This window comes from Chroicocephalus ridibundus, chromosome 1, assembly GCF_963924245.1.
Source record: "Chroicocephalus ridibundus chromosome 1, bChrRid1.1, whole genome shotgun sequence".
Lineage (NCBI taxonomy): Eukaryota > Metazoa > Chordata > Aves > Charadriiformes > Laridae > Chroicocephalus > Chroicocephalus ridibundus.
In genome coordinates, this window is record NC_086284.1 from 108,316,996 (window position 1) to 108,893,711 (window position 576,716).

The 576,716-nt window shown below is 36.9% G+C and overlaps 1 protein-coding gene across 2 annotated transcripts; it reads right to left on the bottom strand.

Moving 5' to 3' along the window:
* Positions 1-176,561: 176,561 nt before the first annotated feature.
* On the bottom strand, positions 176,562-479,570 carry NCAM2 (neural cell adhesion molecule 2). Of its 2 annotated transcripts, XM_063347313.1 has the most exons (18): positions 479,272-479,561; positions 319,128-319,202; positions 318,123-318,329; positions 315,653-315,796; positions 309,921-310,058; positions 303,554-303,671; positions 298,121-298,281; positions 287,585-287,730; positions 268,426-268,576; positions 258,405-258,592; positions 256,681-256,777; positions 246,973-247,146; positions 225,788-225,907; positions 223,770-223,891; positions 213,235-213,415; positions 189,129-189,333; positions 185,116-185,235; positions 176,562-178,707 (listed from the first exon to the last, which is right to left on the bottom strand). In XM_063347313.1, the coding sequence occupies exons 1-18, from the start codon at positions 479,321-479,323 to the stop codon at positions 178,596-178,598; spliced, it is 2,511 nt and encodes an 836-aa protein (XP_063203383.1). In that variant the 5' UTR covers positions 479,324-479,561; the 3' UTR covers positions 176,562-178,595. The 2 variants fall into 2 exon arrangements, with proteins under 2 accessions (XP_063203383.1, XP_063203392.1); XM_063347322.1 differs by lacking the exons at positions 176,562-178,707; positions 185,116-185,235; positions 189,129-189,333 and adding an exon at positions 204,148-204,272 and having other exon boundaries at positions 479,272-479,570.
* Between the last annotated feature and the right edge of the window lie 97,146 nt (positions 479,571-576,716).

Here is a 576,716-nt window from a genome sequence, read left to right on the forward strand (position 1 = left end):
ATGTGTAGGATGTGCCGTGCTGGGTAGTTATTGACAGCAGTGGAGGTGGGTGCTGGTCTCTGCTGCTGCACTCTCCAGATCTCCAACACATCAGTCACGCATCTTAGCCCACCCAGGTCTCTCCTTCATGTTTAGAAGGAAGAGGTACTCCACGTTAATTTCGGTATCACTGAGGTAAAAAAAAATAAATAAGTTTTGTCACTGCACTGCTAAGATTTCAGGCAGTTCTTGAGATATTTAAATTCTGCCTGTCATCATATCTCTGCAAGTAAAAGAACTAAAGATCTTCCACTAAAACATACTCTGCTTTTTCACAAAAGGAAAATGCACAGTGTTTGGAAGTAAACTGACAGAAGTGGCATCCCCTTTTATTCTTTTGCTTTTGTATAAGAAGAAATAATTAGTCTAATTCAATAGGATTAGTTTAACATTATCAGTCAGATCACCTCAATGTTTTGAAGTCCATTTTCTGCAGTATCACCAAAAGAGTAGAAAATAGTTTTCCTTTTCACATGCTGCAAATATCAACAAAATTCAATTCTGATACTTTAGCCAGAAGTCCTACTTATTTTTTCATCCTGAAATGAAACTACAGCAAGGGACCTCACCTTTTTAGGATGGCTAAGAATAGAGTATGATTTGAAAGTAACAATTCCATGCTTGTGTCTTCAGAGGCATAATTGATAAGGGAAATAAATTTAGATAGTGCTCAGTAACCATGTCATGCAGTTACTGTCTTTTACATATGTTTTCTTATAAAATGAGGTTTCTTAAATGGTGACTAGGAAAAGAATCAGACAAAGTTCTCAAGTCTTTATTCGAAAATGATTACTTTGTGCTATGTGGGGACAAGATATTTATAAACAAAACATTCGATCTCGCTGTGGTTTAGGCTGGGCTGGCCACTAAAATGAATGACTGATGCTCTCTCTATCTGCTCTCCCAAGGGAGGGAAGAATGAGAGAGAGGGAAACTTATGGATCGAAAAAGAAACCTAAACTACATTAATGAAATATTAATAATAAAACAAAAATAAAAGATAATAATATTAATAAGAAAATAATGATATATATACACAATATATACAAAACCAGTATTGAGATCCCAGGACGATGATCACGTCACTGGCAGGCACTGGAAAAGTCCCAGACTGGACTCAGCAATGGACGGGAACTGGATTCTGGATCTGGATTTAGGAATCATGGATCATGATCAAAGGCAGATGAACAGATAGAGCCCTCCTTGGATGTTGGTCATTGAAGAAAGAGATTGACCCCTTTGATCCCTCAGCTTTTATACTGAGCATGATGCCGGTGGGATGGAATAACCTGTTGGTCAGTTCTGGTCAGTTCAACTATGCTGTTCCACTTCTGACCTTCCAATAGGGCACACAACAAAGTTAGCTGACCTTAGTTGTTATGGGAATAAGTATAAGCAAGAGCCTCTCTGCATACCACAGCTGCTAGAAGCAGACACTGTCTGAAGAATACGCCGTTAATTTCAGAGGCTCAGAAGAGGCTTAAATGAAAAGTAAAATTACTGAAAAGAAAATTGGTTCCGTTCTACCTCAAACTAGGACAAACCCAAATAAGTAAACCTCCATTTCATTTTTCACAAGAGAAATAAAAATTGATCTCTGAAGACATCACTCCTCCCCCTTTGTTTGTCTGCATGTGAAATCTATTTTGTACAGATAAGATACTCACTGCACATTCCTTTTCTTTTTCCTCCAAGTGGAGAAATTGGAATTGCTATCAAATTGAAGAAGCAAAACCCCACTTTTGCTGTCACCATGCTTCAAATTATTTTAATTGCTTTTGCTATTTTTTAGTCGTATTGATGAAAACATTCAGACCTCAGTTCTGTAAACTGTTAAGGAAGTTTGATGTCCATATAACTTGAGTTATTAACCTGAGTATAAATAAATATATTCATCCATATCTGCATAAAATAGGTTTACAGGCCCTATTTCTTTTCAGTATAAGTAATTATTAGTTTAAACAGAATTCAAGATGTCCTGATTTCTTATATCCATTTTTATGGTTATAACTACTTTGATAATTCCAAACACATTATTTATAAGTCTAGTGAACCTGAATGTGAAAGCATTCAGTTCTTCCCAAGACACAATCATTATAGCTAATCAACATTGGTACTGGAAAAATTTCAAAATGCAGAAAAATACTTCTCTGACATTTAAAGCCTATCAAAGGAACAGCATAATGCTGTACTTTTTTTTTTAGGTAAAACTTCCTTCCTGTGATTTTTGTTTAGGAAATTTCTATAGAAGCATCGTATCGAATTACTTGGGAAAAAAAATAATTAACAGAGTATCAACTCTTTCTCTCCATTGTTAATTAAAACATGCAACTTCAGAGTACAAAGAATAATGAATAATGCTGGCATTAATATTTCACTCACTCTTGAAGATTTCTCATTAGTTCCTTTGTGCTCAACTTTATATGACAACACTTATGAGGTGATGAAAGGAGTAGGAAGCATTTAAGAGACAGCTACTATTACCTCTTATTTCAAATTATTGTATTTTGATTCTGAAGGCAAAATTAGGATGTGTTATATTAAAACCATGGATTTGATTTACCTGTTACTGTCTGTCTTCTAGTATACTTCCTGGGTTAGGTAAAGCGTTACTAGTCAAATATTAAATGACTAAATGTTGCACTTGAAGTTCATACATCTCAGTTATTAAACGAGAAGGAAATAAAAGCAGTTAACAAAAACAACAATTGAAATAATAGGTTGTTTCACAATTCCTGCCTCCATTTGTGAAGCGGGTAAATTGGTACTATTTTCACTTGTCATGTTCTGTATCCACAGAATCATTGAATTGTACTGGGTTGGAAGGGACCTTTCAGATCATTTAGTCCAACCATCAACCTAACTCTCACAAAAACCGTCATTAAACCATATTGCTAAGCATTACGTCTACTTGTCTTTTAAATACCTCCAGGGATGGTGACTAACCACTTTGCAGGGCAGCCTGTTCCAATGCTTGATGACCCTTTCAGTGAAGAAATTTTTCCTAATATCCAGTCTAAACCTCCCCTGGCGCAACGTGAGGCCATTTCCTCATGTCCTATCGCTTCCTACTTGGGAGAAGAGACCAACCCCCACCTCTCTACAATCTCCTTTCAGGTAGTTGTAGAGAGCGATAAGGTCTCCCCTCAGCCTCCTTTTCTGCAGACTAAACAACCCCAGTTCCTTCAGCCACTCCTCATAAGACTTGTTCTCCAGACCCCTCACCAGCTTCATTGCCCTTCTCTGGACACGCTCCAACACCTCAATGTCTTTTTCTGGAGCAGGGCCCAAAACTGAACGCAGTACTCGAGCTGGGGCCTCACCAGTGCCAAATACAGGGGGACGATCACTTCCCTAGTCCTACTCACCACACTGTTCCTGATACAGGCCAGGATGATGTTAGCCTTCTTGGCCACCTGGGCACACTGCTGGCTCATATTCAGCCGGCTGTCAACCAACACCCCCAGGTCCTTTTCTGCCAGGCAGCTCTCCAGCCTCTCTTCCCCAAGCTTGTAGCACTGTATGGGGTTGTTGTGACCCGAGTGCAGGACCTGACACTTGGTCTTGCTGAACCTCATACCACTGGCCTCAGCCCATCGATCCAGCCTGTCCACATCCCTCTGCAAAGCCATCCTACCCTCAAGCAGGTCGACAGTCCCACCTAACTTGGTGTCATCTGCAAACTTACTCAGGATGCACTCAATCCCCTCATCCAGATCATTGATAACGATATTAAAGAGCACTGGCCCCAATACCGAGCCCTGGGGAACACCACTCATGACCAGCTGCCAACCGGATTTATCTCCATTCACCACCACTTTCTGGGCCCGGCCCTCCAGCCAGTTTTCAACCCAGCGAATAGTACTCCCATCCAAGCCATGGGCAGCCAGTTTCTCCAGGAGAATGCTGTGGGTAACCATAAAAAAGGCATTACTAAAGTCCAGGTAAACAACACCCACAGCCTTTCCCTCATCCACCAAGTGGGTCACTTTGTCATAGAAGGAGAACAGGTTTGTCAAGCAGGATCTGCCTCTCACAAACCCATGCTGACTGGGCCTTATCACCTAGTGGTCCTGCATGTGCAGCATAATGGCACTTAGGATGATCTGTTCCATAACCTTCTCAGGCACTGAGGTCAGACTGACAGGCCTGTAGTGCCCTGGATCCTCCTTCTGGCCCTTCTTGTAGATGGGTATCACATTTGCTAGACGCCAGTCAACTGGTTAGCCAGGACTGCTGCTAAATGATGGAAAGTGTCTCAGTGAGCACTTCTGCCAGCTCCCTCAGTACCTTTGGGTGGATCCCATCCAGCCTTATAGACTTGTGTATATCTAGGTGCTGGACATGGACCCTCACCATCTCCCTTTGGATTACGGGTGCTTCATTCTGCTCCCTGCCCCTGTCTACTAGTGCAGGGGTCTGGATACTCAGGGAACAACCGATTCCACTGCTGAAGACTGAGGCAAAGACAACATTAAATAGCTCAGCCTTCTGCTCATCCTTTGTCACCATGTTCCCACTCTGACCTAATTAAGGATGGAGATTCTCCTTAATCCCCCTTTTATTACTAATATATTTATAGAAACTTTTTTTATTGTTCTTAACATCCAAAGCAAGGTCAAGTTCTAGTTGGGCTACGATCCTTCTGATTTTCTCCCTACATAGCCTTACAACATCTTTGTAGCCTTCCTGAGTGGCCTGCCCCTTCTTCCAAAGGCCATAAACTCTCCCTTTTCCCCTGAGTTGTATCCATATCTCTCTGTTCAGCCAGGCTGGTCTTTTTCTTTGACGGCTTGTTTTTTGGCACATGGGGACAGCCTACTCCTGTGCCTTTCAGACTTCCTTCTTGAAAAATCTCCGGCCTTCCTGGACACTATTGCCTTTCAGGACTGCCTCCCAAGGGACTCTGTCAAGCAAGCTCTTGAAAAGACCAAAGCCCACCCTCCAAAAGTCCATGCTGGCAGTTCTGCTGACCCTCTTCCTTGATTCTCTAAGAATCGAAAACCCTATCATTTCATGATCACTCTGCCCAAGGCAGCCTCCAACCATCACATCCCCCACAGGTTCTTCTCTATTTACAAACAACAGATCCAGCAGGGCTCCTTCCCTAGTCATCTCCCTCACCAGCTATGTTAGGAAGTTATCCTCAACACACTCCAGGAATCTCCTAGACTGTTTCCTCTCTGCTGTATTGTATTTCCAGGTGATATCTGGTAGGTTGAAGTCTCCCACAAGGACAAGGGATCTTGAGACTTCTCCCAGCTTCTTGGAGAATATTTCAGCTACCTCTACATCCTGGCTGGGCAGTCTATAACAGATTCCCACCATGACATCTCCCTTGTTGGCCCTCCCCCTGATTCTTACTCATAAACATTCAACCCCATTGTCACCACCATTAGGCTCTTGACATTCATGACGCTCCCTAACACACAGAGACACCCCACCTCCTTCTCCTTCCTTGCGTGTCCCTTCTGAAGTGTTTGTAGCCATCTAATGCAGCACTCCAGTCATGCAAGTCATCCCACCCCCCTTCCGTGATGGTGACTACATCATAGTTTTCCTGCTGCACAATGGCTTTCAGCTCCTCCTGTTTGTTGCCTATGCTGCGTGCATTAGTGTGGAAGCACTTCAGTTGGGCTACTGGTCCTGCCACCTTATTGCTGGGAGAAGCCTTAACTCCTACCTGTCCATACGTAGGCACAGCCATAGTGTCTAACCATCAATGACCCTCCCGTCAAATCCAGGTCTGTGAAGTAATTTTTACCTAAGCGAGTCATGCTATCACAGTAATCAATACTGCTCAATCACCAGTACTGCAAATGAAATTGCAGTGTAAGCACCAGTATACAGGAACATCCACCGACATCAGTCTATGTGCATAGAGGAGATACACAGATGTTCATATAGCAGTAACAAAAGCCTTCTAACATTTCATAAGCACAGAACTCTAGAGATTGACTCAGTCTTTTCTTGGGTTTCAGATACATCTACATTACTGTGCTTCTTCATGCCAGGAGCTGATTAAAGGGGTTTTTTTCCTGATAATTTTTGTTTGCACTTCTGAAATAGGCTTTCAAGAGATGCATCTTTTTGGCCACTAAAGACCACATACAGAAGACTTGCAAATAACACCAGTTTGAAAACTCAGAACTGAAATACATATGCTGTAAATTCATTTTGTATAAGTAAGTTTAACACATGGTTATTTCCATACAAGATGAAAGGCAATTGCATTGTGATGGCAATTGCATGATTACATTAAGTCACCAAACCTCCAGTCATCTTCAAAGGGACTCCAAACTCATCGTATATCCTCAGTAGATTCTTTCAAAGAATAAAGTTCTTGGAATTTGCTGAACAAGATGACAGAATCTTACGATGTAAATGTATTCACCAAAAAAAATTAAATTATATTTCTTTATCAGGCATAATGTGGCATTTTTAAGTACTTGCTTGCACAATACTTAAAAGGGCGATTTTCAGCTGCTATCTTGTGTTACAAGTGTATAGAGGAAAAGAACTTCTGCCTCTCAATTTGTAAAGTCTATTGTGCTGTCTCGGAGATTAGAAAGAGCTGAGATAAGAGAATTTCTACCTGGTTTATATAGGAAACCAAACAAATGAGGAGTCTTCTGTAGCTGAATAGAAAGAAAATCAGGAAACTTTCAAAAAGTAAAAAAGTCCTTTTTATTTAGCATTATATTTTTCAAAGGAAGTTAGACAAAAATAACAATATTGCAATGGTTGCATTGTTCCAAGAGGGGAAAAAAACACGAACACTTGTATCAAGGTGGTGGTTCTAAATTTGCTCATTCAAACAAATAAAACAAAAATGCATGTTCCTCTGTAACTAGAAAAATTATACAAGTGTAAAAATATTTTTTATCTAACCTTATCTATTTGCTAGTGGTGTGCAGATGTTTATTTTGTGGTTTGCTTTTCTTTTTTTAATAAATGTTTGTTTTCTTCAAGATTAAGGACTTCAGTGTTTTAGAATTCCATACATGTTACTATCACTTGTATCTACTCAGGTTATATAGAATAAGCAATGCATCATTATAACTCCATTGCTGGATGATGTATTAATGGCTGCCATAACTGTGACAGAAATACATTAAGAATATTTCTACTTAAATTTAAGAGGAGGAAATCTGAGACACACTTTAGGAACTGCTCATACTTTACAAATCAAAAGTATTTGTCTGAAGTCTGATCAGTGTATGCCTAAAGCACCGGTTTCAAGAAAAGCTAAAACACTTTTTCCATTAGGAATTGGTTTTAGAAACTTTAGGAAATCTCCTGAGACTTAAATTTGAAAATTAAATTCCAATTTTGTGGGGATAGATTTCATACTATTTCTGCATGCAACGATAAGCCTAGGCACATTTCTAGAGCTTTTAATTGATTCATGTACTTAACCTTAAGAACTTTAGCCAAATTTGAATATAAAAGATTTGTCAATGATACGTACAAGACTAAAGTTACAACTTCATTATCTTATGCATGATATTATTTTACTGTATCATATGGAATTTTCCATACTGAAATTAAAATATCTACATTAAATTTGCTGAATATAATATTAAGCAGGCACTTTGTATTGGCCATTATTACATTATTACGTAAAAAAAAAAAATCAAGATTCTGACATGGTAATGTGTTAAAAGCCAAACATCTCTCTTCATACTTTTAGTTTTAACCTTCTTGGACCTCTCGTCCTGTTGTCTGCCTCCCCCATTACCTATAGGTGCTTAGCCTCTCCAGTTGTAAAGATTTGCTATCAGAATCCTCACTTGATTTTCTTTCTCATTCAGACCATCTAACAAGCAATGAATCACCATTTTATTGCTGGTCAAAACAACACAACACTAGGAAAGAGCCATGCAGCAGCTGCAAGCCTAAAGATTGGCTCCCGCCATATACACTGCCTATACTTTTAACTACACAGTCTCTCCTAGACTGTCATTAGCACACATTCATGTTAGCATATGGAGCACGAGCAACACGCTAAGCATTTTCATCAAATTCAAAGTCTGTTACATACATTAAGTCACAAGTCACAGTTTTGCTAGGGGTTAAACCCTGCCATTCCTACCTACCAAATATCAGCATCTCCAAATTAAGCATTTAAGAATAATCACTCCCTGTCACATAAACCAGTTTAACTAGACTTCATAAAGCAACTACTAACTAAATTCAAAAGCAAAGACAGACAAGGATGGGGAGTAACAACACGTTCAACCTATTCCTGCAAGTATTAGAATGTACAAACAATTTAAAGAAAAAAAAATGCTCATGCATATATGACAAAGACAGTACTTTCACAATATTTAGGAGGAGTTCTCAAGTCCATAAACAGAAACAGGTATCCCCTCTTTAAAGGTAAACCATGTTGAAGTATCTAAACAACATACACAATGCATAAGAAAATTCAGGTACCTAAAATATGATTATTTGCCAGATTCTTGAGAACATATATTTCTTACCTTCAGTGTTTACTTTTGCTTCCTTGGTTATCTAAAATACAACTTCCATCCTGATGATGTGATTTGACAGTACTTCTAATCTACTGTATATGTGAAACTGGAAACAGTAGTCTAAGTCTCCGTCCGAGATTCAGATGCATAAATAGACCTTTTGAGAATGGAGGACAGGTCAGTTTATTTTAGAAGGCAGCCAAATAACACAGTATTGTCACCTCTCACTATGAAGTAGTCTGAAGAAGGGGAAAGCTGGTTCATAGGCTTTACTTTCATAGCAATCTCTCATTTTGACCTTTCAGCAGATCTGTCACAGTAGTAAGATACAGGGAAGGCTAAACTAAGGACATAATCCATATAATTTCTTTCCATATGCAGCAAGAATAATCTATTAACAAAATCAGACAGCCAACACAATAAAGGAGAGCATAGCATCACAGACTAGAAATGCGTTTTGTTTCCTGTTTGGCAGGATTATGTTCTATCTTTGGCCAAAAGCTACTGAGGCAGGTGGAATTATGGAGGCAGGAACCAGAGGCCCGGTAATCATGGGGCTTCTTTCTTGATTTTGCAAACCACTTATCTGTTCTACAGCACCTCAGCTTCAATGGGAGAAGTTAAATTATCTTTTTCTCAATTTCAATCAAGACTGTAATTTAGGGCCTAGATTTAGGAGACACGAATACAAGTTCTAACTTCTAAGCTCTTATTACAATGCATCTGCTATAAATTAAACAGACATAAGTCCTAAGCTTTAACACAATTACTTATCCTTGGAGATATTCAAAACCCAGCTCCACAAAGTCCTCAGCAACTTGCTCTAGCTGACACTGCTTGGAAGAGGAGAGTTGACAATCTCCAGACACCTCTTCCAACATTCAGCCACTCTGTGAATTTACTTACCCACTTCTTATTCAGAGCAAGCAAAGAGTTTTGGCAACCCAAATAAAACCAGTGTGCAATGACCCAGCCCTGTCCTCCCCACTTGCAACACAAACTCCAACATGAGCTGAACAAGTGACCATTGCCTTACCTTGCTGACTCCAAACCTCTCTCTTGGATAATGTTGCTTCCGAGCTTATTTCGCAGTGATAAGGCATCGCTTTGTGTAAAGGTCAGAACACAGAACGCACGTGTAGTATTAATTTCTAATTTACTTAAACAAATTTATAAAGATAAACTTCTACATATGATTGCTGAGCCTGCAGTAGGGACACAGGGTGAACAGCAAATCAGAAAGCAATGCTCTTTTTCCTGCAAAGGGGAGGAAAGGCCTGATACTGCCGAGCTGAATCCTTAATTAAGTGGCAATGCAGGAACAATTCACCCTTCTCGCTTTCTTCCCGTGCTTGAAAAGGATGTAACTGCTTTTTATATCTTATCACTTTCTCTGTATTTCCACTACAAAATACAGTAATTTTACATATTTCTTGTTTTCTTTGTTGCTCTCTACAAACAATTCTGCAAAGTGCGAGCTTGCAATCTGTAAATGACCTGTAATTTGTCATTTGTGGTTTGCATTTGTACTCTTGTTGCCTCTGATACGATCATGCATTTGTACTCTCAAGGCTTTTGTATCATCCTGTGACTGTGCTCACAGCAGCCCTTGAACTCAGGTGAATTCCTGAAATTTGGCAATTTCTCCTTGTTGTGGTTTAACCCCAGCCAGCAGTAAGTGCCACACAGCCACTTGCTCACTCCCCCTTGGTGGGATGGGGGAGAACATCAGAAGAGTACAAGTGAGAAAACTTGTGGTTTGAGATGAAAACAGTTTCATAGGCAAATCAAAAGCCGTGCACACAAGTAAAGCAAAACAAGGAATTCATTCACTCCTTCCCATGGGCAGGCGGGTGTTCAACCATCTCCAGGAAAGCAGGGCTCTGTCACACATAATGGTTACTTGTGAAAGCGAAATCTCCCCCCCTTTCCTTCTTCTCCCTCAAGCTTTATATGCTGAGCATGAGGTCATATGGTATGGAATATCCCTTTGGTCAGTCAGGGTCAGCTGTCCTGGCTGTGTCTCCTCCCAGCTTTTCGTGCACCCCCAGCCTACTCGCTGGTAGATTGGTGTGAGAAGCAGAAAAGGCCTTGACTCCACGTAAACACTGCTCAGCAATAACTAAACCATCCCTGTGTTATCAACACTGTTTCCAGCAGAAATCCAAAACATAGCCCCATACTAGCTACTGTGAAGAAAATTAGCTCTACGCCAGCCAAATTGAGCACGCTCCTCCTTCTCTTTATGACTGTGAGGCACATTTCTCAAAGTGTCTGAACAATGGCAGCTCATAGCTTCTTCGAGTAAGCACACAGAGAAGTGGGAGAACTTCACTTTGCTACAAAATCTATCCATCTTATTTATGTTGTTGCTCTTTAACTCAAAATAGCAGTGGCAAGTACTAACTCATCCATTACCAGGAATCTGCCTACTGCTTATCTAGTATCTGCATTAAATACGTCCTCAATTCACCGGACAGACCAGAGTGATTCTGTCAGATTCAAGGGGCAAGTTAATGGGAACCATAGTCCGGTTTTAGAATATAAAAACTCTGAGTGCTTCATAGGCCAGATGTGACTCCTAATCCGGACTTCAAATGCGACATAGATGGGCAATGAACCTTCATCTCTGACCCATGTTTACTAGAATTATGTAAATCATATACCAGTCACATGCGCTTTTATCACATTTGAGAGATCTTCTCACAAGATCAAGCCCCACACCACTAGCCTGCCTAGTTTGTAAATCCTAGTAGCACAGGAGCATAAGAGTAATCACTGATACTCAGCTCTGCTGGTAGTGAGTATTTGTAAACACACCAAACCGGGTGCGTGCACCTTGTAGAGACTCCTGGACCAGAAACTGCCTCAAGATCAGAAATGGGCTGTGCTAATTACCTAGTGTGACCTTTGCACATTTTAGTTCTGAACAAGCCCCAGTTTAAGCATGTCACTGTGGAAAGAAAAGCTTGAAATATATCTTTAAGAATTAAGCAGATATTGTCCTTCTGCTTACAATCTTCTTTGGAGCAACATGCAGTAATGAGATTCAGATGAAAATATTGGCAGCACATCATTGAAAAAGAACTATCTAGCAATTCTCTTTGTTTTTATAGCAACTACAACATAACATATAGTAATCTAGTTTCCCAATATGATTTATTATCTTATATTCTTTGCCTGTATGGCTTTATGTAAAAAAACACCCCTTATGGTTTTTTTTTTTGACTGCTCTCTCAGTAAATTATGATGTTTTGCAGAGAGTCTCAGGAAAAATAATGTTCCTTGCTTAAATAATTTTAAGATGCATGTGAAAGATGCATAAATAATTATTGTAAAAGGAATCTTGTCACAATGAACACATTGTAGAGCAAAAACCACCATCATGTAATATTTCATCCTATGCAACTAGGAAGTTAGCAGTGTACTTCATACAGTATAGAACAGATCATGCCCTAGAACTGAAATTGCACTATTAACGGGAGAAGTCTACAGACACTGGAAGGACTGGGACTTCACCCTGAAAATAATTTTCTGATCATTTCTCAGGAAGGAGATCCTACTCACTCTGAAATTAAAAACGCATTCTGGTTGACTGCAGTGTTAAGAGGATCAAGCACTAATAAACAAATAAATATATCATGTAGCTCTGTAGCTGCAGAAATTTTAGCTCTTCCTTTTTCTTAGCTTTAGAAAAAAACTGATCTAATTTGAACACAGAAGCACAAATAACTGCAATGTATCATGTACTTTTTTCTGCTCAGAAAGAGCACCGCATACTCCATTTCCCATTTTTATAAGTTACAAGAACACACAAATACCAATGTGCCAGATACTGTTTATCAGTATGAAACAAACCTGAATTAAGCTCCCCAAATAGGTTTTCAAGTGAGACAGTTTGGATAGAGTTGGGCATCAAAAGCAGTTGAGCAACAACTGAATATAGGTTAAAGTAGCAGAATAAATTAGTCACCAGTGTAAAAATACTGATAGAAAAAAGAATATGAGCATCAAAGTGTCAAGGCTGAATTCTCATGTGACTTTAACAGGCTTATGCTTAGTCATAAATACTGAATATTTTCCTTGGACTATTTATCACTAAACTAAACAAATTCAGATTGCATTACCAATCTTTAATATAGATATGGTAAATCCTTGTGATATCTACTTTAAGAATTATTTAATCCATTAAATAAACCACAAAAAATAGTTAAGTCTACTAAACTTTCTACAGAGTAGGTAAGCCTTTGGCTGTCTCTCCAAACACAACTGTGACAGGATATATTACAATTGATATATCCTCCTGTTAGCACGTAGCATTGATATCTACTACAATATGACACACAAAAATACTTAAATGTTTGCAAACAAAAATACTTAAGTGTGTTAAAAATAGAAATATGTTGCTATGCTGAGTTGAAAAACCACCTGTTTCAGCTCTTCTTCTTGACACACTTATTTTATAAAGTTGTTACCAAATAATCTGATTTTCTACTAAGATTGCGGATGCTTTTAACTCACTGTATTGTTGAACAGATCTTGCATATTGCTAATACACTTTTATAATAACATGCTATATTATAAACTTACAATCTAAACATTTTATGTGCTCATACATTAGTGTAATCATCATATAATAGTGCTTTAGCAATGTACTATTGATTGACAGGAAGCAATATAAGAAATTTGATAATGATAAAGCAGAAACTTGCTTTGATTATCATAAGAATAGCTTGCCTCTACCTAGCAAGACACGATCCAGTGATATCAATTCCACAAAGAACAAAAAAGAAACTCCTTTCCTTCTTAGTCTCCTGGTTGATACGTGAACAAATCTCCAGAATCTCAGCTTCGTTTATAATATCATGCACAGAAAAGAGAAACAAGATGTGTATGATATGTTAAGAGCCACACACAGAAGCAACATAGTGAGTTGAGATACTCCCTGCATTAGGAAAAAGCCAAGCAGAATTACTGCATTTACATACAAACATACACAAGTATGTATGTATGTATAGGCCCACTTTGGGCAGAGACCATTCTGATCATCAAATCTGATCTTTCATCATCACAGACAATCATGTAATATGATTAATCCAGAGTCTGAGGCATCTGTGCAATCTGTATTTTTTGTCTTTCCTAATGTCTATTTTTTAGGATTACCTAATATTTTTACTTAAGAAGTGATGGCAATAAGCTTTAAGTCAGTTCTTAAAGCTTGCTGATTCATTACCCTTTTAACTGTGAAGGGGGTGGGGTTAGTACAGAAGGTCTGACAGTTGTTAGCGGGTAGAGGGATTTAGGACTTGTAATACAGATCGATCAGGTACTCCATATTACCTGTAAGTGAGAACGTATTCTGAAGGGAAAAAACATTTACACCTTTCTCGTAATATCTGTCAACTCTGAACATCTGGAAATTCCACCCTGTAAGGACTTCAGGTCAGAGTAGTTAAAGGTTTTCTTTGAGCCCCTGTGTTCATCACAAGTTCACACGACAACTAATGAAGATGGAAGTACTGGAGACAAAAAGAATTACTGGCTTATTACCAATACTTCATCATCTCCAGTACTCTCTATAATACACCAGTAACTCAACAGACAAAAGAAAGTTTCACCCTAGTTGAAAGTGTTAACACCTGTACCAAAGACACGTGTGGTGGAAGAGGCATTATGACTATTTATGATAACATTCTTTAATCCCTTATTTTAAGGTGGTTTTGGACAAAAACAACTGGCTACCAATTTTCCTCCCAACAGCTTTCAAAACAAATATTTATATTCAACAGAAGGGAAGCCATATCCAATATCCAAACCCACACATTTCCTGTTCAGTGAACAAATTGGGATGATATAATTAGTAGATGAACAGCAATGTTTCCTAATTTGTTCACACTTTCTAGCTAAGATGTGGTATTGCCCTCACCCCACAATATGTATAAATCAACTGCTCCCCTGTTCAACAGAATATCCTCATGTGGGGGATGCTGGAAACAATTTAAGCTACAACAGAATAGGGAAAATCAAGAGGGAACAGTTTTCAGATTGTTGAAAATGCCGTGGTTCAACTCTGCATACAAATTAAAGAAAACTTAATTCATTTCTAAATCTCCCTTTTATGGAATACAATGACCGTCCTATCATGCCTCTTTAACCTACCATTGTTAACAATTTCTTTGAGGGTGTCTTGATATAAGGGGGGGGGGTAAGTTTGGTGTGATTGCAAACATACTGAATTGAGTTTCTGTCAAGAGACAGAATGGAAGACTGGACTTTAGTCTTGAACTACATAGGCATCAGTTTCAGAAGAAAAACCAAAATGGAGGGAGTGGGGAAAGGATAATTTAGTAGAGAATCAGAGAAACTAGCTTAGAAAAGAATAACCTAGTTACCCCTTGGTATTTGGAAAAGCCTGCATTGAATTTCTTGCTGTCTTCCAAAGCATGTAGTTAGAAGTCTTAATGAAATTAGTAGGGCTACTTTTCTATTTCATAAAGAACATAGCACATTTCTCTTTTTTTTTTCCCCCTGTCCCCATGTAACACTATAAATCGTTTCCTGACAACAAAATACATTAAATGTATTTTTTTCCTAACCAATGAATGCATATAACATGAAATTCAAAAAACATCTAGGCTGGTATATACACTTGTTTGTTAAAAGCAGTATTTCTTACATATTCCAAATGCCTTGTCTTCTCTATTGTAGCCTTTATTCTATCCATTACCTACACTGATTTTCCCTGTGGTTTAAACTTTTTAAAATTGATTTATACAGCACACAGCTTACCAGTTTCAAATTTACAAGAAATATATTTAAATAGATATAAACAATGCCCAAATAAGTTTAACTTTTTATAACTTTACCATTCCCAGATCTCTGTTTCTATTTGTCTATAAGGTGTTTGCAAAAAATTAGAACGAAAGGTTTCTAAAATGTTAAGTTTTCCACGGAAGTAGACAATACCTCTGATTTTATTTTCATTTAGGCATACACTTTAAAACAAATGGAACACGTACATGAGGTAAAGACTATCAAGTTTTACTCAGTATTCACCATTCAGACTTCAGATTTACACTTGGAATAAGCCACAATATAGTATGATTCTGTTGAATTTAACTTCATGGACAAGAAAGTAAAATTGTATTTATACCATAACTTGAAAGTCAGCATGGTACAACAGCAATGTGATTCTGTAGGGAAAAGGGCATGAGCATATTTGCCAAATTTGTTCATCTTAAAATACTGCCTGAATTTTACACAAGTTTACTTTTGTACACATTTTATATAAAAATGGTTAAAAATTTACGCTCTTTGAAAAAAATTTTATCTTATTTTGGCAAAGACCCCAAGTCTAATGACAATGGGGTTTTTTTATAGAAACGTTGCTGTTACTGTAGAGAGGGGAAAGCATCATGAACTTTCTGTAGTGGTGCAGGACACTGAAGTATTCCATTACCCTCCTACAAGTTAGAGTACTCCATGATCAGCACTGGTCAGTGAGAGGCATTTTCACTACTCCTGGCTTCTGGAGTACCAACTTACAAATTGGCTCATAAATCATCTCCCAGGGACGCTCTTAGGATAGCCCAGACAAGGTGCTGAGGAGTAAGGCAGTTATTAAAATGAATCAGTTTCCCTGAGAACTGGTATACAGAGAACCGGATGCTGTTCAGCGTTTTCTGTTACTGTGAAATCAACTCAATCTTGATTAAAGTAAAAGCTCAAGGTTTTGTTTACAGTATCCAAAAGAGAAAACTGACATGTTTATCTAAGCTGTAGCTGAAAAAACAAACAGCCAAAGCATAACAGATTTACTCTACATTCAACATGAAGTTCCTAAGCCTGCGCTTACTTGGTTTGCTGTAGAAGGCTTCCCTGACACCCTGTTTGTTATAAATCGTTCTGCCAGAATACCCTATATCTCAAGTCTCATTCATCATCAATAGTATTTACTTTGGGGATACACCAGCTTCTACAGTTAACTTCCTTTTAGTATTCTGTATAGTGTTTGGAGTGATTTAATCTTTCCCTCGCTGAAAATCAAAAGAAAAAAAATAATCAAAAAACCCAAACTCTTTGAGGCAATAGTGTCATCTTTCTCTAACATACACATATACAATTTCCTTTGTGATGCAAATGTTTATCAGATCAAGTGTCATCTTCTGTACCCAACTATACTCAGTCAACAGCTGCCTACAACAGTCACGAGTCTCTCAATGTTCACTATACAGCATGAAGGAAATCTCCAGTGGGCTTTGTATTTCATATTAGTCTATATATGAACAAATATACTTGGTAAAAAAGGTATCTAGTTCAGGTTCCTGAGATGATATATTAATATTAACCACTTCAAAGTGATGGTGGTTTGGGGATAATTATGCACATCCAGTATGGAGGGATACTCCAATCAGTTAAAAATACTGAAGTTTTCAAAAGGAAAGTCATTCAAGTAACTAGGATGGGAATATTTCTTCTAACAAGGTCAATAATGTTCAGGTTTTGCCCTCCACAACTCCAGAAATTCCATAAAAAAAAAACATTTTTCCATTTTGCCTGGTTTATCATTGACAGCAGAGATTCTGGCAGAAAATTGCAGTCTATTCTGCAGTCTATTCTGACTTGCGCTGATGTCCACATTCCTCTTGGAAATGTGAAAATTCTTTTTCATTTCAGATATGAGATATATAAACAAATATCATCTATAGTCATTCAAAAGTAGTTACCTTCACATACATACAAATTCATACACATTCTTATGTAGTAGGGGAAAACATAGTTACAAAGTGGAGAAAATTCTGCGTTGGTCTGGTTATATTTAGCTCCTGTTCATCTCTGCTGAACAGATTTCATTACATATAGGATGCTAGATGGGAGAAAAGACACTACTAGGTGAGCGGCCATGTATATCTTAACCACCATCAAGATCACTGAAGATAGAGAGCAGAAACTAGACATAAACGCCACTACTAATTTATTACAAGCCATTCAAATGGAGAGAGAAAAAAATACCACCACCTTCTGGAATTTATCTACTCATACTACACCTCTTAAATATGACTGCCCACTATGACATTTCAGTGTTTATCAGCAACAACATGAAAGTGCATCTAAATCCTCCACACATCTCAAAATGTAACAAATATGCCCTGAAAACATCCAAATCAACAGTATTTGATAACAGGTATTGATACTCCTATGAATGCATGAGAGGATGATATAGGATAAGGTGTATTGTAGCAGGAATCACGAAAATATCACATCATTGGAAAAGGAAGTAGAGACACTGCTAATTGGAAGAACCAAAGAAGCAGAAGTCAGGATGAACAGACAATACTATGTATTCTCTGTGAACAAGACATTAATCTTTCTAAAGATACTATGTCTTACAGATGATGGTACATTTTCCAAAGCAAACTTTACATTGCTTTGTGTTATACCAATGCCTTATGTACAACAAATTTGGGGGGTTATTTCTGCTCACTGAAAAATGCTAAATTACTGTTACTGCAGATCTTCAGTGCTGATGTACTCTTGCATTACAATGACAATATGTTACCTCAAGGAAAAAAGTATAGGTACGAGAAACACCTTCAAGTCAACTAAGTAAAGTACTATACACGACTTGTTCTTTTCTGCTAAAATGAAGTATTCCTTCACCTTTATCAACGTAACACTAAAATAGTGTCCAAAAAGCAACAAATAACCCATATTTTCTGCCAAGCATAAAACTTTTTCCATTTAGCAAATCTGGCAGGATCATTTGTGGGCTACTTAGTGGCTTTTGATATCTAGTGACTACCATTGCTAATAAGGTTGGACTTTTATAACTTTCAGCATGATTCGGGTCCTTTGGGGATATATTTACTACATTTTAAAACACTATGTGAATTATTTCAGTTCACATGTATGTACTTATTGACTGACATGGAAATTACATTGATATAAAAGAAATGTATCCTAAATCCATAGGAAAAAAAAAGCAAAACTTTTCAAGTAAGCTAGGTATATGTGGATTCACTGAGAGAACAGATTGTGTTCATTACACATATACACCAAAAATTGGGAATGTTATTAAATATTTTTTCACAGAACAGTATCAATATTCCACATGAATATAATTCTGATTTTTTTATACTAGAGCTCACAATTAAAAGTTAACAGATGAGTTTTAGTCAACTATTGTGAAAATGTGTATGAATTACATCCAACTGTAAGACTTTTAGAAAGTTTTATTATAGAAAATAGTATTTAATAGTGAATTTTAATACATTTATGAGGGCTTTACTGATGTTATTGATATACTAGGTAGAAAGAAAATATCAGACAAAAGCCATCCTTTTTTAAGTAGTTATGGTAGTACATGACATCATGTACTTGCAGGAACCAGAGCAGACTGTGCCTGGGATACCTACCTGACATTCTGCCTGCAAAAGACCCATGCTGCATAGGACATAAAATGAAGTCAGAACTTAAATTAAAAGGCCTTCTTCAGGAAAACTGTCCCATTCTCAACCTGTGACATTTATGTGCTTAAAGTCTATAGCACTCTCAGTGAATGAAGCTACCTAAAGAAGAAAAGAACAGCATTATCATCAAAACTTATGATACTCATTAAGTCTTCTGATGAGCATAGGTGAATTTAATTGCTCTTCAGAGCCTGGAAGATAAATCGTAAAACTTGCATACAAAATTAACAAGATCACCTCAAGACGCGGGTGACTCCTTATTGACAACCCTGAAAATAAAATGGTCTTTATATATCACCTGGGGATTCATCACTCTTGAGTAATGCATTTACCATCTGTGCTCATCCCAAGCTACTTCTTATAGAGTGTCTGAACTTCATAAATATTCTTGGGTAAACAACTCTCATGCTTCCCCAGATAAGTGAACAGATAATTATTCATAGCCCCATTTTTCGAGTATAGAAGTAGTAAAACTAGTCAGCTAGACTAAAAGCATATTTCAAATCAGGAAACATTGCTTGCGTTCGTATAAAAGGTCTCCAGTTTGCTGTATGAAACCAACATGGACACCGCATGCTTCAAAATCTACTAGGATGGAGTAATAATCAGACCCTGTCTCCAGTTTTCATCCATTTCTGAGGTGAATGCTCCTTGTCTGGCATTCTCTCCTTGTCATCTCCAATTATCTGAATAGCTGAACACTTAAACATTTCTAGGGAGAAAGCAATAGTCAGTACAAAGAATGCAAGAGTTCAACAACTTCTTAAAAACTTTTTTTGGCATAAAACCACATGGATGCTAGAGAAAAAACAAATGTTATCATGATTCTCATGGTTTCCTTAACCTTCCACAAAGCCTTCTGGAGCTTTCATAGCATCTGTCAGAAGGTCAGAGCCCCTCCTTATTGTTCTCCAATTCAAATAATGGCACCTCACCTGAGAAACTTCATCTCTCAAATCTGTTGGTGGCCATTTATGTCTTGCTCGCCATACAATGAATTTCCATCATAAGAACCTCTAAGGAAATTGCTGGCAAATAATAACACTATCCCACTGGTAGCCCTTACTGCCTCCCAAGGTGAGGTTACTTAACTGTGATAAATTTTTACAGCCTTCTCAAGGATTCATCCACAAACCTCAAGTTTGTCACTACATGTCAAACCAGAAGAGCAAAGCACATGCCCTGGACTGCAATTTAGACCAAAACGTTGCTAAAAAAATTGATTCTGTTTTTCAGTATCTCTGAAAAGGAAATATTAAGTGGAAGTTTTAATAATATATAAAAAAAATACTGCAAGTTCCTTCAGTTACAAACAACATGGCTTGGAAGGCAATGCACTGTTCTCTGCCAAGTGCAAGGCCCACAGACAAAAAAACACTACACAGGGGTGCCATATCGCAAAAAAAGATGGCCTTGGATCTATTCAGATAATAAAGGGAGTTGGCCAAGCATTTACACATCACAACAGAGTACCTTGGAGGAAGAAAATACATAATTACTAAATAAAGTTTAAAACAGCAAAGGATTGCATTATCACTGTTGAATTCCGCTCAGAGAGTACAACCACTATTCATGGCTCCATTCAGATGGAAGGAATTATATCCATTTGGAATAAAAGGAAGTTATTTTGTACAAATAAGCCTGTAGAAAAATAACTGGCATTATGTTGCATTGTCAATACATAATGGCATCGTCATATTAACTGTCAACATATCTATTTTAGAACCAATATTCAATCAAAGCACAATATAAAGAGTAAATGCATCCAAGCAAGACCCTAATGCTTTTAGATTTTGAAGAGAGAAATGCTCTTACTCTAAGCTAGTTAGAACTGTAAACTGAGCACAGAATTAATTTTACAGCAAGTTACTGTTTTTAACAGGTTATACAAGGCACAGAACCATATAATTGCCCTACACTTGAAATATGCTCTCATTCAAATAAAGGGAATGAAGTTAGCTGAAAGTGCAGTACATGGGGAGGGAAATCACATCTTATCTGTGTAATGACTTGTTCTTTACAGGTGGTTGCCTGGAAAATTAGCAGCTATTATTTTCTGCAGTAATAAATTCTAATATTTGAAGAAAGCAAGAACAGATGGATTGCCAGTTCATTGATACTTGCCACAGCACAATGAAGATTTAATCTTTATGATGAGCAGTTCACTCTTTACATAACCACTACACTAACATTCTAGTATTAAGTCTCATCATCCCATTTTAAAACAGACTAGTTTCTTACACTTCTTCAATATATAGTTTGGTTTATTTTTGTTGATAATATAATACAAGTTGCTCTAAGAGATTTTAGCCTTCCTTAAAATATGTGTTACCCGTCAAATAAGTACTGAAATCACAGAACAGTAATACTGTTCCAGTGATTTGAAATGCATGCTTAGGTGCAAACATTTTAACCAAAGAAAGTAACAAGCTCTCTGTCTTTTAGGCAAATGCACTCATTTTGATTTTGCAGAAATAAAAAGTATAATTATCTATATTTACAACCATAATTTCTGTTGGTTTAATGAGAAAGGCTTCACATTCTGACTCAAGGAGCTTCTCCCACTAAAATGTACTGGTAGATAGGTGAACACGTCTGTATGTGACTACAGTAAAGTAATATTTTATCACTCTCTATAATACCTTCCATTATATGGCCCCTTGCTGTAAAAAGGGCCAGCAACGTGCAAAGCCTGGAGAAGAGAAGTCTCCAAGGAGACCTTATAGCGCCCTTCCAGTACCTAAAGGGGGCCAACAGGAAGGATGGGGAGGGACTCTTTATTAGGGAGTGTTATGATAGGACACGGGGTAACAGCCTCCAATTGAAGGAGGGTAGATTTAGGTTGGATATCAGGAAGAAATTCTTTCCTGTGGGGGTGGTGAGGCAGTGGAACAGGTTGCCCAGGGAAGTTGTCAATGCCCCATCCCTGGAAATGTTCAAGGCCAGGCTGGATGGGGCTTTGAGCAGCCTGGTCTAGTGGGAGGTGTCCCTGCCCATGGCAGGGGGGTTGGAACTAGATGATCTTTGAAGTCCCTTCCAACCCGAATCACTCTGTGATTCTGTGAAAGGGGAAACTGCCATGTCTCAGTGGCACCCCAAACTCTGAATCTCAGCCAGCCACCTTCTGACTTTTTAAAATCTTTGCAGTCTGACTTCCTAAAAATCTTCACAGCAGGACAAAAAAACCTAGGCAAACATTTTCCACTGTAGTTGCAGCTTCTTTTGGAGTATTGATATTCTATTATCAGCCTTTTCATACAGAGCATGACACAGACTACAGGGATGTATTGTTTAGCAATTTCTCAGGTAACAACACAGGAAAAATTAATAGATAGATTCTTCAAAATTGAGCAAGTACAGCATAAAAACCTTCATAATGGAAAATGTGAGATGGAACAGTTTTCACTTTGACACTTGGCATATCTAGAGCTTCCCTCAACTCCCCTGGGCTTGATTTCCTAGGAATAGTCTTACCAAAAGCAGCAGGATCGCTTTAGCCATTGCCTTAGTCCCAATACCCTTTGTTTTGACGTGGAGCTCAGCCTGCTTGCATTTGCAGCATAACTCCTCTGATTTCTAACCTTATCCAGCAGAATTACTGATCCAGAGAGAACTCTGGTGTTTGCCTAAACAGATCCTATCTTAACATTCTGGAGCAAGTGCTTGGTATAACTACAAACACAGAGAGAAACAGGGTCCTCAGGGAGGTGGCTTAAGTCACCTGCATAGAACCACACTTTAAAGGCACTGAAAAGACACAGGTACAGAACTCTATGGCGGTAAAAGCAGAAACGTGAATGAATTCGTAACTGAAATCTGTGTAGAAAAAAAAAACAACAAACAACAACAATATTTTTTGTTCCTTTGCTTCTTACCCGCGTGCTGAACTTTTGCTTTGCTTAATTTGTATAAATAATTACAAAACCAGTAGAGGGTGTTGATGAATATACAGCATAATTTTAGGCTTTGTAAGAGCAATAAAATGTAACCCCATTCTTACATTGCAAAGAGCAGATTCTCTTTAGCCTGTATATCAATTCTTAGAAATTCAACTAATTGTAAAAAACGTTATCAACTCATTACCCAGCCTATTTACATGTCGGTCTTTTTGCTCAACCCTCAGTTTTTACCTACTCTTCTTAAAAAGACTTTCAAATATTAACACTAGTCCACGACTGCATAGACCACCTCCTGGAGCACCATAAGCATGTGAAACAAGCTGGAAAGAAGTACAAAGTGAAAGCTTTTTACATTTCTGCAAGGTCAGACTTCATGATGAGTCATCCTCTGTACACTATTCTCAACCGAGGCACTGTTCAGTCATCCTCTGGGGTATTTAGAAGGGAGAAAGTAGTACAGATTTGTGTACTTTTTCAAATGTGCTTTTGGTTCTTTTACACCCATATCAATCCATATAGATTAGAAGAATATGAGAACATGAAATAGTTTCTTGCTTAAACAAGTTCAAAGAAAACTAAAGGAATACATCACATTTTGACACCACTAAAATAAGCTATTTCTCAGTACCGTAAAATCTTAAATATTTGGTGTTTTGTCTGAAATAATAATTATTTTTAATGGAAAAAATAAGTAATAGAAAGAGTTATCATAATCTCATTAGCTAGAACCACCAAAAATGGCGTAATATGATGACTGTGCATAAAAAAGTGTTGTTCATTTTAAGTAATAAATTTAGTCTCTTTAGATCACATAAAAACTTTATTCTCTGTGATTACTTCTGGTGTAGTGGTATAAATTAATAGAGTAATATGATGCTTCTTGAATTCTCCTCAGCCTGCAAAAACACAGGAAAAATTTTGAAGCAAATCTGCTCTTACATGCGCAACAGGAATAGACTTACCAGGAAGACCTTGCATTTTAAGGTATGCGATGTGTATTTTGCATGCAAATTTAAAGGTTTCTTTCTGATTGAGTATCTTGGTATAGAGGCTTGGCTCAAAACCGTATTTTTCAACTGATCAGATATTTGATGCAAGTCTTTGAAAAATAAGAACTTGTTTGATTCCTTATTGAAACGGTCTTTGGCCTGGCTTAGAAATACAAGCAACTAATGATGTCTAGGGAAAACACGTGCCTGTATCTCTAAAAAAACATCAGGTTTTGCTGCTCAGTGAAGTTTTCAACTATGAACTTTTGTTATTACTGAGTGGCGTGCAATATTCAGAAGTTCATTTTATTCCCATTTCAAAGGGCTCTTTTTCAGACCCAATTATGGAATTCTCTTTGATTTAGCAGCTCTGTAACTGCTGAACTTTGACATTTGTACAGGCAGCATTTGTATGGAGGTAAAAATACCTTTTTCTCCCTTGAAGAAAAGCAGGAAAAAACCTAAACATTTCTTGCATAACAAGATCAACTATGGAAAACATTAAACAAGAAAATTATTGAAAAAACTGTGGAAATTGAAACAGAAAAGGCACGTTGCTACAGTAGAACTGATCTCTTTCTCAAGTATCTAAAAGAGGACCTTCCAAACCAAATATGGTCAATGACATTAATTAACTCTGGTACTATAATACTGAAAAAATCATCAGATCATCCAGATGGTCAAGTCTAGGTGTATTAAAAATATATATATATATGTATCAAAAAAATAACAATACTCTTTGCTTTTATAGGGGTATTGTGTCAGGTGGAAGACAACTGATACAGGAGTCAGAATTTGACCTTTTAGATTTTACTTCTCTTAAGTCATTTCCTCTTGTAATCAACATATACAAGATTACGGCACAAGACCACATCTACTATTAAGCCTATGGACTATCAACAGTACAACGGGCAAAGAAGATAAAAATTGCAGATTACAAATATCCAGCTGTAGGGGAACTCAAAAGAGGAAAGAAGGTGAGAAAATGGTATCTGAAGAAGATGAAGGTATATAACAAACTCATTTTCTTATTCAAACGAATAATTATGCTCAGTAAGGTAGGTATAAGTATTGGCACTATGGCTCAATATCCTTGTTTATCCTAATGACTGGAATTAAATCTATCAGTTTGTTAAAGTGCATTTAGCATGTACCAAGACCAACTCATTTTATAGTTAATTTTTAAATGAAATCCTAAGAGCTGGTGTGTTTGATAGTCGACAACATCATCTACTACTGATCTTCTAATATCAGTACCATCCCATTCTTGGATTCAACTTCATGAAAACATTGTGACTGCTCCAATGCATTGTTTTTCTATGAAATTCCTATGTTGAGGGATATCAATTGTTTAGCATAAATAAGTAAGTCTGAAGTAGAATAAACTTTTTAGGATTATAATTTGGTGTGATTTGTTTGCTTAGCTCTACTTAGCATGAGTAGCTAGATTTGCTGAAACCTTTAGGCCACGAGAAATCTATTCTTCTCAGCACTTTTCCTAACAGAAGGTACATTGTTGTTTAATCTTTTAACATGGGAAAACACTGGATATCATACTGATGTTTTGGTAGTGTTTCTCTCAAGTCCAAGACTTTTCGGTTCCCTGTTCTGCCAACAAGGACAGGTGCAGAAGGAACATAAACCAGAAGATGCAGAGGCTTCAACCCTTGATGTAAACTGCAAATCAACAAGAGCGTGCCTGGATGGACACTGAAAAATAATCTAATTAGATGTTAGAAGATGCCAGACCAAAAATCACATTGGACTAAAAGACTCGTGGACAGCACGTGAAGGGTGCATCAGGGGCAGGTGTATGGATTACAAGGGTATAATTGCCCAGGGATTTCTTTGTTCAGTGTCCCTCTCTTTGGGGACACCCAGCCCAGGTTGTTCTTGCTGCTGACCTTCCAATTAAATTTATTGTTTTATGAAATCTGACTCCTGAGACTCTGCTGCCAGAAACCTAGGGTCCAGTCTGAAGGAGGAAGAAGCACACCCGAGAGTAAGTGTGTGCGTGCATGTGTGCATGACACCACGAATGGAATGTGAATGCTTGGGCAGCAGCTTCTCCTTTAACACTTAGATGTTGGTTGTGTTTGTTTGTTTTGGTTTGTTTTTTTAAAATTGTGACATTTTTGTCAGTCATGTGCCATGTGGACAAATCAGCGTACTATCTACTGTTCCATGCCGTAGCTAGTGGCAGTACCAGTAAATCAGTAGCCTTACTTTTTTCTTTTCTTTATATCCTCTCTCTTTGTACATAGCACTGTTCTCAATTTCTTTACCTGTTGAAGCAGAAGTTGTGAATAAGTGACAAAAAGCAGCAGGTGTGTAGTACTGGTCAGGCTTATGAGTTTTCATCAACATACTGCCTTTCGTATTTGAAACTCATTTCATATTTTGGAATCTAGATATGAAATCTCAATACTTCTTAATAGAAAAAGAAATTTGTGTAGATACTTATTAGCTATTATATATCTTGCACGAAGTAGAAATACATTCAGCAAACAGTTGTACAGGTAGAACTTACAAATTTTTCAGTTCTGATCTTAACAAGAAAAATAGAGGACATATATAAAACAATTTTGCTTTGAAAAGCAAAGGAGAATAAATGGTTGTGTGGGGGGACACTATTTCCTAATCTTTCACGTTCTTTTTTCACTAACTGCTAACTGGTATAATCTATTTTGCCATCAAACAGAGACTTCACAATTTTTTCCTGGAAGATATCACGGTTAGAAGGAAAAGTGAATGAGGACAGTAAACTTATTGGTGGTCAGACAGGACACTCACAATAGACTTTTGCTGCTTTAAAACTAATGGCACCTGATTTAATTGATGCTTTCAATTAAGATATTACCATTTGATTCAGGATTCACCCTTTTACCTTCATCTTTTGAACAGCTAAATTCAAAGGACTTCAACTCAAGTATCCTGCGTGCTCTATATTGTGGGTTGGTTTATTTGTTTTGGTTTCGGTTTGGTTTTTTTTTAAGAAATAAAACAACCAAAAAACCACCCAAAACTTGCTTACCAAGAATTTTCTAAATATGTGCAACAACTCAATAGAAAGCTTTATTCTCTAGCAGATACAAGGTATAATCTAAGGTATCTGAGATATGATAAATTATGCAAAGTAAGAAGCAGCAATTATGGATCCCAATTTGCTAATCAAAAGTAAATGTTTAGAGTGCATATATTTAATCATGCAGCTGTCCGTAAAGCATCTACCTTAGGTACAGCAATCCCACCAGCTTTGAATTGTCAAAATCCAGAAAAAGGAACCTTAAAAATAAATCATTAAATCATTCTGAAAATACTAAGGTTTTAAAATGTAGTTTGGGGACAATCTTCTTGCCCTGTTTTTTTGGAATATTTATTTACAGCAGGGTAAGATCCCCACAGAGCCATAGTGGCAGAAGTTTGAATTTACCACTCAATGCAAAAAACACCTGAAAAATCAAGACTTTCATGTTACCTTTTTATGAGAAGCTTGGTATTTATGAAAAGCACAAGGAGGATGCACGTGTCTAAACTCTGGATACTGACGTGTAAAGCTCCAAGTCTAAGTTAGCTACTCTGCATGTTGCTAGAGGCTCTACATGCAATCAACAGTAAGAAATGGGCATTCTGAGAGTGCAAGATACTCAACCTGCCCTCAAAGTGAACATTTTCTGCTCATTAATATAAAGGGAAAATAACTGCAGCTCAGATGTAAATGTTGTAAGATGAATTAGATGAATCATGTGTGCACAATTGTGTTATCACCAATCTTTCAGTACTCTAAGGACTGAAAACCCTAGAGGAGGAGTCTAAGCTTCTCACTTTTTAGGATGCGCATGGCCTTATTCTGCTCAGTTTTGTAGCGTTCCTACTGCAATTTTTTACAGTAAGTAGGAATATTTTTTCCCTCATCATCTTTCTTCCCATCAGTCCACTGCATTCTTTTCAGGTCAGTTAAAAACAGGTATTTGAGATGGTGATCTAGAGTCACTGTGACTCAAGGTAACAGAGAGATATAAATCTATAGGAACATCTGGGGTGTGTATGTGTATCAGATATACAAAAAGATACACACAATGTGGCAGACAGGAGGAGTCAGAAGTACATGCATTGTTGCAGAGTTGTAATGTCACTGGGATTATTATAGAGCCGTAGCAGAATTGCTGATGTGAATGGAGTGCTGCAATAGATAGGCACAGACTCCAGGAGACTCAGTAAGAGAGGGAAATTGTGTTCTACACAGATGACTGTCCACCACAGTCATACCTAGTCAACAGAGAAAACAACAGCCAAAAGCATAGGCTGAGGTTGGATGGAAGGCCAAAAAGAACGGATGTGCTAGTGGATGTCTGTTACAGACAATTCAGTCAGGAAGAGAAGTTGAAAAAACAAACTTTTTAAAAATATTGGAAAACTCAGTTGCAGGCTTTGGTTCTCGTGGGGGAATTTAACATCCCAACACCTTCTGGAAAGGCAACATAGCATGTAATCAGTAATCTGGATTTCTAGAGTGTGTTGGGGAAAAATTTTTTGATGCAGCTACTAGAGGAGAAGCTCTGCTGGATCTGGTACTCATAAATAAGCAAGCAGTCGCTAGTGATGTGGTAGTCAATGGCAGGCTTGCTCGTAAGGACGACAAGATGGTAGAGTTTAGATATAAAAGGAAGACAAGTGGCAAAATAAAGACCCTTGTCTTGAAGACAGCAGACTTTGGCTTGTTGAGTGAACTGATTTAGAGGGACACCATGGTAGGTTGTCTTGAAAGGCAAATGGGCCAGGAACAGCTGCTTGACCGCTAACAGCAGCCTTTTCAAGTACAAGAATAGTCCCTTCTGATGTGCAAGAAAACAAGCAGATATGGCTTGGCTAAAATAGTGAAGCTCTAACTAAGCTCAAGTCCAACAACAACAACAACAACAAGAAGTCTCCAGGTAGTGGAAACGGGAACAGGCTGCTTGGGAAGAACACAAAAGCATCACCTATGCATGCCACAATAGAATCAAGAAAGTCAAACTGAAGCTCGAGTTAAAACTAGTGAGGGACATAAAGAATAAGAGCTTCTGTAAACAAATCAGCACAAAAATTAAGACCACATTGGTCTGCTGCTGAATGAAGCAGGTAACCTACCTGACAGAGAACATGGAAAAGGCTGAGATACTCAATGCCTCATTCATTCCTATAAGGGTCCGTTCTCAGGTGATGGCAAAACTTAGGGAGGAGCAGTATTACCCATTGTAGAAAAGAATCAAATTAAGGACTACTTAAATAAACTGGTCATACACAAGTCCCAAGATCCAGAGAGAATGTGTCTGAAGGTGGTGAGGTGTCACTGACTTTGAGGCCATTCTTCCATCTCTGAGAGACTGTGGTGACTGTGGGAGGTTCCTGATGACTAGAAATAAGCAAACATTAAGGTAAGAAGGAGGGTCAAGAAAGCTACAGGCCAGTTCAGTTCACCTCAGTCCTGGGAAGACTATGGAGCAGATCATCATGGAAGCCATCGCCATATATAGGAGCAAAGAGAGAATGACTGAACAAAACCACCACTTCTAAGGGCAAGTAGAATTTTGAGCTTCATTCTCAACACAACCCTAGACTTGTCATGCAAGTCAGCTAAGCCACTTTTCAGTTGCTCGATTTCTTTTTCTGTGTAATGAGTATCACATTACCCAGCACCCACTGGTGTTTTGAACTAATCTGATTAGCACTGATAATATGACCCAGCTCTTCAAGAAAGGATCTCAAAACTCTCTCCAGTGTCGTTATCTGAAGATATATGTCCTTCAGACACCTTTTATCTATCACATTAAATAACGACCTTTCCAGAGAAAAGTGTTCTGTAATTCGTGAACTTCAGTTTGTTTAGCACATCTCTTGCCAAAATGTCATAATTAAATTAGTATGCACACCATAAGAGCAGCTTCAAATCATTAAAAAATTCAAATTCAAAATAATTTCAAAGTTAATAGGAGCTGAAACACTTGGCTCATTATTCTCTACTCCAGCAGACTATACATTGGCATTATAAAAACAGACCATTTCAAATTCGTATTCATCATTTCAGAAGCAAGAGCTTTCCGAAGCACCTAATATTTTTACTCTGGGTAGTCATTCAAGGTCTATCACTTGACTTTGAAGCACTACAGTCATCCAGAAGCTTTTCACTTAGGCACTTGAGAAGAGTCATGCTCTGGGTAGTCCTTGGAAAGATTTGGTTCATGTCTACTTTCACCATGAGTAGTTTTAACGTGTTTTGACTCTTCTGACAAGTCTTATACTCCTTCCTGTGAGATGCAGTTCTACAACAGCTCCTCCCCTCAGAAAGGACTGATTTTTTTCAAAACCAGCTGATTATAATCAGGTGGTTTGAACCTTGACTGGTCCTGCCTAGAAAGAAACAGTACTGTAATCTCAACTAAACATTGATTTCTCCCTTCCCAGGAGCACTGTACTCTCCAAGACCCACTATTGCTTTTTCCTTCATGGCAAAAAAAATTGTTAATGACACCAATTAAGTGACACAAATGTCATTCCTACATTTTTGTTCTGTTCCAGGTCAGCAACGTTGCAACTGGAAAACAAAGACATAGCAAATTTAAAAGGGAAACAGTTCTTTGGAAAATGGAAATACTGTATACAGTTTAAGTGCAGTGAATCAGAAGGTGCTCTGATGAATGAGTTGACACAGGGCATTCATTACTACTGTGCTATATTTTTCTGGTGGGAGTCTGCCCAGGCAGAATGGTGAAATGGACATGCTATTTTACCTATCACCTTCAGTCCTTGCAATTGCTAGACAAAAAGTAAATTAGGAAGAGTGGCAGCTGTCAATTAATTTTGATTTATTTTCAATTATTTTAATTTTCATACATAATTAGTTTTATAATTCCCTTAATATCCTTGAAAATTACATTTCTCTTTTCAAACTTGCTTAAAATAAAAGTTGATTTTTTTTTCCTATTGAAAGCTACACTCCATTATTTCTAGTGGAAGAGAAGCAAATTTGGGTTTTATGGCATACTCCTCCACTTTCCTTAGCAGCAAATGTGCTTGTTTCATCACACAACTGAGAACTTGCACTTCATTTTTGTAGTATAGGTAGAAAACTGTGCCAGATTCCTTACTTTCATAGTATGCCCTTACCTTGTGTGTATGAAATACTGGTGTTTGCAAACATATTGCATATCCTAGCACTCTCCTCCCAAGTTCAAATACTACTAGACCATTCTCTTTAGTCTAGCATCAACTGTGTCATGGTTTAGTCCTAGCCAGCACCTAAGCACCACACAGCTGCTCACTCACTCCCCCCCACCCCCAGCAGGATGGGGGAAAGAAAATTGTAAGGATAAAAGTGAGAAAACTTGTGGATTAAGATAAGAACACTTCAATAATTGAAATGAAATAACAGTATTGTGGTTTGGGACGGATCGGCCTATGACAAGATGGCAGATGCTCTCCCCCACCTCTCGCACTAAGGAGAGGAAGAAGAGAGATAAAGAGATTTATGAGTTTAGAACAAACTAAACTACTTTAATGAAATATTAATAATAAAATAATTTAAAAAATAATAATGAAATAGATACAATATATACAAATATACACAAACATGGACCAAGTTCCTAGGAAGATGTCACTGGCAGGTACTGGGAAAGTTCCAGACTGGACTCAGTGACAAACGGGAACTGGAACACACTGACCAGGATCAAAAGGCAGATGAGCTGACAGGGTCCACCTCAGACATCAGTTATTGAAGAAAAGCTCACTGGAGAAGAGCTGACAACAACAAACCCATCTTGCCCTTTTGATCCCTCAGCTTTATATATGGAGCATGGCAGATGGGATGGAATACCCTATTGGTCAGTTTGGGTCACCTGACCTGTCCACAGGTGTAACCCTTCCCCAGGGTAAACACTCGAGTCAGCTGACCCTGGTTGCCATAGCAACAAGTGTAAGCAAGAGCCTCTCTCACTGAACAGAAAGTTGGCCCGGCTCCACCCCAAACCGGGACAAACAGTAACAATAATAATAGTAATAGTAATGAAAAGGAAAATAACAAAGAGAGAGAAATAAAACCCAAGAAAGACAAGCGATGCAAATGAAAACAATTGCTCACCACCAAGCAAACAATGCCCAGCCAGCCCCCGAACAGCAGCCCACCAGCCAACCTTCCTCCTGCTTTTATTGCTGAGTATGACTTCATATGGTATAGAATACTCCTTTGGTCATCTGGGGTCAGTTGTCCCAGCTCCATCTCCTCCCAACCTACTCGCTTGTGGGGTGGTATGAGGAGCAGAAAAGGCCTTGACTCTGTGTAAGCACTGCTAGCAATACCTAAGCCATCCCTGTATTATCAACACTATTTTAAGCACAAATCCCAAACATAACCCCATACTAGCTACTACGAAGTAAATTAACTCTATCGCAGCCAAAATCAGTGCAAACTAAAACTGGTTTGAGGAAAGATTAGTCAATCATTAAGAGCCAACGGCAAACTAAGCTTGGAGTTATTTTTTACTGGGGCTTACATACGTATCGATTACAGGGTGAAAAACTACTGACAGGAAAACACATAATAATTAAATACATATAAACATATAGTTAAATGTCAATGTGAGTTTTAAATTTGATTTTAGGTAATGTTCTGTATTCTTAATACTGTAATCATACAATTACGATGATCAGAGAGCTGGAGCACCTATGCTATGAGGACAACATGGAGAAGAGAAGGCTCTGAGGAGACCTTATAGCAGCCTTCCAGTACATAAAGGGGGCCAACAGGAAGGATGATGAGGGACTCTTTATCAGGGAGTGTAATGATAGGACAAGGGGTAATGGTTTCAAACTGAAAGAAGGTAGATTTAGATTGGATATCAGGAAGAAATTCTTTACTGTGAGGGTGGGTGAGGCACTGGAACAGGTTGCCCAGGGAAGTTGTCAATGCCCCATCCCTGGAAGTGTTCAAGGCCAGGCTGGATGAGGCTTTGAGCTCATCCAGCTCAAAGCAGGTGTCCCTGCCCGTGGCAGGGGGGTTGGAACTAGATGATCTTTAAGGTCCCTTCCAACCCAAACCACTCTGTGATTCTGTGAATCAGGTCAGGGGTTCTCCCATGACTTCTCACTGCAGATTTACCTACAGCACTGCCTTCTGAGGCATACGGAAGTGAAACATTAAAGATAGTCTCCAGGAATAATCATATGTATAGCTTGTTAGCAGTGCGTGCTGGAGTTACAGACACATTCTACCCGTTCTATCTTGGGACAGACTGAAAGGAAAAACAACAAATCAACCTTGCTTAGTAGGTACAAACACACATGGACAACAGATGTTTCCTTTGTTTTCCCTGTACTAGTTTATCTAGGAGTTCAACAATCCAAGGGCATTAATAACAGAGGAACCAGAGAACCCCATGAAGTTTTACCAGGTTATAAAATACAGAAAAATATACTGAAAATCATGGGGAATATAGATGACAACAACAAATATTAGTAAGTGTAATGCTCTCGTAACACGAGTGAAACCTAAGGTACTAAGAAAGTGAATATTTTATAGCAACTACAATTGGAGCACAAAGGATTAGTAGGCTAGCATGAAAATTTCTCCACCTAACCAGGGAAAGTTTCTCTACAAAAAGAATTAGAGATTTCTTAAGCCAAAGGGATTATTTAGATTTAAAATTACTTCACAATTTTTACTCAGCATGCTGAATTGTTAGATCTCATTTAATTTCAAGCAAGTGTCACTAACCTTCTGACAACTCATGAGAAAACATATCCGCTTTGGCCATGCCCTGGACAGCGGGAACACACTTTTGCTGTATGTAAAGCAAAGTGGAAACCACATTTACTACTAGTTCACAGCTGGCATAAACACCTATCATGCTTTGTTCTTTCTGCTACATGATCATCAGACAACCACATTCACTTCGGTTTTGACATAAACCAGACAGTAGAGTTATTTGATTTTTGTAAGGTACACATCCCCCTCTACTGCCCCATACCTCCCTGAAAGAAGAGGGAGATGAGGACTAGAGTTAGGTGTGTGAATGGGTATGCTTTCTGATACAGTGACAGGAAATCACAAGTAGTGGTAGGACTCATTCAGATACACTCAGCAGCTATATGCACAAACATATATAATCATCACATTATTTATCTATTGCCAGAAAGGGGTTTTCTGCTTTTCATTCATCCCAGCTGTTCAGTGCTGAATAAAAACCTGTCCATTTATGCCCTGTAGTTAGACTTCAGTTGATGATTTAGTTCACTGTTTATCAAAGGAGAGTCCACCTCCTGCCAAGAAAACAGGCAGACTAAACACATACATCACCATTAGTTCTGAGTACACGATTGCTACTTGTTAGACATATGCTACATTTCCTGGTTGGTGGTACTAGGGCCAGTTCCTTCCTGCTACTGACAGAAAGGGATAATCAGGTAACTACTTTACAGAGCAACCACAGAACATCACCTTCCACAGGTTGAAAGCAGAATCAAGAGGGGCAAGAATTTAGGAAATTCATGTTATTCAAAGTAAAAATTTTAATTTTTTTTGCAGATATAGTCATACTACAGAACTTTGCCATATGACATTGTACACCGAAATACTAACTTACAACTTTTTTCTTCAGATGAAGACCAAAACACAGAAGGACAGAATGGTTGAGGTTGGAAAGGACCTCTGGAGGTCTTCTGGTTCAACCTCCCTGCTCAAGTAGGGCCACCTAGAACGAGGTGCCCAGGACCACGTCCAGATGGCTTTTGAATATCTTCAAGGATGGAGACTCCACAGCTTCCCTGGGCAACATGTGCCAGCGCTCAGTCACCCTCACAGTAAAAAAGTTTCTCCTTGTGCTCAGACAGAGCCTCCTTTGGTTTAGTTTGTGCCCGTTGCCTTCTGTCCTGTCACTGGGCCACACTAAAAAGAGCCTGGCTCCATCCTGTTTGTATCCTCCATTCAGGTATATATATACATGAATAGGATCCCCCTGAGCCTCATCTAGGCTTAGCAGCCCCTGCTGTCTCAGTCTTTACCCATATGAGAGATGCTCCAGTCCCTTCATCTTCTTAATGGCCCTTTTTCCGGACTCTTTCCAGTACACCCGTCTCTCCCTTATAATGAGGAGCCCAGAACTGAACACAGTACTTCAGGTGGGATCTACTGTAAGTTAAAAAAAAAAAAAAAAAAATCTTAATCTTCTTTAATGTTTTACAGTTGGATGTTTCCACCCTGTGGGGCATATCCTGCACCTTATATTGCAATACTGTCTTCCAAGCTCACTGCAAAACCAGAGCTTTGAGACTTAAAGATCTTACACAAACATTAGTTTCACCATAACATACTGATCAAGACTTAAAGCTGTAAAAGGAAACACTGCCACTGACTTAGTTGTGAATGGGATTCTACTAACTTGGCAAATAAAAACTGTAGAAAGAAAATAGGAAAAGCAATCTGATCTATCACAACTCTACCATCAGCAGGTAGTTACAAGAAACCTCACAGGTAAAACTCAGAAGGCACATACAGATCTTTCCTAGTTCAGAGCTAACCAGCAGGCACTTCCCAACTACACTGTCACCTACCAGCACTCCTCCCCACTGCCATCAGCCAGCTAGGAGCGTTCTATTTTAGTGCACATGGGCCACAATCCCCATCCTGTGCCTATATATTGAATCAAACGTACTCAACTGATTCAAGTATTGCCACATAGCAGTAGTTTTGGTAGCCATAACGTTTACGTAGATAATCACATTGAATCAGGATGAGTTTTAACTAATTTTACCTCTGAGGTTGGAATGGAGAAGCACCAGAGCATATCTGATTACCTGAAGTCAAACAACGAGGCTAGACAAGCAAACCACAGCAGGACTAAAACTGCTACTGTCAGAATTTGTTTAGACCGTCTGATCATAGAGTCAATGTATCACTCACGGAGTTCAGTTCACAATATAAATACATATGAGACTACCAGTAATAACTATAGGTTTAATGCGTTCAAGCATGTCTGTCATACCATTGCATTTATGCTACTCTTATTGTCTCTTTAGGCAAGTGTGAATTTTTTGGATGATTCTATAAATAATTCTTTAAAACATGAGATAGCCAATTTATTTGTTGTGTAGTTTCAATGGCAATTAGGGATTACAAATGGCTAGAGCTAGCCAAAAGCTCAACCACATCCACAGAGGAAAAAGAGGATATGGTGACCCCTTACTACCTTCCTCCATTACCTGTCTACATCAGTATATCAAATTATGGCAACACAAAGAATTAAGATAAATGAAGTACAGCCCCCATCGCTGTTTACTCCACAGAAGTGTAAGCAATCCTTATCTTCGGAAGGGATTTTTCTGCTTGTGTAACTTGATGCACAGAAGAGGATGGTATTGAAAACTTCACTTTCTTTGTCGTTTACTCCCATCACAGGCATAATGGTGATGGAAACTTTAAATTCACTTCAACATTGTGTGCTTGAATATTTCCAGAAGAGATGATGATTGAGCAAGCTTAAATGTTATTTTTTACAGCTATTTTGCGGGGGAAAGAGTGCAGTGAATTTGAAGAAACTGTGTCCCCCCTCCCAACCACAGATGATTCAGCTACTTTAGCAGGACTGGCCACAATATAGGTGCTACATTCTTCTTTTTGAGCCCCAAAAGTAAGTACATAGCTTCTTGTGATGCTATGAACGCATACCTGAATTCCTGGGTTTGGACCTCTGTCATGGTGCAAAAAAAAAAAAAAAAAAAAAAAAAAAGAGGACTAAATCAAACGTGTCATGCTCTAAACTCAGTGACAACTCCGTTTCATCAAAACTCAGCAAGAAAATTAAAGAACAAAACACTTCTGATAAGATTTATAAGGAACAGAAAATGGCTTGTTTGTTGGTGACGGTTAGAAGAATTTTATTTCTTTTCATAGTGAAGCTATTTGAAACAAAATCTGACTAAACGCAGCCAAATTACACTATCCTACAAAGAGCACATGAATGGAAATATTAAAGAATGGGGAACATCTTCCAGAAAATCCTCTCTCTGGAGGTCCAAATAAACATGTAATTCAATGAGTTCTTAGTGAGATGCCGTAGGTTCAAAAAAAAACAACGATGGGAGTACTTAGATGTATGTGTAAGAATAGTAAGAAAAAAAAGTTGATTTAATCTCACAGGCAGGACATAATGAAGTATCATGCTCTTAAGAATCAAAACAGACACAACAACATGGAAGCACCTCTGTAGGGAGAAAATGGACTTCACACAATGGACTCCAGTTTAACAGATAACAAGTCTAACAAGAACAGATGTCCGGAAGTGATAGGCAATTTAAAATTATGAATTAATAAAACTTTCAGGTTTTTATAGGGCAAGTCATCAAGAAGTTGTTAAGTCTGATACACCTTTATAAGATGCTTACAACACATTCCTCAGAAGTCTCACAAGCAAAACATAATTGTTTCATGTCCATATCCCAGTATTCCTTTACAGCTTATATATGAAAAACCATACAATTACCTTTATCCACATTGAAGAACAAATAGGTGGTCTTAGGCTGTTTGATTAAATCTTGATCTATTAAGCAGACATAGCATTTGGTATTCATGAAACACTTTGCACCTGGGCTATTTTAAACCTAGGAAAATATTCTACAACACTGTGTTAGGCATTAATGGTACATTGTATTGATTATACAGATGAAAATATTAAACCAATATATTGTGTTTCTTCACCTAGAAGAATTATACGTGACAGGAAATCCCTACGCTATATATACACCTCCCCTGTTAAAATGGATTTTAGACTTCATTCTACTTGCTTATTCCAAAGACTCAGTAATCATACATTTTGATTGCTACAATTTACATATACTTAAGCACTAGCTAACTCTCCAGGAGCAAAATTACTCCAACTCATCTTGAAGAAACTTTTCTTCTAAATTATAAATGTACTGGCATACAGAGTTACACTACAAACATAACACAGAAAAGTATTCACTCCTCATCCACATTATAATGCACAACATGAAATGTAATCTTTTTTTCTCCACAAATAAAATATAAAAACACCATAAAAACAAATCAGAAGTTACCATGTTTATCCTGTATTCTCTTCCACTCCTTAAAGCCATCTTTCTTTTACTTATTCTACTATTTTTGGATGCTTTTAGTTTTGCTATATAGCAAACCAGTCTAATGCCACCAAATCTCTAGCTGCTCCATCAGCATCATCTTATGGATAGGACAACTGGTGAAGCACCTTCCTAAAAAGCAGCACTAAGTTACCTGGCAGCTGCGTTTTGCCAATTTGATATTTCAAGAAGGGGAAAAACTGAATGAGAATGAAATGTAATTCTGTTGTACGCTGCAGGAAATCAGGGACCTGAGAGGACACAGAATGAAGGAGGATTCTAGGACAACTCCTGCCTTTGCCTTTTTTACAGGGTTAGATAGACGAGAACACATTCTGAATACATGAAAAGACCAGCAAAGAAAACTAGAACTAAAATTAGGTGCTGAAAGGCACTTAGTTGTACGCTAGATAGGACAAGAGGAAACAGCCTCAAGTTTCACCAGGGGAGGTTTAGATTAGATATTAGGAAAAATTTCTTCACTAAAAGGGTTATCAAGCATTGGAACAGGATGCCCAGGAAAGTGGCTGAGTCATCATATCTGGAGGTATTTAAAAGACCGGTAGATGCGACACTTAGGAACATGGTTTAGTGGTGGACCTGGCAGTGTTTGGGTAATGGTTGGACTTGATGATCTTAAAGATCTTTTTCAACCCAAATGATTCTATGATACTATGATTATTCTAAATAAGAAAAACAATGGCCATAACAGAAGAAACAGCTGTAGGATCACAGTGAGAGAAAATGAGCTTGAACAGACAGAAGTATTTTTAAAGCTAGGGTGTGATATTAATTACAATCCATGTAAAGGGGTTGTCTGAAGGAGGTTAGGCACTGCAATTTGAGAAAATTCCAACAAATCTGGAAGGAAGTCGGCCTGGAAAACAGAATAGGCATCTTAAGGCAAGGATCATTTATATCATTTATGACCGCAAGATCTAGACGTTCCTTCAAAGACAGCATTTTAAGGGAGACCTTTTAAGGGAAGACAAATAATTCCATGGAGAGTAAAAAAAATTAAAATAATCTATTAACAGGACCTTGATTCTAGCAAACCGATGCTGGCTTATTATAGGCAGTCACCGCAGTTTCTCCTGGTGACCATTTACCTGCCTTTAAGGAAACATTCCAGTCAAAAAATTGGAGAGACCTAGAAGAAAAAGGAGGATGTTGATGAGAACCGTGGGCTCTGATTGAAAGTGAGTATTAGGTGGGGTTTTTTCTTTATTTTCTAGAAGGGAGAATTTAAAAATTTAGTCATTGATAAGATTTGGCTCACAAATGCTAGAAAATCAGATGAATGCAGAACTAAGACAGTTTGTAGCAGTTGAGTTACTTTACTGATGTAACTACCCCGTTATTCTTATTGTTAGATGTCCCTTCAGATCATCAGCAGTAGTTAAGTCCCTAATGTTGGATCAACACTAGAAAAGTTTCCAATGGGGACTAAGCTCTTGCATAGACAATGAAGCACAGATCTATTGCATTATATCATAAAGAGGGCAGTAGAAAATAGATTCTGTTTTAAGCTGACTTGCTGTTTTATTGTTCTTCCTGCTTTTAGTTTATGATCACTGATTGGAGACAAAAAAAAAAAAACACACAAAAAAAACCCAAAACATACAAAAAACACCCTCTGTCCCTGAATCTGGAATTCCAACACAGACTAACCAAGGAGGAAGCAAATGCCTTTTTACAGGAAGCCTGAGAAAACAAATCACAGAAGACAGTAGGATGATGTGAGAAACAAGACATCTGTCTAAAATTACCTCAGTCACTTAAGTCCTGCAGCTCCTCATCCAACAAGGACCTGTGACCAGAACCCTTAAAAGCAGAAGCCAGTCAATAGGGGATTATGGCTACAGTGTGAATTGTCTAATCATACATAACTTTTTTTACTTCACAGGAATCAGTCTTTACCTTTGCAATAGCACCTTGGTGAACTAGTCTTGTTTTAAAGCAATTATCAAAAAGCACTATTTCTAGGTTTCTGATTACCCCTGAAAATCGTGTAGGATTTCTTTGGAAAGGATTTTTACCTTATCCTTTGGAAAGGATCTGAAAGATGGACTAAGAAATGGGATTCATTTTTGTCTGTTTGGGCCTTCTTGCACCTGAAGGCTGAATATGAGTAGGTGCTCAATACTTTAATTCTTGTTTAGTCTCTTCACTATACTGATCATACATATTTCTCAACTGCAGTTGGTTTCGTTTGAATTTTAGTGAAGCTTGTGGTAAATCATTCTGTCAGCTTCTCAGCATAAACAGCACAAAAAAACCCCCAACCATATAAACTGATTTATGAGTTCCTTATAAAAAACATACCGTTGACACTATTTTTTATTTTATGCTCTAATTTGAGGCAATTGACACTGTCAGAAAGCTGAAATAGAGTAAAATAGAGAGACTGCTGTGACAATTTTTAAGTAATTTACTATCTAGATCTTAGGAGAACAGTCTTCATTGTATTAACAAAGAGAATTTGTTACCCAAAGACTGTAAGTGAAGTGAGAAACTATGGAGAGAAGAAAGATTTAATGCACAAGTGCTTTAAATTTCACAGGGAAACAGAACAACTTTCCTGGTTTATTTACTTTGCTTTTTGCTGAAAGTAGGGAGAATTCTTTAGAGTAAATAAACTAGGTTACCACATCTTCACTAGTCTACTAAAAAAATCTGTGTTAAACTAGCACAAAAAATGTTTGCAACTCATGCATTTGTGGAAGCATTAATTACTGTATTTAAATACTTTATTGAGCATAAATATATTTAAACTGGTCTAGTTCCTAAAATAAGACACACATCTAGGCCAATATTTGCACGAACAACACTATCTAAGCAACCAGACATTTCCTAATTTTAGCCCTGTTTTTTCATTTTTATCCACACTTACAAAATTTAACACTCAAAATGCTACTAAGCAAAGAAGAAAAGTGACAGAGCTGAAAATATATTCTGAAAGATATAATACAAACCTTAAATATTTGCATAAAGGAATTATGTATACAAGCAGCATTAAACATCTATACCTGGAGGGTATAGACTGTGAATTTATAAATTACTTTCAACATTTTCCACATTCTAGAGGCTATTAGAATTCATATAAAAGCAGTTTTGCTAGGTTTGAAAACTTCACATTAATGTTCTTTCAGTTTTTATGTATTGTGTGAACGGCAGCAGAGAAAACAATACAATAGGGAATAATCATTAAACAACTGGGGAAGATTATGTATATACTGTGTCACCTGTCGTGATTTGGGCCAGGTTGGCCAATGACAAGACGACAGATGCTCTCTCCCCCACCTCTCGCTCTAAGGAGAGGAAGAGAGATAAAAAGATTTGTGAGTTTCGATAAAACTGAACTACTTTAATGAAAAATTAATAATAAAATAAAAAAGGATATAATGAAATAGATACAATATATATAAATATATACAAAACCATATCAAGCTCCCAGGGAGATGTCACTGGCAGGCACTGGGAGAGTTCCAGACTAGACTCAGTAACAAATGGGAACTGGAACACACTGACCAGGATCAAAAGGCAGATGAGCTGACAGGGCCTCCTCAGACAACAGTCATTGAAGAAAGAGAGTCATTGAAGAAGCAGTCCATTGAAGAAGAGCCCACTGGAGACCATCCAAAGACAAAGAGCCCTTGGAGAGAAGCCAACATGATTTCTTTGATCCCTCAGTTTTTATACTAAGCATGGCAGATGGGATGGAATACCCTATTGGTCAGTTTGGGTCACCTGACCTGTCCACAGGTGTAACCCTTCCCCAGGGTAAACACCCCTGTCAGCTGACCCTGGTTGCCACAGCAACAAGTATAAGCAAGAGCCTCTCTCACTGAACAGAAAGTTGGCTCTGCTCCACCCCAAACCAGGACAGTTTCCAAACAACATTTTACTGTTCCTCTTTCTAATATGTCTTGTTCTTACTTCATGGTTAAGAATTAATAATGAGCTCAATCAAAATCTTCAACAATTCAACGCTATTTGTGAGGATAAACTATGAGAAAAATTAATTAGTTATAAAATTATCTTATGCAAAGAATAAAGTAAACAAAAATTTTAATTAATTTCTCTTTTTGGATGTTCTTCTTACAACAGTGAAAAATGTTCCACCATCACCACTCAACATTTATGGGTTTTGTATGTTTAAATCAATTAAGAAAAATTTTCAACTCCTTAGCAACCTAGTTTCCTAGACATGAAAACCACTTATTTTTACCTTTTACCATGGACAGTAATATTCATTAGGAGAAAAAAAAAAATTAAAAAATTAATTAAACTTCACAAAGAATCTGTAAGATCTAGAGTCAATCGTGGCAAGAGTTTATCTGAATACACACTGATCAGACTGTCACTTTCCACAAGCATTAACTGTAAAGAAATCCAAATATATAAAATGCACACTAAAAATTTGAAAAGTCCACAATAAAATTGAAATCCATGAACTAATTTTTCATTATTTCCCTCCCCCTTGAATGTACGTAAATTTAAGACAAATTTATTTCTGATGCATGTTTTGACTTTCGCAATGATTACCAGATCGATAAACAGCCAAACCCAAACACATGCATCACATGTGCCCTTATACTTTTATGCATTAAATCAGGTTAGAAACACATGTATGAAGTTAAAAATCTGAGTATCATGTTCAGCTCCCTCTCTTCTTTTCCTTAAAGCCAAAAAAGAAAGGCTATTCAATTTGCTTGATACATTTAAATCTATGGAAGACATGTATGCACATAACAAATTACAATGTTTGGGGGATCTAGAAAGCTTAGTCTAAAATGCTCTGGGCAGCCACAGAGACAAAGGAATAATAATAATAAAAAAATGTTCAAGAAGTGTGCAAGATCCTAAGTTCAAAATGCATCTCTAAAGCTAACAAATCATTTTAGCACAAAATTTTACTTCTCAGTAAATGGCGGATACAGTGTTCCAAGTCACATTTGAACTTTTCCTTTGAAACCAATGTGAAAAAGAGCTTGACATGAAGTAAAAAAAAGAAACGCCACTTTCTCCTTCCTCCTGGAACATGCTGTTACAAATGGAAGTTGAGAAGTCTGATATTTCCCAGCCCTCCTGTATGCTATACTATAATATGCAGCCACTAATAACAGAGAGAAACTTCTCTCCAACAGAGTTCTAAAAACGTCACCCTGTGTCCAATTCTCCCTCTTTAGACTGCAGGCTTGAGAAGACCAGTTCAGAAGAGCACGATGTTCGTTACTTAAGCAACAAATTGCTACCAAACTAATAAATCAAATAACCAATAACCTGATAAACTAGTAAACACACCACTACATTTAATTTGCAATTACATCATTGTGCACATTGTCACACACAACTGCAAATCTACTAATTATCAATCTTAACACCTGTGAATCACCCACAACCACACAACCACTACTTACAAATCTCTCTCACACAAGGGTGAGGGCCTACCCCTCTTTGCTCTAGCCTTCCCCACCAAGTCTTTTGAAAGTAGATCTAATTGATAGTCCAGTAGGTTGACCAAGAGGGGGTTCCTCCAGGTGGGCTTGGATCTGTAGTTCAGCCTGTGCAAAAATCTGCACTTCTACCATCAGAAGGGCATCCTCCTCAGTTTTTCGTCAGCTTGCTTCATACTTCCTTCTCTGTTTTTTTCCCCATGTCTGGACCTTCCTTTTTGACTTCCTCGTACTACCATGTCTCCTAACAAATAAACAGCCTGCCCTAAGTAGTTTTTCCAGTGTTTCTATATCTGTACTTAAATCTGCTGTTTCTTATGTCATTACCTGGTCAATCACTGCTTTATATGATGTTAGCGATACATAGTAAATACAGCTATGATTACTTTCATCGCATAGCCAAGGGCCAGATGCTCCCTAAGCAGCAGGGAAGCTAGGAGCCAAGGGGGATCCCCGGACTGCCAGATCACAAGCCTTGCCACCTAGGGCCTATCCCGTGTGCCAGGGAAGGAGCAGGGCAGGTTGGGTGGAGAGGGCCCAGACTTGAGTTCAGATCACCTTGTGAGTCTGTGATGGGGCAGGACTGACATCAAACTGGAAAGTCAGGATCAGACCAGGGTTCAGACAGTCCCGTGACTGGCAGGCAGGTCAATAGCAACAAGGTGGGTCCAACATCAAGCCGGGAAAAGAGTCCACAGGTCAGAATCAACAAGGTCCACAGCTAGGCAACAGGCAGAGCCTGTGACAGGGCTACAGATAGATCCACCTCTGGTGTCAGTGAGCTGATGGCCCCAGGTTGAGCTGAAGTGGGGCTCCTGAGCCCATGGCAGCACTGGTGGAGGCCCCAGAGGAAAATGCTCAGGGTCAGGAACGCCCCCTAAGCACCCTCAGGGCCCTGACAGTTACCTAGGCCTTTCAAGGTCCTACTCCTCAAAAGATCCCAAAACCATCTGGGTCATAGTGGTTATGTTATTGTTCACCTCATATGCTCCCCAGACAAATCAAAATCTGAACATTTTCTTACCTTATACACAGACACTCTATATACCTGAGCAACATGTTTTTCACACAATTTTATGCTCACAGAGCATCCTGCTTTCTATGGTAGCTGCTTTATTACAGATTGTTGACCTTGCAACTCTCCTTGGGTAACATCCTGGTTCCGTTTAAGGATCTTAGCTGATGCCTGGTACTCCATAAGGGCCCTCTTGCTTACAAAGTCAAAATAGCTTTCAGGATATGGCCTGCCTGTTATCTGCAACTTAAAAGATATAACTGATTTTTTGCTTGAAGTTTTTCCTTTAATATCTGTATGACCTATGAACATCATGAAAATTATTTATGTATTTCAGAACTGAAATACAAGTACTACAAAATCTCATGTAAACTTGAATTTTACCCCTGTAAAACACATATTGCTTTAAATCAAATATAAAGCATATTTAAAGACAAAATTCAACATTTGTAACAGGTGAAAAAAAGGAAAATGCTCTTTAATATTTTCTCCAAGAAATAACAGTTCTCCTGACTTTTTTCAGCCTAAAACATACTTCAGAGCACTGCAGGGTTTTAGAAGTGATTAGATTTTCCCTTTTTTCCCCTCCAGAAAACAATCAGTCCTTCATTAACTAGAAAGCTTGTACTACGCATCAAGTCAATGATTAATTATTTGACAATGGCCAATTAATAAGGAATCAACTCAATGGCATTAATTTGCATTGGCAATTCTCTGCTTCTATAACAATGTTAAATTTAAATTTAATTAAAAAATAAAATTTGGCTATGTTTTTGAAAGAGCGATCCCTGTTCTCATTAGATACATACATCAAATCACATCATACCTTAATTATGCTGGTGAAATACTAGACCTTCAAAATAGATTAGAAGAATGTTCAAAGACACATTAGATGATGATGTTTTTATTTAACAGTGGAAGCATTAACTATTTCTTCAAGATAATGCCTCTCCATTCCAGGGAACATGCCTCTGTGTTTCACAATGGTTCATGTAACTAGATTGGAAAGCTGTGCCCTTTGCTTCCTTGTTCAAACTTCTGTTTCAACTAATACAGGGTCATGACGTCTATTACGAATATGGAAAACTCTCTCGACCATCTGAAATTATGCAGTGACCCCCATGACATTCAGCTAATCAACACTGTACTTTAATATCTGTGTAATCTTCATTAATTAAAAGAGGTCAATCTTTCCACTGAAGGACCAAGGTGCAGTATCCTCAAGAAAAGATTCAACAACAGAGAACAGTGGCAAAACAGAATTATGTATGCAAATACTACAAAATCAAAGGAAATGAAAAAATTAACAAACTTTCCTAGTTTTTAGCTAAGGGTGAAATCAAGATGCAATCTCTGTCTTCAAAAGTATACATTATTAGCATGCTATGTGGTTAGGACCAACTTCAGTTCTTTTTTTACTTTTTTACATCTGTAGTAGCTTCAGTTTGATGAAAACTATCAAAGTCAAGGCAGCATCTTCCTGCATACAAAAACATTTAATAAATGGTATGTATTTCGCAGCTATATCCAAGAGACAAGAAACTGAGAAGACATACCCAAGAAGTATAAAAAAGGGAAGACTATGATTCTGAAGAGTGATGATGGAAGTGCTTTCTGCAAAACACTGAAGGTTTAGAACTGCCATCCTACTAAAATTTTTCCAGGTGATAATCCACTTCTCTGTGTGGCCTCCAGACCACTCTCCTCTTTGACAAGTGAAAAGCTCAGAAAACTGATGAATTAGTGACTAACAGAGACCTAAGAAACAAAGGATTCTGGAGGAAGCAGCTGGAGAAAGCACAGCTTAGAAAATATTCTGCAGGCATTATTACTAAATACCACGCATGTAATTCTAATCTGTCAAAACCTAACGCATAGAATAAATTTACCAAAAACTCCAAAATAAATTACTTTTGTCCAAATGCTGCAGCCAAGAAATACCAGTCAGTTTGATCCACTATGTGCATAACATCACATACAACTCACAGCTGCCACAGTGGATATAGCTTTACAATGTTCTTGTGGGAATACTTGGGGGAGACATTTCCAAGATGCAATATGTGTTCTGCAGATACACCTATGGAAAACCACCATTTGTGTAGTTTCTACTTATTACATGAGTCTCAGAGACTACTGCTGGAATTTACACTCTATCGTGTTCTAATGTGCTGATCTTCAAAACAAGACTCTCTTTACCAAAAATGTAGAAAACGTATAGATGAGAAAGGAATGAGATAGGGAGAAGCATGTATTATCATCTGTATTTTATGAGAACCAAGGCACAAAAACTTAAAGTGATTCTTCCATTTATCTGATCACAGAAGTCAGCAAATTCCCCTGTCCTACAGCAAGAAAAGATAAGAGATGATGAAAATAAATATTAATTGTTCCACAGCATGGAATTAGAAGCCTGATCTGAAGTTCAATTTGGTGTTCTGACTAAAAAGGCCTTTAAGTCTGGCTACTACATTTTTGTGGAAATATTTGTTATCCTTCCAAATCTTCTAGTACTTAAAAAAAAAAAAATGTTATTGTTAAGAATAAAATAATATTATCAGTATCTTTGGCTTCTTTCATCCTTGTCAGTTAGAAAATGGTAATTAATACTCTTTGAGTCCAAGCTGCACTTTAATTTTGTATTGTACATCAGTATTTTCAAAAAAGATGATGCCTAATAATCAAACATTATCATGTGTTAGGTAAAACTTCATGCAATGAGTTGAACTTTGAGCAAAATTCAAAATTGAAGCTTGACATGGAAATAAAAAAAGCTCCTTGGAATTCCAAAGACCTACAATTATGTATTATGTTTATTAAAGCACTATGTTATTTTTAATGAACTGACCATATTTCAAATTTATAAAGCCAAGATGCAAGTTCCCGTCATGATGTAACACTTCATTTGCTAAATTCTAGCTATTTATATTCTGATTTTCTATTTTTATGTCTAGTTACTTCTGTTTGTTTTACATATTGAAAACTATGCCTAGTAGGTTTACTTCAGAATAGAATCTTATTTGATAGGTCAAAACGAATAGAAATAAAATACAGAAGAAGGCACCACATATCATACTTGAAATGAATAGTTCAGGCAAACTGCACCTGTAACTAAACAAGAGAAACTTCCAACAACCCAGTCATTCCATGACTCAAACTTAAGGCAGGTCCAGGCTGTAGATGATCATGCAGGAGTGTTGCTACAGCAGAGACTCTGAAACCCTGCTGGGTTTGGATCATGTCACCTCTGTAGCCATTCCTGCTAGACTAAGCTTCACAATACATTCCATGTGCATTTGACATCACAACATTTCTAATTCTTCTCCTAAGTATTTGGGCAATTTCACACAAAGTAACTTTGTGAATAATAACACATAAAAACATCTAATTAAGAAAAACACATATTCCCTGAACCTAAGTGAACTGACCCAGGAGGGCAGAAAAAATCTCCACTCCCAGTAGATTTTATTAAAATAATTTTATCCTTTTTCAGTGTTTTGATCAGTACTACGATAAAAATAGTTATTAAATTTTCATCAGTGACTGCCTATTGAGCAAAGAACAAACATTTTTCAAACAATGGTGGAGCAGAATCATACTTACAAAGGTAGCATTTCAGGCCATCTGCAAAGTTATGCAGATGGCTTCTTACACTGTTATAAAAAAAACCATTTATGCTTAGCTATTTTTAAGTACTCAAAAAGGAAGAGAGCTCCATTAGTGCTCACCAGCATGAATGCTGACCCAAAAGGATTCACAAATATTAAGCTTTGCTTCTGACAATTGAAGAACCACACTGATTCCAAGTATCATGTCCTAATCCACTAGTATCTCTGTTTCTGATCTCACAGAGTGCTCCGTAGACCTACCTACCTTTAACATTCACAGTTAACTTCTTAAAAATGAATGGGAAGAGCAGAGTAGGATGGGAGCTTAGACCAACAAAAGAATATTTAATTTGTAACTCAGAGCAAAAAGGTAATGCTCCATTTTCAAATATTTTGAAAATATTTAACTTATTACAAAAGTGATCGATCATATATTTTAACAACACACTATATTTAATAAGCTATACTTATGTAAGGCACCTTTATATAGACGTGATCACATATGCCCTTTCCCATTTCAGAATAAGAAATGAAGATTACCAGTTATACCAACTCATAAACTGTGATCGGGTCAGTTTCTCTGCTGAAATTGCTATAAATAAGACCATCAGGCCCAATATTTCTCTAGTTTCCTCTGAAAAGCAGAATGATACAGGAAAAAATATTATATTCTTAGATAGAAACATTCTTGGTAATTGTTTTTTTCTGACAGACATCAGAAACACCTCTTTGATACACTAGTAGAGACACAAAGTATAGAGACATATTGCCATTTAAAATAATTACTAACATTCTTACACCGACATGGTAACAAGGTACCTCATTATGTCAGTGCTGCCCACATTTCAAGGAAATTTGACAGGAGTGGTTACTATATCTCATCATGCTCAGCGAAAGATGCAAGATCTGTTGTGACACAGGATGTGCTCTTGTAAGCATATAGATGAAGAGAAGACATGCACTATAATGATTTAGAACAAGGCTTCCTGTTGTTTGCCACTTGGAATAACAAAAGAACAGTTTGAGAAAAGGTACAGTTCTGACATCGTTATTTATGTTAGGCACTGCCTTATGTCAGGAGCATTCAAATGAGATTCTGAGGTACTATTTGTACTTAAAGCAGTATTCAAAACACAGACTCTGTCCCACAGCACTCTGGGGTTTGACTGACAGGAAGGCTAGCTTAAACTATGCAATTATTTCCTAGTCCTGATCAGTGCAAGGATAAACAAACTTGCCGTAGCAGATATAACATTATGGCACTGGCTTGTGACAGGACCTTTCCTTCCTCAGAAGTTCCCATACAGTGCAAGACCACCGCTTTGCACTCACCCCGAATACAGGACGAAGGGGAACACACACAAGGTGGAGCTCAGCACCACAGCTGCCACTTGGTGCATTACCACAGTTCATGAAGCAGATAAAGCTTTTACTGCACATGGGCTCCAGTTACTGAACCAAGAATAGCCAAAGCCTCCTTCCATTTGTTTTACTTTCAGAGGAAAGATATTAGTAAAATAGTTTCTGTTCTTATTTCTTCATGCCAGCAGGGCATTCAGATACACTGTTTACACAGTAATTACCCTTCAATGACTAGATAGCCTTGCTCAGGTAGAAGCATGCATGATGTACTTTGAAAGATATACAGCAATCTAGTGATCGTCTCCTCTTATTTCAACGCATCTTATAGAGCTGTTTTTCAAGTAAGTTATGTCAGTTGTCTTCTCCAACAGCAATTTATTCTACCCCTTCATCCCCAGCAAGAAAAAAGTCTTGATTTGAGGTTACCGTGATTTTGTACTTTTTACTAACCGTAGATTTCTGAGGTGTAGATGTAACACCAGTGACAGCATCTCATCCTGGTGCAGCTTAAGATCAAGAGTCTTCTTGTGACAAAGAAATTGAAAATACACCATATTGCTGTTCTCCCACTCAGTATCATCTGAAACTGTAATTAGTCGCTCCACATCATCATCCATATCACTAATTAACATAACATAAAACAGAACCAAAGAAAGAACATCACAGAGCTTCACTTGATATACTCTTTCAGATAGTGAAACAATTTTTCTATGTATTCTTTTTCTCATCTTGCAGGAGTTTTAAATAGAGTATGGTCATGAAGGTCATGCTGAACTCTGCATACATAGCATATACTAGGGGTTTTTGTTTGTTTGTTTGTTTTCAAAGCTTTTGCATGGCCTGAAATACGGTCTTCAACAAATTCTGTTTTCTGATGTTATTCTTGCTACATTCTAGGACTACAGCTCAATTTTGTGATTGCTTCTTCTGGTACTTTATTGGATATTTTAGAGAAGGATTTATAACACCCTAGTTCTTCCCTTTCTCCTCTGCATAAAAAAGGGCAAAATATTTTCCCTTCTTCAATCATTTGATATTTTACTTGTCCTTTGCAAATTCTTGAAAACAACTGCTAACACCTTTGAGATTTCATTAGTTTGTTAAATGTCTGGGCACGATGTTCAACAGGCTCAGCTAACTTGAAAACCTCTAACTTGAACAAGCATTTTCTAAATCCTTTTTCCTTAGTTAAGGATGACACCAGCTTATTGCAACCATTTGTTCTTTCAGACACCAGTAGTCACCCCGTTAGTGAAGACCAGAGCACATCAGCCTTTCTCCCTCATTACCCATGAAAAGAAGTCACGTGCTGCAGTCCCACGCTGTGGCAGTACCTAATACTTGCTGGTTAGTCATCTTACTACTAATGTGCTTTTAGAGTAAATGGGTTGTTTTCTTGAGCTTGGTTCCTAATTTCATTCTGTGCTTTGATCATCTCAAGGATGACCTTGAAATTACAGAAATCAGCAAAGCAGAAGAAAGGTATGATTTACTGTCCCTCATTTACCTTTCTCTCCTGATAACTCTTTCTTTCACATGCAAATGGTGAATAAAATTTTGTTGATGAGATCCCCAGCCTTCTTGTCTTAGACAGATCCATTCTCCTGCTGACAACTGGTTTTATACTTTTGCAGTGCTGAAATATATAGACATTTGATAATCATTTATTTGTAGAGAGCAATGAAACTGCAACAGGGAAGTGCCAGATGCCTCGTGGGTTAACATACCTCATGTAATACGCACCACTGCACTTGGCCAGACTGAACATTGGTGAAGTAAATTTTTGAAGATACAAATTTAAATTCTTTTTTTTTTTTTTGTTGGAAAGAGAAGATTAGCTCTGAGTTTATATAACAGTTGTCTCCAGCATCACTTCTGAAACCCATTCTTTTATAGCATACTATTGCTTCAGGCACAACAGTTGTGTCTAACAAATTATTGTAATTCCCTGAACCCATTATTTATCACAGATTTACTCTCTCTTATCACTGAAACTTAAGCCTCTAGTGTCAAACTAGAGGTAGCCATGGTAGTCATGCCAGATAACGCTGATACCCATTTTGCACCAGCTATGACATCCCCTGTTAGCCTGTCTCAGCAGCGGAGGTACGCTCTTCATAAGATTGCAAAAAAGTTAACTTGGCAGTTTCACACGTAGCACCACAGCTGGTTATTACCATAATTATCTGAACAACCTGATGCTCACTCACACTCTGCTGTCCTCACCAGAAGCCTTTGGTCTGTCTGCAGACAATCTATAGTAAGATCTGTTCCCTCCATGACGTTATTCATCTTGAACACCAGAAGCCACTTATGCCTCCTAAGAAGCACAGATTTTTTTACTTCAGTTTTCCATACTTGACTCTGTTCAGCCTCTTTCTATACAAATCCTGGGTGGTATAAGCACAACACACAATCCATGGTACAGCGTAGATGAGACTACAGGATTGGAAATGCTCCTCTTCAGTGCAGGGTGAGACATGGAACCTTCTCACAACAGGGGCTTGAGGAGATAAACGAGCAACCTGTTATGAACTAGTTCTCATAATGGTTCAAATTAATATAGCACTAATGAGGTACCGTCCCTGTGATATATTCCCAATAATGTTCATGCCAAATATGGGTAGATTAAATGCATTCATGATACAACTATTAATTTACAGCAGTACAGTTTTGCAGACTGGACACTGACTTTTAGGCTATATTTGCCCTGAAGCATAAACAAGGATAGAATATGACCCTAGCATTTTTTCTGTCAGTAACAGTTTTAACGCACAGCTTTCCACAATTTATCTGTATCAATAGATTCCATTGTCATAGCTTTAAATTTCAGAGTAACTGGAAGAAGTTATTAAAATTATTAATATTGTGAAACAATGGGATTGTTAATTCAACTGCTCTGTTGGAGGTCACAGTTACAATTTCTCTATCTATTAATACAATCACCAACTTCAACCTTCCAGTTTCATTAACACTTAATGATTAATGACCTTTTTTACAGGAATGACCAACCATTTAAAATGTGTGTTGCTGGTATATTACTGTTTCTCGCTCACAGAACTCCAGTTTTCTGATTTAGGAACAAAACCCCATGACTAAGCATTGACAACGAAGAGTTGATCTCCAATAAATTCATATAGATAATAATAAAATTCATATAGAAATAAATATATATATGTGTTTGTGCATTGGTGTATAGGTAGATGCCACCATTTAGTTATGAAATAGGAAAGGAAAAATTACAAAAATTCTATCAGATTGTTCAAATCTTTCCCTCTACTTAGTATCTGTATAATTGATTTGGCCTAATATTAATTCCATCCTTAACTCTTCCATGTACACGGTGGTTTATTTTATTCATGTTCTGCTTGAGTCCCTGAATGATTTTTACATGTAATTGTTGAGTCATGAAATTAAGGTTTCACTTCCAACTTCACAGAATTTTTTGCAGTTCACAGAATCACAGAATCACAGAATCTTCATGGCTGGAAAGGACCCTTGAGATCATCAAGTCCAACCAAACAACCTACAATCTCTGCCACTAGAGCATGCCCTGAAGCGCCACATCTAGATGTTTCTTAAATACCTCTAGGGATGGTGACTCAACCACCTCCCCGGGCACACTGTTCCAGTGCCTGACCACTCTTTCAGTAAAGTAATTCTTCCTAATATCTAATCTAAACCTCCCCTGCCGCAGCTTCAGACCATTTCCTCTGGTCCTGTCATTATTCACCTGGGAGAAGAGGCCAACACCTCTCTGCAACCTCCTTTCAGGTAGTTGTAGAGGGCAATGAGGTCTCCCCTCAGCCTCCTCTTCTCCAAGCTGAACACGCCCCGCTCCCTCAGCCTCTCCTCATATGACCTGGTCTCCAGACCCCTCACCAGCCTGGTAGCTCTCCTCTGGACACGCTCCAGCACTTCAATGTCCCCCTTGTACAGCGGGGCCCAGAACTGAACACAGTACTCGCGGTGAGGCCTCACCAGTGCCGAGTACAGAGGCACGATCACTTCCCTGCTCCTGCTGGCCACGCTATTCCTGATACAAGCCAGAATGTTGTTGGCCTTCTTGGCCACCTGGGCACACTGCTGGCTCATGTTAAGCTGGCCATCCACCAGCACCCCCAGGTCCTTTTCTGCTGGGCACCTTTCCAGCCACTCTTCCCCAAGCCTGTAGTGTTTCTTGGGGTTGTTGTGACCGAAATGCAGGACCCGGCACGTGGCCTTATTAAACCTCATACAGTTGGCCTTGGCCCATCCATCCAGCCTGACCAGGTCCCTCTGTAGAGCCTTCCTACCCTCAAGCAGATCAACACTCCCACCTAGCTTGGTGTCATCTGCAAACTTACTCAGGGTGCACTCAATCCCCTCATCCAGATCATTGATAAAGATATTAAACAAAATTGGCCGCAAAACTGAGCCCTGAGGGACACCACTGGTGACCGACTGCCAAGAAGATTTCACCCCATTAATCACTACTCTCTGGGCACGGCCATCCAGCCAGTTTTTAACCCAGCGAAGAGTACACTTGTCTATGCCATGATTCTCCATCTTCTCCAGGAGAATGCTGTGGGGGACGGTGTCAAAGGCCTTACCAAAGTCCAGATAGACAATGTCCACAGCCTTCCCCGCATCCAGAAGGCAGGTCACATGGTCATAGAAAGAGATCAGGTTGGTTAAGCAGGACCTCCCTTTCCTAAACCCATGCTGGCTGGCCCTGATCCTTTGGCCGCCCTGCACTTGCCATGAGAGCTCACTCAAGATGATCCTCTCCATGATCTTTCCTGGTACTGAGGTCAGGCTGACAGGCCTGTAGTTCCCCGGATCCTCCTTCTGACCCTTCTTGTAGATGGGCGTCACATTAGCCACCCTCCAGTCATCTGGCACCCGCCCTGTTGACCAGTATTGTTGATAAATGATGGAGAGAGGCTTGGTGAGCTCTCCCGCCAGCTCCCTGAGTATTCTTGGGTCAATCCCATCTGGCCCCATAGACTTATGTGTGTCTAGGTGCAGAAGCAGATCACTGACTATTTCCTCCTGGATTATGGGTGGGTTGTTCTGCTCTCCATCCTTATCTTCCAGCTCAGGAGGCTGGGGGATAGCTGGTCTGACTATTGAAGACAGAGGCAAAGAAGACATTCAGTATCTCAGCCTTCTCCTTGTCCTTGGTTGCAACTTTCCCCCCAGCATCCAGTAAGGGATGGAGATTCTCCCTGGCTTTCTTTTTGTTGATGTATTTATAAAAGCTTTTTTTGTCGTCCTTAATGTTAGTGGCCAAGTTGAGCTCCAGCTGGGCTTTTGCCTTCCTAGTTTTCTCTCTGTATAACCTATAACCTCTCTGTACTCCTCCTGAGTTGCCTGTCCCTTCTTCCAAACGTGGTACACCCTCCTTTTATTCCTAAATCCCATGCGAAGTTCCTTGTTCATCCAGACTGGCCATTTTCCACGCCCTTTAGACTTGCGACACTTGGGGACAGCCTGCTCCTGGGCCTTTAAGACTTCCTTCTTGAAGAGCATCCAGCCTTCCTGGACTCCTTTGCCCTTCAGGACTGTCTCCCAAGGGACTCTCTCAACCAGTGTCCTGAACACGTCAAAGTCCACCCTCCGGAAGTCCAAGGTGGAGGTTTTGCTAACCCCCCTCCTTACATCGCTATGAATTGAAAACTTGACCATTTCATGATCACTAAACCCAAGACGACCTCTGACCACCACATCTCCCACTAGTCCTTCTCTGTTTGTGAACAGTAGGTCCAGCAAGGCACCTCCCCTGGTAGGCTCACCTATCAGTTGTGTCAGGATGTTATCTTCCATGCACTCGAGGAACCTCCTAGCCTGTCTGCTCTCTGCTGTGTTATATTTCCAGCAGATACCCTGCTGGTTGAAGTCCCCAACCAGAACAAGGGCTGGTGATTGTGAGACTTCAGCCAGACGCTTATAGAATACTTCATCTGTCTCCTCATCCTGGCCAGGTGGTCTGTAGCATACTCCCAGCACAACATCTCCCTTATTTGCCTTCCCCTTCAACCTTACCCATAAACACTCGACTTTATCATCACTGGAATCTAGCTCTATACAATCAAAACACTCGCTAATGTACAGAGCCACACCCCCACCTCTCCTCCCCTGCCTATGCCTTCTGAAGAGCTTATAGCCTTTCATCACAGCATTCCAGTCGTGACAATCATCCCACCATGTTTCCATGATGGCAACTACATCATAGCTGTCCTGCTGCACAATGGCTTCCAGCTCATCCTGTTTGTTGCCCATGCTACCTGCATTCGTGTAGACGCACTTGAGCTGGGCTACGATTTCACCCCCATCCTTGACCCTTTATCCTTAGGCTCATTACTAGTGGGCCTGGTTTTATCCCCAGTTGATCTGAAGCCCCTGTCTCCAGATTTCAAACTTCTCTTTTTAAAGAAAAATTACTTTTTTACAGAAAAATTACTGCTTTTTTAAAAGGTATGAAGTATACAGTTTTTCAGAAACAATTTCTAAAGATACAGCAGTCAAGTGCTCTGGCAAAGAGCTCCTTGACAGGGTGCTCCCTACAACAGTATTGTGTTAAACCATATTCTTCCGCCATCTTCTCATCCTCAAAAGTTTTAAAAATTTCCAGAAATTTGAAAAGTATCCACCAAAATCTACCTAAATACAATTACATCAAAAATCTTGAACTACATTAAATACCTCGTTTATTTCTTCTGCACAGTGACAACCTACTCATGGTAATGCAGTTACATTGCTACCCATCTCAGATTCAGCCACAGGAGTAACATATATTTGTACATCGAAACCACACATTTCTCTTAGTCAGCAGACAGCTGTTCTCCCAGCTAAAACTGGTACCAGCTTTCCTGAGTCATCTCAACCTATTCACTTGCCATTACCCATACCCAGAACATAGTATTAGAAAGATGCTGGCACATAACAGTACTGATATGTCCATTAAAAGGCTGAATCTCACAGAATACTGAAGTGGCAACAGTTTCCCTTTGGTCTCACTTCTGAAAAGACAAGACAATTTGGTATCAACGTCTTTGAAAAGAATGACAATGCTTTGGCTTTGTTTTCCTTATTTTCAAATTTCAGTTCAAGTTGCTAAAATAATACAGAGGAACACCTTATTATCATGACAAGGCATAACACCTCTTACAAAAATATGTTTCTCTTCACTATCATTATGTCTTCAGCTCTTTCTTGAAGTTCAGTAGACATGGTAAGAGATTTGTATTTATTATTGCTAGCTATAGTTAGAGAATACTATATTTGTGATAATACTGCCTGCAGTTTGAGCTACCGTACTAGCAAGAAAGTCTGCAGTTTTAGCCTTTAGTCTAGTTCCTGTGTATGGTACTTTACACTTATGTATTATGCAAGGAAAATATTTGCTAAGAGCCTTCTGTATACAATAATGTGCTCATGCACATTAAAAATACGGCTGTTTAAAACAGCACAACAATCCAAAATTTTACACATCTACTGCTTAATCAATGCATCAGCATCACAGAATGCTGATGCTGTAAACAAATCATTTGCAATGTTATTAAGTGACAAGTGCCTTTGATTACATGTTCTAAGATATATCTTTTTTGTCCATTTTACTTCTAAGTATTTGCTTAAATGACTTAACGGAGGACTTCTCTTCAAACATTTTTACAAGACTGAAATTACATGCCAGGTTTTTGTAGATTAATAATAGTGAAGTATAACTTCATGAAAAATAAGATTTAGTGTGCATGACAACTATCGTTAAACAACAGCTACTCTCCAAGCTTTTAGTATTCTAATAAATCACCCATAAAAATCACCTTACTGTACAAAGGAATGTACCTATTAATGTTTATAGAAATTACACAGTGCAGGTTTAATATTTTATATCTTAGGAATTTTACAATTTTATCATAAATGGAATTTGGAGTATACAGAGTTTTCTGAAATTCAAGATTGCTTTATGGTTTCTTTAAATATTTTCACCCAAGTACTCCATTTAAAATAGATTAAGCTGTAAAACTACACAGAAGAATAGTGCAGTTTTGAATATCAGCAAATAAAAGTTGACTATGTTCTATAAAACAACAATTTAATTCCTTGCTGCTGCATATCTTCTTATTCAATAACTTTATGACAAATCGTCCCCTGATACATGTACTTGGCAGAAGGCATTACTTTGCTCTAACAGCTGTCCTTTTCATCCTTTTGAGTCATAAGAACTTCTGATTGCAATTATTTCAACAACAAACTATAACAGTGCAAGGAGATTATATAGGTAAAATCTCTTCTGGAACAAACCTGTGGGAAAAGAAGATGGATTGTGGGGATGACATTTAATTAACATTCTTCTGTGGTAATAAGCCACTCTGGGAATAAGCTAGCCATCAAAAAGAAAAGTGCCCCTCAACCTTAACAGGACTTGAAGGTTTAGCTTTAAATAGAAACTTAGTACTGAAAGTTTTAGCAACTACAAATGTAGTGCTGCAAATATATCCTGAGATGTCAGTGTAATTCACAGGTTTAAATACAACTATTTATTTAATCCACTGCTGAATAATGAAGGTATAATATGATTTTTTTTAATTAGTTCTTATAGTAACAACTTATGATTAAAATCCACCTGTGCACTAGTTTATATTCACAAAATAGGGCAACTGTAATTACCTAGATTTTGGCGTACTGAAAAAGGAATGGCTGGAACTACTTTTCTGTCAAATGCATTTTTATCATCTATATATAAACTAGAGCAGTTCCCCATATTTAAAATACACTGGAATCCAAGAAGTCCACATCTGTCTCTAAGAGGAGGTGGAACAAAGCGTTCCAGCCGAGATCAGCACCAAAGTTTTACCTCACTTCAGCATTAGGTCTGTAAAAAAGACCTATAATGGGAACTAATTTCTGTTGATATCAACGGGCAATCAAAGCTGTATGCCAGGTGCATGCCACCAGTTTTTGGGGTGAAGGTAGGGGAACAGGCCTTTTACTTTCTACACTCCATATTCCCACATCCATGGAATTTCAAAATTATAACTGCACTATATGTTATTAGCCACTTCCTTCCTTTACATTACTGGGTGTAAGCCAAAAAGAGTTAGCAAAGCTTTTACAGTTAGAAAACCCAAATGTTCACTAAGTAAAAAGTTCTTATTGCTAAAGAAAACCATCACGACAGATGCACACCTTTATCAGCCTCTTTTTCACACTATGGCTGTATCCAGCCAGGCTGGTACTCCAGATTGCTTCTACAGTCAAGGAATAGACACTTCCTTTTCCAAAGGACATTTCATCAGTCCCTCCATCTTAAAAAATGAGGAATTTCACTGTGTTGTATTGACAGCCTAGATGACTCAGGATACTTAGACTAAAAGGAACATCTCCATCCATTTAATGCAACACTGCACTGAACCCATGCAAAAGCAGCATACAAAAGCCAGTCCAAATCCATTTATGAAATTAAGTTCTGCATTCCTGAGGGGTTTGACTGTAAAATATTAGAAGTAAATTGAGCTAAAGGAATTTCTAAAAAGAACCAGTCAGAAGCATATTAAAACATTGTGGAATAATTTATGGGTAGCAATTGTAATGATGTGAAATATCATTTGTGAATATAAAAATTTTTTTCATTAGCTTTTCAGAGTTAATTTCAACAAATGAATTCATGTTTAAAGCTCACTGTACTGTCCAAGATTGAGCCCTACATCTATGAAGAATATTTGACACCAGTAAGAGTTTCTGGGTTTAGTTGACATTTTATGGCTTAAGGTGAAAGAATTAAACAAATGGGACTTATACTTGTTTGACATTCTAGATACCCTTCAATTTATGTGCTAAAGCTGTCCTAATTTTTCACCAATAAAACTGTGCTGCTTTAAAGCCTGCTATCATAATTACATAGCTCTGAGTGTCTTCACAGCATACCCATAGTTTTTAGTTGTGAGTAGCCGTGTTCTTGCTTATTTTCTCCGATTTTAAATTAGAAAACATTAATGGAAATATTTTCATCAGAATACAGACTTCATTGAGTATTTTTCTGAAACTGAAGTGACTGACAGTTCCAAATGTGATACAAAAATAAGGAACCTGGAGTGTTTAACTTCTAAAGTAGCACAATCTCCCTAAGTCCATTTCTCTGAACATTTTGCCTGACAAGGCAAATACTCCCTTCGGAGTATTAGAACTCACAGGAGCTTTTAATAAATTGGAGTTCAACTCAAAAACATAAGCAGATTTTACCTTTAAGTTTCCAACAGATCTAAACTAAGACCTTACAAACTGGAAGGCTACTTGCTAGTATGATACATTAACAGAGGATAACATAGTGTCCTAGTTTGAGGTAAAACAGAACCAATTTTCTGTTCAGTAATTTTACTTTTTAGCTAAGCCTTTTCTAACTAAGGTTTATTACATTAAACAAATGCATTCAATTTGAGAATGTCTATATTGAGCCCTTGAATCTGACACATTCCACTTGTGCTCCAACAACATGTAAGCGCACATATATTAAATGGAGGTTCATTTCATTTCTCCAGGGGCTCATTTTCCAAGCATAAAAGATGAATAATAGTTCTTCCTCTATTTGCCTGTCTCATGGACTAAGATTATAAAATACTCAGAACAAAAGACATCTTTGAGAATTTTTTGTTAAAATGGATACTCCAGTCTCTAGTCTTTTAGTGTTAACTACAATTCAAATAATCTGCTGCAAAACTCCTAAGAACTACAAATCTGTAGAAAGCAAATACTAAGACATCTTCCTGATGCCTTAAGCACTTTTTCTAAGTTTTCCTGAACTTAAAGGTCTAACCATATTTGAAGAATTTTCATAGTACAGGGATTTCAAATACACACAGATGCATCTGAGCCAAATTCACCCAAATTCAAACTCATTATAGCCTTAAAGCTTAAAGGAAATGATAACTTTTCTTATTATTACTATTTATATTACAGCCAAGAAGGCTGCATGAAAATCTTGATCCTGATGACTCCAATGGGATAGCTCATGTAATCAATGGAGAATAGCTGACACATAAGGTTTTCTGCAATAAGGTTCTTTACATTCAAGACAGCACAACCGACCTGAACTACACTGAACAGCTTTTGTTCTCATTTAGACATAACGGTCCCTCAGACCTGCAGTGTTAGTCACTTGATCAAGATAATGGTTAACCTTACTTTTATCCTTTACTCTTGTCTTTCCAGGTCCTGAGAGTTTCAGTCATAACTAAACACATTTTTGAGCACATAGTTATTTTAAGAAATGAACCATAGGAACCAAAAGCAATAAATAGCTTTCAAAACAGACACAAATCTGTTTTTCATTTGTTTTGACAAATTTTAACCACCTACTCTAGTGAAAATAAGGAGCATGCTGCTAATTTAGTATGCAATGGACCCCGAGCTATACATTTAAAAATCTTGGAAAAAATAGTGTGGTAAAACAGCTTACCTAAAGTGACCGGGGGTTCTTTTGTTTGTTTTTCTGTGTGTTTTGGGGTTTTTCTAAAGGAAACATACTTTTGGTGACAAGAGACTTCTCAGTTAAACTGCAGTTGCCTACTCTAAATTTATTGGGCTTGATGAGAGCAAACACAAAGCCTATGCTACCCCTGGCACCATCAATCAAAGTGCTAGGTAGTAAAACATTACATCTTAAGCTTCTTGATTGAGAATTCCTTGCGTGCTTGCTTACTGAGATGTGCAATGCATGCTGATGAACTTGTGGATGAGGAAAAGTAGTGTGATAAGCCGATGATTTATTTCCTCTGAGATGAACAAAATATTGAAAACTGTGACAAATGAGAAATCTGGTGGGCCTAGAAACCTTTTATTAAAAAGTCAAAGGCCTGATTACCTTATCTTCTTTAATTTATCACTCATTTCTCTCAAGACTTATAATCTTTTCAAGACAATCTCAGAGGTCTAGAAAATTTCTGTAAATTGGCCCTCTAAAGCTGAAATAGTAGTTGTACCACATGTAAGGTTATTCCAGAATCACGAGAAGTGAGTGCAAATGTAAAATGCTCATGTTGAAAAGTTTCTTTCTTCTTAGAGGAAATCAACTATCATAAATAACTTTTAGTTGTATAATTTTTACGCAAAACTATGTAAAGCAACATGAATTTGGTTGGGGTTTTTTGTATATATACCATATCACGCAGTAGATATACTTACATTTATGGAAACCGTAGAAGCATCAACATGATCTGGTGGACATAAGAACAGCAGGAAAGCAAAAACTCAAGATATTCCTTGAAGAGAAAAATCTAGTGAGTATTCAATTATGATAATTAGACATAAGGACTTACTGGATGTCCTGGACAGATTATTTTTTTCTCCTCTAGTAGAAAGCCACACAGATGTAAAAAGAATAATACAAAACATACAATGCCCTGTCCCCAAAAATCTGGGTGGTTTTATTGTCTCTGCAGGAATGCTGACTGTACTACAGACTTGAAAACATGGCAGCATTACTTCCCTGCCATGCAGATGTTTGTTTTCATAAATAAAAGGCAGTTATTTGGGGGTTTTGACTGAACTTCTCTAAAACTCATGTTGCCCATGAATCTTAAAAAATATATTTCTGTAACATAAAAAAAAAAAACCAAACATAAACATTTTCCTTTTTCAAACTGCAATATGCAAAGGCATAAAAATTAGCTGTCTCTATCCTAAATTATAAAAACGTCAAGAATGCCATCTTCTATGAAAAAGCTTGAAATTACTACCGATACTACTAAAATAATTTCCTTTCATTGATGTAACAAAATGGCCAGACCCATAAAATACATTATTCTCAAAAAACAGTGCAGTATTTGAGCAAGGAGAATGATTAATATTGTATTGATGAGGGTACAGAATTATTCAAATCAAATGAACCAAACATTTTTAAGCTATTAACCTAAAAAATAAATCTAAGAAACGATCATCTGTAATTTCTCAAAAGGCAGTGCAGAATTAATTAGCAAGTAAAACTATGAGCAGGTTCTTCCCTCATTACTTTATTCAACAGATAACACTACAGAGCAACTTGTAAAGTAATACATTTTTTGGAAAAGTAACTGAACCTTCTCCTGAGAACATCATATTGCTATAAGCTAAGTTAAACATACATTATGAATTTGTAAGATATCAGAGCCTACATTCATATATTTTCAGTGATCATGCTACCAATTATTCTATTTGACTTGAACTTTTGCTTTGACCACACTGTTTTCTATACTGCTGTTATCTTACATCTTGCTATATTATCAGACTGCAAGTTTATCAACCTGTTCACATCCATCAACTGTGCACAGCTACAGAATTTTAAGTGACCAGGCTAGATTACAAGTGTGCATCAATGGCACAGGAGCTGCTCAGAAGCCCTGAAACACAACAAAACATGCCTTTACCATGGTTTGAGAACCAGATAAAAGTAAACAGTTTATAAAAGCTAGAAATGGACTCCCCCAGTGGAAATCTTAGAGACAGTTCAACGGTTGTAGCAAAAATTTACGTCTATTCTTTTCAGAAATAAACAGAACATCACAGATGAGTTCTGATTATTCATCCCTTAGGCGTTTAGAGCCACGGACTGATTTTGATTTTGATTTTTAAGTTTGTTAAAAAAGTCCTCTCCTCTTTACCAATCAACTCATATTCTTCAGTGTTAGCAACACTTAAAGCATTTCAATTTTGTTATGCTTAATTTATGTTGATATAGAAACACATATTCATACATCCTGAGTTTCTGCTCAATGTAAATACAACTATCTTGAAAACAGTTAAACAGGCACAGCTTATTAATGCAAGCAAAAAACAAGCACACTGCGCATCTACACTGCTTGCCTGTAAAGTGTGAACATGTACATGAAATATTCCTGTACTATTACACAACTACAATATTTTTAACCATATTTTTAAACTGTATTACATTCCTATTTTTCTCCAAAGTTTTCTGGGGAAAGCATTAGCTTTATTTTTCTAGCATGATCTAAAGTTTCCAGTCCAGACAGCAAGACAAAGCCAGAGATACATTTATTATTTAAAGAACATTCATCCCAGACTACAACATCAAAAGACATTAGTAACCATAATTAAATATCTGAAACCAAGCATTTAGGAGCTAGAAAGGAGTGCAAAACACAAGAAGATAAGTAGATTCTTCTCCAACTTAGAGTAGGAAAAAAAGTAAAGTTCAGAATGTAAGACTTTTTCCCAGACACTGAACAATAAAGCGGCTTGTTAAAGAAGGAAAATCTTCATTCTCTGCTCTGCTAGCTAAAAGCCTGCAATGCAAGATAATGTGATCCCAAGATTCTGCCTAACACCTATTACAATCCATGGAAATCAGACACCTACTTAGCTTTTAGTATAGCGCTTAAAGAACTGAATATATCTCGGTCCACACAACAGCTGGACAAAAAGTTCAGAAACTGCAATCGGTTTTTTGTGGGAGAGTTCTGCCTTCCTGCATTAGCATAAGAAGCAACCTATTAAAACTAATAATGAAGACTAAGGTCAATAAAATATTCATTATAGTTTAAAAATACACATTTAGTCACAGAAAATCATTATACTACAATTCACTGGTTTTCATATTTCAAAAACAGTACTTACAAGTTTTGTCATCAAAAACCCAGAAGCAACATAGCACTAATTACAGGTCTCGGTAGTGCCCGTGGGAAGTAATTTCAGATTTTGCAAAAGACAAAAGGATAAGCATATGCATCTTGGTAACACTATGCAAAATTCATGTGGAAAGATTTCTACAAATTGTCAGAAAAAACTGAAAGAGCATTTTCTGAAATTTAAATTGCAAGACTCAATTTTCAGTTATCTGTTTTGTGTCTTCCAAAGTTATGTTCTTTTAATCAACAGTAAAGTAGAACTTCATGCAAATATATTTACTTCCAGTTTTTCCATGTACAGTATACAAAATTAAAATGCAGTAAAAAGCATTTTTCTGCTGCTAAACACAGAGAAAATAAATTAAGATACCCTTTAGTTATGTGGATATCTCTTACCATGACCATTAGTGTTGGTTTCTAAAACTACCAGCATAGCTTTACCGCAGTAAGTTTTCTTTGCATTGCTATCAATAGTATACAGTACTCTAGTTTTCCCCCATGGAATATATTCACTCCCATCTTTATACTTTTATAACACTAACGAGTGAAAGATTTTTCTTGTTACAGACTTGATAAAAAAGGAAATTTAAGATTCAACACCGACTATGCTTGACGAAACGATCAGACTTCTTAATAAGCTGCTATAACAGCAGCTATATCTCATCAACTTTAACTCACAATTCCCAGTAGCTTAAGAGGAAGTCTGGCTTTCTTACACAGACTCATAAAAGTCAAAGGTCAGAAATTATTAAATGTAACCCAGGTAGTACACTAGTCTCTTACATGAAGAAAACCTACATGTGGTTCTAACATAGAAATCTTCCATGGAAGCCTTGCATTGTTTCATACATCCCCTCAATATCGCTTTCTCTCAACAGCTTTATTTTGTTGGGTTTTTTTAAAAATATAAATATACTTTGCTCACCAACAGTTTGTTTATTCTAAATCATTTTTTTGAAACCCTATTTAAGTTCCTGCATTTAAAAATGAGACACAAAAACCTCAGAAGCAACAAAAAGTTTCCCAAAACACTCTCAATTTTAAAAGGATACCAATTTCCATTCTTTTACCTCATTTTAGCTTCACGTGCATAAATGTAAACCTGTGAGTTGCTTAAAAAAGAATCTCGTAAAGATGGAGTACAGTTTGTTATACTTGCTTACATGAATTATACCAAACAGGAGCTATAGAAACACAGGCACAGTGTGCTCAGCATTAGGAGTATTTACTGCTGGAATATATGGAAAATAGTAAGTTACGCATGATGCCATTTTGTTCACCTCATTTTCAGCGGACCTCTTGCAGGTTACAGTAGAGTATGTTTGCATGCATGCTTAACTAAGTGCATTAACATTTTGGTTTAGAACAGAAATACACTTTTGAACCAAACATCTCTTATCACCTTTCACACTGCCTTGGTTTGCATTGCAGAATAGTCTCAGAGGACAAAATTGCATCCCTTTCGAATTAAGGTTGTACTGACAGTGTACTTCAGAAGCATCTAAATCTTCAACTGCTGTTGACAGGACCAGAGTAGAGCGAGTCTGAGGTAAATCCCTTGAAACATGCATGAATACATAAACATGCAGATTTCAGGTCTTTAACAACAAACTGTTTTGTTATAAGTTCAATCCTGTTGTACTAAACTACTTGCTAATGCAGACAGCCTTTACACATCACCAGCGGCCACGGTATCCTCAGTGGAGCTGCTGGCAACGCCAGCACCTTGATGCAGTCTGGGCAGACATTGAGGCAACAACTGCATATAGACTGGCCATCCCTGGTAAATTCAAGATAATCTCTCTTCCTCTCCAACCTTACAAGCTTGCATCTTGCTGTGGAGAAAGTGTCCCAACAGGTCCAGCAACTCAAAAAGAACAAGTCATCTTCTCCCCTACAGGTTGTTGTCTCAAGCTATCACAAGTGTGCTATATAGAGTCAGGGCAAGGGCAAAGGCAAAGGGAACCATGGGTGCATATCATGTGCCACCTTGTGGTTCTACCTTCATGATCACTGGGAGGGCATGAGGAAGAGCAATGATGCACCTACATGGGCTTCTAGGTTGAAGGCAAGTGAATTGTGAGGAAAATCAGTGGCCAAAAAGGATATATCCAGGAAGGTTACTCCCAAAGACACACCAGAAGGTCTGAGGATACTTTCACTTCTGTTCTGAATGAAGGGACTTTTGGTTTGCAGTTACAAGAATCAGGTAATGAATGCTCTGACCAGCAATAGAGAAGCTCTGCCTCCAGCCAAGCAGAAGAAAGGGACAACTAAGTTTACTGGACTGTATGGAACAGATTGCCTGGCACATCAGACTCAAGAGAATATAATGGTTTGGTGGACACTGGTGCACAATATAACACAATGCCATCAGGGTACATAGCCGCAGAACACATCTGGATTTATGGAGTGACTCTGTATTTATCAACACATCTGGATTTATGGATCCCAACTGATGTCTTTTTTGGAGACTGAAGTGAGCCTAACAGGGAATAAGTGGTAGAAGCACCCTATTGTGCACCAGCCCAGATGGTCTGGGCAACCTTAGCATAGCCTGCCTCAGAACAGGATACTTCGAAGACCCAAAAGTGTACCAGTGGGCCTTTGGTGTAGCCACCATGAATACAGAGAAGATTAAACAGCTTTTTACCTTGCCTGGCCTCTCAGGTGATCCTTCTGTTGTGGGGTTGCTGTGTGTCAAAGAAGACCAGGTGCTCACTGTTACCATGATGGTCCACTGTTGACAATACTGCACCATCCAAGACCCCCTAGTTCCCATCCATGAGCCGATAATGGAGAATGAAGAAGTCATCAGCAAGACTTAATCATTCTTTAATAGTCCCATACAGCCGGTGCAAAAGCCTGATGGAGGGTGGAGGCTAACAGTAGACTATCATAGCTTGAACAAAAACACTCTACCTCTGAGTGCTGCTGTACTGGACTCTCTAGAACTCCAATAGGAACTGGAGTTAAAGGCAGGCAGGTGATATGCCACAATTGATGTGGCCAACGTTTTTTGCTCTATTCCTCTGGCAGCAAACTGTAGGCCACAATTTGCTTCCACGTGGAGGGGTGTCCAATACCTGGAATTGGCTCCCCCATGGGTAGAAGCACAGCGCTACCACTTGCTATGAATTGATACAGACTGCATTGAACAGTGTGAAGCCCCTCAACACTTGCAATACATTGACGACATCACGATGTGGGACAACGCAATGAAGGAAGTGTTTGAGAAAGAATTATTTGGATTATTATTTTCCCTAAAACTGATTTTGTCCAAAATAAAACAAGGTCAAAAGACCTGCACAATAGACCTAGCTTTAGGAAATAAATACAGTAAGAGCCATGTTCCCCACCAGAAAGAAAACACAGGCATGGTGGGTTTCTGGATAACGCATATCCTTGGTTACACTCAGATTGGGAGTCCTCTCCACTGAGTGACACAAAATAAGTATTTCAACCAGGACCCTGAGAAGCAAAAAAGCTTTAAAGAGATCAAAGAGGAGATAGTCTATGCAGTAGCTCTTAGGCCAGTTGGACAGGACCAGATGTAAGAAGCATGATCTACACTGCAGCCAGGAAGCTTTGCTGCAACTAGAGGCTGTGGTAGAGAATACCTGGAGACACTCAAGGTCAGCTTCTAGGTTCTGTAGCTGGCATATAGAGGATCTGAGGCCTACTACACCCTAAACAAAAAAAGAGATACTGAGAAGACGCTTCAGAAGTTGGTACAGAAGCACAGCTCTTCTTGGCACCACAAATGTCTGCGCTATACGTGACGTTCAAATGAAGGGTCCCCTCTGCACACCATGCAACTAACACTACATGGAATAAGCAGTTAGCATTGATCATGCAGTGGGCTCCAATGGGGAACCCCAACTACCCAGGAATCCTGGCAGACATCATGAACTGTCCAGAAGGCAGAGATCTCAGATTATTGCCCGAGGAGGTGACTCACATCGAAAAGGTCACAGTGTATAATATGTTACTGGAAAGTGAGAAGCAATATGCTCTGTTTACAAAAGATTCCCACTACATTGTGGGAATACACAGAAGTGGAAAGCTGCTGTATGGAGTCCCACATGAGTAGAGAAACCAAAAAAAAAAGGCAAATCAAGTCAGTTTGCAGAGGTGAAAGCTATCCAGTTGCTTTTAAATATCACTGAATGAGAAATGTTGCCAGAGCTCTTCCTCTGCACAAACTCATGGATCCAACTGGAAGCACGGGCTAAACTTGTCTGTGCTTCTATGTTGTTGCAGGACATTGCTGCCTGAGTAGAGAACTTTGTTGTAAAGGTCTGTCACAGTGATACTCACATGCCTGAGAACTGCTCCACTGCTGAACATCAGAACAAGCAACAGGCAGACCAGGCTGCTAGAATTTAACTGGCTCATGTGGACCTGGACTGGGATTTTAAGGGTGAACTATTCATAGCTCAATGGGCTCAAAAAAACATCAGGATGTCTAGGAAAAGACATAACATACAGGTGGTCTCATGATCAAGGGATGGACTCAACTACATAGGATATCTATGAATGCAAAACATGTTGCCATAATCAAGCACGCCAAACAGGTAACACCTCTCTGACACAGAGGGCAGTGGCTGAGATACCAAAACAGGAAGGCCTGACAGATAAAGTATATCACAATACCATGAACATGCCGATGCAAATGTCACATACTTGCTGTGGTGGCAGTGACTACTGGATAGTTAAAACGTACCCTGTAAACAATACCACCACCCACACCACCCTGAGCTTTGAAAAACTAGTTTTATGATGACGTAACACTCTAGAAAGAACTGAAGCAGACAATGGGACTCATTTCTGAAACCAATTCATAGACATCCAGGCCAAGAAACACAGCATTGACTGGATATATCACGTCCCCTATCATGCACCAGCTGCCAGGAAGGCTGAACAATGCAATGAACTGTTACAAGACTGCACTGAGAGCAATGGGTACTGGGGCATTCGAGCAATGTGATGCACGTTTACTAGAAGCCACATGTCTGGTAAACACTAGAGGATCTGCTAACACACCTAATCCTGCCCAAACAAAACCCCTGTGTACCGTGGAAGGAGATACAGCTCCCATGGCACACATGGGGAACTGGCTGTCAAAGGGTGGATTACTCCTTCCTTAGGAAAAAGCAAAGACATTCATGGGATTGATTTTGCTCAAGGATGCAGGTGCATTCAGTGGTTAATGCAGAAGGACAGAGAAATCTGATGTGTACCTCCAGGAGAAATGACCTTGGAGGAAAAATAACCCACGTTTTGAGTTGTCACCATAGGTGTATTTCATTGAAAAGTACCACAGCAGGAACCATCCAAAACAGTAAAGGATGAGCCTTGTAAGGAACCTGTTAAGTGCAGTAGTGATCCAATCTGAGCACCCAACCAATTTGCACCCAACAATTCAACACAACGCATCATCTCTCCCCTCTCAAATTACCACCACAACAGACAGAGCCCAAGTCACAGACTTCTTTCTTCCCCATCCCACTGGAGTTGTGGGAGAGTGGTGGCACGAGCAAGAGACTGGTGACTACTTAGCAGCTGTCTGTGTTCAAACCACAATAGCTAATTATTTTTCCAAGAAAGAGTCAGGTTCCTGATATCTTCATTCAAAGTTTATCTGGACGGGGCATGCTGGAATAATTTTTGTTTGTTCTGAAAATCGTGATTTTGGCCAAATTGAAAGTGGCATGCCTTTAAATACCAGTTATTTTGTACATTTACTCTTTAGTGCTAACTTACTATAACGGGTCACATATATACACATGCATAATTTCTATCTAATCAAACAATTTTTGGTTCTTATAACTCACATCTCCCTGCTGAGTTTAACAAATGAGATAAAAAAAAGCAGTTGGATATAAAAATCATCATGCTACCAATACAGCTGAAACCTAACTTAATCTTAAACTCCCTTGTAAACATCTGTTCCTAAAAAATATCAAGGAGCAAATAAACATCTAAATAATCTTTATTTAATTTCACTTCCCACTGAAAGTCTCTGGGATATGTATTTCCTTCTCACTTTCTCATCTTCTTTTCTACCCCCTTCTGTCTCTTCAAAATTATTTTTATCCTGCATGTATGCCTCAAAGCATGAGCTTTTTGCCAGAAAACATGCCCTAACTTCAAAACTTGACCAAAGTTATAACAGTTATTCCTGTAACTCCCATCAACAAACCCTGTAATTAACCATCTGCTTCCTTGAGGGCTGGTGTCACTCAGCGTAAATCAGAGAATGTGTTTTCTTCTTATTAAAGTAAACGTTTCTTTTTCTCCTTATGAAAGAAAACACTTGGGATTTTTTCCATCTAAGATAATGCAGTACACAAACTAATGACACTTGAAAGTACCATAATTTCATCCTCATAGCTGAGCATCCCCTACCAATTTTTGTTTTGCTACGCTAATATTTAAAAATCTGGTTTTAGTAAGTACACATTCCTGTAGTAATATAGCTGGTTAGGAGATTGAAAGTTTCATGCCATAGGACAGGAAACATTTGGAGATTGTTCCACTTTGGCTCAGAACAAAAGACAAAACATTTTTCCCCAACAGGGAAGATTTTTTTTCTCCCCTCTCTCCAAAAAGCTTTTGCCCTGACTCCTAAAGACTGTCCCATTTTCTACAAGGATGAAAGATCTCTCAGGGTTGACAATAGTTAGCAGGGCCTCGATCACAAGCACTGAAGGGGCACTGGATTTAACAGCACCCCTCCAAGCTGGCTGGGAGAAAATTAGGTAGGTTTCCTATAAACAATTCTCTTTCTTTCAAGCACTTGGTACCTTATTCCTTCAGGAGCTCTGCTGACTTTTACTGTATATTTAATTGATTCTGACCTGAATGGAGCACATAGACATAGGACATAGACATAGCACAGGACTTTGGGTTCTTTGATTATGGGCTGCTTTTCAGGACGCCAGGCCTGCTGGCAACAGACGGCAAAAGCCTGTCTCAGAGGGGGAAAAGGGTTTTAGGGCAGGAGTTGGTGGGGCTCATTGACAGGGCTTTAAAATAGATTTGAAGGGGGATGGGGATAGATCCAAGCTTGCTAGCAAAAAGCCTGAAGGTGGCATGCTGGCACTAGACTTGGAAAAGATAGGGGGCGTAACCAGGCTCCTTAGGAATAAGTCTGGGGGTGGCAGAATTTCGGCTCCCGCCAGTAAAAAGGAGAAAGGACCTGTAGCCCAGCTGAAGTGCTTATACACTAATGCACGTAGCATGGGCAACAAACAGGAGGAGCTGGAAGCCATTGTGCAGCAGGATAATTATGATGTAGTCGCCATCACAGAAACGTGGTGGGATGACTCACATAGCTATAGTGCTGCCATGGATGCCTATAGGCTCTTCAGGAAGGATAGGCAAGCAAGGAGAGGCGGGGGTGTGGCCCTGTATGTTAAGGAGTGTTACGAATGCTTTGAACTAAATGATGGCGATAATGAGACTGAGTGTTTATGGGTAAGAATCAGGGGCAGGGCTAACAAGGCAGATATCGTAGTAGGAGTCTGTTATAGACCGCCCAATCAGGATGAGGAGGCAGATGAAATATTCTATAAACAGCTGGGAGAAGTCTCAAGATCACGAGCTCTTGTCCTCGTGGGGGACTTCAATTTGCCAGACATCTGCTGGGAATACAATACAGCAGGGAGGGAACAGTCTAGAAGGTTCCTGGAACGTACTGGGGATAACTTCCTGACACAGCTACTGAGAGAGCCAACTAGGGAAGGTGCCCTGCTGGATCTGTTGTTTGTAAACAAGGAAGGTCTTGTGGGGGATGTGAAGGTTGGAGGCTGTCTCGGGAACAGTGACCATGAAATGATAGAGTTTTCGATTCTGCGAGAAGCAAGGAGGGGGGTCAGCAGAACTGCTACTTTGGACTTCCAGAGGGCGGACTTTGGGCTTTTCAGGAGCCTGGTTGACAAAGTCCCCTGGGATGCAGTCCTCCAGCGCAAAGGAGCCCAGGAAGCCTGGATGATTTTCAAGAAGGAAGTCTTAAAGGCACAGGAGCAGGCTGTCCCCATGTGCCAGAAGACAAGCCCATCGGGGAAAAAGGCCGGCCTGGCTAAACAGGGAGCTAGTGTTGCAACTTAGGGAAAAAAAGAGGATTTATGGACTCTGGAAGGAAGGGCAGGCCACTCAAGAGGACTACAAAGAGGAAGTGAAGCTATGTAGGGAAAAAATCAGGAGGGCCAAAGCCCAGCTAGAACTAAACCTGCCTTCTGTTGTCAAGGACAACAAAAAAAGTTTCTATAAATATATTAGCAATAAGAAGAGGACTAAGGATTATCTCTGTCCTCTAGTAGATGGGGCTGGCAACATAGTGACCAAGGATGAGGAAAAGGCTGAGGTACTTAATGAAGTCTTTGCCTCAGTCTTCAGCAGTAGGACCAGTTGTTCCCTGAGTACCCAGACCCCTGAGCTAGAAGACAGGGATGGGGAGCAGAATGAAGCCCCTGTAATCCAAAGGGGAACGGTGAGGGACCTGCTTCAGCACCTGGAGGTGCACAAATCTATGGGGCCGGATGGGATCCACCCAAGGGCATTGAAAGAGCTGGCGGAGGTGCTCGCCAGGCCACTTTGCATCATTTATGAGCAGTCCTGGACAACCAGGGAGGTCCCAGCTGACTGGAGGTTAGCAAATGTGACACCCATCCACAAGAAGGGCCGGAAGGAGGATCCAGGGAACTACAGGCCAGTCAGTCTGACCTTGGTGCCTGGGAAGGTCATGGAATAGATCCTCCTCAGTGCCATTACACGGCACATGCAGGAGAACAGGGTGATCAGGCCCAGTCAGCAAGGGTTCGTGAAGGGCAGGTCATGCCTATCAAACCTAATATCCTTCTATGATAAGGTGACACACTTAGTGGATGAGGGAAAAGCTGTGGATGTTATCTACTTGGATTTTTGCAAAGCTTTTGACACTGTTTCCCACAGCATTCTCCTGGAGAAACTGGCTGCTCATGGCCTGGACAGGTGTACTCTTCACTGGGTAAAAAACTGGCTGGATGGCCGTGCCCAGAGAGTGGTGGTAAATGGAGTTAAATCCAGTTGGTGTCCAGTCACAAGTGGTGTCCCCCAGGGCTCAGTGCTGGGGCCGGTTCTCTTTAATATCTTTATCAATGATCTGGATGAAGGGATCGAATGCACCCTCAGTAAGTTCGCAGATGACACTAAACTGGGCGGGCGTGTTGATCTGCTTGAGGGTAGGTTGGCTCTGCAGAGGGATCTGGACAGGCTGGACCGATGGACCGAGACCAGTGGTATGAGGTTCAACAAGGCCAAATGCCGGGTCCTGCACTTGGGTCACAACAACCCCATGCAGCGCTACAGGACTGGGGCAGAGTGGCTCGAAAGCAGCCCGGCAGAAAAGGACCTGGGGGTGTTGGTTGACAGCCGGCTGAATATGAGCCAGCAGTGTGCCCAGGTGGCCAAGAAGGCCAACAGCATCCTAGCCTGTATCAGGAATAGTGTGGTGAGCCGGACTAGGGAAGTGATCATCCCCTTGTATTTGGCACTGGTGAGGCCCCACCTCGAGTACTGCGTTCAGTTTTGGGCCCCTCGCTACAAGAGGGACATTGAGGTGTTGGAGCGTGTCCAGAGAAGGGCTACAAAGCTGGTGAGGGGTCTGGAGGACAAACCTTATGAAGAACGACTGAGGGAGCTGAGGTTGTTTAGCCTGGAGAAGAGGAGGCTGAAGGGAGACCTTATCACCCTCTACAACTACCTGAAGGGAGGTTGTAGAGAGATGGGGGCTGACCTCTTCTCCCTGGTGACAAGTGATAGGACGAGAGGAAACGGGTTCAAGTTATGTCAGGGGAGGTTTAGATTGGATATTAGGAAACATTTTTTCACTGAAAGGGTTATTAAACATTGGAATAGGCTGCCCAGGGAGGTGGTGGATTCACCATCCCTGGAGGTGTTTAAAAAAAGGGTAGATGGGGCACTTAGGGACATGGTTTAGAAGTGGCTTTTGTCAGGGTAGGTTAAAGGTTGGACTTGATGATCTTAAAGGTCCCTTCCAACCTCAGCAATTCTATGATTCTATGATTCTATATACAGACTAAACTTAAGCCAAATTAAAGTAGACTGATCTATTATCCTGGAGATGCAGCAGTAGTAGCAGGATCATATATGGTGAGATTTTTCTGAGGAATACACAGAGTTTTAATCATTAATCAGGTCATGCAAAATGTAAAGCATAAAATCCAAAAAAATATTGTAAAACCACAACAAACTAGTTCCAAGGGAATCCTAAAAGAGCCTGGGTCAAATAAGAATGATGACCCCTTCGTATTCTCCCATAGTAACATCCTGCATGCTTAATCTGCTACTCTTTAATAGCACACCAACATCCTATTTCAATAGTAATATTGAAATAGTAAGGAGAAACGAAGTGATTCTTGGGAGTCTCACTCTAAACTTCAGTTGTCCACATGATATATCCATCTCACACGTGAGGTGATGACACATCTCAAAGCACAAGTTTGCCACAGACTGAAGTGTCACAAGTGCATTGGCAGAAATATATGAAGAAATAATTAATTCCACCCATGAAGGTTATAGGACATGACTAGAAGTACAATATAGGCCTGAGAAGCCTAACAATGCTTACTCAGCAAGACATCTTTCAGTACAGCTGGTGTTACCTATCCTTATACAATTTTGCCTCAGAGAAGAAACTTCCAGCATTTTCTGAGAATTTTCACTCATGAAAATATACCCCTCAAGAAAAGGCAAGTCAGCAGGAAGATAATGTACATAAAACTGCATATTTTCTTTTCAGTGCAGGATATGTAGCTTCTTAAGTCTATGAAAGGGATTGCGTGGCATAGTAGCTGCAACAGGAAGTAACGTCACTTGATGACCTGGAAATTTCCTTCCTACTGTGTAATCACAGCCCAATCAGACTTCAAATTAGTAGGCAGCTCTCAAAGTAGACATTGTAATACGCAAACACTAGTGTGGATACTAAATATCCAGTATTGTCCCAAAATCCAGATGTTTGGGTTTTGTCATTGAATAAACAATATAAATAAGCAAAGCCTTAAACAAATAATTATCCCCAATTTTTACATTAACCTTTAAGAACAAATTCAGTAATACATATGATTTACATTATAAAAAACTTCTTTAGTGACAGAAATGGACATACACATGGCCTACAACAGATTCACCTGACTTGCTTTCCCTGTTATACCATGGGGTTTACACCAATATTTCATACCAATGCTAATAAATCCACCTTTGAGAACTGCTTTAAATGATCAAAATTCTGTAGCTACAGAATTAAATAATTGTCACAGACTGGCTACTAAACCTGATTTACCATTTTCTGTGCAGAACCTGGAAACAGAAAGGCAGGCATGTAAAGCAGATTGCAAAGTCTCCTATAGTCCATATTCTTGTAGCAAAGGTTACTCAGCAAAGTCTGTTTACAGTAAAGTAATTCCTTATTCTCAATGTCATGTTTATTTTGCCAGATGATGAGAAAACATTAAATGCAGATAATTCAACTTTCCAGAATTTTACATTCTTACCATAGCCTTCACCAGCCCTCTTCAGTTATAAAAATCATGTCAATTTTCAACTTGTGATTTTGTACAAAATAACACAGTATAAAGCACTGAGCATTTCAGTCTAATAATTCACTCTTAAATTACCATGTTTTACTAAACAAAGATGCATTTACGGTGATATTCTATTTATTGGCTGTAACCAAGAAGGCAAAAAATAAAATAGATCATTAAAACAAACATTCCTAGGGCAAGATATTAACAAAAGATCTTGTAATTCTTTTGAAGAAATAACTCTTCTTCTACTATCAACGTATCAACTATTAACGTATGTTCAACTTTAACCCAAGTAATTACACCATAATCAACAAAACTACTTGCATACTTAAATCAGACCTGTATATGTAGTTACATATTTAGTTGTACAAATAAACCAGGATTTCATTAAAATTCAATTATCTGTTTCTGGTTTCTGGTTTTAGTTGTGTATTGTTGTTTTGGTTTTTTTTACTATGATTCATCTTTCATTTAATCACTCAAAATAAAAAAAATAGGGACTAGTTTTCCTACCCTAACATGAATCACTGAAGACCCGAGCACCTTTACATACCTCTCCACAATCCCCTCCCTCTCACCATCACAGCAAAACACAAGGCAACACAACTATTTGTGACAATGCCACATCTTTCCACCTGCTGAAAAGTTTTAGAGGAATTACCCTCCTCAGCCAGTTTAGTGGGATCTCAAAGGTTGTTGCACAACAAAAAGCCTCTGCAATTTTGCTGCCTGCTTAACAGCTGAATACATTTAACTTACTTTGGAGAAAGACCTAATAGACATTATTCTGAAAATAAAGTGCACCTGTTAAGAGTCACCCACAGAATATCTTTGCTCTTATCCACACAGGGAGTCATGGATTCCCTAACATACTGACAATTACAGTGCCTGGAGCAGCCACTAGTGGTATCTCAACAATGGTATTCCTATTGCAGCTACCACTAATCAATTGTCATGATAATAGCAACAGACAGGGCAAAGAAAAACAACAGGGGACTACTGGAGGCTGTAAGAGTTTCTTAAAAGAAGTGCAAATATTATCAGAGTCATTAAAAATACCCTCAATTAAGGAAAATATATTTTCCATATATTATGAAGGACTATTCTACTTAGGTTTTTCTCTTGATGACCCTTACAGGTCTAATTTAAAAGATGATGTTTATTTTATGGGCCTATGGTACAAATATTAATATTTATACATCACAAAAGACCACTACTAGACATATAATATAAATCTTCAGAAAATCAAAGCCACTATTGAACTATTCTGTTTTCAAATCTAATACATAATTTTATAAAGCATTAAAGTAATCATAGTTACAGCTATTCAACTACAAAAGCAATACATCATACCACTTGCATAATCCTGGATTAAGGATCAGCATCCAGAGAGTAACTACTTTATAAACTGGGGGAAATAAACATCAGCAGAGAATAATTTAACTCATGAAGAATTTTCCAAAGTACCTAGGTAATAAGCAACTCTGTTTAACAAATTTTATTTTTTACTAATTGTAAGACATATTTTGATTCTAGAAAAGACTTTCACTGCAGATAGATTTCAAAAGGAGGAATTCTCAAAAGGAAGAGGGAGACTACAACCCACAATTCGGAGAGGCAGTGGAGCTAAACAGTCAAAAGCAAATGGTGTGGGGCAACAGGTAAAAGAAAGACCTCACTAATGATAAAACAAGACAAAAGTCTGCCTTCCTCAAACTTACGTACACAAGTGCCCACAGTCTGGGAAATAAGCAGAAGGAACTACAGCTCCAACTATGGTCACAAAATTATGACTGTGGGAATAACTGAGATATGTTGGGAGAGTTTGCATGATGGTGATGGACAGACTCCATCTCTTCAGGAGAGAAAGGCCAGGAAGACCAAGAAGTCGCCCTCTGTGCAAAAAAGCACCTCAGATTCAGGGAGCTTTTCTATAGGATGCGAGACAATCTCATCGAGAGGTCATGGGTTAGAATCATAGAATTGCCTAAGTTGGAAGGGACCTTTCAGATCATCTAGTCCAGCCATCAACCTAACTCTCACAAAAACCATCATTAAACCATATTGCTAAGCACTACGTCTACTCGTCTTTTAAATACCTCCAGGGATGGTGCCTCAACCACTTCCCTGGGCAGCCTGTTCCAATGCTTAATAACCCTTTCAGTGTAAAAAATTTTTCCTAATATCCAATCTAAACCTCCCCTGGCACAACTTGAGGCCATTTCTTCTTGTCCTATTGCCTGTTACTTGGGAGAAGAGTCCAACCTCCACCTCTCTACAACCTCCTTTCAGGAGGATCAGATAAGGATGACAACCTGGTGGGATTCTGTTACAAACTACCTGATTGAGGTGACAAAGCCAATGAAATCTGTAAAGAACTTGAGGAAGTCTCAGTATCACAGACCCTCATTCACATGGGCAGCTTTGACCTCTCTGACATCTGCTGGGAATGCACCATGACAGGACACAAGGTATCAAAAAGGTTTCTGGAGGATGTCAGCGGATCATTGTCATATCCCAGGAATCTATGTACTGGATGGAACTAAATAAGAAAGAAACCAGTAGGGGATCTGGTAATCAGTGGTAATCTTGTAGTACCGTAGCAACTACCCTCACAACTGATGGCACATAGCAAAGCACAGAACTTCGACTTCAAGAGAGCAGGTATCACTCAATTCAGACAGTAAATGGGATCCCATGGTCAGCTTTGAACAGCAAAGGAGCTCAAGAAAGCTGACTGGTGTTTAAAGAACAGTACATCTCATGCTGGAGAAAACAAGCAGACATATCAGGAGACCAGTTTGGCTAAAGCAGGGAATTCATGACAGACATCCTGTGCAAAAAGACAACTACACAGAAAGAATTCAGAAATACCGCTCAGGCATTTGCTGATCCTGTTAGCAAAACTAAAGCTCTTCTCCAGCTAAGACTCACAATGGAATTAAGGGCAACAAGAAGGCCATCTACCGCTACACAAGTACTAAAAGGCTGAACAAGGAAAGTGTGGGCTCATTATGGCATGGGGCAAGGGATTTAACAGCAGGCAGATTAAGGATTAGGTACTCAATGTCTTCTTTGCCTTAGTCCTCAACAACAAGGTCTCTTAGGCCTCTGTGTTTAGTGAAAGTTCAGGGAAGGAAAGTACCAGCAGTGGATGGGGATTTAGTCAGGGATCACTTGAGAAAGCTTGACCTATACTAATCTGTGGGATCAAATGAGCCACATACAAGCATGCTAGAGAAATCACCATTGTCCTTGTAAGGTGACTCTGTCATCTTTCACAGGTTGTGGAGATCAGGGAAGATCCTGATCTTGTGATATAAAACCAAGTGAACCAGTGATACAAATAATTCAACTACAAAACTGTAGCATCTGATTCATTGAGGGCAAAGTCTAGATAACCACTTAAGGAAGACTGGCATTTTGCAGATATTGGAATACAAGACTACATAAGACTGACTAAACTAGTGAGATAACCATTACCGGTAGGAATTGGCTCTTCTGCTTACCATACTGATAACTGAGAAAAATAGGACAATAAAACTATTGTTAAGACAGCATTTTCAAATCCCTAAAGCATTTAATGATTTTTTTTACAACCCAGGCCAAAAGCTCTAATTCTTGGACCAGTCTTCCACATCTAATTCACTAGTAACTTCCAATTTCAATTTAATACAAGCAGCTTATATATCAATAATACAAAGAAAAATGGAAGTGACAAACTGCTATTAATATGATGTACAGGCCTAAAACAATAATGACAAATTAATCCAGTCTCTTCTACAGACCATACAGTACCAAATTCACAGCTGAAGAATCCCATACCATTTCCATAAACAAAATGCTAATCTTTAGAATAAGACACTAAAGTTAGATGTAAACGTGCATTTACGTTTACAGCTTTGACATTTCAGAGCATGAATTAATAAAAGTAATTTTAAAGGAAAATTATTGATAGAGATACTTTCAGTACTATCTTGCAAATGGAAGGTTTAAGATAAATTTTCTGTAACTGCAAAGAAGCAGAAGCTAACTGTAAAACATCTCACTGTAGGGTATTTAAACATTTCAAGCAAGAAAGTTTCTCTATTTCCCAGAGCTAAATGTAGAAGGCTGACTTTTAGAAAGGTTAATAACACCTAATGGCATGCCCTCACCCTTACATATAAAATATGAGGATGACCAGTTGTGACGGAAAGAACAAGCATCAGCAGCCATACTTTAAGGGCAAAGACCCTTCAGGACTCCGCTTTTCCATCACTGTGATGAAATCTGCTTTTAAATCTGTCTCAAAGGAAAGCTGACAAGATGCATATGTGGCAATGTATGCTATGAATCCTGGCAAAGGCACTGAGTGTCAAGGGATGCTACTGGTGAATTAATCTCTTTTGATAACCGTAGGTTTTTGAGATGATGGAGCTTGTACTTTCCTGCACTAATCACCTCGAGGTCTCGAGACACTTACTTACATCCTTAAGTTCATGTTCTCTCAAGAATTATTCTTCCACTAGCTTACCTTCTTCTACATCCCTCCTGAAATCATTAAGTAAATGAGTTTTTATGGATTTCAAATTAAAGCGTCATATTTTATCACAAATTACAGGCCACAGTAGTTCATTATTTAACTGTAGGAGAGGCACCAGAGATTTCACCAAGTTTTATTTACAACTTCACTATTCTCACTTAGTCTTCTATTCGGCTAAACAAGTGAGTGGAGATAAATTGAGGGAACCAAAAAATGCAGAAGCTAGCACTGCATTCATACTCCATCAGTTTTAGTCAATTTTAGAACACAAAACACAGTCCAAATGACAGCAAAAAAATCATTATCTGAATTGTTAGCCATACAGTTTCCACAAAAGAGTCTTACTTACAGTCTAGCATAGTAAATCAAACAAGCTGTAGCTTATATTTCCTATATGTAACTAGCAACTATAATACAAGTAACAATAATTACTCTCAAAATGCCAGGGCTTTTTTTTTTTCTCCTAAAAATTGCCTGAATTCCAGACTTAGTCAAAATGCTTCTTTAAAGCAAGGGTAGCCCTGACCCGACATTTGAAAATGACCGAGCATCTTCATATCACTAACAGGACATGCATTACATATTTCAGAGAACTGAGGGATGACAGCATCTTTGAACTGACTCCCAGGCAGAAGATTAGTTACCCAAGGATCCTTCCACACTATCGTAGGACATGGCTTGCACTGGTGACAAGTTGTATAAAAAAGTTTATAGCCAAGGGTGGCAATATATTCCACCCACAAGCAAAAAAGAGCAAACAAATCCTTCTTTTCTACTTCTGTATTAAATTTGGCCTTATCTTATCAAAGGAAAAGGAGAAATACTAAACAAAATGTAATGCAAACAAGTTCTGAAATTATTTGGTTTATTTTTCCTCCTCTACTGGTGTCCTGGTTTTAGGTAGAACAGAACAAACTTTCTGTTCAGTAATTTTACTTCTCAGCTAGGCCTCTTCTAACTCTCTGAAATCAGCAGCATATAGTGCAGAAAACTGTTCGTTCTCAGAACACTCGTTTATAGTTAATGCCAAAGAATGGTATGCAGAGAGGCTCTTGCTTATACTTATTGCTATAACAACCAAGGTCAGCTAAAGTCATTATTTGCCCTGTTGGAGGATCAGAAACAGAAAAGCGTAGGGGGGGTTCACACCTGCAGCATGGAGCAGACAGTACAGGTGACCCAAAATGGACAAACAGGGTATTCCATCCCATCTGCCTCAAGCTCAGTATAAAAGCTGAGGGATCAAAGGGTCATCCCTCTTTCTTCAATGGTCAGCGTCAAAGGACCCTGTCTGTTTGTCTGCCTTTGATCCCAAACCATGTGTTCCTGACTCCAGATCTGGAATCCAGTTCCCATCCATCACTGAGTCCAGTCTGGGACTGCCTCAGTGCCTGCTGGTGATGTCATCCTGGGAGCTTGATACGGTTTTGTATATATTGTATCTATTTCATTATTTTCTTTTTACTTTATTATGAATATTTCATTAAAGTAATTTAGTTCCTAAAAACTCATAAATCTCTTTATCCCTCCTCCTCCTCCTCGTCTCCTTTGAGTGAGAGGTGGGGAGAGAGAATCCATCATCTCATCATTGGCTGATTTGGCCTAAACCACAACAACTGGCTATATATGCAAGACCATAGCCTACCTCAAATTGCTTTAATTCTCATGATTTATGTCCTTCTTTAAAAGGGAGAACAGGGACCAAAGCTCAGTTACTCATTAAACAGGAGTACTTATGTACTTTGGCATTCCCCTTTGACAAGTTTCCCTTCCAAAAACCTGGAGTAGGACTACCAACTCAGAGCATCTGCCTCCCACTTCTATAAAAAGATAAGCTAAAGTAAAATGAATGCTGGAATACTCATGTCTATATCTTTCTGATTTGGTGTCATAATTCTTCCCACGTCTACCTTTCCTGCTGCCACTTTCTGATGTGCACCTTTTCCTTCCTTTTAAAAGCTGTCCCTCTACCATTATTGTCAATATTTGAGAAACCAAGAGCACTGACAAATAAATAAAACACTGAACACTGTGACTCTCATTACACTACATTTTTAGGTTTTACTATTAAGACAACTAGTCAAGTGCAGTCTGAAAAGTCTGTAGCATCTTGTTAAGTATTTTGAAAAGACAAAATGCTTTTGTAATTATAGTACACAAAACCAAATTAGAATATCTCAGTTCTTTGGGGTTCTTGGTTATTTTAATATGATGGACTTCAGGTGGTTCAATTTTCTTAGGTGGCATAGTACTTTATAATCTCCAGAAAGTGTTGAGCAAACACTTTTTAAAAAGCAGAGCCACTACAAGTTTTTAGTAAGTATCTATTTCTGAAAATGTAGACCATGGTCATTATTGCTGGAACTGCTATCAATGTGCTTTGACAGTTTCTTGTACATTTTTTAAATTCTTGTTTCCTCACATTCCTGTTTGTAAAATTAGTCTCATTGAATTTATCTTCTTCATATGGTGGTGTGAAAATTAATTAGTGTTTGACAAGAATACTTCTTTATTTTTGTTGTGCTCCCTGACAGCCTGGTGTGAAGACGAACATATCAAGAATCAGTATTTGCTGGTCATTACAAGCTACTTACCATAGAAAAACTATATAATTGGCAAGCACAGTGAGGCACAGGTATTACAAAAAATTTAGTGGCAATCATTACAGCTGTCATATGACACAAAATACCTTCCTATAAATTCATTAAATGACACAGAAATATTATGGGCTTACCAATCAAATTTGGTCAGTCAAATCTCAATTCTGCAATAAGTTTTATGCAGAGAAATCCTTGTGGTCATGTAGGATTAACTGCAGGACTGCAAAGGACTGCATCCTTAAGTACGCTTAAATTCCTCATTTCAAATTTCATGCAAGAAATTCTTATATTTCTCCAACATATCTACGTATTGTTTTGTCCAGTTAGTAATTTTACTGCAATCCATCACTGTGTCTTACCTCAATGCAGAGGCCCACCTACAGCAGTGACAGCCTTGTGTTTTGTCTCTCAGCTCAACGGATTCCCCAGTCCAGCAGCTATGCAAGTTTTGTACATAGGGTCCTCAAGAATTAATAGTTTTCAAAGTGAACATACTTGTTTTATGTATTAATACCATGTTCTATATAGTTCAAAGATGCTGCAGAGTCCGGTTTTGAGGTGTGTGATTTTCCCCCCAGTCGTGTAACTTTCATCTAGCAGGGTCAAATGCATTGCCAGTTTAAGTAAAAATTTAGCCTTAGTTGCTTAAACCTCCCAAAAGGGCAATCTCAGGCATAGCATCATATCTCTATTTTCTGTTCTATTTTGTTCAAAAAATCATCATATCACAGTATTTGAGTCAGATATCTGCATTCAAAGTATACGAATGGACAAGTACTTCTGGTTCCCACTGAAGATACAGCAAACAGCCAACTCAGGATTGGGTGCAAAACACCCCAGGCATCTCTGTAGCAGGGTCTTGCTTCTCTGGAAAACTATGGTACTTATTGCTTGGGCTGCAAGGCCATCAGATGAGGAAGACAACGTCTTACGGAAGCAAAGTTGCAGATAGGATCTTAAGGTCTGAGATACAGCCGCTCCAGCAACTCCCAAATATCAGTCTTCTTCAGTACAGAACCATAACCCCCTTTTTTTTCCTTGCAAAGGTAGAAAACTAATAATTTACAAAAGCAGACATATTGTCTGCTTCAGTAGAGGTGCACCACTACCTGTTTGTCATTCTGTTTGTTTGTTTATGTTTAAGACTAATGTTAAATCTGTTTAAACTGATGAATTTATCTTTTTTTTTTTTTTCTCCTACTTGACTGAACATAGGAACTGCATATGCACTGCAAGGGAAGATCCTTTTCCAGTCTCATTTCTAACCTATGACCTTTCCCCAATTACTGTTTCAATTAAATATGATGTACTCAAGTTGGGCATTCCAATAAACGTAAAATAATGAAATGCTGGGTTACTCATTATGTTAACCTCATTAGCATGAGATTAATGTAGTGATAAATAGATTGAACGATTGAACCGTCTTTAACTGATGACAAACTGAAAATGGAACACTAAAGAACTCCCATTACTAATTCAAATAATAAACCAATTTAAGTTTTCTAATGAATTAAATGTGATATGAAAGCTGTATCTAGCTTTCAGTTAAACCAAACTGCATTTCTCTTAGCTCATTTTAAATACAATTATACGTTTTCTTATTATCAAGTGAATGCTGTTACATTTAGCTCTTATCTACAGTCATTAATCACCTTGTTTTCTCGTATAAACTACACACAATGAATCAGTTTTCTGAAATGGTGTAGTGCATTATGAAGGAGGGTTATTATCCACAACTTCTCTTTCAGACAGAAGAGAAACCTGGAATGCTGATCAACAAGGACTAGAAAGAAGAAAAGACTCCTGCAATCAAGACAGAAGGAGAGTTCACGGTGAAATCCACATACATTCTTCTAAATCCAATGATAAATACCACGGTTAAATATTAATTTACACTAAAATACTGACTGGCAATACCAGTGAAGTGGATGAAGTTTTTCTGCTATGGAGACAGAGATGGACACTACTAGAGGCAGAGCACAACTGCAAAACCTTTTCCTTCAGGTAAATTCCCCAGGTAGGTACCTTCTCATACCAACTATATTTGACAGTCACATCTTCAAATGGTTTAGTCCCATTGCATGTTTCTTGTATATCACCACTTGTTTTGGTCTTCACTGTTTATTTCTTATTTCTTTACAAGTTTTCCTGTGTCCAGTTTAATGAATATCTGTTCCTATTTGTATTGTGGGATGGCAAAATGCTTAAAAGCAAATAGAGAAATAACATCTATTGGATGAGATTAAAAATTTTGTTTGGAAGACTTTCAGAAGATTTGTGGAAGTGGGATAATACTTAGATGTACAAATAAATGGCTGCTAATCACCAATAAAGCTGAGATGTTAAGTATATAAAGGTGTTCTCTTTTCTGCTTAAATTCATGTAGATGGGGTTTATGCTAAGACAAATCCTCTGCTTGTACAGGGCCTTTCCTAACATTTTAGCAGGCCCCAAGACGCTACTCACAGCACTCTAAGTGGCAGGGTTAGATGTCCTAATTATCAGTTCCATTAAATCCCATCAAGTTCTGCCAAGAGATCTGAATCCCTGCCAGTAATGCAATCTGCAACTTCAGTCCTACAAGTTCCCAAAGTACAAAGCAGACCTGGACTGACTTTACATCATCAATCAAGCAGCATTTTTTTTTTTTTTTTCATTTTTAAATCCTAGCAGCCTTTACATTTAAAGGCCAAATCTGAGACTATGACAGGTGATTCAGGAGTAAGCAGACTAAGAACATTACTGATTCCGCCAATACATGCATGAACCAAAAAAGCCAGACACCTTTGTAGATATAAAGACTTCTTTAAAGATTTCTGCAGTATGATCCCAGGAAAAAATAATAATAGAAAGCTACTATAATTGAATGTTTCTATTAAACACTATAAGCTGCAAATTGTGAAAAAAAACATATAGCCACAGGTGTATCTATTTAACTAAAATGATATAAATCCTCCTTTTTAGAATTTAGTCTGTTAATCCCAGAGTTGAAATGTCAAATTGTTTCATAAAAGAAGACAGTCTAAAATTCACTACAAAGAATATATCATTTCATATTAATTTGCACAGAATTGGAACATTGGAAAATAATTCAATGGCTGACAGCGTGACCCTAATTGATGTCAGCTAAATGGCTAAATGGACCCATTGCAAAGGAGTCTTTAAACTCCAGTTGCATAAAGTATCTGACCCACGAGGATTTAATTGATTAGTCATGATTAAGGCTGACTTGACAATTCTGAATTTAGCCGAAGCCCATCATGTTTTTCTGTTCAGTAAACTTCAGAAAGATGTAGGGCTTTTCTCAGGACCATAAAAAAAAAAAAAAAAAAGAAAGAAAGAAAAAAAAGACTACAATGAAAACCAATCAACAAATTATTCACCTGTGGTGTTGGTTACAGAGGAAGTTACAGTTTCAGGAAGCTGGCTAAACTAGTATGAGGTTACCCTGTCTTACCAGAGAAAACAAAGGATTCCTGCTGGAGTCAATGCTAAGAATTATACACTTGTTTTCCCCAATGATACAAAACACCAGAGACAAACTGTGCTGGCAATTGGAGCTTGGATAATAATTCTGATAGCCTTGCACTTGCTACATGTATCTCACTAATGAAAATAAAGTCTCCATGGATTCAGATGCTAGGAAAAGTAAACATTTTCATTGTTGGACACATTTCTTCCTCTAGAAGAAGAAATGTATCAAAAAGCAGCTGGTAGAGCAACATCCTATTCAATTTTATTGATGTCTGAATGTTTTGATGAAGCTTATGCACCAAATCTAAACCACTGAGTGTATGATGCACTTACTCTTTTGTGCCAGAACTGATCTTAAGCCTCCATAAAAGTGCTACTGCATACCTCATGGAACAGCAAAATACATTAATAACAGCAATTAAAAAGGCTAAATGATATCAGGCTTATGCTCCCCATCAATAAGAAAGTCACCAGAAAGCAGCAAAAGTAGTCTAAATACAAGTGTTACAATTCTATAGATGTACGACATTTGTAAAGGCTTTTACTGTTATGATATTTCTGAAATATGATAATGATAACTCGTGACTGCATAATACACTGTAAGAGATGTTTTCCTGGTCTCAGGTAGTATATTACCTGCAGGAGTTGGGGGCAGTAAAAAAGGGGGTGGAATCTAACTCAATACATCCATAAGGGAGATGTTTTTATTTTCATCCACTGATAAAGAGTGACCACAAATTAGAACACAAATTCATCATTGATATCCTAGAATTTTTTCCCCTCCTTTCTTGGGGTTCCCATGTAAAACCAAAACTGTATCGTTCTATGAATGCTTGCTTTCAATAACCAAAATTTTAATTAGCCAGGGTGAATAATTCTGATTTTGATGAATCATTGAAAACAAGTTATCAAATGTTTTTCTGCATCTGTAAGGCAAAAGAGGATGCCACATTGAATCGCCATAGCAATAAGCATCTTAGCGTTGTAGTTAGAGAAGTAAGTTTTCACTTATGGGACAATGCTTTGACTCATTTTAATTTGAGGTTTTCTTCCCCAAAAAAAACGTTATTGATCACACATACACCCCTGTGTAGCTATATTATGGTCATCTCAGCTGCAAGTGTTGGGAGAATACAGATATAAGACACATTTATATAAACACAGACGTAAGACTTAGAGAAAAACATATGGCATGAAGGCCCCTCTCCTACCAAATGCAATAGAACCCGGACTGCAACACAAGATTTTATTCATTTGTCAAATCTCCCACTAACATGGAACAGGTTTTGTGACTGGGCCTAAGGAAGCACTTACACACACAAGTAGCAGTACCATCCACCACAAAAATTCCTAATGCTTTTTGTCAATGGTAACTAAGAGAAGAAAATATTTGTCATTCCTTAAATTATTAAATACACTTTAAGTAATAGACACGCTCATTAATGTTTACCTGAATTGCTTTAAGCGATTCCACAGTTCTTATTCCAGCAGCCCTACAAGACTACTGTTCAACCCAACCGAGGAACCTCAAAGTCACACAAAAATTTCTGTAAAAATCCACACATTATTTTCTCAGAGATCACATACTCTGAGAAATAAATTAAAACTTCTCTGTAATTTATCAAATCCCATTATTAAATCACAAAAGTCAATTAAATTAGAACCAATAAGGATTTCTCATTTGGAAAATTCACCTTATTGTTGTTTGGTTTCATTTTCTCAATTTTCTCTATAAACTGACACAGTTTTTATGGGAGTCCTGCTATGCACAGAAATGTAAGTCGTTCAGATGCACAACAAAAAATAGTAGAAACTCCTACTTCAGAACTTAGCTTTACTTCTTTCTTACAGTGCTTCTGAACAATCAAAGTAGGTACATTTTGTAGTAAGAGTTCAGAATAAGAGCGGCCTTTATATTGTCCTCATTCTAGTAGAACCCGTTCTCAGAACCAGATGACTACCCTCCTGGGCACGTGAAAACTGCAAAAGACTACTACAGAAGCAGTAGAAATTTGAAAAGAGAAATAAAATAAATGCTGCTATGTTAGACTATATGGTCCTTAGTCACATAACTTCTTTCCACAAAGTGAAAATGCCACTATTTTGTGTAAGCAAGGATAAATACAGAACATTTGTATGTCGTTTTTAAGTGCTTGGTTCTATTTAGCACTGCAATAAAATCAAAATATTGAAAACAGAAGAGACAGTTGTGCTTTACTAACAAGTACATTTAAACAACACATTTCATATTCATATTTTTTTCCTGAATAGGGATAAAATAGTGCTGGCAAATAACTAAAAGAAACCTAATTTAATTACACCTGAATTACATTGAAGTAAAATCTTTAAACTTAAATGGATTCATTTAGGTTACGCATCAGGAAGTTTTTAAGTACTGTTGAACTAGTTAAAGATAGTTTGAACAAGCATGCGTAACTTCACAGACATGATAATAGTATTAACTGCGTAACTTTTTGTTAATGGGATTGTTAAAATCCAAGTAGCTGTAGACCAGTAATTTCCCCTTGGAAGATTTTAGTAAAGAACAATGCAATCATCAAAACTGCAGTACTTGAAACTATACACAGTCAGAGCTCAAAAATTCCAGGCACTGGAAGAACCCAAGGTAATAGCAGTAACTCTCCCTTTTCAAATACTGGTACTTCAAACACTGTTAAAGACTTCCCTCTTTTCAGACTGTAATGGAGTCACACCTCACTATAGTTGCGACTTAACCTTTGTGGCTGTTCCTCTCTGTTAGGAGGAAACCACCACTTCACAGACATAGCTGCCTGTAAGGCAATCGCTCATCACCATCTTCACCTTGGACAAGCCAAGTTTACACTTCTGACACCTAATCTGGGCTTCTATGGTAAATAGTTTTCCATAGTTCTGTTTTTCTAAAAATATGTATATATTTAATATTATTCCATTTGAATAGCCAAATAAATTTGTTGACTCGGGGAAATAAGCGTGCCAGTAAACCTATGTAAATTTGCCTTAGATTGAAGAGCAGAAAATCCTCCTTACAATATTCTCTGCTTATTGAAACAGATTTTGTACTCTGTACTATACTAAGACACAATGTTGTTTTTAGGGAAGAAGGGATATTTTAAATTAATCACTGATGGTGAAAGCGCATGAATTATTGTTTGTCCAGCTTGATTCCAGACCTCATTAGGGTACCACATGGAAACTGTATTATTTGTGCATAAATATTTGCATGAGTTTTGTTGCAACTCTTTCCTAATTCTGGCTGATGAGAAAGCTATGTTTATAGCCCTTCTGTTGTTTGCTTGCTTTCCAAACTGCATATTCCCTATATCATAGCTGTGGTACCCATTTAATCTTTAAATAGCATGCTTTTTCAAATGCTCACTGATGAACATTGTCACGAATCACCAGATCTTAGCTTGCTAAGAACTGCCTACTAAAATGTTTGTGTAATTAAAGTAATATTTTTTAAATCTTGCTAAGTGAAATCAACATTTAAATATTGAGCATTTTTGGGCCACTATTCCAAAAGTGTTTAGAACGCTAGTTATCACAGAAAAAAACAAACAAGTTATTAAACAAAAAGTGCCCATCACCATACCTTTCGGGATACTCAGGAAAGAACATCTGTCATCCTCTAAATACTGCTATTATTCCTAATTTGAAAGCAATTGATATTTGTAGCTTTCCTTCCTCATCCACAGAGAACAGGCTGATGACCTGAAAGCACCACGCTGGCCTTGTTTTAGAAGTACCTGCTCTATCTCCCAAACGTATCAATACATTTCCACTATTACACATTTTATAACCAAACAGTAGGTTCAGTTAAAAGCCCTCCAGGCTCTTCAATCTTGTTTCTAGGTAACTCTTCAAAAAAAAGTACTGAAGTGTGAAAGTAATGTCAGTGAAAGTAGATTAATGCAATACAACCATACAAGTCAGGAGAAAATGCATAGTTTGCAAAGGTTTGAGGGCTCTGTAGAAGTTTGCCTATCTAACACTGAATGCTAACACAGGAGTACATTGAGACATGGATTTATTCCATTTCCTCAACTTTGCAAGAATTATATGTAATTAAAGGAATTTATTCAATCATCACTGACAACCCCCAAATAAGTCTCGATCCCCAGACTTTATGCCAAATAGCTAGTTTGTACTTGGATTAGCCCAGATTAAAGCCCAGTCATTACATCCCCTTACAACACAACTACTTAATAAGAGTTAGTTCGATTTCTTTGTATGCACTCTTACATTTACCATGCCAGTTTAGCTTGCCTTATGAAACAACCATTAAAAGGAGATTAATTCTTGTACATTCTCATGAGGCCGAGAGAATTTATACAAGCACATATTAGCAATCTTGGGGGAAAAACATTTTCAGATTATTCTTAAGAAAAAGCAGTAGCAGATTTAATGATGTTCTGCCTTCCTCCATTTAACTGAAATATTATATAGGACATGATGTCACCAGGTATATTATTACTATATTATAAAAATATACCAAGTTCACTGTTGTTTTTTTTTAAAGGATTACTGAAATGGCTGACACAAAACCCATTCCCATTTAAAAAAATGTATTTAATTAATGTTTTTTTCTCCTTGTGTTTAGATAGCTTTATACTGCACTAAGTCTTGCTCATTTCAAAATGGCCACTGTAAGTGCTGTGAACAGACTGTGTACTGCAAGGGAAGGAGGCAAGAGGACAGGCAAGTTAGGAAACCCAGGGCTCAGTTAGGCATGAACACCACTGGGACATCTATAGAAGCCCAGGTATTTTGAATGATACTCTGCCCAGAAACTAATCAGGGGGCACCCCTCCAGCTGCACACCTGGCAATTAACAGTAGTTTTCCAGAAATGAGAAGAAAATAAAATAAAATAAATTAAAAAAACTCCAGTCATAGAAAAGGGATGTAAATCCAAAGGTTTTCCTTGTTTTAGGTCCAGCCTAGCCACATAGCTGTCAGAGTTGATCTTTTGGGAGACAGCTGTAAAAAACTTGATTATGCACATTTCAAATAAAGCAGTGTAATTTACCCTAACACCAGTGCTTCTGAGTACATATCAAAACGGAAATGATGATGTTGAAGAAGGACTGGTGTCTGAAAATAAGAAAGACAACATGACTTTTTTCCAGCTACTTATAGTCATATGGTTCTGCTGAAAGTGACCACAGATGCATTATTTTCTTTCCTGTATCTAGGCATAGGTAAGTAAACAGTGTAGGATACTTGGGCCTGGACACCTAATTCTTGTTGATTTCAATGAAGGACAGCAATCTAAGCCCTGAAAAGTGTATTAATTGCTTTTTGGTTTTGGGGTTATTTTCATATCTCCACATGATGTAATACTTGTAAAATCTAGCTACCTATCCTCACAAAGTTGCAGCATCAGCAATCAAATTTAACATTCCTCTTTAAGAATTCTTACTCTCACTTTTTTATGATGCAGAACATTTTAGGAGTTCAGAAAGATAAACTCATCATAGAGCCACTTGTTAAAGTGTATTTGTTTAATCATATCTAATTTCAAACACACTATGAACACAGTGAAATATGTGATACAGCATAAATGTATACCTGAACTCCCAGCAAGCCAGGTTACTCAACCTATGGCTTCAAATTTTAACTCAGCTGGGTTTGGTTTTTTTTTTTTCCTGAGGGGTTAGTTTGTTTTGGGTTCTTTTGTTGATGGATTTTTTTTGTTTGTTTGTTTGTTTTTTCTCTCAAGAGAAACTCAAAAGCAGATGAAACAGTCCTTTACTTTGTACCAGCACCTGAAGTTAATTGAGAACCTCATAACCCAACATAAATAATTTACCTGTTATTCTCTTGCATAATTTCTTTAAAAGGACTAATTTTTAATATCTAATTCACTGAGTAACATTCAAGATGTTGCATTTAATCCTTTTCATTTTTTAATGTATTCTAATATCCTTTATTCCTACCCATCAAAATTTTTTTCAGAAGATTGAAGATGGTTGTTCAGTAACTTTTTTAACATAATGAACCAGGAAGCACTTGCAATGAAAAGAACATTTAATATTAGCACTAGTTTTTAGGATATATATTCAGAACCTTCTCTTTTTTAATGTAAAGAAAAGTCCTGAAAGCTCCCTATCACAAATCAGCTGTACTCCACATGCAGCAGATTTGTCACTTTGGTTCCATGCCCAAAAGAAAATTCAAAGGCAGAGTGACAGCACAGCTTTGCTTCTGTCTCTTTTCACCATATTTATGTATTTATTTTATGACACAAAATATCACTCATTCACAACTTTTAAAAATTTGACTTAATGTACGTATAAGACTCACAAGAGTTGCAGACTGAACTCTGCTTGCTTGCACTTGATAGTAACCCTGGATTACGCAAAATTTTTTACAATTAACATAAAATGTCAAAAAAGTAAATACAGAACTGAACTGTCCTGTTTGGCTGACCAACCTAGTGATCTTCCATGATGGAGTGACTACATCAACAGACAAGGGAAGAGCTACAGATGCTATTTACCTGGACTTCTGTAAGGCCTTTGATACAGTCCCCCACAACATTCTTACCTCTAAATTGGAGAAATGTGCGTTTGACGGGTAGGCTGCTAGGCGTATAAGGAATTGACTGGATAACTGACAGCAAAGAGTTACTCTCAATGGCTCAATGTCCAAGTGGAAATCGTAATGAGTGGTGTCCCTCAAGCGTATGTAATGGGACCAATAATATTTAATATTGTCATCAACAACATAGTGGGATTGAGTGTACCCTCAGCAAGTTTACAGATTATACTGAGATGAGTGATGCAGTTGGTTCGCATGAGGGAAGGGATCCCATCCAGAGGGACCTTGAGAGACTTGAGAGTGGGCCCATATGGAACTCAGGAAGTTCAACAAGGCCAAGTGCAAGGTCCTGCACTTGGGTCAGGGCAATTCCCAATATCAGCACAGACTGGAGCACAAGAAGGACCACAAAAATGATCAACAGGATGGAACACTTCTCTATGAGCACAGGCTGAGAGAGTTGGGGTTGTTCAGCGTGAAGAAAAGAAGGCCCTGGGAGACCTTATTGCAGCCTTTCAGTACTTAAAGGGGGCTTATAAGAAACATGGGGACAAACATTTTTAGCAAGGCCTGTTGCGATAGGACAAGAGGTAATGGCTTTAAACTAAAAGAGGGTGGATTTAGACTAGATATAAGGAAGAAATTTTTTGTAATGAAGGTAGTGAAACAGTGGAACAGATTGCACAGAGAGGTGGTAGATGCCCCAAAACTGGAAACATTCAAGGTCAGGTTGGATGGGGCTCTGAGCAACCTGATCTAGTTGAAGGTGTCCCTGCTTATTGCGGGGGGGTTGGACTAGATGACCATTAAAGGTCCCATCCAACAAAAAACAGTGCTATGATTCTATAAAAGATGAAACAAAACCAAGTGTGTTTCAGATATATATATATGTAAAAAATATTATATATATAGTATTGTATATATAGTTATATATATTGTAATAGTGATACATGGTATTACGTAATATTAATTATACTAACTACACTTTTCCCTATCTTACCTATCAATAAAACCATGCTCTTGGAAACAGACAAATTAATAAAATGTGAAGATGGCGTAGCAGATTGCAATTTTGTTCTAAATGGGCAGATAAAAAATAATTCCAAAAACTAAGACCCTAATGTCCTTTTTGTTTAAAAAAAAATAAAAATCAGTCATCCAAAACTTTTTTTAAAGATTAGACTATCAGAGTATTACAAAGAATTTAAAATGTCCTATTCTGATTCCAATTCTGAGGATGAAAATCTGAAGTTAGGAAGAGAACTCTAGCTTCAAAGAGGGCATGATTTACTCCAGATACAGCAAATCTGGGAGGGTACTTCAGTGGGTTAAATTAAGCTGCAATTAAATATTTAACAAAGACAAGCAACACCATTAACATTATTGAAGAGTCTCATAATAAAGGTTTTAAAAAATTACTTCTTGCAATCCTTAGTACTATTTTGACTATGACCCTTTAAAAATATTTTGTGAAACAAACATCAATATCTTGGAAACAAATGTTTTTCCAATTTGTTACAAGTGAAAAAGCATGGCTTTGCTGAGCCCACCTACCTTAGCTCCCAGCTACAGACGAGACTTGCATCATTTTGTGATCGAAAGTGCTATGCGCGGTGCAATTCCTTCTGCACATTGACCCCAGGCATCGTGGTTTGAGAAAAGCCAAGACCTTTTTCCTTCTACTCCTACCGAGCCCTGGCATGCACAGATCATAAGATGTATGTTCTGAATGTTTTTCACCTAAGTTTTATGAAAAGCTCCGTCATGAGTCTTAGTTAACCAAACATCGATCCACGTAATTAGTTCAAAATGAAAAGAAAAGATAGATAATACAGCTTTTATTCACATAACTACAGTAAGATTTGACTTGATAGGTTAACACATCTGGGAATTAAATCCATCTTCTCACTATTCATTGTTATGCAAGCCTTTGATACTACCAAAATATGCATCTCTAGCAGTAAGTCACCATCAAGATTGCCATTATTGATCTTTAGAGTCAGTAGCTGAATCCATCTGTGGGTTTCTGTACCATCTATCTTGATTTTCCACAGCCTCATCCTCCTACCTAAACCCATTAAACTGTCATCTGTGGGTTTATATCATTTTTACTTCAGGGGCACAAAGAAACTTTGCAGTTCTTGTTTTTAAAATGCATCCAAAACTATGCTATTGCATCCTTAAAACTCCATTTCGTTTCATATTTTGTCTCCTTTTATCTTGGCCATGAAGGATAGCAGATTTAATAACTTTTAAGCAGCAGGATATCAGAAATACCAGCATTAGAAATATTTAAATTAGACATTTGATATGCAATTCTTCACTTCCCGTCAAATGTCTTCAAGCTTTTGTTGCCCACTTCAGCAAACAGGGTTATTCTAGTCACATTTTTAAGGTGTTTTCTTTGATGTGCAAATAAATGAAAAAGTTCAGATAAGAAAATTCAATATATTTTGTGTACTTCACATCAACAAATCAAATGGATGAAGTGAGGTTATTTAGTAGTGAAGGCATAAAATGTCAGAAGGCATATTAAAATTAAATGTAGTAATTGCAGGAAAATGTGTGTTAATACGCTATTATAATAACAACAGGAGTCTACAGATAAAAGGGTAGAACTAAATTTAAAATATCTCTGCTAGTTATAACCAAGCACATCACACCAAAGCAATATACTTTTTAAAGGTACAGAACCACTAGACATACTTTGAATAATGCAATCTGATGTTTTTCTTGAGTACTGTAAAAACTGAGGTAATTTTGTCTAACTTACAATGTCTATAAAGATAATTATGTCTACTTACAATGATCAATTAGTAGTAGATTTGAGCTTTGAGCAGCCTAAACTGGGCTAAAAATAAAGTTTCTGTTGACCTATAAAAGTTACTTATTTGTCTACAGTTCAGCTATTCAGTTGGGCTATATTTAAGTTACAGAAACTACTTACAGATCTTCTTGGTTCCTCACAAGGTCACAAAATTGCTGTCAAGATGGGGGAAAAGTGCCAAAAACAAGTGGGTAAACAATAACACCAGTCACAACAGAATCATGAGATTCTCTTGGACACTTTCTGGAAAGTTACCCTGCAATTAGTTTAAACAGATTTCTGAAATGAATGGTTTAAGAATAAAAGTCTCACCATCACAGCTAATGTTTTCCCTTATAACTTGTTCAGGATGCAGGATTTAGCTTAGTTTGGAGCCTTTATTGTTCTAGACAAGACTGTACAGTCTCTATAAAGCCATCTATCCAAATCCTGGGCAGAACTGGGAATCTTGTCATGGTGTTTCTCCAATCCAGCCTCTTAGTAATGTCAAAATCATGTGCCAGTTTTTTGGGGGGCGTTGTTTGTTTGGTTTGATTTTTTTTTTTTTTTTAAGCAGATGATAGGGAGCAGCACAACTTCACAGAAGGCTGGGGCACCCACATCTCCTATACCTGTCTGAGACCACAGCCCCAGAAAGGGTGTGCATACTTGTAACACACACCACCCAGGGGACAGGGGTGCCTGTAACTGCAAGGATTAGTTGCAAAAGGATGTTTTGAATGTGTCATTTATTAATGCTTTAGAAGTCTTTAGTATTCTGTTTCATCTGTTGTATTAGTCATACTGGTCCCAAATGTGTATTTCATTGATTGCTGGCTAATTATGTATCATTAATAAATCACTAAATTAATTAAACCCCTTTGATACTGATATGGTTAGCTATATTAACCAAGCACTGCTTGCCTGCAACATGTGCCAGCTCAGCAAATGCAGACGTGATTCCTAGAAATCAGATTGCATGCAGGTAAATTTTATTTTCTCCTTGTTTTCATTTGTATGCAACTCCAGCTTGAATGTGCAGCTGCCACACAAGACCTGCCACTGAAATTTTATGTTGGCTTTTCTCTAGCTGTACAGAATTTTTAAAGGGGAAAAAAACCCTTTCCTTTCTGGATTGTTAAATATGAAAAAATTGAAAGACAAAAAAAGAGTGGAGAATATTTTTAAGTAAAATAAATGCAAGAAAGGTTAAATAAACCTTTTTTGCAACTGCTCCAAGACAGTATTTATGTGAATTTCCCAACAAGGTGACACACAGGTAAGTAGGTAGATACCTAGATATATTCTGAGTATCAGGTGATAGGTATCACAGATTAGCTAGTAGAAACAGAAATCCTGAGTACACCAAAAGAAAGCAGGTAAACATATCTCCACAAGTGTCTCACACAGTACTTCTGTACAGCTACAGTGATGCACTGTACCACTACTGCATATATGTAGATGTGGCAGATGCACCTGCCCTGACAAAGCCCTGATAAAAACCCACGAGCACTTTCCACCACAGCTCGTGCCATGCCCACATGGTCAGCATGTATGCATTTCTGTTGAAAGGTGAGGAAGTTGTGGTCCTCAGCCAATGGGAGGGCTACATGACCATATCTGACCACAGATCAGATTCAAATAAGGTATAATTGGAGCCCTGCAGGAGGAAAAGTTTGAATTGTCTCCTCAGAGCAGCGAGTCTGTGGTCAGGAACTCTCCCCATGGGCTGGGATGCTACTCCATGGTTCATTTCCTGTACAGGTTGAGACCACTCGTCTTATAGTTGAGTGGTTGTTAACATTTTGACTCATCATTTCTAATGCTTAAGAATTCTTGAGTCGTGCAGTTTTAATTTCTTCATATGTTCTGAACCTGTGGTTTACTAATGTTGTCAGAGCGTTAAACAATTTTGATATATCTCATTTCCAGTTGGTTATCTGCTAAACAATTTTTGGTTAGAATAAAGTTTATTGAGTTTGTCACCTATCTAAATTTGATTTTGCGAGCCTCCATGATAAGTTTCTCAGACTCCTCTGTCTTAAGTCTTCCTGTGATTAAACAGTTGCTCTTTAGAAAACTGCTCTGGATTTTCCTCCTCACTGCCAAGATGAGGAACTGATGAAATAACTTGTATAAGATGAAATTGAGATTGATCCATTGGATTTCTATTTCTGGAAATTTTCGTATGAGCTCATAGCTTTTACTGTGATTCTGCACGGTTTCTATGTAGAATGTGCATTTGTGACATTTAGGACCAGAGCACTGAAACAGAAACATCAATTTCCCAACATAAGGTCTCTCTCTGAATTCCTTCAGGCATAGAAGCAACTTGTTAAAGGACTTAAAAATCAACATCTGTCTCACAAAGCTGTATGGAAAACACTGAAGATAAAACATGCTAAATACTGCTTGAGACAAATGTTTGTTCGTAGAATTACTGTTCTGAATTTCCTGTATTTATGCTTAAATAGCAGTTAATCAAAACTTTTATGGAAGGAAAAACGTAAACTAAGAAAAGGAAGCTAGAGTCCGTAACTGCAAAAATGTGTTTAAGGTTTTGTGAATATAAACCTCAAATTTCTTCCCAAAGTATGTTAAAAACTGTCCATGAAAATCAACAAAAATATGACAAAGATTGTATATCATCAACTGGTTTTAATGACTTGCCTTCTTTTCATCCTTTAGGCTGAAATTGCATCAGTAATACATCTTTTTCTGGTTTTCCTAGCTGTTCTGAGTGTTTGTTGTATCTAATGGTCCTTATATGGCTCATTCAGTTCTTCCAAATCTTCTACCTTAGAGAAGAAAAGCACTAATTCCAGAGGCTTACTAGTTTTTCTCTAGACCATCATCTGCAGTACTCAAAGTTCCTAGGCATATTTAAATTGTTAATGGAAACAGCAGTGATCCAGAGTGTGGTATGTTCCAGCAGCTTCTGGATGCATTGATATAGTTGTACACCTGTCTAATGCTCTTGGCCTCACTCCATTCAGTTGTATTGACATGAACATTTGCCTCAAAGATTTGGGCATGAAATATCAACTTAATCTACTGATAGATCAACTCATAAGAGCAACAGGAAAGTTGAAAAGTGACTTTAAGAGGTTTTAAATACTTCAAAAGCAGGTAGACAGGATCTCTTGGGACTACCTATGACAAAAGTATAGAAGGTGCACCCAGGAATGTTAAGGATGTAAGCAAAGAAGTTATGCATTACTCCTAACAGCTCAAGATGATGTGGAGATTCCCCACACATTCATTGAGGAAGACAGCACAGAGGAACTATATCAGTTTGTAGTTGTTCTATAAGGAAAAGAAGTTATTAAATCAGATGCATAAATTAGTCGTAGAATAGCAGCATTCACGCAAGAGCTCTGAGGGAACTCACACAGCAGTTGCAGGACTGCAGACTAAGGTGTGTAAGCTATTGACATGCCAGGGGATTACTAAGTTTGCCAGGGTAACCTTTGTCTACCAAAAGGGATTTACAGGGGATTCCAGGAATTGCCAAGTGATGAGTCTAATTTCCATCTCTGGTAACGCGGAGGGTCTACAGTAAGACATACAGTAACTGACCCTGTTTGGAAAGGGACAGTCTGGCTTTCTGAAGGGAAATCCTGTCCCAGTAGCCTGCCAGAGCTCTTGAAGGGCATCAATAACCATGCGGACATCCAGCAGATATAACATATCTGGATTTTCAAGAAGCATTTAACAAGGTTTCACAACACAAATTGGTACAGAAACTGAGCTGCCATATAATAGGGGCCCTTCCATAAACTAAAAAGCTGATGAAGAGAGAGGAAGCAAAGAAAGAGCTTAATGATCCCTTTTCAGGGCAGAGAAAACTCGGTCCTGGGGCCCTCCAGGCAGCAGCTCTGTGATTGACTCATTTATTCACCACCCATGACATAAAAGGAAGTACACTGTCAGATCTCCAAGTCTACTGACAATACCAAGATTTTCCAGGTAGACAGATGCCATAACAATGGTGAGGACCTCATTAAACTGAGTGTGTGAGCATCAGATGGCAGATGAGCTTCAGGGTAGACAGATGCAAGGTTGTAAACACAAGGAAAAAAATGATCTGAAGCATGCCTATGTGATGCTGAAGTCAGAGCCACCAGACAAGTCTGGATCCACCACCAGCAGTTCTCTGGAATCTTTCAATCAAGGTGTCATGGCAGACAAAAAAAAGCCAACAACACATTGGGCATCACTAGAAAGGATACGGGGAAAACAAAACAGAAGCCCACATTGCAGGTTGTTCTGATCGCCGTGTCAAAATGCAGCTTGAGCAGCTGCCTCGTGAGGAAGAGCTAGAAAGGCCTTGAACCTTTTATTTTGAAGACAAAAATGCTAAAGGGGAATATGGTCATGTTTCAAAACCCATGAAGATGGTATATAGTGTAAAAGCAAAACTGTTACAACCAGATCCTGAAATACTGAATTTAGGGGGCACTTAATAGCAGATTTAAGACGTATTACACAGTGGGCTGTGAAAATCTGTGACTTGCTTCTGTCAGGTTGTGAAGACAAGCTCTAATGGCAGGTTCAGAAGGTGTTTAGACAAATTTAAGGACCACGGATTCATTAATGGATATTAAATAGGACTCGGCAGGGAAGTAGCCTCTGGTGCCCGTAACATCATCCTGAATGATAAGCAAATTGAGGGAATGGAAGGCAGACAGTGGGCAGGATCTCAGCAACTTCTCCTTTTGTCACTGGGCAAGGGAAAATAGGCCAGACAGACCACAGTCTGACTAGGCCATAGCTTAGGTTCTTGTTTGTATGGAGCAGGAATCAAATCACTGCTGTAAAAAGGCCCCTCTCCCTTTTCACTTTAGTTATATACAGCTGCACCTATTTAGCTTAGACGTGAAATGGCATGCTTCAATTCCAGCCTCTGGCATGTGATCCTTACCTGATCATGCAATTAGTTTGTATGATAAGAAAGCAAAGCTCAGTTCTTAAGGCATGTTCATGTTTATGTTACTCCCAAGTTTTAGCAATAAGCTTATAGATTTTTAAATCCACTGTATTTTTACAAACCTTGCCTCTCTTGGCAATTTTTTCTAGAAATGCTGGCCCTGCTATTGTTAGATAGGGAACACTGACTTGAATAATCAAACCTGCCATCAAACATTAAGCTACTATTCAAAAACCAAAAAGAACTTAAATGATTTAAGTTCCTAGATATAAAACCGAGTAGCTTGATTTCTGAAAATGCCTAATCAGCAGTCAGTAAATTTCCAAATATTCATTTTGTATTTTAAATGACCTAAATGATCCTATCCTAAGTGATAATGACAACAGTAAATATTCCTTAGAATGACATTACTTATTTAATTTAATATTCTAAATAGCAACAACAGGATGTCAGCAAGTCAGTTCAACATCCTTAACACTACCAGTCTCATGGAGAACTGCTGCACAGTTGCAGAGAAACATCTGCCACAATAGTTTTCAGCGAATAAACCTCAGATGAACATAAGCTAGCAAAAAAGCAATAAAGCAGCCCAATACTTTTGTTAAATCTTTTCTGACTTGTTATTAGGGACAGGAAGACTGAGAATCGAGGCGAGCAACCAATCTCGTTAATGCCTATTGATATAGGATCTTGTCAGTGCAAAAGTTTGGTTCAAATAGTGTTTTGGGAATCCAGTGGCAAATTTTGGGACTACTACCACAAGGCATAAGATTTAGCCAAAATGCTGGTTAAGGCCTTTCAGAAAGCAGAATGCTGACGCACCTCTGGACACATACCTCAAGTTCATTCATTTGCAGTGCTTTTTTCTTGACTTCTGCATTTTGCATTTGAGAAGGCATGAGAAATGTTAACTAGCTGTCAGCAGTAATGCCTTGTAAACCACAACTAATAAGAAAATTTTGTTTCTAGGGATAACAGTACTATTAGCTACAAATAGTTTTTAAAACACCCCACAGTTGCAAAGAGTTTTGCTAGACATGTCACAGACCTTACAAAAGCATCTACAAACATCTTTCCATCCAAACACTCATTTTGTAGAAAAGGTTAATAGGTTTAACTAGCTGAAGGGCTATTTTATATTAAGAGCTGTTAAAAAAAAAAAAAAAAAAGGAAAGCATGCTGCTGAAATACATCCAATATTTCCTACCACAGCCTTGGACATATGATTTAGAGGTAGAGGACTACTGAGGTAAATTTAGCAACCTAGCAACACATTCACAGATGAGAGAAACTATTTTTTTTTAATTCTTTTTAAATACTAATATGAAAAGTTCATTACATTCTACAGCTAAGCTCTCTGAAAGGACTTTAGCATCCGTTAAGCCAATACATCCCAGTAAAGCATCTAAATAAATATGGTTATCATAACATTCAAACTCTAGTGTAAAAAAAACCCCAAGAGAGTGTTTGTTCTGAAGCCTGGCCAAGTACTTAGGTGCCTTAATCAGAACTGCCGACTGAAGAATCCAGGATTATGAGAAAATTAAATTTATCAATTCTTACAAAGATTTTCCATTACTTCTAGTATTTTCCATACTTTTTCCACTTCTAATTTACCTTACACTTGACATGCTTTTCTGTTAACATGATCACATACAGTATCTTTCTTTTCTGGACAGTATTCAAGTAAGTTACACTAGTTTCCAGAAATTCTCATCAATGAAATAATTACTATTTTTTTCCCTAACATTTGTGTCATTTATCAAACTCACATGCTGCAAATTTATTGAGGAAAAAATACACTTAAAAAGACATCACAAGCATCGTTAGAAAATTTCGAAAGCTCATTTGAAAGTAGATGCGATTTTCAATGACTAAAACATTTATTGTAAACAGAGTTTGTCTAAAAAAGCAATTTTCAATGGTTGAAAGACTTGATAATATTACGTTTGTATGTGAAATCTTTCTAAGGGTATTTTATTGTTATTGTTGTTGTTGTTAAAAAGGCAAACGTGCCCAATAGGTGTGGTCAAAATACAAGGAACAGGAGAACTTAGCTTTCCTTGTCTTATATGTGCTTGTCCTCATCTCCCACAATGCATCCTGACAACTCATTACTGCAAAGAAGGACATGGAGCTCATAAGGGAATCCAGCTGGTGCAGAAAACTTATCACTCTCTGAACTGTAGCTCCATATGAAAAAACTGTAAAATTTCAGGATGCAAGTTTTCTTAAACTTTCATTTCTTTATAATTTTCATCCATTATTAAAGATCATGCAAGGGAACCAAATTTCAGTACCAGAGTGAAAATTTCAACATAGAAATGACACTGATTTCTTATATGTTGGCACATATATCAGGGTCAGAATTCAGGCTCATTTCCTGCAGTCTTCTCTAAGAGTGATCTTAAAGTATAAGGATATGTTACAAGGCAGTTCTTTATATGGATGTTCTGAATGTGCAAATACTACTGCATATATAAAAGAAATGCCAGCATTAGATACTAGATGTTCGAAAGAGCTGAAATTATATATGTGTATATATATTATTTTGATGAAAACAGAAATTTTAATTGAAAATTAAATACCATATCCTGTAGCATGATACTAACTCTAACATGAAATTACTTTTTTTACTTCTTTTCCTATCAGGCTGGTTGTCTACTAATTTCTGTGTAGAAGCAGTATTAAGTGAGCTTCTGATCACTACTTTGTTCTTTCCAGAATGATGTATAATTAACTCAAACTATACAAAAGCTAAAGAGCAGTAACTAAGGAGGTACAAAGAAATCAATTTGAGAACAGCATAGATTGTTAAAAGAAAAAAACAAATGTCATTTCAAATTCTGTCTGAAAATGCACTTCATGATCAGGTCTATCATACTGCAAGTTCTGGGTTTCAGTGATTTTTTTGTTAGCACAGTAGTGCTGACACAATCTGATAAATATAGACTGTCCACTGCCAATAGGGGCAGTGATTTTTAGCGACCAGCTTTTTACATAAAAACTGTGTCAGAGGCTGACCCGTGACATTCCACTAGAGTCTTTTTGAGAACAGATGTATAACAATAGTGCAAAATTTTCCATTAACATGAATGACTACATTCCATAATCCAGTCATATCAGTTGTATGTAAGGCAACAGAACAATCTTTAATGGAAAAAGGATGGACCATATTTAAAAATACAATGAAATGAAAGAAATAAACTTTATGAAGGTTTAAGTCTGTTACCAATTTTGCTAGAAAATTTCACTGAATAAAAGACTAACCATGACTGGAAGAGAGACATATAGCCTCACACATTGCATATTGACTAATATTTCTATCAGTTACTTGGAAAGCTTAATGAACAGTTTCAAACCAGTTTAGTCAGAAAAGTCTCAGGTCAAAACAGAATATAATTCTGCTTTCAGCTTAAGAAAATTATATGCACACAACATGTCAACAATATAGGTAGTATTGGTGTTTACAATCCGATACATGTTCTTTATTGATATACTTATTTACTCATTCCTGGCGCACTGTATACTTAAAAAATGCATTACTCAAATTATTACTCAGCATTTGAGAACAAAGAACTAATCAACACTGTCATTCAGAGAAGGCTAGAGTAATGCAGGCAGTATTGTATGCACATTTAAAATTTAAAAAAAAAATCTTTCTGCTGTCTGAAGATTTCAAATATCTGTACATAAGTGAACAAAAAAATTACACAATATGTCATGCTATTCCACTTTTAATTCTTTTTACTTAGAAAACAAAAACCAGTTCCTCAACATGCAAATATTGTGTTGAGAAAGATAACAGACGTGTTCTTGGGTTCATGGAGGTTTTTTGCGCTGGCTAAACCACATGCTTAGCAGCCACCTTGCAGTTTGGGCATAGTCTGAGACTCCAGGTCATAGTCTGTGAGCGGCACTTAACAGTAGATTCACAGATCCATAGCATCACATCTAATAGACCTCACTGCTACAGGAAGTGAAAGACGTCTAAATTCTCAAAATTAAAACTTCTTATGAAGAAACTTATGTATCTTATTTTCAATGAAACTTATCCTGCACTTGTTTTCAAGGGCAAGCACTTGCATTTGCATGGTCATATTCTTTTCCTCCAAAACACAAAGCCTCATCAGAAATACAGGTTAAGTTCTTTTTAGGATTACATACCAAAGTAGTTCCTTTTGCAAACAAAAGTGAATTACCATTTTCCCAGATTTTTCTAATCTGAATAAACCCATGTAAGCAATTCCAATAAGTTTTTTAACAATTCTCTTGGCATACTTTCCCTGCTCTGAACCACAACAGTATGTTCTGCTGTTACACCGTCCATTTCCATCTATGCATTCGGCATCCACATTAGTGATTTTTTTAAGACAACAGCAGTTACATAAGACTGCTCTATTCATTAAATTAGACATGTGATACTTCTACTACCATTTTCAAGAAAGAATGTCTCAGGCTTTACCTTTTCCCAGGTATTAAATGTGCAACCCATAATTACATGGTGAAGCCTGTAGTCCCTATTTTAAGTGAAAATTACTTTAGAAACAATGGGAACAAAATAGGTGGAATCACCTTCTTCCTGGATTGATTATTTAGGGCAGAATTTATACAAAGAATAAGCTCAATGCATATTTATATAAAGCACATGACACTGCCATGACCGGCTTTTATACTGCTCAACTTTTAAGTTTTGCTGATCAACATTTTGTTTTCTGAAACAGATTTTCTAAACCTTCTAATCTTTGCCAAAACAGACTAATGACATATATTTTTTCAGGACATACACTAAGGTTCCTGTATTCGGTATTTGGGTATAGGATGGAAGTCAGAAAACAGATTTGAGAGACACATCTATCCCCGGAAATCTCTGGGAAACAATTATTGGAACTACATGAAGGTTAAGTAGTCTTCAGGGAATGATTTACACTTAAATTACATGCAACGTCAGAGCATCAGCAGCAACAGATGGATTTTCAGGAACCCTACTTTTCTCAATGTTGGTGTTCTATATATGGGGGTTTTTTTGGTTGGGTTTTTTTTGGTTGTTTTTTTTTTTCCCCCCAGCTCAATTATTTGGGCTTGTGGTTGGTTTTAAAAAGCAGAAAGCTTTCTTATTAAGTAAAGGACGACCTTATTTTCAAAATTTAGTAAAATTTACACATTTTTTAAAAAGTGAATAGTCAAATTTGTGATTTTTCTTCTTTTTCAACTAATGGAAAACCTTTCTGAAGAATACTGAAAAATAAATTTTTGAAGCTTAGAATCCAAATAAAATATACTATACTCCTACATACAGTTTTTCGTTATGGTTTAAAACTATGTTTGACTCCTTAACGGAGATTAACATATGTTGCAGGGTGTATTTTCTTTTATGTCAGCAGACTTGCACTGTTTCACAGGCATAAAACTTCCTTCTTATGCAGAATTTTAGTCATTTTTCTTCTGTCAGGTCCAAGATACAGCTTTCAGACTTATTTCTGCAATTTCAGCATTGTAATGAGAGCTGTTTCAGAAAATTTTATGTTCAAAATGTTTACTCCAAGAATATACCGTACCAGGAAGTCTCTTTAGGGAACAAAGATCACTTTGTGTTGAATTAAACTTGTTTTTATTTCACCTTAAACAAGAAATTCAGCTAGATGTGAAAGCTGATACACTAACATTACTAAAGAAATTTTAACTAAAGCATTCAGTGGGGTGCAAAGATTTCCGACACCTACTAGTCTGAAATAACAAATACATTAACTGAAGACTGCTTAGCTCTGGAGCAGCAACACTGAATGCATCTTGGTACTTCCAGACTCTAGTTGTGTTTCCTAAGGCAAGCTCACATATTTAGCTTGCAGTTAAAACACATTTCCATCATGTGTGTAATTTACCAAACACTTAAAAGATCAGTAAGAAGACCGCAAACTAAGACCCTGCACTTCGGTTCCATATCCAGAGTAAGAACTTCAATGAAGAAATCTTCATGTTTGCAAATTCTGAAAACATTGCATCATTTCTCAGTATAATGAAATTTTTTATATTGCAATATCATTTTAGATCTACAGAGTTCCATCCTTCCAAGGGAAGGATGTTACAAAGTCAAAATCACATAAGTCAGTTCTAGTTTTAGATCTACACCACAATTCTCTCAGCAAAAATAACAAGAAAAAAAAATATTTATAAATAAGCCGAGAAAGTAACAACATCAAAGAAAGGAAAAAAAGGAAAGGAAAGGGAAAAAAGGAAAGGGGAAGGGGAAGGGGAGGGGGGTGGGAAAGGGAAAGGGAAAGGGAAAGGGAAAGGGAAAGGGAAAGGGAAAGGGAAAGGGAAAGGGAAAGGGAAAGGGAAAGGGAAAGGGAAAGGGAAAGGGAAGGAAAATCAGATCCCAAAAGAAAAAAAAAAATAAAATCCTTGCTTGATGGATATCACCAGTCTCTAAATGTCTCACCAACTGAAGAGCATATGAGTTATGCTCTACTTCCCAGACTGACTTGAAAAAACATTGGTATTTCAATGATTTAAAGCCTTACTGGCAGAGCATTAAGAAATAGCTAAATTCTTTGTACTGTAAGCCCAGCACTAGTGAAATTTGTTCTGAATAATTCTTATTCCTCTATCTAAGCAGTTTCTGGAATAATACAAAGCAACAGAGAACCTACGGAAAGCAAATAAATTCAACACCCACAAAATTACAGCCACAGCAGCGTATTATGGAATCATCTTTTGGATATCAATAATAATAATAAAAAAAAAACCTGTCATAACATCTCCTGCATGTTTTATGTCTCTTCATCAGCCAGAAGTGGCCCCTGCCACTACTACAAAAAGAGAAAATTCAAGCTAAGCACGTATTTTCTGTGTATCTTATTTTCCAACTGTCACCTCCTCGCTTGTTTAAAAGGAAGCTAACAGGGTGAAACCACTTTGTATTTGTCACTTGCTTTGACTGAACATATTTATTATACCATGTTTTCATTGTACACTAATTGATCCGACAACTTCCCGGTGTCCACAGATTCAAGACCACAGAACTTTTAAAAACTGGAAGGTGTCTCTGGAGATCACATAATCCAATCTCCTGCTCAGAGAACAGGCACAAGAGGCAGAATGCCCAGGACAATTGCCAGTCAGATTGTGAGCATCTCCAAGGATGAAAATACCTCTTAGGGCAGCCTGTTCAGCTATTCCATCACCATCATAGTAAAAAAGGTGTTTCTTATTTAATTTCTTCTCTTTCTTTTCATGCCCACTGCATCTTCTTTCATGCCATGTAGAACCACTGACAAAAGTCTTTGTCATCTTACTCCTCACCTCATCAGGTGTTCACACACAAATCTTTCACATCCAGTGTCACACAGCTGCAGTATACCAGAGCTGACCTTGTGCACTAGCAGCCAAATCCTAAGGCAGGGTGAGCAGAAAAACGCTTCCAGAGCCCATTGGTGCACTTAAGGGATAAGTAGAGGGAACATGTTTTCAAAGTTTCATGCAGAGGTGTCCCTAACACATCTCTGAAGACACTAATACAAATTAGTTAAACCTGACAAGTTAGAACACTCCATGTCAGCAACAGCCATGAAGATATATGTACTGTTTGGTCAACGGAGAGCACACACAAATTTGGTGGAAAAATTGCAAAGTCATTTAGTAGTCTCTGAAATAACCGATCTTAATCATAGAATCACAGAATCATAGAATCGTAGATGAATAGAAGAAAAATCAATAGGTCTTCATATTAGTAGATTAGAACCATTCATGTAAGGTGGGCTTTACATAATGTATACGGGCAACAGAAATCCTAAGCAGAAGGACATGTCTTTATGCTGAGCACCTGTCCAAGACTGAATTTCTCAATTCTGGTAATGGCATAAACTGGGAACATCCATTCAGCAGGTGTTACCCATGCTGTACCCTGTTGGCAAAAGAAGCAAAGAACCATTCTTACTGTGTTTTTATAATGGAATGAAATTAGAATATATAGGAAGATGGTGACTAAAAGCATATAAGGACATGTAGGAACCCCAAAACTCACCAGCAGTTTTGGAGAAAATTACACATTTAGAAAATGCTTAACTTCTATTTATTATTAATAAAATAAAAATTGAACAAATCTAGACGCTAGTTTATCACCACTATATGAACAAGGTAGAGCTGGAATGCACTCGCATTACATTCTTTGCAATTTATTTCCTAGACTCCATTCCAATAGTTTCTCCATTACTCTTGAAAACTGACCTTTCATAAGCATGTTAAAGAACTAATAGTTTAAACAGTAAATATAACTTGTGTAGCAACACCATTCCTCATTCCACTGCACTTCTGCTTTACACAATATTACCTCTAGCTGTCAACATTTTTATATTATCTGCTTTCTGCAGGAAAGGTTTATAGCCACACTAACTCTTGACAAGCAGCGGTTTTTGCATTGTTTTTCATTGTTGTTCCAAATTAAGGTGATATGTGACAATTATATCCCAAAGCATAAATTGTAGCATATGATTAAAATTACAGGGGTTCTATGTTATTTTTTCTTTTCTCCCCTTTTCTTCAATTTCTTTGAAGAAGGAACTTTGTCTTTTTGTTTCTTTTGGAGGCACTTTAAGCTCCAACACAATCTAAAAGTCTCAAATGTCTTGCAGAAACAAAAAATAAAGTTAATTTAAATTCTACTACCCACATGCATCTTGTGACGTATGTCACACAAAATGTGATCTATGTTACACAAAGTACTACAATGTAATTTGATAGCATCAAATAAAAGATAAACATAAGTGATGGGTGGTAAACAATTCAGAAGACACAAATGTGTCTATGGGGAGACATTGACCAAAAACATGGGAGAGGTCCTGTACCATACTGTTCAGAGAACAGGATGCAGGATTGGTTTCCTCTCATAAAAGGAATACGGCATCATCGTTTGTTCTCAGAAAGCAGTAAGTGCAACTAACTGAGTAAAAGGAGGTAAATTAACATTTTTGAGACAGGACCACTACAGTGAAATTGCTTAAAACCATGGAGTTGTTTTTCTCTCTCCTACAGTGTTAGGAAATCTTATAAATGAAGCTAAGGCAATGTATGCAATGCAAAGTAAGACATTTAGTTGTTTGATACATTTTTCACTTTATTATGATTTTTTTTTTCAAGAAACATAAGAATTGAGCAGGGAACTTCTGAAAAAGCTCAAGTGGAAGAAGGAAGTTCACAGCATGTGGAAGAAGGGACTGACCACTTGGGAAGAATACAAGAGTGCCATCAGAGTATGCAGGGATGAAATAAGGAAAGTCAAGGCCTCCTTGGAATTAAACCTGTCAAGAGATGTCAAGGTCAACAGGAAGGATTTCTTCAAGTATATCGAAGGCAAAAGGAAAACTAGAGAAAATGTGGGCCCACTCTTGAATGAGACAGGTGCCATGGTGACAGAGGATGCAGACAAGGTGGAGTTACTGAATGCCGCCTTCGCTTCAGTCTTTATGGCTCAGGCCAGCCCTCAGGAGTCCCAGACTTTGGAGAAAGTAACAGGGAAAGCCTGGACAAAGGAAGACTTTCCATTGATTGAGGAGGATCAAGTTAGAGATCAGTTAAGTAAACTGGATGTCCACAAGTCCATGCACCCGAGAGTGCTGAGGGAGCTGGAAGAAGTCATTGTTGGGCCACTCTCCATCACATTTGAAAGGTCCTGGAGAACAGGCGAGGTGTCTGAAGACTGTAGGAAAGCCAATGCCACACCAGTTTTCAAAAAGGACCCAGGAAACTACAGGCCAGTCAGCCTCACCTCCATCCTTGGAAAGACGATGGAACAGCTCATTCTGGGCATCATCTCAAAGCATGTGGAGAAAAAGAAAGCTATCAGAAGTACTCAACATGGATTCACTGAGGGAAGATCATGTCTGGCTACTCTGATAGCCTTCTACAATGGTATGAATAGATGGATAGATGAGGGGAGGTCAGTGGATGTTGTCAACCTTGACTTCAGCAAGGCTTTTGACACCATCTCCCACAGCATCCTCCTCATAGGGAAGTTTAGGAAGTGTGAGTTAGATGAATGGACAGTGGGATGGATTGAAAACTGGTTGAAAGACAGAGCTCAGAGGGTAGTGATTAGCGGCACAGAGTCTAGTTGGAGGTACGTGACAAGTGGTATTCCCCAGGGGTCAGTACCAGGCCCAGTCCTGTTCAATATATTCATCAGTGACCTGGATAAAGGGATAGAGCGCACCCTTAACAAGTTTGCTGATGACACACCAGAAGGTGGACCTGGACAGGCTGGAGATTTGGGCAGAGAGGAGCCTTATGAAATTCAACAAGGGCAAGTGTAGGGTGCTGCACCTGGAGAGGAATAACCCCATGCACCAGTACAGGTTGGGGGCTGACCTGCTGGAGAGCAGCTCAGCTGAAAGAGACCTGGGAGTCCTGGTGGACAACAGGATGACCACGAGCCAGCAATGTGCCCTCGTGGCCAAGAAGGCCAATGGCATCCTGGGGTGCATCAAGAAGAGTGTGGCAAGCAGGTCAAGGGAGGTCATCCTCCCCCTCTATTCTGCCCTGGTGAGGCCAGTGTCGCATTAAAAGGACTGTAGTTTCGATATTTGTCTGTCAAGTGTCCCAGGACTTTCACTGATTTACTATCAGAGTTCCACCAAAGGACTTTCACTGAATCAGATTCACAAATAATCAAAATTCGTTATTTTATTGAGAGCGACAGTTGCAGATTCGAAATTGCCATTGATAAATTCACTAACTACAATAGCGCTAATTACTTAAGGTTAATATTGCTAGCAAAAATAATGATAGTACAACAACCCGGCGTAACATTCACCAGAGGGTGAAAGGCGCAGCGCTTACCCAGAAAGGCGTCCCTGTCTGGGGTGGAGGAAGAGAACACAGCCCATCGACTGGTCCGTCAGGTATCAACTTTCTTCTCTTACAATTTAACAGTCATTTTCTCAATCCTTTTATCCCCAAAATTACAAGGTTTCCCTCCCCTAGATGACATGTAGTATGATTTGGGTGGAGAGATGAGTCCTATAATCATATATGTTTAGCATGATCTCTAAAATCTTCATTAGCATATACAGGGGTGTCAACTTTAATATGCATTTCACAGGTAATGAGGCAAAGGTCAATTACCCGGCATGGGAGACTCTCAAGGAAACAAAGAGCTACACAAAGTCTCTGTTATCTTGATTTTACTGTCTCTGCTGATGAAAAGCAGGACTGTCCTGGCTCCCCAAGACTACCCTGTTATTTATGTATCCTGTGATAGCCAGACAAGCCTTCACTCCCCTGGGCTGCACAAGAGATAGCAAAGCCAGTCTTAATTGCTCTTTGAGCACAGAGACTTCACCTCATTATCCAAATTCCGAAGCCACATCTGGAGTACTGTGTCCAGTTCTGGGCTCCCCAGTTCAAGAAAGACAGGGAACTGCTGGAGAGGGTGCAGCAAAGGACTACAAAGATGATTAGGGGATTGGAACACCTCTCTTATGAAGAAAGGCTGAGGGATTTGGATCTCTTCAGTCTGTAAAAAAGAAGACTGAGGGGGGATCTTATCAACGCTTATAAATACTTAAAGGGTGGGTGTCAGGGGAATGGGGCCAGGCTCTTTTCAGTGGTGCCCAGTGACAGGACAAGAGGTAATGAGGACAAACTTGAACACAGGAAGTTCCATCGAAACATGAGGAAGAACTTCTTTACTTTGAGGGTAGCAGAGCACGGGAACAGGCTGCCCAGAGAGGTGGTGGAGTCTCCATCTCTGGAGACATTCAAAACCCTCCTGTACGTGTTCCTGTGCAACCTGCTCTAGGTGGACCTGCTCTGGCAGGGTGGTTGGACTATATGATCTCCAGAGGTCCCTTCCAACTGCTATGATTCTATGAATGCATACTAGATCATCCCTAAAAGCCCACAATAGCTTATGAAGATGGTTACTGATGACAAAAGCATCTCTGCAGCAATGCCAAAGGAATTACATGTCAGGTGGAAAAACACCTTCTGTATATTCCAAGAATCCTTTCCATAAAATGTCATTATCAGAACCACAACAACTGTCATGGGGACACTCGATGCCTGACACCTGCTTTGAAGAGTCTTAAAGCCTTTATATTCAATAACTATTCGAGGAGACTAACTGAAGCAGCAAAAATACTTATGACAGTTCCAGTTCCAGCCAGATGAGAAACTTCTTCAGGTACAAAAAAATAAACACTTTTTTGGTTTGTTTTTTTTTTTTTTTTTCACTCTTCCCTGGACTTGCTTTGTATTACAAGAACAAAGATATGATGGCCAATTTTCATAGTCACGGGATTCACTGGGATTGAGAGAAACTGTAGTGGCAAACATTTCCCCTGAACTGCCCATCTCCTTCCTGACTAGATAAAAGGACGACAGTTATCCTGAATCTGGGTGTCTTAACTTCTGACTGCTACCTCTTAACGGTTTATAACAGAAAACTTCCAATAAGTGTAATGAGGAATAATTGAAGTGAATAAAACAGATTACTAAAAACTTCTTGAATTATTTAAAGTTTTCCATTATTGGATCTGAAACGTGTCGTGCAAAATGTGCTTATAGCATCTGCATTATTGTATTTTCTTAACTCCACATGCTTACTCATTCCCTCCTGACTTTCCCACCTAAACTCCAATAGCACAGCACAGAAAAGACACTATATGAACCATTTCAGACCAAGTTGGGTAGGTAGGATGAGGGAGAGAATCTCTCTAGAGGAAGTTACTAGTTTACACATATAAACGCAACTGAAGATGTTTAATCCTTTTTTTCTGTTCAAGTATCCATTGCTATAATAAACTGATATTAACAACCCTGTACCACAACAACATTTTCTAGTATAGGCAAAGCTTCTGATAAAACATGTATATCTTAATAGAAAGATAAAGCTGTGGCTGTGATAAATTCACATCAATTTTATTATTAGCACACATATGCAGACAGACAGGCATGTTTGTGATATGCAGGATAACTAATTCTATCACAAAAAGGTAGATAAAATTCTATGCCAGATACAGTCATCCAGTATAAAATAACTGTGCTGGTAGAAATTCCTTCCTGCCCCTCAAGACAAAAAATTTATCACGTTTAAAGTAACCTTCTGGGTCACTTCTTCAAACAGTGACATCTTGTCATAAAACCAGACCACAGCCATATGAACTAAATCAAGCTTGAGAGATTAGCAGATTCCTCTGTACCTTAACGGTATGACACCATCCCATTTGTGGGAATAAAGAATGAAGCTATTGTCAAGTACTATCATTGATTTTACATGAGAGGAGTTCAAAGACTGCAAGGATGAGAAGCTGCATGTTGCTTACAAGAAAGCTAGATAAGAGGCATGAAACTCCACCACAACTCCTTTTACCACAGCAGTAGATATTAAATGCTTTCTTCCTCTACCGCACTCACCACCTTCGTGCTTCCACTGATGACAGAGGAAATCATGTGACAGTTCTCTATTCAACTTCTGATAAATACTTTGGTTTAGCTTAAATCACTGCTTTAAGCCATTTAAGCTAACCTGCCTAAAGGAAATTAAGAGCACACAGAGAAGCAGCTCTACTAGTTGAAGAGTGGGAGTGGTAACTCCGCTAACAAAAGGGCTATATTGAACTGATGAGCAAGAAAATTTTAAATAGCTGTGCCATCGCACGAGTTGACCATCCATCAGGTAACTCATCCTAATGCAAAGCTAAGTGTTCAACACCTTGGAATATATGCATGCTTAAGAGAATATTTTTGAGTTCTGCATATATTTTAAAAGAAAAATAAATCACTAGTGGTTTAGTTTAACCTTGGTAGGCAGCTGAATACCACCGAGACACTTATTCACTCTCCCCTAGCAGGAAGGGGAAGACAATCAGAAGGATAAAAGCTCAAAAACTCATAGGTTGAGATAAAGACAGTTTATTAGGTAAAGCAAATGCTGCACACGCAAGCAAAGCCAATAGAAAAAATCATTCACTACTTCCCATCGTCAGGCAGGTGTTCAGCCATCTCCAGGAAAGCGGGACTCTGTGATGCATAAAGGTTACTTGGGAAGACAGACACCACATAACTCCAAATGTCCCCCTTTCCTTGTTCTTCCCCCAGCTTTTATTGCCAAGCATGATGTCATACAGTACGGGATATCCCTTTGGTCAACTGGGGTCAGCTGTCCCAGATGCATCCCCTCTCCACTTCTTGTGCACCACCCAGCCTACTTGCTGGCGGGACAGTGTGAGAAGCAGAAAAGGCCTTAACACAGTGTAAGCACTGCTCATCAATGGCTAAAACATCCCTGTGTTATCATCACTGGTTTCACCATGTATCCAAACTATAGCTCCATACAAGGTACTATGAAGAAAATTAACTGTATCCCAGCCAAAACCAGTACAACCAATTTCATACTTCAAGAACCACTTTGATTTTGAGGATTTGACAAAGTGGCACAGTAAAGAGAAAGCAAGGCAGTTCTGAGTAAGCTACCTCAGATCCCAGGAAAAGCAACCACAGTAGTACATTATCTGTGCTAAGAACCACTTCAGAGTACAAACATTTATTTGTACTCTTTGGTCATGACTGTAGTGACTAAAATTCAACTATGAACACAGCAATGACCATAGTGAACACACACCCAAACTAAAGTGTAACTGAAGTGGTACAAACAGATATCAATTAGACCACAAAAAAGATAGTACTCAAATAGATTTGAGTAAGAAATCGCTTTATAGAAGCTATGATCTGCCACAGGATATTTCATAAAAAGAAATTAATTGTCAACTACGTTATTAGCGATTTCCTGAATTATTTTTTTTTAACCACAGTAGATCCTGAGACTATCAAATGTGAATTACAAAGTTAACTCAATTACAGGAAGTTCTTCAATAAAATAAAGATAATAGCTATCCGCCTAATGGAAAATTAGCATTATTTCCCATATACTTTTGCCAGTGATGCCTTAAGGAATGTTCATTTCTACAGATTCTTTATTCAGTCTAGCCAATGCAGACTGAATGCTAACTTTCAGAATGCTGAAATCCAGTGACCATCAGTAAACAGTGATAAATAATACTACGGAGAGCTCAGTGGGGGGATAAATATGTAAATGCTGGTTAAGGCTCATTCTGCAGTATGTGCTCCATAAGCATAGGGCCTATTAGAAGTGATCAGAACTGTTTCCCCCAGCCATGCACTTTTGCCCAAAAAAAGACAATATCACATATGTATCTCATTATGCCATGGAATTTCAAAATTCTGCCATAGGTCCTGCTGCAAGCCCAATGCCCACAGTTGTGGGATGCTTAATAGAACACAAACTATGAAAATAAACTAAGATCTTACATAAAGCAACCACATAAATGAGGATTACAGTTGTGAAGTGACAAGCTATTAGTTTCAGAGACACTTACTTTTGACTTCTGAGATGTAAGTGTTTAGATTTAGAATGCACTCAATTTGCCTTATTCACTGTTTTCACAAAGAATTACCTCAGCTCCAAGAGTAAAGATTACAGCGAAGGTCTGATAAAGGTCAATCAGCCTTTGAATGTGTAGGAAGTAACTTTCACTAGGAACCACATAGCACAGGAAAGAACATAGAATCCAAGACTCCAAATCTGGAACTGTTTTATCATAAGGTAACTCACATGCTTAAGTGTTTCCAGAATTACACCCTCTCAGGAAAAGATGTGATACTGAAACATTAGACTTCAAGTCCTTCAGTTCAATAGGTTAAATACAACTTGCTTGTAGTACTCACATTTTACTTCCAGATTTCAGAATGTTTCTTATATAGGGAACCAAAATACTTTTTGTACACTGCTACTCAAGAGATTTTACTACATATTTCATTGACAGTGTTTTAGAAGGTACATAGCTTCCTAGTAAAGCCAATTACCTCCAAGAGAAAAAATCAGGACATGAGGAGTATTTCTAGAAATTCCAACCCCCTCATTCAGCTTGCACTCTCAACAAGTCTCATCCTTTTACAGTAAATTCCTATTATTTAAGTGCTACGCTCACAAATTGAGTATTTCCTGCTTTAACAAATACCTACAGACCAGTGGTATCTTGGGGTTTGTGCTTTTCTTTTTACAAATGGCCAGCAAGCATCTTCTGCATTCCAGAAACTTTGTTTTAATAACTGTATGTCCAGGATGGAACTGATTATAAAAAACCTCACCCATCCACAGGACCTATTTTCAGTTTCATACTCAAAATGCTCAGTGGTTCTGGCAAAGTACAAACCAGAAATTAAGAAAACCTAGCCTTCTCTTTAGAGAAAAAAATTGCAAGAAATTAAGAAATGCATCCAAATACCCTAATCTTCCCAACAGTCACTTTGATTAAAGAGTTGCAGGCTACCATTACCTTCTTGTTTTGTGAAATCATGCAGAGAGCTCACTTCTGTTCTCAAGTGGAATTCAAACAGATTTGAAATCATAGAATCTTAGAATAGTTTGGGTTGGAAGTGACTTTTAAAGGTCATCTAGTCCAGCCCCCCTGCAATAAGCAGGGACACCTTCAGCTAGATCAGGTTGCTCAGAGCCCCATCCAACCTGACCTTGAATGTTTCCAGTTTTGGGGCATCTACCACCTCTCTAGGCAACCTGTTCCGGTGTTTCACCACTCTCATTACAAAAAATTCCTCCTTATATCTAGTCTAAATCCACCCTCTTTTAGTTTAAAGCCATTACCTCTTGTCCTATCGCAACAGGCCCTGCTAAAAATGTTTGTCCCCATGTTTCTTATAAGCCCCCTTTAAGTATTTAAAGGCCGCAATAAGGTCTCCCCAGAGCCTTCTTTTCTTCAGGCTGGACAACCCCAACTGTCTCAGCCTGTCCTCATCAGAGAGGTGTTCCAGAAATCTGATCATTTTTGTCGCCCTCCTCTGGACCCACTCCAGCAGTTCCATGTCTCTCCTGAACTGAGGACTCCCAAGCTGGACACAGTACTCCAGGCACAAAGCTTTAGTACTCTGACTGGGGAAGAGGGGTTGCTTATTTTTATGAAATGGAATTGTTTTCAAGGCAGCCTTCAACTTAATAAATCCTTGCCTATTGTGTATTTATTACACAATTCTGACATGATAAAAAAAAAACAACAGGGTCACACACAAATATCTAAGATAAAATAAACTACACACCTGTATTTGTTTCTAGTAGTACTGTACATTTGTATATGTACAGCATATCCCCAGGTTAGGGTTCCACATCAAATGCAAAGCCTAAAACCCTCATCTTTTTTAGAAGCTACAACAATTCCTGAGATTTCAATAACATTCGATTCCGAACATGAATTACATACTCACTTCAGTGTTGAAACTTTGCTATGTTCAAAATACATTTCAAAGTGCTTCAACAGCTTTCTGGAAGTTGGAAGGAGTATTCTAGGGAAAGTAATATTATATAGCTACTCATAAGTATTGTTCAGTTAAGTGAGAACTTGACAATACACCATCTTAACTCTATTTCAGTAGATGTTTCTGGTATGCTCTGGGAAAATACATAAAGCACAGATAACTGGTATGGGGAGGTTTCATTGATCTTTAAATTCAAGGGGTTTTCATCCTACGGTAGCTGCAGAAGTTAGAGTTGAGTATACTTAATATAGAGCTAGCAATATTATGGGTTGCTATGTGTCCTGCTTTGGGGTGGAGCAGGGCCAACTTTCTGTTCAGTGAGAGAGGCTCTTTCTTATACTTGTTGATGTGGCAACCAGGGTCAGCTGACTTGGTTGTTTACCCCATGGAGGGGTCACACCTGTGAGGAGGAACGGACAGGTCAGGTGACCCAAAACTGACCAATAGGGTATTCCATCCCATCTGCCATGCTCGGTATAAAAGCTGAGGGATTAAAGGGTCTCTTTGATGACCAGCATCTGAGGAGGATTCTGTCTGTTTTTCTGTCTTTGATCCTGATCTGTGCATTCCTGAATCTAGATCCGGTATCTAGTTCCCATCCATTGCTGAGTCCAATCTGGTACTTCCCCAGTGCCTGCTGGTGAACTTCCTGGGAACTTAATATGGTTATATACATATACAGAGAGTATCTATTTCATTATTTCCCTTTTATGTTGTTATTAATATTTCATTACAGTAGTCTAATTTTTTCAAAATTCATTAATCTCTTTAGCGCTCTCCTTTCTGTCCTTGGATTGAGAGGTGCAGGAGAGCATTTGTTATCTTGTCATTGGCCAGCCCATCCCAAACTGTGACACTATGTCAGCTAACATGACACAGTACTATAATATTTCCAGTTTGCTTATCAATGTTTTCAGGTGGTCTTATGTATACATTAAAGTAAGGAGGGAATTACAGTAGAATTGGGACGTGGATGCTCTGTTTTAGATATGCAGGGTAGACATCAAAAAAAAATAAAGCAACAAAGATGAACTCTACAACTTTACAACCTTATGACATACCTTGGGCAGAATCCTGAAGGTGATTGGTAAACCAAGTTAACAGAGTCAAGTGAGTGCAAAGTTGAAGTCAATGACAATGAGGCCATCGGCAGCTTTTGTTAACCATTTTAGACAGAAAGCCACAAAGCATGAAAACAGCTAATTTAAGTGGGGCAGGTGGAATGTCTGGGCGCAGCATCAAGTTAGGCTACTAGGCAGGATTTGGATACCTTACGGAGATCAAGTAGATGTCCTCTTCCTCTTCGTCCATGATGTTGGTTATAACTGAATCAGAAGCCTTTACTGGGGAAGAGAGAAATGTGCTACAATAAAACTTGCTATCCATCTGCTTTGCCCATCCCACTTTGTAAGAAGATCTTGGATTCTCTGTCACTAAGAAGCATGATTGTGTCCTGGTGACTCACCTCTGGATTGTCTTGTGGCAATGCTCTATCAATTCTCCTCAAGACTGCCATTTCTGATAAACTCCAAACTTTGATTGCATTCACTATAGCTGCTACATCTTAAACCTAACCTGAACACAGTACCCACAGGGAAGAGAAGTTTTACACTATCATATTGTATCATATACGATACTGCATCTACGATTCCAAAATTCTCATGTGTCCATACACAACTCAAACAATCCATCTTCTAAAAGTATGACTCAGGCAGTACTTACAAACAGGAGATTACAACATAAAATATTTCAAAAAAAGGTATTTTATAGTGCCTGTGAATTTGCATTTGGTTCAGATGCAATATTTCAAAGGAGACTAATTACTGTGGGGAATACTGACAGGCAGACAGTCGCTCATTTGTTTTTATTGGCAACTAATTAGTAAGACCATCACTCAGTTTATTTTTTAAAATTACTTTGGGAAGAACTGTGTTTTATTTCAATTTACAGTCAAAATGCTTATTACTGAACACCTACTGAAAATGTTCACTTATGCATGCAATATTTATATACATGGATAAAGACCTCCACACTTGACAAACAGAACATATCAGAGAAGATAAATATATCTATGTATTATTCTCAATTAGAAAAACAAACCCTGTCTGAAAATTTACTAGAGTTAAGTGACAACTTCTGTTGATGCTTTCTCAAATTTAGTGAAAACAAACTGAACAAAGTTGTGATGTTAGTGAAACACCTAGAAATATTTGCTATTATCCTTTTTGTCTCACTGATCTCTAAAATAAAAGTATAAATATATTCTAGGCTAGCATTACTATCATCAAACAAAGGATATTTTAGATTATGCTAGAAGCTTTTCTCACTCTAAAATATAAAAAGTATATCACATACTTTTCCTTTGTGCTTCTATACACAGTAACTAATGACTGTTCCTCAGAATGACGAGCACTAATTATATACTGTGGCTTTTTGGAGGATACAGGCCTTACAGCTGTCTGTTTTGGCTCTGAGAATCTTTCTGTTCCTCCTCCATCTAATGTCTACACATGAAAACATTAAAAATAATGTAAAACTGGAAATAACAGGTGAGAATTTCCTCTTCAAATCTCTCCTTCTTCCACAAAGCCTCAAAAACATACAGCTCTTACTACCCCTTTCAGAGACTGCCTCTGCATTTTGTGACTATTATTCCTTACTTCTTTGTGACAGACAATAGATAGAAATACAGAATGGTATCACACTACGCAAGAGCTCAGATCTTCTGTGTACAGGATGACTTATCCCTTCAAAAACATTTAGCCAATATACCAAGCAGCTTAGTAGCTGAAATGTCACTACTCTGTACTTACACAGTTGTATCAGCCATTTACTCTCTAAATTCACATTTGATACCTCATCTCCCAGTGATTTTGTACCTTGCTCCTCAATGATCCATGCATAGAGTTTTTCTATGTCACAGAGCTAAACTAACAAACACAGAATCACTAATCTCTCCCTCTGTTAAACAAAACAGAAAAGCCGTGCTCTCCCCCTCCCACTAAATGCGGCAGAGAAACTTTAACTGAGACAAAGAAGCAATATATGGTTTACCCCTGGTTACACTAAAATATTCATGGAAACAAAGTGGTGCAATGCATGATACAGATTATTAAACACACTTGCACAACAAATAACAGCAAAACCAGCTTTTATAATTCATTGCATTATTTTGAAATATTCAAAGACAAAAAGAATAATATAGTATGGCAATTATGTAATTATACTGACATATTCAAATTTTTACATATGCTAATAATTCATAACAGATTTTTCCTTCAAGTACTTGAAATCTATGTTGACACTTGATGCAGTAAAACAGAATTTGTAATCAAATAGAGCACAAAGCACCATTGTATTTAAAGTACTTCCATGGATACCATTAATACTGCATCTGAATACCCAAAGATGTGAATGTATCTGTCCTCAGAAAAAAACTTCCAAAAAAGAAAAATTATTGTTCCAATCTTTGACACAGAAAGCACAGCAACAAAGGCTGTAGTTATCAGAAATCATTTAGGAACCGGCTTATCACCAAAATAGAGCTGGTAGCCTGTAGGCTTAAGGACCTTCACAGAATGGTTGAGGTTAGGAGGCATCTCTGAAGGTTGCCTAGTCCAATCCCTGGCTCAAAGAGCTGGCACACAAGACAGGGTGCCCAGGACAACAGCCACTTGGATTGTGAGCATCTCCAAGCATGATAGTACCCCTCTCTGCCACAGGGGTGCATTGGTTGCTCATGGCAACTTGGGATCCACCAGGATATTACCACCATCACCCTGTGCCTCTCACATATCTTCTTGTCCAACCTATCCACCCACAGACCGTTCTTGGGCACTGGGTTATTCCTCCCCATGGACAGGGCTCCATGTTTCCTGTTGTTGAAACCCATAACATTTCCCTCAGCCCATTTTTCCAGCTTATCAAGGCTGCACAACCATCTGGTCGGTCTGTCATCCTCGTTTGGGGTTATCTATAAAGCTTGCTGAGGATGCACTCTCTCCCATCATCCAGCTCAGTAATGAGGATATTAAGCAATATTAGACCCATCATCAATCCCTGGACGACACTGCTAGGGACTGGATTTCCCACTGATCACAACCCTTTCAGTCCAGCAGTTTAGCTATCTTTCAGTTCCACTTCACTGCCCATTAACTTAAGTCCACACTCCATCAGTTTGTCAATTATGATGTGATGGGAGACAGTCCTGCAACCATTACTGAAAACATCAACATCCACAGCTCTCCCCTCATCCACCAAGTCAGTTACCTCATCACATAAACCTATCATCAGCTTCATCAGGCATGATTTCCCTTGCTACTGTTCTTCAAGATCCTGAACTCCACCATCCCATGGTCACTGCAGCAAGACTGCTCACAACATCCACATCCCCAATCAGTCCTTCCTTGGTTTTCAGTACCAGGTCTAGCAGTGAATCTTTCCCCATTGGCTTCTCCATCACCTGTGTCGGGAAGTTGTCATCAATGCATTCCAGAAACACCTTTCATAGCTTGTGCCACTGTGCTACCCCCTCCAACAGATACCAGGAGGGTTCAAAACATACCTTTGCCAACAGAAAACAAAACAAAGACCATCAGCCCTTTCAGAGTTACTAGTTAAGTTACTTTCAAACTCAAGTGTCTTGCCACATTGTACCCTAGTTATTACTTAGACCATTAAATATTACAAAAAAAAAATCCCACACCATAACTTTGGACATTAATTCATGTAATTAGGACAAATGTGTATGCATGGTAGAAGATTTTTGCATTCAATGTATAATGCTGTATAAAAGGATAAAGCAATAAATGATTAAAAATGCTGAAAAAAACATTTTTAATGTAGTAGCCAAAGAGAATTGATTGAGGGTTAAACAAACTATATTCAACCTACTGCCTAGCAAAAAATACAGCACACTGGATGAGTCAAGACTGTTAATATGATTTATGAATAGCAACTTAGAATACTCTTCCTATGAGAATAATAATGATATAGAAACACAAAGCTCAAGCATTTACAAAATGAATGCTTGTATATTTGTATCCTCAGATGAGCAGTGTGTGTCTGAATCTAATTTCTATGCAACTGTTTCAAGCCAATTTGTACCAAAATCCATTTAAAAAACATATATCATCTTGCTAGTAGTTTTTCCATACTTCGGCTTAAGTGTGTACATATTTATGTTACAAGTTGCATACACATACTTTTATATACACATGCAGAAATCTTTCAGTTAGTTCAGCAGTTCAACTCTATATAGTATGTATATAAACTATATACAAAGCATATATAAGATATATAAATCATACATTTGTGTGTATACATCATTAACAAGAGCTACTTGATTACCTGTTAGAATTTAATTACACACTCTATCACCAAATCTTGCATTTAGAAATTGCAGAGAAGTATCATTAAAAAAGCCATTATGCATTTCCTCAATTAACCATTATCTACTGCACCCCCTCTCCACCCTTCAAAAAAAACACCCTAATGCAACAAAACTGTCAAAAGCTATTAGACACAGCTATTTGTAAATTGATGTTGTGTGTGATTTACTTGAAGGCAAAGATTAACATAAAGTAGAAATATTCTACTTTTTCTTTTCTTTTTTTTTTTCATGGAAGCATAATTTATTACATGTGCTCCTAGGCTCATAGGTTACATATGAAGTTTCAATTAGAAATAATTTTTACAAATAAGTTGTAAGTCCCTTGTGAAGCTGAGTTTCTAACAGAAAAAATGAACACTTAATCAGAGACTCTTCTACCACCACACCCACAACTAATCCAAGTATCATGTATTTCCCTTTCAGATTACAGAAAGTTTCTCTTAATACAAAGAGTAAGGCTTATGTATAACATGGTATCAAAATTGCAAGTTTTTCTCTAGGCAGTAGATAATTTGAGCTATTACATCTGATTGTTATTATGCAATGGTTTTTAATTTGATTTCTTTAGTGAATACAATAATTTATGCTCATTTTGTAATGCTGTTACACATGTAATGTCATTTATAGGGTTTGCCCAACACCAACGCCAGATCAGCCCAGAAAATCTATTGCCATATACCATTTACATCAATATTGCAATTTAGAGTGTGTAGAATTTTAGACATCATACAGATTTGCTGGCCCTGCATTCAAGTTCCTTGATGAGAAAAATCAAGATGCAGTGTGGGTTTTTTCCAGAATATATCAATTCTGAGCTCACAAAGCACAGATAATCCAAGAAAACACCCATTCATCTGCAGGCAGCCAATGGAAAATAAAACTAGTAATGTTTTGTCTTGCCTCGGACACAATAACTGTATGCTGCCCTGGCTGGAACACCTGCAGTCTCAGGAGAGAAAGATTTCTGAGGTGTGGCAGAGTTCAACTAAGTGAAAACAGAAATCATCACTCTTTCTAGCATTCCTCACATTAGGCAGGAGAAATAAAGAAGTTGTCCAGCTGCAAGGACTCAAATTCATTACTGTCCCTCTGTGCATCAAGGAGAGTACTTAACATGGGTGTCTTGCTAGCTACAGCTCTTTTTGACAATATTCTGTAGCCACAAACAGCTAATGGAAAAGCCTGACACTAGATTCCCACATGGATTCTGGGACTGCCTAGAGCAAACAGCAGCAGCCCTAAGAGATAATGAAAAAAAAATATCCTTACAGGAAGCTGATTAGGCGCCAGTTATAAGAGCAGTGAGAAACAAGCTCTTTCTCTCCAGTCTGACCAGGCATACAGCTGGAGCAAAGCTTCACAGTGACTGACAATGCCTCCAAGAAGGGCCTGAGGAAGAAGGAACTTTTCCCTGAAAAAGATGAATTTCAAAGGGCACTATTGCCGAAGGTACCATCTTTCCCATTTCTAATTACATGTTCACTCTCTGATTAACAAAGAAAGGGGAAGAATCAGCTTGGGTCACTGCTGTGGACAAAAAGTCAATTTTTGCAAATGGCAAGAAGCAACCTTAGCGGTAGATACTTCATTAGGGTGATTAACAGAGTTAGTAGTTGTGCTAAAAAATAAAGTGCGCATGACAAGTCTCTAACAACAAAGAAAAGGTTGTCTAAAGTGAGGCGAAACTATAATAAAATATGATTCATTAAAGACTTAGTGTTTCCTGCATTTAGATCAACAAGTTCAGGAATTTCAATTTTATTTACTTCATTCTAACTCTTACATCATAGTCAATCTCTCTTTCCTTAGAGATAGCAAGCTTTAGAGTTTTATGTGTGAAAAGGTTCCTTATTTACAGGAACAAAATAGCTTCATGTTCTTTTATAACTGTTGGGTCAATGTCATTAAATTAAATATTTAAATTTGTCTCTATTAATTTTTAAAAGCTTTAGACAGGCATTAATATCTTTAATAATAGAATTAACATCTGATTTTATGAAACCTCACTGTCAACATTTTTTCCAAAGTATATCAAACCTTGCTCTCAGGAGTGTCTTGTCAATTAAAATTCCAGTGGACTAACACATCCAAGACAAAAAAATTATTTTTTTACTCTTGCATATTTGTAGATTTAAGTGAATTAAACCATTTATTGTTGCAACCAAATATGTAATCCAATTATCTTTACACGGAACTCAAAGAAATTTAGTTTTAAATTTCAGTATGCAGATGTTTCTACCAATTCTTTACACCTGAGCAGGCAAGGGCACAAATTGCTGTTGGAATATTTTACATTCAGGTATACAGTGCACTACATCAGTTACTTGATTCAATCCAGTGTTTCTTACAATCAGCAAGAGATCCCTTACTGATACAGTGATTGTGTTCTTGAAGAGTAAAAAATCATGACCAGGCTATTTTGCTTTCTTTTCGTGTCTCTTCTGTAAGTAATTTATGTTCCAACACCTCAAATCATAGGGATTATGATCATTTTTCTCCCTCGACCAACCAGGATAAACCAAAAAAGAAAACAAGGTTTTTATTCATGTGAACGTCCATGGACAATTTTGTAGTGGCTAGACATCATCTAGGCCTTAATTCCAAATTGCCTGCCAAAGAAAACGTGCCAGCAGCCCCACACTCCCTGCTCTCTTCAAAATCCATCTGTTATAACAAACAATCCACCGTTAACAGTCATTCTGCATCTGTTCCTTATTGAACTTACTCCTACTCTTTTGAGCTTTGAGCTTACCTGTAAGTTGCTTGAAGCACTTTCTGCTTTTTTCCTTCCTGTCTCCCACTCTGATTATTTTAAAGTCATACATATTACAATGCTATATAAATAATTATCAGCATAATCAAAAAAATAAACTTAGAGTGAAAACTGTGTAATCTGTAACAATTGCCTACAAACAGAATCATGACACTGAGTATGAGCAGACAGGTATTTTTTTTTACTTCCATTCTATGGATAGGACTTCACAACTTCCTAGCTTCCTGACACAACTAAAACTGCTCTCAAATACATACATCAAAGGACTTATTTTCCTGTGGTTTTAAACCAGCAAGTGTCAGAAATCATTGGGCCTGCATCCCTCAATTTTTGAAAATAAGTAATTCATTTGGTAGCCAAGAATTTGGATACCTGTACTTGAAAGACTGGACCCATTTCTTGCTGAGCCAAGTCTACTCAATACACTCTGACAAGCTGCTGTGACAGTTAACAGATTTCTGGGCAAGACATTTCATGTTTTCACTTCAGGTTCTAAAATGGTTCGAGTCTCTTCAGTTCCCACTTAGAGTGACTGATACACCTGATGGTTGTGCTGTCATCTAGAGGGACCTCAACAGGCTGGAGAAATGGGCTGGCAGGAACCTTGTGAAGTTCAACAAGGGCAAGTACAAAGTCCTGTCCCCAGAGATGAACAACCTCAGGCACCAGTATATGGCTGGGCATCACCCAGCTGGAAAGCAGCTTTGCCCTGGAGGACCTGGTGGACACCAAGTTAAACATGAGCCAGAAATGTGCCCTTGCAGCAAAGAAAGCCAAAGATAGCCTGGGCCACATCAGGAGGAGTGTTGCAAGCAGGTCAGGGTAGGTGGTCCTTCCCCTCAACTCTGCACTGGTGGAAAAGCCACTTCTGGAGTTCTGGGTCCAGTTCTGGGCTCCTCACTGCAAGAGAGACATGGACATACTGGAGAGGGTCCAGTGAAGGGCCATTAAGAAGACTAAAGGACTAGAGCATCTGTCCCATGGGGAAAGGCTGAGAGAGCTGGGACTGTTCACCCTGGAGAAGTAAATGCTTAAGGGGGATGAGATAAAAATACCTGTAGGGAGCGTAATAAAGATGAGAGAGACAGACTTTTCTCAGTTGTTCCCAGTGACAAGAAGAAATGAGCACAACCTGAAACACAGGAGGTTCCATCTAATTACCAGGAAACACTTTTTCACTGTGAGGGTGACTGAGCACTGGCACAGGTTGCCCAGAGAGGCTGACGATGCTCCCACCTTGGAGATACTCAAAACCCATTTGGACATGGTGGCTTTAGGTGGCCCTGCTTAAGCAGATCAGATGACCTGCAGAGGTCTCTTCCAACCTCAACCATTCTGTCATTCTGTGAACTCTAAATGACAGGACTCAGCTATGTTCCTGCTTTGCAGGCTGTGTCTCAATGAGTAACCAAACACATGCCTGGGGAAGCTACTTGTCACATAGGGTTTCATGCAATACATGGTGTAAGAAAGAAAGCTAGAAATAGATAAACCAACAAAAATCCTTCTTAACTACAATTTGATACCACACAGGATAGAAAGAACACGTCATGCAAAGCTTTGGGATTCAGATATGGGTACTTCTGATATTCAGGTGCAAATGTTTCCAAGTAGAAAGAAGTGAGATGTCTGAAATAACATCCAGGACACAGTAGAAACAGGTATTTTTCATAAAGACTTGAAATAGATATAAAAAAAAAGTCAGGCTTTGTTTACATTTATTAATATATTTTAACAGTTTGAAAAGATATTCCACAGTACAAGAGTGCCACAGGAATTTAATGAAAATATTCAGGAACATCAAGGCTACATATACAAATGAGAAATTATCTTCACAGGTGAAGAATTAGAAAGTACAATTCATTGCAAACAGTATGACACAGCACTGTTTTCCTATGTCTGACATTACCACACTCACAAGCAGTAGTATGTAGACACTACAAACACTGCCCTCACACAGAAAGGAGACAATTTTCTACTAGATTTCTTCCCAAAAATTTAAGAATTACCAGGAAGGCCACCTAAGAGCTGACTAAACCATTGCAAGTTGTCTTTTTTTTTTTTTTTTTTTTTTTTTTTTTTTTTTTTTTTTTTTTTTTTTTTTTTTAAGAAAAAACCCAAACTGCTCTTGAATAAATGTGAGATTGTTGGATTGTTGTCTGGGTTTCAGGTTCTATTATGCAGCTACCAACTTTCAGACTCACCCTTTATGGATTTACCTGTTAATCTGGCTGGTGAAAAATGTTTTATTGAACAAAGATAACAATCAAACGTAAGTAATAATTAAGGTGACAAGAAAGAGTCAGTAACTAGGAAAACATCAAGGCAAGAAGGAAGAGATAATCAAAGGTAAATAATAATTAAGGTAACAAGCAAAAAGTCAGTAACTGGGAAAAGAGCAAAGCAAGAAGGAAGAGCTCAGCACACATTTCTAGAACTACTACGATAGCAAAGCTAAGATACTGCAGGTAGCAGAGGAACAGTAGCGTGTGAAAAGCAAACCACATAAAACCCGATACATGGTACTGCAGCACAAAGGTACAGAACAGCTTCTGAAAAAGAGCTATCAGTGCTTACTTTATATTTATTCATATACGAGTACTTCATTACCCAGGTGAAAGAGATCCTCCTGACTTTTTGTTTTTTTGTTTAAATACAACTGATAAACAGCACAGTATGTATTATTTTTATAGCCACTTTATCTTAAGAAAGTCTCACACATGGGACATAAAATAAGTATGAGCTTACCCAGATCAGGAGTCACAAAAAAAATAATCAATGCAGGTATTACTGTAGCATTCTGCTTTCTTCATTCTGAGTCATGTAAACAATTACCCAAGTCAAATTGCACATTTTATCTGAGCAACAGGAACAACAGTTTCTGTACACGCTTGAACAGAGTTCTACCATGCCTATACCTTGCTTTAATTATTATGATAAAATCTTTACAGTTGTTACAATCCCACGCAAATGCTATCTGGGATCCCACAGTGTGTTTCACTGGGCTGCAAATCTTCATGAAAGCCTCATGCCCAATTTCACACCAGTGAATATTTTTGTTCGCGGTTACATTGATCCACCGTGATGTTAAATAGAGAACCAAAATAAGACCTCTTTCATGTAATCCTGAGTTTTCCAAGTAGTTCAAAATACGAAAATACATTTTATTTGCTAGTTAACTGTATTGCTGTATTGGGTTTGCTTGGCAAGGTTTTGGTAGCAGGGTAGGGGAGGGCTACAGGGGTGAGAAAATTCTGTGAGAAGTTGCTAGAAGCTTCCCCTATGTCCAACAGAGCCAATGCTGGTCGGCTCCAAGGTGGACCCGCTGCTGGCCAAGGCTGAGCCCATCAGTGTCAGTGGTAGCATCTCTGTGACAACGTATTTAAGAAGGAGGAAAAAAACCTGTGAAACTGCAGCCAAAGAGAAGTGTGATATGTAGTTGATATAAGATATTTGAACATATGTAGTCATATAACAGAAGATAATCAACAGTTTGTCTATCACTTGAGATGCATCTCAAATGCCAACTCTTCATACTGATGGTAATTTGTGGCTAACAGGAAAAATTTAAAGTTCTTTTTCATTAATCACAAAAGTACTAATAGGAAAACAAAGTTTGCTAAAATTCTTTCAGAATTTCTTTTGAGGACATTGAAATAATGTTTAATATCAAGTAATTGACCAAATTCATATTAGCAGCCTTTGCGCTTTTGGAACTGATCTTTCATATATTGCAGGGGTATAAGAAACTACAATCCAAGCATAATGAGCGAACAAAGGATCATTAAGTTTTACCTCAGGTTTGAGTCACTTTTTTTATGCAGTACTATTCACTGGCAGCTTCATTATTGCTTTTAATGTGTACCGTTCCAATAAATTTAACAAGAAAGAAGGTAGAAATAAATACCAACAAGCAATGTGACTGAAGAGGCTAAGCAATGTGTCAGATATGTCAGAATATGTATGCTACCCTATTAACCTGTCATGTGAACTGTATACCATGAATGCAATAGAAAAGAAGAGGGGGAGAAACATATGAAAAATGTTCCTTCCTTATGTCCTCAGAGCAGCCTTTGGAGTGGCTACAAACACGGCATGCTCCCTCATCCAACAGGTGGCACGCAAGCAATCTGCTTGGGTGCCCGCAGCAGCATGTGGCCTTTGAGGCCACACTGTGTTTCACAGGGGGGACTTCTGTGAGTGCTCAGGACCATGCTTGCTTCATTGTTCCTTCTTACTCGCAAACCAATCTTGTGTTTTAGCTGTGCTGCAGCAAGTGGAATGCAGCAGCAACACTGGCATCAACTCTTGAGGAGCTGCAGCAGGCAACTATTACAGTTAGTGATGCAAGTAAAGAGTGAAATATATGATTCTTTATTCATTTAAGCTTTTCTTTAAGGGTACATCAACACTTCAGCTGCTTTCTGAAGTACTCTGAAGTACTTCGAGAAGGCTAGCTTGTCAAACTGGTTTAAAATTTCTCCTCATTTTAAGGACATTGCAAATTTGATGTATGCAGTCTGTTTTTTTTCCCCATCATCCTTAGGACTGCCCAATTTGTTGTGGTCTCCTGCATTGGATTGCACATTATTTCATTAATTTCCCTTAAACTCTTAAAAGTATGATACAAGATTATACGTACTCCACTATTTTCCATCCTATCTTCAGTGAATTGGGATGTATTCAGGGCTTGTAAGAGGGGAGGATGCAGTGTCATTGTTTGTGCAACAATACATATGTGAAAGCACAATGCATATCTGTGCTACTTACGAAAAGGTTCAAGAAGTACTGTGTTCCAAATAGTTCATCAATTAATAGTTTAGCAATGAAATGAAGTTCACTACATCAGTAAGATGAATTTCATGGAAGAGACGTCCCTAATGTCTAGCTCTCCCAAATGGTAGTGAAGCCAGGTTATCTGAAAGAAAGAGCGCCTCTTACCTTACCAGTAGGCTACATTTCAAAATAGTATTTAAGGAAAGCTAAGCCAATGAAATTCATCTTTCCTAAGGTTATCTAGGAAATCTCCTCCTTATGAATACTACACAAAATGGTAGGTTTGTTTTTTTTTTCAAATTCCCAAACCTCAGACCTCCCTGGTTATCATAAACTAGTGTTAAAAAAACCTATTTACAATTAATCAAAAATATTATGAGCAACCACTAAAAAGTACTTTTAGTAAGTTAAAATAGCTAAAGGTGTAATGTATGCAACTTATCAAGAATTTAATCCGGAAACTACTTACCAGTAAAAAAACCCTACCAGAAAATAACATTTGAAACAGTTTAATATTTGACAATTCATTTCTAAACATGCTGCATCTGTCATAAGTCTTCCTGTCCTATATTCAATAAAAAGACCCTCACCTTTCACTATGGAGTGAGAACAAATGCCCTTTGAGAAATTAAGTCACTACTACAGCCCTCCATCACTCTTTGACAGGTCGATGATGACTATGTCAATCTTACTGGTGGCAAAATAGTTCCCTGTTTATTTCAAGTATTTAAAGATAGGACTACCTATCTCCCAGAACTCCAGCTTACCTAAACAGCGTCTATAAAGCAGGTTTGCACTGTCAGAAAAAACTGTGATACTACTGCAATTCAAGGTAGCCCTTCTTTTGCTGTGAGAAAAGGCAATTTATTTCCCCCAGAAGCCAGTGGGACAGCCTAAGAAAAATGGAGGATAGTATGCACTGGGCATGCTTCTTTCAGCCTCCAGCATCCCTCCAACATTGCAGACAAACGGAGGAAAACGGCAGGGCACAGTGCTCTTGGTATGAGCCCGCCAAAGATGGTAAGAGAATTTTCACCTGTCCTTTTCTGATAGGAAAGCCTGAATACTACCTCTACCTCAATGCAAGAGGGGCTTGAATGCAGAGTAATTGCTCCATTTTGTAGCATTACAGGCATTTGTAGACTTACAGAGGTAGTCATTTCTACTTAGAAGGGAAGTGTAAAATTTATAGCTGGTATTATCAGTGTGACATTGCATATATATATCAGACATGACAATCTCAAGTATTTTACTAAATCACATCATCAAAACATTTCCCAGATACATGCAAAAAGGCAGGTAAAGAACAAGTCTCAAAAGAAAAAGGGGTAACCATTTTGACATTTAAAAATAGGCACATGTCTACAGAAAAAGGTCTCTAATCACCTCAGTGTCTGTGCCAGTGCAATACTTAAATATTTTTACTGCTTGTCTTAAGCAGCATAACACTATAGGTCTGAAATTTACTCAGCATCCTGGTTTATTTAAAATATTAGCTCATTGCTAACTCATATCATATGATTTTATTTCAAATACAAATGCACCATTTCTGTTTTCCTGCCGGCTTCCAACTCGAGTGACGTACTACAGGTGTAAGAGTAAAAAGTAGTCTTTATAAAGAAATAAACAAATATTACCACCCATAGATCTTGTTTGATCACTTCTACTATTTGGGCAGAGTTCATCTCACCTAACTTACCTATCTTTAAATACCTATCAAAGAACAGAATGAATCACCTTCACTCAGAGATTTCTCTTACTCTCCACTGATCATTATATGATTAGTTAATCTGGAAAAAGACATTTGAAAATATGTAGGTAACTGAAATGCATCATGCTCGTTTCTCTTTCCAGGACAGCAGCTCTGAAATACATACTTCGAAGATACACACAACTTACAGAGGACAGCAACAATTTTACTGCAACATTAAAAAAACCACAGGTCTTGCTGCCTGTATTTTTCATGTGCTTATCCTTTCTAATTTTTAGTCAGTCTTTCAAAATACATGGACAAGTGCACAGGCACTTACCTACATTTTATATACATACAATATATGCTGTCATTCTTCAGCTGCTATAGCAAATACAAAGGAAGTGAAAACAGTTTACTTCAAATTAATAAAAATTCAAATTCTCCTTCTAGACAGTTCCTATCCCCACCCCTCTCAGTAAATATACTTGTGCTATTAAAAACTACTTTCTTGTCACAGAACTGATGATGCCTTTGAAAATTCTGGAACACGTAGAGCTTATTTCGCTCTGATGGATGAGATCACTTAGCTTTATGTATGTCCTCAAGACACACTGATCTTGAGCACAATGTGTGCCGATATTTGAAATGCACTGTTTTACTGAAGAATGGTTGTTGGAATTTATCCACTCAAAGTAAATGCATACTTCTTACATGACCACTGAATACCATTGTTGCTCAAAGACAAAAGATTCAGAATACATTAAAAGACAATTCCACTATGAAACTGTAGGTAGGTTGGTGTGTCTTTAAAGAATTACTCAGGAACAAGAAATAGTTAAGTAGAAGAAGAATGAGGCAATAGATCAACCTAATATGAAAAAAAAATAATAATGTAAAGTATACCAAGTGTTACCACATTATCTTAGAAAATTACTGATCAGTTGTGCTCGTGGATGTTGTCACTAATCGTAATTGCCAAGCAGAAATTCCTGCCCGTTGTACCTGACCACTTCTGCCATCTAATCAGAGCACAGAGCACTCCTATAGACTGCAAGGGAGACCACTTTCCCCAGGATGTCCCAGGCTGGAAGAACGTGGGGTACCAGAAGACTCAATAAGGTTCTGCGTACTGAAAGATGTTATTCTGGAAAACAATCCTTTTCTGTCCTTTCAAATACCAGAAATTAGCAGCATGTTTGAAACAGTCTCCTCAGCTTCCCCTCTTCCCCAGCTAATAGGAGTTACTCATATGGATAACTCACTGGACAATGTTTCTGACCAAGAGATGGTCTGTCTAATGCTTTTAGGAAGGTTGTGCACTTTGTGTTTATGCTTTCCCTAATCACTGCAGGTGTTGAGGATGGGCTCTGGAATCCCACCACATGAAAGATTACCCTCATTCCCAAGGCTCACTGGGCTTAGAAGGAACCCTGAGACACAACCCCAGCAGCATCAGCACTCAGGTCTTGGACAAATTTGGAACAGATCCTGAAGGTCCTTACACAAAGGCAGGTTTGGCATGCTGCCCTAAAAGTCCAGACACAACCTGAGATGTAAACACTATTCTGTGGGCTTTTTTCCCCATTTCAAAATTTACACCATTTGCCTATTATATTAAAACCAGTCAGCAGTACAGTTGCATATGCTCTAGTCAGATGACAGATGCATTTTTCTCCCTGCTATGCCTATCTCCTCTCTGAACGCCTTAAGATGCATTAGTTGCACAAGAAATCAGATGACTGCTTAGCTACATACACAAATAGCTTTTTCAAACAGAAAACTAAAAGGAGGAGACATCCTGCTTTGTGTGGCGGGGTGCGTCAGTATGGGACCAGGAAAAAACAAAGTCTGTCTGGATCCTTCTGAGTCTTATTAGAGATCCAGGTGATGCCAATCTGCCTGAGTTTCCTCATTAGAAGAGCCGGGAAGCTCAAACAAACGCTGCTTATGGATCAGTAGTTAGCATAAAAACTAAAGGAGATAAAACTGAAAAGGAAAACTGAGAGCCCACAGTCACATCACTATGAGCACAACTTAAAGTAAACATTGCAACAACAATCACAGGCAAGCCAGATGACATAAGAACTATATTATTTTATAAGAACATATCTAGTTTTGTCATTTAGATTTTTTTGTCAGACCCCCAATCAAAGGTCATTCTACAACAGTCAGGATTGTGCATTTAAATTATTCATTAGTCAGACCACTTCTGTTGTTTACAGCACATCCCCTGACAGGGGGGGATGTAAGAACTTCCCCAGCTCTCTTACATAACAACCACAGATGTTTTCATCTAATCAATACTTCATCTAATCCTTGAAAAGGAACAATGACAGGAATCTAAAACAACCAGAATATTTTAGCTTTATTCCATGTATACCAAAGGACTGGATAATTTAGTCCATGTGATGTTCTCTTCCCCCCCAACTCCTCCCCCCCCCCACAGCCCTCAGGAATTTCTGTAACCAGAAAACTCAGGGCATTCAGTGCTGTCTTTTTAAAATTCTTCCCTACAGTTTCACTGTAACATGCTGTTGCACTTATCTGAACGTTGAGGAAGTAAGCATTTTCAGACTGTTTGACCTTTATTTAAAAAAAGACAGGAACAAAAATCTGTCAGAGCACAATGATTTTTCTCCTCCCCAAACCATGCCAGGATGCTTGCAAATGCATTTGTGGTGAGCATTACCAGTGTTACTGCAATTGCATCGAGCCTCATGCGTGACTAGTTTCCATCAATCTCAACAGGCTGCAAGCTCATTCCTGTCTTTGATTCCCAGGTGCCTTCCTAGACATAGACTTTCCGCTAGTCAAAGATCCATGAGAACACCTAGACCCAACTGCCTCTGCTGCTCAGGCACTTGACTGTCCAAAGTTGTCACTTACAAACATTTTGGAGATATGCATCAATGAAAGCAAATAAGCACAGAAGTCTGCAACAAATCCCAAAACAACTTCAGGGCTGAAGCTTTGCAAAAATACAAATGCATTTCCATGCCTCAGTTCAGGTAGTGCTTCTGATCATCCTCCGAGTGCTAGTCCTTTAAATCAGAGCCCTTGACCCGGTGCAAAGTTCACTCTACAAAGCACTGGATCTCTCTCCTATAAAGGAATTTGGGTAGACTCTGTAGCCACAACAATGAAGAGAAGTAAAAGTGTACCCCAAGAATAGATTAGTGCACAACAGCATTGTCAATATCAAATGGGAAGTGTCACAACACGTTTTACCATTCACCGGTACACAGCAGCAGCTCTCCAGTGATTATGGAATGAATTCTGACCACTAAGCACAAACTGAAGACTGTGAGTAATGTCCAGTGTAAGTGTTACCTACACTAATCAAACTAAGCTAAAGATAGAATGCATATACATCTAACCACATCTTAATTTTCTTATTAAAACATGGCTGTGAAAACTTTCCCGTTGACCTGTCAAAGCCGATTAGAAATTCTCTAGACAAGAGAGATCACAGCTTCCTGCCAGGTGATACACTGTTTTCTTACCTTGATTTTTAAGTTCAGACCTGAAATTTTACCCTCTGCAGGAAATAGGAAGGACAATAGCCATCTTTTTCTCCAAAGCATATTTCATTTGAATAGACAGTCAAAATTAGACCATCCCCTATTGTTAGCTCCATGCCAGGTACAAGATTTTGTTCTGGCACCTCCTGTGAGTTTAGCTCAATATAAAAACAGAAGACAGACGTGGCAGAAAACAAAATGCAAACTCAGAATGGAGTTTGCAGTCTGACACCAATACACCTAACACTAAGAAAAATTCATATACTTCAAATAAATACTTCTCCCAGATTGTCACAATAACATTAAAATCCAAAAAGTATATGCAAGGCTTTCTTCAACTGAGATTTAAAGCGCCGTATCATTTAATTTTTGCTGCCCGATCTGAATTTATCCTGTTCAGAAGAACAATTTGGTGGCTCGGCTTTTAAAATCATTGCCAGGAGTCAACATCGCCAGTACAGAGGCAGTGTACTGCTGCTTCTGTTATAGCTGAACCACAGAACATTTTATTTGCTGGGTTTCTTGTATATAATCAAGGCTTTAAAATATGTGCCCAGTGCAAAAGCAATACAAGCAGCTGAATCTGGCATACAGACCAAGCGCTTAAAAATGTAAGAGCACATCGCACACATTCACACAGCACATGTCATGTTTCAGGACCTTATCCAGTGCTAACTAATCTCATCCATGTCATCTATACTGAATGTGAATCACTAAGATGGGATATGTCAAAAAGATGCCTAACTATTCTCTAAGAGAAAGGTTTAGACTTGCTTACCGCCATTTGAAACTGTTAACAGAAATAATCCCCCCTGCTCTGCACAAAATCTGAAAAACATTTAGGCTCTCCAGTGGGTAACATAGAACTACACCTTCTTGATTATAGATCTTAGCTGAAGTGTGAAATATCATCAACTTCCAGTGACTAGATTGAATTAAGGACATTGCATCTTCTTGAAGGTACAGTGAAACTTTCATGCTGACATTGATGCCAGTGGCTTAACTCCAATAGACAGGATTTAAAAATCAAGATATAGATTTCTCCTGTTCTTACACAGACAAACCTCCTGATAACTTCAGTGGTGATACTGTCTGTACAGTCTTCATTGTCAAGCTCTTCACCAGCAGCATATATAATCAGATACAAACATTTATTCCTTCATCCCACCTCATGCATGAAGTTTTCTTTAGAATCCTTTTGACAATTTCTGTGAAAATGCTATAATGCAAGAAGGTGGAGAGATGGAGTTTATGTATTTTATTTTTTTTTTTAATGGTCTTTTTCATAGTTACACATTGTTGCTCATTTTTGTCAATGGCATATGAAGTGTCTTAATTCCTCCTGAAGTATAGTAGATACTGAGAAATTCTTTTTAGTTTTACATGTTTACCTTCCCGACTGATATTTTGTTATGATGAATTATACACAACAATCATAGTGTTGTGCCTAGGTTTCCTAACTAGATACTGGGAGGTATTCAGTTTATTGACAAAATAAGCTTATTTCTCCTTTACTCAAACTGCTGGGGTGCGATAAAAATATGGAAATGTAATTTTGATTTTGTTAGGATTTATTTTTGCTGCAAGGTTGGGAGGGACGGGGACACACACGAGTTTTTCCAGAAATACCAGTATTAAATTGAAGCATTGTCACAAAAATGGCACTGTTTTTCATTCTGTGCCTCTAACCAAAGTGTTTTGACTGCATAAGTATATTCTCTGCATTACATTAGGAATTGTGGTATTAGTCTCAGGAGCCCAAAGGAAACAACACAATGTACAATATTTTTTTGTTACATAATAAAAGTCATCTTCAGCAGTACGGGTATAATCAGTAATGCCAGACAATGGTAAGCGATACATTTTGAAAATGTATTTAGGTAACATAAATAAGTTCAGCCTGAATGTCAACAACTCCAGATATATCACATTGCTTTGTTATCCCCGAAATCTGGGATTTGGGGTTTTTTTTGGTTTTCATGAAGAGCACTGATCTTGACAGCACTGCATTTTTCTCTCCTAAAACACACAAGATAAAAGTCCCAAATACATGCTTTCACTGCATAAGCTCCTAGATATTTTTTTTCTCTTCACAAGCATAATACTCATAACCATCAAATCTTCCCCCTTGATCTAGCTGAGTACTGAATTTATTCCCAGAATTTAAGAGACAGATTCACCTGGTATCAGGAAAGTCTACAAGAGCAGCTTATCCTACGTAAAGACAGGCTGCCTAGAAGCACCAACAACCCCATAAATAAAGGAATATCTGTGGGAATGGTCGAAAGCGCTTCTCCCTTCCCTATAGACAGTACAAAAAGAAGGGTCTTTGCCTAAGAGCAAGATCTACACACAATCCAATTCAACAGCACTCAAACTGACCCTTGTAATTTACACTTTCTGTCCTTCACAGGTAAAAAGCTACCAGCAGCTGCCTTTGGCTCAAGTCGTAGAGATACCACTGAAGTGCAAAGACACTCTAAGGGCTCCAATTCAGTATTTAATACAACCCTGACCTTGAAAGTAATGGTAAGAATTTCCATTAATGTCTACAGGAATTACATATGCATGCCATGGAGAGCACGAACCTCTAAATGCTTTTATTGTATGATTTAGAATACCCTTAAACTGAGTATCATGGTATTTTAGGGCCTAATTCCTCTCGCCTCACCCAGCCAAAACTCACATGAGGAGGAAAGGTTTGGAGTCATAAAGCATACTGAATTAAGGCCCATAAAAGAAACCAATTGCTTACCAGAGTGATTAAAATCAGATATGTTTCCACAGGGAAAATAAGAAGCCTCTTTACAACAATTCACTGCCAATGGGAGTTAAAATTCCCTTCAAAGATATTCACTCTTTCCTTAAAGTATTTCTAACAGATAATAAGTGAGGGAGTCATGAAACTTAATGTTTTCTTTCCTTTTCATTTGTCAACCTCTTCAGCCCTCCTCTGCTTTTCTCACTGTACCTTTATTCTTTCAGACAGAGCTGCGAATACGTACACAAACACACAATTTCCCCTCAAACTATTACAGATAGTTCTATTCTTTAATTTTCATCGCTTATATCCCTTCCTCTTCCCCACAAAGCTCCTTGTCAACAAGTATTTTTTTTCTCCATAATATAATTCTGTTTTCCAACAAAAGTTTGAGGAAACAAGAGAAGCATCACAATTGTGCTAAGTTTTCATTGTATTAATATATGGTACTCCAATATCTCATATTGCACCACACAGTTGTGAAGACATCTGCAAGAACACTATTTTTCCTCACAGGGGAAAAAAATTCTAAATGCCTCTATTTCGGCTTTGAAACTAAAAACCTCTATAATTTCTGAGCAAACATACATTTTATTACAAATGACGTTAACCTGTCATTTCAGAAGAAAAAAGTTTTACTATCGAGTGAAGTTTTAGTATCAGTCATTTTTATGTCAACCATTAGTATTTTATCTGCAGTTCCTATTTTGTCCTTTTCAAACATGCCAGTTAGAGAAAGCCTAATTCATTTTCTCTTAAAAATGGTTAAATTTTCACCATCTTTCAACATGTTTGGGGCTCTAACATTACATTTGAAAGTTGTAGAAATATCTTCATCCTTCACAACATACCCTGAATGATGCATTTCCATAGAATTATATTCCCAGCATCATATTTTTTTTTACACTTACAGAAAAAGAAGTTCCTTTCATTACATCCTATGGATTTATGAAATTGATTCATATTTCAACTTATCCATCATTGCACCCATGTCTAATGTAGGTCATGACGCTGGAAAAGCAAAATCAAGCTTTTGGTAAGAGGTCCAACAGAAGTGTTCAAGATTAAGAAAATAATATTTCTAGACCTCGTCTCATCACCTCTTGAGGCAAAATGATCACAGAAACGGTAAGAAATATTCAAGTCATTATCTACACAATAGATCCAGCTATCTCTGCACAAGCGAACACCAATACAGCAAGACAATTTCATGATGTGAAACTAATCAAGACTGTTCTTATGGATTTCATATCAATTAGTGCTTCCCTCAGTCCTTCACAGTATTGCCAACTCAGCGCTAAGTCCTTGCGTGCTGGGACAAGTTTGAACAATTGCAGGCAGGCACAACACTGAGCTCTGTGTGTGCGGACTGGCTGATCAAGGCACATGCTCTCAGAAGACACAGCCAGCTTTTACTCCTAGGTAGGACCCAACTGGTAATTGCCCTTCCACCACTTAAATCCTCAGCTTTGGCTTCCCTCCAAGAGTTTAACATTTTGCCCTCAAGCCTTCCATTAAATTGGGTTCAAACTAAACAGTGGTTTCAAGAACAGTTAACAAGCAGAACACACATTCATATGTGTGTGTGTGTCTATATATATATAAAATATAATATATATAAATATATATAATATATAATATATATTATATATAATATAATATACAAGATATTAAAATATGTAAATGTATATTATATATAATATGTGATATATATATAAAAATTATATATATTTTTTTATATATATTTTATATATATATATATGTCTCCTGTCTCAGCTTATGCAAGTAGGACAAAAAGTTGACCAAAGGGAATTCATTAAAACCAGGTTTGGACAAATGAACTCACCAATCTCTCTGGATAATATTATGCTTAACTCGCAAACTCAAAAATCATGCATCCACTCAGATGTGTCTCTATGTGTCTCCATGCAATACTTCACATCATTGACAAAATATCTGAGAACACAGTAACTATCCATTCACAAGAAAAATGGAATAAAATATTAATGGCTTTTTTTTTTTCTGAGAAATAAATTTACAAGTTGGTGATAACTACAACATACCTCAAAAACCACAGAGGAGATAGTTGAGAGAGCACTAAAGATGACAATTTTTTATTCCTGGAAACTGCATCTACAGACACAATTTTCAAACATCACCCATGTGAGACAAGATAGCATTTGCACAAGTGCATAGCTCACGAGCGTGGCAAAGAAAAGCAAACTGCAGTGTTCCTTCACCTAAACAGCCCTGTGAGCTGCTATTTATAACCTCCCCTTTTTCTCCAGATTACCATTCCAAAAAGTCACACAAACACATATTTTACTTCCCTTTTACCTTCAACATCACATAGACCAATAAGGGAAGTAATGAGAGTGCATTCTTTACTGCCAATGATATGATGCTTCCCAATCATATTCCTCATTATTTTCCAAACTGTAATAATTCCTGAATTAATTCAGTCCATGCCATCTCTGGACAGACTCAAACTGATTCAAGGGGAAAGAGGGAAGCATTCCAGACAACGTCTCACGTTCAATCCACTCAGTGCCTAACAGGTTTGCACTACCTGACCCTTTCTCTAAAGAAAGGCTTGGGAAACCTCACAGCACTAATTAGCTCAGCAATTATCCTTAACACTCCAATAATAACAGTGGGGAAAAAAAATTTCCACATCAAACCTCAGCTTGTTAGGAACACCTCCCTTTTTACCTAAAAAAACCTCTATGCAAAGTAGTTAACACATCTCCAGATTAACCTGCTGTTTGGAAGGGAAATAAGTAGCAATAGTATAGTGGCCACATGACTTAAAAGTACGCTATGGTTGCACACTAGACCAGGCAGCTATTTCATCTAATCCCTCTGACACCTTCTAGCTGTGTTCACTATGAAATCTGATGCTTCAAAAGTCTGATGATCAGAAAAAAAAAAAATTAAAAAAATTGCTCAGATCATACAGAGAAGCCATAAAATTCCAAATTGGAAGCAATCTTTAAATGAACATACATGTCTTTATATAGTACCGTAAATATAAAAGTGTGTACCACATGAGCTTTCTGTGGTACGTTTATAATTTCTCTGGAGACACACCAACTCAGGGAATGGCTGTTATACTCTTAAGAACAGTAATCCAGAACAAGATTTTTTTTTTTTTTATTTCATCTACTCAAATGTCATTAATAAACAAATGGAGACCTGCAAAAAATGTTTTCTGCAAAACAGTACTTAGCACTTTACATAGATGTGTTTCATATTCGATCTATCCCAGCTTGCCAAGCCCAGCAGAGGATGAGCAGTGAACTGCCAGCAATCAGTGAAGCTCACAACAAAGCCAAAACCCTGCAGCTGACTCTTTGTGCTACTTGACATGCAAGATTTGCCTTTCCAGAACTTAGTATGCTTACTTGGTATATTAATTTGTAAACAGTGGATACTAAGACTTAGATATTGTTGCATTTCCTGAAGGGTCTACCTTCAGGAAATGGAAGAAAAAAAGCCTTTAGTGTCTCTGCTGAAGATCACTCTGTACAATTACTCAATGGCAGCCTTAATCATTCCAGTTAATCAGTCACGTGAAACACATCCTCACGCCCGCCAGCACCACACACTTCTGGGGCTACGTTAGCCAACTGTCAGTTGCTATACCCTCTGGTATACCCCTTCAGCTTTCTTTTGCAGGGGATGCAGCGTTTCGTTTGCAAAAGCCAGCAGCCTAACGAGAAGCATGAGTCAACTTTAGGTCAACCTCAATTATCAGCCATAAAAACAGAAGTTTGTTTTTCCTCCTTTGAAAGGAAGACTAAAGTTCACCAGGTGGATGTTAACAAACCAAAAGCTGTTTTCTTTTGGCCCAATGGGCAAAATTGCTAGGAGCTTTAGGTAAGGATGATTACTTAAGTGCTCACCATTCTATGTTTGAACTGTAACAGTGGGGGGAAAATATTTTCAAAGTAGTAGCAAATTTATTAAGAGTCTATCAGCTCTGCTTTCATCCTCCTGGAACAGTTACTACTGAAACATAAATAAAAGACAGCAGATAAAGATTACAATTAGATTTCCATGGCTCAGCAAGAAAGGTTCAGAGAATGTAAACTGGTGTCTCTCTTCTGATGACTGGCTTCTTTCACCCCTAGCCACTTTATATAAATTCTGTCTTTTCACTTATGCTTTCCATCATAAATTTCATCATAAAATGCAAATTCTTTACAACCATCAAGTCTGGCCTTTCTTCTGCCTTGGCTCCCATCATGACTACTTGCTGACTTTGCATATCATGCTTTCCTTCTCTGCCTTTCATATATTCACACACACACTTGCACTTTCTTGTCATCTTCCCCACCTGCCCAGCCCCATGTTGCCTCCCCTCCACCAGTATCTTTGTCTGAAAAAAAAGTCCGTGCCTCACAAGTAAATACTGAGCAGCTACAACACATGGGGCTTCCCCATACTCACCTCATCACCCCGTCCACACAGCAATCTCACCAAAACTTAGGCGAAGTGCAACATCTACAAAAGGAAAAGCAAATAAAAAAACCCTCAAACCACACCACCCCCACATCACAAACACCACACTACTTAAGCCTTATGAGCCCTACAATCTCACAACTTTCACTCAGAACAGAGACTCCTGACTCCAGGAAAGCTGCCAAATCAGTGAATTTGGGGGCAGAGAGGGAAGGAGGGTGGGGCATAAACAAGGTTATGGCAAATCTCACTAGGAGCAAGTGTAACCTTTCACCTCCTTTTCACCCTCATAGTGAAAAATTTCTTCCTAATCTCCAATTTAAATCTCCCCTCTTTCAGTCTAAAACCATTACCCCTCATCCTATCACTACACTTCCTGATAAAGAGTCCCTCCCCATCTTTCCTGTAGGCCCCCTTTATGTATTGGAAGGCTGATATAAGGTCTCCCCAGCGCCGCGCCTTCCCTAAGCTAAACAGCCCCAACTCTCTCAGCCTGTCTTCATAGGAGAGATTCTCCATCCCTCTGATCATCTTTGTGTCCCTCCTTTGCACTCAATCCAACAGGTCCATGACCTTATGCTAGGGGCACCAGAACTGCATGCAGTACTCCAGGTGGGGTCTCACAGGAGCCAAGTAGAGGAGCAGAATCACCTCCCTTGACCTATTGGCCACACTTTTTTTTGACGCAGCCCAGGATGCATTTCGCTTTCTGGGGTACAAGCACACATTGTTGGCTCATATTCTGTTTTTCACCCACCAATACTCCTAAGTCCTTCTCTGTAGGGCTACTCTCAATCCAGTCATTATGCAGCCTGTATCCATGTTTGGGATTACCCTGACCCAGGTGCAGGACCTTGTTGAACTTCATGAGGTTTGCACAGGCCCACCTTTCTAGCCCGTCAAGATCTCTCTGGATGGCATCCCTTCCCTCTAGAGTATCAACCACACAGCCTGGTGTCATTGTCAAACTTGCTGAGGGTGCACTCAATCTCACTGTCCATGTCCCCAGCAAAGATCATGTGGATACCAGCAAGTTCCCCGGGGACTGAGGGAAAGGTGCATTCAAATACAAATAAATAAATTTCTGGAGAGGAGAGAGCAGTGGGACAAGAGGAATAATGGCAGAATACACTATTAAAAAAAAAAAAAAAAAAAACATGTGATCAGCATGGTTGATCAGAAAATTAAGCTGCTGGGAATAATGGCTGAATTCCTAGGGCTGCTGGCCATGCTAATGCATTGTTCCTGGTATCTGTGGGCTTGTCTCCAGGTTTTGATCATCCCTAGCATTTGCTCCATGCAAAGAGGTAAAAGGCTCAAATAGGAGACATCTGCTACAATCATTGAGTACCTTGTTTACTAAATTCAGCAGGAGAAATGCCTGCAGTAGCTCAGCTGTTCTCTTTCTGTCATAATTGGGAAATAGTATTTGATTTCATGGGACACAAAGAAAACAAGGGCAGTGTGAGACATCAGAATGTAAGCCTCCAACAAGAGCTGAGTTCAGGAAGTTTTGTTTTCTTTTTTCCACAGAACAGGTTACAAGGTGGGAAACAAGCATATCAACATGTCTGAATTTTGGTTTTTGAAGAAAGGCAAACCAAGAGCGAACTATTGAATTGGTGTGTTTACATCTGACCTGAGAAGTTAGTGGTATTTTTGGTCTTATTTTTTTTTAAACTTTTTCATTTCAGTTAGAAAATAAAAAAATTCTCTAATTTGGAACCAACGTTTTTACCCCACCTTCCAGCTGTACTCTGTCAAGCCAAAAATTAAACAAATACTAAACCAGCTCCGCAGTTTAGTTCAATATATAAAATGAAAAGGTAAAGTATTAGACCCTGATAAAATTCCAAAACAAGCTTATACAAGAAACTTTTGCAGGCATGAATGTTTTGAATGATATTTCCATTACTCCAACAGGCCTGTTGGGAACACACACAAATAAGCTTTTACCAGGATATTCTTCCCTCATTGTTTCTCAAAAGACATAGTGATTTTTTTCTGTGCTTTTTCTTTGTTTGTTCGCTTTTCTCCCCTATCTCTTAATACCCATACAGAACTTTAAATAGAAACAGGTCTACTCTTTTAAATTTGCCTGATGGGAAACATGGAATTAATTAAAACTAAAACACAGGAACAACTAATTGTCGGGGAAAAGGGAGAGAATTCACTCACGTACAGACACATTTGAAACACTATTTTTTTGTTGGGCCCAAGCTGAGAATTCGCAACCTGAACCTGAGAGGAAGGACATGCTGTCCCTCCAGCTGTTCAATTAAGCAACACACACTGAGGCAGCAAAACGGGATAGAGGGTGATCTCTCTCAAAGCAACTGAGTCCAGATGATGAGGGAGCTTTGCTTCTCTTGATGGAACGAAAGAAATCCTAACAGAGTTTTAAAGGTTTTTAGGAATTTCCATATACTCTAGATTACAGCAGCAAAGACAAATATGAAGTCCGAAAAAGACCACAGCTCTTTGCATTGTTATACAGAAAGCTCCTAAAACCCCAGCTCCTTCTGGGGCTGAACTGTCTAGCAGATCATTAAAAAGATCTAGGTTAAAATAATCTCCATGACAAAGAGACACTATTTCCTGTGTTGGGGGGAGGTACAAAAGTGTTGAGAACTCTCAAACCAGATCATTTAAGCGAGAGTCATCTTTGAACAGTGCCCACAGATACTTTACAAATACAAACAACACCATATCCATCCTCAAAACCAGTTATGTTTTTCTTTAATAAAAAAAAAAAAAAAATGAAACAACTACCCCAATCTCCCCTAAAAAAAAAAACAAACAAACAACAAAACGACATCGCAGCAGTCAATGTCATTCTAACAGAAGACCAAGAGCAATAGCTGCCAAATCATGTATCTTGTAATTACATCTTAAGATCCCTAGGAACACTAAATAGACAATAAAACATCTATAGAAAGTGTTATTCCAGATGGTAGTTAGACTCCTGACAGCTTTCAGCTGAAGTGTACTCCTCTTTACTAAATGAAAAAAGAAACCTAAATGCCAAAAAGATCCAAAATCAGGAAATGGGACAACCTTCTTAGTTTTAACTTCTCGAAACTGGATTTACAGGGTTTCTCACCATTTTTCCTGTGAATTGGGAATAAATTGCTTTTCATACATGACATTGAAAAATTAAATGTATATTTCTAACACTTGCTGGGAGGGAACGTTGGACTCAAGATTTCATTATAAGTAAAAGTGAGCACACCATATATATGGAGCCAGGAATTTATTATCAGTCTAGTTAATGTTTTGGCATTCTATTTGTCCAAATTATCTAATACAGAAAAGTTGCACTGAGTAAAATTGTTTTACATATATTTAGGTATGCTTATATTAAAAAAGAACTTCCTAGTCCTTCCTATGTTATGCCCGTGCTTCTGAAGACTGTCTGGGTCCAATGGTCAACAGTTTTTCAGTGTTTCCCAAGCAGATGCGTCTGACATATATCACTTACGGGCCCTTGTGGGGGCGTCACAGACGCTCATCAGTGTCCTCAGCTCTCACTGTGAGTGGCATGATGCTGGTGGTGGGGTCCCTTCCTTTTCAGTGTCAGGGTCCAGTAGTTTATTTACTTGGATTTATTTGCATACATTTGCATACTATGGCTTGCTCCGTTTCCCCTACTCACAGGGAAGGGTTGAAAACTGCCCCGTAGCCCCTCAGTATCCCAGGGGCTGTTTGTCCAGCAGGGACTGCCTGGGGCTGTCAGCCTCCTCCCCGGCAGCACTTACAGAGCTGAAGCTCAGACAAGCTGCGCAATCTCCACTTGGCCACAGGGCACCTGGTAAACACACCACTCATGGCAAGAGCAGCCCAGCAACCCCCAGGACCTGCTACAGCCTGATATTTGCCCCAAGGAGCAGCAATACCATATACACTGGATTGTAAAACATGAGCCTCCTGAAGCTCCAGGTGTGTTAGGATAGAGTCATTTTGGTCATATTGCCTTTACCTGTCTAAGGCCACTAACCTGTTCTTATTCAGTTGGAAGGGACCTGCAACGATCATCTAGTCCAGCTGCCTGACCAATTCAGAGCCAACCAAAAGGTAAAGCATATTATTAAGGGCATTGCCCAAATGCCTCTTAAACGCTGACAGGCCTGGGGCATTGACCACATCTCTAGGAAGCCTGTTCTAGGGTCTGATCACCCTCTCAGTAAAGAAATGCTTCCTATTATCAAGTCTGAACCTCCCCTGGTGCAGCTTTGAATCATTCCCAAGCGTCCTATCACTGGATATCAGGGAGAAGAGCTCAGCGCCTCCCTGTCCACTTCCCCTCCTCAGGAAGCTGCAGAGAGCAATGAGGTGACCCCTCAGCCTCCTGTTCTCCAAACTAGATAAACACAAAGTCCTTAGCCACTCCTCATAGGACATGCCTTCCAGCCCCTTCACCGCCTTTGTTGCACTGCTCTGGACACTTTCAAGTACCTTAACCTTAAGAATCCTGACAAACTCCAGAGCAGAGGAGAAGAAAGCATAGAGCAGAGGTACTGAATGAAATAAATTTAGCATGTTTTTGCTCTTTTAGATTACACGTAGCTACCTGCTTCAATAGACTTATTTTAGACCTGTTCTCCAGTCTGATTCATCTGCTAAATAAAGAGATTGGCACCATTTGAAATTTGTGCTTTTAGACATGACTAGCTGGGGAGCTGTAATCCATATTTCACTGTCTGAACTAGTTTCAGCGCCTGCTTGCCAGACTTTAATGTTGCTCAGGATTATCTCTCTCAATTTCACTTCAGTTACGAGACTTAATCAGGATAAGTCCCATTAGTTTCAATAGGATTTACTGCTTAAATTAGGCAGATGCTTAAGACACTAATTCAGCAAGGTATTTAATTATTAGTGCCCACCTGTCAAAATAGTATCCCTAATGGGAACAGTGATTAAGCACTTATTTAAACTCTTAAATATATATTTAATTTTAAATTCATTATTTTATTACTGTGCTGAATAGAAAGGAACATAAGCACATGCTTAAATTTACATGCTATGTGCTTTGCTGCATGGATTTCATATTCTTTGAAATATTAAATTAATAAGCTAGTAGAAGGATTCAGGAACTCTTTTATCCTTTTTCACTAGACTCTCATCAGAAAATGTGTTATATATACACACATATACACAGAAGCTTCAGTTAAGAAGGAAAAAAATCCTACATGTTTTATTAGAGGCATTCGATTAGCATTTTGGCATAGAAGAAGAGCCCTTTACATTGTTATGAAGGTGTTCATAAAATAGGTGAAAATGAAAACTTGGAAAAACTATAAAATGTTATTACCATGATGAACTTACTTGAACAGAAATGAAAGTCAGCTCAAAGTTATCAAAAATTTGAAGAACTACAGCACTACACAAGTATCTATTTTTAATTAAAAGTGGTGTATAGGGGGAGAAAAATGCAATTCACTCAGTATTTATCATGTCCCTGATGATCAAGTTTTTTTAAATGCTTGCTCTCTTGAAATGCCTTCATTCTAGAGTCACTATATATGGGGACAAGGACAGATCAACCGGCTTCTGGGCACCCATACATCCTCCTGCTTTATTTGCTACTATGAATGCTCAAGTCCTGCCGGACACCAGATTAACACACATCCTTCACGTCACTACACGTAAGCTTAAGTTTCCAATAGGTTTATATGTGATATTCTATTAATTGTCTGTTTATTAGGTAACATAGAAGCATTCCAACATAGGAAAGGGTACAATAGTGTTCCTAGCCCTATTTTAGTTACCTTTCTGAATAGCGGCTTGAGCAGCTTCTTAAGTGGAGACAATCTCTCAAACTGGATGGAAGGCCCAAACGACTTCCTTCAATAAATATAAGCTAACAGTCACTGGAAGTAATAATATAATCATTTGGAATCCAATAACCTGAGAGTTAGTTTACCTTTTTCAGAGATAGTGCCACATTTGAGATTAAGGAATACAAACTAGCTAGTTTCAAAATCAACAAGATACAAGGCTGGAAGGGTCTCTGGGGCACATTAGTTGGTGAATAGTTCTTTGTTCTATAAAGTCCCCTTTTATACCTTCTTTATTAAGACTACAGAGCAGCATATGATCTGCAGGAGCAAAGATTTTTTTCATTTGCATCTGTGGCGGTGTGCTCTCCCCTTCCCCCCCCCCCCCCGCCCAGCTCCTGCTCAAGCCATGGCCATCAGTGGGAGTTGTTATGAGTTGCACTTGAACTGTGGGAGATGGCTGGCAACATAACCAAAACACTGTCTGGAGTGGAACCTAGGTATCTTGTTCCCATGAGAATATGACTATAGGTCAATTATCTTACTCCATAAATAGCAGACAGCCCAAGAGCCCTTTGAGCTCTCCTGCATGGCAGTGGGCTGCACAATAGGATCTCCCCTTGAGTGGGGACGCTCGCTTAAAGCTCTTCTCCTCGAGGTTGAGAGATTCCTTGCCGCAACAGATTCTCAGCTAAGTGACTAATGGCATGCTAAACTTTGAAATCTTAGATAAGTGATATAAGGATTGATTGTGCATATATAATCCTTTAGACATAAACCGTTGACCAAGTCTGGGACTAGGATTGGATCCAGCCACACCTAGACTCCTCTCTGAGAAGGAGTTTAGAAAGCAAGGGGGTCCTTTCTGAACCTCGTGACTCAACGGGAGGGTCTCCCTGAGAGCTTGTCTGACCCTGGCCTCTATGCAGTAAATAATCAAGTGTACCCTGGCATTGAATCTCGTAAAACACTGTCACATTCACTACTAACTTTGTTAAATCACTGTTTTATGTTAATAAACATTTCACTGCTTCTCTCTTACAAGTGAAGTTATTCACTCTGCCCGTGACAGCATCTTAACAAAAAAAAAAAAAAAAAAAAAGACTGACGATGCAATTTGAAAATGAAAGCTATTTTTTAAAGTTACTTAAGCAGGAATTTACACAAATTAGATTTTTAAGATGCAAATTATCAGAAAAGCAACAACAAAAAATAGTCTCTCTCCATGCCAGGTCTGATAAAGTGTACTTACTGTAGTGACACAACTATATGTATTTATCAAGGATATAACATGACAGTGATAATACTTGTTACATTGCACCATGAAATTACCATAACTTCTAATAAAATTCCTGCTGGGATGCCATACCTCCCTAATATCAGGATTTGTATCAACAACATCCTCAGGGACAAAAAAATGGCATGAATTCCTTTTCATGTAAAGCCATGTACAATTTAAAACTTAAAAGGTAGCCAGTGCACAGATTTTTTTTAACTTGAATACCAATGTATAATAATGTTTGGATGAAGACATAGCAATAAAATGCACAATTACATCTTGTCAAAACTGGACCAAGCACTGAATAAGTGAACCTTTTTTTTTTTTTTTTGAGGCATATGTAAACAGTATCTAATACAATGAGGCCCTGTAATATAGCTTCTCTAGCCTCCAAGCACTACCAGAGCACGAACATATGACAAGAGTAAAAGTTATTCATTTTTGACTATGGCATCAAAGTCTTTCACCTTTAAAGACTTACACTCTAAATACTGAATTCAAGAAGGAACAATGAGTTTGAAACAATCACCACAAGCACAAGGAAGACAAGAACTTTTCTAAACTGATATACATCTCAGTTTTTGTTGAAAAGGAAAGCTGAATCCTACCAGAAGCCCAAATCTATTTTTGTTTATTCATATTAATGAAAACTGACACATATAATTTTTACTCCTTTTGTAATTTATTCCTCAACCTGCAGACAGTTGCCAGTTTAGAGTTCTAAATATTGTTAGCAAAGTAGGAAGTCTTCTACATATTTTCAAGTACATGCAAATGCTTTTATATTTTGACACTTAGCTAATAAATTGCTTGAGTAGCAAACACGTTTGCAAATCACCTGGACTCTCTCAAAACCAAAGTAGACAGTAGCAGGACCAAAGCCATGCTCACTGAAGTACAGTTTTCTGCAGTTGTCCATATTATCTGCAGAAGCATTGTTGAAATAAATCTTCTCATATACAACTGAGATGCTCCTGAAAAGCTGTATCTGAATCCTTCTGGGAAGTTCAGCACCGAGATGTCATCAGCACAAACTGATTCAGACAGTGACTACTGTTCACTTTGCCATTAGGTTAGTGCAATTTTCTCTTATTTTCCTGTTCCCCCATTTACTTTTCTGTCAAATGTTACAATAGCTCCATTAACATTGTTTCTGAATTTTCAAGAGCAGAACTACAAATGCTTTTCTGAACTAATTTCTCAGAACATTTTTGAGGTCTGCTAATGTCATCTCTAGTTTTGTTCTAAAACCACATAAAAATTTCTTGAAATGTGAATATTTTTCATTGTCTTCTAATAATTGTATTTTTAATATACATTCTATTCACGGAAAAGACAATGAAACAAACCTCAAAATTTTATCTTCGATTTCTGTCTTGTCTGCTTCATAATCTTTCAGATATCTTTTAATTCTTCAGAAGTAAGGAAATCAGCAGATTTTTTCCATTTGTGTAGACAGGAAAAAGAAATAGGTGGAAAATGCAGCTAGCAAGAAGGCATGGAAGGCATTTACATGAGCCAGAAACGTTCCCTTACAGCAAAGAAGGCTAATGATATCCTGGGCTGCATGAAGAGGAGTGTTGCCAGCAGGTCAAGGGAGGTGATCCTTCCCCTCTACTCAGCACTGGTGAGGCCTCGCCTGATGTATTGTGGCCACTCCCCACTGTAAGAGAGACATGGACATACTAGAAAGAGTCCAATGAAGGGCCACAAAAATAATTAAGGAACTAGAGCCATCTCTCCCAAGAAGAAAGGCTGAAAGATCTGGGACTGCTCAGCCAAGGGAGCTCACGGGGGAATCTTATCAATGTAGATAGATACCTGAAGGGAGGGTGCAAACAGGGTGGAGCCAGGCTCCTCTCAACTGTGTCCAGTGACAGGACAAGAGGCAATGGGCACAAACTTAAACACACGAGGCTCTGTCTAAACATAGGGAAACACTTTTTTCATTGTGAGGGTGACTGGGCACTGATACAGGTTGCCCAGAAAGATTGTGGAATCTCCCTCCTTGAAGATATTCAAAAGCTGTCTGGATGTGGGCCTGGGCATGGGGGTCTAGGTGGCCCTGCTTGAGAATGGGGCTTGGTCCAGATGAACTCCAGAGGTGCCTTTCAACATCAAGCATTCTGTGATTCTGTAAGTGGGCTCTTTACTATTTTATAGGTAATGCTCAATCATTTACAGCTGTACAATTTTTCAATGACATATTGTATCCTCTTAGAATACTTTTTTTAAAAAAGGTGAAAAGCTAAAATGCTACATCAATACCTGCAGATAGGTTGTTCAAGAGCATGGTTTCTTTGCAAAGGTTTTTTATACAGCAGAAAAACACAAATCTATAAACTGCTGGAAGGCCTCCAAACTTCAGAATTCCATCAACATTAGAAGAAGCTGATGATATGTAGAATGCTTAACTTATTGCTAATATCAACCAACACATGAGAAAGATCACTCCAATAGGTGTATTTATAAAAGGAAAAGGAAAATGTGATTGTGGAAGGAACAAAATGGAATCCCTTCACAAAATACCATGAACTGCAAAATCCACTTTTTGATGTTTTCAGCCCAAGAAAATTTACCATCGTAAACTTTTGCAGGACAGGAGGAGGAAGTTGCATATACTAGTATTACTTTGATGACATCCACAAATTTGAACTGCTGTTATTCTACCAAAAATTTTTAAATTTTAAAATATTTTTATTATAGAATTCTGGATCATTGCCACTGAAAGTTTTTCTTCATACTTTTTGCGTTAATACTTTTGCTCTTTTCCTGATACTCTTCTGTCAGCATCCTCTTACAACCTATCCTCAAACTAGCACTGGGTTCTGGAGAATCGCTTACTGACATTTCAACATCACTGCAATAACAAGTCCACATCTAATACTGTAATTATGTATGGTCACTTCTGCCAGCATTCATATAGCCTTCAGGTGAGGTTTAGGCTGGACTGGCCACTAAATGAAATAAAGATGTTTTCTATTAACCCTTCTCCCTTCCCAGAAGGAAAGGGAGAGAGAATAAGGAAGAGAGACTTACGCATTGGGGGAAAAAAAAAAAAAAACAAACAACAAAAACCAAAACTAAACCAGCTTTATCATAATATTAACAATAAAAAGAAAAAATTATATCATTAATAAGAAAATAATGAAAAATATACAGGTACATACAAAGCCAGTATTGAGCTCCCAGGGTGACAATCATGTCACCAGCCAGGAACTGGATTCAGGAACACACAGATCAGGATCAAAGGCAGATGAACAGACAGAGTCCTCCTCAGACACCAGCCTTTGGTCCCTCTGCTTTTATACTGAGCATGATGCAGGTGGGATGGGATACCCTGTTGGTCAGTTTTGGGTCACCTGTCCTGTCTGCTCCTCCCCACAGGTGCAACCAATCCCTTCACACTTTTCCACTTTCAGACCTCCGACTTGGTAAATAATAAACTTATAACAATAAGTATAAGCAGGAGCCTCTCTGCATACCATTCCTTGGCATTAACTATAAACACCAGACATTATCGCTGATAGAAGCAGACACTGTCTGAAAAACATGCAGTTAAATTCAGAGAGTGCAGTCTGTTGCAAGAGAGTTAACTGAAAAGTAAAACTACTGAAAAGAAAATTGGTTTTGTTCTATCTCAAACCAGGATACCCTTGATGAAGTCTCCATGGAACAAAAGGGAAGGAACCAACATTCCTACAATTCCTTCTTAGAGTCCAGATTATAATAAAATTATCATTAATGTGATGCCTCTCATCTTTTCCGTCTATTCCACCTATTTATCTGAGTATCACTAGCTTTACACCTCCTCCTTAATAAATGTAGTGGAAATTATTGTTTCAATATATTGCATGGTTTTTTGTTTCTTTCAGTTCCCCTTTCACTCAGGAAGTTGTCTTATATAGGTTTCATCTAAGACAGTTTGTATGACAAGCTATGCTTTTCTTCAACTTTCAGAGTACAACATAACCCATAAAGCAAGCTTCAGCTACACAAATTTCTAAAGGTCCTTCACCTTGAGATGTTTTGCATTATGGAAACAAGAATGTGAACACTCATCTTTAACTACAGTATAATTTGTGTTATCTAGCAGCAAAACGTAATAACGCTGTGTGACAAACAGCATAAGAATGTAATTGTTCTGTTATTCTAGGTCTTGTTTATCAACATTTTTTTTTCAGCCCTAACATATTGCTATCGTAGAATCGGGGCACTGTGCAATCAAATGTATATAAGTATGTACATATACATATATGAACACACAAACACGCTCATTCCGACAGACGTGCCTTGCGGAACAGTCTTAGTAATGTACTAACATAGAGAGTAATTACCAAGTCCTGAGAAAAATCTGAAGTCAGAAAACTAGCAGACAGTTCCATAGAGAAAGCGTTTCAGATACAACTCTCCTGACCTTCAGGCTTAGGCCTTTGCTCAGGTACAAGTTTTTAGTTCATCTCCTTTAAGACTGGTTCACAGAGGTTTGAGTCTCAGTCACTGCACATTTCCAAAAGAAGTCTGTTTGTCTCTGCTGTCCTGCTTTGAGTCCAAGCCTAGTTGTGCCAACTTACTTATTTTTAACCTTGTCAGATATTTGATTTTCACCACTACCTTTTGTTGAAGAAACTATTGCTTACCAAGAGGACAGGGGGCGAGAGAGGGAAGGAAGGGAGAAGGAGAAGGCATCTAAAATTGTATCTGCTCCACAGAGCCAAAAGACGTTTATACCCTCACTTAAATGGGACTGTGAGAGCATGCCTGTGTATAGTACGTGAGTTGTCTTCCCTAATCAGCACTCCTCAGTTTGACACTAATGTATCCTAACAAGGACAGCCAGAAATTGTGTAAAAATAAAGAGAGATTTGGCAAAGGGCTGCAGTTGTCGATAAAATCTTATAAATGACTCAAGGTTACTGTGTCAACACACTTCAGCTAGTATAGAACTGCAAATTGACATGGAGAAGACACTTTTTTAGAGCCCCTTCCTTGCCTGCTTTTAAAGACAGGTTCCAGACAGATTCCAAACTGGGTGTTTTGAAAACTAAATACCAAAGTATCACATTCCTGTCACCTGTATAATTTCTACCTGTGGACAGAGTAAATTTAAGGATTCAGAGAAATCATGCATCATTCAAAGCTAACATGATTATCTGTTGTGCCACATAGGCATGACCTCAAAATGCGTATCATCTACTCCACCACTATTAAAAATAATCAAATGAAACAGATTAAAAATATAGAAAAGGGATACTGAATGCCAGGGGAAAAATAACAATATTCCCACATTTTAGTCTAAAGACATGAGAAAGATACTAGTAAACATTAGACATTTCAGTAGTGTATTACTTTTAATTACACAATAACAACAGAGGCACCAGGTGGAATTTGGCTACAGTTGTTGACATGACAGACCTGGAATAAGTTGCCGAGGAGAGCAGCTCCCATGCCAGCAAGAACTGCAGCGGTGCACTCTGGCGTGGTGCCAGGGGGGTTTCCCAAAGTGGGCAATCTCATGGGGAGCCAGGAGAGCTGCCAGGAGCCCACAGCTCATGGGACAGTGGCTGGCGAGACCTGGTCAGGGCCAGGACCAACTTTGGCCAAGCCACCTCCATGTGTATAAAAGAAGCCCTTAGGGAGCACTAGTGACCAGGGTGTGGTGCATCTTCAAGGATGTGGCACGGCACTTTGCAACTGCCAGCAACAGGGATACTGGTTTTTCCCAGATATCAGACTAAACTGATGCCTGAGGCAGCTTCCCAGACAGAGGTCTGATGGGAACATGCTCCCACCCAGGTACCAGGTTGCAGGGTATGCCCTGCTCTTATGCCATTCCCAGACAGCAGCAGTGAGCACACCTGTGGGAGGTGTGCTCAGGTAGAGGAACTCCTCTGCCTAGTGACATAGCTTCGGGAAGGGTGAGTAGGTTGAGGAGTATAAGGGAGTCTGAGAGAGAGATAGACTACTGGAATGGCACCCTACCTTCCCTGGGACAGGTCCAACAGGATACATGAAAGGGAGGATTCCCTATCCTCTCTCCTCCTGGCTGAACACAGTGGCTTAAGGAATAGGAGGCAATGGCAAAAAGTTCCTGCCTAGCACAGCAGGTGCCTCTCCTCTGTAACTACTCCACCTTCCCAGGTGCCCTTGCATAGTAGGTATGAGGCTATTGATAAATTCTACTGCATCTACTGGCAGCTTGGAATACTGGAAAAAACCTGCAGATATCTGTGAGTAAAAGGTGAGGTTTGAATTGTACAGGTTAAATGTTTGTGAATAAACCTGGGTTATCACTATTCCATTGAAGAGCAACGTCATCCACATTTGGAGGAAAGAAGTACTGTGTCTCTGTTACGTATATGTGAAAATCTGTAACTGGATTCAGGAACTTAGGTTACAGGAGAAATGTTACATGTTAATTCCTCCTGAGATGTTTGGTATAGTTAGCAGCAGCTGTTTCATCAAAACAAGCATTTTGGAAATTAAGAAAAAAACCCCCACAACATATAACAAGTACTTGTAGATATTCAGCAACCTAATAAGAAATCCAGTAGTTACAACAAAGATCATTTTGAAATAAAAAAATCACTTGTAAAGAGATATTTAAAGTAATGTCCTGTCTTGTATTTTTCTCCCTGAAAAGCTGTTATTTCTAATTACAGAAAGAAAAAACAATAACAGCAACCTGCTCCTATTTTGAAAGGAAAAAAAAATAATTCTAATTCATTTTTCCTGCTTTTTATTTTAGATGATGTTTTGCAAAATGTTTACTGGTTTTCAAAAAATTAACATTATTTTGGTATATTATAAGCAGCTCTGAACATATGTTCTTTTTCTACTATCCAGCCCGCTAATCAAATACCTGTAAGGTGTTGGCAAACATTTCGTTCCAGAGCATGTTATATTAGCACAAACTATTAATCTGATATATTTCAATAATAAATAGATGTTCTTTTATATCGTAACCCTGATCAATTCAAAAGACAAAAGGGAAAACGTTCATCAAATAAATTATTCATTAGAAAGTAGTCACCAAGTTCTAAGAGTAGAGGGCCTATATATATATTTATGGCCAGTTTACAAGTGCATTGAAACTTTGAAACTGTCAGTGGAACCTATTTAAAATTATAAAATGAGTTTATGTATTTTACAAATTGATGGGGAACTTTAAGCCACATAGCTGGAGACACTAGTTTTAGGGTTACTTACATATGTGTATATTTCCCTTATACCATACTCTTCATTCTAGTATTTTTCTTTCTGGAAGTTACCATTGGCTAAATTATCCTGTTAAAAAAATGGAGGGCAGAGCAAAACACATAAAAGCTTCTTTCTGCATTATTTTATTTCAATGAGATTTGAATACTCTATTTGGAAAATGGGATAGAAGATCTAGACTGTGAATAGCATTTGCACTGAATTTCAGACTGTATATTAAATATTCTAGAAAGATCTTAAACCAAACCTACGTACGAAAACTTCACCATTAAACTGCCGTGCAAATACACGTTTTCATATAATCTTCTTCATACTGCAGATTATTTGTCTTCCCAAGTAATCATTACGTGTGATGGAGCCCTGCTTTCCTGCAGGTGGCCAAACACCTGCCTGCCAATGGGAAGTAGTGAATGAATTCCTTGATTTGCTTTGCTTGTGCGTGTGGCTTTTGTTTTACCTATTAAACCATCTTTACCTCAACCCATAAGTTTTCTCACTTTTACCCTTCTGATTCTCTCCCCATCCCACTGGGGGAGAGACAGTGAGCGGCTGCGTGATACTACAAACGTTGTCCCTTCCTCCCCCAGGTTTTACTGTTGAGTATGACATTATATAGTATGGAACATCCCTTTGATCAGTTGAAATCATCTGTCCCAGTTGCATCCCCTCCTAGCTTCTTATGCACCCCCCAGCCTATCTGGTGGTGGGTCAGGGTGAGAAGCAGAAAGGGCCTTGACTGTCTAAGCACTGCTCGGCAATAATGAAAACATCTCTGTGTTACCAACATTGCTTTCAGCACAAATCCGAAACATACGCCCATGCTAGCTACTATAGAGAAAATTAATTCTACCCTAGCCAAAAACAGCACAAGAGGATCCAATGCCTCCAACCCAACTAGGGTTACTATGCAAAACCTTAAAAAAAATACAGAGTTTAGGTTTTTATTTCAGATTATATTAGTAATAATATCCTGTATTTCATATGTGGGTGACAATAAAATCCTACTATCTTAGTAAGATCATTAATTATGGAACAGCACAATAATAAAGATAATTTAAAATTGGTTTCGTACATTAACAGATACCAAAAAAAGATTAGCAATATTTTCTTAAACATAAATAGAAGTACACAAGCAAAACAAAACATTGCCTGAGAAAAAACGAGGACTAATTATAACTCTTACTTTATCACTCATTATATTAGCGCTACTAGATTGGACCTGAAAAGAGCTGGTATGATTTGATGAAGTATCAGCTTCCATCTCCCTAAACTCTCAATTAAAACATCGGTAACTTTCTAACCAGCTCAGCATTTACTATCACACCATAATATGTGTGAGTTTTACAATGCTGAGATTTCGTTCAGCAGTCAATCTCATTTCAGCAAAGAATATAGATCTAAAGGTAATAAATATAGATGATTATCTTGAATTATCAAAGTTTGATTTTCGTGGAGATTCAGAGACAAGTATTAACCGCTGCACGTTAATGTATGCCTCTGAAAATCTCAGGGTCGTGCTGCTGATTCAATCATCTTTCAAAATATCTTTATATTCAGGTTCACTGCCTCATTCTGAAAGCTTCCTAAGTCAGCAGCAGTGTGTGGGTATGCCTGTTACAAAAATATTTTAGTAAGTGGGAGAGAAGGGTCAGTCAATTCAATGGAAAACCAGCAGTTATACCCTCCTCGTTAACTGAGACAGAAGCATTCTTCTTCACATCTAAGCCCAATAAATATAATTTTGTCGTTAGCTATGAAATTCCACAGGCTTTGTGTTCACTTGGTCATAGAGCAGATCCCAGGGGTGGCTGGGCTGCCCTTGGCCTGAGCAGGGCTGAGCTGGGTTTACCAGGTGCCCTGTGGCCAAGTGGCCGTTGCCCAGCCTGTCTGAGCTCCAGCTCTGTGAGCATCTCCAGGAAAGGGGCTGACAGCCCCAGGCAGTCCCTGGCAGACAAATGGCGCCCAGAGATACTGGGGGGCGGTGGGACACCTTTCACCCCTTCCCTGTGAGCAGAGGGAAGGGAGCAGGTGGGGATGTGGAAACACGTAAAAAGAAACTCAAGCGTACCCAAGCACTGAGGAGGAAGGGGCCATGAAGAACACATTCATTTGGGTGAAGACACTGAGAAGTGTCTGTGACAGCCCCCACCTCTTTGCCTGGGAAACGCTCAAATACTTGACCACCAGACCCAGCCAGTCGTTGGATGGGCAAGCATAACACCAAAAAAGTAATCTTATTTAACAATTTTAATTACATTAATATTAATGAGGCTTTTCTGTACTAATTTGGACTGTTTGTATTGCTGGACTAGTAAAAACTGTCATATTGTGATTAGGTCTAATGATTTTTTGTTAGGTTAACAAGAAATTCTTGGTTCTCCCTCTCTTGCCTAAGATGTATTCTTTCTTGTCCATAACAATAACTTGTAACTATGCACATCTTGATTTATTACATTGAACTATAGTGCCATAGCTCAAATGAACTGCATGTCCCAATGTGTTAGGTTCTGCCAATAGACATAGAAAAGCTGGAAGTATGAAGTTGCAACCTTCTTCGATACCATAGGCAAGGGACAGGATAAGACGTTAACAAAACAAACAACTGTGTTGTATTTAGAGAACTGAGAAAAAAAAAATTAAATAAACTGCCTTACAGCCATACAAAACAAAGCAGAACAAAAAAGGTATGCAATAAAATAGAACTAAAGGATCTAAGTCCTTATCCAGCGCTATGCCTGTGTTGTCACCTCCAGTCTCACAGCAGTGAGGAATTCAGAATCCTTGTGCTTTAACATGGTAGAGTCAACATATGACTTACTGAGAAACTAGTTTGACGCTTTCTCTCCTGTATCTTTCAATTCTTATTAAATATATTATTAACTGGCATTTTCAAATATAAGGCCAGTTTAAGATGTTTGTCATTCATCACCGTCATAATTTCATGCATGACAGCTTGTCAGCTTTGAAAAAAATCAAATTACATTCTCCCCAATAGGGAAAGAGAAGAGACAAAGTTAGGTATGAAATTTAATGACAGAGGAGCAGAAGGCCTCTCTTCAGACTTGCAAAGGCCTGACCCTTTTGAGGCAGTCAGCTGGATCTAGATTGACTTGGGTAGGACTGTATCAGGACACACCAACAACTTGATCATCTGATTAGGGCACAAACAAGACATCTCTGCCTTGCACATTTTGGTGCCCTTTCAAGGGTTGAAGTCACTAACAAGGATGGAGAAAAGCTTTGCCTTGAGACAGACTGAGAACAAACACCTGGGACACAGGGTTCACAGTGCTGTGCTGAAGAAATGGGTGAGGAGAGAGGGAGTTTCTGTTGATTACCTTGTAGCCAATAGGTTCAGACAGAGCTAGTTAGTTGTGTTCCCAACTAAACCCAAGGCTCTTTGAGAGTGGCTGGGGCACCTCCACTCTGTAACTAGGGTCCTCTTATCCATACAAAGAAGGGTGGAGCTAATGACTGTGGCATCTGAGCATCCTCTCTTCATATGAACATATGAAATTACAGACCAAGTGAACAGATCCTGACGTTGGCTAATTTTGGATCACAGAAGAAGAGGTTATTTTCTGACTGGAAAAAGAAAGAAAAAAAAAACAACCTAAAAATTTCTTCTTATGCAACAACTCGCTTTCCAGTAGCCCACTATCCAGCTTTTCACAGAATCACAGAATGGTAGGGGTTGGAAGGGACCTCTGGAGATCATCTAGTCCAACCCCCCTTCCAGAGCAGGGTCACCTAGAGCAGGTTGCACAGGAACATGTCCATGCGGGTTTTGAATGTCTCCAGAGACAAAGACTCCACCACCTCTCTGGGCAGCCTGTTCCAGAGCTCTGCCACCCTCAAAGTAAAGAAGTTCCTCCTCATGTTTCGATGGAACTTCCTGTGTTCAAGTTTGTGCCCGTTAAGCTCTTGTCCTGTCACTGGGCACCACTGAAAAAAGACTGGCCCCATCCTCCTGACACCCACCTTTTAAGTATTTATAAGCATTGATAGGATCCCCCCTCAGCCATCTTTTTTCCAGACTAAAAAGACCCAAGTCCCTTCATAACAGAGATGTTCCAATCCCCTAATCATCTTCATAGCCCTTTGCTGTACCGTCTTCAGCAGTTCCCTGTCCTTGAACAGGGGAGCCCAGAACTGGACACAGTACTCCAGGTGCGGCCTCACCAAGGCAGAGTAGAGGGGGAGGATGACTTCCCTTGATCTACTTGCCACGCTCTTCTTGATGCAGCCCAGGATGCCATTGACCTTCTTGGCCACAAGGGCACATTGCTGGCTCATGGTCATCCTGTTGTCCACCAGGACTCCCAGGTGGAGACTTCCTCCTGCCTTCCTGCTCCATTTTTTTCCTGCTCAATTTTTTAAATAACACAGTATGCATGTAACAGATGTTTTTTTTTATCTCTAGCTAACATTTTGTATACACTGCATTTCTATTTAAGTCATTGGTAATGTCATTAGGATGAAAACTAATTAGGCAGTGAAAACTTTTCTTCTCCCTCTATTCAGCCCCCTTTGCTGCTGCACAAGTGGAGGATGTTAATTATCTTTAACAAAGGGTAAAAAAACTTCTACTGAACATTAGAAAAAAATTAAATGGGTTTAAAATAGCCTACTTTCTATATGCTAACTCTTGCATACTAGTAAATTTATTTTAGCTTAACAAATATAGCACATAGTTCAAAATACATGTACATAAAAATCTTAGGCAAGAGCTGCACTGAGAGGTAGACCTATTTATAAGCCATCAATGAATATAAAGTACAAACTGTGGGGCATACAGTACTTCACCTTCTGCACCCAGCTTTTTTCCTATCAATGTGAGAGGAACCTCAGAGAGACTGCAGTGTAACGAAGGGGTTATATCTGTATAAAGACAGATCTACTGAGGTTAAACTCAAGAGAATAGAGAAAACATGTATGATGAATAAGTATTAATAGTGAGCAGTGTCCATTATCCCTACCATGCCTGTGGAGTAAGGCATAACAGAAGGAAAGCCTACTTCCAGACTCCTTAAATGTGGATTGAATTTGGTTCCATTAGAAAAGTGAAGCTTTGATAAAATTACTAGTAGTTGTTGAATGCACTGAAGCAATTTACTTCCCTTCTCTGTCTGTGGATTTCATAGCATATCCAACATAGTATTTCTAATTTTGGTGTTAATTGTAGGTGGTAAAATCTATGATGGCTATTTAACAATGCTAGACACTGATTTAACTCAATTAACTTATGTCATGTAGGGATTTATATCAGCCTATCTGGGATTTTGCATATTCCTATTTTTGTTCTCATGCAACACTGGAAACCTTAGCACAGATGGTTCATCCTTATAATACTGTAATTGAATGTGTATTATCTGAGATGTTTTGGCAGTTCTGGATGGTCTAAGGAGGTTGGCTGGCAAAAGGAGTCAAGCTGGTACAATATTGTGATGAAAAGGAAGCAATTATGATGTTTATTTCTGAAATATTTCGTAGCGAGTGATGAATCTATCTTAATTGATGTGCAAGGACAGATTTTTCTCACTGAAAAAATTAGACCGTTAAGGAAAAAAAACACAAACAAACAATAAATATCTATTTGTTTGCATCTAAAAAGCTAAAAACCTTTGCTTTGGGAAAATCCTGTCTCTTCATACTGTGACAGAGTAGCATGTAGTGGAACATAAAAATACAGAAGAGAAGCTGTGCCTAGAGGCTATGTGTAAGCAGTCCACATCCATCCCAACTCAGATCTAATAAAAAAAATTATAATGCTATTGTATTTTAAGCTTAACCAAAATAACTTATGAAATCCAGATATATGGTATGTCTTCATTTACAAGCTGAAATTTCTTTTAAAGCCAATTATCATTCATTGCAGTTTTAAATGCAGCATGATATGATGGCAGCTTGTGTACTAGTGCAGTGACACAAAGGTAGTAAGAAGAAGAGACTGTAACTGTCATTGCAAGTTTATGCTATGTTCTAGTATATTCCTGATTGGCACATGGCAGCACCCACCTATGAGACCGACAATCTCTCATTAACAGTGTCCTAGTAAGAGGCAAATAAACAGCGATCAATTTGTCTATAAAAGAGACACAGGACAGAAATTAATTTTAATGTGAGTTGAAACTAAGTTTTAGAGTGGTTTTTGTAATACTAAATACGCTGGATTTTTTATAAACACCCTTGGCTACAAGGAAACGGCAACTTCCATTACTATCTTAACAGTATTACCCCCTGAAATGTTGTCAGGTTATTGGAAGATATTCACAGTCCATTTTGCTTCTAGAAAATCACAGTCTGATTTGAATTCACTTGAAGTGATATGAACGAAGGTTAACAAAAAGAAATGTACGAATAGTCAAAGGCCCACACATCTGCCATTTTTTAAATAGACACCTGTTATTTTATTGTAGTAAAAAGATTTTTAAGACATATGTATTACATGGTCATTCTGTAAGCAGGTCTAGCAAGAACGAAGTAAACGGAAATCAATATAAACATAAATCAACACTAGTCAAATAGATAAGTGTGTTCCAATAGAAATGATAAGTCAAATTAAATCATTTAACCCCTTTATTATGGCTTCCTGCAATCACAGTAGTAGCCCGCTGTGTACTGGAGGTCTAATCCATATTATTAGAGAAACTCAAAATGCACTCAAATAGCTTGCTTGGTCACTGCTGACTAACTGCAATACAGCACAGTTTCGCCCAGTGAAAATTAATTGCCTATAGATGGGTGTATGAGACTCTTCACCTACCTTATCACAGTGAGGCACTGTGTCTGTACCCTTAACAACCTGTATATATACTTATTGTAGTCTTAAACTGCTTCCATGAAAATTAAAACTGAGTAAACATTTACAAAGCCTGGCAGCCTCCTCTCCCACTCTGCCGGACTAAGAGGGCACATCTGGCTGAGACAGCAATTTCTTACAAAAAAACAAGTACTATCCAAATCTTCCGACGATGCTTCTGTAATCTGCCTACTTGCTCAGCTAAATTACTGAAGTAAAATATACAAATTCAAATACAACCTGCCTGCCTGACATATTTGAAAATTGAAGCCATGGAGCTGTTAAGACCACAAATAAGGTGAGAACTGGAAGTCATGCTATAGGGTCACGAATTAATGGGTCCATGGATGGTCCAAGGCCCCAAGAAAGGGCCTGTGCACAGAAAGAGGAAGAAAGAAGCAGCATTATGTTTCTCATGTTTGCCTTTCTTACAAGTCAATTTTGACAGAGAAAAACTTACGTAGTGGTATAAATATGCAATTACAAAAATAGGTCTTAATCCAACTCTAAGGCTACTTTAAAAAATGTTCCTAAAAAGGCAAGATACAGGGAATATAATTTATCTAAACTCTGCAAAAATTCCACCTGCGGGAGGGCTTTGCAGCACACCTAGGTGCTACATGGTTGTCAGTAAAATTAGAGAAATAGAGCCTGAGAGGAAAGAAACAAATTCCTTGCAGAAAAAAGAAAGTGTTTCAGTGATAGTTCCATGTTTAGTAATATAAGAATAGGCCCACCTTGTGCAGGTCAGAATCCCAAAGGAATATTTGGAAAAAAACCAAAACAAATAAAACCTGAAACACACAAACAAAAAACCCACCGAACCCAAAGAACTTCACAAAGAACAGCTTGGTTTAGTACAAATTGTTAATTACACCTTTTAGTGGCTTCCGAGTGAATCAAGGCTGAAGAATGGAAAAGGTGAGAACACAGGGTCTACCTCCTCTGCTTCTTTTCTGAATTTTTTTTTAACAAATCACACTGGAGGCCTGTCAGTTTTCACCAGCATACCAAGGTAAGGCAGGACCAGGACTTTACTGAGAATTTGAGACAGCTACCATCACTGTGCACACTTAGGAAGATCAAAACAGCTAAGTGGGAAATATAGTGTCTGTCTGAAAGCCTCCTGTTCTCACTCAAGGTTAAGAATAGAGAGACAAGACATATTCAGAAAGTTATGAAGAATTTAGATAAACCTCCGCTAATCACAGATGACACCAAGCTGAGTGATGCGGTTGACATGCCTGAGGAACAAGATGCCATCCAGAGGGACCTGGACAAGTTCAAGAAGTGAGCCTGTGTGAACATCATCAGGTTCAACAAAGCCAAGTGCAAGGTCCTGCACCTGGGTCAGGGCAGCCTGTGGTACCAATACAGGCTGGGAGAAGAAGGGATTGAGAGCAGCCCTGCCGAGAAGGACTTGGAGGTACTGGTGGATGAAAAGCTGGACATGAGCCAACAACGTGCACTCGCGGCCCAGAAGGCCAACTATATCCTGGGCTGTATCAAAAGAAGTGTGGCCAGCAGGTCGAGGGAGGTGATTCTGTCCCTCTAGTCTGCTCTGATGAGACCCCACCTGGAGTACTGTGTCCAGCTCTAGAGCCTTCAGCACAGGAAAGACATGAACTTGTTGGAGCGGGTCCAGAGGAGGGACACAAAAATTATCAGACTGATGGAACAGTCTGAGGAAAGGCTGAGAGAATTTGGGTTATTCAGCCTGGGGAAGGGAAGGCTCCAGGGAGACCTTGTTGTGGCCTTTCCGTACTTAAAGGGGGCTTATGAGAGAGATGGGGACAAAATTTTTAGTAGGGCTTTCCAATAGGACAAGGGGTAATGGCTTTAAACTAAAAGAGGAAAGATTTAGTCTACATATAAGGAAGCAATTCTTTACTGTGAGGGTAGTGAAACACTGGAACAGATTGCCCAAAGAGGTGGTAGATGCCCCATCCCTGGAAACATTCAAGGTCAGGTTGGACAGGACTCTCAGCAACCTGACCTAGTTGAAGATGTCCCTGCTTATGCAGGGAGGTTGGACTAGATGACCTTTAAAGGTGCCTTATAACCCAAACTATTCTGTGATTCTAGTCACTAACTGTGGTTATCAGTGAAAAGTCAGATCAGGAAGTCTACACGCCCTCCAAAAATAATCACTTACAGAGATATCTCCCCACCCCCCCAACACAGTAGAACAAGTTAAGGTTTCCTATGGTGTCCATGTAACATTTTATTTTTCTCCAGGCCAGCATGATGGAACTCTCTATCACTTGTCTTTCATTGTTTAAAAAACACCTGTTTTCTGCCAGCAAATTTTTTTTTGTTTCACTTCTCCTACTCTCTATTGTTCTTACATCTCTCCTCAACCTTAATACATTTTTTGTCTAACTCTATACTATTTTACTAAAGTCTTCCTGCTAATCACCTCAGCCTTTCCACTCCTCTGCAGAATAAAATGCAATAAAAAATTATTAAACCCATATTTTTTGCCTCCGGTACAGATTTCTTATTGATTTATTCTGTAAGCTTTCCCTCCCCCCTCATCTGCTTTGCCTTTTTTGACTCTTGACTTTTTGTGGCTGTAATCCTGTTTCCACACCACCTCAGGCTGCTCCGAGCTTTTAGATACTGCAGCAATACAAGTAGCAGCATCTAAATGACAAAGCCGGTTGTTTAACAAGAAAGAAGCTTGCCTGTTATAGTCCCTTTACCAATAACTAGTTTTCTTAGAAACAAAAGAGAAAGTTATAACAATACCTAAACATACTTACCTCCAGGAAAGAGAGAAGTTGCAAGCACCAGCCATTTGCAAAATGGCCACACGTCACCTGCATTTCTTTAACCCCTTTGAAGTTATAGTGCTGCCCTCAAAAAAGGTCTGCTAAGAAAAAAAATAATCCTAGAAAAGGTTAATTCTGCAGTTGCTGATAGTTAAAGATGTTCTCAAGAACGATATTTTGTGAAATACTGCTACTGAGTTAGTGTTTCCTTTGTTGTCTGTTACTCAAGTATTTCTAGGGAAATTGGGGTGGTCTGATATAAGGAAGAAATTGCCTCTGTTTTCTGAACAATAAGCTAATTCATGCTTGCCCTTTCACATAGAAGTAAATGGCTGCATTTCAGAGCAATGTGTCTCACAGACAGTGTAATCTGTCAAGACAGCATGGGTTCTTGAAGCTAAGCATAGACATCCAGTTTTTCATAATCTGATAAAGAATTCAGAATTCTTTGGGGTAAAGTTAACAATATTACAATTATTGATAATAGGTCTGCTTTGTCTAGCTTGCCAGAAGAACGTCATACAGAGAATAAATCCTCTACTCAGGATTTGGCTATTGCCTTCATGCTCAAATAGTGGTAACTACTCAAGTAACAATAGTGGTAACAAACAGTGATCAGTAGTATTTGTAGTGCAAGAACCGAATGTTCTAATACATTAAAACAGAAGCATACTAACACTGCATGAAACAGCAGCAAAAAGACATCTCTGTCACAAAACCAAACAAAAGCCATTTTTAATCTAAAGTTTAAATCTTGCAAACAGTTTATGCTTGTTCTTATATTTATTGTGAGTGGTCTCGCTGAAATCAGTAAGATAAATGGGTCCATAAATCTTTAGCAAAAAACGGACAAAGAGAGGAAAAGAAACATTACTCTCTCCTGGCAATTGATTTGCTCAATCCAAGCAACCAGCACCCAAAACTGAAATTGGATCCTCTGATCCCTAATCCAGTACTTCAGCCTTTCTCTCTGTCAGTCTTCTGCTCTCCCACTTAAGACAAATTACAAAATACAAGGAGCTTATCTCCCAAGGATCCACTACAAAATACAACAAAATCAATCTGCAAAGAGTACGATTAGTCAACTTGTACCACTATACTTTTCTCAGCTGAGAAACATGCTTAAGCTCAATTGCCTGAGTGATCAACATCTTACTGCTTTAATATGTTGGCACTTAACGCAATTCCCATCTCCAAAACCTTTTTTTTTTTTCCTGCTAAACCTTTAACCCAAGGCTGAGAATAGATAAACTTCTTTTTTCTCTGTGAATTTTCACCCTGACTGTCTGGACCTCGGCAGCCCTGACTATCCCTGCCCACTCCCTGAAGCTCCCCACCTCTGTCCACGGCCCAGGACCCCATGTCAGCCCCTGCCCCAGCAGCACCTTATCTCAGCTGCACCCACAGACCAGGTTGATCCCGACTTCCCGGCTTGACTTTAGCCTTGCATCACCATCATGGGCTCACCAGGGCTGGGACTGCCCCAGCTGCCCCCCCGGCTTGCCCTGCTCCTGGGCTGGGGTTGGTGGGATGGACCCTGGCTGCCAAGCCCTGTCAGACCCGACATGGGTCCCTCAGCGCCCCAGCCCCAGGGAGGTGCCAGTGCTCATGGCACCTTGATACTGGCTATCTTTCAATAGCATTAGAGAAACTAAATATTAGCTTTTAGTTGCTTTGGGTTTTTTTGGTTTTTGGGTTTTCTTTTGTTTTTACTTAGTGGAGTTAGCAGCAAGTATATCAGTAATCAATAGAGTGGCTTCAATTACTTTTATGCTTCTTCATTACTGCCTGCCTCTCATGCCCTTATCCAGCAGATAGAGAGTGGTATCTTTAGGAATCCTGGACTGATGATGGAATCAAACTCAGAGAAAATAATCAAACACTTTTCTTGATCACATGTGTAGCATGTTACGGTCCCCATCCTTCAGCTTAAGAACAACACGGATCCTTCAGATGGCCATAGGATGTTTCCGCTGGAGGAGTTTGTGTTGCCTTGGTGAAGAATATAAATGACAGCATACATGGCAGTGATACCATAGCTGTCTATTATATCACCAGATTATGCAAGTGCTGCTTATTTGTTTTCCTTCACTCACAGAAGAAAAATGATATTCTACAGACTAAATGTCTTTAATTTTTCAAAAGATAGTATATTCTACTGAATATATACTTTATACATAGAAGGATAGAACAAAATGCTGCAGCCGGGCATGTCATGAATACCAAGAAGGGCAGAATCATTACTCCAGTGCAACAATTAACACTTGCATCCCATTAGGGAATGGCCTCATTACAAAACTTGTCTATAATGAAAAGCTTTGCATAGGAAACCTCTAATATACATCACCACTTTCATTCTGCCCTACTTACCACACAGTAGTTGTTTGAATTTCATTGCAAGTGCCCTTTCAATTAAACTCGCAGTACTCTATGTGCAAGGAACCATTACATCCTCCAAATTCTTTTATTTTTAAAGATATCTTTGCAAATCTATTTGAAAGTAATTCTTTAAAAAAATCATGGGGTTTTTGGGTTTTTTTTTTGCTTTGAAAAGTGTTGTAGCACTACATAGCACCTTGCTATTTTTTTGTGGTTATAGATGATTAAGTCCTTCAGATAAAAGTAAATGATTACTTTTTTCCCTGCTCTGTGATAAAAATAAGCACCAAAGTAAAATTTGTTTGTCATGTCATAGGCTAAGGCAGTAAAACTCCTTTTTTAATTTGAAAATAATAAGATATAATTTGTCCCTTACTGGTTTAGTCCTAAAACATGGCATTGACTTAGCAGAAAAAGCTTTTCTTTTTAATTCAAACCTTCTTTGTTCATCTTATCATCAGAGTACCTGAATGAATTCTAGAAATTTGTTGTCTGACCTGATCAACTTGCTGCCAGATGTGGTTCATTCTGCTTTTCCAGCAATACCACTGACAATGCTTTATATTGATACCAACTCCGGACATATTTCGTTGCTTTGTTTAATCTGACTAAAAGGTAGTTTCATCTTTTTGCTACACAAAAGATTTTTACAGAAATTTAAGTACGATACTAAGGTCAATTTGGAATAATTTTTTTTTTAGTAAATTTTTAATAAATCACCAATGAAGTTTAAACCACATCCCCACGCATAAGCGTTTTTCACATAGGTATGAGTTTAGAAATATAGTTTGTTCATCAGGATCTGTTCAGGCCAAAATGAGAAAGTTAGTTATCTTTTGCCAAGAATGCAAAGCGTAAGTAAGTGACACATTTTTTCCATTTTGTTTATTTTTTTTTTGGTGCAGTGTTATCTGTTTCTAATTTAGCAATGACACCAGTAAATAAATTGTCCCCATCAAAGTATCTGTATATACTTTTAAATAATTTCTCTTGTATTTTGAATAACATGTCTGAAACACATCAGAGCATGAAATATAGTGGCAAGACTGAATTTTAAAAAGTTCGGTCTTTTTCTAAAACTAACATTGTCTTTGCATTATCAGTAACTCACAATAGTTGTACTTACTGATCACCTGTAAATTAAGGGGGGACCTATCTTGTGGCCAGTGCACTGAACCGATTAACTCTTGAGATATCTGAACTAAATTTATTTGATGAAGTGTGCCTTTCTTCTGAGCAAGACACGTGACTATATGAAAAACTTTCAGTGGTGCACTGATATTAACAGGACACTGAACCAGTTCCCTCAAGCTCAGTTTTTCAGCACAAGGAAACCTTTTTGCTAATTGCTGATGCTGCCACTGACATTTAGGGAAGCACATGCCTAAGACATCTGCAGGGTCAGAGATTAAGGGTCTGTGAAAAGAAGACGATGACTGTTGGGTGAAACATTATTTTTTTTTATGGTGTAGGGCCCCTCCATTCTTTGGCTGGTGTGGTTTGTTAGAGCTTAGGTGGCCCCCAGAAAGCTGATGCTTTCTGAAGGCACAAATTCACAATCTATCTAGCAAGTTTCCATGGGAATTAAGCCTCTTAGGAGACTTCATTTTATTGGTGGTAAAACAGAGGTCATAGATGTTCCTCTGCTGTTTCAGGGAAGTGGCTGAGATGTGTTGTCTGGGGTGTGCTTCGCCGATCCTCCATCTTAGTGGAATACAAACCAGCAATGAAGACCATTTCATTGTAGGCTGTGCCCAACCCGTTATGATCAGTTCCTGGTGGTGCTAACACAGTTGCAAACTTTTGGAAGGCTCAAAGCTTGGCAAAACAAGCTAGCTTCTATCGATAAGATCTTTTGCTAGCATATGCTAAATACTTTTAAAACGTTGCACTCATATTCTCTGGAAAAAAAGATTATCTTTCAAAACTAACATTTAGTGGGCTGATCATGATGGGCCTCAAGCTCAGCAAGAGACTTCTGATGCTACAATAGTGGTTTTTAACAGCAGTGATGCATTTTGACAGAAAAGAGAATAATAAATTGCAAGACTGCTTGATCATCATTCAGCACTTCTATAATAGGGGGAAAATAATGCATATGTTTCTTTTTGGCAATAACACTAGTAATGAATCAGACATTCTCGACAGAAAGACACATAGCAAAAATAAATGTAACTACAACACTTCATTAAAGTAAAAGTATCTTTACTATTAATATACAAATGGTGAAGAGTGACAAATAATTGATATACTTTAAGCCATACTTTCAATGTCTTTCATAAATACAAAACCAGCATCTGCAATATTACTTCTTTTTACAGTATAGAGAGATATATATATACATAGCATTTCATAGGGACATAAGATTTTGAAACAATAAACAAACTAGCTCCAGTGGTAGCTAACTTATCAATATATAATTCAGGTGGTATATATCGCAAGTGGGCTGTTGACAAGATGTGGAATAACAAAAACAATATATGGTATGCTTTAGCTTATACTGTACACAGCATACAAATACATACCGAGTGTTCATCAGAGCAGGAAAGCTTTTTTTTTTTAAAAAAAACAAAACAACAAACAACTTTGTCTAAGTAGTTCAAAATTCTTAGTGAGAACTCTACACCATGAGCAACGAAATTATCTTTCTGCGGGGTCTGAATGCTTCATATATTTGTCACTGATCTATAGAGACACTGAGGGTTTGTTTTCCCTTCTCACAACCCTGCATTTCAGGTTTAAAAACGTAGCCTACTTACACAGCAACATTAAAGGATACAGGACGGCTAAAGTTACCCCTCCTCCACTTTTCAGAGGCAGTAGTACCCTGCCTTTTGGCAATGCCCTCCAGCAGCCTCTCTTGTTTCATTAGCTCCCTGTTTCCCTTGTTACTGCTAACGAGAGATGCTCCCACTTTCCAAGCCCTCTCTCGGCTCATTCTTTGTCACCTGTTCTCTCTGATAGTGGCTTTCCTGAATTGTGTCGGCACTGCGTCTGGTCATCTCACCCACTCCCAATCTCACCTGTGACTTAAAAGCTGCCAATACAAATTTGGCAATAAATATTTATTTCATTTCTCTGGGCTAAAAATGGCCAATATTCAAGTTTGAAAGTCAAACATCACACGGCTCACAATGCCTGTTAAGAGGAAAGAGACTGGTAAACTCAGAACCTGATCCAAAGCCAAATTTGTTATAGACAAGTTTCCTTTTGGCTCAGGTTCAAATAAAATGATATAAGAACACATTAATATGTGCAGTAGAAATATTGAAGATCACTTAAAACTTAGTGAGTGGTTTTCCCCCACCACTACAGGACTGCTGTCAAGTGGATTGGGTACTCCAGAAAATGGCATGAAATGATCTGAAAAAGGAGATTGATCCTTTTTTTTAAAAAAAGATTTATTTAACCATGGTAGCTTTCCCTCAATCAGCGTAAGTGTCTGAAGTTAAACAAAGGGATTTAAGAAGAAATGTTACTTCTTAGAATGTTTTCATCTTTGCCTAAAGAATTATTGCAATCACAATGAATTCTTTAGAGGGATGTTTTATTTCTTTAATTTCTGGGCATATAGTAATGTATGGGATAAAACAGCGATCAGATATTTTTATCAGCTTTTCCTGATCAGTACAAGCTCCTGATAGGAAAACCTCCCCTGCACAAAATGTTAGCAGGAGCCTGGCAGGACATTTAAGTTCCACTTACACCTAGAAGGCTGATTCACAAAAGTGACTCGATCAGCCAAGGACATGCAGAGCCTCCCTGAGATGGGTGGGTGAAATTCAGGCCCCACTGAAGTCAGTTTGTATCTTAAACCCCAGTAAGACCTTGATTCCACTGTGGCCCTTCTTGAAGCGCCCTCAGCACCCCTCTGTTGATCAATTCATAATAGGGGTATTGAGCTTTTTCAGTAAATGGTCTTTTTGGAGGCCTTCTAATCAGGAGTGAATGTCATCCAACAGACACAACACTTACTCTACAAAGACATGATTTCCTATGATAGCTTACACAGAGATGGGGAGGCCACAAATGACTGTTAATATTCACTGCAGTTTTACTCCAGAGGTAAAATGGTGGGAAGATGCTCCACATCATCTTTCACATTTGAGAGAAGATTTTAATGTTTTAGGCCTAAGTACCAAATTAGAACTAAGGAGACTTTTATCTGACTCTTCAACTTGACAAATTGGTCAAAACACCCCTACGCACTCACCATGTGCTCCATCTACTTGAATCTTTTCAGCAGCCATACACCCACTATTGACCCTCACTAGAATTGTGATCTCAATAGATTTTTGCAAATTTTTTGTTTAAAATGTGACTTGAGAATACTATCTCCAGCTTACTTTAGATGAGTATTTGAGCATATTTGAGCAGAAAAGTATGTCATGATAAAGCTTTCAAATATTTTAAACAGGCTTTGTAGACAAATTATTGAAGTTTTTTCTTTAATAAAGCAGAGTGGCATGCTATCAAAAGGCACAAATACATTTCCATTATCCAGTCTAGGAAACAGAAAAATGGCATGGTTATTATACTACAGTTTGATGATTGGCACTTAAATAAATAATCAAAGTAATTACCATCATAAAAAGAAAGCCACTTTTTTGGATGAACATCAATGCAGAGGCTGAAGACAGCAGATGGAATTTACTATACCATGGACTACTGTCAAACAGCCTTTATATATGACTGTCACTGTGTAACTACGTTGTATATATCTATGAAGAGACAGAAAGCAGGCCCAGTCCTGCAAGCTCTCCTATGAAAGTACATCCATCCTCCTGCTCACATCGACCCCCACTGATGTCAGTAGGGTGCCATATGAGGAGTGGGTTCAGCCACACAAAATTTCTTACAAGACCGAGGCCTAAATAAATTAATCTTTTTCACATTAGGCATTAGCATCACCAGAACAGTAAATATTTCTGCAACCACAAAAAAAACCCTCAGAAGTTGAAAAAACAAACGAGCGAACAAAACCATGAAAAACTCTCCAAAGTACATATGTATACTGAATTGTAAAACAAACATTAATTAAAACTTTTGTTATTATTGTGGTAAATCAGAATGCATGTCTACTAAAAAAAAAAGAAAAAAGAATATCAAGAAGCTCTAAGTCATTTTACTTAATTTTACTCCTTATTTTTTGTTGAAGAGAGATTGTCACTGCCACATTCCACACTGTCAATAATTTCAATGGCTCCCTCCCACCCTCGTCCCTGGAGTATGTTAGTGGAACAATTCAGATTACTTTTACAAATAGTTATATTCTGTCAACTCTTCTGACATTTCATACTAACACTTAAAATTACTTTTAGACAGTAAAAGTGACATTTATACAGATACCTGTTCTTTTCTTTTTAGTCTAGAATAGGAAAAGAAAATAAAGAAATGATGTTATCCCAGTTCTACACATATCTTACAAATTACTACGTGCTGTCCCTCATTTGTAAATATTTGGAAATATCAGTGGTTTTGATCATTCTTTCATAGTTATTGTGTGGCTTTCTCCTGCACAGCATGAGAGTCAAAGCACAAGAGATAACCTATTAATCCACAGACCAAAGAGTATGCTTGGAACAGTCCATCAGTAATTTAGAACTGTTTAATTCTCAGCTCTCACATAGCCCAACCGGCAAGAGACTTAACAGCAGGAAGAAAACAAATACTTCTGGAAACAGCTTTTGATTTGTAATCCAATATAGTGGGAAATGCTTTTTCTTCCAATACTCAAATAACTTTGCAATATATTTTACTTGTAAAGAGTATCACAAGCATCTTAATAATACACGTGCTGACAAGACCTCTTAAATCCTCTAAACCCGTCACATTGTAATTAGAGGCCATATTAGGAAAAAGAAAAAAACTAAACAGAACCAAACCCCCAATGTATAGCTGTTAGGCCATGAAGATTTTTTGTGTAAGTCTTTTCTAATTTGAAATGTATCTACAGTTAAGCCTAGACACTGTTAGCTCTGCCTACATTGTATAGGAACCATGTGCAAATGATCGTGCTGGCGTCAGAAAAAGCACCATTTGCCTAGCGAAGCTTGACTTATGCAAATATGAATGGCACCACCTAACTTTGTGATGGCAGGTAGAAGAGGAGAGGATGTTTCCTATCTTCATCCTCATCCGGGTAAAAATACTGCATGAGATGATGTGGGGTGCAGATGTTCAAGCCACACCAACTGCATTATTCTCAACTGCATTATTCTCAACTGCTTGAACTTTTCAGGTCCCTTCCTTCCATTTTGATAGAGGGAGAAAGTCCAGTTGCAACTACATACCTTATAGAAAGAATATATATTCATATTTATACAAATGAGACAGCTGGTTCTCTTAATAATAGGTTAGGGGGCAGTCCTGCTCACTGTGTACTTGCTTGGAAAGAAACAAGACAGATAGTTAACAGACAAGCAGCTATTTGGTAATACTACCTGCTCAGTACATGGGAGCAACAGTGAGAGGTCATAAAGGAATATCTTCATCTTTGCTTCACCCAGAAGTAGTGCCTTAGCATTTAAAGAGACTTCCTCAGAGCAGTTTTAAATTATTCCCTTTCATGACTTTCATTCCCCATTGCTATCTCCTCTTACCCATTCTTTTCACTTTGGTTCTTGTTTTGTGGCAATTTGGCCTCTTATGCTAGCCACACCAGCAGTATGCCTCTGTTTTAAACTACTTGGTTCATTGTAGATATTTCCAAAAGGGAGAAAAAGTTTTAAAAAAAAATAATAAAATGACTTGGTTTTGAAAAATGAAAAAAGAAAAGTGGGGAAGAGTGGCTGGAAAGCTGCCCAGCAGAAAAGGACCTAGGGGTGCTGGTGGATGGCCAGCTTAACATGAGCCAGCAGTGTGCCCAGGTGGCCAAGAAGGCCAACAGCATTCTGGCTTGTATCAGGAATAGCATGGCCAGCAGGAGCAGGGAGGTGATGGTGCCTCTGTACTCGGCACTGGTGAGGCCTCACCTCGAGTACTGTGTTCAGTTCTGGGCCCCTCTGTACAAGAGGGACATTGAAGTGCTGGAGCGTGTCCAGAGGAGAGCTACCAGGCTGACGAGGGGTCTGGAGACCAAGTCGTATGAGAGGCTGAGGGAGCTGGGCATGTTCTGCTTGGAGAAGAGGAGGCTGAGGGGAGACCTCATTGCCCTCTACAACTACCTGAAAGGAGGCTGGAGAGAGGTGGGTGTTGGCCTCTTCTCCCATGTAAATAATGACAGGACCAGAGGAAATGGTCTGAAGTTGTGGCAGGGGAGGTTTAGATTAGATTTAGGAAGAATTACTTTACTGAAAGAGTGGTCAGGCACTGGAACAGCCTGCCCGGGGAGGTGGTTGAGTCACCATCCCTAGAGGTATTTAAGAAACGTCTAGATGTGGCACTTCAGGGCATGCTCTAGTGGCAGAGACTGTAGGTTGTTTGGTTGGACTAGATGATCTTAAAGGTCCTTTCCAACCATGAAGATTCTGTGATTCTGTAATATGAAAGATCTATGAACTAAACATATCATCCTAGCTCTTTCAAATGCACTAAAGCTTGGGTCAACACGAAGGTTAACCTGCCGTTTTCCCCAAATTTAAGGACACTCTTTTATCTTTCACTTTCAGCTTTACTGCACCACTTTGCCATGACTACAAAATACCAGCTAAGGGTTGATGACATTCTGTGGGAAATCAGGAGGTGTAAGGACTTCAAATATGAGCAAAATTCAAATATAGGATGGAGAGAATGTAATTTGCAGAGTGAAGCTACACTTAAACCTCAGGTATGACTTAGGTGTAGAAAATCCACAAGGTACTCTACAATTTACTGCTGACAAGTGGATACGCTATGCTGGAATGGAAACAAAATATATTGCTCCAATTAGTGGCACCATTAAATCAATGATAATAAATAAGAATTAATTTTTTATCAAATAGATCAGTCAAATTTCAGAAAGCTGCATGTTAGCCAGAATAATAAAAAGTAAAAAGTTTTATCTTAAGGAATGGTCAACAGGAAAAATGTATTTAAGCTAATAAAAGATGCTATTAATTAATAATTTAAAACTGTTTCTAACTGTTTAGCCAAAGTCCTCCTTTCCATCTGTTCTTATGGGTTTTTTTTTGTTAAGACAAAGAGTATGAAATCATAAAGGAACAAGTGCTACTTTAATAAGGCCAACTTTTAAAATTTAATGTACTGATTTGGGGAGAAAATATATCTACTACACTAAAATGCAGTTTTATCCCTTAACTAAAAGGTTAGAACTAAAAGAAGAACAAATACTGTATATGTATATAAATGTCGGGATAAATATTTTGAGTTTGTGGTTATTGTAATTCAATTAAAGCCAAGATTATAATCAAAAAAGTTTTCTTTTCACACCTTTCTGCATTTTAGTTTACATGCAACCTCCCAAACATTAATACCGAAAACCAGAAGCACTGAAAATCCTGGGGCCTTTCAGAGTCACAGTCATGTAGTTAGGATGAGGCCAATATACTGCTATAAAATATTTAGCTAATTTTATTTCAATCTGGACGTCGTGTTTACCAACTTTTTATTATACTGAAGAACCCAGGTGGAACTGCAGGTGGAGCTGGCTCAATGCTGAAGAGTGTTTTTGTGTTTGTTTCAGGTGGTAAGCACAGCTGGAATGACTACTGAGTGTCTGCTAGTGCTAAGGTCTTCAATGTTACGCTAAGACTGGTTTCCTTTTTGTTTTAAAGGCAACCTAAACTTTTGCTTTATTATAAATGGAAACAAATACAGTAGCGTATGGCACTTCATGTATGTAGCTTGCACTGTAGGATCTGGAGAGACCTGTTGTGTTGTTTGTGGTTAGGGGTGCTTTGTAAAGTATTCTTCTAAAGAGACATACTTCGTCATATAATAAATTACAGTTCTTATTCTGCAGATTTTTCAAATTTATACCATGGGACTTGATGTCAGCAAAACTACATACTAAAACCATTAACAAAAAAATAGAAAGGAACTGTAGACATAAACTGTTTCATCATATGTACACATGTACTAACTATTCCAAGCTTAAGTTTCCCAAGAAATTAAGGTCAGCTGTAAAGTTTTGGTCACAGGGTTACTTCAATCCAAATGCATTATCCAGACAGCTGTAGTTTATCTTATTATGCTTTGCTATCATCTTCTTTTGACTGGATGATGTCATTAGCAACTTTGATTTCTATGGTTTCTGGATTTAAAGCTTCTTTCCCATTTTCCTCCTTTAGTGGCAGCTTCCTATCAGAAGAAAAGAGGAATCATGGTAGTACATAAATAACACATATTCTGTAATTTAAGTCTACAAAGTATGTATTGTTTACACAGTCCACAGTGTTTCTAGAAATGTAATTTATTGAAAATAAAGTATAATTACTGAGGTTCTTTGCTTTTAAAGAAATACTCATTAACTCTTTCCATTTTTACAAAGCCAGAAAAAGCTAAATGTCACGATAAGAACATTGCTGCTGCCCAAAATGCAGTTTCTTCAATAAGACAAAAGAAACAAGAGAATGCCAAATAACCTGACTCAAGACAGTATGGAGGTATGTGTTCCTGAGGATATTATGAAACATTACAGTCAAGCCTTTTGCTGAATCTAGATTATACTCTTTTTTTTATGTCTGTTTCTAAATATAAATTCATTTGTATACTGAAGACGACATCTATCATTGGAGGTTATGCCAAGGTAAAGGGAATAATTTCTTATAGCACAAAGAGGTAATGGAGGTTATGTTATTGTTTAGAAACTTCTACGGTTTATTTTTGCTAGAGCACACAATCTAGCTGTGTTAATAACTTATAGCTCTTTTAAGATAAGCTTAGTGAAAACTCAGAAATGGCACAATAAGAAGCTGTCTGCGTTCACCCCTGTGATAGAAGCTGTTCTTATTTGAATGCAAGAAGACCTTCAAATGGTATGTTACTTTCAGAAACAGTCTAAAGATTCTTTTGGGTTTTATAATCCTTAATTCCAATGGCAAATGAGTCCCCACCCTTGCTTTACAGGAAAGAGAAACACTGATTTCATTCAAAAAGGTCTTGAAAATCATTGATTCCCTACTGCCAGTAGTTAGCTGTCAAAAAGTATAGATGTCAAAAATATGTACGGTTTACTCAGATATTCCTGTAATAATGTCTCCTGGGCATAATAGCTGTTAATCATGATTCCAGTTCGGGTTTGCTTTCTGTTTTTTAACTAGGGAATGGTATGCATGTGGCTCTTTTATTCATAAGAACTGTTAAACGTTTCAGTAAAGTTCCACTGTGATTGCTTTGATGTCCCAAAGAACAATACAGTGTTCAAAACCTGTCTGAGGAATCCCTTAGGAATGTCTTGTAATAACAGTGTTTAATAACAACAAATAAACCAAAGCAATACCCAAATTCCCAGTCTTATGAAATTTAGACTGTCTGAAATGAACTAAGAAAGATGCGGTTTATCTAGAGGTTAAATCACCAGCACAACCTATTTCTAAGAGAAATCAAAGAGAAGACTAACTTGTTCTATTCCAGTAAAATATGTGGGATATATATCAGCTGTCTGGCTTCGAGCACAGAGGGAGCTCCCTAGTAATTGTCTGTTTCACATGGCACACCCAAAGGAAACAGATTTCAGCCCACAACACGATGCCTGAAATAATGGAAACAGCAGAATCAATGCAAATCTATTTTTAAAAGAGGATAAAGCACTGGGACAGAGGAAGAGCGGCTCATGTGAGGCATTTCAGGTAAGCAGGCACCTGTGTTAAAGGCCTGATCATGCAAAGCACTTAAACTAGTATTTCAAAAAGACCTAATTTAATCTAGTTTTATATAAAGGCAGAGTAATTCTGAAAGGGAGGAAATATTTAGTCAAAGTGATAACTGGGCAATTGACAAAATATACTGTGTGGAAATTAAAATAGACTGGTTTTGGAGAATGGATAAGAGCATGTTACAAATAATTTCTAATTATTTGAAATAGGAAGATTTGCTAGAACGCTGTTGAGGGATACTAGATATCACTGAAATCCATCTTCATGCAAACAGTGTGATAAAATTAGCCTTGCTTTCAATGCAAGCAAGGAAAAAAATTACAAACAAATAAAATGTTTTACACGTTTTGGTCATCAAAAAGTCCATCCACCATTCTTTGACCTTACTGTTTTTAAAAACTTGTGGGGTTTTTTTGGATATGATGTGAGGTTATCAGTTCAGTTATCATTAGACTTTTTCCTTTTTGACTATACCAACATTTTTGTTATTTTGGAATTTTCCTCTCCATTTGTTTCAAACATTAACTCATATTCAATCTCTATTAACATTCAATATTTTTCATGTTTTAATTAATTAAATCAAGTTGAAATGTTTTAATTACACCAATTTTTCTACACCTATTTTTTCTTTAGCTACACCTATTTGAAATAATTTAATATTTTTCAGGTGGGCAGAGGAATATTTCCAAATTCTAAAGCATTTTATAATAAAACCATTTTGGAAAAATGAAAAAAAAAAAAAAAGACTGGAGAACTTTAAAATGCTCTTTTGCTTTAATCAGATACTAGCTGTTATCAATCATTAATAATATTGACTTCCTCTAGCACTGCCTGTGGTCTAACTGCAATATTCTGCTGATATTACCCATGCAAAATTTTAACTAGAATATTTACTTTCCTATTTTATTGGAAAATGGCTCCCAGCCATTTTGATACTGGAATTCACACAGCTTCATTGATACTAAGAAAAATTCAACCAATACTGGAAACACAGAAATGTCAGATTAAGAATGTAATTATAGTACCACACTGCATGTGATATTTTAATCATATTACAGAAATATATTATGAATGCACATCTTAAATCGATTTCCTGCCAGTGTTATTAAAACTTTTTGACTTCCAGGCAAAAGTGCTTTGCATTCATCTGTCACACATGAATCCCAAACCTGGTTGTGACACGAATCATCTGAGTTAAAGTAAAATGTAGATTACTGAATAATATACTGAGCAATATAATGAAAAGACCCCATTAATGTAAGAGGAAGTCATCTCTTCACTAATTATTTTCCACAAATGCTTAAATTGTATTTAAAGTTCTGAGTATAATTTGGCAGTATTCAAAATCATTCAACTAATTATTCAAAATATTTACTATAATTTAAATTGAAGGCTTATCTTGTATACCTTTAAGTCAGCCATAATTAGCCAGAACGAATCCCACCTTGCATGAATATTGCCTGCCTGCAACGTCCTTGACATTTTTCCTTCCTGCAAGCTAAGCTCTTCCCTCCAAGATTCCCGCTGGTCATCCTTGCCCTGCCCAGCGTGTGCCTTTCTGGCTGATAGCACCTGTTGTTGACAATGTGTTTTTGTGTTATTGCTACTGAGAGACTTACTTCTACCCTGTTGCATCCTCCTTTCCTTTAGTGGCTTCTCAGCCACACTTTATATTGCTTCTCTGTTTCATCTGTTACGACTTCTGTCTGAGCAGAAGGTCTTTCCACGTTCCCCTAGCACCAGCGTCCCTTCAGATGTCCTCACTGCACGATGCTCTATTCATCTTTGGTTTCCTAAGTGACACTGTCCAGAACCTTTAGCTAACCTCCATCCAGCTCCATCCTTGGACTGCTGCCTTTTCCCATTGCTTGTGGGAGAAGAAATTACCAAGAAGGAAACTGTCATCGTTATTAATAACTCTTAGCAGTCTTATTCTCCCAAGGACATAATACCCATCAAACTCCTTATCAGTTGTTCCTATGATTTAGTTATTTTTTGTGCCACCAGTGACTGATTCTTTCCCCCTCCTTTAAGATAATAAAACATTTTTGTTCTAAACGTTCTCATATTTCACTCCTGTCAGCTGTTCTAATGACTGAGACAAGCAGGAAGAAGTGAACTTAATCTTTCCTTATATTGTGTCCCTTGCTAGATGCATCTTATTTGTATTTGCAACATCTGGGGCTATAAATGGTCATGAAGCATGAAAACATGTAGCCCTGGTGCCTTACTCACTAACATGCCCAAGGCCTGCTGGAGTGTACAATCTCTACAACTACATTCCCCTGACTCCTTAGATAACTGTGGGTTCTCTACAGTGCTCCTCAGTATAAATTCTAATATGAAGAGAAAGTATATCACTAGTCATTCAGCAAATTCCATAATTATTTAATTAACACAAGTTTGAAGTCTTCACGCACAGGTTCTTTAAAGAAGTATATAGCTTAATGTGCAGTTACTTAGCACCTTCCCACATTGACTACAAATACCAATAACAGCCAATAAGACAGGCTTTTTTCTTATTAAAGGTTCTGGCATTTGCAGTTCTAGGTAATGGCAAGGAAGGCAATTTTGTTGTATTTTCAGAAAGAGACTTTTATAAGAACATCCTCTCCTTTTAAAAAACAACTGAGATTCCATCAAATAATCAACAGGTGAGTTTGTATATTTGCTACAGAAGTGTCTTTGTAGCCCTGACAGCTTTAAGATCTCATAAGGTATGAGATTGTCACATCATGTGAAAAGCTTTGGGCTCAAACCAAAGAAACTTGGAGTTGTCTTTAATAATTTCAAATCAATCAACTTTTGAGGCTCAGAAATGAAACTCTTGAGCAATCAGTTCATGTCCTTTAACATCACTAGGTGGGCTCTCAATAGAAGGAATGGTACTGTCATCACCTTTGTTGAAATAATAGTTTTTATTCAACCTATATTTTCAGGAAAAAAAGAAAAAAAAGCACACCAGAAGCTCTCGTTGTGACAATATGGTTAGCAAAATACTGGCTTCCTTGTGCCCTATCACAAATGTTAGTTTACCCTCCACACATTTCGAAAAGCACTACTCGAGTACAACCACTGGCCACTCTACCCAGTTTAGTCTGTTCCAAGGGCTGCAGCGGCAAAATGGAGGAGAGGGCCTGACCGCCAGCACCTGGGATCCCCAAGCCCAAGGCTGGTCCCTGTGATTCAGGAGACAGCCAGAGACTGCAAGCCCAAGGGGAAAACCGCTGCAGTTTCTGTGCTGAGAACAGCTTGCCAGGATGGGAAGGGGGGATGTGAGTACTGAGCAAAATGGCTACCCTTCAGTGCTGTTGATCCAATTACCACGTAGACTTAAATACTGAGCTAAGCTCTCAGTTGTGTGAGTGAAAGCAGGAAGGGACCACGCTGCGGCAGCTGAGTGCCTGGAGCATAGGATCATTATGCGCTACATACAGGGTGGGGGGGGGGAATGCGTGTGTGACCCAATCTAAGGCCACTCCTGTGAGTCAGATTATTCATGCAGAGTGGTTAATAACTGCTGGGTAGGCCCTGGGTATGTGGTAAAAATGAGCTGCAGCTCACTAAAATTCCTTTTCCTGATCAGCTACTACTGCAGGGTCAGGAAGGCTGGAAGGGTGAGATGATTGTGGGTGCTGGGGCTGAGAGAGAAGCGGGCAGGGCTGTGACCTGCCTCTGCCGGCCGTGGTCCCCCCACAGGGTTTGGAGGTTAACTGGGAGCAGCGAGGGAGCAGCGGGGCAAGCTTCAGAGCTGCCTGAGACCTGACCTCACCTTCCAGCCCTTGAATGCAGTGGGCAGAGCTGGGGTGGCAGCAGCATGTGGGTCTGTGTCCCACCAGGGCCAGGGTTGGGCATGGGCTGCCAATGAGGCTGGAGATGATATGGGGCTCCTGGACCCTGGTCAGAGGGGACGGGTGGGCCGGGGAGTGAAGGGCAGAGCTACCTGTGCCCCTCCAGCCCTGACACGAGGTCTGTTTTCACCAAGAGCATAAGAGGAGCTCCTCAGGAGTCAGGGCATCAGGGAGGGCCAGAAAATTTCCCTGGATACTTGCTAACCTCCAAACAGGTAGTGGTATAAAGATACGTCTCATGATTGCCACTATGGTGGTGTTGCCATCCAAGGGCTGGATAACGCTCAGATGTGGTTGGGCTTTGGGTCACAGGAAGAAGAGAAAAACATCTACTGATAACCTCAGCCATTGTACATGGGTGTCCTGGTTTCAGCTGGGAAAGAGTTAATTTTCTTTCTAGTGATTGCTGTGAAAGGAATGTCAATAACGCATATTGTTTTAGTTATTGCTAACTGATGTTTATACTTTTCAAGGACTCTTTTCAGCTTCCCACAGAAGCTGAGAAGGAGCATAGACAGAGCAACGGAATGGCCAATGGAATATTCTGTACCATAGACGTCATGCTCCATATAAATGGGAGGTTGGCCAGAGCAGGGGGTACTCTGCAATCACTGCTCTGGATGGTGCCAATTCACTGGGTGGTGAGACTGACTTGTGTCATTATTATTATTGTTATTATTGTTATTTTCCTTTTCTGTTATTATTTCTATTAAACTGTCTTGATCTCTACCCACAAGTTTGTTTTTTTTTTCCTTTCCCTTTCCCCTCCTTTTCTCCCTCTTCTCCCTGCTCTTCTGGGTGAGAGGGGAGAACTGCGTGAGTGGCCGCATGGTCCTAGCTGCTGGCTGGGTTTAAACCACGATAGTGGCATACCGTGATTTAGATCGATTATTGTAAAAAATTACACTGGTAAACTGCTCTGCCGCAGCACACCATGCTGGTGATGCTGTGTATCTCCCTCCCAGAGTGTGGGAAGTCCAGTTCATCCTTGCAGCCAGAAGGAGCTTGTGAGAAAAGCTGGGGAATGTCAGGCTACTTACTCCGGTTCTGTGAGCGGAGTTGTCTCATTTGGCTCATTTACTGGGCTCCCATCTTCATGATTGGTAATTCTTTCATCCTCTGTTCGCATTTCCACTATTGGCTCTTTTGATCCATCTTTCCTAAAAATTATTAAAAGAGTCTTAGTCTCATATCATCATATTAACCACATACATTGCACATAACTAATTAACAAGATCCCTTCTCTCAAGCCAGCAAAGAAAAGGCAGAACTAATTATCAGTGACTAACACCACCAAGACGCATTTAACAGTGTGTTCCCAGTTCCTTGAAGTCTTCAAAGCATCCTGTATCCATGGTTACTTACCTAACTCTGCAAACATCACGGATTAGCATCTCAAAAGAGCATTTTGTTTATGACTAAATAATAAGACAATTGCCTCTTCATGGGAACAGATGAAAACTTTCCTAACCTAGTATAATAAATATACATCTTGATGCCTAGTTGTGCTTGAACTTTTCTGGCACTGTAAAGAGCCTTCATATTAATATACACACTGCAAAAGTGTACTTTAATCTCCTGAGACTGTGACAATCCCAGTTGCTAGAACAGGATAAAGAGCCCTTGTGTGATAAGAACCTAGCCCCTTCTGTTTGCACTGCTAGAAGAAACTCTTTTGTTTCTATGTCATATTTCCCCCATTTTAGGAACAAATGTTACTTTCTCACATGTAAGTAAATGAACAACCTTTGCGCCAGTTGGACAATGATTGTAAGGAAGATGGAGCAGCGAGTACTGTCACTACACTTTTGTCGATGATACGGCCGTGATATGGAAAGCAATGTTCGCTGCTACAGAAGTATTAACAATATTACTACTAATTAAAAACTTGCATATAATTTTACTCCTGAAAGAAAGATCAAAGGATACCCAAGATGTATCTGATATTTCAAAAATAAAACCTCTTTCCATGTAGATATTTCATCCCTATTCCTGCCATCAGATTAGGAATTGTATCCTGGAACTTTATCTGCTGCAGTCTGGAAACACAGGGTAACTGCGTTACAGATGATCACTTTTATATCTAACAGACTATTTTCTGGACCTGTGACGTTCTAGAGAGCAGTTAAGACTGCTATGCTCCATAGCAAAGATCCAGTTAAACCCTTGTCTAATTCATATCTCACACTTTTGTATTGTTCCTGAGAAGACAATAATTAAAGAGGCTGTTACAACTACAATAATCCACCTATTCAGGAAGTACCTGGAAAACTACCATTCTCTGGTAGGCATCCTCCAGGAAAATCTTTGTAGGGTAATAAGAATGTACCACAGATAAATGGGTCGCCAAGAAGTTGACTAGGGAAGGATTAATGGTTAGAAGTCTAAAGGATTCTGGTTATTTTTTTTCTTTAAATGGCATGATTTGTGCTTATTCACCTCTGCAAGTGAAATTCTACTTTAAGATACACAAATGTATACAATGCTCATTTCTGTAGATGATGCACATAACTGTCATGGCTACCTCAAATCTATGAAAAGATTATGGATCATAGTATGACTGGTGGAGGGAACGGTAAGTTCTACTTGGTTTGCCTATACATCTACAGTCTTCCTGACAAACAAACACTATTGCATAACCAAAAGCCCAAAAAAGATGTTATTAGAGAACAGCATTCACATAGGATTGAGGAACTGATCTCTACAGAAAGTATAAACTGTGTAACAATTAAAAATTCCACAGGGAGGAAACTGATTTACAGGAAACACATTATGTCATTTCTGTTCCAGGTGGTTGCTTGTATGTTACATGCATTATATCATCTACATTCCTTACATATGGAATATAACTAATGATACCTACAATCAAAATGTAAAAAAGAACCATACCATACACCCACTCAAAAATCCAGAATGTCAACTGACATATTTAAAAGAAGGAAATGTCAGGGTCTTTTAGGAAATGGCAGTTGGCATGAAATAAATTCAAATTTTGACTCTTCAAGCCTCTCTTGAAATTTCACCCTGACAGTTTATTTATGCCGAGCGCAGTCCCAAATATTTTAAGGTCTGACTGACTGAAGATCACCCCAACAATGAAAGAAATATAATTAAATAAGATAGTTGTTCTTGCAAAATAAGCGTCATTGAGGAATTAATATTAAGTGACCAGCTTTATGCTTTTCTGGGACAGCGTGGAATGGCATTTGGGTATGAGATGTTGAAGCAAGGTATAAACTGCTGTCAAGTGACATTTGCAACTTTAGCTCCCTAAGGTCTTCCCATTCAGAAAGGGTCTGTACACCAATTCATACTTGGTCACTTCTTGAATGTGAAATTAAATCATAAACTGAAGTGCTGTGCTCAATAGGAAAGGACAGCTGAGTCAGAGCCAGAAGCTTCACATCTTGATTCTATTGGTCTGGACACGCTGGCTTCACACAATAGAAAAAATGGTATTATTCTTTCTCTTACTGTCAGCCGCAGAGAATTACTTTACGGCATAATTTCTTTTCAGAATCATTATTTGATATAAATATTGTGTGCCTGCTTATGATTGGTTTTGTTCTATGGAGCTGTTTCCAAAATGGTTGAGAATCCAACCAAGAAATGTAATCAGGTTACCTAAGAAAGACACAGTCTCCGAATCCCAATAGCTATGACAAAACCCAAAAAAACCCACTTATGCTTCCACTACCAGCAACAAAGAAGCCGAATACAGCTATGAACAGTGAGACCTGTGAAATCTGATTTGCTCTACAGACATTTAGGGAAGGATGGGATATGGGAAGCTGCAGGAGAATAAACTTCAAGCCTGATGACTGGGAGACCTGCAGCACGCAGGAATTCCAACATTAAATGTTATTTAAACCACACAAAGACAGCACTCTCACAGATATTACAGTGTATGCATAAGAAGTCTATAATATGAGCATAATGAGGAAATGATGCATTTTTTAGTTAAAAAAAAGGAACTGCCTAAAATGAGGGACCATAAATAATCATCTCTCCAGCTTACCTTTTGAAAGCCCTGTAAATGTTGGGTATTTAAAGCACTATTATTTTATGCAATCAGTACTTGAACTGTTTTGCCAGAGATCTCACTATCCACTCTCTCATTTAAAGAAACATATTTGCACATAAATTATCAGTTCATTCACATTTTTCTGATGAAGTAGCCACTATACAAGGGTATTTGTGAGAATTTAGCAATCATTGACTGTTGCTACAAAGAACAATCATGCTCACCAGCATTTCACCCATATCCAACTCAGCACTCCTATTTTTAAAAAACAACAATACTTTTTATTCCTAAAGTCTATGGGCAAGAAACAAGATTTTCCATCAAGTGCTATATAGAACCATAGAATCACAGAATGGTTTGGGCTGGAAGGGACCTTAAAGATCAACTAGTTCCAAACCCCTGCCATGGGCAGGGACACCTCCCACTAGACCAGGCTGCTCAAAGCCCCATCCAGCCTGGCCTTGAACACTTCCAGGGATGGGGCATCCACAGCTTCTCTGAGCAGCCTGTTCCACTGCCTCACCACCCTCACAGGAAAGAATTTCTTCCTACTATCTAATCTAAATCTCCCCTTAAATATCTGACAAGAAAAGCTTTTTCACAGATTTTCCATAATACTACGTCCCTTACTCTCAGATTTACTGGCACTGTCACAACCATACTCTGAGGTTTTGGGTATTAGCAGCTCAAAGATGGATTGGCAGAAATGATCTGTTACCTGTTCCTCATGGACCACAGATGTGCCTATGATTATTACTGAATTATGATCAATTTCCTTTGTGTCAAGCTGCACAAAGAGGCCATCTTAAAGTGAGGTATGGTAAATGCCTTTTTTTTAATCCATTTTTCTTTTACAGCAACATTTGACCACAAACAATTCTTCAAATTTCAGTGGAACACTTTTCCAAGTACTAGAAACATTTTATGAATTCCCTTTGCCCCAGCACAAGATGGCCATAGAGTTAATGCAAGGTGGATAGCTAACTTTTTCTTTTAAAGAAGTTTCCAAAATATGGGATTAATACTCACAAGTAAGCTGCCTTTCCTTCTTCCAGTTCTTTACTTTTTCCACTTGAACCACTCTTTTTCCCGCAGATCCTCCTGGTGATGCACATTAGCAATCCACATTGTCGTACAAAGAAGCAGCTAACATCAGTCACAACCAGGATTAACAAAAGGGCTGCCACTCCCAGGCCAATGACAGCACCAAGTCCAAGACCGTTAAAAATTGTGTCTTGAAGGAAAGAAAAATAAAACTTATTAATAAAATTTATTTTATTAATGAATGAAAGAATAGCATTTTCTAAAGCTTTTAATCTGTAGGCCAGGAGGCTAAAGGATGTATAGAAATGAGCCATTCAGAAATTAAGGGAAATAATGAGTCCTGAAGATTAAGAACGTATACAACCTGATTTAAAAAATCACAAAAAAATTAATCTTTTCTAATTTTTCTTATTGCCAAAACTCCAATATGGTCACAGAGCAAAAATGACATCATTTAATAAAAGATCATCTTAACATCACATCTTAACATTCCAAGACTGAGAGTATCAGCACGCAGCCTAAGAAAAACATTTTAAATATTCAGCATAATAATAGTTGATGTAAGATTTTCCACATTTCAAATATAATTATTATAAGTGGTGCTAAGCAGAATTACGAAAGGTTTAAGAGTGTGCTGAAACAGTATTTATTATTTTAAAGGTCATTTTTTGAATTAAAGTAGAATGAAAAAGTCTCCACAGAAGTTAATTCAAGCTATTTAATCGCAAACAGTTACGTACCTTAGTCTTAAATAAAGTAGTATGAGGAAAAAATATGCAAAACATTAAATAATTACAGGGTTAGGACCTCATTGTACCTTGCAAATACATTCATACACTTCAAAATAAACATATTCCACACCTGATCTTGCTTTCTGTATTTGTATTGTGAAAGCTGATGCTTCATTACAAATTTGGAAAAAAAAAATTAATATTTCGACTCAGCTGACATTTCCATAACAGACAATAATGCCACAGATTGTTTTGAATAGTGTGATTCTCAGAACAACTACTATCGTGTTTGTGAACTCAGATGATCCTTATAAAAGAGAGGACTGTATCTGATCAATAAACCAGGGGAAAAAAAAAGCGCCACCTCAGTAATGGTTCATGCTAGTTCAGGGAAGTGTCAGTCTAGCTCAGAAATTGGCTAGTGACAATTGCCTGGTGGGACACTATGTCCTCAGCGAACTCCACAGGGGAGTGAAACTGGATTTTCTGCACCTTGGTGTGGCACCTCAGCATTGCTCGCTCAGTGTTACCGTGCCCTAGAGGGATTCATGAGTCAGCAGTGTGGCGGTACATTTCCATTTGCAGCTGCATCTATGCCTGTTGCCAAAATAAGAGCAAGATCTTTCTTACAGTAAATTACTTGAATACTGCTGTAATGGACACCAAACCATAATAGAATGTAATATAATATAAATGTTTTAATGGGGCTACAGCTATCATATTCCTCTATTTTCTCTTCCACCTCCCTGATACATTGTGGACTGTTTTCAGATTAAAAATATCATTTAAGCGTTCATATTTCTGCTTAACTAATTTTAAATAAAATAGATATTTACCCTTTCAAATATATTTTGAAAATTATTTTCTTGAGGACTTCTAAATCAATATATGTTAACAGAAAAATACGCTTTGTTAGTCGATGTGGTAGAACTCTTAAATGCAAAAGTAAAATCTTTTTTCAAAAGAAGGGGAACATTTTACTTCTTATGCAATTGATTTCATTGCCTATTGTATGGGCTGTATTAATATAGAGCTGTTCTTTAGAATGTGATTATGCAATAAGCCGTAATCCAATGTATATATTTACATGGACGGATAGGCAGATAAACAGACAGATATTATTTCAAACTTATTTTCCTTTCTTCAGAAAGACTTAAAAACCACTATATAAATAACAAAAATAATGGCACAGCAATGAAATGATGTATCATTTATGCATTGCCCCATGAGCAATGTTGGAAGTTGACATTTCACATGAATTCATTTTCTTTCTTTATTATAATTTTGATACATCTTCCAAAGCTTCCTTTATCCATACATCCACCCATCCAGCCATCTATTTGATGACTTCCTTTCTAAACTTCAGTCATTTGTGTTTGCCAATCTGAATTGTCAGGAAGATATAAATAGATTTTTAATTCCAGTTTATTGAAAAGCTCATATGTTTCAACAGATATAATATCAGTAAATTCTATGGAGTCCAGTTCTAGAGACCTTATACAGCAAAGTTTTCCCTTGTATACCTTCTCAACCACTAAATAGAACTGTGGAGGAGAATAATTAGAGTCTTTTAATTGACATTTTTAAAGGGATTTGGGGCTGTTCTGTTGCTGTGGTATTTTTAGGATTTTTTTTCTTTTTTTAACAAAGTGTTAAAAAGACTTTACCATAGGGAGATACATTTTTCACTGATGTAAACAGCATCTCCAATGTCCCTGTAACATTATGATGCAGCAAGCTTCCCACCCCAAATGATTCAGTGACAGAAAAGCCTACACAATATTTTCACTGGCAAGTGAAGGAGATGTTTATAGTAACATTATTGCCCCTTTGTACAATGTTATTCATATCCATTTGCCGTAGTTGTGGGAAAGACTGTTTTTCATTTTTAATCTTCTTGGTATTGGTGAGACGTCTGAGACCTAAGTATTTGGCTGTTACATATTTTTCTGTCTCTTTATGATTGATAATTTCCTTTTTGTTCAGCATTCCCCACCCTCACTGCTGCTTTACTACTGCCCAAGTCCTGGTTTTCCTACTTGCAACTCTACTTGCAAATTACAGGTTTCTGTTTCATAACATTTGAAAATCTGATTTCTTATGATTGCCAATATGCTTCAATTACATCTACATTTCTCTCCTTTACCTCCCACACCCCAAAAAAAGACAGGAACGCGACCACATCCTGTGGTGCCACCTGGACTGTGGCTGGTCATCAGCCTTCTTGCTCCTCTTAGGCTTTTTATGTCCTTTTTTCTTCTGAAGATAGGCAGAAATTGGACTGTTTTGTGTTTTAAAAGTGTCTGTGTTATGGTATATTGTTAATATTAATGAAAATATATAAAATTAATTTTCTAAAAGTTCATCTTTGGCTTAATTCTGTTCTTGCTTAAATTATTGTACTTTGTACTGGTCTATCTGCTGCTGCAAAAGTTGCTTGTAAAACTACTGCCAATTACCATAAAAGAAGATTTAAGCTTGTTCTCACAGCTTCCAAAAGTCATATTTTAATATATCTATGGTATCACAATAATGTGAAATTTTGTCTTAATATCTTATGACATCAACAGAAGTACTAATTCTGTGATCGTATGAAATGTTAACATCATACTACATACAGTCTTTCAAGCAACTTTGAAAAACATCTTTGCTATCAAAAAGTTTTGCCCTAAATTAAATTTGGATGAGCTTTACCGTGACAATTCTTAAACAATACCAAAAAAACCATTATAAGCAGCCATGATTTCAAATGTGTGGGTTTTTTTACGGTGTTCAGTATGTACAAAATGGACTCAAAATACTACTTCCACTCTGTGCTCTACAACAATAAAGTATATATACATTATATACCTTCTTTTTCTATCTGAAAACACACTTATTTTAAATCATAGAAGTTTAATGTTAATGTGAGAGAATCAGTTCTTAACAATTTTGAGAAAAGGTTTATTGTACGCCTGTCTTAGTAATCAAAGCGTAGTGAAGCTTTTTAAAACACCGCTTGAAAAAAATGTGCAAGTTCCATGGTTCTGAATGAGTTTTAATTATAATTTGTCAAAAAATTTCTAAATTTAAAGTAATATGCTTTTTGTTATACAGAATATGGCATAAATAACATAATACACCTTGTCATGATAATGAAGGAAACTGCCAGCTTTAAACAAAGTCACTTCATTCATCCAGTTCTTCAAATAAGTGCTTACCAATGAATACTTACAGAAATAAGATGACAAAACTTTCAGAAATGCAATAAAAAAAAACTGAAGTAAATTTCTATAAATGTCATGGAAAGTATTGACAATTTTCAAGTTCTTACTCATTCAATAGGTTGCACTTCTAACTTCTAATAATATAATTGAACATTTTTGTGCAAATCATTTTTGACTAGCGAGAAGAGCAATGAAGAACTTTGGAAAGTAGAACAGAATTTCCCACTGAAGAGAAATATTTGGAAAGATAAATTTTATGGACCCTCAAATGTAAATTCAGAGTGAATTCCTTTAAAGATTCTGTATCAGATACTCTAAAGGGAAGAAGGTCTAAAGATGGAACTTAGATGCAACATTCATGTATTCAGACTGATCTTAAATGAAGGTATGTCCTTCAATGTGACAATTTCTTTGTACACTGACAGAATCACATTGTATATATTCAGTTGCTGGAAAGACACTGAGGTGCTGGATCGTGTCCAAAGAAGGGCAACAAAGCTGGTGAAGGGTCTGGAGCATAAGTCTTATGAGAAGCAGCTGGGGGAACTGGGGTTGTTTAGGCTGGAGAAAAGGAGGCTGACGGGAGACCTTATCACTCTTTACAACTACCTGAAAGGAGATTGTAGAGAGGTGAGGGTTGGTCTCTTCTCCCAGGTAGGAAGTGATAGGACAAGAGGAAATGGCCTCAAGTTGCACCAGGGGAGGTTTAGATTAGATATTAAGAAAAATTTTTACACTGAAAGGGTTATCAAGTATTGGAACAGGCTGCCCAGGGAGGTGGCAGAATTGTCATCCCTGGAGGTTTTTAAAAGACGGATAGATGTAGTGCTTAGTAATACGGTTTAGTGATGGCTTTTGTCAGTGTTAGGTTGATGGTTGGACTAGATGATCTGAAAGGTCCCTTCCAACCTAGGCAATTCTATGATTCTATTCTATGAGTCTATGATCGTAATTGCTCATAAGTGTTACAATAAGTACTCTGCTTGAGCAGGGCAGGTTGGACAAGATGATCTCCAGAAGTCCCTTCCAACCTCAACCATTCAGTGATTCTAAGTTTTGTTGGGGGAAAAAAAAAAAAGTTAGCACCTCTTTGTACCTTTCTTCCTTTTCCCTCCTCCTTAGCAGGCATGGATTAAAGGAAAGATAGGTGATTCTACATTGCCCTCAGCCTCTTGCAGTCATTTATATTTTTAAGGAAAAAAAGCAATGACATTAAACACTTCCCTACCCACTTAGGGTAGCACCTGGCAGATGCATTTGAATGGGCATGAATGAGTGTGCAGGCATACTCTGCGTAAGATTGTCCTTTCTTTCAGGTCAGTCTGAAGCTAAAGTGGGAACTGCTCTTGAGCTCAAGTAATTGAAAATTATGAGCTAGAGGAGGAATTTGAAAATATTGCAGTGGACAGTGGCAGGCAAAAAAAGCATGTTTTTGTCTATCACCTTCTCGAACTGCCCTGTTGTATTGACTCTTACAAAGGCTGTCCAACCATGACGGTTATTTCTGCACTGCCTATGAATGTTGTCTTTGATTATATATGATCTGGAACTTAGAATCAAAGGCTCCCAAAAACCAATATCCATTGACGAGCATCCAAACAGTCACAACGTAGTACCAAAAAGATAAACAGCTTTACAAGGTTTTTATAAGGCTGGAAGGCCAAGGCCATTGCCAGAACAAGCACTGTGAAGCTAAAGATCTGGAGAGGGGAAAAAAAGAAGGATACACATCCAAACAACAAGCACTTCATGAGAAAAACAACAGCAGCAACAACAAAAGGATTTACCAGAAATGTTATAGAATTCCAGAAAGGTAACATGCATCTTTGATACAGGTCCATCCCAGATATAAAAATGTATACAAACACTACGATGTGTGCACTAGAGTCAGGGTATGGCAAATACCCAAAGGATGGTTCTTCATTTTGATCATTGCAATTACTCGTTTGTTTCCAGATGTTTTGAAATGCTAACTTGTTTTTTCTTTCTCTTTGGGGATTTAAGTACATTCAAATTTGTACATAATAAGTGGATATAACTTCTGAATTGATAGCAGCTAAAAAAGAGTCATTCCTCTTTTAAAATTAATTATGTATGATATTTATATTACACTGTCTTTTAATGCTTTGCATTTTCTTGTATTGAAAATGGGTATGTCTAAATTGTGGGACTTGCATAACTTTCCTCCCTGCCTGTCAAAACACATTCTTCCTTCCTTTTCCAACAAGAAATGTCCAAGAGGGTTTAAATGGAACATTCTTGTGCTCTAACTCTTTTGGTGTGGTTGATGAAGATGCAAGGCCTGTACGGCACCCAGCAAACCTCACAAGTTACAGGTACCTGGAATGAACTCCATCTTGGGTACCACACGAGGGTAGCACGTACCCAGCTTTTTTAGTGAGAATAGTATGATGCTGGAAGACCATATTAACTAGAAGAGAAACCATTTCTTCGCTTTGTACAAGAGCTTCCCATTACTATGCAGTCCTGTGCTTTACTGAGATAAAAATCATGGGAGGCAAAAAGGAGCAAACCACCAATGATCCCTCCCCTTTACCCAAACAAGCTCCAATAATTTTTCTGCCACAGCCAGAGCTGCATGAGCTGCTATTAGCAATTTAAAGCCATAAAACTTGGCTTTTGAGCCAGGTAAGCGCCCAGCAGCTACACGTCTACCTTCAAATGAAATAAAAAAAATCAATACAGTTGCAGGCATCAACTTTTTAAAAAATATTATGATTCTGTGCAAACATTTACTGGGGAAATGTATAATGCAAAAGAGACCGTGACAGCAGGTAATATTCTTTTCTATCCCGTTCCTTAATACAAAAGATACTACCAAGGCTATAATCTACATTAATTTAAATGTTTTTTCTTCCTCAGTGATTTTTCCTATAACTTTCTGCTAGGAAAAATGCTGCTGAAGGGCAGCGTACAAGCACACAAGGCTATGTGCTCTGTACTGCACGACTGAGAAATGTGTTCTGACAGGTATGCTTGACACGCAGCTTTGAAAAATAAGGTGACAATATTATTGATCCTGATGTAACCAACTAAAGAGAAGGTTTCCTCTAACTTTCTTCTACCCACAAATGGCATGTCTTCATTGTCTACCGTCTCTAATGAAATCGGAGCATAATGAAATCATGGTTCCACTGGCAGCAAGAAAGGCGTAAAGGGGAAGCTGTACACCATAGACAACGACGCACAGGAGGGACGGGCATTCACAGTGAGGGGACTCTGTGGTGCCACCAGGATTATCAATTATAAGAGATGTGAGCTACTGAAATGCGCATGTCTAAAATGACACTATCAGAAATTTTATGCTTTTCTGATACTTATCTCAGGGAGGGAGCTTTTCTTCATTATGGCAGACATCCTCTTGCCAACAAATCATCTGAAATTATTTGTTTCCTCTAAATTTTAGACAAAAACTTATTATGACTCTTTCTGAGTACTAAGTATGGCTTGAGTTCTCATTTACTCTAATGGCCATTTTACACCGTTTTTCACATGAAGATCTCTTAAACAAGATGTAAATAATGTAAAACAAATGTTGTAATGTAAATAGCAGGTTGAATGTCAATGATGTCTTGTCCCTGTCTGTGAAAATATACTTTGGAGTTGTGGCTTATCATTTTTTTAGGAAAGTTTTACAAATTATTCCTGGCATAATCAAACTATCTCCAAGCTGCCTCAGCAGCATATCTAATGTGCCTAAAAAGTTATCAGGTAGCTACAGCCTCTTCTTTCATGTATTTACTCAGTCACTGTAGTAAAAAGTGTTTTTTTTACCATTGCCTACTTCTGTGGGAATCCGCAGAGAAAACTGGGCAGAAGTCCTCATTCTTTCTGTGGGAGCAGCAGCCACACAAGGCCAAGAGAGGAAATACACTTTCAGTACAAGCTGCTTTGCACTTCAGGCAGCTGATCAATACATTTTTCCTGGTACTTTCAGGGCAGAAAGTGGGGGACCCCTCCCCCCACCAACACTTTCCATGTGTTGGAAAGCAATGCCTTTTGCTTTCAACAAGGAACAGCTAATGGGGAAGAGGGGAGAGAGAGCCCAGCATTGAGGGAGGACAGGCTGCACAATGACGGCAGCTTTGTGGACTTCGTGGCATCAGCTCAGCACCCAAGTTTTAGAAGGCCACAGGAAAATGAGTAAGTTTCTGCATCCCAGGATACACCATTCAAACTGACAGCAGATTTACTGAACATGTCTCTTAGAGGAATTTCTAAGAACCTGTGCAGATTAATTAAGATTGACACAGGTATTGAAAACATACACTTATGTGTAGTTTCAGTATTGCTCTTACATAAAAGATCAAATCGTTTTAACTGTATTGTTTAGGAGAATTCAAAATCACACTGTGAACGTACCACAGAGACCTGAGAGATTTTTGCATCTTTATACTGGATGACAGCTGTAACTAGAGTACTGTAGTCAGGAGACCTGAAAAAAAGTCCAACTATGTTGGGATTGTATTTGAATTGATAAAATATTTCAGTCTTGACAGCACTTTCTTTTAGCTCTTTAAGACATAGGTAAATGCAAACACAATAGTTTTGAGAAGTATTACTTGGAATGATATTTTAACTGTATAATTATTTCATAGCATTAGCTACAAGAAGAGAAGTTATGAGTGTTTCCAGTATATGGTGCATGTTTTCACTTGAAATAGTTAACACTGATACCACTGCAAGTGTCAGCAGCGTTGTACTTGGTGTAAAAGTCTCCTGTACCAATATAGTCTCTCCCGGTATAAAACATCTGCCTTTTTGGGATAGAACTGATATAAGTAGGCAGACTAAGTCAGTATGGATCAAGCACTCAGGCTGCGCATTTACAGCCGCTTCACATACTTGCTCCGTTAGTGCAGTAGCATGGCAGCCACCTAATATGAACCAAACTAAAAGCTGGGGATGATTTTTGTTTGTTTGTTTGTTTTTTTAAAATATTCACTATTGGATAAAATGCTGAGATTTACTGTTGAAACAAAAATATTCACACAACTTTAAAAGACCTTTTCAGTTACAAAATACATAATGGAGATAATACAAGAAAAACAGCATTTATCAGTAATAAAGAAAATACAGATAGAAATGCTTTAACTTGGTTTTCTTTATTACAAAAATGAAGACAGAAGTTGCAAAAAGTAAAATGAACTTTGAACAACAGATGAAAGGCACAAAGTTACATACATTTCTTGACACTGGAAAGATGCTGAGGGACGTTACATTTACACTATGCACACATTCTTCAGGGAGAAAGCAGAGAGATGAAGTATTGCATGCATGAAAGAAATCAGTGGAGCAAAATGGTAGTGAAACATGAACAAGATGAAAAAAAATGCCAGTTTTTCACAAATTAAAATAAACTACTTTAAATCCAGATTTTTTTCTTTCCTTTCATACTGTTTTTGAAAACAGAAACTTACAGAAATTGCAGTGCTTGCAGTATTTTTCATAGAAGTAGTTTGTACATTGTATATATTTTCAAATGTAATTCTGTTGGGAATACGCACTCAGTAAGGTTTACTTTGGTTGCATTACAGCTCACTTAACATGTATTATAATTAAAAAGATATGAAAATAACATATTCAATAGAAATCGCCTGTACAAAAATGTTAAACATGTAAAATAAATATTCAGAACTATTAATAAGAATATCATACAATGTAGTCATAGAATCTCAGAATCAGAGAATGGTTTGGGTTAGAAGGGATCTTAAAGATCATCTAGTTCCAACCCCCCTGCCATGGGCAGGGACACCTCCCACTAGACCAGGCTGCTCAAAGCCCCATCCAGCCTGGCCTTGAACACTTCCAGGGATGGGGCATCCACAGCTTCCCTGGGCAACCTGTTCCAGTGCCTCACCACCCTCACAGTAATGGGACTATGGTAGCAAGAATTACAACTACAATTTCTCATTACTTTAGGCCATAAAAAAATTAATAAAAATAGATATTCCCACTTTAGTTGCTTGATCTAGTTCTTTTAAAAGTTCTAAACTTAATATAGCTCTCAAGCATACAGCTTCCATACAGCTACTGTTTCTAAACAGGCAAAGTTGGTAGATTCTCTACACTTGACATTTGTCACCATTGGCTTTATTAGTATGTTGTCATTGTCATTACAAGGAATAGGATTTTCCCCTGTGAGTTTCCATCACTTGTACATTAAGCCTGATAAATGTGTACCAAAGGAAAACTGAAGATTTCTTGTATGCCTGGAGAAATGGGATGGATGAAGTACAATGTGATAAGCTCAAATGAACTCTAGGTGTAGCAAAGATGTGCTTATAGACCTCAGAAGCTACGTCTGCCTTGACATTGTTCAAACTACTTCCTTAAAGTAAAAAGTTTTCCTTTTCTCCTAAAAATCCTGAAAAAATGAGCAATTAGAAATCATCAACATACTGGACAATGGGTAGAAAATTGGAGACTAATAGCACAAACACAAATTGCATACGAGTCTCCATTACCTTTTTTTTTTAAATAAAATTGTTTTGTTTGGCTTAATTAGTTAAATCTACATTTGGTACATATGTGAGTAGAGCTATTAAATTCAGTGCATGAGGTTTGCATGCTGGAAAGATAATACATGGTAAGGGCCAGGAATCTAACTAAATATTGTTCATATGGTTACTCACTTAATTAAAACGCTACATCTGTTTATCTTTTAAATATCTATTTTTCATATGCACATTACAGTTTTTACATCAGTGCTTGGCCTTACAGTTCCATCACAAAATTAAACGGAACATTATTTTGTTGGTTGGTAATAGTATGTTTATTTCCAATGTATGCAGTATATGTGTCTTTATCTGAGCAATATTTTTCCTATTTAGCTAGACAGCAATTTATATTCTAATAACCCTACTGTAATAAATGAAGAATCACATTTGAAGTTGTATTGTGTAAATACTCTGATTCAACAATCATTTGAAAATGTTTGGAACTTGTCAAAACTCTAGAAACAAGAAAGACAACAAGTAAAATCTGATTAGGAAAGAAGCCAGCCTTACATTCAAAAGGCTGTAAATCAAAACATTTTAAATGTACTGTTCCTTAGAGATATACCGCTATATCACAGAATAATCATTTTCCTTTTTAAGTTTCTGTGGCATCAATTTGGATTTAAGGCATGAGTTCAACATAGAATATTTTAGGACTTCAGTCTTACAGGCAGTTGAATATTAGGATTTCAAAATATGTGACAATGTTGAAAAAATGGTAACATTTTCCACTGTCAATCATAAGACCTAAAATCCCTTTTACAATTACTACATTTAAAGGAACAAATTTACTTATATAACTGTGATTTAAGTACTAATGACAGCAGAATATTAAATTCAATTTGTGAAGACGTATTTATCATTTTAATACAGTTTAAACCACAATTTTAATGCTGTTCAGTCTATAGCTACCAAGTATAATTTAATTTGCAAATGTCTCTTTTCAGTTTTTCCTCATTCTCATCTGGAGGAAGACAAGATTTTAAAATCTTCTGTATCTTCCTACATATTGTACAAAATATTGTAAAATAATCTTGTTCTCATTGTTTTTAAAGATAGATTTATGAAACATTCTTAAAGAGGAAAACCAAAACTGTATTAGCTATTCATCTCAGGAGATACATAACAACCCAAGGACATTATTTTCTTCCTCTTTTTCTTTCTCATTGCAGAGGTTTTGGGACACTGTCCAGAACTGCTTGGCTCTGCTGTCACAGAACCCTATAACATTGTCTTCACTCATCCTCTTTGGACTTTGATGGGAAGGGTAGGGCCAAAAGAAAACAATCATATTCAAAGTACCTCGTAGTCAAAATGCATAATGCAAAATAATATAAATTGAAGCAGATCTAAAATTTCTCTCATTTAAACAGGGGAAACGTGTATTTTCCAGCTGAAGCTCCTATCTGTCGGAAGAAAGATAAGTGATCCAAATCTGTCTCTTTATCCCACTGGCATTGTGACGCTAAGGATAAAAGCCAACTTGTCATTTATAATGTATACTTAGCTTCTAAAATTTCTCAAGGCTTTTCATTAGTTCTTTCACAATATGTTTGGAGAGTTCACAGTCACTCTGTGCCCTAATTCCTATCTTGTCTTGTTATATACCTATCTATGATATTAGAATGATTTGCTAAGATAAGAAATTTATAACTGGTAAAGAGTACTTCAAATGTTTAACCAGAGTAGAAAAATTATTTAGAAATTTTCATTTTTCTACATTTATACACACCTGTAGTAGTCTCCTGTCTTGCTTTATTAAAAAAGGAAGAACAGAGACAAGTATATGACAGATAAAATATGCAACAAAATATTAAATAGAACAGCTTTAGTATTTCAAATTTTAGGAAAGTAGGAAAATGCTGCAAAATAAGGAAACAGGAGAATCAGACTGTGCAACCTTAATGAGACTCTATTTTATGTTTCATTCTATGAGATGATCTAATTTTTATCAAAGACCTTTTAGTCCAGCAGCAGGTGCTCACTAGTTGTGATTGTACCTGAAATCTGGTTTTCTTTATTATTCAGAACAGCACTCTATCTCCATTGTGTTCACAAGAGAAAATTTTATTTCCTTATATACATCCAGTCCCTATCTTACAATGGCATCAGAATGCAAAAGGGACTTGACCGCAGACAACACCCTCTCGAAAGAATTTGCTGCTCCCCTGGTCCAAGAAGGAGCCCCAGTGTTTGTGCACGACTGTGCTCCTGCAAACTAAGAAAGATCTCCTGGGAGCACATCGTGATGTGCTTGTGCTGAAGCACACTCTGGAGATCAAAAAATTCGCTGTTGACCAGTTGTGAACTGAGATTTTCAGAGGCTTCTAATTAGGCCAGACTTGGGCAAGTTATTTTTTTTTCCCCTTGGTCATATAACCACCATCTATTTACTACTTATTTGCCAAATGCCAGTTCTCTGATCATAAGTAGAGGTATACTTGCAGGTTTTTTGTTATGTTACTGGGAAAAAAGTGACAATAATGACAGCAAGAAACATTTTCACAATCTGAATTTTAGAAATAGTTAGAAAAAAATAAAACCTCCTGCAAAGGTTCCTGCCTGGGGTGATTCTTCCCCTAAAAAAAATTAGCATAAGCTAATAACACTTGTCAGAGTTATACTCAATTGAAAATATGTTCTCACACCTGAAAGTTTTTGATAGCTGTTTGTGTAGCTAGCTGTTCCAAACCCTCTATATCACAGTTAAAGAGGAAAGTTTCATTAAAAAAAAAAAAGAGGATAGCTTAATGTTAAAATCCCTATAATTCATTAATTATTGCCTGTAGGTTCAATAAGCACTTAGGCATTAAACAAATAAATAGGTTTTTTTTAATAAGAAAAACACTTATAAAACTAAATAACAAAGTCAATGCATATATTCACACTGCTTGTGCCTGGGAAGAACAAGCTTTCACCCAGCTGACACTGACTGAGAATCCAAAGTTTCAACTCTTAAAAAATCAGAACAGAAATTCTGTTTCTTCACCATACTATGCCAGGCACATGTCAATGTAATTCAGTTCAAAATAATGGCAATGCGTTGGGTTAAAGTGACAGAACACAGCGGCAAGGGCTATGGATGTAATAGTGGCCCTGTTTAACACAGTGTGATATTTTCTACATATCGCAATAAAGCCAACATTTTGAGAATGGCATTTGCCTGAATCCCAGATACTTCATTATACCAAATATGTAATTTAAAAAAAAAAAAAACAACAAACATTTCTATCAATAAATTAAGTCTTCAGATTTACACACATGCATTCTGAAGACAGCTTACTTCTGACATAAGCCAGTTTTCTAAAATTATTTTTATTTGTTTCAGATTAGAAGAGGTTTTATTAATGATGTTTTGAAGTAAAGACTTACAAGAATAAATTGAGACTGGCAAAACTGACTATAATCACTGTTTCTAAGAAATAATATCCTTTACACTGGTGAAGATACATAACTTAAATTTGATGAAATAATTTCAAAGTTATAAGAAAATGCTATTAAACCCCAAACGAAATGAAATATAAGGGGGGAAAAAATCAATATATACTGTTAATTTATTATCTTTGTTATGTTTAGAAGGGAAGGGAAGTATCTTAAAATAAATAAATAATTCTGCCTTAGCTCAAAAGTGCATTGCTTTCTTGGGTTATCCTGTATGCAACAGAGGAATAAACTATAAACTTAGTCAACTACATAAATTCTAAAATCAAACATATGCCGTGAAATGTCCATGTGGACTAAATGAACTTTTTTTCAGAGGTTTTGTATACACTGTTCTAGTTGCATAGTTTGTAAGCCATTCTTTTAATGTGTAAAATAGGGAAAACTACTTTTCACATTCTTTTCTAAAGAGCCCGTTAGCTCTTCAAGTCCAACAAATGCCATGAAATGGAATGTGGCACCGTTACAGTCACAAGAAGTGAGTTTGGTGGGCAGGGACTTATTTTATGTGTTGAGACATGACTGCAGAGAGGCACAAAAAAAATACATTAAATTAAATACTATGAACTAAAGCAATTCATAGACTATAAATTAGGGAAGAAATGTTTGTTAAAATCCACTAGAAAGTACAAAATGTCTATATTAAGCATGAAGTTTTAAGTACATCATGGAAGAAGCTAGTCTAAGCACAACTCTGTGGAAAGGATTAATACAGAATCAAAATGGCCTCATGAAAGACCAATTGGTGCGGCGCTTGGAAAGCCATGCGACTCTAAGTAGTAAGGTCTATGCATAGATTTCTTATAATCAAAATATAGTTGAGAAAACAGAATCAAATCACATTGATCAATTCAGTAAATTACATTCTCCAATTTCTGTCAGACAAAAGAGGCAATCATCTGTTGAATTTGCCACAGACCTTACAAGCTTTCCAAAAAGCTAGATGAAGAATTTTGCATGCACAGACTGAAGTAATTATACTATTTAGGATCTTAACTAGGAATGGAAACTTAGAAGAGCTATAGAAAAGTACAATTTTTTATACAGGTCTGTGTTTATTTTCCCGTAAATGTAAAACTAAGAGGGAAAGGAAGAAAACATATTGCTTGCCTTATCAATAGCATCAAAACATGTACCAGAAACTTATGACTACAATGAAAGAGAAACCAGCAGCATTCAGCTGCAAGGACTGGCCTCCATTTTCACGTCTAGTAGCTTCACAGCATCTGTCTGTGTGGATAAGAATCATTACAGAAAATCAAGAGTGTGAAAAAGAAGTAAATTTGAGAAAAAAAGTGAAAAAGTCGACAAAAGATGAAAAATAAAGTATCAAAAGGAAAAAAGTGACAGTGGGAAAGGAAAAAGAGAAAAAATAATTAATTTAATATTTACATTGTGCCAGAGACAATCACTTGAAAGACATTACTCTAATAGAAACACCACATTATGATTAAAGTGTAGATGAAATTGTTACCGTTGAGGTGCTCTGGACAAATCTAGATAATAAAGTACTCAAACCATAGAAAAGGTGTATAGCACCAACACGTGGTTCTCCACTGCAGCGAAAGTGGTAAACTCTTTGGTCTAACTTTGGTGGTGTTTTCAATGATACACAATTTTAAAGAAATTAGGACTGTTCGAGCTGTTCAAAATTCACAACCAGTTCTTTTTATTAAGACTTAAATAGTTTGGTCCTTATATTCAAAGCAAAAAAAATGATCTTTGACACATTAAACTTCCACAGTTATTTTAATAACACAGCTTTTAAATGTTTTTAGAGACCATATCTAACAAATTAATCTTTTAATTGGCACTTAGGGTTTTTCTAATTATAAAGCAACATAATGCTAGCAATTACTTATAATAAATATTCTAAGTGAATAAGAGTACCATACTTGCAAAGTGTGGCCTAGAAATTCAACATTCAACATCTGTAATGATTTTCTTTTTTTCTCATAGTACTCAAAAGGATAAGCAAACTTAAATTTGCAAGGTAAAAAAAAAAATCAATTCCTTTTGCAGCAGCAGATCTGTGAATACAGAGCAGTTCTTTTACTATTATTTGTTCTTTCTAGCATTCTGCTGCTTTTCTAGTATTCAGTGGTAGTTAATTTCTGTTATAGCTGTACTGTAAGTATTACATTTTATAAAAAAAAAATTTTTTTTTCCTATGAACATCTCTGATGGCACTGCTACTGTAAGATTTTTTTGTCTCTGTGATTCATATCAAATAAGTTCTCCCAATTTTAATAAGTGATTTCTATCCTTTTTCATGTAAAAACTGTTAGTGTTTGCAGGGAACGGAGCAAACCCTGCTGTCTTTAGCCTACAGTAAGAACATGCTCTGTAACTTAGAACAATGTTCATTTCCAGGATTTGATGACAAATGGCTCTAACTCTGCAAATCCCTACAATTCTCCTAGTTTAACTTTTTAATGACACAACATAACTTCTCCTAGAACTAAGAATAAGTACCAGAAGCCAACTGCTGACATCACCCCACAGCTAACCCTGCCTCAGAACATGGCCCTGTTCTGAGATAACACATTGTACTTGGAAAGGGCTTCTCTTTAACTGAGCTACATCTGATCACTTATGATTAATTTTGGTTACCAAAAAGTTCTGGAAAATGTTCAAGAGGGAATATCAATAGCCTTTTCCTTGTTCATTACCTACAGAATTGTTGACTAAAATAAAAAAAAAAAAAAAAAACAGACAGTTTATATCTGCAAAAGCACATGGATCACTGATTGTGTACTGAGCCAAAAAATACCACAAATATAACTGAAAGCCAACCTGGCTTAAAGAATGCTGTTGTTGCTACTGATGTGAAGGTACAGAAGGAAGAAATTTGTATTGGGTTTATGGGAAGAAGAGCTGTAAATAGAAATCTAGAAAATAAGCATAACAGAGATATAACTTGGAAATCTAAGGACCTGGAGATATGAGGAAATTCTGTAGCAAGGATCAAGTCAGGGAATACTTCAGAAAACTGGATATACATAATTCCATAGGCTCTGATGGGATGCATCCATGGGCGCTGAGGGAGTTCTAATTGCAAGGCCATTCTCAATAATCTTTGACTTGTTATGGAGATCGGGAGAAGTGCCTGAGGACATGGGGAAGTAAATATTACTTCTGTCTTTAGAAGGGGCAAGAAGGAGGGCTCGGGGATCTACAGGCCAGTCAGCCTCACCTCAGTCCCTGGGAACGTAATGGAGCAACTAATTCTGAAAACTGTTTCCAGGCACATGAAGAACTATTCCATCAGAGGCAGCCAGCATGGATTCACAAAGGCGAAGTAATGCCTGACGAACCTGGTGACCTTCTATGATGAAATGTCTGGCTTGGTAGATGAGGGGAGAGCTGTGGATATTGTCTATGCTGACTTTGGTAATGCTTTTGACACTGTCTCCCGTAAGATCCTCATAGAGAAGTTGCTGATATATGGGCTGGATAAACAGCAAGGTGGAATTGAAAGCTGGCTGAATGGCCAGGCTCAGAGGGTATTGAACAACGGCATGAAGTCCAGTTGGAGGTCAGTGATTAGCAGTGTACTCCAGGGGTCAATACTGGTTCCAATCCTTTTCAACATCATCAGTGATTTGGATGATGGGGCAGAGCGTAGCCATTTTGCTGATGACACAAATCTCAGAGGAGTGGCTGATACACCAGAGGGTTGTGCTGCCATCCAGAGAGACCTTGACAGGCTGGAGAAGTGGACTGACAGGAATTTCATGAAGCTCAACAAGGGGAAGTGCAAAGTCCTGCCCCTTGGGAGGAACAACACTAGTCCCCAGTATATGGCTGGGGGGTCACCCAGCTGGAAAGTGGCTTTGCAGAAAAGGCCCTGGGGATCCTGGTAGACATCAAGTTGAACATGAGCCAGCAATACGCTCCTCTGGCAAGGAAGGCTAAATGGTAATGAGAGAGGAGGCCTTGGTCATGCAAACACACTTTTGTGTGGTATCCTGATGTAAGAGACAACTCGTAAATTCCCCTAAACAAAGCAGCCTGAGGAATGTCTCAAACACTTGCAAGCACCAGTTCTTCTGCTCAAGGAACTGATAAGCCTAACACCTGCTTATCTCTTGTGTGATTCATGGAAGAGAGAAAACTGGTGCCAGGACAACAAATCTTACAGAAACAGAATAGCTAGTTTTTTTCCCGTGAAGGATTAGCTGTTTCTTTGGAAAGACGCTATGCCTGGTGGTGACCTTTGCCTCTAGCCATGAAATCCATATTAAAGTTCACACCCCTGCACATGCTAATGAATATTATCGAGTTTGTGCTAAGCATATATCACTATAGCTCTTGTCTTCCCACTAAAATCATGCTACATGTCACCTGGGCAGGGGCTGCAGGAAAACCTTAGACGAAATTGCCCCTAGGAGTGGGTGAACGTAAAAAGGGGAAGAAGAGATCCTTTCCCTGAAGAGAGGATTTTGCCTAGGGAGATTTTTCCCTGAAGAGATTTTTCCCTGGGGATACACAGAAGAGCAGTCTTATGGCAACAACCCACGTACAAGGACCGGTGATCTCTTGATCTCTCTCTCCTTCTCTATCCCTTTGTTTCCGCCTCTCCTTCTCTCTCTCTCCATTTCTTTTTCTTTTCTTTTTGCTTTTAAAGAAGTAACGCAAGGTATACTGCACCGCTTGTCATAATTCACTGTATATCTGTTATTTAGTATGGCTTGCCATAATTTGTTATATACCTAACCAATTGTTGTGGACCTAGTTAAGACCTGGTTACTAATCTAATAAATGTTTGTATATGGACCTTGAGATTTGTCTCACCTTAGTCCGCGCCGCTGGGGATTTGCAAATCTGAGTCACTTAACACCCCTCTTTTCTAAGTGGGACATGACACCTGACCTTGAGGCTTGGTTGCAATCAGGTAAAATCTAATTTCAAACAGATCTGAATTTATATGAAATCTAAGGAAAATGCTTCAAAGGACACAAGAACTATTCAGATTGGAAGTTTATTCATAGCTATGGTAGGTCAACAAATGTTATGTACTTTTGCAGTGGGGTACAGAACAAGAATGAAGGTGGCTGCTTTTTGTCTTCTCTTAGCTGATGCATGGTCAGGGTTAAGTCAATTCTTCTGGAGAAACGGGAGGTTACGCTTCCCTTCAGTGCAAGGGAGACTGTGCCCCAGGGAGTCTCTTGCAGCCCAAGGGGTCAGGGTTGATGGGATGTGAGAAACAAGGAGAGCACCCGCAGCAAGAGAGTCTGCTGTTTGTCAGCAAGATGTGACAGGAACAAAAATCTACCCCAGCTACACAGATGGGATCATATAGAATTTATTTCCACCCCCAAAAAAGTCAATGAATTGCTTGACTGAGAGAAAAGGACTTTCCCTGAGAGAAAATTGTGGGCATCAGGGAGACTTATTTCTATTTTTCTATACTTCATAATTTTCAGTCTCTGGATTAAGAAGTTTATTATTCTATCTTCTATTCTAATATAACACTGTCTGTATAGTTCAAAACCCTTATTCTGTCTATGTAATACATCATAAAATGTACATACACAAATTCAAATACATATATATATACACATACATATCTTTATCATTGATGAGACCTATTTTTATTTTTCATTCACTTTGACCAGGGATCCTGCATTTTTGTAGAAACCTACTGATAAAAATCATGTTTGGCGTGAAGAGTATCATCTTTGCTACTAGTGTTGATGACAGAAAATACCACATATTAGATTGTCCCTCTTTGCCTGTCACTAGTTGATTTTAAGCATTGGTGACAGACAATACATTGAAAAAAAAAAAAGTAATTGAGATGCAAAAGGAATTAAAATGTATCCATGAATGTTAATAAAAAATATTCTGACAGGTCATTCAGTATTGGAAGTTAAAAAACCCCAAAACAACCAATAGCATAAAGTGAGAAAAATAGGTCTAAGGGCTTCTTATTATCCCCAAATGCTTTTCTCATTTTCCCACTATTGTGCCAAGTTATTAATTTTTAACAAACAAGAAAAAACTTACGATAAAGCACAACTTGCAGCCATTTTTAATTTACCTACTGGCCTTCCAGAGAAACAGCACTGACTGGATAAAAGATTTTGGAAGACGGCACCTGCATAAATCTTCCACCACTAATATCTGAAAATATATCTAACACTTGCAGAAAGTATCCTCTTTTAACACCTTCTATTTCATTTTCTTTTAAGATTCATTTAATATAGAATTGTAGGCATGTTTTTAGGTTGCAATAGTAATGGTTCAGGATGACAGCTGATTCGGACACTTTTGTACCAGTTGCGTGGTACAAAGACAGGATCTCTCTCTCTGCTCTACTGAGAAAGAGTAAATGGACCCATACAAATGCCTCCGGCAGCTGATGGAGTTCAGCTGTTCCCAGTGACACATAGTCAGAGGGTTTGTTATAGCTGCAGAGGTTAGTCTATGCTGTCCTAACACTGATAAAGAGCTAAGGCACACAGCTCCTTTGAGAATCTCCTTTTTTCTCTCAGGACGAGAAGCAGCTTAACACCATAGAGAAGCCAGAACATAATTTTCTAAAATATTGCAAATCAGCACTTAGAGGCAAGCACACTGATGTTAAGAGTTGCACCTACCTGCAAGTACTGCCAACTAACAACCCTAATAAGATATTGAAATACATAAAATACTACATGTAAGACTACGCCGCTCTTTCTTCAAAGCATGATTCTTAAATACATGCTCATAGATCTAAGTAAAAAGTGAAATACAAATATGCAATTGCTTACTGAAAAAAAAACCTCAAAAAAGTAGGGAGCAAAATAATGTATACATAGATATAATATACAGTAATGTATGAATAAACATATACACATACATGAATATATTTGTACATTCATTTATTTAAGGGAAAGTGTTTTAAGAAGTTGGTTTGCTGAGTATTTCTCAAAGTCAGTGCAAGGTTCCATTGGTAAACCCTTCAGAAAACTAGGAAACTTCTATTAAAAGGATTACAAATTCTGAGGAACTAATCACAAATTTGAGTGATTCAGTGAATGGAGATTGTGTTATAGGCCCAGGAACACAAATTAGAAAATCAAGTAGATCTATAGTTGGAGGCTGCTGAGGCCAACCATGTGAAAATTTAAAGCAATGTCTGTCACATTTATACACCTCACTGATGCCAGACGGCAATTTGCAGTCTCGGGCTCCTTCCTAGACCTACGACTGGTAATGGAAGATCATCATTATTATAGAATCTGACTGCCGGCCAGGAGCTCGTACTTGCTCACACTTATATAGCAGGCAGAAGCCGTGGACTCAGTGCCCACAGGAGTTGTGTATTCACGTAAGTAGAGTTTTGGCTTCCAGTCCCTGCCCTCAGGGATTACTACTTCTGCCTTATATCCAATTGCTCTTGAAAGCATAAGCAAGCTCCTTCTGCAGGAATCAGAACCAAAGTTTTATTTCTTGTGACAGCTCCTATTTCCCTGGTAAGCACCCATCGAAGGACAACAAATGTATCCTTGCCTCCACCTCTCTCCAGTTCTCTGATTAATTGCATTAGCTTGCACACATTTTCACCATAATACTATGTTAAGTACAGTTAACTATCATAATATTTATGGAATCCCAAAATTCTCTTGGAATAAGTTATATCTATGAGATTGCATACACAGGATCTATAGATATCTTGTTTTTTAATTTAATTTAGAGCAAGACAGAAACCCTCAGTTCAGCTGAAGTGCCATAGATCTGGGCACATACAGATGAAAACCTTCTTAGCAACTTTTCTAATAATTACATGAATAGTCAGGAAGGGAATCTCGGTCATCAGAAGCAGCTAAATGAGCACAGGATAGGTGATGCAGATTTCATTCAGAAGTCTGCCTAATTTCATTCTTGTTGCCTACATCCCTCTTTGGACCTAGCCGTAGATGCCTAGCTGCGAATACCTAAGCCTCACAGCAGACAAACAGTGCATCATCCGAGTTGACTAACTGATATCAGAAAGAATTATTCTGCTCACAGTTAGGCATTGTATATACATTATCTATCAAGTTTTAAAAGAGTAGGTTCATACTTTTGCAACGTTTTATACATATATATATTATATTGCAATAACAATATTACGCCATTTCAAAACAAGATACCCATACTGACTCATGAATATGAACATTAATGTTCCATTGATTCTAAGTGTCTTTTGACATACTTTTAAAAATCACCTACAGAATATCTTTATGATGGGAATTTCACACTCTTTTCAGGCTTGCAAAAACAGTTGTCAAGGAAACTAATTAGTTCCACAATCATAATTGCAATAATGATTCATATAAAGAAGACCTAATGTTAAATAGTGTAACAGACTTCTTACAACTACTTCGAGGTTATGGGAGAGCACTGAAAGGGAAAAGCCCCTAAATACCTATAAAACTGTGTTCAGAGAAAAATATTCTACCTATCTTCTGAAACTAAATTAACGAAGCTGCTTTTTACTTGAATGTCTAGAGACTATCTACATTATCGTTTACACTGTCATGTCATTTTTCTGTCAGTTCCAACAGCTGTGGCAATAATATGTAATACTTTAAATAATTATAACAGGTTAAAGTTAGATTGCATTGGAAAACAAGTAACATTTGCAAAACCAGGACATTTGTGTTTCAAGTATACAAAAGTGCAGAATGGCTTATCCCTTCCATTTACCTAAATAAGGTTTTATTTATTTTTCTACTTGATATATATTTTTATTTCCTTAGGACAATAAGCTTTCCTACATTTTTTCCCTTTTATTTTTCAATCACGTAGTGAAATTTTATTTCGGAATGATGGCAATCACAAGGCACTATCTGTTTAAAAACATAGGGCCTATTTAGGCCCTGAATTTCATCAAGATGCAAATCAACTCTCACTACTGCAATCCAAGTTCATAAACCAAATATTTGTACTAGAACTGATCTGAACCTACTAATGAATTACAAATGCCTACTCCTTTCTATAAATGCAAGTAACAATGCTTCCAATACGAACAAATTGCTATGGAATATTAAAAAAAATTGCAGAGATCTTGAGATAACTTCCCTGAAAATATATTTGAAGAACACTTGCAATAGACAGAAAAAAAAATTTGTTAGTTATTTCAAACTTTTCCATTGACACTGACTTTTCCATTTCCATGACTCATTCAAACTCATTGCCACTTTACTAAGATCAATGCTAGTCACATGCTCAGACTGAAACATAGATATTGATATATGGTTTACATTTTAATATATTGTCCATTATATTTATTTGGTAAGATTTTAATTTGATTCTAATACTTTAATAGTTTAATATATGGCATACAGAAAGTACTCTTTTAGAGAATTTAACATCTGATTTTAAAATGGGAATGACGACACTGATCTAACTTGTAATTTATTATTAAAGATACCAGCTCATAATTTAGATAAAAAGTTTGAAGTCTCTTCCTCATAACATTGGCTTTATAAAAAATAAAAATTACATGTAATAGATCAGAAATTACCATCATATTTTTGGTTTATTCTGAATGAAATAATTTTGCATTGGTGCATACACGTTTTGCACTGCTGAAACACACTCACTCTTAAATACTGTGCAGTTTTCCTTAAAAAAAATCCAAACTTTCCTATTTACACAGTTAAAAATATGAACATTTCTATAGATTTTAAAGCTTGTAAATAGGACTGATAGAAGGCTGTATGTTTACCATGTTAGGGTGAATCACTAAGGTGGTATTTAAACAAGATTATTTGAAGATTTAACCTCATCAGATGTTAAAATAAATACCTTTATTACATGTGTATCTTGAAGCACATGTAGAGATATTTTTCAGTGGGACTGAAATCAAGAATTCTAACAATTAAGTTGCTTACAACAGATAAATGGGCAGTACAAGGAAACTTAAAAATGTATAGCAGGTGTATCTTAAATACTATGTTTATTGTTAATTGTCATTATATGGGTTGAAGGTTCAATGTTTATTCTGTACTTACAAATTGCTTTATTACTAAGAGAAAAGTAGGAAATGGGGCTCCATTTATGGATTTTGAATGGAGTCTTTGCTGATAATAAAGTATCAGGTCTTGGGCTTTGTCAGTTAAAGAAGTCTTCAGTTACCTTATGTTCCACTACACACATTAGTGTGCTTTGCATAGCAAATAATTCATAGTGAGAAAACACTCTAAAATTAACTTACCTGTAATAATGTTGGGCTTTGGTGGCATGCTGAATTCATACAATGTTGGTTCAGAGTAACCCAGTCTGTTGGCAGCTGTGATTTGTACTTCGTAACCCATGGTCCACTGAAGATGCTCTAAGATGATGTGGTCTCTACTACCTTGCACTTTTTTCTCTAGCCACTGGTCTTCCTTATCTTTCTGTAAAGATGCAAATATTAGTTTAAATTCTCAAAACCTCTTGTATTATTTGTCTAAACTACGTGTCTACACGATGCACAAAAAATACGGAGTTTCATTTACAGAGGTTATGAATATTCAAATGATCTAATTTTGGAGTTCTGAATACTCAGGCTTTTTGTAATTTTGACCACTCCTAATCATGTTTCCACAATGTGGCTTCAGAGATTTTGTAGGCAATCACTTTTAACCTCTTGATTTCAATTTATACTTTGCTCAAATACTGAAGTTTATCTGAGGGAACAGCATGATAATTATTTACAAATGTTGCTAAGAATAAATTCTTTAAAAAGCTTATTTTACGTAGATGATTGAAGTACATTTTGATCAATGTTCTTTAAAAGAAACTTGCCATTAAACCCAAACTTGAGTTGTTCGTGAATGCAGGTTGTTCTTATATCATACACTAGTTATAAATTGAAAGCATACACTGACATTTTGCAAACCAGGTTGTATGCAGCAATATAAACACCATTGAGAAAATATGCAATCTATGTCTACACTGGTGAGAGGACACATGTAAACCATTAAGATGGTGTCCCGGAGAAAAAAAGGGTTCTCATAATTCAGATAATTATCTAAGACGCCTATACAAAGGGAGCAAATGAGAACTTCAGTTGCAATCTTGATTCTGGCATTTCATAAATTTGGAGTGCTTACGTTTGCAATCACTCCTTTTAGTGCACAATATATTTAATTATTACAAAATAACTAATAGGTAAAAGGATGAAACAATATACAATGTCAAAAACAAAAGCCATCTTGTTCAAAGGAGTATTAACAACAGTCAGTAAGAATCCATGCTGTCCTATTCTTGCTAAACACTGAGGTACAATACAGTGGCAAAAACTATGGCTGAGAGCCAAATCCTGTCCATCCAACCCATACAGCAACACAGACCCAGTCAGTGGATATAAACTCTCTGGGAAAAAAAAAATAAATACTGGGAAGTATAACTTTTTGCTGCAGACTACTATGCTTCTCAGTAGCTTATATTTACACTCTTCGCTGAAGCATCCTGCTCTTGACTGATGCAAGTGTCAAAGAAAATAGCATCTAAATTAGACAGTTCAGGGCCCAGTCATGCTCCTTATGCCTGTGGGGTTTTTTGTCCCCAGTCTTCAGAAAACAGAGTGACACACTAAACTCCCTTATGTGCACTGCTGCAATAACTTATTTGCTATCAGCGCTGAGTGTGATGATTTTTCCGTCCTGACTTCACCTTTTCTTAAACTCTTTCTTCCTTTTTCTGCACTGGCATTGGTACTGACACATGATAGTCCTGGGAATGATTAAAATACAGTGAAACATCTTTTCAGGAACATTTGCAGCAAGGTGAAAATGCCCACTTCGTGCAGCAGTAGACCAACGAAATATGTCAGAATGGTAGTCACATTACAAATCATGAAAAAAAAGTAAATACACTGGAGTAACAATAGTTTAGTCATCACAGAGTGAAACTGGTATCTTCTGCCAAGGATATTTTCCCGTATCCTTGTGGATAATTTCTCTTGCAATCATCTAGCATGCCACTGAGTGAATACACCTATATGTACATTCCACTGTGTGAATCCACTTATATTATCACTATATCAACCTACTCTTAAAAAATATTTTTTTATATATCACTGCTAAAATAAAAGGCATTAATACCGATCGCAATATGCATATGCAAATACTTCTTAGTAATATTAGGAATAGCAAAGTTACATAGCAGCATATTTGAATGGCTGTTTAAATTGGCGAACTTTGGGAGGAGTTAGGGGAGAAAAATGCAACCAGATTCCAAAGAATAATAACATGAGAGAAATCAGAAGATCCACGCATGATCTTGTTGTGTGAACATACAACTGGGGAATACCAAAGAGGTTCAGAATCACAGAAGGAGAAGAAATATTTGAAAATAAAGATTCAGGCTAATATGGTTCCTGCGGGTGGACAAGACAGCATTGCAAACAGATATATGACCAAATTTTGAAACCAAACTGTAGAATTATATGTGATGAATAGAATAAGCTTAAGATTTGGAATGAAAACCATACAGATTTCTGTATGAGGCTGCTCTTCTGCAGACATAAGATTAAGTGAAAAGGGAGTTGTTCCACCATTTGATCAGGTGAAGAATAATGAAAGAGCTGAAATGTAACAGGATACTTGCATGCTATACCAGAGAAGTGACACCCTAAATTTAGTTGAAAGTGAAGCCAGCCAGGTGGATTGAGACAAATGAAACAAAGTTCAAGCCCTGAGCTCAAAGACAGCAAAATATTTTAGGAAGAGTGACAAACACAAGTTAGGAGGAAGAAGAATAAAGAAAGTATCTGGAAAACAAGTTGTCATCTTCTAAAGATAAACAGATGAAGTCTTCCAGAAAACAATGTGCTTTTGGCATTTTAAAGAAAAAACAGAACTGCAATGTTCTGCATTATAGCTGTTATTTCACATGTATTTTCAAGTACTTTTTACTAAGTAGACCTCAGTAATGTGTCCAGATTTATTTTACTATTAGTGTAGAAATGGAAAGAGAGGGATAAGAACACAAGAGTCTGTCAGTTAAATCTTCCTACAAATCTCATTGTTTATGCTAACATCCTTTAACCGGTAGCTTAAGGAGCAGAAAACAGAACTATAAAAGAATAGTTCGTACCTTATTAGGCTGTTCTATTATTAATATTGCTTAAAATTTATAGAAAGTCCTTAGCAAGCAGTGTTTTACAACAAATGAAAGAAACATCTAAATCACAAACTACAGTCTAATTTGAGAGGTGAGCTAATATAAATGTCTTCAATAATCATTACCAGCAGTTGTATCATTAATATCCAGCAACAAATGCACATTTTCAGGAACTGCAATCAGATCTGCAGCCTCAGAGATTAAACTGTTCCTTTATTTGCAGTTCATTTTGTTTCATATAATGTGGAAATACTCCATTACGGAAGGTCACTGATGCTGTGAGACTAACCAACTGGCAATTTCTGGGGATCTTACGGCCCACTTCCATTACTTTTAAGCCTTAGATTCACACTGTCCTCTTCCCAGTATAAGTCTTTGGGTGAAACAAACCTACCACAATGCCACAGACTAATGATACTAAAAAAAAATAATAAGGAAAAATGTTATTTCTTAATTGGATGTATATGGGATTTAAATATAAGCATCAGACAAATTTACCTCAAAAGTGTCTGAGAGCTAGATTTGTAAGAGAGCTGTCAGTAAACTAAGCACCTAAATACCCTGACAAAAAAAGAGTAAACAAAGCAGTGTGAAACTCCAATCTACCATGACTTGGCCACTTCTCAAAAAACTGAGGGCACATCTGAAAACAGTGGAAGTAAAGCCAATCCACTGTTCAGGCACCTAGCTGTTTATTAGTCTAGAAAATAACACCTCTATAATGGTCATTTTACATTGTACTCAAGATCACATTCTCTGGGAACTCATAAAAAGTGAGGAAAAGTGATTAACCCACTTCAACCCTTTCCCTTATTCTCCATCCTCCTTGAATTGTTTCAGTGAAAAGTTCAGCTCAGCCTTCTTATTATGGTGGTCCCTGTGATAAAAAAAGAGTAGGAGATGCCACACTATCTTGAAAGCTGCCAGGAAAAAATATCAAGAAATCCTCACAGAAAACAATCTGATAGTTTAAAGCAGTGACTTCCCAAGAATTCATTACATTAGGTGATGCTTTGCAGGTCTGGATAGTACAGGACAACTAGTGCACGAGGCGCAAAACATGGTTGATACATAGTGTTAAAACGCACAGGAAGTCCAAGAATCTGGCCTGGTAAAGTGGAACTTAGAGATGCCAACGAGGAGAGGTGCTATGCTGGACCTTGTTCTCACCAACAAGGAGGGGCTGGTGGGGAATGTGAAGCTCAAGGGCAGCCTTGGCTGCAGTGACCATGAATTGGTGGAGTTCAAGGTCCTTAGGGCAGAGAGGAGGATGCACAGCAAGCTCACTACCCTGGACTTCAGGAGAGCAGACTTTGTCCTCTCCGGGCAAAATAACACGGGATAAAGTCCTGGAGGGAAGAGGGGCCCAGGAAAGCTGGCTAAAATTCAAAGATCACCTTCTCCAAGCTCAGGAGCAATGCATCCCAACAAAGAGGAAGTCAGGCTAAAATGGCAGGAGGCCTGCGTCGATGAACAAGGAGCTAATGGACAAACTCAGACACAAAAAGGAAGCCTACAGAGGGTGGAAGCAAGGACAGGTAGCCTGGGAGGAATACAGAAATTGTCTGAGCAGCCAGGGATCTGATTAGGAAAGCTAAAGCCCAGATGGAGTTAAATCTGGACAGGGCCTTAAAGGGCAACAAGAAAAGCTTCTACAAAAAAAGCTTCTACAGTCAGTGATAAAAGGAAGACTAGGGAAAATGTGTTCCCTCTCTTGAAGGAAATGGGAGACCTAGTTACCTGGGATATGGAGAAGGCTGAGGTACTCAACAACTTCTCAGGGATGTGATGACATGGATGAAATTGCTAAGCTACTACGCATCATATCTGAGAAGTTGTGGCAGTCCGGTGAAGTTCCCACTGACTGGAAAAAGGGAATCATAACCCCCATTTTAAAAAGGGAAAAAAGGAAGACCTGGGGAACTACAGGCAGGTCAGTCTCACCTCTGTGTCCTCAGCAAGGTCATGGACCAGATACTCCTGGAAACTATGCTAAGGAACATGGAAAGTAAGGAGGTGATTGGTGACATGAAGCCAACATGGCTTCATTAAGGACAAATTGTGCCTGACAAATTTGGTGGCCTTCTACAATGCGGTTACAGCGTTGATCAATAAGGAAAGAGCAACTGATATAATCTACCTGGACTTCTGCAAGGCCTTTGACACCGTCCCGCACAACATCCTTGTCTCTAAATCGGAGAGACATGGCTTTGACGGATGGACTGCTCAGTGGATAAGGAATTGGCTGGATGGTCGCACTCAAAGAGTTGCAGTCAACAGCTTGATGTCCAAGTGGAGACCAGTGATGAGTGGTGTTCCTCGGGTGTCCGTATTGGGACTGGCGCTGTTTAACATCTTTGTCAGTGACATGGAAAGTGGGATTGAGTGCACCCTCAGCAAATTTGCCGATGACACCAAGCTGTGTGGTGCAGTTGACACGCTGGAGGGAAGGGATGCCATCCAGAGGGACCTGGACAGGCTTGAGAGGTGGGCCTGTGCAAACCTCATGAAGTTCAACGAGGCCAAGTGCAAGGTCCTGCACCTGGGTGAGGGCAATTCCAAGCACAAATACAGGCTTGGTGGAAAATGATTGAGAGCAGCCCTGAGGAGAAGGACTTGGGGATGTTGATGGACAAGAAGCTCAACATGAGCCAGCAATGTGCACTTGCAGACCAGAAAGCCAACTGTATCCTGGGCTGCATCAAAAGAAAGGTGGCCAGCAGGTCTATGGAGGTGATTCTACCCTTCTACTCTGCTCTGGTGAGACCCCACCTGGAGTACTGCATCCAGCTTTGGAGCCCCTAACATAAGAAGCACATGGACCTGTTGGAACAGGTCCAGTGGAGGGCCACGAAGACGATCAGAGGGCTGGAGCACGTCTGCTATGAGGACAGACTGAGAGAGTTGGGGTTGTTCAGCCTGGAGAAGAGAAGGCTCCGGGGAGGCCTTATAGCGGCCTTCCAGTACCTAAAGGGGGCCTACAGAAAAGAATGGGAGGGACTCTTTATCAGGGAGTGTAGTGATAGGATAAGGGGTAATGGTTTTAAACTGAAAGAGGGGAGATTGAATTAGATATTAGGAAGCAATTCTTTCCCGTGAGGGTGGTGAGGCACTGGAACAGGTTGCCCAGAGAAGCTGTGGATGCTCCACCCCTGGAGATATTCAAGAACAGGTTGGATAGGGCTTTGAGTAACCTGGTCTTAGTGGGAGGTGTCCCTGCCCATGGCAGAGGTGCTGGAATTAGATGATCTTTAAGGTTCCTTCCAACCCAAACCATTCGATGATTCTATGCAAAAACATTTAACTGTTTTATGGTAGGTATCTCAGAGTGGGAGTAACTGAGAAATTATCTCTTTTTAAATGCTTTGTATTTACAGAACTTTGTTCTAGAACCTATCATAAAGCAACAAAATGAACACAGTCCTCCATCAACATAGTCAAAAGTGAAGAACATAATCTACCAATCGAACACTTGTCACTACCAAAATTCAGAGCATTATTAGTAACACCGTCACAGGTCAACATAGTGAACAACTTTTAGGCCTGCAAAAACTAGTCGCTTCTCTAATGTTTCCTCCAAACATCATTATGGACATAAAAGCAAAAAATAAATTAAATGCTGTTATTGTTTTTCCAAATAGAATTTAAATCAATTTTTCTTGCTTTTTCCTATAAGTTTAAAAAAGATGAATATTCTTATTATTTCATTCTAATTCCAAATTTTTACTCAAACTTAACATGCCAGGGAAAACCAAAGACAAGGCCCTACCCTCTTTTTTTCTAGCTTACTGTTCCATTCTGCCACCTCTAAGTATAGAAACAGAATTCCCTTTTCTAATTACCAAGAAGCCTATTTTAATACTTGCTTCTTAAGCATTATGAAGTAATTCAGGATACAGTACTGTCCTGGTTTCAGCTGGGAAAGAGTTAATTTTATTTCTAGTGATTGCTGTGAAAGGAATGTCAACAATGAATATTTAGTTGTTGCTACGCAATGTTTATACTTTTCAAAGACTCTTTTCAACCTCCCATAAAAGCTGAGAAGGAGCCTAGACAGAACAATGGAATGGCCAATGGAATATTCCATACCACAGACATCATGCTCAGTATATAAATGGGGGTTTGGTGGGGTGTGGGAATCTGCAATCAACTCCTCAGGAAGGCACCAATTCACCAGGTGGTGAGAGTGACTTGTGTCATCATTATTTTTATATTATTATGATTATTATTTCTGTTATTGTTCTATTAGACTTTTTTTCTGCCTTTCCCTCTCCTTTTCTCCCTGTTCTCTCTGCCCTTTTGAGGGGAGAGAGAAGAACTACACGAGCATCTGTGTGGTCCTAGCTGCCAGCTGGGGTTAAACCACAACAGGTACAAAAATCATAACCGAAGGCGGGGAAGAAATCTCTTCAAGATAATAGACTGATACATATTTTCGGGGAACAGTGGGCAACATTGTGCACCAAGCACAAATTCACAATTACAAGGTGCAGCTACAGAATATCCACCATGGTCAAAATGCACTTGAGCAGCAAGCACAAACTTTTGCTTGTGACTATGTGGGTCATGTGTAAGTGATTATACCTGCATGGTGATCCCACTTTGTTTGCATGCTCTTTCTGGTGCTAAGCTTAACCTATGTAATACCTTCCAAAGGCTGCTTTGTAGCCTGCCTTTCTCTTGCAGGTCTGTGCCTGGTCACCCACCTGGCCTGAACTGCTGTTGCAGTCTCCCCTCTGTATCAAGTGCCCCTTCCTCATCTCCTCACCTTCCCCTTAGTTTGCACAAGCTCTTCAGCCCTCCCCTCTACCTTTTAGTTTATTACTATAGTACTTGGTAAATAACACAACAGATAATAGCTATTCAAAAATTCAGTACATATTTCCCCAGTACTTTGTATGCATGAAGCTTAACATCCATTGTGCAACACCAGCAACCGATCATGTTAACCTTTTAACTATTAACCAACGTTAATAGTACCATAAGCACGAACAACCAGAGGAGAGCTTGAGTTGGTCCCCATTAAAATTACACAGTTACTATGAGAAATGTTGTTAGAGGGTCATCTCCTGCATTGGACAGGATGCTTGTCTAAGAATGCCCATCACTGCTCTTCCTGGCTGGCTACTAGGGAGCAGTTTTCCCTTCTCTTTCTCTCTCTCCCCCTGTTCTTTCCTAAGGTAACTTTGAAGTCAATGTACAACATCAGCTCCAGGCTCCATCAGTGAAGCTTTGTAAGATTGTCTTGACTTTCTTTGTGCAACAGCATGAATCAATTTGAGGCTGCTACTCATAAAAATTGCACCGTACCAATTTTTCTGGAAGACATAACAAAACATGAAGGTTCTTATTATCTGATTATAGTTAGTAAGTTCTACCCATAATATGAATAAACTGATGTTCGGAAAGCTACATTTGACAGAATGAAACACATGATTTCCAGAAAAAGAAAATTTACAATTGCCTATTGCTATAATATCTTAAAGGCTGTCCTTCTCCCATTTAAAAAATAAAAATAATAAAAAAAAAAATCTGTAGACAACTTAAATATGAGGGAACTGACTCTTAATAAGACATAAGCTGTTATGAAACAGAAGGAAGAAAAAGCCACTGATGTCTAGCTTGTTATCCTATACGGTCTTTGAAGATGCAAGCAAATACATTGGTCCAGGTGCTAATAATGAGGCTGGCAAGAGTTATAGGAAAGCTAATTAAACACGACCAATGGCAAAGATAGAGGAGGAGCAGTCAACAGATAATTAAGAACTTTAAATAGCATCCATTCATTCTGATTAAAACACCAAAAAAATTATTGTGCTTTTTGTTGCAAGAAGGCCTTTAATTTAGTCAAATTGCTTTTTCAATCGGAAGCTTAAGGAGATATGGATTTGAGGTCCAAGTAAAAGCTATCTTCTTCAGTAACCTGTTAAGTTTCCAGCTACTGCTTAAACTGTACATTTATCTTTCAAGAACACAAATTAAAAGTGATCTTTTATACTATAATATTGTACCTTATTCAAAACACTAGATCAAAATCAGGTTTCCAAAAATATACAGGATAGATCCAAAATAAGTTAGCTTGCCTAAATCACAGAAACAGATTAAATTCCATATATTGCATGCATATATGAAATCCAAATGGTTTATTTTCTTATCCTCTTAGTTATAAATACTTAGAGGCATTGCAATCTAACTAGGAAGCTCAATCCCACAAAATGGCTTTGTATCTTGTATTCCATATTTTACTACCTTCTCTCTTCTTTGCAATTACTTTTATGACAACTGTACTCACTGGACTGAAAGTCATTTAAGAAGGTCAATCAAGATTTAGGGATCAGTGATATCAGAATAACTGCTGGTTATTCCCTCAGGCTACTCTTAAAAGCTCTACAAAATTTTTCTCTATTGGTTTGGAGCTACCAATCTTCTTTGGTTATACTTAGCTTCGGAAAATCATTTTACGTGCCAGGTTTAGCATTTGGATAATCCCAGAAAAATCACCAAAAAGTGACGTTCTAGGAAGCGCCAGGAAATGTGACAAAAACTATTACAAAATAAGGATTTGGGTTTTGGGAACACTAAAACAGGTTCTGCATTTAATTTCTCAAAGATTTCTTGTTTCTGTTAAATACATTTCTCACTATCTTCTGTTAAATGTCATTTAACATTCCCAATCTCTTTTAGACTCTTAAAACTGCCATGTAAATACGCTATTGAACTCTGTTAAATGTCTTTTTACTGGGTCTAGTCAGAGTCAGATAAAAGTACTATAATCTTCCTAATGGAACACAAAATTATTAGAAAACGCACACTTTTTAATTAAATTCATTGTTTTTGCTAGCTGTATAGTTACTTCTTCAACCCAATCATTTCTAAGCAGTATATCAGGAAATGAATGATATTTTAGCTACTTTAATAATTAAAAAAATAACACTTTTTTTTTTAATAGAAAAAGAAATAACACATTGCAGAAAAGACTGTTTTTCTAAACTTGCTACATTTGGTAAGAACATCAAATCAGATTCTAGGTGACAGAAGACAAGTAAACTCTGCATGATGGCTGTTAAATAACTGATATGTACACTGAAACTCATCAAAGTCTGAACAATTTGCCAGTTATTTGGCTTTTTTAAGCTGACCTGTGGAATCTAGAAAGATAGAAAATATGAAACATGATCAGATAATTAATCTCATTTAAAATTAATAAGGAGCACTGGAATATAGCTTTCTATCTCTAGAAAGCTATATATCAATACAGTCATATTTGTAACAGGTTAATAATTTGCTGTTCAAACAACCCTTAATTATGTAACTTTAATGTCTGCTAATGTACCGCACTTTTGAGAGCTGAACATGAATGTTCTTCATTTACCACGTAACAAACCAGCGAATATAGTTTTCTTGTTAGAATGAACTTTCAATGATACATTTAGGAAGAGCCAGGTGCTTTTCTTTCCTTTTTTTTTATATAATGTGGCATTAGCAACGTAGTCACAAGAGAAAACATACTATACTATATCTTCTTTGTTTGCAAAAAATCCCAATCATTTTGTTACATTTCAAATCATATTAACATTCTATCTCTTAAAAGCAGATATTACTAAGCAAAACCCACCTATTTTGATTGACTGAAATACTTACACTTCTGTATTTGACAATATATTCCAAAATGGGCGCACCCCCATCATCTTGTTTAGTTATGCTAAGTTTAAAACTCTTGCCACTTCCTGGTTGCCCATGAATTGAAGGGGGGCTTGGCTCCCCTAAACAAGGGAAAAAAATAGTAGTTAATAATAATTCAGCAATAAGATAAGTCTTAAATTACAGATTGGAGCTTGTCCACAAGATTATTAATCAAAATCTTTAAAAGGAATACGATCCTTCCAAGCACTGCAGAACATCCATAATAAGTGTGTTAAATGTTTTGCTTAAAGTATGTTCTAATGTAGATTAATTATCTCACATGAGGAAACAAAATTATGTCAAGCATGAAAGAAGCATTAGTTTCTTTGAGACTTTCTGACTTTTGATGCTTTGAAATGTAATTTACTTCAGAAATGATTTAGGCATCAGTTCAGCAAGGCTGGTGAGCTGCTCGTCACACTGAATTTTAAGACTAACCTTAAGCACGAGCTTTAGTCCTATGTGCAAGAATTAATTGTAATACAGATATCAGGTAAATTAACTGTTCAATAAATGTGCCAAGGCAAAATTACATACTTTTAGAGTAGACTATATTAAGAATAAATATGAAGAATAAGATTTCCAAAAGCAAAACCAATTTTCTCTGTAATGAAAGGATAAAAATATTCCTACATGTACAATTGAAGGGTTAATAACCAGCTTAAGCCACTTTGCTAATGGAAATTCACAGAATATTTATCATTTCTATAAATTTTAAGTCAGATCCTAAGTGAACACGTGTTGTAATACTGAAGTGTTATCTTCAAAATATCTGTAAATTTGCATTTACCCAGAGAGATTCAGTTCCTTTAGAAATATTTTTAATATTTGTGTTGTGTTTATCCCTTATCATGGTAAAGATAAATTGACTTGCACCTCAACATAACATAGCTTTCTATCAGATAACATATATATAATTTCTATCAGTTTCTATCACTTTTTATTAGGTATGATGTTCCATATGAATAACAGCAAATTATTTTATCTGTCGTTCAATATATTTAGAATATGCATATACTTTAAAAAAAAGGAATTTGAAAGCTGACAAGTTACTGGTCTTGGACAGAAGAAACGTATCAATAAGAACATTTTGTAATAACATGGAAATATTTTATGTTCTTTGTAGTCTTTTGCCAGTCTTTTGCGCAACTTGTATTATTCATTCCATTAGGGACAGTATTCCTAACTATACTGACTAACACGCTACTCAGAAAACAGTTCAGCTGCAACAGATTTATGAGACACTAGTCTAGTAATACTTGCTAATACATTTTGCAATATATATTTGAGTACTATACAGTGCCATCTGATAATTCCTTTATTTTTCTTCTCTGTGTTTAATTTATTGTTTCTATTTAAAAGTAATTTGAGAAAAATATTTTTCATTAGCCCTTAATATTTAAATCTGAATTTCTTGTCTATAAAAGATATTACAAATATAGAATACCTTCATAGCATTTATCATTTGCATGTAATCATAGTTAAAACAATTTATTCTCATAATTTTTCCATAGTTTAAGATTTCTGTTTGAGGCTTCATAACTGCAAAACTTGTGGCAGCATAGTTTGCTGAAGAAATGTCTCCCAAAAGGGCCAATTCATTTCTCATAGATATCTATAATGCCCTGAGTGTGAATGACAAAAAGTCCTTAATCTAGTATCTTTCATGGTTTGTGCTCTTCAATGCAAAAGAAAGGTTTGCCTAAGTCTCAAAAATATGGGTAACGGGATAAATTCTCCAGTTTAAGTTCATTCATGCTATTTGGTTGGGGGGGGAGGGGACGAGGAACAAAACATGATTTATGAGAAACAATGTAAAGACTGACGTTATACACTGAGAGGTAACGTATAAATATAAAACATATTATCCACAGTGAAGCATACCTGAAATTATTAGCTGATCTGCAGATAAAATATTCTAATAAGAATATTTATATTCATTTATATTTTCATTTAATAGCACAAGTATTACTTACGGACAGGTAAAGTCTGAAAGATCTCAATTTTGCTATACTCTCCTTGCCCTTTTCCATTTACGGCAGCTACTTTGATTTCATAGGTCGTATTTGGTTCCAAATTGCTGAGAACAACCATTGCTAAAGGAAAGGAAAGAAAAAATATGGGAAAAAGATTTGATGACACAATAAATCTAAAAAAAAGTCAGGCACTTTCATAATTTGTTTGTTTCATTTGCAACTTAGAGTTCCATTTTCTAATGGTCCAATGGTTCCAAACTCAGCTTTCTTGCTAAGTGTTAATAGTCCCCTTTTTTTCATCTGCCTAAAATCATTGCTGTGACTGAGCAAGTTATGCTTCTGAAGGAATTTAATGTCAGTGTAACAGAAACCATAGGCAACAATTACGGACTTTGATGGCAATTGATATTTTATGTTCAGGACGTGAGCACAGGAAATACAAATCTGGCAAAAAACTATGGAAGTTTCCTTTCTCCTAGCTAGCAATGGGCACCTGATGCATGTTGAACCAACCTTCATACAGTTCATAACTTGCCATTTTTCTCTCATGGAAAGTAGTATCAATTATCCTCGTTCTACACTTCTGGATGCAGCTACATGCACATTAGTGGTGAATTACTGGTGCTATGGTCTGCCAGTTCAACATTATGTTCAAGACCTAAACGATGGGTAGTTACGACGATCAAGGGAAGAGTCCTACTAAGGACCTGAGAGTGAATTAGGCATGTTTGTACATATTTAAGAGGAGGTGTATGGAAATGCATATTAAGCTATAACCCAAAAAAGTGATTTGGGAAGCAAACAGGTGTGAACTTAGGACATGCTTTCAGAAATCAAGACTGAATCCCTGGCAACAATATTTCACACAGCCTGAACCTATCTCTATGATTCTATCAGAAATAGAAAACACGGGAAATCTTGCCAAAAAGAATATTGCACAGCACTAAGAATATTGTTGCTGTTATGTACAGCAACAAGTCTAGAAACAAACTCTAGGAGAAGGATGTTGGATTCCAGGATCCTTTATGGGAATGCAGTATTATATTTTACCATCGTACTGTACATTACTATTATCAATGTTGAATATGCACTTGGAAACTTCAATCCACATGGAGTTCTTGGATCATTACCCCACCTTTACAAGAAACCTTCCTTTTATTGCCGCTACCGCAATTGCATGCTTGCTGTTTGCCAGCTTTGTGATGAGCTCTCCAGATGTCAGATTCATACTGGGAAATGGACATAAATTGGATGGACTTTACTCGAAGCACATCAATATTTGTCTTGCACAGAAAAGCAGGGGCTGTATTATCTTATGAAAGGATACCGCATTGTAGTGTCTTGAGAAAGAACCAGTAGTCTCTTTTTCAGTCTCCAGGGACCCTAGGTTTTTTCATTATAGAAGAGTGTTTTAATAGTTGCTTTAGGCTTGCTTTTCAAGTTATATATTTAATGAAAGTATAATTACTTCTATCAGTACTCTTTGTTATTCTTTTGAGTCCAAATTTATTAGATTTTCTTTCTTTAGTTTCTGCAGCAGAAAGACAGAGGTCCCATTACATGTGGAGCTAAAGGGATTTAACGAATTTTGAAAAAATAGTAACTTTTACATTTCACACTCTATTATAAGCACTTTGCATGAATTTGCCATTGAAACATGATAAGTGCTTTCTTGTAAACAAAACAGTAGAATTGTGTGTCTTCCGGCATATTTTAGCATTATCATCTTCATGAGATTTAAAAATATCAAAATTTAAAGTATAACCATGTCATGAAAAAATAAAGTACCATCATGAGAATAAGAATTCAATTTGGAGAAGGGAAGGATTTTGATATATAACATTCAGTTATGGTAAGACAAAACTTAAAGCCTATATCAAGCTGTAGCAATATTTGAGTTGCCTTTCAGCCACGATTACTTTCCAAGGCTGAATAATTTCAGTAAAAATAAACCTTAGGGCATACTAAAAATTAGTGTTACTGTAAATGTTTTTAAAATTTAAACAACATAAAAGCATGACTATGAGCCTACACTTAATAAAATGCAAATGTGTTAACTATATAAAACCTAAGGATCTGATTCTATAAACACTTGAGTGACTCCTGGGGCCTATCTCAATGAATAAAATTACTTATACATGTATTTAAAGAATCAGTGTCTACTTTAGAATCCCCTGCACAGCACTATGCATCTAGATACAGTGACTCTTACAAATGCATTTATGGAATTAACCCAACTAAATCTGGTAGCATAAAAAGTCCTCAAAAACTGAAACCACCTGGTATTAGTGATGCTATAATGTGGATACATTTTATACACAGGAAAAATATGTATAACTGTGTCCTCTTGGAAAATGAAGAAAATAACCATTCTTGATCAGAATACTTTAAATACTCCAGTTGTAAAAGAATATTTAGAATAATTAAGTAAGATTAAGGAACTGTTCCACAGTATGTGAGAAAAATGCAAGGCTTAAAAGCAATCTAAGAGTAGTGAAAACTCCCTGCTTGATAAATGTTGTACATTTTTGAAGTTAAGAATGGAAGAAAATACTTAGTAAACTTGTGGGGTGGTTATTTTTTGTTGTTGTTGTTCTTTTTTTAAGATACATATCTGTCATTTAAGTATAAAATCAGCTTATTCATCTTTCCATATACAAATGCAACTTCATACAAATCCCTGGCCACAATGGATATTTTGAATACGATTTTCAATGATCACTAAAGTAATTAGCTGTAAAATTTTAAATAATATTCTGCAAGGAAATACAGGACTTTCACTTTTTGTATATGAATATGAAAAAATCAGTTCACTGCATAGTGTATGTATGAATTATGTCCTTGCCATATTCAAGGGCATATATCAAGTCCCAAATATAACGACAGTGAAATTCCTTTATATCTTTCAGAATGTAATTTGAAAATTTTCAGTCTTTTTCTGCCTGTCCTATCTATCTGCTTCTGTTTTCATATTTTCTTCTAATCACAATATCTGCATGCTTTATCTGAAGAACTCAATTTTGTAGACTAACAGGTTTTTCTGGGATTATTCACATAGTGATTGGTTACATTGAGGAGCAGACTTTGAAAAAATACTCCAAAGAGGAAGAAACAGAAGATTCTCCTGTGAACTCTGCAGGTAATGCTGGGCTCAATTAACATGGTGCACAACAGCTCGGAGCTTAGCGGTTTCCACTTGTAAGAACACAGACAGGGAGGCTGCAAATCACACGGTACCCTTGGAGGAGATCACGACACAAGAAGCTACCAGCTATTTTGGTTTTGGTTTCATATACCGTATAGAGAGTTTAAAACAAAATTATAAATGCTTTTTTGACAGGGTTTGCAAGGAACATAGTTTTTTTAATTTTCTAGAATGGAACTTTAAAGCAAACGTAACAACCAAAAAGAATTAAGCTTTACCAAATAACAAAATTCAGTTTAACCTATTCTGTGGCAAGAATCCTAAAGTTTAAGCAACATTAAAAATAAAGTCCTTATTTTTTATTATACAGATTCTTCTAATTTGCAAGTAAATCTAAAACATTAAAGGACAAACACAGTACAGAGAAAAAGCCATAAAAAATATACATTACATAGACAACACTGCAGAACACCATGCTATTTAAAATACAGCGTATAAGCATTTCAGCTAGAAAAGTTCAATTTATTATTGCAGAATTTTAACTACTATCAAGATGAACAATAGGGAAACAACATCTTACAGAAGATTTGCTGTGAAATAAATTATACCATAAATCTGAGTCAGTAAAAACAAAACAAAAATCCCCTGCTGCTTTTCTGGTCCAGGAATAGGTTGTTTATATTACCTTATTACAGTAGAATGAGAGGGGAAATGTCTGACTTATTAAATTGTCTTTTCACCAAAGGAAATCTACCTCAGAAATTTCTAAGGACTGTGATATATTACATAAGCCATCACCAAAGCAAGGAAGGTTAGGGGAATTAATAGTACAGTTACAGCACATTAGTCCCAAAGTAAATCTTATAGGAGGTTAATTAAGAGAAATATCATATCAATACATTGTTCTTATCAGAGAGCTACCTGTTGCATAAAACAATATTCTTACAGTTCCAAATTCAATCCCTTGAGGATGTCCGATATAACTAAAGTAAGATATAAATTTATTTTGAAACAAAGTACCTGAGATATATCATTGCTGAAATACCATAGTCACTCATATATATTTCAGATAGTGGCAGCAGTTTGAAATTTCTGTCAGAGGAGTATTACAAATTTTAGGATTTTTTTTTCCTGTTTCTTTCCCTCTAGTCTGAATCTGTTATTATGCAGACCGAATGCAGAATGAATACTGTGCAGGTTAACAAGTGGAGTGTTTTGATTTAGCAGAATTTTCTGCACCTTAAACTCATTTTTTTACTACTCTCAAAGAAAAACTGAGTCCCCTGGAAATACTTGAATCTCAGAGGAAAAACTGAACAGTATTTTTATGAAGCTTAAACAGGTTTCTTTTTGTGATGTTGACTCATGTTCTTTTAAGTACAGAAGAGTAAGACACACGAAGAGAGCAATGAGGAATCTATGGTAGTAGGACATGTGAGGAGAAAGGTGAGGAACCTATGGTAGCATAGCTTTAAGGTTCTGTATGAATATCTCAGACTTTTGTAGATGCCGCACAATCTGAGGAACTTCTCCCAAAACCTCTGTCTGCCTGGCATGAGCAACACAGTTTTGTCCACAATAGGAGGAAGACTATGAAACTCTTTTTCTAGCTGAGCCTCACAGAATTAGCTCACAGAAGTGTTGAAAAAATGAAGTTAGAAATTGCCACAGGGGAGAAAGGGGAGAAATACATGAAAAAAATGAAAAAGAGTTTTGCTACACCATAGGCAAAATGTTTATTCATATGCAAAACCAGTTGCACTGTCTCAGTTCCATCTGTCTGCCTTGCCCAAATAACAATTAATTTCATAAATACTCATTCCAGCATCTGGCTATAATGTCAGGATTCAACTAACATAAATAAATGAACTTAATAATGAAAATATTTCAAGTTGCACATTATCTGAAAAAGCATAATGGTATCAAATCCTACTGCCAGTGATATCATGGGCATAACTTCCATTAATACATATAGAGACAGGATCAAGCCTTAAGTCATTCCCTAAAATGTATACTTAGAAACAAATGCAACCATTTTAAAAATCAGAGAGAATGGCTCTGTCAGGAATTTCCATCATTCTTTGCATTATAATTGTATAATTATTGCATGTGGTAGATCAGGTATAATTAAGATAATATAATGTTCACTAACATTAATAATTTCCTTAAAAAATACTTTTCAGTAGTTGATATAAAAAATGCACTTGACAAAAATTGATTTAATATTTTGTGTACAGCCCCTAAAACACAATTGTCCTGTTAAGCTCATTTTCTCCAAATATTTAATTTTTATTTATATTGGGTAGGATTCTGATATATCAGATATACGAATTGAATCAGAAGTAGCATCAGCACCCGACAGTCATACAGAGGATTACCTTTGGTACCTATTTTTGTTGAAATAAAACTAAAAAGAAAAGATTAAGTAATCTATGGGACAATTATAAAATGTACAGTGATATAAATTAATGAAAATAAAGCAAGCAAGAATGTAATCCAAAGCCCCTAGAAAAGAGCAAATTTGTGGACTGGCAACATGGTTTACAATATATTGAATCAGCATTAATCCAGAAGATGGGTTTTGTCATTTAACATACTTAGGAGGTAAGAATGAATAGGTTTTCTTTAGAAGTTCATTTTCTAGTTTATTTATTTAAAAATCAATGTTCATTCAACCTGTATTTAATCTAAATCACAGCATAGCACACCATTTAGAAAAAGAAAAAAATCCTAGGTGAAACATTCCTGGAACAAAAGCAGTTTACTGAGGTAGATCATTGTATCAGTAAACTGCTCCCACAACCTTATTGAGAACTGAAGCATACTTGCATGAATTGCACATGAAGTAGTCATTTACACAAACTAGTGTTAAGAAAAATTAAAAATTATTAATTTCATGTAATATTTTTAGGCTATAGGCTTAGAAAAGTTATTTATACCCCCATTGATAAAAAACCCGTATTATCATGATATGTTCTTTAAATTTTTGTACTATACCTAATTGGCAATGATATAGAATATTTTATGAACAAATTCTGCCACTTGTGCTGATTAGTCTCTTACCCTATCAACAATCCTGTGCAACTAGGATCTGGCTTCAGTAGATTTTGGTTCTTATCATCGATAAAATTGAATTTATTTTTCAAACACACAGTCTCACTTAAAATGAAACAAAACCATAATAATTTTACTGTTATGCTATAGCTGTGTAAAACATTTTGTAGTTCTCCATTGATTTCATTGTATGCCAAAATCTTTTTTGATTACTATCAAAATATTTTTGCAAATTTGAAGTAGTTCCTTCAAGTATCTGTAGTTAAGTTGCTTGTTCACTCAATTTTTCTTAGCTGCTGTTTTGTCTAGTTCACTGAAGCTGCAGATGACTTGGACAATAGTATGTCATATACTAACCCAAAGGATAGGAATGTATACAGCCAATTTTCCTGGCCTTCAGTACTCCAGTACAGTGTAAATCTTAGGAATTTTCCTCTTGCTATCTATCCCTTGCAATTTCAGCTTCCTGTATAATAAATCTGCTTCTGTTCTTTAGTTATTTGGTTAAATCTGACTACCATAATCAAGCTCTATTCTTCTTGTTCTTATCTCTGGCCTTTCTTTTCTTGGAAAAGGTTTGAAGATATTTCCACACGCTTAGCCTGATGTGTGTGCAAGGTGGGGTAGGTCAGGAGAAGAGATTCTTATTAAAAATTGTATTATTTTTAATGTTATTGCTTTTAGTGCACTTTTGGCAAAAGCAAAATTTCCACAATTATAAACTGCCAAAATTTCTAGGAGAACACAAGCTATCACTATTAATTCCAACTTGCTATTCTTGTTCTCTATACAGAAACCTTCTAAAAATATGAAATGACAATATATAAAAACGTAATAAGAATATATAAGAGTATGTAATGGATATACTAACTATTCATAAAATAATGAATTTTTTGTCCTAATTCTCCTGATTTTTCATATCACCAGCATTAAAACTCATGTAGGTGAATTTTCCTTTCTCTTTAATTCCTTTAATTTCATCTTACTCATACATATAACCCAACACTTTGGACCACAAGTCATCTTCCCTTTCTTAATGTTTGACACAGCACTGCTTCTATTCAATTGTTTCTGTATTGTCCTTTTATACAGAAATAGGTAATAACCTATTTTGCTATTTTGATTACATTCTATTTCTGTAAACAAATACATTTGATTTTGGTTTAGTTTTCAGTAAGAAGTATGTTACTTCCAGAATTATATTTTCTGCAGCAGAGAACAAAGCCAACATACGTCTTTTATCATGCTAACAGTATTTGCTTCTTTTCCTCGACTATAATAACAAATTCACAGATATTCAAAGCTTTACTGAGAATGGGGTTGATATCTCTTTTAAAAAACAGTCCTCCCTTTCTAATCTCTTTATCCAAGTTTTCAGTTTAAAATTGCCTATACAAGCTTTATGATGACCAAAGCCAACTGCTTAATACCACATCTTTAAAAATGGAGTTAACTAACTTCCATAAATGGTACTTGTATCTCTTAAAGGGATGGGAAATGGAGGGGAAGCAATATGAAAGGGTGGAGAGAGAAGGGGATAGAAGGGGAAAAGAAGAGGATAAAGAAAGAATGGACAATTAAAAACTTACTAGGTTTCCACACATTTAAATTTTGGGAGAGTGCTTGAAACAGTTGCTACTCCCCATAAGATCTTAAGCAAATCAAATGCATACTTAATAAACCATTTCTTTACACAATTCAATAGGTTAAAATGGAAATATGTATTGAGTTTTAAAAACACACAACTTAAATGCATTTCAAAAACAAATGCTCTTTCAATAACATAACCTTTAAAATGTCAGGTCTTCAAGTACTCATTAGCCCTTCATTTTATCATTAAATGAATAATTCTTTTTGAACCAGCTTTTAAGAAATACCTATTCCATTTTTTTGTGTGTGTATAGTATTGTGGGTGTTCTGAAGCGGTGAAATTTATTTGGTGATAAATCAAACAACTTTCATTGATGGCTAACCTTTTGCTATCCTAAAATTTAGAAGCATTAACTCAAGTCGATCAAAATTATGGAAATGAGTCTCCTGGAGACTGGTGAAATTTAGCTCAGTCCTTAGAAGAACCGATCGCACTCTTGTAATTCAAAACACACAAGCCCGAATCCCAGTTCTCTAACTCAACTAAAGGAGAAATAGTTGCAGAAGCAGAGACAGCAGAGTTCCATCTGGCTAACCCTACTCATGTATGTTCACCCATGCAGGCTGCAAGAAGATGCAAAATAGAAACCTTGACTAGTTCAAAGATAACTGTAGGTCTTTGGGGCAAGGGTGAAAGGGTCCTTCATGTCAGGCTGAAAGGCTCAGGAATGAGCAGATACATGCAGCAGGCAAATACATCCAAACAAGGCTGCATAGCTCATTGTCACCAGCATGGCAGACTGCCTACTTGAGCTACGTTTGGAGCTGGCAGATTGATAGAAGTTTATTGACCCCCTCTAGTTAGTGCTGGTAGGGCCAAACCTGCGACTGTGCATCCAGGAACACAAAACAGACCAAATAGGGTCCAGCAGTGAGCTACCAAGAGGAGCCCAGGGCACACGAACAATAAGTAGATGCTGAGGCTTAGTCTGATGAAGAGGATGCCAAGGAGCGATTGAATACTCACCTACCATCCCTTCCTAGTGGAAACAAAATCAATGGTGTGAGACTCTTCTCAACAGTGACAAACAGCATAACAAGGACAACAGTCATAAACTGCAACTAGGCATGTTCAGACCAGCTATTAGAAAAACTTATTCACTGGGAGATAAATGAAGCACTGAAACAGATTACAGCAAGATAAGAGGGTGAGGAATCTCCATCCTTGGGTGTTGAGACTGAGTTAGACAAAGCCACGCCTGACCTGATCTAGGATTGGCACCAGTCCTGCTTCAAGTAGGAGATTAGACCAGGTAAACTCCAGATGTTTCTTCCAACCAATCTTTCAATGATTCTATAAATTGGTTCTTGGTTCCTGGACCCCCATTTTCTCCCCTGCTGTAAAACTATTGTGCGCTTCTTAATACAAGGATTTTAAAGTCTATTGCTTGAAGAAACAGCCAGCCATTTGAAAAGGACTACACTTAAAACTTTTTATGAAACAATAAACCAATACATTAAAATCAATGGAGATTTGGACTGCTGCCAGATGTTCCCCTAATCATGCAAAAAAAAAGGCATTGTTCAACATGCTTTCTAACATATGACTAATGTTCTAAGTGTAGCAGCATGAGGGTTCATTGTTAAATATTTATGTGACTATAATTGCTGCAATTTTATTAGTACAAATTACACTGCTAAATATAAAATCTGATGAAGTTAAACCTTTCCTAAATCAAATTTATTTTCTGTAGACATTGACTTTAAAATTCTCCTATAACAAGAATTTCTAAGCCACTGAATACACCCGAAATTCCATTGGCAATATGAACACATAAAGACAATAGAATTAAGTCTTCTAAGTATGTAATACTTTATTGAATGAATATACAATACTACAATATGTAGTAAAGGAATAACTGCGCTAATCTCATTGCAGAAAGGCGATTAAGGCCCTTATTAAGATCATTTATGCTGTTTCATTTATCCCTTTTTTTTTTGTTTGTTTTTGAACACCCATCAAGGCTAAAGACAATGCTTACTGGGAGATGACCTAAAAACTAAAACAGGATCTTCTAAGAGCAACAGGGATTCCATTTATTTGTAGACCACAAAGAACATGCTGGTTGTTACATTTCAGCTAATGCCACTATGTATTCCCTGTCTTATATCAAGGTCTGGAATCCACCCTGGAATACTGAAGGAGGGAGTGTATTTTGAGGGGGGAGCTGGAGGTTAGCTATGAGTGCATACCTTCCTTTCCTCTATGCCTGCTACAGTTACACCACTTTATCTCATTCTTCAATTGTATAAATCAAAGTGTATCCTATCCCAGTCTCTCTCATATATGCCAGAATCTAGAATCTCTTACATTCCTTTGTAGGGCAGAAAGTATGACATTTGTTTCATTTTTTCCTGCCCATTTTTCTGCTGTTCCTATAATGGAGATCCTGATGTGAGCCAATATCCCATTTGAAACTTGCAACACAAAGCTGGAGTTGAAAAGGGTCTCCTACATTGAAAACTCCATTTGGGAGTTCTTTATTACTGAGAAATCTTGAGAAAAAATGTGAGCTAATCCTCACTTGAGTTCATAGCAGACAAACCTTGTATCTTCCAAGCACGAAGTCCACAGTAGTTTCCATGGTGCACCTGGAAAGCGTTAGGTCGAATGTGCACATGCTAACTTATCCTAAACTAATAACTGATTACTGGTCCAAATATCTTCCCTTTTTATCACCAAAAGAAAAAAAAAAGAAAAGAAAAAAAACTCACAGAAAATGTCTTCAAGGTGTAAGAAAATAATGGCAGCAGTTTACTTTTCACACCTGCACCTTCTTCCTATTGTCAGCCAAGTTCTGCAGAGCTAGAGTGATCTTTTTGTTCCTTTGAGACTTTGCAGCAGATTTAAGGTGATTCATGCAATTCTCTAGTTTTGTTATGTTGCTACAAAACGGCACAGTGTTAAAGACACAGATAAGAGACGACCTTCTTAACCAGATGAACCCAAAATACCTAAGAAAATTACTCTTTACTCATTACTACAAATATATCAGTACTCTTACAAAGCTCCAAAAGAGATATTAAGAATTCAGGAATTCTTAACGCTAAACCAAAGGAATATCTGTGGAACACAAAGGAATGAAAATTTCTAATACTGGCCTCAGAGAAATAGAGATTTTCTTTTTATAGGGAAACTAATATATGTTAGCAAGACTCTCATCTCAGTTGAGACTGCTATTTAAAATTCCACCACTTTTCAACTTTATTGTAATTCCGCATACTAATAGCAATAAGCAGAACAACATATATAAAATCTACATGTCTTTGCTCAGTTTTACCTATGTACAGAGAATTATTATACTCTAACATACCACTGAATTCTTTATTAGAAATTGAATTATTTTCTCTTCTCTAAACTACTTATTTTACTTGCTTAATTTCATATTCTGAGCAAGCCGCTAAGTCTGAATGCCAACAAAAGTAGTCTCCTATGCACTTCTCTCGAATGGTATATTAATTATGACTGACCAGATTTTTTAAACTGGAAGCTCTCATTAATACTAATTGTGCCATGACCAAAGTATGCTGCTGCAGTCTTAGGAGCTACCTAGGAAGCAGGTGATGACAAAGGAGTTCTGCCTTTCATTCCTCTAACCTATGCAATTTTCCACTCCGGAGCATGCAAAGTGTGAGAAAAATAGACTCTACTTACTCTGTTACCAAATGCAGCAGCTGGCAAAAACCTAACCACCACCATTTGAGGTAAGAATAAATCAGCTCCTGGTGACTGCTATCATCAGAAGCCATTCTCACGGTGACAAGCAAAGGGACTAAAATGTGATCTCAGATGTGTGTTTGATGACGTTCACTACCGTGAAAAAGTGAAGACCTCAGGGCTGACATGAATGATGATTTCAACAACAGTTCTTTTGTTTCTTACATGCAAAGATAATTTTCATTCATAACTTTTTCTTCCTCACGCCCATCTTACTCCTGCATACTATACTTTATTTCTTGCCAATGGAGAAAGGAGAGACTTGATAGAAAAAAAGTGATAAAAAGAAGATTCATTTAATGATACCATGAAATGTAATACAGATAGGGCTATGCTATCTCTCTGTTGTTTATTGTTCTACGTGGCAGAAGGAAAACTCCATTCGTAACTACTCTGTCATTCAATGGCCTTGAAAATACTTAAACAATATTCTATCCTTCAGGAACACTTTTCAATTTTGTATTAGGAAATGCAGCAGAAGTTTATATACGCATAAATATTCCATAAGTGTACTTTACATTTTTGTAAGCAGATTGACAATGTAAAATAAATGTAGACGAATACAATACAGATTTGAAAGGCGAAATTTGCAGCTGCACCATGTATCTCATTTATCAGTTATTCATATCCAATATTGCATTGCATCACTCTCTACTTAAGAAGATTTACACTTAAGAGCCAGATCAGCAAGACCTTTACATCAGATCAGCATGTCTGCTGCAAATTTACTTGACAGTGTGCCATCATAAAAAGCCTGAAAAGGTCTAAATAGGGAGTAGCAAAGAGTTATCACAACAGAGGAACACCATGTGAAATATATTTGGAATAACTGATTCTCGATTTAATTGCTTATTAAAATATTTGCCACCTATTTCTTGCAATCAAAGTGTCTTGCATTTGTTCTTACAGATTTTCTAGTCTGTGTCTTTAAAAAGAAAACAACGACACATGAACATAAATCACATTTTGCAATGAGCTTTGCCTGTTTGACTAAATGCAATTGCAAGCAGAATTACAAGCTACTGAAGAGAGGAGTAACCTCGGATATTGGCAGTGGTTGTATCCGCATTACACTCAGTTGCTTTTAGTTATGAACTCATGCTGTGAAGTAAATTGTCTGGGTTTTCTTCACTTCTCATGACATTTTATTCACCTTTGAATGTGAAAAGTTCATTTCATTCTCCTGATGATTCTGGTCTGTATAAAAACCTGAAATATTTAAACCTAGCTTTCCCTTTACACGTCTCCTCACTTTCCAGTCTCTCTAATCCATCCATGTAATTTAGTTTAAGACATTTATTTACAACCCAACCTTTCCATCCACATGAGGATTTTACAGCAAAGATTAAGCTGGATGGAGGCCAAGAATAGTACAGACAGAATTAGAGGGCTGAATAACTTTCTTACATGCAGGTACACACACAAATTAATTTGGATAAAAAGTGGTCTTTTTCCTACCATGTAACAGGGGTCTATATTGGTTGCAAATTGCGTCCATTCTTTCACTTTTTTTTTTTTTTATTAGTTGTATGACATCTTGCAAATTGTGTCATGCCATTTTATCCCAAGAATTTAGGTTTACTAAAATTAAGGACTTTTTCTTCATGTTATTTGTACTTTTACATCTAACATCATCACAGCTTAATAACATATATATTTGCAACTCCCACATTCTTACGATTTCAAAGCTGGTTTCAGTTGAGAAAAATATTTTTGAATCAAGCTAAATATCCAGTTTCTTTTGAAAGACAAATCCCATGAGTTTAGGCTTAGCAATAGTATCATACGTATATTAACTGATATCAGGAATGATCTATGCAGATTTATTTACAATATTATCAATTATTGCCTACAGACAACAGACAATTTCTTAAATTAAATCATTAATTTAAGTCAATTTGACAATGTGACAATCAATGTGACATTTTAAGATTCTTCATATTGTGCGTCATCTACCACAAGTTCGGTATAAAGTGACAACAATTTTATTTTTTTCATCTGTGTTTTCGCTGGTCTTAAACTGTCTCCCTAACAGTCTGCTAAATGGAGAACCAGATTCTAAAGCTGAATTCACAACCCAGAAATGTTTTATGAATGACTTCTGGCATCATTTAACATATATGAAAAGATCTCTATTTAGATCTCTTCTAAATTCCTGAGTACATACATGATATTCCAGAGATGCAGAAACACTCCTCAGGAATAGCAAGTGTCATTTTAGAACTGAATGTGATCACAATTCATGTCACAGGGAGCCATATCCGACAGATATGCCAAGGAATTCAATGTCTCAAATACTTACTAAAAATGTATTTTCCCACTGGAACAGGCTAATGAGAGCATTTTTCCTTCTGCTTTAGCAGCTTGCACCAGACATTAATTAACTCTGCCTTGAAGATTTTCAACTATCAAAATAAATTTGAATGCTGACTTAGCCTACCAAAATATTTGCCATTTATTTCTGTTTGATCTACAAATTATACAGATATACTTTACTTAATCATTAAACTCATTAAGAAAATTACGGAATTTTATGGGGTTCATATCTCTCAGGAATTCATTTGAAAGTCTTCCCAGTTCAATGGTGAAGTATTGTTACACTGGGAAAGCGTTTGAGTAATCAATGGGGTGCATACTTTCATGCTTCAGTACAAAAGAAGCAGGAAGTACAAAACTGACAACCTAAGATGTAGCACATGAGAATTCTAATTTATCTATTCGATTTCTTCCCCATGCCAATAAAAAGATACAGTAATCGCTATATTTTAGCATAAGAAAGGATATCTTTTTGCATAATGATGTTTCTGAAATCTCCATGGAAATACATGCACTATAAACTTCTAAAGTCTTCTGAAAGAACGTCTTTCCATGTGATGTCTATCAAAAAGTCTTGCTTAAAGACCGAAAATGGAGTTCAGTAGTTTTACCCAAAAACCTGAACTGCACAGACAGGAAAAATCATCATTCCATTGCTTGGAACGTCATATATATTACAAAAAGTAAAAGAGAAAATGGAGTGACCTTATTTCAAAGACCAAAATATTTCTGACTATAAGGATTATAATAAGATTTGCCTACACACATATATGCTTTCTCACTGGTATAGACAATTCAAAAGTAAAAAGCGTAACACAGAGGTATAACACTTCAAGTTTTAATTACATCATCAACACTGGCATGTACATAACCTCCTCTAACTTTAAGGACACATAGTAAAAAGGCCTTAAGTGCCAGGCATGCCACACAGCACAGCAGGGTAAAAACGTATCTTGGGTAACAGAAAATCCGTTCCCTACTATAGTGTGCCTAAAAAAAAAAAAGAGTTACTTGCATGTCTAAAAATAGTACAGACAGGACCTTGTTTAAATCCCCTCCCCCACTAATTTCACAAACAAAACGCCAAATAAGGAATTCCCATTCACAGAGAGATTCAAAACTCAGGACAAAGCCCTGGGCACCCTAACAAAACTTTGAAACTGGCCCTGCTGCAGCCTGGGGAATTTGGAGCCAATGATCACAAGGTCTCTTTCTTTCTATGATTTCATGAAGTACATGAAATTTATTGAACTTAGGTGAAAAAAAAATTAACTGAACCTGCTGAGATTTGAATGTGAAATTACAAAGAATTACTTATTTCAGATTTGATCTCCAATTTGTCAAGAACCAGACAGAAAAGAAAAAAAATTGCTGAAAGCAAATACTAGCATGAGCGTTCGAAGTTTGAGAACTCCTTAACAGCTAAAACCAAAATATTAAATTCATTGAAATCTTTGATTTATTGCATAAGATTAAGATGCTGTACACATTTTCTTAGTATTTTTTTTCTTCAAAATAATGCCTTTGATTCTCTCTATATGTTATGCTTATTTTGCGGATACATAACATAATAGCACTTGTAGTCTACCTGTCAACAGATTTCCTTCTCTTGTACAAAGAATGAAGATTTCAGCATTTCTTAGGTTGTAATATTTTTCATCCTTTCATTTTGCATTATAATGTAAAGTTGTAAAACCATGTACATTCAATATTTAACTGCTTTTTGTATGTAGCCTGATTGTGCTACTGCAAGATTTTGAAAATTATTGTCTCCTTCGATAAAATATTCAATAAAAAAGTATAAGCATATGTTGGTAAAACATCTCTGGTGTGTTTTGACATTACTGCATGAAACAGAGTTATGAGTAATCCATTCATTATTGAATCATATTATATTTGGTGAATTATTTCATAAAGCTTCTGCTTTCTGTCATCTAAAGAATCTCAAATGTCAAAAGACAAAACATCCTTTATCATTAAAACTCAAAACACATAAATAGATTCAAAAAAGCAGCTTTTACAACATGTTCGTTTCCTATATTTTTTCTTCTACCCCACATTTTTGGAAACTTATATATAACTTTAGCTTAAATAACTTGTCCATTGTAGAAAATACTTTATGTTAGTATCCTACAAAAGCTGAATTATAAGTCCCGGTATAATTTGGTTAAAAGACTTGAAACTCAATAGAATATCTCCTGAAAAAGAACATGACCTGGAGACACTAGCAAAGCCCAGACGTTTTGCTTTCTTGTTTTCTTTTTTTGGAAAAAATATACAACATGAGACATTGTTTTTTAAGAACCAAAGTTAAGAAGAATGCAGGGTTATTATGTTGAGTAGCTACCTGAACTTATTGCTTTAAAAATGATGTCAGAATAGGCATTCTTTGAGTATGTTATTTTTAGGGCATTGCTACAGATTAACATTGAAAGAAAATGTGGTGTTTTTTTTTTAAATTGAATTTTTTAAAATGTAAAAAATACAAGAATTTAAAATTCTACCAAACCTTTCCTAAAAAAAATCAGAAAAAGCAGTACCCAAAAACAGATTTAAAAAAAAAAATCCAATCTTAAATCTGAGAATTTCCAAACACAAGAACAATCACAAATATCAAATACACTACATGTATGAGCTGAATATTATATCACTAAGGTCTTGATCTAATGAAAAGATAGAAAGAGAACATTATGAATACCTCTTAATAAAAGAGCGCATTTTTTCACTTTCATGATAGAAACAGATACGGGAGTAATAATACTGCAGTTCAGAAGAAGCAAGAGAGAGAACAGGAAGACAAAGGAAGGCTATTAGCTACATAAATCCAAAAATGTATATATCTCATCTCTAAAATGACAGTGACAACTATCCACATATCCCATAGGTGAATTTCCATAGTAATGTTAATTTGAGACTGGGTTTTTCTGCATTCTTCATGTTGCTCTACCTCCAGCAAATGGAGTGGCACTAGAAATGCAGAGACTGGTTTTATGTGGTATTGTATGCTTATATAAATATTATATGCTTTGAAAAGAAAGATCCATTGACATGTTTCTCTATTTATCTATCTATCTGTAAATTGGAAGTAGGAAGGAAAAAATACTAAAGTTTTAGTGGCCATACCCATCTTATGCTGAATTATAATGTGGAATAAAGTTTCTTGTATTCCTGTTGAAGAAATCCAAAACTTTTCAAAAAGAATTTTTTTTTGGGGGGTTTCAAATGTATCTCCACAGTGGCTTAGGTCTGTGTATAAGCTAAGTCTCTTTCATTAGAATACATCATTTGCTGCCTGTGAACCAGAATGATTAGTGTTTATAATGCTATTAAGGCAAAACAAGACCTTCATGCCTTCTCTATTAGAGTTATACCAGTGGTGCTTCCTGAAGGACTGAAGGGATCTGAAGAACTGAATCTCACAGCCTCCAAGTCCATCCTATTTTTTCCTTGGAAAATTCAATACTGCTTGAAAGGGAAAAAATAATACAGGCTTTTTCCCCATGAAGTCTCTGCTGATTACTCAGAAACTGATCAGTGAATGTCTTTTTTTAAAATAAAATTGCACGGAAGATTGTGGTAAGAAACTTTTTTTCCCAGCACAAGTATCTTTGTATCTACAAAGGAAAGCATGGCACATGCCCTTCACCAGTTGTTATCGATGGATGGGCAATACCCCACACTCAGGGATTTGGCAGCTGCCTGGCTGAAAGGATGCAAAGACTCCTTGGAGAATGAACCTTGCCAATATTATCCCCGCTTCTGTTACTTCAAGATTAGTAGGCTTCTCTGCACTACTGACAGGGTTATAAATGTCTGGGCCCTGAGGACATTCTTAGCCCTGACTGTCCCTGACCACCCACCTGCCCCAGGCTTCCAGCCCGCAGAGAGCCCCCTCATCCCATGACTGTAAAGTGAAGCTATACAGAGGTTTGCAGCTAGTTTGCAACAAAACAATTTTCATATTCAGAAGAGCATCTAACAAGTGCAGAAAAATCTGGCTTACATTTGCTCACTGATCTCTTGGTGAACTATGACAGTGTTGATTGTGACTTTTAAATCCATAAATAGCCTGAGTTGGTGTATCAGAATGATTGCTTCGTTTTCTCTGCTCTCTTTCAATAGCTGCAATCAGCACAAGCTTTCAGATGAAATCTTCTTCATTATAGAAGACAAAGGGGAGGGAACAGAGAGACAGATATTCTTGACTCCAGCTCCAAGACTCTCGAATTTTCTCCTTAATTTGATCGAAAACAGCTCAAACTAGTACACTTTGAGACAAAAGCCACCTTCTGAGGGAGTCTTTGAAGAAACCAGCAACGTTCTTCCGAGATGAAGACAATTGCAGGCTGTTTGAACAGATTTGCATAGAATCCATTCCATACGGCTTAATTTTTCTGATTAAACTTATTTGTATTTACTGGATGACTGATTACATCAGAATGCCTAACAACTTTGGTAAGCATCTATTGTATTTTTCATATAAATAGAAACAGAGAATTATCCTGCTTGTAGAAGGTTTTATACATAATGATTGGGTCATAATTATAAGAAAATTAGTTACTTGTTAGCGTTAGCAAAATTCCTTTCATCAACTTTTTGAAACATCTATTAATCATTTATTAAGACTTTAGTTATAAACTAACTTCTGTGGCACATTTCCATGATGTTTGTTTCATTTAAAGATACAGTTTTCATTCATTTTATGAGTTTATGGCTGTTCTCTGTTACGAGATGAAGACAACCACAATATTGCTTCTGGTCATAGTAAAGAGGGACCAGAAGACCCAGTTTAGCCTTGACAGTCTCTGTATTGGAAGGCCAACAGTCTCCCAGGCACAACTATCTCCTTCACGTAGGTTTTTCTGCCTCTTTTCTTTAAAAGATAGTCTTGGAATTTACACATTACCTACACTGCAGCAACAAAAGGCTGCAGTGCTGTTTTATCACTCCTGAGCTAAATCAGTCTGGTAAAAAACATCCTGTAAAATTTCAGTATAGTTTATCACTGGCTGCTGGGAAAAAATCATGACTCATGCATTATGTATGCATCATTACTTGAGATGTGCAAGCAGTTAACTGTCCCTGTGTAAAAAGCATTTATATCTGACTCTTAAGTCATAAACCTGTCTCCAAAATGGGAACAGATGAAAAAACGATTTTGTTTCCATTAAAGACTATTGACCAAGTATGGAAATTGTGATGACCTGACTACAAATCCTAACACTGAATACTGACTGTGTGTAGACTGAGGAGTCTACCTCCTCAGTCAGCTGAGAAGATGTTGAGGCATGGTAGGAAAGTGGTCCTTAATTACTTAGAGCAAAATGAGAAACTGTCTCAAAAGCATGTAATATTTTTATCATTCAAGACTTAAAAGTAAACTAAAAGTCTCAACAAGTATAAAGAAAACAAAAAAGAAGCCTTCACAGTAAGAAAAGCTTCTTTAAAAATTATTTCAGGAACTGAAAAAGGGATTTGAAAGAGGATGTCTCAATGTTATACTACCATGACACTGTAAGTAGGCCAAAACAAAAATGGAGAGAAGTTTAAAGAGATGTCTTACAGCAGTTGCTGAAACCCTTGGAATGCTCAGGAAACAAGCAAAGGCTGAATTTTTCAGAAAGACTCCAGTTACATTTAGCAATACTTTCATTAAAAAAGGACACTAATATGTTTTTTTGGTAATGTGGGAAGACTTTTTCTGCTCTGTGCTGTGCAGTCTGTGTTTTGGTAACACATCTGATTTTTCCAGTTTGGGCCTACAGTACCTCACAAACAGAACAAGTTTTTAACTCATTAAAGAATATCTGCAAGAACTTACAATAAATGCAACTAGGTCCCTTTTGATTTCCCTATCAAATTACATAGTGTAGCACCAACAAGATTTACAAAAACCAGATGCCTCCTGCTTAACGAATATTTGAAATTCTGAAATAGTTTTTGATTTCTAAAGTAGTTCAGAGATAAATTCAGAGAAATACAGGATATACAATCTCAATCTTTCCGTGCAGGGGTATACAAATAGAGATTTCAGAAAACAGCATGAATTAATTATGTGTCTAGAATTAATTTTTAATATTGTCCACCGTCCTCTCAGTAGTTTATCTTCCCAATATTTATCTACTTGTCGACCAAGATGACTCTTCAGGTTATTTTGATATTTACTAGTTTTCTGCCATCACCGGAAGTAGTCTGTGATAATACACACTATTAAGAGGTACCTTTAAGATGTCCAAAATAAGGGTGACCTATTTTATTTTTTCAACGAAATCTCTCAGTCTTGCACTTGGGGGACAAAGAAATGAAGAAGAAAATACATGCTTGAAAGAAGCTAAACCCCCTGAAAACTTCCAAGTGAGAAAGGAGAATAAACTGAAAAAAGTAAGGCAAATTACACAAAAGGAAGGTGTGGGGCAATAACAAGACAGCATGTAGGAACTAATACAGTCCTCTTCTCAAAGAAGCTGTATATTTAATTTTAGTAGGGATGGCAGCAGAGACCTTAAATACTCATGACCTACTTCACACCAGTATTGTCTTCATATGGACTGCAGGTATTTGTACCTGCCACTCTACTCTCTGTTTTTAGAATAAATTACCACACAATTCAAACAGGTATTGTACTACAATAATTCCATGAAGATCAATTCATATTATCACCAAAATGAACTATACACAACAACTTAAAAACATCTTATGCTGAAAGAAAACCAAAGTGTGAAATTTTGAGGAAGGCAGCTCCAGTCAAGTCTAATATAGTACATACATAATAGATATAATATCTAACAAATGCATTTAATGTTTGTTGAAGAATAATTACAGATACGCTTTCAAAACAGACATCGTAAACATTAACAGGATATAGAAAGGTTATTAACTAGCTCGAAATCAGTAATTAATGCCCAGGATTAAATATCACATAATAGTTTGCTTAAAATTTTTAAGTTAACTGCATATGTAATGCACATTCTCAAAGTAACCCCTCTGTGATTTCTGCTCACTTTGAAATTGATAGCTTCAAAAATATTCTTTATATTTTCTTGACTGCACAGTGAAAAATGCAAAATAACTGTAAATTTGTTTGCCAAACTTTTTTATAATAAAAAGCAACAGTTGGCTTTTACAAAATTAGAGTAAGATTTCTAATTGGTGTAAAGATGTCTGACTTCATTAATATTAACTGAAGATACAGCTACTGGACTAAGACTAATGGGCAAACAAAGAATGAGCTACATATATTGCAGTCTTTTCCCTTGACATTCTTTTCAGTTAAAATACTCCATTTATTTTTTGTATACTTACTTTGAACTCCATGGGAGCGAACTATTTTCCAGGTTTCTGAGGCTACCTCTTTTACATCCACTTGGTAATGATGAATGGGCACACCTCCATGTGAATCTGGCTTATTGAATGAAACTTTGGCAGTGGTTTGTGACAACTCTAAAACTCGTACTCCATAAGGACTTGATGGCACATCTAGAAAAGTAGAAACATCAATTAAATAATCAGCAGCAACTAGACAAACCTAAGCAGTTGATAATCCACCCCAAAAAGCCTCCTTAGTATCTTGAAGGGAGAAATAATAATTTAACGTGATGCAATAATGCTTGCATTAGATAAACAACTTAAGCTTTCTAATATAGAGCTGTAAGAAAACCATGTTTATTTTCTTGTATGCTAAAGTTATGCAAAAACATTTTCCATCTCTGCCTTTCTTTAATAATATGATCTTTTTTAATAGCTAATTTCATCACAGGCAAATGTAAGAGATTAGTTTGTTTACTACATAATTATGTAAAAGAGAATAAAAAATGTTAAATCAAATTTAACAAGAGGAACAGTTATGGCTAAATAGAACATTCAGAGTCTGAATTCTTCTAAATGTGATTATGACAAAAACTGTAGAAATAATTTGGCTGTTTTTATGAAACTGAAATACAGCTGAAAACATGAATCCATTTTTCTTTTTTTGAAAGACTGGATTCCAAGCTACTAGCAAGGAATATTAATGGAAGCTTTCTATTCTTAGTTTAAGAAACAATTTGCAAAACAGGTTGAAAGAAACATTTTCTCTGAAATCAAAAGCAAGTGCATATTTTTAAAAGTAGAAAAGAACTATGAAAATAAAGCAGGTGTCTGTAGGTGTTGAGATGCTAGATATGAAACAAAAGTGAAAAATTAACCTTGGTGTCAGTACCTTTTTTAAAAATAGAAATATTATGTTACTTTTACAATATATGACCAAAATAACACATAAAGGACTAAAAGTGTTATCATTGCAAAAAATAGTATTGAAAATACTAAGAATAATTTTAGTTCTATGGATAGAAGACCAAGGATTTGTAACACCATTAAAAATATCTCTTCTGATACATGGTACAATTATTTGCATATCTACTTACAGATTTGATATTGTGGTTTTTTTCATGCTATGGGAGATATACTTATAAGGACATGTAAGAATTGGAGCCAAAGCTTATCATTTGGTTAGTGGGTACTGAACCATTTACATAAAATGTAGTTGTTATTCAAGAGCTGTCACACAGTTGGGAATAAAAAGGGAATCAATCTGAGCTTCACCCAGTATGATACTTGAATGAAAATGAGTCAAAAAATGCTAAAAAATATTAAATAATGGGTTTAAGGACACATTCAGCCACAAATTCTCAGGAAAAGGACACCTGCCAAAGCTGCTCTAAAAGGGATGATTTGTATAATCTTCAAATAATCAGGCACCTAAATTTTTCCAGAAAAATTCTCTATCAGTTGTCACAATTGATTGTCTTAATGCTAATATCATACTTCTGTGAATTCTTACAGTTAACATTTCTGAATATAGGTCTCCTGAAACCTTCAATGTTTGGTGCTCATTGGGTTAAAAGCAGCATAGATTCATTTACATGGACAAACAATTTTCCTATCTTTTACTTGAAGAAACAACTAAATGAATCCGTGAAGTTAAAGATTTGAGTAGAATACAAATCTCAGCTTGAAGGATTCAAACCCTCAAGTCTTTTCTTATTCCAGGAAATATTCATCCATATGGGATGTTGCAGGAAGTTTTCACCCTACTTAATGAAGCTGTATTGCTCTGCAGAAAGGAATTCAAGATTCGTGGTTAGACAGAACATGACCAAATGTAATGAGTATGCTATGCATCCAGGAGAACACAGACTTGGGTTTTGAATTTTTTTCTAACTAGATCAAAAAGTTGGTTTTCTTTAGAAAAAAAGAAACTATGTTCAAAAAACCAGACAGATCTTCTTCTGTGATCACATGGAAGAAAAATTAGTTATATGACTGACTTGCTAAGTAAGCATTGATCCCCAAATCAGAGCAGGATGAGAATTAGAACAAGCTTGTGACCCCTCTCCTCCAGATTCTCATTACAACTGAGAGCAATATTTTTTTCCCTGCTAGTGACAGTACTTTAAGCACCATTCTGTGTACAAATTCTTCCTTTACCTACGTCAAATGACTGTTCTGAGAGGGGTGAGGAAAATACAACATAAGAATTCCAGCAAAGCAATCCAGGACAGCCAAAGTAAAGCAGCCTGGCACTGTATGAATGATGTGGATACCAATCACCTGGGAAGATGAATATGGTTTTGTAGTACTGAAGATGAACGATCTTTAGATTTAATTGCAAGCTAAAAGCTGCTGTGGGTACCTACAATATCACAAATAGTTCCTAAGCATTTTCATTCCTTTTCTGTAGTTAAAAGAGTTCAAAATGAAACAAAATATTTTGTTTAAGGTTGAGTGAATATCTAATTTCACTCAGACTATTTTTATGTTAGTTTTTGTATGCTCTTTTTATAAGGCTGTTATTTCAGTTTGGATCAAAACAATTATTTGGTCAATGGTATGAAACAAAAATGTGTTATTTACATATCCACTCTGTTCTTGACTTTCAAAATGGTAAGAAGATCTCTTTTTCGTGTGTGTTTATGTTTGCATGAGACTAACTACAATAACCACAGCATAGGGAAGACGACATCCTTAAGGAAGGATCTTACATTCTCTACTGCAGATTCAAGTATAATTTCTGCCAAATGAAGACATGATTATATTTGGTAATAAGTATAAAATAAAGCTCCTGTGAAAACTCAGTAAAATATTTTGCATAACTACCACTATGCAGTATGTTTAAAACTCATTAAAGTACGGAATACATCCACAAAACTATTTTAAATATGCATCCCACAATCCAAGCAACTCACACATGTAGGTAACTTTTATGCAGTTTCCAGAGTTGAACTATATCAGTTCTTAAGAAAAGAGTGAATCACCCGAGGAAAATACAACAGGAGACACATTCCTAGTCAAAATCAGAAGCAAATACTAGCAATTCCATTAAGATAGAATAAAATACCTATCATCTTTTTAAGACTAGGCAAATTATAACTTTTTCCCCAAAGAACATCATTATCAGCATAATGAACTGAATCTAATTCTGTAGTTCTCTAATGAGTGTAAATTTGGTCATGCAAGGTAAACAGACCTCTGGTCCTGATCAACTTAAATATTCCAGAATTTGAGCTGTCCCCTGCCAGCTGAAATTACTTGAACCACTATGGGTATTTTTGTGTTAGAATTGTAAGGCTTTTGGCTCAGTGTTTAGCAGGAGTGAAGGATAATTTGCAGTTGTGTACACTGAAGTTCGTATCTGAAAGGATAAAATTCTGGATGCCTCTTGATCTTTTTCCATCTGAAACCAACCAACCAACCAACCAAATGAATCTTAAGAGGAATTTAGCTATGGGCAGTGATTTCTCTTTCATATACTGTTATTGATATAAGTTGAAGGACTATATAGTGGAAAAAGTATGGGATTTCTTTTCTATGATCTAAAGATCACTTAGCGATAGCACAGATTTTGGTATGCTTTCTTAGAAGTTATCACAGAATAGTTTCAGTTGGAAGGGACCTTTAAAAGTCATCTAGTCCAGGTCCCCTGCAATAAGCAGGGACATCTTCAACTAGATCAGGTCGCTCAGAGCCCTGTCCAACGTGACCTTGAATGTTTCCAGTTTTGGGGCATCTATTAACTCTCTGGGCAACCCGTTCAGTGTTTCACCACCCTCATCGTAAAAAATTTCTTCCTTTTATCTAGACTGAATCTGCCCTCTTTTAGTTTAAAACCATTGCCCCTTGTGCTACCACTAGAGGCCCTACTAAAAGTGTGTCCCCATCTTTCCTATAAGCCCCCTTTAAGTACTGAAAAGCTGCAATAAGATCTCCCCAGAGCCTTCTCTTCTCCAGGCTGAACAACCCCAACTCTCTCAGCCTTTCTTCATAGGAAAGGTGCTCCAGCCCTCTGAGCATTTTTGTGGCTCTCCTCTGGACAGGTCCATGTCTTTGCTGGACTGAGGGCTCCAGAGGTGGATGCAGTACTCCAGGTGGGGTCTCATCAGAGCAGATTAGAGGGGCAGAATCACCTCCCTCAACCTGGCCACACTTCTTTTGTTGCAGCCCAAAGTATGGTTGGCCTGCTGGGCTGCGAGTGCATGTTGCCACCTCATGTCCAGCTTTTCATCCACTGGTACCCCCAAGTCCTTTTCAGCAGGGCTGCTCTCAATCCCTTCATCCCCCAGCCTGTATTGATACCGGGGGTTGCCCCGGCCCAGGTGCAGGACCCTGCACTTGGCCTTGTTGAACCTCATGAGGTCCAGATCCCTCATGAGGTCCAGATCCCTCTGGATGGCAGCCCATCACTCAGGCGTGTCAACCACACCACTCAATTTGGTGTCTTCTGCAAACTTGCTGAGGGTGCAATCGATCTTACTGTCTATGTCATTGATGAAGATATTGAAGATATCCCAATAGGGATCATCATCCACATAATCCGTTGACAGACCCTCCACATACAGAGCTTCGTATCTGTTGTACAGAGGCACCTGGGAAGGTGAGGTAGGCAAGGAGGGGGTTCACCTGTTGCCCCGAGTGTGGACTTGCCTCCATTCACTCCTTTCCTTTAAGCTACTGCCTTCTGCCTAGTGCAGGGAGGAAACGTTCCCCTTGAGCTTGTGTCTTTTTCTGGTGGCTGTTCCTGTTTCTGTCTCAAGGAGGACAAAGGATGGTTTCCACCACTCCATCTCTTTCTCAGACTACCACTGCTATCTTTGTTTTCACTGTACTTCAATCAAAACAAGGGATAATTTACCAAAAGTTCAGCCTTTGAATTAAAATAAGTCATTAAAAACCCCAACAAGTGTCAGACATTTAGTCAACTTCATCTTCTTTTCACAGTGTCTATTCCTCTGTTCAGTATGTGACTGTATTCACAAATGATGTTGAAGAATTTCTTAAAAATAAAAGAAAAAAAATCCCAAATATTAAGTGTAAAAATGCCTTTGATGTATTTTGTACTCAGCATATAAAGCTGGTTATCATAAATGAACTTTGCAATACATTGGTCTAAATTAAACAGAATTGGTTTAGTTCCAAAAACATTATTGCAGCTGATAGAGAAGTACACACAGAATTATGAGTACATATTTATCTTCACTGATATGTAAATACTCTTTCAAGTCTATTATGTTTTACCAACCTGTTCAATAAATGACCACCATTTGTCACTGAGGATTTTCTTTTCAAGCTATTTTTGGATAGTTTTATGGAAGGAAATTTCCTTCTGAGAGTTTAGCAGTCCCAGTGTAAATGGCAAAAACAAAGTGATGATGTTGGAGTAGGTACTGAGGTCAGAGATTTATCTTCCAGTTAACTCTTGTCTCCTATCTCTTGCCAATATGTTCCTAGTGCAGTTCTGCAGCTTTTCCTGTCTCTGCATATCTGGCATAAATATTGACTGAAACTATGTCTATGAACATAAGTACAATCAGGACCAAGGCAGGAAAAGAGGTGAGGCTGAGGAGTAGACCTTTGGAGTCACAGACCTCCATGAAATAGTTCATGCTTGTAGATCCTTAGAATGGAGAAAAATTTCAATGTTAAATCTACAGTTTAGGCTCAGTCTTGCCTTGCTGTCCTTGCTTGGGGAAAACTGCAATAGATTTCTTTTACGAAATCACTGGGAGTCCTGGAAAAATAAGGACTGAATTAGGAAACAGGACCACAGCTAGCAAATAAATACATAAATAATAAATGAAAATAATATACATGCATACAAAGCAAAACACTGTTGTGTTTCACACATGTGCTTATGGAAAATATGTTACTGTCTTGGGTTTTTTTTGGTAAAAATCCTTTAGCCGATGCTGCTAAAGATGTGAATGGCAAGTTCTAGGACAGAGATCCAGATTTTAGATCTGCCCATATTTTTGTGGAGGTAAATGGGATTTTGGCAGCAGCAAGGGAAAAGTTACACAGAGAAAGCAATACAAAAATCCTAAAAAAAATTAAATAATATTCTATAACACTGTCTTGGAACACAACATGATTATCTTCTTTATTGCATTATTCTTCAGGGAAAATTAAGTCCTACTTCTTTGATTTTGTTTGTGTGAAAACACAAATGTTTAGAGAAAAAAGGAACAATAACCCTTAACCAGCATCAAAGTGCCAGCCCCCCAAATCCAGATTAGTAAACTGTTAAATTTGATGTTGTAGTCCTTGCCAGTCAACCTTATCCTTACCGATCAACCTTATCCTATTCTCAGCATGACTGGATTCCATGAAACATGTTACAGGATGTAATTTCTGTGAAGCTCAATTATCATCTTCCACATGTCATCATTTGCTCTTGATGTCATTATTCCACACTTTCACTAACTTTCTGTCTATACAGGATGCTTAAAATACATTTAATTAAATAAAGTGGCATGAGAATTCTCAGTACCTAATGACAACATAGAATGTATTTGAATTTTGCTTTTAAATTTCCTGTAATATTACTGTCAAAAGGAAAAAAGATAGAGCATGTCTCATTTCTTTAAGTATTCTTATATGTCACCACCTCTAAATGCTGTCTTCATGTTCTACAGTATACTGTGCAAAATACATAATAGGTATGATTTGGCAAGACAAGTTTGAAATTCATCATCAGAGTGGTATGATGTAGATAATTTGTAAACTGTGTTCACTGCCAGCAGTTGACCTTGTTAACACTTCGTCTCTTTGCTGAGCTGCAGTTCCAGGCATGATGTGGTGAGATCAGAATATCAACTTTCATCAAACATGAAAGTATCCTCCTAGGTGCAAAGACTGAAAGAAAGACTAAAGCAAAAAGGTGAACCGGGCGATCTATCTGAACTTTTAACCCCTTTGCCAGCCCAGAATAGAAGAAAGGAGGGGAAAGGGAAGTGTAAGATGAATAAGACCATGAAAGTCTTAGAGGTAAATCATGGTTTACTTTTTAGGGTCTCTGAATTCAGTCAGCCGTACATTGCTATGTGCAAAATGCACATTAATATTTAAAGCAAAAAATTACTTGAAAAAAATCCAGTTTAGCTGTCTGTCACAACCTCAACATTTACCATTTTAAGATAATAAACTATCTATTCCATCCACATAGTCCTAGACTACTGATGGCCATATGATTTTCTATTTATCTATACAGAAATATTTGAAATAATGGTATTGAGATATCAACAGAAAGAAATAATGCTTTGCTAGTTAGTACCATCTCCCTGCATACTGATATTTCACATGAACCATGACTAAAATAGATCTGGGCAAACCTAGGAATATATGTGCTCACCTCAGGCTCTCAAAGCCATTGGGACAATCTGCCAAGCTCACCTGGTTTGCCAAAGCCTAAACATCTAAAATAAAAGTTGTGGTTGTGACATGAAGTAATTAACTTGCAGTGGCAAGAAACAAAAAAGGCTGCGGTTCTTTTCACATTCTACATGTTACTCACATAGCAATTTAAATGCTTAAGTAATGAAAAAGGAGAAGGTCAACCGTGTGGTATTTCTAAGAGTTGATCACCACAAGTCAGGTGGTGAGCACATCTGATTAAGCTTTCAATATTGAGGCTGATTCAGCAGCTCTGTAGTATAATTTGAGTAAACAGGTATAGTTTTCCTGTCATACAAAATGGCATGGTTGCAAATTGCATGTAAATTCTGGAAAAAATCTTTTTCTATCATCTATAAACCTAATTTCTGAAGAAAGGCAACAGAAATAAAGATAATGGCATTGTGACAGTATGATTGCTTTTTAACCAGCAGTAAATAAATTAAAAAAAGATTAGTTTGATTCTGCTGAAAACCAGCAAAGTAGAAAAATGGAACAAAACATGAAGCAACAACTCATTCCTGCAAAATTTTAAGAGAAAACTATTCAGTAAAATGGTCATTATTTGTAAAATGTAGCCTAGCAGCATACTTTTCTTAATACCATCACCCAACTAGAAACAGTATTTATTTTTCCCTGACAGAGCCATTGTGAAAGTAAGCTATGCCCCAGCATAGTAGTATTTACAATCAAAGTCAGAAGGAAATCCAGGCTCTATTGAAATACATGAAAAATTTTATAGGCTTTAATATGTAAAATATCAATCATTAAGGCTTCCTAATCTACCAATGTAAAGCAACAGAGGTAGTAAAACTAGAAAGAAAGCTGCATTTGACATTTTATAGCTGTAATTATTATGATGGTTTTATCCTCCATCTCCCTGGTTATTTTTCTTTTCCAGCTGATGCTACTTTATGTGCAAAACTTGTAACAGTGAACTACATTTCTTAATTGCTGGGGTTTTTTTCCCCCCAAAAAAAGTCTATTTAGAAGCAAATGCTAAAAATGTCAAACTTTCAGGATACTGAATATTATACATTATACCACTGTAAGACATGCCTAGCATAATGGAGCTCTGACACCCCCAAACTCAGTGTTTCCAGCACCACATAAATACTACACTACATATGGCTTATGTTAAGGATACCAGGTCATTACTATTACTAAAAAATTTGAGTTTTTTTTATTTTCTGCATTCCATATCATTATATAGAATGTCCATATATAGCTCATGCTTTACATGACAACTTCCCATAATTCTTATTCATTACATAGTCACTAAATATACCCTGATTTACCTTTTTATGTTTATAACACCAATACATTTTTTTTTAAAGTGTTCATCAAGTTTTCTGAAGGATTGACTGAAAAATATTAAGCAGAAAAACTTCCAAGGCTGTGTACAACTTCTAAGAAATTTCTTAAGGAACAAATTTTTTCATAACTCCTGATATACCAAAAAGAAAATAATTACCCTGCTGAGCAAAACTATAAAAACACCAGGACAGGTAAAAGAGTCTCCCTATGACTGGATGTGCACATTTCAGCAATGCACCTCCAGCGCTCCTCCTAGTAGGGTTCCAAAGAATTCCTTTTCTTATTTAAAAAAAAAAAAAAAAAAAGGAACCAAAAGTTACAGCTGAAACATTCAAGATCATAAAAAATATACAACTCCTACTTCAAAAAAAAATATTATACAAAGAACAAACATACAGTTGTATTTTTGTATTTGCCTAAACAACAATAGATGGACCTAAAGGTATTCAGAAATTCTGTAACAACCGGTTGTAGAACACCTCAGAGCTTAAATTAATTCAGTCTAGCACCCTGGGTCAAATTCTGCTTTTAAACAACTAAAAGCGCAAATGAAGACAGAAATTCTTTGCTGAAGTATTTCAGTCTTTCGTCATCCTTAGTTTATCAAGAAAATACCAGGGAGAAAAAGGAAAAAAAAACAACTTTCCTAATTCTTCCTTATTTTTACTGCCTGCAAACCATACGTCTCTCCACTGATGTAATGAAAATACACTGTTACAGATGTAGGATGTAATGAGGGCAAAGGAAAAAAAGTTAAACACTCAATTTTTTTCAAATTTCAGAAGGCCCCTTAAATTTAAATCCAAAGAAGATTCATATTCTAACGGAACTGTTTTATTTTACTTTATATTGCAATGTAATTTAGAGAATTAAAATTAACTGCAAACATTCCGTTGGGATAAAATAAAAAGAAAAAAAGTGTGTCGGAACTTAATTTTGATTAAAACAGAAAAAAATATTTAAAGAAAAGGAAACAACTTTTTAACTTACCAGCTTGACCAAGTGTATACTCCTGATATCTTGTTCCTATTCTGTTTGTGGCTGTGCAATTATACCTTCCAAAATCACTGTCAGATGTGGGAGCAATCTTTAAAATGAATACAGTTTGTAAATATTAATTTCTAAGGGAATATTAAAGTTCTTTAACAAAATTAAAAATGTAAATATGCTATCCTTAACCAATATGCAGATGCATTCTTACTTCAGCCTATCTAGTATATTCTCCAAATACAGATCTAAATACACTCTTTTTCATGTTAAACTCCACCTTTTCAAATTCAAATGAGGAAATCAAATAATGGAAAATGGTGACTTTGTTCGTCTTTACAATTCTACTTTTAAAAAAGAAAAAAAATCTAATAAATTTCACATTTTTTTCACAGACGCTATTTGCAGAAACTGATATTTTGACTGAAATAAGCAATCAAAGGTCAGAAAATTGCTGGTTCCTACAGTTGATACAGGAATAATATTTTACTTTCTATTGTCTGCAGGATTCACACTATGCCAGACATTCGGTGGCAGAAAGAAGATGTAAGGGATGTGGCTCAACTGTAAACTCAGTTGAACAAGGATATAAGACAAAACAAATACTAGATACTGCGGAGAGCTAATGCCTTATTGGAATCCAGCTTGCCTGACCAACTTTTCGGGTGACAGAATGGAAAAGTACTCAGACAACCACAGACTGTAATGCATATTTTGTGTTTTTAAGCTATACTTAAAATAAAAAAAACCCAAAACCCTAAAGATGACCTTCAAACAACAGTAAGACTGTGTCTCTTTTAAAGTATATCCTCTACTAGGTTACTTGAGGTTACTTGATTGGACTCTAGCAAAAAAACATATTATTTTTTCTCAGTGCACTGTACACCTCTTGCTTGGGATCTGAAGTTGGTCCCCCATTCTGATTAGAGCTTCTCAACCTTTTTTCCTATGGCAACTGAGAAGCTTATAGTCAGGCATAAGCCTGATACTAGACAGAAATGGAAAAAACTAAATTCTTCCACAGCTGTGCAAGAAGACAGTATGTCGTCTTTGCAGCAGGTGAGAGCAGAGCTGGAGACACTGGTTACACTTTTTTTCCTGAAATAATTAATTAAGGACCATGATTGCTATATGCTATTGTTGAGTAGTTAACTGTTTAGTCAAGTTAATAAAGTAAATGGATAATTAAGGTGCATTCTTTGTCTTCTGCCTTTCTCAGGTTTTGTTCTTACATGTACCTTTTAGATAACAGAAAGGAGCTTAGTTTTCCAATGCCTCCATGAGGAAACGGTTGTTATCAAAGCTAATTGCAGTTTATTATCAGTTTTCTGCCTTGTTCTTGACTGAAGCCACACAAGTCTTTTTGTATATACCAAGCACCTACCAAGTAGTCACTTTAATTTTTATTATTTACCTGATGGGTTAGTTTTGTATTTATTTATGTACTTATTTACTTGCAAGAAACGCAGGTAACATTTTTGTTCACTGCAATGTTCACAGCTTTCCACTGAGTGCAACCAATGCAAATGAGGTTTATTTTCTAACTGCTCACAAGAAATGTGGAGATAAATAAGTTCATAAATAGTTGTGGGCTTTTTTTTAGAAAGAGTTTTACTTATTAAATTGTAAGTCTTATCCTTAAATGCACTCTATAGTACTTTCAATGGAGCTATACAGAGGAAGAAATTGATTAATGTCACCATGTTGATTTCCATTTTAAGCCTTACCTCTAGAATCAGCTTTCTTCCTGTACTGTAGGTCTTCAGATGTGTTGTATTTCTTACAGGTAAAACTAATTTTCCTCTTCTCCACTGAACTGAGGCAGACGGATTTGCTAGTACTTCACAGCTTATATTGATGGGATTGCCTTCCCAAGAGTAATATATAGTCTGATTTGACACAAATGTTGGGGCATCTGGAAAAAGGAAGTAATACACAAATATATTAAGTGTTTTAGTAAAACAAACCATATACCCCTATCCAAGCATTCATGTTCACACAGAAATTTCAATTGATTGCTACATCAATTTATTATGGACCAAGAAAATATCAGTATTCAACCTTGAGTTTCTTGAGCGTTTATTTTGGTAGCTTTCTCCTCTCCTGAAACTTTCAGCCAAAATTCAGCCCTTATTTTTGTAAGAAAGCAAGTGATTTCATCAAAATAAGTAAAGTATATCTTCTTATGAATTTATTTACTGGACACAGGAGCTCATATTTTTTTTCCAAATGTTTTGGTAAGTAATTCTAGTGCCATAGACCTTTAAAAAAGAAATATTTCATCATCTAAACATAATGCAAAATAGACTATCAAAGAGTTGTCAGGATGTGACACCTCACACTAGTGGAGCTCGATGAAGGAAAAAGCAAAGTGCATACACCTGTTTTATGGTTAAGTATGATCAGGAATTTCAGAATACCAAGTCAGAGCCTTGGCTTTTCCTCTGGAAATGAAGTTAGTGGTGGGAGCCACTTGAAGGAAAACCGCATGAACTGCCTTCTGCCTGGCTGACAGTTTTTGCACCTAATGTGTTCAACATATGGATCAGAAATCTCATCAGAGTGTTCACGAGGCACAAAATGTGGTTCTTTCACAACAACTTTTAGATAGGCACTGTCTTCCAATGCACAGTTTCTCAGAATAAGTTCACTCCATTAATGAACACTGGCATGAATGTGGAAGATCGAAAGATATTCTGTCTGAACCTGACTAACTTTCATTCCCAGGTAACATCCTGTGGTTTGGTGCTCTCTGTTGATTTAAATACACATGTGACAAGCTCATATCCTATTTAAAAAGTCTAACAAGTGAAAAAGTAGCATACACTTCTACACTGCAGGTACAAGCATTTAGGAGAATAGGGACTTTCAGCTCAGACTGCTCTCTTCTATATACTATATACTCTATATACTCTTCCCTATACTATATGTTTTATTTTAAAAGAATAGTTGAGTTATGGACTGCCATCTACACATGACTACAGATACTAACAGATAGTTTTAACATCATAAAACACAAATAGGACTAAAAGTCCATCAAATAAAGATATATCCCAAAATCAACAACTCCCAAAGGTAAAAAATTCCTAAACAAAAAGAGCTTCACATTTTCCCTCTCAAAAAATGTGTCTAAAAAGGCTTTGCAGCCATTTCCCCAGCAGTCAAAAGCTCCAATATAGCAAAGAGAAGAGGATGCAGGATGACTGTGCTAATGGTTTGATTCAGACGAATTGTCTTAAGTCAGGTGATTTTTGATTTCCTCGTTAGGAACAGATTAAGATACCTGGAGTGATGTTTCAAACAAAGAAAGTAACTCTGGAAAACATTTTTTACAGTACAAATGAAAGTTATTTTACATTTCTTACAAAATTAAATGAGTTGGAAGGGAATAACTGGTTTATAAACAGATTTTGTTTAGTCATGTATGCTCTTCATCACTAACTGTAGTATATTATGCTCAAATGGTTACAGAATCAGTATTTATCAAACAGAAACACAAAAATATATGTTTAATATAAAATACAGCATGAAAAAATATCAAACCTTAAAGCCAAGGCTTTGGAAACATGAGGTTGACTATTCTATATGTCTACAAAATCTGTTTTCTAGAATAACTAAGGAGCAAATTAAGTTAATAAACAGAACATTTATCAAGAAATTCTATCAACTGAGAATGAAGTATGACCAAGTAGAACTGAGAAGGTGGACTTTCTCATATGTTAACATATGTTAAGGATACTTAAATGCAATATATGTACTGTATAACAAGAAAAAAGCTACCATGCAGTTACAAGAGAGTTAAAACCATTAAGAAATAAAAATACGCTCTGCTTAGTTCATGTGTAACTCAGCATTAAAACAATTAAAAACAATTCAAGGTGTAAATGAACTGTTCTTTTTAAGCTTTTGTACATAAAGTACTACCAGTTCAGACAATATACTGGACTTCTAAATATCTAAATACAGAACTAGGAGCCTGAATACACCCTTTTTTAAAAAAAAAAAACAAAACAGCAACCTGCAGAAAAGTACAAAAGCTATCACCACCCTCATCGCAAAAAAGTTATTCTTTATATCTAGTCTGAAACAACCCTCTTTTAGTTTAAAACCACTACCCCTACTATTGACCTATCACTATAGGCCACTGTATAAAGTCTTTCTCCATCTTTCCTATAAGCCCGTGTTAGGTATTGAAAGACTGCAATAAAGTCTCCCCAGAGTCTTCTCTTCTCCAGGCTGAACAACCCCAACCCTCTCAGCCTTTCTCCATAGCAGAGGTGTTCCATCAGTCTGATCATTTTTTGTGGCCCTCCTCTGGACCTGCTCTAACAGGTCCATGTCTTGTCTTCTGCTGGGGACGCCAGAGCTGGACACAGTACTCCAGGGGGGTCTCATCAGAGTGGACTAGAAGGGCAGAATTGCCTCCCTCAACCTGCTGGCCACACTCCTTTTGATGCAGCCTGGGATATGATAAAGTTCATAAGTACTGTTATAAGCTTGAACAGTGAAAGATGGAGTATTATTTTTGAGAGATGAGGCAATCCAAACAAAAAAAGATAACTAGAAGGAACAAAGACTATATCACAAAGGTACAAAATGAAACAAAACTATTACATGAAAGTGGGATTCTATAAGCAATTATAACTTTAAAACGGCATTTTAGAATAGTGAATATTGTGGCACCAACACCAGCTAAACTCAAGCTGTTCATTTTCCCAAACAAGAAAGAAACTGCCACGTCACCAGTCCAATTAGGAGAAGTGCTTCTGGATAACCTACATAAGAAGCCTATGTAAGAGAAACAAACTCGACCTGAAAACTGTCTCTAGCATTCAGATATCCTTATTAGGTATAATGTCCAAGAACAGTGATTCAAGACAGACTAATATATCATCTGTCTCATCCAGAAGGTAATTCAATTAACGACTTCAAAGACCCAGCTCTGGTGTATGTTCGGCATTATACACAAAATTGGATATGGCAAATTATCTGATTCAGCACATGTGTCGAGACAGCTGTAATAGCAAAATAGTGTACAGAATCAGATTTGCACTTCTTAATTTAAGAACACAGGTTTTCAAAATTTTGGCTATTTTTTTCTCAAATAATTCATTTTCCTGGATGATACAATGAAAATATGGGACAGACTGTCAGGTCTAAGATGCTGGGAGATTTTGTGTAGTATATTATTGGAAGCCTCTCTCTTAGATGGTTAACACTGGCATAAGTTTCCTATCATCAAAGACTTCAACAAACCACATTCTCTAGCAAATCTTGTACTTTCCTTCCCATCCATCCTGTATAAGTACCTTAATTTTTTTGTAACTCAGCCACAATATGGTTAGCAGCCTTCTATCTTTCTTTTGCATTTTTTCACACATACCTGTTTTGAAATATTTTATATTATTTTACATTTTATATAATATATATAATATTTTGGAGTTAATAATTTTCCTTGTAGATAAAGTAGAATAACCTCCCCAGACAGGTGCAATAACTGTCACATAGTCCTTGTAGCAAGAAATAATAATAGAGAGACTTAATAAATGAGTCCAGGTGATTAGATTTTATTGTCTAATGATCCTTAAAAGGAAGACAGGAACTACAGAGCTTCAGGTTTACTTACTTACACAGTTTTACTGCTACTATCATGACTACGTGGCTGCAAGGAAAAACGTGCAAGATCTGCATGTGAAGTTTTCAAATAGAAAAGCAAATGAAACTTATTATATACTAGGTTTTAAATTGCCATGATTATTAGCTAAAACCAGAGTTTTTTTCAGAATCCAGCTCATCTTTTCAAAAGTTTGAGATCAGCAGTTTTGTAGAGGTACATGTTTGTTTCGCAGCACGTGACAGGAAACACCATTCTCAGTAATGTTTCCTTTTCCCCCGCCCCATTCTCTTGGTTCCTTTCAAAACACACTACAATAAATCATTGATATTGAGTAGCATGACAGACTACCTATTTATTGTACAGTTTATGTAAGAGCAAGAGTCGCCTCTTACTGGCAACTAGTACTTCTCCCTGATAACCCTGGCCGTGATATTCTTTTTAATATCCAAACACCACACTAATTCTCCATTTCCATGAACTTGGAAAAAAAATAGTCATCATGAAGATAAGGTATCTTTCTGCTAGATGCAAAACATGTTGTTGATAATGGCACCTTCAACCTTAACAAACACTGGGCAACGAATGCTTGCATAATTTTGGTATTTGGTGCTGCCAGAGTCATAGAAATTCAATGTATCTATTTTTCTTTGAATTCCACTTGACATTAAGGAATTGTACTTGGTTGATCAATTTAAAAAAAACCAAAAAAACCCAACAACAATAAGCCCACCACAAAACCAACAAAATCCCCAAGAAATATTAGTTTTATAGTAATATCTATTGTGAATGGATAACCCTGTCTAAAATTATCAAAACCTGTCTAAAATAGGAGAAGAAATTATAAAAAAAAAATACAGCTAGGTATGTCAATAGTGATGTTTAAAAGAAACTGTCAGCATATATCTATCGGTCATTTTTTATGTTAGTAAATCGCTGAGAACACTGGCCATCAGAACTAGAACAGAAAGACTACCCCTATAGATCTCTCACACTGGCAGTAATTTTTATTTTAGTAATAAAATGATCATGTGTTGCCAATTACTGACACTTTGTGTTTGGATGGCACCAGTCTGTAGCAAAATTTCAATTGTTACACGTATTCCAGGACAGAATTACTGGAATAATTTAAGATGTCCAGACTTCTTACATCATATATTATAGCCAAAAGTGAAAATGTCTTTCTCAAACTAGGATGCTAAACCCCATTTCTCTTCCTACCCTACTTGTCACATTTTCAGAACAAAATCCAGCTTCATATCTTTACCTTCTATACTTTCCTACCTGTCATTCTTACCTCCACAACATGCCTCCTATTGATATCTTCCCTCCATTCCCTAATTTCTCTCTCTCTCTCTCTCTCTCTCCCTCCCTCTCTTATATTCCCAAATCATAATTGTTATTCCTCTTGGAGCAGGGACTCTCGCCCGCAATACCTCTTTACTTAATTTTTACATGCAGTGCTGTCCAGAAAACAATAAAAAAAAAAATCTCTAAGAGATTTTAAGGAACATACTAAAAATCTAAGCAGCGTCACTGAAATCACCCTGTATATCCAACTCCATTTCCAACACATAGTCCCCCTAAATCCATACCTTATATCTCTCAGACCACCAGCACACTGCGCTCAAACTCACACAGTATGTCCCTCTTTTGCTCTACGCTGCTCCCAGCGTGTATGGCATCAGCAGCTCAGAGGCAGGCTCTGAGGCGCAGAAGGACCTGGCCTCAGATGTTGCAGCCAAAGCTACGTGCCTCAGGTTTACTGTAAACAATACCGAAGGTCTCTCTTTCAAGCATGTGTTAACCTAGTGACTTCAGTACGCTCTGACATAACTGAAGATTATTTAAAGACTATTTAAATACTTCAAGTATGCCAGGCATTCTGCAGTTAAGGGAAGTTAATTGAGAAAAATTAATTGAGGTTACAAATCTCAATTTAAGATTTTTTTTTTTGTTCAAATTTCAAAGTTTTAAAGTCATACTTATCATACCACCTAATTATTTTCTTCATTATTCCCAGATAATTCTCTTCTGCTCTGCTGGACCTATCTTGGAGGTATAGAGAAGGACAACAGCCATATTTTTTAAGAAATCATATATGTCAACCACTCATGTGGATGATCTTGTACAAAGATATACCATTTTACTGAATGCAATGTGATTACAGGAGTTGATTATATCCCAAAGCACTAGTCTTTGTATACAGTGAGGAAGTAGGCATTTTTGGACCATCCAACATATCTAATAACTGCAGTATCAATATTGATACTTGGGAGTTTTAATTGAAATAGAGTGCAGTGAAAACTGTTAATTGCAGCTACAAAAGACTGTAAGTTAGGATGCTTCCTGGGCAGCATATGGAAAAACAGAGACCTTTCCAAAGAACATGGCTTAATATATTTTCTCCAGTAACAGGAGTATTCTCCAAAGGAATTCGCGCTTGGTGATACCGAGCAGAGAGACCGGCCTCTTACACAGTGTGTGCACCTAGGAGTACACAATTAAGTGCTGTGAATACTTCTGACTGTGGTAATGACAATTTGAACACAATGAAAGGAAAACTTTAAAGGCGAGCAGAGAGCCACTTTTAAGGATCATATACTGCTGATTATTACTGGCGTGTTTAAATCCTTTCCAACTTGAGTAATGCCATCAGTGCATCCTAACTAAGAACAATGCTATGAAGAAATGACGATCCAGCATATTGAACATGTCAAAATTATGATTTTTCATTCTCTAATGCTAATCATTGTAGTGAATGATTTGTGGAACCCAAGAAATAATGTGTTCTCTCATCAGAATTCTTCTTCTTTTAGTCAGGCCTGTATTGTGCTTTTTAAGATTCCTTTATGTCCTTAACATTTATCTTTCAGAAAAATTATGTCTCAGCTAAAAAGACAAAAAATACCATACAGAAGGGTAAACATCTGCATAGGAAAACTTTGAAAGGCACCTGATATGTACGAATCAAGTTGCAATTCACTGGCACTTGTACATTTAACTTCCTCAGGTGCTTCTGAAAATCTCATCTTAGAGTATCTCCTGTTTTATCTATTTTTTCATCTATTTCTATCATGGTTTTTATTAAAAAAAGAAATAACTATTTCTTTATCTATGATAAATATATAGATAATCACTATAGACCCATCTTAAAACCCCATACCTAGTATACATCATATATGCCATCACACAGGAACTTTTCGATCCATTACTTCTGTTATTATTTATTATTGTTATTATTATTATTATCCAATACACAATAGGCTTCATATGTGTAATCAGATTTTGAAAATTAATGAAACCCATTAGTAAATAATATTTATAATGGTATCTTTCTTTTCCATGTAATTTTGATTTATTTTTCATACTTAATATGAGGAAAACTAAACATAACTAAATTCAAAGATGACTTTGTAGGAAGAAATCCTTATAATTGTCTCCGGGTTCCCTACAATTCATGTCTGTCTAGCATTCACTTCAGATAAAAGGCAGGGTTAACTGTGACCAATTGGTATCAAACCTGATAATCTCTTCCTGTCCTGGAGAACTGCTCTTATCATCAAAAGCAACCCCAACAGAGAACAAGGATAAAGTACAGAAGCTCTGTGCAATCCTACTGTCAGTTTAAGTCTCTGATAGGGGTCAGTAAATAAAAGGATGAGACAGTGACACCAGGGCACTCTGTGTCTCCATCAGGGCTGTTTAACTGCACTGACATTTAAGGATGTGATGGGAGCATGCTCCTCTCCTGACTACACAAACTGTCAAACGTAGTAAAACTTACAAGGAAAACTGCTGTAGTTTTGTTATTAACTTTCAGAATGACATAGGTGCATTGATTAGTCCTAGCTAGGAACTGTGGAACAATATAAACAATTAAGTCTTGCTTATTTATTTATATTTTAATTTTAAAATAGTTATTGAGCTTTATACTACAATATTATTAAAAATAATAAATATTCTGCTAAAATGGGTCACTAGTGACTATGAAAAGAGACAGCCTAAAAAAAAATTATTCTCAAAACCAAAACAAATGAAGTGAAAGTTAAAATATTTTGAATAGTTTCATGCAATTTGGTAAATGTGTATTTGGAAAAAAAAAAAAAAGTGAAACCCCCTGATCTCAACATTTGTAATTACAATTAACATGCTGAAAAAGTATCACTTGGAAAATAATACAATAAGAGTCAAATAAATTATTCAATACTGTCTGCAGAATCTCATAACAATTCCCTCCCTTTTCCCATTTTGCTACGAGAATACAAATTAGTTGTTTAGTTTTTCAACCTGTACCTTTTGCTGAAAGTCTCTAGCCTGCAACTTACAAAGTGAAATAACTGGAATGAAGGATAACTATTACACCTGCTTTATAAAAGAACATATTTTTAGTGTTTACCGAGGCATAAATTCAGACTTAAAACAATATGCTATTCCATTTTCTCACACACTATATTTGATTGTTCCCACACATATTCCAAATTAAGTCTGCCTTGCCATAATGAGAATATGTTACTTTGAAATTCTTAGAATCTGCTCTAAAACGTTCACCCTGAAAGGTGTCTTAGACTATAATGTATTGTATCTAACCAGAAATTTTGTTATGCCCTTTAATATGAATTCTGTGCTGCTAATACATTATTAAATTTCAGTTGCCCATGTTTAATGAAGTGTGGTGCGTCCTATATCTCTCTTCTGAATACAAAAGGTATTAATATTTAATTTTAAAACATAATGGCTACATAACCTTAATCAAACAACAGATTTCATATTGCTATGTGTAGAGTAGAACAGGAATTAAACACAAATTTTACAGGAACTTCAGTGAACTTGCATTTTTATATAGTAAAATATTTTTTTCCTTTATATACATATAAAATGAATAATTATCAGTGCACCAGTGCACTCATTAAAAACCAAATACAGTAAATTAATATGTTCCCAAACAAATAATAATATTTTACAGTTTCAAATCCCTTCATATGTCTATTCATTGAAGAATAGCTATGTTAAAGCTATTAATAAATATTGTATTTATTTCTTAGGTCTTCTGGGCTGGCAAATCTCTCCATTCCTAACATCCAATTACAACTTTGACCATTTCTCATTTTCCTTTCAGATTTATTTCCTACATCATAATGCATTGCTTGCCTGCCAAAAAGATGGAACACACACCTGTATACAGAAGTCACTTTCAAAACTCCTCAGGAAAGCACTCAGCTTATAGTCTGAAGCTGTTACTTATCTTTCTGTGCCATAGAGCCCATTCTAACTTCTATCTTCTCACTGGAAAGACTTCTTCCGTTCAGAGTCTCAATCTCAAACGGCTCACTCAAGCTATATTGCAAATATATCTAGAAAATCTCTAGCAAAATAGAACACTGATGAAATGTAAAAGAAGGATTTTTGTTTGTTTGTTTGTTTGTTTTCATTTTTTGAAGATATGAATTTGAAGAAGTTTGAAAAGACAATTTTCCAATTAATTTTTGTATATTTTATATTTCAAATTTCTATCCTGTGTCTGGCTTCTATCAGAAGAGAAGAGCATCAGACTCTTCTCTAAGCAAAAATAATCTCCTTTTCTCCTGGAAAAAATTCAAGAGCTTTGAATAAGCAGCCTATCCATAAAGCAGCCTGTCTAAAAGAGACTGTCACAAACTTGTGGACTCCAGGAGGGGTTATAAAGAGGACTAGAGACTTGCTGGGAATTAGTAAAACAGACAACTAGGAAAAAAACAGAGGACTGCTGAATCTTAGAAGGTTAAGCTCAAGACTTGAGCTGTGGCTCAAATCAATCCTTACCTTATCCCACTGAGTACTTTCAATGCACAGCAGCCTCTAGTAGCCTGAAGACTTGAAGTTACTAAGCTTAGCCTTAAGTAAGTGGGTAATACCACTGGAATATGATCTCAGATGAAACCCTGTCCTGCTTAAATCACCGACAAGGGTCTTGTCAACTTTAGAAAAGACAGGATTCCTCCACAGAATTCAGTATCACTAACTACAGAAGGACATGCTTTCATAAACAAGTTTAAACATGAATTACCAGGAAAAACTGACCTTCCATTAAGAATGTACTTTTTTTTTTTCTTTTAAAACAAATTTAAAAGAGAAAACAAAATATTAGAACTTACATTCAATATCAAGGTACATGCTCTTTTGGTGCCCACCAATTCTACTTGCAGCTTCACAGTCATATCTCCCTGAATCTGACAACTTCACATCTTTAATATGCAGTGACGATTTTCCATGCTGCCCTTTGACTTCTATACGGCCATCTGGGCTCTGTTTACATTGATTCAGGAAAAAGAAAGGTTTTTTATATATATATATATGTATATATGTATATTTATCTATGTTTTATATATTAAACACCATTGATAAGTATGACTGAAAGCATCTCTTCACCTACGGTGAAGTAATTACTGACAGCTAAGCAACTTCTAAATTTGTCAAATAAATTAAAAATAATATAGAAAAAGATGGTCTCTTTCTAGGCACTACAATCAAGGGAATAAGTACATGCTTAAAGGAACATTGTCAAGGAAAAACATAAAATGTATGCACTTATGACTGGAATAGTGAACTGCATATTCAAAACCTGTTTATGATCTCACTCCTTTTGTTATGATGCTGCAGTTAATCAAAACATATACACGTTAAATCATAGTATCTTAGGTTACCATTAGCATTATCTCTCTTGTCCTTAAAAATATAACTGTGAAATTGAAGCGAAATACCCCCCAAACAAAACCAAAACACAAATCCAGTCATAGATTTATTTTCATTATTCACATTTTCTTGTCAGAAGCTCATAATTGTTAAAAAACATGATCTATAAATACAACTGGAATTTCGGGATTTCATTTCCGTATCATTGCATGGAAAAAGGCAAGGGAAAAAATGAATGCTGGCTTCTGATTTTCTAGAACATAGATTTTATATTTAGCAACTTCATAAAAATCTTTATCCATAACACCTCCCCACCCACTCCCCAAAACCTATTTGAATTTCAAGAGTATATACTATTAGGGAAAACTAAATAAAAAAATAAAAAAAATCCACTGCTTGACACTTCAGCCTTCATGGAGTAGTATACCTGAGGAAAAAGAAGTTCTTTTTAATCTGGTTCTGCTCTTGTATTGTAGCTTTGTGAAACTTGCTTTTTTCATTGTTTCACTTTTTTTCATTTGAGGACAACAAAAAGCCGATAAAAAATACCGATATTTACCTACTTTCATTATCGAGGAAGGCAGAAAAGGGAGGGAAACCCAGTAACTATTTCACTTCATCACATTTAAACTTGATATATACTTTAATGTGCTTTTTACTATAAATACTCACCACATGGTAGCTGATATTTAAGTGACTGAGCTTTTAACTCTGTACAATTGTTTCTTCACTGAATACAGGAAAAATACACACAATTTAGATCTTGAGACATTTGACAAGAATGAGCCATATAAAGCATTCTATGTATCATAATTTCTATGGAAAGAAAAGTATTCTGATCCCACATCAGAATCCAAGAACACCAAATATTTTTTCCTGTGAAAACCTCACAGCATGGATACATAAATTAAAGCTATGAAATTCTAATGCAAGATCAATGGTAAAACCTAGTAACTAAGACCACTTAGTTACCTCTTACGTCATTTCTAGTGCTGAAAATTCTATTTTCATTATACCTTTAAAAAAGGAAAGAGAAAAACTATGAAGTTACTAGTAAACATGTTATAGTACTCAAGTCATGTTTTTTGGAGGAATTTCTTGGGATAATTAAAATGCAATTTCTTTAAAACAAAACATTAAATAGTTTTTAAATTTATGATGTGTATATATATATTACAAGTACTTTGTATGGCATAGTTAATAATAGTATTATTTACATATGGATTATTTGCTTCTTTTTTAAAACGCCAAGTATGTAATACAATGGTAAATCTACGTTATTCCTACCTAAAATGGACATACACTGCAGCAATTTTATTTCTGATTTTACCTTGATTACAAATACTTAAATAAGAAGTCACATTTGAAACCTGTAACTACGAATCACAGATACAGTGTAAATACTGTATTAGTGATTCATTAACAGCTGCCCTCCTAAAGCACTATGGTACCTCTATACAGTAGAGAGTAGTAGTAGAAAACAGGTATTTTGAGAAAAATATTTTCTTTGTCCTTCCTATTGTGTATCACAAACCTACAAATTTTTTCTTGGTACTTTCTCCGTGCACAATGGAGAGTGTCTTTCTGTGAAATTATATTGACCTAGAGCTGTAATGACATGTTCACTGAAGTTCTTTCACCATGATTTTCTGAATTAGATCAGAGATTATTCAGCTAGCTCAATTTTCTGTTTCCAGAAATAGGTTATTAGGAGCATATATGAAAAAGAGAAAAAAAAAATTGAATTAAAAATATATATTCCAAACGGTAATTCTTCACTCTCTGAAAAACAAGCATGTACTAGTTGTATCTTCTGTGCAGTATGGGCAACAGGACTCCTGTAAAAAAGAGTTAAATTATTTATAATCCTCACTAAAGTCACTAACATTATTTTTACAGAAGTATAAAGTTTGCAGTGATATTTTGAATTTGATAAAAAAGTAAAATTTTATCAGTTCAATACTCATCCCAAATATTATAATTCACTATATAACTCACTATATATTTCACTATAATTAATTCCATACATTCCAGAGCATGGTGCTAACTGATGTTTAAAAAAAAATAAAAAGGTAATGAAAATAAGCACAAAGATCCCTAAAATTAAATAGCTTTTGCAGTAACATCTCAATCTTGGTTTTGGTTTATCTAATGATTTTCTAATACTGCTGGGGAAAAATTACTTTGATATGTACACATTTGGTTTGTACTCAAAATAACTTTCCAATGTTCTCATATACGAGAAAAAAATATTTTAATCAAATACGTATGATGTAATATATCTTAGGTTTATAGTTCGCGTGAAAAACAACCTAATAAATCCTCTGAATGATAGGAGATTTTTGCATGACCACATCATCTATTCTCATAATCAAATATTTAGTAAGAAAGAGAGGGATCTACTAGGTTAAGCAAAGTCCATAAAACCAAATAAAACACTAACAATTGTAGGCAAGAAAATTTGTCCCAAATGACCATAAAAATATGTATTTACTAAAGCTACTTTCTACTTTTTCAAAATTCTCTTAAAATTATTACAATAGTCTTTTTGAAATTGCTTATAATGTAAAATACATAATAAGGTCTTTTCTGCTGCGTTGCTCTGAATGGTTTTTGTCCTGTGGCTTCTTCATGAACAGTTTAAGAAGTCCTGTTCCCTGGTCCTATTCTGCAGCTGGATTCGTGTACAATTTCATTATTTTTTCTGCAAAAAATGGTGCAATAGCTGATTAAAAATGTCCTCTCTGGCTGACATTTCTGAACATAGAAACATGTGAAAGAATACAAGACTGCAAATACAGACCAAGAAAAGTCCATCAATCAATCAATCAATAAATAAATAAAAATATTTTGAAGCAGTTGCCTATGTCTAGAGAGGATTCCCAGAATATGCTGGAGAAATACACACGGAAATGAAAAGTGCTAGATAGTATAATGAATTTTCACAAGGACTTCAAAAATACTAGTGTGGCTGTATTATATTGTCCTACGGTATAAACCAGTTAATAGAGATCTGTGTAAGTCAAGAACATATTATGGCAGAAAAATTACAGTAACAGTGCAGTCATGCTGAAGCACAGCTACGCACTAACATTAGGAACCCAGCAGAGACACAGAAGTTGACTATGGCAAAGAGCAATGAAGAAGCTGGCACAAAAATCCAATATGCCGCTTTAGCCTGAAGCAAAAATTGAAACCATGCTAGTTATATTTTCCCATTCTCGTAAATTAAAATCTTATCAAAATCAGAATATACCAACAAAGCAGAAGTCTGCATTCACGCTGATCCATAAGGTCAGTCATCTTCTTTAACTTTGAACAGCAAATACACAATGTCAAAGAGGGGCAGCCCTAACCTTGGAGTCTGCAACCACCAGAACTATATAATCCTTAGTCAAATCTTTCTGAGGCTTATTTTCCTCCTGCGCTAAGTATGGAGAGAACACCTTAGTGCCATGTCTGGCACTGTAACACACCAAAACAGGAAGAGGAAGAGGCAGCACACATGGGAACATGAAGTACTCTGCACCTGCCCAGTAGTCCTCAGTAGAAATGCCCACCGGGAAAAAAGCATTAGAGCTGCTGCTGGTGACAAATCAAAATACAGATATAATCTCTATAAATTTATAATATCAGTAACTCTCAAGTCTGTCTGAAACCTACTAAATTGGAATTATCTTTTGTTTTCCTTTCAAATATATAGTGGGAGAGATGTAAAATACGTACGATGGTGTTTTTTGCTAGATTGAATAAGTGCCCACACTTTTATTTCTTAGTATTAATAAAGAGTATAAAAAGTAGACAAACAGAAACCTCAACAACCAGAAGAGTCTCTGTGGTTCAGTGTTTATGATTTCTGTTTATTCACTGAATTACTCCATATCACTGTGGAGCATGAATAATCAGTGAGGTCTGAAAACATAAGTGGTCAACACAGTTCTACACAGATATACATATTTCTTCATCAAGATCAGTGAGCAAGTATGTTAACAAGTGTTTACACTCTAAGAGATTGGAAGAATAATTTCAACAAACAAACCATTGTGTGTCCTGAAAATGATAAAGACAGAAAAGGTCTTTAGAAGTTATCTTTTTACAGCATTTTGGTAATCATAGTAAAATGTTAAGAAATCAAAATATTTTTCATCATTAATCAGAGAATTTCATAGAATTCATAAATAAAAGCAGGGTTTGGGCGGTTTTTGTGGTGGTCCCTTCCCGGCCCCCCAACCTCAACACCAGCATAAAGCTAAAACACAAGTGACAAATCTTCAGCAGAGACTTTGATAGGTACAGCTGACTTTGTGAATTTATCTACATAAAAACCGCATTCCCTAAATTAAGAATTTAACATTTCACAGGAAAACACCTTTTATTTTGAATACTGATAGCAGTTGAGTTCTCTGTCATTGTCAAAGAAAACACAACTGTTCTATATATGTCTCCAACTAAAATCAACCATAACAATAACTCTGAAGTATCAAAAAGTGCCTTCTGAAAAAAAAAAACCAACAAAAAACCAAAACCAAACAAAACACCAAAGGATGAGAACTTTCTGCAACTGCAATATTCTTATTCAGGTCTGTAGCTTAACACAAATGAATTCTACAATAATCATAAAATCTCATTGCTTGAGATTAATTCTACAGATTCTGTAAAAATGAATGTATATTTTTTTTACTTTGATAAAATTCTCATTGTACTATATATACTATTCTACTACTTGACTTTTTCTTTCATGCTTTTGTTTCCCGAACTTCTCACATGATTTGTAGTTCCACATGTGAATATTCCCAAAGTCCTGACTGGCTGATGATGACCTGAATGATCAATGCACAGCTCCAAAACCATATTCCAGAGGTCCCAAGGCAGTACCATAACGATGATAACAGTGTATTTCAAGGGTTCCACATGCAGAGGAGGTATGCAGTTTTCAGGATATGATTGCTAGGGAGAATAGGGATGTGATGAGAGTACAACATCCACAAAGAGAAAGAACAGCTTCTGGGACAGAATAACTTATTCAGGTACCATGGAGCATTCAATCCGCACAATTCCATTGCCATTGTAGTTCAAAAAGTGTAATTTTTCAGAAGGGGAGAATTAGCTGATTATGATGCTTAGAAATTGTCATCCTTTTTCAATTGCAGAAAGCTGTACTTGAGGAGAGGTGGATGGTGTGATTAGTGGTTGAGTTTGATTTATCAAGCATTTATCCAACTCCCATTGAGGAACTGTAGCACCAAATGAGATGAAGTTGTATGGCTGCCAAAATGTGCATTTTGAGTTGGCTGAAAGCAAAAGTGGAAGGTGAGAACAGATGCAGAAATTGGTAACTTGTTTGTAGCTGGATTTTGATAATTCTTGGATGGTTAGAGCAGCTGTGACTTTGTGTTGATTATCTTCCCTCCTACAGAGTTTACCATTTGGCTGACAAAGTACTCCTTCATCCCTTCAAGTCCAAGTGCAAGACTGCAAGCAAAACATCCCTACGTTTAAAATCTAGACAAGTTGAAATACCTCTATTTGTTTTTCTTCTAATGTTCAAAGCTTATTTGTGATCTAAGTGCCATTACTGTCTATGGTTACACCACTGCAGGTCAGTTTTGCCTGTCAGATATTTACCAAATAAATCTTCTGACATCTTTTGTACTTTAGTACTAATTTGGACGTGCATTACATGTGTTAACAGAAAAGATGAAGAAACAGTGGCTTAGAATCGAGACTGTTGTTTCTTTTGGAAAACACGGTGCAACATACCCAAGAACAGCAATTGTGAGAACATATAACTTGAGTAAAAACTGCAGGATGTTTTAAAGTTCCTCCAAAGGAGCTGCTGCAGATGGATAAAGTAGAAGATCCTCACATCAGGGGAAGCAGGGAGGAAGGAAGGAAAAAAAAAAAGAAAAAAGAAAAAAGAAAAAAGAAAAAAGAACCTGCTTTAAATTTTATGCCTAGCTCTTCCTTCTTCAGATCAAATTGTCAAAAATTGCCATCTCATTATGTTGTCTTGGTCATGTTGTGAGCACGCATCACTGAATTTTCAAGGAGAAAACATACCAATTAACAGAATCATCTTTGGAATTTCATGAATAACAATATTTTTAGGAAGCTTTCTGATTTTGGGTTGTGTCGATACCCGCATGAGAGGAAAATTTCAGATCACATACTTCAGGCTGGAGTTTCTTATATGTGAGATTTAAGCAGATCATAATTGCTTATAAAACTGTTCCTTGAAGCAGCATGAAAGATAAGAACTTCTGCAACCTGACATGCTGATACTAAATGATGGCAAAATTCCAGAAGTCTATTAAATGTAAGTGACCAGCAATTCCTAGTCTGAAAATCTACCTTTGGTGATGAGAAAGGGCTGTTGGTCACAACAGCCATCATCGTGTAGAAGCTGATGGAAGCTCCCTTCTGGATTATGGATGGTATATTCACAATATTTCCCATTCTCTTCAGGTAAATGTATTCTATCCATGCACCTGTTGGAGACAGCAGAAAATTCCAGAGTATTGCTACGTGCATATGCCTTAATGTCCAGTGAATCAGAATAATGCTACAGCAGTGTCTTGGACTTCAGTGATTTTTATAGCAGACTTTGCGATTCTTTTAGAACTGCAGCTCATTAAATATATATGTCAGCACACTGCAAACTCCTGAATTTGTTAGGATATTTTTTTTTTTCCACAGGGAAGAAATTATTGAAGAACCTATTGTTTGTAGATCTATAATGTAACACCAAGGAAGTCACAAAAAAACTAAATCTTGAAGAAAAAATATCGCTGTTTTGATTTTCTGTTCATCTGCAGACATGGCAGTTACTTTTAAAGAATTCAGATTGGAAATAGTAGTGGGTTCTATGCAGGTTGTAAACAGCATGTACAATCTCAGGAAAAATGTATTCTTGAAAGCTTCGTATAACTTTTAGAAATTATGAACTGATATTTGATTCATTCATGCTGGCATTTCTTTCAAACTTAAGTTGTTACATAACGAGATGATACGGGATATCCAATACACCAAAACCACTTACTAAGACATGAAACAGAAAACTGAACTTCTTTCCTTGATTGGTTTTTACTCACAAAAGAGAATGAAAGAAAAATAATAAAGAGAGAAAATATGATGATTATCCACTCAAGATTACTTCCTCTAAAGATGCAAATCACAAGAAAGAAATGGTTGATGGTTATTAACGGCAAAAATATTATCATCGTATGAAAAAAGCCTGTAAAGGAAAAGAAACATTAGTGTTGGCCATAAAACATAACAATATATAACACTCATAACCACAAATGAGTGTTTATAACATAAAAACTACACCTGTAATAATTACATATGTATTCTGCAATTAGAAATTCTGATTCACTCATAAACACTGTATTTAATGGTTTTATTCCTAAGCATTTTGCTGATCTGAATCTACTCCAACACTGTTATGATGTCATTAACACGGGTGACTCAGATGGATTCAGATCAGCAAAATTCTCAGGAATAAGACCATTAAGTACAACGTTATTATTCGGTACAGACCTCATGTAAACCAGCCACAAAAAATAATGATTTTGCTATACAATTACATCTTATTTTAGACAATCAAATCTTATTGTAACTTGATTCTTTGGATAAATGAGAATGGGATACAGGTGATTATACCTCAGCTTTGTAAATCTTTAAAATGGTTGCAAAGCATTTGTAACCAGCTCAAACTAGATTCACAAGGTCTCCCTGCAAAGGATGAGTAAGGGAAGACTAGCATAAGCATAGGGCTCCAAACACATATCATATAGGATCTAGGACTGCTCACACTAACTGTGGTTTGCCATAATTTATTCTTCAGTGATTACTCAATCTCTGAGCATATGAACAAGAATAATCACTGTTAAATATATACAGCACCAGTAGCAACAAGTATGGTTACTCTGACTAGGAACCTCAACTTGGTCCTGTTTCTGTTCAGCTCAGTTCAAATCTGAAGTAAATATTACTTCAGCTGTTGAAATAACTAGTACAGTGAAACTCTACCACTGTACTACACCAAACTGTCCATACAGAATGAGTTACAAAGCTGTGAAAGACCAAGGAAACATCAGGCACTAGGATCCCAGCTTTCCTTGAGGCAGGAATTGTAGCCCAGTAAGTATGATCCTCCTATTCCTAGTAAAGGCTCTGCACTGTTCCAGCAGTGCAGGGTCTTAGGACTTGCAAGGGGTTGCTTTGGTCTGAGGCGATTTCAGTTTGCTTTATGATTGCAAGTCCCTCGTCATCATGTAACTACCAGAATTTGTTTCTGCTTAGCTCGGTGCTAAGTACTGTGTATGGCAAAGGTCTAACTAACAAACATTATCTCTTTATCTTAATTGGGACTGGAGGTGGCAGTTCCATAACTTTAATAACTAACAAGTGAAAACACAGTAAAAAAATCCCAACAAAACAACCCATAGCTGGAAACACAAGAAGACAAAACACGTAAGCTGACTGCAGTACAAAATGGACAAAAATAACTTCAAGTTGACCCAAGGCAGGGAACAGCTAGGTTTCTTTTGAAGGGGTTGGGTGGGAGGTTGTCATTTGTATTTTTCCCTAGAGAAGAATTTAGGATGCTGACAAACTGTCAACATTCTCTCCCTTTAATTTTTTAATTTTTTTTTTTTTTTAAAGGAAAATAAGCATTGTCATCCTCAGGTCTCAGGGGAATACTGGAAGGGCGGCTATAACAACAGAAAGAAAACTAGGTAGATTTTCTATAACAACTTTAACTGTAATGTTGTTTTGGTAGTTTTTCCCCTGTATTACTTAGGTAACTTCGATTAAAGTGTTTGTATCATTGTAACTGGACTAGGAATAATTGTTTTATTTTTTTTAAACTGACAAAACACTACTTAGACCGATAACAAATTTTTGGATAAATACGGGTTATATGCCTCTCTTGCTCACAAAACTCTTCTGTTAGAATATAAAATAATCTTTAAAATGTCAACTATGCCAAGAATCTTAAACTGAACTTAATGCATTTAATATATACGTTAATTTCATTTTCATAGAATTCAAGTTCAAACCGTGACGCAGTTTAGCTTTAGTTGTGGGAAGAACTGCTGTGGTGAAGGTATGCAGTTATACATCACAGAACAACCCATACAGAGCAGCACGACATGTGCTTTCTTTGGGGAAGGAAAAAAGAAAAAAGGATCATCTAAGTTTCACCAGCAAGTTTCTCTTACTGGTTCGTTCAGTAGTTGTATGCAGCTTGAGATCCTTTCCCGTTTTCTGTAAAGGTGATGGATATTTTATTAAAATGATAACGGCTAGACAGCAGATAGGAATTCTGTCTGGAAACTGGCATGAGGTGGAGCCCTGCAGGGGGATATATAAGCAACAGGAAAGGGACAGAAAGCCTGAAATGCATAACTTGAGTCATGAGGAGCAAGGGAATTGTCTGCAGGAGGACACCGATCCAGATCTCACAGATCAAAAAGTCTTTGCTCACAAACCCAGATAATTCTGTAGAGCTTTTTGCCACTGAAGAAACAACCAGAAATTATTGCAGTAGCAAGCAAAATGGAGAAAATGTGCTAACCTGGACATATCCGCAAGGGCATATAAAGATGTGTTTTCAAGTTATTTAATTAGTATCATCCAATAGAGTTTCTCTATTTGTATTTCTGAATTTATTTACGTGTACGGATATAAATAAAAGATTATGGTGGACATATCAGTCAAATTGGATGGAAACTACTACGGAAAAATGCGCTACTACAAAAGTTTGAAACAAGTTGGAAAGCAGACAATGCAACATGGCAGGCACAGGAAAAAAAACCATATGTCACTCTGCTAGGGAAAGTATCACTGAGATACCCTAGAACCAATCTATAGCTTATTTTCAGTCAGGTTACAGCATTTCCTACTCAACTGCACAAGTTAGGAAACTCAAGGAGTGTATATATTATTAAATTAAATTATCAGAATTAGCACATTGCTGAAGAAAGAGATCTGTAACAATACGTAAAGTGAAAAGACCATGTGGATAAATTAATCACAGCTACAAAATTTGTCCCAGCTCTAGGAATCTCAGGTATGTAGGAAAATTGGGGCGGAGGAGAGTGAAGCCTGGAGGAAGGTAATCAGTTGCTAGGTGAGGAAGGAGAGAAAAAGAGGAGTGATGAAAAAAGTGTGGGAAACAGCCTTGCAGACAGCAAGGTAGGAGAAGGAGGAGGGGGAGGAGGTGCTCCAGGCACCAGAGATTCCCCTGCAGGTGGTGGAGAAGACCATGGTGAAGCAGGTTGTCCCCACTGCAGCCCACGGAGGTCCATGGCGGAGTGGATATCCACACTGTAGCCCAGGAAGACCCCACACCGCAGCAGGTGGACATGCCCTGAAGAAAACTGCAGCCTGTGGAGAGCCCAGTCTGAAGCAGTCTCCTGTCAAGACCTGTGGCCCATGAGGGACCCACGCTGGAGCAGTCTTTTCATTGCAGAAAAGATGCAGGCTGGAGCAGTTCTGGAAGAACTGCAGCCTGTGGGAAGGACCCACACTGGAGCAGAGGAGCCTGTGGGCAGCAAATGGCCTCTTGGTCGGCTGCTGGTAGGGGTAAGAGTTTTCTTCCTCTTTTGTGCAGCTACTACCTCCCAACAGCTACCTCTTATCCAACAAAGTAAGTTACCAATAAAATTGCCAAAAAAAATACATTTTGCTGAGGATATCTCATGAGGAAAAATACCCAAACATTATTTAATATTTTTGGCATTTGCTACAAGGTGAATGATGCATGTGCAATTTTTTATGACTGCAAAATTTAATTTTAACAAGTATGATGATAAAGGTAAAAAGACAAAAGGACTAATCTGTTTATATAAATCCGAACATTTTCATACAGAATTTGTAAAGATTTTTTAACATAATTAGGGCATATTTGCTAAATACAATGACCTGTGAATTCAGGAATCCTTAAAGAACATACGTGAATCCTAAAGTTCTTAGAGGTCTTAATTTGACAGGCCTATGATATTGCTTTTGGGTGAGATAGTGATATTTTATCTCAGTAGGGATTTGGTATTAATGAAATCACTTTATCACTTTGAATCTGTGATAAGGAAGCACTGATAACTGCAGTCTAAATAACTTTGCACGTTTCATACTGTAAATACTATGTTTTTCCAATCAGTAGACATGCTTATTTCCCCCCAACACACACACATTTAAAAGCTCCAAAGGAAGCCACTGTAGTTTCTGATAAGATTCTGTACTTATTTTCATGTTTTCTAAATTAAACCAGAAAATATGTATTGATCAACAGACCATAACTCGAAAGGGACTTCTGAAATGTGCTGGTAGAATGGTATTTATTCAGTTTGGAATTCTAAATAGTCACAAAACTGTATTCTTAATGGAAATTGCTAAATAAAATATCCACTTTTGTATACCTTTTTACGTAGAGGAACATTTATAGAGTGCTATCTTAATTTAATGAATTTTTACCAAGTAATATAGCCCTGAGGGCTGTAACATTACATATCAGCTACCTATAAGATACATTAAAGCATGTTAGATGATCAGCTTGCAGTAAGGTAAAGATTACCACTTGATTTCTACAAGCAGAAATTTCTAGAAAGACAAAACACATCTTATTGTTGATACCATTATTTATGCTATTGCAACATTTAGAAATTTTAGTAACACAGGTTGAGTTCATGCATGGATGGAAGTTCTTTTGACTATGAATCAGAGCTCAGACCTATGGTTCAGTTAAGCAAACCTAAGAAATATCGTTTGCTGAATTTCAGAAGCTGTCAGTAAGGGAAGGCGCAGAGAGTCTTCACTTTTCCTAATGCAAAGGAATAAGATTCTTGCATTATGCTTTCAGTTAAGTTGCACAGCCTCCTAACTGTCACACAAATGACAGACATACACTAGTACATCATCACTGTCACGTTAAACTGCATAACTTGACTGTGTTTGAAATCTGGAAACTGTTACTAATAGGAATATAGTGTATGAGTAGATGCACACAGGGAGATGGTACAGTGAAAACATGATAGGAAAATGTGGGTTTTTTAACAGCATATTAAGGACATTAACAAATTACTAAGAACAAATTACTAGACAGATTTTAGATAATTTGTTAGAAAAAAAAAAATAAAAAAAAATGAAAAAGACTTTCCAGGCCACTTGCTTTCATCCTGATTTTCCCGAAAGTCTAGACACTCATTTCTCCTAATATACAAGGGAATTAAAACTGCCTTTCAGGTAAGGAAAACTACTGACAGGTTTTAATAGCATAAATTACATTTTGCCAGCATTCCACTGCTGATTGTGCTGTTGATTGTACTCATTTCCTATGAGTTTCCACGGTATCTAGAAAATGTAACATTTCCGAAGTCTCTGGAGAATGTCCTATAGTATGTTGGTGAAAACTATCAAATGACTCCAGTCTATAAAGTGTGGCTGTATTGCTTAATGTATCATCAAATGCAGGATCTCTATTTCATCAGAGAAGTAACAGCTATTTCAAAGTTATTAAACTGTTAGCAGATAATACAACTGATACTTAGACAGAAGCTCATGAAACAATCTTTTGCGTAGTGGAAGGAATGAATGAATGAATATTCAAGTCCAAGCTGCACTGGTATGGTAGAAAATGCTGGTCCATAAAAAGTTCTCTGATAGTTTCAGTCTTCATTAGTGTAACAGATGGAATATCATCACTGATGACTACATGTAAAAAGCTAATATTGGAAGGGAAAGAAATGTCATTTCCAAGCTTGTATGGCTTTATTTCAGTAAATGCAGCACCACAAGCCATAGAAAGCACAAAAAAATATCTACTTGGTGCATAGGTAGTACACAAGCAAATGGATTAAACAGAGGGCGATATCTAAGTATGAAATATAAATTCGGTAGAAATAGGATTATCCTTTTACAGAATGGATAAAAACTTTGTACTTAATTTAAGTTTAGGTATCATGTTAAACAACTGATTAAATTAGTCATGTTCCTAAATAAACATCCTTCTTTTCCTAGGTTGTTTAAGCTTTTAATACAGAAGACGTATTAAATTTTACATTTTCTTGCCTTTTTGTCATCTTTAAAGAATGAACAACTTTGTCTCCCGTTACTTAATTCTGTCCCAGTGGAAACGGACCTTATAATTTTACTGAAAGGAAAAATTTGAAGAAATGAGAAAATTCTGAGCTAGTGTAATACCAATACAGTCAGACACACGACATGCGTACATATATGGATGTGTGTACGTAAAGCCATTTGGGTCTACTCTGGGTAACAAAGCATTAACTTCTCTCTTAAAAGAGGAACAAATCTGAAGGGCCTTCTGGCCATGTGCCTGATATTTAGTGGTCAATATAACCACCAACCAAGCCTGAACTGGGGAAGAGGCTATGGTACTTCAAAATAATTTCTGGCTACAGTTTTGGCTTCATTTACACATCACTGTAGATACTGTTACCTAAATGAGCGTATGGAACTCATCTGAGTGATTGGGCTAGTTAAGGACTTTGAAATATCCACACTGGCTTACAGCTTTCCTACTGTAATGCTTCCTCCACTCACCCAGGAAATCTGCTATTTATTTCTAACTGCATATGATCTTACCCCTCCAAAATCAATCTTCATACTAAGATATTGTCATCTTCCAAAACTGTATGCTCTACTTTTAGCTCCTTCTAATTTACTGAAGAGTTTGTCCCAAATCCATATTAGTGTAGCTGAACATGACAAAGAGAAGATGAAGGAGCCCCAAAACATAGGCAGATTTCTATGGATCAAGTAACTGGTGACAGTATAATACACTATTCAGTGCTCATATGTACTCCATGTTTTGCATATGTCACAGGGTATAAATCCGTATATTCTCAATAGTACTAATTGCCTAACATTTAAGGCCACTGTCCTGCTTTCTACTCACTCTTAAGTCAATGTATTTACCTTCTTCTTCCAGTAACAATATTTTTAGTCTTCTATTTCATAGCATTAACATGTGAAGCCCACTACGATTAATTTTAGAGTTACAAACAAAATAACAAAAACTTTGATGCCTGATCGAATTGTTTGCAGAGTGTCTCAATTGCATAATCAAGTGCAACTGCAGCTAGTCTGAAGGCCTGTGCTAATATATTACAACAGCAAAAATATTCTATGATATTGTAAGCAGAAGCTGTTCATACAATTTGTAAGTGAAACGGGTTATTACAATTTTCTTCGATAAGGCAAGGAGACTTGCCCCTTACATCTTCCCAGCTATTCAAAGGAGAAAAGTTCCTGAGATTAATTTACAAAGACTGGTATTTGTACAGCTCAGAAAAAGGAAGAAATCTCATGGAATCAATTAAAATACCTTAGATATATCTATGTTTCCTCTTTTTGGTTGATTAATCTCAAATAAAGAGCTAATCCTTGACAAGCAAGAATGTAACAAAGCTCTCATTACTATCTCAAAAGGCAACACAATTCGCTGACACTGTAACACTGCTTCTTTTTGTGCAGTGACAATACCATATACAGGGAGTCAAAATAATTTCAGATTCTTTTTATTAACATTTTTAATAGCTGAAGTGGAGTTAAGAGGCTTAGGGGAAAAGCAGAGTTGACCTTTCAAAGAAAAAGACAAAACAAACCCCAAATTCTTTACCTTTGCCTATCGTCTGGTCATGAAAACTACGAAAAACTCTATAAGCTCCAAATAGTTATGATTTGCATGGCAATATAAAGTGAATTCAAACTTGGAAAAGCATTTAATTGTTTGTCTGAGCTCTGCAATATTTAGAAACAATGTCATAGGAAATTTCATGGGAACACCAGATTATTATTGCAATGGTAGGTAGATGAAAGGAAGCAGAACTCTCTAGTCTTCATTACAAAGTTAAAAATCAGAGATTTTTTTTTACTTTACAAGGAGAATAGTGTAAGGTATTTCAAAGACATTTGGTGAATCTGTATCAAATATATTCAAAATACAGTATGATTTCAGATATCTTAAATCCAACACCCAAGTTGCAAATTCTTTCTTTTTATTAGGCTGTGAGTTGGAATGTTTTATTATTTTTTTTTTTGTTAACCAGTTACCCCACACGAGGCATTATCAAGATTGTGTATGAGATACTGGACTGTGACCTCTCTACACTGACTTCTTTCATTCATTTGAATGTTTAGATCATAAAGTCTTCAGGGTAAAGATTGTCCCTTTGGACACACGCTGCATACAGTGGAGCCACTGCCTCATATCAAGCCCCATCTGTTATTGTCATTTGTGTTCCAAAACAGGGCTTGAAATGGTAATTACAAACAACATATTTTGGTCAGCTTTCATATTTCTGCTAGAATTAGATACTAGGAAAGTAGAGCATGAAACTCTGCCCTCACACTTCTGTGGTATGCACAGGAATCTGACTTTTTTTTTTAGCAGAGAATCAGGATATGCTCTTCTTCAGGGATGTTTGTAGATATTTATGTGCATGTCCACCATCCATTTTATTAGTGATTACCACAAATCAAATCAAATCACTAGCCTTCCTTCTGTTCTACAAAAAGCAACTCTTCTCCTGCCTCCTCTTTTTACTGGGAAAAGGGCCAGGCCTGCTGGATGCAGAGAGGCCTGTAGGAATATGCCATTTAGAATCACAGTCAAAAGCAGCATGGCCAGCTTGGCATGCCAGTGAAAGGACGTGCAATGCTGGGGAGTCGGGAACTAGAAACACAGAGGCAGAGCACATGCACCAAGCAGAGAGTTTTGGCTTGACACTGCAACAGCAGATGAAGCTCTGGTCTTTGACTAAACCTCCATTTCCATTTTCAAATCTTTAAGGGTGAGACAAACACCTTCTGTCATGCATAATCATTCATTTACTCAGGCTTACCCACTCCCATTTATTTATGGGTTATAAAACCATAAAACAATTACAGGGGTCTTTTAATGTGATCTCCCAGAAAACTTTGCATTTAAACTTTCAAGAGAGGTCAGAGGAAGGGGAAAGACCCCTTTATTTCAAATTATTAAGGAAAGAGGGACCGCACTCTGTGCGGTAGGCTGTTCCAAAGGCTAACTGATAAAAGGAGAGAGGAAAAGGCTTCTTTGCTTCTGGTTTGAACTCACTTGGCTTCAACTTTCAAATACACACTTCTGATGTACTGAAAATCCTTTATCAAAGCTATATTTTCCTAAGAGATAATTATAGACCTCTTACTCATTAACATTATCCTCCTTAAGCCCAGCAGGGTTATTTCTTTGATCTATGACTTTGGTGCATATTTTCCATTCTTTTGGATATAATAATTTCAAAACTGAGAAAAGTCTTTGTCCTGATTATAAGATCTATCTATAATTTGAAAGAAAACATTCTGAATCCATGCAGCCTAAGAATGATTCCTCCTTATCCACATGAGGTAATGCTTGCATTTTAGCAAAAAAAGAATAATATGATTGAAGAGCTACATACTAAAAGTAATAAAAGTATAATTAAAAATAAGAACAACACTTTCTGTGCTTTTTAATCATCATCATGTTAATATTATAGTTAGAGCAGTTCTTCCATCTTTTACAGAAAAAATTCATCCCCTAAAGATACTCTTAATTCAACAAAAGTGTTGAATAAAGTGCAGTCTACACCAAAAAATGTTTTAAAACTGGTAAAAAAATCAAAAGATGGATGTAGATGATAATTTTTTTATTTATGCAAATATGTTTGGTGATTGAACATTATTTCAAAAGTTATCACATATATGTAATATTTTCAATTAAAGACTAGGTTCAAGCCCCCCACCTCCCCATTTTCTTCAATCACCCTTTTCTTCTCTTTCTGTGTGCAAAACATTGCTGTATTATTCAACAATTATTCAATAATTTAATCACTGCCAGTTTTGTTCCCTAGTCACCTAATTTGATAGGAAAGCACAAGCCAAGGCTTTGGCACCCAAGAGCTAGAGGACCACAGGGCAAATGCAGCAGCATATTTTATAGCTCAAGAGCATGTACAGTATTTCAGAACATTTATTCAACGTTCAGCAAAAACTCTCCCATGAACAATACATATAGAATTCTTTCATTGGCAAGAACATTCTTTTTATCTTCCACGTACAGCATGTCAGCACACTGGTAGAAAGTGAATATAGGTTTTAGTTTGGTTGCCAGTATTATTCAGTTGAATCTCAGTTCATAGAATTCTACAGTAACATGTCTAGACAGTTTAACCACCTGCAGTTTGAATTAAGAATGTAATACTGTCTTATATAAGCACCGGATAAATTTCAGGTTTCAATTGCACCAACATTTTTTTAGCTTGTTTCTGCAATTTGCTTTCATTTTCAATTTCTGATATAACAAAGTTACTTTAGGAACATTCAAAACATAAGTGAAAAGTTACATTTGTAATGTTTGAACCAAGTATAGTCTTTGTGGGTCAGAAAGATGACCTTTGAGTTGAAATATTAAAGGAGGAGAGAACTGCTTCGTTTTAATGCAAAACCATGAGAAAAAATTTTATATTAATACTGTTATGTTGCTCCCAAATGGAAATCATAGAGCAGGAAAATGGTAGACAGAGCCTCACATAAACCACCTGAATTCCAGGAAAGGTCAAGTCAGAAACTAGACCAGACTGTACTCCTTCAGAACACAAATAATGGAAGTACCTCATTCCTTAATATACAGCAATTCCCTATAAACTGAGTGACTTACTGTGTGGTTAATTCTCTCAGTGGTATGATTACTGTATAAGTTTGTCAATTCCTTTTTTAAGCAACAGCTTAATGCAAACATCTGCAAGAAGACTGTATTTTGCTATTTGATCATCTGGAGTAAAAATTCTGAATTAGCTAGCCAGAAAGATGGCATCTCAGATTTTAACGAGCACAGAGAAATTATGTAGTTTATGTAAGGAAATTAATAAGAAAACACTTATTCAAATATTTAAAGAAAATTATTTAAAAAAAAGAAAAAGAAGGAGGGGTCTTTAGAAACAGCTTGCTATCTGCATAGTTCGGAATAACATTACACCGTTCCCTTTTCCTTTCACCATTTCATCTATCTACAGCTCTTTTTCGTAAAGTGACTTTCTTCATTGTCAAACTGTAATCTCTCTCAACCTACTTTTGAAATAAAACATAAAAATGGGAAAACAAAATGGGGAAATAGGCTCAGTTTGTAGTTACTTGCTCTGTGTGAGGAAAAATATAAGAAAAGACAAAAACAGAAAAAAAATCAGAAGCGGGAAATAAAGAACTCCAATGTATTTCAAATTTTTTATTTCAGATTTCTATAAGCTCCACTGCATTTTGAGAAACACTAGACAGAGTCCAAATATAGTAAAGAAGGGCTATGGGCAGTCATTATGATGAAGACAAAATTCAAACCCATATGGATTATGTATAAACATTTAGGCCTGACGAGATGAATTACCTTTCAGCACTTTAATTGCTTTTTTATTTCTCTGTTTGTTTCAATTTAAAATTTAGAATCTCCACATCTCTCTCATTAACTTTGAAAATAGCAATTCCTTCCAATTCCAGAGGAATCTAGAATTAATCTATATCTAAATTAATTTTCTGCTTACAAAAAGATTAGCCAGACAATAAATATTTAGATAATTTAGACATTAAAGGCTGATTTACCTTGTCACCTTCAGAGAAAGTTATTCCATCAATGGCCCTTTTCCAAGTAATCTCTGGAACAGGTTCTCCTTCTGCTTCACAGATGAGGGTGGCTTTCCCATTCTCAAATGTGGTTTCATTTTTAAGTTGTATTATTTGAGGCTGTACTGTTAAAAATACAAATTACATTACTCGTTCTGCACAAATAATGTCATGTCAAAATCTATCTTTTAAACCACTATTTGTTTGTTAAAGCACATTCCTGTTTTTTTCTTTTTTTTACTTAGGATTAACTAAAGGTTTAATGTTACCATCGATAAGAGCAATTAACTTTTCTGACTTCAAGTTGCACAACAACCATTTCTGTAAGTCTGATGACCTGGACTCCTGGCTCAGCACGGCTGACATCCATGGGACTGCCTGACTGCCTGCTCCCCTCGGTGGGGTAGTGTGGGACGGGTCCTGGCTGACGAGGCCCCTACCCCGATGGCTGTGTTCGTGTGCTTTGCTCCTGGCTTGCTGTCCTTAGGGACCAGTGAGCCCTTGCTACTCTCTGGAGCTTCAGGAATGAAGTAAAGATTCAATGATTCCATGATGATCCAGCACCTGAGCAGGAATAACTCCATGGACCAGTGCAGGATGGGTGCTGACTGGCTGGAAAGTAACTCTGCAGAAAGTGCCCAGGGAGTCCTGGTGGACATGAAGTTGACAGCAAGAGAGCAATTCACCCTTGAGTAGAGAAGGCTCCAGGGATCCTAACCATGTGTACAAATACCTCATAGAGGTGAGTACGGATAGAGCCAGAATCTTCTTGGCGGTGCCCAGTGACAGGGCAAGAGGCAAATAGAAATACAGGAAGAGGAAAAACCTATTTTACTGAGAGGGAGACTAAACAGCATAAAAAGCTGCCCAGGAGACTGTGGAATCTCCATCCTTGAAGATGTTCTAACCCCAGCTAGACATGGTGCAAGACACCTGGTCTGCCTGGCCCTCCTCTGAGCAGGGGGTTGGACTAGGTGGTCTCCAGAGGTGCGCTCCTGCCTCAGGCATTTTTTGATTCTACAACAATCTGTGTTTGTCTTCAAATACAAATTATTTGGAAAAAAAATATTAATATTCTTGGTCTTTGATCTTTAGCAATATTTAACTCCCTTACACAAATAACAGAACTTAACAAAATGCCCCAATAACAAACATATTGTACTGGTATTAACACTGTTAAGTCCTCTGATACAAAGCTATTCATCCTTACTTACCGAGTAAATTGGTAGTAAGATACACCTAAAAAAAATCCAGATAGCGTTTGCATTCTTCAAATCATTCCACTTTATAGCCACAAGCATACAGCAACCGCAGCTGTCAATCTATACTGTGCCTTGCCAGGTTATTTACTTATGCAATACAATTTCTGGTTACATGTGAATACTTTTATTTAGAGCACTTATCTGTACAATATCATAGAAGAACTCTGTTGTAGAACCATGTATAGAATAGTACTCTCTTCCATTGCATTCAAGTCCTTTCATAAAAAATGGTTTGGTCTTATACGTTCACCCATATATAACCATTAATAAGTTTCTATGAAGTCTACACTTTGAATAAGACATTCATCCCACTGGAAAACCTAACATGTAATAATGTAATAAGAATATGATTCAATATGTTTACACTCAAAACCAGTGAATTAAGGTTACATGACTAAATTTAATTTTGGCAGCTCTTAGCGTTGACTTTGTAAAAATTAAGGACATTTGTTGAAAATCACGTATTTTCTATGTAGTTTTCCTGAGTTTTGCTTTTGAGGAAGCACTAGTATAGTATATTCTATGAAGCAGAAAATAAGCAGAGGGGTAACCTATTTTCTAATGAGGTTACAAAAGTATATGCTACACAGAAAAGTAATATTGGCTTATGTTAGTGGATCAAAAGTGGAAAAAGAACCATTCAGGTTGGAAAGGTCTCCAGAAGGTCACCTTGACCAACCTCCTCATCAACACGGGGTCAACAGACCCTGTTCAGACCAGATTGCTCAGGGATTTGTTAGCTCTACCTTGAAAAATGCCAAGAACAGAGACTACACGGCCTTTCTTACCAGCCTGTTGCAGTGCCTGCCTCGTGATGAAGAATGTTTTCCTTATGTCTAGTCTACTTTTTCATTTTATGGACACTATTTCATTTATGACCATTGCCTCACAGATGCTGCATTCAGCAGTACCAAGAAAAACAATACAACCAGGTTCAAACTTGCTATATCCAGACACAGTATCTACCTCTCTTTTATCCATTTTCACCACACCGTTCTTGGTGTCATTTCTCATTCCTTATCTCCATACTCCTTCTGTTGCTTGTATACTGTCTGCCCACCCTTGACTATTACAAATAATCTATTGTGTATTTACTGCATAGAGATGAAAAACAGGTAATATTTTACCTAACAAAGCACTGCACTAATACCCTGCTTCATTAAGATATAATCTACGGTGAGTGACATTGGGTGCAGAAAGAAAATACCCTGAGAGATCAGTGGTTCTTGAAATGTCAACTGGATCCAGCTTTACTGGATGCATTAGAAGGTAGTAAAACAGGAGGACATCAATTTGACTGAGAAAAGCTGAAACGTTCTTCAATAGTATAACAAGGGCTGTCATTTGAAAGTGCTACAAAAAAAGAATTTGAGATAAAAGATAACCAAGCTAAACTTCAAAATAACTTCAGTTATTACACTCACTTTCAGATTCATGCAAATGCCTGTGAAATATTCTACCTTGGGTAATTCAAATGCTCTACTTCTATAGCCATGTCTCCTGGCTACAATATAATCTGTTCTTTCTTTTCTATACTTTGATATAATATCATCCCTGGAAACAACAAAAGGGCTATGGCAGATATATCATTCATTTAAAAAAAAGCATCATACATATTATTTTATGTCAAGAAATTTGTAAAATTTGGAATTACATTATTTCCATCAGAACAAGAGGATTTTGCCATCTGGACATGACAAACAATATGATCTTCTCAAGTTGATGCATGCTCTAAATCGTATAACTAATACTCTTTAATTTTTAATCTTAGAATTATATTCTAAATTTCTTTAAGTTCTTCTTCAAATAGATCACAAGACATAAAGTTTTAGCTTGACATTTTAGACATGAACAGCTGACATTTAAAGGAATAAGCACTGATTAATCATCAAATATATCTAGCTGACAGTTATTACTAGGAAGAAGAAGAGAGCTCAAACGGTGGATATTATTTAATTGCTTCATTTTTGTAGGTCACAAGTCATAACTTGCCATCGACTGCAAGTTTTTATACTGTTTGACTACTTTTTTATGACATTTTGGACATTGTAAAGTATTAAAATAATTTTGTGTACATGTAAATGACAATATTTATTTGAAAATGCCCAGACTATTTGCATTAGGCTTGTGAGGCAAGGTTTTGGTAGCCGGAGGTGGCGGGGGGTGCTACAGGGGTGGCTTCTGTGAGAAGCTGCTAGAAACTTCCCCCATGTCCGATAGAGCCAATGCCAGTCGGCTCCAAGATGGACTCACTGTTGGCCAAGACTGAGCCCATCAGTGATGGCGGTAACACCTCTGGGATAATATATTTAAGAAGGGCAAAAAACTGCTGCACAACAGCAGCCAGAAGAGAGGAGTGAGTATATGTGAGAGCAACAACTCTGCAGACACCAAGGTCAGTGAAGAAGGAGGGGGAAGATGTGCTCCAGGAGCCTGAGAGGAGGTTTCCCTGCAGCCTGTGGTGAAGACCATGGTGAGGCGGGCTGTCCCCCTGCAGCCCATGGAGGTTAACAGTTGAGCAGATATCCACCTGCAGCCTGTGGAGGTCCCCACACTGGAGCAGGTGGATGCGCCCAAAGGAGGCTGTGACCCCATGGGAAGCCCATGCTGGAGCAGACTCCTGGAAGGACTTGTGACACCGTGGGGGACACACTCTGGAGCAGTCTGTTCCTGAAGGACTGCACCCTGTGGAAGGGACCCACGTTGGAGCAGTTCGTGGGGACTGTCTCCTGTGGGAGGTATGCCACGCTGGAGCAAGGGAAGAGTGTGAGGAGTCCTCGCCCTGAGGAGGAATGAGCAGCAGAGACAACGTGTGACGAACTGACCACAACCCCCATTTCCCATCCCCCTTCACTGCTTGGGGCAGGGAGGAAGCAAAGAAATCGGGAGTGAAGTTGAGCATGGGAAGAAGGGAGGGGTGGGGGGAAAGTGTTTTAAGATTTGATTTTATTTATCATTACCCTGTTTTGTTTCGATTGGTAATAAATTAAATTAATTTCCCCAAGTCGAGTCTGTTTTGCCTGTGATGGTAATTGCTGAGTGATCTCCCTGCCCTTATCTCAACTCACAAGCCTTTGGTTATATTTTCTCTCCCCTGTCCAGCTGAGGAGGGGGAGTAATAGAGCAGCTTTGGTGGGCACCTAGTGGCCAGCCAAGGTCAACCCACCACACTAGTATTTACAGAAATACTGAAACAGGTGGGTTTCCCCCCCGCCCTCAATTATTTAACTGCTTTTTCTAAATTGACAAGGTCATTCTCAAACTGAAATGGCATTTGCTTGCTGTATTTTAGCAATTATGAAACAAATGGAAATACAGGTCTTGGAATGTCAATCCAGGAAGCCTACAGGTCTTTGCTGGTTTCTTCAGTCAAAAATATTGAAATATTTGTATTATAATGTATTTAAAAATTATAAACTGAATGACCTGACTGAAATGAAAGAAGGTTTGAATATAGAAAGGAGTTATCCTTAAGCTTCATTAAAATTATTTTATTCGGAAGGAAAAGGAATAGCTCATTACTAGACATGCATTTTTCAAATATTAAGAGAGTGATGCTGTCAAATAAATAACATTTACTGGTTGGAAAATTTGCTCTCTGAGCAGAGAGGGTTGGTGTTAAGTTTTCTAATGTTTCCTCAGTGAACAAGTTTGGCCTCTTCTGGATTTGTCTCAGACAAGGGCAGTACCTTTTTGGACAGAAAGTTTAAGCTCATTGCCGTGTACTTTACACCCTCCCCAAAAACATTAAGAACATCGATAGCAATCTGAGGTTCCAGATTTGTTATTGGACACTTACAACTGATTTCTTGGAAAAATAACAGAATTTATTGAAGTCACAGAGATCTACCCAGATCTTTGACAAAAGATGTTCATCAGACTTGGAAAGTAGCAAACATATAAAGCTTGAGATAGTCCTGATTATATCTCATGAAAAGAACTCCTTTAAACAGCTTATTATTAATACAAACATGGGTTTACTGGCAAGAGGCTTAGTTTATGTCTGTATCGCTGCTGGATAGGATCTCTTGATTAATACGACACATGAAAAATCGTACTCTTATGCTATCTTCCTCCACAGCCACACTTGTATCAGGTAGCAAAACTGCAATCCCATTCTCCTGGAAACTGCTGGTTCAATTTGACTTCAGTAAACAAGCTAGAGTCCAACAAGGAAATATCTAAGAAACAGAATCCTGAAACTTGCTTCCTATCAAAATAAGGGTTTGCACACATACCAGTATGAAGTGTTGATTTAACGCATGATAAACCTGAGTCTTTGTATATATTAAAATGGTATCACTACTTGTCTTCTGAGAGAACCAGCATCACTACCTTTATAGATTGCACCATTTTAATTTTAAAAAGTAGAGGTGTTCCAAACAGGTAAGAAGGTAAAAGGGAGGAAGAAGGAATATAGAAAATGTATGAACTTTTGATACTACATCTTTAATTGATGAATTGTGTTTTGTGAAGCTGTAGTTCGTATACTTCATAATATCTGGGATGAGCAGGCACAGACAGTTCCATGCACAGATCCATGGGATTCCTTTTCTATGTATATTCATGAATTTAAGTGAAGAACTTCCATATATATATTGAATAGTGTCTTAGGGGAAAAAAGAAAAAACACAAACCACAAAAAAAAAAAAAAACTAACAAAAAAACCCCAAACTGAAATACATCTTAATTTACTTATTAAGCTCAAAGGAGAAGTAACTAGGTGTGCTCCAGGCACTATAAATGTAAAAGGAATGCAGTCATTAAGCCTGAAAATAATGGAAAAAATTTAGGCAACCTCTCACTCCAGTTTCATTATAGATCCACTGCAGCCTCTTTGGTTCCAAGATGTGTGACTTTTGAAGGCCTAGATTAATCTAAGTGTTTTGAATTTTAACATTTGGAACACATCAGAGAGGGATAAGACAGGAGAGGTCCATTACATTACCTCTCATCTGCCTGATGACAGATTAAAAAAGAATAATAGCATATACTTTTTTCAATAACCAATAAAAGTTAAATTGAACACAGCTGTAAAAACCTTCCTGCTATATAAGATTCAGATTATATTTTAAAAGACATCTAGAAAATAAAAATATTGTGTGCTTAAACTATACAATAATTATAAAGGGTAATGCTTCTTGAGGTATTTTTCTGTCATTTGACTTTCATGAAATCGCCACAAGCTACTGAAATGCCAATGAAATATTTTTGATAAGCTGAGACTACCCTCTCATAGATTATGTAGGTAAAAGACCTATACCTTAGGGAACTTCAAATTAACATATGCTAGAACTCCTTCCCATTTTTTACCAATTCTGATTAAAGAAAAGGTATTTTTCCCTTTCTAGAAACATACATTTCTAGACAGAAATGTCTCTTTCTATGGCATATGTACAGAAGAGAGAAAACTTGTTGAAAACCTCAATTATTTATGCATCATGGAATGGTAGAACCAAGCATTTGAGTGATTAAGGAGTGGAAATGATCAACTAAGGAACAAACAAAATGAAGACATATAAACTGTCTTCGGAATATAAGCACTGTTCTTATAAAGCATGAATATGTTTTTAATTAAAGCTAATTTTGTTTCATTTAGCATGATTAGATGTTTTATTATAAGGTAAATGAATACTACTGCCATCACTCTGGAGAAGTAACGATGCAGAAACACATATTTAGGTCTTAGAAAGTGAGACAATGTAGGAAGGTTTTAAAGGACTGAATTTTCTTGACTGCTCTTATTATTATGTTATTTTTGAAAACTTTGTTGGGATGCCCACAGCTGTAAAAATGTAGTATTTCATAATTCAAAATGCTTATTCACATGTATATAAACACACATGGCTAAACACATAATGGCTAATTACATCACAAAACAAATCAAACAATGAAAATGAATAATATGGGTAAGTGAGATACAAAGTTAGCTACCAAGCAGAGACAAATACTAAAAATATTTTTGAAAAAATTCAAGGAGGAACACCTACAGTTTCAAGCCATTCAGAAGGACTAAACATAAAAAAAATCTTAGCACAAGTCCTAAGCATTAATATGGATGAGATCTTTCAGGTAGAAATAGATAACAATGCAGAGAGAACTATAGCAGATGACAGATAGAGATTACCAAATCATGATCAGTAAGAATGCCTTTGAGGGAAACAGGGTTTTCTTTATTCTTCTAAGCCTTATTCAGTAGAACAGATAAGAAGCACTAACAAAGATAAAGAACTGGGAAGAGCAGGGTGTGTGCATATAGGTTTCTATATATGTGTTAGTGTTCCAGAAAAACTGTCAGCGTAAGAATTTGATATGAGGACAAAATAGCATTTTTAACTGACACTGGAAATAAAAAAAAAATGTTGAACGAAAAAATCTTGCATGGAAACTAAACATATGCATGTGTTAGATGGAACTAAGATGGGCATGTTCATTCAAAAGTGCAGAGTACTAGAAATTTTAAATGCTGAATGCTATAATGTTACTGTTATTCTTATTGCATTATGGTTACATTACTGTTATTACAAGTTTCAGCCCTGCCAGAGCCCTGTCGCAGTGGAGACAATAGTCATCGCCAAGGAGTTTGCACTGTAAATTAAAATTAAAGACAGCAGGAAGGTGAGACGAGCAAGCTAATGGAATGGAAAAGAAAAATGTAATTTAATAGGTCATTTTAACACAAACTCGCTGTTTGTGTACTATTTAGCTATAATAATCAGCCATCTGCCTTGCCATTTTCAAACTGCAGTTTTTTGAATACATTTAAGGGGAAGAAATGTATATTAAGATGTTGGCTATATTTATGACTGGGAGTTTAACCTGCGTGAGAGAGACAAAAGCAAAAGTAAAGCTCTTTGTAGGAGAAAATACAACTACTCTGCTACATGTTTCCAGACTGAACGTAGAGATGAATTTCGTAAAGGCAGTATTACATGAAAATCACACTAGGTTTAGAGATTACAAATAAGGTCAGAGGCTTAATTTATGGTACTATTCCCTAAGGTCAAACTAATAGGACACAGATAATTATAATCTGATTTAAATATGTCCAATAGTAAACCACAGAGGAAGAACTCTAAATATACATACTTAACATGTTCTAAATTAGCTATAACCACTCAGGAAAGGGACCTGGGAGACACTGCAGACAGTTCTGTGGAAACACGAGTTCAGTGCTTGGGGAGAGTCAGAGAGGAAACCGCATGTGGGAGAAGGCAGAGATCAAAGCAGAAGCAGCGCTGTGCTGCTGAACAGCCAGGCTCCCCCCCGGCCCAGACGTGAATCCAGCATGCAATTCTTGCCTTGCCATTTCACAAACAGGCAATTATGACCAAAAAGGTACAGGAACGCATGGTTCAGAGATGCATAATCATTTCCACAGTAGGAGAAATTAAATAGACTAGAAACTCGCACCTTAAAAAATAAATGGACTAGCAAGAGAGAAAACTACATTTTACGTAAATAACACATGGAATTATTCTTCACTTTTCATCTTAAAATGAGAATTACAAGCCAAAGGAATGAACAGCCTCCAAACTTAAACATAGGAAATAATTTTTCGTGCAAGAAAGAAATAATTCAAGGAATTTAGCACTTTAGGATGTTGTGGAAACAAAAAGGATGTGTAGGTTCAAAATGAATGAAACGAAGTCATGGTATCTATTAAATCATTTGGATTTAGCTTCCCAGGGAGTCCCCAGAATAGTGGTTGTTAAAAGATGGAAGAATGTATACAGGAAATACTCACTCTTAGTCTGGTGTCTCCCTTTCCCTATTCCTTGCATTAAAAAGTTACCTACGTAAATTTCATCCATACTTAGAAGTACTTGAATCACACAAAATTATTTCTGTCTGAAACTTAGTCTTTTCTATTCCTTCAAATTAGTTTCAGTTTTGGGTTGTTGGTTTTTTTTGTTGTTTTTGTTTTTATTTTTAATTTATTTAATTTTTATTTAATTTTATTTATTTTTAATTTTGGAAATACAATTGAATAAAATGTTTAGGTTTCTCCACAAAAATCTTCAAGATGCTCTACACCTTGAGGCTGGGATGAAATCCAAAACTGTATTTCAGCTTCTTTCCTTTGAAAAGCACTTGAGAATAACTTTCAAGCACCTCAGAAGAACAAAGTAGCCCAATGGTTAGGCAACCCATCTGGAGTATGGAGCAATGGAGAGAGCATGGCATGAAGGGCTATGAAGAGCTTCCCAAATAGGAAAGCCAGTGTAAGGCACACAGACACAGCTAACCTGTTCACCTGACACCACAGCTTCAGCCTCAGGCTCCCAAATCCCAAACGACAGGATTATCCAACCCAACTGTTTAGCTTTTTCAGAGCAAATTACCAGATTTACCTCTCCCGTTAGAACCGTTTCACTTTGTATTGTTAGTTTTAATTGGGACTTAACATTTAATTTCCCATCGTCCTAAGTATGTGCTTTAGCTGTTCAAATATAAATGGTCTTTCTCTCTACTACGAGCCAAAAAACCCCAACACATTACTTTTTTGTATGTTTTTCATAAATAAGCTACAGCCTTGATCCTGCACAATGATTCTGCCGGAAGTTTTCTACATTCTCACAGATGCCTACTCTCCCTAGGTTATAGCTACACAAAACTTCAAAGGAATTATCAGCTCTATGTAAAGCAGAGAATCACGAACACAAATTGAGCGTTAGAGCACAAAAAGAGAAATAAGTTTTCATGTTATTACTTCTATCCTTTGAAACTCAGATCAGACAATGTTTTTTTTGTGACTCCATCTGCAATCATGCACTTAAAATAAAAATCAAGAAAGAAAAATAAATAAAAAATAATCAGGAACACCTCTGCATGGTGTCTTCTTATTAAAAAAAAAAAAAGGTAAAAAAAAAAAAAAGAAAAGCACTGCTTAGAAGTACAAATAACCTGGGTTTTCCCCTTTTATAATTTTTCCCTTTCTTCTCTTGGTTTTCTTGCAATAAGCCAACTTTTAAAGGAAAACCAGAGTGAATTAACAATTTAACACTCCATTGTACTGTATCTGAATAGTAGAAAAACTAATGCCGAAGACAGCCTTTTCAAAATTAAAGTCAGGTGTAAAGGTTAAAGTAGCCAACAGGGAGGAAAAATCTGTAAAATTATTCAGAGTGGCTTGCTGCTTCAGTAGACACCTTGCAGATAAACTGTTCCACTGAAAATTGTGAATTATAACTTCAGTTCCCTACTATTTACATATAAAAAGGAAGGATGGAACATGCAATACAGTACTTACCAAAAACTTGAAGGAATGTCTGTTTTTTATCATTTCCTGCTTTGTTTTTAGCATTACAGATATAAGGACCTGCATCAATATTTTTTATATCTCTTATTGTTAGTTCTGTATTGCTTCCTCTCAGCACATATTTTTCATTTTCTTCAATAAGTTTGCCATTCCTAAAAAAATATAAATGACGTATAAATCAACAAGTAGGTTCCAAAGTCTGAAACGGTGTGCTATGGAAGCATTAATATGTTGAAAATAATCATTGAGGGAAAAAAACGTTATGCTAGCTTCGAAAATGCATTAACTCACATGGCATAAATTAGCAGTATGTATAGAAGATATTCGATTTTAGCATAACTAAAATTGTTCTGCAGGATCACAGTGGTTTTTCATAAGAATGTGCACATTCTGGACACAAGCAAAGCATACTGAACTGCATTTTGATGTTCAAGTTTGATGCCCAGCTTCAAAATTTTATTGTCAGATTCTAAAATATATATATGTATGAAAAATACTATAATATTTTTATTCTTAAATGTTCAATATTGAATTAAGGTTAGAAAAATGCTTGTGAATAGCACTCTAACATACACCTTACACTCCATGAAGTATAGAAGGAAATCGGTTCTACAAATACATACTTGTAGGTGAGAAACATTTAAAAGCCTGTTTTCAAAGCGTAACTGTTGCAGTTCACATTAGTAACAACGTACCAACTTATAAAAAAATATTTTAAATTACTTTAGAGCTTACTGGCACATAAAGAACCCTTCCAAATTATTTCCTCTCGGTTGCTGCTAGCTAGCCACAACTTAGTAAGCAGACAACTCTCCAGATGTTAGAATGAGTTCTGACCAGATGGTACAGAAATAATAAAACCTGTAAACAATCCTGAGGGCTGATTGGGGCTTGACCGGTCCATTTGAGCACCTTGGCACACACACAGTTATCAAAACAGCTTCATTGTCAAAAGTGCAATGCTAACTTTGTTTATTTCTTCTCATTCTGCCTTGTTTGCTGTAGGCTTCTTTTGATCTTGTTTCTGTTGAATCATCAACAGTCCCTTCTCATAAGCACCTACACAAAAATTGCCTGATTTTCATAAGCATTGATAATCCTGCTGACAATGCCAACTTCTTGAAAACAAACTATTTATAAAATGAAACCATTATGCATAACTGAAATATTCTATTGTATTCTGCATGCCTAGGTTTGAACATCTCGTTTTATTTCAAGATTTGAGCAATGATGTTTTTCACTTTCTTTCTGCTCACATAATGCTGATAACTACATATGTTTCATATTTTCTAAAATAATATTTTCCCTAAAAGCGAGAATACTGTTTCTTTCTTGGGAACATTAATATCTGTTAATAGGATTCCCCTAGCATCTATACAACTTGCATTTTAGTAACACTTTTGTAAATAACTCTAGTCCACTTAGCTGTCCACTTCAACACATTATTCACATTATTGTGATACTTGTTTATCAAATCATAGAAATTGTTTGGCAGAACAGAAAAGGTCCAATTTTCCACACAGGTGGTTTCACAAAAAAATCTAGTCATATCTGTTAGGAGACAAAAGTCTACATTCAAGGACAGAAGTAGTTTCCAAATGCCTGTTATCAGAAATATCACCTATATCTATGAAATTTCTAAGCAGAAATGAGATTATGAGCATTTCCCTGGACCCTTTAGTGAACAGGAGAGATTCAGATTGATGCTGATATTGCAGAACAGGAAAACATGAATAAGATATTAAACGGGGATTATTTCTTTCGTCAGATAATTCTAAATCCTGTCAGTAAAGATAAGGGGATTGATCCAGTTAAACTTTACAAGTGTAAATCATCTCCACAGATGTAAACAATCATCGTGTTTTCAGTAGGACTATTCACATGAGTAAAGATTTCCAGTTCGTGACCTGTACATTTGGATCTTTATCTTTCAGTCCTGGCTAATTTAATTCTATTACTGTATTGCTTCTCTGAAGGTTATACTTTTCACTAATGTACAATAGAGTTATTAGGTAAGTAGTGAAAAAATTAGATTCTCTCGGTCCATGAAATATCCACAAAGTACATATGCATATTAAATGGAGCAGCACTTAAGCTTGCTGACCTTTCTTCTCGACTAGGTATTTCAAACTGACAAATTTGTAGGTGAACTAAAACATGTTTTTGAGAAAGACTGACACGTTAGTTCAGAAGCCTCCTTTTTAAATTGACAATCTTAAACATTGTCAGCACCTGGAAATGAAAAGGGTCAACATAAACAGTTAAAGCTTTACCACATTAGATATTTTCTTAGAGTTTAAAGCTTGAAACTACTGTCTCATCCAGCACCTTGCTTACAGTCGACACAGAGGGATATATAAGCTACCTCAATAGTACTGTCAATTGATTTTAAAAATACAGCCATTTTTCATGCCTTAGCTGAAGTTGACCTGTTAAATCAGTTCATTGGAAACCGAAATGGAGACAGGAGAAAAGAGAATTTCTTTTTTAATTGACTAAAATACCAGTGGACTGTAAGGAAGGTAAGACTACATGACGGCAGATCCAAATTATGCAGGCCTTGGTAAAGAAACTTCAACAGAGTGAATAATGAGAGAACAACTGTTGTCAGAGCACATGTTAAAAGGCAACAAAGACACGAGAACACTGAACTGTGTATAAAACAAGTCCTTAATGTTGGTGAACCATCTCAACAGGTACAGATGTACTTTCTATACAATAGAACAAAAATCCTCAAGCAGAATGGAATAGCAATCATTCCCACCCTTTTTATCAGAGCTCTTCCTCAGCTCTCTAGAATGCTCGGTATACATTTGAATGTTTTACAAGTAAACATTATTCTCTTCTATAATAGCTTGCATCTCTCTGGACTTTTTTCCTTAGCATAGTCATGTATTCAGAAAACAGACTTCCATTAAGTCATTTTACTGCACAAACCCATTTTACAAATGGTTAACCTGAAGCAAATTAAATAAAATGACTGAACTCACATAGATAAATGGTACAGCTGGGAACAAAAGTGGACACATGATTCCCATAACTTGCTGTAACCAAAGGTTATAATCCTTCTAAATGAGCATTAACACTTAATCAAATTCAAGATGTAATTCCACTTGTTTATCAAAAAAGAAATACTTGCATAAAACTGGGTTAATATTAACTTACATTCAACACCAAAAAATACACTAAATGCGATGAAATTGGAAATATGACACCTTGGCCATTAATTCTGATAAATGGATTCAATTAGGTTCTCAATTGATGTCATGCATATTAATATTAGATAAATCAGATTTGATAGACTTTCATATCACTGACAAGTGATCAAAATCAAGAAGGATTATCTTGATCTAGTTTATGCTCAGTCTAATTTCTAAAGAAAAAGAATCTGAAATATTCTAGAAAACTAAGGTCTTTATCTTGACATACCTGCGAAGTAAGTCCAATGACAAGGAAAAGATGTCAGCAGATTCTGAATCCTTTTAACTGGCTACTAATATGTGAGTGAAAAGGGAACTGATCAGCTCAGGACAGGGATTTCAGAAATTTGATGCAGAAATTTAGTACTGGAACACAATTAAGATCAAGTTTGCTTCCTCCAGAAAAAAATAATTTAGCTCCCCCCATCTTTTTTCCTCCATTTGCATATCAATGATAATATTCCATCACAGAGGCCAGGGGCCTTTTCACCTACCACTTTGCAACCTCTCACTGTCAGCAGATAAAAAAGCAAGAATATTTTCTACTGCCAAGAACTTACATAGCCTAATAAGATAAAATAAAAAGACAATGAAAGGAAAAAAAAACCCAAACAAACAAACAGGGAAGGGAGGCACATAAGCCAATTTTCCTCACTATGAGATAGTTCCTGAAATAGGAAATAAAATCTTTTAAAAGTTATTTAATGGATGGTTTAAAAAAGTCAGTGGCTTCAGGGGCTGACAAACTGAAGGAAAATCTTTCAGTAGGCTCTGATAAGCAGAGGTGTCTCTCCAAGATGCTTAGCCTGTGTACATACTGTTATATTTATAAAATATTCTAAAAAACCACACAACTGTAAACAGAGTTATCCACAAACTGTGGAAATTTATGCATTCTTTCTTAACAATATAAAACATTCATGTTGGTTGTCTTACAACAAGGCCATTTAGGATGCCAGATTGCAGATAACTCTTAAGAATTCTGGCCAGATAAGACATACATTGTAAAAAATTACTTCAAAGACGTTAAGTAATCAGAATATTCAACCTTAATTTGAATTCAATATCAGTTCTTTAATTTGGACTCTGCATATTTTGTTTTTCTTTTTCCTCCTCTTCACTAAATTTTGAATTCTAAGCCCCATTAAGGAATTAACTTTGCATTCTGTTTATTTACATCTCCTGAGATTTAAATTGCAAAAGAGAAAAATTTAAATCCATATTTGACTTATGGCATGTTAAGATAAAGTTGTCAGTCAAATGAAGGTAACTTTTAAAATGAATCTAACATTGTTCAAAGATTCCAAAGGAAATTAAGAATTTATGGAAATTCTTTCTATGTCCATTTTGAAAATGCAGCAACCTTTTAATTCACCTGAAATAGTATATGTATTCGCAAATTATTCAGGTATAAAATAGAAATGTGCACTGGTACGATGAGTGTGAGATACTTTATATCCCAAAACTGATACACATCTTTGTTAAATTTGAAAGAATATACGATGTATGCATATCTAAATTTTTACAGATGTTATATGGTAAGTGTTCCCAAATGAAATGGTAAGTGTTCCCAATGTTCATGTCATTGATATCATCAGAAAACACACATGAACTTTAAAAGCAGTACCATTTTCAAAACATATTACATTTTTAAAATTACATAAAATGCACTTGAAACTTACTCAGTGAAACGTTCCATACCCTAAGGGTTTCTAAAGCCATACTTCCTGAATCTCATTGAAACGGAGTGTTATGGTTAAAATTTATTTCTACAGATGAGAAAAATGTTATCTTTGTTATCACTTCTGCAGATCTACATTGGATATTTATTTATTGCATAACTGCATATGATTTTACCTGATGCATTCATGTACAAAAGTTGTTGTGAGATTTTTGCTTCTATTCTTTTTGAGATATGGACTCATTGCTTCAGCTTTATGTGTTTCCCTTCAAATATGAATTTGAGGGGAATTATGCCAATATGGTATTTTAGTTACTTTTTACATATATCTCACTTGCTGGTAACTTGAGTGCAATTGAATTTGTGTGAGTTCATTCACTTATTGATGCTGAATCTAGCTTTAGTAGTTCGAACTGAAATGGACAGCAGATGCTCTTAAAATTCAGTAAAGAAATTAAGGTTGCACAGATTAATGGACTGTGATAGAAAATTGTGACACATTAAAACAATGTGCTCAGATGTGAGGACCTCAAGCGAACTTACCTATACCAACTGATTTCAGGTGGAGGTGATCCAATGGCTCTGCAGAAAAAAGTTATTGCCTCTCCTCGATCTGCAGTGGCATTAAAGGATTTCTGTAGCAGAGTAATTGCAGGGGGAACTGGAAAATAAAGCATTATGTCATGTTAATGGAAAAATAAATGACTTTATGTGTTTCCGGAGAAATTTAAAGCACAGGATAGGATCTTTTGCTAATTTTGGGATTTATGGTTACAATTAGGGATCAAGTTACAATATAAATCACTGATATTAGCATTTCTTTTCTTTTTTACACAAGAATTTTAATATTTACAGGGCATTCATAACATTTTTTTTTTGCACTAGAATAAATTTTTAAAACTCTTTTTCTGCAGTTCTTCCATTTTTTTACAGAACATTTAAAAGTAACTAGTTATACCTAGCATGTATAAGACACAACAGAGTTATGACTGGTACTAATTTAACTATCTCAAATGAAAATGTATCTCTACTTTTTTTTTTTTTATCTTTCATTCATTTATAAAGATGACATACAACCATGTACTGATGTCAGACAGTGCTTTTAAAAAAGTATGCAGTAGTATTGATTATGCATATTTAATTCTTTTTACTAAACTCCTGCATATTTCCTGGGCAGGAGTATCACCAGCTTCAAAAAGTGAAAGGTGATAAAACCCAAAGGATACAATCTATTTTTGGAGACGATATTTCCAAAAAATTTCAATGTGTTCAGAAAGCAACAGATTTTGTCTGTTCTTGATGGGATGAAGTTATGACTAAAACTGTAACAGTCCACAGAGAACCTCTACCCAACAGAAAAAATAGCAATAATTTTTAAGACAGAACAACTCACAGGCTGATATTTAATATCTGTGTTTATACGGTAATTTTAAGACAGCTGTCGTTAATCTGTTACCATTAACTGTGAAGCGAATAAACAATAAAAACAATCCCAGCAGACTGGAAAGAAGGGGATATGTGGAAAAGAAGGAATGTCAGGGAAAGCAAGAGGAACAGGAAAAGAAGATTAGAGCTTCACAAAATGTAGGTCTCTGCCAGCAAGAACATCCTATCATCAGTGACTCAGAGTCAGGCTTTTTAGCTTTAATTTTCACTAGAGAAAAGAAGGAGAAACAGGTAACCCCAATGAATTTGCTTTTAGCTTCCCATTGCACTTACACATATTTTTCTCACAAACTGTTAAGAATCAACTTTTGTTGCTTTGCACCAAATATTTTAGCTTTAGTATTCTCCTTCAGAAGCCTGTCCAGCTTCTGAACCTTAAATGTATCAAATTATTAAAAAATGATGTACCAAAATTATCAATGATCAGTAAGTAAATGTACTTTTCACACTTTTTAATGTGTGCTGAAATTTAAGTGTTTCACAGATCACTTCTTTCCTATCCAAAATTTCACGGGCCATTACTTGGCATACAAAACCCTTCTGCTGTGCAACATCTTGCATGGAAAAAATGTCACTTAGAAAATGTTGTATACATTTTAGCCATTTTGCAGTGCATTCTAATGTCTAGGCCTGAAAATACACTCATTAACATAAGGGGATGAAACAATTCTTTGCCAGCAGTATCAAGTTCTTCACTGCTCACAGCTAAGAACTACAGGACTGTGACTTGGTTCAGCACTTTACTTAAGCACTTCAATCTTCCAAGATACACTGCAGTGACACTGAAATTAAATATTATTTTTCTTTTCAAACATCAAATTTATTTTTCTCATCATTCTTTCTGGGAAGAGATTTGTTCATCTTTGGTTCTGTTCTTGTATGTATGTAGGATGGAACCAAAGTGTGAACCTATAAGAGGAAAAAGCCAAATGAAGCTATATTGGCAAGTCTATCACATTTCAAACTTAAAACAAAATGGTAAAATTCAGTCATATTTAAGTGAAAACAATTATTTTTTGTTTATATCAGGAAGGTCAGGAAGTCTGTCAAACTTATGAACTTCCCAGACAGCAAAGAAATCTGAAAGAAATAAAACTAGTAAGTCCATTTACCGAGAGAGAGAACAAAAAATAAGTTTTTGTTTTCAGGAAAACTTGAATTCTTTTGTTCTATTTTATACTAACCTTTTTTTTTTAACAAAAGAATGCCATTTAGACCTCACTGTAAATATGGATAGAGAAGAAATGCTATAAAAAGTTCAGTGTTGCAAGTAGAAAAAGATACCTAAACATTAGATTTTAAAGATATAATCTAGCTCAAATGTATTTCAATTTATTATCCATTATAACCCCCAAACATTTCCATACATTAGAAACAACATTTTATATATCAAACTTTGTTCCAAGATTTACTTTTATCTATTTAATCTATTTTTGAGTAAAGTTGCATTCTGTTTGTACGTAATCTTTAAAGCATCATACAAAAAAATTAACCAATATAATGAACAGCCTGCTAAAACTAAAAAGGTTTTTTAACATCCATTTACTTACTGTAAGTTGCTTTCACGCTTTTTTTATGGTAAGTCTGTTTCACAGATCACTTCCTTCCTATCTGAAAATGCCTGGGCTACAGATTGGATATGGAAATACCATGTCCCCGGAGCAATGAACCTCTGAATATGTGGGCCAATAATCTAGGCAAACAGATTTTAAAACTTCCTCTTCAAATTTACTCGTTTTTTTTCTTTTCCATAAGTTATTAGAGAGAGGATTTGTTTTGCATTTCACAGCCTTCACTATCAAACTGTTCATCTCGGTCTTGCAACACTAACCAGAACACTGAATATCACTTTCAAAATATCTTTTTTTTACAGCTTTTAGCTTTTAAAACTATGTGTATGTGACCTGAGTCATAACTGCTGCTATGATCAGCTAGTTTACACATTGGTATAGAAGAGAAAATACTCTACTACTGTCTGACAGAAATGCTATCCATTTCATTTCTTCTTGCTGATATTTACATCTCTCCCAGATGTGAATTAGCCAATGTTATGTCAACCAGCTTAGCATCCAGATGGAGGGGAGAATGGAAGAAATATTTTCAAGATACACCCCACTGTCTTTGTTAATTCCTTCTCTTCAAAATGACATACATCTCTACAACATTATCTTTATGTGTAGTTATAAGTGCCCACTATTTAACATGAAAACTTAGACTATTTTAAATTTAAATCACAATTACAAAACAGGAAATTTCCTATTTAATGTAAGAAATTCATAAGAAATTAGTCCTACTTACTACTCCACTAAAAATAAAAAATAATTAAAAAAAATGCAAGCCACCTAGTTTCAGTTTCTTAGGAAGTCATTGTTAATAAGGAAAATAATAATGCTTCATCTAGGTATCTAAGTTAAAAAGTTCAATTAATTTCCACTTAGTCAACATCACTTGCACGTGCTGCTTCATCAACTGTGAAAATTTCTGCTACTTAGGTACCTAAATATGGGTACAGACACCTAACTTCAGCCAAAGAAAGAATGAATCTGCAACATGTTCTAAATCATTCAGGAAGTGGCTTTTCACCATTTTATTTTGGTGGTTGCAAGGTCTAATCCTTCATTTTATAGTAATAGTTCTAGTGGCCATAAATTTTTCTTGCTTCCACATAGCACAAGAAACCATTCCATAGGCAAGTGTCATCCACAGGGCAGAGATGACTCAGTTATGACCAGAATGGCCCAAGAGGGAACTTACCTCTTGTTCTTAAATAGAAGAATCATAGGTTTTATCCTGGGTTTAATTTTCTCCTCTTCTTGAGAGGATTTGAAGAGACTGGTCTTCATCAGCATGCTTTAAGGCCCGGGTGCTTTCAGCCTCTCAATGTTTTTCCACTCTCTCTGTCCTCTCTTTTTAGTTGGACAGAGAGATAGAGAAACAGTACCAAATAAAGTACTCACTCACAGAAAAGGTGATCTTAGTTCAAATCTGTGCCCTGAATCAGAGGATGTATGGGTCACCTGCACCATGGATAATACTCTAACTATAAGACCGTGAGAAGGATAGCTAATAGGTTCTGTTTTAATTAAATCTTCGTCACTATTCTTGCAAAAGGGAATCTGACATTTCACACTATTCTACTATAGCTTACATTTTTGAGTGGTGCATGAGCATTAGAACAAATTATATTTGTAGAAACAGAAACAATATCAACCCTTGCTATATAAAAAAGAAGACATTTAGAAAGTAACATACCCACATACTGTTTGCAGTAGAGAATTCTGCTACTCTGCAAATAAATCAGCAAAGCTACATCAGCCCCTATATTCCTCCTGAAAATGTATGTCCACTTTAAACCCTAAATACATATGTGAAAGCAAGGACTAATATTATTGATTTAATTATTAATCTCATCATTCTCTACATTCACCTCTCCCTACAGACTGTCACAAAAATTTTAAATTTTTTAAATATAAATTTATGGGTTACATGGCGTGCCAGCTCTCCTTAAGCATTCCTATTTCTTTGTTTTTTAGCTGCACTTTATCCAGCTTTGGAGACCTTGTGTGGTTCTTACTATGTGTTTGTATAGATCTTAGGTCTTTCTATAGATCCTGTAGGCACTACTGCAATATAAGGAAATAAACGGTAAAGTTCTAAATTTGAATAGTTTCTACATACAAATATTGCCATGATATTATCATCCAAAGTAATCATTATTGCTTTTGCTTTTTTGACTTTTTTTTTTTAAAAAAAAAAAAAAAAGATGACATGGTGGAAATACAGCCACGTAGCTTTTACTGGCCTACAGATTGCTCCTTTTTTTTTTCCTTTTTTTTTTCCTCTTTTCTTTTCTGAATCCGATTCATTCATAGGTTTTTCTTTTCACCAAAGAGCAATACCATTTTTCTTTCTTTCTGATTTTTAATATTACCCTAAAAGTAATTTTGGGCCAAGTTTTATGTAGGAAAACCTATTTATTCCTATAAACGAAGCAGAAAATAGCTCTTAATTGATACTACTCTACGTGAGTGGCCATGGCAGAATCGCCCAATTGGCAACCCCTTCTCCTCCCAACTATGAACTGAAGTCTAGAGCTAACTGAGTATTAGCTTTCTTAGCTAGAGTCATAATAAATATATGAGGATCTACATTTGAGGATATAATCCACCAGTAAAAGATGTGAAGTCAGACCATAGTCTTCAATCTGAAGTTTTAGGTCAAATACAGGCTTGTTCTCAGCTCAACAGCATATAAATATCCAATAGAAGTGAAAGGTTTTCACAATGTAGGTTCATATTCACGTGTATATATAGCAGCAGCAGAAAATCTCATTCAATTTTAAATGCTATCAGATGCACTGTTGGAACTGTACACAACCAGGAGTCAAACTAATGCAGCAGCACAATGCACAGAGAGGAAAGCAATTTGTTGGGGGTCTTCACACTGTGTAGGGCATGTACTGTTATATTCTATCACAATACGTAGGGTAATCACCCATTTCCTGCCACTGCCTGTGTAATATCTACCACAGTCTAAGGAATTCTGCTTCAAAGATTGACTATGTGGATTAAATAATACCTGTGCCAGAAGCTGCACTTTCTCCTGAAATTAACTGAGAATTCAACTTACGTAATATCTTCCGTAAACTGGCGTTTGCCAAGAAGGACCAGTCAAGGACAAAGCATTCAAAACTCAGAATGTAATAGGCACAATGGAAGTAGTTTCATTGAAAAAATGACATTAAACAGAATGCATAGATAAAAAATGCCCTTTAGGAACTGTGTCCTTTCCGGACAATATATGAAAAGATATTTATTTTACAACAGGTCAACCCTGAATTTAAGAGACAGCTTGAGCTAAAGGCTCCATCTCATCTTAATCCATCCATATTCCTTCTTAAAGGTTTATTATAAACTGATAAAATGCATAATGCCACTTTTCAGATAACTCACTATATATTTTACTCCTCATAAAAATAAAATGTTAAAAATCTATAAGTAATGCTGTTAATCTTAATAAATTGTATCTGTGACTTTTGTAACAGTTATTAAAATACATTCAATGCAGTGAAGGTGAATAATTGAAAAAATCAAGTGTGGTATTTCAACAGTAAATATTGAAATGTTGAACTGAAAAAATAGAGGGTGAACTGAACTACTATATATTATAATCTGAAACTCAAGTCTTGCAGTGATTGTCAATGTTCCATGAATGATTAAAAGCAATAATCCAGCTTTTATGTATTTATGTAATGTGATATTATGAAATGTAATGAATTCTATTTACAAAGTATTGTAGATTTTAAAAAAATATTAAGCAATTACATTTATAGGAAAACAATACTAAAGACATGACAACTATATTAACCAGTTTAATCAGGAATTTTTACAAACTGATATAGTTTAAAATAGGCTATGAAAATCAAGTAAAGCAAGAAGTCAATTCAAAAACTTCTATTTCTTACCATTCACAATAACAATTATGTCCCGAAAGTCAATTTCTCCTCTAGCTTCCACTCTTCCTTCACATCTGTATACTCCTTCATCACTTTTATTGATATTAAGAATTTGGAGATTATTGTTTGCTAATACTGCAAATCGATCTAGAAAGGCAAGTAAGAAATTAAGTGGGGTTAGCAAATCAAGACAACACGAGGAATGCTAACTTAAATGAGTAATATTTATGTACTTTCTCTATACAATCAGAATGCTCATAGAAAAAACATTTGACAATTTAAAAGTAAAATGTCAGTCAAGAAATTTGGGGTTTTTTTCTCACTCCAAAATGCATTGCCATTTCCTAAAATTCAATCTGAATTTTCTGTCCGTAACTTCTTACTTACTCTGAGGAGTCATCAAATGTAAATTTATAAAATATTGCAAAATTAGTGGAATATTCATGAACACCTACACAGACTATCAAAAAGATTAGAGAGATGGAAAAAAGATAAATTGAGTGATATATAATAAAATAAGTTAGAAATACTTCTTCCCTCTCTATCTAGAATAACCAACTGTCTTTGTGCCCATTTTATGTCACTGTGCTAATCATTTCTCAGCTTGCTTGCTCACCTTCCCTCCTCCTGTTCCTTTGTTCATTCACTATTACTCAGTCAATGATGTATCTGACTGTAGTCTAACACTTCACAGAAATGGCTACGAAGACATAATCCAACAAACCACTCCACTTTCTGCATAGTCTAGCATATAATGATATTCAATAGGCCTTTTGAGTGTCTTGAGTTCATTGAAAAAATCAGATTCTGAACAAGTGTGCATACACTTCCCCGCACACGCAACAGCAAAATTATAATCTGCAAGAGTAAACTGAATCTGAATTTAATGTTTCTCTCCTTCCTGTCTGAGCTAGTGTATTGGGTTTACATGGCAAGATGTTGGCAGCAGGAGGGCTGCAGGGGCGGCCTCTTCAGGAGAGGCCAGGGTTGCCCTGTGCCAGACCGAGCTGGTTCCAGCGAGCTCCAGCAGACCCACCGCAGGGCACAGCTGAGCCCCACAGCCAAGGTGGCACCTCTGCAAAAGCCTGTGTAAGAAAGAGCAAAATGCTGTGCAGTAACCGTGAGAGAGAAGAACGAGAAAAATGAGACAAACAGACCTGCAAGCACCAAGATGAGAGAAGGCGGAAGGGGAGGAGATGCTCCAGGTAGGGGGGAGATGTTGCTTTAATTTTGTCTTTGTGTCTCACCATTCAACTCTATTTAACTAACAATAAATTAAATTAATTTTACCCAATTCAAATCTGTTTTGCCTGTGCTGGTAATTCGTGAGTGATCTCCCACCCTTTATCTCCACCCACGAGTTTTTTCATCTCATGTTCTCCCCCTGCCCTGTTGTGGAGGGTGAGAGAGCAGATAGGTGGGTGCCTGGAAGCTGGCCAAGGTCAACCCACCATATTAATATTCATTAAGAGTCAATATTAATGGACTCTTTTGAGGAGAATTACTTCCTGCAGTTAGCTGTATGTGGTTTTTGAAGAACCTGCATACTTGTTATTCAGCTGTCTTGTGCTATTTGAACCAGTGTCATCCTTTCAGTATTGGAGGATGAGATTCACTAGCTTTCAGTTTTAACTAGCAACCAAGTGAACCAAGTGTCATTTTTCATTTTGCTTTCTTTTTTGGTTCTGCTAGATTTTTAAAGCATGCTAGATTTCCCACAACACAACACTGATATTCAAAACCAGTGATAAACAGCATTTGGTAGAAAAGCTTTTATGTAGTTATACAGCTAAGAGTCTATTCATAGAACATATGTACATATATATTTACAAATAAAACCGCTTTTTATGCCATGTGAGTTCTGCTTCATTACCAAGAACTCTATCAGAAAAATGTAAAAAGAAAATTTAATTATGCTTCACCTGATAGAGGTTTACAGGACATCAGTGGCCTCAACGCATTTATGCTAATTACGTATGGTTTATTAAAGACATGCTTGAACATTAATGCCATTTCACACACTAACACATACAAATTATATCATCTTTTTTTTATCCTGTCCCTACACAATTCCCAGAGAGCTGTGCTTCAAAATGTTTTGAAAAGCTGAGATCTATGCCCTCTTTAAGAATCAGTAACCTCTTTTTTTTAGTTAACATAAATATTTAAAGTGTGAGGTGAATGAGAGGACTGGAGATCACCTTTATTTCTTTAAAATTATGAAAAATGAGAGTTTATTTAGTAACAGGAAAGAACACCTGTAGGTGTTCGCTGGATATCTTTTCAACTTTCATTGAAGAAGTATTTAATGGAAACAGCAGGAGACATTCCCATGAATATACTAGGTATAACAAAAGAAAAACATTTTGGACCTTTTTCAGCTACTTAGACTCCCTACATACAGACAAAATTAATACACGCCATATTATAAGGAAACTTAATAAATGGAATGTGAATTGAATGTGTGACTTTAGAAATTGTTGTTCTCCATGTTTTATCCTTTGGTAGGCTTGTGAAAGAATAGTTCATATGTAAAAATGCCATTAAGTATACAATGATACTATTGTCATTCAGCAGGAATCAATTGTGCATAGACTGGCTGGGTCAACAATGCACTGAAATCTTGACAGGCAGCGGTTAGATCTTGATGCACTCACGTGTACTAAAGAACAGGTCCAGAGCAATAGAATTAACTAGTAATACAACATGAAACATACAGATGGTGCGCACACAGATAAAGTTCACTGTCCCATGGTTATTGTAATAAAAATGGCATCCTGTACTAAATGGCTTACAGTTGGTGGATGTGGACAGTGACCAGGCACTACACTCCTCCATCTCACCACTCTATTTTCTGGACTCAACACAGTCAGCTTCAAATGCCTGATTTAGAAGAACAGTCACGCCACCTTCCCCTTCAGCCAAATCAGACGTTAAGTGGTATGGATGGCAAGAGGGATTGCCTATGCCTTTTCAGTACCTCATAAGCAGAGCCTGAGGAATTTTTGGCTTATGGTTTGCAAATTTTACTGTGTTCTAGGGTACGTACCAGGCTATGAGTCACAATGTCTAATAAAAAGGTTAGGCGCAGCTGTTCATTCTAAGACTAGGACATGACTAAAGACCTGTTGAAGAAAAATCAAAACTTTCAGCAAAACTGGAAGACCAAGACTCCTATTAAATATGCCCTATTAAATAGTACAACCAGACTATTCCATTCTCTGCAGGAGGGACTGTTTTTCAACCCAGTAATTTCTTCTTCTAGACCAAACCTAAACACAGCATGTTAACCATCTAAAGTTATCACTCACCTTTGCACATCATTTTACACAAACGTCTTTAACAGGTCTACATTGTCTCTGCAGACCAATGGCACCACTTTTTCCACTGCACAAACCACTGACTTGAAGTGGGAAACCTAGTTCTTAGACACTTCTCTGAGGAAGGAGCAGAACTGGCTTGCCACAGACTACGCAATATGATCTAGGGGGTTAGCCTGGCTCATTTGAAGTCTGTCTTATCTAGCCCTTCAGAATAAGAGAGAATGCTTTTCTATGGACCGCACCAATCCTAAGATAACATGCAGTTCCCTAGAATTGTAACTAGATGCATTTTCAAAAAGTAAATTCTAATAAGTTTTCAGAACCTTTTATCATCTATAAATTATGGTCCTGAAGAGGATCATCTTACATACTAAAATTACCTATGTGGGGAAAAAAACCCACCCACCTAATAGAATTACATAATTGAGACTGTAAAACAATAAAATATACCAAAGCATACAGGAAACATGGAAGATGCACCAGTCACTAACATTTTCTATCCAGTTGTATAAAACATACAATTTTCTACACGCGTTATAGTTACATAACATACCTATGCTATGTTTATAGAAAACTGCTCATCTGATAGCGGAATTCTGACATACCTTAATGATGTGAGCAGTGACAGAATAAAACATGTGTATTTATGCAGGTAGCGGGTAATTTATGTAGCGTATTTGTATTAACAGTGGCAGTTAATCTTCTTCTAAGGTTATCTCCAACCACAAACTACTATACAAATATCTGTATGTAAAATGTCAATATTTGCTTTAAGCACTGTAGAATGGGTAGTACTTAATGTCCTTTGAAGCCTCAGAAATGTGCAAAAACAGAGAACGTCCCTAACAACTCCAGATAAGATCTGATCAATGAAAACAGACCCATTCACTTTTATAGCTAATAAAATATCCCTGACTCCCATACAGTGGAATTATGCGTCATGACAATTCAGCTCTTGATAACAATACAGATAACAATACAGAACATCTCCAGAAAATTATGCTTTATATATTGCTCTATAAGACCTTAAACATACAATCTAAGGCCAGAAATGCTTTCGGAGGTCATTGTTTACCTAGGGTTTTTTTTTATTGTTTGTTTGGTTTGGTTTTGTAATTGAGGAATACTGGACAGCCACTCTTACAGCTTCTTACTCACATCATTGTTTGCAGAACTCAGAAGAGTCTATAAATCCAGCAATGGAGCAGATAAGGTATTGGGAATATAGAGAAACTGATTGAGAATGGTGAGAGACTATTTCACCCACAGCTATTTCAACTATACTGCACAGCAAAAATCTTTACATTTTTACTTCTCATTTTGTGCACAGGACTTCTGGGAGAAGAAGTCAGTCTTCTGTTGAAATGGAATATACAAATATAGATACTATTAAATGTGAAGAATTTGCAAAACTGAAATTGTCAAAAGTCTGTGCTGCAAAAATCCTACTAGTTGTAAATATACAAATGAAGAATGGTCAAGAATATAACATAAAAGCCATGAAATTAAAGCAATGACATTATCTCATGTCTTCCTAATATGCCAGTGCTAGAATGCTTAAAATAGAAACTGTTTTTCTCATGCCCTGCAAATAAAATGCAATAGGCAATTCAGTTTGTATATGAAATTATTCAGAATTTAACTTGCTATGAACTAAAACTCAACAAGAATAATTACTTACTTCTTTTTTAATAGACACCATTTAGGATATGACAGACAAATTTGATATTATTTAATTTAAAATTATGCTAACAAATTACAGGTACGGATCCTTCACTGAAGATTTTGAATCTGGAAATGTAATATGAAACTGAGTCTTTTTATTTCACAAGGCATGAAAAAAAGATTTCTTAACAGCAAGAAAGATTAATCTTCACCTAAATTTATCAATCTAGTTGTTAGGGAATATAGCCTAAATAGATCACTTATATCTCCAGTTGTTTGTAACCGAAAGGCTAGCTTACACTCATACGAGTAAAATCTCACAATAGTGCAAAAATCCTATCCACCTGAAAGGCTCTGAGCTAACGTACAACCACACCAGAATCAATGCAGCATTTCTTAGTGTCATCACTTTGCGTGCACAGTGAAGTTTATCTGTATGTGTTTTAAAAATGTGTTCAACCCCTACATACACGGCAGCCCAGGAAGAGCTCCTGCAAAGGAGCTCCCAGCAATCTTTTGGGCATTTGGATGCTCATGTTATATCGGAACAAAATTCCCCATTGGAAAAATGTGATACATGGAGGAAACCATTCCATACGGATTCTCTGTAGACCACAGAACCTGGTTAAATTCTACTTAAACTGATAAGCTAATCAAAATCCATCCTCCACTATAATGTGATTAGTCGTCTTCTACAATAATATTTTAATATTAATTAGAATGTATAATTTAAAGAGTTACCAAAATACTAACTGTCAGCAATAGTTGTGACTTCCTCATTCCGATACAACCAGCTGACAATGGGAGCAGGTGAACTAGTAACACGGCAAACAACCTCTGCGTCTTCTCCCTGCCTGAACTCTTGTGGAGATACTATGTCTCGGAAAGTGAGCTTTTCTGAAAAGGAAAAAAGCAGAATATAGTAAGCATTTTCCAGTTCATTTAGCATTAAAATTATCTGTTACACCAAATCAAATAATTATTAAGAGTTCTCATTGTGATAATACAGAATTATTTCCATAATTTTCCCAGACAAGACTCAAACAGTTCTGGACACATAACTTCCACTCTCTCTGTAGAAAGGATTTATGAAAATCTGTTTGATTTATATAAACTAAGCATGTTTTATAAATATATTTTTCATTGTTTTCAATGTTCCAGAGTCTAGTTTTGAAACTGTAGGTTTTTTTAGAGGTCTATAAATTCAGGTTAATAGTCTATTTATTCTCTTGTGCATTTTATTCCTCATGATCTTATTATTGAATTAAAACCTCTAGTTTTTATTCCATCAAAACTTCCAACAAAATCACCAAAATTATTAGGAAAAGTCTTATTAAAAAGGTGGAACTTTCACCTATGACTGTGAAAACCATCAGCTGAGTAAAACAAAAAGTGAAAAGCCAGTGGGAAAATATATGGAAAAACAATATAACTAAGTCATATGAATTTGTAGCATTTTTTGAGGAAATAACAAGATTTTTTTAGGCTTGATGAGGAGGCTTTTAATTATTCCAACCCAAAACAACCAAACTTGATATTTGAATTTATTAGTGGGTTGAATAAGTTCAGTATTTTTAGAATTTAGTGTTAGACCTCCAATATGGCATTAATTCATCATCTCATACAAGATCTAACGGCAAAAACCTGACAAAAACTTCTGGAAGATTTTCTTACACATAGAAGAAACAAACTGACCTATGTTCTCTAGGATCAAAGACTGTCAATTATATTCCAGAGGACACTCTGGAGAATATAAGTCAGAGATGCAATTCCACCTCCACCTTTTTGCATTGATATGCGTTCAGGCTCAAATAATCCACACAGTGCCCACAGCAGAGGGAGCATACTTTTGTTGTATCAATCTCTTGTACAATTTTACAAAGTATTTGTATGAAATGTTTGAAGTATTTGACCATATGCAAGTGAAAAGAAAAACCCTCGCAGACGTCAGTGAGTATTGAACCAGACCCTAGGAGTACAGTGTATCCTGCTTTTTCCTCACAATACTTCACAAATACAAATGAGGAAACTTTCACATGTCAGTTCCAACAAACCTTCACATTTCTTGTGTAGGTCTTCAGGTTTATCTAACCTCAGAATTATTAAAATTACCACATAGAAACACTTCAAAAGATTTCAACCTTGCTCAGCAGTCTGCTAATGGAGTGACTGGCAGTTTTAAGCATACAAATGAATTGAACAAAACTTGAAATCTTTTGAACTGCTAGCTTTCAAGCCATCATGTAATCTCTTCTAACTGCCATCACCATTTTAATGGTTGTTTTATCAATAGATTTTTTTTTAAATTGTATGTCTTTTGTTATCTGACTAAACTGTACCTTTCAGAAGCAGTGCTTTATGATTCTACTCTGTACTTTCTGTCTCATTGCATTTTCTCAGAGATCAGTCCACCCACAAAAAAATTTGTGATGAATATTAAAAAAACTATTCTCCAGTGAAATTAGAGAATATCTCAGCTGAAAGGTTGCTGGCATATGCCCCCGCTTTCACTAATAAAGGCCTTGCCTTGTGTCTTCACAGTGTACTTGTTCAATGTATTGCTTTTAGGCATTTTTGATTGATCTAAAGAATATAGTACAATGTAAAGTTATTTAAGTAATTTGGAGAAAAACAGACAAACCCAAAACTCTTAGAGAATCTCTTACCACGATAGAATATATTTACTTTTCAAATATATTCCTCAAACTCCAGTTGTTTGTAATTGAAACGCATTTCGGTTGCTTATCACATTAAGCTTCAATGCTTTATGGCAAAAGTCCATTATAAGTCCAAGAATAGGAAAAGACTGACATGAAAAATAACTAATTCAGTCTAAACTGCACTTTTTAAAATGACATATATTGTACTTCCTGCACTTTTATTTATGCACATATTTGTAATAGGTTGTAGATGTACTTGTCATAAGAACGAGGATGACTTTTTTTTTCATATTTCCTCTTTTCCGAGGCGTACAGCATACAGTACACCCTCATAAGATGGTTTTCTAAGATACAAAGGAAAAATGATCTACAATATTACAAAGCGACTATGCATTTCATTTAAGTCTTCATCATCATATCTGTTAACTACACTGCAGGAGATTCAATTATTTGGAAGATAAGGTTCAGAGCCTGGGAAGATATTTTGATAGGCTTTACTTTCTCAGTAGAAGTGGCTTTTAAAAAATAGTCTTTCATTTATCAATTGATAATATTTTACTTACGATAAATTTCCAAAACAACAGTAGCTTCTTGAGTTTGTCCTTTAGCATCTGTTGCTTGACACCGATATATACCAGCATCTTCTATATTTGCATTATAAATGGTTAGACGTGATCGAACTCCTTCTTTCTGAACAACCACTCTTTGACTAGAAACAATCTTCTCTCCTTGGGGATTGTACCAATCTATGCTGTCAGGCTCACCAATGGCTACAAACAAAACCAAAAAACAACCCAACCTTAGAAGTTCAGGTAGACATTATGCAACACATACATCTACCCAATGGACAATGTCTATGCAATGTCAGAGAACTGCTACATTGTAAGAGTTGTGAGAAAGTCTGTAGAAATATAAGTAAGGCAAAACTGCAGGCTGATGTATGATTGTTGAGACAGGATAACTAACAGCTCATGTATTCAAGAGGTAAAAAAATGAAACAGAAAGGCATAAAGTCTGAAAGGAAAGAAGGCCGTTTAGGAGTCACTGGATCATCAGGCCAATTCATCGGTCAGCTGAGTCGTCAGTGTAGTCAGGCCATGTGTCATTGTCAGTGGAAGATGACAACTCAGCAACATCAAGGACCCACATCAGGCAGCTGCAAATTGAAACCCTTCTCCTCCTGACTGACATCTACCTCACCAGAAAAGACTCTTTGAGTGTCTCATTAGATTGGAGAGGATACTTAAACTTAGCCCAGTAGCTTATTTAACTCTTTAGTTTAGACAAGTGAAAATATTTTAACTAAAGAAGCATCCTAACAGATCAAATTCCCTGTACTGATACAGACAATTCAAACTGAGTGATTCAGAGTGTGAAATGAATAGTTTTTTGACTGGAAATGTGAAGCCAGTGATAATCCACTATTTATTACAAATCTCAAAAGTCAATGTGACTATGGAAAAATATGCTAATTTAAGTTAATATTGTGAATCAATTCAGTTTCAAATTATGTAGAAGGTTGAAAATCGAACAAAAAATACATACCTACAAGTAAATTGAATACATACCTGTGCATGTGAAGAATTTGGATTCACCCACACTGAGCTCAACTTTGCTAAGTGAAATTGTAACTTGAAGTAGAGCTGAAAAATATAAAGTACGTTGTGAATACATTTTCGCATTTCTCAGTTTAAATTTTATACTTTCAGGTTTTGTGTTTTCTCATTCTATACTATAGAACCTGTTCAACAAATATGAAAAGTTTCAGCTACGCATTTTACCTTTTGAATGGGAGTATATAAAGAGGTGGAGAAAACAATCGAAATAAAGAAAAGATGTTACACGAAGGATAACAGCCTCACATCCCAAAAATGAGAACAAAATTAAAGAAAAAAAGAAAAATGGGTAGAAATACACATGAACATAAAATCAAAAACTCAGTGAGAATAAAGTGCCTGGGAACAATCACATAGACTGACCAAGGGTAAATCATGCCTGACCAACCCCACTGCCTTCTATGATAAAATTATTATTTTTATGAATGAGGGAAGAACGTTCCCTCATTCACCCATGAAGAAAGGGGCGGTAATTACCTTGACTTTACCAAGGCTTTTGACACTGCCTCCCACAATATTCTTGTATCCAAGATTATTGGGTATAAATAGCAAGTAGTGGGAGATGGTTGCAGGGGTGACTTCAGTGGGAGGGAAATCAGGGCTTGTGCTGTACTAGACAAAGCCAGGTCTAGCTGGCTCCACAATGGACCCAACTGCAGGACACAGCTAAGCCAGCTGGAGGAGTTTGTGGCACCTCTTAGAACACCAAAGAACAAGGACAGAGCAATAGGAGGTACTCCCTCCATGGCACAGTTGGTAACACCCCTGAAGGGATTGTGGCCCATGCATAATTGCCAGAGCTAGTACGCCCCCAAAAAGACTGTGGCCTGTGGATAAACCACAAAGGAACAGAGGAAATGAGTTAGGCAGAAGGAGCAATGGGAAAAAAAAGAGTGAGAAAGAAAGAATAGAAGAAAGAAACCACTATGTCCTCAACCCAATCTCCTGCATCACCCCTTACCTCACTGAAGGGACTGAGTGTAATCTCCATTCATGGTGATAACAAGGGGAGTGGAGACTAGGAATGGGGAAAGAAAGGTATCTGGAGCCTGGGAAAGGGAAAGGTGTTTTCCCTAAGCGTTTAAGTATTTGTCTTCTTTGTTTCCCAACACTCAATAAATTTTGAAATATAATAACCATGGTAAATACTGTGTATGTGGAAATATTGCACCTTTTTGAAAACTGCAACACAAACTACAGTGTATACTGAATGTCCTAAGCTCACTAGATTCCTTTTACATAAACGGTGTGAAAGTCCAACTGGACAAACATCTCTAGAGGTGGGGACACACTTTTCAGTGTGATAAGTTTTACTCATGAATATGTTAGAACTTTAAAACCTACTAAATGTCACAATTATTTGGTTCTGTTGACAGTATAAATTAAATAAAAGATGAGCACAGAAAAAAATCATTTAGTAGCATTACATACATTTTAATGTGGCAATTATTACAATTAAGATAAAAGTGTAATGAAATAGATTTGCTATTAACTGATGTTCTTTCATGTAATCAGCCCAGATAAGCAAGAATTAAACTAGATTTGAATTTTTGTTCAATAGTCATATCAGAAGTCAAACTAAAGAAAGGCAAAGAAAACTGAAGATTACTTCAGTATCAGCTTGCCAAACTAAATTTAACAGAACTGTGTATTTTTACAAAAAAAAAAAAACAAACCAAAAAAACAACAACAAAAAAACAGAACCAAACATCTGTATGGTAAATAATATTTTTATGAGATGTCCTGAATTGTGGAATTTTTTCCTGAGGAGGTTATCACAATTGGACTTACTTTTTTTTTAATTATTAGTAATATTTTATATCCTGCCACCATAAGAAACCAAAAAAAAAAAAAAAAAACAAACAGGCCCCCAAGAACACATCCTACTCCAGGCAAATATAAGTATCTGATTGTAGTCTGTTTGCTACAAAACTTGTCAGTCCATAAAGACTGTCAAGGAAGAGAGCAGGACTGCCTGGAGGTGTGGAAGAAACTGAAATGGACTGTAAAAATGTTGTATCTAGTACCAGATCGAGTACTAGTACTATTCTCATTGCAATAGCACGGAACACAGTGAAGGTTCCTTTAGGGTACACGCATAGCGCTGACAGAGAAATTAATATGCTCGTTCTCATCTATGGTTTTTATGTCCACGGTACGAGCAGCAAAGGACAAGCTTAAGTGTAGGAAAGAAGACAAGTTTCAGGCAAAGTTTTATCTTTGTTGTAATAAGCATCAAGGAGTAATAAATCATCCAGGAGGGTACTCAAAGCCTCACTTCTTTACTTACCTGTCAGAGTAAGTTTCACTTTTACCTCAGGACATATAACTGCCGGTTGGAAACCAAGGTACTAATAAATTCAGAGGTTGGGGAATTTCAAGAGATTAGAGTCTGGACATTTATTTCAAATCACAGACTCGCATTTAAGGTCCTATATCACTACTTGTCTGGTACTATATTTTTTATAGAGTTTGTAGCCTTGTAGAGTTGCTTCGGGAACTCATATATGTTAGCATTTCAACAGTATTGGTTCAAGGACAATTTCATCGCTCAGTTCCAATATCTGTAATAAGTGATGTTGAACTATGTAAATACAGTAGATTAAGAAATAAATGTCAGGTAGAATGTAAGGACTGCATGATGAGAGGAGAAAAGCAAAGCTAGAGAATATTTTTCCTTTATCATTGAAATAGATATTTGAGACGGTAAGACAGTTTTGGCAAAGGGGTGAACTCCATTTCAAATTCTTAGCATAAGTGCAATTATAAGCTCTGTGGAGACATGCTAGCTACATCTCTGAAACCAAAAGGAAATAATATTTTCTACATACGGTATTTTAATATTTACAAAATAGAAAAATATAAGACCATCTGCCCAATTTTTCTAGCCTCACCATTTTCCTAGCTCTGCTTCATGTAAATAGAAAAATACTGCTTTATGCAAACTGGAATGAAAAATACTGCCCAAGTTATTAATCTAGCATTCTGTGCTTATTAGGTAGTCAGGCAAATAGTCCTGTACTAAGCTAGGAGAAGGCTCACTCATCACTTACTGAAAGTAAAATTTTGCAAAGAGACAACATATCCACCAAGTTTTACCTTACTTTCAAATTTTTTTCAATAAGAACTACATAGATGCATTAGGTTATTACAAGCTCTGATGAAGATGGCACACAACGTATACACAATTTGAGTTACTGCTGTACACTAACAGCTAATGGATTAATACAAAAAGGAGCTGTTTGTACCAGATTGATCTGAAGGTCTTTGAACACACAGATGAATGCTTATTTTATTAGGTCAGAGAGATACTAAAGAAATTCAAGTCAGCAGAGGCTGTGTCTAGCTATGTTGAACCAACTCCAGAAATGAATAATAGCTTCTTGATAGATCTGACAAAATATTGCCTCTTCCCACATTTCCAAGTTTATTACCTAACCAGCTATAAATAAATAAATAAATAAATAAATAATATTTTAAAAATGCAAAATCTAGAAGATCCCCTCAGGTAGAACACTGTGGAGCGTAATACTACTGTGGTATAGCTGTTCTGGGAAAAAGCAAAGTCAGTCAGGGCTTCACTCAGTCTTCAGTACTTTGCAATTTTATAGGGGAAAAAAAAAAAAGCACTATTAGCACTAGGTGATATAACCAATCCCTTCCTCTTTGATCATAGTCATTACATAAGAATTACTATCAGCTGTCCTACACTAAGAGGATTCTGTTGAATTACTCCTTAATGGGTATAAAAATCACTTAGGAAGATAAGTAACAGTAGCAACAGGAGGTCCATTTGTTCTCTTAAATATGGAGACAGATGACCCTATTCATAAAACCTAATATTTAGTAGTCTAATTGATTTCAGTCCCATTTGCACTAGTATCCTTCACATTTCAGAACTAGCATCACAAACCCGTCATGGTTCTGTCTATACAGAAGATTACCAAATGCAACAGAAGTGAGGTGTCATCAATGAGAGCTTACAAAAAGTGTAACAGTAAGTCACTTGCATATGTAGTTCTATCGTCAGTTGGCAATACATTAAAACACGTTATGTATATACTATACAAATGTATAGTTAAATTATATAAAAATTATATAAGACACTGAAAAAGAAAAGGAGACAATATTTGAATAAAAACTGAAAAATATTAGGCAAAGCCCTGCTCCAACTAGTAACTCCATCCATCAACTTCTTGATAATTCGATTTCTTGAAAAAACACCCAAACACTTCAAAAACCTGAAAAGCTTCCTTTTGTTTGTATTGAAAAGTATGACACCAGGCAGATACCAAAACCCAAAACATACCACAGCCTGCCCCACTTTCCACAATGTAAATGTTGTGCAATACAGTTGGAGAGTTTTAGGCTACATCAATAGATCTGAACACATTTCATAATTTACTTTTAAGCAATGAGACAGCACTCTATTATGGACAGATCTTTCTAAATCTGTTGGGCTGCAAACCTACTGAAAGGGAGATGCTAATGAGAAGGCAGTAAAAAGGAAAGGACACAGCTATGAAGACAAAATAAGGCATAGCTTGGGATGAACATGGAACTAAGGAGAGGAGTGATGGCTACAGAAGTTAATTTGCATGGCTTTGGCAGTGGCTTCTGAGAAAAACAACCAGACTCAAGATATAGCTGAGAGAAGGACTGTATTCCTTGTGAAGGTCCTAATTCTGTTTAGCATCGGTTCTCTGACCAAAGTTATACCCTGGGTTATTGGTATGCTTTGACGTAATGTAGTAAGTAAACGTACTTGGGTGATGCGGATTACACTCCTATTTGACATGTTTAGAAAACTTAGCTTCATTATTCTTGAGCATGAAGAAATTAGGAAGTTTTTAATTGGTATCAAATTCAACCTCAGAACAACCGTTCACCCAGTTAATCTTTTTTTCCCTTTGTTATGCAGGCTTCTGAGAGTATTCTGTTAAAATTCACTGATTCCCAGATAAAAGTGAATGGGCTTTGAATGAAAATTACACTCACACAATCTTTGCAGAAATGGATTCTCAAATTTCTAATATTTTCTAGTTTTAATATAATTTGAAACACCAAAAAGGGTACTTTGTTTTGTTTTTAAGTACTATACTTTACATCCGTTTGGACTCCTAAACTGAAATGAGGAAATGGTAATTATGAAATGTACACTCAACTTGTTAAGTAACAGACAGTTCAAGGGCATTTTATTTTAGGGCAAATGCTTTTTTAGGTTCTTTTTTTAAAATGTCAATCAGTTAGCTTTTTTTCAACTATTAATTCAGCAAAGTCAGAAATACAAAACCATTATACAATCCATAAAGTTACAGTTCGGTAAAAGAAAGTCTGATTCGAGCTGTTTCCATGAGTAATCAAACAATTAGGAACCACACACCTCTGCCCTAAAGAATTACATTAAAACAACACTACAGAAAAGAGCTGAATTAAGCTGTTTGCACTCGACAGATGGAATCACCAAATGGACATACTGTTCAGAGATATCTTAAGTCACCCAAGGAACTATTTTTTTCCTATAGACAATGAAGACGACTCCAACAGTGTAGACCTTTGAAGAAGTAACAGCATGCGGTCAGCTGTTACACATAAGATGACCATTAAAAGCTAATGACAACATTACTAAAATTATCATCATTAAACAGCAAACCCACAACAAAATGCTAGAAAAATATGATTTTACCACATACTGACATATCTGTTTTATATAAGTGAATTGTCTACTGAGACGAAATCCTATCAACTGCATACCCACTGAAAAGGAGATGATGTTCTTGTTAAGCTTGTAAAATCTGTGAAACTTGAGGTGTTTAAAAACACCTTATACATTTCTAATCCTTTGGGAATAAAAATAATGCTAAATAATACATTTTCTTCTCTGTGTGTGGGGACCTATAGTGAAAATTTAATCCATAGCCTATTCAAACTAACTCATTCAACATTTTAAATGTACTTCCAGATTTTTTTTTTCTCCATTTGTTTTAGCAGTTTATTAAAACTACATTGCTTTCTATTCAGACAGTATTGTAAGCACTATAACATTATATTCTTCTTTTTTCTTATGAATAAAGATATATTAACTGGCCTAGTGATAGTCTGTCTTCCATTCAATGGCCTTGAATGCTTGCTGCAATTTGTTTTGTAGAAATATCTGAAAGATGAACTATATCTGCAAAGTCAATAAAAAAAAAAAAAAGAATTAAACTCTACGGAGGCTTGTTATTGTTCAGCTTTGTAGCGGGCAGGCTACTACTAAATCATAAAGCATCACTTCTCCAGAGTATGACAGTACTGAGACACGTTAGTTAAATTTTTAATTGCTTGACATCAAGTTTCACGATTAATTAAGTAGTTCAGTATAACTGAACTTTCCATTTCATCACATTAGCATTAATTTGGATTTGTCAGTAGGAAACACAGTCCTGATATAAAGTTCCAAGGTTTTATTTGAATCATCATGGATTCCTTGTTGAATTTCTGTCTTATAGAATACAGAGTGGTTTATTTTTAGGTAGACAAAACATTCTCTGTGTCATCATGAATTCATTTCCTACATCTGTTCAAGTGTCATTTCCCCTGATGGGAAGAGCTAGAAGTCACACAAAGTTCAAACTGCCTTCTGGGGCATAACAGATGTTATAGGGGTGAAATGCACGGTGCAAAAGAATCACTACGATCCAGTTTTGTGCAAGAAAGGCACAAATACTGAAGCATAGTCAGAAAATCCTCTGTTAAATATTATTTTCTATGACACTTGCAGCAGAAACAGTAAAACAGGTAAGTTATTAATATCTGAGCAGACACCGTATACAACTATAAAACAGGACATTGCTTAAACAAAGTCTGCTTGTTACTTTATTGGCAAGATGTACCTCAAACAGAAGAAGTTACTCACTACTGCCCCCCCCGAGCTGAAGTAAACTGTAGTTTAGAAATAAACCTACAAATATAAACATTGTGAGTTTTATGGAGATTTCCAGGTAGGTTGATACTGGGAGCACAGCTCTCTCAAAACTTAAGAGATGGGATAATGATTTAAAGATTTAAATACAGATTTACAAGCCCAACCTTATTTAGATATTTTAAAGAAGTTTTAATCAATATTTAATCCATATGTACATTTTCTAATCATGGCATGGAAGTTTAGTGCAGAAAATTAAGATTAAAATATATCCACCTTAAAAAAAACAAAACAACACAAAACAAAACAAGAAAAAAAAAACACAACCAAGATATCTAACTTCATTCACTTCAAGACTGTTTTTGGCAAGAAAGATTTTCTGTAAGTGAAAGGCATGAAATTCAGAGGACTTCAGTTATAAAATGGGCTCTGTCAGGCATGACACGATGCAGATATTTAATTCTATGTAAGTTATTCCACATAAATTCAGTGGAGCTTAAGTTTAAAATTCACTGCTTAACAGAATATTACTCTATTTTAACTGTAGAGAAACATACTGAGGAATCTTCATCATATATTGATCTCATAGATAAATAAATAAATAGACATGTAGGAAAAAAAATAATCTAGAACAGGATGATTATACTTTTCAAAGCTTAATATTACCTTAACAAAACCTCCTCAATCTGAAAATGTTTCTTTTTGGCAGCAATAAACAGAAAGAAAAAGTATTTCAAGACCCTATGAGTTTTAAGAAAAATGCTTCCCAATCTGAAAATTATGTAGCCAGGGAATTCTTAATTTTATAATTTCTCCTACATCCAAGGTAGAATCTTCTAAAAACCAGAAGTGCCTCAATAAAGATAAACTTGAAACATTAGGATCTCAATATTTAAAGTGACAGCTTGTCATTAGCAGAAATCTAGGAAATTTTTTTATCTAATCTAAAATGGATTTAATCCAATTTGCAAAACTTAAAGCTTTTAGGCAAAGAGAGTGATACAAGTTGACTAAAAACCTTTAAAAAACGCATTGCCCTTAAAAAGAAATCATTGACTGTACAGCTGGTAGTATTTAGTTGAACAGGAATATTTTGAATCTTAATAAATTTAAAATTTGTTTTAATATATGACCTCCTCTCACCTACTGTTATGCAAGGTTGGTACAGGCCTTCACAAGAAGCAGTTCATAAACTATATCACAGGGATAGAGCAGTGATATCACAGATGAGCTGCAACTTGCAGACCCCTCTCACCTATGGGGAGAGGCTGGGACAGCTGGGACTCTTCAGCCTGGAGCAGAGAGGGCTCAGGTGGTATCTCATCCGTGTGCATAAATACCTGATGGGGGGAGTAAAGGAGAGGGAGCCAGGTTCTTCTCAGTGGTGTCAAGTGACAGGACAATGGGCACAAGCTCAAATACAGGGAATCCTGTTTAAACATAAGAAAACTCTTTTTTACTGTGAGGGTGGTCAAATGCTGGAACCTAGCGTTTGCCCAGAGCAGTTGCTGATTCTCCATCCCTGGAGATATGAAAAACCTGACTGGACATGGCCCTAAGCAACCTGTTCTGGCTGACCCTGCTCTGAGAAGGTGGTTGGACCAAGTGATCTCCAGAGGTGCCTTCCTGCCTCAGCTGGTCTGTTTTGAGTCTGGTGATCTTTCTAACATAAAAGTTTATCTCGCTGTCCTCCTGCTCCACTGGACAGTCTTTTATTATAAACACTAAATCAGCCACAATACATAGAAAAAACCCAAACATAGGGGTGGCATTCATCCAAAACCGTAAACTTTATCTTAAAGCCATAAACCTTAGAAATATTGCTGAAAAGAAGCACTCATGCTATAAGAGCGCCTCATATTTCCTCATTATATTTAATTTTGGTTTTGCTGCAATAGAAACTTTTGAAAATTGCATTTCTCTTTGTTCCTTGGTAGTCAGCACAAGTTTGATAACATGCCAAGACAGTAACTGAACATGGACACCCTAATTGAAGAGTACATTCATACTGCCTTCAGAACAGCAGCAGTAAACATGATACTGGGACCAGAAAAAAAGAAGCCAAGATGAATCACTGGAAAACACTCTTGCTTCAAAATCAGCTAACAACCCAAGTGGTCCTTCAAATTGCAGAGGGGTACTGGATTGAGCCAGCATTCTTTCTAAGTACTTGGCCTTTATAATCTAAATCCAAACAACATGTTTCTCAAACTTCTGTCCAAAAGTTGTATGCGATGCTTTTGTTGAATGCCAAATACATTAACCCTTCAAATGATCATACAACCAATTCAACATTACTAATATAACAAAAAGAGCAAAAAGAATAAATACTGGAATCATCTTTCTCAATCAACAGGCACAGCATCACAAAGGCTCTTCTGAGTCTGGCAGACCCTTCAAGATCTTTTCAAAATTATATCCTAAGGCCCAAACATTTCAAGATACCAGTTAATCAATCAATGTTCCTTATGATTCTAATGACTGGCAGAAAATGTTGTGAAGAATGGATTCCTCCAAGAGTTTACCCATTCTTAAACAATACCCAACCCACCCTCACAAAAATGTCTGCTTCAAGCACATTCTATAGAAGACTCATATACTGTTTGTTTCTAATGTGAAGTGTGTATTAAGAGATTTCTCTAAAAAGAAAATATAGATGCTAAAAGACAGCGTTCTGCCTTTTAGACAGAAGGTAGGGCAAGAAATAGAAAACATAATTATGGAATCAATGTATCTTGACCAATTTAAAAACAAGAGATCTTTGCAATGAAAGGCACAATCAATCTCTTCCCCCCAACTCTCACCAGAAAAATGCTGGAATTAGCCTTGAGTTCAAATGTTATTAAGAGATATTAACAAAATGTCCAGATATAGCAACTGTTGCAATTGCATACAGTTTCTCTTTTGGAAACTGTTGCTAAAAATATAGTAGCCTCTATAAAATGTACCAGAACGCAGCAATTAAGTTAAAATGGGACAATATGTAAACTAAAGTCAGCAACAGTAAGAACGGTATTTAGTTAATTACATCTTGAATAAAACACACTTGACTAATCAGTATCTCTGTAGCTGAACAGCGAGCATTTTAACCTTGATTCCAAGAACCTCTAAACAACAAACTGCATTGGCTTTTCTCATGGATTTGTCTTTTTTTTTCTTGTGAAAGGCAACACAACCCCAAATTACCCGTTTCAGAAAAAAGGACTGAACTTGTAAAAACATTTTGTGCCTCAAAAATCAGTTAGTCTCTGTCAAGATGTTTCTTTAATACAAGCGTATGCAGTTCATCCCCATTTCTTGGAACTGCATAATGAAATCAGACTATCAACTTCAACTACACAAAACACCACATTTTTAATTGTAAGCATTGACAAAGGGATTGTGGAAATGTGACCCAAGGATGTCTGTTTGACATCTCAAGAAAATGAATTAATAGCTCAAAGAAATATGAATCGCACCATTCAGTCTATTTCTGAAATCTGCTCTCCTGTTGAGGACAGATGTCATCAGGGCATGGAGAAATGCCTGCAGGGACTTCCTGCTCCCAGGCACATAGATCTAGGCAGTGTCTAAATTCAAATTTAAGGACTTGCAGCCTTTTTCGTGGCACTAGTCACTTTGCCTTCATGCTCCTTATAAAAGGTACGTGTTTTCTGAGACACTCCAAATTGGTTGGAAATTGATTTTATGGAGTCATTATTTCACTCAATAGAGGTTACTTTGAGCAATGTTTTTTTCTCTTCCCTTCATCAAGACCTTGAAAAACTTGCACCCACACTTTGAAATGCAAGAGTCCACAATGCAGTACTCAAGTTTTCCATTATTACTAATGTATCCAAGACTTGAAAATAATATCAACCGGGATTGATCCTAAGAGCAGAAATAACAACTGCATCAGCCACTAAGCTTCTGTACTCTAAGCAAATTCTGCTTAGAAGGAAAGGTACTGGAAGCATACAATGGAGAATTAGCCATTTTTTCTCTACATATTCCTTTATGTTCTGCTTCTGGAATTTACAAGAAAAGCAATTAAAAATGTTATAGTACATAACTTACAGAGTATTTAGACAATATTATTCAGAAACATCTTGATATATAATTATTTGTCTAAATGTATGTTATCTTTCATTGAAACCTTTTTATATTTTTATATTTCAACCTGTATGTATTTTTACCTATAATTTGATGTTATCCTACTGGTAAACTATAAATAATTCAGTAATGAATTTGATACTATTATACTCACTATTGAAAACATATTGATATTGAAAAATCATAAATTACCTGAGCAATGTTAAACGATGCCAGATGACAGCATTTAAGATGATTCTTCTACTTAGTAATCAACTCAAGATATTCAACGTTCAATAAAAATTAAATTATTTTAGAATATCATCTAAATGAGATCATCAGAATATTTTTCCTTGAATGGTTAAATCCTGAAGAAACATGAAATTGGATCTAATAAATGTTTATCTAAAAAAGGCTTAGAAATCATTGTTATAAAATTGTGACTGTTGGAGATATCACACCTGTTCTGTACAGAACGTATTTGTCTCTATGGCTGTTAACATCACAGTCCTTTGCAGAGACGATACACTTTTATGCATAGAAGCTCCATAATGCTGAATGCTCCCATTACACTTTTAACAAACAGCTTATCATTGCACGAAGTATATTTAATTTCTTTAAGAACTTGTCTTGCTGCCTCAGTATATAGATCAATACATTAAAATTATATGTATATTAAAGTAAATAAAAGAAAGGATAATCTATGCACAGAAATAATTCCATTACCTTACAGGTAACTATTTCTATTCAGCATAAAACCGGTCATCTACATAAACTCCCAGGCTAAATCTGGGATGCTTTAATTGAGCTGTGAAATTTTATTTTTTCTTTATATCTCTGAAAAACTGATATAAAATCATAGAATTATTTAGATTGGAAGTGACCTCTGCAGGTTATCTTATCCAACCTCCTGCTCACAGCAAGGCTTACTTCCAAACTTAGATTAGCTACTGTGATCAAATAAGAATATTTTTCTTTCATGTCTGGGTTAGTTTAGCATCTTACATTAGAAACTAAAACGAATAGAGATGAAATTTTAAAGATTTAAAATCTTTCCCTCATTATGTCAATTCATTTAGGACTTGATGAAAGTATTTGTTCATGAGCTTGACTAAGATTCAATTTATTATAAATTTATGCCATAAAAAAGGAAGCATCTTAGAAATAATATTAAATGACATAAAAAGATATTTTTCTGATTTATTTTAAATTACCTGAAAAAGCAAAATAATTACTTCTGAATGGCATCTGGGCAGCTAGTTCAAATTAATTCTTCTCCAACCCTCTACTCAATGGTGGTGAGGTCACACCTGGAGTACTGTGTCCAGTTTTGTGCCCCTAGTTCAAGAGGATTATGTGGAATCTGGAAGACTCCAGCAAAGCATTACGATCAGGGGCTTAGAGCAAATGTCTCCTGAAGAAACCATGAGGGAAACTGGCTTGTTCTGGCAAACAGAAGGTCAAGTATTGAGCTAGTAACTGCCTACAACATATTGAAAGAGAGTTACAAAGATGTCAGAGCCAAGCTCTTCTCAGGTGTATGTTGTTGGACAACATAATAACTGGCAAGACCAGACACTGTGGACATCATGGGGAGAAAAAAAAAAAAAAAATCACTAGAAGACGACTGTAACATAGGAAAAGGTTGTCCAGAGACTTGTAGTGTCTATATCCTTGCAGAGTTGACTAGCCAAAGTCATGATCCAGTTGACTGCTTGTGACAGTCCTGCTGTAGAGGAGATTGGAAGAGATGACCTCCAGAGATGCCTTCCAACCAATATTTCTATAATCTTGTGATTCTAAGAGAAGTATCATAAAAGTTAGGAGACAGGAAGATAAACTAAAATAATTTTGCCTGTGTCAAAGTAAGAAATAGGCACAGATAATCCAGTTGATAATCTGAACAGATGATAGTTCAGAGAAAACCTCTCAAGAAACAAACTGATTTAACAAGCTAATAAAATCTGATTAAGTACCTCTGACAGAATATGAAGAGTCTACCACATTTTAATATACAAAAAAGCTTATGCTAAGCTGAAACTGTTGTATACATGCCTTTTATACCTAAGGAAAAAAACTTAAAGGTTTTAATTTAATGTTGATGTTAGTCTTTTTCCTCTTCCTGTAAAAGTTATCACTCCCATCTGTAAAGCACCATAAATAGAAGTAGTTTTTGTATAAGAAAGATCACCAAAAGGAACCAAGTATCAGGCATTTCTCATAATGTGCAATCCTAATATCATGTTACCAGAACTGCAATTGATGGAAGCCTACGTATCAGAGTACCCCTACCGATTTGCTTAAGACAGCACAGTCCTATCTAAGAAGAATAAGGAGACCCAATTGAAGGATATTTTTCCTGTAACAGTGTTGTGAAAGAAAAGCCACATCTTAAGCTGATGTAAATAAGTATTTTAATGGCAATGAGGACCCTCCTTGACAATTACATAATAAACATTTTAAATGCAGACATGAAGGCTGGATTTCTAATTATACTGTTTCCCTGTTGTCATAAAACTAGGCAGTTCAAGTGCAAACCACATGATAAACCTTTTGATCTTCAGATAAATATAAAAAAACATTTCTTACACATAAAGTAATCCATTAAAGCATAGACTTTTTTTTACGTATGAATTAACACAGTTTCTTCTTCCATAAATGCTATGGTCTTTCAAGACCCATGGAATCAGAAAGGAAATACCAGATTTAAGTGGATGATCTGACGCTGAATCCTCATGTGGGAAAATACAACTCCTCCTGTTAAGCATCCATTCCTGTATTTCAAAGTCTAAAAATTAAATTGTTTAGGAGCTAATTTATAATGACTTTAATCTCACTACAGAAGCTGTTATTCATTATTCCTTACAATCTTCTGGAAAATAAGATTCTAGATATTTAAAAAAATATATTCAAGGTAAATGCCTGTATTTGGGTATGAAATATGTGTATGTTTTTATACTCCAAATCACATCTGAATATATATTCAAAGATTCAGTATGTCTAAAAAGTCAGGATATAGAAAAGTTTTACAGATTCTTTAGACCTACTTGAAGACAGGTCTTGACCTTGGGAAGCAATGTAGATATTTAATAAAAAGCTTCATCAATTTAATTTTTTTAACTCTACCAATGCCTTCAAAATCAGCACTTAACTATAATACAGCACTTAGGAAAACAGAACATTTGTCTGGGAAAGAGATGTTGTGAGACATAACTACTATTGGTTGCAACAAGTTTTGCTCATGTTTAACTGGACGTTCAACAGATATCACCGAAAGCACCCAATAGAAAAATTGTTTATTTGGTAATATTAAGTAAAATTTGGCAGACTTCCTCCCTATATATTAAGTGAGATTTCTACTGATCATATCATTTTTAGCCTTTGATCGATGCAGCTAAGTCACCACTAGGAAGACAGTGAACTAAGCTATCGTTAAGGAGCCTTTATAATATGTTCTGGAACTATTATCCTGATACTGGTCCTACGATTAAGTCATTCCTCCTGGATTTTGATTTTAACATCATTGATTGCCTTTGGTAGGAATACTAATACCTCTTTAAATATTGAATTGCACACAGATAACAGAATGCCTATCAGAGAAAAGTTAATCATCTATGTGTTTTAATAAATGACTGACTTGGACCCATATATACTGCATGGGTGACATTCCTGTAGAAAAAAGCTTGGGAGTATGTTACTTATGATTATTAAAATTAAAATAGTTTTTAATGTTTCCAATACCCTCCACTAAAAGGAAACAGAAATTTTATTAGAAATTACACAAACCATGGACATGAGAAGCCTTGCTGAAGATGCAGAATGAGGTAATTTGCAAGTTTCTCAACAATTATATTTTCTGTTCAGTTTTGGACAAGGATGATAGCATTTATGAAATGTTCCAGAAACATAGCATTTGTACACCCAAATGCACAGTTTTCACTGGCTCTCCTCGAGCAGAGTGCTAAGTCTCTTTAATAAGGGGGTCATCTATAAAGGAAAATGTGCAGTCTTGACCTATGAACTGGAAAATGTTGGCAGGGGCAGGTCCCTTGCCTGTGTCTGCATTAGCTAGCAGCACAGCACAATAGAAAACCCTTGGGGCTGACCTGCTGAAGCCCATGCTGTACGAGCTTCAGAAATTTTATTTTAGACTAGCCCTTGGTTGGTCCTGTGAACTGATAAGCCTTCAGTGGGTAAGAGTTCCTTCAGTGTATTTCAAGGATATACGTTTTGGTTCAGTTTCAACAGAAAAGAACCCGGTCTGCTTGCTTTGGGATCATTCTGTAACGTGTCAAAACAGGGTAGGAATGGGTATCTGGGAAATATGCTTCTAAAGCACAATGGTGATCCAATCTAAAATGCTAACGTGGAGGCACCCTATAATTTAAGAATTAGAAATATAATAATAAGAACTATGTAGGCCTAGAATTATAAATTAGGAATTTTAAAATATTTTTTCATAAACTTAAATAGTTTTTGTTTCAAATACCTTCAGTGAACCAAAAGAGATAAATGTTTGCAAAATTTTATGATACTTTTGTGAAAATGACCTGAAACTTCATAACTTTAATATTAAAGATAGTCAAAGAATAGACATTATTATCACCAGGTACTGAAAATATTATTAATCAAGAAAAAAACACTTAAAAATTTAGTTAATCTACCTCAAAGGAACGACTGCCTATTAAGGTATTATAAAAAACTTAAAATTATTGCTGTTAATACAGTTAAAATATTCTCTTTGACTTATGGAAAAATGTCAGAACAGCCTCACAAGCCCTGTCTGGATTATAAAAACCGTTTCTGGCATAAATATTCTTTCTGTTTCAAAAAATTAAAAGTTCAAGGAAATGCTTATAAATAAGTGACACTGCCAGAGATCATAAGAAATCAGACTGGCTTTTCAAGCTCTTTCTTTTAACCCTTAAGCTCTTTGATCTTTGAGTGCTATTGTATGGGTACTAGCAAGTTCCCATCTTTAATTATCTTGATTTAGGAAACTAATTTTCTCTCAAAGGATTGCTTTGAAAGCTTTCTAATTGAGAACCAACAGGGTTGCAATTAATATGAAATCAGCCAGACAAATTAATAAGCAAACAATCTAATGTGCAAGACAATTCTAAGTTTTAAAAATCAATTTTTTCATGACATTAAATACATATTTATTAAGGCTGCCGTAACTCCTCTGACTAAATCTTTTACTGGTCAAGTTATAGCTAGTTTAAAGATTATTTTAGGTGTGTAAGCACAAATAAATTCGGAATTTCAGACTAAACCCCATAAAACAGGTCAGGTCAGAGTTTAACTAGCCAATACTGCGGTTCTTAGTCAAAAAAGAGAATCCAAGGAATCAGCATAAGTTTGTAACTTTTTTTTTTTTTCCCCCGCTCCAAAGTGACAATTTCATGTCCAAATGTCTATTTGAAGTATTAAATTTTAATATTCCCTGCAAGATCCATCTGGTTACAGCATCTTCAGTACCATCTAAGCACTTAAAACTTTTGGCTTCCTCAACAACTGCTGACAGCTAATTGCATTATTTAATTAGACTTTTCCAAAAAGGAATTCCTTTTCTTAAGTTGATGCTAGATTCTTTCACTGAGTGTTTCTTCCTTCTCTTGTTTTAACACTGTATATAACACTGTATATCTTGTTCCCTTTCTCTATTATCTCCTGATTTTATAGAACTCTACAATCCATCTTTTCTCTAACTGAAGCACAATGCTCAGTCAGATCATTATAATTCATCAAGGCTTCCCAACTGACATACCATCAGACAGAATTTCAGAAGAAGGTTCAATTACAATTCTGAGGTATGTTTGACAACTATACTTTTTAAAGACGATATTTCATAAATAACAGGGAATTTTTTCCTATGTTACTTTATGTTATGCAAGGAATAAACAGACTTTGTATTTGCTACAACAACCAAGAAACATGTTTCATTATAATTAGTTACAGAATGAAACAAATATAAATTAGGAATGTATTTCTACTTCCACTACCAAATTCCCAAACACAATCTGTATCGAATAATGCTGTGCTTATCACTAAATTGTTTTGTGTACCAATGTTAATACCTGCTCTCACATACCATGATGTAACATTTTTAAAAAAATCTCCAGTTCTAGACTTTGACTTACAGTTCCCCGAGAAGAAATCTCATATCTTCCTACTCCCACCATCAATAATGTTAGTTTCTCAGAATTTTCTCCATGTTACTAGCAAAAATATTCAATTACAATACTCTAAATAGAAAATCCACTTGGAAATGTGTTACCTATGAACTTCTATTCTTTAAAATGTAAAATGACCAGTGACTCTTCTTTTTTTCTGAGAAACACCTTATTAAAAACCAAATAAACAAATTAGATCAAAAAAATCACATGATCATGATCACACATATATAGAACTGTAATATTTGCACATATAGATAACATACTGTGGGCTACATATATTTTTTATATATCTAACTATATATACAACTATGTATATATGTACCTCTATATATCTTTTTTTTTCCCCAGCACTGCTTTCTACACTGTTTTCTCTACCTGCAGTCACTCATGTAAACATTTCCAAATATACCTCTCAATAGTATTGTCCCTTCTCTTTCCCAAAGCAGCCTACCATACCTTCTTTCAGTAAAAGAAAAGGTGCACCACAAAGCAGGACCACTGATTTCAATGGTGGTGATAGCTGATGCTGAATTAAACTAATTATGCAACTTGTTTTAGGTTACACATTACAAGATGCCTCCATAGGAGGAGAAACTGATGTCTTTGATTCAAGCCTTAATAGAACTTAATCTAAATGATATATTCTTTCACAGTCAGTTCTACTTCTCCCAATGATTCTGCTGAATTATTTTTCTCTATGATAAATAGTTCCCTAAGAAAAACTGGGATGAATCAATATATGAGAATTTCAGAGGGCTTTCTATAGCATACAAAATTATGGCTGCAAATTGATAAGAAAGGCAAAGGAACTAAAAGGTCATGTTTGTGACAAATCATCGGCTTTAGTTCATTTTTTCCCAGAAAGAAAATCAGTTCACCCATCACCTCCCACTACCATACAGTATACTTGCATGTGAATATACATTTACCTATTGAAGCAAAAAAAATAAATAGCAAGAAGGAATTCATATACACACATAAAAAATATTTTTACAGATAGTGTAAATTACATGACAGTGTTATAATCCACTAAATTGTTCCACCAACAGCATGCCAGTAGTATCCAGAAGACATTTCCCAAACACCCCTTCCATCTTCCTTCATTTTGTTCTATATGGCCTCTCACACAATATCCTGCTGCACATTTCCAAGAAACTCAGGAGCATAATTGTATTTTTAAGGCCACTATGATTGTGTCAGGTCTGGCTGAAATTGGACATTGAATTTTATACTTATTAAGGGAAATGACAGAAAAAATAATTGCATGAGCCTCATTTTCTAGGCGTGCAATTTTATGCAGTTCAATTATATTCAGTTTGCTCAGCCACATAAAATGTAAATACATAATGGTGGCAGAGAAACCCCTCAAAATAACTGCTGTGCCAATCCATTCAATAACAAGCATTTATCGTTAAATTACTATACTGCCAGACTTCCTATGAAATATCAGAAGTGTCTCTTAGTATGTGTTAAGTGGGATGTGTGACCGTTTTGAATCTTGCTCTGCAAGCTCCCGATCTTTTCAAGACTTATTTAAGCTCAGTGAACGCACTCTCACAGAATGTACAATTTTTAGATTCAGTCTTTAAACACCGGTGTGGCCCAGTAGATATATTTGCCACTGCTGGGGACAGGCATCGGGCTGTCTCAGGTCCTGGGGGTGGCTGAGCTGCCCTTGGCCTGAGCAGGGCTGAGTTGGGTTTACCAGGCGCCCCATGGCCAAGTGCCCATTGCCCAGCCTGTCTGAGCTCCAGCTCTGTGAGTGCTGCTGGGGAAGGGGCTGAAAGCCACAGGCAGTCCCTGCTGGACAAACAGCTCCTGTGACCGTGGGGCTGTGGGGCAGCTTTCACCCCTTCCTCCCACTAGCACAGTAGACAGGGATAGGAACACAAAAATAAACCCATGTACTCAAGATTGAGTAAAAAGAAAGCATCAACTTCATTTCTTCTTTTGAAATAGGAGGATGAACTCACACTCTGCGAACACTGAACTCCTCCTGGCAAAGACCTCAAGATGCTGATAACTTGTCATAAAGACCCTCATCTTCCCTTCCTGAGTACTGAAATTGTCAGCCTTAGGACCCAGAGAGTAAACTACCAAAAAGCGATAAACACCAGGAAGGTTTTTCATATAATAATTTTGAGGGGACTTTTTTATTAGTTGGGACTACCACGCAGTAAAAATTTAAAGGGACTAATAAAAAATTCTTAGTGCCATTTATATGATATGCTCCCTTTTGCCCATAACAAGATTTTGTGTTTTCAACACACAAGATAATTTGAATTTGGACCACTCATTTTTAAAGATAGAATCTCTACCTCAAAGCTACAGGGTAATTTGTGGAGGAGTGCTCTCAGTCTCTCTCCTGAGGATGTTTGATTTGCATAAATAATTAAACATATACTGAACAGGAATTGGAACCCAGGTGTTCTCTCTTTTACATGAGTATCTTAACATACTACAGAGCCGTTCTCACCTTCAGGCTGAAATTTGCAAGCAGCATTCATAGCAATTATCTCTAGATATATGATTATTTTGGTCAGATGCGATGTGACACGCCTTTACAACTTCAGGAAAAATGTACCATTTTATTTTTTTCACTCTGAATGTTTTAGTTCATAAAAGGGAAAAAAAAAAACAACAACACAGGGATTTTAACAAAATTCTTCATTAATGTCAGTCAAACCTAGCACTTTTATATAACTCTTGTTTTGAGAAGAAAATGCTGGTGAGACAGAAAGCTCTGTAGGGTAATGAATTATTCCTTTATGAAATGGAAATAGCAATACATTTGTTGTATGCTTCTGTAAGTGTTCAATCTTTCCATGCTGCAGGAAATTGAACGTATTTCTTTCACTGATATAATTGATATTTTGACTTACTTGTTTTATGAGACTTTATTTTATGAGGTCAGTGGCCAGACGTTTTATTGCTCTCTGGTTAGCCCCTAGACCCATGCTATGTATTTCTGTATGACAACTCTTTCGTAAGCACATCCCTTAGACAGGAGGCTGGGAACAGATCACCGTTGCCTGCTACCGGCAAAATCAGTGAAACCAGCTCTAGGACCTGAGCACGATACGACTCATCAGAGCTTCCCAAAACTGCAACAGAATTAGAGGCATGTTCTGACACAGAACAAAATACCAGAAATATTTGGAGGAAAAAAAAATTCTCCTTTTTAGGTAATCTCTGTGCATCAGTTTAGATAATAAAATAGACAAATTATTATAACTTAATTTGAATTTTATAAACTAGTCGGATGACTATTAGTTACCCAAAACACAATCTGCAGACCACAATGATCTACTATGTACATTATTGTACTGCACTTGGAACACTGTGGGTGTCATTCACCTGGCCAAAAGACATACAATCAGCAGAAGGAAATAAAGACTTAATGAGCCAATTCATTGTATTCCAAAACTGGTATCTGAAATGTGTCAGTCGACCCAAAAACCTTCTTTTTTTTTTTTTGTAATTAGTGCAGCTATCACCTTCCAAGAACCAATATATCAAGATACTTGATATATATTTGTGATATCTATCTTGATATGTATGTTTCACATATATTTAACTCTCTCTATATATACTGATAATTGATATATATTTTATATATATTTGTGAGATAACTTAAAAGGTTCCAATTTACAGCAGTTCTGAACTCCCCGTGTGTTTGTCTGTTTTGACGAAACATGCAAAATCCTTGGTTGCATTAGAAAATGAAGCTCTATCCATGACTGAATATATTAGAAATGAAATAGTAGTTCTTATATCCATACATATATCTGTATTCACATTTGTCTGCTTTTAGCTTTTTACATTCTCACACAATACATATTTCCTTAGAAAATGCACAAAGCCAGAAACACTGGAGTTCTTCTCTAGTATAACACATAAAAATTAAAATTAGAGACACCATAAAATAAAAAGAATTTAAAAAAAAAAAACTTTCTTCATTATAAAGAATTCCACCAGACATTCCCATAGATCTTTCAACATACTTTCAATTTTTATGAGTATTTATGTTGCCTATTGAACTAACAGATTAATAAATAATCACTAGTTTTACTTAACTGACCTAATCCATTATGATTAACCATGATATTTTTTCCAGCTCGTTGCCTGAGGAAATCCAGGGAGAGCTAAATGACTAAGTGTTCTTTTCCACAGTTTGGATACGTTGTGTAGTAATTGCTGACATTAATTAATTAAGTACTTGTCCACATATATAATAATATATACTCTTTTTAAAGAAATTATTTTCCAGGAATAATGTGACTAATAGCAATGGCTGGGACTTAAGTTTCAGCTCCACTGCTGACTGATACAGAAAACTAACTCAAGGAAGTAATAATGTTGGAAAATAGTTTCAGAAATGGCTTATTCTTGGTTGCAGATCCTAAGTCACAAAGAATCTGACTTAAAACAAAAACTATGAGAGAAGGGACTACAGGGGCTAACAAAACCCTCAAGATGTTTCCATGTCAAACGTAGAAAAAGGCGGTATAAGATAAGTGAAACTATTCCTGAAAAAATTTATCAAAAAAGAAATAAAGCTTATGAAAAAGATTTATCAAAAAGAAATAAAACTTATGAAAAAGAGGTAGAAATAAGTCTTCCTTGTCTAGGGTTGGAGCTCAGAAGACACAGAGATACCGTTTTAACACCTTGAATGGAAGCTGCTCTTCCTAAGCGACTGGCTACCAACCCTTACAATGAGTTTGAGTTCTATACTAGCCAGGCAGTATAGACAGACAGACAACACAGCTTGTAGGCACCTTAACACATGTCAAGTGTTGCTCCTCTGCATATGAAATGTACCTTCTTGTAGTCTTCCTTATGCTACAGATGTCATACAACTGGAAAAATCACTTCAGTATATCAAATCAACTTGAAGAACCTAGTCCACACAAATAACCCCATGAAAATCAAATATAATTGTTACAGTTTATGCATAAAACTAATTTTCATCCCTTTGATGTTCAATTATAAATCCATCTTTAAAATATTTATTGTTACTAAGTATAATGAAAACAAAAAACCTATAAACATAAGATAGTCTAAGCTAATTTAGTTAGTGGTATCACATGAGGAAAAGATGTGGTCTTCAATAAGAAACAAACAAGTTATTACAATCCAGATTACTGTGATAAAAATATAGCAAACAGTAAATGAATTTCCTTGAAGTCTAACTTTATAATAAAATATTTCACTAAAAAGACTGTATTTTTTTCTTTCATATTTAATCTTCTGAAAAAAATTAACATGATGAAATCAAACACTTAATTGCCTGTCTTCACAAAATATCATCACTTGAAGTAATGGCAGGTGTACATCTCCTTTAATTATGCAGATTTGCCCTAGTCACGTGGTAAGCATCAACTAGTAAAACCCGTATAAGGACTAAGCAGCAATAATATCTTAACTGTGAATCCACTGAAAAACAGACGTTTGACTAATTTCCGTTATTTGTATAAAAAGGTTTTGAATGAGTTGAAGAATTATTAATTTTCCATTCCGTTTCCATTATATATTTACCATATAAAGAGATAAAAGCCTTCTTTTCCTCCTGAACTACTTGCTTGGAGAAAATACAGTATGTACATGTACTTCATTGATTATGACATTTTACTAGAGCAGCAGTACTTTACAAAAAAAGTAGTATAAGCCAGAAGACTCATGGCATTAAGTCAATTCATTTTTTTCAACCTAAACCGAGATATTTAATCTGTATTTAGGCAGACTGAACTAGGTTTAGAGATTGGAGGTTCAAAGAGTTGAAACTGCTAATGCTGTTTAGATTTGCAAGGCAGCACTACTACTAGAAAATGAAAAAACTTAATCAGATTCTGAAAACTGATTATCATTTTGGACTTCTGTAGCAGTACATGCAAGGTAATCTGCTCTAAGTATTTTTTTTTCCTTGAAAAAAAAAAGAAATATAATACTAACCACCTCCATGTGCCTTTTTGTTGTTGTTGTTGTTGCATAAAAGCAAGCACTATACAACAGATAATTTCAAATCTGAAAGACAAACCTCTGTGTCCATATTAGTATCATTCATTGCAGAATGCTTTAATAACACTGGAAATCTAGTATGTTGCCAAGGGAGGCTCAAGATAGTCTTTATAGTGTCTACTTTTTACAGGAATGCTAAATAAAAAAAGTATACATTTCTTGACAGAAAGCATCATCAGATAATTTCTCACCTACAAAGTGTTTTTTTTTATCCCTCCCTCCTTCAAATTGGCAATCCCTTATACTTTGACTTCCCACCGATACCTTCAGTGGTATCTGATAAAACCTCCTGTATTTCTAGTGCTTGATTCTAGTACTAGTAGGTAATCTAGACTGGAAATACAAAAACTGTCAGGAGAAATAGTCAAACAACTTGTGCTGGGTCTTTCCTGCCAAAGGATATAAAGAGAGAAGATAAAAAGTTTCTGCACTAATGACCAACCTGTGCACATTTATTAACCTCATAAGGTGTTAAGTTTATATGTGCATTTGCTTTGGTCATCACTAACACCAGAGTCGTTCTGTTAACTACTCACAGTCAGCTCATGAAAATATGACAAAATTAACTAAAAAAACCCCTCTGTCCCTCTCATCATCAGAATTCCAGAGCTAGATGGTCTTAGAAAGGCTTTGAGACAGATGGAGTCCAAATTGCAAGTGATACGTATGCAATGATTGCACATCTCAAAGACTTCAACTTACTAGCAGAAAAACCTCTTTGGCATTCCATTGTTAGACCAGATATATCTTAAACACTCAGAACCATTCATTGAAAGAAAATGAAAAGAGAAAGAATATGTTCCAGTGTCATTCCTGAATTGACTGGGGACAGAAAGGGCTTTGATAAGTTGGTTGTTGAACAGCTGGTGGCACCTTGACAGTTGGCACCTGCATTTCTCACTGATACCTCCCATTTAGTTTGAACTCCAGAGAAGTGCACTCACTTCCACTATGAATTTGGACATCTCACAACAAGCATTATCCAATTAGAGTCTCGGTACAGAGATTACGGCAACTTCTTAGCCTTCATAGGAACAGCCTTGGAAGTATTTTTAAACTTTTTAAGAAGGCCTGAGAGAAACAACCTACAAACCCAATCCTCCTAAGTGACACAGAGTAGGAAGGATAAACTCTGTATGCATCAAGTTTAGAAAAAGGAGACAAGTAAATTAATTTCCTGGCTCGGCTAAAATTCCCAAATCACCTTAAGAGAGCTGTAAATAGCTTCTACAGGACACTTTATCTAGAAAGAACATGATAAATTAACCAGAAAGTTTGACTGTTTTTCAACCTTCTGATAGAAGTAACTGTCATCATAAATGACATTTTCACTGACACAGGTAATCATAACTAGACTGTAAGTAAATCAGTAGGGGTCAGATTACCAGGGATATCAGGTTCAGATTCTGTCTTCCACGGGATTGCAGCACTTTCACAGGTAGAAGTTCTGTGACTGGCCCTTCAAGAATTCGAAAGTGTCAAGGTTTAGGCTGGGCTGGCCACTAAGTGAATGACAGACGTTTCTATTAGCCCCTCTCCCTTACCAAAAGGGAGGGAGAATAAGAGAGACAGACTTGTAGGTTGAAAAAAACCAACAAACAAACAACAAGCCAAACCAACAGCTAAACCAGCTTTAATAAAACATTATCAATAAAAAGAAAAGATAATATTAATAAAAAAATACAAATATATACAAACCCAATATCGAGCTCCCAGGATGATGTTCATGTCACTGTCAAGAACTGGGACTGGACTCAGCAGCAGATGGGAGCTGGATTCAAGAACTGGATCCAGGATAACACAGATTGAGATCAAAGGTAGAAGAACAGACAGAGTCCTCCTTGAATGCCAGCCATTGAAGAAGCAGCATTTGACTGCTTGATCCCTCAGCTTTACACTGAGCATGACGCGGATGGGACGGAATACCCTGTAGGTCAGTTCTGGGTTACCTGTCCTGTCCGCTCCTCCCCGTAGGTGCGACCCCTCTACACTCTTCTGCTTCTGACCCTCCAACATGGCACACAACAAAGTTGGATGACCTTGGTCATTATAGCAATAAGTATAAGCAAAAGCCTCTCTGCATACCATTCCTTGGTATTAACTATGAAAAACAGACATTATCTCTGCTAGAAGCTGGCACTGTCCAAAAACCATGCAGTTAATTTCAGAGAGTGCAGCCAGTTGGAAGAGACTTAACTGAAAAGTAAAATTACTGAAAAGAAAATTGGTTTTGTTCTATCTCAAACCAGGACAGAAAGCAATCTTTTGTTACAAAAATTGAGATATCGCACCATGGTAAGTGATGGCTCTTTAACTGATCCAAGAGAAATTAGACTTCTTTTGCTCCATTAAGTGAACTAGAAAGGTAGAAAATGTTGCCTGTCATGGTGAGGCAGATTTACAGGAAGGACAGACCCTTTTAAGACAAGAGAAAATTCCAAAAATTCCATTTTGTTGGATAAGTGCATTTCATAAAATTTTTATTCAGGGCCTGTCTCGCAGGGAAGAGATAAAGTGATGAAAGCAATCCAGCACTCAGACCACAAGGTAGAGCAGCACTGAGGAAATCCAGTTTAGAAATCTATCTCAGAAAATCTTTTTTGGTGTCAGTGGAAGAGGACAGATGGAGGAAGCTAGCTCATCAAACTTCCTGTGTTCCTGTGACTTGGATAGATTGCTGAGACATCTATTATTTTCCCTGTTGGTTTCCTGTCAGTTTTGATATGGGTGCTTGTGTTTGAACCTTCTCACACTGCCTACCAGCATCAACCTTGAGGGAAAGGTACAGAAACCTGTCTCAGTGCTGAACACCCTGGGCAAAGAGTTGCAAAGGAGTTAATCACTTCAGCTTCAAAAGTCCACTTCCAGAAAACCGGCTGCTAATAACTCTGAAGAAGTCATTTATTTTAATGACAGGTCCCATTCCCAGATATTAAACGTAACAGAAATAATTCATTTCTCTCACAAAAGTAGTTGAGAAAAACTGAAATGATGACAGATACAGGACTCTAATAGGCTCATGACCCAAACGTGAGGGACAAGAAACAAAAATAAACATACACTTCAAGTGACGCGAGGTATGTATATGCACAGGATGAGTGTACACGTGATTTTAATTTGGTGGGGTTTTTTTAGGTCTAAATCTCTGAAATATGTATGAATACATATTCAGAAGTTTACATTTCAGAATTATACAGAATTATACTTCCGAACATAGGTAACAAATGAAATATTGTATGAACTGACGAAGTTTTTAGAGCCTGTTTTTAGAGAGCTCTTCGTTAAAAGAAGATTGGCTTTTGCACAGGAGAGAGGAAGCAAGAGACTGAGGCTGAGATTTGCTGATGACACATTCTATTACCTTGGGAATGACCATACTAAAATCTTCATTGACCTTTCTGATGAAGCACGAATCCTTCCAGAAAACTGAGTTGAATCAGATGATTGTTATCTGTGTTGCCTTCATTTCTTTTCTACTGACTCTCTAATTGTTACTGCACTTTGCAGTGCAAACACAAAAATCCCAAAGGGAATCTTCCTATACGACATTGATTGAACTTTGGAAGCAGAACTGGAGTCCTAACATCCTTTAAATCCTAAACTGTGCTCTGCAGTACCTGCTTCATAATCACAACAAGGCAAGGCTCCAGAAGATTCAGGAAAATAAAGGGCAGTATAACAAACAGATTAGCCACATCTGGGCTTATTATAGGTTATCTTCAGCAGAATACAGCCTTATGTGACATTTACTTACAAATCTGAAAGTGCAAATAAACAACAAAGGCAGCTAAATCTAAATGCTAAAGATTAGCAAACACATTAAGCAAGTTAATCTTTCCAATTTCTTATTACTGCTGCTCAATGCAACACCATTTATAATTTTTGTAGATTAAATTTAGATCATATTCTTGAATTCATGATGAAAACAAAGTGCAAAAATATTAGCTTTTGCTTGTTATTTAAATACTTTTAATTTCATTTCTTAGAATAAAACAAAAACACTCATATTGTGCAATAATAAAGGTTAAAATTATTGATTAATATCCCTATAAATTGTCTATAGAAGCTAAAATTACCTTGAGGAACGCATCTAAGGCTTGTTTATTAAATTCCTCTGATTTAATAGGCAAGTTATATTGACTGCTTTGCAATATGTTCACTATATACGCTCAGCTTTGTTAAATTTACTACACTTTGAGCTAGTGAATCAAGTCTACCTCTCTACAGAAAGGAGATAAAGGCTGCCTCTGGCATTTATTCCACTTTCTTTACATTTTTTTTTTTTTAAAGAAAATCAATAAACAGACTCTATATTATTAACAATGATTCATTTGCCAGATCATTGCAAAACACATATCATTAATCTTGCCTTTGTCCTTAATATCTCAGTAAATAAAGTAGCATTATTAAAAGCACTTGAATTCTGAAGACACAAATTTTTGCAAATAATTTCCAAAAATTACCGTTATGTGAAAAGAAAAATTCCACTAATAAATAAAAGATAAGAAACTTCACAAACATCATTGGTTAAGTCCTTCAAGACTACTGTGAACTAGTCACTATCCTTGCTTTAATATCTCATTGTGCCTCACTTTTTTTTTTTTTTTATCTGAAAATATCAAGTTAATCAGCAGTTAAGGATTCTCTCTTGGTTAGAAATGTGAGAAGTGGGAGAAAGAAAATGAGAAGTTATCATCAGCCATTTGATTTATCTGTCAAAAATTCTGTGTAGGTGCGTGTGGAGTGTTGTATTCTGTTTTCAGCCTGTTCAGTCTTCTCTGAATGAAAATCCTGCCCTCCAGCTACAACATCAAACAGGAAGGTGCACTATCTACTCCTCCAGGTCACCGATAAAGATGTGAAACAAGACAGACCAGAACCTAAAGGAATTCTACTTGAAACTGGCCTTCAGGTAGAATCCAAACCATTAACCACTTTCTTTTGAGCCCTGTGATCCTGCTAGCTTTTCATTCATCTAGTTGAATGAACTTATCCAGACATAACATCCTAACCTGGTTATAAGGATTCAATGGGAGACTATGTCAAAAACATTGTTGAAGTCAAAGTGAAGAACATCCACCAGGATCCTCACATACACAGATCTCATCATTTTATCACAGAATGTAATTGGGCTGGTCAAGTACAATCCATTTTTGTTAAATAGCTGCTGGCTATTCCAAATCTTCTTATTCCCCTTAATGTGCCCAGAAATGGCTTCTGAAGGAGCTCATTCCAAAAATTTCCTGGGACTAAAGTGGGGCTGAATCACCTGTAATTCCCAAGATCATTCTTAGGATTGCTGTAGCACTTGCCTTTCTCCAGTCACTGGGACTCTCCCTCAGTGTACAAGACTTTCCAAAGTTGACAGAGAGTACTCTTGCAATCATATAAGAGAACTCTTTCCTCACCCTCAGCTGCATCCTGTCTGGTCCTCTGGACTTGTATTGGTCAAAATTTCTCAAAAGATTCCTTATTTGATCATCCTTCATTACTTGTAGATCCTCTCCTCCTTGAACCCTGTCACTAAATATAAAGGCAAGGAGACCTTCTCAATGAAAATCAGGGCAAAGAAGGCATTGATTACCTCATGATTACCTCAGCGTTAGCTGTATCTCTTTGTTGTTAAATAGCTTATTCATCAGCAGACCTTCATGTTCTTGCTCATCTTTCTACTGTCAATGTAATGGCAGAAGCTCCTGCTGCTATTGATGTCACTTGTCACCCTCAATCCTATCAGCATCACTGAAAATTCAGCAATGTTTTTATATTCCTCTTTTGTAGCCTGTTCAGTTTCCAGCTGTTATATGCTTTCTTTTTGTGACCAGTACAGTTAGAACAGTACAAGTAACAAATCACTGTAGCACCAACTTATCCTGTCAGTCTCCCAGTTTCTCCTTCAATATCTGAATTGCAACAGCTCACAAAATACTCTGACAGGGTATTTTTTGCATTCAAAAAATATCCATGTCAAGAACTCCCCTAGGACTTTCCTCATTTATTCTATATATTCTAGGGCAATCTTGAAAGTCACTTAAAATAATTCTCCAGACGTTGTTTTCCTCCAAGAGCGTGCAGTGGCACTCTTAAGTTTCTAAGTAAGAAATAAAGACTCACTAAAAACATAAACATACATACTTACTTAATTGAACCCTGTATGCTATATGTTTCCAAAGTAAGTACTTATCTATCCCAAAATATTCTTGGCACAATCACAAAGAAAATCATTTCTCTCTTCCAGCATAGGCAGCATACTCCTAGGACATGGTAAGCAATATCAGTTTTTCTCTATCTTATGTTATCTTCTGCTCATAAAAAAGGGAAATTCACAGCATCTTTCAAAATGTCTTAGACATTGCACAACAGATGATTTGTTCATAGTGAGGATTTTACTGCCCTTGAAAGCAGCTCTGACTTGCATACAGAGACTATTTATTAGACTAGCCCAACCACTAAGCTAATTTGTTAATTCTGTATAGTGGTATTTTGGTATCAGTATCTGGAGTAATGGAATTTACCTTCTAGGCATGCCACCCAAATACAACTTTCATTTGTATTTGCCTAAAGAGACTGTACTGTTAATTTGCTCTGCAGCACATTTTGCTACTTCATAATCCTTGATCCTCTACTGACCAGTCCAATGCTTTCTTTTACTACACATATAGTAGTACTGAATGTTAAGAAGGACAATTTTAAGACCTTTCCACAGCCATTTAACTTGCCTTAGTGAATTCAGTAATACATAGAAGGCTCTGCAGAGACCCTATAGCAGCCTTCCAGTACTTAAAGGGGAGCTAGAGGAAAGATGGGGAGGGATTCTTTTTCAGGAAGTGTAGCGATAGAACAAGGTGTAACGGTTTTAAACTGAAAGAGGGTAGATTTAGATTTAGGAAGAAATTCTTTACTGGGAGGGTGGTGAGACACTGGAACAGGTTGCCCAGAGAAGCTGTGGATGCCCCATCCCTGAAATGTTCAAGGCCAGGCTGGATGGGGCTTTGAGCGATGTAGTCTGGTGGAAGGTGCCCCTGACATTGGCAGGGGGGTTGGAATTAGGTGATCTTTAAGGTCCCTTCCACCTCTAACCATTCTATGATTCTATAGACCTATGAAGTGGTACAGTTGATAGCAAACAACTGTAAAATAAAGCAGTATTTACATTTTACTATGATAAACTCAAATCACTAAAATAGCTTAGAGATCTGACGCTAAGACAACTGACTGAAGCAGCAAATAACTGTTAGTATGATGTTCATTATTTGTAATTGTAATCCCCATCCCACATGTTTTAGGTGAAATTAAGTTCTGTGCTGTAGATTCCTCATTCAGGTCTGGTAAGGAGACTTCCACAATCAATCAGTTTCCTCCTTTTACATTTAGGAATTTTTTAAGAACAACTGTACCACACGTACAGAACTGCAGCATATTCTCCCCTTCCTAAAACACAATATCTTTGTTTAATTTCATAGCTTTAAAAGCTGATACTGTAACTACAATTCATTAAGAACAAGCGCCTTCCTGACAGACTGCAAGTGTCTGAAGGAGTATTCGAGATTTTAGATTAATTAAGTACAGAAGGTTATTTCATCAGCCTGACACTGTGTACATTACTCATGCATCACCCACTGAGAAATAGATCAACTTCATGGACAAGTACTTCTCTACTTTTTGCTGCGGTACTTCAAGATACGTAAGCTTATTGTAACCTCCCAAGAGACACAACTGGGCAACAGAATTGGAGAAACTGGAAAATTTGTTTGTTGCCTGCTTCATGAACTTATCAGTCTATACTTTACAGGACTACCACTGGTTTTAGAAGGGTTTTCAGGACAGCAATATCAGACCTTTGATATGTGTAGGCTATAAGGAGCAACAACTCCAAGGGTAATGGTTGATTCCTACAATGCCACTCTAATTTTTCTTCATGCAAGTAGCACATTAAAAAAGCAGTTAGCTTCCTCCATCTTTTCCTGTTACAACAAAAATAACTCAGCGTGACTCTACAGAAATTAATCTGAAATTAATTACAAATACACAAAAGATAAATTTAGATTTAAAAAATAAACTGTAACACTGGCACATAATCATTTCTCTCACGGTCAGTATTTTCTCATGTAGTCAAATACTGCATGTGCTAATACATAACAGTTCAGCATTACAGCAGCTACAGATCTACAGATCTATAAACCTTTTGATCAATAGATGTAATACATACCAGACAAGAACAAGTCCCATTTCCAAAGAACCAATTTTATCACAAAGCCAGATATGGTGAGAGCTCCTGCTTTCCAATCTCATTGATATTCTACAGCACAGAATCTGTGCAGTCTCCAATGCATCTGACCTAAACGAAGACAAGTTTTAAAACCTGATATCCTTACTGACAGAAGCTCAAAAAAAAAAGCTGTTTCAGTTTATTGACTAAACTCTACATAGAGCTTGAGTGTGTGCACAGATGCTTATATGTGTGTGTACATGTATCTTAATATGTGCATACGTACACATAGATATGTAGAATATTTGTTTTCTACTTGAAAAACACATTAGTTCACTCAGCATTTAGCAACATCCAGAATTGTCTCCCCTGTTGGTAAAAGCATTTTGCCTTGTGAAAAAATAAAGTCTTGTTTTCAGAATAATGACTTCAGATACCCTTAGAATTATTTTTTTTTTCCCCCTCAAGTTAACAGCAATTAAGAAAACTTGGCCAATCCATTCATAGGTAAATTCTGCATTCACTGCAATCCTATCCATTACTTCTATTTTGCAAGTGGCCAGAGCCATTACTCTGAAATTTGGGTTAGGTATGCTCTTTATGAACAGGCTTAGAGGAATGACCATGCTGATAATAATAGTTTGTCACAGGAATGAATTATAATACTATTCAACTTCACATTTTGATCTCTCATTCCTGAGTATCAGATTGTTATTGATGGCATCCTAGCTTCTGAAGAAAGAAATTTGTTAATATTTTGGAAGAACAAAAAAATAAAACCATTAACTAAACTCAGAAGCATTTATAGTTCCTTTAGCAGTTTCATTAGTGAAGCCATAGCCTTTTTTCCTGAATTTTTCTACTCTTGTTGGAATAAAATTTGTTCTGTCTGGTCAAAAATTAGGTTTTTTGACTTGTGTGAATCAGGGAAAATACAGGGAAAAGTGTACTAGACATAGTAATAATAACCACACTTACACAGCTATTTCTCCTAGAGGATTTTGTACAAACAGTACCTACCAAGATTCTTTGACCTATAATTAGACAGATAGGGCAACATAGGTGTAAATGGAAAACCTTCCTGTGACAGCAACATGTGCTTGTTACATTGAAGAAGCTACTCCTTAGCAATATTACAGAACAGAAGTCATAACTGCAAAATGCAGGGTTTCAGAGACCTGGTAAAACAGCAATATTTTCTCAAGTTAGGTCCATTTATGAATTTCAGCCTGAAGACAATCTGTAAGTTGGTTTCAAAATATGGCAATAGTGACTTATGAACAATTAGTTGTATAAATCAGCATTATTCTTTAGAACTTAAACTCTCCCTTCTCCATTGTTCTGGAATGATTGGTTTTGAAAATTTGGCTTTGTTTTCTTGATTATACTTGAATATAATTCTGAGTATTATTCTGAGTGTTCTGGCAGTCTCTCCTGCCTGGCTGTTATCTTTTTGAGCGCATTTCCTTCTACAGCTATTTTGCTTACCATTAATTCATTCTGCCACTCCCACCCCCATTTTGAACACCGCATTACAATATCTCAGTGCTCACCTTTTCACTTTGAAGCAACTTTTCACTCTCACCTGCACGTCTTTAACATACAAAAGTGTAAGAAATGTGAGTAGAATAAAATATAGAATCATAGATTGGTTCGGGGTAGAAGGGACCTTAAAGATCATCTAGTTGCTACTGCTACTAAATTAGAATTGCTGCTGCTGGAGTCCAAGCTGTTAGCTACACTGTACTGATACAGCACTGCTCCAGTGACTAAGGTGGCTTATTTTCAGGGCTATTTCAGACATGTTTTCACAATATATGTAACTGTAATTCACATAAATTAGTATATGAGTTCTCTTAAAACACCACACGTAAAACATGAGAAACACTCCCTCAGAAAATGAAGATGTATCATTTCACACACATGCACAATACCAGTTAATTAACAGTAATGAGCAACCATTACAGCTAACTTTTTTTTTTTTTCCTGAAACAGGGAACTGAACTGAAACAGCCATTGTGCCTGCCAAAAGGCAGAGAGGCTTATCCCTGATAATCAGCAGAAACTTGAGCTGTCTCAACCTGAGTTTTCACTAACTTCAGGCTCTCTGATCACTATTTCAGATTCCCCACATAGGTCAAGAGCTGGTGCTCCAACTCTACCCACAAGAATGTCCTCACCTAACCCTTCATGCAGGAAACAAGCAAGTTATAAACCAGACTCATTTTGTAGGATTGGACTGAGAAAAAATGGGAGAACTGGAGTGGAAGATTTGTGTAGATGTCCTGTGATGTTCAAGAATTCAAAGCAATGTTTCAAGTTTTGGAAATCACTGGTCTAGTGATTTTCTCTCAAGTGAGATAAAGGGCATATATGACACAGAATAGACAATGCCTACAACTCCCCACCTCAGATGGGAAAGCTGCTTGGGAAAAGCAGATAGGGATTGATGATATGAGAGTCATATATATAAGTCTTTCCAGACATTAATCCTCAACAAGTCTCAGATTTTAATATTTCTCTAACACGGACATGATATATTTAGTTGATTATATCATTTATCGCTTGCTATAAAGATGGTGTATTGAATTCCCCTTTTCATTTTTTTTAAAAAATCTTGCATACAGATTCAATATTTGCTAGTTACAGATGCACTCTTTTGATGAAGTACAAATCAAAGTAGATTAAGCACAAGATGGATAATTTCAAAACATAGCCTTTTCTGTGCTCTGAGTAAACATCCACGAAAGGCTAAGTTTTAGTCCTTTTTATTAGTTTTCAGACCACAGCATATAACTATGTGCATGGGTAAATTTTCAGTAATGCAATGCCTTCAATAGCATATGTTCTGCTTATAAATCTTTTTGAAAGAAACGGACCTCTGAATCTGTGTCAGACAGCAAATCGTAAATGAATTTTCCTTTCCATTTTTGCTGTTTTTTACTAAAATTATGATGGATGATGATAGCAAACTAACAAGAATAATTACATCTTGTCAGTCTTCTGTTTAAATGAAAGTTCTGCTGAACAAAACTGGCTACGAACCACAACAACTGACCTGCCAAACCATTACCAGAACTAACACCACACCCTTTGGTTTCCTGGCTGCCTGGCTCGTTATTTAATCTATTCATTATAATTCGTTTCTTGTATATGGAGAAGAGAAAAATTCAGAAACTCAATCCAATACTGCTCAATTAGCTTACAGATTAACCACATGAAAGACTAAATTGGAAGCAAAAAGATTATGTTGCCATGCCTTATTGTGCTTTGCCTGCAACAGTTCAAACAGAACTAGCTCTACATATCCATCCAGTTTTACATCCCCTGTGCTCACAGCAAATCAAAGACGGTAAAATGTTTCATGCATTAATCAATATTAAGAAACAAAAAGACCAGGAAGAGCCTTACATCATTTTGAACAAAGCATTCCAAAATGCTATTAAGCTTAACAACTTTTCAGAGTCAGATTATCAATGTGAGGGGAAGACAAAGATACTTTCAGGACAAGAACAGGATTATTTATGTCATACTATCTTTTTGGTGCATTTCTATGCCTACCAGAAAGCTGTGGTATTTTCATTTTATACCCATTCTGGAAGTGATTAATAATTAAGCAATGTACCTGCAGAAAAAACCTCTCTATTTTATTATGTACACATAAGCACATACGAGTAAACACCACAGAGTAAGTTTACACATATAAAGTGTTCCTGGAATCAAAATGGTAAACTTACTTAAATATGTAATTATCTACATACAATCAGAACCTACAGTAAATAAAGGGATGATGTGTCATTCAGTTTCTATAAAAACAAAATGTGGTTACAATACATGATCTTGTCACAATATAGAACATGCTGAAATAATTTTCATTATCTCATTTTAAAAACATTTTCATTATTTTTTATGTTTAAGAATTGTACTATTATTACAGTATTATTTTTAAACATCACAGATGAGAAATACATACTTTAAGGATTATCCTAAAGCTGAAAATAAGAAAATGGCATTAAGGCAAATGATTTACTATGAAAACTGTAGTGGGTCACCCATTACATTTTTATATTAAGCTAGTAAATCACGGTTATTGGAATCTTCCGTCTCCTTATCATCATAAATAAACTTTTCTAGAGTACAGTATAATAAAAGGACATTAGAAATTTTAAGATTTCCATGAAAAGTACATAGTATTCAGTAGTGGGAGCAACTTTCTTAACATTAAAAATTATGCATTAATGAAAGCCTCTTTTTAAATAGAGTGTGGAAAACTAAGGTGCTGTTATAGACTCATTAAAATCATATTTGATATTTAAACCATCACAAGTGCCTCTATTTTTCATTTTCCCCTTGTTTTAATCTGAGGGTTGTCTTGCGTTCTAGATCCTATTCTGAAACAGCTCAGGAGAAGAATCACTGCAGTCAACAGGAATTTTGATCAGGTGAGGACACTGGGTCTTCACTAAAAGTTCAAACATGCTACTTCCTACAGCTGCAAGTCCTCAAGCCACAACTATTTCAAATACTTATAAACACCTCTAGTACTTAGATTATGACAGGAAAAAATTTTTTCACAACAGAGTATAAACTTGAATTTGAATTGTTTTCCACATTAACTTTAAAGTTTTGTGTAAATCTCAAGAAATGTAATACTACTCTGATTTTAAATATGGAACTTTAACCAGATGTGATATAGAGGAAAAAGATTCAGATGCTTCTTTGTACAGAACACAAAGATTGTTAAGTAGCAGTAGTTTCTTAGTAAGGGATTTTCACTGTAAGCAGCGGTAAGCACACAAAGATTTTAGCAGGTTTTCTGACAGCCTTCCCTTGGGCTGTATTTTTAAAAGAAGTTAGCATATTGCCTTTAAAAACAAGGAAGGAATAAGAAATTCACTTGAGTAATTTGGTCTATGTGAGTTATCCAAAAGCATCATTAGAGAAGAAACTCATAAAAGCGGTCTTATTTTTTAAACAAAAATGAAGCGAGTCTCGCTGGATGAATTTTGTTCCAAATATCCCTCCTCTCCCAAATGGAGGATTTCTCCCTCCCACCTAAACAAAATAATTGTCTCATTCTTCATATCTGGTGTGTGCAAGATATAGGAATTGCAAGAAATGCTGCAACATCTAGTAGACTCTATATTTCCTGAAATACAGCATGAGCGATGAAAAATAACCAAGTATTATGGATACGGGATTGATATTTTTGCACTAGCATGGAGAGTATTAAGTGAAGCTCTACCAAAGACAGAGCAAATTTGTACTGCTCTTTTCCCTTTGCAAGAAAGACTTGAGAAAGACTAAATGAAACAGCATAGTTACTGGGAGAATAAAGATTATTTTTAAAAGCTGAAGCTGCCTCAAAGTAGAAAGGATCATAAACTCTGCAAGGTTAAATGTAACAATGGACTGAGGCAGTCAAATTAAAAAAAAAAAAAAGGCCTGAGGAACAGCTTGGAAAAGATATAAAAACTATTAATCAATACTTTCTAAAACACATCAGAAGTGAAAGCCTGCCAAAGAGCACATAGGACCAATATATGATCACAGGATGTAGAAAGCATTCTAAGAAGCTAAGGTGACAGAGATTTTTTTGGTTCTGTACGTACCATGGAAGAGGTTTACAACAGAAGCCTTATCTCCAGAGGACACACCAAAGGTTTTGGTCTCAACTCAAAGCACTGATGGAAGTAGTTACGGAACAAATCAACAAAGCGATCAGGAGGGAATCACCTAAAAGGGGGGAATACTCAACCAAGTTCAGAAGGAAATCAGGGATGAGACAGCTCAACTAATATTACAGAATTAACAGAATTATAAATATTAGTACCGGGTGTGGCTGGGATGGAGATAACTTACTTCAAAGCAGCCTGTGTGGTGCTGTGCTTTGCACTTGTGGCTGAAGCAGTGTTGATAACCCACTAGTGCTTTGGCTGTTGCTCAGCAGTGCTTGCACAGCCTCAAGGCTGTCTTTCCCCCAGCAAGTTGGCTGGGGCCAGGCAAGGGGTTGGGAGGGGACACAGCAGGGACAGCTTACCCCACCTGACCAGAGAGATGTTCCATAGCCCATGATGTTGTGCTCAGCAATAAAAGCTCAGGGAAAAGCAGAGAAGGAGGGACGTTTGTGGTTATGGTCTCTGTCTTCCCAAGTAACCGTAATGCTTGCTGGGGCCCTGCTTTCCTGCAAGTGGCTGGACATTTGCCTGTCAAAGAGGAGTAGTGAACGAATGCCTTACTTTGCTTTGCTTGTGCACGCAGCTTTTGCTTCACTTAACCTGTTTTTATCTCGGTCCATGAGTTTTCTTGCTTTTGCCCTTCTGATTCTCTCCCTCATTCTGCTGGGGGGAGTGAAAGGTCGTGCAGGTCTTAGCTGCCTATCAGGGTTAACCCACAGTGTCACTGTAAATATGTAATATATATGTAGTAAATAAAGTACTCAAAGTGATGTGACATCTTTTGATTTACACAAGCAGAAGACAAAAGTACGAATATCAAAAAAGACTTCAGATGTAGGTTAGAGCAGGAATTAAAAAAAAAAAAATAATAATTTAAAAGCATGCAAGTTTCCCATTGCATTTACTGTCTCCCAAGTTAGGCACCGTCCTTGCACCATTACAATCAATCAAAGCTTTATTACTGGATTCATGCAATCTGAGAGCTTGTAAAAAGCCCTGCAATCAGCAAAATGAAGGTTAACAGGACTTTAAGAAAACTGCTTAATGCAATTCCTTAATTGCCTACTATTATACTGAATTTCAGCTGTAGTTTCCAAGAGCAGCAATCCTTAACGTTTCTCCTTCTTTCCTGACAAATGCCAATGGACAACAGGCTTAAGTCTAGGCCAGTTTGAGAGAGAATTTTTTTTATACAAAGAAAGAAGAAAAATGTTAGCCAAGGAAGTATTTCGACAAGATTTGATTCTCTTGGAATAGGCTCCAGTATGCTTTAACTCAATTCCACAACGATTTGGTGAAACATAATGATCAGGTATTATTCTACTAATACAATAACATGATGACATTCTAATGACATAAATTCTTCATCATACAAGACCAGGGAGACATTAGAAAGTAAATATTCCATTGCTGTTCTAAAAAGATAAACCAGATTTCAGGCAAAGAGATGTGAGCCAATAAGGAATAACAAAGAATATTTTTTTTTTTTAAGTTGAAGTTCCTTCAACTGAACAAATTCTCATCGTTTTCATCACTCCCTGAAAAGCTGGAAAGAATAGTGACTTGTGTAGCTATGATACATATATGTCCACTACTTGTTTCAACTCCGTGTGACACCTCTTATTTTCATAATAAAAAAATTGGACTTCATCTTTTGCCATGAAAACATATATGTGGAAAAGTCATTTACTGCCATTCATTCAATCCTGCCTCAAAACTTTTAACCAACATGCATAAATAATTGCAAAAGTCCAGAAATTATTCATGTTTCAAAGTTGGGAACATTTGAAACTCAGTTGCATAAGTCAATAGAATGGGATTTTGTCTCAAATTCATATAGAAGTCACACAAACCACTCCTTGGATCCTTTGCCCTAAAATGACAAGCTCCTTCTACCTGAACTCCAAGAATTAGAAGATTTCTTCTGATTTTCCACACAGATAACCAGACACATCAGATCACAATTCTGTTCCATTTTCTCTTTTAAGGCACTCATGAATTATTTAAAGCCACAGACACTGTTATTACAAAACATTTTAGTTGTTCTATGTATTTTCTAACACTTTCTATACAATATGGGGTTTAAAGATTTATTTTTTTTCCCTTTTGCAAGGGAACGTGTGGAATTGGATCATTGGAGTTATACAGCAGATCTGTTATGCAAATATTTTCTAAAAAGGAACTTAAATTCCTTAGCTTCTTACTGTAAACCACATTTGTACATACATCAGAATTAAACACATTCCAAGCTTCCAGACCCTTCTTTATGTATCTGTTCCCATATTGATTTTCATCTTAGTGCCAGCTTCCTTCCATGTCCTTCACTTTTCATTTTAAATGGAAACTAATATCAAACTCATCTATTTTTAATGTTTATAATGTTATTCTCCTTGAGATCTAGGCTGTGTGTATGGTTGGCTTTTTTTTTTTACTGGTTTGTATAATCTCTGACAGTGACATACGCAACCATAAAAATCCTGTCCAGACTAAGAAATCTGCATGATTTTAAAGCCTCAGAAAGATATGCTGCCCATTTATTTTTCTCAGTCTGAGTGCTGAGGGGTTGGAATTGCTGAGACTGTTCCATGTACCATTACCAGTTAAGTACGAACTGATTTTTAATTTTCACTGCCAAAGCAAACAAGAGGAAACAGCAGTAAAACGTGTTAAACTCCACAAATATGAACAGCAGGAGGAGAAGAAACACTTTACTGGAAACTATCTGTAGCTTATTTTTAGTATTGTGTATTAATAAAAGCTAGAATAGCTTCAACTGGAAATCAATGGAATTGACCAGAGTGTAGGAACCCACTGGTCCAGTCAGAACATCTTCCCAAACAGGAGGCCACTGACTGTGACAAGGGATATAACGTATGAGTCACCATTCCCTCAGTTTTGTGATGACTACTCTCCTGGCCAACAAATCAAAAAAAATGGGTTGTTTGGGAATTTATTTTTTTTTTTTTTTTTAGCCAAAAGGTTTTTTTTTTAGCCAAAAGGACCCCTGTTCTTTTGAACTGTGAAATTACATCCACACTATTTCTTCAACTATTTGGTTGTCTGCCACTTAGAATAGATGAAATTAGAAAAGCAGTATAAAGCTTGACAATCAGTCTGTAATAAATACTCTCTCACGTATCCATGCATTACAACCCATGGATTTCATTACTGCTTAATGTTCTTTCCAAAAAATAGTTCTCTCACTAAAATTCTGACTTTTTTATTGTTAGTTACGGTCTACAAAACTTTACGTCAAGGTATTGCCTCTTCACAGGTAATAACGGAGTACATACGGTAGTTCATATTTCTAAACTCCTGATAGAAATTCTCAAAAGTTCCCACTGCCACAGATGCTGAAGACACACAATTTCATTTATTTTTTTCTGGTTTTGAATAGTGATTGGCACACTCATCAGGACAGGTAATTAACTAAATACAGTGCCTTCACTAGAAAAAAAAAAAAACAGACAACAATGCCAAACATATTAGACCCCTGACCATATGTGAAGCTGTCATTATATTACTCCCTTAGTTTTACCAATTTAAAAATTGCTTTTCAGTGATTACTAGCGTGTAAAACTTCTCTCACTGTAAAACAGTCCTCAATGAGTTTACTAACTAAAATATAGATTTAAAGTTCCAGGGTGAAGTCTACAGTTGGTAGCTTTGCTCCTCTAGGCAATGAAAGCTTTGATAGTAAGATTGCTATGAGACTGTACATTAAACAGACTTCATGAGATCAGGTCAAAACCAGAAAACAAGAGCCTCCAGAAACCCCATTTCCTTAGGTTTTCAGCTCTAGGTATATGCCTCTGGCTTCATTTCTCCTAAAAATACATAAGCCAGAGTACTTGTATATGTGTGTTTGCGTGCACATGAATAAGAAATAACTGAAAACGAAGAAAAAAAAAAATCTCATTTCTAGTGAGAGAACAAAAGAACAAAAATGACAGATGATAACACTTATTGTGCAACTGCAAGGTCACCAGATTGCACAGTATGAGTGTATAACCATACCTAGCGAAATATGTAAAAAAATAAATGAAAATATAAGGTTATTGACCATATATGTAGGACAGAGTTATTCAGTGACAAGCAACACATGGCATTTGCAGACATAAAGTATGTCTTGTCAAAAACTCAGAAAATATCACTGCTTATTTATAGTTACAAACTTCTCTGCAGAAGACTCATTCCAATAAACTCTGGTTTATTGCCAGAGATAAAATGGGCCTTGCTTCTCCTTAGCATGGCCGTTCTTCTGAATAGACTCTCAAATTCTCCCAAAGCTCTTTAAAGGCAAACATTACATATGTAAACAGTCAGACACGTTACTAATGACAGTTTTGCCTGGTTTTGAACATATTCACACTCTCAGTTCACCGTCCTTCTTTGTGAATAATAAGGCCAAGCATTTCCACCTGACCCACTCCGATAAGCGATAGACTAATCTGAGAAGTATTATCCCTATGCATTTTGTAGTCAGTTTTACACATCCCATATACTCAACAAAAGAACTTGAAAACTTCTCCCCTTCCCTGTGAAATATAATGCTTTTGGAAATGATATATTTTTACCAAGATTAAAATAAGAAGTTATTGTAACAAGAATTTTTTGCTTAGTGTCACCATTTCATAGCCCAAATTTAGCACTAAAATACTCCATTTTATGATGGCTTAAAGTCCCAATTAAGCTAGAGAAGTTTCCATAAAGTGGTCTTTTCATGCAATAATTTGGAATCGAATTCTTTTGGAGCTTGTCATAGCACATGTACTCACAGTGCATTTTATCCAGTAGGCTTTTATTTAAAAATACCCTAAACCACACAAATATACAGACTGATATTTCCAGGGGTCTGGTGCCAGCATCTTGTATATTATTTACTTCGGACCATAAAATATTTAAATTAATACACTAGAGGGACACCTACTGGCTGAAAGACATACCAGTTTTTTTCTTAAGTTCATAGCAATCTGCAATTGGTTTATAATTTAGAATTATGGATTTCTACATTCTATCCAAAACCACTTCCATTTTACCAGTTAAAATCTTTGAACTCAAACCCAAATTTAGCCAGTATTGGTTTCTACAAATTGTTTTACACATACACACGCTTTCAGTCTGAGAATAAGTCTTATTTTTCACAGAAAATTGCTGAAACAGACTTCTTGACTTCCATCACTATATGGTGAATATTAAATAGTATTGACATCAACAGTCTAAACAGAAAGACAGTCTAATTTCTTCTTCCTGTTTTTTCCCCACACTGTCCATTTACTGTTGAAGGTATTAAAGAAAGAAGGGCTTAATACACTTTATATTTTTCTTCATTAATATCTGTAGCAAAGTAAATAATTTTTAAACTTTTCTGCAATTCTTTTATAATAACCAGTCTTCACAGTAAGACACCATAAATCAAAATAATTATCTTTTCAATAAAATTCCTGCATTTCAGCTTGTATTATCTTAAAATGATTGCACCTTCTGTAATTTATTTTATTGCATACTACTCATAATAAAAATAAAGATGATATAGCGTCAACTTAACAAAAGCTCAAATTACATTCTGTGATTGGATGAGGAATTTAGGTGGGGATGAACTGAAGCAGAGGGGGGAGGACTATGTTCTAATATTTTGAAAGACAATTCCACTAAACTTTCACGTTGATTTGTCTTGAAAACATCTTGATACAATCGCTACACTTGTGCTATGCTCCTCAGCAGAAGAGTATGAAAGGAGTATGCATTATTTTACCCACTTTCTAACTACATGAATGAACTAGAACTTTACCCACCTGGTCGCTAATTAATACTACTTCCACTATAAAATTGGAAAAAGTATCTCCTTTTTTTTTTTTTATTTTCCCAAATCTTTTTCCATAGCCTTCTGCCTTTGTGTCTTTGAATGGTATGTTTTCAGCTCAGAAAATTCAATTTTACTTTTAGTTCATCTACATATATGTGCACACACAGGCTCACAAAATAAATATTAAAGCTTTTTTCCTTCCACCTAAGGCTACAACTCAGTGAAACAGAGTTACTTTGTATTTCCTGGCAATTTGCAAGTATGGGCTTTGGTAAATGGGGGAAGATGGGTGGGATAAAACTTACAATTTAAAACTAACAACAATGTTTTTAAGTGGTTGTATGAATTGTTGACACAAACATGAAATAATGTCATAGGCTCTACTATCCCTTTTGGATTATTGTCTTAATATGGATTCACTACTACTTTATTATTTTTATATGGAGTACTACTACTATATGTAACATCAGCCAACAGTTCTCATATTCAGCTTCAGCATCAGAATCACTATGAAAAAAAGCAAACTACCCCTACATAAAGATAAACAGTACTGTGATCCAAATCCTGATGTTTCTGGGATTATATAATTGTAAATAATGATCTTCGCCCAGACAAAATTTTCACTAATTGCTGGGGATGATAGCTGTGTGAAGACAAAAGGAACAAAACACGGTGCATTTACAGAGACGTTTTAAGTAAATTAAATAAAAAAAAAAATCAGAAAGACAAAAGTTTACTTGATGTTGACATTAGCTCTCCTAAAAGAAAGAACAAATGTTGTTCAAAATATATATGGAGCAGCATGCCACAAATCCCACTCTGCTTACAGCGGTTAGGAAAGTTCTTGTTTCAAGGACAGTCTTTATTTCAAAATTCAGCTTCTCAACCAGTCTCCTCAAAATAGAAAAAGAAGAAAGTCACTTATCAATCATCATTGCAATGACTGCCAATCAGTCATAGCACTTCCTTGGAAAGCTGACACTTGTAGCAAAGCTTCAACGTACACAGCTTATAAAGTAGTTAAAAATCGTTTCCCTTCATTCTGAATATGTTATTTTTTCCCCATGTATTTTCAGGTCAGCTTCACTTTAGCCATTACAAACTATCAAGTACTGATGATATATGTAGGAAAGCAATTAATTCATTAACTTACTATCCTTGATAAATAGTATATGCCAGTATTTTTTTTTTTTTCTGGTCTTGTCACTTAAGTTAGTCATGAATAGCTGTAAAGAAGCCTGTGCCATTGCAAATACCAGTTTGTGGTGAGGAGAGAGCTTATCTGGTGACTAAGGTCTCAAAGTAAGAGAAAATGCGTTTGCATATGGAATATATTAAGATCAGGTATTCTTATTTTCTTTTTTTTTTAAATTTCTTAAATAATTTCCAATTTTAACTATTCTCTATTTTGAGCCACTGCTTTGATCTTCCTGTTGCAAAGGGAAAAACAACAGCGAAGAAAGCTGCATGTCCCCAAAGAGATATTTCACTGCATTTAGACTTACAGAAAACAAAAGCATTCAGGTATGGCAGATATCAGTTAAAGAACTTAAACAGTCTTTCACTGTGAGGATGAATTTATTAGCAGAAAAAAAAAAACCATAGGTGAATAACAGTGGAAATTTATGTGGAAAACTGTAGATATGACAACTCAGAGAAATGGTTTGGAATGAAAACTGCAGTCACGGCGACATTTTGCTGGTAGGAACTGAAAACCGTGAAACGCATTATGCTGACAGAACAGCAAGGCTATTGGATATTCTCAATTAGCGCAGAATCACTGCGGCTAGTTCTAGGTATACAGGGTGAAGTATTTTGCTATACAGTCACTTACAGCTGGTGATTGTTATAGTATTCCATGTATATTTGGCATGGGCACTAGACAGAAGTTTGGATTTCCTACACGTACATGTTCATAAGTGTGCCCTAGTTTTAGGATGTTATTACTGCTGTTACCATTGACAGTTACAGGAGACACTATGAGGATCAAAGAGATACAACACAACACATAAAAAGAAAAAAAGAATGCTTTTCTTCATATGTAGTAACAAGTTTTGGTTTTAAAATGTTCTCACAACTTCAAACAAACTGTCACCCCATCACATATCCAGCAACCCAGAACAATGAGAACAAATCCGAGATTCGGGGGCAATCCTCAATAGCTCTAGTACATTCACTACTGCAAGACTTCACATTAATAGCATGGCTGAGTGGAGAACAGGAAGAAATCTGACTGCCTCTTCTGTTGCCAAAAGCTATATAGACTAGCAAGAAGAAAGGCTAGGGAGGTGAGAAGGTATGAGAATTGATTGTTTCTCAATTTTCCTACTATTTAGGAAGTCCTTGAGGCAGTTGCTGCCCCGCCAGTCTTCTTATTAAAAGAAAATACGGTTTAATTACAGTTTCAATTAGATTACCAGGGACCTATAGATACAAAATGTGTCATTGTTCTGGAATTCTGACCAGCATAAAAAACTTCAGTTTCATTTAGCTTTTGCAACTGAACCTAAGCCATCCTTCCTATTACAAATGAATAATATGTTTCCCCTCATAACATCAAGATAAAAATGAACATAATGACCCTGGGCATCACATGAAGATACTATTAACCATCTTAATGATCACAGAATAAATACATTTTAAGATGGACTGAAAATATCTCAAGAATCATGCTGAAAAATGCCAGCATGACTCACGACTGATTTTAAATTAATAGTTGTAAATGCAGACATACAGGCATAATAACATGGGTGTTGTGGACAGCGGGAAGACATCTACTGAACAGTAAAATAATGTTTTCCAAAAGACCCTACTTCAACCTTAGTAGTACTTAAAATTAGATAGATGTTTCAATTATTGAAGTTGTAACTATTGCTTAAAATACATCCTGATCTCATAATTTAACTTTTGGATGCAAAACCACATGTGTTCTTAAAAGAATTCTTTGTTCCTATATTGAAGAAATAGTGTACAATGGCACAGTTGAGCTCTTCTTCTCAAGAGATGTCTGTTACTCCCACTTCTAAGTCCCTGGGAGTAAAGCATACCATGGTTCTGGCTTAATCCTCAGTTCATTTCCCCCACTCATAGTACTGGGAAGAGAAAGGCTGTATCACGCTGACTTTCGCAATTAACAGGTATCTGTTTTTTTTTTCTGACACTGTCATTCTTTTAACAGATCAACTCTACTTTTTGCCTATACCCACAAAATCCTCTCTTGCTTGGATCATCTGCTGTAAATCTTTTCACTATGCCAACTAGACTCTGTTCTTTTTTTTTTTTTTTAACAGATTTTTATAGTTGATTGGGTGTGTTCCCTTCCTGCTTTTTCACCTTCATGACCTAGAGCTCACAAACTTTTGTTTTTCCTTTCCATTCTTCCCTCTTCCTTCCCTATCCTCCTCACTTTCCCAGTGTTTTATTTTCTTACATACATGTGTGGCTTAAAATGCTAGCAAGTGAACAATTCAAATTTCCTCTTCCTATACTTCAGTCTATCTTTCTGACCATACTTCTGGGATTTAGTTACACCAAAATTCTTCCAAAACTTTCTTATACCATTGTTTATCAACTGCAGCTGTCCTATCAGTTTTAAGAAGAACAATAAGACATGAAAGAGCTCTAATCCTTAGCCAGCTTTCCTACACAATCCTGAATTAATGAAATTAACAACAAATTGAAGTTTCTGAGACAAATGTGCTTGGGCCATATGCATACACTGACTCCACTGCATTACTTTGGACAACTGAGACTTGGACGTTTAAATTAATAATATAAAATGAATTTGATGCTAGTCAAATCATAGGGAAAAATGTAGTTTTCTATTCAGTTGTATTACTCTCCCACATTAACAGCAGTAAAAAGAGAGTTTAGAATTACACACACACATGGATTCTTTTCCAGCCTCCTTGTATGGAAGATGACAAGGTCACACATGCAATTCTATCAATTTTCAGGTCTCTCTGTATGAATTCATACATTCTTCTTGCTTACCTTTCTTGCCTCACATTTGGACATCTTCAGATTAATTAATTTCAGATAATACAATTCTCCTGTGACGTATTCAGTGGAGGACACCCATTCAACAACAAAGAATGAAAGAAAAATCTTGACATTATACCTGTGTGATTGTATCATACAACTACACTTAATATATTCTTAATCTAGAAATTACACATTCTTCCAAACTTTCATTTTGACTCTCATAGCAAATGGAGGCACTATTTCTGGCTAAAATTACATAATGTAATATATCTACCATACAAATATCTCAGAGGTATGGCCATGTATAATGCAAGAATGTCTCAAGACGATATATCACTAATAAATGGAAAGTAATATTAACTACACTTTCAAAACTAGCATAAATTATGTAACTAATTTTTGCAAAAATTAATCAAATTAATACAGAACACTTTAGGCCAGTACACTTTGGCTATGCTATGCACAAGAAAACTATTCACCAGTCATTTATAGTTCTTCTAACTTAACTTCTTCAAGGACAATTCAATTGCCAGTTAGAAAACTAGCAAAATGGCTGTGTTCTCCATTTGTTTCTTAACAGAATAGTCTTCCAGTTAATAGGAAAAAATATGGAAGGATATCCAGATATCCAGCATTACATATGTCTCAGTATATATCCTAGTATTCTGGTTTATTTTGTAATGAATCCTAGAGTCATAGAATGGTTAGAGTTGGAAGGGATCATAAAATCATCTAGTTCCAACCCCCCTGCCATGGGCAGGGACATCTCCCACCAGACCAGGTTACTCTAAGCCCCATCCAGCCTGGCCTTGAACACTTCCAGGGATGGGGCATCCACAACTTCTCTGGGCAACCTTTTTCTCACAGTAAAGAATTGCTCCCTAATATCTAATCTCAGTCTCCCCTCTTTCAGTTTAAAACCATTACCCTCCGTCCTACAGCTACACTCCCTAATAGAGTCCCTCCCCATCTTTTCTGTATGCTCCCTTTAGGTACTGCAAGTCCACTACAAGGTTCCCCCGGAGCCCTGTCTTCTGCAGGCTGAACAACCCCAACTCTCTCAGCCTGTCTTCATAAGAGGGGTGCTCCAGCCCTCTGATCATCTCCATGGCCCTCCTATGGACTTGCTCCCTAAGATTTTTCCCATAGTTTCTGCTGATAAATTATTCCATTCTAACTGACACAGTGACCTCTAGCTCCCTTTTCTGAAATATTTAAGATTAAGATATTTTTACATACAGCTTAAATTTGCATACAGCTTGATTATTTCTATCTTTCTTTCCTCTATTTCCTGTAGAAAAACTACCAAAAATGCAGTCACCCTGTCACTATATCTATTCCTTGTGGGTTTGCTCCGCATTTTAGAGTTTGCTGAGATTTTTCTCAGAGCAACACTGACTTTGTTTATATCCTTTTTTGATTTTCTTTACTCTTAGAAAAAAGAGTAAAATTTCATAATGCCACAGCTTATAAAGTACTTTTTATTTCCTGTTATTCCCAATTCTTTTTCTGGTCAACGTATTTTTCTACTTTGCACATCACTCATTTCCCTCCAGACTTTAACAAGTATCTACATGCCTCTGGAGTTCCACATTGCAATTAATACCTTTCTTCTTTCTTTAATACCTTTTCCCCTTAGCTCTGATTATCTTGGAGGCAGTCAGTGAATACTGCTTCAGTTCTGGTAGGACAAAATGCCAGACAATTATTAAGTAAAACTTTTTGCAATATATGAATGTCTCAAAGGCAGAAAATTCTGGCTCCTCATATCTTTCTTCTTGTAGCTTAGCGATCCTTACAGCTGATGAGCACAACTGTGTTGCATTTCAATTCTGACTGCATTGGAGGTATTTACTAAGACAAATTAAAGGGGAACTTCCTTTAGAATTGTCATGTAATTACAAAGTCAACAACTTCTGCTTACCCACTAATTACAGAAAATTGTATTTGATAGCTGCATAATTTGATCATATTTGCAAATATTTGCTCTTGTCTTTAGTGCTGTTTGAAGGATATTTCAAGGCGTCTGCTCAATTCTTCTGAATTTAAACATATGTATAGTGTAAATAAAAGATACTATATGCCAATGGATTGCTTTTACGCATCTGCCAATTTAATTTCCGTTACATTAATTTTCTTTTGGATATGATTTCCTACAGTTTCATCTCTTTCAGCAGATACCGATGATTAGAACAGTGTGAAATGAGGGACAAACATTACATCACAACAAAAAGTTGAATAATCCTGCATAATTTAGTCTTTTTTGGCCCACACCTAAATAGATTAGTTCAGACTTGCACACACATGCATGCACAAACACAAGCTGCAGTGCCTGCAAACCACAGTTATGTGTCTAGGTAGGAGAATGAAAATGTTTTTCCAAAGGAGAAAACCTAAACCACACCTACAGAATTATATTTTGCACAGTTGCCATTACATTAACACGTTACCCAAGAACTCGAGACCAACTAGAGTGGAGTCTAAATGTAAGCCATTGCACGATGATGATGAACATAAGTAGAAAAAGCCCACTGTCATTGGCTTTCAAAGATTTTTGTTGTCCTTGAGAGTCTCATGGACTCATTCATAAGTATTTAATTCCTAATCATCTTTCTACATGCCAAGAAAAAATAAAGGTAGCCTAGACAGAAGAAATGGGTTTAAAATTAACAGAATTAAAAAAAAATAAAAATTGCATTCCATTTGAATTTATTATGGGACTTTGCTACATTACCATCTTAAAGGCTACAAACACATTTCACGAGAAATACTTGCTAGTTTTTCAAGCAATTCTTATACTGGTTTTCAAGCAGTATGAATTTTTGAAAAACTTTTTTTCTTATCACAGACAGTGCTGTCTCCTAGGAGAGACCTTCAGCATGGACTCATCTCAATTGAGAATTAATCCAGACCATTAAATTATTAGAATTAGCCAGAATGCTGAAAAAGTGAAGTTTACATGGAAGAATACATGGAGTAAATACAAAATAAAAATACAGTGTACAGCAGTGGGAAGACACATTCTAATCAATTTTCCTAGGGTGGAGAAAATCAGAGCTGCCTTTATTTAAAATTCACCATTTAGAATGTGTCAACTCAGAGACAGAACTAGCAGAAGTAGTAAAATATTAGTATTCTGAGGCAAACAAGCACCATTGACTTCAAGTGAAGTGATAACACTATCATGTTAAGCTGCTCTCCATTTTGAATCATTCCAGTTAATCTAAAGAAAGGTCATACCAGGACCAACGTTTAATCCTACAACTGTATTTGTTGCCTGCTATCTTTATAGGTAAACGATCCATAATTATCGTCTTGTGTAATAAACATCTCTTTACTTTATTCGTATGAGCAAATTAAACATCCTAATGAACAAGTTGAGCTGCATGATTATCATTGGTCACATTTTCCAGCTTGAAAAGTAAATGTATGGAATTTACTCATTAAATTTTTATTTTTTTTTTCTGCAGAGATCCTCCATAAGCAGCAATCTCTGTGGCCTTCTTAATTCGGATTGACGTCTTAATCTACATAGACTAAGACATTTCTCCAAACAGGGTAGAGAAAACCTGTACAAGTAATAAAATTTGCAAAGTAAGAACTAAGGATGTTGAGAAAGTAAAAAAGATGTTTTGTAAAATTAAATAATCCCACAGAAAATGTGGGAAGGGTGCCTGGTACCACCAGAATAATTCCATTGAATCAGCAGGAGAAGTGTCTGATAGAACCAGAGTAACCCTACATAATAAAGAAGAAAGATGCCTGGCCGAACCAGAACAAGCCCTGGTCCCAAATATAAGATCAACAATGTCAAGAACAAATGAGATTGTCTCCTTTTGGGGAGGGGAAAGGAACATAAAAGACCTTTAACAACAGAGGAAAGATGGGAAGCAGACAGATCACATTGGTTCCGGCTTCCATTGCATTGGTGAGCTCTCAAGTCTGAACACCTTGATTTCATCCAGGAACACGGCCATCAGCATTAACTGTGTGATAGCAGATTCTGTGGTACATTATAAAGGACTTGACACAGCAGTCAAAAGAGAATTACAGCTACACTTTATACCATAGGAAGGCAGTCCTGCGGCAACAGGCACAGCCTGGGGGACAGCCCCTGGGGCTGAGTGGAAAGAGAATTCCTTGGGGGCTGCTCCAAACTCTGGCCCTGCCCTGGGCCCTGCTGAGCCAAGCACCACCCTGGAATCCTCCTGTCCTCACCCTGCTGGGCCCAGGCCTGCAGCAGCGCTTGGGGATGGCCAGGCTGTGGCTGACCTCGGCCACAGTCTCCGGCTTAGCCCAGCTCAGCTCATCCAACTGGTTGGGGAGGGAGGGTACTCCATTGCCCTGATGGCCCCATAGCCACTGCCAGCCCTGGCCTGTGTTGTGCCCTAAGAAATATGCCCTTAAAGCATGTCTGTGAAAGAAGAGCAAAAAGAGACACAAATGAGTTTTTGGAGGAGCTTAACATATGCTTTATTTTACAACAGGAAGGAATGGAAAGGTACAGAAAAACTAAAGGAGGTATATATTAACTCAGATTTAGATTAAGTTTTTGGAAACTTATAGTAGGAGTAAGTGATAGTAAGATTACCATGAAGTTTCTTTTTCTTTTGCTTTGCTCTGTTTCTTTATTATTTTTTTAGCTGGCTCACAAAAATAAATAATTTTTCTCTGGGTAGAGATGCGAGCATGTACAGAAAAGCTAGTCTCCTTGATTTGCTCTACTGTTGGAGGTCCAAAAATATTCTGTTCCTAGCAGACATGATGGTATTTTCCTCTTTGAAGGCCACATATTGAATAAAATTAATTACGGAAATAGGAAAAACAGGCACTGTACATAAATGCATATATATTTCTGTGCACATATGTATGTAAGTGTAAATAAATACGCCACTATACACCCTTGTATTGCCACTCAGCATCTCCAGCAGAAGAGTTATGATATAAAGACGAACTATTTCTTCCTAAGCTGTCAGCTGCTGAGCTGCTCATCCACATTTACTCTGCTGCACCCTATTTCCTCCTTCCCTCAACCTTTATCCAAGTTTCATACCTAGTATGCAAGTATCAGGCAATCTAAGAGATTACAAGGACAGGAGACAGCGAGGCTTCAGTTTTAAAAAAAGATGATCTGGATTTAATGTCACAATGATGGACGAATCATTTTGGGCTAGATATGAAATTACATTTCTGGAAGCAGAAAGCCTCAGGCATTTCTGTTAGACTTATGTTATACTGTGTCTGACATAAGAAACACTGTGTTGCTAATGGGATTATTACATATTAAAAATAGATACTCTAGAATAGGCTCTAATAGCCTGCTTTAGTTTTGTGTGTATAAATAAATTTGTATTCTGCAAAACTGCCATCTCATGGCCCCTATGGCCTTCAGACCTAAAATGTGAAGCTTTTAATTTTCTTTCTTATTGCTGAAAATACAGTGTTGAATTTAAGAACTTAAAACACTATGTAAACTGAACACAAGATTTTTCTTTTAAAAAAATATTTAATCATAAAAAAACAAAACCCACTTACAAGACATATTTTTTATTTTGTTCTGAAAACAAAACTGAATAAATTTTAAGCAGTTGTCACTGTGTTAGGTTATTTCACAGTCACAGTGAGCAGGGTAGATGAACCCTTTGCATTTAAAAAGAAAGCCAAAACGTTTTAAGTCCAAATACTTAAAACCAGTTTCATAAAACCTCACTTGTAATTCAGAAAAACTAAGTAAACATAAATCCCACTAAATTTTACACTAATGAATCATGCAAAAATTAAATAAAGAAATAGCAAAAGCTACCCATATTTTCCATCATAATACATAAAAAGGAAAGAAGGTTGGCCTTGGAGTTTTCAGACTGTCACATTCAGACTTACTAGAGGGAGGACAGTCATACAGACATGACACTTATGGTGGGCAGTAACAAGTATCAGCAACCGATTTCTTACACATAGGCAAATTATTGGCTAAAAAGAAGAGACAAGTCACTTTTGCCTGCCTCACTAGTTTTCTAGAGTGCTCAGAGAACCTATGATTGAAAATTAAATACTTCAAAAACCAGCAACGCAGATCCTAAGAATATTTTAGATTTCAGGATTGTAGAAATAGATTTGCTAGTAAATTATGAACAGGCAAGAGAGGTTCTCAGATAGAAAAAAATTGCTTTCGGCAAGCCCTCTAAAAATCTCAGACTAAAGTGTACCTAAATAAATATTTTAAGAAACACTCTGGTTGATATAATTATTTTCCAAATGGAAAGTGTAGGTAGGATTCAATAATGTGAATAGATTGTATCTTTTATTTTAAATATTTTTAATTGGAAAAACTATCCATCCCTAACAAAATCAAAATGGTTAGAGTTGGAAGGGACCTTAAATATCAGCTAGTTCCAACCACCCTGCCATGGGCAGGGACACCTCCCACTAGATCAGGTTACTCTAAGCCCCATCCAGCCTGGTCTGGAACACTTCCAGGGATAGGGTATACACAACTTCTCTGGGAAACCTGTTCCAGTGCCTCACCACCCTCATGGGAAAGAACTGCTTCCTAGTATCTAATCTCAATCTACCCTCTTTCAGTTTAAAACCATTACCCCTCATCCTATCATTACATTCCCTGATAAAGAGTCCCTTCCCATCCTTCCTGTAGGCCCCCTTTAGGTACTGGAAAGCCGCTATAAGGTCCCCCCAGAGCCTTCTCTTCTCCAGGCTGGACAACCCCAACTCTCTCAGCCTGTCCTCATAGCAGAGGTGCTCCAGCCCTCTGATCATTCTCATGGCCCCCCACTGGACTTGCTCGAACGTGATTAAGACATACATTTGGTAAATCTTAGCACAGCTGCCTTCATCATGTTCACCACAATTAAAAACTAACGGCCACAGGCTATGACATACAGAATTATCGTTAAAAGGGTAATCAGTGTTTTAACAAGTACCATCTCCCAATCTTAACATTCTTCATTCCACAGAAGGGACATTAGAAATGTCACAGATGGCCACTTTTAGTTTCAAATACAACCCATCATTTTACGTCTTTTGGAAAGAAGTAAGACATCAATAAACTAAAATCAAATTCCTATGTTGAACTAGTACAGACACATTTAAGTTGCTATATTCTGAGTAACAGAAGAACTTGAAGACCTAACTTTAAAACAGATGCCTAGAAAAATAGCATTTTATAATGCACTGCTGGCAAAGCAACATATACACATAAGGGCTGCATAAACTCAGGTGCCTAGGATCTCAGACAGAAACTCCTTAGTATAGTTAGATGAGAGAAGAGGTTGATAGTACGAGTTACCAGTACAAAATTCAAGGCACATGATGTAGATTATCTGTGGTTTCTAAATATAACACTAAAAGAGCAACTTTAGTTGTCACTAAGAGTGAGAATTTAATTCCTTGTCCTTATAATGACTAAATTCATCAGTACAAATCCCTTCCATTATAGGGAAGGCATGTACTTTAGGAAAATAAATCAATTGAGTTTCTCAAAGTACTTCCTTTCATCGATGATAAGAGGAGTTGAGATATAGATGTCTAAAACCAAGGGAATTAATCCCACCATATGTGCTTAGATTTGTTTAAATTCCTGATACCCTGCATTAAAAAAAAAAAAAAGAGGAAAAAAAAAAGTACTTTGGATAGAAATGCCTATCACTAGGAAAACGCAGTTGAGAGAGAGAAAACTTTCATAGCACACTTCCCTTGGATTCAGACTAAATTGATAAATTTTCTGTCCTAACAGCATGAACACTTTTGCCTTTCTTATCTGGTATTTATTACCTTTTTTGTTTGACTGTACACGTCAGGCTCTAATAAATCGCTAATGAAAGGCAACGTTTCAAGCTGTGAAAAATTGGACCTCGAATAGAATTTGGGAAGCATGCTAATGCTTCTTTTTATCATCAGAACTCCTCAAACACAGCCCTTCAGAAGTAAAAATGATGATTTGACAGACAACTACTATATTATAAACTCCATCATAATCTATTTTGCCAAGGAGTAATTCAGTCAGTATGGAAAAAAAAGAAAAGAAAAGAAAAGAGGAAGTAATAATCTATTGTCAAGTAAGCATTTGACATCATTTTATGTTGCAGTAAAGTGGAGAAAAAAAACGTCTAATCAGAAATTAAATTATTTGAAGATGATGCACTATTGAGTATTACAGGAATTCTGATGCATTGTTTAGTATTAGAGTTCATCTCATTTATTGGAAACCTTTTTTCAATCAATCAATCAACATAAGTGCGTTGATCAACAGATAAACGGTGACAATAAGGACAAAAAAAAATGAACTCTTTGTTTGAGGTTGCAGTAGTGAACAACAGTCATTTATGAACTTGTTTGCATTTCTTTTAAAAAGATCGCATTCGGTTTCTAGAGAATATGTACTTGTGAATTATATTGTGAACACATTGGTGCCAAAACCCAAAAGCAGTCCACATCTACGCTCCTCTTACTTAAAAACAGGAACAGCAGAAAGCTACTCTGAAAATAAATTTGACCACTGAAGTAGAGGAAATTATTAAATCAATTCTTAAAAAAGTAGTTCTGGGAGATTTTGTATATGAATTCTAAGGTATTATCTAAAGTCAAATCAGCACATTATGTTGGTATCACATATTAAGTTCTTTGGCAAAGAAAAGAATTCCAGGAGCAGAATTTAACAACTAGGGTATTTTTCTTTTCTTTTTCTTTCTTTTTGGCTGTGCAGGGAGAGGTGGCGGGGGGCGGGTGGGGGGGAGGGGGAGGAATCGTAGCAACATAATGGATTAGGAGGGAAAACAAAGGATAGGATATCACCACCACCAACAATAATAATAATAATATAAAACCTGAAACCAAGTAGCTATTTGGTACGATGATAAAAATGAAGGTAACATTTTCCAATCCAAACCAGCATATCTAAGGAACAGAAAAAATATGATTACCCTGTTCTGTCCACTGTACAAGGAAAATACATGAACCTGTATTGAACTGTTTAGTGAGCAGACTAAAAAGAAAAAAATCATATTGAAATGGAAAATTATTAATTCTTCACATCCAACGGAACACCTATGTTATAGTAGAGAAAAAAAATTTAACTTACCTATTTGCAGTAACAGTCAGGACATTACCAATGATATTCCAGTTCAATGAAAGATGAACAAAGCCAGTTCATTTAAATAAAATAAAAAAAAAATAGAAAAAAAGAGAAGAGAGAAGAAAAATTAAAATTACTATTCGTAGTCGTCTCTACTCTTGGTGTATATGAATAGCCAAATAATTTTTTTTCTTAAGAAATTGTCTCCTACTTTAACGTCTCTTGATCTTTAAAATCTTGATTTGTTCTAATTTGCAATTAAGAAGTCAAAACGTGTCAAGTAGTGACATACACTTTTCACAAGAATAAAAATTTTTCTGTACCAACTATTCAATAAAATAAACTCTAGCTTAAGTTACCAAGCCATTAAGACATTTGCATATGTTTGTGATGTTTTTTAGAATATTTACATTTTTAAAAATGAAAAATATAACCATTACATATTTTAAGATACTTAAAACAGAAACTGCACATTACGTGAAGAATGACAGCGAAGTCAACAGAAATCACAGGGCACAAGAATATTTCCACCGTAATTTATTCTGTTTTCAATGAGTTTAGTTCCAATGCTCATGTTTTCAATTACTGAGTCTTTAGTTCTTGGTCTATACAGAATTACACGGTATAGTCCAGAACCAAGGCCTCAAAACCATTCCAAAGCAGTTTGTTATAATTTGTTAATTTCTTATTAGTTATGATGAGGGGTCAAATTAAATTACTTTCTAAAATAATATTTCCATTTCATCATTCAACTCTAAAATAACCTCAAAGGTAGACTAACAAAAACATAATCATTATTATTCAAAGGAGAAATGCATTTCACGTTAAGGACTTCTTTATAGCCTGGAATCACAAATTCATGGTCTCACATTCATAAATCCATTTCCCCTTGTACAAAACTTCAAGATGTCTAGTTTTATTTTCAAACTGTAATGAACTAATCTTCAAAACATAGAATTACATTTCTTAAGTAATTTTATAGGTATTAGTAGCTTAACACACTAGTCCACCCAAACACAAACTATCAGTCTATGTCTCTACTTTTTTCTCTAGGTTATCTATTATTAAGATGCCATGGGTACTGCTTCAAGAACATAGTTCTTCATAACGTACTTATTCACAGAGGTGCACTAGCTGCATAGAACAGAATTTCTCACAGACGTCTATCAGATTTTGTCTAGTACTACTCCATTCTCACTCTTATCATAGGAAAAACAAGCAGAAAAGTCAAGAATAGTCAAGCAGGAAAAAAAAGAATACTCAAGAAGAGTATACCTTGCTGTTTGCATTGTTTAAAGCTTGTTCATCCATATACTCGCCTCTCCCGCAAAGTTTCTTAAAGCAATTTTGTGCTGCAGCCATGAAAATACAGATTTTTTTTTTTTTTTAAATTTTTTTTTCCCTCTTCTGTTACTGTCCTATTAAACTGTCTTTATCTCAGCCCACAAGGGGGTTTCTTGTTTCTTTTCTCCCTCTTCTCTTTACCCTACTGCGGGGAAGGGTGGCGGGGTGAGCAAGCGGCTGTGTGGTCCTACTTACTGGCTGGAGTTAAACCATGACAGCTGGGAACATTTCTTTACCCTTTTGCTTGCACTTTCTGATGAATGAATCCACTGTATACTGGTTTTTGGACATAAATAGATATAAATCTTTTCAACTTTATGCATAATTTCACTTAAACTTTATATTTCTTTCACAGACATTTCTTTCACTAAATATCTTCTCTCTGTAATATCTTGATCTTGAATGAATTTCATGTAGAAAAGCATTATGGGAGAGAGTATTGCTGTACAAGTATAGAGATACCTCCGCATAAATTGCATTTAGATTTGATCAACATTCTGGCCAGGCAAACCTATAAAACTGCTTGGGAGATACAGAAATTCATTTAATATCTATGTTGAAAAACACAAAAGATTTGCAATTTCTGGATTTATTTGGTTTTGATTTTTTTTTCCCCCCAGATTTGTCGTCGTTAAAGCACTTGCTTGTATATATACTTGCCCAGATCTTTTTATAGCCCAAAGTGCAATAAGGAGACAGCTAATCCTGGTGCCCAAATGATTTTAGTTAGAAAAGTGCCAGCAATTAATGACAATAGTAATTTCAAACATAAAGTACATTGTAGCTATTCGAACAAAAGACCCAAGAGTAACCTCCCAGAAAAGGCCACGAGATTTTAATAGTGGTAACTGTCAGGGACAAGAGCTTTTAAAAAAAAACACCCAAAACCATGGCTCCTGTAACAATTCAGACCTTGCACACCTTACTCTAGATAACTCTGAAAGAGCACACACAGGATTCTCACAAGTGTCTCTTGAGGCTCTATTTGCTTAATCTGTAGTCTTCTAACATAAACCACTCCTCTTTAGCTTGCAACATAACAACCAAGAGGGGAGGATTAAGTATTTCTTATGTTAAATAGCGTTCATCAACCTATCCATTGTGTCTTAAAAGAAAAAAAAAGTCCACTAACGGAGTTAATCTGCGTGATAACATGAATGAAAACGGAGCATTCAAAGACACATTTGACATGAAATGTACTGATTCACATGCTTTTCTATGTGCACTTAAGTAAATTAACAGGTTGCCAAACTGAAGGTGGTTTATCGCACAGAAAACAGATGCCACTCCCCAAATGGATCGTTATTTCAGGAAACTTGAAAAGCCTGCTACTAAATAGCCAATAAATTATCTCTGACTCTAGATAATGTCAACATTTTCGCTTATCTAACAATATTTAAAAAATCACTAAGGCACAAATGAGTGACTGCGAAAGACGTTTCCAGAAATTTGCAGTCCTCCCTGACAGAGAGAACCTCTTTGGCACTTACAGTCATGACACTGCAGCAGTAAACATGAACCTTTTAACTGTCCTTAAAATGACATTCACAATTGCTATAGTAGATAGAAGAATAGTATCTTAAGAAACGTACAAATTCTTATTTTTACTTCAACAAACCATTAGAATGGGATAATACATATTTGATAGGATACCACAAAATAAATGTCTAGGATTATGTTGCAGCATTACTTGAACAATCATACTAATAATAAGCCCATTAATGAAACATGAATAAAATAATAATAAAAAAAAGCACTCTATCAGTCTTTGGTGGTGATTACCTCGGTAGAGCATCTTCCTCTAGCAAAAGCAGTTGCAGAATATGCATGGTTCGTTCTAGAGACTAAGCATTTTAATACATTTCTCTGTTAATATTTTCTCTCTTACTCTCCATAAATGCCTACCTTCTCTACTCCTACTATCAAACAACTGCTGGATCTTGACCAATTTATAAATATTTTCCTTTCTCTGTACTATCAGTTTTCTTCTTCCTTTTGTTTTCTTTTATGATGGCTGTATATGGTTCTGCACTCGTAGGCTTCCTCGTAGGCTTCATTTTCTGGACTGTCTGTCATTTAAGCTTCAATGAGTCATTTTAAATTGCTATACTGAATAAATATTGTACTCCAAATGAGACTTAGTCAGGACCAAATAGGAGAAAAAGTATTTATTTCTTTGGTAGACAGCAATAGTTTTCTTAAAGGCATTAAAAGTGTCCTAAAAATACAGTTCTCATTTTATTACCATAGTACACAATACACAGATAATTCTCCTAGGACTACTGTTAAAATATTGTTCTCTAATAATTTCTGCATCTGATTAATATATGAGACTCCAGACAGACACGCAACATACCAAAAAATTAGATTCAAATTTAACAGACGAAGCAACTCAACCATCCTTATACAGAAAAGGACCTGGGAGTGTTAGTGGACAGCTGGCTTAACATGAGCCAGCAGTGTGCCCAGGTGGCCAAGAAGGCCAACAGCATCCTAGCCTGTATCAGGAATAGTGTGGTGAGCCGGACTAGGGAAGTGATCATCCCCCTGTACTCGGCACTGGTGAGGCCCCACCTCGAGTACTGCGTTCAGTTTTGGGCCCCTCGCTACAGGAGGGACATTGAGGTGTTGGAGCGTGTCCAGAGAAGGGCTACAAAGCTGGTGAGGGGTCTGGAGGACAAACCTTATGAGGAACGACTGAGGGAGCTGGGGTTGTTTAGCCTGGAGAAGAGGAGGCTGAGGGGAGACCTTATCACCCTCCAGAACTACCTGAAAGGAGGTTGTAGAGAGATGGGGGCTGACCTCTTCTCCCTGGTGACAAGTGATAGGTGAGGGGAAACGGGTTCAAGTTACGTCAGGGGAGGTTTAGATTAGATATTAGGAGACATTTTTTCACTGAAAGGGTTATTAAACATTGGAATAGGCTGCCCAGGGAGGTGGTGGATTCACCATCTCTGGAGGTGTTTAAAAAAAGGGTAGATGGGGCACTGAGGGACATGGTTTAGAAGTGGCTCTTGTCAGGGTAGGCTAAAGGTTGGACTCGATGATCTTAAAGGTCCCTTCCAACCTCAACAATTCTATGATTCTATGATTCTATGATCCTACACCAATGGAGCACCCACCTGCTTCCATAGGCACCCCTTTAAGGTCCTGCCTGTGTTCCCAGACTTTTAGTCTGAATGACCCTTTAATGTAATGTGTAATGAATACGGCACTTAGGGATATGGTTTAGTAGTGGCCTTGGTAGTGTTAGGTTAAGAGCTGCACTTGATGATCTTGTCTTTTCCAATCTAAATGATTCTATGAAAACACTTCTCGTACTTCAGACAGGGAAGCAGACACCAAAATAAGACAACTGTCCTTGGTCTCGTTCAAAGGAACACATAAACTTTTTTTCACTTAATAAAAATGAAAGTGAATGCATAACCACCACTGGAAAAAGAGGCAGACTCCTCATTTAACTCCATTTGGCCACCTATTTCACTCTTGGGTTCAATGCAGCCATGCTTGAACTGTCTGTGAAGCATCCTGATGCCAGTATGGATCCGGCTGTCCAGGCTGAAGGCAGTAACCAGGAAACATGAAATTTCTTCAGGTTGAAAAAGTACTCATTATCAACATATTTTGAAATAGGTCTTCTCCCTGCCCCCCAATCACTTGGACTTCTGAAATGGAAGTGGCGAGTCTTGCGTTGACTCCAATGTACTCTGAATGAATTAACATCATTTCTGTGTTAAACCTTCAACAGAGGCTAGGCAGAGATTAGGCATTTCTTTTCAGCCTCTAAATCACAAAAGAAACAGAACAGGCAATCAGATTGCTTCTGAGTTTAAATGGTAAAGTGTTAAGCATTCTTTGCTTCAAAACGTGTTGCTTTTAGACATCAAGGGTAAGGTTGAGTTTAGGGCTAGCGTTGGAGAACTGAGGTTAGGGTAGACTCTGACAAACTGAACCCTGCCTACTTAGTACTTTCCAACTCCCTCTCATTTAACAAAGCTAATAAAAAAATCCAATTAACCTTCTAATTCCCATCAAACTGTCATAAATTTAAATTTTACTATACCAACAATGTTTAAGTAGGTAATACCTTCTGAAACATACCTAATGTTATACTACTTTATGCCCCATTGACTTTTTCTATTTTCATTATTCTACCCTCATAAAATTTTACAAAAGAGAATCATAGGTTTACAACATCAAGCCATTAACATTTTCAAATGGTATTATATTATTATTTGCATCCTTTTAATAGTGAGCGACCTTCTCCTTTCAGAAGTTCTTATACAGAGAAGCTGCATAGGCAGCTGTACAGTGAATGCATGTGAAGAATGCTAAACAGAATAAGATTTATAAAAGGTAAAATGGAGAATCTCCAATTTTTACTTGGTGAACTGAGGCACAAAGAAGAAAAGTTTCTTGTCCAAAAACTCAAAAGAACTTCTTGACAGAGCAAGGAATAGAGCTTAAGTATCCGTAACACACAATGACCAAAAACGATTTGTAAAGTAATTTATCCTGAGTTCTTCTTTCATCTCTCTCTCCTCCTAACAGGCTTTTTTTCCTCTTAACAGGTTCAGAACCATTTTAAGACATCTTAGATAATTAGGCAGAATTAATTTTCTGCAGGAATTTATTGGCTCTTGCAGGGATTTGCAGAAGCCATAGATTTTAGTAAGAATGAGGCTGTGTGTCTCATCCCAACTTCCCATTATAGGATGTCTTTTGTCTTTTCTGTACGGGACCACTCTTGTTTAGACTGTTCTTAAACTCACACGCATATACTCTCTTCTGCCTAACATAGCTCCAAAAACTTCTTGGCTAGTTCATATCCTTAGGTTCTGGAGATGGGGAAAGGCAGGATACACAGAAAGCCTCTACCACTCTTCCTTCTGTAGAGAAGCGACCCTAGAAAGCAACATAAATAGCCCTGATTTTCATGATTAACTGCTTCTCTAATTACAGAATCACAGAATGGTTCGGGTTGGAAGGGACCTTAAAGATCAACTAGTTCCAACCCCCTGCCATGGGCAGGGACACCTCCCACTAGACCAGGCTGCTCAAAGCCTCCTCCAGCCTGGCCTTGAACACTTCCAGGGATGGGGCATCCACAGCTTCCCCGGGCAACCTGTTCCAGTGCCTCACCACCCTCACAGGAAAGAATTTCTTCCTCATATCCAATCTTTCAGTTTGAGGCCGTTACCCCTTGTCCTATCATTACAATCCCTGATAAAGAGTCCCCCCCCGTCCTTTCTTAGGTACTGGAAGGCTGCTATAAGGTCTCCCCCTTCTCTTCTCCAGGCTGAACAACCCCAACTCCTTCAGTCAGTCCTCATAGCATAGGTGCTCCAGCCCACTGATCATCTTCGTGGCCCTCTGTTGGACCTGTTCCAACAGGTCCATGGCCTTCTTGTGGTGAGCACTCCAGAGTTGGACGCAGCATTCTGTAAGTAGCTCCCAGCACCAACCATTGCCTCATGCACACCAGGAAAATCAACCTTAATTTCTCTGTTCCAGGCGAAATAAAGACTCCAACCCACAATTACCAACTCTTCTTACACTGAAATCCCCTGGTTTAATTGACAGGGAACTACAGCCTTCTAAAATAGAATTTGAAAGACAAGGTATGTATGGCTACTCCAAAGACTTCAGAATAAAAAAAGAACAAAACAACAAAAACCTAAACAAACAGTCAAAGCCAAATGAAAAAAAAACCACAAAACAGAAAAAACACCCTCTAAGTGTTCCAGGTGGGGTGCTGAAAATTGCTTTTTTTTCTGACAGAATTTGATCAGAAAATAAGTGTCTGAAACGAAAGGGTTCACAATACTTCTAACATAACCAAGCTTTTTCAGACTTTATCCTATTATTCTACTTGCACTTCAGGAATCAAATAAAAGCCATTCATCCAAAAGGTTCTTCTTTGGAATCACATGTATAAAATTTAGAAATACATAAAATTAAAGCTGGTATTTCCTGTGGTTTGCCAGCTATATAGTCAAACCTGTATAACTCCCACCTCCATTCCCCAAAATCCAACAAGTCCTTAATTGCTTGCAAAGGATAATGAACTGCAGAAATTACTCTAGCTTCATGCCTTGTATGCTGGATTAGCAGCACCTTTTAAAACATATATCAAGTTAAGAAACTTGCTTGGCAAAAGAAGTAACAGGTCTTTTCTCTCAGTATACCAATGTTTCCTGACACATTATTTGATATACTCAATATTTAATCATCTCTTTGATAATTGTGGAATGAAGAAAAAAAAAAAAGAAAAAAGATGCTTAACATACTAAGAGAGAACAGCTGGAATACAGGGAGCTCTGCCTAGAAATGGGTGATCAGCCAACTGAGAGTTTATGGGTGAGGATTAAAGAAAAGACAGGAAAGGGTGACACCGTAGTTGGTGTCTGCTATAAGCCATTTAACCAGGAAGAACAAGTGGATGAGGCCCCCTACAGGCACCTACTCACATTCACAGGCCCCGGTCCTCCTGGGGGACTTCAACCACCCCATTGTCTGCTGGAGGGACAACACAGCAGGGCGTAAGAATCCAGGGGGTACCTGCATAGCACCGATGACAACTTCCTGATCCAAGTTCCAGGCCAACGAGAAGAGGTCCTCTGCTAGGCCTCAACATTAGAGAAACAACGGTGTGTAGGGATAGTCCGGCTTAAGTAGGTAGAGAGTAGGTTGGTAGGAAATGAGGAACTCTTGGTTACACTCACATTTCGGAATATGTTTCGTTCCTCAGGCAGCAAAAGAGCTTCTCTGTCAGACGTTATACAAGCTAAGAACAGAATTATTTTATTTTCATTATAGATTCTTCCTGAAGACATCTGGCATATCAAATATTTATGGCAATGTATTTAGTAAGCAAGAACTTCAGCGAGTTAGAACCCTTGATGTCCCACTTTGCAAGGGTTCCACTTTGTGCTAAGTGCACAAAAAAAGGTGCCAAAAGCTACTACTACAGCTTTAGTTTTCTCTGCATAGCTCTAATTCTGGTCACAGTATTAATGAAATATTTTGAATAACCCCACCAAGTCAGCATACTGCTGTCCCTATAATCCAACACAAGAATTCACAGCTCTTGATAAAATAGAATTTAAATGCTATTAAATGCATTCCAGGTAATCAGCTCCTGGCCACTCATCCTGGTTAAGCTGACAATCCTATTTTCTGAATTCTGATAATGTGGTGCCAGCTTTAATACTTTTCATTTGCACAAAACCAAAACCACCTTGGTGTTAGCAATCTGCATTTCCTGATAGTGACTGCTGATGAAAAAACCCACAAAACAACAAACTTCTACCCCTCCCCCCAAGCCTCAAGAGAAGCCAGTTGTCTTCTGTGGGACTTCCTATAAAAAGGACCGAAGGGGTAAGTTTAGACATTTTGAAAAACATAACAAAATAAACTTTCGGGGTGTGTGTGTAAGAGTTTAATTTCCAGGGTAATTTTGCAAGAAGCAAAGTATATTAAAAAAAGTATATTAAAAAAAATCTGCTGTCTTATTTACCTTTTGCTGAGTACAATATCTTTTACATGCATATGAAGGTTAAAATACATAAAAGAAGTGATAATCATATACAATTGGGCCAGTATAAAAACACATGGTAATTGGACAGTTTTCTGTGAACTACGATTCTGTATTTAGACGCTGTTACATTCTAAGCATTTCCTATTTGCTGCTATTCTAAGCATAAACATAACCTAGCTTTTAAAAACCTTTCAGCTTATTAATTGTATTAGCAAAAACCAGGAAGCTCGTCTAAAGGTACACATCCCTGTACGCATGCAGACAGAAAGGCAATGAGAGAACTATACATAAACAAAGCATACCACTTGGTACCCTTCAGAAATTGTCTTGAGCTGATTAGCAATTATATTTTACTTTCAGAGTATAAGGTATTTTTAATACTAATAAAAAAAACCAACCAAACAAAAACAACAAACCCCCACAAAAAATAATAAAAAAACAAAACAGAACAAAAAACGAGCTAGAACTTTTATGTAACTATCTATGTATACCTGAACAACATTCAGACTTACAAATATTTTGAAGCTGCACATTTATTTTGGCTACCTTGATTACAATAAATAGTGATTACTTTTTATCAGCTATATTGTCTCACGTAAGGAAATCTATTTTTTATACATGAATGAAAATACTTGTTTTGTATTTCTTTGGCATATTATTATTTCAGAATTAGTACATTTATAAATTAAGTATGCATTTTTTTTCTACTTTATAACTGAAAAGACTGTTTTTGTTTGACCTACCAACACTGAATCAAGATCTTCTGACAGCAGTTAAACAAAGTCCACACTGTCTTGCCAGTCTTACAACATGCACAAGGTACATATAAATATCTCATCAATGTATATATGGTTATCTTTGATGTTTCTGAGGAGTCATAGATCTTGACACATAAGACAGAGATCTCCTTCGAACTCTGCTGTGTGGGAGAAGATACCCTTTGCATTTCTTGGACTGATTAGAACCCACTGTCTTCATCTTCTCGGAGAGAGTTCTAATCACTAAAATGTTGTATAAAAGTGAAGTACTAAGATCCCCAACCTTCATTTGTGCCCTAGAGAAAAGCTGTCACACTTTTGTTGTTGGTCGAGTGCTCTCAAGTGTGCATGCACAGGCGTACCCAGCTCCTGGCACACCTAGGGGATTACCTGTCTGGGGGACTTAAGCAAACAACAGTTCTAGAACCCATTGTGCCTTTGATGGGAAACAGCTTAAACTAGTTTGGATGTGCACAAAACACATAATTTAGTAAATTTTAAAGTTACAACATATCTAGTAGGTGCGTGCACCTGCACGACTGCTTGTAGCAGTTTCACAGGTAAGTACAAACCCATGCACAAGAGCTTGATCTCCTTTGAGGTAGACTAACTGCAATCTAAGCAAGCAGCCTACAAAAAAGAAAGGAGTAAGATGAACCGCCAAATAAGATAAGGAAAGGCAAGTTTCAAAACACACCAGTTAAAAATTTAGATCTGATTACCTAGCTCCAAAAGAAGGAAGGCCCAGATTTTTCTCACATTTACTGAGAACAAACTGGTTTATGGACTTACAGGAGTTTTGCTTGGCTTACAAATTCTCAATACCCACTGCTCAGAAACCACCTAGAAACAACAGACTTTGAATTTTTTTTTCCTCTGCTCTTATTTATTACAGAGACAAGAAGATAACTATGTATGAACACCTGTGTACTGGTTAAAATTCTATGATTGTCAGTTTCCATCATGCTGAGGAAACTTAATTTTTAAAATTCATATTTTGTGATGATATACACATGGTTTGATTTGCATGAGATGAAGAAATAACTGTTAGAGGAGATGTAGAGAGGACAATGTGATGTATAATTTATAAATTAAACACATTTGCTTATTTATTTCAGTTCACCAAGGGTGATATGTTCCTTTTTGTTCAAAACAATGATACATGCCAAAGAAATATTCTTCTAAGGACTGCAGTAGTATGTTAACTCATTACATGTTTTTAAAATCCTCTTCTGTCTCATTCTTTCCTGCACGATGAAGACATCATTGAAGACTAAAAAGTACCCTGGCTACCTCTGCAAATGTAATCAGGGATGCAAGATACATCTGAGCTCATTAATTTCTTCGGCATAAGAAAAATCCAGTACAGTGGATAATCAAACATACAATCAGCCATTGGGCCATTCTGTCCTTGACTTCAGCTGTGCACAGCAACTTCAGAAGAAATACAAAGATGATTATGACAGCCTAATTGGAAAACAAAAGGTTTAAAAATGGCAGTATAGCTAGTTATGGGTCAGTACTCTCATCTGCCTGTTTTCATATAGTTGCATTTACCAGCAAATGAAAACAGAATAATTATTTAGGTAAATGGCAAGGTTTGAAAAAACATCATCCTAGGGAGAAATAAACTCCACAAATGCCTACATATATTAACTTAAAAGCAAGAAAGAAAAGCATAAACAGTGAAACAATCAGCTACATTTCAATCTATGCTAATTTTATAACATCTGTGAATTTAACATAATGTGGTGATTCAAAAATAATGTTTTGTTTGTTTTTCATCATCATTAAATCACACGAATATTATGGATAATATTATTCAGTGGCACAAATGAAAGAGAGAAGGGGCATGTGGTAATTGCTCATATTATCACAACAGCTAAGGACAGGCTAATCAATCAATTCCTTCTTTATTTTCTCTTTCATCCCCTAAACCCAACACTGCAATACCTTTTAGGGACAAAATCCATTGTTTTAAATTTGTCACTGAGTAGATAAGCCACTGATCCTTTGATTATTAAAGGATCTTCAGTATCTTAGATTAGGTTTTGTTCAGCTTCTCCCTTTTTTCCTTTCTTCCTGTCAGTAATGAACATTCTTTCAGAAGTGACGGGGATTTATTCTCCTCCTCTATCAGAAATTCCACGTACAGTATGCATTAACTTCAGCAGACGGATTAGGGCACTAAGTTCTCTCTTAAATTGTTCACAGCACGGTGATGATCTCCTGTATGAGGATGAATTTTACTACTCTTGCTAATAATCCATCACAGCCATAAACAGGTTAAATATTGGTCCTGGGTTTATTTATTTTTCTTCTCAAAGGAAGTCAAGGAAGATTTAAACAGAAACCAAAAAAATTTAGCCACAACAAGTGTCTGTGTGTGTGCACACGTGTATGCACGTGCGTGTGTGTGATTATTCCCAGTATGTCTCTTAAAGAATTCTTTTGCGTGTCTGTACTTCACCTCGTTTAATAAAATACTTGCAATTATGATCAGCCAACAGCACTCCTAATTCCAGTAGTGACTAGTTGAAAAACCGTGCCAGCAAGTTACTCTGTATTCAGATAATAACAATAATCTTTAGCAAAATGGAGAGTAAGCATCTTCCTTTTTCCACCTAAAAAATAAGACTCAATTTCTATATATTCTATTTTCATTTTCTTATTCCTAGCCATTTACATTTTAGTTGAATATAACTTCCTTGTCAGTCTGTCAATCCTCACTAGCCGAAGCATTTTCACACATTTTTCTAATGCATATATGATTTTTTAAACTGCCTTGTCACTTAGTCTGTGTGTGGTTTTAGTGCTATAAAAACAAACTAAATCTTAAGAGAAGCACTGCATTTTAAGACTTCCGCATATGATAGAATTGCTGCTATTTTTAATCAAACAAGTAAGAGCTATTTCTGTCTTATAACACCTGATTTTAATGAAGTAAAACATAAATAACTTTTAGACAACATAAGACATACTAAAAAAATAATTTTATTTTATTATTAGGAAAAAAATATTTTTTTCTAACTGAACAGTTAATTATGTAGATATTACTTCTACTAACAGATTAAGCTGATTGCTGAACATAGTAAACAATTCCTCAGATGTTGCTCAGTATTATTAGCCCCTCTTTAGTATAGACACATTTAAGGAGCTATTTAATTTTAGCATGTGAATTTAAGTATGTTATCAAAAATCTCTACACTGCATTTCTCTAGCAACACCACCCCATAAGGAACACTAAATTATTTTGTTCCCAGTACCATGTTTCTTAAAACACGTATCAGTGTCTTTCTAGAGTACCTATTTCTTCTTCACTAACAGCCTCAAACAGAAAAGAATACACAACATTGTTATCGTGGTTTGGGCCAGACTGGCCACTGAAAAGACTGAAATATACAATACTGAATGAAAAAAATATACAATATTAGGATTTTGCTTTATGACTGAAGAAAAAGTAGAGACATGAATTACAATTCATAATGCAACATTTGAGAAAAAAGGATTTGTGATATTTGTTTTTCCCCCCCAGTGGAATTTATACCTCTAATTGTTTGGATTAGCGAGGCTATCCCTGCACGCTCCTCACCCTGTGTGCGTAAAGGGAGCTTGAAACCATTTTAGGGAGACACTGCTGCCACTCCCACATCACATCCCCGGCTGAACCTGACATCCCCAGTTTTGCTGAAAGTTCAGCCATTCCTTTTCTTTTCAAATTTTTTCTAAACACAAAGCGTCTAGATGCTTTTTCCTCATGCCTCAGATTTTTCAAAATATCACAGGGGAATATAGATACGTGTCACTCAGTTTATCCTGTCAGATCCAGAAAAAATACAACTTTGTAGAAAACTAGAAGAAAAATAGAGATTGCGCACATAGGAACTGAGCAATTGTTTCATGGGTGGGATAAGAGAATAAAATATAATGTATAAAAGAAAGTCAAGTAGAAAATTCAAGGAAAAGTGGAGTACTATTTTCAAATCTGCAAATAACATCCAATTGCATAGAAACTAATTATGAATTTAATTTTATATTTTTAACATTTTGGGGAATGATCTTTACAAAACCTAACTTGCAATTTTTATTTTGTTGAAGTGTAAGTCAGAAACTGCACTGCAAAATCTTAACTTTATTCTGTTTATGACTTTAATGGATTACCTGCAAGACTGAGAGAAAATAGTTTTTGCATTACTTTATTCTTTTATACTTGTTCAGTAGACAAAAAAAAATGTAACTAAGAAGAAAGCATGCCAAATTATTGCACTTCTGATTTGCTTTAGACTTCTGCATACTATTTTATATACCAAGTCTTTAAAATGACAATAACATTCAGCATGAAATTAAGAAATGTGTCCATTAAGTCAGTTCCTACCCATCTAATTTGGCTTAGGAAAGACTTGTTCAGTTCATACGACAAACCACGTCACCAAAACAGATGCAGATTAAACTACATTAAGAAAGTGCTACCCTGCTAATTAAATTTCATAAAACCATTTTAGCACAGAACCACCAGAAGAGATGAACCAGAAAATCTTCCAAGTCAGCCATAGAATGGCAAGACTTTCTTTATGTGGAAGATGATCAAAATCTCTCACAAGTACAGAGGCAGCTAACATGAAGAAACAGCTTATAAGCAACAAAAATGCTTCCTGGCAAAAAGTGTTAGCAACGACTAGGAGATTGAGCAGGTGATAACATCTTCCAGTCACTTCTAGTTTTCAGGAGGATCACTTTCCTTTTTTTTTTTTTTTTTTTTTTTTTAAAGGCTCAGACTACAGCATACATTCCATTTATTCTTGGAAAGTAACAACAGATGCAATGTTTCTTACTGCATGTTCTTTCTTTCTTTGATAATTTGAGAATTATTCACTGATGTGGTTAGACACTTGGGAAAAAAAATACTAACCCCTGTCATCTTGAACTCCCAAGTTCTTCAGCAGCCTGTAGAACCACCACCATTGGAGCTCTTTCTGAATAGGTTAGACTTGCATGTGTTGATGTATGTGCGTTAGGTAGGAATGCTGTGATCTTGTGAGGAAGGCATACTGTTTGGGGTCCTTTCTAGTTTTTTGGTGGTTTTGGTGCTTTTTTCTTTGTTTATTTTAGGATTTTTTAAGAGTATTCCAATGAAGTAGCAGTACACAAGATCTACTGACTATGAAAACTAAGTAGTCACGAGTCGGCTAAAATGGATCTTAGGATACAAGCTTGAACCCACTGAAATACTCAAATATTTTAAAACATGTTTAAGCTACAAGACAATAAGGTTCTTTGGCATACTAACGTCTCTACCCACCACAGCGCAGCCAGGATATTACTATCCAGTGTTTGACTTAAATTTAGGTGGTTCTGTGTTTTGTCTGTCCCCTTTTCACCATCTTTTATGTCTGGGTAACTTTTTTTTGACATTTTTAATGATACTTTTATGTATCTTCACCAACTTTTCTGGGGCTCTGTTATTCCACTAACAACTGCATGAAATAAGAGAAGACCAGACTGCAGACGGATACCTTTGCTATGACACTTATAAATTCTCTTAAATCAAAAAAATTCCATACCTTTGAACAAGTTTCATTCAATAAAAAGCACATTGCTTTCATGATCATGAGTATGACTCAATCGGTATACTGAATCAAATATTTTAAAAATACAGTTTGGCCTTAGGTATATTCATTTGATTAACTATCATAACGGAAGCAAAAAGCGTCTTCATACCGCTTTAACAAAACATGAAGATCTGAGAAACGAAAGAAATTATGAACTCTAAAAAGTTTCAGAAGCTCTTAAAGCGAATTAAAGCAACAGAGAGATACAGCAGAGAAATAGCAGAAACAAAAAAGGAAGCAGGTGCTAGTTATCAGTTATAATCATTATCTTGAATCTCCCTTTTCAATAAACATTGAAATTACTTCTCTATTCTTCATCCTGAAGAGCTTCATCTCTTTTCTAAAGCATCCTGCCTAAAAATCCATCACCAAACATAAACTGCTTAGTAATTCACGAGTTGCAAAAAAAGACAATAATCATATTTAATGTATGCCAGAAACAGCAAAAAGTGGTTAAACAATCAACTAGTAATAACACTTAACTCATGGTGATGTGTCCTAGACCACACAGTATGTTTTCCTTATAACAATCCCACAGCAGCCTAACTTCTCAACAACACTTACAGGATTTCTCCTGGAACTGAAAGACAGACATCAAATTTGCTACAATCTGTGCAAAACAGCTGTTCTTGAATATAACCTTGGATGCCTGGTACAATCACCAGGGAAAACAACCAAGGGCTACAAGCCAAGGGCATGCTTTCAGTAGGACCTTCTGTATTATGGCCAAAATTTGAGGAAGCACCATCTGTTCAGACAGCAGACAGCACAATTTTGGTTTGTTTGTTTACTGTTTGGTCCCCTCCAGTTCTCAGCTTAATGTTTTCTTGACCTGTGACACTCCAATATGACTCTGGATTTGCAACGTATGCACCACATACAATAGGGAATGATGTTTTCTTCTTCCAAGAGTTTTGCATTACCTAGCTCATAGTAGGTAGCAATACCACAAATTAAACAGCAAACACACAAAAAGTTATTTACAATGTAAAGCATAGGGATTTTTCATTGTGCAAATCCCATTAATGAAATCCACTCAAATAAGTCCCCTAGCTTTTTCCTTAAAATTAATGCTAAAGCATTTATTTATAACTACATATCCTTTTCAAAAGCCTAATAATTACCAGACTTTAATGACATCTCTTTAGAGACTAAGGACATATAAAACGTATAAACCTAAAATAATTGTTTGGCTGGAAGCCTGGTTAAACCACAATTCTGTGAGTGAAAATTAATCTTACAGATGAAACATACCCTTTTTTCATGGTACAGTTAAATACATTGTACGATTCAGGCTGTACTTTGAAGTCAGCAATTTCTAAAAGCACTTTCCTTCTTCAAAAGTAAAACAAAATGCAATAAAATGATTACCATTCAAACTAGCTGACATCTTTCTTACAGTGTTGAAATAAAATTACTTTTTTGAACAAATTCTTGTAAGAACATGCATGGGAGCAGGAAAAAAATGGCATACTATGGAACTGATGTTAATTTAAGATTTATAAAAAGAACCATTTTAAAAGACGCATATATACAATTAGTGAAAATAACAGAGGTATCCTGGTTTAAGAGTTAAGGTGTCAGGGCCAGGCAATGAAAAGAAAAAAAAAAGATAAAAAAGGAAAAAAAGAAAATGTGCCATTTTAGCAATAAGTTAAATTCCACCATTTCCAAAGAAAATAGCAAGTGACTAAGGCATCAATCACCTGGACAGATTATTAGCAGCACACTTAAAAGATATATTTAAATGGATACAGTGTTTGGTCACTAACACTCAGCGAAACTCCTACTGAAAACAATGCTTTGTTTTATTTTGGTTTTTTTTTGTTTGTTTGGTTGGTTTTTTTCTAAGTTAAGTATTCATTTTATTTTCCCGTATCCAGTGGTTAATTATTATACCACACTAACAAACAGATCTACGAGTCAAAATCAAACTCATGTCCGCAAAAAAAAAAAAAAAAGACTAAGGGAAAATCCTTAACTATTTTTTCTTCAAATTTAAATATCTCAGGAATAGGCATTTTAAGGCTGCTATTCTTAAGTGAGAATTTTGCAATTTTAATTTTTTGAGGGAATCCCATGGCAACACCACAACCCCATCAAGACAGTCTTATTTTCAAATAGACTTTTTAAATTTTTGACAATTTCTCTAATAAAACTGTAGGTTTGATAACATAGGTAAGATACACAAATCATACTAAATTTTATGAATTACACATTTGCTAATAAAGCACTGTATTTTAAAGTACACAAGTTACACTATAGTCACAGAAAAATCAGGATATTTGCATGGCAAGAGGTGATCCTAGATAGTCTAAAGAAATAAGGCAAATAAGAGCGAAAGAAGTATTAGCATCTCCAGTTTACAGATGAGGAAGCAGGCAACAAAGAGAGTATGTTATACTGATGTTTGCTTCCATACAGTCTAACAGTCCTGTAACCAAACAGATTTTATCCAAATACCTTGTTCAGAAAGAATTGTTTCATTTTTCATATATAACATTACAAAATATTTATATGAACTCATTAAACACATCAGAAAGTCATGATATCATAGGAATAACTGAAACATGGTAAGACAACTCATGACTGGAGGATCGCAATGGATGGCTATAGGCTGTTTCGTAAAGGCAGGCAGTGGAGAAGGGGCGGAGGAGTTGCGCTCTATGTTAAGGAAAACCTTGAATGTATATAAATCAACTACAGTGATTGCAGAAGCTCTATCAAATGCCTCTGGGTTCATCACCAAAGGGAATCTTACAGTAGACATCTGCTACTGACCTCCAAACCAAGATGAAAAGGCCAATGAAGGAATATTGGGGTCACTTAAGTAAGCTTCAGGTCAACAGAACGTGGTTCTTATGGGTGACTTCAACTACCCAGACATTTGTTAGAAGAACAACACAGTAACTCACATGTTATCCATCAAGTTTCTGGAACGCGTAGAGAACTGCTTCCTCATACACATGCTAGATGTGCCAACCAGGAATGCGGCACTGCTGGACTTGCTGCTCACAAACCATGAAGAGCTGGTTTGTAATATCTCGGTTAGTTATAGCCTTGGTTGCAGTGATCGCAGTATCGTGGAGTTTGGGATCCTGCTGAGCATGCTGAAGGTTAGTACTAAAACAAAGCGTTTACTTTTTAGAAGAGCAAACTTCAGCTTGCTCTCCTGGAAGCGCAAAAACAGTTCATCCCCTTTAAAGGAAAGGGAAGTAGGCAGAACAAGAGACATCCTTGGCTTAACTGCAAGCTTGTGAGTATACTCACACCCAAAAGAGAAGCACACCAGAGATGGAAAAGTGGATGAATACCCATTGAGGATTACAATGGCATTGCCAGGGTGTGCAGAGATGCAGTTAGGAAAGCAAAAACTGGGTTCTAATTGCAATTGGCCAGAGATGTCAAAAAAAGAGTTCTTCAGGTACGTAAACAACAAGCAGAAACAGAAGGAAAATACTGGGCTACTGTTAAACAAGAGAGGTGAATTAGTCACCAACAATGATGAAAAGGCAGAGGTTCTCAACGTTTTCTTCAGCTTTGTCTTTACCAGCACTGTTGGGCCCCAGGCCTTGGGAACAAAAATCCAGGTTGATGTGAACACAGACCCACTGTCAGTGAAGAAAGAGTTGGTATGTGAACTATTACAGGAGCCTGACCCCTACAAATAGATGGGCTCTGACACTATACACCCAAGGGTATTAAGAGAGCTGGCTGATGTCATTGTGAGGCCGCTCTTCCATAATCATTGAGAAGTCGTGGAGATCAGGAGACACCCCAGAAGACTGGAAGAAGGCTAATGTCACCCCCATCTACAAGAAGGGCTTAAAGGAGGAACCAGGAAATTATAGTCCCATCAGTCTTACTTTAGTCCCTGGGAAAGGGGAAAGTTACAGAATGAATCCTCCTGGGGGCTATCACTAGTCAAATTAAGTACACGATTGGGAAAAGCCAGCACAGATTTACCTGGGCAAACTGTGCAAACCTGATCACCTTCTTTGACAAAGTAACCTGCTTGGCTGATGTGGGGCGAGTGATGGACATTGTCTACTTGGATTTCTCCAAGGCTTTCAACACTGTTCCCCACAGCCTCCTCCTAGAGAAACTGATGTGTTACGGTCTAGACAAGTGGTCTGTGCAGTGGGTGAGGACCTGGCTGGCAGGCTGAACCCTGCTGGTAAAGAGCTGTTTTTCAAGCTGGTAACCTGTAACAAGTGGGGTCCCCTAGGGACTGATACTGGGCCCAGCGTTGTTTAATATCTTCATAAGCGATCTGGATGATGGGATCAAGCGTACCCTGACGAAGTTTACCCACGATATCAAACTGAGTGGGGAAGTGGACACTTTGGAAGGGAGAGCCATCCTGCAGGAAGACCTGGATGGGCTGGAACAATGGGCTAACAAGAACCTTATGAAGTTAAACAAGTGTAAGGTCTTGCACCTAGGAAAACATAACCCAGGATTGCAGCACAGGCTGGGATCTACCTGGCTGAGGAGCAGCTCTGTCGAAAGGGACCTGGAGGTCCTGGTGGACCACAAGCTCAGTATGAGTGAACAGTGCACTGCAGCATCAAAGAAAGCCAACAGGATGCTGGGTTGCATTAATAAGGGCATCACCAGAAGAGATAAAAAAAGTCATTATTCTACTCTACTCAGTGCTTGCCAGGCCACATCTGGAATACTGTGTACAGTTTTGGTCCCTGTTATACTAAAAAGATGTGGACAGGCTGGAGAGGGTCCAGAGAAGGGCCACCAAGATGATCAAAGAACTGGGAAGCCTGCCATATGAAGAAAGGCTGAGAGAATGGGGTTTGCTCTGCCTTGAGAAAAGAAGGCTTAGGGGAGACCTTATCACCACATTCCAGTATTTAAAGGGTGGCTACAAATACGATGGAGACTCCCTTTGTGCAAGGAGTCACATGCAAAATACAAGGGGTAAGGGGTACAAGTTACACCTGACTGGACACAAGAGGAAAATTTTTCACAAAGAAAACAATCAGCCATTGCAACAATCTCCCCAGGGAAGTGGTAGATTCCACCCAATATTTGACACTTTTAAGATTCAGCTGAACAGGCTGTGGGGCCATCCTGTCTAGAACGTGCTTTTGCTAAGAAAGGTTGGACCACATGATCCTTGAGATCCTTCCAACTTGGTATTCTATGATTCTATGAAGTTGACATTGGACTGGCTTTAAGTAAGAATCTACATTGGTGTTTCACTTACATAAAATCCCCACATTTTCCAGGTGAGTGAATGCTGCTATTTTTCCAAGAGTTCTTCAAGGAACTCCTTGAAACACAGCTGCACCCTTAAACTCAGTGCATTCGTTTCAAACAGTGTGAAGTCTTCATGGAAGGTCTACACTAGCTGAAAGTTTTCATCTATGAAGAGGTTTTTTCCAACCAGCCTAGTCTCCAATTCAATAATGTCTCAACCTGTATGACATTTTCATAAACAATCAGAAGCTTATTTTCAAAAACAATCTGATTATTTCAATAAACCTGAAAAAGCTAAACACTATGAATAAAAGCTATCTTTACTATAGTATAGTCACTATGTAAAATTTATGATGTTTTTTGAAAGTTGAGTTCATATGGGCAGATTCAAACAACATACTCAATCCTATAGCCCTAATAAAAAAGAACAGAGATCTACAACTATTGTATACATTTGTGAAAATCTGGCGCAAATAAGAAAAGATAGAAACACTGAGAAACACACCGACTATGTACTACCTCTTCTTGAGTTTTAGCTATTCTAATATCCACGAAAGCCTCAAGTTAAAAAGCTTATATTGGGTTCCTATCACAGGTAGGCCAATTGATTTCAGCTAGTCAATCAACACCCTAAGACACAGTAGAAGACTTGATCACATGAGTAAATTCTACCAACTTAAAGTACTTTCTTCCATGAATGGACCAAAATAATTTCATTTTCCATCAAATCTGACATGAACAGAAAATTATGGGTGGTGCTCAGAATTAAGGCAGAAAACTTTTTTCCCATCATAATCATACTGAAAAGAGCTGAATGAGTTACAAAAGCAGCTATGGTATCCAAATTGAGAATATTAATAACTGCAAACCCACAGAGAACAATTTACAAAGGGGTCTATCTGAAAACTTTGTAAAATGTTAAGCATTACACTTTTACCTTTGAATTCAAGACTCCACTGCACTATAATCTCATAGATACGCATCTGTTTTGCTTTTTTCCTGGCTTCAATGTCTCAGGTATCAACAATTAAAACTATGCAATATGAAGTATATGACATTTAATAATACAAACACTCACTGTCACATCAATGTGCTGAAGTGCAGGCATTTATTTTTTTAGTAAGATATTTTACATATTGTACTGCACAGAACTATGCATCATCTATTTCTACTATTGGTTTTACTATTCACATAATGTTTTCTGTATGCAAATGTGTCTGTATGTATTCTTATAGGCCAGAACTTCAATCTTCCAGTATTTCAGCCCTTCTTAGGTAATGCACCTATGTCAAGACATCGTAATGTAGACAGCATCATTTTCCATTTTAGTGGGAAAAACATCAGTGACTTGAGCTATATGATCCCCATAAAACTGAAGGAAAATTGAGCATGTACGTGAAAAGGCCATGGAGGGAGAGACACAGACAGACATCTTTGGGTGAAGAAAAAAATGCTAACAGAAACTTAATCCAAGAAATATTGAAAAGTTATGTTAGCAAATAGAAGGAATAGTTTAGGAAATATTTAAACACCCCCCACTTACGGATACATGCTGACAACTGGTACACCTGGTTTTCTCTCTCTCCATTAATATTGGCTGCTGTGGTTGAGTCATGTGACAACCACAGCTTTATTGTGTCTCATTTCATCCCCAGTCCTTCACAGAAAAGCTAGATTTGGCCTCATATGAGACTGCAGCTACAAAGTTTGTGTAGATCATAACATACGTTTAAAACCAGTATAACATTTGAATTACAGAAGAATGACTTATCTCAATTATGGGGTTTTATTCTCAATTTTAAAAATTCTTTCTTAAAAGATTTGTATAAATATAGTGATAATTTCCTGCAAGACATGACTTTTTAACCATTCATTCAACCGTCAGACACACATAATATGCTATTTGCACTTTTCTATCTTGACAGCCTCTCATCCTTACTATAGGAAAACATCACTTTCATATACACATTTTTGTAAATAATGTAAATTATTAGTATCATCTCTCATATGATTTGGGTCTGAGACACAAAGTAACTACTTGCTGCAATCGTACTATTAATATAACTTCCAGGTACATTTCAGAAAATCCAAGGCACATATTTCTAGTTATAATTTTAATTTGAGTAGCCTCTTCTAGGATAACCAGAAAAAAGTTTGCCTTACTGAAGAGAATTAAACCCAAATCTCAGTCCTAACTTGATCTTACATTTTTCTGCATTAGCTACTGAATATGAATATCTTCAACACATGCAAGGGAAAGGAGATCCTAAAGATAAAAGGAGTCGTTAAAATACACTGTTAAAAAAAAAAGAGAGTAAATAAGCACTTTCCTAGCTGAAAAATGTGAAAACATACTGAAAAATGTGTAAAACATCCATTGAAAAATTGTTCTGCCTAAAACCAGTTACCAAACTAAAGCCCTGTAAATTGTATGGGAACCTTTTCACACATTTTTTTAAAGTTTAAAGCAATATGCTTTCCATAAACAACAGCACTTGTCTGCAGATGCATGTGTATTACATACACATTTTACATCTAGATCTATAACAAAACAGAATATTTTTTGCAGCTAGTTTATGGGCTAAAAGGCTACACGCATGGAATAAGGAAGGAGGGAAAAGCTAGAAGCACCACAACCGACATAAAAATTCTACACTATTGAAAACAACGATTCAATTCTGACCATTTTAAAGGAATTTAAGAATCCATTCTGGGGTGCAACTTTTTACCTAACCACACAGCTGTTACGAGGTTGCTACTGTGAAAAAAGAACGGACACTGTGAGTTTAAATCACTATTTAATTCCTTTCACAGTTCATTCATTGGGCAACGACCAGGTAATGGTCAGGATAACTACCAGTAATATTTCTCTTGTCATTCCTAATACTAGCCCCAGTCAGGCAAATTGCTCCACCAGGTTTTTCTCTAGCAGTCAGCTACAATCAACCCTTTTTAATAGCAAGTTTTTCAACTGGGACTGTTGAGAGATACAATGGGTGTGGAGGGGTAGGCTAGAGATGATTAGAAAGACCAAGCAGACTGAAAAAAAAAAAAAAAAATTGATACATTTAGTACCATTTCCAAAAGTAATAGGTTATAAGCCTGATAAACTGAAGAAGATCCTGTCTCAATCTGTTTTAAGGGCTGTATAAAAATTTTTAAGAAACAAGAAATCTTAGTAGACAGAGACAATAACATTAAATACTTTCAACCTTCTTCCAAAACTCATCCTTCTTTTCCTATTTCAATTAACAGAAACAAGTTTACAAAATAATCTTCATCTTGTTTTTATTCATAAAACAATGATACAGAAATTACATCATATCACTTCAATCAGCAGCTGAATCCAAATATACTCGTTTTAATAAGTTGTTAGACCTTTTAATAGCCCTAAGCAACAATGGAAAGAGCAAGAAATAAACAGAATGGGGAAAATACAAATAAATTTCAGATAACTTAAGGTAGTGATATTTTAAGGTCAGACTTTGTGAAGAAATACTGAAAAATGACTAAAACATGTAAAGGATTTTTGTTTGTTTTCTACATTATTATGATGCTATGGCGCACACTGTTTCTTAAAATATTTGAAATTGATAGTTCCCAGATGATAATTAATGTGGGAAATAGAAACAGGGAAGATATAGTAATGGGAGTACAAGAGCAATTCTAAAGATGCAAGGTTTACTTTGTGAATATGTTCTCCATTCATAACAGCAACTGCATTTAATGACTCTTGCATTTTTGTTCCTGCAATTCCTTTCCACAGACCTTTGACTTTTGTCAAAGGCATTCAATATTGAAATATATGCAGCTGAATCTGGAACAAAAGTGAGGTCTGCGTATGTGAATCTAGAAAGCACATAAATAAGTTTCCTTTTACATAATGAATATTGCAGTTCATATTGCAGAACCAAGACTTTCCAGGTTAAAGAGAAGAGAAGGACTCCTTCATAAGTTTTGGAAGAATCTGATCTCAGAATTTTGTTTGTCTCTAGATTTTCTTTAATATAACATATTCATGTTAGGTTAATTTTTCATATCCTAGATAACTTTTTTTCTGAATGTATAATAAACTGAATAAAGAAGTCACTAACTTCTATTAAAAAACCCACAAACATATTCTGCTTTTGATTGTTTCCATCTGGTCTCCTCTACATTTTCCTGCTTATCCTTACCCTCCTCCCTGCTCCCTTCTCTAATCTAATTGTGAACTCAAGTTATTCACTCCAGAAATAGAGAGGAAAAAAAACCAAATAACTAATTTTTAAGCAATGTCACAATACTATACTACAAAAGGCCTCTTAGCTTGAGCATAATATGTATTAGTACTCACACTGCTGAGCCAAATAGCTTCTGCTTTTTAGGATTAAAGATGGACTCCTTCCACCTACGATGCTACATCTTCTATTTTAAAATACTACAGAAAAAATACTAGGTTCCATAATAAATGCCACAGGGTAACAAAACACTTTTTTTCCACCTATTTCATTCTCTAGATTGGAAACAAAATCCAGTTCTGGTCAGTTATCAATAAAATCTTTTTTTCCTTTGACTACTACATACTCACTGGCATTTCGATCATATCTTTTCCCTTCAAATACACTATGGACTCCTTTACTGGATAAGTTTATACTTTCTTCTCTTTGCTATTGATTAAGCTGTGGCCAGTGCAGAAGAATGTTGTATCTCATGTTTCATTTCAAGTATTTCCATGTTTATAGTAAGTTTGTGGACCAGATACTCATAATTGAAGTTAAATGTCAAGATAAATAGTTGTGCTGAATTCAACTCCTTATAAGAAATACAAAGTGGATTAACTAAACTGCTAAGGAAACCACCACTGAGCACCATCTGCCAAGCCTGGTCAATAGCTCATCACGTTTTGCTCTTGACTTCAAGCTAGCATTCTCCAAGCTAGCTCTAGAACTTGAATTAGAAATGTGTTCCTCAGAGAGACCTCATTAGTTTGATCACTGCCTCTTCAAGATATGATCATACTATGTTGAAACTGAGTTGCTACCTCTGCAGGGCACCATATGGAACCCTGTAGATGTGCCAGCACCCTGGAGCTAGCCCAGCGATCACCAGTACATCAGTACATTGAATTATGTGGACAAGTTGAAAAATTTCATAAGTATAAACAGTAGGTAACCTAATTAGGGATTTCTATACTCAGAAGATAAAACAGCATGGATGTATCGGTGAAAGCATGCCCCAAAAGCTTGCAGTGCTTAAGTGGATATGAAATAATTTGTCATTGGTTGCAGTAATTAAGTCTTCGGAAAATCCTTAAAAGGACATAAACAAAAGATTAAAATTGCAAGATGACTTTATGGAAATGCTTAACAGTTGCTTTCGAAAAAAAATAAGTGACACATAGAAGGATTACCAAGTTAAATAAAGAAATTAGTGTGCAGGGTTGCTTACCGTAACTGACTAGATTCAAGCAGCAATATTTTAATCTCTATCCATTATCACCCCTCCGATATTATGTAATTACAGTATATTAAGATAAACAGTGTACCGCTTCACTGGAAAAGCAAAGTGTACTAAAATTATGCAGGTTTTCCTTACCTCTTTAAAGAATATGGGTTCATGAATTCATGCTATAGTGAACTGCCTGTAACACAGGTTCTTTGATTACCTACTATTGTAAACATAGGATGTATTCCATTAAAGTTGTCCTTGTAACTATTCTTTTTCCCCTTTATCCTAGTGATACATAATAAACACAACAGGTTCTTTTACTTCTCCAATTTATTGTCCCAAAAATTAGCAAGAAAATTCATGGTGGATACAAAAAGACAACACTAGAAAACAACAGCCAACATTGCATTGGCATCACCTGAATGTACCAAAATATTGTCAGATTGTAAAGGGAAACAAGGATTGAAGGGAAGGATATTATTGTAGCTCTATAAGATTGGAAGAATCTTTTCTATGCAAAAGTAACAGTTTCAGAAGATGCGTGAAAATCTCCAAATGAAAAAAAATGGATGGAAAAGAAATAATCTCATACTTGGAAAAACAATGTTGGGGAAGAATTCCATGAGATACAGTCCTAAAGAGAAGAGGGGTTCAAGAAATCCCTTAGATGACCTGTCAGAAAAACAGAGAGACTGTTTGTAGGGATGTAGTTGGGAAAGCCAAAGTCCACCTGGAGTTGAATCTGGCAAGGGACATGAAGAGGAACAAAAAGGGCTTTTACAGGTTCATGAGTAGTAAAATGAAGACCCTGGAAAATGTGGGCCCACTACTGAATGGGACAGCGGACCTGGTGATGAAGGATATGGAAAAGTCTGAGGTACTCAGTGACTTCTTCACCCCAGCTTTTACTGAGAAAATTCACCCCCAAGAACCTGAGGCGCACGGCACTAGAAAAGTATGGATCAAGGAAGACTTACCCTTTACATTTAAACATTCAGAACATTCTGAATGCATAAGATTCTCATAGACAAACTGGTGAAGCATGGAATAAATAAGTGGGCAGGGAGGTCAACTGGAAACTGGCTAAGCTGCTGGGTTCAAGGTGTGATCAATGGCACAAAGCCTAGCACTAGAAAAGTACCCTCAGGGTGAGGGAACAGGGAAGAAATTAGTCTTAAACAGACACTTGTGTACATTTTATTACTGCATGTAGAACATTCATCAACAATTATATAGTTTTAAATTTTACTTCTTATTTCCAAAACTACTAAAATGATTTCAACAATGAATAATTAAAATGGAAACCACAGGGGAAAAAGAAAAACCATAAAGAAGTTCCTTGTCGATTCCCCTAATTAACTGTATCAGTCACAGAATCTGTCATAACATTACTTCCATTTACCCAGATACACAGACTTCTTTTGTGTTTTTCAGAGAGCAAGTTGTGTTGTTACAAACATAGTCAGTCATGTATCAAGCTTTGACGAACTAAAGATTGCTTTCCTTAAAAGCTTGACAAGCAAATCTTTCTCCAAAATCTACAAGGACAAAACCACCAATCATTATTTTAATCCCCTCTATTTTTCATAAACAATGGCTCAAAACCTGGATCTATGACACTTGTTCAAGAATGTTTAAGCAATGACATAGGTAATCTATATCTGCAACATAACTGCTTGACAAAGCTTTTAAGTGTTATTTCCATGATCAAAGGTCTATATATTTTTTGAGTTATTATTGCTGAAAATTCAAACAGATTAAGTTTAAAATTTGCCAGTTTTTGATTGATGCCACTGACCTCTTAAATACAACACGTAAACTCCCTATTCTGATTTGAATGCTGACTAGAACTTAGACACAACACATACACATAATTTTGCAATTATTACATATTTGGTTAGAAACAAACCTAAATGAGTCCTGCATTGTGCACAGATAACTGCATGTCTGATCAGTCATTTCATTTTTGTTTTACTCCTTCTTCTAAAGATGAAGGCCATGTAAGTTATACCAGATACTTTATAAATATATTCACTCCACTGCTGGCAAGCAAATATACCTATTTTATAATTGATTTGATAACAAAGTCAAATGTCTTTGAAACACATATTACTCATGCTTTAATGGGTTTAAACGTGCTTAAACTTTTTAATTTATTTGCATATACAGCAAGTGGAGTCACAACCCCTTCTTAATCACACGCAGTATGTCATTTGAGAAAACAAGTCTCAAAGGTGTGAAAACGGGGCAAAGGAAAGGCAGGAAATGCAGCCTGTTGGGCAATAAGAACTCCTCTGATCCTAAGGGCTAACCATTTACTTACTTAACTGTAATTCAACAGGTACTTGTCAATGCCACTTCTCTTCCCTGCTAGAGAAAATAGCTTCTCTGAAGGACCTGGATAGAAACTAACATGACAGCCATGATACAAAATTATTTGGGAAGAGTGAATTAAAAGTGGAGAACATCAGAAGGAATACTTGTTTTAGACCGCAACAAAATAAAAGATTCTGAACAATGAATGTATGTTTTACACATGTATTATTTCAATGTCCTTGCGATAAAGGCAAATGCAAATAACGTAATTTACATGCAGATTCCAACATCATCTTTTCATTCTCAGACAGCAGAAATCCATCTTTTATGTGTAACTTATGATCTTAGTTTTAATGAGGACTTTGACAATTGACAAGAAAGTATGTGGATTTCTGTTTCAAACATACCTGAAGTTTGATTAGGAGCCTGCAATATGAATTGTTAAAGTCTGTTTTTTGTTGTTTCAGAGGGTTCTTTGGTATACTGTAAGTGAGGTTTATTAGCAGTGTTCCTGCAGTCAAACACGCTATTAAAATTTGACACATACATTCTATCCTTATGGAGAAGGGGATCAGTGACTTCTGGACAGAACGCTACCCACAAATTCTAGCTATCGTTTTTTAAACAGTCTGATGCACTCAGAGATCAATAGGTTCATGTTTCTTATGTTTAATTTTACCTTTTCTATTATTCTACTGTTTCTTTATTATTTTTATTTCTCTATGATTTCTGTATTGTTACTCTACTGTTTCTGCTAATTTATTTTTTTATTCTGTTTTCAATGCTGTAAAAAAATGAATATATTTACAAAACCGCATTGTGCATGAACTCCATCCTCCTACTACATACATTTAAGTGACTATATTAAGAAAAAAATCACAGGAAAAGAAGAAGGAAACACATAGCACTTTTATATAATACTATAACACCATCGCTATGTAATAATATAATAAGATGTGACAAATAGCAACAAAACGAAAATATTATTTAACCATAAGTATGTTTTCCACATTTAATTGGCTACTTGTACGCCCTCTATTAATAACACTGAGTTTAAACTACATAGAAAACCAAGTATGATTTAGTTTTTTAAATTGATCCTCAAGTTATCAAGTATTTATGAAGGAAATAATTTGAAAATAACAAAGTTATCAAGTACATTAAAAGAGTAAAGCTATAATACCATAACTTCTCATCAAAATTTACCAGTTTATTAAATCTAAAATTAGAGCTTAATGTCTCATCTTTCAGAAACTCTTGCAGAAAGCTCAAGGGATAAAAATCATGATATTAATTTTCCATTACACTAGCTGTAGATCTTTGCTTTCATTCCATGTTATTACCAAAAATTCTAAAACTAAAATTTAGTAGTAGCTTATTTGTATATTTTTGATTAGTAGACATTTTTTTCCCATAAATGCATTTCATTCTTTATAAACTTGTATGCCAAGAAGAGACCAAATCATGCTCTTCCTTCTTTTTTCTTTTTTTTTTAATGATAACATACAAATAATAATAATTTTTAAAGAAGTAGAAGAAATTTCTCTCTCGGTATTTCTTTGGTGGGTTTTCAGTTGATCAGTTGCTGTCTATCACTACATTGGCTTGTAGAAGTCAAAGCTTGACAATGCTTACACTACAAGTTAGAATAACTGAGTCATATTAGTAAATGGAATAGCAATCACTTTCAAGAAAGCATTACAGAGACCCTGTCTGCATTTTACCTTACCTTATGTAAAATCAAAATATAGAACTACAGTTTACACAAGTTCCACCTAGAAGTCACCACATACTGTTAAAAGCTCAAGTAACCAGAAGTTTAACAGCAGTTACTTAAGATTTTTGACTGAACTGAAAATGTGCCTTTTAAAAAACTCAAGCTCATGAAGATAAGAAACATTCGCAACATTTAGACATTAACTGTAAAAGCCTCGGTCTTTTGTCAGCAGTCTCCAAAGGTGATACGGAGCACTTTGCATTTGTGTTTGGTACTATATATAAGAGAATACAGTTATTTTAGTAAGTCTTGTACGATCAAAATATAGGAAATATTTCAAACATTTTTTTCAGATATTTTTTATATTTGAAACCCCCCTTTTTAATCACAAACTGAGTAGTGAAATCTTCCCAAAGTATTTCACAATACCCTTTCCAAGGGCTTTCTTTTTCTTGCTGTTATAAAAAAGAATGAATCTAAATTGCTTTCAGCTTAGATAATGGTTTACAAGAAAATATTTTAAGTTGCCAGAATTTGGCCTGTCTTGGCCTTGTAGCAATTACCATAAGAATGACAGATGAAAACAAACACAAATTATCAGTGTTTTAAAATCAGACAATCTGATTGCTTAGACATTAACCGTAATTTTTTTATTACATGGAAGAGAGATGATGTATATGAATGCTCTAATACATATTTTTATAAAATTTTAAATTTTACCTCTTGCTTTTTGTGAGATAGTTCTATGTAATATTTTCATTCTTTCATTACTGTACCAAACTGCAACCTTAAAGTAGTTGTAAAAGGCTGAATTTTGTGTCACAGAGACTTTAACAGAATTACTGTATGTGCTTTAGCATTCCTTACAGAAAAGAAATATGCAAGAGTCCTGGAGCAGAGATTACAGTTCATAGCAGCAGAGCGCTTATTAACTTTCAAGTTGAAGAATAAGATGAAGATAAGAACAGAAGCTAAAGACGCAGACGTTAGTGCAGTTTCAAGAACCAGACACAGGATCTTTAACATTTCACGGATTGGTGACTTCTGACAGGTCAGTACCATTTGGCCACTTACAAATATAAGACTGCAGTTAAAGGAGTCATCCATCACTCCTAGATAAATGGCAGTTCTGCAGGCACTTCTATATTAGGTTTATCAAAATTTTTGAAGTTGTGTGCACATTAGGACATGAGGTTAAAAGCATAATTATAGAGCCTGCCATCCCAATCTACAGTGTATGCAAATTCCCCTTTCATTTTAAACCTCACAATTTAGCTACTGCAAATTGTTAGAGGTGCTGAATATTACCCGGCAAAAGCAGGCTTCTGATTTATCTGGGGGCTGCCGGTTAACATAGTTAAGGGACATTACATGAAACACTAAGGTGAGTTTAACAGACTAGGAGACACGCAGCACATGTCACTGGCTGTTAATGAAGTCAAATGTTTCAAGCTGAGAGTAATTAAATTGTGACGCTGGAAAAAAAGAAAATATTTTTTGCTAGTAACTGCTCCACACAAATATCTAAACTTCAATATTATACTTACTGACACAGTATTTATGCATAGCTTGGGCATACTGATGGTTTTATCTCTTTTAGTTGAGATGTCAAACGAGATCAGCAGCAACTGGATTATGATAGAGAATTGACACAGAAAGATGAAATAACAGCATGGAAAGAATTAAAATTTGCAGTGTTACTGACACTGAATATAGACACTCTTCACCTTGACGGTAGTTTTTCAGTAAGTATAAAGGTACTGTTGCAGGAGTTGGTCAGTTGACTGATTATTTGTTTATGTTAATGGTCAGCAAGTTAGAAGTTTTTCTTTCAAACACTGATGGTTGTTGGGTTGATCACCACTCGACCATGTCATGGCAAAAACAAACAAGATGAACAGAAATTAATCATTGACCACTCTGCTGATAGCAAGACTGGAGGGGGGGTGGAGGGAATTTTAGAATAACTGACTACTTTTAACTCAACTCTCTCATTTTTGAAGCATAATACCATCTTTCCCCACACTTTTCCCCGTGTCCAACAGAGAAATTAGTGTTAAGTTAATGCTGGGGGGAAGAACCCAACATCACCAACCAACCAAGAAACCAAACATGGTTACTGATCTCCCATTCCCTGAATCTGAAGGTGGTATGAAGGTACGCAGACTTTTGGTCACATATAAACACTTTTATTGTGATACTGGTACTTTGAAAGTGATGATGCCATCCTCAGAACACATACATATTGTCCATCAACCCTTTATCCCACATGTCATAATGCTTCTTATTCATAACGGGCTTAGAGATATTAAAAAAATTAAATAATTAACAGTCCCAAATAATAGTATTTCAATGCATCCATTTCCTTTCACTACAGGGCAATTTCAGAGTACCTGGGTGCTTTTTGGATAAATACTAACATGAATGTCTACTCCAGTACTCAAAGCCAGCTAGAATTCTGATGTGTAATAGAATTTGACTTTTTCAGAATTTCTGTCAGCTAATGGTCTTGAAAAAATGGTGCCGTAATAAACTGAGAAAGTGCTTAATGTTTTTCATAGTGAGAATTCCAGACAGCTTCCTAGCATCCATTGTCACCCGTTGCAGAGAGATTTTCTCTCAGGAATCCAACTGAGGAACAGGATAAATCACCTCCCTTACATTACGTATACACTTACTTTATTAGCACCTCCAAAAGAAACTGCTTATGTTGGCCAAAGATCATAGGTGAGAACTGATGTCAGCCAGGAAAAGCTCTGTCAAGATGATTCCTGGTATTCTTAAAAGTATGTTTTCAAGGCATTTAAGAGCTTTGGATCTTTAGAGATGAAAAGCTTGTCCATACTGTACCAGGATTAAAATTATATTTCCCATTATGAAAATGAACTGCAGACAAGATTGGAGGTGTTGAAAAGTCAATTGCAGTGAATACTTGGCAAAATGCACTCTTTCCAACAGTCCACTGATTATCAGCAGGGCTGTTTTTTTCATTTGTTTTGGTTTTGAGAAATCAATAGTACACATGAGGACATATGTTTATCCAATAAGGAACAAAGACAAGTTAATACAACTGCCCAGTTTTCACTGTGGTATTCTGAGTGGATCTTCAGTTCAGTTTCTGATTGGAGATAAACATGTCAGCTATGGTCATGGAGTGTGATTGCAGAACCACAGGCTTAATGAACTGGCAAGGTTTCATCGCTTTATTGTTAAGCACTACACAAATCTTGGTATTGAATTTGTCTGCCTTAAAAGGTACTGTAAGCTTGGAAGCATTCATCTATGAAATTCAGAGTAAAAGTTATGGATTTGATTTGTCAGATGCTCAGATTATGGACAACTAAAGACAGTTAGACATTGACCACAGTCAGAGGTAAACTCTGTGACATGGCTGTCTCTGAACAACCACACAACACATTCAGAATAATTGGAAATGAGAAGAGTATGTAAAACCTAGATTGTTTCAAGAGAATCATGGCAGAGTTCACAGATGGATATATCAAAGGCAGAACATGCCTAGGAATGATTCAAAAAGTTGGGATTTTTAAACTCATCATCAGAGCATTTTAAAGAAAAAATTACCGGAGGCTCCTGAATTAACTAATGCACATTAAAAAAAAAATCAGTCAATAATTAAAGTTAGACAGTATATCAGGTAAGCATTAGAGCATCACTGATTGCTTAAAATGAGTGATAGTAACAAGCATTATGTCATTATTGCAAAATTTTATGTTATCATTTTATATCAGATGTTTCTTACATATAAGGTAAAATACCAGCACATTTCTCAAAGTTGAAATAATAATCCTTTGTGCCAGAAGAATCCAAAGAGGGAAATTATGGACTAATTCCTAAAAAAACATAAAAGTAATCTTTTACTATGGAAGTGTAATGGTGATATGGGAGCATTTCTTTTGATTCAGAACTGGATAGGAAAAAAGTTTCCGCTAATCCACATACAAGTTTTAGCCTGTTAAAATGAAGCAACTCACTTACAAACTCAACTTAGCTGTTAGCTGGTAAGATCAGAAATACAAAGTCCTTTGGGAGGAAGAGGCGACCAGAAATCTACAGAGCTATGGCTTGCATATCAGGTTCCAGATTCTCTAATGCCCTTCCCCAAGCCACAGATTTTACAGGCCAAAAAGGAACTCTGAAACCTGTTGTCAGAAGCCTATCTATTTTTCAACCTAGTTTAATTTGTTTAAGTTTTTAATTGAAAGGCATTTCATCACTGATTTATAAGAAGGTTGTTTGAGAACAGAACAATTACCACTTGGAAAACTTATCAGGTAAGATGAAAGGAAAGAATAAAACTCTTCATCATGAGGAACATGTATACAGGAGAAGAGGAACAGTGAGGGGAGAGAAAAACTTTCAACCCGGAAAACAACCATACTGCCATTAGAGAACTAAATAAACAGCTCAGAGTTGAGCAAAGAGTTTGAAAGCAGATGAAAATCACAAGGGAAAGCTGGAAAACTTCTTCTGGAGGAATTCAAACAACTGCCAACTGGTAAGGAAAGGATACTGTTTTTCCAAATATATGTATAAAAAAATTTAAATAAATTCCATATATTAATGTACCAGATAAGAAGAGAAATCATCATTAAACTTTAGCAAAAATAATCCTGTTCATGTTATTTTGAAAATACTAATTCTGGAAGAGAGGTTTACAAACATTCTGACCTGGAAATATGGTTTAAAGGTTGCTTATGCAAGTGAAAGTACTTGCTGGAAATATCGAAGTTATGCCTAATAATGTCTCTTTCATTCAGTGGAAGACTCTATTTAGAAATGGCTTTTCTCTTTTAATTCTTCCTTGTAATACTTCCTAAACTTTTCTTAAAAAGCAAATAAATAAAAAAATCTTTGAGGATTTACTTCTCTCAAGGCCATTCAACTAATATTTAATTTTCTTATGTGCCACATTCTGATTTTTTTCTAAACTTACACTAATAGCTTTAGTAGCACTAGCCATCATAACAAAACACTCAGATTGCTTAGAATCTTTTATTATTATTATTTACTGGTTTCTATTTCAGTGTTATTCAGGAATAATTTAGAAAGAATATCTGCCACTGTAAAAGCCAGACTACTTAACAGGAAAAACACACTTTACCCAATGTATAAGGCAGCTGTTGTTAATAACTTCTGTGTCACAGTTCAATGATCTTAGAACACTTACTACTAACTGGTGGACACTCAGGATGAATCCAGAAACATGTAGGAAAATCAGCTTCCAGTGATTCTCAGGCTCTTACTCACAGGTTCTTTTCCAAAGGGATATACAGAGAGTAATAAGTGCTTCCAGAAAACAAATAATCAAAACCCTGTGTCATGGTCAATTGGCAGGAAAGGAAAGCCAATCTGGTAACAGAATTTCTGTCTAGGCAAGTTCTCAAATGCATATAGCCTTGAGAAGCAAGTGAGTGTTGGATGTTTTTTTTTATTATTATTTTGTCTCCTCTTGTTCGAAAGTTGAGGAGGTTAAGAAAGACAGCACAGAGCTTTGAAATCCCTTTTCATTTTCCTGTTCTGTGTTCTCCTATAATTTATTTGCTTCTCACGTCAATTTAAGTCAAGGACAGGTTTTCAAAGAAGGAAAGAAAGTGCTACACGTCTCCCCTCCCCCCCAGCAATAAACAAACCTAAACCACTCCTCTACTATACACATGCACACTTTATACCGCTTATATGGTTACAAAGGCTGTAACTGGGAGTTGACTGTGAATATAACGGGACTTAGAAAGTCACATTAAATTGTTTTTCTTTCCCCCAAAATGAAAGCAATCATATACTTCTACACAATGTTATTTGTTGCTTATTCTTTTCACAATTAATATTGCAAACACAAACATCTTATTAATTTTATCGTGTTTCATTCACTCAGGACATCCCCACACGACATACTTTGACAAGTAACCACTAATTACTTGGCAACAAATAAGATAAAAGAGAAATGTTTTACATTTAAGAGTAGTGAGCTTTCTGACCTATTATAAAGCAATTTCCCAACTCGATATATTGTGTAAGAGCAGTACTGCATGGTAGCTATGCTACCAGATACTAGAAATAGCTATTAACAGTAAATAAAAAGTGTCAGGATGGTGATAAGAGACTACAAAGCAGTAATTTTAAAGTGAAGTAAAAAACTGGCAAATACACCATAAAAATGACAACTTTGCAAGGTAGAGAATCAATGTTTTACTTACTGCCAAGTATGCCACCCTAAAAACGCACATTGAACTAGGCTAAATAGTTGCAGTTCCTTTCAGTGATCACACCGTTTAATGCCTGTACAATTAAGATATTTCAATAACTAAGACCTAGGGTCACAAGAGATATTTAATTCATTTTTTAAAACTTGTCTTTAAAGATTCTTCCTTCCTCTGCTTTCTTTGCTGACAAGAAGAAAGCCTAATAAAAATTGCTTAGAGGTGTCAATAAAAAAGCAAGGAAAATCAGCAGGCAGGCAGAAAGAGAAGGAAAATCTGAACGTTATTCTATGACTCAGTGAAATTTTCAGAGATGGTCCTAATTTTAACTCTTTCAGTCATTTTATGAGACCTCACATCAATAATACCTTCACATTCAATAATAGTATTCTGACATAAATTCATTAAATTTTGATCTATTACTGTTTACAGACAATGGAGATTCTTTCCGGAATTAAAGAGGTTTTAAACAAATCTAATAAAACAGGCTGAGAGAGCTGGGGCTGTTCAGCCTGGAGAAGAGAAGGCTCTGGGGAGACTTTATAGCAGCCTTCCAGTACCTAAAGGGGACCTACAGGAAAGATGGGGAGGGACTCTTTATCAGGAAGTATAGTAATAGGATGAGATGTAACAGTTTTAAACTGAAAGAGGGGAGATTGAGATTAGAGATTAGGAAGAAATTCTTTACTCTGAGGGTGGTGAGGCACTGGAACAGGTTGGCCAGGGAAGTTGTGGATGCCCCATCCCTGGAAGTGTTCAAGGCCAGGCTGGATGGGGCTTTGAACAGCCTGGTCTAGTGGGAGGTGTCCCTGCCCATGGCAGGGAGGGGTGGAAATAGATGATCTTTAAGGTCCCTTCCAACTCTAACCATTCTATGATTCTATATATTTGTAAAAGGGAGTTTCCAACAAAACCCCAGTACTGGTATGATCCTAATTAAAAGTCAATTTAAAACCTGTATTTTTCCTTAAGTTTTGTCATTGACTCTTGTTTAATATGCCCCTTACTGCAGCTTTGAGAAAATAAGTAACACAAATATACATTTAGCTTGTCTCTAGTGTATTCATCAATGTATTTACTACCTTCAGGTATCTATAATAAAAACTGCAATTTATTTTTCAGATTTAGACTTTACTGTGATCGTACTACCCTATAGGTAAATATATTTAATGACGTTTTAATTGCAGTTGCAATGATTCAGGTTTGCACTACTACCAACAAATTTAATGAAGTACACCATTTGAAATGAGTGCAAGGCTTTCTACAAATAATTCCCATACTGTACTTTCATTCAGACAGATGTTTTTATGCGACCTACATAGAAACATTAGAAATAAAAATATTGATTAATTTACAGAGTAATCAGTTGCAACTTGAAACACAACAGTGACTTGATACAGAATTCTCATAATATTTTCAGAATTTGTTTTCTATTTTTTAATTTAAATTTCATCATCATTGCTGTTGTCATTGCCTTCTCATTGCAGGGGCATTGGACTAGATGACTATTAAAGGTCCTTTCCAGCCCAAACTAATCTATGATTCTATGATAAAATGTATTAGGCAGAATTTTGTCTTTTAAGTCGTAATACTTCAAAAAGATAAACAAAACACTCAATAGGTCTCCAATAACAACATTGTTTCAAGATAAAACAGTGGTAAATTGCCAGGCTTACGGAACAAGACTTTTTTGTGTACAAATGATTACTTGCCATCCAAAGAGCATTTACAGAGAGAACAATAAAATTGTAATTAAAACATAAAAAAGCAGTATCCAGGTGAAAGAATATCAAACACATTGAAGCTGTCATTTAGAAAAAAAGAAATTACCTTCTTATACAGAGTGCTTACAGAAAAGACTGATGAGATTAAATGTGCTTTGTGACAGGATATTGTGGCAATGGCAGACTTTACTGCGGAGACTCAGGTAAAACCAATGCAAAAAAGGCAAGTATTTTTGATTAATGTAAAATGCATTTTTTTTTTCCTTTTACTGTGGGGAAAAAAAAAAGAGGATATATTTCAATAAATAAAATTAAAAGGAAGTCAGATTGCTTCTATAACAGTGTTCTACAAGTTCTTGGCATTATAACATGATAGGCTGGTATTGCCTAAAAAAATCCTAGTCTGTGTGTATATAAATCACTGAAGGTCCAATTATGTTTTAGTTTATGTTTCAATCGCGGAAAAGCATGTTTTTGCACAACATTCTAAATTATATTAATATATTAATATTAACATATTAATAATAACCTGAATATATTAATTAACCTGAATATATTAAGGTATCAGATTGACTATTTCGAAGATTAAAAATTTCTATGAAACTATCCCTAGAACAAACTTAGAACATTGCCCCAAATGCATTACTTGAGCAAACTCTTTGATACTGAAAAAATTACTTATTTTCGTCTTGGATTTTTCAAGCACTTATGTTAAACGATGTTTCATAATGTCAACTAAATACGTTCTTTCATTTCCATTTCAGCTAAGTTGTGAGAGACTTCAGTTTATACACTAACTTTTTATTTAATAAATTTAAAAGTTTTAAATTTATCTTTTCAAATGAAGTTGTTGACACTTGGTTTACACTTCAAAGTATGTCTTTTTGCCAAGAGCAGTCATTTCCTTTGTTTTTAAGAGAAAGACTACATGTCTATTTACAGCCTCTTTTGCCATCACAATATTAAAAGTTATCACTTAGTTCAATGTTTAACACAGGGAGTACTCAGGCAACCACCCCACATATGCAAATTAATATTGTACTAAAATACATAGGAGTTAACTTTTTAATTGTAATACCTTTAGGATTCACAGGTGTTCATAAGGGCTTTAAAAGGTCACTCATCTTAAAATGATTCTTGTCCGAGCTTCTAGAAAGCCTGAAAAAGGCATGGCAAACGTCCAACTCTCTGTTGATTTCTGTCATCCTAAACTGACACCAAGCACCACTGGCAGGAAAAAGCCCTCATTAGCAGTAGTACTTAAAACCCACTATCATCCTGTTAAAATACTCTCAGGCCTCTTACTGCCTACACATAATACTAGATTTATATCCACAACTAAACCTCTGCAAGCAGAAACCAAGTCAGAAATTTAGGGTGCAATTCACTACTTTTTGGGTGCTGTGTTCCACATATGTGTTAGCATGAGATGCAGCCCCAAAGCATCTACATTCAACACTGAAGAGGCAACATAAGTAATAACGTATTTAGTGAAGTTCCTTTTTGTTGGTTGCGCGTCTTTATTTCTTTTTCTGTATTAATCAATTAGTTGCTAACAATTATTTTCACTCCATGGTTACATTTTAAAACACAGTATGTACAAATGTGCTTTCCTAAGAGGAGACAGAACAGAACATTTCCTGTCAAACTCAAAGATATTTCAGGTATTTCTCAAAGTCTATCTCATTTATATGAACACTCTCATATTCAATGTTTTTTTGAAACTATATTGGCTATTCAACCTCTTTTTCTATATAAGTTTGTTATAGTTGCAAATACTAAAACTGTGGCTTAACTGTAACTGATCCGGCATTGGCTAGCAGAAAGAAATTGAAAGTAGTAGCAAGGAAGATCAAACTCTCTTTTTAACTGATGTTAATCTAAACCTCATGATACTTTTAAGTGCCAGTATTGGTAGTCTGTCTTTTTTTTATTTTTTTTCTTTAAGTGTTAAAGATAGAAATTCAACAAAGTAGATCTTCATATGGAATACACTTACTTTCTGATAACTTGCATTAAAAAAATGTTAACATTTACAGAGAAAGGCTTTTTGAATGTCTAGGGAATGGAGGCCTACCTTATGAAAAGATCAAAAAAAAAAAAAAGGTACTGTGGGGCTGCGTAGTAACTCTTTCCGTACACTGTAGTTAGGAAGAGAAAGAAGCTGAAACATACAAATGACACCGGAGCAAAAGGCAAAGGAAATGTGAAGGCTTCTTATCACTAGAGGAGTGAAAACCTTTGTCTTACCTTTCAAAAAACAGCAGTATAGCATAAATCATCTACAGAAAAAAAACTATTTGGATAACCTTGAAACTAAGACTTCGATTCATGTGATAGACAACTGACTTCATCTGACTTGCATCTTTCAAGAAGCAAGTGGTGAAAGTCTTGCCTTTAATTCTCAATTCTGTCTGTTTCAGTGTTTCTTTACCTTCCCATTCGTCACTTCCTGTAGAACTCAGACACACATTTCCCTCCTTCTCTTCCCCAGTGCATACATTTTGCTTGACTGGTTTCATTGGTTGTGTTCCCTAAGACGGTTAGCATAAAGCAAAAAGTAGTGGTGTCAAAATATGTGCTAATATTCACTGCAGTCCTAAAATGCTTCTAACAGAAACACATCTGCTGTATCTCGTTTGTCCCCTCATGTGGCATACAGCAATTTTTAAGGCTCTAATTTTACAGCATGAAACACATCTTTGTCATAACATTTCAGAATATTCCATTCACTGGATGTGAAAAGGCAACAGTTAAAGCCACTCACCAGTTCCGTATTTCTGGTGTTATATGGAAAAGACATAAACCACTTCAAAATACACCTACCTGGTATATTCTATAGAATCGAGAAATAATCTGTAGGGGTTTTTTTCCCCCTAGGATTTTCTGGTAACACACATCCCAAATTACCAAAAAAGTATGACTCCATTTTTTAAAATCAATGCCTGGTTGAGGACAAATAGACACATGAGATTAAAGGTTTAACAGTCAAAAAGGAAAATGAAGACTGCAATTGCCATATGCTTAAGCAAATGCTATTTCCTTATTTCTTGAAAGTTATTCCTCTTCATTTTTATAGAGTTGCTTCTGAGTTATATATGAACAAAGTATAGTCTCACTTGAAATGAGAAATTTGACCGACCTCCAAAACTATTACAGTATTTGCTATTATTATTTTTGAAAACTACCTAAAAGTTTTCAGCAATGCATTTAAAATCATTACTCTCACAAACATGAGCAGGAGATATTTTGGGGTAGAAGATATTTCTGATGGAGATATTACATTATGTTTTCAGGTCTAGAGACTATATTCCTTTTTTTCTTTTGTATTTATTCATATAAAGAAAGTAATATTGCTCAAGTCTAGAAATTCATATGCTATGCTACGCTACATGTTAAAATCATTTGTGTTTACAAATCCTCCCTTTAGAAAAGCAAGTACAGTCCTATAGTTCTACTACAGTTATTACTCTTCCAGTAGCAAAATAGTAACTCCAAAGACTTACTACTCTTAAGGCATGAGTCATGTTAACTGCCTTCTGCGTAATTTGTTGGGTGTTGACTAAAGGTGGTCCAGCAGCCAAACACGAAAAACACGAAGTCAAAGAACCTTGTTAAAGGGAAAAGCTGATTAAGCCATACTCAGCACGCTTTTGCTCACTTCACAGCACTTGCTTTCAGAACATATAACTTTCTTCAGAACGCTACAATTCTAACAAAGTATGAGAATACCACTGGAGAATTGTACATAACTAACTACAGATGTTAAGAAAAGATGACCATGTGATTCAAGGATGTTTCACTTTAACATAATTAACCTAAAAGGATTGCCAGGGAAAAAAAAAAGCATGTAAGGAAAGAAACTGGAAAAAATCTGCATGTAAAATGAAATCTCAGAAAGATAAGGTTCTAGAAATTGTTATTAAATTCTTGCTTTTGAGGCAGTTTGAGTTCCAAATTTATTTTCCTTTTTTGATACACAATGATCATGATAACATGTCTTGGAGTAGTCTATTTTCGTTTTCTTCTGAAAACAGTTTTTTACTATGGAAATATTTCCCTGAAAATTTTATTTTTTAAGAAAGCACTTCTTTAAAGCTTTTAATTCTGAATTTAATATTTTAATCATGGAATACCATAGCAAAACTTCCATTAATGTTATGTAGATTTTTTTGTTAAACAAAATAAAACTTCATTTCACTGTGGACACAATAATTAAACAATCTCTTTGGAACAGGCAACAGACAACTGGGGACAGACATCCCCATATTTGTCATAAGGATGTTCAAGATCATCCTGCTTTAACAACAGGAATCACAGCGTTCCTGTGCAACCTGCTCTAGGTGAATCTGCTCTGGCAGGGGGGTTGGACTAGATGATCTCCAGAGGTCCCTTCCAACCCCTACCATTCTGTGATTCTGTAATCAGCATTAACCAATAGCTATCATGAGTTGACTTTAATGATGATGTAACTGCCTCCTGAAACACACAGGGATAAAAATCACTTCATTAAACTCTGTCAGGGCACTGAAATTTGTAGGGCATTTTCACACTCTTTTGATTCATGTAACAAGCACAGGCTATATACAAGTGCAAGTAAATACACAAGCTGAATTCCCACACCAAAACTTCCTTCTGGACTGTTTTGTACTTTCCAGGTAGCCCTGTTCTATAGCATTCTAAAGATGACAGACCAGTATTTATGAAGTGTATTAGGAAAAACAATTTCCTTCACATTAGTCTTTAGCTTTCCAACACTGAACAGAATCAGTTTAAAATAACAAGTATTGTATTTCAGTAGCATTTACCAATATTAAAACATGGCTATAAGTATTTTATTTTTTTTAAGTTATTAAATGTGCATGGGACAAAGGGAGAACACAAAACAGCACAAAACTGCAAGTGCACAGAAGCACCAAAAAATTAATACCCGTATGTTTTCTTCTTATAGCACTGCAGTGCGTCCTGGTGGCCAACAGAATTGTTGGCATAAGGGACACTGTTAGCTGGAAACACTTATTGATGGCTTCCAAATATTTTGACATGTGGATAATGTGCTGCATTGCTGCATCAGCAGGGCAATTACTACAGTAGTCAGCAATTTTAACCAACATGTTTTCTCCAAATAAAAGAGCAGAACCCAGTCTACAAATTAATGGATATGATATACTGCAACCTGCACTGTGTCTGACTGAACTGAAGTCTGTCTAGCTAACCATACTACATACTGATAAATAGTGGCAGCAGTGGTTGGGTTTTGTCCACATTCATATATAAGCAAATGAGAGGAGCTATTAAGCCTTAACACAATTTTTGTTTGAAAGAAGCAACAACATCCACCAACAACCACCAAAAATGAAGTAATCCAGAAAACACAAGCAGTAGGTAAACTATGTGCTGAGTAACAAGCAACAAACAATCATGCTGATTTTTTGAAATGAAAGTTGTTAGCAATTTTTCATAACAAATTAATTTTAAGAGAAAAATAATGCTACAGGCACAGGTGAAATTGCACAGTCACAGATATGGACTGCTTCTTTTAGAACCATGGTGTTAAAATTTAACTATGCAATAACTGGAGTAGGCCGAAATCGACAAATCATATCTAACCATTCCCCTTCTCTCAAGACTTCACGTGTATGGAATCATAGGCATCCATACAACGATGTTTTTCCAATATAGGCCTAGAAGTATGTGAGGAGAGTAATCAGACACTATTGGTTTTGTTCAACACTGCCTGTATTTCTGTCCAGATTTTCAATTGCATGCAGGCAATTTGCTCTTAGATGAATCTAGACATGAGATCAGTACAGTAATCCAAAAGAAGAAAATAAAATGAAACTAAGGAGATACTAAAGGGGGAAGAGTGATCTTAGTTTCTTTCTATTTTTTTAATTCAATAACATTCAAAAGAGGGCTTGTTTGTGTTTTTTGGGTTCTTTTTTTGGGGGGGAAGGGAGGGGTGGCTGGGGAGCAGGTTGGGTTTTTGGGGTGTTTTTAACTCATTAAGTTTAACATCATCCAGAAGTTATTGTCCAAAAATTATTTCTCATTTTCATTTAAAGAAATTATTTCCCTTTTCGTCTAGTCAAGGACCTGGAGAAATGACAAACATTTAACCTTGGCTGTTTTGCAGCTAAACACAAAGATGACACCCCAGATGGTTTTGAATGTAGAAGTTTGCTTAATATTTCAGACAACTATAAACATGTCATACCTATGCTAAATATAGTAATTTTTCAGACAGCTTTTATGTTAATTTAAAAGGATGGGTTTAATCTTCAGATGGATCTAGGTGACAACGGTATCTAAAATCTTTTTCTTCTATCAATCTATTTTATGAAGACACAACTCTCAGTCCTAGGTTGCAGCTTATAGAGTTAAATATCCTCCCAAGTTTTACATTAAAGACTACCTCATTATACTGTTACACAGAAAGTATATATCAAAAAGGCTTCCCAAATGAGCATTATCTTTCTGCCAAAAAAAATAGGATTCTTTAAAACCTTAGAAAAAAGTGTTATGAACCTCTAAAAGCAACTGGGACATACTAGTTTTTAAATACAGGCAAAGACCTGTCTGTTTGATAATAATTAAGCGATTATGACAGTATCAACTGTGGGACTACCAAACTCATTTCTTACTTATGGCCTAAAAAACCCCTTTAGTCAAAAAACCCTCTTTGTTTTCCATCAGTTGCCAGCCACAGGCTTGCATTAATCCTAATGAAGTTAGACAACCAGACAAGTTATTATTTTAGGCAGTGAAATTTTGAACTAGGCCAGGGTAAAAAAGCCCCAAAACTCAATGATCTTCCCTTTCTACGCAAACACCAACTTTAGCAATCAAAGATAAACTGTTTAGTAAAGCTTTTCTCCATAAACTCAACTTGGATTTAAGGAACATGACACAGTTATTACTGATCTGCTAAGAACAAATTTCAGTCCATAGAGTTCTCCAGATTCTTCTTTTTCCTTTCTTAATTGGACGTTACCATTGTGCCCTCTTAACAACTCTCTTCAAGCTTGAGTAGATCTAATTTTTCTTTTTTTTTTTGTCTACTGTTTCTCCCTGAACACTAAGCATTTTGTTCAAGCTCATGAAGTTTATAATTTCAGTCCTGGTAACCAAAGCATGGATAGGATCCTTCCCTTCTCATCTCTTGCCCCCTTTCTGCAAAGGGTTGCAGATAAAAACATTTTAGTGTTACTTTTTGGACTTCAAAATGCAATGTCTTGAGTGGCTTCCCTTGATCAGTGATACCTATTTCAAAACAATTTTTGCAAATTTTTACATAACTTCAAATTGTCAAGATCACTTTTTGTCATGAAACAATTTTCTAGTTGCAAAAGCCTTCTTTGTCTGCATCTATCACTAGAATACAAACCTGCAAAAGCTAGTCTAAAAATGATGACAGCATCTCCTAGGCTAACACAAACATAGTAAGTCAGATTCACCTAAATGTGCATCTCCTTTGAAATTTCAGGAATCATCAAGGTCTATTCAGATCTTACATAATTCATTCACATGAACTTTAGATAATTGAAGTTTCAGATTGGAAACAAACAGCTGCATGCTGCTCACATTGATCTTAGCACTAAACATTTAAACATTTACTTAAGAAAACAGATTATAAAGTGTTGGATATGCATCTACTGGATGTCCAAACTGATACAACTTAAAAGGCATGCTCAGAAAACTGTAACCACAGACTTATGGAAAAATAAAGTCCTTTAAGATTTGCTCACCTTAGATGCCCATAAATGACTAAACCTAATAAGTTAGCCTTTAAGAACTTATAACCAGGCTGTTTCTCATCCTCTGCTGATGCATTACCAGGTTTTAGCAGATTAAATTCAATTATTTGTCCATTCATGCCACAAATAGCTTCTACCTTGTCAAATTTTATATATGATTTATGAATAAGCTGCAATAATATCAGTTCTTTAATAATGGACAAATATCCTTTCAAATCAGTGCAAAATCTGCAAATATTGTTTTTCAAAATATTCAAAACATTCAGAAAACCTAGTCTACTTAAAATAGTCTTTACTTAAAAAGTAAAGAAAGTAAAACCTTGACTTCTTTTTCTATGACAATATTAGAAAAAAAATTTTGAATGAGAAATAACAATGTTAATGTTTATTAGGGCATCTCCTTGACATTTTTGCACTAAAGCATTTTTTGCAGAATAAAGGCAGAGAGATATAATCACAACTAATCTATAAAGATCTGGAAAATTTTATTCCCCCTCTGAAAACCTATATAGAATGGGTTATACGCTAAGTTATTGTCTATAAGGTAGATGGAAAATGAATAATAATTCCAATTTGCAGTCTAGTTTTCACGAAATATTGCTTTAGCCTGATGGCAAACTTCTCTTAATGAGAGCAGAGTTTAACAGCACCATACCATTTGGAGGAAAAAAAAGTCATCAGTCTGGTTTTAATAATTTATATTTTTTTAAATTATAAATTATTTGATCTGAATAAACAGCTATGACTACTTACTCAAAAGTCTTCAGTGGGACCACAGTACTATAGAAAGCAGCTTCATAGAAATGCTGTTCTACAACAACATTCTTCAGACAAAGCCATATAAAGCAACTTTATACCTTCTGTAGTATTCTTCTGTCATATACTTCCTATCCAATTTTCATAAAACGATGAGAAAGTCGTGTTCACTTTTTGCTTTACCCAGTCTCCAAAGTAAATGCCTCTCGGTGTGCGAAAGTGTTTGCTTTTGAAAACACATATTCATAGAAAACTTTACTTTCAGACCTTTTTTTATTTCATTTCAAATACTCGTCACAGTCAACACCCTCACACCCACACTTTGCTCACTGATATGTCAGGGAAAATTATACAAAAGTCACCTAATGTCACCTATAGTCTTCCTGAAGTTCTGGTGATTAGCACAGCTTCAAAAGGGAAGAAGTGAAAATAAGATGGTTAATCCTCTTAGGCTGCCTATACAGACAATAGAGAAAAGCTTGCCTAAAGGGGAATTAAAACCACCAAATGTTCCCCTATCTGTAATAACTGAGGATGTTCCCCAGTTTAATCTTTTTAAGTCAAGCTTTTGTGCAACCTGCTGACTCCTTATGCCTTCTTCCAATTGGACCCAAGGGGGAGCACTAACAAACTAGTGCATTTAGTCCTGAACAAAAGCAGTAAATTTATTCTCTCTGTGGATGTCTTATGGCTAGAAAGTGAAAACTGTTCTTTCATTATAAATCAAACCTGAGTTGAACAGCAATTTACTAGGAAAAAAAAAAAAATATTAAATGCACTACACTTGCAGCAAGAATGTTAACTTTTGACGTTAACATCTTAAATGTAATTTCAGAAAGCTTATGCTCATTTGCTAAATTACTAGCACTCAATTTTTCCTAAAACGTTTCTTAAATAAGCTCCACAGATTTCTGCTGAAATAATTAAAAGGAATATATCCCCATTCTAATAAATGGGAATGTATGCAGTGAGGTGCCATCAGCAGTAATGGAAGTTGTATGCAACAACCCCAGTGGACACTAAATGCAAAAGCATTCCTAAATACTCAAAGGAAGTGAAAAAACCTTAAGATTTAAACCAAATACAGAAGACATTTATTGTACATTCAGTGGGGATTTAGTGATCTGGAATGAAAATATTTCCTTATTTAGCTGCATAGCTACCCAGAAGATGCTCTCATCTTTACGGCAGATAGACACATGTTACATCTCTCCAGCCACCAGTTACCAATGCAAGCAAAAAAAATTAACTTCTGGCTGCCCTTACCCACCTTCCTCATTCAAACAGAGCTGAGATGGCAGGGACAGAGCAAAGAAGCCTGTTTACATTCATAAGTTATTCAAGAGGAAGAAAAGATACTTCTATTCTCACTCAGAAATATGACATGGTCTCAAGTTAGAATGACAATATTAGGCACTCAGAAAGGACCAGCCTCTTACCTAAGAATATATTACAGATACATAATTATGAGATTAGTAATTAATACATAATATATAATACCAAATGCACATTTCTATGAAAAAAATTCAACAAAATTTAACAAAAGACTTTTTTCAGGTTTGTTGGAATAGAACATAATTGCCAATGAGGGACTTTAAAATCCTGAAAGTACATTTTCCAGTGAAGATAAGTGAGCAAGAGTACTCATTATTTCCCGGGTACACACAGACCAGCCCAAAAGTTTTACATTTTAAAATTAAAAAAAAATCAAGACTACAAAACGAAGTCTAGAATAATGTATCTTCTGGGATATAAGAGTTAGGAAAAAGACTAAAACCAAGGAGAGAAAAGACTGTAAGAAAGAAGAGATAGAGGGATGAAATCTAGTGATAGTGGAAGTAGATGTAACAAAAAAGGCAAAATAAATTTCTATAGCAGGGTGGAATAATAGGGGTAAAGCAATCTGCAGTGGGTAAACCAGAAGTACAGAAGAAAGACCAAACGATACATTTTAATTCTTCTTGTTGATGTATATCCCTTGCTTGTAAGCAAACAAGTAATATATTTTTTTTTACTATTCTTTTATATCATACAGCAGTATCTTTTTCAAACTTCATGATGTGATGATAATGACCCCAACTAAATGCCTCCCATTTAAGTTTATTCATGTTGAAATTGGCAACATGTAAAAAGGCAACAGAAAACTTCCTCATTCATGTAACTGTAACCATAAACTAGCCAAGATCTATTCCTTCTCCCCCACCCCAGTAATATTTTCACTGAAAGCCAATTTTAGATTCACTTGGTTGGCAATTAGCACCCTCCCTTCCAATTTCCAGCCAAATTAATTCTTGGGAACTAGCAATCTTTTTATTAAATTTTGTTTTCCCTTTTGTGATAGGGAGGAATCATATTTAAACATAATATTAATCTTGCTGAGCTAAAAAACCAAAATCATTATCTACCTGAGTGGGCTGGTGCAGGTGAGGGCCCCATCACTACCTCAAGCTGGATGTAACCAAATGGGCGGGGGGGGTCTAAGAGGTGAAGGCACATTCGAATCTAGTGTTCTGCCTGAGCTAATAAAGTAGCATGGGGTCACTCAACTTAAGCACAGACATTTCTTCAGGCTTTTCTCACATATCATGTTCTCCATTACTCCTTTTTCTAGTGACTTTCCTTTTCTACATCTGTTCTAACTTCTTAAACCCATCAGATATCTTTAACATGATGACTGGGCGTGAGACAAGGGTTACAAATGAAGTCTCACCAATGCTAATTTACAGAAGGGCAGTAAAGGGTGTTGAATCACCATTTAAAAAACCCAAACAGTCTTTATCACAGACTGAATCAAAGTGAGACCCTCCAAAGCCTTTCACTGAAGTACTGGGCACACAAGTACTGAATAGTTTTAGCAGTAAGACTGTAAAAATTACTTCTAGAGCTTTTGTCTCTCAAAGCATCTAATGTTTGTAACAGAGCTCTTCTATAAAGCACTGGAGACACTAATACTAGGCAAAAAGCATCTCCTTCTGCAAACTCATAATTTATGGTCTAATTATTCACTATATTATTTTCCTAAACTCACAGTTTTCCGTAAGCAAGTAGAAAATAAAATTATCTAGATGGTTTTTCAGTTTCACCTAATAAACAGAAAAATGTTGTCCGACATCAAAATATAACTGAAAATCATACCTAGAACATTATGAACTTATGCAATGCTCCTTTTCCCAAATTTTTATTTTTCCATACTACTAATCAGCAATTATTTGTGTAGTGCTCACACCAAAGGCTTGAGCTTATTTTTCTTTTTCCTCAACTGAGCTACACTTGAATGCTAAATAAACTGGGATGTAAAGAAGTATTTTCACTCACGGGTACAAAGCAGAGTGCTCCAGTCTGACGTATGTTATGAGTTGTCACATTAGCTACATAACAGTGGCTCTTTTCAGTGACAGTACCTACAGCAACATCCTTTCTTCAGGAGTGACAAGAAACAAGGGTGTAAGAAAGAGAAGACTATGCAAAACAAACCATGTCACTTCCTCATCACATCCACAGCGAGCAATCAGTAGCACAGGGACTGTCTGAAGTAGCACCTATTAGGCTTAACCATAAAAAAAAAAATACAGCTGTGTCAGAAGGAGAGAGTAGCATTTTGGATACAGGTGTTTTTACTAAAATGCACAGGAAACATTGTTACAGTATAAGAACAAGCAATTATAACACAGAAGTGTGCCTTCTATCTAGCTGCTTCTGAAATATTTGTTCAGAACTAGTCACAGACATTTTTATGCAACTTCCATCTAACACTTTTTAAATTAGGAAAAGCATTCCATGACACAGACAGTAACTGAGAGCAAGTGGTCACATGAGTAAGGCCAGCAGATTTAACTCTTCTAAAGACATGTAAGAATATGACTTTACATGTCAAAGGGATGACTCCTCAGATCTCATCACCAGGAATATATATTAAAAAAAAGACAAAAAATCTTAAGACATAATGATGCAAACCAGCAAAATTTTCATGTCACACAGGAAAAAAATTAAAAGTGATCTTTAGTGCTGTGGTGAAAAAAACCACACAGTGTAGTTTGATTAATGACAGCAAATATGGATTCAGACAGGGGAGGTCATGCCCAACTAACCTTCTGAAGTTCTTTGAAAACATAACTGTTATGAAAAATAAAGAAAATTCAGTGAATACAGGATAGGTAGATTTTCAAGGGGCGCTTGACAATAATTCTCATTTTAGATTCATCACCAGGCTAACAGGTATGCAACAGAAACTCAAACAGGCTAAAAAATATGAATTTGTTTTAAAAAGTGAGAGAAAGGTGCATAGTGACAAATAAATTATCCCAGTAGTTTTGAGAGTTTTCAGAACCCATTTGCTCACAAATATGCACAGCTAATTAAGTCCTGATCTTGATAAAAGTGACTTTAAAAAACAATACTTGTAATATTTAGTACTAATAAGTATTAGTATTATATCCAGTAATACCAGTGCATCTAATAGGCCTCCAGAAAAATTTTGCTTTCATTTTGGAGCCAAAGTGAAAATAGAATTTGGTAATAAGGACATAAAATTCAGAAGAATGTGTTTCTAATATTAAATTAGCAGCTGGGAAGCCACATTTAGTCATTCACACCAAAGAAAACATGGTACCAGCTCCCAGCTCTGAGTGCTAGACACACTGTGACACTCCTATTCAAAGACGTACATTTCAGAAATTTTTACAAGGAAGCTGAAGGTGATATGGTTAATTTATTTTATGTATATCACTGCCAACGCTGACAGTACCAGCTTCACATCCATCTTCCTCCTTTGCAACATGCAAAGAATAAACCAAGTAGATTGATGCGATCAACAAGTTTGAACATATGGTTTCTCTTCAATACACATCACAGAAAAACAAAGGTCTTAATTCTTTTTTTTGCCTAATGTTGTAATGGTATCACAAATTCTGTGAAGGTTCGAGAACACGTAAAACAAATCAGTTAGAGGATATTTGGGTACTCACACAAGATAAATTATGACTGAAAAAATTATTAGTCATACAGAATAGAATATTGAGTTACAACACAAAAAAGCTAGTTTGCAAGTCTCAAAGGTTGTAAATAAGGGAAAGAACTCATAATACAAACAAAGCAGAAGTATGTGGAGTTAAGAGTAAATTTAATTTGGCAAATCAATGTTTTCCAGTTTCTCAAACTACTTTTTTTTTTTTTACATATCTGAATAATTTATAACCATACTAGTAAACACAGATTTTCAGGTTTTTGCTAACATATCCTTTTCTCTTCATGCATGATCAAGATTGAACTTGTAAAAAGAATGAAGCTGCTCAGATCAAGAAAATCTCTGCTCCTTAATCTCCAGGTTGAAAGCCACTATCAACCAGACTTGGATGTATGAAAATACTTCAGTGGAAAAAGAATATTAATATCTACCTTAGAAAAGAACTGAATCCTGGAATGAAAAAGGGAAAAAACAAAAAAACAAAAAAATAAAAATCAGCAAGCAGGAAGAATGATCATAAGGAAATAGACAGTGGATGGCCTTTTATTAAACTAAATGTCAAAAATCTGTATCTGATGGTATTACGGAAGCATCTGATCTGTAATATACTCCCTGTAGCTAACCCATTTTTTGTTGAGGAATGTTTGGGTTTTTTTAAAGGGATCTTACATATCTGACAGATCAGAACTCTTATAAAGCAGGACCCTGCAAAAGGTAGCAAACAGTACTGACCGCTCACAGATTAAAACATTATTTAAAATACTTAATGCTTGACCATAATACCAGATTTTGTCATAGATACTGTCCCAGGAAAGCTGCTATATTGAAAGGTATCAATGAAAGTGCAAGTTCAATTACTGACAAGACATTTTTGTTGAAAAGGTAAAATAACATTCCCATAAAAGAAACTAAAAGGTGGCTACGCACCTTGTAGACCTACAAAAGCCACATCAGGTTTTCTCTATGGTAAAACAGGAGGAGTGGAGTTTTTATATACATAGTATAAAAATATATATAAAATATATATAGAGAGAAATATATATACATAAATACAGACCTGATACCCCCTTTGATTTACATATACTGAAATGATTGGTCAAAAGCATGACTAAGCACTATTAGCAGACCACATATTTGATTACAGAACTGGTAATGAGGGCACAGGAAGAAACGTTCAAAATGGGAAATAGAGGAGTATCTCCCACCTCTTCCCCTTTGTCAAATGTTCATTCGATGTGATTTCTACATACAAGCAAATGCACAAAAAAGTATTAAATATAGATAAGTGGAAAAATTAGGTTTGTTAATACTACCTAATACAGTAGTGTTGTACCATAACTTTAAAAGCTAACTGTACTTTAAAACTGCCTCAATGAAGGCAGTGAAAGTTCCATTTACAATGAATGGACTTTCACCATTTTTATGGTCTTATTTCACACTAAACTAAAACAAAACTGCCTGCTATATACAGTAACGGTCAGCACTACCTAGTGAAAAAAAAAAACCAAAACAAACCACACACCACCACCCCAAACTCCAAAAAGAAGAAAAAAAAACCCAAAAAAACACACAAAAAACCAAACAAACCATGATCATCCAACCAAAAAACCAACCAACAAACAAAAAAACCCAACCAAAACCTAAAAACCACAATTGCAGCAAGAACTGAGCATCACAGTTTGTGAGTGGACATCCCTCCCCCTCTCTCTGGATAACATCCTGCAGTTTTACTGAGTTACAGAGAAAGGCTTTATAACTAATTATAGAGTTATTTATAACTATTTTTTCATACAGCGTTTGGTCTTGGTGATCTACTTGTGTTGCACTAAGTGTATCAAAAAAACCTTGTCAGGGTCGGAAAAACAACAGAAATGAAACAAAAGATGAGTGCATAACATAATAGCACATGTTGATACAAACTTTGTATATGTCAAGAAAAAGGAACAGACCTTCACTTGTTACAAAAGTAACGATGGGGTAGTATCCACTGCTAGGCAGTGGGAGCACTTCCCAGAACCAGAGAATCCGTGGCAGGCTGAGACAGGAAAGCATCCCTGGAGACCATGGAGTCCAAGTCCCTGCTCAGATCAGGGTCAGAGAGAGCAGGTTGCTCAAGGCCATGTCCAGCAAGGTTTTTACTGTTTCCAAGGATGGAGGCCACAGCAGCTCTGGGAAACCTGTTTGGTGTTAAATCACCCTCACCATTTGAAAAAAAAAAAAAAAAAAAAAAAAAGAAAAAAAAAAAGTGTTTTCTTGAAAGAATGGTTTCTCTGTGGTGGGTTGACCTTGCCGGACTGCCAGTCACCCACTCAGCCACCCTCTGAACTCCCCCTCCTCAGCAGGACGGGGGGGGGGGGGGGGGGGGAAACAAGATAAAAAAAAGCTTGTGAGTTTAGTAAAAGACAGGGAGGTCACTCAGCAGTTACTGTCAAGAGGAAAACAGACTGAACTTGGGGAAAATTAATTTGACTTACTGTCAATTAAGATAGAGTTCGATAGGGAGAAAAAAAGGTAAAACAACACTTTCCCCCTTCCTCCCTTGTCCCAGGCTCAACTTCGCTCCTTATACACATTATAATACTTTAAGTAATATATTACTCGAGGTATAGCTTTTCCATACTCTGGCCTATAGAAGCCAAAACCAGAGGCCCTCAAGATTAATTGGAAACAAATGAAAAAAACCAACCAATCTATTGTCCCTCCCTGCCCAGGTTTCCAGCATGAATGCGGAAGATCTTTAAGATGATCACAAACGTACTGCATAACTTATGCACACCTACTTTTATTATTGTTGGTAATTTTGACCCATCCTCTCTGTTTCCTTGAAAAATACCCTAACAGAGCTTCTTCAAGGATGACTAATCATAAAGACATATGAGTTCAGCCTGTACTAGAATACTGTTAGTATGTAATTAAACACTGCTATACGTATATCAATATGGAAGAGGTCACATTAAAATCAGTGGGAGTATTCTTAAATGTCACCTATTATCACATAAATATTCTGTGTCTGGAGTTACTTATAGCAATCAGAAGAATGTTTATCATTCTGAACAATCTAAAAATTAACAGGTAATATCAAAAACAAGTTTAGCTAGATTAAAATTATTATAAAATAACATTTACTTTATCCTCCATCCTCAGTTTCTCTGCAGAAAGCAGGAACCTAAAATAACTTTCACCATTCAGACTTCCAAACATGCTCAGAAGGACAGTAAATACACATTTGAAACAGGATTCATCTGAGTGAGTGAGTTTGAAATATAGAAGTCTCTTCAAGTATTGCTGTAGATTTAGTGTAGAGAGAAGCTATTTCTTGGAAGATTGGAAAAAGTGAAAATCAGTTAATGACAGCCTTTCATAACATAAATCCTCTAACTGACAGTGCACTTTAATTGAATGTTTCTCTATCTATATATAGATGAATATATTACAGATTAAGCATACTACATTTTACAATTTAGAAATTACGAATCATTTCATGAGAACATTAGGTTTTTAAAACTAATTCAGCCTGTATTAAATTCAATGTTAATTCAAAAATTATTTTCTTTTGATATGATCCAACATTAAAAAACCCCAAACGAACAACTTTTAAAATGCTCTGTAAGAGTGGTTTAAAAAACATGAATGATTTAACTGGTATAAAACAAACCGCAGGTCAAATATCAGGGAAGGATTAATCTTGAGAAGTAGCTGTTACTTAAATATTTTACCTGCAAATTATAGAAATAAAACATTTTCTAATTTTGGTCACTCAATAATCATAATAATCATAAATAATGTATGAATATGCAAAAGACATTGAGGTGCTGGAGCATGTCCAGAGAAGGACAACGAAGCTGGTGAGGAGCCTGGAGAATATGAGGAGCAGCTGAGGGAGCCAGGATTGTTTAGCCTGGAGAAAAGGAGGCTGAGGGGAGACCTTATCGCTCTCTACAACGACCTGAAAGAAGGTTGTAGAGAGCTGAGGGTTGGTCTCTTCTCCCAAGTAACAGGTGATAGGACAAGAGGAAATGGCCTCAAGTTGCACCAGGGGAGGTTTAGACTGGATATTAGCAAACATTTTTTACACTGAAAGGGTTATCAAGCATTGGAACAGGCTGCCCAGGGAAGTGGTATAGTCATCATCCCTGGAGGTATTTAAAAGACGGGTAGACATAGTGCTTAGAGATATGGTTTAGTGATGATCTTTGTCAGTGTTAGGTTGATGGTTGGACTAGGTGATCTGAAATTTCCCTTCCAACCTAGGCAGTTCTACAATTTTAGCAGCATATCTAATCTTATTGTAATACAAAATGAATGTTCTCTGATACTTCTATATATTTTTTAAACTATCAGTAGGAATAAAATTAGCCATTTCACTCTGAATTTTCCTCTTGTTTGAGCTGAAACTGTTCTATATGCTTAAGCTTTCCTAAAGCTTTGTACTATTTATCTGGAATGAAATTTATTCTGCTTATTGTTAGTATAATACATTTATTTTCCAATTAACATCAGTGATCATCCCTTGAGTGTAAAGAGAATAACATTGTTCAGACCTATCATAAGTTTTTATCTGAATAAACATGGATGATAAAAAAGCAGGGGTGGGTGTAATCTTCCTTTCCTTTCATTTTAATGGAAAAGTTTCACGAGGTCATCAAGATTTGTTAAAAGTGTGAAGAAAGGAATAAAAAAAAAAAAGTGTTCATTGGGGAAAAAAATAGAACACACAACAAAACCAACAAAACACCCACACCAGCAGAGGGTTTCTTCACACACACCCCCCTCACTCAGCATATGCTATAATAAGAAGTCACAGGTAAAGGATTTTAAAAAAATCCTTCAAATTAAAAATAAGTGCCTGCATCACATTAAGTAATGCAGGAACTGCTTAATTCCTCCCTATTTCAGCATTATGAGACACAACACTATTTCTTCCATTGCTTATGCATTCCTTCTGTCCATCTGCTGCTCTTGTGCAGTGTCAAGATTCAACAAGATTAGATATATAAAACTATTCTGATAGTATATTATTGTAAATCCATGAGGGAAACAATAATTTGATTACATCCTTGTGAGCGGAGATCAAAACGCTTTAGGTGTAAAGAATATCCTCCTATGTCTTATTGAAAAAGTCTTTGAAAAAGGTCAAATCTTCAAACTGCAATCCACTACACACACAACAAGCAATACAATTTATTATAGGTTCTTGCAAACCGATCCATTGTAAATTAAGTTACATAAATATTATTTTCACATTTGTTCAGCTTACAAGGACACCACTACTTTCAAACAACACAAGCTCACTTTATGTGCTTCCTGTTTAGTTAAACCATTTCATCAAATCTATTTAGATGTATATAGATCGCGTGTCAGTTCAGTTTGTCTCTGTTCTTCTGTTACTCCTAGAAGCCCGGTGTTGCATTCCCCTTTTCCCTTCCCACCCCCATACTAACAGGTACCATCAGCTTTTGCAATGTGTTACAGAATTCTTTAGGGTCTATATACACAGGCCTCAGGTGTCCTACACAATCAGTGGGGTTCAGTTGCCCAAATGTAGCATTTTAAATTACCTAAGATATACCACACAGCCTCAAGGAGGTGCTTCAGAAGGCTATGGGTCTCTTACATGTCCCCTATCATATTATGTAGTCTTGTAAAGATGACATATCTTAGAGGATCCCAAAGCGCTACTAAGTGTTCTGCATTTAGCCAAAATGATCCTAACTTTTCCAAAACAGCAACCAAGCATCTATCTCACATAGTTTAATACAGTTTTGTGCTTTCTAGACTCTCATCTCACTTAAACAGTTTAGATTATTATTTTGAGAGGACTTCTCGAAAATCCATTCTGTCTAGAAAACAAGTAGTAGAATTAATAAATATTTTTTAAAAAGCAAAAAATTAAGTCAGACAATCCCCAAATAGCAGAGCACCACCAATACACACACCAATTATTTTCAGTTAGAAAAAGGTAATTCTTAGTATTTCAAATGAAAGTGAAACAAAAAACACTATAAAAGCATTACTAAAAATTATTTAAGCTATCCACCCCAACTGTCCTGGCTTAAGGTAAAACTGAACCAATTTTCTTTTCAGTCATTTTACCTTACAGTTAAGTCTCTAATTGAACTGCATTCTCTGAAAGTAACACCATGTTTTTCTGATAGTGTTTGTTTCCAGACTGATAAGGCCTGATGTTTATAGTTAACACCAAGGAATGGTACACAGATAGGCTCTTGCTTATACTTATTCCCATAACAACCAAGGTCATCCAACTTTGTTGTGTGCCCTGTTGGAGGGTCGGAAGTGGAAGAGTTTAGAGGGGTCACACCTGTGGGGAGGAGCGGACAGGACAGGTGACCCAAAACTGACCACAACAGTATCCCATCCTAAGTGCATCATGCTCAGTATAAAGCTGAGGCATCAAAGGAATCAGTCTCTTTCTTCAATGACCAGCATTCAAGGAGGACTCTGTTCGTCTGCCTTTGATCCCGTCTGTGCGTTCTGGAATCCAGATCTGGAATCCAGCTTCTGTCCGTCACTGAGTTCAGTCTGGGACTTTTCCAGTGCCTGCCAGTGACATGATCGTCATCCTGGGAGCTAGACACTGGTTTTGTATATATTGTATGTATTTCATTATTTTTTTTATATCTAGTATTGTCTTTTCATTAAAGTATTTTTAGTTTTCAACCCATAAGTCTCTCTCTCTTCTCCTCTAAGAATGGAGAGAGAGGATAAATAGAGCATCTGTCATCCATTTGGTGGCCAGTCCAGCCTAAACCACCACACCAACCATGAGGACTTATGATTATGTAAAAACTATTACTGTCATTAGAAATTAACAGTTATATGTTGTTTTAAATAAACACTACTATATTCACCAGCCTTTTGTTATTACTCTCAGCAGGAAAAATCTGACTAATAGTTGTTAGATACAACATAAGCTCTATGTAAGGACATTCTTGTACCAACTACAGGAGTTTAAGGATATTTGTAAGAATAAGAAGGCAACAAAAACTCAGAAAAGGCAAAGAGCTTCCAAATAATAACAGAAGTGTTGCTCTTCTCCCCTCAAAAGTACCTCAAACCTAGTAAGTAGATTTGCAGATACTATAATAATAATAATAATAAATAAAAGTTAAAGAGCCTAAATCTGACAGATTTCACACATTTTTTACTATCAGCTTTGTGGGTAAATAAATATGTCATCACCCAAAGAAGAAGGAAGGGGATAATTTTTTTCAAGCTCTAGATACAGTTGCATGTAGGTATCAAACAACTGCCAGTGGACATGACCACCAAGTAGTGAATGAACCCTTCCGAAAGCAATGAAGTCTTTCATAAATATGTTCAAAAAGAGCAATAATAAAAATACCTTATGAGTACAAGATAGTATAACTATTAGGTATCAATCTCTGCTCACAGAATTCTTCTGTGCCAGCATCCTTGATTCATATGATACACTCGATAACATGATATTGATTTTAGTTGGCCAAATATAGACAAGGAACAACTCCGCAACAGAAATACATAGCTACAGCTGGCATATAACTGACCAGTTGCAGAATGAAAGACAGTTTAGCAAAGTAATCAAAGCTTTACTGTAAGTATCTTTCATTTCAAGGGCTTATAGGCTTAAGGTTGAACTCCTTGAATTGGCTTGACAGACATACTTGATACACTGAAAGTTAAGAAACTGCAAACACAGCTGCAGAGCTGGAAATTATCTAATAAAGCCAAATTTATAAGGAATTATACAAAGAATTTCAGCAGCTTCAGCAACTTAAACTCCATTTTTCTATTGTTACACAAGAAGCAAGTGTTCTTAACTGAAGATTTCAAAAGGGACTTTGAGAAAACCTTCTCATAATATTTTCTTGTATACTTTACCCGTCACTGGGGACCGATGTGTTTATGAAATTCTTTGCTATTAGTACCATAAATCTCTTGTGTCTAAGTTGCACAAGTAGCCCATTTTTCTATCAGAAGAAATCACACTGACCTATCTTAGAAGTTAAAAGTCCTAAAAGGTTCCATAGTATGTCAGGAGATGATTAATCAGACTTACATATATGGAATACTGACAATAAAAACAAATTACCGCTACCAAATTTTGAAATAATCTGGATTATAAAAATACACATAGTCCTGATGGAAAAGATAATAATGACTTAGATTCAATAGGACATAAAGAAATCTCGTATTTTCCTCTCCTCTATAGCCTCCTAATTCTCATATTTTACAACAGAATTGAACAACCTGGCTTGATAGTATTAGATGACTGTACTACTTACTAGAATACGAGAGTAAGGATGGGTAGTTGGTGTTAATTCATGCTTCAGCCACACGTTAGTCCTTAGTGTTGAGGATAGACTAAGTAAAAACAGATATCACAGAATAAAGAGATCAAAACTAGAATTTTTTTTTTTTTGAAGAAATTTAATAGTTTCATCATGATCCACCTGATGGAAAAAAAAAAATGGTCTAAAGATGCTGTGTAAAGATAGCTTGAGATGACTTCTCAGTCATTAAAAAGACATAATCATTTATCAACAATTTTGTGTAATAGTGAAGTCGCTTCTGATAGAATCTGAAAATACTAAAAAAATATTTTATCAAACTATCTAATGTCTGATTTACAAAGTTGTAATGACTTCCATTTAAAAAAATTAACATAGACTCACGTTTTTTGTATTGTCTTTTGCATCAAAAGTTGGAGCAATGCAATTTGTACATATATAATGTATGCAACTATCAAAAATATATAATTTACAGTTAAAAAAGGCTACAAAACATGCATTTTGGGAAATGGAAGTTAATAGAAAAAGCAATGTAATTCTATACATTCAGTTGTGTTATGAAATGTTATGATGGAGTTTTACAGAATATCCTAGCTGAGCTACATGTATTTAATTTTCATTTTACATGGAAAGTATTAATAAAAACACTAGGAAAATGTTATAAGCACAAGCATTAACATAATTGCCCAGTAGATACATACTGCAAGTTCACTATCAGCTCTTTCTACATTTATCAGCTGCTTTACATATTTATACAGAAGCGTTTCATCAATGTACTCTGTATTGGCCATTGCTGAGGAGTACTTACACAGACTCAAGCTTCTCAGACTGTCCCAGCACTGGGTAAGCTGGAGGTTCATAAGAAGCTGTGAGGAGCTGAGCCAAGCTGACCAAAGGGATATCTCATATAATATGACACCATGCTCAGCATATAAAGCTGGGAGAAGAAGGATGCCTGAACACCTGCCTGACAATGAGAATTAATGAATGAATTCCTTGGCTTGCTTTGTTTCATGTGTGGCTTTTATTTTACCTATTACACTGTCTTTATCTCAACCCACAAGTTTTCTCATCTTTGTCCTTCTGATTCTCCCCCCTCATCCTGTTGGGGGAGGGGGGGCGGCGGGGGGAAATGAGCAAGTGGCTGTATGGGGCTTAGTTGCCTACCAAGATTAAACCACAAAACCATAGTATCATTCCCAGAAAATAATAACATATACTTCAGTTGCATTAAATTTTATGCAGTTTTATTCCATACCAGAGCACTTTAATTAAAAAAAAAGTTACAAAATCCTAAAAAAAATATGGAATGGTTATTCACTCTCATAGGGCCATCATGAATCACACAGAAGTGTTTTCATAAAATTATCACTGGGAAAAAGCTAGAATAGGTAGTGGAGTCAAAGCACGATAACGATAGCAGTAATATATTTTCCAAAAGATGGATGTTCAGGAAGTTGTTTTGTAGTGGCTGTTTCACCATCATCATATCTGGATAACTCACAATAAGGACATTTAAAAGAAGTGGTTAAAGAGTTCTCTTTATGCTTAATATTGATTTTCAATACTGGATACTGTAAAGTTCCATGGGACTGCAGAACACTAATATCTGAAAACGTAATTATAGACACATCAACCAGATCAATCCAAAGCAAACTAATCAACAAAAGACTCTAATAAAAATTACACAATAATCTGCTGATTAATGTCAGTCAACTGATCTCATTTAATGTCTTATTTAGAGGATCTGAAAGTCTACACGTAGTTAGGGAATTTAGGATACTTAATTTAGGGAATTTAGACTTTTGTACGATGCTTGTACAATAGCGTAAAACATTTTTAAGATAGAAACTAACATAATTCAAAGTCAGTTTCTTAATTAAAAAATATAACACCCATTTTTTTGTTCTATTTATTTTGTAACTTATTCCATTCAAATGGGAATTCTAATGGAAAACGGTCAGTGCATGGGTGACTTTCTAGAGTGGTGAGATTAGTTCTCTGATTTATAACTACTCTAAATCACTAACACTATCAAAAAATTACTAAAATTTGAGAGAATGTTGAGGTCTTCAACAATTTCTCTTCAGTTTTTCCATCTTGTTTAATATTATGATTAAGATAGTTATTATGCAAAGACAATGCAAAATTTCAGCATGAGGTAATCGCAAATAAACAAGGTAGATTTTTAATGACACTGATTTTTAGTGTAACTCAGAAAATGCTAAAGTTAGCTTTTGATTTTTAAGATTTATATTTTGTTATTCATTTTGACAGCCTCTTCCACAAGGGCATCAAAACACTTATTTCCAGAGTAATGACTCATTTTTATTTTATTACTCTTATTACCAAATCCTACAAGTAATTCCAAGTTCACAAGTACGTACTGTATTTCCAAAACAATTTTCACCTCTATACCTTTAAACACATTTAGAGGTTTTTGCCCCCAAAACTAAACCAATATACTATGAATAGGAATAATGCAATTATTAGTCAGCATCCAATTCACACCTTTTACTTAATTCCATTTTTACCCTCTGTACAAAAAACACACAAAAATCTATGAAAAACCTACCTGTCTTTTAGCCTATCATTCTCAAACATGCTACTGATTACAAGTGTATCCTTCTTTGCTATTTGGTGCATATCGGTTTGTAATTTAGCTTGCATTTTCTTCAACATGGCACTGAGGATTTGTGAATACAAGTACTCCTGAGGGTTTGCTTAGTTTGGGCTTATTGATTGTAAACAACTCAAAGTGGGGGAAAAGTAAGGGAGAAGATGATAGCCTCTTTCCATCACTCTTGTCCCACAATCCTTTTTTTTGTTCTGGAAGAATTAACCTTTATTTTTCAAATATATGTCATTAGGGCACGCCAACACACTATGTATATTTATATTGAGGTTCCTATTTCACTGAATTATAAAACTGATTCCATTTCTCCTGGTAAGAGAATTAGAAAAAAAAAAATTAGGTGAGACTGTAATCATATAGGATTTGTCATTGGCTATGTTTAAACTGCCAATAGCTGTATAATTTGAGAAGTATTGCATATGCAGATATATCACACGTGCTTGTATTATGTACCTGTTTCTACCTATAAAAATTGACAGTATGTTAACTAATAAGGTAAAAATATTAACTCTTTCCACTGTATCTCTCTTCATGTTTTAAATTAATTTTCTGATTGATGAATTAACTAGCCTCCTGGTATCTACTATGTGTAAGCCATTAGATTTTAAGTTCTATCATATCTGACAAAAAAATATATATATATAGTAGTGAATTTCTCTTGAAGCCGGTCACCAGTAAATACAAATAAGCCAAGATTAATTCCAGAAGCCTACTGGACACTTTTACAGTCAGGCAGACTGCAAACTTCAGGAACAAAATATATACCTGTTGTGCCAAATTTTCTGGTTACAGAATGCTTTGTTATATGGACAGAAACAGTATGGTACATCCCTACTTGAGCGTAAGCAAACAGGAATAAGCATTAGATGAACAACAGAATATCAACCACTAAGTATCAGCCTCCCCTCCTCCAGCCCTCCCGTTTCTTTCTTTTCTATTTGTGACCTATGAAGTCTGCAGTTTCTATGAAGATAGCAAGAAAGAGCCATTAAGAGCCTCTTCTGGTATTGTCAGATGCATCAATATCTGCCCTTCATCTTTTCTTTCTCCCCTTCTCACCTTTTGCAACTTCATCTGTAGAAGAGAACAAAAGCAAGAGACCTTTTTCTTAACACCTTTATGTCCATCAATAACAAACAGCTTCTGGACTACACTTTCTGGCATTACATCAGGTTGTTATGCCTTCAGTAGTCTCCAAGAATGCAATGCAGACCAAAGGCTTTAATCCTTTCAAGTCTTTATACATCGCACACAGTCTCATATGTTACATTACATAGCACCTTTCATTCATGAAGCTGCAATGCAACCTTAATAAAGCCCACAACTGGCCTCTGCCATTATCTGTTCCAGTTTTAAATCTTTTCACAGTCTGAGAATACACTGTGGCAATCACGTTCAACTCCGGAGGCAGAGAAACAGATCGTGCAAGCAACTTCCAGCTACTCCCTTATTTGCTCAGGTAATTTTACACCAATGCCTTCTTCTGGGAAAGCTTTTTTTTTTTTATTCCTACTGTTATTCTTCATAAAGGTTAGTGAGCTGAAAGGAAAATGCAAAATAAACTTCTATGTATTCCTATGCAGGCGGCTTGTGCAGACATTATGTACCTCTAGAATACAACTCAGTGATAAACAGATAAGGAAGAGTACAAATTAAAACTTACAAATTAAAACAGGCAAGGACCACCTTGACATCTCCACTACCTCTAACAATGTGTTGTTATATACAAGATGAATTCCTCAAGACAACTGAAATAGCTGCTAAGCAGGACTACAATATAGTCACAATACATTAATTTTAACACAGAAGTTGACAAATGCATAAAAATATGACCATTCTCTGAAGAGAAAGTAGATTCCTTTGAAATAAAGCATTGTTGTTGTCTGAGGGTTTTTTGTTTGGTTGGTTGGTTTTTTTAAAGAGGATTTGTCACTATTATCAAGACATTTTCCCTTAAAAATCACAGATTGGTTGCAACTGGAAGGGACTTCTGGAGGTCATTTTGTCCAAAGCCCCTGCTCAAGCAGGGCCACCTACAGCAAGATGGCCAGCATCTTCAGGAATTTACTTCTGTTTCTTTAATACCAGCAGTTTTTACATAACAACACAAATAACTTTTTGCCCCATTTGTCTAACAAGGCAAGATGCTGTACTATACCTCTTAAGAGATAATCAACTGCTGGACTTAAAAAAAATTTTAAAAATTACAGTTTCCTAGGGTTGCATGGGAGCCTGCAAAACTGCCAGACCACAAACCCTCACCAATTTGTTTGTTCTAATAAATTTAGTGACTATTATAATAGTAAAATTGTTCTTAGTCAAATCAATACTTACTTTCTATAGCATCTCTCTGACTGAAACAAATGAGGAGTCAACTTCTTCCATTAGATTTGACATGCTTCAATCAACATCTCGCTTGTGCATATTTCCAATTGGCATACCCAGTAAAATCCCTGCCTAGATAGGTATTCAAGTGATGAAATTCTGTGTTTGTATTTAAAACTTAAAACCAGGTAATGCTCAGCCTAGTTACTGAGCACTGAAGTAGTATTATTTGTTGTCTTTATCTCCAATCAGAAAATAATCTCTTCAGTTACTCTAATGATCTTATCTAGCATTCAAAGATAAAGTTTCGTTTCCTTTAAAGGAACAGAAAAGAGAAAGGATTACAACTCTGCCAAACAAGCTAAGCTGATCCTATTTTGTACTCAGAATGATGAGAGGAGAGAAGGGAGAAGAGAGCTCTTTGTTTAGATGACACTGCTAAGTGCAAAGGTATACTGAATCTTCCAGTTCATATATAATTCAGAATAGACATTTTGATAGACTCAAGCTCAATCATGTACTATTTTCAATGAGAGAATACATACATTACATATGAACACACTTTCAGTTAAGTAAATTTATCATCATCATTTCCCAGTGAGGTCTCCTAAGCATTTTCCATCCTTGAGGTAACTACAGTCATGAGATACCTCAAACTGAAAGAATGTAATTCTGCTGCAAATTAATCTAAATACTAGATCTAAAATCCAAACCTGTCACTGCATATATAGAAAAAAAAAAATGTTCCTCTGAAAATCTGTCATATTGTTGAAACACATTCATACTCATTGAACTTTTCTCTGATTTCAGAAAAATTGACTTTTGCCATTTTCCCCCCCCCCCTAAGATTTTCACATGCATTTTTCACTTCCAATTGGAATTGTTTAAGCTTGTTTAGCTTTTTATCATTTCTAGGGGTTGTTTTTGGTTTTGGGGGGTTTTTTTGTTTTGGTGGGTTTTTTTTTTTTTTCGGTTGGTTGGAGTTTTTTTAATAGTTGACAGCTTTTCACTACTTCTATAGGGGAAGTCCTATAATCCTTCCAACATTATTCTTATTTTCGTAAACGTAGCTAGCAGTACATCAAAATTCACTACTGTGAAACATCACTTGAAACAGGATTTCTGGCATGACATGATTATTATTCACCAACAGACAGTGGCTGATTCAGAATAAACATGGTAATGCAGCCTAGTAAATTACAAGTATTTTTCAATAAAGACATACATTTCCACAATTTTATTTATTAATTTTAATACAAAAAGAGTGGTATCATTTCTAACACAAACAAACATTTAAATTCAATTAAAGAAGTGGTAATTCCTAACATCAACAAGTAATCCAAAATTTTCAAAAGTCATGTTGCCTTTTTTCCTTATTATAACAATATGTACATTACACATGTAAAACTTTTGGAAATATTGGAGACAATTTTAGTGATAAACCAGGAATGGCAACAGGAAAGCTGTAATAAGTTTTGTTTGAAAGGCACTTGGTCTGGCCATACCAGATCAATGAAGCAAAGAGTGCTAACAAGGCAAAAGTGACGTGTAACAATCATGAGGGATGACTCCTGTGAGTGACAGTTACCTATCTTCTCACCTGACCCACAGGTCTGCTCACCCAGGACTAAGATCTTGCACATGGCAGAGACTGCTGAGGCTCATCCATTTCTAAGACCATTTCTCTTTGATGCATATTCACATGGGTACTGTTGACGTTGACAGGGAGACCCTGAGGCTGACTACAAGCTTTGAACACATGGGTACACATGAATACATGAACACATGAACTTGGGGACCCAGACAGTGCTCCCCCTCATCCTGTGGCCAAGGAGAATGGCTTAGTATGGAGCAAAAGTTTCCTACAGAGCAACACACCACAAGACCCAATTAAAGAAGTGGGATTCCACTACCTTTGCAAAGAGGTTTCCTCGTATTGTCAAACAATAATAGTTTCAGTCCACTGATAGATAAATTCTCTAGAAAACTTTGTGACTATTTAATATGTGGAATTTTCTAATTAACATTCCAGATGTGATGTTATTGTGATTGCAATGTTGTTATATTAACTAGTTACACTAAAGAAACAATGAAATTAAAGGGTTTGGGGTTTTACTACTTTTTAGAATTAGGGTATACTAGTACTTCTATATTTGGACCTCCTACTCTATTGAGAGATGGAAAGTAAGGTTGTCTCTCCAGCAGCACTTAAAGCAGAAAATGCAGGGAACTCCTCTGGCAGATGTTACTCCATACCACCAACACATAGAAAAATAAATGTAAAGAAAAAGAAGACTTCTCTGGACTATCCCATTAGTGAAGAAACTGGAGCAAGTAGAGACTTCCTTATAACTTACTGTGACATAATGACTTGAATTTCAGCAGTGTAAGAAACTGGATCATATCTTCTCCATGCTCTTTACACTTATTTTTTTATTTTTTTTAACCCTGGAAAAGCATAGCCAGAGGGCACTCTAGAGACCAGGATTTAAAGTAAAACAATAAGGAACATTCTTATGTAAATCGTTCTTTTCACTTTTAGGATTTAAGAGTTGATAATACAGTTTCTCATTAGACTGCTGTTCTGCCTGGTGTTCACTACTACAGTACCACCTACCTTATAGGTTCCTTCCTTTCCAGATCCTTCTCTGGTCATTGAATAACAAAAAAAGTCTCACCATTTAATCTTCATTTGCTTCTTAGCAATACTTCAGCCAAAATGTTCCTAAACCATGTTATTGCTCTCCATTGCATTTCCAGTAAGATTACAATCAATTAACTTCATTTCTAAACAGCATCTTCATTCAGTGGTTCTCTTTTCACACTGGAACTTTACGATGTGTGTTCCCTTATGCCTCTAGTCCCTGTTGACATTTATTTGATTTCAATTATTTATCAATCAGATAGAATTTTAGACTTCACAGCTGGATTTTCTCCATCCAAAACTCACACAGAATGTAAAATAATATTTGACAGTGTCCCTGAAGCTGGGGGAAAGAAAAAAGTATTTCTCTCTTTCCCTGAAATGACTTCACTAAAAATATTGCCAAATACAAGCTGCTGTTTAATTGTGGATAGACTAGGGTGAGAGATGGCAGAGTACTAACATTTAGGGAAGCTGTTCTCTGACATCGCAAATGCCTCCAAGAGAAGAAAAACAAGGACTTTTTCAAGCTACCAGAAATCTTGTAGAAAGTGGTTGATATCTCACAGTCAATATACAGAAGCTTAAACAACTAAGAAGAGTTTTTTCCTGACCATATGAGTACAAGAAAGAAAAATTATGTTCCCCTTCCCTGTGGAGAGAAACTTTCTTATCAAATGGGATGGCCTTAAGTAGTACTTATTTGGCTTGTTTGATTTCTTGAATTCAGTCTGAGAAATTGAAAGTCTGAACTCAGAAATTGCTTCTATTTGGGGTACTATTATGGAGTTTGCCTTGTTAAATAAAAACCATTTAAGAATATTTTGACTCTTAATATGTATGGACATGTACACAAAACCTGCAAAAATGTTTTACTATACTGGACATTTGTCATTAGAAAGCAGAAACAGTGACTGTGGGAGAAACAGAAGTGATGTTAGGTGACAGAAGAATTGGAGAGGTCAGATAATCACTTTAACAAGGCTTAATACTAGAATTAGCATTAACTGAGTTCATTTAGATTTCATATTAGTATACTAATGCACACTAATACTCCAATTTCAGACTGCATGATATGGAACCCTCCTCTTGCCGTATTATCAAGGAACAAGAACCGCATAAATGCAATGCGGTGATGCATATCTATATCTTTCTCAGCCCTTCTCCTGACTGTTTTCGCTCAGGCATACACATATCCAATTTAATATAATTAAAATATATTAACATATAAAATCATTCTCTTGAATGACTGCATTAGAGTTCTATCAATACTGAAGGTACTTATATCTGAGTTTGTATCTAAGTGGGGCCCCAAAAGGTTATATAGTATATTTAAGAAACCTACCACCTCCCAGGTGTAGTTTCTCTGTGCCTTCCATTCTTATTTTCAGACAGCAGATATGGAGTTCGGACTTAGGGTGGCTGCCTCTGCTCTACTGCTTACATTTAAGAGAGCTTTTTTGAAGAGTTAAAAGGATAGCTCTGTGAAAGAGAAGAGTTTTAACAGTTTGGGTAGGTGGGGAATTGAGGCAATATCAGGACTGCCCACGAGAAGACAAATGACAGCATGAGTACATGTTTAAACATCACAGGAGCTGAAGAAAAAATTTCTAATGAAAATTAATTGAGGGGTTTTTTTTTATCATTTCACCATTCTTATAATGTAAAATATGTTGTATGATATGTCTGTTTCATCTTGACTCCTGTAAGGTTACTGATCACTTAGAGGTATATAATTCAGCAGTACCTTTAGGGTTTACAATTACATTTGCCACAAGTGACAGTTGTCAGTGAGGATAAAAGGCACTAGTTACAGACTCAAATTTTCTTTGTGGTTGTAGAGTCAAAAATAGAGCACTGGCATTCAAGAGCAAGAACAAGTTAGTTATCTTCATTACAGCAAAATTAAAGGATTGGATAGTTGCAAACCTGGGGTTAAAGAAAAAAACAACACAACAGCAAAACACACACACAAAAAAACCCACAAGCAAAAAACCAAAACCCCACAAGCAAACAAAAAACTCACCCAAAAAAAACCCCAACCACAGAAGATTTGGAGTATTTGTAACAATCAGTGATGCTTTTAGGAATGATATTAAAGCTTACACAAACTAGTCCAGAAAGGGTAAAGGTGGTTTGAAGGAACTAGCAGAGTTTTTGAAGGATGTGCAGAAGTGAACTCAGAGCATAGAAAACTTATTTTGCTTCTCACAAAAATAAAAAAGTTACAACAGACTCCACTGTTGGCCAATTAACTTCAGTAGTCACTTTTTTGATTAAATTAGATTTGTGAGGGATCTAGCTACCTAAAAACCAGCCAGGTGCTCCTGCATTTAAAGAATTGCATAAATGGATGTCTATTTAGAGAACTAAACAAATAATGTACTCTGGCGCTTTCAAAATTTCAATTTATTCCCCTTGTGTATCTTTAGATAGTGTTTCTGCAAACTGTGTTCTCGCACTGAATTTAAGGTGCAAAGCTGTTACTAGAGTTTTAAATGAAAAGGCAAAATGAATTACTGCTTGGTAGAAACAAGAGAATACTGGTCTTCTGCAAACCAGAAAACTAAAACTGATCATCAAAGCAATGACAAAGTCTCCAAGGATCAGTAAAGTGTGCTTGCATGAGATCATTTTCTATTTCAAGCCATTATGTGAAACTGATAACTAACTTCTGAAGCAGAATTTCAGATGTCTTTCTATCAAGTCACAAAATTAAGTGGTAAAGATTTCTTTCAAGCATAGACTTTGTCTTTAACCTTTGTCCATATTGCTAAGCTTATATATAAAATAAGCAGAAATCTAGATATACAATTAACTAACTCTGCTCACAGCGTCTTATAAGGGCATTATGGGTTTTCAGTTATTTTCTTTATATTCTCTTAACATAATATGTGTTCCACTGACTGCAAGTGAATTTCAGAGGAACTGAAGTATTGGAATAATGATGCAAGTGCTACATTATCAAATATTGGACGCTGACTGCAAGTAAAGCTATTTCCCTGTTTTGAATGAACTACCATTTCCTGGGAAGTAAATGGTCAGTGGAGCCTACTAGGTAACTGGATATCTTCTTGTAGTGAGATGAGTTGAAGGATTTAAAATATGTTAAATATTTAACTTAAATTTATTCCACCAAGGAGAAAAACTAAAATTTTCTCCAAACCCCTAGTTGTTCTGCTCTTTAACGATCATACTCACCACTAAGCTTAAACAAAATGGAGATACTGCAGTAGCTTACCTATGCACTAGAAGAAATACATATTGTAAGACCAAACAACAACCAACAAAGGATGAATTTTCACGGTCATTTAAACATATGATGTAGTAAGAAAAACCACACACATAGAACTTGCTAGTTTTTACTGGTTTAGTGCTGTGAAATTTACACATAGTAGACGACATGAACTGTAGCCACCATGCATTTCTGAAAGGTCATCTATTACCACATGATGAATGCATCTGCTGTATGAACCATAATTTGCTACTTTAATTTCACAAACAATTCCAATAATGAAAAATACTTTTTGTCAGGAAGATATGCCTAACATAATTCCGGCTTGGAGAGAGTAACTTTCAAGAGAGAAATGAGAAAGACATAAATACAAAATTATTTGCCATTTTTCCTTTGCTTTTTAGAAGTTCATTCTTTGGGAAAGGTGAATGTGTATCATTCTTTCACTTCTACTTGCACACTTACCTAGAGGAAAAGATGGATGTCCCAGTAAATGTTAACTGAATCTTTCACTGAAAGAGGTAATTTTTCATGTGGTCTTGGAACCATTTGAGAAATCCATAAAAAGAAAAAGAGAATTTCAGAGGATGGTATAGTTCAAAAGAAAGAAAAACGTATCGCAAAAATTAAGTACAAAGAACTCACTTCATGAATTGCTCCTCTTTACAATAACTAAGATATGTAAAGTAAGTGTGATTTTTCCATTAGCTTCTCTAGTAATGGACTTCTCTGGACTTGTATTGGCCTGAGCTGATTTTAGTTTATTTTAACTGTAACCGCAGTCACCTAATGGTCAGACTATGTTTTCTTAAATTAATTTTAGCTTTCGTAGAACTTCTTGCAATCATAATGTCTACAGTTAGTCAACAACTCATAACAAGTAAGGATTCTGTTAATGACCCTAGGGATAATAAAGAAAATATAAAAAAAAAAACACACAAAGAAAGAGTAAATAAGCAACTGTTTTAGAGAAAGAATTAAAAATACTCAAAGTAGACGCAAGACTGAGGAAGACAACACCACCACAGACATCATACTTCTGTTGGCTAAGACTTTGGGATGATGACTGACCCTTCCCCTAGTGTTAAGGAGTATGAAAGTTGTTAACCTTAATAACAACAAATGTTTGTTGCATTTTGACTACAGTGGTAAACATAATTGGAGTAATAATAAACTGACTCCACATATAGGCTGTTTACTTTTTGCCCTCTAACAAAATTTTGAGCATAACAGGACACGGTTTAAAGCTAGTCCTTCTCTAAATTTTCTACGTAGGTGACATTTAAAGAAGTGAAGGACAAAACTAAATACTGAAGGACAGAATTATCTTCTAGTTTGGCACATCTGTCCCCAAAGCACAGTTCTACATTCAAGTCTATCCTGGAATTGAACATTTTAAATTATATTATTACTGCAGTTTTTGATAAAAATCAGTGGTTTGCTATATGATGGTATGAAAATACTTGGAATTAAAACAACAACACAACAAAAAACCTCACCCAACCAACAAGAACAAGATATCAAAGGTCTCAAATATATATATTCTCAAAGTTTTTGTCAGCTGTTCCATTTTAAAAGAAAACTTATTTAACCCTGGATATTTTGGTACTTTTCAGGCAGTGACTTAATCATAAACCCCATTGCTTCCTGCTCTCCCTTCCATATTTTACACCTGTGAGGATTAAATCTATCAGAATCTACCTAGTGCTCAGCCAATAGAATCTGCATCACCAAAATATATTAACTTCTCACATAACAGGAATCATTTTCTTTTGAGGTAATGGAGGTTTAAATATTCACACTGGTATAATGCTTAACAATTGAGCAAACAGAGCCTGCCAGAACATCTAAAATGCACTAGATCATCTGAGAACTGGGACCACTTGTTCCCTGGTGGCCAGGATAACCATACTCTCAACAAAAATGGCAGTCTTGAACCAGCCTGGTTTATTTGAGGAGAATGCCAAAGCAACAGGCATGAGAGAAGAGCCACTCCTTCCTCACGTAATTGTTCAACATCGTAATGCATGGTGTTCAGGACCCAGCAAGAACTAAGGATGAAGGTTTGAGCCTTCACCATGGCAGGAAAATGGGACATGAAAATTTTCAGAGTTGCTCAAATTTCTTTTCCTTCTGTACAGTTGATCCTCATATTTGTCACATACAGCTAACTTATTTTCTGTGCTGAAAAGGCTTTGCTGAATCTCAAAACAACTTTCAGCTATATTCCCTAAAATCTATCCAGAGATATAAAAGTCTACCATACTTCATTCTCTTAGACCTGTCCTATTTTTGCACCATTGTGACTGACAGAAGATTAAAACCTTTTGAGTACATTAAAGAAAGATCTTGTTAGAACTGACTACTGCTTATTTCCATGCTAGAGATGGTTATGCAGGCATTTTTAATCCCCAAACTGATCATGCACACAAACTGCAAGTTTAATGACTTACTGCTATCTGAAAGGGTAAGATTCCTTCTTTCTCTTCCTATGCAGTGGAATGTGAAGAGGTATGCAGTGAAAACTTACAGACAGCTGGAACTCAGCAATTTAGCTTTTTCCCCAACTGGAACAAGAGTATAGCTATCTTAATATGGTCACAGATGTATGAAGTAGCATATGCTTTACTTAGTGCATGTAGGTGTAATCATATGATGGTTCACATCAAGTATTACATAAGAGGTCCCTTTGAGCATTACAATATATGCATACCAGAATCTTCAGATGATCTCAGTACCACACTTTTACATTAACTTGTTCTTGTTGGAATCAATTAAAGGATCCAAAAAACCAAATTATTTCATTTCCAAAACCTTCAAATCACTACTGTGTAGAAGAACCCTATTTTTGTATGAACCCTGCCACCCACCCAGGACTTCTGTGGTTATGACAAGGTAGCAATATTTAGCACTTTGGGTGTAAAAAAACCCAAAACAACAAAAAAACAACCAAAAAAACCCCACATAAAAAAAACACACACCAAAAAAAAAAAAACCACCCAACAAAACTCAAACCCACAAGACCACACAGAATTTCATCATGGATTACTAAGTGATAAAACAGTGTAGACTGAGTTACAGCTTTAACTTTAAACCATAGTTAGTTTTACTACATCACAGATATGGGTATAATTGGTACTCAGAAGCAAAAGGGGCAATAAAGTCATAAATGGCAGCATTACATACGTGAGCAATACAGATATGATTTCAGAATGAATACGGAACACAAACATGAGTCCTAGGTATTCAGGGTAATCCCCAAAATATCCATTTAAATTGAGAAGCTGCACCTGTCACTGACATTTTATAAAATAAAGCTTAGTAACAGTTTCTAACTTTTGCAGAAATGCATAGTGGTTTAGACAGTTGAAATTTCAGTCTTATTAAAAGTATAGACATACCTTTACAGATGTACTGTAGCTACTTAATTTCAACACTGTGTATCTTCTTAATGAATTCCTAACCAAGGGTTTATATACCTTTTTAAGACTAAAGAGTTAGAAAAAAACCCACAATACTTCACATTATGGCCTGTAATAGTGCAGCTATTAAAGAAAAGTTTGTTTCAATCCAAAGCACCAGGCACTATATTAAGACATGCCATGAAATACGCTTGGATGAACTCCAAGATTGAGAACCACCAGAAAAGCAATTGAGTGTTTAAGAGTTCATCTGTCTTTCTGACATAGTATGGATTCAGTCTCCCCAAAATGAAAACATCCTGGCAACATCAGCAATAAACTAGCAGTCCTGGTTTCACTCCTTTAGTAAATAAGTGACAGTGAGGTAAAATTTTACATTGCCCTGTCTTGACTTTGAGGCCAGAGAAAGGTACAAAAATGCAGCATATATTTTAAATGGTGCTGCATAACCATGATAATTCTAAAAAACATTACATTTATTCATAAAGATTTTTCTCTGTAGGAAAATATTAAATACTAGGTAAATACAAAGAGTGCCAGACAAGGATATGCCATGGTAATTTCATTTCATTCATACCCTTACTGGAAGAAAGCCCCAAACAAGGAATTCATATCAGTGTGCTTTTCTTCCTTGGCCTTTGCTCAGGGGACTGAACAGCCTTCTCTTTTATAGAAGGATAGAATGGTTTAGGTTGGAAGGGCCCTTAAAGATCATCTAGTTCCAACCCCCCTTCCATGGGCAGAGAAAGGGGGAAACCCTCCAAAATGTTCCAATGCTTTTGTCAGAAGGGGGGCAGGGAGGAAAGGTTAGTTTCTGTACTTGGATTTTGCAGAAATTTCCTTTATTAGAACCAGCATAAGCATCATTCCTAACTACTGTACAATTAGAAATAATTCTTTAAACCTCAACAGGGATGTGGTAACATCCTGTAACTCCTAAACCATATGATATATCACCATAAGATACTTTTCACAAAATTTGATCTTTTGTTCTTTTTGGAGGTAACAGCAAGTGCATGGGTAAAGGTTTATCATCTTATGAACACCCAGCTATTTAGATTTGCTGATATTTTTTCAATATAAAAGAGAATGGTGATATGAAGAAATCATATTCCATCCACAGCATAAGAATTTTTATTAAAAGTCATTCTAAATAGACATCTACAAAGAGTATCCATGAGTTCACAGCCTACTTGTAGCATCAAAGTCAACTATTTTATGGCTTACAAGACAGTTTGTAGAATAAGTTCCATTACCAACTCAGTTGAATGCATATACCCTGTACGGGAGAAGTAAGAACATGACTTCAAGCAATACAGTTGCTTGGTTATATTTCTGTTGTTATCAGACACCCAACTCCTTTTTCATAGATTAGTTCAGGTAAAAATAGGTCAGGGTGTGTGTGGAGGGAGTACTTTGAGCAAAATCAGGAGGAAAAGACTTTGTAAAAGAATCTCTCACTTTCACTCTAAGCAGTAACAAAATTGCTAAGAAGAGAGCACAGAATTCAGTTCAAGTTATAAGCAATCAGATGTCAGAGTCAAAAGAGAAAGAAGTGGCCAGAAGTATTAAATTACACAGCTATTGAAGTATTACATAATGAGATTCCCAAGCCAATTCCAGAAGCATTTTATTTTTTCTTTCCATCTTTCATAACAACTTCGCAAGCTCCAAATATGCACTATTTGAAGGAATTGCTTATCTGTGGTAAAGAAATTGATTTAAACACTGTTTTATTCTACTATTTCAGATATCCTTACAACAGTAACAGAATGTATTACTATTCAGTTTTAAGAAGTAGTAAGTACTTAACAGTAAGTATTTATTTGCTATCATTTTTGCTCAAGCATTAACCTAATAATTGCTGGGTTTACTTTAAAAAAAAGTTTCAAATACCTCATCAAGTCTACTATTGTCTACTTTGACAACTGTCCATTCAAAGTCTCCTTATTCTCCTTTTCTCAACATAGAAGCAGCAAAATTAAATCAAAGTCTTGGTATCTTCCAGTATTGTGACTCCACACAAAAAAAACCCAACACCCACACTCCAAAACAACAACAACAAAAAACCTGTATGCCAACCAATACCACACAAAACTGATTAGTTAGTAAAAACTAACCACAGAGACATGAATATGACTTGAGACATGGACCGGCGCAGAAAAGTAAGGCACCCAATAGGCTTCCTATAAGAGCCTGTATACAGAAAGTGAAAGAGAAAAAGCAGGCTTCACAGGGCTACTGTGTCCCTTCCCAGGGATAAGCAGGCCACAGGAGAAGCCTTCTTGCTTCCCCAGGACAACACAAGCCTCAGACCTACAAGTGGGATAATCTTCTGAGCAATGGGGGCTCCGGTGGTCTGAACTGAGGTTAGATTTAGATTAGAGATTAGGAAGAAATTCTTTCCTGTGGGGGTGGTGAGGCACTGGAACAGGTTGCCCAGGGAAGTTGTCAATGCCCCATCCTGGTAGTGTTCAAGGCCAGGCTGGATGGGGCTTTGAACAACCTGGTCTGGTGGGAGGTGTCCCTGCCCATGGCAGGGGGGTTGGAACTAGATGATCTTTAAGGTCCCTTCCAACCCGAACCTTTCTATGATTCTATGACATCATAGTACCTGACTTGGGCCCTAAATTTCCAGCTAAAGAGTTCAGTCACACAAATCAAGCCTTCCTCGACAAGTCTTCAAAGTTTCTTATTTTATCACTTTTGTAAGATTAAAAAAGCTAAAAGTAGCAATAGCTTTTTATAATAAAAATATTTGCAATTGATAAAGCAGGAAATTCTTTATTGCTGAGACTTCACTTTCATTAATAAGGATGGTTTTATCACTTTACCTTACAGCTGATACTACCTAATCTAGTTAGATCTGGTCAGTTCAACAGCTGCAGGCTGAAATATAATTCTATATAACCAAGAAAGAAAGAAAATAGTTAGCGTCTAATATCTTTTTTTTAATACGAATTTAATTTTTATACCTCTTAAATAATAACTAGCAGTTTATTGTAAATTCAGAAATATAATATCAGCCTAGAAACTACTTCATGGATCAAAGAAAACCGGAAGCCTTTTCCACACAAAAGCTTAATATCAATATCAAGAGACCTTGACAGAAACTTTGCCCCAGCCAATCCCATCAGATGAATGCGGCATGACAAATCAACATAGTATTCCCATATTTATGGCTATTAGAGAGATTGGTTTTCCTGCTATGTAAATATTATTTGCTCGTTTGCAATTCTTTGCCTTTCCCCTTTCTTACCTGAATTTGTGTGTTATGCACCTTTCACACCACAGAAAAATAAGGTGCACACAACCAAACAATTTAAGTCTGACTGCACACAAGTGATGTTTTCAATGAGTAATTAACTACCTTGTGTCCCTTGCCCTTTCTATTTAGTGCTTATAGACCACAGTTTCTGTGGCCTATTAAGCCTAAAATGACTTCAGCAAAGGTGAATTTTTCAGTTCTCACACAGAACGATGATTTAGAGCAGTATTTCGTCTACACACACAGGCATCAAGTAAAGGTCTGAGAAAAGAGCATGGATTTTGCCACAAAGATAAAAGCTTCCTTTTAGATTGCTGCCAGACTATTCTTCTTTGCTTTCCCCCCTCCCCCTTTAAAAAAAAAAAAACCAAAGAAACTTTTAGCTCTCCCATATGAGGTTCTCAAGCTGTATGAGCTTTACAATTCTGTGTAAACCAATAAAAACTCATCACACACCAGAATACTTCATAAATAGTTACAGCAAAAAGTTACATTGCATAAAGACTAGTCACCAAAGTAACATATGCTACCACCTAAACTCAACAGTAAAAAGGCTAACTTTTCCTTTTCAAAGGGAAGTACAGCTCTATTTTTAAAAAACATAAAACCAAAAAAAGGTTGTATTTGATTCAATGTTTATAAATATAACATAACACTAAATAAAACCAAATAAATTTAAAAGCTTTTCAATCAGCAAAACAATTTGCTACAAGTTCTCAGCTGCTAATTAGCTCTGATCAAAAATATGGAGATACTATGATCTATTTTTAGGGGGGTAAAGGAATCAACAATGTAAATATTTTCATGACTATGAAAATAGTTTCAGGCTATGGTAACTAAAACTGCGTTTGGTATTTTTTGACCAAAAAAAAAAGAAAAGGAAGGTATTTTCCACAGGAAAAAACATAACCATTGCCTTAACAATCTCTCCCGATGTTAAAGGAACCTTTCATACAAGAAATTAAGCTGCTCAAATGACTTCACACCATCCAGGGATGCTGTTGCTCCATTTGGTCGCAGGGATATTTGAAAATACAGCATAACCTCTAATTTCCTTTCCAACCGAACCCTCAGAATCACTCTGGAGTACTCTTTACATTTTAGACAGAGATGTAAATGCGTAACTTTTAAGAGATCATTTTATTTTTAAGAAAAAATAACTACTCAGCTGTGGATAACCAAATAATTATGTTTTTTTCTGCAAAAAACCCAATCATAAATAGTACTTTCCTTAAATAATATGGAACTGCTTTTACAACTTCAAATGTAAGCCTTGTTCTGACAATGGTGATGCGAGAAGTCTTGTACGTAAATTCTTAAAAACATATTTTGATACGATAAGTCGAATCTGTGTTTATCGTTCTGAAGATGTTTCCTTTCTTTGCTGAGGAAAAGTGGCAATTCAGCACTTCAGAGAGCATTTCTTTGCAACAGGCTACAAAAATACGCTTGAAGAAAACACATTATGCAAACTTTGCACAACCTAATCCATATTTTATAGCTACAAGAATAAGCAGAATATATATGTGGAACACTTTTGAGTGTTGACTTTACCCATCAAAATACCTGCATTGTTCTTTTTAAGTGAAGTAATGCAGGCATTAATACAGTTATGCTAACAGAGCTTTTGGCAACTGACTTGTATTTTGAAGACACTTATGCATGGGATACTTACCAGCTAAAGATCCATACACTGCTTACATCAAATTATATATGAGACACCACAGTTCAGCTTTAAAATACATCATGCATATCTGCAATTTTTTAAAGCAATGACTCATCTGATTTAACTAGCTACGATGTTATGTTTCTGTAAAGAAAAAAAAAAGTGCTCCTGTTCTGCTTGTTACTCTGTTGCTAGCTATGACATACTGCCACCAGGTGGAGATGATTTAATAAGAAGCTACCTATTTATGTATAGAGACAGTAGGAGGAATTTCATAATCTAAAATTTTTATTGTAAAATGAAAAAAAATCAGTGAAAAACAGAACCTAAATTAAACTACGTAACTCTGGCACATACTTTGTACCTACTGCCAATACTAACATATATAGAAGCCAAAACATGATAAAAAATATTCTGAAAATCTTCTCAGATTTTAACTTAAAAATTCAGCACATGCAGAAATTCATTATAAAGGCTCAGTGGCAGTCACCAAACTAGAGAACCAGTTCAAATGCAATCCTGAAGCGTCATGCTATCTCATCTGAAGGAGATGTGAATGACCACTTAACAGCAACAAAAGAGAAAATAATTTGGAGCAACTGGGTCATGAGTTTGGTTAGACAGAGCTGCTGCTTCTCTAACATATCCAATAGAAGCATGACAAGTGTGTATTTTTAGTGATAGTAGTAAAAAAAAAAAACACAAAAAACACAAAAAACAAAAACAACAACAAAAACACCCAACACACACACAGCCCACCAAACAAAAGACAAAAAAGCAGTTGTCAAAGACAATATATGGCCGCTCTCTTCACAGAAATAGGTTACAGCGTTACATGGAAACAGGACATTGCTTTCCTCAAGGCCTGTTGTGCCACTTGTACTGCTCAGCTTCACAGTGCAGTGTGTATTTTGAGGGGAATACCAACAGCTTTAGAAAACAAACATAAGCAAAAACAACATTGGATTGATGTAGTGGAATCACCCCACCCTTTTGGTGACCTACCCTAGCAATGCAATCCACTGATAGGTACCTCCCTGCTTTAGATAACAGGAAGGAAGAGTAGGCATTTCTTTCATCATTAAGTCATTTCTGGATGTAGATAATGAAGACAAGGAGGAAAAGGCAAAGAAGGCTGAGAAACAGGGAAGACACCATATCAGCATTTGGCCCTCTGGAGATTTTCAACCAAAGACACTGCAGTATCTAGAATGCATCATCATCTTTGTAAACTTCACCCTTTTCCAAGGGCAGGCACCAGTAGAAAAGACTCGCTATCAGGATGATAAGGAGTTAGGTTGGTGGAGAAGTTCACAACTGGCTCCATGCTAAAACAAAATTAAATGCATCAAACTTCCAATTTAGCTTCACTGCAAATTGCATAGCAAGCAAAGATTGAGAGTTTCTCATATGAAAATTGATAATTAATTTTAAATGTCTACCTGTGGACTTACATAATTTTTCAGATATTTGGTATTATACAAAAACTAAAATCAGGCATCAATCTTTTCTTCATATTTAGGATGTCATTCCCTCTTCTTCATTACACTTTCATTTTGGTTTAGTCCTTCAGGACTTTAAAAAAAAAATAATGTCATCTTCACACGTAATTACTCTTAAAAGCACATGCTTTACATTCTTCTTTTAAATTAATCTTTTCATAGTATGTATTTGAGAGTGTTCTTTTTGCTTTAATTTGTAATAAAGATTTCCTGCTCTGGGCAGAGAGCACAATATAAAATATATCAATATCACGAGAGAGATGAAGTCTTTTTTATTATACTTGGTTACCTTTTTTAAAAACATAGAATTACGACATTGCAAGCAGAGAATAAATACAAATGAATTAACTTAAAATGTTTGCACTGTATTCCTTAGACACAAGTTTTAATGTGTCATAAAATGAAGAATAAACTATCAAAGTGAAGATTATGCGCTTCAGAGGTGCTTTTAAAAGCAACACATTATCTCTAAATTAGAAGTCTCTCACTGAGTTAAACTTAGCCTGGCATGTTTAGAGAATACAGGTGAAAATCCTGTGGTTAGTATTTTGCAAAAAGCTAGATTCAGAACTAAGGAATCACTGACGAGACGTATCAACTAAGGACATATTAAATTGGAGTTATGATGCCATTTAATGATTTAATGTGAGCCTGGAAAAGCATTTGAACATGAACCAGAATTAGAAACCAGATGTTTCCAGAAATTTGAGAACACTCAGCCTGTATAAATACTAGGATAACAAGTATACAAGGTTTCAATGTGAAGAGCAGTTACCTAGAAACAGTAACAAATTAGCATCTTCTAAACTTGCAACAGGTCATCTACCTTACAAACCGCCATCTGTGTTTTCTCATGGTATACCAGGGTCAAAGGTTAACACTCAGGCAAAAAGCCATTCAAGCAATTATTAGGTGGTGAACAGGATTCAAGAGACTTGGGAAAAAAAGACTGGAAAACATTGTCTGCCACAACTTATAACTACAAATAAGTTATGTACTTTGACATATACATGGATACTTTGATATACTTCCAAATGATATGAACTTAATATTAGTAGTGGCATCTATTTCTTTCCTCTATTTTGATGCAATTTCCTCCAGTGATACAAATCAGATACATCCAATTAGAAAAACATGACCAATATTATATGATTTATTTTTTGCGTTAACCATTAAAATTTAAATGACAGAGCAATGCAATTTCAGATTAAAGCCTAAACATCTTTGCTTTGCATGAGTACAGCACCTATAAATGAAAGAAGGAAGTGTTTGTCAAGTTACAAGATTTGGACAGTATCTGCTGGCAAGGATACTGCTGTTTCATAAGAGAGGCTACAAAACATTCCAGACTAAACATCTCTTTCCATTTGTCCTTTCTTTTTAAGGAGCATATGGAATTAGACTTTGACGTGTCGGATGTAAGTTACTTGCTGGCACTATGATTATCTTTCTTTTTTTTTTTTTTGGCAAAGTTGAGTCTATAGCATTAATTGAAACCATAAACAGAGCACGTTTAGGCATGCTATAGGCAAATAGGCTATTTGCCTATTTTCTGGGGTTCTAGTCTTCTGCACTGCCTAGGAAGGGGCCTTAAAAATCATCTAGTATCAAGCCCCTGCCGTGGGCAGGAACACCTTCCACTGGACCAGGCTGCTCAGAGCCCCATCCAGCCTGGCCTTGAAAACCTCCAGGGATGGGGCATCCACAGCTTCTCTGGGCAACCTGTTCCAGTGCCTCACCACCCTCACAGGAAAGAACTGCTTCCTGATATCCAATCTAAATCTACCCTCTTTCAGTTTGAGGCCGTTACCCCACGTCCTATCATTCCATTCCCTGATAAAGAGTCCCTTCCCATCCTTCCTGTAGGTCCCCTTTAGGTACTGGAAGGCCGCTATAAGGTCTCCCCAGAGCCTTCTCTTCTCCAGGCTGAACAACTCACACTCTCAGCCTGTCTTCATAGGAGAGGTGCTCCAGCCCTCTGATCACCTTCGTGGCCCTCCTCTGGATTTGCTCCAACAGGTCTATGTCATTCTTATGTTGGGGGCTCCAGAGCTGGACACAGTACTCCACGTGGGGTCTCACGAGAGTGGAGTAGAGGTGCAGAATCACCTCCCTCGACGTGCTGGCCATGCTTCTTTTGATGCAGCCCAGGATACGGTTGGCTTTCTGGGCTGCAAACGCACATTGCTGACTCATGTTGAGTATTGTCATCCACCAACATCTCTAAGTCCTTCAGCTCAGGGCTGCCCTCAATCCATTCTCCGCCCAGCCTATATTTGTGCTTGGGATTGACATGACCCAAGTGCAGGACCTTGCACTTGGCCTTGTTGAACTTATTGAGTTTTGCACAGGCCCACCTCTCAAGCCTGTCCAGGTCCCTCTGGATGGCATCCTTTCCCTCCAGCCTGTCAACCACACCACACAGCTTGGTGTCATGGTCAAACTTGATAAGGGTGCACTCAATCCCACTGTCCATGTCACCAACAATGATGTTAAACAACACTGGTCCCAATAAGAACCCCTGAGGAATGCCACTCATCTTCAGTTGGACATCGAGCTGTTGATCGCAACTCTTTGAGTGCAACCATCCAGCCACTTCCTTATCCATTCAGCGGCCCATCTATCAAATCCACGTGTCTCCAATTTAGAGACAAGGATGTCATGCAGGACAGCGCCAAATGCCTTGCACAAGTCCAAGCAGATGACGTCAGTTGCTCTTTCCTTATACACCAACACTGTAACGCCATCATAGAAAGCCAACAAATTTGTCAAGCACAATTTTCCCTTAGTGAAGACATGTTGGCTGTCCATGAGCCTTAGCATGGTTTCCAGGAGGATCTCCTCCATGATCTTGCTGGGCACAGAAGTGAGACTCACCAGCTTATAGTTCCCCAGGTCTTCCTTATTAAAAAATAGGGACCTATTTAAAAAATAGTTACAGTCATCAAGAACTTCACTGAATTGCCACAACTTCTCAAATATGATGGATAGTGGCTTGGCAACTTTATCTGCCAGACCCACAGATGCATCTCATCAGGTCCCATGAACTTGGGCACCTTCAGGTTCTTTAGATGGTCTCAAACCTGGTCTTCTCCTACAGTGGGCAGTCCCTTATTCTCCCCATCCCTGCCTTTGCCTTCTGTATGTCTAGAGTCCTTGCCAGCGAAGACCAAGGCAAAAAAGTCATTGAGTACCTCAGCCTTGTCCATATCCCGGGTGACTGGGCCTCCCATTTCCTTTCGGAGGGGGCCCACATTTTCCCTAGTATTCCTCTTGTCACTGACCAGGTACTATTGAAATGCTACCTATTTTTAATCTCAGATTTGTATGCTAATTCATAATGCAAACATGACATGAGTGAAAATAGTGTTAATTCTCATTGCATGGTAAATAGTTGCACAGATTTTACACATCTGAACATTCTAGCTTCCTGAACAAATATGCTATTGTTAAGTATGGATTGTTTAAATGATTAACTGTTATTACATAATTAGTTAATTTCATTGTAATTTTTATTTACTATATACAAACTTAGAGGAGAAATTTCAGGGTTTAATTCCAAAAATAACTTGACCAAGAATGCAGGGGAACAACACTTTTTGGGTAAAAGATTACAGTGTCCTGTAGGTATACCATTACAGCATAGCCCTGAAATTCCTTTACCTGTGTCTTAAGATCACTTGGTTTTATACAATCATTATTTTAAAGTCTGTTCCACATTTTCTTTGCTCTTATGGATGGAAGTAATCTTTACATTTTCACATTTTCAGACTAAAATTGCTCAGTCAGTTCAAACCCATTTGTTCCTGCACAAAGCACATACTTTAACTTAAATAAAGAATTATTCTCCTTCCTTCCACTTACCACTCTGGATTTTTTTTTTTTTTTTTTTTTTAGAGACTCCAAACATATGCCCTCTCCATTTCAAAGTAAACAAGCCTATTTTCTCTTATGCCCTGATGCCTTCCTTCACATATTACACAAACATTTATTCCTGAAAATGGATTGCCAGACTTGCATACAATATTAAAACAATAGATTTCAATTGAAATCTGGGACAACGGCATAACTACATAAAGTTATTTATATTTGAAAGCTATGTGGGAGATACATACTTATATACACACATATATACAAGTCTTGCACACTATTTGTGTTATAGCAGCAAGCCTGTACTGGAGAGACATCTTTCTTCTACCTTTCAAACAAAGGTACAACATTTACCACTGAACCTTCAGTTTCATTCAAGGTCATGGGATAGGGATTACCTGCTCATTCACTTTGGCTTCCACTTGCAATGCAGAACTCTTCCCATCATTATCAACACCATGCAGTTTCTCTTCACCCATTTTAATACCTCCCTCCCCTCCTTACAAAGTCTTAGCACTGCAATAACTAATTTCAAAAATCCTGGATTCAAGAAGGATCTAGGATACCTCAGAATGTGTTCCACAGTCACCAGCATGCTCAAGAAGATTTGCAAAAAGTAGCAGTAGGAAATGATGATGAAGGTGGTTGAGATTTCAGAAAGAACTGAGCTGTAAGTGTATAACTTCAGATGAAGATTGTTTGTATACCAAACAGGAATTACTAGATTTCTTGATTTATGTATCTTAAATTGTTTTGTCTCCTAAGGCTCACAGATCTTCCACCATAAGATGAAGGGAGAGACTGAAGAGAGAATGGAGAAAAAAAAAAAAAAAAAGAAAAAATAAGAAGAGTGCCACTCCTGTCTTCTACAATGCACACTGAGTAAGTTGAGGGTAGATAAACAAATCCTGCTTGTGACTCACAACCACTATTCTACAGATACGGAGAATTAAGCATTACAAATGTAAAACATTCTGACTCACATACAGGGGAAACCACTCTCCAGAGTCCCTTTTAAATGAAACAGTACTCCTGTGTAAGAAGGAAGGAAACTAGGGGAATGGGGGTGGAGGCGGCACAGAGCAGGAGGAATTAGTGCTGAAGGACTGGGACTGCAGGTTCACAGTATGTATGTTAGGTGTAAATATTGCTTCCTCTATAGGCTGCACCACTGCCAATGAGTTGAGAGGTAACATTGTATTCCATGAATTTATACAGAAAATCTATGATTTCTGGCTCTACAGAGACCATTCCCCACCCCCCTTCACTGTCTTAAAATACATAAGATTTATTTTAAAATAAAAGTTAAGCAAATTCTAGATTTTTTCCACGAGTTTCTTTGCATTTAAAAATTCACCCAGTAGTATAGTTCGCTGTCAATCGCTAAAGTTCCTCTCACTCAAAGCACATATTCAGTATGATCCCAATTTTTGTTCTCCAGAGGAGGTTTTCTTGGTTGATTTTATATATAACAACATAAATTTTCTCCTCTTGTTAGATTACTGACATTTCATTGCATGGCTTCCTCTGTCTTTACTTTGCCTAATAGGACATTCAAACCTTTCACTTACTGCAACTTGAAAATAACAGGGCTCAAACGAACTAGTAAAGAAAATAAGAAAAAAATACATCTGCATCTCTGCAGAGTTCTAGCAACTGTCATCATTGTGAGGAAACAACTCAATCTGCTCTCTTATGCAAGATATTGAATATGACACCTGTTACAACAGCCTCTTTTGTCTTCATTTACTACCAGTATTTTCATGTTAAGCTCAACAGGACTATATGAAAAACACACCTTTTAAGATAAAATTATAGAAAAAAGGTCTTCCATACACAGAAAAAACCCAGTTTGAATTGCAATACTTTTCTGTTGGGATAGTAGATCTAAAGTTTAGGACAAAAGGTCTACATGAAGCTTAAAGAACTAATTAAATACATTGTGGTTTTAAAGTGTTTACACCAAACCATTCACATTTCACTTGCAGAGGAAAATTTGCCAAAAACAATATAGCCAAAACATGAACATAAAAGTGTTGTGATTTGGTGCAAACAAGAGAGACATTAATAATTTGAAAATATATGTCTGTGAGGAGGAAGAGTATCACGAAATCTCCCCTCAACTGTGATTTTTCACTTTGCTTTAGATGATAATTTTCATATTCTCAGGTTCTCTGAATTAAGTTGAGCATTTTTCTTTCTTGTGAAATTCTTTTTTTCTTTAACCAATATCTCAGATACTATTCTTACAGTTTGAGAGAGACTTCTTGTAGGGTGTTTTTTGGGGCATTATTGTTGTCTTGCTTTTCACATGAGTGAAACAGAGGCTTAAATATTGAATTACATAACCCTTTATTGAAAATTGCCTGTAACTGACCATAATTTCATCAGATAACTTTATCCCGTAACCTGGCATGTTTTGATTTGAAGAATCAGCTAAGTATTTTTGTCTGCCTAAAAATCCCTCCTAGAACTGATATTTATCTTTTTTTCTTTCTCACAGTAGTTTAAACAGCCTGAATATTTTGGATTCAAAACATAGAGTACTTCCCTCTCATTTGAGCTGTTCCTGCCTTTTAACTAGCTGTTAACTAGTCAAGAAACAATGAACTGCATTTTTCATAGCTGACACATTCAAAAGTTAATCGCTGACATAGATTTGGCAGCTATCCCAGTACAGGGAAAAAAGAATGTATGGATTAAAGCTACTTTGCATTCTGGTCAGAAACACACACTAGCAACATGACAACGAACTTTGCACTCGAAAAAGATCCCTCTTTTAGAAGGCTGCATTTAAGACTGGAGATTAAATAAAACATCTCATTTACCAAAGTGACAGATTTTGGTCTGTAAAATCAACAATCAAGATTGGAAAAAAATCAAGGTACACATTACATGCAACAAATCAGAACTTCTAATACAACTGTAACTGCTCTTATCAAGCAGCCTATTCAAACATGAGGAAAAAAAAACAAAAAACAACCAAAACCATTTTCATTTAAGTAACAAAAAGGATACTTTTTACTAAGATACTTACATCATTTTCAAGAAGTATTTAATTGATACACAAACTAATAAACATTTACAGTTTTAATGTTTCACAAACAATATAAAGAATCTCTTTGGAGAGGATACTAACTGAAGACCAGAGAAATTAAAAAATATGTATTGAAGATCCAAATGAATAGAGAGATTAAAAGTATTCTCATAATAAAAAAAAATAAAAAACCAAACTCAAAACCACCCACACAAACGTCCTAGTATCTCTGACCAAGTTGTACTACCTTTCTGTATGGAGTTACTCTGATGGTTAATTCTATCAATATTAATAATAAATTAACTTCTTTATGTTAGTATAGGTTATACTTTTCTTCATCTGAGTAGTCCCTACAGGAAGGGAGAACCATGTTTTTCTCTTTAGCGCTGTGGAACCCAGAAGAGCAGTGCACCTCAGACCACTAACAGACCTCTGCAGAGCAATAACAGAGCCACCTGTCTGTGCCTCTCATCCTATCACCATGGCTGCAGGCAGGGAAGCTTCCCAAAATGTTCCTTTCAGTGCAAATACACTGAACAAAATCCAAGCACTAGGGAAGTTAAATAGAAGTTATGTTATTGACTTCAAAGAACCAACTATATATATATCCATTTGGAAGGCGCATCATCATTTCTGCAAGTCATATGGGGAAGAAGTATGAATATTCATAGATCCTCAGAAGGAGGTGGTGATTGATTTTATGAATTTATGAAGTATGATTAGTTTTAAATTTGTAATTTCAACAGCCCTTACATAGAGGTTTGAGTCTCAAGCTCTCTACATTGCCAACAGCTAAAACACAAAGAAATGCTGGTGTATTAAAATACATCCAGTTATACACAAGTTACAGGAACTATACACAAGTACAGCTGCATTCTCTGTACCTCTCTTCTGTACATTCTCTGTACCTCTCTTCTTTTTACCCCCCCTTCCTGTTCTTCCACTATTCTTTTCCAAGGCTTTGAGACCTGACTTTAAATAAATTATGCTGATGTTTATACAGCTAATCCAATTTGCAGAAATAGATAACCTCTTATGTATACAAACAATGCAGGGAACACACAAATTTTGCCCTTCTAATTGCTCTGTTCTCTCATTTGTGCTAGGGGATCAGGGAATGCATGTTCCAATCAGCATTTCAGAGCCCTCCTCATTTTTACTGTGTGAATTAAAGAATCCACACAGGTTGTACCAGCACTTGGCACCCTGTAAAATGCTTGTTCAAAACACTTGCATAAGTAACATTAATGCCCATTTTTTATGTTAACAGATGATGGAATTGATAACACTATTTTGCTATTTCTATATTTGCAACTAATATTACCAGTAATTAATCTACTATTTTTGTACTACTATTTCAATGTGTTTGAGGATCACACAAAGACAACTATGTGATTCGATCCCATTTTTAATTAAAAGGAAACAAAACTCAGGAAGATAAAGGTAGGTCCACCTTCATTCCAAAAACAGATTGAAAACCCCAACACTACAGATATCCAGTCTGGTAATTTTAGTAAATGGAGTTTGCAAGAAAGAAGAAAGATCTTGGTTGGATTCTGAGCCTATCAATACTGACAGCATCTTTCTCACCCAGTTTCATCTACTTAAAGCGTTACCAGTCCCATGTTCACAACCAGCCTTGAACACCAAAACAGCCTGTTTGGCCATAGAAAGAAGACAATTTGATTATTCAATTTCATTCTTAAAAGAGATAAATGATGACAGTTATTATTTCAAAACTAAAAAAAAAAGTAATTTCTGATCCAATGTTAGACTAGTGAGTGGGGAACTTCAGAAAAACATTTAAATACAGATCTTACAGAATCTGTAGGCTGTATTTTTGGTTTTGTTTTGGGTGGGGTTTTTTTTCCTGTTTGTTTGATTTCCTCCCCCCCTCCCCCCCACTTAACCTAGTTTCTCACCAAAAAGCACATTTCTATTTTGTTTCCTCGTCTTCTTAAAAAAGAAGAACAGAGCATTCCACTTGCTAATCTGCAGATTTAAATAAGGATTTCTGGAGATACTCCTTAGGATCCTAAAGGAATGCTAAATCATCACACCCACCAAACACTCTAGCCTCAGATAAAGCCTATTTAAGACAGAGCTGCTGGCATCAGCATGCACACCCCTAAAGAACAGTGAAATCAGTTTACAGTCACTGCATATTTTCATGTCAGTTTTGACTCCATATCTTATCATAAAATAAAAGCAGGGTGACCGTTAAAACACTGGAATGAAATCAGGTTATCTGATTCAATTCTGTATTCACAATGGACTTTGTCTGACCTCAATCGAGATTTTTAAGTTTCACGTCACATCAATAAAATGGGGAACCTCAGTAAAATTATGGAAAAAACAACAACAAAAAAGCCCAAACAAACATAAAAACCAAACCAAACCAACAAAAACCACGGGGGCATGACTTCTCTCATTTCCCATCCTGGTTTTAATGCTAAAAGACAAATTTTAGCAAAACCAAGGCAATAAACATTAAAACATTTCTGTTTCACAGACTATGACAGAATTAAAACAAAATCCAACATATTAAGTAAGGATTACTGTCTAAGATGCAACATTAATACGTCCCTTTTCTTTCTGGTCCCAGAATTAGTTGATTCAGAGTATACATTGGGCCATATTAACAGGTAAAATTCCTGAGGCACAAATAAAGTTATTTGTAGTAAGTCACAAAGCTTCACAATGGGAGAACCCAGGTTTCCTGCCTGCTAACAGTGTTCTAACACGAAAACTATAGTCTCTCATACTTCTTCATGAAATCTTTCTTCCCTGTTTACATGGGTATCTATTGAATACCAACCATTCCTACACAATACAATTTATCTGATCTAATCTCCGGTTTTATTCATACGACAAACAAAAATATACATTTTGATTGAAGATAAAGTAATGACTTTCAAATTTAAAACACTAAGTATTATTGATTTAATAAAGCTGGGATTTTCTTTCTCACTAGTAGCTCACGTCCTTTCAGTTATACCAGTTTGAATCTGGTACTAGACTGTCTTCCCAAAGGAAGTTTTGACTCTTACTTCATGAATAGAAATTGTGTGAGCACTCTCAGAACCATGTGCCACATTGAGTGCCCCAATAAGGTACAACAGGTATGGCTTTCTAGAATTTATGGAATAACACTGAGTGTCTGAAAAGACCACCCTAAAGACTCAGGACACTGAATCAAATTTATTGCTCTGTGTGGTATCTCCTCTATTTAGGTCATATATGCACAGCTGTGGACCAAGCTGCCAGTGCCTATGACATCAGCAGCAGAAATGTGAATAAGTATGATGCCGAGACACCTTAACTCAGCCTAAGGCTGGAAACAATACACGTATGTCAACATGGTCACAGACTATGGCAAATGAAACTATTTATGTGGAGTCAGAAGTCCTCCTCCAGTTCTCTTGCTCCTGACAGGAGTGGGTACTCCGTACCATAAGGAAGATGCTGTGCCATTTAGAATTACTGGTTTAGGCCATAAGGAAGATGCCATGCCATTTAGAATTACCAGTTTAGGTTTCCTTTAACTTGAGAATCTTTGCACTGTCCTGCCTTTATCTTGCTGTGGGCAGGTCAACACAATCTTTGGCAGGCAGATGCATGCTCTGAGTTGGCCAGATGCAATCTAATGGCCCTGTAATTACCACAACACTATGCTAATGTTAATAAGCCGTAACAACAGTTTGTTCAAGCACTGTCACAGGAATGGTAGTTTCAGGTTTTTATTTGGAGCTAGTTTGTCTTCAGTTAACTGGGAGCACGAGCAAGGAGAGTTTGCATCTGCCTAGAAAAGAACAAGTGAACATACCTGCTACCTCAATTCCCTACTTTTCCAATGGTGAGGCTGGAGGTGTTGTGAGGCTTAATCCATCTCATATTGAGAATTCCTCAGTATGTTACTGATACTGGGTGGTATACGCATTCCAGAGACAAGTATAGAGAAGTAATTTTAGACTTCATCAATAATACTGAACAGATAATTATGGAAAACACGTTATTTAGTACAACCTTACAGAAAAAACAAAGTGGTCTTCACTTCTCTAATCTGCAGAAACTATTTCTAAAGTAAAAAATAGAAAGTCTCCACCCTCATTTAGCCTTCTTTAGCTTCTCTCTGCAAACTAAGATGCCATTTGCATGAGTTATAATAGATTTCATTTTGTGAATATCTATACATATGACATTGAAAGGACAGACCATGTAATTTTAAAGAGACAGGTACTACACTCTGATAACAAAAAATATATTTTACTTTTTACTTGCAATTACCAGCAAATCACATACTTAATTTTTCAATTGAATCAGCCCTTTTTATTGCCAAGTTGTAAACTGACCATATGCATTACCAAATGTAAGAGGTTGGAATCAAAAGTTTTACGACAGAAATATTTACCTCAAAAATTCAGTTTAAGTTATGCAGTTACATTGCACAATGCAAGTGAATGAAAACGTTGCTCGAGAAGAGAAATTCTGCCAAACGGATGTAGGGCAGAGCTCAGCATTAACTCAATGAATCTGAGAAAGTTAACTGTTTCCACTCTGATTTCACTTCTTGTAAGACAGCAGGACCCCAGAAGTATTTTTATAACTTAAAGACTAAATTAAAGCAATTCTTCACGTAGTAAGGAATTAAGCCTTACACAAAGGTATTTCATGAACAATTAAAACTCGGAGTGATAATACAAATGTCTGTTTTGTATAAAAGTGTTGACTATGAAAAGTAGATTTTGCTTCACTGTGCATTTTTCCCCTAACAACTGCTTAGAAAGGCTTACATTCTCATTTTTGTTGTTTTAGTAGTTCTTTGCTGTAGACACGTGCAGCTATTTTTAGGATTGAATTTTAGAAAAACCTCAGGTAACAAGAATTTTAAGATATTACTTTTTAAACTTATTTGATAATTCCAGCAAAGTAAGTTCGGAACACATGTGCATTTGCAAATGTGGCTACAATTCAAGTGGAAATATGAACAGCAGAGCTATTCTAGGTTTTTATGCATCTAATGAACACTTGTGAGAGAGAATGCCTAGATTACCTCTTCCCAACATTTTAAAAACCTCATGATGGCCTATTTGCAAGAGAAGCGATCAACGTTTCTTAACAGTCAAGAGTAGGTAAAAAGAATAGAATCAGATGTTAACAGAAAGTGACACCACATATCACGTCATGATTTCAACAAACATGGCTCTTAACAATGTTCACTTTATCTCGAGGAAACAGTCCAATTGACCTTTGTTCAGTCTTCAGTGTTCTTATGACAAAAACCTACAACTCAATGCCAAACACAAAAGGTCTGTCGTGCAGAAGATACCTCTAAGTAAGGTTTGTCTTCCAGTCTTACAAATAAAATCTTTCAGACCCATTATGTGAAACATCGTGTGATGCTGTAACACACACCTGGACTATAAAACCAGAATTTTATTTTTTAATAGCTCCCCCCCCCAAAAAAATCCCAAACAAACAAAAAACCCCCCCAACAATGACCAAGGAGAGAAGTGTCTCTTCTTTGAGGAAAACATACACCTTCAATAAATATTAGGTGTTCCTGCCTTCCTGATGCTTGAGTTTCCCCCCCTCCTTTTTTTTTTAAACACGTTTTTTCTGATCAAACGTTCACAAACGTAGTTACAAGATTCATTACACCATTTTCATAGGTAAACACAGAACATTACTGTAGAAATGGATTGTTCTACAGGTTGGTAGATAAAGATGTTACTTCTTTAATACCTGCAGGTCACAGGTAATAGATTCAGCACAGTTAGGAACAGGTTTTCTGCAGGGATAACTTTCATTGATCTGGGTGTAAACAGAGACTACCTAGAAACCTTTCAGGATAGTGTTCAGTGTGCTTCATAGTCTGGAAAATAGTCACAAACACATTTAAAGTAATGGTAACATTCACTAATCACAATTAAAAAAAAATAAAGTAAGATTTCTTTAGAATAGGTTTTATAATATTTACGTGATAATAAAGTCTCTTATTCTTTTAATTTTTCCATCCAGTCAATGGCCACAGTTACCTTTCCTGGTTTAAAATGGCCACAGAAGAACAGATATCAGAACTCCATCTAACAGTAAAAGGACTCTTGAAAAGGAGTATTTATTGGGTTTGTTTAGTTGTGGTTGCTTGGGTTTGGTTTTTTTTGTTTTGTGGGTTTTTTTGGTTTTGTTTTGTGTGTTTTTTTTTTTTTTAAATGAGATCCCGTATAGCTAAAAATGCAAAATACATGATTCATAGGAAAGTACATTTCTTTTCATCAACATTTTTACAGGAAACAATAGTTTCCCCAGCCAGATCTGCTGTTATATATAGCAGCTAAGGTGTTCACTCATTAGGACAACAACAACAAAAAAAGGCTATCAGAGGATGGCATGTAAATGGTTGCACAGAATGAAGCAAGCAATTCCTGATATTTTACAACACACTTAGGAATCTTTTGATTTATATTTGCAAATGATGTAGAAGGAGTGAATATATGATCAAAATTCATTTTAAAATTATCAGCATGTAAGCAAATCATGCTCTCTGAACTGAAACCCACTACCATGACTTTAAGTAAACATCTGTAAATTTACTTTCAAGAATGGTAAATTCAGAATAAGTCTACAGTGAGTTTAGAAGGACATCACCTATGAGAGAGTTCTCAAACCCAGCAATATAAATTCTGTATGTACGCAGGTTGTATAATCCAAAGACATTCACAGAAATGTAACGCAAAGTTGTTGGGAAGGATTATTTCAACTAAATGCTGAAAGCTGTTGAACCCAATGTGTGGAACTGCCATAAACTGGCACAAATCCATTTAACATCTGATTGCTCAGACAGTAGGCTTACAGACCTACAGGCATGACTTGAATACTGAAGGTCTAAGGAACAATTTTGACTAGCACTGCAAAGACACAAACCAAAACAAACAAGTAAATCGAAACTCTCAAAACACAAACAAAACCAAATGATGAACTTTTATACTGAACGGTATACTCCCCAACACAGCTATGACCTGGGCTGCAACAACTAAGTGACCATAATGATAAATTGCACAAAGCTCAACGCTCTCATATGTTCCCACAGGAATAAAATGAAATCAGTAGCTTACAATGTCTTTGGTTTTATTATTGACAAAAACACAGAGAAAAATATCCTTTTTGCCTCTCATACTATCTTGAATAGAACCTGGCACACCAGATCATCCCGTTAGTTCTTAGTTCTATGCTGTTAGGTTAGCCCCACGCTTTTTCAGCACCACTTTCTAAACATGCCCACTACTTAAATATACATAAAGTTAGAGCTTGATTTTCTATTCTTTACTAAATCGAAATTTCCACATACTCACATGGGAGTTATACAACTCCTGAAAGCTTCAATCAGACCCTGTAAGCTGCAATCAGTACAACCCCTGAAACAGAACTCTTGGCACACAAGTCTCCCATCGACTTCAGTGGGAGTTCCATGGCTGCAGGGTGTGCACAGTTCTGTCAGCAGAACTCATCTCGCATAACATGATTTTCTTAAAATAAACTATACAGGCTAGAGGTAGATGTAGCATTCATATTATAACATAGACAGTCTACATTGGAAAAAGTCAGCATTTGTTTTTTCATAAATCTAAAGTTAGGGCATTATTCCCCAACACAGAAAGCACAGAAGTACATGAATTATTGCATTATTTATTACTGATGGCCAGTTGGGTATAATTAATCTTGAACTTCAAAACCCAGATAAGACTTACAAAATTTGAATGTAGGAACAAAAAGCAAACAGAAAGCAATAAAAGCAAACCTTCTATTGTGAAATACGGATGTCTTATACAAAATCATTCAGGTGATTAGCAAAAAACCACTATGCTTCAATGCTCTGTGCAATTTTATCTCTGCAGTTCTCTATTATTGTTTTGTATGCAAATAAATCACTTAAGTCTGCATTTTCTAAGAACAGTTTTCTTCTACTTGCTTACGTCTCTTTGAAAGTGAAAAAAGAATTTCAGACTTTTTTTTTTTTGTAAATTTACAGACAACATCTAGTGACACCAGCAGAATTTGCAACAGGTACCAAAGAAACTCTGGCAATTCTTACTGCATTAAGAAGTAGTATCTGCTATGTAACACCTATTAAGGGACTGAAAACATTGAAATAATTATATTTTGCAGAAAGTATCATTCAGCAATTACTTTTCCCCTACATCATAAGAACTTTTATACGAAGAATTTCTCAGAAGGATATCATTTGAAGGGATCTCCCCTGGGACATTCTGGGGACCCATTAAATGTAATCCTTTCATAAATTAATAAAAGACCATCTTAAGAATATCCATACTTCTTCCCTCTCATTCTTATAGTGCTCCAGAGTCATTGCTTTTTTTTGGCCAGAAATTAATTTTCACCCTGAAAGGTTTTTTGTGACCAGTTTATATGCCTTTACTCACATTTCATGCTTTCAAGTACCTCTGCAAATTCTGTGTGTTCATCCCTGGAAATCGTCTTCCTAGCAATCAAATCTCTCTCAGTATTCATTTTAGTAGTGTAAGTGCTCAAATATTTTTAGCTCCCACCCCTTGTAAGGCAGAATTTGCAATACTGATTACAATGCAAAAGAGATACTTATGAACAAGGAGTTGTGGGTTTTTTTTAAATTAGACTGATGCAGATCAGCTTAAAATACAGGTGCTTCACACTGCTGTTTTTTAAATTAAGATAAACATGACCAAAAGACTAGGAAAATAAATAAAATACTTTAAAAAAAAAAAAGTAAGAAAGAAACACCAAACAAAACACGTAACTAAATTGCTGGAAAATCCAAGAACATAGGCATGTAGTTCTGAGCCCTTCACACAAGAGGTGGTCAGTTTCTCTATGGTATATACAATTGTGAACGTCATGGAAGAGTTGAGCAAGGAAATAGTATTACTCTAACACAGCAACTAAGGGACTGAGCATTATTTTTTTCAGGCTTCTTTCAGCATTTTTCCCTTGTTTAAGCTGTTGACACAGTGTACCAAGTAGATCAAAGTATTGACAGGCTTAAGAACAAATTCATGCAACAAAAGATCTGCCAAGATTATTAAGGAAGATTACATAGTTATAACCTGACATATCCCTGAATGTTGTAGGGTGCACTGACAGAAGTATCACACTGTTCTTGTTCTGTACTTTCTTGTTGTTTCTTTACAACTCTTGTCTTGAATTTCTGTCAGATCAAGGTCACTGGAGTACATCAATCTTTGTTCTGATCCCGTAAGCATGTTATTTTATGAGATGTTCAAGAATTTTAAAGATAATGTTATATTATATAATGGTATATTATGTTATTCCTGTTAACTGGTCTTCAGTAGATTTAACACCTTTTCTACCTTCTCCCCCAAGCCCTGGATCTTTAGTTTATTTTGCTTTAATGAATTAAGATAACATAATATTGACATAATATTGCAGTTCTGATTAAATCTTTCCTATTATAATAAAGAAGAAAATTCATTTTGTGTGAGCAGTACAGAAAACTATTCACAGTAACAGACAGAATTACCTCTCCCTACCTGTTTTTGTCTATCTGCAACACATGCTACAAGGATCTCCATACACTGTCTCCCTCTTTGTAAATACTTTATTATTTTAAGTACAGACCCAACTTCATACAAGCCAAATTCAGCTGCAGTACAAACGTCTATGAAGTTAATGGGTTTGAAATTGTTTGCAGCTTGACTGAGTATGCTGCAATGTGTTTTAGTAGCAGGAAAATTGACAGCAATGATTTTGTTTTTAAACTGAATTCATAGTATGCTCCAAATGGCACCACTTGGGTAAAGTGATGAGGACAGTAATTCTTTGTATGAATTTCATATATGAATTCCAAGTACGAATTTCAGCTCACTCAGTCAAACTACTGGTATTTTCACTTAGGCTACAACTGCAATGTAAATAATCAGTTTAATATTAGCTAACTGGAAAGGTCATTTAAAAAAGGGAATTTTCATTCATATCCTAACAATTTGTTCACATGCTACAGGTATAATATGTATTACTTTGAATTTTGCTGAATTATGAAGTTATTCAACAATCTTTGTCTGCTGTTTAGCAACACTACTCAGGTAATTAGAACACTAAATAAAAAAAAGTGTACCCTCCTAAAGTGACAATAAAAATTTAGGTAGAAGGAAAAAACATAACTGGGCAAAGCGAAAAAGAGCTATTTGTACTCCCATCTTCTTCATTTTTTTCTGAAAGAGAGCCACTACATCTTAAATAGCTATAAATTAACTGGTTTATGCTTTTTATGTAAAGCTAGTTGTTGAAGAAACTTCTATAGTACTTAAATAAAAGGAAATTTATTTCAGTAATGATACACAGGACCAATGAAGAAGTTGACTAAACCCTGATAGTACTTAATGTTGTTTCCCAAGTTTATCTGGATGTTGTCCATCCGCAGACTGACTATTTCAGATAAGATTATACTTGGATCATATAAACTGGTGGCAAGTGACAGCCTTGCTTAGTAAATCTCCAGGCTTACCGAAATTATTTGTTCAAACAGGTTTTTAAAAGACTCATCCTATTTGAAATGTTCCTTGAGTATTATATTAAAGAACAGATGAAATCAAACAACTGCTTTTTTATTTTCTAAAAGGAGCAGAAAACAGGTAAAACATTTCAGAAGGTGTTTGTTTTGGTTTTTTTGGGGTTTTTTTTGTTTGTTTTTTTAAGATAGTAGTGTTCTTAAATAGGTAGAAACTATATAATGAATTTTTAGATTATAGACTTCACTGTCTACCTCCTTCACAAATTAACTTAACTTGAGACAGTAAAATAATTGGTTTTGAAGAACTGGTTACATTTGTCTCTCATGCAAACCCAAACTTAAGTCAATAGAAATTCTCCTCTGACTAGAATCAGTAGAGTTCGGCCACAACACTCGGTCATCTTCACATTTAATGACTATTTTATAAATACTCTGCAGTAAATCTTACTTTACATTTGTAGTTCAAGCCACTACTCCCATGCCATGTCATTAAAGATCCAGGTTTTGACGCACAGATGCAGAGATAAATTTTCTGTTAATCAGAATTTCCTAAATTATAACAGCAGCATAAATGGATAGAATTGTCCCATCTCATGCTTTTTCAAAAATGAAAGCTGTTTACCTCCTGCTATTTCAAGAGATGCTTTCACAAACTCCACAGCTCCAAAACCCACTGAAATCAAATGACTCCTGCTCAGTATGGCGTCTGCTGAATTAATACAACCAACAGTGCTTCCATGGAGCTACTCAAACGCAGGTTACTCAAAGGCTTAGGGGTCTTGTTAAACAAGGTTTTCTAAAAAGTAGACTTGTGTATGCACATGTACTCTTCGTTTCTTTTCCACATACCTTTTAAGTAACTTCTAAATGGATTTTCTTTTCTGGTACAAAAAGATTTTAATATCATAAACTGTCACCACAAATAACTGTAGCCAGATAAATGAGTCTCCCTGTTTATGTTCTTTTTTATTCCTCTGACACTTTTATTCTTTTCATTCAATAAATGAAAAGGTAGATTCTGAGCTCATCTACAGCAGACCAAATTAGAAAATGTCTTCTCCAATTAACAATGTCATCAGTCAAATGATAACAGCCAATACAAAAATTTAGCCAAATAACAAAAATAATAAGATTGGTACCTTTATTTTTGAAGATACCTTATTCAAGATGTTACAGCCCAACACAAGACACTTGAGGAGTATATTGCCATTTTACATTGACTCTATTCATTTTCCTGATACCCTTTAAAAGTATCCAAATCCATACAATCACAGTATTAAATGAAACTGAGCTACAAAAGCAATAAAAGTATTCTGTAAAAGAATGCAGAATGATGTTACTGAAGCTGGACATCCTCAGATTCTTGAGATAACAGGAAGTAGTTCTCTGAATGCTGTATTTAATATTCAAAATTATTCTGAGTTTTAAACTAGTTAAAAAAAATGAAATATATTAGTCAAATACCTAAACTAGAAAGCAGTTAAATACACTAGGCAGGGAAAGAGGAAGGGGATGGAACATAATTACTAGGTCAGAATTAGGTCATGATTAATTGATTAGGTCAAAACAAAGAGTGATGATACCATATATTAGATAACAATAGGCCTAGATCTAGTCTATCAGACTCCAATGAGCCTTCAGATTTCAATACACCAGGATATCCTTAAGTTTTCTCTCGCATCTCTCCCATTTCTGAATTTCAAGAGACATTGAAAATAAAATTCAAGTGACCTGTGACACGCAAAATCTCAGACTATGCTTCATCAAGTACACTGCCCTTATTTTATAAAAAACAAATAAACCCCAAATAAAACATCTGGCATTAATTATTTGTTATAAATTGTTTAAAATATGAATACCTATTATTATTCAGATTCTTTATCTGGAGAAATCTATGTCCTACTTTTTCAATAATGGATTTTCAACTCACAGATACGAATTACAGTGTAGTTAAAACATATTTCCCAAAATATCATATTAACTTGACTCAATTGTGCTGAAATCAAAGGGCATGTGCTGAATGTAACTGGGGGATTACTGGAGTAAACTGGAAGAAAAATCAGTAAGTAAACATGAATCACTTGGGAAAGGTGCCTCAAAGAAAAGGTCAATGAAAGGGCAGACAAATACAGTATTTGTTCTCAAAAAAACTTGTTGAAAAAAGAAGGCCATGAAAGGCAAAACATACATAAATTGGTCATAACACTCCAATAACATTCCTGTAAATAAAAATAATTAGTTACCTAAAATACACGAAATGTGCTGTAAGAGAAAAAGACAAAGTCAAAATAATGCTATTCAACCTCTTAGAAAAGACTTTAAAGCTTATTTCTATGAATTTATCTTTCATAAATTTCATGATTTAGAGCCACTGCAAATGATAAAAATATCTCTAACTCCATTTTGAATAGGAGTGCATGAAACAAAACTCTCTATGTATTTCTCAACCATCCATTCTTAAGTCAATCTCCTAGAACACCTCATCAGTCAAGGTTTATTTTCAGGCAGATATTTTCATTCTCATCTTCACTTGAAGAGGAGTTACATAGGCTAAAACACAAATGAAATATTACTTTTTGTCTGAATTCTTTTTTTTTTTTTAAGGGTGAAGAAGAGAGAAGGTAGCAGATGTATTTTAATCTTAATGCAGTTGTATAAATCAACTGGTAGCAGAAAAAAAAAGGTTAGCTGAAGTCTCAGCTTTTTTCAGATTTTGGTATACAACTGAAATAAGATATTAGTTCCACTTAATCCAGTAGACAAACTCATCGATTCAAAAATTCCAGATTTCATGGATTCCCTGTGCAAAAAGCAGAAAGAAGCAGGATTCTAGAAAGTGACTGCTCTGCAGTGAATAAGATGCACATGCTGGCATCTCTTTTGGGGGATGTTCCTTATTAACAAACAGTCCCTTATAAGCAGTTGTAAAGAGAAACTCTTCAGAAAAAAACAGAAACGACCTCTGTATTAAAGCAGTGAAAAGAGGAAACTTAAAGCACAATGACTGAACAAGTAGTCACTCCTATGAATCTCCTGGATGAGCACAAAATAAACTAAATTCTGCAAGCAAAACATTTTCTATTGCAACTTAACAAAAATCTGTTAACCTAGAGAAATGTGTATTATGCAGAGTGATAAAAGAAATAGGATTTTGCAATCTGGGAAGATGTCCATTTCATCCACTTCAAGTCAGTGTCCCCAGACACTGGTAAAAACCAATGAAGCCTCCTCTTCTAAGTGTTGTATCACTACATATGTCAAAAGCAGATTTAGAGAGCGGAGTAGGCTATTCTGTTGGTTTGGGGTGTGTGTTTTGTTTTTTATTAAAGCAAAGCTAATTAAATTTGGGCCTTTCACTCTGGATGAATTGTCTGGACAGCTTTGAAAGGTTAAGAAAAAAATCCTTTTATTTTAGCATAATAACGCTGCCAGTTAAACTCCTCCCTTGTGATGAAATTAGGAGAGGGAATATTTGGCCCTGGTAGATAATTATGACATTCATAAGCTCTTAACTTAAGGGGCTGGGGGAGGGGGTTGCTGTCTGCTACTTGTTTTCAAACTGCTCTGGTTTTCTGAAATGGAACAACTACATTACAGTTCCCTCTCTCAGTCTTAAACACCAGCACTTTCCAAAGCAAAAGCTTCAGTCATTCTTCATAAAAAAAAAAAATCTACTGCAGCTATACTCTTAGAAATATAAATCCTTAACCTATGACTTCCACTATTTCCAAAGCAAATGATCCAAATTTAATTACTGGCTTTTTCTTAAACATCCACACTTCACTATCTCTACTTTAACATCAAAAACGTCATTATTTAATACTCAGATAACAATGGTTTTCTTAAAAACAAACAAACCAACCCCCACAAACATCTCAACCTTCAGTTGATGATGTAAGTGTTCCCCACCACTGCGTTCCCAAAAGATAAATCCCAAGAGTTTTTGGAATAGCCTCTCAAATGACTTTAATCACTTCAAGAAATTCTCAAGATTACTTCAAGGAGGTGCCAAAAAATAAAAAAATGCACAATAAATCCTTTACAGCACCAATGCTTATTAAAATAATAATTAAAAAAAAAACAACCAAAAAAACCAAACAACCACGGTAGAATTTTCCTCTCCCCTAGCAACCTAAATGGGAATATTTTCTATATGCAGATGTTTTCCCACTCCCATTTACTGTCCCCTGCTGTGGGCTGAGGCTGCATGTTCCTGCTATTTCTACAGCCAGTTCAAAAAAATCTTAATCTTTCCCTTGCCAATACAATCTACTCCCTTTAATAAAAAAAGAAGCTTTTTTTTTTTTTAAATTGAGACTACCTACATTAGATTTATTCAGCTTTCCTCCTCTTCTTCCTATCTTCCCCCTCATATTTATCCTCCTATAATTTTTATAACTCAGCTTAATAGCATCTAGAATTTCACTCCATTATTTATCTCCTGACATTTGTGATAGTAAGATACCAAAACTATGTAATCCTCCTACGCTGCAGTGATCACACTTCACAAACTAGCTTTCTACCATTCCTCCGTTACAGGAGCCACAGACCACATCTCTATACACGTTACACCTAGGCAGATCAATGCAAAGCCTGAAGGAAGCTTTCCCGTTCTCCTCCTCCTTTGCCATCCCAGTGCCGGTTATGCTGAAAAGCCTCCGGACCATTTCTGAATCGCTGCTAATCGGGAGACATCCAGAGCTCATCCCGAGGTGGCGAAAGCACAGAAGCATTTCTACATAAATTGAGAGCATCTGGTGGCTCTTTGCTACTTATCACCGAGACAAAACGTCTGTTTGGTGTGAGATTCAGCGATAAACGCACTGAAGGAGACCTTCGGAGCTGCAGTCTTAATAGCTCAAGGCATAATGCCACCCCCTACCCCCCCCCGCCTTTTTCTCAAGCGCAACAGATCTCACTACCCCCTCCACAAGACACCGCGTAGCCTCTGGGTGAGACACTCAGCCCCGGCGTCCCGGAGCGCGGATCCCGGCGGGTCCCTGCACCCAACCTGCCCCACAGTGTCGGCGGCGGGGGGTGGGGGCCGCAGCCGCCCCCGTCCCGGCGCGGGGCAAGGCCGGGCCCGAGCGCCGGCGGCCGCCGCCGTGGAGCTCTGCCGCCCCCTGCTGCCGAGGGCCGGTGCCCGCCGCTCCCACGCCTCTGCTGACACCCAGGTGGGTTTCTTTTTTTTTTTTTTTTAATTTTCCCTTTTTTTTTTCCTCCCTTAAACCTCCTTAAAAAGGCCCCGAGCGCGGGCGGTGTCCCCGGCCCCCCCTCAGGTGGCAGGCAATGTAGCGCTTCCAGGCGTCTCGCAGCGGGCACCCCGCAGGAGGCACCGGCGGCGCGGCACGGCGCAGCTCGGCAGCCCGGTTCGGCCCCGAAACGACTCGCCAGAAACTTGCCCGAACAGTTTTGGGAAGGCGGCCGGGGCTCCAGCTCTCCCCCCAGCCCCAGCTCCCGCCGGGTACCCTGCCCTGCCCTCCCCGCCCCACAGCCCGCACCGGCGCCCTCCCCCGCCCCGTCCCCTGAAGTAGCACGAAGCCTCAAGAAATCACATCGGCGGCATCCAAAATAAATAAATAAATATATATTACAACAGCAACACAAAAAAACCCCAAAAAAACCAAACAAAAAACCCAACCAACACACCCATCCACACCACAGCCCCCAAGCCCGTATTTCACGAAGCGCGGTAGGTATGTATATTAAGCGCATACATATGCAAAAGGCGAAGAGCCCCCTCCGCACACACCTGCCTCCCCCGCCCTATTTCATAGCGAAAAGTCTCCGCGTTCTCCCCCACCCCCACTGGGGGCCGGGGGTCTCTCGGTGCCCCCCGCGGGGCGAGAGGCACCGTCTCCGGCAGAGGCGACCCCCCGGCAGCCAGACTTCGGGCCAGGTCTCTCACAACCGGCTCTGCCGACAGCACTTCTCTCCCCGGTCCCAAAAAAACGAAGTCCACGTTGCCTCCCCCTCGAGCAGACGCCGTGTTTTAAAGCGCGGTCCCCGACAGAGGAATATAGCTCTATATTTTTAAAATCGCTCGATCTCCCTGACACATTTATCGCCCCCCCACCCCCAAAAAAAAAAAACAAAAACGAAACCCCATGCAAAGCAACTAAGTGCACTTAGCACCTTCCAGCTTTTTTTTTTTTTCCTCTTTTTTTCCCCTCATAAATGATACCTCTCTCCGCCTTAGCGACTTAAAAAAAAAAGGGGGGGGGGAATGAAGCAAGTTTTAGGTCCTTTTTAATTTGGTTCCACGGTGATACATTGCTTTATTTCCTCCCCCCCCCCCATTTCTTTGCCGGTTATACGTTAATCTGAGTGAGCAGACAGTAAAGGTAAGAATAATTAAAAAAAAAAAAAAAAATAAGGCAGCCCCGCTCCTACCTTGCCCGCTACTGAGGAGCAATCCGAGCAGGTAGAGAGGCAGGAGGCTCATGTTCAGGAGCTGGCACCGGCGGACAGTTCCAAGCCGGAGGTGCTGGAGCAGCCCAGGCAAAACCCCGCAGCCGTCCGCGCCGCGCCTCACCGCGCAGCCCCGCACCGCGCAGCGCCGCTCGCCCAGTGACCGCGCGCGCCTCCCGCCGCCGCACTATATCGGGGAGGCAGCGGCCGCCGCGCAGGAGGCGGGCACACAGCGGGCCGCGCGGATCCCTCCGCGCCACACGCACGGCCGCACTACCGACGAGAGGCAGCGGTGGCACATTGATTCTTCCGCCGCTCTGAGAGGCGGCCGCCTGTTCGAAGCCTTACTGCTTCCATGCCCGCACGCCCGCCCGCCGGCCGGCAGCCCGCCCCCCCCGCCCAGCCCCGGGAGGCGTGAGGCAACTCCCCCGCCTCACCACCACCGCGGCCCCTCGCCCTCGCCTGAGGGGAGGCAGAAAAGGAGAGGCGGCGGCGGCAGCTTGACGGAGAAGCCTACCGGGAAGCCCCGGTCTCCTGGGCAGGGAAAGCCGACGCGGGGGTGCGCCCAGGGGGCTCTGGCACCCCCAACGGCTGCCCGCGGGGCTTCTCTTAGGCGGCGGCGGGCGCCGCTTCGCGGCAGCGGCCGTCCCGCGCCCCCCCCGCTGCGGGGAGCGGAGCGGGGTGGAGGGGGCCGAGGCGGAGCGGGGGCGGCGCGGGGCCCGGCCGTTCCCCCGCTCCCTCCGCCTGCGGTAGCGCTGCGGCGCGGGTGGGTGGGGGGACAGCAGGAGCGCTGTGGGCCTCGCGTAGGGGTGCGTCTCCCAACTCATCGCGTTGGGTTTATGCCTATTCGTTTAGCTGTGTAAGAATTCACTTGGTTTGACTTTTGTTCTTAGTACAGAGGGGAAAAATACCTCTGCTATTTACAACTGTGTGAAATAAACCCGATAAAAAACAAATTGCTTACCTTTTTGATGCCTCAGTGCTGTCTCGCTGAGGATCTTGCTTTGTAAGGAGAAAGCCTGCCCTAATGTAAAGAGACCAGGTGGGATTTTGTCCAGCTTGACTTTGAAGAGGTAATTTTTCTTTGGTGTTAATTAAGCTATGGTCTCCAAAGCAGCTTCTATAAATTTGTCACCTTACCACCTGTATGATACATGGAAGGAGATAGAAGTGGATTTATATTAATGTGAAGCAGCAGTGATAGTAGTTAATAAAAGATTAATCCAAATTAACACATCCCTAATAATTTTTCCAACCCTTTTTTTGCCCTTTTCAAGAGGATTTGGGTTTTGGGCGGGCGGAGAGAGACAATAAGTCCCTTTGCAGAAAACTAATATAATAGACGATTCCATGATTCTAAATGACACGATCGGTATCTTCAACTTGACTCTTGCTGCAGAGTAGTCTTAGAAAATTAATGAAATATGGGAGGAAGAATTTTTGTAGTCAGATCTTGCTGGGATCAACATGCTACATGATGAAACTGGAAGGCTTTCCTCAGAAGATGATCTTTTAGGACACTTGGGAACATGTAGAGAAAACGCTGGGAGAGGCGAGAGTGAGAGCTTTGTGCCATTGCTTTGTTAATCCAACCACATAAATCAGAACCTTATTCCTCAACGAAACACCACGTGGCCCTGCTCTTGAAACTGAAGATTTTTGTAACCTAGTATAAAACAAAGAGATTAATTTTTATGTATATTTAAGTGGGCATGGAAGTGTTAATTCATCATAGGGTTTTGGAAATATAAAATATGGCAGCTTCAGCGAAGCCTTTTAGGTGAGAACTGGATTTATATTTAGGAGCCATTCTGCTCCTGAATGTCAGGAGAGATGCCTAATTGCAGAAGCTTTTGGCTCTGCCTGTAAGTGCAGGTTCAGGAAAGCGCAACAAAAGGAAGCTTTTTGGTGAAGGAGTTTTCCCAGGTAAAAAAGTTCCATCAGTCCCAATAGCCCACTACAGAAACAGATACCATTAATATGATAGCAACTACAGAAAGATGATGAAAACAAATATTATATAAAAACCTGAAAGAAATGTAAAGCTTACAGGGCAAAAGAGCAATTAACCCTCATTATGAAGTGGCTAGGGTGCCAAATTTGTCAAGTTTATCTTTGGTTTTAATGTGTTTGGAGCATTACCATCCAGCCAAAGTGGCATAAATAGGGAAAATAAGAACACTATTAATAAATAAAACCAAATAACTTGTATGCATACCTTAACATCTATTATAGTCTGCTTTAAATAAGGGCCAAAAGTAATACAGAAGCACCTTGATCTGCACAGGTGCATAGGTGCAAGGACTGAAACCCATATACAGCAGACACCCCACCAAGACACAATACAAGAAGTAAGTAGGGAGTCTCTTGTCCCACAAGAGCTAAACATAATAGAAAGAATGCTACTATCCCAAGTTTACTTATTTTAAATCATAAATATGATGAGAATTCCACCAGTGTTAGGTCTGAGTGGACAGTTCTTGCTCCTTTGAAATGGGTTGAGGATGCTTTGCTTCCAAACAGGATTCCTTGTCCCAAGAAGTCTGCCTAATTACTTGTCTGCAGCAGTGAACAGAGCTCACCATGTGGATTGCCCATGCCATATTTGGATTTGGAGAAATGTGGGTTTAGTCTAGCTTCTCAAGGAAAAGAGGAACACACTCTTCACGTCTCTGAAGCAACGGAGTAAAATAACAAAAGGCAGATATAAATCTCAAAGATAATCACATTCTTGTAGTAGTACTACTGTAAAATACAGAGACCTGAGTGAAGGAGGAGGCAGCAGCTGGTTTGTCCATCGGTAGACATGTAGCTCCAAGAGCTCTGTCACATACACCACCCAAAAGGTATCTGCAAGGATCCTGAGACCATGCAGTGCAGGGATGGAGGGGAGGGGACAAAGCACATAAGTATGCAGGGCGTCGTTGTTTCTGCTGCGCATGGAACAACTCATTTGTTACAGAAGAAAGATCTGTAAAAAAAGTGTATCATAGTGAACCACAACAGTGTATCACACTGAGGTCATGCAAACGGAGATTAGAAAGATGCAGAAAAAGTGCTCAGCTTTTCTGCCATCCGTATCTATATGACTCTTGGTGTTTGTGACCATACATTAAATGAACCAAAAGATGAGCATTTCAGAGTGCTGTAAAACACTAATCAGTATCGGTAACAACACACCTGTAGTATTTGCCATTCTTTGACAAACAGCGTTCTTTAAAGATTGTGCTATTTACTGGGGGCGGGGGGAAGCCTGAAGTGGAGTTTAATGCTCTGTACGTAGACTAGGGAATTAGAAAACTTGACTTCTGGGTAGTATCACATGCCTAGCAAACATGCTGGCAGAAAACAAACACATTTTCATGCTATGTACGTTTTAAAAATAGGTCCAGAAATAAACTACAATGAGCATCATCCCATATGAATGGCCAAGAGGTGCAATATCAAGAAGCATAGTAATCATTCTGCTGGGGCAGTCATTCCGAAGGTTGGGATATCAACTTTGATAGGTTCTCAAAGCAATTAAAATACAACTCCAGTGACTGAAAAGACTTGCTGGAAAAATCTCAAGGGAAACGAAGAGAAAATATTACCTAGTTTTGCATACATGTTTGATTAGTACCTTAGATCTTTTGGGATACCATTCTCAGAATCTAAGTGGATATATATGTAAGTTTCCTGTCTTTTATCTGACACACGGTAGCCGCCAGCTTTCACAACCGTGCTGTCATACGCTGCTTTTCTCCTACAAAGTTTTACTACCTGTGAAGCTAGCAAAAAGACAGGAAGACTTGATTTTCCCCTGTGTTACTTACTTATTTTGCTCAGTGGCCTTGTTTATACAGTCACTTATCAGGTGGTATGAATGAAAGTGGCAAAATTAGGCTCTGGCAACAGAACCATTTTAAGCTATCGTCACTGCTCCTTAAGTCAGTTTACAAGAACTGAGGATCTGTAAACTTGCTGTGACTGAACTTGTTTGTCAAGAAGCATCTTCATAGTGTTTTTTCAAGGATTACTTTATTTTTAAATTGATTGATGATTGCATGTTCAATGCAAATGTAATTAAAAATGGAAACTTAAATCTTGGTGATGATTTCATAATGGATATTTGTACTGAAATACATGTTTCTCTGTGGACACCCAAGTTGCCAAGAAATCCAGCTGGATTAGCTTACTTGTCTTACATAAACTGAAATGTTAAGGAAGCACCTTAAAATTAGCTGAGAATTTTAGGGCAACTTACAATAATGGCAAAGAAAGGAGAGAGAGACTGTATGTTTAGAAATAACTGGTGAAGAGTTGTAAGGAAATTGGCATGTCCTAGAGCAATTATAGAATGTTGGTTTTTTGTTTTTTTTTTGTGACAGGAAAGGAGAAGAAAAGGAAAAGAGAAAGACAAACAAGGTTTGCCCTTCTTGCAAACCTAGTATGTTGCACTTGCAGGAAAATACCTTCTGCAGACCGGGTGATTTTCAGAGGTGCTCATGAACCAAATTGCTGATCATCTCCAAAGTGAGTAATTATCCCAAATAGGATGTTTTCCTATGAACACTGAAAACACAATTAAAGTGGCACTAAGATAAATTATACAACAGTGAACAACAGCATTATTGTGGTGAGGAAATGATGCACAATAAACAAAAGACAGTTTCATAAATGTTTGCACCACTATTATGTTTCAAGTTCTTAACATCTTACAGGGACTTTCACAAAGATCTAAAATTAGTATCATTTTGGATAAGCATTTTATGAGAAAGAGTCAAAAGCATTGTTTCCGCTCAGTTTCAAGTCACTTTAAATAAAGAACTCTCCTTCCTGTTAGAGAAACTTAAAACAGTCTTGAAATTATTCAGGTACTAAGAAGAGACTAATGGATTTTGTGTAGGGAGGATAATTTCCTGTATCATTTCTGTAACTGAATAATGACAAGGGCATGTGTAAAATAATTCTGTCCAGGTAAAGACGACTGCTTAATTTTTGAAGGTAGCAAGGTTGCTTGAAGTACAGTGTGCTAATTTGATTACAATATAAAACATTGTGCTGACAAAAGAAATCAATAAGCTGAATTTATATGTCTGAGGGAAGCATTGTACACTTCTGTGTCTAGTGCAGCAAAATTAGCATTTGAGAGATGAGACAAGGTAACTCGGCTGAACTCGAGAGACAGATTTTCCTATCTTCCAGGTTACGGCATTTGTAGACGTGTGACTCTATTCCTGTTCTCAGATCAGTCAATCAAAAAAACATGAACTCTCAAAAGTTATTATCCCATATGCTCTAAGCTTCAGATATTTGGGCAGGATTATGGACACATTGATTATTGCACCTGAGAATGAAACTGACGATGCTGAGGTGCTCCAGCTGGCTCAAATACAACTGCCTACGTATTCAGCAACATGGCAGTTGTGTACTTTACCTCTTTTCTGCACTGCTTATGAACACCCCCATCTGACATTTTTTTCATGCTAGCACCCTTCTTTCGTATTATTTAGCAGTGGTTTATTTCATACAATTTCCAGAGCAAAGATTCCTTTCTTTTTTTTTCTTTCTTTTTTCTTTTTTTTTTTTTCTAATCTGGGAATACTGTGCATGCTACCAAACAGTGTTTAATAAATTACATTTCCTTAGCTCATTGGAACTGCATCTTCTGTGACTGTGAAACTTGTTCCCTGAAGTGCTTTGGATCATGGTGAGTTTCTGAGATATTCAGAACAAAATGTAAATCACATTTATTCAGCCATCCATACTTTGATTAACAGCAAAGTCTAAAAACATACACAACCCCGGACCAAAGAAAGAAAAGCTATCTACAGAATGTAAAATTAGACATAAATTGAAACTTTAAAAGTCTATGGATACCTTTGGGTTGCAGTTCTGTATTGTGATGCTAAACATGCTGCACATTTTAAGTGCTGCCCAGATAAAATGCAGTATCTGGGGTTCAGAGCCATCCAACTAGCCTGATCCACATCACTGTCCTAGTTTTCACTGGAACTGGTTAATGGTTGATTTATATGTGATACAAGTGAGCAAGGAGGTATGATGGCTGATATGAGGGATTTCAACAGTCAGTGAAACCTTTATAGAGGACTTAGAAATAAGTCTTATTTATATACATAAATAAAATTGTAGGAAAGGGAACACATATAATTTTGAGCATATTGATTTCTTCAAGTGATAAAGGAACTGTGTCCACATCTCCAGACCTCAACATGGAGGAAAGGTCATGATGAAAGTGTTCAGCTGTGAATTCAGGAAGCGATTATCAACTAAACAATGGTGGAAAATTCAAAAGAATGTGGATTTTAACTTCAGACTTTTATAAAGGCATGTGATCTAGACCCCACAGTTTATATAAACACTTATCTTTTAACTTAATTTCAGCCCCACAACTTCAGAAGTTCTTATTCATGAAGAGACATCTGCTCCTTTACTGAGATATTCTGACCTCGTGACATCTTCTAGCATCTTGATACAGCAAGCAGTTTCAAAGCTTAGCCGTGTCGGTTACGCAACATTTTCTTTCATTAGTTTTACATTTTATGAGTTTTGAAAGGTAAGAGTGCTCACTCTGGTTTCTCTAGACACTGTATTATGAAAATAAACATCCTCCTATATCTTTTCTAAATGGGGTGATCCCAATTTATTCATTATCTCACCTGCTTTTCTTCCTGTCTTTGTAATATTTTTTTCATTATCTTTCAATGTCTGTTATAACTCTTAGTAAGGTAAGGAATTAAGCACAGTACTACAGATGAGATTGAACTCCTGATTTATAATTAATTATTTTTCCATGCACAGATACTGGGTTTTTTGATAGCAACTGCCTCAGTCACCTTTCAACTGACTTCAAAGACAGATTGCAATACCGCACATATCTTCCATTATTTAAAAAAAAAAAAAAAGTCATTATAGAAAAATTTTAAACAAATTCCCAAGTTCCTTAAGTAGAACAGGCAACTCCTTTTTCATTGCTTTCTTGTTCAGATTTTCAATGTAAATAATGAATGCTTTCTAATAAATAACCATTTGAGTTGGCAAATGTCAGGTTGTTATGACATTTGTCTTAAAAAGAGGGGAAAATCTTGTATTGTAAAGCAAATCTATGTTATCCAAAGTACATAGATACATAAAATAGAATTTTGCTTTGGAGATACATAATTTTCTAGAGGTTTTTTTCAGCCATTCAAAATTATTTTTTTATACCCACATTAACAGTGTATGGTATATCAAGAACAATAGTTATGGAGCAGTAAATCTGGTAGGGCACTAAAAATTCTCTTGGCAAGGAAACACTCACTTGGAAAGATATTTAACTTAAAATAGGGAAGCAAGCAATCAACGGTACATAGATATGTTGGTGAGAATCATACTGAAATTCAATGTATCTAAAACAACAATGGTTGGGTTTGCAATGCATTTACTTATGCCGTTCTATGATTCATTTCTTCTATATAGTTGTAGTTATCATTAAATAACAAGGAGTGAAAAATAAATTTTGAAAGAGAATTTTACACCATCTTTAACAGTTAAAATTTGAATGCATTTTTTTAATTACATGAATAATTAATTTAATGTCTTGGTTTGGGAGGGGTTGTATTTGTGAATTTTGTCACATGGGGAAACCTGTTCCATAGATCTACGTGTAAACTGAAAACTCAAGCTGAAAACTTGAGAAAAATCTAGCTGGGAAATAAACTTTAAAATATATGAAGGCCTAAATTTTCCTGACTGTTTTATGTGAGCAGACCTCAATCTTCTCAGGGCCTGACTGGCCCTGTGAAAGCATAAAGATCTCTTTCTACTGAAATACTTGTAAAATGAGGTCTGCAAAGATCTAGTGTTTTGCTTCCTGTTTTCAGGTACGCATGATGTCTATGCATATATTCAGGCTCTTTAAAATTGGACTCTTCAACAGTGATAGCTTATTTATGCCCCAGAACAGCTGGAAGCACAGTAAATGAGATCAGCACTCAGAATTAAGATCAGGTCATGCTTCTGGAAATTTCTGCTGTGATTTAGACCCAGCATTTAACAATATATTTAAAATTGTAAGAAAACTCTCTTACAATTTCATAGGTGGAAGCCTCTGAGTTCTAGATACATTCCTTGAAAACAAAAAGAACATTTTAAAATATCACAATTGCCACGGATAAAGGATGATGCTGCAGAATATTTACGTTTCTGCAGAAGAAGCAAGATTGTCAGGGAAAACAAGCTAAGAAATCCTTTTTTGCAAAAACTGTGCCAATAACACTGATGAAATCATCAGTTGAGATTTTGACAAGCAAGAGAAATCAGTGTACTGTATATATTGCTGTGCTGACTTGTACGTATAAGAAAAAGAGAGGGCGGAGGGTTAGGAAGGATCAATATTAGTCAGAAGGAGAGTTAGAAGGGGTAAATTTTATATAAGGGATTCATAAAAATTTTTTTAAAAATTATTTTTCTTGAGGATTTTCTATTTGTTCATTTAATTTAGCAACTCAGCAAAACATAACCAAAACCTGTAGAAAGACTTCAAAACTGTTTTGGGACTGGATTGTTCCTTCTACTAGCAGAAATATAGGGGATCAAGACCCATTGAAGGGATGTGGAAATAAAGAGTAGTGTCTTCATGGCATTTTCTGCTTTGGACCCAGGGTACTTACTGAAGTAAAAAATATTTTTTTACTTCGGACTATCCGTGTTGGCAGAGAAGATCATAAAGGATTGTACACAAAGTTTTCATCAAACTTTTCTTTGCAGAAGAAAGGAATTATAGCAGAGGCAAAGAAGACAACTCAGCACAGAAAAGTCTTGGGTGTCCTGGTGGGCACCAAGACGATCAGGAGCCAGCAATGAGCCCTCATGACAAAGAAGACCAGCAACCTCATGGGCTGCATTATACAGAGTGTTTCCAGAAGATCAAGGAAGGTGATCTTTCCCTCTGCTCAGTCCTGGTGAGACATATTTGGAGTGCTGGGTCCAGTGCTGAGTTCCCCAGTACGAGAGAGACCGTAAGCAAGACAAGCACAGGGTCACAAGGATGATTAAGGGCTTGGAGCTTCTGATACATGAAGGGAGGCTGGGAGAGCTGGGAGTATTCAGCCTAGAACAGAGAAAGTTCAGATGGATTTTATCAGTGTGTAAAAATATGTGATGGAAAGAAGGCGGAGACGGACTCTTCTTATTGGTGCCCAGTGACAGGGCAAGAGACAATGGGCACAAACTGAAATACAGGAAACGCCATTTAAAATTAAGGTAAGTCTTTCACTTTGAGGATGGATTCCTAGAGAGGTTGAGTCTCCATCCTTGGAGATACTCAAAACCTGACTGGACACAGTCCTGGTAAGCCTGCTCTGGCTGACCCTGCTTGATCAGGGGTGTTGGACTAGAGGATCTCAAAAGATGCCTTCCTGCCTCAGCCCTTCTGTGATTCTGTGACTCTGTCATATGATTCCCAAGCTGCAAGAGAAAGAATTCTTTAAAACTTTCTGTAGTATTTTCATATCTCTTAGCTTCCTGCTTTTCTCAGGAACCTTTCCTCTTATTGAGTGAATTCTATGATGCCACAGATAGCAGCCTTAGAGGGTATTAAGAGGTGTTTATGGTTTTTCATTTACGTTAATTGCTAACTAAATCTCCACTTGAAAATGTTGAAGAACAAGAAACATGAAAGTATTTCTTCCCCTTTTTCTTCTTAATAGCATCTTTCTTGTGAAATCACAAGCAGTTGTAAATAATGATCAGTATGAACTCTTGAGTTGCATTTTATATGTGTGATGAATTTAAATAATAACAGTAATTATTAATAAGCTCAAGGAAAACTGGCAATTTTTTTTTTTTTAAAAAAAGAACTGTTAAAGAAGAAAGAATGACTGATTCAGGCAAATCATACTGTGTGTTAGGAATGTCACTTAAAAAAACAGTTACCCTTAACAGCTCAGGCTGTCTCTAGCTCCAGTAGTAAAATAATTTTGGGAGAGTCTTACGGAGATTTATGAGACATCAGAAACACTATCCAATACTTTTTGTTTGCTCTCATGAGATGGCTTTAACCAAAGTAACGGTTCAGACCATTTTTAGGGTTAGGGCAATCAGCCTTATCCTGTGTTATATGTGCTACTGCACAATAAAACTCTTCTCAGGGTGATTCTTTGATGAGGGCTGACAGATACAATCAGTTTTAACCCTTGACGTCCATATCTCAGTCCATTTTCTTTATTTCTATGCATTATTCTTCCATTTTTTTCTTTTTTTATTTTTTAAATTTTATTTTAAAGCTCTTTAGATGTGTTGTTAAATGTTCTCTTGCTATTTTCCTTTAATAATTCCTATCATAATTTTGTTGCCTTAGCATCCTTTGATACCCATAAAAATATAATTTGCCTGCTATTTGTGATTGCAGTCCATGTTTGCTCTTTAGTTTTATAATTCTGCAGATCATGTTTTGGCCAGACTTTCACATTAGCTGGGTACTCAAAATATTTTTTCTGCCCCAAGTTATAATCCACAGTGCTAACATGGCTACTGAACTGGAGCATGCACTTTTAAAAAACTTTCTGATGGCCTGAGGATGCGAGAAGTATGTGCCTAGTCTCTGTTATGAGAACAAACAGACAGCTCACTAAACTAACATGTATAGAAGATGGCTCAGTGATGCCTGGTACAGCTCTAGTTCATGTGTTGTGGTAGATCTGTAGCATAAGAAAACACAAAAAAGAATTCTAGAAATCTAAATTGGCCACAATATTATCATTTGTCAAGATATTTTAATAAATATTGCAACTATATTTGCCAAAATCTCATTAACAGTACGTAAGACTTGAAGCCAAACTTTCTATTTCTCATATGTCATTTATTTAAACTGTCTCTAAAAATTGCAAAGCTGACATCCCATAATATATTGTACATTGGCACCAAACCTTTCCTGATTATTTTATTGCCCTTGCTTGCAGCATTTCTACTTGGGAGTCAGCTTGATGGAATTATTTTGAATTAATGTTTTAATTGTAGTCTAAATGGGATTTGAAAATATGGATCTGCGTTTTTCTTTCTATGATCAAGAAAAACCTGTGGTGTCCAGTGTAATTTCAGTCTTTTTTCTTGTTCACTGCAAATAAGATTTGCAGAGCTAAGAGGATGCCTTTTCATAGATAACCCTTTCCACGAAAGTCAACAGAGAAGTCATTCTCTGAGGGCTCCTCAATCCTTAGAAGCCGTTTGAAGGAAAAGATAGGGAAAACGATGGACATTTTGCTTTGGCTTTGGCTTTAACACCCAGAAGGCTTACAATAATGTGTTAATGAGACTCCTATGTAAAATGATGTATCCCCTTTTTGTCTGTGTACTGGTAATGCACTTTTTTTCTTCTCATCTATACATTTTTTTCATTAAAAAAAAAAAAAGGTGTGTGGGAAATTCCAAGCAGATACCCTATTTTTTTACTTTACTGTTGAAAACATTGCACTTCAACTGGTTAGATAAAAAGTTGTACACTTTTATAACTATACTACTTTAAATACCAAAATGATAGAATTTCTTAAACACTCCATTCCATGATCTATGCACACGCTGCATTCAAAAAGAGAAAATATACTAATCTAGAAAAGTGAGTATTTTCACAAAAATATGAAAGTAAATAGAGACTCAAGGTCTCTGGAAAATTAAGTTTTTATATATGTTCAGAACAGCTGCAATATTTTCACTTAAGAGTCTACAATTCAAGCAAAGCGAGTATTTCACTTCCTTGCAGGTACTACTAGTTATATGCTGAGAGGCAAATGACTCTTAAATGACTGAATATAAGTACTTACTGTCTTAGTGTTTGAAAACCCTCACCTGGGAAGAGAGATACACTTCCCTGTGAAGACTAACAGATGTATGTGCTGATGTATGTGTATGTTCACACGTAGGAAAGAGGTACCCTTGAACAATTAAACAAGGAAACGTATTTTCCATTTGATTCTCATTGTTGTCAGTCCTTTTTATGAGTTTTATTCTTGGAATACAGAGTTCCATAATTTAGATCTGGTTCATCAGAAAGTTCCACTTCATGCATTTTTGATCATTTCTAACTTGGACAATGACGCCAGGATTTGGTTGGAATACAATTGCAAATCATGGAAGCAAAAAACCAATTAGGTTGCAAAGGACCTCTGGAGGTCATGTAGTCTTCCCTTTTCTGCTTAAAAAGGGATAATTTCAAAACTAAATTAGGTTACTCAGGGCTTTATGAAGGCTACAGAGGGACTGCTATTCTCCTGTGTAGCAAATACAAGATAGGTGTTTAATGGACTTGTAGTCTATTAAGTAGAGAATCAATGATGGCTGCTATGCTCTGCATTAGGTGAAAAGCATTTTTGAAGTTTTTGTTGTTTTCTTTTTTCGTTTTAAATCTTATAGTTTTTAAACAGCAGTGAATTTAGAAACATCTAAAAACATTGGTGTAGGAACATTGGAATTGCCACAGCAGAACAGAAAATTTGTCCGGTTAGTTCTCTATTATTTATGCATTGGTGGTCAACTCAATGGATGTCTCAAAAAACCTCTAAACTAGCAATAGATAGTCTGGTATAAGTCTAATACTTTCCAAAAGCAATAGCTGATAATTGCAGATATTCTTGTCCACATGAAAGATTCATTCATTTTAAAAATCTCTTCAAGTTTTCATCTTTAGCAAAGCTTTATGGCAACTAGTTTGACAAAGTACTTTGTCAAGAAATTATTTTCTTTATTCATTCTGAATTTGTGTATGTCTTATTCTAACATATATAAATGGTATCATGGTATGATTTACACTGCCTTCCATCATAATACATATATTAAGCAATGCAAGGACAATATACTTTCTCTTCTCTGAAATTATCTGCAGCTGTAAATAGATCTATGAAAAAAGAAATGTATGCTTAATGATAAAATAGTCAGATATAAACCAAACAGCACTATGTTAAGTAAGGCTGATTACTTAGAAGGTATCTGGGGGAGCAATAGTCTGAGAAACAGAACAACCAAGCACTTCAGAGTTCTGGTCAAAGAAATTGCAACCTTCTGTCTCTTTGACTGCTGTAAGAAAGGCTAGAATACAGATCAGTGTCCCCAATTTCAAATATCATAAGGTCAGATAGTCTGTTATAGTCTGTTTCTGATTTTATATACTATACCAGAAGGACACTGGGCACTGTATCTGCTGAAAAACAAAGAAAAAAGAAGCTCACAGGACCTCAGTGCATTCACATCCACATTCATAACCACAGAGAGAAATTCTTGAAGAATAAAGATATTTTACAGTAGCTTCAACTGGATCAAACTTGACATATTTGAGGTAATAGTATATTATTATCAGTCTGTTTCTATTTATTCTTTTCCCATAATTTTAAGTCTTAAACTTGATTTCTGTCTTCATCTGCAAGTTTCTGATTCTTGCTGTCGTTCTAAAACTATTATTTTCTTTGTGTCTCACATAAGGATAGATACTTTTTTTATGATCAATTGATACCTTTATGAATGAGTTCTCCAATGATATGAACATCTGCGATTACAACAAATTACTTTTTTCAACTATTCAAAAAGAGCCTGATTTTTTTCAAAATGCAACTAAGTCTCAGCCAGGGTATTTTTTAATTCCTTAAAGGAGGAAAAAAGATTTTTACAGCTGACAAATTAAAGGGGGGAAAAATAACCCATTAGCAAATGTTTTACATTGAATTAGCTTTACCGAAAAAATTAACTTAAGGATGATGTTTCACTAAAACAGGTATAAAAATGAAATAAAAATAGTTGAGTTCAATGAACAACATTAATTAGAGGCCTTACACCTGTAAAAAGTTTATAACATGCACATTGGCCAAAAAAACCTTCTAATTGGCTTATGGAAGAGCTGGAACACTCCGTCTTATTTTAGGCAATGAAACGGGCAGTGTACCCACCATTCATGAGAATATAGCAACCCAACACGATTGCAGTGCTTGTGTCTGACTCAGCAAACGGCCCTTTAACCTACTGAGATTTGTGCAAATGGATGCTTATCTAAGTTCCCAGAACATGAATTAATTTCAAATGAAAAGATGAAGTTTTGAATTAAAAAATTGACACAATTGTGCAATGAACAGGTTTGGGAGAATTCTGTATGTGCATGGTGGGCTGTATTTTGTACCTTACCACCTTTCTGCTGAGGAATGCTGTAATAAAGAACAAAAGAGGTTCTTTTTGCTTCAACTTCCAGCCAAGAGATTGTGCAGGACAGTTTTTTGCAGGACAGTTTTTATTCTCTGAAATGAAAGAAACAAGAAGAAAACATAAAATAGCTCATTAAAACCAAATTCTTCTGTTTGTGTCTAGCCTAGTCATTAGCAATTGCGTGCCCTGTAATTGAAGTTAACTATCCATACCAGTACACATGTAACTTCCACTCTACTATATTCCTCTAATCCAAGAGATAAATAAAACATAAAGCAATAAATTTAATCAAATCCCAGATTACTGGGGTGAGGAGGAGGACAAAAAAGCTGCTGCAAGATGTTTGTTCTTAAACGCCTTAATGAGAAAAGTGGATCTGTGACTGCTGGGGTAATTTTCAAGATGACGCTGGTCATTCAGTGCAACACTGTTTTCCATCACACATAGTTTTCACACCCTGTTTTAAGGGCACTCTTCAATTATCAGTTATAGGAATGATCTGTTGAATTCCCTGAACTGTGTGCTGAATGTTTATTTCTTAGAATTATCTTAGGCTTTAACACACACACAAAACAGGTGGTTGCCAAAGGCATGAAAATATTAAAAGCAGCAAAGTGTTTACTGATGGTTTGAAAGAGAAACTGCACTCCAAGAAGAACACATTTTCTTTAATTTCATCTTGGCAGTAAAATTCTGAATTGAAGTTGGTTTGAGAAAAAGTAGATAGAATAGTGAGAGAAAGAAAAGACATGTTTAGATACTCTTTTGTGTTTATCTGTTACGGGACAGAATGATCCATTTTGAGTAGCATATCAATATTTCATTAGACACAAGAAACAGAATTTTTAACATTTAGGAGAAACAAGCTGTATTAGCCTATTCCCTCCATTACTGAAGAATTATCTTCACAGAATACCTGTGCACAGTTTTACAACTACATTTCAATCCTCTGTCTATTCAGCATTGATCTATTTAGGCAGGCAAAAATACGCACATACATTTGTGCCTCCTTGTGCTTTTATGTGACTGTGTGTGCAGGTTTATGTTTAAAAATGATACATAAATACATATTTATATATGTATATGTACATATAGATGTGGTTTTAGTGATGGTTTTTGTCAGAGTTAGGTTGATAGTTGGACTAGATGATCTGAAAAGTCCCTTCCAACCTAGGCAATTCTATGATTCTATATATAAGGAAGAATATATTTATGTCAGTGCTCTTTTTCTGTGCTTGTACATGGACCATGTTCTGGGAGCAACAAGGTGATTTCTTGTGGATTTATTGGGAAGAGCCTTCTTTGACCAGTTACGAGTTGGAAAAAAATCTGCAGCGGAAATATGCCCCTCCTTCAGCATAGCTGCTAATCAGGTACAATGAGACTGCTCCTCCTGCTCCTCTGGAACAGAGTGAATTAGTCCCATAATTTAGAAAGTAATGTAAATTAGCTTTGCCATAGAATATATAAGCTGGAGTATAATGGAACACTGTACAGAGCCTTTAGGAGAACTGTAGGGGCATCTGCACTAAGAAAAACATTGACATTACTTCTTTAGATTTTTAGACAGTTTCTCATTAAAATTCAGGTCACATTTGCAAAATTTTCAAAAATTCATGTCACCTATGTAGATACACTGAGGATCACTGTCTTCTCCACCTCTACTTAGCCCACAACTTACTGCATTTTATTATTTTATTGGCATAGGAAGGTAATAGTTTGCTTTATTAACAGTCATCTAACTGAAGTACTTCCTCCATACTGTCCTTCTAAGTCTCAAAGGGAAGAACACAAATCAAGCATTTTTACTGAGTGGCGCACTCTCACTAAAAGGAGGAGGGTCTTTCAGGAACAGTTTTGATTAAAGATGCTTGTACAGAAGTTGCCTTTTTTTTTTTTTTTTTTTTTTTCCAGGAAAGACAACCATAACAGGAGAGACGCTGGTGCAAACCAACTGGAAGGGAAGAAAAGAGAATAAGCAGACAACTTCACCTTCAGTTTACAGTGCCTATACTGCTGTTTGAAACTACCAGATATAAAGAGCCATCCTCAAAGAGGCACACTGCAAAAAAACCCATTCATAATTCAAGAGTAAGAGCTCTATGAAAAGCTAGTAAGATTGGTGGCCTTGGGGAATGTCTGCCCTGGTCTGGCAGAGAATTCAATGGCATGTGATTCTTGCCAAAGAAACAAACTTGGGCACAATAAGAGAACTTGAACTATTTTCTGCAGCAAAGGTTTCAATCAGATCTATCCTTAGTGTATAAACTCTATACTCACATTAAAACTTAGCTGTGGGTTACAGACCTTCCCGGGGTTTTTATCTACTACCTTGTCTTTAAGAAAGCTGTTACTAGGTTTAGTGGACACGAAGGAGACTCCAGCATCTGGAAGAAGTATTGACTCTTTCAGAGAGGACATGATTAAAGATTAATAAGTTCTTTTATCTTTTATATTTTGTATTTCTTTTTCTGTTCTATAAGATATTGTAGTTTTCCTCTGGCTGTACCACAGATACAGTTTATTACAATTTGCCTTTCAAGCATAAGGGAATATTGAAAGCTACTATAGATGGGAATACGAGGACTAAGTGCTGCAACTTCTGTTTCTCGCCTTCTTTTTGTAGCCTTCACGTTTAAGTTTTAGTGTATCTGCACGTGTTTAAGCCTTCACTACACAAGTATACACCAATAACATGTATTATTTGTGTGCAGTTCACAGGGTCTATATGCATCTGCAGCTGAGAAGCTACAGCGGGCATACCATAATCATGCAGTGAAGACCTTGGTCCATATTACTTCAGCTGAATCCAGCTATTCAATTAAAATTTAGAGATAACTATTCAGTTAGATAAGCTGCTAAAATTAGATATCTCTCCATGACAGCATTAGCTTCTCCTTCTCTTGTCATCTTTTCATAAGGACTTTGTCTGTAAATGAAAGAGCTGAGTTACATTTTGCTGCTCTGATTCATTCTGAAGTAGAGTTGTACTTATGTGGGTTTTGATTAGACTCTTAATGCAGGAAAGTGAGAGTCTCTTCCACAGGGTTGACAAAAATCAAGCCTTCGTGATATGTGCTAATCGTAAACACCTGGGGCCAGGTGTTTCTAGTTTGTTTGGTGTTTTATGTCATGATGTGGCACAGTGAGGCTTTGGTTGTGAGAAGAACTCAAACAACAGCATAATTTGTTTTCCTTTCCCTCACCCTTGTTTCTCCAAAGGAAATACTTTAAAACAATTTTGAGAGAGCAATATTCCTTGCCAAAAATGAAGGGCAGTTTTCTCAGGCAAATAAAAAAATAAACTGAATTACTGAGAAGACCAGTTTGGATTTGCACAATGCAGTACTTCATGTTTGCTCCCTGTACTATTTTTGATGCAGAAACAGGCATTGACTACATTAAAAGCGTGGAAGTATGGCTCTCCAAAGACATCACTGAATTGGCAGAAAATAGAATCAGATTTTATAATTGGGTAGAACTGGCATTTGTGAAAGCATGCAGAGATTGGAAGGATCTTGGGAAAAAAACCTACATATTGGGTAAAATCTCCATTGCTCAATATCTGGCAATAAAGAGAGCAGGGTAGTGATGAAAATTCGCTATAAGACACATAGTGTAAGAAGCACAGAGTAGCATTACACAACACCTAACACAGCAAATTAAGAAGAGTTGAAAACAAAACCCCTATATATTACTGCAAGGCTAAAACATACATATTGGTGTAAGGGCATCAATTGTATTAATGTTTTAGTAGGGTGGTCTCTACTCAGAAACATTTATATTAGAGACATCATCAAAACAAGCAATTTAAGGGGTAACTAGCTGAACGTCAATCTGACAGTGCTGCAATATGTAAAGTATTACAACCTTAAAATATAATTGTCATCACATCATTAAAAATTCAAATGTAACACGTATATCCACAGAAAGGAATACTATATAAATTATTTTTCCTAGATTTTGAGTTTTAAAGTATGCAAATATATATAAACACAATTTATACTCAGAAGACTATCTTGTGCTAGAGGTGCTGTTATGCTGAATACGAGAAAGGTCACAATATAAAGAGCTTGAAAGAGGTTCTAAAATATTCTCTTTCTTTTCTGATAGGTTTGCATGGTTAAATGGCAAACCATATAGTAGTCATAGGGACTACTATCAGTGAATTAATGGGAAATAATAATTATAGAAATACTTTACTTGTGAGAGAAGCACATTGTGATAAACAGAACAGTAAATAAACCCCCACAAACAAACCACCGACACCCCCCTCCAAAAAAAAAAACAACCCAACAAAACAACAAGGAAACAAGATTCTCAGTCAAGCCTTCTTACAGCTTGACTGAGACTTAGTATCTCCAAGTCAGTTGGCTTGCTCCAGTGCCTCAGTTTCCTTTTACTAATAAGGAAATAATAGACATTACTTCTTACAATGTACTGAAAGCTTAACTCATTAGTTAGTATAAAGCATATAGGTCTTTACATAAAAAGTATTACTGAAGTGCAAGGGCATTATTACAATATAAAAAGAATAAAGTGTGAAACAAAACACTTCAAGCAGGGAAAAGAATGGGAAGGTTATAGAATGAGGCCAAAGGAATAGAAAAACAATTTTAAGGAAATATGAAGACAAGAATGAAATAGTATTACTTATTGGTAGAGGTGACTGTCACTGTGGGCCATTGACATGAACTTGTTGCTTCAGCATTCTCAAAGGAGGAAAAAAGGCTGAAGAGAGAACTAACAACAGGGAAATACTTATACCAAATCAGAACAAGAATAAAAAATTGAAGGAGCGTAGCATTATATGAGGGAAAAATAGAACAATTTGAAGAAAGAAACATATCTAAGAAAGACACTAAAATCAACAGGACCCATTATAAAACAGGGGGGAAAACAATAAATGAGATGATGGGAGCCTTCCCAATCAGAAGAAACAATTGAAAAAAAAAAACCTAAACAACCAAAAAACAACAACCAAAACCCAAACATCAGCATCTGGAGTTACATAAAGCAAACAAGATAATGCTGAGTAAAGATAAAACAGAGAAGAACTAACAGCAACATTGTTTTAGGAATATCAGGGTGCTTTCACAAAAGATCTCAGTAACAAACGTAACAGTTATATATGAGCAAATAATACACAGGATTTATCAGAGAAATTTTGGACAGAATGTCCAGCCTTAAGAGAAACCTTATGAAATCTCTATTACATGACCACCTAAAGATGACTTTTAGCAAGGTCATCTGGTACTGTAGGAGATACATGCAGTTTATAAGGATAAAGAACTATTTTCAAAAGTAAAGACAAATAGCATGAGTAAGAAGAAGCAGGCAGAATTGGATAAATGTGACAAGTGCAATACTGTAAACATCAGTATTGGGTCCTGCTTTTTTCACTATGCTTGACAACAGAAGGCTCTTCTCTTTAGTCACAAAATATAAAAAGGTAGTAAAATAGACAGTGGCAGAAGACAGAAATTAAAAAAGTTTACAGAGAAGAAGAGCAATTACACTTAAAATAGCTTGAGTAGTAAACCAACTTAAACGTAATTAAAATGCATTTTTTTTTTGCTCAGTTCATCAGCAGTTCATCAACATCAACATCATAGTTCATCAACAAAAATGAAGAAATAAGTATTAAAATAAAATTTTAAATACAAATTTTTGGAAAAAAACAACCAAAACAAAACCTTTGAGGTTTACAATGGTTAGGGAATGATACTTTTCCTAGTAGTGAGAACAAAGTAATTTCATGCATGATAAAAAGATCAAATCAGGACTAAGTGTCTAAATATATAAGAAATTGTTATAAAAAGCTAATTTCTTTCAGGACAAGGAGCAGTTACTTTATGGGAAATTAACAGGTGAGTAGTGTAACATTTCTAATAAAGACTGTATGTTGGTCCAAAACATATGCGGACATTTTGCTACATCAAGACAATAAGTTGACCATTATTACATTTTTCTGGTATCTTGCAAAGGGAGAAAGTAAGCATTTGCTGATTATGGTAACATTATATTTATTTGTATAGGTGTAATGAAAAAACGAAGAGATGGAGAATCTATTCATTTGAAAGTATTTTCCTCTTATCTGTAATAAATTGGCTTCATAGATTTTCCCCTAATAAGATTATTTGCATTTTGCAAATATTACATAGCTGTAAAAGTATACTGCCGTATATCATAAGGTTCAACCGCTGTCATATGAAAGGGCAATAGTAAGCATCCTTTTCAGACATTCTATTTTTTATTTCGTCTTTCTCCATTAACTATTTTTGGAGTCAGGCATAATTTTGGCACGTTTGAGCCATTTGGTAAATATTTTCTTTCTTTCAGAAGTATTTGTAAATTGGATATATATCCAATTCTGTGAAGCACTTGGGAGTTAGTCCTGATTTTGTTTTACTTTAGTCTTTTGTTTTACTTTCTACTTTAATAAGAGATGATCAGAATCCCTTTCTGTTGTTACATTACCACAGAAAAAATACCAGGTCTTGACCTGTTTCTGCGACTAATTTTGAAATATTTCTATTAAAGCATATTAATGGAGAACTAGAAATGTAGTCATGAAGGCACATTGCTAAAGCTTTATAGCATTATGACTAAGACTTTCAGAATTCAAGGTAGCTTGAACTAGTATGAAGAAGTAAACCACTGACGTTTTTAGTTTTTGTGTAAAAGAACTAACACCTGAAGTCACTTTTTACACCATACCCAAGCAAACCATACAGATCTTTAAAATGCACTGTGTTGCTAACAGAGACAGCCAAACAATGTGGCAGTTTGTGGAGCAGGACACACTGCGGGGGGCATGGAAAGGAGGAGGAAGCTCTACACAGGGCAGTCTCCCCATGTCCCCATATGCAGCAGTGGTGGTGAAGCCCTGTGGGGCACAGCCCCCAAAAGACCCTTACCCCAGCTACCCAGTGTGTTGGGAGACTCTGCTCAATCCAGCTCCAAGAGAGGATGCAGCTCTGCATGTTTGGGACTGTGGGGACAGCAGGGGCCTCCCACTGGGCTTGGGGGAAATGTGCCCTTGCCTGCAACCACACAGCCACAAGCCTGTGTGGTTGCTGGAAGTGGGTCTGTGTCTCCAGGCAAAGGGGCTGCAGGAGGAGGGCAGCAGCCTGCGCAGCACCAGGGATGGCACGGAGGAGATGGACCACCATCTGATGTCTGTCGTCTTTGAGAACACGCAGGTGCGAGGTGAGGTGAGCTTCAAGGCCCAAGTGTACCCACAGAGGGGGGTACATTTGTGTTTATTGGATTGGAAGATGGAGATTCCCTGACTGCAGAAGATGGAGAGCTTTAGCACCAGGATGGCTCCAACCCTCCCTGGCTTGCAGACGAGAGGCTGGGAGCTGTTTCCAACAGAGCACCTGAGACAGCAGCACCAAGGGATTGTGACATGAGATCCCTTTCTGAAGGGGACAGAGGTTTCCACCTGCCAACCTAGCCTGATCTCCAGGGAGGTTTGCTGCTTGCCAGGGTCTTGGAGCCGGGATGTCACAGAGAGGCTGCTGAAGCTTGTCCAGCCCTTGTCCATTTACTCCCACTGCTTTCCCATGTGGCCAGGGAAGAGATGGAGTATACAAATAGTAAATGCGTGGCTCTGGGGGAGAAGGTCTAGGGCATGGCTGCCAGGTGGTGTCTTTTTGATCCTAACAGTGAGGCAGAGAGGCTTGAGGAGGAGTGAACAGATTTTGCAGGTCAATGCCTGGGTATGCAGATGGTTTTGATGACAGGGGTTTCTCTTTTAGGACCATGGGACCCTCTCTGGGGCTGGAGGACTGAGAAAGAGATGGGATCCACCTGACCAAGTTGGGCAAAAGCATCTTAACCAACAGGCTCAACAACCTGCTCAGGAGATCTTTAAGCTAGAAATTACAAAGGTGGAAGATGAGCACCCAAGTTCAAGTAGGGAAGTGGTAGACCAGGCTGACAAGTGAAAGGAACAAGATGATGTTCAAAGAGAGACTTTGAAACAACAAATCAAGGCTGAGAGGGACCCCATCCAAGCATATGTGTATTAATAGGTACTGAGGGGACAGTATGATGGAGGAAGCTCTCATGCCTTTTCTGGGAAATCAGCACAACTGGGTGTCTTTCTGAAGTGCCCGTACACTCAAGGATGGAGCATGGGGAACAAACAGGAGGAATTAGGGGTGCATGTGCAGCCGCAGGACTACCATCTAATTGGCACGGCAGCAATGTGGTGGATAACTCACACAAATGGAGTGCTGCCATGGATGGATACAGGCTCTTTAAGAAGATGGGCCAGGGAGATGAGGAGAGGAAGCTGCTTTTTATGTGAGAGAGCAGGAGGGGTGCACTGAGCTCTGCCTTGGGAAGGGTGATGATCCAGCTGCAAGGTGATGAGTCAGGCTTAGAGGGCAGACCAATGTGGGCAGCACTGTGGTGGGTGTCTGGTACAGACTGCCTGATCTGGAAGAAGTAGCTGAGGCCTTCTTCAGACAACTGGAAGAAACTTCACATACACAAGCCCTGGTCCTCATGGGGACCTTGAACTACCCTTTTATCTGCTGGATGGGCAACACAGCAGAGCATGAGCAGTTCAGGAGCTTTCTGGAGTTTATCGATACCTTGAATGGGTTTCTGGAGTACGCTGATGCCTTGAACTTCCTGACACAGGTAGTTAAGAAATAAAGAGAAACAGGCAGGAAGAGGAAGAGTAGGGACAATGTGGGCCTACTGCTGAATGGGGCAGAATCCTGGTGACAAAGGACGTCGAGAAGGCTGAGGTACTCCTTAATTTCTTCATGAACCCCAGGCCCAGAGACTCATGGGAAATCATGTAGCAAGGAAAACTTACCATCTGTGGAGGAGGATTAATTTAGGGTACACTTAAACTGACTGAACATACCCAAGTCTCGCAGACCTATTGGAATGGACTCACAAGCGCTGAAGGAACTAGCCAATGACACTGCAAGGCCACTCACAATTATTAGTGAAAGACTGTGGTAATCTGGGGAAGTTGCTGAAGACTAGAAGAAAGCAAATATCACCTTCATCTTCAAGAAGGGCAGGGCCGGGGAACTGCAGGCTAGTCAACCTCACCTGTCCCCAGGAAGGTGATGGAGTAAGTAATCCTAGTAACCATTTCCAAACACACAAAGGACAATAAGGTGACTGGGAGTAGTTAACATGGATTTGTGATGGGAAAATCATGCATGACAAACTTGATAGGTTTCTATGATGAGATGACTGGTTTGATGGGTGAGGGTAGAGAAGTGAATGTTATTTATCTTCACCTTAGTAAGGCTTTTAACACCGTCTTCCATAATATCCTTATAGACAAGCTGGTGAAGTCGGAGCTAGAGAAGTGGGCAGCAAGGTGGATTGAAAATTGGCTGCAATGAGCAGCACAAAATCAATCTGGAAGACAGACTCTAGTGGTGTATGCCAAGAGTTAATACTGGAGCCAATTCTGTTTAACATCTACACTAACCTGGATGACAGAGTTCATCCTCAGCAAGTTTTCATGTCATATGAAACTGAGAGAAGTAGTGGATGAAACAGAGGATTGTGCTACCATTCAGATGGACCTCAACAGGATAAAGAAATGGTCTGACAGGAACCTTGTCATGTTCAACAAAGTTCTGCACTTGGGGAGGAACAACCAGTACAGGCTGGTAGTCCACTGGCTGGAAAGCAGCTTTGCAGAGAAAACCCAGGGTGTCATGGTTGGCAGCAAGTGGACCATGATCGAGCAATGCTCCTGTGCAGCAAATAAGGCCAACAGCCTCCTGGGCTGTGTTAGGCAGAGCATTGCCAGCAAGTTAAGGAAGGTGTCTCTCTCTTCTACCCAGCCCTGGTGAGACACATCTGGAGTGCTCCTTCCAGTCCTGGCACTACCCAGTAAAAGAGAGACAGAGATCTACTGGAGTGAGACTAGTGAAGTGACACAGAGATGATTAAGAGCTTGGAGCATCTGTCATACAAGGAGAGGCTAGGAAAGCTGGAACCGTTCATCCTGGAGCAGAGAAAGCTCAGGAGGACCCAAGTCTAGTGCATATACCACCAGACTGTTCTCAGTGGTGCCCAGTGAGAGGACAAAAGGCAACAGGCACAAGTTAAAATACAGGAAATTCCATTTAAAATTAAGAATGTCCTTTTATTGTGAAGGTGGCCAAACACTGTAGCAGGTTTCCCAGAATACATCTTGACTCCCTGTCCTTAGGTATTCACAACCTGACTGGACATGATCCTAAGCAACCTGCTCTGGCTGACCCTGATTTGAGCATGGGGTTGGACTAGGTGATGTCTTCCTGCCTCAACCATTCTGTGATTCTGTATTTAAAATGTTCAAGACTGGCAATCATTGCAAATTCACTTTTAAAATATTCTGTGAAAGCCTTTGAAGCTTTTCAAATCATTAGATGTGTGATATTCATTATGAAGAAGTATGTTAGAGTAACAAAGTTAGAGCGAATATAAATTTGCTTAAAATTATCTCGTGAAATAAAATAATAAATTAACTCGAGCATAAATCTTATAGATTACTTAAATTTAAATAACTGAGAAGTATTTAAAATCATATTTGCACAAAAAGTATTCTTTTGGATAGCACTAAAAAGATAAAATAGCCTTTAATCAATATAAATATCAATAGAAGCCAAACAACAAATAATCAACCAAACAAAAATATTAGTAAAATATGTATATAAAATAGTATATACAATATATAAAGATAGTAAACTAATATCCAAAATATAGTCAGGTTTGTGAAACTAGCCTTCCTACAAACCATCTGGATTTCAACTCTCACCACATTTTAACCTAAATTAGAGCTGTCTGGAGGTACTGTAGATTGTAAAGAAAATGGTATGGACTTCTTAAAGCACCCCATTTATTATCTGTTTCTTTCAACAATGAGAAAACTATAGGCCATGGGCAGATATGGGCAGATATTTCTTCCTAAGAGGCTAAAGATAGTTTTCCGGGTGGTAAAGTCCATCTAAATCCATATCAGTTGTAGTTCATTTACGATTCATTCTCCAGGAAGGAACTTTTCTTCCTAGCCAGTTGTAATTATTAAACCTTTTAGTCTTGTATGCTGACATATTTGATATATACTAGGGGAAATAACCTACTCAGTTCTGTAGATTATGATATACTGTGTTAGATTTTGAGATACCGTGCCAGTATCTAACCAAAAACAGGTTTGTTTTTCTTTATGGCATCAAGACGTCTCCTGAAAGCAAAATCCTCCCAAAACTTCAGAAACAGAAAAAAAGGTGTCTTTCTTTTCAAAACCTGAATTTTTAATGTAAATTTCTGACTGATTTCAAGAACTACTGATGAAACCGTTGAACAAAACATATAAGTATAGATTTTACTTAAGTAGTTGGTTCATTTCCTATTATCAGTACCCTGTTTAATTTGTCAGAGATTACATAAGCTCTTTGAGAAGGGAACGTTTACAGGTTTAATTAGTTTAAAATTATATAATTAGCCATATTATCACAGTGAACTGAATCACAGAAATTACTGATGAAGAAAGCCTATTAGATTATTTTGCTAGTCTCCCTGCCAAAGCAGGAGTACTTCCTAGACTGTTGCTCACAGCACTTTGTTTTTAATAGAGTTTAAAATACATTATAAAAGGTGAACATGTTTCAAGCTCTCAGGAAACTAATGAGTAGAGTTTCACAATCCTACATCTGCAAGAAACTTTCAAATGTAAGGCCCTGACTTGGCAAATAGTAATGCACTGAGTCAGTTTGTATTTACTGAGTTAAATCATTCACTAACATCAGCTGATGACAACCTATATCCATTAGATTTAGTGCTGCATATGGTCCCTAAGAAACACTCTTCCCAGCTTTTCCGGAGAGTTTTATTTACCGTTAAAACATTGAAAGTTCAAAATAAAAATGCAGTTGCTCTACTGTAAATGATAATACTTTTATGATCTGAGCAAGGACAGTGCACTATCATGAGAAAAACAATTAAGAAAGGAAAAGAAATAGGAGACTAATTATGCAATTTCTATAATGAAATTTTGTTAAGTAAGTGCATCTTAGATGCACTCCTCAGATGTGTGTGTAAGAAGGCAAGGACCGTTATCATCTTAGCTGCACTCCTCAGATGTGCGTGTAAGGAGGCAAGGACCGTTATCATCTTAGCTGCATATAGGATTAAAATAGTCATCAGATGCTTTAGCTGCTGTGCACTAAGCAGCCTCATACTTTGGGATCATTGCAATTCAGTAAGATTTGAACTGGATGTTCAGGGGTCATAGCTGAGTCTGAAGAGAATTGGTTGGAGTAAGTCATAAATTTTGACTCTTGTTTAACATTCTACTGGCAGCATAATGTGGATAGTGTGAAGTGGTATTCCGAAGATAGCTCATTCCAAACATAGCTCAGAAAATACTGATTTCAAGAAAGGGATATGGTTCTCATGGGTGGCTAGGAAAATTTGACTTCTCTACAGTTGCATCGTCAATCATTAGACATAAATACAGAACTAGGCCCACAAAATTCAGTAAAAGCGACACTCTTCAATAGAAGGTACTGTAATAACAAATTTTGCTTGTTAAAACTTTACTTTGGAAACAGCTAGATTTCAAGGGTAAGGAAGGTCTGAATGTATTTGGAAATCAGGATAGTCTTTGCTTATTACTGTTCAAACTCACGTCGCTTGTACTGAATAATTTCCTACTCCTTGTAGAAAAGGTCACGTGATGTTTCTCAACAGATTATTTTAGCAAAAAGAGTTGAGGAGATTTCCACAGTGTTTAGAATGTGAATCTGACTCTGAGTCCTTTGGTCTCTCTTATGAACATGTAAAAGATGAACATCTCAGTAATATCAGTGTAGGCAAGCTGTAAAAATAAACAATTCCATGTTTTCCAAAATATTCCATATTTTCCTTCAGTACTGAAGACTGTTATCTTTCACCTCAAGAAGAAGTAAGCTGTTACCTTTCCAATATGCAAGACAACCCAGAAGACCTTTGCAGAGAAAGTTGAATTCAGAGATTTTCTGATATGCTACTTGGGGAGAGATTATGTATGCTAGCTGGTGACACCACTGACAGTTCAACCTTCTAAAAATAGTTTCCATCACTTCTGTTATCAAGCAATGGAGCTGGTGGAGCTATCTTCTTTTGAGACCCATCTGAGTTTATGCTTCAGAGGACAGAGACAGAATAATGTGCTTAAATACATATAATTATCTGGATACTACATGCCAACGTACTAATCAAGAAAGTGCCATATAGCATTGCAATGTTTCTTTATTTCACTGATTCTTTCTTGCCAGCTGTTTCTAGAGCATCTGTTATGTGATGCTGAGATGCAGCTAAGCACTCATCACATACAGTGACACCAGAGGGCAACCCTCCATTTTACCATCTGTTAAAATGCTTTGCTGAATCCACCCAGCACATCAGTGGAGGTTCTGCGTTAACCACAGGAAAAAAAATACTAGTAAATTAGTTCACTTACAATATGCACATAGCATACAGGCCCTGGAATATCTTGTGATCTCACAACTACAAATAATCTTGTATGTTTCACAAAAACTTTTCAAGAATAGGAATGTAATCAGGTTATCCTATATAATAACGAAGAGGTGAATATAAGCCATCTATTCCAAATGAAAAGAGAAGAAAACACAGAGCTAGCTTTATAACTTCATCTCAATACTTAAGCAGAAGATGGTGCTCCCCAATCACTGATTCTAGCCAAGCAAGTTGATGGTCTATGGTATTTGCTATTGTACAGGCATCTGTTAGAACACCTTACAAGGTTAATGCACAATAAAAATAGCAGATGAATTATTCAAGAAAAAACCAAAACAACACATAAACCCCCCACTAATAGCCTGGGAAGAGAGGATTTAAGATACTAAGGAGAATATGTATTTTATGCAGTGTAGAACATTAGATATCTTTGAGTAGATCAGACTGTTCAAGAACATGAAAAAAAGAACTCTAGTACTTGTTTAACATTAAGATTTTGACACAGAATGGAAGCACAGCAAGCAAATGAAATATTAACATGCTGACTATATCCTTTACTTCTGTAAATACGTATTTATGTATTTCTCAAGCCTTGCCCCCCCATAAGTCACTCACTTGCTTAGGTCTACATAGGGAGTCCTGCTAGGGAACACCCAAAGGCATTGTACAAAATCAGCACAAGAACAAATAAGCTTAAATATTCATGAATACAAATGTTTAATGGCACATGGTCTCAGTTTAGACTGAAAAGCAGGCAGGAATTCCAAGGATTTACTCTTTTCATATTCAAGAAAGCACCAATTTCACAGTGAAGAGTTCATTAGAAATGCATTAAATTAGATGAATACAAAACCGTACAAATAACTACATGCTCTGTAAAAAGCCTGGCACCATTATGCTCTATGGTGGCAGATGAGCAGTTAGAAAAGAAGAGAAAAAAGTTGTACAGCTGCTTCCTAAGCCTCACAACAGCTCAATAGTTGCAGTGGCTATGAAACCTCGTAACCTCAACTCACTTTCTACAGGAAAGATGAAAAAGTACCATACTGTAACATGTAAAACCCATAAATTACTCTCCCCCTGCCCCCAGTTCAGCAGCAGTTATTATAAATGCATTCACGTTACACAGATTTCTCCAGACAGCACTTCTTTCCAAATGTTCCTGATCTCCCTACTCCAGATTCTTTGCAAGTCACTGTACAATGAGATTTATCTGCAGAGTTATTCCAAGGAACGCTATTTTAACAGACATGAATCATCAGAGGTGCAGGTGATGGATATGAAATCACAGTCTTCATGAAAAAAAAAGAGCTGTTGAGGTCTTATTTCCAATAGATTCACATTTCCTGAAGAATTAACTATTTAACTGGGACAGACTAACATTTTCTGCTGTTTCTGCATGTGCTTTATAATCTCCCACAGAGTACTTTGGTGCCAATATAAGTGCTATTTCCATTAGTAGCAGTCTTCCTTTGATGCTATGCAAAATATCTTGTTAGCATTTGGGCTAATAAAAGCTATTAGCAGTGAACTTGTGACTCTTCAAGTTTTGTTTACTCTGCTGGCCTGCTACCTATCTTTATGAAAGTTCACTAATATAAGACAGTGTATTAAAAAACATTAGTAGAAGACACAGATGCACATTTCCAAGTCTCCCCAAAGCCTTGGTGCCTCACACCATCGTAAGCTGCCTCCAAGGGCCATTACAGGGGTACTGTTTAAAATAATGTTTTTCACAAGTGCAGTCATCATGGACAATCATTTCCAGAATAAGGACCTTGAAGAGGTCAATTCTGTATACAAGGTCACAGGTATATCCTGTGGTATATAGGTACATCAGGAGGTACATCAGCACCTACTTCTTAATCAATACTGAACAAGACTTTGACTATCCAGTCTAATGACATGCTAGATCATGTTGTAACTTTTCTTACACTTATGACAACAACAGAAATCTCTCCTTTAGTCAGGCTGTCTATTTCTTACACGTTTAATTATCTTTCAAACTTTTTCCTCTGGACATCTGTGATTGTATTAAGCCAATATGTTTCTTAACTTGGGCTGAAGGGGATGCTAGAGAGAAAAAGTTGGATCCCAAAGGACACGTTTGTTTTGGCCATCAAGCTGAAAACGTAATGGCTTGCAGAGAGTCCATGTTGGTATTTGAGCTTAGTCAGGTTGCAGACTATGGTGTGATACCTATCCATGCTTTTTGTATAGTTCAGTTGCTAGAGTGCCTTTTATGGTTGTATAGATTGGGACTTGTTTTGGATTAAAAACTATACAGACATGCGTGTCACATACAAAAAGTTCAGTTATACATACTTTAATATTATATGTCCCATGGATGTGTGCATATGGATGAGAGGGGCTTGGCTTAACTTTCTGTATGTATTGAAATTCCTTTTACATAAAATCATAGAACTCAGAACCCCATAAGAAAAGAGGAGAGGACTTAGTTATTTTGAAGCTATATTGAAACAGAATGTGAATTTTGGAGGCAACGGGGCAGACAGAGGCATTGACAGGAGAGTCACTGACTTTGTCTACTACATTATCTCTTGATTCAAAAATCTGATCTGCTGTCTAAGAATTAATCTGTGACAAACTAATTCTAGGACCTTTCCAAAATTAGGTGAAATATTTCCAGAATTTGTCTATATAAATGAAAACTTGGCATATAGAGGTGCACTTTTACAAACGTAATAGAATTAAGTTATGAATTTTGGCTTTTGGTGAATTAAACTGCAAAAGTAATTGTGGGAAAGAAAAGCATCCCTGCTACTGGGTTGTAGCAGTAAAACCACGGTGTAAAAGCTGTGCTTAAAGTTGAAATTATTCTTTATTTCTGCCTTGTTACCATTAGTATCATTTTCTGAATAAATTATTGCTGATATTTAAAGTCTCTTTGCTTCCTTTCACAACCTAAAAACATACCTTTTGGAAAACTACTTTGAATTATAACCAGTCATCTGTCCATTGATATGTGAAGACTCATCTCTATCAGAACTTTTTTCCCTGTGTTCTTGGTTTATACAGATTCTGGGAAGACTGCATCACTTGAACTATACAAAAGGCTTATTTTTTTTAAGTAGTCAGAGATATTTAAAAAATAGGCAATCATACCTATGCCCTACTGGACTCCATAACCACAAGGGGGCAGAACAAACATTAATCACAGATATCCAATTCTACTTTCTTTCAAGGCACTTAAAAGTTTAATTCTCTAAGCATAGCGCCAGATTTCTCTTCCAGCTGGATTAAAATATCTTTGCTGGAGACATTTTTCAAGTAGTTTTTACATCCTTATCTTTCATAATTACAATATATTACCAAAAAAAAAATAAATACTGTACTAGTGTCCAGAAATCTTGAAAGTACCACTTTGGAACCAAGGGTGATTAAAGAAAAAAAGGCTATGGTTTTTACCCTATATTTTCAACTGATTCAGAATGGGATTGTGCCAGTACTTTAATCCTGGCAAGGCAAGTAACACATTAGAATGATTATAATGTGACACATTCATAGTTCAGGTGCTAGTGTGGTCTTTTTAGTGAATATAGAATGTGTACGTTAAAGGAAGTGAAATAGTATTATTTAGTTTTGTTTTGATGCATTCCTCATCGACTTTATCATAAACCTAAAGGCCAAGATATCTGGTACAGTACTGAATTTTCTGTGGTCATATTCTGTATTATATAAGAAAAATAAAAAAGCATATACAGGAAGGCCAGGATTTAAATGTGCTTAAGTAGGCTGTGAGTTTCAGCACAGTTCTTTACCAATGAAATACAACACAGAAAAAAAGGGGAGAGTGGATGGACTAGAAGTAATCAGCATCCAAACAGTAGCAACTTCTGTTTGCAAACAGAATCTGTTTCAAAGCAGCAGGAGGTTATTTTCATAGAAATGTTAGCAGACCAATTTATGGCTTACATTCATATTTCTCTGCTTGCCAAACAATAAAGTGGTAGCCAGACTGAGACGCATGCCACCTTCATTCTGGCTCCCAGGAAAATGCTATGCTGCAGGCTTCCATGGAGTTTTAATGAGCTGAAGAGAACTGGGAGTGTCTGACACATGGCAGAAGACCAGTCTGCGTATTAACACACATATGCATAGGTACCTGTGTATAAATATATTAACACACATAAAAATATATAATGCTTCACACATATCCGTCCTGCTTCTGATGGAAATGAACTGCATACAGAACCACACATTATCATAGATCAGCTAATGGTCAGGCCGAGAATAATATTTCTGCTGCTAGACAGACAGGCTGCAAATTGCTCTGCTCAAAGGCAAAGAATGAATTTCCTCATCTTCATATTATGCAAACTATGGCCTCAATTTCAGGGCATTCTGTGGCATTTTGAGTGGATGCTGCTTTCCATACCAAGGTGGAATGAACTTGATTCCACCTCTTTTGTTACCAGCTCTTTTGATGGACCTCAGAGCACGTGTCATCACAGGGATTGCAAGATTTTTGGGACTGGGATTAGAATTCAAGGTGATGTTGGCAAACTGAAGAAGTGGTCTGTAAAGAAAATAAAAAATAATGGAAATATAAAAAAAGTTTCAGTGTTAAGCTGAAAGAATATGATAACTTGAGTACAAGATGTCAGCTCTTAGCTTTCTAGGAAAGAAGATAAGGATTTGTAGTTTCAATTGATCAGCAATCTCAGGCTGCTTAAGAAAAGGTAAACTAGGGACAATAAAAAAGAGCGTAGGCTATCAGATGTATAAGCTTGTATTAATACTACTTTATTTTGCATTGGTAGGATCTCAGAGCATGAAATAGAATTGGAGTAGATAAAAATGTTATAGGCTTTTGGACTCCAAAGGCCAAGAAGAAGTGGACCCACTATAATGAATTCAGAGGAAACCATTAAGTATATTATTAACAAATAATGACTGAAATGGAGTTTTTTACCTAACAGTAAAAAAATAAAAAAAGAGACTAAACCTTATTATTATACAGATCCTGCCTGACGAACCTGATCTCCTTTTATGACACGATGACCCGATTATTGGATGAGGGAAAGGCTGTGGACATTGTCTACCTAGACTTTCGAAAAGCATTTGACACTGTCCCCCATAGAATGCTCATGGACAAACTGGCGGCTCATGGCCTGGATGAGCATACAATCTGCTGGATCAAGCACTGGCTGGATGGACGGTCCCAAAGAGTGGTGGTCAATGGAGTTAAATCCAGCTGGCGGCCGGTCACAAGTGGTGTCCCTCAGGGCTTGGTGTGGGGACCATTTCTGTTTAACATCTTTATTGATGACCTTGATAAGGACATAGAGTGTATCATCAGCAAGTTTGCAGATGACACGAAGCTAAGCGGGAGTGTTGGTCTGCTTGAGGATAGGGAGGCTCTACAGACAGACTTGGATAGATTGGACTGATGGGCCAATGCTAACGGTATGAGCTTCAACAAGGCCAAGTGCCAGGTCCTGCACTTGGGCCACAACAACCCCGTGCATCGCTACAGGCTTGGGGAAGTGTGGCTGGAGAGCTGCCTGGCAGAAAAGGACCTGGGGGTTCTAATTGACAAGAGGCTGAACATGAGCCAGCAGTGTGCCCGGGTGGCCAAGAAAGCCAATGGCATCCTGGCTTGTATTAGAAATAGTGTGACCAGCAGAAGGAGGGAGGTGATTGTCCCCCTGTACTGAGGTGGTGAGGCCACACCTTGAGTATTGCATCCAGTTCTGGGCACCTCAATACGAGAGAGATATCGAGGTGCTGGAGCGAGTGCAGAGGAGGTTAACAAAGCTGGTGAAGGGCCTGGAGAATAAATCTTATAAGGAGCGATTGAAGGAGCTGGGACTGTTTAGTTTGAGGAAGAGGAGACTGAGGGGAGACCTCATCACTCTCTACAACTACTTGAAAGGACATTGCAGAGAGGGTGGTGCTGGTCTCTTCTAACATGTAATTAGCGATAGAACAAGAGGGAATGACTTCAAGCTGCAGCAGGATAGGTTTAGGCTGGACATTAGGAAAAAATTCTTCACAGAAAGAGTGGTCAGACACTGGAATAGGCTGCCCAGGGAGGTGGTGGAGTCACCATCCCTGAATGTGTTTAAGAGTCATTTAGATGTGGTGTTAAAGGATATGGTGTAAGGGAGAACTTTGTAGAATGGAGATGATGGTTGGACTCGATGATCCCAAGGGTCTTTTCCAACCTAAATGATTCTATGATTCTATTTCTGTTTTCAGATGTGCAAATATTGCTTCCACAATGAAGGGAATAGTTGGTTCTTCCTGTCCATAAACAAATAAATTACAGCAAAAGAGATGCTAGATATCAGAAAAATCTTCGTAAAGATTAGATAATAAAGGAGAATAAAGCAGTGAGTTTTTGTGCAGAAAGAGTGTAAAATCTCTGTATCATTGAAGATTTTCTTGAAAAGGCTGGATGAACTTCTGTTTCCTATCTAGGAGGGAAAGGGGTGCAGTAGCAGGGGAGAGTACCTTTGGAGTTCTTAGACCCCCTATTTCCTATGATCCAGACATGTCCGTATCTTAAGATATTATTTATTTCCAAAAGTAAATCAAAACAGAACAAATGAAAAAGCAGTCCGTGGCCTTTTCTGACTATTTGGACCATTGTTCTTCTAAGTCACTCGCTCATTTCCCTTACTGATATAAGGGAAATATAAGTGGTACAATTAGTGATGTAAGTAGTCCAGGGCGCCAGGAAAACAGACGCATCATTGCCCAGCAAGAGCAACTGCAGAAAATGGAGCCAAGTAGCCTTTGCCAAAAACTGTGGGCTTGCTCTGTCAAAAACAAAAAAAAAAAAATAAAAACATTCCTCAGTAAGATCACATACAATCACAAAAGTAGAGAATGAAATGTATTTTTTTCTAGCACATACAGGAAAGAAAGTGTTCTCTAAGAAATGTGTGAAAAGGCAGTCCCTGAAACAGAATTTTAGACCTAAATGATCACAAAAGATAAAGTCTCCACAGAGAGAAAGGAAGATAACAAAAGCATAGGGAAGTTTTGTGGAAGAAAGAACTACAAATGAAAATGAGAGCATGTATGTACGGTTTTCCCATATAACATGAAATCTGTACTTGGACCGAAGAAGAAATGCTTTTTTTTGAAATAAGTTAGAATTATAAAGAGTTTCTGATAAAGTAAAAACTTGGTTAAACTTCGGTTAAATGGTTAAGAATCCTATCTGAGCATTACCATAGTCCTTAGTGAATGATTTTAGGCACCTTTATAGTTTCAGGGGGAAAGTTAACTAAACTCAGATACTATAGGAATTACCACAGTATACTTTGGGGAAAAAGTTGTAATAGTTTCCCAAGAAAACTTCATTGATATAACAGTACATTGTGAACTTTACTTTGGCTGTGCATTTAATTTATTGAAGTGCTGCCTTATACATTAGTTTCAGTGAATTATGATGTGTAAACCTACTTCTTTAATGATCACCTTTCATCTGATCAACAAAACAGTGCCTCTGCGTGTTTTGACATCAATGTTACGTTGTTTGTGCACTCAGTAATTTGAAAATGTAAAATATATTCAACCCATGGTCACATTCTCCAAGCACAACATGAAACTGGATGGATAAGGACTGTACTGAAAGCATTTCAGGTTTTAAGCAACTGGTTTTGTTGGACCAACATTAAAAGTTGTTTCCTAAGCCACATGTTGAAAACATGTGTGTCCTCCAGTGTGTCCTCCACTACTGTCCCCTCTCCAAAAGCCATGCTGCAGGGAGTTCATTCTTCCTGACCACTTGCTTTCTTAAACTCATGCCCAGATGTCCCCTAATGTAAGATAACAAGTGGTTCTTAATCCATCCAAACAGCAAGAAAAAGACATCTGTATGTCTCCCGGCTCTTGTAGGCTACAAAAAACTTTTACTCAAAGGGAGCACAGGGACACTGCTGCTAGGAATTTGGAAACAGCCCATAAACCCATCACTGCAAGGAACCCACTCTGGCTGTCAGAGAGGGGCTGCGGGTCCTGGCTGTGAGGACAAGCATCCTGTGTCTCCAGCAGGGGTGACATGCAGGCAGTGCTGCACGACCTGGCCCTTAGGGATCCTCCTAAAGCTCCCACACCGCTTAGGGCCAAGGCATCTTCAGCCAAAAGGCAAAATCTAGCAGTATGGCAGATTAACCCCTGTTGTTTTTGTACTGAAACTCAGTACTTCCTGGACACAATTTTTTTGCCTCAATTGAGGTTCAGTTTAATACAGTTTGGACGATCTGCTAAAAATCCAGAGTGAATTTAGTGAACAGACCATTTTTCATACCACAAAAAGTGAGTCAGATATTGACTTAATAGATTTGGAGAAGGCTTGGATGAGTCATTCTTCTCCCAGTTAATTGATATTGCTAGGACATGCTAAATGTATCCCTAAATAGCAAAATAATTTATAGAATGTGCTTTTCTGGCTGTTAATTGTGCAGCTGGATAACTGCATTTAAAACCTCATCCAGTTCTCTTGAAATCACTAGAAGGTTTTCCACTGAGTCAGAGGAAGCTGAAGTAGCTTTTGAGGGACCATTGTCAAAGGCAAGAGGTGATTTGACTGTATAAAAAAACTTCAGGATCTTATTACTATAAATGTACTGTATCCTTAGAGTTTTTCCAAAGCCCCAAGGACAGAAGAAGCCCTCCTTTATCATCCTTCTGCTTTCCTAAGAAAGAGATAAATCTCCTGTTTAGTTTTTTTTTTTTTTTTTTTTTTTTTTTTTTTTTTTTTTTTAGAAGGACTATGACCTTTTCCAGTAGCCTTAAAACATTTAATGCACACAAACTGAGGGCCACAAAGAAGTTGACAGTTTAACAGGTTGGATAAGAGCTCCTTTGGGTCCTAAGACTTGCAGGGTATTATCTGCTCTTGATGGTTGTCTTCAAAACTGCATATGTTACAAATATTTACTATAAGCTTTGTTGTGATGGTCTCATGTTTCTTTTCTCTGATGTTTAAACTTTTTTGACCACTGCAACTCTAGCAATAAGTGTGATAAACTTGCAGTGAAAAATATAAAAATGAAATTGTCAAAATTCTCAGAAGCGATGAAGTCACTTGGTTCTTCATAAATTATTGACATGCAGTATTCACTAACCTAATTCCCTGGGAAAGCAAGAACAATGTCTTTTCTAGTGCTATTTAAGACAGACATTCTGAATGGCTCTAATAGTACAATATATTAAAATATATGTGCTACTCTCCTACTGAGAAAACATGAGAATAAACATATTTAGCCACTGGAAGAAAAATACAAAGCTACTGAGAAAACAAGCTAATTAACATTATCTTGTGTAGAGAAACTAAAACATCTTGTGGTAACTTATTTTGTGAAACAAGTTCAGTTTTGAAAAGACATGCAAAAGAAATAATATAAAGAGAGGAGGCCCTTTGTATTTATTTTAATATCAGCTTTGGCCTTTGTTATGTCAGACAAGAATTGAGCTAAAAAGATAAGAAGAAAAAGTAGATACGGCTTGCTTTCTTTTTAATGTTAACTTTTTTTTTTTTTTTTTTTTTTAAGATGAAGGTCACTGGAATTGAGTTCTGATAAACTGCCAAAGGAGGCAGATTCCAGAGGCAGTCCTCTGAATGGCACGCTCAAACTGAGACACAGACATGAGTTTTCTTCCAGCTTATCTCAGCTGCAGTAACAGGGTTGTGGTCTATCCAGAGCTTTAAAGGTCACGAAAACACCGTGAATTGTATTGAGAATGTCAACACAAAGATTTGCCTCAGGGTAAAATATTTAATTGTCTGTGTAATGAGAAGTTATCCATCATTCTACCTGTAGTAGAGTTTACAGTGTGAAAGTTAGAAAACAGCCGATTGATTTTCAGTAGGAAAATGTTAGGAAGACATGATCACAGGGTCTATTCTCAGATGATGTCAAGTGATCGCGACTGTAAGAAAACGCATCAGCAGTGATATCTACAGTCATATCCTACGGTTCTTGGGAAGGAATAAACCACAAAAGCAACCAAGAGAGCAGGAGAATGGACTACTTTGGGAGCTCCTTGTTCTCCAGCTCATGACAGAACTTGTCAGAACTGCCTGTCAACAAAATCAGACCAAGTAAGTGTACAGACTCAGACTTACTTATGTATCACCTTCCTTAAAGTAAACAAAGATATCAAGTAACTTTTTCACACAACAGCTTCAAGAAGTATTGTTTTGCTGACTTACAAAATGGGGAAGTGAAGTTATATGGCAACCTAGCTCCATGACAAGTCTATTCTTCCCTACAGAAAGTACCTGGGTTGTCTGTAAACAGCCAAAATTTCAGTCTGTTTTATTCAAGGAGCTATCAATCATTCAACATGCCTGTTCATATGAACAAATTTCATGACAGTCTCTATCCAGTATGAAATTAAGACAGTGAGAACTTAGGTACGTGTGCTTTTTTGTTTCTTCATTTAGCTCTACCAAAACAACACAAGCTCTTCACAGAGATCTACAGCACCATTCAAGGTGGGTGACTCAGGTTTCTTTTCTGTGGTGACTTAATATCCACTACAATTAAGAAAGAAAAAAAAAAAAAGCAGCGGCAGAAAGTGCAATAATGGCTTAATATCATCATGCTACATCCCTGAAAGAATACATTGTATGAATTGTATGAACTGTTGTAAGAACTGTTCATACAATGTAAGAATACACTGTATGAACTGTTGAATTGTAATCCATTCATCTTTGAAGGGATGGGTGTTACTATAGGCAGTGCTAGTTCTGACCAGTGCTTGAAGAATGATTTGAGCAATGAATTTGACAAATAGAGAAAAATGCCAAGTATAGTTGAGAAGACAAAATACTACAGTCCGATTTCATAAGAAAATCCAAACATAAGTTAAAATTTAAGCAAATAAAACAAGTTTGTGAAAATTCAATGGTGTGTTCAAAGCTTTTGTCACACTTGATACATGATTCATCTGCAGGTCAAGTAGCCTGAGCAACCCTTCTGCAAGCACAGCATGGACTAGAAGCCAGAGATACAGTAAAGACCACAAAAATGTTTTGTATACAAGCTGTATTTGGCTCAGCTTTATCCTATTCTCTGTCATAGGAAAACAGTGATCTTCTTCAGCTTTTGACAGTGTGCACAGAGAGCAAGAGAGACAAGCAAAGCCATTAATACCACCATTTGGAATACTTTCAGTATATCAAAACCAAAGTACTTAACTTCCATACCTCAGTTACTCTGCTGTATCTCTGAAGTACTTTGTATAGTGTCTTATCTACTGAACTAAGAAGGTACATTTAAAGAGATACTAGGTTGGAGATATTTTTTTTTCCTTCCCTTGGAAAAATCTGGTGCCTAGGCAGATTTACACATTCTCATATCTGCATATAATATTAATAGCTTATTCATTATGTCAGCCTCTAGGAAAGTTAGGAATTATTACCTTCTTTTTACAGATACAGTTAGGGTATGGGGGCGGCTCAGTGAAGTCGAGTGTACACAGCTTCCCAAGTCAATAGGAGCTGTAGCTTAATTTGCACAGCATTTCTGAAATTTGAGTCATAAACAATTTACCAGTGACACAGGACAAATCAATTACAAAACTTGGATTAGTAACCCTTAACTAGAGCAGAACACTGAAAAATAAAACTTCTTTTATAACCACATGACAGTTTGATTTATTTATGACCTTTATTTCTTGCTATTTGAAAACATTGGAGTGAATGGATTACTGCTGCATGAATGTTTTAATAAAAAAAGCCTGCTGTTAAGTAAAAATATTCATATTACCACATGAAACACTGTCCCTGTGGCAATAGGAGTTTTCATCATGCTTTAGTTGCAAAACTTATTTTCCCAATAAATTAGTAAGTAGAACAATGACATGAGATTTGAGTGACCGAGTACATAATGATGTGCCAATAGCAAACACTGAATAGCCAAATAACAACTCCTCACCTCCTCCCTCTCAGCCACGCTCCCCTTAGGCTGACAGTTCTGAAATCATTACACCGTTTATAAATGATTTGTGAATAGAAAGTCTGTTTACATTGATACTAAATGATCACTGTGACCAGTTCTTCCAAATTATTGTTCACATAAGGTCATGGTACCTTCCACTATAAACTTAACTCATAATACTTTGAACCTTATTGCAAAGCAGGATTGAACTGTATTAATTGCATGCTTGTTCATAACACACAAGGCTTGTTCTCAGTTGTTGCCTGTCCTTTAGTTATGTAAACTTCAAAACTTGATAAAACTTTCTGTGAATATTTTTAAAAGTGTTATTTTCCCAAAAGCTTTAACATCTAATATTAATTTCCTATGTTCCATTTCTATTGAGAAAGTTTTCTTGACATCTCAAGCCAAGTCTATCTGACAGACTAGGCACATCTCTCTATTTTTATAGAAACACAAAACAGTAAAATAATATATTATTTGTTATTATTAATAAGGTTCTGAGCTAGCAAACCACATGTATTTCCTTTGTTAACTCTGTTGTTAAAATTGCCTCACCACTCTCAAACAAAACCTGTCATTTCAATGGTTTATGCAGTTCATTTCAATAAGTATATTCCAGGTCCTTTGTGAAATCTCACCTCCCACTCAGATGCCAAAGAACGTGTAGACTTGTATGAAAATTCAGCCTTAAAAGTGTCAAATATACAAATGTCCAATTACGTAAGGGAATATCAATCCAGACTATAACTTAATGTGACAAGCTGCACAGCCTGGTTTTATTCACCAATTAAACCTACATAAGACATAGGACTTATTAGTTGTTTACAGTTTTACTGGGAGCATTACAAAATAACAGTAAAAGAATTTGTTTTGAGGAAAACCATAACGTCAGTGATGGCTTTTTTTTTTTTGTAAACTGGAAAGTGAAATTCAGTCACATTGCTTAAAAAATTTCCATTACCTCCTTCTGTCTAGGAATGGGAAGCAAAATTCCTAGGTTTGTTTTTTAGTGTTTTTTGTTTTTGTTTTTTTTTTTTCCCCCTGTTGACAAATTGAAACGAAAAACCTCAATAATCTCTTGCCCCACTACCCTAAAAAGGACAAAAGTGAGAATGGAACAAACAGATCTTCACAGGAGATGTATACCACTGTTTGCACAATCATTACATTAATTTAGAAGTTCTCCCACAACTAAAATGTTATTTCCAACTTTATGCCTTTCCAAAAGATGCCAATAATTAATGATTTTAATTACATTGCATAGAGCTCTCAGGTATCAAACATGTTTGGTTTCCCAATTCTGAAGATTCAGCTGCATGGTGGCAAAGATTTTATCCAGAGAAAAGAGTGGAAGAGAGTTAAAGAGATAGAGAGAGTGTGTATACACATATGCAAAGTTTTTCACTCTTTCATGTAACTCTAACCAATTTACTGCTAACAATTAAAACAAATAAAAATGAGGACATAATGTAGGAGGCTTTATTATGACATGCTTTTTTACTTGAAACCTACAGTCCACCACCGAAGCAGCTGCAAAAATACTGAAAATATCATCTATTAGAAAAATAAATGCAGATGTTTACATCTTGTGAAACTTTATAGATATTAAGATAGTTTTATTGCTAAAGAGTAAGTTACGGCATTTAAAATTAAGTAATCGTTTATTCTTCATGTGTTTTAAGAGTAAAACTGTTATTTACAAGTATTTCCTTTGCTTCAACCTTCTTGAAAAAGAAAAAGTTGTAAACCTGAAGTTTTAAGAATAAGAACAAAATAAATTACACATCTTAAAAAATATATATTTTTCTTTAATTTGCAATTGTAAGAATACCCTGTTAGACCATTATGGAGAAAATTCTTTTTCTCCAAGTATATGCATTTGGAATTTTGATGGAGTTTGTTTGATTTAACTATATCTCTATTGACCAAGAACACTGGATTAGAATTTTTGTAATTTTGTACCAATTCCTGAACAGTCCTATTTCACCTTACTTGCATTTATCAGCAACTTACTTGAAATTTGTTTTAAAGTAATATGTTAGCTGTGATGATATTCATGAAAACAAAGTCATGTTAGTGGATCATAATAAACCGTTCTTTAAGTTCTGTTTTGGCTGTCTGATCCTTTCCCAGAGACCCGTATAAACCCTCATAGCATAGCTTCCTCCCGAATTTCCAGCTACAGCTAAATTCCCTCATATAGTTACAGCTTCTCCCTAGCCCTCAGTCTGTTTTTTGTCTCCTAGTCGTCAGTTAAATGAATCAATAGAAATGGTGATAAATTCTCCTCTTGAAGCTCTAATTCTGCTGTCCACAGTTTATTACATTCTGGTTTGTTTTCAGTAGCATTCAAAGAGGGTGCACCAATACAGACCTTGTGTAGAAGTTAAACTTATATAATAATGACTATGCAACAAACGCATATCACAATATGACTCCAAGTATAATTGTAATTGTGTGACTGTATTTGACAGGATAGTCTAGCTTCTTAACATTGTCATTACCTGCATATTACTCCTTTTTATCTGAAGCCTACAGATGGCTGCTTTCCTCATGCATAACTATTTTCTAACATGACAGGAGCTTTAAAAAAATAATTTCATAGGTATCAAAGTTGAATGAAAAACCCATGGCCCTGCACAAAGAATGTTTGTACAAGATTATTTGCACCAAAGAAGGAAAGCATTTCTTAAATGCTAGGTCATAACACCTGTTACCAGATCTCCTCAGTCTTTGCAATGACTCTTTATGTTTGTCAGTGATGCTACAAATCTTAACCCGAGGTGGCAATGAATTTCTAAGTGGGAAGAACAGAAACCAAAGATGAAGCAGGGGTGATGTAATAATAGTATTTTATTTAGCAAATCAATCTATTTATTGAGTAGAGCAATTTATAGAGCTCTGATGTATTGTCAGCATTTTGACTTGTTGGCTTACTTTATTTATAGCACTGTCCTGGCTGTTGCAGTCACACTGTTAGGTCTCTACATATTCTATGTAATACTTCTTAATGCTGTTTTAACTGTACCATGGCAGTTCATACTACTTCATTTTCATTAAAACCTATTACTTTCAGAGAAGACTGAATTACTGCTAGTTCATCACCAATATTCCTCTCCTCTTACCAGTTTAATCATTCAGAACTTCAGCAAATTTTCTGAATCACAATATTATCAAATGAAGTCTGATTTCAGGCCTCAGAATCAGGAATGCTTCTTACTCTCCACTAGCAATGACTACTAATTTAATCTTATATTTTCAATGGAAAATCCTAACATGAAAGAAGAATGCCTCATGGATACAGAGAAGGAATGAAAACCCACCTGTAGTATTCAAAAGTCATGTCCACAGCTGAAATCATAAATACTCTGCTTGATGAATTAAAACTATAGATTTCTCTCTGAATTTTCTCCCTTAGATTCTTCACTGCTTTTACTTCTAACCTGCAGGACATGGGAGCACTTACCAGTTGCTGAGTCCAGGCACACACTAAGGTGTATCCTTACTGCATCCCATCAGAGAACCACACTCCATCCTCATCCTCCATCCTTTTCCTACCCCCTTTTTTTTCTTTTCAGTTGGAAAGAAACCGCAAACTCCATCAAGGATGGATTTGTAATGCACCCTCTGGAAACAAGACTGCTGGGTACATTGGAGAGCACACCTGTCTCACATCCTTTTTAGGCTGGAATTCAGGTGTTAGTCCAGGTGAAGCTCACTGCAAATTTTCTGTTAACTTCAGTAGTGATAGATAAAGCATTTTTTGGACAGCTTGGCAGATTTCTTTGGACAAGCTTATTCAAAGGGAGCTCTTGTGGGATATCCAAGCAGTGTCAGGTCTTAGGTTTATGTTATACTGCTAGCAGTATATAAGCATATTTGCACCCTTACTTTGGTTAGTACCATTCCAAGGATCATAAGTCTTCTTATGGTCCTCAGCAAGGACAAGAGGCAGAGTCCCTTGCTAGTGACACTTGCAGTAGCTACTACTTGTATCTAGAAAATGCTCAAACAGAAAAAGGAAGCCTACAGAGGGTGGAAGCAAGGACAGGTAGCCTGGGAAGAATACAGAGAAATTGTCAGAGCAGCTAGGGATCAAGTTAGTAAAGCTAGAGCCCAGATCACGTTACATCTGGCCAGAAACAGCAAGGGCAACAAGAAAAGCTTCTCCAGGTACTTCAGTGATAAAAGGAAGGCTAGGGAAAATGTGGGCCCTATCTCTGAAAGGAAATGGGAGACATCATCACACGGGATATGGACAAGGCTTTGGTACTCAATGACTTTTTTGGCTTGGTCTTCACTGACAAGAGCTCTAGCCACACTGCCCAAGCCACAAAAGGCAAAGGCAGGGACTGGGCGAATGAAGAAACACCCACTGTAGGAGAAGACCAGATTTGAGACCATCTAAGGAACCTGAAGGTGCCCAAGTCTGTGGCACCTGACGAGGTGCATCTGTGGGTCCTGAGGGAATTGGTGGATGAAGTTGCTAAGCCACTATCCATCATTTTTTGACTGGAAAAGGGGGAACATAACCCCCATTTTTAAAAAGGGGGAAAAAAAGGAAGACCCGGGGAACTACAGGCTTGTCAGCCTCACCTCTGTGCCTGGCAATATCACGAAGCAGATCCTCCTGGAAATCATGCTAAGGCACATGGAAAATAAGGAAATGGTTGGTGGCAGCCAACATGGCTTCACCAAGGGCAAATCGTACCTGACAAATTTGGTGGCCTTCTATGATGGCATTACAACATTGGTGGATAAGGGAAGAGCAACTGACATCATCTGCTTGGACTTGTGCAAGGCATTTGATACTGTCCTGCATGACATCCTTGTCTCTAAATTGGAAAGACACGGATTTGATGGATGGACCACTTGGTGGATAAGAAATTGTCTGGATGGTCGCACTCAAAGAGTTGCAGTCAACAACTCAATGTCCAGCTGAAGACCAGTGACAAGTGGCATTCCCCAGGTGTCGGTATCAGGACAGTCACTTTTTATTTCTGTTGGTGACGTGGACAGTGGGATTGAGTGCACCCTCAGCAAGTTTGATGACGACACTAAGCTGTGTGGAGTGGTTGACACACTCCATGGACGGTAGCGATGACATCCAGAGGGACCTGGACAGGTTTGAGAGGTGGGCTGGTGCAAACCTCATGAAGTTCAACAAGGCCAAGTGCAAGGTCCTGCACCTGGGCCATGGCAATCCCAAGCACAAATACAGGCTGGGCGGAGAATGGATTGAGGGCAGCCCTGAGGAGAAGGACTTGGTGGTGTTGGCGGATGAGAAACTCAACATGAGTCAGCGATGTATGCTCACAGCTGAGAAGGCCAACTGTATCCTGGGCTGCATCAAGAGAAGCATGGCCACCAGGTCGAGGGAGGTGATTCTGCCCCTCTACTCTGCTCTGGTGAGACCTCACCTGGAGTACTGCGTCCAGCTCTGGGGACCCCAACATAAGAAGGACATGGACCTGTTGGAGAGAGTCCAGAACAGAGCCACGAAGATGATCAGAGGGCTGGAGCATCTCTCCTATGAAGACAGGCTGAGAGTGTGAGTTGTTCAGCCTGGAGAAGAGAAGGCCCTGTGGAGAACTTACAGCAGCCTTCCAGTACTTTCAAGCCTACAGGAAAGTTGGGGAGGGACTCTTTATCAGGGAGTGTAGCGATAGGAAAAGGGGCAATGGTTTTAAACTGACAAAGGGTAAATTTAGGTCCCTTCCTACCCAAACCATTCTATGATTCTATGATCTGCACTGGCAGACCCTAACCCAGGCAGGCTTGCAGCTGCAGAGCTCCCAGACAAAGCTCAGAGAATTAAACACAATTTCTTTCCCTCAGAGGTAGAAAGTGGTCAGGAGGCAGATTAAGAAACAAGCAAAGATCAACTGCCCCTGCAAAAAAAGGAAATTTTCACACACTGTGTCTCCCAGGGCACCTCACAGAAGCAGGGCTGATTTGCTGGATCCATTGCTGTTCCTGAAGCAGATGATGACAACAGCATTCCTATGAAGCTGTGGTGGAGCGTCCATTTTCCTGAGGCTTACTGCAGGCATGATTAAACAGCTCTGTCCTCTGAGAAGAGGGAACGTAACATGAAGCAGATAGATAGATTTTGTCTTTCCGGCTAATCATCGGGACACTTTTTGGTGCTGTTCCAGCCATGGACTTTATGAAAGTCTTATCAGAAAAACAGAAGACAAAGCTAAGAGTTCACAAAAGTATTCCTCCAGATGCTTAGTTTTGCTTTCTAAAGAATCAATGAAAAATTAAGACATTTTTTCAAGATTCAAAAGATGACTCTCCTCAGTTGAAAATAAAGCCATAATTTCAGCTTGCTCCTCAAACTATTTTCCTTCCCTATATTCACCACATCTTATTCACATTCAGTTTGAGCTCCCTGGGTTTCTTCCAGGCGCCAATTTATCTCAAATATTAGGACAGCTGGGACACAGCAGGGAAGAAAATGAGAGACAGGGCTGACTGTGTTACCAGTTGAGTTCTGTTCTTGCTCTTCAGACTGACTTGCATAATCTTGGGCATGTCACAACCTTTCTGTATCTCAGCTCACATGCTTTCAAATAGGTATAATTATAAACCTTTCTGGGTTGTTCTCGTGGTGGATTTTACGCTGAAATATGTGGCTGAGAACAAGTTTAAGACTGCAAATCACTCTCTATATAAACAATTATTCGTCACTAACAATCCTTTAAAAAAAGAGTCAGAAACATGTTTATATAATCAAATGTTAGACCAAGAAGTACTATCTTTTTCTAAGTACCACTGCAAGGTCAATGACATCTTTTTGTTGACTACTGTGTGTCAAGATATTATCATGTTCAGTATAACTAGTATGTAAGGTGCTGCTGTGCCTATGCACTTTGGACACAGATGCACAAACCAGCTATAGTTTGAAGTGAAAAAACGTAAAACAAATTCATCATTGGAATGACAGCTTTCTAGCTAATATATTAGATAAAACATGCATTTCCTCAGGTACACTGTAAAGACTTCATTTAGGGAATTAAATGCATAACTCCTGCTATTTTTGGATTTTAATGAAAAACAACAAACAAGCTGCAAGTGTAAATCAATTCAGGGAATACAGAAAATGTATTTTGGCTTGTTTGGTTCCTACCTGACTTATTGAGACATAATGGATAAGCATTCCTAACTACCTCATTATCATCAGAGAGCTATGTGAACTGAGGAGAAAAGATCCCACTAACTGGGACCTTTTCCTGTCTGGAAGCAACTCCCCCCTTACCGTCTTTGCTCTTTTTTAATATTTTGCTCTTTTTCCTTCCTTTTCTCTTTTCTCACTCTGTCCTATAAGGAGGAAAAATAAAACTTCAAAATGAAAAAAAACCACCCAGACCCTAGAACTAAAACTTAGAGTTGTCTATGTTTAATTTGGAAACTCGTTATCAGTGTATATTATAGTCTAGCACCTATTGTCTTTGCACATTTTCTTGGCTTGAAAGGCAAGAAATCACATACTTACTGCCACAGAATTTTGACTAGTATCCAAGATTCCTCATTTCTCAAGGCTTAACAGTCTTGCTCATCAGATTGATATACTTAAGTGCCCAGTCTTCCCTTAAGGGACAAAAATGAAGAAGAGACCATAAAGGGAGATATTTGAAACCAAAGAGAGAGAGACATGAAGTATAGAGACAGGTGAAAGAAGTCACTGTCAGTAAATAAAAATTAGAAACACAACAGCAGGAAGATGGCTTTATATCTCCTGTAAATCTGTTCAAAAACACAGGAGAGAGGGTAGGCAGTGAGAAGTAAAAGAAGGGATGAAGAACACTTACAGACAATTTTAAGGAGAGGTGCAACAATATTACCTCTGGGTACTACTGTGTCCTTGCATGACTGAAGCAGGTAACAAGAGTTAAGAGTTAGACTCTTCCTGTGTGTAGCTCGCATAGGGGCAACAACTTCGGCTACAACTGTCTGAATTGACTACACCTTCTTCTGTGTTCAGGTAACGTGCAATTGTGCAATGCAAGAAGACATCCTGTGTTATTCATGCAGCTCTGTGACAGAAGTGAATGCATCATTATTTATATATGCACGTGTTCACGTTTCTCACTCATTCCCTTGCTGTGTTTCCTACCCCCACCTAAATATTTAGAATATATATCCTTTGTCTTAAATTTGGGGTTGCAGATAATTTGAATTAAAATATAAGGAAATAAACATGAAGAACAAAAATAAAAAAATCTAATCGGTTTGCAATTTGGTTTTTAAGAGAGTGTGCTGATCCCGCACAATAAGCATTGCTTTGGCAGATATGATACACAATTAGCATTTCACAGGAGCAAATAAGGACCAGGTTGCCACCTTTAAGGAGCCACTCTGCTTAAAGGCAATCAGCCACCTATCAGCTTGAAGCACGCTGATGTTAGGATCGAAGAACCAAGTAGACATCAATATCTGAACCAATCACCTTAAGGCTGCCTTTATAACCAGCAGATGGAAGGATTCACTCTTACAGCATGATACGATATCTATTGTGTCCCAGAAGTGCATGTTTATTCCATGGACATAAATACACCAAGGGCAACTAACTTCAGAGACAGATGTTTGTAATTTTGCTAAGGTCAACTGAGTTGAGTCCCATCTAGAGAGCCACTGGAAAACACAGAAAGATATTTCTTATGCACTCAGATTTTTTGTTGTCTCTTGCAACTAAAGCTGCTGAGCTGTAAGTAAATGGTATGCTAAATATATGCAACAAACTATGCATTTTTAATTATTCATTCCAATAGCTGCAAAGTCTGACCTAACACAAATCTTCTATGAAAAACACTATGCCCAAATAGTGTACTGGTCACTGAAATGTTACTGAAACTGGTGCAATTATCTATTTAGTACTACATCTATTTCATGACCCAGGGATTTGATTTTGCTGTTTTCTCATTAAATTGTGTTGGGTCTATTTGTTTATTTTCCACATTCATTTCTTCATTACAGGCCTAGTGATGAAAATATTTGGTGAAGAACACACGGACATGTCCAGACATTGAGGAATTCAAACAAACTAGCTTAGCCATATAACTATTTAACTGGCATTTAATAGAGTAGATAAACACATGATCAGTTCTGTATATTACCACATAAGAGAAAAAAGTCTGAAACATCAGTAAACAGTTAGAGTAGATTCAATGGCCATTATTGGGGCTTTTGGGTTCTCTTTATTCAGGTATGACTGAAGAGGTCAGGTAGACTATAGCTGCTAAAGGAAGAATGCTCTGAAGGAGAAAGCCAGAAGGATTAGGACAGTGATAAAGAGAATCACAGTCTAACAGGCAATAACATTTGAAAGCAGAGTGAACCTTCCTAAACTTGATACCCATCTGACAGGTAGTAGCCTGGCTTCTTCCAGGCAGTGAGTTGTATGACTTGAACAGAAGTCTCCTATGGTTCATATAGCTACCATATATTACTATATATCATACCATACCTTGTTCATATACCTAAACTGAGGTGGTTCTGCCATCAGTGCAGATTTGGAAATGACTGAGAAAGATTTTAGTTCCTGGCCCAAACACATACCTCCGTGACCTTGATAAAAAATCTGTCTGTAAAGTGGAGGGAACATAGCACGTCTTTGCAATAGATAGGGACAGTAAAATCAACCAATGACTTAACTGCTCAGGCAGTAACCAACAGACAAATGCACAGACAGGTCTAACAATGGTTAGCTCAATAGAGTCAAAGACCACAAGTACACAAATGCACTACTGGACAAAAAAAAATAGTAAATAACAATAACTATTGTCAGAGGTGCAGGTGTGACAAGGGACAACCCCCCCTCCCAATACTTCTTTTATTAAACTTGTGTGCGTAATTGACGGTATGTACCTAAAAAACTCTAGACAGGTCCCAGAAAACAGCAAATAGGATGCTCAGTAATAAGTTTTACAAGTTAGGCCCAAAGTTTTAAAAATAAGGTGATCAGTGATATAGATACAAATGAATTTTAAATGTTCCATAGCAAGCATTCCGCACCCAGGGGATGTAAACATACGACTTCTACAATAAAAAAGTGTTTGCCTTGCATCTAGAGCTACTTATGATAAAAAAAAGAAATCATAGATGTTATGAAATGGCTTATTAGAAGACATTCCTGGGGCAGAAGGGGTGGGGAAATGCAGAAGCAGTGTCAAATGTAGTAAGTCAATAAAAAGCAAATAAAATCTATATGGTTTAAACAAAGCCTTATGCATTATTCATAAAGATCTTTCTCTCACACAGAAACTTTAATTCATCATGCAGTTTACTATATTTTACAGCATCAATTAGAAAAGAGGGATTCTTTTCCTCTTTTCCAAAGTTAGCAATACAGCTTCACAGTAAAAGAAAATCTATTATAGCATTTAATAGCTTGATGAGAGATGCATAAAAGTAAATCAGCAAGACTGAAAGAAAATCTGCACGTGAAAAAGAAAAAGCAATTTCTTTGTTATGAAAACTCATTCAGTTTCCAATGATTACAAGATGGCAGGCCTATTTTTCTAGCTTAGACCTGTTTACCTAAGCTGCGGCTGTGGGAAGGAGGAATGAGGCAGGAGGATGCTGGTTCCCACCCACGCCCAGTCCCTCACTGTTTCCAGTGAGGTACCAGAAAAATTGCCAGCTGTGGGTGGGTGAGAGGGACAGACAAGGAAAAGCACCAAAAAGCAGAATTAAAAAACTTATAAAGAAACCATTCTTCAATCTCTTCGTATTAACTAATGCTAAGGATAATATATACCTGGACTCTATACCTGGCCTACAGAGATGCACCTAGGCTGTACCTGGATTTTGAGTGTTATTAATATGCATTTTGCATTGTTTCTACATTAGGAAAAGGAAACAAGTTCCAAAGATATATATATATATCTCCTTTCAGAAATATTTTACTGGATTGACTGTAAATATTTTATGCTTACAGATTTGTTTTGTGCTTTTAAAATTGTCCTTTGACCTTTTTTTAGCTGCTATAGACACCTAACAACACAACTGTGTCATAGAAACGGGCAGATGCAAAAATCGCCATAGACCATTATTTAGACCATAAGGCTGGCACTTGTGTATTCACGACACGAGCAGCTCTCCAAGGAGAATAGATTGGGTTTGAAAACATGGTATTTATGCTAAGATAGTTTTGAACCTAGTCTGTCCTTAGATGTTCTTACTCAGAAGTCTGTTACTAAGATAGGGCTCTTCCAACCAAACCCCACTCCCCAAAGTCCCATTATAGCCAAAACACGCAAGTGGCATAAAGGCTATCAAATTATAAGGCCCCCAAAGTATAATTTCAATGTGTCACCACCACTGTGCAAAATACACACATCAGTCAACAAAAAGTTCTTTCTAGAGGTTAATTAATAAAGCACCAGTTTGTTACTCTTTGCAAGTTGTTCTTTTTTCCTACTTCTTTGTCCTTGCATTCACAACGTTTACAAATTGATCAAAACCCCCAGCTTGCCCTGCATTCATCTCCCTCTAATTCCATCAACTGTTTGTTGGTTGTTTTTTTTGAACACCCATGATCCAGGAGGTTATGAGTGATAACCCCTACTTCAGTTTATAAAACACATGTGAATAGGACTGGGGAACTGTGAGATAATGTCAAATCACTTTGCTTCTACATCTCAAGCTGGTCTCTCCCCATTGCTTGGGCTTGTTCAAATTTGCTTTTGATTGTAGGCCTTCTGTGTAAGGACTCAACCTTTGCTTGGGGCTTGAAAAAAAGAGATGTTGTGGGTGCTATTAGATGACATGTACAACATGATACTGATGAGAGTAACATGGCATGCATTTTTAACAAAACACTGATTGTTCTTGGTTTTTGCAACTTATTAACAGCAAAGCGGGTGCCTGCAGTTAATTCATTTTTTTCTCATTAACAGAGTAATTCACAGAAAGTTAGAGTCTATAAGCATCTAAAATACTTTAACCTCTGCATAGGAAAACATAAATAAAGTTACAGGAAAAAGCAACCATGGAGTTAATAATCTTTCAAACAGCTTAACAAATAGGAAGAAGCTAGAATTTAATTAAATATCCATTTTATTCTGTTCCCTTCTAATAATATTTGAATGAAGTATTTCATAATCTTCAGTGTAAAACTTGAATATTAAATTAATATTTGAATATAAATTTAATACATATATTGCCAATGATGCAACCAAAGTGTAACTTATCAGAAAGTTCCATGGTAAGGTTAACGCTTATGAGAAGACAAACAGAATCATTTATACAATTATTTCCATAATACTGAAATATTTTGTTTCAATTGAGTCTAATTTCATTTAAGCTGTAGTTTGTATTTGCTTACATTTTAATATCTTTATATTTAATTATTAAATTAATAAATACAAGTTTCTTATAAAATGCTAAACTCATTGAGTGAGAGCCTTCTGGCTTGTCTGGGATCCTAAAATTGGCTTCACGGGGTTTTTTCCTATTGAAGCCTTGGGATCTTATCTTAACATTAGCTGTGACTTAAGGGGATAACAAGATAGTAAGGAGAAAGTATGGAGGGGTATCATTAACAAGAAAGTGCAATTAATATATCATTAAAATCAAGGACATGATAGCATAGAGTTAGCTATGTCATCAATGAGTATAGAGGAGTTTAAAGGAGTTTTGTTCAAAGAAGAGAAGTCACTTGGGAACCGTACCCTAAACTAATTTACAGAAGTGAGTAATAATGGGTCCGGCGAAAAAGAAAAAAGAAATGGTGGTCACACATAAATGATTTAACCCAGTTCCCCTGGTTCTCTACACTATAAACGTAAGTCAAATGAACGATTCACAGGAGCTGGTTTGCACACATAGTCTCAATAGTCTCAGGACATTTTATTGAAAAATCAGGAATTATGGAATCCCCAGATTATTTTATTCACCTGACACAACTCAATAGTAAGCAGTATGATTCAATTAACAATGACCTAACAAGTCAGTTTTAAGTTTGTAATTTAAAATAAAAGTTTCAAAGAGCAACAGAAAAATCAGAACAATGACAAATCCAAAGTATTTTGAAGTTTCATTGTCACGTGGCAGGACATATATAAATTTCAGAATAGAAAAATGAGTATTTTTAAAAAAAAACACAGAAGCATTTTGCTCAGTATTAGTGTAATATTTAGCTTGATTGCTTTCACAGATAGAATATCCAAATATCTTAATTTGCTTTGGATTACAAAATAAGAAAAGAAAGAAAAAATTCCAGCTAGTGATTTAATTCAAGCACTAAGGTAATATGGTGCCGGATATATTATAAATACCTAGACATGTTATTACCACTACATCAAAAAGTGCCTTCTGCCAAGAAAGACTGAAATCCCTGAAAACCATTTCTGATTAATCAGCAGGTGATAACAGTTGAATTACATGAGATGCACCATTCTTAGGGGATCTAAAATCAATACTTTCTCTGTGATTTCAGCCTCTGCTGGCGCAAGAAGTAACATACTGGAGTCAGTAGTTCTACACTAAAAATTAATTTGGCTCACTATGTCTGGGGCTTAAACTTCAGCCACGTAGATAATGAAGCATGATATCACTAATCATCTCTTCTATGAAATGGCAAACTGCAGTTAAAAAACATATGACATGAGATGACAATTTCTTATGAGGTTAAGAAGAAAAATGTTTTGAGACCTTGGCAATTTCCCTATGATTCCTCCTTTGCATAAAATTTGGAGGTGTCTGTCTGGGCGTCAACACTGGCAAATATTGTACTTAATTAATTTGTCAGTGCCCATTTTGGCAACATTCTCACTTCAAATAAGCAGAAAGCTCCTTCACATTTCAAAGACATGCACAACGCAGCCTCGTGATGAGAATATTACATCCTTTTCTCTTCTATTCTGGTTTGTCCCTGTGGGACAAGTGCAGAAGTCTAAAGAAATCTGCTTCTTTCTACAAGTGCTTTATTTTTTTACTTTCTATCACCACAGGGAGACAGAAGCTATTTTCACCCACATTAGCAGTCAGCCTAAAGGAGCCATATCTGACCAACTATTACCAGGTTCTCGGAAAAAAAAAATACTTATTTTCTTTGTAGTATGTATTTATTTAAGGTACTATAGTGATACTAAAGTATTGCAGGAAAGTTTAATACATTTTATTACTCAGAAACAACATTCGGGACAACATCATATAACAACTTTAGGGCTTTATCCTAGCCCTAACTTAAAAAAGCAACATTCAGATGTTTTTTTCAAGTATAGAAGACAAGGATGACATCAGGGTTCTTGGCTTAGTTCTCAAGCACAATGACTTCGTTTTTATGCCTGTTAGTCTGTTTAAGCCCAATGTCACAGGGTAAAGCAGTTACCCACATAGTGGCAGGCGGGGATTTAAGTTCCAGAGACAAAGATGTTGTTATTTTTATCATCTGAATATTGAGTATTAGATTCAATAGAATAGAGCCAGTAAAAAGAAAACTCTTGTGTTCACAGGCAGCGGGTCCAGACCTAAACATCCTCCTTATAGCTGCTTCCATGGAACATTTGCCAGAGCAGAACCAAGTACACATGTTGACAGGAAGATATCTGGTCATCCTAGTTGCAGTATCTATTTACATCACCACAGCTGAGAAAAATCATTCCTGTGATAAGGAAGAACAACAGATAAGGCAGTTGTTGCCAATAGGTAGCTTTCTCCTGTTTTCAGACAAAGCTGGAAAGAAACCAAATGTAACCTTTGAAAGGACATCCAATAGCCATAAGAAAGTGGACTGGTGCACAACTGACCTTTACTAAACACAAAGGCATTGTGACAGTTCTAAGCAATAGTTATTTTTAAAAAGGGAAAAAATTGTATAGAAGCAGACTTAGTGCATGATTTTAATTATACTATCATGTTATCTGCTGGGGACAGAATCCTGTTCTGCCATTTTTAATCAGATGTATAGATAACTGCATTATTGAGATTTGTCGCTTCCTTTCATTTTCAGAAGGCTTATTCTCTGTACGTTAATGAGAGAAAATCTGACCTGTTTGAAAAACCCAGCTTGATACTTATCATGTTGACAGATAGTATTAATTTGTGGTGATATTCTACTGTACTGTTGCTAGCAATTGACACTAGAACTGGAACTTTTGGTTAGCAAAATGCATTAAGTGTACTGTAGATACCAAGCTTATGATCACTGAAATAAAGCTCACTTACGGAAATATTTTAAATAAATTTACTTTCTGAAAAATCAGGTTAGTAACTAGACCTGTCAGCAGTCAGATTTACTATGATTTACAGATACAATTGTAAGAAAGTGATTTTTTTTCCATATTAAATATTAATCTCTAACAGTTATTCATCTCATGTATTTATATGGCAAAGCAACAAAGATAATACAGCGTGGATGATAGTTGTAAATATAAAAATATTCAACTTTCCATCTTGTGTATACACAGGGGATAAAAATAACAACTGACAATTATGAAAATCATTGGTAGGATTGGATTTCCATGTAATATGTTCTCACAAAACCCTGAATACTAATACAGTGAGCAAAAGCATACTATTATACACTTGGATTAATAAGAATAAACAAAACATTTTAGCATATTGGGATTTCTTAAGAATATTTTTATTGACACCCATATTATACATTAAGAAGTTGTTCAAATGCCTGTAGTTAGTGAAGAGGGATAAACTCAATTTAGTGTTTTTTCCCTGTATTTTCTTGAGTATTGTTATATTTTCAAGATTGCAGAGCTTGAGATTCTTTTTTCTTTTTATTTTTTTTTTTTTTTAAATTCTCTACTCTTCTCTCCCTTCCCAGATGTACCTGCAATTCATTTATAGTCAATAAAATTCACTGATGGTTCACAAAGACTTCTTTGATCTCACAGTGCCAATACGGTAATACACAAGCATTGCCACTCTGGACATACTTCTGTAGTTACATGTTTTGTCTCTACAGTGCACACAAGATATGAAAGGCTTCAGTGGTAGTGCGTACTGTGACTAATCCCTGTGAATTCCCTTGGAAGACTAGGGAAAATGTGGGCCTGCTCCTGAATGAGGTGGGTGCTGTAGTCACAGAAGATGCAGAGAAGGTGGAGTTACTGAATGCCTTCTTTGCCACAGTCCTTACTGCTAAAGCTGGCCCTCAGGAATCCCAGACCCTAGAGGTAAGAGAGAGAGTCTGGAGAGAGGAAGACTTCCCCTTGATTGAGGATGATCGGGTTAGAAATCATTTAGGCAAACTCAAACCCCACAAATCCATGGGCCCAGATGTGATGCAGCCACAAGTGCTGAGGGAACTGGCAGATGTTATTGCGAAGCCACTCTCCATCATCTTTGAAAGGTCATGGAAAACAGGAGAGGTGCCTGAGGGCTGGAGGAAAGCCAATGTCACTCCACTCTTCAAAAAGGGCAAGAAAGAGGACCCAGGAAACTACAGGGCAGTCAGCCTCACCTTCATCCCTGGAAAGGCAATGGAACAGCTCAATCTGGATGTTATCTTTAAGCATGTAGAGGAAAAGGCGGTTATTGAGAGTGATCAACATAGGTTCACCAAGGTGAAATCTTGCTTAACCAATCTGTTAGCCTTCTATGATGGAATGACTGGTTGGGTGGATGAGGGGAGAGCAGTGGACGTTTTCTACCTCGACTTCAGCAAGGCTTTTGACACTGTGTCCCATAACATCCTCATAGATAAGCTTAGGAAGTGTGGGTTAGATGAGTAGACCGTGAGGTGGATTGAGAACCAGCTGAATGGCAGAGCTCAGAGTCCAGTTGGAGGCTTGTAACCAGTGGTGTTCCCCAGGGGTCAGCATCGGATACAGTCTTATTCAACATATTTGTCAATGACCTGGATGAAGGGACAAAGTGTACCCTCAGCAAGTTTGCTGATGATACAAAGCTAAGAGGGGTGGCTAGCACACTGTGTCAGCACAGAAGGCTGTGCTACCATTCAGCGAGACCTGGACAGGATAGAGAGTTGGGTAGAGAGGAACCTAATGAAATTCAACAAGGGCAAGTGTAGGGTCCTGCACTTAGGGAGGATTCAGTATCATGTATCAGCACAGGTTAGGGGTTGACCTGCTGGGAAGCAGCTTTGCAGAGAGGGACCTAGGAGTCCTGGTGGACAGCAGGATGACCATGAGCCAGCAATGCGCTCCTGTGGTCGAGAAAGCCAATGATGTCTTGGGGTGCATTAAAGAGAGTGTGGCCAGCAGATCAAGGGAGGTTATCCTCCCCCTCTACTCTGCCCTGGTGAGGCCACATCTGGAGTACTGTGTCCAGTTCTGGGCTTCCCTGTTCAAGAAAGACAAGGAACTACTGGAGAGAGTCCGATGGAGGGCTATAAAAATGATCAAGCGACTGGAACACCTCTCTTATGAAGAAAGGCTGAGAGACCTTGGTCTGTTTAGCCTGGGGAAGAGAAGACTGAGGCGGGGGTGTCTCGTCAATACTTATAAATATTTAAAGGGTGGGTGTCAAGAGGATGGGGTCAGACTTTTTTCAGTGACAGAACAAGAGGCAATGGGCACAAACTGAAACACAGGACATTCTGACTGAACATAAGGAAAAACTTCTTTACTTTGAGGGTGACAGAACACTGGAACAGGCTGCCCAGGGAGGTTGTGGACCCTCCTTCTCTGGAGGTATACAAAACCCTCCTGGATGTGTTTCTGTCCAACCTGCTCTACGTGAATCTACTTTGTCATGGAGGTTGGACTAGATGATCTCTGAAGATCCCTTCCAACCCCTACCATTCTGTGATTCTGTAATCAATACTAATTTGACTAAAGAAAGTCTCAGATTTGGTGCTCCTTTTCTTATAATTCCTGTGTCAAATAGTCAAAGGATTGTCAAAGAATTCTTAGGCAAAACCAATTTGTTTGTGTTATGGTATTTTTCACTTATCATTTCACTTGTCATTAGCTAATGAAAAATTTCACCTCACCTACAAACAGATTTTATATTGCCATTTTAATTTTACAGTTTTATTGCTGTATTTTCTGCTAAACTATTTTACGTATTTTCCCCTTTTAATTGTTGCCCGCTGTGATCTGTGTTCCATCAGACTGTAATAACGTCTTTTAGAAAGTCTCTTAAAAGTATGCTGGAACGTCTTTGAGAGTGGGGTCTTTTACTGGAAGAAATGAGGAAAAGAAGTTATTAATGCTTGTAATCATCTGAGATGTTTTGGTTTCTTCCAGTGCAGAACCAGACCTGTACAGAAGATGATGGCATATCATAAATGGGAAGAAACACTCCAAGAAAAAAAAACAAACAACACCCAACAAAACAAAACAAAACAAACCACCAGACAGGAAAAGTTTTGTTTCAATCACTGCTAATTTACACCTCACAAGAAGATGTAGATAGATAGATGGACAGGCAGACAGATAGATATTTGAAGACATCAACATTTTTCATTTAAGTTTTGATCAGCAGGCTTAGTGATGATAATGAAAATAGAAAGGTGAGAATGTAAAAGTCAGATTAAGTGAGAAATACTTAAGGAATAAAGAAACATAGGCAAGAAAGGAAGGGGCGGTTACATCAGTTAAAGATCTATCATAGGCTTTCCATTACGACAGCAATGTAACTGTAATTGAATATAACCAGGAAGCCATTTGGAAAACCCTAGAAAGAGTTGAGAAAGTGTGTAAAAAATGAAACAAACTAAAAATACAGATGAAACAGACAGGAGGTAGGAAAGAGAAGGAGAGATACTGCATGTCTGAATGATGGTAGTGATAAATAAACCCATAGGAGTTAGAATCAGGATATGAAAGAAATAAAATTAATGCCTTTATCTCATCTATTTCTTCTTTAGTGGCTGAACAATAAAGACAAAATAAATGAACTACTATGATAACTCCTATTTTCTTAAGTGTAGCTTTCTTTTATTCTTTTTTACCGAAAATCCATTTAATTTAAAATATGTATGAAGAAAAGGGAAAACCTGTTAGTCTAAAGCTATGCACAGCACGGTTCAATTTGAAGCACGTTTTTTTATGGCCAAGTTCCAAAGAGCAGTCGGATGGGATTTACAATGCCAGTGTTGACAGGATCTTAAACATAACAGCATTAGAAAGCTGCCACCATAACTTTTTGGATAGAGATGGCTACAGTAAGTTGTAGGCTACAATTAAAGCTCATTCATTACTGCTTTCTTCTCAACCTTGAAAAGCTTAAGGACTTAGGGATCTCAAAGCCACTAAATTTTCTTCCTGGCCTAGACCATTGATGAATACTTCAGAGTGGTCCAAGGGATTTTTTTCATTTTTTAAGGGGTGAAATTTTTCCAGTAGAAAGAGGTGAAAGGAGAGAAAAAAAGGAAACACGTTGAAGTGCAACACACTTGACTTTTATTCAGCCAAAAGATCTTCTCTAGATCTTGATGCATATCTGTTCTACAGACACTTTTTCTATTCTTTTTTTTTTTGACCCAACCCCAGTAAAGTGTCTGCACTTTTTTTTTTTCCCCAAAAATGTAAAGAAGCCAGAAATATGTGCCTATTTTCTATTCAGAAATCTGAACCGATAAAAGGGCAAGTAAAATGCTGGAGAAGAACTTACCCTGAATATCACCAGATTCTGTCTGACAAGTAGCATTTCAGGTGGCTGATAGTCATATATACATTCATCAGAATCTGACTTCCCATCAGCTGACTTAGTAAGAGTTTAATAATACATTATTCAAGCAAAGAAAATATTAGCTGGATATTTCAAGGAGATAGAGTTATTCTATTTCATTGGATTCTGGCAATGAATCATCACTTCCTTCATGTTACATGTTGCTGGATGCATATCTAGTTGATAGTAATCTGAATCTGGAAAGAAAATGCTTCAGGCTGTACTAACAAGTTTTATAACATGAAAAATAGGTCAGTTGTAAATTTTCAATTATGATTTTGGTTTGGCAAGAGACACTATGTTAATCTGAATATTGATTTTAGAATTTTATCAGCTTATTATTGTCAAGTAAACCAATGTTATGTTTTTCCACACCCAGTACTGCATTTTCACTTCAGACAGTAGAGTCAGGATAAAGCATTCCTAGCAAAAGCTAGTCAGTGTCACATCTGCGGCAATATAACTCATTAGCACTGGAGCCTAGAACAACCAGCAATCTTGCTGCCCTGAGGATATAATGTAGAAAATACACTTTGACATAGTTTTCCTGACAGGATTTTCCTGCGTATCATTAAATAAATATAAACAAAAATCACTTTCTCTCTGCTCAAGGGTAGGAAGAAAAAAAAGAAAACTACAACTGCTAATAGATTTAAAACTTCCTAGGGATAGGCAAGATATCAATGGCACTCTAAATTCTCAAAGGGAATAAATGGGGAGGGGGTAAAATCAGAGTTTACCGTCTCCTTCACATTGGTCATCCACTCTGTACTACACTGGGGAGGTCTTCTTCAATCCATCCTACTGTTCAATCTGTTATATCTACTCTGATGTTATATTTTTATTGCTTCATTTCCTTGAAGACTTTACATAAGGGAGTTTTCTAGAAGCTGTTGTTCTATAAAACTCAGTCAGAAGGTATTTCAGGCTTCCAATGTTCTGTTTTTCTAGAGGTAGGCTTGAGCAATGCTGTTTATCTCATAGTGGGTGAGCAGCCACTGTTGAAGGAAAATTAGACAAATTTCTTAAGTGAAATATAGAGGAGATTTCAGAGCAGAGATTATTTAGGAATATATTTGGGTTGAAAAATATTCTTATAAGGATCTATAAAATGTGAAAGTACCAAGTAATGTGAAAGAACTTTAGAGTGTATGAAGTTATGGAAAAAAAATATGCCATATTAATTCTGCAAGACCTACCTTTCCCTCATACTGCACAACTTCACTTCACTTATGCATGTTAGAAAAAGGACATTGTTATTGTCAGGAGATAATATCCTTACAAAATTGTGACTATCATTTTCCCTGACAGATGAAAATATCTATTGACACCAGGAGCTGTCTAGAAGTCAATAAAATGCTGGGGTTCCTTCCTAGAGGTTACAACAAAGTACCAGGTATTGTAAATAAAGCAATTATTATGATAATTTAATATTGATTATGTTCTTTGTAAACAGTACTTAATAATTTAATAAGTGTGCATATTATCTCTGTGAAATTTATTTTGAATAGTTTTATACAATGCCAGTCAATTTTTCCAATAATTCGAGATCTGAAGAAAATGAAGAAAGAAAACAAAACAAAACAAAAATCACATAGATCTAAAAATCAAGCAACGAAATTACAGCAATTTTCTTCTTTGACTGTAACAATGCAATCAGAAGTAACCCATATGGGAAAAACAGAGACAAACAGTTCACTTAACCTTCTATGAGGATTTGCGGTGCATCAATTTCTTCTCTGTTCACAAAGCCACTATGGAGCCAAAGACAGCTGAGGAGAACATCAGCTTATGGCATGTATCTGTTTGCACATCTCTAGATCTGCGCTCTTTCTGATTAGCAAAATTTGTTTGCTAAATGTCTCAGTCATTTAGGGTAAATGTGCAACATACCAATCTGTAAAAGTAGACAAGTTCATGCATAACAAAACCTGGCGATGAAAAATTAATAGGTTGCATTCCCCATTACAAATACCATAGTACCTCCTGCAAGATATGAGCAGACAAAGTTTCAACTCACCAACAGAGAAGCCACAGAATTACATGTCAAATCCAAAGGGATTTTCTATCTGACACAATAAAAATGGTTGTATAAACCCAACAAACCTAAATTTCCTCTGAACTGATGAATGTAAATGTTTTTACAGACAAATGCCTACATATTATTCCATACAGCACTTTCAGCAATTCACAGTTTTCCCCCACAGTTGTAGCACTATATGTAACAGTGATTTAATGAAACTTCTCATCTTCAGACAGAATAGCTGAATGGAGTTACTGCCATGTCAGTTTAATTGCCCAGACTTGTAAGTGTTGTACACCTTGTTATTTAAGCCGCATGTAGCAAGCTACCTGTGAATGATCAGCTTTGCCAACAGGTATAATGTAGCAGGGATTTAATTGCTTTTGCCTTTGGCATCCTTCTCCCCCAAGGGATGGCAACTCTTACTTCGTTTCAATTATAAGACGAGCAGCTACTTAGTGGTCTTTCACCTGGAAAAGGATCAAGACTGTAAGTGTTAATTAATCAAACTTCTGAATGTTTCAGCCACTTTTGATTTGTTCTCCAGCACTGCAAGATTCAAGTTCTTCTGGATGAGTCTGCAAGCCTCAGGGTCCGTAGTCAGTTTGTGGTTTTTGAAAATTGTGTCCAATCCACTAGAAATTTGAATGTGACTGTTGAACTCCCTAGGGAGGTCAGAAGCAAGAAAAGCATTATTGGCTTCTGTTCGATGTCTTTTATCCATTTTTGTGTAATGTACTAGGCTGTCAGGTGTCCTGAGCTCATCTTTGGTTGACCAGTCATTTCTCCTAGTACCACAGAAAACACATTACAGGAGACTGTCGGGGTAGTCCCATCTCAAACGAATTATGGCACATGTTATCCTTATTACTAAGGATTGTAATCCTGTAGCACAGCATTGCCATTGCTAGTAACCAGACATAAGCACTGTACTGAGTTTGCAAGGCCTCAGCACAGAGGTTCATCAGTCCTGCTCTGCGTGAACTTTTCTTGACCTGTCTGCAGCTTCATTTTACTCGGTTTAGCTGTGACAGCAGTTTCTCTAACTGACCAGCTATACATGGCTAGGCTATCCTACTTTGTTTATCTTTGTGTGATACAACTGCAAGTTTTTATAGATAGCAGCAACAAGCAGTTACTCTGTGTAGAACAAGAACAAGATATTTATGACTAACATAAAGACGCAGTGCAGGGGAAAAAAGTCCTGTTATGACAGTGAAGAAGCAGAAAGGTGTAAAAGTGTGTTACCAAATGCGTAAAAAAAATCACCCAAAGTGGACTGTAGACCAAGGAAGAGGCAAGGATCAACACCAGCATCATACTCCTGCCACTAAAGGACTACAGATACTGAGGATCCCCATAACACACACACACCTTCTCAGCACCAGCTTGAAATCCCCGACCTCAGGACCCAGAGGAGTGTTGGGAGGGGTAGAATAGCTCCAGGACATGGGGTAGAAACTAAGGCATGTGCATTTAACAATTTTAATGGCATTATTTTTCTTTCTTTCTGTAATAATTACATCTGGACTAATAATGACTAAACTTAAGATTTAAATTATACTAACAATACATTCTTGATTTTACTTACATACAGGTGTGCTTCCTCTTTGCACATAAACAAGATTTTAAGAGGATGAAATCTTGGCTGTATGGAAAAATATGTAGAAACTATTTCTGCTGACTTCATTAGACTCAGAATTTCAATGTATGTTTTTGTGTATAGAAAATGCTATACGTATTTTTATTACATTTGAAATTATTTGAATAATTTCACTGCTTTTAACAATCTAATCATTCCTGGATTTAAAATAAAAGAGTATTGTTAAAAGTATAGCTCTCCAGAAACATTTTTACAATGTTGTCTGTCCTTTTTTGCATTGACAACATATTAGTTTCATTAAAAATTTTGACTTGGAAAATGTCTCTTGACGAGGATGGAATTTCTGATCAAAAAGAGGCGGGGGGGGGAAGAGGGGGAGAAACTACTACCTAATTTGCTATTCTCTTGTGGATCTCAGTCTCTCTTGGGAGTTATTCTTCAAAAGCAGTGATTAAGTCTGTAGTGATCAAAACCCCTCAGCTGGACCATAACCCATTGAATATTCATGTTTGTATTTCTGTCCCTAAACTTTTTCCACTGTGGGACTGCAAAAATGTTTGAAATGCCTAGATTTCACAGGATAAGTAAACTCTTGAGAAGAAAACTAAAAATTAGTACCATAATACACTACTTGCAGCACAAATACACTACTTATAGCACCTTTTGTTTTGAGCTGTCACTACAGTGACATTTAAACTAATCTTTATGAAAAGTTCAGCTCCTTTTCTTCTATGAAAAATAAGTCTCCTATGTAATGATAAAAAGGTTCCAGTTACATCAATTAGACCAGTTTTAAAAGCAAAGTAAAAACAGTGAGAAGTGTGTTTTCCTCTTAATGCACAGTCAGGCCCCCCAAAAATCCCCACAGTTAAAGATAACTCCACTATGTGGATTATATCTGAAATGTTTAGAAATAATATCTCAAAAAAAGTCCAAAACCCAAACAATAACAACAAAAAACCACCCACAAACATCCCCCCCCCCAGCTTTGTAAAGCCAATTTCTGAGAAGTTAGGGGATGTCCATATCACAACCACCTATGCATGTTCTTCCACCTTTCTTGAATATTTACTTGAAAAGAAGCCATGGCTTGTATAAAAAGAAGTTTCGAAATAAAGAAATACAGGAGAAAGAAGAGAAAGAAAAACTGATACTGTCCAGTATCTGCACAGATCACCGTGCATCAGAACATTTGGATCCCATCACACACTTATGCCCCCGGAACCACTGGTGGTAGTAAGTTGTCATGAGAGGTCTGTTACTGAGAGCTCTCTTTCCAGAATAGAGATGGCTGCACCCAGTATATTTTTCCACGTAACATAAAGTTACAAGTATTTTACCACACAAACACTTTATTGTTTTTGTTACCCTGTTACACAAGATATATTTTTAGGAAAAATGTTTCAAAGCATAAAACTTCTTTTATTAGCTTATAGCAAAACAAAACAAAACAAAACACAAACACAGAATCAACTCCAAAAAAGGCCTAACCCATGAAATTCTGAACAGTCTAACCAAATTCTGTTAGAAATCCAATTCTGCTTATGTGTGTTGGTAGCCTATGTCAAATACAACACTTACATGTATCTTTGCATATCACCATCTGTATTGTTTTGCCTCTTCCATATTTACTAAAGTTTAAAGAACGAAAACCTTGCCAGAAAGCTCCACCTTTATGACCAGAACACATATAATGGAAGCAATAATAATGCAAGCTTTCAGAATTAATATAACTTCTAAAATGACACCAAAGAGAATCGAATCCTAATTCAATTGGCATGTCTGTTACTGGTTTCCTCGGAGTGACTAGCAAGATCCGTACGTTACACATTTTGTACTACTCCCGTGCACAATCTGCACTTCACTGAAAGCTCTGCTGACAAAAAGGCAGCAAGGAGAGCTACGAAATTGCAATCTGTAGCCCCGGGGCTACAGATAAGCAGTCTGTTAGTAAGGACAAAAGGCTGCCTAGACCACACACCTCAGGCACTTCAGTTCTTCCTTGGGGTATACAACAGGATTTTATATTTTTGCCTAATTACAAATATTGCAGACCATACTGTTCCAGAAGATGTATCTGAATGAAAGCAGCTTTAAACAAACCTTTACCATGTCTCCTAATGGCGGGAGCAGGGACTGACTTTTTTTACATGTCTGTACATTTATTTAGCAGAGTCAGGTGAAGACCTAAAACCTTATAAAAGAGGTGTAGAAGGTACTTTTCAGCTAGCTATTTACTAAGAAACCTAGATAAGGCTGAGCTGCATGTACAGAGTGCCACATTCTTCTTCTCTCTGCTTTCTGTGGATTTGAAAACTTAGGCTATTGAATTAAACATTGGATACTCACGGGTATGAGCAGCAGCAGTACAATTCTACTTGCTGTGCCCTTTTACACATTCCTCCAGAAAAAAAATAATAAATATCCAACTAATTAGAGAGTTCGTTTTATGAGAGCTATGAAACATTGCTGTGGATGTTTTATTTCAAAGGTCATTTATAGTGCAGATTTTTATTGCAACTGAGAAGAATGAAAAAGGTAAAAAGAAAGTTCCTTTTGTCACTATCAGGGTGTCACATATGTTTGCTTGAGAACGTATTTGAGTGGCACGTAAAGCAACCAGGCAAAATAATAAATAATTCCTTTCTCATCTTTTATTTTATTTCTAATTCTGGAAATTTGCTGCTTAAGAGTTTTGCAGAAAATGCTTTTTTCTGTGTTGTAAGTAATTGCAATTCTGGTGAAGAAACAAGAGGATTGGAAAAAAAATTACACTTGTTTACTTTACAGTCCAAAGAAATTGCTCTATTATTTCAATTTGTCACTTTATTTTTTTACATGAGTGTTTTCTATTGAAGTCACAGCTATATAACTCATAGAAATTAGAGTGATGGCATATGTTTCTATGGTTAACGCTTTTAGTGTTTCCTATTACCGTCAAAGTGATGTAAAAACACAGCCTATTGATATTTATGCTAACATCCTCTTTAGCATGTCATATAGTGAATTTGATATTATTGATGTCTATTGTCTTCCCATTTTTACAGGGAAAAGACCGATATTTGTTATAATCCAGAATTTAGATTAGATTTGTCTCTTCTAAAAATCAACAAGACTGAGATATTCCTCACTCATGTCTAGATAAGGAAAGAAAAATAAGTATCCTTCCCTTTTGTGATTTCTGACTTGGGAGAAAAATAATAGGGTAATATGGAGGACTATTAGATGGTGCAGTTAAAGTGATATTCTTATCACATAAGAGATCTCAGCATCTATGGAGTCTCTACAGAAGTATTTACAGCCATGATTTCCACACAGACTGGATCTTGACAATGCAGTTAAAGTCAAGAGAAGATGAGGATTTTGGAACAGCAGGCTCAAGCCAAATATACAGTATCCAGAAGTATATATCAATGTAATAAGGGCAGCAGTAAATTGGCAGGGAATAAAAATAACTCTTTAATCTCAGAACTTCAGGCAATATGCTCCTATCTCAAAACCTTTTTTTGGCTATACATTCCTATATACTAGCTAGCACTACTGTTGACAAGAGTAATTTTGTATGTTACCACATCCAACCTCAACTGGTTTCCTCCAAACTTCTAAACAAAGGTGATGGAAAGATCTACTTATGTAATTTTTCAGTTTTTCAGGCTATGTGTTCTCACTGAATAACCTGTACTTTACTTTTAACTATTGATTTGTTCTCTAACCACGAATTTTTGGAAATCATATTGCCTTGAAAGACAGTTACCACTCCTGTTACCTCTGCAAAGGATATCAGTTGTTATTTACAAATACAAAGCAAAATTGTGATTATCTGGTCTGTTCGTCTTCTATTTAAAATGTACAGACTAATTAGAGAAAACTTTCTTCTACAGGCAATTAACCTTGAAAAGTAAATAAATCCCTTCTTTAAGTTTTATATACCACAGATACCTTTTGTAAGGAGGATACATATTCCATAATGTTTGTGGAAAAACACGTTTATCAAGCTAAACAATAAAAATGATAGCAATCACAAGACAGACACTTAAAATCATAAAGTATTTGCATTAGAATTGCCATTGAAGTTCTGCACAGAATCATAGAATTGCCTAGGTTGGAAGGGATCTTTCAGGTCATCGAATCCAACCATCAACCTAACTCACAAAAAACATCCCTAAACCATATCGCTAAGCACTATGTCTACCCACCTTTTAAATACCTCCAGGGATGATGGTTCCACCACCTCCCTGGGCAGCCTGTTCCGATGATTAATAACCCTTTCTGTGTAAAAATTCTTCCTAATATCCAGTCTAAACCTCCACTGGTGCAATTTAAGGCCATTTCCTCTTTTCCTATAGCCTGTTACTTGGGAGAACAGACTGTTCCCCACCTCTCTACAACTTCCTTTCGGGGAGTTTAGAGAGTGATAAGGTCTCCCGTCAGCCTCATTTTCTCTAAGCTAAATAATCCCAGCTCCCTCAGTTGCTCCTCATAAGACATGCAGGCATTTTTTTTGCCTTCTCTCCTGCTACAACAGGATCTCATATACCAGAATCTATTTTTGCAATGTTTAAAATGTTCAAATACAGCTGACAGTGTAAATCTTATTGGAACAATGAAATAAGCTTCTAAGTGGGTGCTAGAATAAAAGTATCATAATTCCTATTGATTTATGTCTTCCAGTTATGATCAGAGCTTATCCTGAATTAAAAGCATTTCTAAGAGCACTTGTTGTGGGTGAATTCCCAAGCAATCAACAAAGGATGCTCCCATGTCATGTGGGGGCAGAAAACATCCACTTAAAGGCTTTTCTTCTACACTTACTTTTTCTATTTAAATGAAAATTTTGGATATTTAATATTTGTGATACTTCTTTTTCCTTAGAGTTCACAGACATTAAGGGAAGCAACTGACAGACACAGTCATTGTGTTACATGACTTAGTAAAACTGATGAAGTACTTTCAAGGGCTAAGTAGAAGCTGAAAAGGGTATTTCAAGGCCGCATTTTGGTCTTTGACAGCTAAATTCCAGAGTATCCCAATTCAAACCAAGTCCTTTTACTGCAGGCTTAAAAAAAAAAAAAAAAAAAAGCTTCTCCTCCCCCCCCTGCCAACTCCTACCCCCCCAAGTTCATTTTATGTACCTTTGGACATGCAGAACTGTTTAACATAATTCTATTGGCATGTCAGAATCTAGTTTTTACGTTTGTGTTTCCCACTTTCATTCTTCAAGTTCGTATCTTCGATAACACTTGTTCACAGTTTGTTTGTTAAGGAACTGCATCTTCTCAACCTGTCTCATATAATGAGATTCAGGCTGGAAGGGCACTCCAAAGGACACTGGTTCAACCTCCTGCACAAAACTATGTCAGCTCTGGAGTAGACCAGGCTGCTCAGGGCTTTGGCCAGACAAGTCTTGAAAACCTCCAAGGATTTGGACTACACAGGCTCCAGATAGAAAATTTAGGTTTCCGTACATCACAAAATGCAGGTTTGGGTAACAGGTAGAACTTAAATTCCAGCAACTACTGGTTCAGAAAGACCCAAAGAGTGAAAAGGTATAAAGGTATATCCCATTAGCCAGAACAGATACTTACATAAATGTAAGATTTAACAGAACTAAGTGAACGGTCGGAAAATTTAAGTTCTGGAAAAAGTAAGCTATAATAATAACTGATCGATTAACTTTAGAGAAAGTATATAAACCCCACTGTATTCTCTACCAAACTGAGGTGTCTAAGCTTGGATATGTTTTCCAATGGGATCAAAAACTATTTATGCGGGGCAGATAAACAAGGAGACTGGCAGACACAGTATTTTTACATTTACCTTATTTGGATATGCATTTTTTTTCAAAATACTGTATTTTGGTTTCCAAAGATTCCAGCTCTAGTTTTGTACCAAGTTTAAGATATTCTGAGAAAAACCCTGTAGGAATTTAAGCACTGCCAGCAATGCAGCTGGGGTGGTGTCTGGATTTAAATTGTTTTCACATCATCATCATCATGAGACAACGTGTAATAACTTCTGAAACTATTTCAAAGCATGGTATGCTATCTGAGAAAGAGAGCATGGTAGCCTTCACCATGCTGTGTGCTGCCATGGCAAGACTGCGTGTGGAAAACTGCACAAGCAGTAAAACGCATGGCACTGAACCGCCATAACACAACTTTCCCTTCCTTTCCTCTGGTAAATTCTACTTCTAAAGCATAGTCTAGTTCTCATTTTCTTCCTTTTAACTTTAGCTCCTTATTTTATATATACAGCCACCTAAACAGGTCACTCTGTGATTCTTCTTGGTGATTGTACTTACAGTTCTTCAGAAGCCTTTACGATATTCTCATGCAATTTGTAGACATGTTTTCCTTTGTGTGTAATGTTCAAAAGTAACATACAAGCATCAGAGTTTCATTTCAACAAAAAGTGAATGCAAGGAACAACTGTTTTCAGTATAAATTTGTAAGACTGTTGAAATATAAGAGATGAGAATTAACTATAGCCAAGAGAGATTGTGCACAGGGTCATGTTGTTTTATTGCAAACTTGATGCTGGTCACAAAGGTCATTCTGAGGGAAACTGATGGAGCTATGAACTGAATGAAACATGTTTATAGTCAGTAATAGGAAGAAGAATGGTTTCCCCTATCTTTCCACACCCACCATGAAAAGAAATTTTGGACTGGTGACAACCTTACTGACAAAATCAGGAACCACTCTCACTAGCTGTGTTGGAGCTTCTATTTCATGTCCACATCTATGTTTGTGTACATTATCAGTTAAGTAGGAGTACATTTACAATTTTGCCTGGGTCTTGAAAATGGTACATTCTTAGACTCTTCAATTAGTATATTCTTCTGATCAGATCAGTATATGTGATTTGATGGACTTGAGACGTAGCCCTTTGTTCTCTAAGATATATCTTATTTTAATCCATAAGGAGGGGGAAAAAAAAAGTCACTGTTAATCAAATAGCAATAGGCTAAACAAGCTAGTAAATACCAGTTTTGTACTTGCCAATTTTTAAGAGCAAGGCAAGGAAGTTTTTTAGCCTAGATACACTCATAACAGCCATAAGCATTGCCAATTTAGCTTACAGTTACCTCATTTCTTGGATACAATTTGAACAGCCAGCAGGAAATACTCTAAAAAACCCCAAGCCCAAACAAAAGAAAAAAAGCCAACTAAATTAACAACTGACCAATGGAGATTTAAATTGGCAAACTGAAAATTCCAAGAGGAGGAACTAATCATTAACACTTCTGCTTTCCCAGATGTACGTAAAACTTGAATTCAGATCCCAAAACTGGTTTCTGCCCTTCAACGCGTACTACTATTTTTCCTTTCAGTTTGGATACTTGCCTTGCATTTTTCTTTTAAACGTATGACTACAGTAGAGGAATTCATGGTGTCATCCCTTTCCATCATAATGTATTGACTGACTATGCAGAAGGCAGAGCTGACTATGCAGAAGGCAGAGCTAGCTACACAGAGATGTTTGTTTTCCTCTATTCAGAATTTTTTTGGGTTTTGTTTGGTTTTGTTATTATTTTTTTCCTAGCATATTACAGGGAAGAAACAACTTGCAGATGGCAGAAAACTCTTAAACACTCTGAAAAGAAGAAGACAAGCACAAAACAGGATGTGTAAGACAAGCACAAAACAGGATGAAGTCTAATTTCTTACATTATAGTACATGCTGCTCAACTCACCAGGTTTTTTCAGCAGACCTGGATCCTTGATTATTTAATATTTGCATGCTGGGTTATATTTCATTAAAACTTAAGCAAGCAGAAGCAAGTTTCTTGAAAATTTCTGATGTTTACTAACAGGTGCACATATTAGAATGCTAACAAATATTTGAAAGAATATTCAAAGCAAAACAGGGAAGGGAAGGGGAAGGGGAAGGGGGAGGGAAGGGAAGGGGGCAGTAAGAAAAAAGGTAAAAGAAGTCACCGGAAAAAAAAAAAAAAAAATAACAGGCATTGTAATCTGAAGATAAATTTCAAATGTACTTGTACTTTTCTGTATACATGGCTTCTGAGGCAATAAAGGATTTTTTTTTTCAAAAGCAGTTTCTCCACTACTTGTGATATTAATAATTTTCTTTCATTTTAAATGATATAGAATTATTAACTTAACCACTACTAAATCCTATGATAGTTTCCCTAGGAAATGTATCTGAGACACTGAGTGTGATTTGAGAATTGGATTCTCTTTGTTATTCATCTCCCAGAGAGTTTTGTACTGGGAGGATAAACCTTATAATGGCAGAAGAGTCGGCATGTCTTGAAGTATTTGACACTCTTCCATCTAAGCCACACTATTTTGACTCTTAAAAATAATTATTACAAGGTCCTCAGGGATGTAGAAATGGAAAACTAGTATGGAAATTAAGCCATTCTCATTCAAGTGCCTGTACTGACATTAGTCCCTGCTGTGTTGCCAGAGATGAGGACAGCCTAACAGAGAAATACTGCCTCCATACTACCCTTATGAGCACTTGCAATGTGGCCTCCAAAACATATTTTCAATTTCCTCAGCTGCATTTTCAATTTTATTTCCAACTCTCTGACAAAAAGTGCTTTTTTACCTAATTGACCCCCTAAATCCACACCTTACCACTACTCTTCACTTTTGATACAAGACATCCAGTTGTAATAACAGTATTTCAGGTTATTAAAGCAACATGGTACTTCCAGGTCAATGCTATTACCACTTTTATGCCTTGCATGCTTATATCTCTCTTCCTCTCTAATATAAATTGAATTATGGAATTTATATAAATTCAATTATAAACTCAAGCTTGTTAAAAAGAAAAAAGAAAAGAGTTCTCTAGGGTAATCCAACAGAAATGTCATCTGTTGTTCTTCCAAGCTGAGAATGATGAAACATATTCCTTAAATTTTGTAATTGTACAGTGTCCATGGATAATTACATAAAGAAAATTTACCATGATATATGGTACATTATAAGAGTACTTTAAGAATATCACTAGTACCAAATGGAAAAAAAAAAATCTCTCAACTATACCAAATTTTCAGAACAATATATTAACCTTATCAGAAATACTCTCTTAATTTGAAGCAACTGCTACCCTAGTGTTTTTCTATCTCTAACTTTTATTTTTTAACCCATTACTTAAAAAAAAAAAAGACCAAAAACCTCATGTTTTCTTGAATGTATTTCTACAACCAGTTCCCCTGTCAGTACAAATGGGATAAATTTCCATACAGGCATACCCCCTAGCATGTTTGAATGCAAAGTTATGCATTTTTATATGCCTACAATTTCCAGAAGGATTCATTTTCTGGCACTTGTCTGTGAACTTTCAAAGTACATACCTATCATACTTGTTTAAAATCTTGCATTTTCTTAAATGATCTACCAAGAATGCTTTACCAAATCGGCCCTTTGTCAGACTGCAAGCAGTTCTGTTTGAATGCTTCTTATTTTTTTTTAAATTCATGAGGGAAAGCTAGGAGATAAAAATGCGTCTTTCAGCTCCAAAAACTGAGATTAAAGAAAAATTATTTTTAAATTGAAAAATAAAAGGGAAAGTATTTTTATTCAGATATTGACTCAGTTGTATGACCATAACATTAATGCCTTATATACAATGAATTTACTTGACTGTACCAATTAAGACATGTTGTCTTAAGAGTGGTTGAAGTTGGAAGGGACCTCTGGAGGTCATTTGGGCCACTTCCCATGCTCAAGCAGGACCACCTAGAGACAGTTGTCCAGAACAGTGTCCAGATCACTTTTTAATATCACTAAAGATGGTGAATCTACAACCTCCCTGGGCAACCTGCTCCAGTGCTCAGTCACCCTCACAGTAAAAGTGTTTCCTGATGTTCATATGGAGCCTCCCGTGTTTGTACCTATTTCCTCTTGTCGTGCCACTGTTTACCACTGAAAAGACTCTGGCTCCATCCTCTTTGCACCCTCCCTTCAGGATTTATATGCATTAATGAGATCCATCCTAAGCCTTCTCTTCTCCAGGCTAAATAGTCCTTGCTCTCTCAGCCTTTCTTCATATGGGAAATGCTATAGACCCTTAATCATCTTCATGGCTTTCAAAACACCTATGAGGACCAGGGCTTGGGAACATGAAGTTTCTTCCAGTTGTTTGAAGAAGGTCTCAGCTACTTCTTCCAGATCAGGCAGTCTGTACCAGACACCCACCACAGTGTTGCCCACATTGGTCTGCCCTCTAAGCCTGACTCATCACCTTGCAGCTGGATCATCACCCTTCCCAAGGCAGAGCTCAGTGCACCCCTCCTGCTCTCTCACATAAAAAGCAGCTTCCTCTCCTCATCTCCCTGGCCCATCTTCTTAAAGAACCTGTATCCATCCATAGCAGCACTCCATTTGTGTGAGTTATCCCACCACATTGCTGCCGTGCCAATTAGATGGTAGTCCTGCGGCTGCACATGCACCCCTAATTCCTCCTGTTTGTTCCCCATGCTCCATCCTTGAGTGTACAGGCACTTCAGAAAGACACCCAGTTGTGCTGATTTCCCAGAAAAGGCATGAGAGCTTTCCTCATCATGCTGTCCCCATAACACTTATTTATGTGCATATGCTAGAAGTGGTTCCCTTTCAGCCTTGATTTGCTGATCATGAAGTCCCATCTATTCACACCCCATATACTTGACGTGTCAACCCAGTCCATCACACCCTCATTTGATCATTGGTCATCTTTTGCCTCCCTGCATTGCTCCTATTTTAAAACTCTCCTCACCAGTCCGTCTACTTTATTGGTAAAGATGCTTTTGCCCCACTTGGCCGGGTGGATCCTATGTCTTTGAAGCAGCCCTCCATCCTCAGAAGGTCCCGTGGTCATAAAATTCAGAACCCTGTTACTGACTCAAGCTATGAAAGCAATTGTTGACACACAGGGACCTTCCACTCCTCCTCAAGCTCCTCTGCCTCACTGGCAGAATTGAAGAGACACTACCTGGCACCTGTGCCCTACACCCTCTCCCTGAGAGTCATGTTTGATATACTCTGGGTCTCTCCTGGCCATACTGCTGCTGCGTACATGGGAAAGCAATGGGAGCAACCATCTGAGGGCCAGGCTTGTCTGCCAGGCAAGCCTCAGCATTCTCTCCATGATGTCCTCTCTGAGTCCCTGGCAAGCAGCACACCTTCCTGGTCAGAGATTGGGTCCACAGACAGTGACCTCCATTCCCCACAGCAGCAAGGCTCCCTCCTGAAATCCCTCACTTCTGCCCCATGGTGCATCTGTGGGGCTCAGGGTCAACCAGCACAGGTGGTGCCTACCACTTAATCAAGCATATAGCAGGTGTATGTATTTCACATGAACTGACATTCTGGTCATAAGACAGAGATATATCTCTGTCAGTTGACTGGGGAGGACACATTCAGCTATGTGTCAAACCCTCAGGAAAGACAACTAAAACTCAAGGGAGCAATGCATCCTAATGACTGCCTATCGGACCCTTGGAGAGATGCCAAGAAGAAATTGGTTTCAATTTGGAGGACTGATCTGTATGTGATTTTTAGACTTTAGGTTAAGTTACACAACATAAGAAAATCTTTTCTGTCTATGTAGTTGCATCTAGTGTTTGATAGTTAAGCTTCAATACCTTTGCAAAATATTTTCTCTATCAGTTTTGAAAAAAAATATGTCTGCATTGCAGATACCTGTTTGCTCTTTAAAATCTTATTAGTTTATCTTCACATTTTATGTTAGACTTAGAAATTTTTGACCCCATATTATACCCGTTTCTAAACTGAAGTAGCTTCTAGAAATGTTCTAGCATCAAATAGCCCATAACAACAGAGTGAAACGTACACTCAAAGAAGGCAAAGTAACACATTTACCCAGAAAGGTCAGTCTTGCTGTTCCTTTAAAGTCATAGTAGATCTAGTGTTCTGTAAATTGTTTGGAGCACAAGTATCTTGCTTCTCAGCTGAAACAGAAATATTTCACTGTCACTGTATCGTTAAACCAATAGAAAAGTATAAAAAAAAATGTAATTTCTTAACCACCAGAAGTAAATGATGTGAGGGTTAAAAAATCATAACATACTCAATACGCTATCTACTAAAACCCCCTGGTTTTATTGCACATGACAGAACAAGAGAGTTCAGCTCTCCGCACACATTATGCCTTATATCGCAAAAGACAAAGGGAATTTGCATCATTTGGGACCTTGCATATCTTCAGTGCAGGGAGATCACTGGCTTTTCTGGACTCTATGGAACAACATTGATAAAAGATAGACCACGTTACTATCACCTCCACCCTGGGCATGAGGAGCACCACTTTTGGGAGTCAAGCAGTGATAGTTTTGGTCAAAGCAGTGGCATTCCCACTCCACACACCAGCACAATGGCTCTGAACAAGTGAGTCACTCAGCCCGTTGAAGCTGCTGGGGTCAAGGCTTTGACAGCAACTCCTATGTGAGCCCCATATTCCCTGCATGCTTTGGAGGGGAGGAGACACTTGAGGAGAGCCTGTTTTTCATTCATGAAAGGCCAAAGGTAGCTCTCCTGTGCGTTTTTCCATGCATAAAAACTGAGACAAATTGTGTGCATCACTGGGAGTGACTTAACATCTTATGACATTGCACTACTGAAATACAGAATTATCTCGTGTTCAATATAATTCCTGTCTGTTTTAAACCACAATTCACAAGAATCTCAACAGGTAACAGCATATGTAGATATTTTATCTGCAGCTGGGTTAGGATGGCAAAATGAAAACTATTTTTGCAGAAAGCAGAAATCAACAAAAGCTTGCCTTTAATTTTTATCCAAAAGGTTAAGGGTAGCACTTAGTAGTAGAGGTCATTTTTTCCTCATCTTGTATGATTTTAATAGTATGCCTGAAGATTGAAAAAGAAAATCAAGTAACACCTACCTCCAAATTGTAGCTCCACAGATTAATTTATTGTTGTCCAGTACAGACACTATAAAAGAAACTAAAAATCCATCCCTTACTTCTGATTAGTAATCATCCCCTTCCAAACCCAGAGAGCGTTTTTTTATCACAAAGAACTATGAAATGCTTGAGATACAGGGTTTAATCGGAGCTCTGATTTAACAATCTAATAGTGCCATTAGTCAAAAGGGGTGATATAGTGGATATAATCTATGATGTATGAATATAGAAATTCATTCAGTGATATTTAAAAAATTAGAGTTACACTTCTACATGCTTTCAGAGATTGTAAACCACTTCCTATACTTCCTTAGGTAACAAAAAGGTGAAAGGCAAATGAAGTTAACCCGCTTATATGACCTCCATTACCATAATGATACCTTTCAGAAGGACTAAGGTCAAAAAAGTGTACCCCTGTCTTTGCCAGTCCAGAAATAATGAGTAACTCCTGTGACATAGGCAGTATCACAGATCACTCAGTCCATCTACCAGTTTCAATTTATTATTTTTTTGTGGCTGTGAGCAATAGAAATAGGTACCACAAACCGTGGATTAGGCAACACTTAAAATCTGCACAGGGGGTTTCAATGAATCCTTTGTGCACTCTTTCTGGCTCAGTGAATACTTACCCTCCCAGGTATAACAACTTTGACAGATGTGACTGAGGTGGACCTCACTCCAGAATAATATGAAGTTTAGCATGCATCCAACTACTTCTCTGAAAGGGCTGGATTTAAGCTCCTCCAAAGGAAAGAAACCGTGTGAATTGATTCCAGGTCTTATGTGAATGATCTACCTTGTAGGATTTTATGGAGTGAGACAAGGACATAATCCCTTGCCTCTATATCCACCTAGTGGAAATGACGGTTGTGTTTATGACAATCACTTTCTGCAATTAAATACACCATATATACACTTTGGAGTGAAAGGTGGGTTTTTGGGGTTTTTTTGTGTGGTTTTTTTTTTTAAGTAGTCAATAGAGAGATGTTCCCAGATCCAAAGCACCTAAGCTGGCCTTCTAAAGCTAGCTGATGTGAATATTGCCTAAATATGCTCTAAGAATTCCTGTCAGATAAGACTCCTAGGGAGGTAACACAATATTTACCAATGCTAATGGTTTTGAAGAATGGGACGAGGGGTGAATTCTCTGGACTTGGGAACATTGTGAAGTTCTGGACATGTAGAAGGAGCCACAAACAGGGAAAAAGAGGGGGGGAAAGATGAAGGTAGACAGAATAACAGACAATAGGGTAGTTATAGATTTGAGTATAGGAAAGCAAACAAAATACATACATATACATGTATGAGTTATATGGTATACTTGGTTGCATGCAGCTGTAATATTATACCAAAGATCATTTGCATGAATAATCTTTTAAGAGATAATAGAGACAATTATTGAAGATTAACGACAAAAAGAATATATATGAGGATAGGAGTAGCAGAAAAGTCTATGCTTTTAAATATTCAGAGATGCTTTCCGAGTTGAATATTATCATTAATAAAGAAAATACATGTCCTACTCTATATTTAATTTATCAATATTTCCCTTACAAAGTCAAGACAAGGTTTGGAAGGTCATAGATGTTTAAGATCTTTTCTAGATAGAGATTTAATTTTTCATCAACTCTTGGATATTTTTTTTTCCCAAATTATAATACGCTGTGATCACATAGCACAATCCCTACTTTGAGTTAGCTGGCCAGTTGGTGCAAATTCTCAAATGACCTTTTAAAATTAATTAAGTTCTTTCTATTGTTTCAGTATGACTGAGGTTCGTGCATATCTTTTGTACTAGGTTGACAGACTTCCAGCTACTTTCCTGAATTGTCTGTATTATTCCAGCATTTTACATTTTAACTCTTCTGTCCTGGAGTTGACTGGACAAAGCTGATTGTAGACCATTTGCCTTTGCACCTTTTAAGAAACACATGCCTTAATAACATAATATGCACTGGGAAGAGAAAAGTACACACTTGCATAAACAATAGCCACCACATTAGAAAAGCCCATGACAGCAAATCTGGAAAAAAAGTATAATTCTCTACTGTACTCGATGTAGCAAAGGCAAGAATCTAAAACAGACTTAGTAAAATAAGAGAAAAAGAACAGGATCTCTGACAGCACTCCAGAGAGCTGCACTCTAGGGTGGAGTTGGATATACCATGCTTTTTCCAGAGGCTATCAGTGAGCCTGAGAAAGTAAACTTTCTGCGAGATAACACTAAGAGTGGGTGCTGGCATGGCCCAGTGTCTTAGGCAGATCTGTCATTCACCAGTGCCTAGGGTGGCACCTGGGAGACTGTTAGCAGATAGCCAATATGACCATAGCCCTTTGTAATGACTGGATGGATAAATGAGGGGAGGGAAGCGGATGTTGTCTACTTTGACTTAAGCAAGGCTTTCAACACGGTATCCCACAGCATCTTCATAGGGAAGCTTAGGAAGAGTGGATTAGAGGAATGGACAGTAAGGTGGATTGAAAACTGGCTGAAAGATACAGCTCAGAGGGTAGTGATTAGGGGCACAGAGTCTAGTTGGAGGTCTGTGACAAGCGGTGGTCCCCAGGGGTCAGTACTGGGTCCAGTCATGTTCGATATCTTCATCAATGACCTGGATGAGGGGATAGAGTGCACCCTCAGCAAGTCTGCTAATGACACAAAACTGGGGGGAGGGGGGTAGCTGACACACCGGAATGCTGTGCTGCCATACAGAGAGACCTGGACAGGCTGGAGAGTTGGGACAAGAGGAACCTTATGAAATCCAGAAGGGCAAGTGTAGGGTGCTGCACCTGGGGAGGAATAACCCCATGCATGAGTACAGGTTGGGGGCTGACCTGCTGGAGAGCAGCTCTGTGGAAAAAGACCTGGGAGTCCTGGTGGACAACAGGATGACCATGAGCCAGCAATGTGCCCTCGTGGCCAAGAAGGCCAATGGCATCCTGGGGTGCATCAAGAAGAGTGTGGCAAGTAGGTCGAGGGAGGTCATCCTCCCCCTCTACTCTGCCTTGGTGAGGCTGCACCTGGAGTACTGTGTCCAGTTCTGGGCTCCCCAGTTCAAGAAGGACAGGGAACTGCTAGAGAGGGTACAGCAAAGGGCTACCAAGATGATTAGGGGACTGGAACACCTCTCTTATGAAGAAAGGCTGAGGGATTTGGGTCTCTTCAGTCTGGAAAAAAGACGACTGAAGGGGGATCTTATCAACACTTATAAATACTTAAAGAGTGGGTGTCAGGAGGATGGGGTCAGTCTTTTTTCAATGGTGCCCAGTGACAGGACAAGAGCTTAACGGGCACAAACCTGAAGACAGGAAGTTCCATCTAAACACGAGGAGGAACTTCTTTCCTTTGAGGGTGGCAGAGCACTGGAACAGGCTGCCCAGAGAGGTGGTGGAGTCTCCACCTCTGGAGACATTCAAAACCTGCCTGGATGCGTTCCTGTGCAACCTGCTCTAGGTGAACCTGCTCTGTCAGGGGGGTTGGACTAGATAATCTCTAGAGGTCCCTTCCAACTCCAACATTCTGTGATTCTATAATAGGAAAAGTCAGCTGGAAATGAGTATGCTTTGTTGATATGTAACTAGAGAGAAAATAAAGGCATTTGTAAGCTATGGATATGACAGGGATGATATCTGGAGACTAAGATCTGAAAATATGAATGTCTTGTCTATATGCTGAAAATGACAATCATGCTAAGGGACAGTAGTTATAGTGCAGAATAGAGCATCCTGAGCTTTTGACAGTTCTGTGCTGTTCAGCAGGCCAGTGTCCACTCCCAATATATCAGTTTCTGCCCCATCATGGTGGGTTGACCTTGGCTGGCCACCAAGTGCCCACCAAGCCACTCTATCACTGCGCTTCCTCAGCAAGGCAGAGGAAGAAAATACAATGGAAAAGCTTGAAGATCGAGATAAGGGCAGGGACATCACTTACAAATTACTTGCATGGGCAAAACAGGCTCGACTTCAGGGAAATTAATTTAATTTATTGCCAATTAATAACAGAAAAAGATAGTGGGGAAAAAAACCCCAAAACTAAAACCACCTTCTCCCCGCTCCACCCTCCTTCTTCCCAACCTCAACTCCACTCTTGACTCTTCTATCTCCTCTGTCCCAGGGGTGCAGTGGGGTGGGGAGTGGAAGCTGCAGTCAGTTCATAACATTTCATTTCCATTTCTCCTTCCTCCTCATGCTCTTCACCTGCTCCAGCATGGGGTCCTTCCCATGGGATACAGTCCATCACAAACTTCTCCAACGTAGGTCCTTCCCACAGGCTGCAATTCTTGCAGAAATGCTCCACCATGGGAGGATATTTCCAGTAGGGAAATATCTACTTCACCATGGTCTTCTCCATGGGCTGCAGTGGAATCTCTGCTCTGGCATGCAGAGCACCTCAACCCCCTCCTTTTTCACTGACCTTGTTGTCTGCAGGGTTGCTTCTCTTACATTTTCTCACTCCTCTCTCACAGCCGCTGTTGTACAGCAGTTTTCCCCCTTCTTAAATATATTATCAGAGGTGCTAACTCCATCGCTGATTGGCTCAGCTTTGGCCAGCAGCAGGTTTGCCTTGGAGCCAGCTGAAAGTGGCTCTATCAGACATGGGGGAAGCTTCTGTTGTCTTCTCACAGAAGTCACTCTTGCAGCCCCTGCTAAAACCTCACCGTGTAAACCCAATACACTCATTTGGGGTTTCTCCCTATGTTGTCAACTTTCTCTAGCCACATTTCTCCAGTGTCAAACCTGCGTTTAGCTTGTTGGTGGGGAGATAAGTTACAACTAGGAGAAGACTTCCACATGAAAATTCCTTCCTATATAATAGAATAAAATAAAGCAATAAAAAAGTTACTTTAGTTCACTGTGTATTCTCAGAAATTCTTTTTCTCATTCTCTTATATTCTCATTCTGTGGTTCACTGCTATTCTTAGACAGCAAAATACCAATACATCAAGGTTTTCAGATACCTGACTTATAACAGTTTATTAACACTAGTAATTCCTAAGATACAGGACTGTCATTACAGAACTTTTGTGGTACACCCTGTGTGGCCTTGTAATACATGACTTCAGACACAGAACTGATCCATTTTTGTCTAAATGCAATGAAGTTGTCACATCTCATACTCCCTTATCAATCTTGGGATCTTGGTGATCCCATAGCATTCTGGGTCTGAAGAGACATACCATGCCAAGATGTGCTACTTCTCTGTGCTTTGAATGCATGAACATCCCCCTCCTTTCAGTTGCTTATATCACATTTCTGATGGAAGGTATTCCCAGTCCAGCACAGAAGGAATACCAACCCATTCCCTAATTCTGCCCCGCTTTTCCTTATCTCACAACTTCTACCCACAAACTATGATTTCTGTCCACCCTTTTTTTCTAACCAGTGGCATAAAAATTCAGTTGTGATAAGACTAGACTGTATGAGTGGCACACATGCAGCTGCCAAATTTTCTCTAATAAAGGAAAGGGGGAAAAAAACCAACCCACTTATTACTTGAAATAAGTGCTTAGATGTTCAGAAAATTAGGGAGCAGATGACTTATCTTCTGGAAGATAATGAGAAGAGATTATGGAAGAAATGAAATGTTTTATCAGTGTTCCCATGGAAACTGAAATAGGTGCAGTAACAACTTTTTAAATTTTGTCAACTTTCCTAAGAACATGAAGTTGAATGCTACTAACAGCCAAGGCCAAAAACCTCCTGGGCTAGCGTTCAGTCAGCCCCAGTAGTAAACCTCCCAACCTATGCCTAAGAAGAAGGGAGGAGGAGCCTTGCTATGAGGCAAGGGACAGACAGGTGATAAGGGAGAAGGACAAGGACTATGCAAAAGCAGGCCCAGTACAATCATTCTGCTGGAGATTGTGCTAAAGAAATATTTTCACAAACATCACTGTGGCAGCAGCACTTCCCCCCTTTTCCTTTGCAGGTCTAATGATGAGGTACAGGGGCATCGTGGCTTATTAGGTGGAAAGCTCATGGGCTGCTGGTCATTTATCCAAATAACCCCCAGCCACATACCCCAGATACCTGAGCCCTAGAGACCACCTCAGCCAATGAGCCCACCTTGAAGACACCTTGACCAACGAAAAATATGTGACCATGACTGATAGATGACCACAGTTCAGATCTGACCAGGCTATAAAATGGTGTCTCCGCTGGAGACCCCCTTCTGAGTGGTTCTCCTCATAACAGTAGGTCTGTCATCAGTAGTCCTCTCTTTGGGTTGAGACATCAGCTCAGAGTAACTTCCCCAGGGATTAGATGTCCTCACCTTTAAGTGAGTGGTTTGCACATTTTTTGTCATCATTCTAAGCTTAGAGTCAATATGCACAGTGTAATAATAGTTCCCAATTGACATCCTGAACTTGTAAAAAGTTAAGTTCCCTGTTAATTTTTACTGTTTTGCCTTTTTTTGTGACACCGTTAAAATCTGTGGTTTTTAACATCTTTTGTTGGTCTTACACTTCTGTGACAATCACAACTACCAGTATTTTCAGAACCCAGCTATATCCTTCACCCCACAGTGAACTCAGCTTTCTGAAAGCAACATCTCCCTCCACAGGCTTTTGCTCAGAAGACTTTTTCATAACCCAGGATGAGGAGAACGATGAGTTCTGAAACTCCCATCTTGCTCCTGAGGCATGACATTTCCACTAGGCACGGAATAATTACTGCAGGTGTAAGTCTTTATCTTCCTGTTGTTCAAGACATAATCTTGTATGTGTACCTTGCTGCTATAAAATTTGAATGGCTTTGTTTGTTTATAGTGCGTCAATCCACAGTTTGGCTTGCTTTGCCTTTTCTTGTTATGACTGACAGTTTGTGCATCTAATATCATTAGTACCTCCACTGCTTTCTAAAACAGTAATTTTCCTAAGAGGCAAATGAAGTTTCATTAGAAATTGTTCACGTGTTGTCATAGGAGAATTAAAGAAAAAGTAGTTGAAATTGTGTAGTATTTTAAGAGGAAAAGTTTAACATGACAGGATCTCTGCAGCTAATGTACAGTATAATATGCCATACCATACAAAATACAGTAAGCTCTTATAACACCAGGTAGCCATTGCTCAGTGTTTTCATGGCCGTTAGGTATTTCCGTTTCCCTCTCAGTCTTCCAAATATGCACTACTGTGATTTTAGAGCTACTTTGGCTATAGCAAAATAGGCCTTTCATCTACCCAAACGTTCAGTAAAAGGTTTCATTAACCAATGAAGCCAATAAAAACTAAATAAGACAAAAGAACAGGACTAGTCTCAGTAGCCCTTGTATTCAGAAATCACTGAAAATTAAGTTCCAATTTTTCATCAGCAAAGCCAGCTGTTTCTTTCTGAAAACCCTCCACTTATGCTTTTTCTCTAGTCCATTTTATATTAGCATTACTGAATCTGTGACAGTAGTAAATCCATACTAACCAAAGTAGCCTTGCGGTATGCTGAAGAAATAGGTTTCACAGAGCTACACAGCTAGAGAATTGCCATACAAGTTCCCAAAGGTGTCCTGAATATAATCCAAGAACTATGAACTTGTAAAGTTATTGATAAATACCCAAAGACATTCTTTTCATTTTCGGGCTTTTGTTACACTCCTTAAGATTTGGTCTGTCCCCAAATTTTTTCAAGCACAGTATCAAAAATATACTCCTCGCACCCACCTCCCTGCCAATCCTACCGGTACTCCATAAGCAGAGCAGCATAAAAACTTCCTTCGGCAATTCTGTCCATACAGCCACATGCCGCCTTCTACCAACTCCAACATATACATCCTGCAGTTTGTGATAGCCCCAAGATCTTTTTATGCAGTGTTGCTTTCTACATGATTGCTCCTGTCTTGCCCACTCCCACTTGATTCATACAATTATTTACACATGCCATGCCATTTTTCCCTGTCACAAAGGACCCAGGCTTCCCTGTAGATATCAACGGCCCAACTACTTTGATTACTCTTACCAGAGCAGCCAGGAGGCATTAAAATGATAGATGCCTACTCTCTAAGCTTTAGTCTAAATAGCTGTTTTGTCCAGAGTTAGGTGACACTGATCACCTAGCACCTATAAGGTCCTCCATAAAAAGAAACCAACTTTGAAGTTTACAATTTAAAAAAGAAAATCTGATTATCAGAGTGTGATAACATTGGAAACTTCTCATAGGGAGCAGAAGGATCTCTACAGAGAAGATTCCTCAGACTTCAGCTGAAGGCAAGCATAGAAGTGCCTGTGTTGAGAAAGGAAAATATTATTCTTCACATCCGGAAAATAACTGAAGAATAAAACAACCTGGTAGCAGATGTTTTTGGAAGACAGAGGCCACTGAAGTCACCAAATAATGAGGTCTCAAATCACGTTAAGTACCCTAAGCATATTAGTGGCATAACAAGGCTGAAGATAGTACACGCACACATCACCAGCAGCATAGGAGCACGAAAGCAAGAATGCATGCTTATACTTTTTATTCTGTTATTGAGTTCTGCATGGCACGGTGGCTAGCCAAGACATCCACTGCCTTCTGGGTAGATCTGATCAGAAATTTTATAATAATTATTGAGTTAACCTAGAAAAGTTTGTCAAAGATGGAATTTTTGCAAAAAATATTCTGTGCAAGTGTTCATTGAGTTCTGATTGAGTTCAATTAGAACAAAGCTATCACCACTATGATTCCAATCCTATTCCATCAATACTGTTGGAACAGCTCAATGTCAGTTTAAAAGCGGTGCTAACACAGAGAAATGAGTGAACTGACACAGGAAAAAAAAAAAAGTTGTTAAATTCTTAGACTTGATCCCAGCATCTGAAACATCCCACTCTAAACCATTATTAAGTCTTGGAAAGCAAATAATCCAACAGAAATGCAATATATCAGGATGATGTACCTCTTAGGGGGGTGGGGGTAAAAGAAAAGAAAGGAAATAAGCACAATTTACTAACACTGGTAATCAATAACTACCTTTAAAAATGAGGTTGGAGTGTGAGAACAATGTCAAATACCTGCATGGATTAAGTGTTGCTACGTCTTTATACAAAAATTTGGATTTATGATATAACAACAGGGAATCTAAAGGCCAACAGGATATTGCCCCAAAAAATCACAATTACCCCCAATATCACAGAATATTGCCCCAAGAAATGTATTGTAAACCTAAAAAAAGCAAAATTTTTATTAACTTTAATAAGTTACCACCAATAATAACACGGGAATAACAATTCTGCTTTTTTGATGGCTGTGTATTTTTCAGTTTCTTTTCAGGTATTAGATTTCTGTAAAGGCCTTGCTGAGAGTCTGATGAGGTCAACAGACATTGACCTAGCTTTTTGATCCTGTCCTAAAGCAGCTTCTAATTTCATTACAAGGCTGTAAACATTTAATGCTGATTGCTTGAACCTGTACATGTTTGGTTTTGTGTAAGGGTATGCTACTATCAGAATAGTTTTTACAGTAAATATAATTAACTAACTTCACTTCAAAAATACAGGAATTTGATGCTTTTGATATTTTACTGGGGGCTCTGAATAACTTACGCTCTTCCACAGTCCTCTCCAAATGAAGATATACTAAGAGTTAAGAAAGACTTTGCTTTCGCCTTTATAATGGATTGCACCTTGACTGGAAAACTTTTTCATAATATAATTTCACCTCATTATTTCAGAGTTATGGAAATTCAATCACATTCCCTTCAATTAATTATTGATATTTATAGGTGAAAACCTGGAAAACTTGAAACACATTTGGTACAGATTTAAAGATGTCTGAGACTTTTTCGAAATACCTCATTCAAGTTATACACTCATAGGAGTTTAACTCTGAAATACTCCAGAACAGGTACAGTTTTAGTTAATCTCAGCACATATTCTGCCAAAATCTAGATTTTAGCTAGCCTATGGATGTCCCATTTCTCCCAGTTAGTATCTCTTTAAGAATAAAGCTTATTTTTCAGTTATGTGCTAAAGAAGACCTGACCTGAAAAACAATCAGGTTATCCCCATATGCACAGATGCAATATCTCTGGCAGGGTAAAGGAACCCAGCAATATGCCTTTTAAATAGCCTGCGGCCAGCAAACAGCCCTTACCTCTGTGAGGCACCAAAACCTTATCACAGCCCCAACATATCTACAAAGTAATGCCTCACATATCCACCCTATCCCACCCAAACTGCCCTGTGATTCTTTGTTGTGTAAAACAAAACAAAGCTCTGAATATAAAACTGTATTTTCTTGCATAACCATTTTGAAAACCAATCAGTTAACTGTGAAGAAATCCTGATAAAATTTATAAGCATGCCTATAATTAACTATTTTATTATTACAAGTGGAAGCCCAACACAAGTTAAATGCCTCCTAATGCAATGGAAAACAAATCTAGGATTATTTAAATATCGCTAAGCTTTGGATAGCAACATTCCCTTCAACTCAGACTATTCTTTACATTATTAATGCTCTAGACTTTATGAATTAAAAGATTAACAATCAAGTATATTGCCTTAGGGTTAGCCGTGAGCCTATGCATTGGGAAATTAAATTGCAGAGAGGGAAGGAGGGGGAAAAAAAAAAATCAGATAAGGTTGTGAGTTCCTTACATATTTTGCCTAGCTGTTAACACATACTTCCTATTGCAATTGTAGTTTATCTATCTGACTACATGACTAATAGAGCAGGCTTGCTGGAAAAAGAGCTTGAGATTATAGATCTTCTGTTTGTTTTTTTTTTTCCCCCTCAACTAAAAAGCAAAAAAGTATTGTATAACTTATTTTTAAACAAACTATTCTTCAACAGTTGGTGAGCAAGCATGTGTTAATTTGCATGACCTATTATCTCCAGCATCTATTTGTTTGTGGTCTTTGCTTTCAGAAGAATTGGCATTAATTATAAGTATGGAAGTAATTTGAAATGTCAGTTCAGAATTTTACAGCTTGGAACAGCTCATCCTTCAATAATTAAGTCAATAAAATTAACTTAATTTAATTTAAACAGTAATGCTTCTTTTTAGACCTTATGGAGTGATTACAATTAGTATTTCATAATTAGTATTTTATTGATGTCCATACACCTGATTGCCAGGCATCACCAAGATACACCGATGATTGGAAGTAATTTGATAAACATTCAGAACTGTTGCATTAATGGCATGCTTCCCAATTATGTATTGAGTTAATGAATGCATTTAAATGTTATGGAGATGAATTTAAAGGACAGCTCAACCTTAATTATGATATCATTTCCCCTCTCTTCCCAAACATTCTAATTATAACTTCAGTAGTTATCACCTTTTAGTATACAAATACCAGGTTCCTCCATAAACCCAGAACTATAACTTTTTTATTTTACTTTTTGCAAGTGTGCTAACAGTCCTAAAATAACAAGGCATCATTTTTCCCGTGAAATAAAGACTTCTAGAGATTCTAGAGAAAAGAACGATCTTTTCCCTGTCCTTCCTCATTCATATTTAATTTTCTCAAGGATTAACAGGTAGGACAGGGAAAAGAGTATAACTTAGTGAAACCCTTTCCAGAAATTTTTTTTTTCCTTTTATTCATTTAAAAATGCTGAGAAAGGGTGGAAGAGTTAGCATCTTTATTGGTATGCGGGGTGTTTGCAAGTGTGTACAGGCAGATAAGGGAACTTTTTTGAAGCTCTGTTTCAGCATAATTTAATAACTCTAATGTCAAGGAGATCAGGACTGAATGCATTGAAATCCATGGCCCCCTAAAGCCACAATGGCTTCACTTACACAGGGAAAAGATTTGGCCCTAGAAGCATCTGTCACTACTAGTACTTTTGCAAAAGAGAGAGTATGTCAAGGAGGACAGTAGTCCTGAACTCGATGAATTCTCTGAAAACGTATTCTCTTGTTATCACATGCAAACCCAGGTTTTAGGCAAAGCAAAGCAAAACAAAATCGCTATCTCTAAGGGACAGAGATGAATCATCAGCTACCAGATGGCTAATTTATAGCTGCAATTTCTTAACTTTGCCATGTTTAAAGGGACAGCTGATGGAAATGCATGCCAGGAAACATTCCTATAAAAGTTGACTACGCTGTTAGAACATCCTCTCCTAACCACAAAGCCCACTCTAGCACAGAAAAAAAACAGACTTAGGAAGAATATGAGGGCTTTGCTATCAGATATGCTGTAGCTTTACAAAACAGATATGGTTTGCACAAAACCCCTAATGCATTATAAAATTGGAAAGACTAGAAATGTGTGGTGTCCAAGGACATCATGACATTACAACCTGACAAAAATAGTCTGTTTGTTTCTCATAATTTCTTATCATTTCCTATAGCTTTGAAAGTCCTGGTGGTATACGATGAGCATTATCTGCATGGAAATAGAGTAAAAGGAATATTAAATTACATGGCTTGAGTAGAGTTTAAAATTTATGAATTGTTACCCTAATTCCCTAATTTCTCTCTCTCACCACACTTATTTACTTTTTGCTATCTAGAGTTTCTCATAAAGCTTTCATACATTTTCAGAAAGTACTTTTGTTTGTGTTTTTTTATTTTTTTTTTCCCCAATGTATATTATTGATAGTGGAGGAAAAAGCCAGTTTTGAGAAGAGAAAGAGCGAGTTATCTGTTCCACTCTAGGCAAAGAACTGCTGTACGGCTTATGGTTAAACGTAGTGGAGAACCAAAACACTGCCCCTAAATAAAGATCTAAAATCTATCTATTCCCATCCTTGCACAGCTTAAGCAATGCTGTCTGTTGTGAGAGACTCTCGCTCCAGTGCTGAAAAGGCAGCGTCTGGAAGACAGATGGCTACAAAGGGGTACCAAGTACAGGCTGAGGCAGCACCAATTCAGCGTTCCATTTGATGTGTCTGTTCCTCAATTAGGTGTGCAACTTCACTGAAGAAATAGGACATGTGTAAAGAGGGTGATCTGATATGAAGATATATTTATTAGACTAAACAGGTTTCTCTTTGCACTTATGTAAATCCTTATCAATACTTTGCCCATTGCACCTGTGAAATTTCTTGGACTGCAGTGAAAAAAAGGGCATGTAAATTTAGCCTTTAAGGTTGTCTGTGGCAAACACGATGGGAATTTCTTCTTGTTCAGACATGTCCACATGTGAGAGGATTGTATGTGTTCAGGTCCCTTCCTACCAGACAGCCAGGGTAAGTCTTGTATATGCACTGCTCAATGGAACTCCAGGACCATCATGGAAAACAGCGACTGCGCTATTCTAACTTGCCTAAATTTATTGAAAAGATAGGGCAGGAAGAGACCTAAATGTAGATTTTTCTAAATTTCAACTGTGATTACCATTGTGATTGCTTTCTATTCATGGACTAAGCCACAAGCCTCAATAATGCAACAAGGGGCTCAAAGTGACTCTTCTATAGCACGTAGAAGCATCTATTCTTTAAACTCCTACATAAAAGTGCAATTTGTCTTTCAGCATTTGGTGCTTCCCTTAAAGGCTTGTATTTCAGATCAAAAAAAGAACATTGCACTTTGCTAACTAGGGGTCTAATAGATGTGACAAAAATAATGGTCCAAGTATATCTTAGAGACTCTGAAACCAGACAATTAACAAAATGAATTCTGTTTTTAGAAAGGGTATGTACCTTTAGAGACCTGACTTAAATTTTTTTGAACTTTCAAGGTGGGGAAAGGATTAAGGTCAGGATTAGTTTTAATAGGCATTCCTCCTATTTTCATGAAATACACACTCAGAACACCTCATCAGTAGACTACTGTAGGACTAGAGTCTACAGACTGAAAATACTTACTTGCTGCTGTAAGCTAAGTATAACAGGGCCAGCCCCTACTAAAGTAGGTTAAAAGTGAGGTGTGGGTGTTTTTTTAAGAATTTCTAAAATTTAGGAATTTTATTAAAGTCAGTCAGGAAGTATTCCTTTCTGGAACATCAAGATCATAAAAATTTGGAATTGCAAGGAAACGATGCAACAAAATTTAATGCAAGGTCTGATAAAGTGAAAAGGTTTTTTTTTGTTTTTAAATCTTTAATCAAGATGACTTTCTGCACTTAGAAGCACCAATAAATGCATCTGAATGATCTGGCCAGGTTCACACATGCAACATAGTAGAAAAAACCTAGATGACAGCTGTCAGGTCCTCACCATGTTTCTTGATTTCCTCTTTCCTGCCAAATCACCTATAGTATGGTCCTACCACAGTGCAGGCGTTCTCATATTGATACAGGGAACATTTCTCCATTTTACCATTAGGAACAGCATCCTGGGAGCAGTGTCCTAGAAATGGTATTCTCCATTACCAACACAAGCTGTTCTTAACCCCAGTTAAATACATATTTGCACGTTCGCACCCATATTGCATTCATACTGATCTTCATATTTTTTTACAAATAGCTACAGAATTACCTTCTGAATTCAGAATGAAGAATCTTATGAATCTCTTGTATTCCATTCTAACACAGGGCCTTTAAATGATCTCATTTGAAGCTAATATTTCCATTCGGTTGAGGTTCATTAATATTCAACAGTTTCAGTTTCACAATTATAGATGTAAGCCTCTTTAAAAGAATAAAAACCCCACCCACAGAATTCATCTCCCCAGTTTGGTACAAACTCTGGTCTATCTCCAAATTCTGTGATATATTCTGCAAACAGTTAACTATTCCTGTTGGTTTTTTTTTATTATTATTATTTTTTTCTTGTAAACCAGTCTGCATTTTGGCTTTAATCCAGTGTATAAAATCAAAATGTAATAACAAGCTCCATGAGCAAAATTTCATTCTGTCTAGCAACTGAAGCTGCAGCACCTAACTGTGCTAACTAGATCACTGACAGTTCAACTCTGTCAATAAATGACAGTATTGGTATGAGTAATGTGTATACTTAAAGTTACATGTAATAGGAATAAAGTGTTCTTCTATTGTCAAAAGTGTATCATTTCAGAATCTTCATAGTAGAAGCTTGCTTGATAGCTCAGCAGGCTAGCAGACAAGGAAGCTAACAGATAAAGACCAGTGCAATGACAGGTATAGCTGCTACATATTTCTGGAACATCATGATATAACTGCAACCTTATTAGAGAAGCAGAGGGGGGAGAGAAGGGAAAAAAAAAAAGAAAAAGGACTTCAAAGGGAATTGCCTGAAGCTCAAATGTGGCAGTAGATGTACTGGTGACGTTATAATGCTTGGTCCAAATAAGCAAAAATGACAGAGTAAAACCTGCAGATGCCAGAGGGTTGATGACCAATCACAATTAAGAAAGTCTGGCTCAGCATTAAGTCAAAATAAAATAAATTAAAAAAAAACAAATCCCAAAATAACAGAAAAAACACCCCAAAATAAACCACTACCACCCGCCCACACCTCCCTTCCCCCAACAGTTTTACTGAAGTTATTTTAAAAAAAGCATATAGAGTGCCATCACTACGTGTGTTCTGGCAGTTTAATTTGTTCATGATGTTCAAATATCAGGCCTGTTAATGCTAACTAAAGATTGGGAAGTCATTCTGTTTTCTTACACAAGGCCCCCGCCCCCTTCCTTCCCCAGCTGTTAAGGACATTTGCAGCTGCATGGGAAGCAACATAATATTGCCGCTATACTGTTTGTCCTTTATCCCAGGGGGAGGAGAGTGGAAGAGATGCATCTGGAAGGTGTGACTGACATCTTAAGAAAAGGGAGTGTGAAAGTGCCTAGGGAAAAGTTTAATTTATTAGAACAGCTGTCCTAGTTATGCCTCTTTCACAGCTACTGGTGTACCCTTTATGTTGATCTCCCTCAACTTCACTGAGCAGAGCTTTCCCACTATGAAAACTTTCCCACTATGAGTTGGTTGACCTCAGCCGGCTGCCAAACCCCCACCCAGCTGCTCTCTTGCTCCCCCTCCTCAACAGGACAGGAGGGGGAGAAAATAATACAGAGGAGCTCATGGACTGAGATAAAGATGGGGAGCACTTACAAGTTACCACCACAGGCAAAACAGGCTCAACTTGGGGAAAACTAATTTAATTGATTGCCAATTAAAAATAGAGTGGGGTAGCAAGGAAAAAAGACAAAAAAACCTAAAACGCCTTCCCCCCTGCTTCGAAGGCTCAACTTCATTCCTTCATCCCCAGCTCCCCTCATCCCTGAGCGTTGCAGAAGCCATGGGGAATGGAGATTGGGACCCATGAGGATATGGAACACCATATCTTTTGTCAGACTACATATTAAATTTGTCTCCCTTAGTTCTGGTATCAGTTTTTAGCAAGAAACTAGATGGATATAGCAATAGCTTAAGACCTACGCAAGTATGTCACATTCAATACACTTCAAATGTATACCTTTCCCTCTGTTAGGAAATCTTGAATAAATGCAATTAATAGCAAAATAGGGCTCCTGTTAATATTTTCCTCTATAATTTCTAAGGTTTTAAAGAATGATTTCTTGTTACTCAATGGGAAAAAAAAAAGTTTCTCTCTCTGATCAACAAAGTTACCATGGGAAAATCCAGATTTGGGAGTTGGGCATTGACTGTTCTTCTAAGGATGTTAAGTTGAGAGACTTTTAATATGATTGTACTCATAACACAAAGAAAAGCAAGGCAAGCAAAAAAAATTAAACTAAATTTAGTCCACCACAGTACAAGCCATGCAGAAAAAGAACGTTGGGTATCAGGTACTCCTTTGTTCTCCTTAACCAAGCGGTATGTTCTACTCTCTACCTAGCAACTACATCCCTAATCCCCAAAACCAAGAAACAAAAGGGAAAAAAGCACAAACAAACCCTTTTTCCCCTGACTTTAGTCATCCCATGTATATGCTTTACTACCTTTTGTTAATCTGGAAGGCACCATTAAATACAACACTTCAAAGTCACCACCCTGTAGCGACTGGAAGTCCATCCGAGATACAGCTAGTAAGGATCTACAGACACAACTTGTTCTAAAGAAGTGCTATATTTACTGCTACGCGCTTGGTTTTCAGAAAGTAGTTTGGTGGAATCAACATTAAGCTTTAAACAATCCTCATGATACTTCAAAGTGCCAATAGTTCCCTTTATGACAAAAAAGGCAACATGATGCAAATACCAGCCTAAGCCTTCTCTCCCGTCTTGGTTGCTCTTGAGGTTTCTTGGATTGAATGTCCACATAAAAGACTGTAGTTTAATGAACCTCATTGAGCAGTACCTAAATGTAAAAGTCCCTTACAGGGTTCAAGCTCCTGTTCCTGGGAAAGAACAGGGCAGAAAGAGAAATAAATGTTCTTTCATTTTGCAGAAGCGTGTGTGTTGGGAGGGGGAGGGTTCAACTCTGTTATAAGGCTTTAGTTAAATGAGTACACAGCTTGATTTTGCCCTTTATTGTAAAACAAGTAGATTACTTGAGAGACTAATCTATGTATAATCTGTGCATTTAGACAAGAGATGGGAAGTGCTCTACACTTCTCTGAAGTAGCCCATGACACTGCTTGAAAAAAAACAAACAAACAAACAAAAAAACCCCCACAGAACCCACCCCCCACCCATGAAACACCCATTATTTCCAAGTGTATGGGGAAATCTGAACAAGTAAAGAACTGAACAGCTGCAGAGGGATAAATGCATTTGGTTTACCTTTGATGAGTTTAGTCTGACAGTCAGTCGTACAGGACTTACATCAGGATACAAGATATATAGGACTGAAGAAATGAGACAGAGGTCAGAAGTAGAGCACTAACTTACTGATAGAGATTTAGTAAGTAATACCACATGTGGACATGAGATTCCCACAAAGATTATTAAGGAATAAGCGTGAACCTGAAACCTTACAATTTACGAGAACCTACACAGAAAAAAAAAAATAATAGACAAGTTGAAGGGGAGTGGAGGGAAATAAGTTTAAAAAGAATCAGAAAGAGCTAAAAATATAAGTTTAAGGAATTTTCCATGTAGAATTGCACAAGCAGAGAAGTTATGGATGTAGTGTAGCACATGCTTTGGGAAAAGGCTGTCAGAAAGTGTTTTGCAATGGGTATAAGAGTAGGTGGTTGAATGAAGACTGAAAAGAAGCTTCAAGCAAATGCTTTAAGCACTGAATTTGAAGGACAAAAGTAAAGAGATATGAAAAGTTATTATTTTGCAACAGCAGACACATATGTTTTGAAGAAGGGAAACATAGACCACGCTTGTCCAGTTTGTGAGGCAGTCTGAAATGGTAGTGACTCAAAGAAGCAACAGCATTTACAGATGAGACTTTCAAATTAGATTTCACTGCTTTTAATAATTCTTCAGCATTGATATATGTAACAAGCAGAAATACAAGCATACCTGCTGGATAAGCCTCAACTGATGTGTTAAAAATTGACCTCTTTAGAGGACTTTTATGAGTAAGTTTATATGCTTACATAATAGCATTTCATCATATAATTTTGATAATAGTACAAACTAGTTCTACTATACTTGTTTTTGATATTCTTTCTAGAAAGAACTTTATATTCTGAAGGAAAAGTAAAAAACAGGCTATTACGTAGCTGCTAAGAAAGAGATATCTTCACAATGTCATTTTCAAATGAAAGATTTTTTCTGTCTTAAACGTAAAAGGAATCACAATTCCTGTGTTTTATGAATCAAATGGAAGGCAAAAAAAAAATTCTAGCTTGACACTTGTGTGGGATAGCTTTTTGCTCTACAAATGCACAGGAACAATGAATTCAAACAGCTTTTTATCTTGTTTGAATCAGAAATCTGATGTAGACAAAAACCTGCATTTAAATAGCATTATGGCTCAGATATATGCTGACAAAACCCTGCAAATTCCAAAGCAAAAGCATCTTTTAAATTACATATTTAAATTTGAATGCTCTGGCTTTTGTGGTTTGCCTTGTTTGTATGCTCTGAGTTTGGCTTTTCTCCTGTGACCAACACTGATATATAAAATGTACCTTACACAATCTCAAAAGATTGTGAAACAAACATTCAGGGGCAGCCATTCTAGGCTCTCTGGATGACAGACAGATAAATGGTTCAGAATAGTTGAATTCATACTGAGGATATTTTAAAGGTTTACGATTTAACTGGTTAACGTGAGTTTTGCAACGCATGATTTTATCAATCTTCAGGGCTTTTTAGTATATGTATTTTGATAAAAATAGCAATTGAGTAAAAGCATTTACTACTATGGACAATAGCAGCTCTTATTCTTTGTCTAAATTCTCTAATTTTGTGGATTATAAATTGAGAGACCAACTGTTCTAAAGGCAATATTAAAGTCTTTAATGCTGATCCAGTTACTAGGCACATGTCCTAAACTGATGTTTCTAAATATCATTATGAAATTTTAATTGCATAGAAAAGAGCATTTCTGAAATGAAACAGTGCTTTTCATTTCTACAATACCCAGGGGCAATAATTCGCATATAGACTAATGGCCTGAAAATTGTTGACTGTTAACTGTAGAACTCAAGCAATGTGTAAGGACGTGAAATGCTTCCAGTATAGGCTTTATATAGTTTATAGGCTTTAGTTTATTTATTTCTTCACCATTAGTAGACCAATATACATACCCCATCTTTCTTCTTGGATTTGCCTTAACATTAAAAGTAGTAGTAGATATCACAACTTGCACTAAGCACCTCACCTTGCTGCCTTCAGCAGCCTGTAGACATCATCCTTGAGATAAACTTTGGTTAGTATCTGACACTGTGAATGTGTATACTGCTTCAGGACTTTTGTGAAAAACAAAACAAAAGATTGTTTTTCCAACTGTTGAAAATTCATGTTCTTGCATTCAAACGTAGAGAATGCACGCACATGCTGAGACTATGTAATAGATTGCAAGTGCTTCCTTCCCAGACCACTGGCTGCTATGGAAAAAAATAAATACCCTTTCACCTCAGACTATGTCCATATGCAATATCAACATTACGCCTGATGTATTTTCACATCAGTTGGTCTCTATCAGTTGATGTTCTTAAAAGCCACATAGACAAGGTAGTTTCAACAGAGTGCTGTGGAAGTGGAACAATGCATGGCATGTGCCTTTTCTTGTGGCACATGAACCTTTTCAGTGGTTCCCAGTAACAGGACAAAGGGTAACAGGCACAAGCTGGAACATAGGAAGTTCCAATCAAATATGACAAAAAAAACCCTCTTTAAGGTGTTACGGCAAAACCTTTCTTTAGTTGTTCAGTTCACTAATGCACAGAACGTCACTTGTAGATGCGGGAAGTATAGCACTGAGTGGATCTAGAATAAAAGTGCTAATAAATAAATTATGGATTTTTCCCACCACCACCACTTGATTCAGGAATAACACCTCAGGTCCAAGATCAGAGGTCTGCCTGGATACAGAACCTGCAGCTACTATATCTTGCTGGAGTCGCAGCCTGGGAAATCAAGACTACGTTCTTCAAGTGACCAGGGAAATCTGACCCTTAGTCAAATAGGGCTACATAGTGGACTACAGACTGAATGCTAATGTTTTGCCTTTCATATGTATTTGCACAGATGTGTTTTCTCCACATGTACATTCACAGGTTCTTTAATCATCCTTTGAGTGTACATGCTTCTGTAAGGAGACCTCTACAGCCTAACACTCACATGAATGTTTTTCTGATTAAAAAAAAATCCCTGAATATAAAGCATAGCAATGTTACTACTTTTTTTTTTTTTATTAACCATGTGTTCACACAAATAATTACTTTTTTTTTTTTAATTTAGAATTGTAAAGGCATATCTCTAAGCCATGGTCTCCTACTGGACAGTTTGATTCAGTTAATCACCTTGAAACATCAACTATGCCTACAAAGACAGTTCGACTAGGGAGTTCCAAAAATAAAAAAAAAAAACAACCACCAAACTACAAGCAAGGAACTTATTACTAAAACACAGAAACTGATGTTGAAAGTGCAGGAAATTAAGCTTTCTAATAATTCTGTGATTCCCTTTCTTAATTCCACTACTTATGCTTGAATAATCTTTCTGACACCTGACCTGTCTACATGCCCACCAAACATCACGAGGCTTGCCTAATGTTATGGAGATTTTACATGCCAGCCACCATAACAGGGCTTGACTCCAGAATTCCACTGAGTCAGCAAACCAAAAGAAAGATTATTCTATAAAGTTCTCTTTATTAATAGTACTACAACTCGAGCTGGGTGCCTCCGAAGACAGACTCCAAGAGAAATCTCAGGGCAGTCACACCCTTACAACCCAAGTTTCCCACCCCTCACACAATAGTTCGGACCCGCAGTAATATTAAAGCCTGGGGTCTTCTTCCTTCTTATAGGTTTGATTTGATCGTTGTTTTGTTACTAGGTAGCTATCTTTTTATGCAATACACAGTGGTGCTATATCCTGTTTCACATCCTCTTAGGTCAGTTTCAACCAGTACTGTGGTTAGCCCTTTGGTATGTTATCATACAGTTGTTACAGCTCACGTACTGCAGCATACAAGCTTTTTGTACTAATGTTAAACTACTATTGCCAAGTTTTAACTATATAATGGTCCTTTCAATAACAGTCCTCTGTTTATTTTTGTTAACATTCCTGTTATTTATTATATGGGAGCAGAATATTAATACTCTTTAAGGTGTGAGCACAGTTGAGTACAGCAAATGTAACAACACTGAATACAAACAAACAGCATTACAAAGATCATTATGAAACTCAATAACCCATAAAGAATTCATTTTGCCCAGGCTTCTAAATCTATTATCCAGGAGTTGAGCCAAGACCATACTTCCTGCTGAAGCATTATCCGATTGTACTTTATACATTAATTTTACTTGTTCCCCCAACTTCTGGGCA

What these genes read in the sequence shown, in the direction of transcription:
- NCAM2 (XM_063347313.1), bottom strand. Translation starts at nt 479,323, where the DNA reads ATGAGCCTCCTGCCTCTCTACCTGCTCGGATTGCTCCTCAGTAGCGGG. An exon ending in CAAATTCTTCACATGCACAG is followed by an intron (nt 318,330 to 319,127) that starts GTATGTATTCAA and finishes TTTTGTTTGTAG; the next exon opens with CCATTGGTGAGCCTGACAGC. An exon ending in CTTTCAGACTTTACCTGTCC is followed by an intron (nt 223,892 to 225,787) that starts GTAAGTAATACT and finishes TCCCTTGTTTAG; the next exon opens with GGGAGCCAAGCCCCCCTTCA.